General features: G+C 38.6%; 4 protein-coding genes, 1 long non-coding RNA gene and 3 pseudogenes across 25 annotated transcripts; 3 read left to right on the forward strand and 5 right to left on the reverse strand.

Moving 5' to 3' along the window:
• Positions 1 to 2,381: 2,381 nt before the first annotated feature.
• Positions 2,382 to 292,844, reverse strand: CRACD (capping protein inhibiting regulator of actin dynamics). Of its 9 annotated transcripts, XM_045473974.1 has the most exons (13): positions 292,718 to 292,844; positions 291,992 to 292,083; positions 214,942 to 215,036; positions 151,540 to 151,681; positions 64,366 to 64,537; positions 37,898 to 38,033; positions 30,257 to 30,421; positions 27,539 to 27,607; positions 24,941 to 25,123; positions 21,441 to 24,261; positions 14,478 to 14,668; positions 13,748 to 13,910; positions 2,382 to 4,670 (listed from the first exon to the last, which is right to left on the reverse strand). In XM_045473974.1, exons 6-13 carry the CDS (start codon positions 38,015 to 38,017, stop codon positions 4,510 to 4,512), a joined length of 3,873 nt encoding a protein of 1,290 aa, XP_045329930.1. In that variant the 5' UTR covers positions 38,018 to 38,033; positions 64,366 to 64,537; positions 151,540 to 151,681; positions 214,942 to 215,036; positions 291,992 to 292,083; positions 292,718 to 292,844; the 3' UTR covers positions 2,382 to 4,509. The 9 variants fall into 9 exon arrangements, with proteins under 9 accessions (XP_045329930.1, XP_045329934.1, XP_045329938.1 ...); XM_045473978.1 differs by lacking the exon at positions 214,942 to 215,036; XM_045473982.1 differs by lacking the exon at positions 37,898 to 38,033.
• A 1,871-nt stretch (positions 292,845 to 294,715) lies between these two features.
• On the reverse strand, positions 294,716 to 305,269 carry LOC123595962. The gene is made up of 2 exons (XR_006711454.1): positions 305,142 to 305,269; positions 294,716 to 294,851 (listed from the first exon to the last, which is right to left on the reverse strand). It is a non-coding gene; the product is annotated as an uncharacterized LOC123595962 (long non-coding RNA).
• A 9,887-nt stretch (positions 305,270 to 315,156) lies between these two features.
• CEP135 (centrosomal protein 135) lies at positions 315,157 to 384,436 on the reverse strand. 4 transcript variants are annotated; one of them, XM_045473983.1, is made up of 26 exons: positions 384,315 to 384,436; positions 380,978 to 381,135; positions 379,399 to 379,589; positions 377,858 to 378,025; positions 374,891 to 375,032; positions 372,676 to 372,760; positions 368,709 to 368,837; positions 366,858 to 367,073; positions 363,444 to 363,509; positions 361,201 to 361,339; positions 357,903 to 358,126; positions 352,729 to 352,881; positions 351,824 to 351,976; positions 347,563 to 347,640; positions 339,630 to 339,781; positions 336,128 to 336,243; positions 335,900 to 336,054; positions 335,281 to 335,336; positions 334,388 to 334,556; positions 333,473 to 333,583; positions 332,951 to 333,136; positions 326,754 to 326,963; positions 325,715 to 325,917; positions 324,721 to 324,825; positions 321,907 to 322,020; positions 315,157 to 316,720 (listed from the first exon to the last, which is right to left on the reverse strand). In XM_045473983.1, the coding sequence occupies exons 2-25, from the start codon at positions 381,088 to 381,090 to the stop codon at positions 321,918 to 321,920; spliced, it is 3,423 nt and encodes a 1,140-aa protein (XP_045329939.1). In that variant the 5' UTR covers positions 381,091 to 381,135; positions 384,315 to 384,436; the 3' UTR covers positions 315,157 to 316,720; positions 321,907 to 321,917. The 4 variants fall into 4 exon arrangements, with proteins under 4 accessions (XP_045329939.1, XP_045329940.1, XP_045329943.1 ...); XM_045473984.1 differs by having other exon boundaries at positions 384,321 to 384,432; XM_045473986.1 differs by lacking the exon at positions 315,157 to 316,720 and adding an exon at positions 317,533 to 317,558 and having other exon boundaries at positions 384,315 to 384,430.
• On the forward strand, positions 382,877 to 382,966 carry LOC123596660 (annotated as a pseudogene).
• A 32,106-nt stretch (positions 384,437 to 416,542) lies between the features above and the next one.
• On the reverse strand, positions 416,543 to 477,992 carry EXOC1 (exocyst complex component 1). Of its 10 annotated transcripts, none has more exons than XM_045473988.1 (21): positions 477,823 to 477,956; positions 473,247 to 473,380; positions 467,012 to 467,142; positions 463,816 to 463,975; positions 460,921 to 460,941; positions 459,214 to 459,401; positions 456,485 to 456,712; positions 456,148 to 456,280; positions 454,940 to 455,049; positions 454,143 to 454,196; positions 446,427 to 446,576; positions 440,925 to 441,030; positions 436,550 to 436,594; positions 434,872 to 435,035; positions 434,221 to 434,328; positions 432,438 to 432,514; positions 431,682 to 431,910; positions 423,603 to 423,786; positions 421,574 to 421,773; positions 418,774 to 418,968; positions 416,543 to 416,943 (listed from the first exon to the last, which is right to left on the reverse strand). In XM_045473988.1, the coding sequence occupies exons 2-21, from the start codon at positions 473,368 to 473,370 to the stop codon at positions 416,791 to 416,793; spliced, it is 2,760 nt and encodes a 919-aa protein (XP_045329944.1). In that variant the 5' UTR covers positions 473,371 to 473,380; positions 477,823 to 477,956; the 3' UTR covers positions 416,543 to 416,790. The 10 variants fall into 10 exon arrangements, with proteins under 10 accessions (XP_045329944.1, XP_045329945.1, XP_045329946.1 ...); XM_045473989.1 differs by lacking the exon at positions 477,823 to 477,956 and adding an exon at positions 477,657 to 477,812; XM_045473990.1 differs by lacking the exon at positions 460,921 to 460,941 and having other exon boundaries at positions 477,823 to 477,975.
• Positions 425,264 to 430,514, forward strand: LOC123583875 (annotated as a pseudogene).
• Positions 477,993 to 492,108: 14,116 nt separating the features above from the next.
• On the forward strand, positions 492,109 to 493,241 carry LOC123595966 (annotated as a pseudogene).
• Positions 493,242 to 500,511: 7,270 nt separating this feature from the next.
• EXOC1L (exocyst complex component 1 like) lies at positions 500,512 to 517,643 on the reverse strand. Its single transcript, XM_045473999.1, has 3 exons — positions 516,604 to 517,643; positions 506,780 to 506,910; positions 500,512 to 500,914 (listed from the first exon to the last, which is right to left on the reverse strand). The coding sequence occupies exons 1-3, from the start codon at positions 516,722 to 516,724 to the stop codon at positions 500,648 to 500,650; spliced, it is 519 nt and encodes a 172-aa protein (XP_045329955.1). The 5' UTR covers positions 516,725 to 517,643; the 3' UTR covers positions 500,512 to 500,647.
• Positions 517,644 to 576,716: the final 59,073 nt, after the last annotated feature.

Consider the following 576,716-nt stretch of genomic DNA (forward strand, 5'->3'; position numbering starts at 1 on the left):
TGTCACTTAAATTACTCAGATAAAAAAATGTCTCAATTTTCCTTGAAATTTCATGATATAATAGCTCAGGTAATAAAGCAGCTTTTTTTTTTTTTTTTTTTTTGCTATGGTACTATGAATTTAGCCACTAGTGGTAGTAATAATAATAACTATTTAGGGCATATTACATCCCAGACACTTGTGCTCAGGCACTTAAAGTAACAAAAATGTATCCTCTTGTTCACCTTCCCTTTTCTACAGTCAACTGTGGTATCATTTAACTGGTCCATTTATTCGTCAGTAAAGTCTCAAATATCAGACATGCCAGAGTCCTTGGCTGCAAGCTATAGAAGTCAACTTAGGCTATTTTAAGCAGAAAAGAATTTTTAAAAAGAATATTGAATAGCTTGGAGAATTGCAACAAGGGCTAGAGCTATACAGCCAGGAATAATGAATGCCTGAAATCAGCATGACTGTGGCCTGGAGAAGACACAGCTGCTGTTCTTGAACCTCTAAATGCTCAGACCACTAATGCTAGATAGACAGTTACCCACCACCGTCAGACTTCCTCATTGATTTCAACTGGGAGACAAATTCAGAGTCTCTTCCAATTTTAAGTGAAACAGGTTCCATGCCCCTGATAGAGTACAGGAAAGCACATATAGGGCATTTCATCTTTGGTGGTGGGAGGTGAGTGCAAGACCCATGAGTTGGGAGATTTCCCCAAACCTAGAGTGGGGATTGAGGTACAGACTGGTCAAAAAGAACAACATCTCTTCTGCCAAGTTTTAGATCAGTGCTTCTTAAATCTTTTTTTTTTTTTTTGAGAGTGAGAGACATAGAGGGAGACAGAATCTCACAAGGGACAGAGAGAGTGCGGAGCCCAAAGTGGGGTTCAAACTCACGAACCATGAGATCATGACCTGAGCCAAAGTCAGATGCTTAACCAACTGTACCACCCAGATGCCCCCAGTGCTTCTTAAATCTTAATGTATTAACCACCTGAAGCTCTTGATAGAGTGAAATGCACGTTAACAGTTGAGAGGGCTGAAAGTGTGTTTTGCTGGGCCATAAGGGAACCTGAGGCAAAAAGAAAAATCAGCAATACTGATCCTGTCTTTATTTAAAATTTTGATAATTGTTCATGTTGGAATTTGTATGAATTTTTATTTTATTAAGTAATCTCTAGGCCCAGTGTAGGGCTTGAGCCTACAACCCTGAGATCAAGAGTCACATGTTCTACCGACTGAGCCAGCCAGGAGCCCCAAGTACTAATATATATTATATATAGTACATATATATATATAATATACATTATATATAGTACCTATATATAATATACATTATATATAACATATAATATATATATATTGTATATATATATAATGCATATATTTGTATATAATTGTATATATATAATGTATATTATATATATATATACATACATACTATATATACTATATATATAATACTGTATGAAAATAGTATTTTTCTTGATTACATAGTTTGTGGCACCCAAGATGAATGCCTCACATCACTCACTTGGCCCTAGTGCAGGCCTGTGAGTCAGTAGGTCTGGCCTGGGACCCTAAGCTGCCTTTCACAAGGTCTCAGCTCTCTCAGCTCCAGCCACTGTTGCTGTTCTGGGGCCCATGTGTTGTGTAAGGAGGCTGTAGGGTTGTTTTGTCTGGGATGCAGATCATTCAAGTCCAATTTAGGACGGAGATAAACATTTTATTTGCCCCTACTCATTACTTATCTCTAAAACACCTAGTAAAAAATATAAGGTAGCACATAAAATGCCTTGAAATTTCTCTTTCTCAACAAAAGCTATATGAGCTTGCTTATAGTCATTGAAAATAGTAAAAACTTCAACTTGAAAAGGAAATTCCATCAGTGGTGAAGATCTTGTATGTATTTTTTATTGAAAGATCTCTTTCCTTCAATAATGGACATTTTACATTAAAACTTTATACAACCAAAAATCTCAAAATAATATTAAAATCACACTAAGATATTTTTCATTGTTGTCTCTACTTAATTTTATTATTGGTTAAAAATATTGCAAGACACTGTAACTAATGTTTCTGCTTTAAAATAAGCAATTAAACTAAATGTCACAAGAAGAGACCATGAATACATACTATAATTTGCTGATAACTGGCTAAAATGATAATAGTAATTAACGTGTAAGAAACAATTGCACTTGAAAAATTAAAAAAGTAAACAAAAACTCTCTATATATGTTTATGAACAGAGTTAATCTGTTAACCTTGCCAAGAGAAGTATGTGTTTCAAGTTTAAAAAAAAATTTAACATAGCAATCATTGATTTAAAAAAAAAAGTGTTTTTGTTTTGAATTTCCCCCATAGTTTGTTAATCAGAAAAGACTGCAGCACAACTAAAGCAAAATAACACTTCATTGGTATTTAGTGCAATTTGGAGTCATTTTACATGAAATATTAAACATGTACCCTTCAGGAAGTGGTTGAAAGTAAGTGCTCTGACTGTCCCTTTCCCCAGTGTACTCTTAACTTCTAAAGACTTTCATAGGAGCTTTGTGACTAAGGCGTTTCTCCTATGTGGTATGTGAGCCAGTAGAGAGTTGACTCTTCTAAGTATTCTTCTTCAGTGATCCGATTTCTTCCCCCTGTTCTCCACCCTTACTGTGGTATTATCCAAAGCTGGCAGGATGAAAGACAAAGTTTGGAAGAATTACTGTAGCACTAGAATACCAGGGCTCTAGGTGGAAAGACTGCCATTCAAAAGGGTGTTATGTTAGTAATGAAATCACTGAAAACTAACAAATGCCTACATGTTTGATTTAGAAATGAACATCAGTGTGGAAAACATGCATTGGAATATTGCTTCCCGCAGGAATAAAAAAAATTCAAGTTACACTGATTCTTAACAGTCTGATCCAGTATATATAATATTAAATCCGACTTGCAAGAGTACAACTATCCGCTTGACCACACTTGCCAGTTGCTACCATGAGGTTGAGCCATCATTTCCAGAAGATGCCTTCTATATGGTAAATGACAGAATAATAACAGCACGTTGCATGTTGAGGGAGCTCAGCATGATGGATACTGATAAAATGTGTTTTTGTAGGAGAGGAAAAAGGAATGTGATTCCCCTTGCACTGAGTGAAGGATGTGTACTTGTATTGTGGAGTCAGAATCTTAAGAAAAGTTGAATATGCCGGCACCATGAAATAGAAAGTGTGGGTTTGCTGGTATGTCTATGCTTCATGCTTGTCATGTCCCTTCTTTGGACCACATGTGTGGAGCAACAAGGCCACTTTAGACTCTGAGATGTTTTTTAAAGGTAGCAAGGTGAATGCTCAAAATTATAAATGCTCTTGAACATTTGACTCTAAATATGAATCATTCAATTACGGTAAAGAAAGAAACTTTCCATAGGAAGTCCTTAGTACAAAGGCTCCAAATCTTGGCTTCCTGTCAATTTTCCCCAAAGACCTAAGGGAATATTCAGAGATATGTAATGTCAGTAGCCTCTCCTATCTTGTAATAAATGGCTGGTTTGGGGGATGGGTTATTTTTCCTCTCTCACTTTTGCTTCTTGGGGTGAAATGAGCCTCCCTTTCAGAGTTTTAAAAGCTAGATTACACTGGAAGCAGTTTATCCCAAGGTTCTCAACCTTTGGGATGTATCAGAATTCGTCTGAAGAGTTTTGCCAGAATAGACAGTCCTGGCCCATCCTCAAAGGATCTAATTTGGTAGGTAGGACTGGGATGGAGCCAGGACATCTTAAGTACCACTGCACTAGATGGGGATTCTCAGAGACGGAAAGAGAATATGTTGCTTCCTTTCTTCATGATGGTAAATAAAAATGTTGCCTAGGAGCCAACTGGGCCAAATGTTTAATATGTTCTTAAGGGAGTCCTGGTGTGGCAGGACCTGTAGAATAGCAGTGTGGTGGACATGTGCATGTTACAGTTTCAGACCAGGGAGAATTCAGAAAAGCAGACACAGAAAGAGGTGGCAGCCAGACTGTTATGATACCTAGTTACTCACTGCATTCAGGAGAATGGGCATTATTGTTTCTATCTATATGATCCTTTCTTTCACCATTACCGTAGAAAAGGAAAGAAACCACCAAACAAATGGTAGGATAAACTGGAGTAGAGAATCACAAACCATTACAAATATTGGCAAAAGGACATGTTGTTCTAAATGGTGTGTGGGTGTGTTATGTGTGGAGCGCTGTAGAATGGGCATGGTAGGCTCTCGTAAGAAGTTCTTAGTTTGGAGATTTTGCTTCGTGTGGTCCCTCGGATGGAATTTTCTCTTGAGAACGAGGAGGAGCTCAAGGCACCAGGACCTAGGATTGTGCAAATAAACTCTTTACAAGGAACGCCACCAGTTCCGTTTCTAAACAATTATTTTAGAGCCTATAAAACATGCTGCTTTTCCCTAGCTTGGTTTCTTTACCTCATATAAAAAATAAATAACAAGGGCAAGAGAAGAGCCAATAACTGGCAACAGGAGTGGGTTAAGAGTCACTCTACTTAATGATCTGTGGACAGTCGCTCCAGGCCTTGGCTTTCCTTTTGGCCAACGCCAGCCAAGCTGGTTCTGTTGACACGGGGGCAGCGTCTGGGGTTGAGAACCTCTTGGTGACTTCTTTGACCAGCGGTGCAGGGGGAGCTGAATCCGAAATCTCCACTGAATCGTGTTTAGAAGGAAAAGAATAAGAATAAAAGTCAGAACCACATTTTGATGTATCAGAAGGGTAAGATTTCAGGGCCGGCCAACATGGCGGAAAAGTAGGGGGATCCATACTTCCCATGTCTCTCAAACAGAGAGTCTAGAAGGAAAAGAGACAGGAGTCTAACAAGGAGACACTGGGACAACTGACGGGCTGTAGGTGGGTGATTGTGAACTGGGGGAGATAAAACGGGCCATGTAGGCATGGAGAGGAAGGATCCTCTTCTGCAGAGAGACAAAGGGAAGAGAAAGAGTGGCTGGGGAAGTGTAGGACTGTATCTAGACAAGAGAAAACCTCCGACCAGGATGGAGAGGGATCCCATCTCTAACTCTGGGGCCTTCGTACTGGGGCCGGCTGCCCTGTTTGTGCACCTGGGGAGGAGGGGAGCCACCACCGGGTTCGGGGGCAGGTCAGGGACGCAGTCCACAGTAGGAGAAAGCAGTCCTCTCCCTGAAGTACTGTGGCACAGGACAAAACCAGCTGGGACAACATAGGCGCTTCCCCAGGGCTGGGGCGCGTGGAGTGGGAGTTTAAATCCCAGCCAAGTACCAGGGCATGGAAGTTGGCAGAGCAAGACAGACCTCCTCATCTGTGCCCACAGCACAGCGAGGACGGCACAGTGATTTGGGACACCAGTCAGTGGAGAAGAGGCTGGGAGGTCACCATTTTTCTCCCCACCACGACCAAGGTGGGGCCTCAGGGATGGATCCCTGGGGCCCACAGTGGAGGTGGGACCCGCCTACACCAAACCACGCCCCTTCATGCCAGGTAACTGCATGTCTACTGGAGTGGGATAGATGCTGAGGAACCAGATGGCCCCCTCCTCCAGACTAGTGCTGCTGCATTGCCTGGATTAATTCTAGGACAATTCTTGTTATTTAGATATATTCTTCCTTCCTTTTCTCCTTATCTCTTCCCTCCTCTAGACTGGGTACTCTGGTTGTTGGTTTGTTTTAGCAGACATATTTAATCCATTCTCTTGATACATGTTCTACACCACCTCCTTTCCTTTCTCTCTCTGGAATAATCAAGCCTATAGTTTCTCTAGATAACTTTATCTTCATTTCTTTTTCTCTGCCTCCTCCTTTATTTTCCTTGCTCTCTCTCTGAATTAAGCTATTTAGTCTCTCTGCCTGGTCAATGTTTATTTTTTCCTTTACCCTGCCCCTGTCATTTCTCTCTTTGTATGTGCTCTTCCATCAGCACCACCTCCACCCTGTTCTTTACTTGTAGCTGGTGTTTCTGGTTTTTTGCTTTTTGATTGTTTTTGTTTGTTTGTTTCATTTGTGTGATTGCGTGTTTTTCTTTCCTGTTTATCTGTTTTCCTTTCCACAGCTACTTCAAGGAACAAATCAAAGCACACCTGGTGGAGGGTCCAAAACATCACTACAAGTAGGGAAATAAAATAACCAAAGTTACAACAACAGAGAGCAAGGAACTCTCCAAAACACACCTCCTGAAGGGCCAGGCCCTGGACAGTGTATGACCTCCTCTTTAATAAAGCAGTGCTCACAGGTGCAGAGCACATAACAAGCTTTTAAAACTCACAAGGGATAGGAAACTAGCCAAAATGATGAAACGGAAGAATTCTCCTCAAATTCCAGGAAGGAGTGGCCACTAAAGAATTGATCAAAACAGATATAAGCAATATAAATGAACAAGAATTTAGAAAAATAGTCATAAGATTAATCACTGGGCTTGAAAAAGGCATAGAAGACAGCAGAGAATCTACTGATGCAGAGATCAAGGAACTAAAAAACAGTCATGATGAATTGAAAAATGCTATAAATGAGGTGCAAAATGGAAGCGGTCACAGCATGGATTGAAGAGGCAGAGGGGAGAAGAGGTGAATTAGAAGATAACATGGAAAAAGAGGAAGCTAAGAGATTAAAAAAAAAAGTCCAGGATCACCAGGGGAGAATTAGAGAACTAAATGATTCAATCAAATGGAACAATATCCATATCATAGGAGTTCCAGAAGAAGAAGAGAAAGAAGGGGGCTGAAGGTGTACTTGAACAAATCAGAGCTGAGAACTTTCCCAATCCAGGGAAGGAAACAGACCTTGAAATCCAAGAGGCACAGAGAACTCCCTTCAGACGTAACTTGAATCAATATACTGCATGACATATCATAATGAAACTGGCAAAATACAAGGATAAAGAGAAAATTCTGAAAGCAGCTAGGGATAAACAGGTCTTAACATACAAAGGTAGACACATAAGGGTAGTAGCAGACCTATCTACTGGAACTTGGCAGACCAGAAAGGAATGGCAGGAGATCTTCAATGTGATGAACAGGAAAAATATGCAACCAGTAATCCTTTATCCAGCAAGCCTGTCATTCAGAATAGAAGGAGAGATAAAGGTCTTCCCAAACAAACAAAAACTGAAGGAATTCATCCATCACAACTAAACCAGCTCTACAAGAGATCCTAAGGGGGATTCTGTGAGTGAAATGTTACAAGGACCACAAAGTACCAGAGACATCACTACAACCATGAAACCTACAGATAACACAGTGACTCTAAACCCCTATCTTTCAATAATAACACTGAATGTAAATGGACTAAATGCTCCAATCAAAAGACAGAGGGTATCAGAATGGATTAAAAAATAAGACCCATCTATTTCCTGTCTACAAGAGATCCATTTTATAAAACTTTTTTTTTTTTTTTTTCAAGGTTTATTTATTTTTGGGACAGAGAGAGACAGAGCATGAACGGGGGAGGGGCAGAGAGAGGGAGACACAGAATCGGAAACAGGCTCCAGGCTCTGAGCCATCAGCCCAGAGCCCGACGCGGGGCTCGAACTCACGGACCGCGAGATCGTGACCTGGCTGAAGTCGGACGCTTAACCGACTGCGCCACCCAGGCGCCCCCAAGAGATCCATTTTAGACCTGAGGACACCTTCAGATTGAAAGTGAGGGGTTGGAGAACTATCCATCATGTACTGGAAGTCAAAAGAAAGCTGGAAAAGCCATACTTATTTCAGAAAAACTAGACTTTAAAGTCCGCAACAAGAGATGAAGAATGGCATTATATAATAATTATGGGGTCTATCCAGCAGGAAGAGCTAACAATTACAAATATCTATGCACTGAATTCGGTAACACCCAAATACATAAAACAATCACAAACATAAGTAATCTTACTGGTAAGAATGTGTTAATTGTAGGGGACTTTAATACTGCACTTATAACAATGGACAGATCATCTAGACAGAAAATCAGTAAAGAAACAATGGCCCTGAATGAAACACTGGACCAGATGGACTTGACAGATATACTCAGAACTCTACATCCTGAAGCAGCAGAATATACTTTCTTCTTGAGTGCACATGGAACATTCTCCAAGCTAGATCACATTCTGGGTTACAAAACAGCCCTCAATAAATATAAAAAAATTGAGATCATACCATTCACACTTCCAGATCACAATGCTATGAAAATTGAAATAAACCACAGGAAAAAGTCTGGAAAATCTCCAAAAGCATGGAGGTTAAATAACATCCTACTAAAGAATGAATGGGTCAACCAGGCAGTTAGAGAAAAAATACATGGAAACAAATGAAAACGAAAGCACAACAATCCAAACCCTTTGGGATGCAGCAAAGGCAGTCCTAAGAGGAAAATGGCCTATCTCAAGAAACAAGAAAAATCCCAAATACAAAATCTAACTGCACACCTAAAGGAACTAGAAGCAGAACAGCAAAGACACCTCAAACCCAGCAGAAGAAGAGAAATAATAAAGATCAGAGCAGAAATAAACAATATAGAATCTAAAAAAACAGAGCAGATCAATGAAACCAAGAGTTGGTTTTTTGAAAAAATAAAATTGATAAACCTTTAGCTAGGCTTCTCAAAAAGAAAAGGGAGATGACCCAAATAGATAAAATCATGAATGAAAATGGATGTATTACAACCAATGCCTCAGAAATACAAGCAATTTATCAAGGAATACTATGAAAAATTGTATGCCAGCAAACTGGACAAACGGGAAGAAATAGAAAATTTGAACAGACCCATAACTAGTGAAGAAACTGAATCAGTTATCAAAAATCTCCCAACAAATAAAGAGTCCTGAACCAGTTGGCTTCCCTGGGGAATTCTACCATACATTCAACACAGAGTTGATACCTATCCTCAAGCTGTTCCAAAAAATAGAAATGGAAGGAAAACTTCGGGACTCAACTCATTCTATGAAGCCAGCATTACTTTGATTCCCAAACCAGACAGAAACCCAGCAAAAAAAGAGAACTATAGGCCAATATCCCTGCTGAATATGGATGCAAAAATTCTCAACAAGATACTAGCAAGTCAAATTCAACAGCATATAAAAAGAATTATTCACTATGATCAAGTGGAATTCATTCCTGGGCTGCAGGGCTGGTTCAATATTCGCAAATCAATCAATGTGATACATCACATTAATAGAAGAAAGGAAAAGAACCATATGATCCTGTCAATAGATGCAGAAAAAGCATTTGGCAAAATACAGCATCCTTTCTTAATAAAAACCGTCAAAGTCAAGATAGAAGGAACATACTTAAACATCATAAAAGCAATTTATGAAAAGCCCACAGCTAATATCATCCTTAATACGGAAAAACTGAGAGCTTTCCCCCTGAGATCAGGAACATGACAGGGATGTCCACTCTCACTGCTGTTGTTTAACATAGTGTTGGAATCAGACAATCAGACAACAAAATCAGCAATCAGACAACAAAAGGAAATAAAAGGCATCAGAATTGGCAAAGAAGAGGGCGCCTGGGTGGCTCAGTCAGTTAAATGTCCAACTTTGGCTCAGGTCATGATCTCACGGTCTGTGAGTTCAAGCCCTGTGTCGGGCTCTGTGCTGACAGCTCAGAGCCTGGAGCCTGCTTCAGATTCTGTGTCTCCTTCTCTCTCTGTCCCTTCCCCACTCACACTCTGTCTCTCTCCCTCTCTCAAAGATAAACATTAAAAAAAAATTAAAAAGAAAAATTGGCAAAGAAGAAGTCAAACTGTCACTTTTCGCAGATGACATGATACTCTACATGGAAAACCCAACAGACTCCACCCAAAAGTCTGCTAGAAGGGATACATGAATTCAGCAAAATTGCAGGGTACAAAATCAATGTATCAAAATTTTGCATTTTTATATACCAATAATGAAGCAACAGAAAGAGAAATAAAGAAACTGATCCCACTTACAATTGCACCAAGAACCATAAAATACCTCGGAATAAACCTAACCAAAGATGTAAAAGAGCTGTATGCTGAAAACTATAGAAGGTTTATGAAGGAAATTGAAGAAGTCACAAAGAATTGGAAAAACATTCCATGCTCATGGATTGGAAGAATAAATATTATTAAAATGTTAATACTACCAAAAGCAATCTACACATTCAATGCAATCCCAATCAAAATTGCACCAGCATTCTTCTCAAAGCTAGAACAAACAATCCTAAAATTTGTATGGAACCACAAAGACCCTGAATAGCCAAAGTAATATTGAAGAAGAAAACCAAAGCGGGAGGCATCACAATCCCAGACTTTAGCCTCTACTACAAAACTGTAATCATCAAGACTGTATGGTCATTGGCACAAAAACAGACAGACCAATGGAATAGAATAGGGAACCCAGAATTGGACCCAAAAATGTATGGCCAACTAATCTTTGACAAAGCAGGAAAGAACATCCAGTGGAAAAAAGAAAGTCTCTTTAACAAATGGTGCTGGGAGATCTGGACAGCAACATGCAGAAGATTGAAACTAGACCACTTTCTTACAGCATACATAAAAATAAACTCCAAATGGATGAAAGACCTGAATGTGAGACAGGAAACCATCAAAACCCTAGAGGAGAAAGCAGGCAACAACCACTTTGACCTCAGCTACAACAATTTCATGCTCGACCTGTCTCCAAAGGCAAGGGAATTAAAACAAAGATGAACTATTGGGACCTCATCAAGATAAAAAGTTTCCAGGGGCGCCTGGGTGGCGCAGTTGGTTAAGCGTCCGACTTCAGCCAGGTCACGATCTCGCGGTCCGTGAGTTCGAGCCCCGCGTCGGGCTCTGGGCTGATGGCTCAGAGCCTGGAGCCTACTTCCCATTCTGTGTCTCCCTCTCTCTCTGCCCCTGCCCCGTTCATGCTCTGTCTCTCTCTGTCCCAAAAATAAATAAAAACGTTGGAAAAAAAAAAATTAAAAAAAAAAAAGAAAAAAAAGATAAAAAGTTTTTGCACTGCAAAGGAAACAAGCAACAAAACTAAAGGCAACCAACGGAATGGGAAAAGATATTTGCAAATGACATATTGGATAAAGGGCTAGTATCTAAAATCTATACAGAACTCACCAAACTCCACACCCGAAAAACAAATGATCCAGTGAAGAAATGAAAGACATGAATAGACAGTTCTCCAAACAAGACATCTAGATGGCCAACAGACACATGAAATGATGCTCAACGTCACTCATCATCAGGGAAGTAAAAATCAAAGCCACGCTGAGATACCACCTCACGCCAGTCAGAGCAGATAAAATTAACAAATCAGGAAAACACAGATGCTGGCGAGGATGTGGAGAAACGGGAACCCTCTTGCACTGCTAATGGATTCATGCAAACTGGTGCAGCCGCTCTGGAAAACAGTGTGGAGGTTCCTCAAAAAATTAAAAATAGAACTACCCTATGACCCAGCAATAGCACTGCTAGGAATTTAACCAAGGGATACAGGAGTGCTGATGTATAGGGGCACTTGTACCCCAATGTTTATAGCAGCACTTTCAACAATAGCCAAATTATGGAAAGAGCCTAAATGTCCATCAGCTGATGAATGGATAAAGAAACTGTGTTTATGTACACAATGGAATACTACGTGGCAATGAGAAAGAATGAAATCTAGCCATCTGAAGCAACATGGATGGAACTGGAGGGTATTATGCTAAGTGAAATAAGTCAGAGAAAGATACCATATGTTTTCACTCATACGTGGATCTTGAGAAACTTAACAGAAGACCATGGGGAGGGGAAGGGGGGAAAAGTTACAGAGGGAGGGAGGCAAACCATAAGAGACTCTTAAAAACTGAGAATAAACTGAGGGTTGGTGGAGGAGAGAGGCAAGTGGGTGATGGGCATTGACAAGGGATGAGCTCGTTGGGATGAGCACTGGGTGTTGTATGGAAACCAATTTGACAATAAATTATATTTTTTTTAAAAAGTAAAAGATTCAGAAAGGAAAACCCAGTGAAACACTGGGCATCTTTAGTGAGAACAATTAGGGGAAGAAAGTGGGTGATCATAACTGTTACATACAGAATTAGAATATGGTTGGTTTTAATTTCACAGTTTTTGTGCACAGCTCTGCCTACATGATAATAAGAAATAAAAGGTAAATGTTGTCATTCTAGCTATACAACCAGTCAATTCCAGGAAGAAAAAGATCAAACCAGCAGTTTGAACTTATCAAACTGGTGAGGTCAGAAGCTCCCCTCTGTACCAAGCTCGTGCTGGGGGCCTCCACTCCCTGCCGGCTCTCTAGACTTTCAGGCTGGCCTCACAATTCCAACACTTGTTTTATCAGATCTTAGAGACCTCCTAAGGTGAGGGATCTTGGCTTCTCTCTGAGTCCTATTTACTGCCCGTGGCGATGGCCTACACAGAATGAGAACTCTACAAATACTGACTGAAAAGACAAATACAAAAATAAAGGTTTGCTTTATTAAGCTGTAGCCACTCTGAACTGCATTAACTCTTTAGAGCGTCCAAGAAGTCTGTCAGAGAAAGGTATGTGATCTCTGACTCTGGAACTTTATTTTGAAAGAATGATCTTGGTGGCACACCCGTTTGTTTAGAACCTTCAATTCTTGGGTGTCAGATCAAATGAAATTATGCCCATGGAGGTTATTGAGAAATTATACGGTGCTCCAAAGTGGTTTTCAAATATAAAGGCTTTTTCTCTCCTCACCAAAATATTAAGTATAGTGTTAGTGGTTGAGACCTCTTTCCATTTCCATACCCAAGCTGGCAGGTAACAAAGGCATTACAAAGCCTAGATCTGGGGGGTGGGTGCCCTCTAGGGAACAGGGTTGCTCAGAAGGGAAAACAGGCCCTGTTAACCTCTGGGAGGAAGCTTGTTCCCATTCATATCCCTCCTTCAAGTGATTTGTAACAAGGTAACAGTTGGAAACATGACCAATCATTTTAATAGAATAAAGAATTTTTTTAAATGTGTGTCTTTTATATGTCATGAATAGGAAACCCTGCTGTTAATTAATGTGGTCAGAAACTTGCTATCTGAATCCCCATCAGTGAGCAGAGACCTTCCCACTTTGCCTGGAGTATCTGAGCCCCGTGGGTCACTGATTCAGAGAAGCAGCTTCCAGTTCCAGCTAGGTGCAGAGCCCCAAGCAGGGGTTTTCAGATTTAGCCTCCACAAATTTAAGTTTATTGTGTCAAAGGAAACTGGACCCTGAGTGCACTTGTCAGCTCAGGTTTGATGTGAACCCCTTTACATACAACCCTGTGCTGCTCTGAGCCCATCAAAACCCCACATCTCTTAAATTTTACCTAAACTTCACCCTTTTCCCCCCAAATCCTCTGATAATCTTGCCTCTTCCTTTCTTTAGGTGGTTCTTCTGGTACATGGTCTCCCTTACAGGAGAGCAAGTTAGCAAACCTCATTTTGTTGGGGCTACAGGCAGCGGGGTGTCGGAGAGGGAGGGCTTGTTTGATGTCCAGGAATTTAGGGAGCCAGGTGACACCACACTGGTAGCCTGGAACTGGCTGCAGTGGGAGGATTTACCCCACGAAAACTCAAATGCTAAAATCAGAGGTCTCCCCAGTCCCTGAAGGGTGACCGTTAACCATTTACCACCATACCACTGGTGGTGGGGAGCTGCTGGTGGTCTTTACCAGAAGTGCTTTCTCAGCGCTGACCTCTGGGGCTGTGAAGAGCCTCGCACGCTGTGCCCGTTCCCAAACTCAAGGATGTAAAGTGGCTGTGAGAAGACAAGCCTGTCACCGCAGTTACACGGAATCCGACCTGCTCTCCCTACCTGTCACAGATGTGGGAAGAGTGTTGGCCTTTTTCAGCTGTTCCCTGCGCTCAAGCCTGGACGCTGCGGTCTCCGGCTTCTTCTCCTCCAGCTGTGGGCTGTGCTTGTGCAAGGAGCCTGCTCTGCTGATACTGCTGCTTCCAGGCTGCAGGATGATACCGACCTGGGTGGGCAGAGAGTCAGGGCAAGTGTGTGTTCAACCTCAGGACACACAAGGCCTTGAGGGGGCTTCTGCCTGCCAGCCCCCAACCTCTGCCTCTGAAGGAGAAACGGGACTGCACTTGGGAGCAATGTGTGGCCAACCATGACGCCAGCCATGGAGCAGCTCAAGACAAAGGTCCCAAAAGAGGGAAAGCCACTTTTGTAGGAGTCCCAGTGAACAGACTATAAAATCAGGGCCACAGAGCAAGACTCCTGATTCTTCTCCCAACTCACTGCTCAAATGCATTCACTTTCCTATTTCTCACATAACTGCAGTGTGTGTGGATCACTGCTAATAATCACGGACTCTACCAAATCAGGTTAACCTAACTGAGAGCACAAGGAAACCAAACAAAATTACTACTTGAAAACACTTCCCTGGTTTAATGGTTGTCAATTTATTTACTGCTCTAACCCTAAGCATTCACCACTCCCAGCTAGCTTTTTTTTTTTTTAAACCCTTGTGACCTACCTAAAAGATAGCCAAACTCGAGAAGGAAAAGTTAAAGCTGAAGACCAGGCTACTCACGTTCTCTCTGGAGAGCTTTTCTGCCTGTTTGGCCTCCCTGGCTTGCTTCCTCTCCTCTCGAGTAGCTTGCTGCTCCCGAAACCCCTTCTGCTTCTGCAGTGCTAACGTTATCCACAGTGGCTGCGCAGTTTCAACCTTCTCCGCAAGTTTGGAGCCATCTAACGAGTGCCTGCTCTGAAGAACAGGCTTTTCTGGGGACAAAAAAAAGACTGCTGTTACGATTTATATGACATATCTGGGGGCGTCTGGCTGGCTCAGTTGGTAGAGCTGTGGCTCATGATCTCGGAGTCATGACTTCGAGTCCCACATTGGGTGTAGAGATTAAACTTTAAAAAAAAATTAAAAAGCAGTATACATTTGGTCTTCATGCCCATTTCTAGAACACAGTAAAACCCTTGGAATTTCCTAAGTGATGAGAGCATAAGGTGTCCCTCATTCCGTTAATGAGATGACTTTGGGACCATCCTTAAGGCTGGGGGCTGGTTGCCAGAGGAGCCAACCATGTGATCAGGTTTGAATCTTTCGTTCCCACCCCCCAACCTCTGGGGAGGGGAGCAGGACTAGAGGCTGATTTCAATTGCCAATGGCTGATGAGTTAATTGGTCATGCATATATAGTGAAACCTCCATAAAAACCCAAAAGGACAGGGTTCAGGGAGTTTCCAGCTGGTGAACACATGGAGATTTGTGGGGAGAGGTGTCCTTTGAGGGCATGCAAGCTCCATGCCCCTTCCCCATACCCTGTCCTTATGGATCATTTCCATCTGGCTGTTCCTGAGTTACATCCTTTTATTATAAACTGGTTATCTAATAAGTAAAATGTTTCCCTGAGTTCTGTGAGGCGCTCTTCCAAATTAACTGAACCCAAGGAGGGGGTCGTGGGAATCTCTGATTTAAGTTGGTCAGAAGCATAGGTGATGACCTGGATGTGGGAATGGCATCTGAAGTGGGGACAGTCTTGTGGGACAGGTAGACAGCATCAGAACTGATATGAATGATATGAAATGTAAGAAAGCCAGCTAGTATCTGAGGACGGGCTGATGGTGTGGAGACCTGCCCCCCCCCCCCCCCCCCCGCCCACCTCACTGGAATAGTGATCAGAACTGGTAAAGGCAAGGGTACCTGGGTGGCTCAGTCGGTTGAGCATCCAACTGCGGCTCAGGTCATGATCTCGTGGTTCATGAGTTCAAGCCCCACATTGGGCTCACTGCTGTCAGTCTGTCAGCACACAGCCCGCTTCAGATCCTCTGTCCCCCTCTCCCTACCCCTACCCTGCTTGCGGTCTCCCAAAAAATAAATATTAAAAAAAAAAACTGGTAAAGGCAAAGGGAGGTTTACAGTGAAACTGCTCACTTACCTTGATCCTTCACCCCTTAGAACTAGTGACATGAAATATTCAACTGTCCTTTCCTAACACAAACTCTGTACTGATGCCCGAGGGACTTCTCTGGGTGGAGAGGTCATATTTCTTATCAACAGAAAAATAGAAGTCTTTTCCTTCCCTCAAAATGGGACTAGAAATACAATCTCCAGTGTCAGAAAATCTCAAGCCTACAGGGGACCCAGGCTGCTATTTGATTTATTATTCTTATTTACTGCTTTATTTAACCCCTTCCCAAACATCCTACCCAGTGTATGAAAGAGGTAAAAAGGGTGCTGCTCGATCTATCCCATGAGACTGCTGAGGGCAGTGGGGCTCTGAGGAATGCAGTAGGAAACTGTGATTTTGGCCCAATGCTCTCTTTTGACAGAGTGAGTATGAGGGGCCACAGCAATCCAGTGCGGTGCCCCAGGTCACCCAGCGGTTAGTGCACAGGCTGAAGTTTGAGCCTAGGACTCCTGACTTCCAGTCTGAGCTTTTCCTGTGGTTGACTGTCTTGCCTATGCAATGGGGTAAACACACTTCACAGGCGGCTGGAATCAGAGGTTGAGCAACTGGACTCTTAAATTGAGCAGCCCTGGGCTTCACCTTGTGTGACCTTACAAAAGCCACTTAACTTCTCTAAGGTCTTCTAATCCATAAAGTGGAGATGACAATGGCACATGCCTCATCAGACTGCCGTGAAGATTAAGAGATCCTGGGTATCATACTAACCAGACAGTTGGCAGATAGAAACCACTCTACAAAAGTGACCTGTACTTACTATTTATGTCTATGAGAATCATCCCCTTCTTTTCCTCACGTAAAAATTAAGCCCTTTTATAGATAACCATTCCAGCAATGAGTCCTTTACTACCTCAAATGAAAAGGGCTCACTATAGACCTGTTCTTTGGAAATTCACTACAAGTTTACACATTGATGATCCAGAACCTTACCAACCAGGGCTCTCATTGATTTGACTTTTTATTGAGGAGAAAGAACCAAAGTAAAATCAAATTAAGAATTCAAGCACAAAAAGGAGGCAGATTCTGCTTTTCTATACGTTTAGACCTATAATACTCTACAAAGAGAATTCCTATTTACAATGAGTCTTGGTCATTATGCTCTCCCTAGTCATCAAATAAAGTTTTAGCTATGATCTAACACAGTAAAGAAAAGTGACACATTTCAGAAGTATTTAAAAAAACCCTGAAAGGTATTTTTAGTTAATTGTTAGTTAACAAAACAAAAACAAAAACAAAAAATACAAATACACTAGACCCTTGAACAACAAGGGTTTGAACTGGCCAAGTCTACTTACACATGGTTTTTTTTTTGTTGTTGTTTGTTTGTTTTTGAGAGAGAGAGCGCGCATGCGAGTGGGTGAGACGGGCAGAGGGAGAAAGAGAAACTTAAGCATGCTCCATGTCCAACGAGGAGCCCAACGTGGGACTCAATCCCATGTGATCCCAGAATTACGACTTGAGCTGAAATCAAGAATTGGTCACTCAACCCACTGAGCCACCCAGGCTCCCCTACGTGGTTTTTGTTTTGTTTTGTTTTTACAAATACAGTACAGTACTATAAATGTATTTTCTCTTCCTTATGGTCTTCTTAATAAGATTTTCCTTTCTCTAGCTTACTTTATTGTAAGAATACAGTATTTAGCATATATAACATACAAAATATGAGTTACTCGACTATATTATCAGGAAGGCTTCCACTAGGCTATTACTAGTTAAGTTCTGGGGGGGGGTCAAAAGGGATTTTGACTACACAGGAAGGTAGCACCCCTGACCCCCATGATGTTCAAGGGTTGACTCTATTCACCACTTCAAGCATTCTGCTTAACTGAGAGGCTTTACACACAGGAAATAATTTAAGTTTTGTTCTACTCCAGGGCAGTATAACACCTGTTTGGAAAATGTCTGATACCAAACTGCCAAGATCCAAATGATTTCCATTTAAAGTTATTATGTAGGGGCTATTATGTATCAGTTGGTTAAGCATATACCTTTGACTCAGGTCATGATCTCACAGTTCGTGAGTTCAAGCCCCATGTCAGGCTCTGTGCTGACAGCTCAGAGCCTGGAGCCTGCTTCAGATTCTGTGTCTCCCTCTCTCTCTGCCACTCCCCTGCTTGCTCGTGCTCTCTCTTCTCAAAAATAAATAAACATTAAAAAAAATTTAAAGCTATTATGTAAAAGGGAATCCTACACTAAACATTCCACCTGAACTTGCCTGGAAAGGTTATTAAAACAACTGGCCAGTTTCCTGCCAACAATTCTGACCAGCGTTTTATCACAAGGGTCAAAATACCTTTAAAGTAGAATTGCCTACTTTTTTTTTTTATTTGAAAAGATAAATCGTTAGCCAGATTTTTATTTCCTTAGAACTGTGGTTTGAATAGCACATCCTGGAGTTATGACCAGACTTTAGAAAGGCTGTAACACAATATATGTAAAGGGCCTAACAGGTCTGGACTGTAGCTGGGGATCAATAAACAGAAAATGTTTTAGGATGTTAAAATGTGGCTCCTGTCTGAATTTCAGCCCAGGATGCCCAAAGGTCTTCAACAAATAATGGCACCGATTCCCACATCCTGAAGTAAAAGTTCTAGATCACTTACTTGGGGCAGGCCCACGAAGTGGCCAAACAGCTACCACAGGGTCATAGAAAAATCAGAGTTGAGGTGGAAGAAGCCAAGGTAAAATATCTGTTTAAACCTATTCTCTCACATTCTAAACCCAGCGGACAAGGGGAACCACAGCCCACTCCAATTCCCTCCTTCAGGTTCTGGGGACATGAACCAGTGCATCCTGCCCTTACAGGGTTTTAACCACTGCTCCCAAAGGTCAGTTCTGGGAGAAAGGGCCACTTAATATCTGTTCCACCCGCCACAAGGAGGTGGGAATTTTGGAATGAGATGACATCTGCAATAGAAGTGCTAGAGGGCAAACACAGGAGGACACAGGAGGATTATCACAGCGGAGTTATGTCCACTGTTGTTTCAGTGACCTTTACCTTAAATGTATATGATGCTCCAGGTGTTTTAGCTAATAACAGCACTACAGGGTCACAATTAACAAATAAAGTTGGAGATCCAGGCTTAATATTTTTATTCTGATGGGGTGTTCAGTCAAACATGTTTGGCCAGCGTGGCCTAGAGTGAGCAGGAAGACCCCAGTGGTCTTTAGACAGCACCCATGGGCATGTGGTCTTTGCTTTCATGCTGCTTTTCTACCAAGTAAAGAAAAATTCAATTAGCAGAGCCTGACAGCCCAGAATCTGGATACCGGGGAAGAAAACAGGGGCACTGCCAGTTTTGGGTAGAAAATTATAATGATCAAAAGGGCTTCCCTAAGAGAAAGAAGCACAGCAGAGAGCTATTTCTTCCGGGAGAAGATAAGGAGAGTGAGAGAGTCCTCCAGACAGGGAGAGGGACTTGGATGATCATAAAAGCTGCTGACACAAAGGCTAATGTCAAAACTAAAAATGGGGGTTCCAATTCAGGATGGTGACATAGGAGGGTCCTGCACCCCTCCCCTCCCATGGACACAATATGCAGCTATATATGGAACAATTCCCTTTTAAAAAAAAATCCAAAAACCAGCTGAACAACTATGCAATGGGTGAATGAGAAAAACTCCACACAGAAGGAGGTTGGAGAGGGTGAGACACAATTTCACCATAAACCCACCCCCTGTACAGCAATCCATAACTCCGAGGGAACTCACAATTGTCAGCTTCTCCTTGAGGAACAAAAGGTTTGGATTCCACACCTGGGGCCCCAACTTTTAAGACTTTCGCTAGAGGGACGGGCCCCCAGACACCTAGCTCTGAAAGTCAATGGGGATTGCAAACATGAGTCCCACAAGGCTTTAGGGAACTAAGGGTCAGCTTAAATTAATTATTTTTCTGAGAGAGATAGCAAGCGGGGAAGGGGGGGAGAGAGAGAGAGAGAGAAAGGGAGACAGAGAATCCCAAGCAGGTTCCATGCTGTCAGTGCAGAGCCCGATGCAATTGCACGTTTTCCAAGTTGCTGCATAGTTATTCCTAAACCAACTTATTTGAAAGATGACAATTTATTATACCGAACTATCCATTTTCATTCACTGCACTAAATTGCAATTAAAAAAATTTTTTTAAATTTATTTTGAGAGAGAGAAAGAGAGGGAGAGAGAGAAAATCCCAAGCAGGCTCTGTGCTGTCAGTGCAGAGCCCGACGAGGGGCTTGAACTCACAAACCGTGAGATCACAACCTGAACCGTAAAAAAGAGCCAGATCTTAACCAACTGAGCCACCCAGGGGTCCCAGCACAGTTGTTGTTTGTTCTGTTTTTTTTTTTTAATGTTTATTTATTTTGAGAGAGACAGCGAGCACACAAGTGGGAGAGGGGCAGAGAGAGGGAGAGAATGAATCCCAAGTGGGCTCCATGCCATCAGTGCAGAGCAAGATGCCGGGATCCATCTCATAGAGATCGTGACCTGAGCCAAAATCAAGATTTGGACACACTGAATGGACTGAGCCCTCCCAGGACAGTTATACACAGGCTTGCAGGGTGCACAATGGCTTTCCCCCACAGCCCAGCACAGAGGTTAAAGCAAAACAAAACAAAAACACAAAGAATGATGAAAATGGGCTCCTCAGCAGGACAAACAGAAATCACTAGGGAGAAATGGTCCGGAAGCGTGATCTACATGCTGGTCTAAGGCGTGGTTAAAAAGGACAATAAGGTCTTCCATAAGGCAAGTAACCAAACCACTATTGCTCAGGAAACAGCTCTTTTCTCCGCAAAAATCACCCTAAATCTAAACAATTAAACACAAGAGAAGGCTTGCAGCATTTCCTAATAAACCTCAGGGGAGAGTTTCTCTCATACATGCAAGTAACTTCCTGGAATATGACCCAAACTTTACTTCAACAAAACAGAAAAGAAAAAGAATTAGATGAAGGTTCTCAGGGACCCCAAAGCCAATCCAAGTGATCACTGAACTGTCCCAAACCGATAGTCTGAAGAAACACGAGGGGCAGCCTTGAGTGAGGGCAGCTCTAAGATTTCTTTTTAAAAGGCTTCACAGTGGTAAGCTGGTGGGGGCAGGGACGCATTTGCACAGCATTTTGCATAAAACTGAGCCAAAGTCAATCATTCACACAGAAGCTCCCAAGGCCGATGCTGCTGCTGAAAGTCCCCTAACCTCCCACCTTAGTGCCTTTACTGCCCAGAGCTAGAACACAGACTAGTCTAGAAAACCCCAGTCTTATCATCACTGTGAGGCTCCTTCATAAGGATTAAGGGCTTCTTTGTTAATTAGGACTGTATTTCAATGTCCGTTGTCAACTGAAAGTGTGTTAGTCTAAGTGTCAGCACCTGGAACTTATTACTTCTGTAAGTATCATTAACAGTATGAGCTGCAGGCAGGTAGCACAGTCAGCATTTCCAAAATTCTAAAAGAGCAGAAAAAGAAAAGGGCCTCAATACGACTTACGACAGCGAAGGGACATGCTCCCACACTAGCCCTGCTTCCAGCTCCGGGCAGTTGTGGCTTCTGCCAGGACACAGACAAGCTGGACAGAGGCAGGGGGCACCTACCCATACCTACCTTTCCTCCCGGCCTCAGGGGTTTGGGAAGGCTTTTCTGGCCGAGCAGCAGACAGGGCCGAGGAACCAAGTTTCCTCTCTGTCTCTACAACTTCCTCCTCATCCCTCTTGTGTGCCTTCCTTTTCTCTGGGGGTGGTGGTGACCGCGGCCAGAGGTCCCTGCTCTCCTGACCCTCCTTGCATGGCTCGCCAGGCTCCGGGTCTGGCTTCCCTGCCCGGCGGGCCAGCAGCTCTACCAGGTAGGGCCTGCTCAGTTTGGAGAGTGGGGAGGAGGGGGGAGTCTGACCGGCAGGCTTGGGAGCCAGGGCTGGCTTCTGCACCAATGGCATTTTGTTTGCCACCTTGTCATGCTCTGCAACTGGCTGAGGCCCCAGCTGGGCTGCAGGAGAAGAGTGTACTCTTTCAGCAGAGTCCTTCCAGGTGGACAGGGCTTGCTTCCTCTCAGGGGTTAGGGACAGGCCATGCTTGAGGGCCACACCCTCTGTCTCTTTCTCTCCTTTTGTACTTCCTGGTACAGGTGGCCCACCATCAGCACTGTCCCCGGTGCTGCTGTGCCTTTTCTTCTTCTTTTGTTCTGTCTGTTGGTCACAGTGGAAGCGCAAGGAGTAATTGGTCCTTCTCAATTTTATCCCAAACGGTGAGGCTTTTTCCTCTTGACCAGGCGTTGCGGGGTCTGCCTTTCCTATACCACCGATGGTCTCACTGTCCAAAATGATCATGGGCTCTGCATGGGCCACTGCTTTCTGTAGAGGGTAAGGAGGGCTTGGAACAAGGAAAGATGGGAGGTCTTTGGCAAATTTGCATCCCTCTGTGCTGTCTGCTGGCTCCAGTTTCTCTGTACCCTTTGGGTGCTCATAAGTAGCCAGGGGCTGGGGAGCTGACCCATCATTGGGTCCCAGCACAGGTCTTTTTCTAATGCTCTCTGCTTCTGTGTTAGGTTTGGAGGTCTCGGTGCCACCATCTGAGAATTTCTGCCAAGCAGGCATAATAGAGAATTTTGCATTTACTGGGGGGATCCTCCGGAGGTTCCCGCGGGAATCACATCGGCCCCTGGGAGTGTGCTCATCACCTGGCCGAGACTGGTCTCTATCAACGCGCTGCTCACTCTCTGTGTTCTTCAGAATTCTGGACCGAATGGAAGCCCATTCGGCTAGTGCAGCCACACTGCTCGGAGACTCCTGGGGGGGCCTGGCCTTCCCGCTCCCTGACCGGGGGTCGACAGATGCTCGGGGTGGGTTCTCCAGGGCAGGGACATCCACGTGCTTCTTTTCTTCTGACAAGCCCAGGAGAGACTTGCATGCTGTGTCCTTTATCTGGCTCAGGTTGACGGCCGGGCCGCAGAGCTGTGCTCCCGTGACCAGAATGGCTGTGTGGGGGACACTCAGGGAGGAGGGCAAGGCATGGGAGGCTGGGCTGGCTCTGGGGGTCTTCGGCTCCTGGGGGGCAGAGGCAAGTCCCGCATCCTTCAGGGGCGTCACTGGGCTCAGATTGACTTTGGGGAAGAGAATCTGCTTCCCTCCGGATGACACCTGGAAAGTATAGGGCCTGGGCGTGGTCTGCCTCTCATCCACTTCCTGCCACCGAAGTTCCTCCACCTTCCTGTCTTTTTCTGGAGCGGCAGCTTCCTTCTTTTCCCCGGCAGCCAGCATCTCTTCTACCTTCGCCTCTTGTTTCCGGGGAGGCTGCATGTTAGCTTCTTGTCTCTTTTCCTGACGTGCACGACGACCATGCCCGGGAAAATCCCCACCTTGTGCCTGCTGCTCTCCGCATGGCTCAGCCTCCTGGCTCTGCTTCTCGCAAATCCTTGACTCCTCAGAGTGTTCTCTTTGCTTCTCGGGTTGCAGGTGCTCTCGTTTGCCTGATTTCTCTGCAAAGTCCACCTGAACTGGGCTCCTTGAGCTCCTTTCCACGTCCAGTGGCTGCCACCTCTCCTCTTGCACACTCGCTGCTTCTCCACCTTCCACTTCCTGCTGCCTCTGCGCCTCCACTTCCTCCCGCTTTCCCTGTTCTGCCCTTCTCTCTGCTGCTGCCTCTTCCTCCCATCGCTGCTCCTCCTGCAGGCGAAGCTTCTCCTCTCGTTGCCGCTGCTCCTCCTCCTGCTGCCTCTTCTCCTCTCGTTCTCGGTGCTCCTCCTCTTCCCGCCTCCGCTGCTGCTGCTCCTCCAGCTGCCTCTGCTCCTCCTCCAGACTCTGCTGTTCCTCCTGCAGCCGCAGCTCCTCCTCCCTTTGCCGCTGCTGCTCCTCCTCCTCCCTTTGTTGCTGCTCTTCGGCCTCCAACTGCTTCTGTTCCTCCAGCTCCTTCAACTCTCTTTCCTCTTGTTCTTCCTGCTGCTTCTTGGCCTCCTGCCCGCTCCACACCGCCTGCTCTTCCTGCTGTGTGCGTGGTGGCTGCTCTTGGGCCTCCAGGTGCCTTCCTTCCTCTTGTTCTCTCCGCTCTTGGCCTTGGACACCTTGCCCTTCCAGTCTCTGCCTCTCCTCTTGGTGCTGCCTCTTTTCTGCCTCCAGCTGTAGTTCTGCCTCGTCTCCCTCCTCGTCCTCGCCTACCTCCTCCAAGAGCTCTTGCCTTCTGTTCTCTTCCCAAAGCCTCCTCTCCAGGGCCTGGAGTCTCTGCTCTTCCAGACGTCTCCTCTCGGCTGCTTCAGCCTTTTGCCGTTTGCACTTGGCCTCAAGCTCTAGCCAGTATTCTTCTTGGCATCTCTTCTCTTCTTCAGAGTCCAGCAGCTCTGGCTCCTCCTCATGCCAAATTGGTTTGCCTTCTCCAGGGTGTCCGTTCTGGTCCAGGGACAGCTGACCCAGAAGGCTACCTTGTTCATGCAGTCGATCCTAACATTGGTAAGGACAAAATAATTAGCCTTTTCCTTTGCACAGGCAACCATTACCCACCCTATTCACAATGTCGGTGACCCTCTTAATCTCAAGAGAAAGTGCAGTTGTTCCTAAGTATAGAGATAGGTACACCCAGGCCAGCACAGCAAGAGTAAATTGTGAGAGTGGAGGGAAACATATCACCTTCATGTTTACTCCACGGCCCTTTTATTGGTCATTCTCAAATGCCTTTTGCTTAATACAAATGAATAAAAAGAGAAAAACCAATAGCCCAGCATTAGAAAGATGAGAAAAAATGAGAGCTGCACTTCATCGATGTCCCCTGAAATTTGTGACTTCAAAGTCCACACCAGTCAAACTGAAGAACCTTTGGCAGAGCCACAGTAGGAGAGCTGGCAAAGCAAATGCAAGGTGTCTAGAGCCCCTCAAAAGGCAGCCCCTCAACTGAGGCTCACCTGCCCCAGGCAGGCAACAAGTTAGAAAGGGCCAGTAGATGGGCCTGCTTCCCCCTGTTCATTGCAACACACCAGGTCCCTGATGGGAGACACTTAGTTGCTTCTACGGGCCCCTCACACCACCACCAACCCCCGCCCCCTCCCCCCCCCCCCCCCCCAGGTAGATTCAGTGCCCGCAAGCAAGGGCATCTGCCTGGTCAGCTGGGATGGGCGCTACATACCCTGGCAAGTCGCCTGTGTTTCTTTGACACCCTCTGGTTTTTTGGCTTAACGGACAGTTTGTGCTTGGCAGCACTGTTGTCCAGACGCGCGATGGCCAGGGGGATGGCATCTAGGTTGACACTTTCGATGGTTCCAGCAGAAGAGAAGTGCCTTTTTGGCCGCGATGGTTTAACTGGAGCCACCTGTAGAGGAGATTAAACTACAGAGTCAGTCCAGATCAGAACACCGTCGGGGGGGTCCTGGAATGGCAGCACTTCCTGGGGCCTGCACCTTGCCAGGCCTGGACTGGCCCAGGGGCTGCTGTGAACAGAGGCACTGGGACAGAGAGATGAGCACTGCTTTTGTCATCAAAAAACAGGACGTTGACTATTTGTTCTGCCAATGATTTTTGCATTAACTCAAAACAGTCATTTAACCTTTCAGGGACTGATTTTCCTACTCTGAATAATATGGGGGGGGGGGAGTCAGATTAGATGAGGGGGGTGGACAAAACATAGCCAGGAGGCCCAATCCTGCCCACAGCCTGTTTTGGTAAATAAAGTTTTGTCAGCACACAGCCACACCCCTTGTCCATGGTCTTTAGCGCTTCTGTGCTACAAAGGAAGAGCAGAACAAAGGAGGGTATCCAGGTTGGACCTTATGGCCACAAAGCCTAAAATAAAGCATGGTTTGCTGAGCCCCGGACTAGCTCATCTCTATACTAAGGACTCTATAAGACACTTGCAAACGTCCCTCAGCCTCTACCTGAGACCCTCTGAAGTAGGGAAAGTGTCTTTTTCATCTTTTCAGTTCCCTTTCTGCCCAAGCAGCAAATCTCATTTAGCAAGTGCTCAGTAAATATTTTTTGGAGGAATGAAGGAACAAGAAAGTATAACATCTATGCCTAGGGCATGAAATTGCTACCTGCAAAAATGTTTTAGCACAATCATTCCAAAGCCACAGAACACAGAGTTGACTGGCAAAAAAAGGATGGGCAGAACTGTGCCCCCCCTGGGGGAAAGGGAAGGTCCTCACGGCACGACTGCAGCGCTGTAATGCAGATGGCACGCACTTAGGAGCCACCACCTCAGACAAACTGTACACCCGCAGATCAGCCTCAACCCAGGGGACACACACCTGTAACTATTGAGCTTTTAAAGGCAAGCAGCAAGGTGAGGGCTCACAGCCATACCAAGCCAACGTGCAGCAGAGAGCGCTCACGGCCCCATCTGCGGGTCTGGTGCCAGCAGCTCAGGCACAGAGGCATGAATAGAGGCCAGGGTTTATGTGTTGGCATTCATGTTGTAAGTGCAGAGCCAGTGGGGTTTAGCTGGCAGCTTTGCTTTTTGCAATTACCTTCCATATTTATGCACAAAAGACAAAGGACCAAGCCAGCTCAAGAGCAAAATGGATGCTCAGTAAATAATAACTTAGGATAAGGAGCACAGTAGTAAGGAAAAATAATTCCAGCCTTCGGGCTCCTGGCTTTCACTTATTTATGGTTATCTTTATAATAGGTATCAAATTCTGAACTGTGGTTGAGAAGAGACAAATCAAACATTCATTTCCATCCCCTACTAGATGCGTGAATAAAAGGAGTTAGAGCCAAATGTGGTAGACTGAAGACACAGATAAGCACTTGAAGCTGAGACTTAAATGCAAGGTTTCATTTCTACTCATTTTAGCTGGGCTTCTTCATTGTCTGGGTGGTGGCACTGTCTTGAGCCATCCCCTTCAGAAGACTCAGGGACATACTCTGCTCACTGTACCAGTCCCTGGAAGGACCCTTGAGTCCCTATGCAAGTGAAGAGTGCTCACAGGAGTGGACCGGCCTCTACTGGAGGGGTGCACACGGTCTCCACAGGGTTCCCTGGACTCCTGCAGGCAGAGTCCCAGGTTTCAACAGAACACAGAAAAGTTATAAAACAAAAATACATACAAGTAGAAAAATGCTAAGGTCTTTTTGCTTTTGCATGTCTAAGCATTTTTTCCTTTTTTAATTTCAGAGAGAGAGAGAGAGAGAGAGAAAATGCAAGTAGGGGACAGGGGTAGAGGGAGGGGGGGGGAGAGAGCGGGGGGGAGAGGGAGGGAGAGAGAATCTCAAGCAGTCTCCATGCTCAGCATGAAACCGGGCGCAGGGCTGAGCCCAGGACCCTGACCTGGATCCTGACCTGAGCTGAAATCTGCATTAAGATACTCAACCGACTGAGCTACCCAGGTGCCCCTTATTTTGCATTTCCAAATAGAAGGAGACTTTTTTCCTTACAGACTTGGGTACCTTCAGGTGTTCTGGAATGTCTTTTTCAATGGCTTAACAGTGTCTTGAAGTACCTGGTACATTTAGGAAAATGACCAACGTGTAAGTGTTCAAATATGTACGTGCTGGGAGGTGGCTATTTTTTCAGAACAGGGTTCAGTTCCAGCAGGTGCGCTGCCATGGAAACAGACACTCTACATCTACCACTGGTTATGTTTTGAAGGAATTTAAAGTAATAGATGAAGGCGGCATTTATGAATGGAAAAAATGAGACAGCGGATCGAAAAAAAAAAAGGGGGGGAGAGGATGGAAATGGAAGTTCAAGTAAAGAAGCTAAATACGTAATTTCAAATCATATTACCTTCTCTTCCATCTCACTTCTGGCTCCAGGCAGATTCGGAGGACTCAGAGAACTTGGCGTATCACTGGGCTGGAACCGAAAAGAGAGCACTCAAGTCAAACGCCAGAACAGGAAGTTCTGGGCAGATAACCAGATGCGGGCTGTGCCTGGAAAAGGCCGCAGCTGGCTTTACAGAGCCGGCAGAAGTCACAGTGGGGACTTTGCTAATGTCCAGACAAGGACTCCTGAGGCACAGAATATGTGCTTTCCTCCTTTCCTGAGTTCAACACATTTCCATGTGAGCAGTGTCTAACCTCAGTCCCTGATGTGCTTCCCCACGGCTGAGAGAGTCCAGGAGCCGCCCTCTAGCCACCCCACCTGGGAAGCGGGGCTGTGTCACACACCTGGCCTCCGACCTCAGAGCAGTGGGCTATGCTCACTGCCTTCCACCCCCTTTATCTGCCGGACCTCTCACCTCTATGCCAGACCTCTTCCCTGTGAGAAAAACAAAGGCCCTACCAATTCTGTGCGCAAAAGGCTGGGCTGAGAAGGTGGATGACCAGAGGCAAAAACGAAAAAAACAAAACAAAAAAACCCCCTCAGGACAGAAGAAGAAAAAGGCTGAAGATCCCCAGCCCAGTCACCTCACCTGCCCTGGGAATGCCCACACTACATCACCTGCACCTTTCTGATGGCCCAATATACCTTCCACTTTGTGTGGCCAATATTTACACAGCTTCATTGTCCCTTGTCCTGCCTCAGCCCATTTTCTGCACCACACTTAGAAGCATCTTTGGAAAACAAAAATCAGATTATGTCACTGTCCTGCTTAAAATACTCAGAGGTTTCTAGTACTCTCAGAGTAGAATTATCCCTTTCCCGTGCTCTGTACATTCTGGCCTCCCTACCTCGCTCTATCTTCCCTTTGCCCCCCATCACGGTCCAGCCAACAACACTGACCTGCTTTCTCGTGGGACACCCTCAGTCCTATCTGGGCCTCTGGACTTGCTCTTCCCTCCATCTAGAACACAGCTCCCATAGCCAGGTCTGTCATGGCTGCTCTGACCTCCTTACCTAAAGAGTGACCTCTCCCCCTCCACGTTACTCACTTTTCCACCACTCTGTTTTACTTCCTGTGAAGCATTTTTCTTGATCCAAAGTTATTATACTTATAACATTTACTAAATAAGTAAGTTATTATCTTTATACATATCTGTTGACTTGCCATCTGACTCTCATTAAAATGTGACTATGCAGGGGCACCTGCTCAGTGGCTCAGTCGGTTAAGCGCCTGACTTTGGCTCAGGTCATGATCTCACGGTTTGTGAGTTTGAGCCCCATGTTGGCCTCTGTGAGGACAGCTCAGAGCCTGGAGCCTGCTTTGGATTCTGTGTCTCCCTCTGTCTCTGCTCATACTTTGTCTCTCTCTCTCTCTAAAATAAAAAATTTAAAAAAATGCAAACCATGCAGAGGCACCCCTAATCTATAGCTGGGGTAGCACTCGCCGAACGAATGGTCCTCCTCCTCCCTCAGGCCATGGTCTGTTGCATGTACTAGACCATCAGTAATAGTGAGGACATTTGCCTCAGTCCTTGGGCAATCCCTGCATTAAGGCTGACAGCCATTGCTGCCGCTCGCACTGAGAGATTGGAGAGAGTGGTTTTGGACCTCGCGGTCTCCACTTTACCCAGCACACCACCTGACACCTGCTTGTGTGGGAACCAGGAGTCATGAGGACCAGGCAGAGGTGGGCAACAGCGGGGGACCAGCCTGTTCTATCCTTCTTCACTTTGCTCTGTTAATCACTTCTCCTTCTTACTGCTCTATGACATATTAGCTGATAACAAGCATGACTTCTGGGGCCACGTCCATTTTAAAAACGTCCAGGGCAAGTCCAGGCACCTTGGTAGGCAGAGCACAAAGAACGCTTTCTGCCAAGACTGGAAGACTCAGCAGAGAGCTCCCTGCTCCAGCTACTGGTGGGGCATTTCCTCCTTCCCCACCAGAGGCCTGAGGGGGGTCCCTTCTGCTGCTGGAAGGACTCTCATTCCAGGATATGTTCATGGTGTCTCTTTCCAAGTGTCAAAAGACCAAATTTAGATAAGACAATGCTGGACCAATATGACTTTCTTTCCTCATTAAGTAGACTTCAATGGCCAGTTTGATATGTCCTGTCTTGTTAAGAACCTATTTCTTTCTTGTTTTCCTTTAAATTAGTCCAATTTGACAAGTAATTATTCAGTGCTACTAAGTAAACACTAGCTATGTCCTAGGGAGACAGAGATGTGTAAGATCCAGTTTGTCCTCAAGGAACTCAACATTTAGAGATGGAGAGAAAACAATTATGTGGACAGACACAGATGAGTATGAATGTGTGAGAGGCATTAAGGACACACAGCAAAGACACACAGGAGACAGCACAGCCTGGGGGTAAGGCCGGGTAAGGCTTCCCAGAAGAGGTGGGCCAACCTGAGTCTTGAAGAACAAGTGGAAGACACTGTGAAGAGCGCATGCAAAGGGCATGTCTCCTCTTCCTCTCTCTCCTCCAAGTGGCCCTCACTGCAGATCATGGCACCTGACTAGGAAGTGCCCTCCAGCCCTGGGCGACTCATCAGGAAAGCTTCTCTTGCATACTCCTTCCTTCCACTGCAGGCCCAAGAGTTATCGGACGCCCCTGTTCACTGACTGACGTCCTCCCCACATGTATTAGCAAGAAGTCATTCCCAGGAGGAGCCTTACTTTGTTCTCCGTGTCTGACAGGATGATGTCCTCCTGAGTCACAATTTCCATGGGACTGGTCAGGAATAGATCCTCTTCTAAGCTAGCCTCGCCACTGTCTGCCTTCTTCATGGGAATGGCATTGGGTGGTGGCTGCCCAAACTTGATGTTTTTGCTCAACTGTCGCTGGAGAAAAACAAAAGAAAGATGTTCTGAAGCAGTGACGCAGTTCACAATAACCGCAACCAGAGGCCCCAGCATATCTAGTAGGCATTGAGGCATATTCTGTGCACAACGTTTCTAGACTAAATACCATGCCAGTAAGCCATGATGCAGTCCTGTAATAAGTGAATTTGTTTTCCAGTTTCTTTTCTTTTCCTTTCCCACCTTCAAGCCATGAGCTTTTTCATCCAGCCACCTCTTTCTTGGAGATATCAACATTATCCAGGGGTAGAGAGGCCATATTTCTGAACCAAAAGTTGGGATATATGTTATGACAAAAATTTTTTGATTAACCTATAAATTTCTTTAAAAAAGTCTCTTAAGAGTATAAAAATTGTATAGAATATAGTTACATGAAATGCAGGAACCAGTGGGGAAAATCAAGACTCTTGTGGTCACTGTAATGAGGGAACCCTCCAGCCTCTCTTGGACACATTCCTGTTGAATATTTATGCTTCAGCCACCTTCCTCATCAGGCCTTCACTTGAACATCATGTTCTGGTCACAGTGGGCACCAGGGTGAAGAAGGCCCCAATGCTGGCAAGTCTTTCCATGATCAATGCCAAAGTCATGGGAGTCACAGGAACAGTCTGTCCTCCACTAGGACTTCTTTTTGCCTTGCTGCAGCTATGCTCTGTGAACTACAGGGCAGAAAGTGCCCAGTGGGGAAAGAACAGAGAAGTAGCCAGAAGGAAAAGGGCCAAGGAAGGATTTGTTACTGGTGGCAGGTAGCTAGAAGTGTGTGTGTGTGTGTGTGTGTGTGTGTGTGTGTGTGTGTGTGTGTGTGTTTGGGGCAGGGGGTGGGGGGGGAACAGGTGATAGAAATGAGGACGACAAATAGTATTTAGAATTAAAGAAAAGCCAGATTAGAAAAGAAATATATTCCCTGAAGAAAAAAATATATAATAGTTTAAGAAAGGGCAAAATATGTAATGGGCTACAGCAGAAAACAACGAATGACATTCCAGAAGAAGAAAGGGCATGCCGTGGCCACCTGAGAGACTACTAGATTTAATATACTATAGAAACTCTTGCCTTGATCTATAGCAGGTTTCTGAACCTCAGCGTTACTGACATTGTAGGCCAGATGATATTTTTGTGTGGGGAGCTCATCCTGTGCACTGTAAAATGTTTAGCAGCACCTTGGCCTCTGGGACACTAGATGCCAGTAGCAATCCCTTCCCTGTCAAGACATCCAAAAATGTATCCTGAAGTTGCCAATGTCCCCTGGGGGTGGGTAAAATTGCCTCTGGATGAGAGCTACTGCTCTACATCTTAGGTCCTTGGGCTTCATAGTCCTGTCATGCCTCAAAAAGGAAAAAAAGGAAGGAAGGAAGGAAGGAAGGAAGGAAGGAAGGAAGGAAGGAAGGAAGGAAGGAAGGAAGGAAAAAAATGCATTATTTGATATTTATCTTTAATTTGGCTAATATTTAATCCCATAGAGCTGCCAAGAGCAATAGCAATCACATAGTCCAGACCCCTCATTTTACAAAAAATGTCAGAGATCCAGTGGGGAGAGGTGACTGGCCCAAGCTTATGGAAAGAATGAGTGGCCCCAAAGGGATTTGAATCCAGGTCTCCTAAAACCATATTCAGTGTTATTTGCATTGCACTCCACAGGTTCTCACAAATTTGACATCAACACTTCTTTCTTATAGGGGCAGAAATAAAGAGATGATGCAGCATTCTTAATACCTTGCTGAAGTTCCCTGGCAGGGGAATCCCATGAGGGAAATGCCTGTTTCCCCTCTGAACTCAAGGGTACCAAATCCACCCACTCGTGCCCAGCTCCCCCTCAGCCTTGCATGGTGGACGGTGAGGTTGCAGAGACATGGAAGAGGTGAGCCCCAGACTCCCCTCCCCACACCCCCAGGGCACCCTGGCATGCCAAGTCAGGAGCACAGAAAGACAGAGGACTTGTATTTGATCTGCCGGTATTTCAGCCTGAGCCTAGATCCCCGGGCACCACAGAGAAGGAGCACACACCAAAAGCCCGAGTTCAGCCACTGAAGAACAGCTGAGCAGCCTAATAGGGTTTTGGGGAGGAGAAGGCTAAAAAAGGGTGTCTTCTCAAAACAAGTTTAGCAGGAAGCAGCAGTTAGTATCTACTCTCTAAGCAGATCAATAAGCAGGCACGGTTAGAGCAGCCGATGGAGTTAGACAAGAGGACACGGAGTAACAAAGTCACAGGCCCAGCTTACTCTGCTCATCTGTGGGTGAGGGATAGGGACCTGGTGATATGGTTCCTGCGTCCTAGTGAAAGCTTCAGCAGGAGTTCCCTCTGGGATTCCCAGCCCAGCCTTTGGTTTACCAGTTATCCCTTCTCTAGGAGTGCTGGCCAGGAGCTAGAAAGTGTTCTAAATCCCCTTAGACTGAGACTTCCTGTTGTCAGGGTCTGCCATCTCTCAATGCTCCTGAACGACTAAGATGAGGGTATTTCTTCCGGTTATAATAGAAAGAACAATTGTTTAACGAGCTCCCAAGGAAAACCTGGCATAACAGTCTAATGCCAGTTAGTTAGGATTTTTTTGCCACCATCACCAAAAAAGAATATGCTGATATTTTTCTTCAAAAGGGCACTTTAAAAAATACTGATGTTGGTCCACCCTGACGCTTATGAGACAAACAAACATATGACAAAATGTAACTGCAGTCTTGATGGAAATAAATTCCAAAGATGGGATGGCTATTGTGGTAACCAGTGGAAAAGCTAAGAGGAAATGGAAAAATGAAATAGATGGAAAGAGAACAGGAGAAATAGGGTACAGAGGACAAAGCTGGGAAATGGAGGGAATGATGTTGAGAAATGAAGTAGAGAATGAAATACAAGAGGCAAGAGGAAGGTGCAGGCACAGAGGAATCGCATCAGGAGAGGGGTGTGGGCCTGGCTGCAGACACAAGAGCTGAGAGTGGGGAGGAAGGGAAGGAAGAAAAGAGGGAGGGAGGCAATGAGAATGTGTGTGTGTATGAAAGGGATGATTTATGTCACAGATATGTTCATCCTGGCAAAAGAAACACAATGCTGTTGCCTTTGAGAATAACAATGTGCATTTCTGTGAAGCCGCTGATTTAAAATCCTTCTAGAAAAAATAAATTCAGACTGGTAGCTGGGAGCTTATGGGGATGGAGAAGGGGAGGACCCAAGTCATCAAAGAAATGCTGGCTACATTTAGGGACGGGGCTGTAGCCTCTCTGTCCAGACAAAGGACTGCTTCACAGACACCCCTGTAGCTGTCAGGGATGAGACCATAGGACAAGACCAGGGTAGGACTTCGGGTCCGAGGCCATGGAGATCGATCCTCAGGTTCTCAAGGCCAAGACTCCTGCACCTGCGTGTTTCCCTTCCCTGCAGTTCCTGCTCCAAATGCTTCCTTCAGGGGACTCAAAGGAGACAGGTGTCGAGACACTGTGTGATTTATTGACAATTAAAAGGTGACTGCTAAAACCTATTTGGCAATCTCAAGTGTCATGTGACTGGACTATAAGGATCACTGTGACTTTTTGCGACTTTAACTCTGCCCACTATTCAGACATTGTCATGAGAGGAACTTTGATAGAAGCAGTCACTGAAAACCAGACTGTGCAGATGGAGGTTGCCCTTATAAACTACTACCACTCCCTCCACCTTTTTATAACACCCACGGGCTCTTTATATACACTACAATTACAACCAGAGAGAAGAGAACACTGTGCCTATCCTAACATCCATGCTGCTTGTGGCTGTGAATGGGGTTACTGTTAGGACTGGAATGTAAGCTGAAAGAGACTATATTTTATTCATTCAAATTGAGCCATTTTGTTGAAATATGGAATGCCAAAGAATGATGTTATAGGAATGCACATCCATATTTATGAGGCTTTTTCCTATGGTGTGGAAATTCCAAGCACATCATACTCTGCAGCTCTCACACTGCCAGTATTTAGATTCCCCCAGATTTTTCACAGCTATCCTCAGACCGTGTCTGTGAGAACAAAGCAGAGGAAGAATTAAGTTGCTGTCTCCTTGAGTGAACTACAGATACACCCATAGTTAAAATGAATTTTTAAAAAGAGGCAAAAGACATCTGCTCTACGCAGAAGTGGCTAAGACCGGGTATTTATTCTTTGTGTCCTTGACAGCTGCATAAGGTGTCAAAATCCTCAAACATATGACACTTGGGCATTTTTTAAGTCAAATCCAGCTTAGCAGGAGACAGCAACTACTTAAAATGGAGGCTTTCCCTCCTGAGCTAAATAAATGGTCTGTGGATTAACAGAGTTATTGGCATTTTCTGACAAAGGTGTGGTATAATTCTAAAAATCACCTGCAGGCTTAGACTATGATGTTCCTGCCCAAGTTTTATCATTGGTTGTTACACTTCATAGCCTGGTCTGATCTGAAATAAACAGGCACCTCCCTGATCCATGCTCTGGGCAGCTGTAAAGAACATCCAGGTCATTGCAGTCCAAATGCAATGAAGTGTGAAGCTTACCAAACCACTCCATGCTATAGCAGGTAAGCAGTGATTTCGCATAGATGGCAGATTTTAAGAACTGGAGGAGCCAGATCATCCAGCATAGTCATCTCCTTATTTTTCAGATGGGGAAAATGAGGGTCAGAGAGGTTAAACGACTTCACTGCAGGCCACACAGCCAGGTGGTGGTGGAGGAGGCTTGGCACAGGCTTTTTTTTTTTCACCCACTAGCCATGGGACAACTGACAATTATGTGTAGGATCTTCAAAAAGGGCACCATTGTTGTTTTTGTCCCTATAACTGTCCTGTATATTAGAATTTGTTCTCCCTAGAAACATGTACTATTTTTATACTAAAAAAAAAAGTAATTTTTCTATTAAAGGTTCAATCATTTGTCACAGAAATTTTGGCAGGTGATAGATTCATTCAGAATAGATTTATTCAGAAAAGTGTAGGCTGATTTATGCTGCATTCAGTCCTGCTGTACTCAACAAAGAGATACAAACTGCCAAGAGCAACACCAGAGCAACAGCACCCTAGCTGGGATGACCACATGTGGACACTAGAGGGCAACCTTTCCAAACACAGTCAGTGTAGGCACGGTTCTGTGGGTTTCCAAGGGCCAGGAAGTTTCCTAGGCCAGAGAAAAATGTTTTTTGTTTTTTGTTTTTCTAAATGGCATTCCAAGAGAAATATCATTTTAAAAGAATGTCTTAATAATGGTGGCTAATCAGCTTGCCAGGACATCTACTGTCAAATAGGTGTTATCCATAACTTTTTTCTGTTTTTCATAAACATACATACATACACAAAGACAATTTCAGACATAAAAAACATACATGCCTCTGACATAACTAAACACCCTCATTCCATGCTGGAGTCTAAGAGGGGGAGGTCTTTTATGCTGCTGACTAAGCATCAATACCAGCATAACGTTGTCATGGAAAAATGCAAAGCATTCATGCAAGTTAATAAAGTCAACTACTATTTCTATGACTTACCAGGAACATACTGCTTAGTCGACTGAAAAATAAAGCACAGTCTTTTGGGGGTGATACAATTAAATCTTATGTTACTCCAAAAATCACATTTTCTATGATAATGGCCCCCCATTTCCCTCCTCAAAGAGCAAAGCGTCTTTTAAAAAATATATAACAATTGAGCTGTAGGGCAAACTGTGAATCTATACAGCAGAAGCAAAATTAGGCAGACCTCATATGAGCAGATATTGTCCAAAGGAGATCACTCCAATTAGTTATTCTGCTTTACTCACAGTTTTCTTCCTGTTGTTAAAAGAACTGTTGCTTCAGGGAAGTTGGTTGTTTTACATTTTAATTGTGAGATCCAATTATTTAAACTTGTGCCTTACAGTGTTAATAGTAATAAGAGGCTCTCACACATTTTTTAATTGAGTTTCAGTAGTGCAGAATTGCATACATTTTATAACTCCAAATCCATTCCTGGAGTGGCAATGGCATGTGGTGTGATGTTAGAACAGACATCATTTAAGACAACACACTATTATCAAATTTTTAAAGAACTCGCAAGCCCTTATAAAGTACACCTGTTTCATGGACTGAACGCTGTAAGTCACTCCTCTTGGAAAGGGGATATTATGAGCCAGGGGTTCAGAACTTAAGAATAATATTCCAGGAATCAAAAGACTTCAAGAAGGAAAGGTGAGGGGGGTAGCGTCAAGGTTTTCTTTGGCAATTACTATCCCTTTCTCTTCTCCAACCTGTGCGAAGTGACAGCTTCCTTTTTCTTCTCAGGCTATAAAACATGCAGCAGCATAGCCAGCAAGAACTAAAGACAGAACCTGGTTAGGAAATGCTAGAATCTGAAGGAAGCACCTAGGTTAGCTCTGAGGGCAAAATGATGGCCTTGGGCAGTGGTTGGCAGTAGGTATAAAGATCTAGGCAAGTCTGGGTGTGGTTCTAGGGTGTGGACTATTTCCCCATCTGCCATATGCTATACTCAGCTGAGTGTGTGTGGATATGTAACCAAACACAGGTCACAAAATGCATAGCTAATGTTCAGTAGAAACAAAAACATTTCAAGAAAATAGAAAATTTCCTTTGAGTATAATGCTTCATTGTATCGGCAGCTATGCAAGTCAGCTGTTCCTTTTTTTTTTCTCTTTCATTCATTTATACATTTGTTATCGTAGACTTACAGACAGATGGAAACCAGCAAACCCGGAGTCCCCCGTTCATAATCTGGATCACCTCCAGGCCTTCCCATCTCAAAGAAGTGCTTGCTTAGGCGCATCTGTCGGGGGAGTGAATGCTACCAAGCCATCAGGCAAACCTGCATGGTCAGATCCCGGGTGTCTTTGCTCCCCTTGCTTTTTCTGGATTTCTCATGATCTCAATCACATTTAGTGAATAATTATTTTATTATTTTTTAATTATTAAGGAGTTGCCACCTGAGTCCATTTTGTGTAGAAAAAGTTGCTGGGCTCTGCAGTGTGAACAGGAGGGAGGTTTAAGGGCTTCCTGGCATTCTTCCAAGATACAGTAGCTCAGGGGGAGCCAGATTTACAGACAGAGCAAATAACAGAGTCTCACCATTCACTGTCCAAGGATGGGTACCTGCTGTGCATGCCCTCAGCTCACAGTCAACCCTGTGCTCAGGATTATGGCCAACATTTAATGGTTGCTTTTCCAACTCTCCCCTCCCTCCATGTCCTACAGCTGATCTTGGGTACCTGTCCTCATGATATGAACTTAAAAGTGAAGGAACAGCTTGAGAGAAAAGGAGAGGGGATGTTATGCAGGTGGGTACAATGGTGACAATATACCTCTCACAGGTGGATGGAAGGTTTCCTGAGAACAGAATCAGGTTTGAGAAAGAAAAATTCTCACCAGAAGCTCCTCTGGATCTCCCGATCCATTATTCAAGGCCACTCTGGGGATTCTCCCACTTCCCACCATAGCTGGGGCCCCTCCTATGGCTCTGACTTTCCAATCTCAAGCTGTCTTACCTGAAGAGTTTTGACTTTGCCCAGGATGTTGTCCTGTGACATTGCTTGAACTGTCTGCTCACTTTCTGCTCCCCCATCAGGGATAAAAATACTGTCATGGGAAAAGGCCCGGGTTCCCATAGAATAGTTGAAGGACCTGGAATGCAAACCATGTGCTTCGTTTTATTAGGATGATAATATTTCTTTTGGCAATTCAATTTCCTGTTCCTCCTCATTTAGAGGACTCCACCCACAACCTGTCTTATTCAGAAAGCACTTCCAGCATTGTGTCCTGTTCTGCTAAGGGTCAGCCAAGTAGCTTGGGTAGACGAAAGGGTCTCACAGAAATAAGGGAGCATGTGTCCAACACAATATTTTAGAGCCACTCAGTGAGAGAACTCAAAGACAGCTATCTACTTGCAGAGGACCCAGGACATAAGGCACTGCAGGAATTTTAACTGGAGGAGCCTATGTCCTGGTGAGCTGTCACAATCAGTTTCCCCCAGTAAGTCCTATCAACCAGCACTTTTTAAGTAACGTGCAGATCTAGAAGTTAGAGGCAAGAGATTCCTTTTTTTGGATTACAAACTGTTAGAAAGATACATACATCTAAAACTAAGACTTGACAAAGATTAGAACTGCTGGTAGGGACTGCACGTATAGTCTCTAGGGCTAGACTCTTTATGAGAAAGGTGTCTTAGGGCAATTTTGATGAGCTTCATGGACTGTGAGCAGCTTATAAGTGGTAGGTATCCAACGATAAATGCTTTTCAGTTAAAGGGTTACACTTTGACAAGTCCAGACTTCCCAGGCAGAATCACACACTCTCTGTAAGGCAAGGCAGGTACATTTCCATGATTCCAGGCCCATGGGCAGACTCCCCCTTTCCCTCCTCAGGAAGGTGTCCCACCTGGAGGTGTTATCAGTGACGAAGTGCCAGCACTGGGGGAAAGGCACCTCCAGCTGGTGCTCTGAACTGGGAAGACTGGGTACCAAATCGTATCTTCTAATTTGCCAGATTACAGGCAGCATGGTAAAAAAGCATATGAGGTTTAGAAACAGAAGACTTGGGTGTAAGCCTCCTGGCTGTGTGATCTTTGTCATGAATAAGAACAAGAACAAGAACAAGAACAAGAACAAGAACAAGAACAAGAACAAGAACAAGAATAAAGAATAAGAATAAAAATAATAGCCAAGATCAGCCCTCACCTTAGTGAAAAACTGTGCCAAGAGCTTTGCTTTCATTATTTCAACACCAATCCCTTGTTACAGATGAAACTCAGGGGGTAAATCATCTTATCTAAAGTTATCCAAACAGAAGTAGTAGAGGAAATGAATTCAGAGCTACTGAGTACAGTTCTTCACCAGCCAGCTAAGTGTCTTAAAGCAGTGGAAGGTCTCAGCATCTTCCCTCCCATGAGTGAAATGGGGTGTGGGTGGGCCAGTGGGAGAGGAAGACAGGATGCAAATGACACGTGGGCTGGAATAGGGGAGGATTAGAGATGCTAAACAGCCAGAAGAATCGGTAAGCTTTCAGCCAAATAACACCACATACTGTAAAGGAGGAATCCACTCTATAAAATATGAGGCACTGTTTAGGATATGAATATGGAAAGAATTAAATAGATCATTATTTCCCTGTCTTCAGAGACTCTGTGACCCGTGTTACAAAATGAACATCCAGGTTTACCTAAAGAAGCTACGAAATAAACTTTTCATTTAAAGAATCAAATCTTTTAATATTCTATCTAAATGTCTCTCTCAGATCCCTGGCTATGACCCAGGTGGGAGAAGAGGTAACTGACTTCATTTCTATTTACTGTATTTGCAGATGGCTTATATTTATATATGCATGCTTTCAGACACTCTTACAAAACATCTATACACAAGTCCATTTTAGAAGCTTCATAAATGTTTACTAATGACCAACAGTTGTGTGGCCAACATTACCTTGGTGTTAGGCCAAGTCCCATTCCAGTTTCTAAGACAACCCTGACTGAATCATGAACTTCATCTCCTCGATCCCATTGTTTTTCCAAGTAGGCCGAGCAGTGACACTCTCCTACTTTTCTGTGTTGCCCCAAATGTTCCTTGTTGCCAACCAGGCTTTAATGTCCACTCATTCCCCACTTCCAGATAATCATACTGAAAAATGGAAAATGAACAGTAACAACAGCAGTAGTAGTAATTACAGAAAGAGAGGTAGTCACAATGGTAATATTAATACTGGCTAAATTTTATCAAGCCCTTCTTGCTGTGTCCCTTGCATGTGTGCTAACCTCTTTAGTAGAACATCTAAGTCCTTTTATTTATTTATTTATTTATTTATTTATTTATTTATTTTGAGAGAGAGAGAGAGAATGAGCATGAGTGGGGGAGGGGGAGGAGAGAGAGAGAGAGAGAGAGAGAGAGAGAGAGAGAGAGAGAGAATTCCAAGATTCCAAGCAGGCTCTGCAATGTTAGCACAGAGCCTGACGCGGGGCTCAAACTCACGAACCATGAGATCATGACCTGAGCCAAAATCAAGAGTCGGACACTTAACCTACTGAGCCACCCAGGCACCCCTAAGTCCTTTTATTATGTAATATTTAAGCCTTATGTGGTGGGCACTATTATTAAGCCTATTTACAGATGAGGAAACTAAGGCTTGAAGATAGGGAGTGATTTGCTATAAATTAAGTGATTATGTATATCTGGATCTGTTTCTGGCCTCGTTTCCCTTGGTCTACTTATCTATTTTTATAGCAATAATCCCACACTGTCTTAATTACTATAGCTTTTTAATGAGTCTTGGAATCTAGTAGTTTAAGTTCTCTAGCTTTTTTTTTCTCAAGATGGCTATTCTTATCTCTGCATTTCTACACAAATTTACACACACAACACACTCCTAGAATTACTTTCATGACATCATTAGATCTACAGATAAATTTTGGGATAACTAACGTCTTTACAATATTTGATCTTTTAATCCCTGAACATCAGATACCCCTTTGTTTAGATCCCTCTTACTTTCTCTCAATGTTTTGTGGTTTTGTGTGTAGAAATCTTATACATATTGATAGATTTATTCCTACATATTTGATGTTTCTGAATTGACTATAAATGGTGTATATAGGTTAACATTTTTATTTTCTAATGGTTTACTGGTATAATATTAAAATATAATTATTCTTTGTATATTGTTCTTAAAGCTAAATTTATTAATTATAATAATATGTTCTTAGCTAAATTTATTAATTATAATAATATGACTTGATTCTTTTGGGTTTTCTATGAATACAAGCAGGTTGTCTGTGACAAAAGGCAGTTTTATTTCATTATTACTTTTTAAAGTTTATTTATTTATTTTGAAGGAGTGAGCATGTGAATGTGACCAGGGTAGAGTCAGAAAACCAGGGAGAGAGAGAATCCCAAACAGGCCCCACACTCAGCACAGAGCCCAACATGGGGCTCCATCCCATGACTATGAGACTATGACCCATGCAGAAACCAAGACTCAGATGCCCAACTGACTGAGCCACCCAAGTGGAAGGATTTTAAATCCATCCTTCTTTTCTTCCTTCCTTCTTTCTTTCCTTCCCTATCTCCCTACCCCCCCCTTCCTTCCTCCCTGCCTTTCTTTCTTTTTTTTTTTTTGTCACAGTGAATTAGCTAGAACTTCACACAAAGTTGAACAGAAATCGTGATGGTGGACTTTGACATGTTCTCAAACTAAGCAAAAATGTATTCAATATTTTACCATTAAGTTATGCTGTTACCTATAAAATTTTTGTAGGTTATATTACTGCTTCTTTGAAAAGACAGGCAGTCTATCATCTTTTTTCTTTATTTTAAATTTATTTACATTCAAGTTAGTTAATATACAGTATAGTATTGGTTTCAGGAGTAGAACCCAGTGATCATCACTTACATATAATACCCAGTGCTCATCTCAACAAGTGCCCTCCTTAATTCCCATCACCCATTTAACCCATCCCCCCCACCTACGTCTCCTCTAGAAACCCCAGTTTGTTCTCTGTATTTAAGAGTCTCTTATGGTTTGCTTCCCTCTCTGTTTTTATCTTATTTTTACTTCCCTTCCCCTATGTTTATCTATTGTGTTTTGTTAATTCAACATATGAGTGAAATCATATGCTATTTGTCTTACTCTGCCTGACTTATTTCACTTAGTATAATATACTCTAGTTTCATTCACATTGTTGCAAATGGCAAGATTTCATTCTTTTTGATCGTTGAGTGTCATTCCACTGTATATATATACCACATCATCTTTATCCGTTCATCAGTCAATGGACATTTGGGCTCTTTCATAATTTGGCAATTGTTGATAATGTTGCTATAGACATTGGGGTGCATGTGCCCTTCGAAATCAGCATTTTTGTATCATTTGTATAAAAACCTAGTGGTGCAACTGCTGGGTTGTAAGGTAGTTGAAGACAGTAAGGTACTGGCACAAAAACAGACATATGGATCAATGGAACAGAACAGAGAACCCAGAAATGGGCCCACAAATGTATGGCCAACTAATCTTCAACAAAGCAGGAAAGAGTATCCAATGGAAAAAAGTCTCTTTAGCAAATGGTGCTGAGAAAACTGGACAGTGACATGCAGAAGAATGAAGCTGGACCACTTCCTCATACCATACAAAAAATAAATTCAAAATGGATGAAAGACCTAAATGTGAAACAGGAAACCATCAAAATCCTAGAGGAGAAAACAGGCAACAACCTCTTTGGCCTCAGCTGCAGCAGCTTCTTACTAGACAGGTCTCTGGATGCAAGGGAAACAAAAGCAAAAATGAACTATTGGGACCTCATCAAGATAAAAAGCTTCTGCACTGCAAGGCAATGGATGGAATGGGAGAAGATATTTACAAATGACATATCAAGATAAAGGGTTAGTATCCAAAATCTATACAGAACTTATCAAACTCAACACCCCAAAAACCAAATAATCCGGTGAAGAAATGGGCAGAAGACATGAATAGACACTTGTCCAAAGAAGACATCCAGATGGCTAACAGACACACGAAAAGATGTTCAACATCACTCATCATCAGAGAAAGACAAATCAAAGCCACAAAGAGATGCCACTTATCAGAATGGCTAAAACTGACAACTCAGGCAACAACAGATGTTGGCGAGGATGTGGAGAGAGGGAACACTTTTGCCCCGTTGATGGGAATGCAAACTGGTACAGCCACTCTGGAAAACAGTATGGAGGTTCCTCAAAAAATATCATCTTTTATTTATAGCTGATACTAAGGTTTTTCCCTTTGCCTTGGTTGTAGCAGTTTTACTCTGCTGTGGGCAGGTATGGACTTCCTCTACTTTATCCAGATGGGGATATATAGTAATTTCTTAAACCTGTTGTTTGGTGTCTTTCATCACTTTTGGAAAATTCTAAGCCACTATTCCTTCAAATATTGCTTCTACTCCCTTTTTCCTTTATTTCCCCAACCCCTGATTTCTCTAACGTTAGAATGCTTCCCTATAAGCCATATGCCCTTATGCTATTTTCTGTACCTGTCATTCTTTTTACTCAATATGATTCAGTCTGGATTTTTCTACAGAACTTGCCTTCAGGTCATTAATTCTCTCTCTGTGTCAAATCCGTTAAAATTACCTATTGAGTGCTTAATTTCAGTAGCATTTTTCATATCTAGATTTCCATTTGATTCTTTTTAATGGATTCTAGTTGTCTGGTAAAATTCTCTATCTTGTCAATTATTCAACTGAATATATTAATCACAATTATTTAAGTATCTCTATCTGAATCTTCAATATCTTTATCACCTGTGGGTCTACTTCTATTATTTTGTTTTTCTCATAGTCTGATTCTCAGCTGCCTGGTAATTTTTTTTTTTTTCGACATTTATTTATTTTTGGGACAGAGAGAGACAAAGCATGAACGGGGGAGGGGCAGAGAGAGAGGGAGACACAGAATCGGAAACAGGCTCCAGGCTCTGAGCCATCAGCCCAGAGCCCGACGCGGGGCTCGAACTCACGGACCGCGAGATCGTGACCTGGCTGAAGTCGGACGCTTAACCGACTGCGCCACCCAGGCGCCCCACCTGGTAATTTTTTGATTGAATTCTATATATCATGAATGAAACATTGTAGAGGCTGGGTTCTCTCTTTCCAGAGAGGTTTCACCCACTCCTTCAGCCATCGGCAGAGGAGCAGACCACCTGAATCCAATCAGGGACTGAGCTGATCATGGCTAGTAAGCAACCTTTGTAAGGCTCAGACTACTTCTGCTTTTCCCCACTTCTAGGGTATAGGCCTCCTGTTATCCCAACTGACAGCCTGGATTGCTTCCTAAGGTCCCCCTCCTTGCTAGTCCCTAAATCCCAATTTTCATCTTTCCAACACCACAGAATGTCTGCCTTACCTTTCAGCCTCTATTTCTGTTCAGCTTTATCAACAAATTTGTCAAAAGGAAAACTGTTGCCCAGATTTAGATTCATTCTTCTGAGTTTCTCTTCCCTTGAGCATTTCAGTCCCTTAAGTCCTGGCTATCTTGGCAGCCTCAAACTCCAATTTTTGTATTCCAGGCTCCAGGAGATTGCCTACAGCTCTGTTGCCTTCTCTTCCTCTTGCCAGTCACCCTCCAGCTTCTTGGTCTCTTGCTCTCTCTCAAAAGTCAATGCTCACAGGAGAGAAGCAATTTGCAGAAAGTTGGGCTCATCTCAGTGGGCTTCCATTCTCTCCAGGAACTCATTGTTCAAGTCTGGTGCACTAGACGCAATATGATGTCTTCAAACAGATGTCTTTGTTTTAATATTCTATCTGTATTTCTTGTTGTTCTCGGTGGGAGTTCTGATTTGCTACAAGCTACTTCATCACAGCCAGAAGTAGAAATGATTAAATAACTTTTTGATAGTAAATTTCTACATTTGTCAGAACCTACTTATTTATATGGCCTTTACTCTTGAGGGGATTACTTTTCAAAGTGACCAAAAATATTTCTACCTTTTTCTTCTTATATCTGGTTTTTGTCCTATTGTAAAGCTCTGAGAAGAAACAGTGGAGGAGAATGGTACCTGGTTTATTTAGTTACATGGATGAACACTCTCTTCTAAGTATTTCTGTTTACATAATGCAAATCAACATTAAATCCTTGGTAATCTGTATAATTTAAAATCTTTGGTAAACATGGTTACCAGTTCTGGCTCCAAACAACTCTACAATATAGATTATTTCCTTTTGTCTGAAGGGGAAGCTGAGACAAAGAGTAGGTAAGAACCCTGCCCAAAGTTCCAGAATTTGAGGCAGGGCTGGAATTCAAACTGAATACACCACGTGTGGAGATCTCAGCTTGAAACTATGTTCTTATGAACAAAGAGTTTGGTAGAATCATTGTCCTTAACAGCTGGGAAATAGGAATTACATGATTGGGAGGTAGTGGGGCAATTTAATACAAATTGTACCTTAGCAGAGTTCATCTGGACTTCTTTATTCTTGACATTTAAAGATCTTTCACAATTGATTGCGAAGCAGGCCAGTCCCCCCCCTTTCTTTTATTATGAGTGAGCCTAGAGGCAGGGGCCTCAAAGCTGCAACTTTCCTTCAGGCTTTATGTTCTCAAATGGAAAAAAAGGGGCTTCCTGTGTGGGAACCTTCTCTTCAGATGTTGAGAACACAGAGCAGCCTCTTGATCATGAGAAGAGATGTATAAAGACCTCTAAAATCCCCCAGATTTTTAACTTCTAACTAAAGGATTGTCAATACATTAAACAGTCATTTAAATTTAGACAAGATCTGAAGTCAAATGCAAAGCACATGTACTAAAAGCAAACTCTAGTAGGAGAGGAAGAGACACCCACTTGGGAAATTCATAACAACACTGGTCCCTGAGGAACAGTCTTCATTAGTTCAGGGAAGAATCATAGCCACACCTTAGAAGGGTTGGAAAAATGGTCCCTTTGGACTTGGAGGTCCAGGCAGCAGAAGTTCCTGGGCCCTATGGACAAAAAGCATGGCTGAGATGTCATAACTCTCATTTCTGTATCTGTCCTGGCTTTGTTGCTGTTGTCACTGATGTAATTGTTATTGGTGAAGAGGTTCAGATTTCAAACATCTAATCAGAGGCATCCAGTCAGCCCATAGACATCAGCTTTTGGTCTTTCCCTTCAACTCTTCAACTCCTATGTTACCTTTTCAAAGGCACAGATGATAGAATGACCTGCTCTACTCTTCTGGTTTAACAACCACTTTAAAAAACTGTCTACGTGTCTCCAATACTACATGCTCTTCTCTCTCTACGTCTCTAGCCACATGGTGGGGCCGGCTACCTGGCTGTCCCACTGTCTACAAACTCAACATCATCAGTGAAACCAAAGTCATCAGTGTTTCCCACAAAACTTACATCTTTCCTATTTCTTTGTTACTGTCATCCCTCAGGCTCTGTGATGTATGATTTTACGAGAGGTCAGGTCTAGGTTAGGGGAGAGCTATAGGGCACTGGACATTAATAAATAACATCATCTGTCCTTTCAGTTCAGAATTCCTTCAAAAACAATGTGGAAATCAAGGGGTAGGACTAAAGACCCCAAGCTGCAAGACCCACTCCAAGCCTGCACTCCATTCTGCCTGCCCACGCTCCTCTCCTGCTGTGCTCGGAGGCACAGGCCGCTGCTTGCCACATCTCCAGTGCATCTCTACAAGGAAGCTAGCAGCTGGAGGGGGAGCTGCTAGTCTGGGGCACCGTCCACTGTGACAGATGGCAGTCCTCGTACAGCCAACAGTCCAGGCTCAAAGGGCCTTCTGTGATGACGGAGTCCATGACAACAGGAGCCGAGGTCCCAGAAGGCGAGAGAGAGACTTGATCAAGACAGAACCGAAACCAGAACTCAGGCTCCTGAGTCACAGCTGACAGAGGTTTCCATTTTAACTCTCCATGTTTGTAGATATTTGGATTTCTTTGGGAACAAAGACACTATGTGAATAGCTGCCAGCCCACGGTAAGAACGTAGTGTTAAGAGACTCTCAGTTCACCCACGACTGCAAATCTTATATAAAAGAAGGTGAACCAGTTTTACTGCTTAAATACCAACTCTGTCAACACCAAATGAGATCCCAGCATCCGTGAATTTTTTTTGTATTTACATAATGTTGACTGAGATTTTTTTTGTTATAGTAAAATATATTAAAATCTATTATTTTATCCAGTTTTAAATGTACACTTCAGTGGCATTAAGTACATTCACAAGAACCCATCTAGAGCTTTTCGTCATCCCAAACTGAAACTCTATACCCATTCAACAATAACTATCCATCTCCCCCCTTCCCCTAGCCCCTGATAACCATTATCCTCCTTTCTATGTCTATGAATTTGACTATTCCAGGCACCTCCTATAAGTGGAATCATACAACATTTGTCCTTTTGTGTCTGGCTTATTTCACTTAGCATAGTATCTTCAAGGTTTATCCATGTAGCATGTGTCAGAATTTCATTTTTTTTTTTTTAAGAATTTCATCATTGTTGAAGACTGAATAATATTCTACTACATCTAGAATATATCACATTTTGTTTACCCATTCATCTGTGGATAAACATTTTGTTTCAACTTTTTGGCCAATGTGACTTAATGCTGCTATGATCAGTGGTATTAATCAAGATTTTTTTAAAAAGTTTATTTATTTTGAGAGAGACAGCGATAGTGTGAGTGGGGGAGGGGCAGAGAGAGAGAGGGAGAGAGAGGATCCCAAGCAGGCTCCTCACTGTCAGCGCAGAGCTCAACATGGAGCTCAGACTCACCAAACTGTGAGATCATGATCTGAGCCAAAATCAAGAGTTGGACACTCAATCAACTGAGCTACCAAGGCACCCCTTAAGATTTTAAAAAATGTATGAATACCGTATCATGACTCATAACTATGTGTAGACATGGCTGAAAGATAAGTAGGTACGCCCTATGTCCTCATTTCACACTGAAGATTTGACATTTACATCACTTTCATATCCCCTACCCAAATGAAAGTCACTCTCTGTAAAGATTAGTATAGACTTTACAGGACAAAAAAAGGAAAAAAAAAAAGGAGGAAGAGAAGAGGGAGGAAGAAGAGAGAACTTCTTGATATTTGCCTAAAATCATGGGAAATTTGGAGGTGAAATGCTTGAAAAGCTAATAGTGGTATCTGAGTCACAGAGCAACAGTCCCTAGGGTTCAGCCCAGGAGGTTGAAACACCATGAACAGGACTATTGACTGAAGACCAGAGGATTCTAATAGGTTGAGTCAATTCTATAAGAAGGTGTGATTATTAGCACTGAGACAAACTTGGAGTGGCTTAGGGGGTCTTGTTCTATCTACATCTTATTATACTTAAAGACCTTTGATCTAAGTCATTATGGATTTGGAAGAAGAGGAAGAAAGACACTGCTGTTCCTCCCCAACTCCACCTCTTTCTCTTTCATTTACCCAGAGTCAGCTGTACTGACTGTCATAATTCTACCTAGAAGCTCTAAAGGGCATTGAAGATGAAATAATATAGTACTCTTGGGTGCACTTGGCAGCACACTGACCAAAATGTAGGGCTGTTTTGAAGGGCCCATTTCTGTGCTTGAAGTTGTAAAAGATTTCAGGAAACTCAGCTGAGGTCTGAATGCGTTATAACCCCACTCTGCTGTAATACACAGAATTGGGTTATTATGCTAGTAACCATGCCAAAAACAATATAAAGTTCACACACTTAACCTTTGCCCAGGAGAAGCTTTATTTTTATTATTTTTAATTTTAAAACTACTTGAGATTCTAAAATCACTGCAAATGTGGTATGAAGAACTTTTGTTTTCCTGGACCTCTGGAGGCAAGTGTCTGGCACGATGCTCTCATCCCCAACCCAGGTGGACAATGGAGGCTCAAAGGCTTTGTTCTTGGACATGTAAAAAGAGGTGTGCGGGAGACCTCAGAAGCAAGTGGAAGAACTTCTAAGGGCAGTTTAAGGGCCAATGAGTGTCTAATTGTCACTGTTACCCTGGTTTGACCTCCAGCCTGTTGTAATATGATTGACATCTATAAATGGTCTCCAACTGAAGTCCTCTGCAATTCCACTTCCTCTCAAACCCTGTACTAACTTTAAAGTAGTTAATTTGCCAGCTCAGAAACTTCCAGTGGTTCTCTTTTGCTAAAATCTTATGAGATGAAGCTGCTACGTTACTGGCCCACAAAGCTCTGCATGACAGGGCTCCAAACTTCTCTGGCTCTATGATGGAGGGCATGTAGTGGAGGGAGTTTGGGCTCAGACTCCATGTGTGAGTCTGCCTACCACTGAAACCTGGTTCTACCCCTTACCAGCTGTGTGGCCTTTGGCAAGTCACTAAATCTCTACGTGTCTCAGTTTCCCTATCTGTAAATGGGGATGATAACAGGACCACCCTCACGAAGCTACTGTTAGGATTAAATGAGTTATAGTATGTAAAGCACTGAGAACAGTGTAAGCATTTACATAAGTGTTACCCATTACTATCAAATGTTACCCTACTTCCAGCATCCTGTAAGCCAAACCACTCGGTTCCCCAAATACCCTCTCTGGGCTCTATCATTGCATAGGCTCTTCCTCTCCATGGACTGCCCAATGCCAATCTCTTGGTTCAGGCCCTACTCATCCTTCAAGGTCCAGCTCAAATCTTATCAACGCCCCCCACTCCCCCCATACACACAGCCTCTCCTGCTTCCTGGAGGAAAGGCCTGTGCACACATCTCTTACTGTTTTATGTTATGGTTCCTATAATCATGCCTTAAATAAGAGAGAAAATAAAAGTGCTGTGCATATTATAAAGTGCTACACAAATATGATTCCAGCACTAATGAGATCATTTTATCTCCACTACAGTACTTGGAGCTGCATGAGGGCAGGGATCACATCTGTTACCTTTGTTTCTCCCACAGTGCTTCATACAATATAATATGTGAGTAAAGTTTTTCAATGGAAGAGTGAATGACTAATACTGTAGAATAGTTAATCAGATGGGTTTTCCATGGAAAGGTCACTGAGGGAATGGAGAGCCTGAGGCAAATGTGTTGATGGGGGGGTGGTGGGGAGGAAATATTTTCAGACCATGCGCGTTTTTCAGGTATGGCAGGCCTGTGCCGGAGGCCATTGTGGGAGATTCTGAGAAGCCAGCTGGTGGGCAAGTCAGGAGAATGTTCAGCATCTTTAAAGGCTTTTTCTGGGGACTTCTTTTTAACTCAAACCAGGGAAGTGTTCCAGGCTTTGCTTCCTACCTTCTGTGTCACACCCTCCCCCCCCATTCTCACCTAGTTTTCCTGGTTTCATTCTGTGTCTTCACACAGAAATTAACCTTGTCATGCTCAACCAAAAGAAAATTTACTTAGAAGAACAGTGGAGGATCAAAGAACAAAGGAAACTGGGACCAAAGCTTGGAAACAGACAGGAGTTAGAACTGTAGCGGTCTGGGCATCAGGAACCACAGCGGCTGCCATGCCACAGGAAGAGCTTGGTTACGGGCTGCCACCATAGTTGTGTCTCTTCCATCCTTGAGCACCTGCCAAGTCCAAGCCCAGGAGAGAAAATCCACCTGGCTGGGGGGGGGGGGGGTCACATGCTCATGCCCGGCTGCAGTTGGGGGAAAGTGGAGGATCTGGCCCTTTTGGCTTCTGTCATAGAGGCAGATACTGTGTCCTATTAGAGGTATACACAGAGAGGCAAACTTGATAACTTGGGGAAAAAAATAGGCAAAAACTGTTGGGAAGGGAAACTAGATGCTGACAGTTAAGTACCAAAAACAACCACCACACCGTATTTCTCATTCTGTATCTTGATTCTCCTTTCCAACCTAGCCCACCCGGATGGATAACTTTTCTGAAAAGCACTATGGTGTTTTGATTCTGCTTCTCTTGCAAGAGGCTGACTTTTCTTTCTTGGTGACATGTGCTGTGCCTGAGAGCCAAGGATGCCATTCCCCATGCTACTGGGATGCCCAAGCCCAGGTCCAGGGCCCTGTGCCCATGCTTATTGGCAGACAGAGGGTACGTGACGGGACTGTGGCCTGGAACTCAGGGCACCAGAAGCAGAGTCACAGTAGAAAGAGAAGGTGAGAAGGAAAGCAAAACAAAGTTAGCCCTGTAGTCATGCCATTCCATCCCTCACCCATATGCACTTAGTGCTGAAGATCCTGAACAGGAGTCAGGAAGGGTCACCTCCATTTTAAGTTCTGTTGACTGGAACTACTGTCTGTAGCAGGGTCTGGTGTGGAAGGAACAAAAAAAAGTGAGGGAGAGTATCATGGAGGAGGCGTTTCTGGGAAAGCTCTTCTTATTCACAAAACATGACAGAAGACAGGGAAGGTCCCCTTTCTGTCTCCCGCCTTTGTTGCCTGCATATAACAGGTGACACCTGACAGCCATTTGGGGGCTATGAAGGGACAAACCTGGGGACAAGAGACTACTCCCTGAGGAAGAGCAAAAAAGAATCAGACCAGTTCTTGATGCCTTTGCTGAGTCACTTCATTAATGGACTTTGAAACTTGACAAGTCCTCCAGACTTTCAGGTACATCAGGTACTATATTTCATTACTGTTGAAGATACTAGTTGTGTTAGAAATAATCCTAACCTGATACAGCCTTCTAGCCACTATTCTACACACCAGGCACATTCTAAGATGCAACTGACATCATCTAACCTTGGAGTATGAGCCCACAGAGGGAAGTTCTCCCCACACACAAAAGGAGAGGGCTTTCTGCAGCTGCACAGTTAACACATGTCTTGGGCCAGCCCTCCTATTCCTATCCTTTGTCTTTTTTGGACAAGCATCATGTAATTTGGGACCACAGATATTGGGTAATTACCATAGCAATGATTAGGGATTCACTTCAGGAATAAGGAAATATAATTATAGTCTCATTGCAGCTTGTTTCCATGACAACAGGGGCATTTGCAATTGATCAGCAGTTTTCTTCTAAACAGATCCGTGAGTCTCATTCAAATGAAACGCTAAAGAGCAATTAAGTATCCTCATCGAACAAACTAGAGTTGCTGGAAGAGACTGGAGTCAACATATTTTGTGTGGCATCATGGAAGCTCATCCCAGACTTCGGTATTCTATGAAAATACATGGTACCCAATAGGCTATGGAGCCTAATTATTACAACAGAAACAGGACAGTTCAAAAAAATTCAAGGAAGAGGAGGGAATTTTGGGATCTTAAATGCACGCACTCTTAGAACTAGAAATCAAAGATCATTTACTCCAGTCCCTAAGCTTAGTCCTGTGTCTCCATCACATAGGATGAGCAATTGTCTAACCTGCCGGGAGAATTCTGCAAGGACTCTACGAGTTTGCATGCTGTCTGTTCCACTCCTCAGTTGCTCCACCTGGACAAAGATCTTTTCATAAACCTCTCTACTCATCATCTGAATCAACTGAGTTTTGGTCTATGCTCTGGAAATAGAAAACTAGTATCCACATCCTCTTTATATCAGTAATAACATTACCCTGCATTTGTAAAGTGCAATTTTATAGCAGGTAGTGTAATGTCACATGCATTTTTTTGGTCCTCATAATAAGTGGGGAAAGAGCGTGGAGAGAGCATATCCATTTAACAGATGAAAGGCCTGGCTTGGGTCAGATCACACAGCTCACGAGTGAAAGCAACTGCAGGCACAAGAGACTCTGGCTCCTGATCTGTTGCTCTCCCACACAGTGTATCATCAACCTTCATCCCCTCTAAACTTACTCAGTCCAGCTCCATTAGTTTTCCTACTTAGTCCCTAAATTTCATTGAGTGGTTTTGTACATCTTTTCTAGTCCCAATTCAATCAGCACATCGCAGGTTCCTATGGGTAGAGGATACATGATCGAGTAGTCTAAGTCTTTTCTGACTTGACCTTCTGAAAAGCAGCAAGGCCAAGTGATCCAAGGTACAACATGGGTAATCAGGGAGCCTGAACTCCACTGTCATTTCACTGGTGACATGTCTCACTATGCTGTCACCATGTACAGTGATACTCTGTACCATGGTGGGAAACTGAAGGATGAATCAGCTAAACGTTGACTTGTACAGTGGGAAGAGTCGGTATGGCAAAAAAGAGCAGTATTTGTACATTTAGTAAATGAATAATTTGAATGCCTGCTATGGCCCAGGCACAATTCTAAAGCCTGGAAATACAATGGGTACCCTACAGGCCTACCTTTGTGGGAAGGTAAAGGAAACTGAGAACAATGGCAGGGAGGCCTGATCTAGGCTAAGGGGGTCAGAGTAAGCTTATTCCCTGAGGAAGGCACATTTGTGCAGAAAAGTGAAGGATAAAGAGGAATTAGCGTGCTTGTAAGAGTGTCTGCTTACACCCTCAAGCAAGTGGAAATAGGGTGGGGTTGTTCAAGAGGAAAGGATTACCACATGCAAAATCAGCTGACTGGAATTCTAATCACATCTCTAACATGAACAGCACTGTACTGTGATCTCTTTAAGCCTCAGTGTCCCCATTTCTAAAGTGAAGGTATTGGATCAGGACTAAAAAATTACCTTAGATTTTAACACTGGTGTGTGTGTGTGTGTGTGTGTGTGTGTGTGTGTGTGTGTCTACTGAATAAGGGTATCATATAAGTAGAGAGTAGGATTGATATCTCCTTTTGTGTGTATGTGTGAGCAGGGCTGCATGGGGTCAACCATAGGCAATTTTTTCTTCTCTTTATAGTCCAGAGGTCTTTTTTTAAAAAACATCTATCATGCCATGAATTCATACAGATTCCAGCAGCTCAGGCTCCTCTCCACTGGCTCTAACAAAGTGTGCTTCTCTGGGTGGAGCAGGCTGGCACCTGAATCCAAGTATCTTTCTCTTTCACTTCCTTTTTCTGATCATTTTCCCCTCACATGTTTCTAGGAGCTATCTTGGTTCTTAGAGTGCTTAATATGCTCAACATACATACATGAATTCTCCTGGCAAGAATCTTGTCCAACAGGACCTACAGCATTCTGGGTAATATTATAGACCCTTCCAGTCTTGTCATAGTAACATCTGTGGGGCATTTCCTTTTGATAGTGCCCAATTCCCTTGATGTCTATAATAACACTTTTCTTATAGATTCACATGTATGTGGCCAAATAACAACTCTATGTTTCCTAAAAGGCACAGGCAACTATTTTTAAACAGGCAGTCTCAGACATAACCTGTATTTTTTCCCTCATGTCCTCTCTCCCTTCAAGCTGAACACCTCCCTCAATGCAGGGGCTCAACACCCTCAAGCAAATGTGTGCAGCTGCTTCTCCTTCCAAGCCAGCCTGCTCTAGCCTGCAGTGATGTCCTACTTCATAATTATCCCTTTCTGTTCCGCTCCAAATTTCTACCTCCTATTTTAGGGATTTAGGAGAGGAGAATAAGCCCTGAATCTCTCCTGCCTATACAAACTTATCACCTCAGCCAGGTAGGACTTCAACAATGCCACATTCACTACTTCAAAAAAATACATTTACTGAGATATAATTCACATACCCTAAAATTTCATTCATTCAAAGGGTACATTTCAATGATTTTTAGTATATTCAAAGAATTGGGCTACTATCATTACCACCTAAGTTTAGTTTTTATCATCCCAAAAAGAAACCCCACGCTCATTAACAGTCACCCGCCACCCTACCCCATGCCTGGCAACCACAAATCTTTCTGTCTCAATGAATTTGCCTATTTGAGACATTCATATAAATATAATCATACACTAGGTGGTATTTTCTAACTTCCTTCTTTCACTTAGCATAGTGTTTTCAAAGTTTATCCATGTCATACCATGTATCAGTATTTCAAATATTCCATTGCATGGATATATAACACATTGTATTTATCCATCCTTTTTTTTCAAAGTAGGCTCCACACCCAACATGGTACTTGAACTCACAACCCCAAGATCAAAAGTCACGTACTCTACTGACTAAGCCAGACAGGCACCCCTATCCATTCATTTTTTGATGGACTTTTGGACTGTTTCAACGTTTTGACTACTATGAATAATGTTGTTATGAACATTTGTGTATAGGTTTTTGTGCAGACATGTGTTTTCATTTCTCTTGGGTTATATACCTGGGATTAGAACTGCTGGGTCATATGGTAACTCTATGATTAACATTTTGATGAACCATCAAACTATGGCTATACCATCTTACATTACCATCAACTCTGTGTTAGGGTCTAAATTTCTCTACATTCTCACCAACACATGTTATTGTCTTTATTTATTTATTTATTTTTTATAGCCTTCCTAATGGTTGTGAAGTTCTATGTTATTGTGGTTTTGATTTGCATTTCCCTGATAACTAATGATGTTAAGCAAGTATGTTTTCATAACGAACCTTGTAATATTTTCTTTGGAGACATGTCTATTCAAGTAATTTATCCATTAAACATTTTTTTGGTCATCTTATTACTGAGTTACAAGAGCTCTTTACCTATTCTGAATATAACTCCCTTATCAGACGTATGGTTTGCAAATGTTTTCTTCCTTCTGTGAATTGTCTTTTCATTTTCTTCATGGTATTGTTTGTAATGCAAAAGTTAATTTTGGTGAAGTCCAATTTACCAGTTTTTTCTTTTGTCACCTGTGCTTTTGGCACCTAAGAAATCATTATCTAACCATGAAGGTATATTCCTTTGTTTTTATCTAAGAATTTGACAGTTTTTTAAAAATTTTTATTTATTTTTTTAATGTTTATTCATCTTCGAGAGAGACAGACAGACAGAGCATGAGTGGGGCAGGAGCAGAGAGAGAGAGGGAGACACAGAATCCAAAGCAGGCTCCAGGCTCTGAGCTGTAGTACAGAGCCCGATGCGGGGCTTGAACCCACGAACCGTGAGATCATGACCTGAGCCGAAGTCGGAAGCTCAACCGACTGAGCCACCCAGGCGCCCCAAGAATTTTACAGTTTTAACTTTTACATTTAGGTCTGTAATCCATTTTGAATTGGCTTGTGAATGGTGTAAGAAAGGAGTCCAGGGTGACTGGGTGGCACCTGACTTCAGCTCAGGTCATGATCTTGCAATTAGTGGGTTCGAGCCCTGCATCGGGCTCTGTGCCCACAGCTCAGAGCCTGGAGCCTGCTTCAGATTCTGTGTCTCACGCTCTCTCTGCCCCTCCCCCACTCACTCTCTGTCTCTCAAAAATGAATAAACATTAAAAAAAAAATAAAAAAAAAAGAAAGGAGTCCAAATTCATTCTTTGGCATATTGTTATTCAACTGTCCCAGCACCATTTGTAGAAAAAGACTATTCTTTACCCATTGAATTGCTTGGCACACATAGTGACAATCAGTTGACTACAAATGTGAGGGTTTATATTTTTACTCTCATTTAAATTCCATTAATCTACATCTATCCTTATGCCAGTACCACACTATTTAGGTTACTGTAGCTTTGTAGTACATTTTTTTTGAATTTTTAAATTTTATTTAAATCTAAGTTAGTTAACATATAGTGCAATAATGATTTCAGGAGTAGAATTTAGTGATTCATCATTTACATATAACACCCAGTGCTCATCCCAACAAGTGCCCTCCTTCATGCCCATCATCCATTTAGCCCATCCTCCACCCACCTCCCCTCCAGCAGCCTCAGTTTGTTCTCTGTATTAAAGAGTCTCTTATGGTTTGTCTCCCTCTATGTTTTTATCTTATTTTTCCTTCCCTTCCCCTATGTTCATCTGTTGCGTTTCTTAAATTCCACATGAGTGAAATCATGTGATATTTGTCTTTCTCTGACTTATCCTGCTTATTAGCATAACACACTCTAGTTCCATCCATGTTGTTGCAAGCGGCAAAGTTTCTTTTCGATCGCCAAGTAATATTCCATTGTGTGTGTGTGTGTGTGTGTGTGTGTGTGTGTATACATCTTCGAGATGTATACACACACACACACACACACACACACACACACCATATCTTCTTTATCTGCTCATCAGTCGATGGATATTTGTGGCGCTTTATAGTAAGTTTTAAACTCAAGAAATGTGAGCCCTCCAAGACTATTTTGCTTATTCTGGATCCCTTGCATTCCCATATGAATTTTAGGACCTGTTTGCCAATTTCTGCAAAAAAAAGTCAGCTGGGAATTTGACAGGAATTGTACTGAATCTGTAGATCAATTCGGGGGCTATTGCCATCTTAACAATATTAAGTTTTCCAACCAATGAATGGTGATACCTTTCCATCTATTTAGATCTTTTTAAATTCTTTCAATGGTATGTTATCCTTTTTTCAGTGTACAAGTCTTTTGTTTATTTTTTATTTTATTTTTAATGTTTATTTATTCTTGAGAGAAAGAGAGAGAGAATGAGGGAGGGTAAGGTGGGAGGGGGGGAGACAGAGGATCCAAAGCGGGCTCTGCACTGTCAGCACAGAGCCTGGTGCAGGGATCGAACTCACGAACCGTGAGATCATGACCTGAGCTGAAGTCAGACATTTGACCAACTGAGCCACCCAGGTGTCCCTATTTATTTATTTATTTATTTATTTTATTTTATTTTATTTTATTTTATTTTTTTTTATTTTTTAAGTTTATTTCCTTTATAGTAATCTCTACACCCAGTGTGGGGTTCAAACTCATAACCCTGAGATCAAGAGTTGCATGCTCTTCTGACTGAGCTAGCCAGGCACCCTTGTATTTCTTTTATTAAATTTATTCCTAAGTATTTTATTTCTTTTGATGCTATTGTAAATGGAATTGTTTTCCTAGTTTCAGATTGTTCATTGCTAGCATACTGAGATACAAAAACTCCAATCTTATATCCCGCAGCCTTGTTTAATTTTGTGGATTCCTTGGGCTTTTTTATATATAAGATCATGGCATCTGCAAATAGTTTTGCTTCTTCCTTTCCAAGATCAATACCTTTTATTTATTTTTCTTGCCTAATTGCCCTAGCTATAATTTATAGTACAGTATTAAAAGCATATCCTTGTCTTGTTCCTGATCTTAATGGGAAACACAACCATTCTTTCACCATTGAGAATGGTATGAGCTGTGATATTTTTGGAGATGTCCTTCCTCAAGTTAAAGAAGTTCCCTTTTAGTTCTAGTTTTAAGAGTTTTTATCATAGTGTGTTGGATTTTGTCAAATGTTTTTTCTGCATCTATTGAGATGATCATGTGGTCTTGTCCTTAATCTTATTAATATGGTATATTATATTGATTGATTTTGTATGATTAACTAACCTTGCACTTTTGGGATAAATCCTGCTTGATTATGGTGTATTATCCTTTTTGTATGTTGTTGGATTCAGTATTTTGTTGTATTTTGTTGAGGATTTTTATTTCTATATTCATAAGGGAAATTGGTCTATAGTTTTCTTTTTTGTGATGGTTATGCCGGCTGTGGTATTAGGGTAACACTGGCCACATACAGTGACTTGGAAAGTTCCCTCCTATTCTATTTGCCACATTCATTCTTGCATGTAAGTCTGCTCATGCCATTCCAGATCTGAAAGGTTTATGCCTTGCCCATCAGCCATTCTGTGTCCTGCCCATCATCTGGAGCCAGTCCAAGGCCTCCTCATGCCTGAACCCTTTTTTGACTGCTATAGTCCCAGAGTGAGCCCGCCCTCATGGAAGCTCCTTTGGTTCTCAATGTGCCTACAGCTGGCACTTACTATAAGGGGCTGTAGCTGAGATAATATAGTAAATGCTGGGTGTGAGGTAGAAACTGGAAGCAGGACAAGTGGGGAGGAATCCTAGGAGCAGCAGAGCCTCAGTAAGGCAGCAAAGGCAGGAAGACACCTGAGCCTGGTGACCCAGGACTAGCAGAATTCAGGGCCATGTGACTCGCTCCCTGGTAAGGCTACAGCTTCTTCAGAGTTAGAATGGGTGGTTAAGAATGCCCTCTTTCCTGCTTAATTACTGGCTCAGCAACTTACCAGCAAGTCACTCTCCAGCCTTAGTTTTCTTCCCTTTGAAGTGGGGATAGTGTCAGGAACAAGACAAGAATGTCCATGCTCACCACTTTTATTCCACATAGTACTGAAAGTCCCAGCCAGAGCAATTAGGCAAGAAAAAGAAAGAAAAGGCATTCAAATTGGAAAGGAAGAAGTAAAACTGTCACTATTTGTGGACAGGACTTTATATATGGAAAACCCTAAAGATTTCACCAAAAAACTGTTAGAACAAATAAATGAATTCAGTAAAGTTGCAGGATACAAAATCAATACACCAAAATCTGTTGCATTTTTTTTTCAACGTTTATTTATTTTTGGGACAGAGAGAGACAGAGCATGAACGGGGGAGGGGCAGAGAGAGAGGGAGACACAGAATTGGAAACAGGCTCCAGGCTCTGAGCCATCAGCCCAGAGCCTGACGCGGGGCTCGAACTCACGGACCGCGAGATCGTGACCTGGCTGAAGTCGGACGCTTAACCGACTGCGCCACCCAGGCGCCCCAATCTGTTGCATTTTTATATACTAACAATGAACTATCAAAAAGAGAATTAAGAAAACAATCCCATTTACAATTGCATTAAAAACATAGCCAGGAATAAGTTTAACCAAGGGGGTGAAAGACCTGTACACTGAAAATTGTAAGATATTGATAAAAGAAACTGAAGAAGACACAAATGGAAAGATATTCTGTGCTCACTAGTTGAAAGGACTGTTAAAATGTTGTTGTTAAAATGTCTATACTACCCAAACCTACAGATTCAATGCAATGCTTATCAAAATTCCAATGGCATTTTTCACAGAAATAGAACAAACATTCCTAAAAGTTGTATGGAGCCACAAAAGAGCCTGAAGAGCCAAAGCAATCCTGAGAAACAAGAACAAAATTGGAGGTAACCCAAACCCTGATTTCAAACTACACTATAAAGCTACAGTAATCAAAACATGGAATGTTTTGGAATATATGGAACCAGCATAAAAAAGAGACATAGTGACCAATAGTACAGAATATAAAGCCCAGAAATAAACACCTACATAAATGGTCACTTAATTTATAACAAAGGAGGCAAGAATACACAGTAGGGGAAGGACAGTTTCTTCAATAAATGGTGCAGGAAAAACTGGACAGCCATGTGCAATGGCTGAAATAAGACCACTATCTTACACCATGTACAAAAATAATTTAAAATGGATTCAAGACTTGAGTGAAAGACCTGAAACCATAAAACTAGAAGAAAACATTGGCAATAAGCTCGCTGACATCAGTCTTGGTGATTATTTTTTAGATCTGACTCCAAAGGCAAGGGCAACAAAAGCAAAAATAAACAAGAGGACTATATCAAACTAAAAAGCTTCTGCACAGCAAAGGAAACCATCAAAAATACGAAAAGCCATCCTCCTAATTGGGAGAAGATATTTGCAAATCATATATCTGAAAAAGGGTTAATATCCAAAATATATAAAGAATTCATACAACCCAATAACAAAAAACACTCTGATGAAAAAAATGGGAAGAGGATCAGAACATTTTTCCAAAAAAGACATAAAGATGGCCATGAGGCACATTAAAAAATGCTCACCAACACTAATCAGGGAAATGCAAATGAAAACCACAATGAGGTATCACCTCACACATGTTACAATGGCCATCACCAAAAAGACAAGAAAAAACAAGTGTTGGCAGGGATTTAGAGGCAAGGGACCCTTGTGCACTGTTGGCCAAAATATAAATTGGTGTAGCCACTATGGAAAACAGTATGGAGGTTCCTGAAAAATTTAAAAATAGAACTACGATGTAATCTAGCAATTCCACTACTGGCATTTATCTGAAGAAAACAAAAACACTAATTTGAAAACATATATGCACCCCTTGTTCACTGCTACATTATTTACACAAGGCAAGATATGGAAACAACCTAAGTGTCCATCAATGGATGAATAAAGAAGATGTTACACACACACACACACACACACACACACACACACACACACACGCTGGAATACCACTCAGTCATAAAAAAGAATGAAATCTTGCCATTTGTGATACATGGATAAACCTTGAGGACATTATGCTAAGTCAGACAGAGAAAGACAAATACTGTATGATCCCACTTACAAGTGGAATCTAAAAACTAAAACAAATGAATATGTAAAACAAAACTAATAAATACAGAAATAGACTGATGGTTGCCAGAGGGGAGGAGGTTGAACAGTTGGTGAAATGGGTGAAGGGGGTCAAGAGATACAAATTTCCAGTTATAAAATAAATCATGGCAATGTAATACACAGCATGGTGACTACAGTTGATAATACTATCATTTTTACTGTATATATTGTTCTATATATTGTATTGTATATATTATTTATATCATATATTTGATCTTAAAATCTTAAAAATCTTTAAAGTTCTCATCACAAGAAAAAAAATTTTTTATACCTTTGTATGGTGACAGATGGTAACCAGACTTATTTTGCAGTATATATAAATACTGAATCATTATGTTGTACATCTGAAACTAATATATGTCAATTATATCTCAATTTTTGAAAATAAGAAATGGGGATAATAATGTCAACCTCGGAGTGTGTGAACATTATATGAGTAAATACATGTGTATGTGTATGAGTAAAACTATGAGTTGCATAGTTTTACTATGCAAAACCACATTGCATTAAGTTCAATAAGTGGTAGCTTTAATACATGCCAATGGATATTCTCTGTGAAAAAAAGGTTTGTGGTTAAAGGAGTCTTGGAAATGTTCCATAATACATCCCCCTTCTCAGAAATTCCCAGGGCACATTAGCATAGTAAAAGCTCTGAAAAGTCCTATGTAAAGGATCCTATTTGTTTTGGCCCAGAATTTCCCCAACCTATTTTTTTTTCTTTTTTTGCCAAGCTGACCCTCTCCCCTTTAAATTTAACACATTTTGGGAAACACAATTTTAGTTGCATTTAATTAATAAAGGAAGTCACATTAAATTGTTAAAAACTGAACATGTTTTACTATTTTGCTTTCCCCACAGGCATGTATAATTTAAAAGCAGTAGCCTAGGAGAAATAAAGGCTTCTAACCTAGAGAAAGGTTGCGTTAAAAGCCCAAAGGAAATGAGAAATTTCAGGCAGAAGGAGCAGATCAATAATGAGCTATTTTTGGCCATGGAGACATTTCTAGAATTACAGATTCTTGGAGTTTGACAGCATGTTAAAATTCAACTCCTTTAAATTCCCACCCAGTGCAGAATTTCCCCTTCATCAGTCCAAACTCCTTCTGGCACATACCCAGCCTCCCCAGTTTTAGGCAGCCCTAGTATTTAGGAAATTCTCCCTCACACTGGGCTGAAATCTGCCTTCTTGGAACCTCCACCCAAGACCATGCTAACAGAATTTTGAGTTTTGTGTTTTAGTGAGAGCTGGAGATAGCAAATAAAATGCACAGAAATTCTGTGAATCATTACACAATCTAAAGTAACATGATTATTGAGCAGTAAACTGAAAATAAAAAATTATAGGAAATATATTATACTTCCATTAAAAAAAAGAAGTGTTGGAAACAACATCTTTAATTTTCTCCATCTGTAAATAGGGCAAATATTCAGAAATTCAGCTATACTGTAAGCAATGAATGTAGTATTTACTTTGCAGGTGGAATTATTTTGCAACTGTCAATTTCTGAGAAGAAAAGGGGAATGTGTATTTTAAATAATTCCTGTTTTCTTGTCTTTTTAATTTAAAAAATAGTTAAAGAGACATTTTTAAAAATTCTTCATCCAAAGCTTATCCCTCCCGATTCCTTTATTATAAAAACAAGTGCTAAATAATTAAAATATAGTGTATGTCTCATAAATATAGGTTTATTAACAAAAACCAATAATAAGAACAGGTGGCATTACCTTTATTTTATAGAAGTGTAGGTGTTTGAATCAATATGAAATTCCAAGGCTTTGTATAACTTAAAATCTAAAGAAAACTCCAAGGGGGTAGATGGAATAGAACTTAAATGGGAAGAGAACCACCAGGATCCAGGCTCTTCTAAGAGTCTAAAATCATTCAGTAAGAAATCAGGGACTTGGCAAAACCATAAAAAAGGACAGCCTGTGTTTTCACAGAACAGTCCTTCTAAAGGAGAACCTTCTAGACTCAACCTCATTTTGCATTAAACTACTAGTTGGTCACATTTTAGTATCTGTTACCTCATTCTGATACTGTGAGGCAGAAACAGTTCACATTTCAATTTTCCACTGAAGAAACTGAAGTAAAATCAAAACATTTATACTGAACAATACTCAAGCATATCTTAGCACATAATGACATCCCAACCACTGGATGGGCTTAGTGCTACCTGTGTTCTCCTTCCAGTGAAATAATTTCCTATAGTTACATTCGATAGTATTCTTACTAAAGATAATGGAAGACAAATAACAGGCCTGTTGAGGAAGAGAGTCAATATCAGTTAGGACCCAGTAATGCTGTCACCGAGCACTGCAAAGCTTAATGTGCCACTGCTTGCCTAAGGATTCTGCATGTAAGTTGTGCTCAACTGGAGTGTCTATTAGAATTTACTTACTGACATACATCACACAGGATGTTTTTGTTCTTGTCCTTGAATCACAGTAAAAATATCACAGATTACCTCATCTATTCCTTCCACATGTATTACGGCAAGTTGTGCCGTGCCAGGCATTCATAGGAAACAGTTTTTGAGCACCTAATACGAGGCTGAATAAAACCCGGTCCCTGACTTCATGGAACTGGCAGTCAAATGAGACAGACAAGCAAATCAATAATTTCCATAGAAAGTGACAAGTTCTTTGCTGGAGCCAGGTGTATGATGCTACGGGAATGCCGGCAAGGGCAAACAAATCAGATCAGGGAGTGGGAAAAGGCTTCTCAGAGGAGCTGACTTCTAAGCTGTCAGTAGCAGAGTTTAATCATCTCTGACTCTAACTTCAATTCCCAGCACTCAGGTGAGAAACTACTTCCTGACCCTGCTTTTCTGAGTTCTTGACACAGTCATGGCCAGATTTAGTACCTGTGCTCTAAGAAGCAAAGGGGGGTGAGGGCGGGGAAGAAGAAGAAGGAGGGAGAGAAAGAGAAAGGGGAGGGGCAAGGAGAGGGGCAAGGGAAAGATGTAGAGAGAAACATAGAAAACAAAGCGCAGAAGCCAAAGCTCTATGACTTACAGACTCCAGAAGTGGCTAGAGATTGCCAGAGGTAGAACGGGTGACCACTTTGTGCCTGAGCAGTCTATGTTCTCAACATGGATGTACAATCTAATCTGTAACCACCCTGTCTCTTCGTCTAGCAACAGGGCATGGGAATGCAGTCTCCTTCTATCCAGATTAACTTACTGAGCCAAACCAGCGGGGTGCTGCCTCTATCACCAGTGAAGGCAGCAAAATGAAGGCACAGATCCCTGTGCTTTCCCAGAAAATGAGGCCAGACTCGTTGCCAGTTCCCCATGGTGACATCTCCACACAGAATGCACAAAGTACCCCAAGCCTTCCATCTTCCCAGAGATGCAACACATCTGTGACTCCACCCTTGCCTCCTTTGGGATCCCATTCCCCACCCTGGAACTCTGCTAACATCTGGGGGAGAAAAAGTATGAATTATTACCTTAGATTGTCTTCCAGGGTCTCCTCATCTGAAGAGAAGGTCCCATTGCTGACACTCCGGGGAGAGTGACTCTTACTCCCTGCTGACGCCTCCTGGGACAACAAAGTGTCTTTCTTTTTCCTTTTACCAAACAACTTCTTAAAAGGCTGGAATTTACCTCCTTTCTTCTTGTCTGTGGATTACAAGATGAACACACACTGCAGTTTGACAGGGCTGCACTTCTGAGCCTGAGAGCAAATTACAACTGAGCTGCCTCTGGCCAAGGGAAAAGGGGCAAAGGGCAGCCATCAGAGTGAATGAGCGACCAAGCCCTGTGCCAGGAATGACACGGCCAGCCCCAGTCCGGGCACAGTCAGGCAGAGGCAAACCAAGGGCACAGTAAGTCTCCTGTCACCGGGCTCCTAAGAAGCACCTGGGATGACACAGAGGGGTTCCGAGGCTCACAGTGGCCTCAGAGCACCCCTTTGCACATGCCACACAACAGTGGTGCCTGCTCTCTTTAATAGGCAGATGGCCAGGGGCTCCTGGGAGGCTCAGTGGGTTAAGCATCCAACTCTTGATCAGGTGGTGATCTCATGGCCATGAGATCAAGCTCCAAGTCAGGCTCCACACTGAGCAAGGAGCCTGCTTGGGATTCTCTCTCTCTCTCCCTCTCTCTGCCCCTCCCCACTCGTTCTAAAAATTAAAAAAAATATAAAAAATAATTAAAAACAAAAAACAAGCAGGTGGCCAGTGCCCTTCTCCACAGAAGAAGCTGAGAACACATGTTAAGTCAGACGGGTGCTCAAAAAATTTCATACACCTTTATATATATAACTTTCTTTTTTTTTCAACGTTTATTTATTTTTGGGACAGAGAGAGACAGAGCATGAACGGGGGAGGGGCAGAGAGAGAGGGAGACACAGAATCGGAAACAGGCTCCAGGCTCTGAGCCATCAGCCCAGAGCCTGACGCGGGGCTCGAACTCCCGGACCGCGAGATCGTGACCTGGCTGAAGTCGTGACGCTTAACCGACTGCGCCACCCAGGCGCCCCTATATATATAACTTTCTATTTATGTGTGTGTATCTACACACACACACACACACACACACACACACACACTCTCCACTGAGAATCACCCTGTTTTAGCCTTTGTTAGAGACAGAAAATAACTGCTAACTCTTGGCATCAGCTTTGCCCCAATTCCCTCCATCCCTATATATTTCCAATTTATTTCTCCCATCTCCTCTCAGAATCTACTATGAAGAGCCCCAAAGGAGTTGCTATGAACATCTTTCCATATATTACTTCATTCAGTCAGGACCCAGGCTCAGTACCAGCATTACTGACAGATATTTGAGGTAATACCTTTCAAGTTCTGCTCCTTCAATTACAAATTCATCCATTATCACTCCACTCCCACCTCAGGAAAAAAAGTGTGTATCACCCCATACCAGAAGAAGCATCTTCTCAGATCCTTCCTTTTCTTTAAGAAGCTTAAAGAGCCACTTACTCAGGGTCAGACAATCTTTTTTTAAGTTACTTAACCCTTTTTATGCATCACTGCTTTAAGAACTTTCTAAATATTAATTCAGCTAATCCTCACAATGACACTATGAGGTAGATATTATTAACATCCCCATTTTACAGGTGAGGAGTCTGAGGCACAGAGAGATGAAATAACTTGTCAACATCATGGGAAATATATCTTCAGTTGGAGTCAGGAGCTCTGAGGGAAAAGAAAATACAAAAGCTCACAATGTGTATTAAGAAATACCTGCACAAAACATACAGGTATGAGTCCCCATCTGAGTATTAGAGCCCCCAGACCTCTTCGGGCCATAGTCTACAGAGAAATCTGGGCAAAAAACGAGGTTAAAGATGTGCAAGGTAAGGTAACCATCTCATTTCCTCTGGTGATCTTCAGTTCTGATCTTTCTGAAAGAAAGTCTGAAGTGAGGAAAAAGTGGCTTAAACCACTTTGCCTTAAGCTGTAAGACACTGAGATAGAGAGAATAGTTACCAATCACAAAAGGACAACAGTCTGGGATCCTTAATATAGGTGCAAATGCCTTCAAACTTCAGTGGTCCCTGAAATAACAGTATCACGTTTAAAAGGAAAGGAGACTTGTTATATCAGATGACTCCCTACATAAGGCTTTGTGGTAAGCATATAGTCCTCAAAAAGGAATTTAGTTTTTTTCACTGTGTATTATTTAAAAGACAAGAAAGTGTGTATAATATAATTGAGATCATAACGCTTAAAAATGGTAAAAACAAACAGAACAAACTGGAGGGTTTGATTTCAGAATGTTTGTATGTTTTCAGTGGTTATCAATTCAGGAGTATGAGCTAGAGATTTTCATGACACCTGCTTCTGGCTCTCATCAATGGATAATTTTAAAACATTATAGGGGTGCCTGGGTGGCTCAGTCAGTTGAGCGTTCGACTTCGGCTCAGGTCATGATCTCGTGGTTTGTGGGTTTGAGCCCCGTGTCCAGCTCAGTGCTGACAGCTCAGAGCCTGGAGCCTGCTTCAGATTCTGTCTCCCTCTCTTTCTCCCCCTCCCCTGCTTGCACTCTGTCTCTATCTCTCAAAAATGAATAAACATTAAAAAAAATTTTAAACATTGTAATCAGTAGCAATTTTTGAAGACCATCAAAGAACATCAAACAAATGTTAAAAGAGATGACCTTATATGAGTCAATTAAGAAATGTAAATTTAAAAAATTCTGAAAGATGCTACAGGTATCATTATATAACTGGACTGATAAAATAAATGAATGTTTTCTCTACGACTGTCCAAAGCTCAAAATATGTAAATGACACCTAATTTCTAGATTTGGCAGCATTATTATAAATGGTCAAGTAGTAATTTGTGCTACATTCCACTTATTTCTGAGATGAAACTCTTCCTTTTTCCTTTTATACTGACTGCCTTTTTCCCACTACAGAAATATCTAACCCCTAGTTCTCTAATCAGAAATATGCTAGGGGTGCCTGGCTAGCACCCCCAGGGGTGGCTTAGTCAGTTAAGCTTCCAACTCTTCATTTCAGCTTAGGTCATGATCTCTCCCAGCACTGGGTGTGTAGCCTGCTTAAGATTCTCTCTCTCCCTTTCCCTCTGCTCCTCCCCTGCTCACGTTCTCTCTCTCTCTCTCAAAAAAGGAAGGAAGGAAGGAAGGAAGGAAGGAAGGAAGGAAGGAAGGAAGAAAGAAAGAAGAAATATTCTAAAAGACCATAGCAAATTCTAAAAGTATCAGTTGTTACATCATTACCCCCAGTCTGGACCCACAAATCTAGCTTTTTTTTTTTTTCTTATTTATTTTTTTTCAACGTTTATTTATTTTTGGGACAGAAAGAGACAGAGCATGAACGGGGGAGGGGCAGAGAGAGAGGGAGACACAGAATCGGAAACAGGCTCCAGGCTCTGAGCTATCAGCCCAGAGCCCGACGCGGGGCTCGAACTCACGGACCGCGAGATCGTGACCTGGCTGAAGTCGGACGCTTAACCGACTGCGCCACCCAGGCGCCCCATACAAATCTAGCTTTTAAACTAAACAGAGAACATCAGGTTATGTCAGAATTTATGGACAGGGGAAAAAAATCATCACTTGCTCTAAAGTCAAGGTAGATTTGGTGGTGTTTAGCTGAGTTGGAACCAAATTAACCACAATGCAAGACAAATTAAATTACAGTTTCTTAGAATAACAACAGGTTAGTTGTGTATTTAACTAATGGGTGTATTTAACTAACTGGTTGTGTATTTAATTAATTGCTCTATACCAGCCAAAAAGGATTATATGGTCCTTTGTATTGCTTCATGCCGGAATGGTGGCAGCCACCATATAAAATTGGTCTGCACTGGCCATATTGTTGGGGAAGATAGGAAGTGAAATGAATCTGGAAGGAGCTGAATACAAAGTCAAGGACAGGATAAAGAAAGCCTTGGGGAGGACACCAGGATATGGAAACCTTAGCTGGGAGAACCTGGTGGACTTCGTGCAAGCACAGAATGGCCTCCTTTAGGCGATCTGTCTGTAGAGCTGGCCCCATTGGAGGACTGCTTGTGAACCAGGCACTCTGGCGCTCTGTACTGCACATTATATGGGCATTCACTTGGCATGAGTACACACATATTATCCTGAAAGATGTGTCAAAGTCCAAATGTCAATGCACTTCTCAAGAGTTACTCAGGAAAAGCTGTTTTGGCAATGCCTTAGTTATTATCACGAAGGTAAGAGAACAGTAAAACCTACTTGAACTATCCATCCAACAACCAGTCCTTCTTACAACAGGAAAAAGAGACTGTAAGTCCTAAGAACACCAATCTCTCTTTGGAAGAGGAATCAGAACACAGAAGCTCACAAGTATGCTCCAAAGTCTTAGTGTTTGGTCACATCTCAGTTATAAAAAATAAATTGCCTCCTCATTTCCAAACTACATCTCCTGTCATAAATATCTTTACATCTGAAATAAAATTTAAATATGTTTTTATGGTTATTTTACTATTGATTGGGGCAATTAATTAATTTTCCAGGATTAATTTTATGAAAAGATTCAGGAATGACATTTAGATCCACCCTCTATTCAGATAGCAAACCATAACTAAGCAACATTAATAGGAAATGAAGTTTTATAAATCCGAGAGGCAGTTAGACTTACTTGGTTCCCCACCTGACTCTCAAAGTCTGGTATAAGATCTCTCACATGAATAAAGCAAGTAGCTAAATTTTGTGAAACATTTGCAATTCTATTGCACAACAACCATTATGAAAACCTGAGTATATGTCTATAAATACCCACTAAATAAACTATTTTATGATCAGTTTATGATTTGGGGGTTGCACTGTCTCCACAGACTCAACTGGATTAAGTGCGTGGTCATTACCAGCAGTTATTTTCTTCACAGATAACACCAACTCTTCCTGTGACTATTTTTGTACCGATGGGGGTCTAAAAGATCAAAGCAATTTTAATGATGTAGCAAAACAGAACACTTCTGCAATGCTAATGTGAAGTATTCCAAAATACAACTGCCATACTTTAGAAGTATATATAGTTCAGCAAAGTATTCTCCAACATTAGCATATTTAAGACAGCATTTTAGAATTTTATAACATAAATTTACTTTTGTTGGGTGGTTAGGACAGTGGGGAGAAGAAGGGAAAGAGAAGGAAGAAATGTTCTTCCCACTAAACTTGTTTTATTACTGGTTACAGCTCTAGTTAGGGGTTAAATGTGTGGGCCCCAGAGACAAGAGTATTTGGCTTGAATCCTGACCCCATTTCTTACTAGCTATGAAACATCTGCTTACCAGCCTCTCTGGAAATTTACCATTTTAAGTCCTAAGACTGAATTTATAGTAGAAAAGGCAGTGGGTGCCATATTTTCTTAATATTTCTGCAATTTTCTGTTGCAATTTTTCACATGAAAGAACCTATATATGCATATAGACTGCTTCAGGAATTACAATAATTTTCATTCTTTAAGTACTGAACTGAATTAATTTATTTTCATCATCTAATAATTACTTTAGGGATTTTTTTCATTTAAAAGAGTGCACATTATCCATTATTTCATAGATATAATTACATGCCATTTGATGGCTGCAGCATCATAATTGCTAGTTTATATAGAAGCTTCTAAAAATTAAAAATCCCTGGGCAAGTCAAGCAAATCTGATTCATTTTCCATTTGTCATAAGGATGTAAATCTTATATTTTCATTTCTAAACCTAAAATAATGAAAGCATACAATTTATCTGCATTGGATTTATATGATACACTTCCCGAGGAGAAAAAGAATTAAAAAAAAAATTTTTTTAGAGGGAGAGAGTGCACAAACAGGGGAGAGGGGCACAGGGAGAGAGAGACAGCATCTCAAGTAGGCACCACGCTGAGCATGGGGGCTCGATTCTACAACCCTGGAATCATGACCTGAGCCGAAATCAAGAGTTGGACACTCAACAGACTGAGCCACTCAGGCACCCCCAGAATTTTTTTTTTATCATACTCCATTTTAAGCATCATAAATGTCTTGGTCTGGGGTTTCTCAGAATGTGCTCTATGGTTGGTGCCAGCTTCTTGTTCAAAGACCACTACATTTGAGAATGCAGGTAAAATAAAGTTAAATATGTTTCTTTACTGTGAAGCTTTTCAGAGTCTTTACTATGCTGATATCATTATTGCTTTCCAAAAGAGCAGAGAATATGCAGTGCTTCCCAAAGCTGACTTTCTGGTCTCTGTCATGACAAGTGCTCCCTGAACATACCCTGGGAATCACTTGTCTTCATTATTTCTTTCAAAAATATTTTAATTTTACTTTTACATAATCTCTACATGTGGGAGCTTGAACTTACAACCCGAGATCAAGAGTCACATGCTCTACTGACTGAGCCAGCCAGGCACCCCTCTTTCAAAAATCTTTTATTTTCTTTAGGTACCATATATTTGATACACAAACCTCCCCTACACTCCAGAGTACACTGCTCAGTAAACTCAAGTGAGTTGACTGAAACATTCTGGTTAAATAAACCTAATGTTTTAGGTAAAGTTCTGATTTCAAGCATGTAGGTAAATAGTGTACATTAGGACACAGTACGCAGCAACTGTCTGAATCCTATAATTTTACTAATTTAAGGGGAATTTCACAAAATTTTTCTTAGCTCTGGAACATGAGGATGTTTTTGAGAAGAAACTATTCTGTTAAAAAAGATGACCAGAAGTACAGTGATACACAAGCACTCGGTGGCTATCACATTTTTACCAGATCCAGTAATCCCAACACATTTCAACTAAGACTAAGGAGTTGGTGGCATGTCAGGCAGGAGTGCTCTCCAGTGCCACATCATGAGAAGACTGAGGACTGAGATTCTACTTCCAGAGAGGAGGGAAGGTTATCATGGTGGCTGTCAAGTCAGGAGGGAAGAAGGAAGAGTTGTCTCCTTTTCTGGGGAAACACAGAGAGAGGCAGACATTTGCTGTTATGCCGATTCAGAATATGAAGAGACAGGATCAATAATACTTTTAGAAGAGGGCAGGGGTGCCTGGAACAAAGGCGAGAGGCCCAGGGATGGTAGTGACTGTGGCTTTTTCAAGTCAGGGGTCACAGGCAGAGAAGGCAGTGACCAGCCTTTATCAGGAAGTATCAGGTCCTGGACACTTAGGTGGATGGGCTATGGCATATGTTGTGGAACTCTGAGCCAGGACTAAAGTTTGGAATTTTTGTTTCCTCAGCAAGAAATGTCATCTTCTTCCTTCTCAACATGATGAAATTCTATTCATCCTTCAAGACCTACATCCTTGAAGCTTTTCCCAAGTCACCAAGCCCAGTGATAATTGACCACAGCTTCCTCTGGCTTCTGTGTGCTTTCCTCATACATCTTTTGAGCCACACCATATATTACAAGCTGAACTGTGTCCCCTCTAAATTCATATGTTAAAGTCCTAAACCCCAAGTGCCTCAGAATATGTATTTGGAGACAGAGTGTTTTTTAAAAATGTTTATTTTTGAGAGAGAGAGAGAGAGAGAGAGAGAGAGAGAGAGAGAGAGAGAACACAAGCAGGGGAGGAGTAGTGAAAGAAGAATACACAGAATCTAAAGCAGGCTCCAGGCTCCAACTTGTCAGCATAGAGCCTGACGCAGGGCTCGAACTCACAAACTGTGAGATCATGACCTGAGCCAAAGTCAGATACTTAACCAACTGAGCCACCCAGATGCCCCAGAGACAGAGTACCTTTAAAGAGGTAATTAAGGTAAAAAGAGGTCATTAGGTGGGCTCTAATCCAATATGACTGGGGTCCTTATAAAGAGAGATCAGGACACAGAAACACATAGAGGGAAGGCCATATGAGGACACAAGGTGAAGACGGCCATTTACAAGCCAAGGAAAGAAGCCTAAACAAACAGCAATGACACCTTGATCTTAGACTGCTAGCCACCAGAATCAAGAAAATAAACTGTAGTTTAAGTCACCCATTCTGTAGCACTTGGCTATGCAGCCCTAGCAAACACCACATTGTATGATATTAAAGTAGTCACTGGGGATCTTCTGTGACTCTGCTTTCACGCCTTCACACATGGACTTCTTCTATCTGGAACACCTTTCTGCCTTTGCCTAGAGAACTCCTAACTGTTCCTTCAAACACATTCCAGGCGTTATGTTCCCCGGAAAGACGTCCTTGAACACTCCAGCCAGAAAGAAGTCCTATGTTCTCCATTTGTGCATGTACAGACATCTACTCTAACAACACAGCATGCTTTAGCTCCTAGACTGCAAGTTCCCTGGGTATGGGGAACTACACCTTGTTTATTCTACATCTATAGCACCCATCGTCATGCCTGACACAAAGCACTCAATAATACACTCTATTGTTCCCTATCCCCTTAGGGGCAGATGTGTTTTAGAAATCAGAATTTTTCAGATTGTATAAAGGTACATTTAGACCCCAGTGGGGTCTGTGACAGCACTTTATAACCAAATGCGGTATTTCTGGAAAACATCTATAGTCACCTTGTTTTGCTAATAAACAAATCTATGCCAAACTTCCAAAGAACTTTGGAGATTTTGAGAATACAGATAAAGGATGGTGATCTCTTTATGTAGTACAGTCAGTCCTGTAATCTCACTTTTTTGGCAATGCATATGTGTTCCAGTGACTGATCTATGCTATCTCCTCACCCAGAAACACTAGGTGAATGGAGAATATCGTGCCCAGTTGAAGTGAGGTGTGTAGCAAAATGCATATTCACATACACCTCAAATATCTACCAGTTACCCCAGATCGCCACCAGTGTTGGGAGATACACTCATACACATGTGGTATTGCAGCTTTCTGTCCAGTTTTGTATAACCTCCCTTCCTCTACCTCACAATAGCTCACAAGCTGCAGTCCTTCCAATGCACCAGTCCACAGGCAAACTTCAGGTCTTTCCCAAGGTAAAGTGCCATATTTATTGTGGTGTTTGTATATTTCATTACCATTAACACGTACAACATTTTATTATTTTTATTAGGTTCCTATTCTTTTAAAATATGTCACTGATAAATCTTTTTTGTATTGTGTTAATATCCCATTTTTCCCATTAGACTTGGTTTTGGTTTTATGATTTTGCATAGCATGTTGATTTTCTGCAATGTATGTGGCACATTACAGCAGCACTGACTGTAAATACTAAAACAAAACCTACTGAACTATTTCTGTACTTAATCCAGGTCTAGGCAAGGATCTATCAATTAAAATGACAGTGACTGTGCAGGTTACTGGGACCTGCTATTTCTCAAAACTACATCACTTTTAATTTTTCTGTTTTTCCCATTGGTCTATCTCAGAACTCCCTTTTACACATCTTACAACAATTCACAAGCAAAACCAAATAATATTTAGAAACAGTAACAGAGGCAGATATGATTTCTAATGTGAAGTTTCGGTGTCTGGCCACATTTCTCCCACATGCTAGAAGATGTGTGGGTGCTGGTTCTTTTCACTGCCAAATGTTTCCACTTGAGTTTCAGAAGGTATTGTGAGTAAAAAAATCAGACTGACTTTGAGTGGAAAATATTGGCAGGGGGAGCTTCCTGCTAGATTACCCTGCATATTTAGTGCAGTAGGACAAAAGCTTTTTAGGGACATCTGAGGCTATCTTGATCAGGGTTTAAGCAGTGAAACAGAACCAGTAGGAGATAGAGGCAGAAGTACACGTGCACACGCGTGTGCACGTGTGTGTGTAAGAGATACTAAAGGATTAACTGCAAGGAATTGGCTTCCACCAGGTGGTGGCTGGCTAAGTCAGTCTGAAATCCACAGGGCAGGTCCTCAGGAAGGGCAGACTGGAGCTCATGAGCACAGACTGAAGCTGCTTTTCACAGATGGAATTTCTTCTCTCAGGGAAACCCCAGCCCTATTTTTAAGGCCTTACAATTTATTGATTCAGGCCCACATAGATTATCTTGAATAATTCCCTTACTTAAAGTCAATGAATTATGGACTTTCATTACATCTACAAAATACCCTCAGAGCAACAGTTCAATTAAACATTATTTATGTTTGATTAAATAACTGGGGACTACAGCCTAGTCAAGCTGACACATCAAAATGATCATCAGACTCCATCCTTTGTCAACCTGGCACTCATATACATCTCCTTAAACCATACCTAATCTCCAAATAAAGTCAATAACAAAGTCATACTTCCACTAACATGATGCAAATAGCCCACATACATTAGAAAACATACTGACCCATTCCCTAGAAGAGGATGCAAAGTCCTTGAGTAATATGCACACTTCTCCTATAACTTACATACTGAAGTATAACCTTATTATTAACATATCTTACATTATGGAGAGGAGAGGGAAGAAAACAAAAATATTTGGTTAATACATATATACAACCATATTCATTAAAAAGTAAGGAAGAAATACCCATAACTATGAGTCCTTGTTTTAGCAACTGGTCATGTGGTCGTAGCTTTCTTTATATGTATATTTACATGAATATGTGTATGTAGCCTTTATATGTATACGTAATCTCTGTAGCTATCTTATTCCACTAGGCATTCCACATTCCTTTCATCCTTGACAAGGACCTCAGCTGGCTGTGGTTCTTTGCCTGGTGAGGTGACATAAACCTACATACCTGAAGAACCCAGGCCATTAGCTGTCCTGAACTGGGTTGCTGCAGTTTCCTATTACTCCACAGGACCTGGGAGTACTAGGAGATGCCATTAAAGATCTCCTATATTCCACACATGCTCTTCCTTACCTCTATTGATAGTAGCAGCCCAATTTTCCCTTGGTAGTCAGGCTCAATCACTCTGGCCAGTACAGTTATCCCTTTCTCTACTTGTTTACTGACAGACATGAGGAGCTCCAAAGGCTGGGTGACAGTCTCAACTACCAGTTCAACGGAATCACTGTTGTGTCTCCTTATGGAAACATTCCTCCCACTGGAACTAAGAACTCCAGACAAGCAGAATCTAACGTCAAGGGGATGGAAAGCAAAATTCTTCCTAGCAGGTTACTAGGGGTAAAACTGACCATTTCTAATTCTAGCCCTTTATTCCTGGGCCTGTGAAGCCTGGCTATGAGAGAAACAGTCCCATATACTGGATACTGACTTATACCGCATCTTAGAGGACACAGTCCCAGCCCTAGTATTACCACCTAGCTGGCACTGTAACTGACTCTTCTAAAGGCCATCCCACCATTCTACCAAGCCAGCTGCTTCAGAATGATGGGGATGTGGTGAGACCAGTGAATTCCATGAGCATAGGCCTATCAAGGTTCTTGATCAGAAGTGATGTCTGTGTTGGGGTGTCTGGGTGCTCAGTCAGTTAAGTGTCTGGCTCTTGATTTCAGTTCAGGTCATGATTTCATGATTTGTGAGATCGAGTCCTGTGTGGGGCTGTGCCTTACAGCACAGAGGCTGCCTGAGATTCTCTCTCTCTCTCTCTCTCTCTCTCTCTCTCTCTCTGCCCCTCCCCTGCTCATACTCTCTCTCTAAAAATAAATAAATAAATAAATAAATAAATAAATAAATAAATAAATATTAAAAAGGAAAAAAAAAGAAATGATGTCTGTGTCAAATACCATTACAGCAGATAAGGTATTCCATAAGTCCACAGATGACAGTTTTGGCAGAAGTACTGCATGCAAAAAAGGCAAATCTGTATCCAGAGTGTCTGTTCTAGTAAGAACAAAGTGCTGCTCCTTCCATGATGAAAGTGGTCCAGTATAATTAATGTGTACCAGGTAGGTAGCTGTTTACCCCAGGGCATGGTGTCATATTGGGAACTCAGTGTTGGTCTCTGTTGGCCTTGGCTGGTGGAGTCAGTGTTGTTGAGCCCATGTATAACTTGCATCCCTGCCACTATTGTATTCACAGTCCAGTTGACAAGTAGATGGGGAAAGAGGCTGATAGGTATCCACAGAATGTGTTATTCTATGCCCTTGATTATGAAAATCCTTCTGAGGCCATCCTTTAGTTAACACTCACATGGACACAAATATCCTGAAATCCTGTGCCTGTTCAGAGAGGTCTATCCACATAGCTCTTTACAGACCTCTTTGTCACCAATTTTCCAATCATATTCTTCCCAAGTCCCCAACCATCTAACCCATTAGTTACTACCTACGAACTGTTACAGACTTATACTTCTGGTCATTCTTCCTTAAAAGCAAAAAGAACAATCAGAAGCACTGATGGAAGTTCTGTCCACTTAGAGGATTTCCCTTCACTGCTGTCCTTTGGGGCTGTCCCAGAAAGGGGCTATAGCATTACAGCTTTTGAGTGGTACTTCAATATCATGCAAAACCATCCATAAACCAGGCCTAAATTTTCTCTTCCTAAGTTAACTGGTCATAAGGATCTCCCCATGAGGCCATAGGCACAGAATGGGAGAGAGAGATATTGTAGCAGGAATGGGGACCATGGATAATTAGGCCACTTTTTCATGTAACTTACTTGTGCCTTCTGGGTCTGTTCGAACCTGATCTGCATATACTAAACTTCCTTTTGATAACGGAATACTGTGCACACCCAGCTTTATGGCTTGGTGGTTAGACAACACCCAGTTCATGATGGGCAGCTCAGGTCACATGGTAACTTGGTGGTGCATGGTGAAGTGTTCAGTGTCTACTAAGCCAAAAGCTGCCTAACATTAGCAAGCCAAAAGCTGTTTCTCAAAGATACATAGTTATCTGCAGAGGATAGCAGGGTTTTGCTCCAAAATTGTATTTGCTATGATTTACCTACAGGGCCTGCCAACAGCTCCAAACAGTATCCCTCTCTGTCAGTGACACTCAAACACCACTGGATCTGCTGTATCAAATGGCCCAAATGGCAGAGCAGTTTGCAGGGCAGCTTGTACCTGTTACAGAACCTTCTCGTGTTCTGGGCATTACTCAAAACTAGCAGATTTCCAGTCATTCGGTAAATGGGCCAGAGTAGCACACACAAAAGAGGAATATGCTGCCTCCAAAATCCACAGAGGCCTACCATGTGTTGGCTTCTTTCTGGTGGTAGGATGGGCCAGATGCAACAACTTCTCCTTCTTCACCTTAGAAGAGATATCACAACATGCTCCAGGCCACTAGACCCCTAGACATTTTACTAATGTAAAAGTCCCGGAATTTCAATGGGATTTATTTCCCATTCTCTGGCATGAAAATGTCTAACCACTATGTCTAGTGTAACTTATACCTCCTGCTCACCAGGTCCCATCACTATGTTTGCAAACTTTTAGTCTTTGTGATATTACATGTCAGTTATTTCTTTGAAAAACAAGCTGATTTTTAAAAGATTCAGTACCTCAGTTTGGTACTCTTGAACTAATAACAATTTTAAAGTCTGGGTGTCTTTACATCAATACCTTCATTAAACTGAGAGCTGGGTGGCACTGATGAACCAGAAATAAGCCCTGAAGAATGGCATATTTGTTGAGTAGAGGACATTTAGTAACTTGGGTGTCTCTGACTGGTTTAATTAGAAATAAGCTAAGTGGTTAGATAGCTAGAAATCATGACAAAAATTGTCATAATTATTGATAATACAGAGACTCAATAAAGGTTAGTGAAATAATTATTTAGTTACAGATTTCAGTATGATTTGATTCACTAATAATTTTTTTAGACCTAGGAGCGGTACAATCTTAGTTCCTGTTGGATAGAACTAAATTTGGGGTCAAATTCTCAAACTATGCCTAAACACATAAAAGTTCTTAGAGATAAAGAAGTCACTAGTTCTATTATGTGAACATCAGTTCTTAATATATTTAGCTGAAATTCTTGACGGCACCAGTGGCAAGCGGATGAAGGTTGACACTAACGTGTCTTAGATCCATCAGGCAAAGTGCTTATTGCTTGTGTAGATGACCTATGGAAAACAGTCCCTAGTGGGAGCAGGAATGAAACCGTGAGTGTTCAGATGGAACAGAAATAAGAACTCCGCAGTCCTCTGTGCCTATCTATGGGTAGAGCTACCCTGATACCATTTCTGAGAACAGGAAACAACAACAACAACAACAACAAAACCGCTGTTTGCAAAGATTAAAAAAAAAATTCTAGCCTATCTCAGGATTCCAAATTATGTCAGACAGTCCTGTCAGGCTATTCTTTCTTGGTCTGAACACCATTCTCTTGTGCCTGATACTAAGCTTGTTTCTTTTGCACCTTATTCTGTTCTCACTGGAGAGCACTAGACAGGGTTGACACAGTTCCTTCAGGATCACTGTCCTCCCCCCGGTTTCTCATTACCAGAATAAATCTTGGACAACAACTCAGACAGGTAACAGATTTACTCTGGAACTGTACTATTCTAGGTAGAAATACAGTAAAAACAAAAATACAACCACTACATCAGTTTTGTAGAACTCTTTCCATTAACTCGTGCACTAGACACTGGTGGAATAAATGGCAATCCAATTCTGAGATTCTAAGGGTCAGTGATTTAAATTTCCACCTGTATTTTGGATGTGATACCTCTCTGACTAGTAACCACTGGGTCTGTGTGATACGGGAGTAGCTGTCCTTTGTCCTTTCATGGTTGGGAATCACTTTTCCAAGGGTAATCTAAGTTCTGTAGTGACAGGTGTCTTAGAAATGCAGATATCTACCACACAACTCACTCTCCAAAGTCACTTCATGGAGTCACAGGAGCTCTGTAACTAACATCAGGAAATCTTGCAAAAGTTACTATTAAACCACAAATATTGTGGCTAAATGTGGCCTTCTGGGCAAATATTGCTACTTCTTGTTTGTTTGTCTGTTCTGGCATCACCAAGTCCAACAGTAGCTACAACTATCACATTTTTGTTTACTGCTTCTTAGCAACAAGGAGAAATGCTCTTCATTTCAAGAGGTTGTGCGAATATGGGGAAATGGGCCTTAGAGTCTTAAAGATCTGGGTTTATTTAGTCACCTTTGCCATCTGCTAGTTTCTTGGGACCTCAATTTCCACATCTATAACATGAGGTGATTAAACTATATACCATCTAAGGTTCCTAATTCTAAAATTCTATGAACTGTTTCCGTAAAAAGCAAGGCAAGTTTAGAAAATATTCTAGTTCATAAAACTTGTAACTCTTTTCATAAATTATCTACTAATTATATTCATTATGTTTTCTCTACTCCTAGTTTGCTGCAAATGATGCTGGTTTTGTCACCACAATGTCTACTTAGCAAAATCAAGGACCTCTGGGGCTTAGGAGAGGCAATAACATAATCTGAAAGTTGGTAAGAGAATCAAATCATTCTGTCTCTTTGTGTCAGGATCCATGTCCCTACTCCTAGGAATGACAATGCTTATGGAGAAGGAACCTAGAATTTACATCCCCAATCCCTATCACCTCTTGCCATCCTCATTGTCTGACTCAGTGAAGTTTTCTAAAAAAGATAACTAATGTATGAGCCTCAAATCTGAGCAGAATGCTGTCTGAATTTCTTGGTGTCTTGTATATTCAGGAATATATGCCCCGCCTGGACTCTTACTCCACCTAATAACCCTATACATTTATATCCTGTCTATAAAACTCAGCCCATCTATGGAGAAGCAACACTATTCTGTTCAACACAAGTCAGTGTTATCTATGCAAGAGCTCTGTCTTCAATTGTGTTTAGTGCAGATCCAAGACAATGACTGATGAACAAATATTTACTTCAGTCCTACTGTGTACAAAGCACTGAACTAGCCCTGACATATTACAGGAATTCTTGCGTTCATGACACCTGCTAATACTCAAAATTTAGGAGGAGAGTAAGTTGTTTTTCAAATTTCATAAAGTTTTCAAGATTCTGACCTCCTATGAGAAAAATCTGTGGAGTCTTAATAGGAGAAAAATCCCCGGTAGCAGTTAATGGGCCTGTCTCTACCTGATGATCCAAAAGGTTTAGTGGTAGTGTTTGTGGTCATGAAGGTAGTATGTGTGTATACTGGGGATGAGGGGAAGAAGATGTAAAATCTTCCGTTGAGGGCATGTAAAGCCCAGGGAGGTCTGGACTAAGGGGAATCCTTAGGCCAGTGACTTTCAAGTAATGGGCAATAGCCCATTTAGTGGACCCTCCAATCAATTTAGTGGGCTGTGACCAAGAATCCTCTAAAACTAAGAAGAAGAGAATAATGTGGAATACAAAATAGAGTGAGCTCTATTTCATGAAGCTTGTTTCTAGTTTATGTATGTGTGTTTATGTCTGTATACACAACTTTATACACACATATGTTCTGATATAAAACATATTTCTTGCTCTAGATCAAGTCAAAAATATGAGAAATGCTAATCAAGAAAAATTTCCACATTTCCCAGTAAGTTAGGTATTTAGATGTTAAGAGTCAACAACCATTTGTCAATGTAAGCCACTGCGTATGTGGCACTCACTTTGGCTAAAGGAAGATTAGAAAGCACTGCATGAAAGAACAAGCTGAAAGTTGCCAAAAGTCATTAAATAAGTTCCCTGACGTTGCCAAAGCCAGAGCTCATGTGCATACTGTTGAAATCTCCACTTTGGCTTTGATCATTTTGTTGCTCAACTACCAAAACTATCTTGGAGTTGAACAAAATCTCCCACTTCTTAATGAAAGAAGAAAGTTTGCTTTCTTAATGAAAGCAGGTTCTGTGCCTGCTGAGCTTGGTTTGGGGGCATAACTTGAAAACTGTAATTTGAGGCATAACTTTAAAAAAGTACTATGCCAGGGCACCTGGGTGGCTCAGTCAGTTAAGTGTCCGGCTCTTGGTTTCGACTCAGGTCACAATCTCATGGTTCATGAGTTTGAGCCCCACATTGAGCTCCGTACTGACAGTACAGAGCCTGCTTGGAATTCTCTCTCACTCCCTCTCTCTCTGCCCCTCCCCAGCTCATGTACGCTCTCTCACTCTCTCAAAATAAACAAATAAACTTTTTAAAAAGTAAAAAAAAAATAAAATTAGAGTCCAAAGAACCATGAGATGAGGCATTCTCCTTTTTTCTGGGAGTTGCTAGAAACTAACCTATATCCTAATAATGTCACTAGACTCCATAGGTCTGCTGCAGGCCTCCGGGGGAAAAAAAAAAAAAAAACAAAAAAACAACAACAAAAACCCAGACACATTCCAAAAGGAATCTTCCTTCCTCTAACATGATCCAGGAGGACTTTGTGGAGGTGGAGGCTTCAGCAGACCCTGAAAGACAGCTGTCAAGGTGGATGCGTGGTGTTTTAGTGAGATGTAATGCTTCCAAATAATGCATTGAGCCCTGATTACATCTCAATTTTTTTAAACCCATGCTTATGCTATCTCAGCCAGAAGACTGTAAGCTACAGGAGGACAATGTCCTCTGCTTCTGTGCATCCTTATGTGACCTACCTAATTGTGGTGGGAGCAAAGAGGCACCTAATAAATACTTTCGGCTGAGCTGTAGTTCTAGTTCACCCAAAGTGAGCACATTAATTGCCAAAAGCTTAAAACACAGAATCTTTCATGTAGGAGCAAAACTGGGTCCCTCAAATGTGCATTTTTCCTAATAAGACGCCAGCTCTGACTCAGGACAAGTTATTTCAAGAAATATTTTCCAATAACTTGAATGAAGGAAGTTCTCTGAAAACTAATTGCAACATGCCATCCTCAATGATGCTCCCAACTTCTCAGTGGGAAACAAATCATGCTCCTGGTCTGTCTGCAACAGAGCCTGTACGAGGACGATAAGCTGAGTATTCTCTAATGGGACCCCAACAGCCCTGCCACTTGAAAGATTAATTCTACATTCTGGTGCTGCTGTGATGTTTTACTGATTTACTTATTTACTGTGGGAGTACCATTTAGAATTATCCTCAGCCTTGCATAATTTACTCTTTCCTATTTTTTATCTAGATAAAACACTGTCAAATCCTGGAAGTATGAAGCATCCCATGCAAAACCTCTCCCAAGCACCACAATACAACTCTCCAGTGAGGATTCCTCTCCCAGTTATTAACCAGAAGATTTCAGCCATGGGGAGAAAGGAAAGGAGATGAGATCCCTCACACAACTCTGAAAATGGGCTTTTCTTCAGATTCTTGAGTTACTATAAGTGGCCACTCAATAGCGGTCAGATCACACAGCTGGAAAAGTGGCTGCTATATTCTCAATCACCCGCAACACAGAAATAAGCCAGGTAAGAAAAGGCTATCAGGGGAATAGAGCTTCATCAAATAAGATGGATGTAGCAAGAGAATTAAGAGCTTCAAAAGATACTGACTACATCTGGGCCCCAACTCTTACAAGGAAGAAAGAGAAGACATAGTTCCCAAAGGGGCTCATGTCAGTGATTTTTAGCCTCACTTTTCCTACAACTACCATGACAGATGATGGCTGCAGAGCACAAACTCCTCTGTATAACTCATTTGCCCTAGGAATAATGCATCTCTTCCTCTCACATTCAACAAAGCTTATTAAAATGTAGGTAAGTGTGGGGCACCTGGGTGGCTCAGCTGGTTAAGCGGCTGACTCTTGATTTTGGCTCAGGTCATGATCTCATGGTCGTGGAACTGAGCCCTGTGTGGGGCTCTGCACTGACAAACACAGAGCCTGCTTGGGATTCCCTCTCTCTGCCCCTCCTCTGCTGTGCTCTCTCTCAAACAAACAAACTAACAAACAAACATTAAGGGGTGCCTGGGTAGCTCAGTCATTGAACATCCAACTTTGGCTCAGGTTATGATCTTGTGGTTAGTGAGTTCAAGCCCCGCGTTGGCCTCTGTGCTGACAGCTCAGAGCCTGGAGGCTGTTTCGGATTCTGTGTCTCCTTCTCTCTCTCTCTGCCCCTCCTCCACTCGCACTCAGTCTCTCTCTCTCTCTCTCTCTCTCTCTCTCTCTCAAGAATAAACATTAAAAAATGTAGGTAAGTGGGAATCATCTACACAGTGCTAATTCTGAGTACACTCTAATGTTTTTGAGAACTTAGATACCTCACTAATAATAAGAGTGCTTGGGAAATACACCATTGTATAAAGTTGCTGCCACAGAGGTAAAAAGCTGGAGGTTATATTCTGAGCATTTCCCAATTTCAGAACAAGTCCAAGGCCTTTTCCTCATATTCCATACACTTACCTTCTGGGCTGACTAAGCCTAAAGTTTCCCGATCAAACATATGAGATTCTTCTATCTAGTTAAATTATCCCAGTCAGAGACACTCCAATATGGGGGAATGCATGACCCAGTAGGGCATTTGTTATGTTATGATAAGAACTTAAACAGTAGGACTCAGGTTAGGTACAGGTACTGTTGAGTTGCTTTTGATATCATTCTAATTCCAATAAGGAGAAAACGGCCAATGGAGTATTCAACTCAGGATTCTGCCCCTGACAGTTGCTCTGAGAAACATGTGTGAAACAGCAGACTGCCCTCCATGCTACTGTGCATGTTTTCCTTCTTGACCCTGATGTTATCTGTACGTCAGCTAATTTCATTTACATTCACTTCTCACATATGGCCCCAGGTGAAGATATATAATCTTCTCATTAAAAGATATCAATGAAAAAGTAAGGGAGATGAAAAAGATTAGCTGCTGTAGTTCCATTCAGGATTCTCCAGTTTCAAAGGATACGAAAATGGCATCTCAAAGAATTTCCATTTCTCCTATATCTGAAAAAATAAAGATCTGCTGAGAACTGCATTGCAGATGTGAGATCTGGCTGGGTGCTTGGGCCAGCAGATTGAGACTGGCAAGCACAGCCTTATATATTCTGTAGGTCCTGGCTAATGCCCACTGCCCATCCTCCTCCCCATCAGTATCTACACGGGGCAATGCCAGACATCACTCTTGGGTAAAACAGACTGAGGCATCACATGAGGTACACTTCATCGCTTATATTTTGCTTGAATCTTATTTAAAATAGGAAAGAAAAAATGAATTAGATGTATGCCAGAAAAATTAAATTTGCCCATATACCAGTGATCTTAGGTGCAAATTATTTGCTACCTCAATCAAACACTGGAAGTTTGATTTTTACCTGACTTCTGTGAAGGGCAACAGAAGAGAGAGTGTTGGAGAGAGATTATAGGTACCATTAGGTATTCTGCTCTTGTGTCTGATTTCAGGAAACACTTCGTCCCAGCCAAAGCAATGACTCATCCTCTGCTGCCAGTGTCACAATAGGAATTTGATTTGCTGCAGCAAAGAGTGCAACACTCCTTAGAAAAGCTCTGCTCTAGCATTTGTGAAAGATTAATTAAATTAAGTGCAGAAAATGGAAAATTACTTTCACCATTTTACATTAGAGAGAGATGACCAAAACACCACTTGAAGGTACTAACAACTTTACTTCAAAAAACAAGCACGTTTCTGTATTTGTTTGCTTTTGGTCGTTGCTGATTTGATTTTGGTTTTTTGGTATGTAATCAAATACTATGTTATAGGAAACAGACTCAGGGAGATTTGGGGGAGTGTGAGATTATGCTACACAGACATTCTAAAGAGACGGTGAAACCACCAGCAACTACATACCAATGATAACTGGCAGAGAGTTCTTTAATTTAAATTTACATTCTCCTTTACTCAACAGTTATTATTGCCTTTCCACGATAAAAAAGACTATAGAAAGTACTAAGATATCCCTAATGTAAGAGAGGAAGTGGTATGTTCCATGGGAAAGGGATGCTTATTTTGAGGAGAGAATTATCATTTCCAAATGAGGAAGTCTTTCTGGTAGAAGGGTAAAATGGACTGGCCTTGAAGGATGAACAAAACAGCGAATGTTCAGAAATTAAAGGTTTTCTGAGTGATAAGCACAAAGAAATGAAGGTGAGAAAATGCAGCGAATCAGGGAGCAGTGAGCAGCTGAGACTGCCAGGAGTGGGGGAGACTTGAGAGCAGTGCCACCAGATGTGGGGACCAGATTGGTGGAAGGTCATGACACATATTAAACACATAGATATGTGGGAAATGTGCTCAGCCTTCATGAGCCGTGAGCAGGAGTTCAATTAAAAACTTTAACAATTAGAGCAGACAGGGCAGCTGCAGGGCTGGAACAGGGTCTTGGAGACCCACTTCTAGGCCAGGTGTTAACCCTTTAGTTACTGGACTGCAGGACAGTAACATGCAAACAGGATTGAATGGGATAGAATAGCTAGGTTATGGAGAAGGGCAGCATTTGGGGTTTTAGAAGAAGTGATGATTCACAAATGAGTACAATGTATTTCAAAATTTTAGCAACCAGTACAGCTATACCAATATATACTAGTTGAATACAAGTTCTGTCTAAGGGAGTAATAATAATTTTCAAAAAGCAAAAAGCTAATAAAAGTTTTTGTTTTTCAGATCTGTAGAGTAGACCTCTACTTGGATGCCCCAAAGATACCTCAAACTCAGTAAGTCTAAAGCAAAAATCATCATATTCTTTCTTAAATGTGTAACGTCTTATGATTACTTCAGGAAATGGCACCATTAGCTATTCAGGTACTGATGTCAGAAATCTGGCAATCATTACAGGTCTAGAACATCACTGCCAGCATATGAACCCCCATCCTAGTTTGGGAGAACCATCACTGTATGAATTTTGATAGGAGCCAGGGTGATCTCTCCCTTTCACATTCAATGTTTTTTGCCCTCAGAACCTTCTACAGTTTCCAGAACACATCAAATTCAAGGTGGTCCTGAATCTCAGGCACATTCCCATTTTCCCAGTGAGACTACCTTCCTGTCTCCAGCCAAAGAGTCTTGTAAGACTTCCTGGTCAATTTACATGCATAATATTTTAGGGATATAGTTGAAATATAGTCAAGTGTGTTCTTAAAATATATATTAATTTAATTGTGCATGTGTTTAATTAAATATGTTAATTTGAAAACACTATTATTCAACTTGGACATTTTATAAATCAATAATATACAAACTTTTTGATAATTTCTTTGACAGACTCATTCATTATTTCATCCTCTCAGTCATTCAAAACATGTTAGTAATATGTTGGACTTAATAGAATAATCTCCATTTTCCTTAGTTTTTTCTCACTATTGCCCATCTTCTTGTTTTTTTAATTTTTCTTTCCAGGAAATATCTACAGTTTCATCTTCCAACACTTTTATTGAACTGTCTGCTTCTTAAATGATTAATTTCCAAGAGTTCATTCTTATTCTCTGAACGAACAGCATCCTACTCTATTTTCATGTAGGCTGTATCTTTCTCTTATCTCCCTGAGGTTTTAACTATGTTTTCTTTGAAGTTTTCTTTGGCTCCTTGCATTGCTTCTGATTCCTTTGAGTTCCCACTTCCTGTTTCTTCACTCTGGTTTCTGCCTTTCATGCTGGTTGCTTTAATCAAATGTCTAGTGATTCTTAGCTGTCCATTCATATTTAATAATGAAGCACTAAAAAGCTGTTTTGAATCTGGCATATGATATGAACTGGTAGACTTCACCATAGAGTATTTGGGCAAAAAGACAGGTTGGTCTTTTTCGTTGTTTTTAATACACAAAGTGTATTTGTTAGGTTACAGGTTAGGTTACAGGTTGCTACAACAAAGAGGTCCCCAAATACAGTGGCTCAAACAAGTCAGGAATTCATTTCTTTCTCTTTTTAACATTCCATAGTTGATGGGTAGTGCTAGACAATCTGCTGCTCTTTCTGTTCTTTCTATCTTGCTGCTCCACTGACCCTCAGAGTGTCTTCCTTGTCCACATGGCTGGGGCTGCCTCAGCAGCACATCCACATCCTATCCTTGGAAGAAGTTAGAGAAAGGGGAGGACAAGCAAATTTCTTTTAAGAGAGCTGAAGAAGCTGCTCACACTGTAAATAAGAATTTGGTTGGTTAGTAGTGGGGCGCCTGGGTGGCTCAGTCAGTTAAGCATCTGACTTCAGGTCATGATCTCACAGCTCATGGGTTTGAGCTCTGCATCAGGCTCCGTGCTGACAGCTCAGAGCCTGTGGCCTGCTTCAGATTCTGTGTCTTCCTCTCTCTCTGCCTCTCCTCCGCTCACACTCTGTCTCCCTCTCAAAAAAAAAAAAAAAAAAAAATAAGCCTTGAAAAAAAATTTAATAAAAAAAAGTATTTAAAAAAGAATTTAGTTAGTAGTCACACTCACTGCAAGAGAGCCTGGGAAATGTAGACTCTAGGTAGTCACGTTCCCTGTCAAAATTTGGGAGGGCTCTGTTAGTAAAAGGGGACTTTCAAATGTCCGTATCTCTAGGTTTTTCTCCAGGATAGTTCCTTTTCTCTAGAAGTGAATCCAGCAACCCCTTACCTGGCATATCCAGGCTACTGGTATTCACTGTCAAATGCATAAATTAGGGCTTCTCACTCCTACCTCCTCTGTGCCTGATATCTCAGAGTCTGGTGGTCTTCTGGTTGACTTCCTAGAGAATAAACTGATTTTTTTGGTGTATAGGAGGCCTGGTTACCTGTCTGTGTGGGACAGAAGTGGGGAACAACTGCTCCTTGGACAGACTTTCTCCTAAAAACCTTCCTCTTGGTCTCCCAACCCAGTCCTTGCCTCCTGTGGTCTCTGATGTCTTTATTTCTGAGCTTTTCAGGGGTCTCTGAATACCTGCATGGCAAGAACTTAGATTTCACTTTGATGTTCTCTTACCATTCCTCTGCTACTTTTTAGTCTTCATAAATTCTAGTTCAGGGTTATATACATCTACCTTCATCAAAGATGAAGTCTGAATTTCTGTTTCTTGTTCTCTTCATTATTTAGGGGATATGAAAAAGGAGAAGGAAGTGAAAATGGTTTTACTACCTTGAAAATGGAAAAATTTTTTTTCATCTGCATATGATGTTATCACTGGAAATTTTATCTCAAACCACAAATGTCCATTTGCTTAAAATAAGTTTTATTTTTCCATTCATCCTGTGGGCGTATATTTATGATCTCCACAAAGTAACCACTAATTGTATTTCATTTTCAAGTGATCTTTAAAAGGCTTATTTACAATGATATCCAAGACTTGCAGTTGTGAAGTCATTTCCCACCCTCTCCCATACTTACACAAAATCTATATTGAATTTCTTTTGTCAGATGACTTCTATAACCAGCAGTGACAGAGGTGATTCCAAGCTATTGTGTCTTTCCTAAACAAATGTTTGTGGTTCAAAACAGTGTAATTATAGGCTCCTGGGTGGCTCAGTCAGTTAAGCGTCCAGTGCTTGGTTTCTGTCAGGTCATGACCTCATGGTCCTAAGTTGAGGCCCTCCTCAGGCTCCACGCTGGGTGTGGAACCTGCCTAAGAGTCTCTCCTTCTCTTCCTATCCCTCCCTCGCTTGTTCTCTCTCTCTCTCTCTCTCTCAAAAAAGTATAATTTAAAATAGTGCCCTGTAATATAAAAGGGTTTTTAATACCTGAATGTAAGGCAACTCTCTTTATTCTGAAAGAACTGTAGGAATAAAAGTTTACATGAAAACTTTATAATTTGGCATTAAAGAATTAAACTCTTTTCCTATTTTTGCTCATGTTATGCCATGTACACACTGTGTCCTCCTTCAGCTTCTTTCTCTGGCTAACTCACACTGATCCTTCAAGACTCCTTTCAATTGTCAGCTCCTACAAGAAGCCTTCCTTAACCGCTTCGCAGAGCTCCCCCAAAGGCTGATCAGGTGCTGCACCTGTGCGTTTCCACGACACCCAGTGTTCCTCCTAAATAGCATTTATAATATTGTAATCACTGGTTTATTTGTCAGTCTCTCCCACTAAACTGTGAGTTCCTGGAGGGCAAGGTTCATGTCTTATTTATCTTCACATTCCTAGCATCTATAAACCATGCCTGAACATAGCAGTTGCTAGTTATACATTCACTTACTGAATGAATAAGAGAGATGTTGATTTCCAACTGGAAATAAAAGTTCCTCAATGAAATCAAGGACAAAGGAATCCAGAGAGATCATTTACCTTGGTTAGTTTTATTCACTCTTTCCCATAGTGACTCAATATTAACCGAGCCAAGCACAGAAAATGTCTTCTATAAGCCTCAATTAAATGAAACTTCAGAAATAAAAATTTACCTTGGAAAATTAAGCAATTGGATTGCTGGTTGGACAAAAAGATGCATAAATTTGTGCTTTCAGTATTTGTCTTAGTCAAAGCTCTTTGGTTCTAATGGAGAGAAAGTCATCCAGGTTAAAAATGAGGGTTAATGGACCCAGAAAACACAAAAACCCTATAATGAGCTGTCACATTGGAGAGAAAAGCCATAGAGGGTAGGAAAATTTTGTGAGCACTTTGGGCTATAGTCTGCCCTTTTCCATATGTCAACCAGATACATGGAAGAAAACAGCAACTACTCCAACGTGGACTTTGACTTGCAGGCTGAACAGCTGACTGGAAGATTTGAGCTCCTTTACTGCTTTCATCCACCGCAGCTGCCATGATGCAGGGCCATCCATCACGCTGACAGTGTGGCAGGCAGGATGTCTCCCAAGCCATGGTGGCTATGCAGATGGACTTAATCACAGCTGCACTAATGGAACTCTTGGGGGGCAACATATGAATAAGTTTCTGAGATGTAGACGCATAGGCTGAAGAAGTAGAAGACACAATATAAGAATCTTCTTTTTAAAGATCAGGCATGCAGCTGGCTAAATGGAAGAGCAACTCTATGATTCAGCCCATCCACCTACACCCTGCTGAAAATTATGGCTGGTCTCCAACCATGTCAATTTAATCATGACACCAAACTAGCAAAGGAAAGAGGCAAACAAAGCAAAATATAAAACACACATACTGAGCAAAACTGCAGTGATGGTTTTTGTGTAGTTAATTTATTCCTCCAGGGAATCTCTCTTGGGGGGTGCCCTATTTCCCCAACTTTGTCTGTATTAGGTACTCCCTTCCCCAACTACCATGTGGTGTGGCAGATCTTTGGCATATCTCTATCAGGGTATTTACTGTCCACACCCTTGTCAATCTTCACCACTTTCTGAGATTGGGAATCATGTCATTCATAGATCTTTTAGTTTAAAGAAGGGTATACATAATTAACAAATGAATATTATGCTGTATAGTTCTATATTCTTAGAACCTAGTATGTGCCCAGGTCATAGATGGATGAGTATATGGATAAATAATAAAAAATAAATGAAATTAATATATCTATAATTAAAATTTAATTGCTTTTAAAAAGTTCTGTAGTAAGAGTTGAAGGGGAGCAAAATATGCCACCCCAAAATATGCCACTTTAAAGTTCCTTAAGAAATAGCCAGTGCAACAGTGACACTCTGACCATCCTTTGTCTCCTGGAAAGTAGGAAATCCATCTCCCATCTGAAAGGTACCCTCCCTGTGACAGGTGGGTAGAAGACATCCTTATCACCAGAGATAGGGAATTCAAGGCCAAGGAACCTATATAAACAAACCTTGTTACTTCCTCCCTAATTTATTACCCCAAGCCCAAAATTCTTTGTGTTTTAATTCTTTAAAAATCTATTGTTTCTTTGTTTGAAAGGTATAAAAGCTGCCTGCTTTGGTTACTTCTTTGAATCTCTTATTTGTATAGGTTCCCATATGTACAAAATTAAATTTGTTTTTCTCTTGTTAAACTGCTTATGTCAATTTAATCATGAGACCAGCCAAAGAATGTAGAAGGGAGAAAGTTTTCTTCTCCTACAGAGTCATAGGTTTAAAAATTTCTCACAACTTTCATCTGATTTATTTCACATATAAACATCAACAGAGTTGATGTCCATCTGTCCTTTAAAAAGTGTTTTTATTCCAGAAGTCTGTAAGTTTTGAGGTAATTATAAGATAAAGACTTTTACCGTAGTCTGGTGTTCTTAACACATTAGGAGAGTAGGGCAGGGAGTGAGGGTGGGGTCCAAGAGATCCTGAAGCTGAATGCTAACTGACTCTGATGGTGGCTGACTTTTTCTGCAATGCTCTATTTAACCTGACAATATCCATGCTATTTGTAAATTTCTTTCTTTCTTTTTTCTTTTCTTTTTTTTTAAGCTGTTAAGATGACCTGAATCTGCTTCAGGTTCAGTTCTGCTTAAATACATTTAGATGGCATTTAGGCCATTGCTCATTTTAGCTAAACTTGGGGGAAAGGGATGTGTTGTTGGCTCTCTTTATCATTCTTTGATGAAAACAGAGAATAGACATTGACATTTTACATTAAAGGTCAATTTCCACATCTGTAAACTAAGCATGATGACACCAATTCACAATGCTGTGGTGAGGGATAAATGGGATGACGTCAGTTCACCACAGTGCCTGATACATAGTGGGTTCTCCACATATGTTTGTGGATCCGAACCAATTTAATTAAATAAGGGTGCTAGTCCAAAGATACTTTTATTTCTCTCTCATGGAAAGCAATTTTTCTGACAAAGAATTTCTTTCTCCGGGGACTGTAGCAGATAAAATAGGAAGTTTTGATACAAGCATAAGAATATAAAGTCTGAAAAACAAAGGACTTAGATATTCCCATTTCCATCTAAACTGCTCCAACCCCACTCAATTCTGTTCTGTTGAAAAACCCTAGGCCTTCATCATGCTATTTCTCCTCTGCTTGAGCAAGTGATGAGAATTCAAAGAGGAGTCAGAAAAATGTTAGAAGGTGTCTTTTCCTTTCTTGCCTAATAGAGCATCGGACTAGAAAACCACATTTCACTCTAGATAGGTATGTGACCATACTGAAGTCACTTTGACATGTTAGGGCTGAAATGAGAAGAAGACACTAAGAAAACAGCTAACCACTCCACCATCCTATGAAATATAATGAATCAAGGACAGTACTGAAATGTGAAGAAGTCCAATAACTCCTACCTGAAAATATTTGTCAAATCCTTGCCTATCCACATCAGCACACCTGACCGAGACACTCACTTGTGGCTGGATGATTCTAACCTATTTACACGTTTTAACAAGATAGGTCAGCTATGGTCCACAATCTTTACTATTAGCCCACCCGCTCTGGCCTTGCCTGCCTCTCCAACCTCATCTTTCCTTGCTCACTCTCCCAGGGTCACATTGGTTTCCTTTCAGCTCCTCAAACACACCACATTTCCTCCTTTCTTTGGGTCTGTGCTTCCTCAATGAAAACCCTTCCCCTAACTTTTGCCTAGATATCTCCTACTCATCTTTCAGGTTTCAGCTGAAATGTCACTTCCTGATGAGTATTTAAATAGATCCCCTACTTTGTGCTTGCTCTCATGCACTCTACACTTTTTCTTCACGACACTCACTGCAACTTGGAGTTTTATATTTATTTGACTGTTTGTTTAACGTCCATCACTACCAGGAGAGAAAAGGCTCCATGATGGCAGAGAATCTGTTTTGAGCACCACTGTATATACAGGACCCAATGCAATGCTTGATTCATTGCTGAGCAAGTAGAAACAAAACGGCATTTGTTAATCATATACAATTTTGTTGGGGATACACTTTGAAGTACAACTGAAAACTTTTCTAAGGGAGAGTATATCGGTAGGGATTCTCTTTATGGAGAAAGGGTTCCTTATTATAAGACTACTACCAAAATGTTATTTTCAATACACTACAGTTCCCAATGGCAAATTATGTTTAATCACTGCCAAATCTATCCAAAGTATTTAGTATCTATTCAAAGTGCTGAATTACCTGACATAAGCTTTGCTTGAGTTTACAGAACTTTGAACTTGGGGTTCTTTGTGACTCAGTTTCCTTATCAGTAAAAAGAGGAGTATGAACTAATTGCTCCCTAAGACTAATTCAAAATTTCAAATCCTAGGCTAAATTATTATTTCTGCAAAAGATGTAAACCAGCAGCTCAAACACAAACACACACATACATACAAACTTCAGTAGTAACCAAAAAAGTAAATTTAAAAAATGAGACACTATCTTTGCAGGTCAGATTGGCAAAGATGGAAAAAAAATATCCTTGTTTAGCAGTTTCAAGAAAAATAATTTTCATTACTGTACAATATATGGAATGCCTATTTAGCAATATGTATCAAAAGTCTGAAAAAGTATGATGCAGATTATATTTTTCAAAGACAGCCACACCAATAGAGTCCATAATCCCATTTGATCTTCCTACGACATGATGTTGATGCTACTCCATTGAGAGTAGGAGTCTATGTGCCCTGGAGAGGCCTGTACAATAGAAGTGATGGTGCATGGTTTCCAAGGCTAAGTTAGAAAAGGTGACACTGCTTCCACTGGGCTTCCCTAAGCTGCATGGAAGAAGTCTAGTTACCCTGAAATCAACATGCTAGAGAGATACCACATACAAATGGAAAATGGTGCTTAAGGAGTCCTAGCTGTGCTAGCTCCACTCTTTGACTCTTCCCAGCCCAAGCACCACACATGTGAGTAAAAGAGCCTTTGAAGAGTCCAGCCTCCCACCCTCGAGCCAACCCAGCCCATGTCAAGCAGAACAGAAATAAGCTATCCTTAGTGGGCCCTGCTCAGTTTGCTGATTCAAGAGTAAAATAAATGTTGTTAGAAGTACTAAGCTTTGGGGTAGTTGGTTACATAGCAATTGTTAACTAGAAAGTTATATATACTCTTGGGTTAAAAGATATCTATATCCCTACATATAGATAGATAGATAAAGATGTAGACAGATGAAAGATAGATAGATAGATAGATAGATATGTATATAGATATGTATAAATATGTATAGATATAGATATCTTTTAACTTAGCAATTTCAGTTCTAGACATTTGTGCCAAGAAAATATTTAGAAAATATACAAAAATAGCTAGAACATTATTAATAAAGCCAAATGTTTTGAAACCATCTAAAATGTTTAGCAACTGATTAAATATTTTATATTCACACAATCACTAGGCAGCAACACAAAAAAGTGATGCATTTATGATAGTAAATCATGCATCAAAAAATGTAATTAATCTAATTCCTTGCACCCAAGCTCCATTTTCTTGTAATTTTTATAGGACCTATGTGCAAGTAAATCGACTTTAGGTGTAAAAATGAGGTTAAGCATATACATCACTGGTTCATGTCCAGCTCTCCTTAAATGTTTTATTTATGCAAAGATATTAAAGCATATTAGTTGTTTTTCTTTTTAACAAAAATTATACTCTACAAATTATTTAAATTATAAACTCTGCAATTTGCTTTTTGACCTCATAATTATTGCAGATATCTATATATCATATCATATCTCTTCATGTCATAGATCTGTATTTAACTCATTGTTTCTAATAGCTTACCATAACTTATTCAAACTTTTCTCCCACTGATGGACATTCAGGTTGTACTAGATTTTTCTTTTATATCACTACAAGCAATGCTAAAATAAATATTTTGGTTTAAATATCTTCAGGCACTGATGCTTCTATTTCTATAACATAAACTCTCAAGAATGGGTTTGCTGGGTTTTTAATATACATTGTTAGATTACTTTCCAAAAGGAACACAGCAATTCATATTTCCACCAGCAAATTCCCTGCACCCTTACAAGCAACACATTCTCTCTCTCACGGGTGGAAAACTGTCTCAATGTTATATACTTTTTCATATATTCAGGATATAAATCACTTGTCATATGTTACAATTATTTTTTCTATTTGCCATTAAACTTTTCTCATGGCATATTTTGCAGCATTACAGTTTTAAATTTTGTACGTCAAATCTATTAATCTTTTCCTTTATGGCTGCCTAGACCTTTGTCTTAAAACCTCAACACCCTGTCAATGATTAGCATTTGTGGGTGTGGGCATGGTTGAAGACACTAATCTGGACAGGACTATTCTTTCTATACTGAGCACTTGAAGTACAAACATAAATTACTCCTTTGCTGCCATTGTCCAGAGAGACTGTATATTTGTTCAATTGTGAGTTCTAGACAAGTGGTCTGATACCTTTGTTCAAAATAAGCAATTCCATTCCTCAAAGAACTGAGCTTTTCTGATGGAGATGTGAGTTGGTATACAATGAGTCTGTAGCACTATAAAACATGCTAATCTATTTCTTGTTCCTTTAAGGAAATAAAAGTAACCTTCAAAATAATCTTTCTATAGGCATCTCACAAAATGCAAGTTTCTAAGTTCTATAATATTTCATTGTTACTAAAGAGAAACTTTTGGGCTATGCAAATCCAGGCGGCTCGGGCTTTAGATATCTCATCTGTCTTTGATGAAAGCCTTGACTTGACAAATACCCAAGATTTATTGCTTTATGGCATCTGGTTAGATATGAATTAATAAGAGCTTTTACAGTTTCTTCTCCCATTCCCATTGTATTTTTTCAAGCACATAAGCTTGCATTTTTATCTATCAATGAAAACAGGATGAGGCATTTTAATTATTTCAAAATCTACAGTTTAAAAAGTCAACTTTATCATAAGTATACAAATGTGAATAAATTGCTGAAAACATGCCCTTAACCAGATAGGACTCTACCCTATGAACAAGATTAGAGGGTAGAGCAGAGGGCATTATGCAACTAATTCCTTATGTAGTGCTTGGGAGGAAATCAGAGGACTCCACTGGCTTTAATATTATCACTATAATTTCTAAGTCTGTATTTTTATATCCTTTATCTTCCACCTAAGTTCTGTCTACCAAAACTTTTCTACTTCATATGTATTTATGACTCATATCTATGACTTAGTCGTATATATATATTATATGTCATATATGATTATGTCATGAAAGCAAATCAATCAACATCCTTGCACAGGGATTTCCCAGTTTCTGTCAATGGCACAATTACAACTTTAAACCTTATAGTCACCTTTGCCCCTACCTTTTCTTCACTGTATCAAACCCTATTGATTTTTAAATCATTTATTCATTCAAAACATTTATTACACATATACTATATATTTTTCATTGTGGTAAAATACACATAAAATTTACTATTTTAAGCATGCCTAAGTATACAGTTCAGTGGCATTAAGTACATTCACAATGTTGTACAACCATCACCACCATCCAGTTTCAATGCCTTTCATCATCTCAAATTGAAATTCTGTACCCATTAAACAATAACTCCCCATTCCTACCTCCCCTGATGGCCCTGGCAACCACCATTCTACTTTCTATGAATCTGACTACTCTAGGTCTAATAAATAGCATTACTAAATTTTTTGCATATTGTTAAGTATTTCCTTATGAGATATAGTGTTTATTCAATAAAAGTTCTTTAGCAAATTAATCATTGGAGGATCAATTTTACAGCTGCCTGGATGTAAAGTATGAAAAACTAAATTTCTGGGTCAAAGAACAGCCAGATTTTAACACATTTTTACACACCAGCAAATTTTACTCCAGAAAGATGCCACTGTTAAAAGAGATCATATTTATCTCTACTGTATCATTAGTTTTGCATACAAACCAGCTGCTGATTTGTAGCTGCTTCTTCTAGCTCTTTTTGTACCAAATTTGTATAGCACACAATTTGTATAGCAATACAATGATTTGTATTGAACAATTTGCACTTTATCATCTTAATGTGTGATATGGTTATATATATTGCTGTTGTCATTTGTGTAGCTTATGTGGAGGTTTGCCAGGGCCTCCTATGAGATCCCACTGTTGATTTTATAATCCCAGCATGCTATATTATTATTCACTAATGTTTTTTCAAGGTATGTATGAAGGATATTTTTCTTTTTTCTTTTTTCCTCCCTTATTTTCCTATATATTTTAAAGTCTATTTTAAGTTAACTGATACAGGGACCATACTAATGATACATTAGCAAAGTAAAGGCGGATGATATAATCTAGTTACATATAATTAGTGGATGATCTGATTCAAGAAATAAAAGATTATAGGGGCACCTGGTGGCTTAGTCAGCTAGGCGTCCAACTTCGGCTCAGGTCATGATCTTGCAGTTCATGGGTTCAAGCCCTGCGTCGGGCTCTGTGCTGACAGTTCAGGGCCTGGAGCCTGCTTCGGATTCTGTGTCTCCCTCTCTCTCTCTCTCTCTCTGCCCCTCCCCCACTCATGCTCTGTCTCTGTCTCTCTCTCTCTCTCTCTCAAAAATAAACATTAAAAAAAAGTTTTTAAAGAAATAAAAGATTATAAAAGGAGAAAGTAGAGTGCTGCTCTGATAGGATTCCAATTGCAGTTCTTACACCATTATTTTTAATGCAATTTAGAGCATATTTCTTTAACTGAAGTTATCTTCTATATAAAAAGTAAGCAAACTCGGAAGGAGGGCATCACCTTGGCAGATCACAAATAAAATACCAGAATGTCCACCAGGAGCCCAGGACAGTGCCCCCATTCACAGATCTTCCTTATATGGAGTATTCATCCTATGCACTCAACAAGTACTTGAGTACCCAGTAGGTGCTAAGGACATAACAATGTTCTAGAAATTTGGTCCAAGATGGTGGTGTAGGAACATCCTGAACTCATCTCTACCCATGGACACACGGATTCTATGCTACATATATAGCAATTCCTCCTGAAGAAGAACCGAAGGTTGATTAAACAGTTTCTGCACAACAAAAGACAGAGGGACCACAAAGAAAAGGACAGGAGAGATGGAGACATGGTAATAGCAGGAACTCCACCCCCATCCTACAACCCACAATAGGTAGGATATCACTGAGAAGCCAAGCACAGATTCACCTGACCTAGGACACAGGAAAAAAAAACCCAGTGGTTTAAAGGGAAACTAAACTATAATCTTTTTAATGTTTATTTTTGAGAGAGAGACAGAGCATGAGTGGGGAAGGGGCAGAGAGAGAGAGGGAGACACAGAATCTGAAACAGGCTCCAGGCTCTAAGCTGCCAGCACACAGTCCGGTGTGGGGTTCAAACTTGGGAATGGAAAGATCATGACCTAGGCCAAAGTTGGTAGCTTAACCAACTGAGCCATCCAGGTGCCCCAGAAACTAAACTATAAATGAAGCAAAATCCAGTTACAAACCCTAGAGCATCTACCAAACAGTAGAGAAACTACTGGAATTCTCACTCTCTCTACAGCCAAAGGAACTTGTGAGCACTCCTGTTTATGTACCCTCTCCTCCTTTATAACACAGAGGGGAGCAGAATTCCAGTTCCAGCTGTGCCTACAAGGCAGCTTTGGCCTGTACCCACCTTAGTTGTCCCTCCAGGGAGTCCCCTGCACAGATTACCTCAGCCCACACTGACTCCAGCTCCAGCTGTCCTACCAGGGTGGCCTGAATATGGGGCACACCAGGACCTCTCAGCCCTGTCTACTCCAGCTCTACTCAGCCAGCCAAAGCTGTCAGGCACATGCAATCTACACAGGACACATTCCTACACAACCTCACTCATTCAAGACTGGGAGAGGCAGCTATTCCACCTAATTCGTGGGGGAAAAAAACAGAAAGAAAAAAATGAAGAAACAGAGGAATATGTTCCAATGAAAGAACAAACTTCAGGAAAAAAAAAAAAACACAACTAAACAAAAGAGAGATAGGCAATCTAGCTGATAGAGCTCAAAGTAATGGTCATAAAGATGTTCACCAGCCTTGAGAGAGGAGTGGATGAACTCAGTGAGAGTTTCAACAGAGTTAGAATATATTAAAAAGAACTAATCAGAGATGAACAATACAATAGATGAAATGAAAAACATATTAGAGTAAATCAACAGCAGATCATCAGATGCAGAAGAAAGAATTAGAGAAATGGAAAGCAGACTGGTGGAAAGTACCCAAGCTGAATAGCAAAAAGGAAAACTAAAATTTAATGAGGATAAGAAATCTCTGGGACAACATCAAGAGTAGGAACATACACATTACAGGGGTCCCAGAAGGAGAAAAGAGAGAAAAAGAGGCAGAAAACTTACTTGAAAAAAAAATAGCTGAAAACTTCCTTAACCTATGGAAGGAAACATACATCTGGGTCCAAGCACAGACAGCACCAAACAAGATGAATACAAGGAGACCCACACCAAGACACAATAATTAAAATGTCAAAAGTTGAAAATGAAGAGAGAATCTTAAAAGCAACAAGAGAAAAGCAAGAGAGAAGCATTGTTACATACGAGAGGAAATCCCGTTAAGACTATCAGCTGATTTTTTCAAAAGAAGCTTTCCAGGACAGATGGAGTGGCACAATATAATCTAAGTGCTAAAAAGAATAAAAAAGCCTACAACCAAAAATACTCTACTCAGCAAGGTTATCATTAAGAATTGAAAGAGAAATAGAGTTTCCAGGACAAAAAATAAAGTTAAAGGAGTTCATCATCAGTAAACAGGCCTTACAAAAAATGTTAAAGGAGCTTCTTTAAGCAAAAAAGTAAAGGCTATAGCTAGAAGTAAAAGAATTATGAACTTATCAAAATTATGAAAAGGAGGCGCCTGGGTGGTTCAGTTGGTTAAGCATCCTACTCTTGATTTTGGCTCAGGTCATGATCTCACAGTTCTTGAGATGGAGTCCCACGTCAGGCTGCACACTGACAGTGCAAGACTTGCTTGGGATTCTCTCTCCCTCGTTCTCTTCCCATCCCCCACATTCTATCTTCTCAAAATAAATGAATAAATTTAAGAGAAAATGATGAAAGGAAAAACATTTCACTGATAAAACCAAACATACAGTGTAAAAGCAGATCAATCACTTACAAAGCTAGTATGAAGGTTAGAAACAAGTAGTAAAATCAATTATATTTACAAACAATAGTTAAGAGATACAAAAAATTTTGAAATGTAAATTATGTTATACACATAAAACACTGAGGGAGGAGTAAAAATGTACTGCTTTTAGAATGTGTTCGAACTTAAGTGGCCATCAGCTTAATATAGACCATTACATACACTGGATGCTACATATAAACCCCATGGTAATCACAAACCAAAATCTTGTAATAAATACACAAAGCGTAAAGAGAAAGGGATTAAAACATAACACTAAAACTCATCAAAACACAAGGGAAGAAAAGAATAAAGGAGAGAATAACTACCAAAAAACCCAGAAAACCATTAACAAAACAGCAATAAGTCAATAATTTAAATGTAAATGGACTAAATGACCCAATCAAAAGACACAGAGTGACTGAATGGATAAAAAACAAGACCCATCTATATACTGCCTACAAGAGATTCAATTCAGACATAAAGACACATAGACATTGAAAATGAAGGGATATAAAAACATTTTACATGCAAATGGAAGCTAAAAAAAAAACCAGGGTAGCAATACTTGTATCAGAAAAAATAGACTTTAAAACAAAGGCTGCCACAAGAGACAAAGAATGGCTTTATATAATGAAAAAGGAATCAATCCAACAATTTTATGTATGTATGAACCCAACATGAAAGCACCTAAATGAAGCAATATTAGGGGTGCTTGCGTGGCTCAGTCAGTTAAACTTCCGACTTTGGCTCAGGTCATGATCTCATGGTCTGTGAGTTCAAGCCCCACATCGGGCTCTGTGCTGACAGCTCAGAGCCTGGAGCCTGCTTTGGATTCTGTGTCTCCCTCTCTCTCTGCCCTTTCCCCACTCACACTCTCTCTCTCTCTCTCACTCTAAACATTAAAATTTTTTTTTTTAAATAAATGAATATTAACAGACACAAAGGGAGAAATTGACAACAATACAATACTAGTAGGGGACTTTAACATCCACTTATATCAATGGCTAGATCCACCCAGGTAGAAAATAAATGAGAAAACTGGCTTTGAAAACACATTAGACATAGATTTAACAGACATATATATAGAATATTCTATCCAAAAACAGAATACAGATTCTTTTCAAGTACACATGAAATGTTCTCTAAGAGAGATCACAAGTTTGTACACATGAAATGTTCTCTAAGAGAGATCACAAGTTATGCCATAAAGCAAGAATCAATAAATTTGAGAAGACTGAAATCATATCAAGCATCTCTTCTAAACACAAGGTTATGAAACTAGAATGAATTACAAAGGAAAAAAAACTGGAAAAAAACACAAAAACATGGCTAAAAAACATGCTATTAAACAATTAAGGGTCAATGAAGAAATCAAAGAGGATATAAAAAAATACATGGAGATAAGTGAAAATGAAAACACAACAGTTCAATCTTTGGGATGCAGCAAAAGCCATTCTAAGAGTGAAGTTTATAGTGTTACAGCCCTACCTCAAGAAACAACAAACAAATCTCAAACAATCTAACCCCACACCTAAAGGAACAAGAAAAAGACAAACAAAACCCAAAGTGAGTAAAAGGAAATAAATCACAAAGATAAGAGAGGAAATAAATGAAATAGAGACTAAAAAACCAATAGAATAGATCAATATAAGCAGGAGCTGTTTCTTTGAAAAGATCAACAAAATTGATAAACTTTTAACCACTCATCAAAAAAAAAAAAAAAGAGGGGGCAGGGAGAGAGAGGATGCAAATAGATAAAATCAGAAAGAAAGAGACTACAACTGACACCACAGAAATAGAAAGACTACCAAGAGGCTATTATGAAAAATTATATGCCAATAAAATGAACAACTTAGAAGAAATGGACAAACTCCTAGAAACATCCAAAACTGAATCAGGAAGAAATATAAAATATGGAAAGACCAATTATTAGTAATGAAATTGAATCAATAATCAAAAAACTCCCAACAAACAAAAGTCCAGAACTAGATGGCTTCACAAGTGAATGAAATGAAACATTTAAAGAAAAATTAATACCTATTATTCTCAAACTATTTTAAAAAATAGTAGAGAAAGGAATGCTTTCAAATTCATCTCTGAGGTCCATAGTACCCTGACACCAAAACCAAAGGTACTACAGAAAAAGAAAATTATAACCCAGTTTCCCTGGATAAACATAGATGCAAAAATCCTCAACACAATATTAGCAAACCAAATTAAGCAATATATTACAAGGATCATTCACGACAACAAACTGGGATTTATTCCAGGGATGCAAGGATGGTTCAATATCTACAAGTCAATGAAAGTGATATATACCACGTTAACAAAATGATGGGTAAAAATCACATAATCGTCTCAATAGATGCAGATAAAGCATTTGACAAACTTAAACACTCATTCATGATAAAAACTCTCATCAAAATGGTCTTAGAACATATTGCAACATAAGAAAGACTTTATATGAAAAACCTACAGCTATTCACAGTAAAAAGCTAAATGCTTTTCCTCTAAGATCAGGAACAAGACAAAGTTGTCTACTATTGCCACTATCATTCAGTGAGGTACTAGAAGTCTTAGCAATAGTGATTAGACAAGATAAAAAAAAAAGGGCATCCAAATTAGAAAGGAATAAATAAAACTGTCACTATTTGCAAATGACGTGATACTATATGTAGAAAACCCTACAGACTCCATCAAAAAACTACTAGAACAAATAAATAAATTCAGTAAACATGATAAAAAAAATCAGTATACAGAAATCTGTCACATTTCTATACAACAAAAAATAAAAGAATAACTAAATAGCAGAAAGGGAAATTAAAAAAAAACACTCTCATTTGTAATTGTATCAAATAGAATAAAATGCCTAGGAATAAATTTAACCAAGGAGGTAAAAGATCTGTACTCTGAAAACTATAAGACATTGATAAAACAAATGACAAAACTAAATGGAAAGATATACCATGCTCTGAATTCTAAGAATTAATATTGTCAAAATGTCCACACTACCCAAAGCAATCTAAAGATTCAATGCAATTATTGTCAAAATTCCAACAGTATTTTTCATAGAACTAAAACAAATAATCATAAATTTGTATGGAACCAGAAAAGACCCTGAATAGCCAAAGCAATCTTGAGAAAGAAGAACAAAGCAGAAGGTAATCACAATCCCAGATTTCAAAATATACTACAAAATTACAGTAATAAAAACAGTTACTGGCACAACAATAGACACACCAGTGCAACAAAACAGAGAGCCCAGAAATAAACCCACACTTATATGGTCAATTAATCTATTACAAAGCAGGTAAAAATATACAATAGGGAAGAGGCAGTCTCTTCAAATAAATCGTGCCGGGAAAACTGGAAAGCTACATGCAGAAGAATGAAACTAGACCACTCTTTTACACATTACAGAATAATAAACCCAAAGTTGCTGAAAGACCTAAATGTGATACCTGAAACCATAAAACTCCTAAAAGAAAACATAGGTTATAATCTCTTGGATAGCAGCCTTAGCAATATTTCTCTGTGTATGTCTCCTCAGGTAAGGAAACAAAAACAAAACTAAACAACTGGGACTATATCAAACTCAAAAGCTTTTGCATAGCAAAGGAAACCATCAACAAAACAAAAACGCAACCTACTGAAAAGGAGAAGATATTTGCAAATGACATATCTGATAAAGAGTTAATATCTAAAACATATAAAGAACTTCTACAACTTGACACCAAAACCCCCAAATAATCCAACTGAAAACATGAGCAGATGACCTGAATAGACATTTTCCAAAGAGAACATATAGGTGGCCAAGAAACGCATGAAAAGATGCTGAACATCACTAATCATCAGGGAAGTGCAAATCAAAACCTCACACTAGTCAGAATGGGTAGTATCAAAAAGACAAGAAATAACAGATATTGGCAAGGATGTAGAGAAAAAAGAACCCTTGTGCTCTATAGGTGTAAATGTAAATTGTTGCAGTCACTATGGAAAACAGTATGGAAGCTCCTCAGATAATTAAAAATAACATACGATCTAATAATCCCATTGCTGGATATTTATCTAAAGAAAATAAAAACAGTAACTCAGAAAAATATATGTACTCCTATGTTTACTGCAGCATTATTGTGGCCAAGATGTAGAAGCAACCTAAGTGTCCACTAACAGATGAATTAATAAAGAAGATGTGATATATATAATGGAATATTACTCAGCCATAAAAAAATAGTGAAATCTTGCCCTTTACAACAACACGGATGGACCCAGAGGACATTATGCTAAGTGCAGTAAGTCAGAACAGAGAAAGACAAATCCATACTAAACCTTACATGTGGAATCTAAAAAACAAAACAGAAACAGATTCATAAATTCAGAGAACGAACTGGTAGTTACCAGAGGGGCAGAGGTGATGGGATAGAGAAATAGGTGAGGGGGATTAGAGGTACAAATCTAAAGGGATTAAGAGGTATAAAATAAATAATTCACAGGGATGAAAAGTACAGCATAAGGAATATAAACAATAATATTGCATGGTGACAATAATTTTGTTTTTTTAAATCTTTTTAATGTTTATTTATTTTTGAAAGAGGAAGAGAGAGAGAGAGAGAGAGAGAGAGAGAGAGAGAGAACAGGGAAGGGACGGGGGTGGGGGGCATGGGCATCCTACATGGGCTCTGTGCTGACAGCAGCAAGCCCTATGCGGGGCTCAAACTCATGAACTGCGAGATCATAACCTGATCTCAAGTTGGATGCTCAACCAACTGAGCCACCCAGATGCCTCAGGTAATAATCACTTTTTAAAAATTAATGTTTATTTATTTTTGAGACAGAGAAAACATGAGCAGGGCAGAGAGAGGGATCAGAGGATCCAAAGTGGGGCTCTTTGTTGAGAGCAGTGAGCCTGATGTGGGGCTCGAACTCACAAACTGCACAATCATGACCTGAACCGAAGCCAGACACTCAAGCAACTAAGCCACCCAGGTGCTCCAGGTAACAATAACTTTGTATACAACAGATGGTGATACACATATCGTGGTGAGCAGTGCATAATGTATATAATTGCCAAATCACTATGTTGTACATTTGAAACTAACAATAATATTGTATGTCAACTATACTCCAATTAAAAATAAAATTTTTAAAAATTTAAAAAAATGTTCCTGCCCCCAGGAAATTTATGATCCAGTGTGGGAAAAAGAAAAACAGAAAATCATAATATAGTGTGATAAGTGCTATAATGGGAAGTAGAGTGACACTAAAGTATATCCAAGGGTAGCTTAATAAATGGATTCATAAGAGATTCAATTCTACATTTATGAGTGAAATACAATCAAATCCTTAAAGTACTCAGCAGCACTTTACTACTATATTGAATCATATATAATTTAGAAAACTATAGGAGTTCTTCCAAAAATTTTAGAGTATGATATATATACAGAAAGTGAACATATCTTAAGTGTACAGCTTGATAAGTTTTTCCAAACTAACACAACCGTGTAACCAGTATGTGGATCAAGAAATCAAACAGTACCAGCATCTAGAAGTCCTTCTTATGCTCCTTTATCCTGATTTATAACAGTAAAGATTATTTTTTCCTATACTTTTTAATGGAATCATGGAGCATGCACTTTTGCATGTCTGGCTTTGTGTCCAGTTGTGGATTGTTCATTATTTCTGCTGTTTTGCATTCTTTGTGTGAATCCACATATTTATCTCAATATATAGGCATTTTGGTAGTTTCTGGTTTGAGGCCACTATTAGTATTACTCCTATAACATTTCGGAACATGTGTTTCAGTGAATATATGTATGCACTTCTGTTATATATTCAGTTAGGAGTGGAGACGCTTGATCCTAGGGTGTGCATACATTCAGCTTTAGAAGGTAGACAATAGGAGTTTTAATATCACAGGAAAAAAGCAGAAATAGCACTTGAGAAAATATCCATGCTCTAAGATTGAATAAAAGCCAGGATATAAAACTATATATATTCAAAACTATGTAGGTTTTTTTGAATTTTTAAAAACATTTTTAAGGTAAACTCTACGCCCCACATGGGGCCTGAACTCAAGACCCCGATAGCAAGAGTCACACGCCCTAACGCAAACTGGTGCAGCTACTCTAGAGAACAGTATGGAGGTTCCTCCTCAAAAAGCTAAAAATAGAACTACCCTATGACCCAGCAATTGCTTGGTTAGATGTTTACCCAAAGGATACAAAATTACAGATTCTAAGGGATACATGCACCCAATGTTTATAGCAGCATTATCAACAATCGTCAGACTATAGGGAGAGCCCAAAATGCCCATAGATAAAGAAGATGTGGTATATACACACACACACACACACACACACACACACACACACACACACACATGCGCGCGCGCGCGCAATGGCATATTACTCAGCTATCAAAAAGAATAAAACCTTGCCATTTGCAACAACATGGATAGAGCAACAATGTAGTATGCTAAGTGAAATAAGTCAAAGACAAATACCATATGATTTCATTCATATGTGGAATTTAAGAAACAAAACAGATGACCATATGGGAAGAGGGGAGGGGGAAGAGGAGAGAGGGAAACAAAACACAAGAGGCTCTTAACAATAGAAAACAAACAGGGTTTGGGTGTGGAGTTTGGTGAGCTCTTTATAAATTTTGGATACTAGCCCTTTGTCCGATATGTCATTTGCAAATATCTTTTCCCATTCCGTTGGTTGCCTTTTAGTTTTGTTGGTTGTTTCCTTTGCTGTGCAGAAGCTTTTTATCTTCATAAGGTCCCAGTAATTCACTTTTGCTTTTAATTCCCTTGCCTTTGGGGATGTGTCGAGTAAGAGATTGCTACGGCTGAGGTCAGAGAGGTCTTTTCCTGCTTTCTCCTCTAAGGTTTTGATGGTTTCCTGTCTCACATTCAGGTCCTTTATCCATTTTGAGTTTATTTTTGTGAATGGTGTGAGAAAGTGGTCTAGTTTCAACCTTCTGCATGTTGCTGTCCAGTTCTCCCAGCACCATTTGTTAAAGAGGCTGTCTTTTTTCCATTGGATATTCTTTCCTGCTTTGTCAAAGATGAGTTGGCCATACGTTTGTGGGTCTAGTTCTGGGGTTTCCATTCTATTCCATTGGTCTATGTGTCTGTTTTTGTGCCAATACCATGCTGTCTTGATGATGACAGCTTTGTAGTAGAGGCTAAAGTCTGGGATTGTGATGCCTCCTGCTTTGGTCTTCTTCTTCAAAATTCCTTTGGCTATTCGGGGCCTTTTGTGGTTCCATATGAATTTTAGGATTGCTTGTTCTAGTTTCGAGAAGAATGCTGGTGCAATTTTGATTGGGATTGCATTGAATGTGTAGATAGCTTTGGGTAGTATTGACATTTTGACAATATTTATTTTTCCAATCTATGAGCAGGGAATGTCTTTCCATTTCTTTATATCTTCTTCAATTTCCTTCATAAGCTTTCTATAGTTTTCAGCATACAGATCTTGTACATCTTTGGTTAGATTTATTCCTAGGTATTTTATGCTTCTTGGTGCAACTGTGAATGGGATCAGTTTGTCTTTCTGTTGCTTCATTGTTAGTGTATAAGAATGCAACTGACTTCTGTACATTGATTTTGTATCCTGCAACTTTGCTAAATTCATGTATCAGTTCTAGCAGACTTTTGGTTGAGTCTATCGGATTTTCCATGTATAGTATTATGTCATCTGCAAAAAGCGAAAGCTTGACTTCATCTTTGCCAATTTTGATGCCTTTGATTTCCTTTTGTTGTCTGATTGCTGATGCTAGCACTTCCAACACTATGTTAAACAACAGCGGTGAGAGTGGGCATCCCTGTCGTGTTCCTGATCTCAGGGAAAAAGCTCTCAGTTTTTCCCCGTTGAGGATGGTGTTAGCTGTGGGCTTTTCATAAATGGCTTTTATGATGTTTAAGTATGTTCCTTCTATCCCGACTTTCTCAAGCGTTTTTATTAAGAAAGGGTGCTGAATTTTGTTAAAGGCCTTTTCTGCATCGACTGACAGGATCATATGGTTCTTATCTTTTCTTTTATTAACCCAGTGAAGAAATGGGCAGAAAACATGAATAGACACTTCTCTAAAGAAGACATCCGGATGGCCAACAGGCACATGAAAAGATGCTCAACGTCGCTCCTTATCAGGGAAATACAAATCAAAACCACACTCAGATATCACCTCACACCGGTCAGAGTGGCCAAAATGAACAAATCAGGAGACTATAGATGCTGGCGAGGATGTGGAGAAACGGGAACCCTCTTGCACTGTTGGTGGGAATGCAAATTGGTGCAGCCACTCTGGAAAGCAGTGTGGAGGTTCCTCAGAAAATTAAAAATAGACCTACTCTATTACCCAGCAATAGCACTGCTAGGAATTCACCCAAGGGATACAGGAGTACTGATGCAGAGGGGCACTTGTACCCCAATGTTTATAGCAGCACTCTCAACAATAGCCAAATTATGGAAAGAGCCTAAATGTCCATCACCTGATGAATGGATAAAGAAATTGTGGTTTATATACACAATGGAGTACTACATGGCAATGAGAAAGAACGAAAAATGGCCCTTTGTAGCAACGTGGATGGAACTGGAGAGTGTGATGCTAAGCGAAATAAACCATACAGAGAAAGACAGATACCATATGTTTCACTCTTATGTGGATTCTGAGAAACTTAACAGAAACCCATAGGGGAGGGGAAGGAAAAAAAAAAAAAGAGGTTAGAGTGGGAGAGAGCCAAAGCATAAGAGACTGTTAAAAACTGAGAACAAACTGAGGGTTGATGGGCGGTGGGAGGGAGGGGTGGGTGGGTGATGGGTATTGAGGAGGGCACCTTTTGGGATGAGCACTGGGTGTTGTATGGAAACCAATTTGACAATAAATTTCAAATATTGAAAAAAAAAACTGAGAACAAACTGAGGGTCGATGGGGGGTGGGAGGGAGGGGAGGGTAGGTGATGGGTATTGAGGAGGGCACCTGTTGGGATGAGCACTGGGTGTTGTATGGAAACCAATTTGACAATAAATTTCATATATTGAAAAAAAATAAATAAATAAAAATTAAAAAAAAGAAAAGAAAAAAAAGAAAACAAACAGGGTTGATAGAGGGATGTGGGTGGGAGGGAGAGGGGATTAGATGGGTGATGGGCATTAAGGAGGGCACTTGTGATGAGCATTGGGTGTTGTATGTAAGTGATGAATCACTGAATTCTACTCCTGAAAACCAATACTGTACTGTATGTTAACTAAAATTTAAATCTATCTATCCATTAAAAAAAAGAGTCACATGCCCTACTGACTGACCCATCCAAGTGCCCCTAAAACTATGTTAAACTATCACAGTATACAGGAAAATAACCTGGAAGGAAAATAAATCAGAAATGTAAGAATTATTATCTTTAAGTGGAGGATCTGTTAGCAATTTCTTTTAAACTTTTCTATATTTTCCAGGATTACTGACCACTCTAAATCTCATACATGTTTTTATCCAAATGGATATGATATATCCATGGAGTACCAAACTGAAGACAGTTATGATGATCAGACGCTATGACATTCTCCAATCTGCAAGGAATTTTGTGAATGCTTGTTGAATGACTAATACAGAATTCTGTCACATACCTGGCATATGTTTATATGTTCTTATATTTTGTGGCAAAGTCTCAGATTCACAGAAAATCAGAATTGAAAAAAATGACAGGAGTCATTTGGTTCACTTGATTTCAAATATTTTTAGCTCTGGAAGACTTTATTTGAAATTTCAGAGTGGTGAGGAAGATGGCGGCGTACGAGGACACTGGGCTCACCGCGTGTCCTGCTGATCACTTAGATTCCACCTACACCTGCCTAAATAACCCAGAAAACCGCCAGAGGATTAGCAGAACGGAGTCGCCGGAGCCAAGCGCAGACGAGAGGCCTACGGAAGAGGGTAGGAAGGGCGGCAAGGCGGTGCGCGTTCCACGGACTGGCGGGAGGGAGCCGGGGCGGAGGGGCGGCTCGCCGGTGAAGCAGAGCCCCCAAGTGTGGCTGGCAAAAGCGGAGGGGCCTGACGGACTGTGTTCCGACAGCAAGCGCGACTTAGCCTCTGGGAGGTCATAAGTTAACAGCTCTGCTCGGAAAGCGGGAAGGCTGGAGGACAAAGGTAGGGAGAGCTGCTGAGCCCCCGGACGACAGAGCTCAGTTTGGTGGGGAACAAAGGCGCTCGCCAGCGCCATCTCCCCCGCCCATCCCCAAGCCAGAATCCCAAAGAGAACCAGTTCCTGCCAGGGAACTTCCTCGCTCCGCGCAAACACCCAACTCTGTGCTTCTGCGGAGGGGCCAAACCTCCGGCAGCAGATCTGACTCCTTCCCGCTGCCACAGGGCCCCTCCTGAAGTGGATCACCTAAGGAGAAGCGAGCTAAGCCTGTCCCTCCTGCCCCTGTGCACCTTGCCTACCCACCCCAGCTAATATGCCAGATCCCCAGCACCACAAGCCTGGCAGTGTGCACATAGCCCAGACGGGCCGCACCACCCCACAGTGAATCCCGCCCCTAGGAGAGGGGAAGAGAAGGCACACACCAGTCTGACTGTGGCCCCAGCGGTGGGCTGGGGGCAGACATCAGGTCGGACTGTGGCCCCGCCCACCAACTCCAGTTATACACCACAGCACAGGGGAAGTGCCCTGCAGGTCCTCACCACGCCAGGGACTATCCAAAATGACCAAGCGGAAGAATTCCCCTCAAAAGAATCTCCAGGAAATAACAACAGCTAATGAGCTGATCAAAAAGGATTTAAATAATATAACAGAAAGTGAATTTAGAATAATAGTCATAAAATTAATCGCTGGGCTTGAAAACAGTATAGAGGACAGCAGAGAATCTCTTGCTACAGAGATCAAGGGACTAAGGAACAGTCACAAGGAGCTGAAAAACGCTTTAAATGAAATGCAAAACAAAATGGAAACCACCACAGCTCGGATTGAAGAGGCAGAGGAGAGAATAGGTGAACTAGAAGATAAAGTTATGGAAAAAGAGGAAGCTGAGAAAAAGAGAGATAAAAAAATCCAGGAGTATGAGGGGAAAATTAGAGAACTAAGTGATACACTAAAAAGAAATAATATACGCATAATTGGTGTCCCAGAGGAGGAAGAGAGAGGGAAAGGTGCTGAAGGGGTACTTGAAGAAATAATAGCTGAGAACTTCCCTGAACTGGGGAAGGAAAAAGGCATTGAAATCCAAGAGGCACAGAGAACTCCCTTCAGACGTAACTTGAATCGATCTTCTGCATGACATATCATAGTGAAACTGGCAAAATACAAGGATAAAGAGAAAATTCTGAAAGCAGCAAGGGGTAAACGTGCCCTCACATATAAAGGGAGACCTATAAGACTCGTGACTGATCTCTCTTTTGAAACTTGGCAGGCCAGAAAGAATTGGCACGAGATTTCCAGTGTGCTAGACAGAAAAAATATGCAGCCGAGAATCCTTTATCCAGCAAGTCTGTCATTTAGAATAGAAGGAGACATAAAGGTCTTCCCAAACAAACAAAAACTGAAGGAATTTGTCACCACTAAACCAGCCCTACAAGAGATCCTAAGGGGGACCCTGTGAGACAAAGTACCAGAGACAACACTACAAGCATAAAACATACAGACATCACAATGACTCTAAACCCGTATCTTTCTATAATAACACTGAATGTAAATGGATTAAATGCGCCAACCAAAAGACATAGGGTATCAGAATGGATCAAAAAACAAGACCCATCTATTTGCTGTCTACAAGAGACTCATTTTAGACCTGAGGACACCTTTAGATTGAGAGTGAGGGGATGGAGAACTATTTATCATGCTACTGGAAGCCAAAAGAAAGCTGGAGTAGCCATACTTATATCAGACACACTAGACTTTAAATTAAAGGCTGTAACAAGAGATGAAGAAGGACATTATATAATAGTTACAGGGTCTATTCATCAGGAAGAGCTAACAATTATAAATGTCTATGCGCCGAATACCGAAGCCCCCAAATATATAAAACAATTACTCATAAACATAAGCAACCTTATTGATAAGAATGTGGTAATTGCAGGGGACTTTAACACCCCACTTACAACAATGGATAGATCATCTAGACACACGGTCAATAAAGAAACAAGGGCCCTGAATGAGACATTGGATCAGATGGACTTGACAGATATATTTAGAACTCTGCATCCCAAAGCAACAGAATATACTTTCTTCTCAAGTGCACATGGAACATTCTCCAAGATAGATCATATACTGGATCACAAAACAGCCCTTCATAAGTTTACCAGAATTGAAATTATACCATGCATACTTTCAGACCACAATGCTATGAAGCTTGAAATCAACCACGGAAAAAAGTCTGGAAAACCTCCAAAAGCATGGAGGTTAAAAAACACCCTACTAACGAATGAATGGGTCAACCAGGCAATTAGAGAAGAAATTAAAAAATATATGGAAACAAACGAAAATGAAAATACAACAATCCAAACGCTTTGGGACGCAGCGAAGGCAGTCCTGAGAGGAAAATACATTGCAATCCAGGCCTATCTCAAGAAACAAGAAAAATCCCAAATACAAAATCTAACAGCACACCTAAAGGAAATAGAAGCAGAACAGCAAAGACAGCCTAAACCCAGCAGAAGAAGAGAAATAATAAAGATCAGAGCAGAAATAAACAATATAGAGTCTAAAAAAACTGTAGAGCAGATCAACAAAACCAAGAGTTGGTTTTTTGAAGAAATAAAAAAAATTGACAAACCTCTAGCCAGGCTTCTCAAAAAGAAAAGGGAGATGACCCAAATAGATAAAATCATGAATGAAAATGGAATTATTACAACCAATCCCTCAGAGATACAAACAATTAGCAGGGAGTACTATGAAAAATTATATGCCAACAAATTGGACAACCTGGAAGAAATGGACAAATTCCTCAACACCCACACTCTTCCAAAACTCAATCAGGAGGAAATAGAAAGCTTGAACACACCCATAACCAGCGAAGAAATTGAATCGGTGATCAAAAATCTCCCAACAAATAAGAGTCCAGGACCAGATGGCTTCCCAGGGGAGTTCTACCAGACGTTTAAAGCAGAGATAATACCTATCCTTCTCAAGCTATTCCAAGAAATAGAAAGGGAAGGAAAACTTCCAGACTCATTCTATGAAGCCAGTATTACTTTGATTCCTAAACCAGACAGAGACCCAGTAAAAAAAGAGAACTACCGGCCAATATCCCTGATGAATATGGATGCAAAAATTCTCAATAAGATACTAGCAAATCGAATTCAACGGCATGTAAAAAGAATTATTCACCATGATCATGTGGGATTCATTCCTGGGATGCAGGGCTGGTTCAACATTCGCAAATCAATCAACGTGATACATCACATTAACAAAAAAAGAGAGAAGAACGATATGATCCTGTCAATCGATGCAGAAAAGGCCTTTGACAAAATCCAGCACCCTTTCTTAATAAAAACGCTTGAGAAAGTCGGGATAGAAGGAACATACTTAAAGATCATAAAAGCCATTTATGAAAAGCCCACAGCTAACATCATCCTCAACGGGGAAAAACTGAGAGCTTTTTCCCTGAGATCAGGAACACGACAGGGATGCCCACTCTCACCGCTGTTGTTTAACATAGTACTGGAAGTTCTAGCATCAGCAATCAGACAACAAAAGGAAATCAAAGGCATCAAAATTGGCAAAGATGAAATCAAGCTTTTGCTTTTTGCAGATGACATGATATTATACATGGAAAATCCGATAGACTCAACCAAAAGTCTGCTAGAATTGATACATGAATTCAGCAAAGTTGCAGGATACAAAATCAATGTACAGAAATCAGTTGCATTCTTATACACTAACAATGAAGCAACAGAAAGACAAATAAAGAAACTGATCCCATTCACAATTGCACCAAGAAGCATAAAATACCTAGGAATAAATCTAACCAAAGATGTAAAGGATCTGTAAGCTGAAAACTATAGAAAGCTTACGAAGGAAATTGAAGAAGATTGAAAGAAATGGAAAGACATTCCCTGCTCATGGATTGGAAAAATAAATATTGTCAAAATGTCAATACTACCCAAAGCTATCTACACATTCAATGCAATCCCAATCAAAATTGCACCAGCATTCTTCTCGAAACTAGAACAAGCAATCCTAAAATTCATATGGAACCACAAAAGGCCCCGAATAGCCAAAGGAATTTTGAAGAAGAAGACCAAAGCAGGAGGCATCACAATCCCAGACTTTAGCCTCTACTACAAAGCTGTCATCATCAAGACAGCATGGTATTGGCACAAAAACAGACACATAGACCAATGGAATAGAATGGAAACCCCAGAACTAGACCCACAAACGTATGGCCAACTCATCTTTGACAAAGCAGGAAAGAATATCCAATGGAAAAAAGACAGCCTCTTTAACAAATGGTGCTGGGAGAACTGGACAGCAACATGCAGAAGGTTGAAACTAGACCACTTTCTCACACCATTCACAAAAATAAACTCAAAATGGATAAAGGACCTGAATGTGAGACAGGAAACCATCAAAACCTTAGAGGAGAAAGCAGGAAAAGACCTCTCTGACCTCAGCCGTAGCAATCTCTTACTCGACACATCCCCAAAGGCAAGGGAATTAAAAGCAAAAGTGAATTACTGGGACCTTATGAAGATAAAAAGCTTCTGCACAGCAAAGGAAACAACCAACAAAACTAAAAGGCAACCAACGGAATGGGAAAAGATATTTGCAAATGACATATTGGACAAAGGGCTAGTATCCAAAATCTATAAAGAGCTCACCAAACTCCACACCCGAAAAACAAATAACCCAGTGAAGAAATGGGCAGAAAACATGAATAGACACTTCTCTAAAGAAGACATCCGGATGGCCAACAGGCACATGAAAAGATGTTCAGCGTCGCTCCTTATCAGGGAAATACAAATCAAAACCACACTCAGGTATCACCTCACGCCAGTCAGAGTGGCCAAAATGAACAAATCAGGAGACTATAGATGCTGGCGAGGATGTGGAGAAACGGGAACCCTCTTGCACTGTTGGTGGGAATGCAAATTGGTGCAGCCGCTCTGGAAAGCAGTGTGGAGGTTCCTCAGAAAATTAAAAATAGACCTACCCTATGACCCAGCAATAGCACTGCTAGGAATTTATCCAAGGGATACAGGAGTGCTGATGCATATGGGCACTTGTACCCCAATGTTCATAGCAGCACTCTCAACAATAGCCAAATTATAGAAAGAGCCTAAATGTCCATCAACTGATGAATGGATAAAGAAATTGTGGTTTATATACACAATGGAATACTATGTGGCAATGAGAAAAAATGAAATACGGCCCTTTGTAGCAACGTGGATGGAACTGGAGAGTGTGATGCTAAGTGAAATAAGCCATACAGAGAAAGACAGATACCATATGGTTTCACTCTTATGTGGATCCTGAGAAACTTAACAGGAACCCATGGGGGAGGGGGAGGAAAAAAGAAAAAAAAAAAAGAGGTTAGAGTGGGAGAGAGCCAAAGCATAAGAGACTGTTAAAACCTGAGAACAAACTGAGGGTTGATGGGGGGTGGGAGGGAGGAGAGGGTGGGTGATGGGTATTGAGGAGGACACCTTTTGGGATGAGCACTGGGTGTTGTATGGAAACCAATTTGACAATAAATTTCATATAATAAAAAAATAAATTAATTAATTAAAAAAAAAAAGAAATTTCATATGGAAACCTAATATATAAAAGTGAGAGACATAGAGCATTTTGAAGAGGCTTTGGGAGTGAGTGCCCTGCCAGCTTAGTTCTCTAAAGTAAACAGGTCTGAAACGTCAAGAATCTTTAAGAGAGAACTTTGAAAACCACCGATCCAATTCAATCCACTCATTTTCTGGAAAAAGAAGCTGAAGCAAAGCCACAAAACAAGTTAGCTACAGGACCAGATTTTCTGACTTGGGAGTCTAATGTTTTCCAACATATCCACTGCTTTTCACGTGGACTTATTGCTGTCCAATTACAGGAACAATGCCTATGCCCCTATGTTTCCTAGCCAGGCCAGCACAGACAGACAGCAGTGCCCAGAACATTTTTTTTTTTTTTTTAAATCAAACAGTTGACATACACCTGCTATTCTATTCAATTGGAAAAGGCCAGATTACCACCTAAGGTTAATTATATACAGAAAAAACTATGCATACTTTTTATAAAAGGAGCTAAGGATCATCTCAGTCTCCTCCTCAGTGGCACCAAGGACATTTCCCAGTACCAGTAAGGTGTAGATTAACAAGTTAAACAATAAAGCAGCTGAGGTATGTAATGGACTTAAAAATCAAAAGCAGGAAAAAGACACATATTGAAGAAATTTCTTCCTGCCCAGAGCAATTAATGTGGTGAACAGATGGAAAGGGAGGCAGACTATTTTTAGGTTTTAAAGGTAAGATAAGAGATACGAAGAAATAATAATAAGCAGTAAACCCCCAGTGCAGGGGCAAACACAAGGGCATGTTTTCCTTTTTTTCCAAAAGATATTTTTAGTGCTGGCAATAACTGCTCAAAGTGTTACCCTGCAGTTGTTTTTCCATCATGTAAAGGAACTGAGTACTGGAGAGACACAATAAAAAGTCCAGAATGAAATCACAGAGCAGGGGCGTCAGTGGAGGCGAGAGGGATGAAAATGAGCTCCCAGATTCTGGTACATGTCTTATCCCGAGCTGAGTTTATAAAAAGGCAAACTTCCCTTTATTCATAAGGTAGTGTGCAGTACTTTTAGAATTGATGCTTACAATGATGATCATGAGGTGGCATGTGTATCAGTAAGAAAGGATCAGAGTCTATGTTCAATGGAGTTTGGCTGTGGGATGTGCTAGCGTTATATCTCCATTGGTAAACCACACACAGCACCGCACAGACTCTCCTCTGTCAATTCACATAGTACTGAACAAGCTTGTCTCCTAGGTGCAGTTTCTCCCATTGAAATTCACTTTGCTCACACCTGCAAGCACTTTTCCTGTGCCACCACTGCCACGATGACATCGCAATTTCTGACACTGGTAGAAAACATGATTTTCAAAACCCTTTTCACATCTATTTTCTCATTTTACCCTCATGACATCTCTGTAATGTGCACTTGCCATTGGACAGATAAAGAAACTTATGCTCCAAGACTGTGATTACTCCAAGGTCTCATAGTGGTCAGGTGGAAACAAGAACCTGGAACTTCAAGTTTTCAGTCCATCATTCTTCTATTACAATTTATTTTCCATCTGGCCCTTTACAGAAATTTGCCCACCTCTGCTGTAAAATCTGGTTCTGTTTTTTTTTTTTTTTTTTTTTAAATTTTTTTTTTTTCAACGTTTATTTATTTTTGGGACAGAGAGAGACAGAGCATGAACGGGGGAGGGGCAGAGAGAGAGGGAGACACAGAATCGGAAACAGGCTCCAGGCTCTGAGCCATCAGCCCAGAGCCTGACGCGGGGCTCGAACTCACAGACCGCGAGATCATGACCTGGCTGAAGTCGGACGCTTAACCGACTGACTGCGCCACCCAGGCGCCCCTGGTTCTGTTTTTTATAAAGAGATCACAAAGCAATTTTTGGCAAGGGAGACTAAGAAACTGTCTATAGATTCAGAGAGGCCAGAAAATTTATTTCTGTTACTGACAATCCATTGCTTTCCTCTATGACCCCATCTACTTGACCTTTCCTTCTTAGTGTATCTATTTGTGAAGCTGAGGTATTCAATCTACTCTTGGCTCCTAGGACTGAAATTTTCTAGCACCTGTGCACTGTGTCTAGCTATGATTACTGCCTAATTCTCATGTTCATAAGAAATGTTAAGACAGAAAAAGAATGGGTTGTCAGCGTACAGAAGTCAGTAAAAGTAGTTACAGCAACAACTTGTTTATCTGAGCATATTTTTTGAGTTAATGAAAGTATATCCCTCACATTATGTTTGTTGCTTTTAGTGGAATACTTTCCTGAATATATATCATAAATTCTGTCTATATTTAAACACACTTTACCCATTTTTTTGCTGACTCAGAATCATCATAATGAAATTTGTTACATTATAGCCCTCTGGGGCCACTACAGAATGGAAGTTAACTGAGCGAACACAAAAGAGCCAAGAAAACTGAATTCATAGTTCTTGTATCTGCTGTTCTCCTTCCCTCATTCTCAGCACCCATCCTGTAGTGAGTGGAATGCTAGGATTGGAAGGTGATCTAAATCAACTAACAATCTCCTGCTGAAATTCCGCAATCCCAAAACAAAACAAAACAAAACAAAACAAAACAAAAACACAAAAAACAAAAAAAAAGTACCCATCTAATAGGATGGTCTGTCTTAATCCACTCAGGCCACTATAACAAAACATCACAGACTGGATTATAAACAACAGAAATTTATTTCTCTTAGTTCTAGAGGCTGGAAGTTGGAGATCAGGTGCCAGCATGGCTGGGTGAGGGTCCTCTTCTGGACAGCAGACTTCCTGTTCTGTCCTCAGATGGTGGAGGAGGCCAAGGAGCTCTCTGGAGTCTCTTCTATAAAAGCACTAATCCCATTCAGGAAAGCTCTGTTCTCCCAACCTTGTCACCTCCCAAAGGCCCCACCTCCTAACACCATCACCTCGAGCATTAGGATTTCAATATACAAATTTGGGGGAAACACAAACATTGAAACCACAGCAGTCTGGTCTAGGTTAGTTAACCACATCATCAAATGTTTATAATATGCCTCCTCTGGGTCAGTCACAGTCTTAAATTCAAAGATGATTGAGACATGGTTTCTGCCCTTATGAAACATGAAATTCCAACTTTGGTAGAAAGCCCAGTGTTCTCATAGAAGACTATACATGAATAAGAAAGCCCCACTTCTTAAAGCTTCATATTTGTCTATTTTGCTCATTTAGTACTATCTATTTTACTTTCAGGGCTCCACTCACACATTTATTTTTCTGATGACAATGAACATTGTCTAAATGGATAAGAAAAAATTCTTAGCAGTCAAAGCAGTCAGAACACTTGCTTTCTTTCCATACTCAGGATTTTGTCTTATAACAGCACCCCTTGAGATAAGGTTTCCAAGAATAAATTCTACCTAAAAATGGAGATTTCCTTGTAATATACCATAATACTTCAAAGAATTGTTTTGCAGTAACTAATGTTTTGCCCTCAAATTACTCCTTAAAGGTCCAAAAGGAGGTTAGGTATATTTCAACATGATTCTCCCACTGAGCTGACCTAAACTTTCTGTCTCCATTTAACAATGATGAACTAAAGGAAAGTCCTAAATACTTCTACTTGATCATGGGTAAGTCTAGCAGTAAGATTTTTCTTTCACAAGACTCAAAATCAAGTATTATACAAAGAATAAAGGGTACCTTGGGAAAGAGAAAGATGGAAGAGGGAGAAGAGAGAAATGGAAGAAAGAAGGAAAGGGTTCAGAAAGGCAGAGAGAAATGGAGGGAAGAGAAAAGAAGGGAAAATCAAGAAGAGAAAGACATAAAAGATTAATACCCAATCAAGATGTCTTTATTCAAAAAAATTACAGCATTGAGAGAAGATCACAAATGAAGAGCTATTTACCGAATTTCCTTATATGAGTGTGAAAAGCCTAAGGTGAAGACAGAGGGACATGGCCTAAGGTTTGTATTCTCTGGCACCTGACCCTTTCTAGATCTGATATCAATTGATGGCACCTGCCTCCCAGCTCCAGGGCAAAGGAAGCATATATGTCACCTTCTATCAGGTAGTGATGAAAAAGCTGGATTTAAGCCCAAAGCAAATACTTATGTGGTAAAATAGTATTAGCAACTGAGGAAAAAACAGGCTTGAACCAGGGTTAAATAAGTGGAAGATTTAGTCAACACTATAGAAAGGAAGGATGAATAAAAGACTGGACTAGAGTAGATTAAGCCATCACTACTGACAAATGATAGGATGAAAAACTCAAAAAAGTCACCTAAAAAACTACCAAAACAGAAAAGAATTTAGTAAGTCTGATGGAGTATGAATCAATGGCTTTCATAAACAATAAACAGAAGATATAATGGATAAAAAGACCTCAATTACAATAACAGCCAAGACAACAAAATACCTAATAAAATAAGCTTAATAGGAATATGAAGGAATATATGTAGAAAACTTCAAAACACTTCTAAAGGACAGGCAAGTGACCAAGTAGAAAGGCACACCATAGTCTTGGATAGAAAATTGTGACATCATGAAGACATCAGTCTCTAGAACTTCCTAGAAGCCAAATGCAATTCCAGTAAAGAATAGTGGGGAAAGCTCTGAAAAAGGAGAGCAATAAGGCAAAACTAGTCCCACCAGATATTAAGATGTTTTATAGACTCTCAATAATTAAAACGGTATGAAACTATTCCATGAATACACAGATAGATCCATATGAGAATAGATAGTCCAGAAAATAGATCAAGATACATTTTTGAATTTTTTTTTTTTTTAATTTTTTTTTTCAACGTTTCTTTATTTTTGGGACAGAGAGAGACACAGCATGAATGGGGGAGGGGCAGAGAGAGAGGGAGACACAGAATCGGAAACAGGCTCCAGGCTCTGAGCCATCAGCCCAGAGCCCGACGCGGGGCTCGAACTCACGGACCGCGAGATCGTGACCTGGCTGAAGTCGGACGCTTAACCGACTGCGCCACCCAGGCGCCCCTTGAATTTAATATATGATAAAAATGGCATCATAAGTGAGTGGGGAAAGACCATTCAATATACAGTTTGGATAGTTGGATAGCCAACTGGAAAAATGTGAATTTGGAACTGATATTCACACCACACACCAAGATAAACTCCAAGTTGAGCAAAGATTAAAATGTTAAAAATATAACCACAGAATTATTAGCAGCCACACACACAAAAATGAGAACCTGATGTTATCTGCCCCCTGGTGGAAGAACACCTAGGAAGTAGTCTTAAAAAAAAATCTAGGGGCGCCTGGGTGGCTCAGTCGGTTAAGTGGCCGACTTCGGCTCAGGTCACGATCTCGCGGTCCGTGAGTTCGAGCCCCACGTCGGGCTCTGTGCTGACTGCTCAGAGCCTGGAGCCTGTTTCAGATTCTGTGTCTCCCTCTCTCTCTGACCCTCCCCCGTTCATGCTCTGTCTCTCTCTGTCTCAAAAATAAATAAACGTTAAAAAAAAAAGTTAAAAAAAAAACCTAACCAACCTAGATCTAATAGTGCCTTGATCCAACTACCAATTTACAGAAACAGAAGAACACAGAAACTACACTGCAGGGATGCAATCAGTAAAATCTACACTGTGGAAGACTGTACACTCAGGACACCTAGGGCAGGACACTCAGGGTGCAAAACTCCAGTGAAACATGCAAGAACAGTTATATCTGCATACATATTTGTTATAAGGAAAAAAAGAATACAGATTAACATTTTTCTTGTATATACATTAAAAAACTCAAAAGAGATTCACATAAAACTAAAAATAGTGATATATTTTGGAGGGAAACTGGCATTTTCCCCAATGGGAAGAAGAGTTCATTTTATACTTTCTGAACTTGAGGGTTTTTTGTTGTTGTTGTTGTTTTTAAGGTTATTTATTTTGAGAGAAAGAGAGAGAGAGAGAAAGACCACACATGCAAGTGAGCAGTGGGGGTGGGGAGAGACAGAGAGAGAGCGAGAGCAAGAGAGAGAGAATCCTAAGCAGTCTCTGCACTGTCAGTGCAGAGTCAGACATGGGGCTTTATCTCACAAACCGTGAGATCATGACCTGAGCCAAAATTGAGAGTTGGACTCTTAACTGACTGAGCCTCCAGGCGCCCGTTGAATTTTTGACCCATGGAAATTCAGTATCCATTTAAAAATTAAAGAAATAGGGGCACCTGGGGGGTTCCGTTGGTTAAGTGTCTGACTCTTGATTGGCTCAGCTGATCTCACAGTTCCTGAGATCAAAGCCCCACCTCCAGCTCTGCACTGATAGTGCAGAGTCTGCTTGGGACTCTCTCTCTCCCTCTCTCTCTCTCTGCCCCTGCCCTGCTCACACACTCTCCCTCTCAAAATAAATAAATAAATACATACATACATACATACATACATACATACATACATACATAAATAAAACATTTTTTAAAAACTAAAGAACCAATGAACTTAAAGAAAAGAAAAGAGGAAAGGAAAAGGAAAAGGAAAAGGAAAAGGAGCTCTTAACCTTGAAATGACCATGATAAAAGCTCCTAAGTAGAAGTTCCTGAAGAGGTTAGCAGCAAGCAAGAGATAATGAGCACCTGAATTAAGGTAATTTGTCTTGCTTTTTTCACTGGAGAATTGCAACAGTTTCCAAATTCATTTTCCTGGCTGCAGTTTTGCATCTTTCAATCCATACTTCATGTAGCTGTTGCAATTATCTTTGTAAAATGCAAATCTAATCATGTTTTAAAAAATTTGGAGATTTCCTAAAACATTAAAAATAGAAGTACCAAAAGAAAAATAATTACTATATGATCCAGCAACTTCACTTCTGGGTATTTATCTGAAGAAAATGAAAACCTAACTCAAAAAGATATCTGCACTTCCATAATCATTGTAGCATTATTTATAATAGTCAAGACATGGAAACAACCTAGGTGTCAATTGATGAATGGAAAAAGAAAGACTAGTATATATGTATATGATGGAATATTATTCAGCCATTAAAAAGAGTGAAATTATGCCTTCTGGGACAACATGAATGGAACCTGAGGGTATTTTGCTAGGTGAAATAAGTCAGAGAAAGACAAATACTGTATGACCTCACTTATATGTGGAATAAAAATCCAAAACATCAAGGTTTTACAGAGAATAGACTGGTGGTTGCCAGAGGTAAAGGTGGGAATGGGGAGGGGGATATGGGTGAAGAGGGTTAAAAGGTAACTTCCAGTTATAAAATGAATAAGCTATGGGGACATAATGTACAGTATGGTAACTATAGTTAATACTATGGTGCATATTTGAAAGTTGCTAAGAGAGATCTTAAAAGTTTTTATCACAAGAAAAATATCTGTAACTATATATGATGACAAATGTTAACCGGACTTACTGTAGTGATCATTTCCCAATATATACAAATATGGAATCATTATGTTGTATACCTGAAGCTAATATAATGTTTGATGTCAATTACACCTCAAATAAAAAACTTTCAGTGTCTTTTTTTTTTTAAGTTTATTTTGAGAGACAGAGAAAGAGCACGAGTGGGAGAGGGGCAGAGAGAGAGAGAATCGCAAGCAGGCTCCACACTGTCAGCACAGAGCCTGATGTGGGGCATGAACCCACGAACCATGAGTTCTCACCTCATCTCCCCCAAGCAGAACTTGCAAGGACCATGCTTCCCTAGTAGAACTAAGGCTCACAGAATCCTTTGTTCAAATGTATAATACAGGCATGTCACAGCATGCCATAACTACTATTTGTTCTAGTCAGTATTTTTTAAAAATATTTTTAAATGTTTGTTTGCTTCTTTCTTCCTTCCTTCCTTCCTTCCTTCCTTCCTTCCTTCCTTCCTTCCTTCCTTCCTTTCTTTCTTTCTTTCTTTCTTTCTTTCTTTCTTTCTTTCTTTCGGGACAGAGACAGAACCTGAGCAGGGAAGGAGCAGAGAAAGAGGGAGACATAGAATCTGAAGCAGGCTCCAGGCTCTGAGCTGTCAGCACAGAGCTCGATGAGGGGCTTAAATTCGTGAAATGTGAGATCATGACCTGAGGCAAAGCCAGTCACTTAACCGCCTGATCCACCAAAGTGCTCCTAGTCAGTATTTTTTTTAAGTTTATTTTATTTATTTAGAGAGAGAGCTTGCACACATGCATGAGCAGGGCAGAGGCAGAGAGAGAGAGAGAGAGAGAGAGGGAGAGAGAGAATCCCAGGCAGTCTCCAAGCTGTTAGCACTGAGCCCAACTCAAGGCTCGATCCCACAAACCCATGAGATCATGACCTGACCAAAAACCAAGAGTCAGACACTTAACCAACTGAGCCTCCCAGGTGCCCCTGTAGTCAGTATTTAATAAATGAATCATCAGGCCTTACAGCCAACCCAACTCCTTCTGCAAAGATCCTAAATTCAAAGAATGGGATTCCAAAAAGAGAATCAAAAGGCAGGCTTATAAAAAAAATTACTAGTTCACTGAAATGAATTTATTGGTTTGTCTTCATTCCAGATGGTCCTTGAAATCAACATCCTGTATTACTCACACAGCACATCAAGAACTGCAGACAGCCTCGTGCCCTTCTTCCCACAGGTTCCAGCAGGCTGACTCCTTCAAATAGGAACAACTTTCCCTTAGGCATATACTAACTAAAACCCCACTATCTAATTTCTTAGGGAGGAGAGTGAAGTTGAAGAGCTGGTTAGTGGAGAGTCAGGAATTGGTCATAAGAGCAAAGACTAGAAATCACACATACTCCTAATTAGATCCCTGTGCTAATCTCCTAGAAAGCAAAGGAAGCCTTCAATCTTACTACTCCTTGTTTCTTGCATGTTTAGGATATTTGAGCTGATGAGCAAGTCTGTGGCTACAGAAATACTCCTGAGCTTTGACAAAGATATGGGCATGGCTGCAGATCAAAGCGCTAGAGTGGACCAGGTCCTCCAGACAAGTGGCTGCCTGCCCCACCTATAGGTAGGTTTCTGAGAGCTTTTACTCCTTTTTTTTTTTTCTTTACTCAAATGTAATCTTTTGGTCTCCTTTCTCATCATTCTTACAACCAAACAGCCCTAATTTTACTTCCCTCCTCATTTTACTTTCCTGTAGTGTTATCATACTGCAAGCTTCAGTGCACTTAATGGCCATTTACGTTTTTACAGATTATGCTGAATCTCAGACCCAGCACCTCTTAAGATTTCACCAAACACAAAATTTAAGCAGTCATCTAAATCTTCTTATGTTCTTCTTACCTCTTCTTATGCTGTAGTAGCCCTGGAATCACAGGACTTTAAGCAGGAAGGTATCTGAGAGATAGGTGAATATTTTTGTCCAAGATTATGCTAGTTAACTGAAGAAACTTGATCAAAGTCTGCTTTCCTAATATCCAGTTCACTGTTATTTCTATTACATCTAGTTATCTCCATTTTTTCCCCTTAATCTTAGATACTGCTTTCAAATTTGTTTCATAGCAAACTATGGTCTAGCCCACCAGAATTCTCAAATGAAGGAATTTTCTGATACCAGGAGCATCTTCTTGAATCATATTCAAACTCCCGCCTGAAACAGGGAGTCCAAGTGTGGGTGAAGGGGGGCAGAGAGCTGGAGTTGGGGGGGAGACTCATGTTATTCATGTTCAACTAGATGAATTCATCTTCACACCATCTACCAGTTAGATAGTTCTGAAGTGACCTGATATTGTATCTTTTTCATAATATCAGTAAGTTGTATTTAGGACAGTGAAGGTCAAAAGGCAGACCAGGCTCCAATGCAACTATTTGGCCAAATATCAAGAAAGATGGTAGATTTAATTGCTCTGTGTTATTGTCCAAAGTAAATGAAAGGAACAGTATCATTATAAAACAAATAATTCCAGGGAGAATCTTCCTGCAATCATCCAAAATCCTTGTAGGGAACAAATTATTTGTAGCCATCATAAGAAAATTCTTGCATGTTCAAGTAGACAACTGTTATGAATTGAATTTTGTCCCTTCCAGAATACCTTGGAGTCCTAACACCTAGCACCTCAAAATGTGACTCTTATTCAGAGATAGGGTCCTTACAGAAGTAACCAAGTTAAAATGAAATCATTAGGGCGGGCCCTAATCTATGTGACTAATGTCCTTATAAAAAGGGAAAATCTGGACAGAAACACTTAAAAAAAAAAAAAAAAAAGACAGTCTGAAGACACAGAACACCACGTACTAGCCTAAGAACACCTGAGGCTACCAGAACCTAGGAGAGAGGAGTGAAGCAGATTCTCTTTCACAGACCTCAGAAGGACTCAACCCCGCCAACTCCTTGATTTGGACTTCCACTTTCCAGAACTGTGAGATAATCGTTTTTTTATTTAGTTTGTTTCTTTATTCCCCAAGTTTCTGTTGTATAAATCACCCAGTACATGGGTGCTCTCTTATGGAGCCCTAACAAACTAATACAACAGCTGATGGCCAATGGGATTCTAATAACGCCCAGTCAGTGCTCCAAGGAATCAACTTCAGGTTAACACAGAGATGACCTCTTAACATTAACAGAAGGTATATAGCTTAGCTCACCACAGAAAACAAATCCAAGAGTTTTTCCAATTGGGAATATTTTACATATTTATGCAAACACCAATTTCAAATGATGCTTCTCTCTAAATGCCACCTACCACTTTTGCCAAACTGGGTACACAGAGTGGCCACACACACACACACACACACACACACACACACACACACACACAGTATATCCCTATATTTGGCTCTGAATAGATCGGAAGTTCCCACAGTTGCTGGGACGATGACTGCAACAATTTCTGTCAGTTTAGCAGAGGAGATTGGAACAGCTGCATCTTCAATACACATCATTGTCTTAAAAAGATGCTCAGAGTGAATTACAATTAAATTACAGAGCTGTCAAAAAGGGTTATAATAATAGCATTTATTCACCACATTTACGAGGCCAGACATACACAAAAGGAAATAAAAGCTGAGGGGAAAAAAAACAAAAACCCACTCCACATTACTTACCTCAGCAGGAAATGTGGTTGAGGGGAGAAGAGAAGATGAATTAGTTATCATGCAAAGAGCATAGCAACAGCAATGCTCTGTGTTGCCAGAGGGTCTTCCATTCCAGAAGTCAGAGGCACTTTAAGTCATCATCTGGTAGAGACTCATCTCTCTTTTACAATTGGAAAAAGGAGGGCCAGCAAGGGTGCCATGACTCACCCACAGTTACAGACAAGCAAGGGAGGAGCTGGGACCTGAACCAAGAGCAAGGATGACTCCCGCCATGAGCTGAACAAGGAAAGCAAAATCAGGGCAGCCAGATCTGGCCTCTTGTTTTGCTCTCATCTAGAAGAGTATATTAATTTATTCTGCAATTATTTATCATGCAGCTCTTGGAGAAGACTGAATATTGTCCTTCGCTTCTCCTGCCAAAATGACACAGGTAAAAGAGGGGAAGAAAATCCTCCACTGCCATTTAGTCAGTTCTGCTACTAATCAATAATGCATTCAGAACCACCGGAAGAATGGTACAAGTCACTTAGTCACCTTCAACCTCAGCGTCCGAAAGATAGATCGAGGATAGTAACGCTTATGCAGTGACAAAACTCCTTGAATAAAAAAAAAATTGCTAACTAGATCACCATGCAATCCAGCAATCAACAAATATCTACTGCATTCCCTCTTTGTGTAAGACATGATAGAGATTGTCAGAAACCAAGAGAGGTGTCACGTTTAGACTTGTTTCTCAAGTGCTCTAGTTAAAGAGAGAAGATACACAGAAAGATAAAGCAAAATAAGGAAGCACATATACTGTATTTTAAGTTACTAATTAAGTCACTTAAACAAGTTCAGAGCAAGGAGAAAATTAACTGATTCTTACCAATCTATTTCTCACCCTTTCTTCCCTGAATATGATCACATAATGGTGGCTTACTTGGCACACTCAGGTTTACCTGAGAGTTCTGAAAATTTATTTCAATTGGTCATTCAATTAAACCATCCTTTCTACTAGTTAAGTGGTATTTCCATTATATATAAAGTCCCAATCCATCCCCCATTTTAGACCCTTGCTTGGTGGCAGTAGAATGAATCACTAGGGAAAAAATTAAAACATCTCTAATAGCGCTACATCTGATAAAATCGATGACTTTATAGGAGCTGTTCCCTGAATTAAGACAAAGGATAGATGACACATGACATTATTCTCCCACTCCGTGCCAAGGGCAAGTATCACTTATTGATCATGTAATTATTTTTCTGCTCAGTGTAAATACAGCCCTACAATCTTTCTTAATACAGTACCACTGGCAGCCACTGGTCAAAACTGACTGGTGATAACAGAAGCCACTTGCAATTACAGTGAGATTTTTTTAAGTTTATTTATTTATTTTGAGACAGCATGAGTGGGAGTGGGGCACAGAGAGGGAGAGAGAAAATCCCAAGCAGACGCTAGGCTGTCAGTGTGAAGCCCGACTAAGGGCTTGATCCCATGAACTGTGAGATCATGACCTGAGCCAAAATCAAGAGTCAATGCTCGACCGACTGAGCCACCCAGGCACTCCTGCATCTAACTTCTTAATAAGCTAATTATGTCATACAACATTTACGCTCTAGGTTCAAAAGGTGATGAGCAGAACATGATTCAAAGATAAGTGTGACAGAGATGGACAGCTATGCCCCAGTATCCATTCTCTTTTCACCAAATGTTAAACTCCACTTTTAACTGGGTATCTGGCTATCTTTTCAACAAAATGTTAAACTCCACTTTTAACTGGGTATCTGGCTATCTTTTCAACAAAATGTTAAACTCCACTTTTAACTGGGTATCTGGCTATCTGCAAAAAAGTACTTAAGTTCTAGATAATGGGATATAGTCAACCTCCAGGTTGTGTGCTTAAATGGGTAGAGAATACATACTAGGGCTGGCCAAGCAACAAGAAGAAGAACTTAGGTCCCAGATTTCATTATGGAGTAGAGCCACCATACTGCCCCCAAAGTGTCCATCTACCTCTAAGCTGTTATGAGAGAGAAATAAGTTTCTAATGTCTTCAAGTTACTGTTATTTTGGGTACTGCTCCTTGTGGACAAGTTTATATCCTGACTAGCAAGATAAGCACATATTAATTTGCACTAACCTAGAGAACCAGTTCTTTTATCAGGAATAAAGCAATATGAGAGAGTAAAAGGAAATTTTTCTTTCAAATATAAATCAAACATCTTCCAATCTGCTTTAAATATTTTCAGTGGTGACAATCTCATATTCCTATGAATTCTGTATTTATGTAGACAGCAAGCACACATCTCATATATCTTTGTATGTAAATCTGATCGTACAGAATATCTCACATGGAAGTTCATAGGTACAATACTGAGCCATGAGAGTATTGGAATCTGTTTCAAAACTAGATCCTGAATTTTTGCCATCAGAAGTGGCAAATAAATCTGAAACAAATCTGAGGATCTAAGCTAGTAAATAAAGTATTTTATTTCTATAATGAGTCCTGGACTCTTAATTTCCATCCCTTTTCCCAACACACACACACACACACACACACACACACACACACACACACACACAACTTACTCAAAACATATCCATGCTTATACTCACACACAAACATGCATACAAACAAAACATTTACATAGGTTACAAAAGAGTTTAGAAAAGTACATGGGGGCTTAGTCATCTGTTCTGTATGATTTTGGCTCTTGCAAAGTATATCCCCATAGTCTCTGTCCCATTTCAAACCATTCTTTGGCACTACTGTGGTCTGAATACCAGGTGAGACAGTTGTATAGCAACTCAACATGGCTCTTCAGCTACCCTACTATAATTTCATGGTAGGAACAAATGCAGGGTTTCCAAAGACCAATATGAACAGATTCCATCTCCCATAACTCTTGGTGTGTGCATTATTTATTTTTGGTGGGTGTGGGAAAGGAAGGAAATCTAATGTCCTTTTAATTTTTAACGTCAGCGCCCAGTTAAAAAAAAAAAAAAAAACCTTAAGAACCTGACTTCATTTACCTCAATCCTCACCTTTTCCTGGCTTACACACAGGTAAGGCTAGCCAGTAATTATAAAAGACTATGAGGATTATAATGATTCCTTTTTCTCTTTTTATATTTCACTGAAATTTTTCCTTGTTTAAATATGTATCATCCTTGTTTTAAACATGTATCCTCTCACTTTGAAGTAAGACCTAAAATCTCACCAACTTAGAACAGAATGATGGAAGAAGAGTCTAATGGATCTGTTTGCCTACCACTAAAACAGCTCATTCAGTGAAGCTAGGGAGATGGACTGCCAAATCCCAATGATAGACCATTTTTAATCAAAAGAAAAGCAATTTTAAATATATATGAGCAAAAACAACAACAACAACAACAAAGGGCAAAGAGCTACAGCCTAGATGTAAACCAGAGAAGCCCAGATACTTAAGGACCACAAATCAAGGGATTTGGATTATCATATTAAGAAGAAAGGACATTCTAGCTTATCACTTTTGCCACTCTGTGTAAAGGGACCAGCCAGGTTGTTGCCTAGGCAAGGTGACCTTGTAGGATTATACAGGCTCTTGCCTGCATGAGGATGCCCAGCCAAGCATGTCAGAGGTGAATGAAACCCAGCTTGCCTGCCATTCTTCAAGTGCCAGGCTAGCTGCTCCAGCATAGGGCTGTGACCACCTGAAGGAGAGGCAGTTTTTTTTTTTTTTAATATACACAAGGTTTTGAATCACGGGCTCATGGGGCTGCATCTGTCCAGAGAGGACACTGTTGGATAGCAGGATGTGCCAGTTGAGAACAAGCCACTTTAGCATAAGGTTATTTTGAGCTGAAGGCAACTGAGAAGCAGATACAAGAAGAGCTCTCTGCCATCCCCTTATCTGCCTAGAAGCAGGACGAACATTTACAAAGGTATTCTCCCTCCCCTCTCTACCAGGAAGGACAAAAGTTAATGACTGGAGACAACTTAGACCCTTATCAGCTGGGAGACGGCACCAGAAGAATCTAAGTAACAAACCTTACTAACTAGCTTTTATCTGTCAGTAGTTTCTCCATATATTTTCCCTCTCACATTTGCCACCACTAGAAATTCAAAGTCCTTTTCCTTTGTCCTGTCACTTCTCTAAGTATTTATTGTCCCTTTGCTAAGACGGTATATAAGACCAAATTTTAACTATCCCTTGAAGTTATTATCTCTGAGTACTCTCATTCTAAGTTTAATGCACACATTACAAAACTAGTTTTTCTCTCATTAATCTGTCTTTTGTCAGTCCAATTTACAGAACCCTAAGTAGAGAACTAAGGAGAATAGTGGGCAGAGTAATTTTTCCTTCCCTACCACACCTGTCCTTCATTCTCAAAGGGCAGGTTTTTTTTTTAATTTTTAAACATTTATTTATTCTTGAGAGAGAGAGAGTGTGCAAGTGGGGAGGGGCAGAGAGAGGGAGACAAAGAATCTGAAGCAGGCTCCAGGCTCTGAGCTGTCAGCACAGAGCCTCACATGGGGCTAAAACTCATGAACTGCAAGATCATGACCTGAGCCGAAGTCAGATGCCTAACTGACTGAGCCACCCAGGTGCCCCTGAAAGGGCAGTTTTGTTTCAAGAATTAGAAGGTCTGTAGCCCTATATGGAGTTAAGTACTAGATGATCTCAAAAAAGGGAGAAAGGAGAACTGGGGACACTACCTATGTACCCTCTCTTGGTAATAGGGTACCTCTGGGTCAGGAGGTGAAGCTAAGGTGAGCAGAGCAGTGTCATGGGAATGCAACCTGTGCAGTCCCAAAGAGCCCTATGCTTGTTCTAATGTTTTGCTTTTACTGTTTTAAAATTCTTAGTTTTTTTTCTAACAAGGGTCCTCATATTCTCATTTTGCACTGGACCCCAGAAATTATGTAGCCATTCCTTAAGGTGAAGGTGGCATAGTAAAGTGCTGAGAAGTTAGAAACCACTCAATGCTACAGCCTCTAGGAGCACAGTTCAACACACAATATTGGACTTGGGGGTGAAAAGACAAAGGGACCTTAAGAAGCTACTGACCAGACCCTCCTATAAGCCTTGGATTGGTAATGACAGAGCACCCAGGGACTGCTGCCAGGGATGAGAAGCTCAGGGTGGTTAATTTTGTAACCCAATCGCTCCTCCTTCAAGTATGAGAAGTCTGTGAGGATTTGAGTCCCTCAGAGAATTACTCCCAGGTACCAAATAACACAAGTACTCCGGCTCAGTGATGGTCCTTTCCAGCCCTCAATGATTACTGGTTGGCTACTAGCCCCAGTCAGCAGGATGGAGAAACAAAGAGAAATGTCCTTACCAACTGGTTTGATCACAGACATTTCTATTCCCTTCTTTTAATAATGGGAAATTGAGGATTTGATTGTGATACTCATCTGCCCTCCTATCCTTCTTTTTTACCCTTCAGCATTAAAAAACAAAAGTTTATCTATTTTGAGAGAGAGAAAAAGCATGAACAGGGGAGGGTCAAAGACAGAGAGAGTCCCAAGCAGGCTCCATGCTGTCAGTACAGAGTCTCAATCTCAGGAACCATGAGATCAATACCTGAGCCAAGAAAAAAAGAGTTGGATGCTTAACTGGCTGAGCCACCCGAGCGCTCCTACCCTTCAGCATTTTTATCCTTCTCTTTTAACTCTTATTACAATGTGCAATATTACAGAGGCTAATTTTCTATAGGAAACATTCAGGAAACTTCATTAAGATCATATGTATCTCCCCACTAATTCATCAGTTAGGCAATTAGGGTGAAGTGGACTCTTGTAGTGAAAATAAATTCTTTTTGAAATTTCAAAATGACAGTATAAATGAGATTTTAAGGCTTAGTCTACTATTACCTCCAGTTGATAGAACTATAAATTATTTCTTATGTTCTTTATATTATTTATTTTCAAAGTGTTTCATAATATTTTACTTTTGCGGTTAGAAAAAAATAAAAATTGTAAAAGATTTAGCCTGAGTAAAAACTATTTCCACATATTTTAGGAACATCTTTTTTCCATATAAACTCTGATATACTAATTAGAAATCATTTTTACCTATTCATTAAAGCTAGTTCCTTAAGAACTTCTACTTGGAGCCTAGCTCCAACTGCTGTATCTTTTCATCTTTGTAAACCTTAAGAATGTCACTTAATTTTTCAAATGTGGGGTTTGAAAGACACAGGAAAAAGGTAAGTAAAAATCATTCATAATCCAGTCACAGTTGAAAAAAAATAATCTAAAATAAAAGGCAAAATATCTCCCAACCCCAGTTTTCTAACACATGAACAGATGTATCTCTTTTTTTAAATAAGAGAGAGATTACAATATTTTCATTTTTTCACATAAAAGTGTATCATGCACATCTACACTGGACAGCATACACACAGACACACACACCTTGTCCTTTTTAATGGCTGTCTGAACCATGATTTATTTAGTCAATTTTCCCATTGCTGGCAACAGACTGTTTCTTGTTATTGCAAATATGGCTTCAATGAATAATTTGGCATATGTATTTTTATATATAATGCTATTACTTTTGCAAAATTCTTAAGAATGCTATTCTTCAATTAAAGAGGACAGATATTTTAAATATTAATAAATGCTATCAAATGGGGTGCCTGGGTGGCTTGGTTGAGTGTCCGACTCTCAATTTCGGCTCAGATCATGATCCTGGGATCGTGGGACTGGGCCCCGCATCAGGTTCCACACTGAGCATGGATTCTCTCTCTCTCTTAATCTCAATCTCTCTCTCTCTCTCTCTCTCTCTCTCTCTCTGTCTCTCTCTCTCTCTCTCCCCCTCTGCCCTCCCCCTCAAATAAAGTAAATGCTATCAAATTATCCTCTTAAAGGATTGATCAATTATACTCATAGCTTATGAGTACCCCATTTCTCACATCTTTTATTGCACATAACATTATCAATGTTTTTCAAAAGTTCTTAATCTGATTCTAAAAGAAATGTTTCCATTCATATCCCAGAACATCTTTCCACACAACTTTTGGCCACTTGTGAAATTTCATCTGTAAATGTGCTCATGGTCATGCCTATGTTTTCACTGACCATCTTTCTCTTGCTGTTCACTTTTATACACTCGCTGCTCAGCACCCCCAATGATACTAGCTGAGTCACTCCTTCACAACACCCAGTGCTGAGGCTGCCGTTAGACCGAGGCGAGAACAGCATCTAAGAACATACCAGCCTCATTATTTAATATTTTATTGTTTCAACATCCTAGCATGAAAGAATAAAAAAATGTCTGTCTACTTGCTACTAATGACCATAAGCATAAAGCTTTAACAGTGCTCTGGAATGTTCCAATACCAAGATAGCTTAATAGAAAGCATCACATCACAGCATACATATTCATGAAGTTATTTTCTTTATGTGAATAATTTCATGTGTACACACAGCAGTAAAAATCACAGCACACCTCATCACACTGTGAGCAGCCTTAAAGAGACAGAGCCATCTACTCTCAGGAGAAAATTGCTTTAAGTTGTTTTGGTTTTTACTTAGAGAGAGAGAGAGAGAGAGAGAGAGAGAGAGAGAGAGAATACCAAGCAGACTCTACACCACTAGTACAGAACCTGAAGGGTTCAAACTCACAAACTGTGGATCAGGACCTAAGCTGAAATCTAGAGTTGGATGCTTAACCGACTGAGCCACCCAGGCATCCCTCACCAGAAAATTTAAAAATAATTGCATAGAACATTATCATCCTTTGTAAAAATATCTGAATGTTTTAAAAAACTAAAATATAATTTACCAAAAGATGACAAATGTTTGATTAGAATGGTGAGTTTGGGATATATATATTTTTTGTCTTCTTTAAATTCTCTAAATGGTATTTTAATTTCATCATTTGAAAGTAAGTTTTAATTCTGAAATTAGAGTGGTGGTGGTCACACAACTCCATGAATATACTAAAAACAGAACCATATGCCTTAAAAAGGTAAATTTGATATGTGTTATTTCTCAATACAGTTGTGATCTTCATAAAAGTAAAATTTTAAAGTTAAATACTGCACTGTAGGGGCAGGAAAGATATGGGAACTCTGCACTTTCTGCTCAATTTTGCTATAAAAACTAAAAATTCCCTTAAAAATAAGGCATATTTTAAGAAAATACTACAATGCAGCCTTTGTTAATTTCTCACTAATTTTATGTTTAAAATTCTGGGAGGCAGTAGAATACATAAAAGCTACAGCACAGATAAGCCTCTTTTCAACCCCCTGTTCTTGGCAGTGATATCTGATAAGCAGCTGAATGTGGCTTCTTAAAGCATCAATGAAATTCGTGTCAGCATATTCAAAAACTTCTGGGTGACTCTGATTCTAAGGTAAGTTACTGGGCCTGTGTAGAGTAATCTATGCTCCCACTATGCTTAGTAGAATTAACAATGTTGAGTTTGACAGTATCTTAGAGATATCCATTATTTCTCTTTCTATTCTGCTCAGCTTCTGGGGTCCCAGCTGATGATTAATGAAAATTTCAATGTGTTGAACTATTTCATATAAAATTAAGTTCTAGGTTAATTAAAAAGCCACCAAGAATAAATTGATTCCATTTATCACCAGTGTACTGTAATGGACAGGAGCTCTCTGGGGGCTAGCTATTCTTTTAGAACCTTCTATCCTAAAATGGGATAACTTACAAATATTATATCTAAAGGGCTAAACAAGAAGCCATAACAATCATCAAGATACAAGTGAAACTGTTCTACTATAATGAATTTGGTAAATAGACCTCCGAATGTTTCTTTTCTTCAAAAACGTATATAAAAACAAGATCCCTTTTTATTCCCAAATGATGAATGGGAACAAAAGAATATTTCTATGTTACGGTGGTCTAGTGTATGGAAAAGAGTCACTACTCCCAACGTGGGATCTTTAAATTTACTCCAAGTGTTGTGAAATCTGTTCTTGGAAGCTCAGGTAGGAGAATGCTTCTCCCTGAAAGGAAACTTGCAAAGTCCTTAGGGAGAAGTCCTTGAATACTGATTGGATTTCAAACTAAGGGCATAAGAAAATGTTACGTTCTCTCTAGCCAAGCCTGTTCCTCAAGACCTAAATTAAGGTACTGCTAAAAACATGGAACAAAATTTAAACAACATTTGTCACAAGATGGTAGCACTTCTTTCAGTTTGCTACCTTGATACAAGTCTTTGGGGCGACAACTCATTCAAGTGGCTGTGTGTTCAGATCATCTTCCTGTGACAGTGTAATTTAGCAGGAGCATCTGTGACTGGGGACAACTTTCTTTAGGATTTGTTTAGCCTGTTATACATCAAGCTGTAGGGACTGACCTCCCCAAACTGCCACTCTGCTCTGAAAGAGGTGAAAAGGAGCCCAAGAAAGCACAAACAAAAACCCAGAAGCTGAAAAAATACAAAAGAATCCACTTGATAAATGAAAAACACAGGAAACTTTTGACTGAACATAAGTGATATATGGCTGCTCAGGTTTTAATAAATTTAAATCACCGACCATCAAAACAAAAACTACTGACGTAAGATTAATATTTGTTCTCATTTTAAAGTATATTATTTTTTCTATGCCTTTTATTTTTCCCTTCAACTTTAAGGGTATAAATATTCCATTCTGCCTTTAAAAAAAAAAGTCAGCATGGAGAAGGGACACATTTTTTTGTTCTATCCTACAGGCACTATAAAGGACATGGCCATAGCTCTAAGAAAAAAGTTACTTGTGAAGTAACAGTGCCTGGCACAAAGTAGATGATAAGCTCCCAGTAAGTACAGACAGAGAGCTCTGCTCTTGAAAGTTTTATGTGTCTATTTCTTCACATGTGCAAAGTAGTTCAATGAGTACTATTTTTTCCTATTTCCGTATTAAATACTACCTTCTACCACATCTAAGGGACAGACAGATAATATCTGTATTGCAGGAGGGTAGGAATGAGATAGATCATTATGCATCTGTTTCTTCCCTGATTAAATGCTAGAGCTAACTTCTAATGTCAGAGACCTATGATAACACAAATTTGCTCTGGAGAAGGTGCCTTATCCTATCTTCTGTTTGAGGTTCGTGGCCATTGGGCCACAAAATTTCCCATGATTCACAGAAATGATAGCTTAAAATGAAATCTGGTTTATTTGGGGTTTGGACAAGAGATACTTTTTTTAAATTTTTTTAAAATGTTTTTCTTTATCTTTGAGACAGAGAGAGACAGAGCATGAGCAGGGGAGGGGCAGAGAGAGAGGGAGACACAGAATCCGAAGCAGGCTCCAGGCTCTGAGCTGTCAGCACAGAGCCTGACGCGGGGCTCGAACTCACGGACCGTGAGATCATGACCTGAGCTGAAGTCAGACACTCAACTGACTGAGCCACCCTGGCGCCCCTGGACAAGAGATACTTGAGGAATCAACTTTATAATCACAGAACTGTGCAGATGCGCCACACAGCAAAGTAAAGCTGTGATTTCTAATGAGGAGACATAATGTTGTCAAGGGAGTCACATAATCCAGGAAGAAAGAAAAATATTTCCTAAAAAAATAAAACAAGAAACTAAGAAGGTCTAACAGGCTTCTTTGTAACCTTCCTTAGGGATGTAGTAAAGCCTTCATAACATGAGTCACAGAAAATTACTGTGGGGCCAGACTGTCACATACTGGAAAGTCATACTGGCCAGAGGGTCTGTGTTGTTGAGCAGGGGTAAAAAGGAGAAAGTAGTTTAGTGAAGGCATAATGCAGAATGTCTACCAAAGCTCTCGTTTATCCTGATTTTGACTTCTACTTTCCCAAAGAGAAAAGTTTACAACATCCAAACAAGCTATTATAAACCCACTTTTTAAGGGAGAGAAACTCTGCTCCAGATAAAATAAAAGAAAAAAAAAAAAAAAAAACATAACACCCAGGAAATCAACCAGCAAGATTGCATTAGTATACACAGATCCTTTACATCTCTGCCAAGGAAGGTGGGGATTAATCCAATCACTGTTGGCTTCCATGTAAGTCATTTGAAAGAACTTGGGGGAAAAAACTGAAATGGGAGTTTAAAATCAAAATGTTCTAATCACTAGTAGTAAAAATAGATGTATTTTAGGACTTACTGAATGCAATATATTGTGATTATTCTTATTTATATGGTATAATTGAAGGATGAGGTTAACCAAATGTTACCCCTCTCAGTATCAAATTTTTTTAAAATAAAAGTATTTTGAACAGAAATTTTTCGATAATAAATTATACACTGAATAGAATGTAAACTGTTCTTGGAGTCTCGGGGCCATTATTATTAGGCTTAGATGTAATAACATGATATCTTAAGGGAATTATTCAAGATGGTCTGTTCCTGTCAATGCCCTTCTGCCTTAAAACATTTTTGTGCCTATTTTAAAATAAGTATTCTGGGGGCGCCTGGGTGGCTCAGCCAGTTGAGTGTCCGACTTCCAGCTGGGGTCATGATCTCATGGTCTGTGAGTTTGAGCCCCACGTCGGGCTCTGTGCTGACAGTTCAGAGCCTGGAGCCTGCTTCGGATTCTGTGTCTCCCTCTCTCTCTGCCCCTCCCCCACTCATGCTCTGTCTCTCTCCTTCAAAAATAAATAAAAACATTAAAAAAATAAATAAATAAAATAAGTATTCTGCCTCCTTCTTTCACGTGTTTAACTGTCACTTCTTATTAGGTCGGTGAGTCTTTTTCTCATAATTCCTTCTTTTAAATTTATGCTTCTTGTGCCTGTGCAATAGGAGATCAGATAATCAAGAAGGATAGAATTGTATGTACAGAAAGAATCACTAGGTGCCAAGCAAAAGCCTAAGAAGCTCCCCTAGGAGTCTGGAGAATGAATGATATCTGTTTTAGCTGCCTTTGCTTTGCTGTATCCCAGACAGTTGAGGTCATTGTACAAGTAATTTATAGTTAAATCCAAGCATTTCTGTACATTAAAAGCAATAAGGAAAAGATGGCTTTCGTCTCTTTAATGTGCCACTCAGAGTAGGCACTCTGTATCGTACCTGAAACAACAGCACTCAGAGTCTCATTATGGGCATTCTGTGTAAGTTTAATTCCCTCCATGGCCATGATTTTGTTAAATGTTACTGAAATAAAACGTACAACATGCAATCTGTGAGCACCAAGCTTGTGAAATTGGAAAAAAAAAAAAAGTGCCCCACACCTATATTATCAATTCTGTGGTGCATCTTCCACTTCAGTGAAAGAAAGCACACTACCTTTATCATGTTGATGCATATTAACTTGTAATAAAATGGAAGAGATAGAGGAAAACAAAGTGATACCTGTAATAAAACACTGACATTATTATTGCATTTCACAGTCTATAAGAACTGTACATTCACAGAATTACAGTCTCCATCAAACTGCTGACCCCTGCCAAGAGGGAAGGATTTACTGCACTCCTCACACCTGAAAAGGAAAGGTAGGATTAGTTCATGGACGCTTTCCCTTTCAGTATTAATAGAGTCAGTGTTTATACTAGATGAAACTACATGATTCCCAAACAATGAGGAAACCTCTACCTTGCCAAATTTACAACCTCTCACATCTTATCTCTTCTGTTTCAAAATGTTCTCTAATATCCACAGATTTGTGTTGTCATTATAGTCTAATTTCTCATAATTCTTTTAAGTGAAGAGAATAATAGGTTTATAAAATATAACAATAATCATGATGATGTTTTCTTCTGTTCTTATATTATTTTCTAAGTAGTTCAACATTTTTTGCAAATATTCACTCTCACAGTCATTGTTTATTAGGAAAAAAATTATGCTGGACTGACAAAACTAAGGCAAAAATTTTTAAACATTTAAATTTATTATATAAAGTAGATTTATACCCTCCTGCTTGGCCAAATGTAACAAGTTTCCATTTTAAGTTCTATTCCTTTAGCAAGATTAAATTCCATGTGCTTTTCTAGCTACACCCACAGATTCTTGTAGCCCCCATCTTCCTACCTGGTATAAGTAATTACCTGAACTGTCTTTATACCATAATGTCTTTTTTTCCCCAAACTTTATTACAATTTTTCAAATACCAACCACGTTCTTGAACTTTGTAATTTATACAGCTCTTATCAGCTGTTTTTTAACAACATTTTTCCATAAAGCATTTGTGCATCTTTCCCCTACATGTTTATAGCCGTGTTTTGACCATGGTCCCCTCTATGCCCTGAAACTCCTTTATCCTGGCACAGTGGCTATACTAAGCAAGCTATTTATTCTCCCTACTTCTACGTCACAGTATGAAGCATCTCCTTAAAATACACTTTTCACAACCTCTTCCTTTCCCAGGTCTTATTCTTTTAAATTTTTTTTTTTTTCAACGTTTATTTTATTTTTGGGACAGAGAGAGACAGAGCATGAACGGGGGAGGGGCAGAGAGAGAGGGAGACACAGAATCGGAAACAGGCTCCAGGCTCTGAGCCATCAGCCCAGAGCCCGACGCGGGGCTCGAACTCACCGACCGCGAGATCGTGACCTGGCTGAAGTCGGACGCTTAACCGACTGCGCCACCCAGGCGCCCCGTCCCAGGTCTTATTCTTTTAAAGGAATCACATCAGTCTCAAGTAGAAACATGAAACTGAATACTTTTCTTATGGTTTTTTTCAACATTACAACCAAAAGTCTCTTCCTTTAAAAATTCCTAAATTTATGACTTCCATCCCTCTCCTAATGTTATTGAATTTATTGCTATGACAATTAGCAAAATCGCAACATAAATGTCATCTCTCTACTTACATTTGGCCAGATCTATCCAAGAGGTTTGAATCACTGGAAGGTCCATCCACTTTCAGAGAACTAGTCCTATTTCCCATGGTTTTACTTTTCATTTTTCATTTATTTCTAAAACATAAACTATATTAGTGGTTCCTTATTCAATTTAGATTCCTTTTATGTATCTCTTAGCTGCTTCCTTAGCTTAACTACTTTGTTAGTGGCAATCTTAAATCCCATCATCACTGAAGAACTGGATATTTTAAAGCTTCACTACTTTTTGTTATTGCTGTCATAATGCTGTGAATGCCACAATATTGCTTTTGAATGCAATTTTCTGGGCCTGACTTACAAATGTCCTCTGTTGGATTGGCTGAAATCAGTTACATGTTTTCTTTTGTAGGATCTATTGCTACTGTATACTGCAAAATTGTGGCTATGGATTTGTCTTTTACAATCTACTCATCTGATAGTGGGATATGTTAGCCAAGAGTTGGGAGAATGTATCCATATCATTCACTCTTTATGAGAATATGTCTCTAGTCATTTTATACCTTACCACACTGACTTTTAAAGTGCTCATATTGGTATATTTTCCCATTTGATTCAACTCATCAACTATTTACTGAGTGCCCATGAAGAGTACAATACTGAACTATACAAATCGGGAACCGAAAATGAAACACAAATCATAATGTGTAAATCTATAATCTTAACAGAGGCAGGATACAGAATGCTCCAGTACTAGAATATAAAAAATACACTTTTCTTCCTGACCTTCTAAATAAAACATAGTAGGCTATAAGCATTCTTCGATTGCTTTGATTCATATTTGCCAACTTGATTATTTGCAAGGCATTCCTTGAGATTATGTATACAACAGTAGCCACAGAACATGTAACAACTTGCAATTTAATAGAAGAATAATTTCATAAATCAATACCAACATCTCAATCCCAATACGCTTTTGTTGTTCTCTACTTATAATGTATGGGGGTTTTTTGGTGGAAAATTACCTACTGTAGTAAAATGAACAATTTGGGAATGAAGAAAATCTAGATATCTCTAGATATGTTGGCGTTTGGAAATCTCAACATATACTTCTTATTTCACTTTTCTAATACACCCTTTCTCTTGTCAGTTTTTTTTTTAAACATGATTTCCTCCAAATGAATCAGTGCTGTGATATGCAGGAAGGAACTATCTCTGCGATTATTCTACTTGGTGCTTAACAAACATTATGGCAATACGCCAAACTACATGTTGGGGCTGGGGCCTCAAAGATTAATCAGACATTGTCCCTGCCCTAAAGGAACTCACAGTCCTATGAGACAGTGTTGTCTGTGTGGGGTGAAGGGAGGCAGGTATTAGTCAATCTTATACCACTTCTCCCTAATGTCTGAGATCATAATTCTACATGGAATTTCAAAGATCTCTCATGCCTGTATTTTATATGAAAAGGTTTACATTTTTGAGACCAGGAAAAAGTCTTCTCATTCCTCTTATTTGAAATCAAGTACTTTCCATAGGTTATTTGTTTTCCTCCGCACAGCACAATGTTTAGTTTTATGTTTCTTCCCAAAGTCTTTTAAACATGACATGTCAGACCTCAAGTCATTTTTTTATCTCTTGGTCAGGTTTCTCTTCATCTCTCATTTCATTACTCTTCCTCATCGTCAATCTCTGCATAAGTCTTCACAACATTATTAACCTCATATTTCATTTTTGACATTTGTTTAAGCAGACTCCTGTGCAGGAAGACTATTAGAGCTCTTTATTATAGAACTGCTGTGGTTACTATACAAAGAGTTCATACTTTATCTATGGTTGTGGAACAGATGTGAATTTTTTTTTTGTATCACAACTCAAAATGCATTTTTCCCTTAGAGATAATATTGTTAAGTGGTGGTTGTGGTATTTCACCCAGATCTCCATTGAGGAATTAAGGGCTTATTCCCCTAAATATTTAGTGCTGCTACAGAATGCATGTCCTTAGGTAGGAGAGTAATAGCCCCCCAGAGACGGACCCTTTCTAGTCCCTAGAACCTGTCAATACATTACCTTTCTTAGCAAAGGGACTTTGCAGATGTGAGTTAGCCAAGGATGTTGAGATGGGAAGATTATCCTGGATTTTCCAGACAGGCCCAATGCAATCACAACCATTGCAAGAGAGGCAAGAGTGTCAGGAGTCACAGGAAGAGATGTGATGACAGAAGCAGAGGCCAGAGAAAGACTGGAAGATTCTAATGAAGGGAGCAGAATATGCCACCTCAAAATATGCCATTTTGGCATACTGAATATTTTGAATTAAGGTTTCTTGGGAAACAGGAAGTGCAAGAAGGACACTCTTGACTCTCCTGTGCTCTCCCTGAAGGCAGGAAATAAGTCTCTTATGTGAAAGATACCCACCCTGTGCCAAGAGGATAGAAGGCATCCTTATTAGCAGAGAAGCAAGTCAGGGCCAAGAGGATAAATAAACAAACTTTGTTACTTTTTCAGTAAAAATAGTACCCCAACCCCAAACCTCTTTGTTTTGTCAATTCTTCACAAATTTATTGTTTGCCTAAGAGGTATAGAAGATTCCTGCTTTGGACACTTCGAGTCTCATATTTTTAGGGGGCTCCTGTACATATGAAATTAAATTTGTTGTTCTCCTGTTATCTTATGTCCATTTCACTATTAAACCAGGCAGAGAACCTAAAAGGGAACATTTTTCCACCCCTACACTACATTGTTGGCCTTGAAGGTGCAGGAAGGAACCACAGGCTAAGGAAGGCAGCAGTCTCAGAAGCTAGAAAAGGCAAGAAAAGGGATTCTCCCCTTGAGCATCCAAAAGGAACACTGCCCAATGGCCTCATTTTAGACCTCTGACCTCCAGAACTGTAAAATAATAAACGTGCATTGTTTTCAGCCACTAACTTCATGGTAATTTGTTTCAATAGCAATAGGAAACTAATACACATCTTGAGAAAAATTATCAAGTTTTCTGTGATCAAATAAATGGGGGAAACATTATTCACTTTATCTCCCCCTCAGTGCCTACAATTTGAGAAGTCCTACAGTGAAGAATTCTGTTTAACTTTGTTTAAACTAGAATTTTCCAAAAGTACTTAACCGTAGACATTTTAAGGACTGTTTAACAGTACTATTCATGGAGCCTACTTTGGGAAAAAATGCTTTAAGGATTTATGCTATGGATAATGGCACCCAGAAGAGATGCAGATATTCATTTATCTAGACTGAAATTCCATCCACTGATGCTGTTTCAGTGAATTATTATTGAGTGTCCATTTTAGCTTTACATTGTGTTAGGTATCGGGATGAGGGAAGAGGAGGTGAGACATAAAGATATAGAAGAAAATATTACTGACTCTAAGGAAATCATCATTTAATATGAGATATGACATATTTACCAAAAACTGTAAACCAGGTAGAAAACATTAGGGTCTGTGTGTATGTGTGTGTGTGTGTGTGTGTGTGTGTATATATATATATATATATATATATATATATATATATATATATATATATATGGGCAGGATGGGCTGTGAAGTTTGGAGAAAAAAAATGAATCATTTCCAGGAAGTTGGGGGTGTCAGAGAATGAATTATGAAGAGCTGGCATTTGAATTTGTCTTTTTTAAAACTGTTTTTAATGTTTGTTTATTTTTGAGAGAGAACAAGAGAGAGAGTATGAGCAGGGGAGGGGCAGAGAGAGGGAGAGACATAGAATCCGAAGGCACAGAGCCTGACACACGGCTCAAACTTGTGAACTGCGAGATCATGACCTGAGCCAAAGTCAGATGCCTAACCAACTGGGCCACCCAGGCGCCCCTTGAATTTGTCTTTTAAGGGCAGGTAGGCTGATGATGATGAGAAAAGAGGGAAGAGAAGAAGGGCATTGTGCAGTGGTGGCATCAGAGTAAGCAACCCTACCTATGACAGGCACTACCTGACCCAAGAACTAAGTTGTTCCCTACTGGGGAAAGACAAGCCTTGGTAAGCCACATCCTTGTCTGTGCAAGAATCAGAATTACAAATTTGCGGGGTGGCAGGGGGGTGCCTGAGTGGCTCAGGTGGTTAAGTGTCCAACTCTTGACTTTGATTCAGGTCATGATCCCAGGGTTGTGGGATGGAGCTGAGCATGGAGCCTGCTTAAGATTCTCTCTCTCCCTCTGCCCCTCTCCCCTGCTCATGCTCTCTCTCTTAAATAAAAAATTAAAAATAAATACATACATACATACATACACAAAATACAACCAAACACTTAATATAAAACTTTGGGGTATTTTTCTGCATGGAATAGACTTTCTGAGACTCCCTAAAATATGTACCTGGTAAAGTTTAGACTACAGATGTTTTTTGCTTTTCCTGGTAAATATTCCTAGTGGTAAGGATATAGCCTTTTTATTGTTCCTTGGACCTCTAAACTTCTGTTCAGAACTGGAGTCATCTGTTGAAAAGTTTCAATGCCAACTCTATGTGTGCGAAGACTAGGCTTTAACAGTAAATGGGAAAGGGGGACCATGTCTGTGCTACTTTAGCTTCCTGTTTCGTGTCAGCTTTAGTCTCCTTGGGAGCAGATACTGTCTCACTGTTTGTTCTTTGTAAGCCTCAACTCTAGAGCAGTGGAGGCACTTGGCATACATTTGTTGAAATGGTGAAAGGATTATCGAAGTGAAATCTTGGCTCCACTCAAACCGATTTAGAAAAAGAATTTTCTTAAACATTTATTTCAAAATGGAAAAGGAAGAGTAAAACATGTGGCATTTTAGAGGTAAGGAATTCAACAGAATTTTTTGGTGGGGGAGGGGCCTTTAGCCCCTAGAAGAAATAAGGCTTCTCACTTTCTGGAAGAGATGCCTGCACTATCCGTAGGCTTGATCCAAAGAGAGTGGTGAATCAAACACTTATTTTATGACTGTTCCTTAAAGAAAGAAAGGGTGGGATTTAGAGGATCACAGGGCTCCTCCCAAGAAACACATTCATGTAGGTGTGACCTCTGGAGATTGTGTGCCCCCGCCCCTGTTTGTCTGGCAAACACCTGCTCATCTTTCAAGGCAGCTCGAATGACAAGTCTGGGAGGCCCTGTGGCTCCCTGTGGCAGTTGTTTACTCTGCCCTTTGTGGTTTCCAGCACTCTGTGCAGAACTCTCTCAAATATCACTAATCGCATTTTATACGGTTATCTGCTTACATATCTGGATTTAATTCCATAAACTTCTGCTAGGGCAATGTTAGATTCAAAGGCAAAGACTCCGGCCTTTAGAAGCTACTTCCTTCTCCAGGAGGCAGACCAGCATACAACTACTTATAATTCTCAGCAACTGCAAGAGAACATAATGCAGAAAGGAGGTAACGGGAGGGAGGGCAGGGTCTTAGTTCATACCCTTAGGTCTTGGCACAGTGTCTGGCACATAACAAGTTCCAAACATGTTAATGGAGGGAGGGAGATAGGAAGAGATGAAAGAAGGGGGGAGAAAGGGAGAGAAGGGAAGGAAATGACAAAAATGCCCCACCCCATCCCTGTCACTGTGCTGAACACTGTCAATCGATTAGTTACTATAAAGGTGCTATTCTCAGGTCCCTGGAAGAGATGTTTTGGAGCAGAGAGTTGATGTTTCAGTCATACTTGGCACACAATACTATACATGATAATCACCATCTGAGGGCAGCAAGTCATAATTTGTCCTGTATTTAACTCTCATCCCACTCCCAGGGGGTCTACAGAACAGAGACTTACAGAGGTTGCGTTCTCTGAAAGCACTAGCTCTATGCCAATTTAATTCTTGGGTTCTGCATCATTAGACCAGCAGGCTTCCTTGCTTCTGCAAAAGGATTTAACTAGAATTTTGGTGCCCTCAGAACTCTGTCTGCCACCCAGCTCCCTATTTCTCTGCCAGTTTCATCTGCACAATGCATCTTGGGTTACATATGGCAGAGAGAGAGAGGAATCTCATTTCAAGCCTCTGCTGTCTGCATCGCACATCCCTCCCTGAGCAGCCTCTATTTCACAGGGGAGAGAAGGGAGGAGGCAGGATGATCTGCCTCCTCAAAAGATGAGAGTGTAAAGTATTTCTCAAATTTTCATCTTCAACAGCTGGTATCATTCAACTCCCTGGGGTGGGGGAGACTATGCTTTGTTGCTTAGCTAGCAATATAATCTCTAGCTATCCTGATGCCAAGGTATCAATTACAGGTTCATTTGGATGATGGGATAAATTGGTGTTGAGACCACTAGACAATGACAGAAATTGGAGGTGGTGGGAAAGGATGCCAAAGGGGGCTGACCTCTATCCTGAAGTACAGTCGAATTCTTCCTATCCTTGCAAATTAAGTAACTTAATTCTAAACTGCTAGTTGTCTCATGAAGAGAAACCCACCCGCAGCAGAAGTGAAGCAGGTATTCCTGAAGGTTTTTCTTCGAGGGCATAATTAGAGAGATGTTAACACTCCTGCAGCATCCCAGCTCTCCCAGTGTTATAACAGGAGGAAATCGGAAAAAAAAACAAAACAAAAAAAAAAAAAACAACGATGACCTGCATTTAAAAACAAATGTTTTACCAGACACAAAAAGTCACATATTATATGATTTCATTTATATTAAATCGCTACAATAGGTAAATCCCTAGCATCAGCAGATGGGCGGTTGTTAGCGGTTGAGGGGAAGGAGAAACGGGGAGTAAGCGCTTCAGGGGTACAGTGTTTTCATTTGGTGGGTGATAAAAATGTTCTGAATGTACTAACTGCCACTAAATTGTTCACTTTATATGAATTTCACTTGAATTAAAAAAAATAAATGTTTTATAATTGAGGGCTTCAGTATTTCACATTGTTCAACAATCTACCGCTGCTGGGGAATAGGGAGGTCTTTATACCCATTCCACAGTGATAAGAGGGATTAGGTAGGTCCCTAAGTTCTAATACTTGTCACCTTTTGGCCTTTCCTACGAAAAGCCTAGTATATTCCCAGAATGTCTGTCACAGGGAAGTAATTCAAATCAATGACCCCTGACTTGCTTGGCCCTTGACAATGAGCAGCAGCAGCAGCAGCAACAGCAAGAGCAGCAACTGATCATCACAGGGCTAGATAATCAAACGTCCATGGGGTGCACCTGTTTACCAGCCTCTCAGCCAGCCGCCCACACTAGACCCAGGTGGCCTAGCTGCATTTGGGGACATGAGACAAAGACTATGGGCCATTTTAATTCAGTAGAAAAATATGAAGACCTTGCTCTTGCCACACTCTTTCAGAGTCAAAGAAAATTAATTTTAACAGAATAGAAGCATCTTTGGAAGAGGGGCAGTTTTTCCCTTCTTGTTTGATACTAAGAAGAATATACGTTTCAACACACAGATCCAAAGCAGTCAGCTGTTAAGTGAAAAGAGAAGCCCACGAACTTAGGAGAAATAAAAACATATTGAGAAGTTAAAAGAAGGGGCTTTGAAAAGAAACTACAAGACTATGTAACATCAAAAAATGGCTAACAACTATATTCATTTTTTTAATTTTTTTTATTTACATTCAAGTTAATTACCATATAGTGCAACAATGATTTCAGGAGTAGATTCCTTAATGTCCTTTACCCATTTAGCCCGTTCCCCCTCCCACAACCCTTCCAGTAACTCTCTGTTTGTTCTCCATATTTAAGAATCTCTTATGTTTGCTAACAACTATATTTAAAAGCAGGTAGGGGACTGCCCAGTCTTACCCAACATCTCCCCCCTCTCACCCCACACCATGCAGTCAGGGCCACAGACAAGTAGGCCTCCCAAGTCCTCACCCAACCAACTTTCTGAACCATTCCATTTGTCTCACATTCTACTTACTTCTTGACATACCTCCAATTTTTCTGGTTTTGACCTTATGACTTTTTCTCCAACCACAGTTTGTCTCACCACCCAGACTTTAACACTTAGCTTTGGGATATTTTTTTTTCTAGACCAAGATCTAGACATTCCTCTGGGAATACTGCCTTTGGTGGCTTCATCCACATTTAGCCTGACCCAGGGATGTCACTCTTCACTGTGACTCACAGAAAAGTGTGCAGTTCTGTTTTCGTGTAACCTTCCCTTTTCTCAGGTGTAACCCTTAAGACTAAGCCTGAAAATAAGGCTCTAGTGCTGATTTCAGATTCACAAATGGCTAGACAAGCTTCATATTAAGAATTTTTAAATATAACGAGAAAGCAAAATACATTCAATGCTTTCAAAATCCCCTGATTCTATTGCAATATGCCAACTGACTCAGAGAGCCATGTTATATTTTCCTATGTTGTGTGAGAAAAACCCATGTGATGCTGTCACAAAATGTTCTATATACCACAGAAATTACAGTATTACTTTCCTGGAAAAATTCCAAAAGGAGAGAAATAGCATCTGTTTTCTATGTTGGTCATGCTATGGAATGAAACGCAAATGGGAAGTAGGTTATAGAGGGGGCATCTATTTTCTCTCTGATAGGAATGCTGAGATAGAGCACCAATTTTGAGCTGTCTTGAGGTTAAGCAGTATGGATGGGGAATGCAATGTTGTATGTGTGCGATTCCTGTCCTTGGCTGGAACAAATCCTTGTCACCTCCATCCTCACATCACTGCCACAGCGGTGCATGTTGAATCGCAATAATCTGGCTCTTCTGCTTACTGATGCTGACTTTAGGTAAGTCACTTAAGCTTTCTGAGCCTATTTCTCCACCAGTGAGACAGGAATAATAACACCTATTCTTTATTACTGTTATGGGTTAAACTGTGCCTCCAAAATGTATACTGAAGTCCTAACCCTCAGTACCTCAGAATGTGACCTTATTTGGAAATAGGGTCATTGTAAGTGTACTAGTTACACTTACAATGTAAGTGTACTAGGGGAGATCATACTGGAGTAGGGTCCTTAATCTAGTATGTCTGCTGTCCTTCTAAGAAAAAGAAAGATGGCCACATAAAGACACAAGCACACGAGAATGACATGTGAGGACAGAGACAGGGACTGACGTGACACAAGCAAACCTAGGAAAGACAAGGATTGATGGCTACCACCAGAAGCCGTGAAGAGGCAAAGAAGGATTCTCCCCTTTATGTCTCAGAAGGAGCATGGCCCTCTCTTGATTTTAGACTTCTAGGCTGCAGAACTGTGAGAAAATAAATTTCTGCTATTGCAAGCCACTTGGTTTGTGGTACTTGTTACAGCAGCTCTAAGAAATGAATACAGTGGGGGAGGTTTATTTATTTATTTAGTTAGAGTGAGTCTGTGTGTGTGTGTGTGTGTGTGTGTGTGTGTGTGTGTGTGTGTGTTAAATGCAGGGGAAACAAACACAGAATAAACCAAGTAGGCCAGAAGAAAACAAGGCCAGAAGGTAATTTTTCTTATGTATTTAAATCAAGGAAATGACCTTATTTTCTCTGGAGCCAACACTGCCTCTCTGAACCTACCTCCCACTGTTGTCCCTCCCCCCTGCTCCAGCTCACCGGAGCATTCCTCCTGTGAGGAGGCTGTGCTTGAAATATCTCACCATGTTCACTCCTTAGGGTCTTTGCATCGGCTGCTTCCTCTGCGTAGAACACACCCAGGGTGAACTCCTACTTCCTGTCTTTCCTCAATGAAGCTGACCCTGGCTCTGCCACTTAAACACTGCAATTTGTACTCCTGTGCCACCCAGCACTCCCAATTCCCCTTATTCAGCAGTTCTTTTTCTTTTTTCCATATTCTTATTGGCTTCTAATAGCCTGGTAATTTATTTTTCTATTACATGCAGTATTTATTATCTGTCTCCCTCTATGCTAAAACATAAGCTCCACGAGGGCAGGGATCTTCATGTTTTTCTCACTTACAGGAACAAGCATCTAAAACAGTATCTAGTTCATAACAGGTGCTTGAAAAAGTTTTTTTTCAAATCCATTATTTATTTTTAATTAATCACTTTGTAATTACAGAAACTGTACATGTGTACTATGAAACATCAGAAAAAATTAAAAACTTAAAATTCCTACCATTCAATAATATCTTTCAAATTATGATAAATCAGAATGATTTATAGCTTCTTTTAAATGACTCACTAAGGAATTCTGTCTCTTTATATATATATTAAGGTTTTTTTTTTTTGTTTGTTTGTTTTTTTTTGAGAGAGAGACATAGACACCATGAGTGGGGAGGGGCAAAGAGAGTGGGAGAGAAAGAATCCCAAACAGGCTCTGCACTGTCAGTGCAGAGCCCAACGTGGGGCTCAAACTCACAAACCTGTGAGATCATGACCTGAGCCAAAACCAAGAGTCGGATGCTTAACTCAGTTGAGCCACCCAGGCGCCCCATATACATTTTTTAAATGTTTATTTATTTTGAGAGAGAGATAGACAGGCAGAGAGAGAGGGAGTGAGAAAATCCCAAGCAGGCTCTACACTGTCAGCACAGAGCCTGACAGAGGGCTCAAACTCACAGATCGTGAGATCATGACCTAAGCCAAAATCAAGAGTTGGATGCTTAACTGACCAAGCCACCCAGGTGCCCCAAGGAATTCTGTCCCTTAAGGAAAAATGTCATGGTATAGATAGCCTCCATATTACAAGATTTGGTATGTGGGTTAAAGGAAATAATGTATCCACATAATACTAATGATTGTCATAACAACTCAGTTATTTTCTTTTGATCTTATCTTTAACTTTCATCCTTTGCACCAACTTCTAAGAAGTAGCATATACCTGTAGACAAGAGAATGGTATAATGTTGTTCTTACAGGGGAGGCACGTGGGGAAGGTCTCCCACTCCTCTCACTCAAGATGGAGTTTCCAAATTCACAGTATCAAGCTCTACGGTCCAGATGTACCACGAGACACAAGGCCACTAACTATTCCATAGAATTTTATAACAGTAACAAAACAATACAGTGATGATTACATTTTTATATTACATCCTCCCATTGGCAAAGCTTTTCATGTGAGATGAAAGAAAGGAGGCTAAGAGAATTTAAGTGACATGTCCAAGTTTACACATCTGGTAAGTAGAAGAGCTGAGTATTAAATCTAGAATTAGAAGGTCATCAGCGACAAGGATCTTTTTTTTTTTTTTTTAAAGTTTTTATTTATTTTTGAGACAGAGTGAGACAGAGCATGAACAGGGGAGGGGCAGAGAGAGAGGGAGACACAGAATCGGAAGCAGGCTCCAGGCTTCGAGCCATCAGCCCAGAGCCCGACGCGGGGCTCGAACCCACGGACCGTGAGATTGTGACCTGAGCCTAAGTCGGACGCTCAACCAACTGAGCCACCCAGGTGCCCCAAGGATCTTTTAACTTGATAGTGAAGTGCATACTATCCATTTCTAAAATCCCATTCACATTAAATAAAATGCTCTTTAGTACTTTCTCCATAAGCTACTTCCCTCCCCATCCTCTAAACAAATGACTTACCTATCTTAAGAGCCAAACGTCCTTTCCTTGCTGGGTAACTGTCCACCAAAATTTTCTTCTTGTAAAAAGGAGATCAGTGGTTAAGTGTTTCAGGAAATGGGATACATTGTTGAGAAAATCTGGGGATCACTGCTCTTGTGAACTGTTGAGAAAAAACAAAACATCAAGAGCTTTATATCTTCAGTCCTCTTGGGAAGCCTTCAAAATGAATCTCTTTTCCATTCTGGCAGAAGTCAGTACAAAGGAGTTTTTGTTTTGTTTTATTTTGTTTTCTGGTTTTCAATTAGGTTTAATAATATTAAACTTTCATTCCTTAGCCTAAATTTATTCTAGACTCTTAAAAGCATTTATTGTAAATTGTTTCTACTTTGGAAGGGACTGGAAAAATCATGGCCATGAATACAGAGGCTCCCGATCCTTCTTATATACAGAATTCTCATATTTATTTCTCATGGTAATTTAGCTAAAATTCAAGGAGCTAGAAGACACAAACTCAACCTAGCAGAGAACTGAAGGCAGTAATCATTAGATTGTTTCCACGCCCCCACCCAGAGGTAGCAAAGGCACTTTTTTATTCAAACACCAATAACAGAATTAATGAGGTTAATGGGCTCTCTGGGGGTAGGGCATGCACAACCTCTTATAAACACTCCAGAATAAAAACTGTGACATAGTGACAGTATATTTTAACTGGAATGGATATGGGAAATATCCAGCGGATAACCCCAGATTCAAATATTCCCTTTGCATAGCCAAAGAAAAGAAAACAACTTTCTGGGACAATGATACAGAAAGAAAGAAATCTCTTCAAATCTTAGGATGACAATGGATGTCTGGCCCTGACCAGGAGCTGATAGTACAGGCTTAGAGAAGGATTCCCAGTTCTGGTTATGAGGGGCTAGTTTGTATCAGACCAACTTTCCACTGAACACCACTAGAAAAGCTAGATAAATATATCTAAAACCTGTTTAAAGGCACTGGAGTGCTACCAAGGTAGCCAGAACATGAGAGGCCAAGATCTTAGGGAGAAGAGAAACAAAACTGAGGCAAGTCATTACACTGCTTTTCCTTTCAAAACATCTACTGATCTTTAAGAGACACAGGGCAAAACTGCTGAGAAGCCAAGGAGAAAGCAGCTGCTTAGAGGCACATAAAGTGAGTGGACCAAAAAAGTACCAGAGCTAAGAATCAAGTCACTTTGGTCCCTCATTAGATTAAGGAGGTCTGCCCTACTCTGACTGCCTATCAGAAGCAAAAGTAAGCTCCATAGAGAGAGACACCATCATCCACAGTATTTGTGATACTTTATACAAAATGTCCTGTATTCAATCAATAATTACTAGGTATACCAGGGAATAGGTTCAAGAAAGAAACAGACAATGAAAACAGGACCCAGAGACAACCAGGGATATTGTCTTTAAAATAACTGTGATTAGTGGCATGCCTGGGTGGCTCAGTCATTTAAGCACCTGACTTCAGCTCAGGTAATGATCTCATGGTTCATGAGTTCAAATCCCACATTGGGTTCTGCACTGACAGCTCAGAACCTAGAACCTGCTTCAGATTCTGTGTCTCCCTCTCTTTGACGCTCCCCCACTTGTGTTCTCTCTCTCTCTCTTTCTCTCTCAAAAATAAATAAAAACATTTAAAACTTTTTAAAAAACTGTGACTAATATATTCGAAATTACAAAGATTATAAAATATTTCAACACATATCTAAGTCACAAAAATAACCAAAAAAACCACAAAAGAGTAAGGATACAAAAGATTTGAATAACACAATTAACAAACTCAGCCTTAGTAACCTATGTAGAATACTGCACCCAACAACCGTGACCACACATTCTTCCAAGGTACACATGAAACATTACAGAAGAAAAAAGAGGGAAGATGGCGGCGTAGGAGGACGCTGGGCTCACCGCGCGTCCTGCTGATCACTTAGATTCCACCTACACCTGCCTAAATAACCCAGAAAACCGCCAGAGGATTAGCAGAACGGAGTCGCCGGAGCCAAGCGCAGACGAGAGGCCTACGGAAGAGGGTAGGAAGGGCGGCAAGGCGGTGCGCGCTCCACGGACTGGCGGGAGGGAGCCGGGGCGGACGGGCGGCTCGCCAGCCAAGCAGAGCCCCCGAGTCTGGCGGGCAAAAGCGGAGGGGCCTGACGGACTGTGTTCCGACAGCAAGCGCGACTTAGCGTCTGGGAGGTCATAAGTTAACAGCTCTGCTCGGAAAGCGGGAAGGCTGGAGGACAAAGGGAGGGAGAGCTGCTGAGCCCCCGGACGACAGAGCTCAGTTTGGTGGGGAACAAAGGCGCTCGCCAGCGCCATCTCCCCCGCCCATCCCTCAGCCAAAATCCCAAAGAGAACCAGTTCCTGCCAGGGAACTTCCTCGCTCCGCGCAAACACCCAACTCTGTGCTTCTGAGGAGGAGCCAAGCCTCCAGCAGCGGATCTGACTCCCTCCCGCTGCCACAGGGCCCCTCCTGAAGTGGATCACCTAAGGAGAAGCGAGCCAAGCCTGCCCCTCCTGCCTCTGTGCACCTTGCCTACCCACCCCAGCTAATACGCCAGATCCCCAGCATCACAAGCCTGGCAGTGTGCAAGTAGCCCAGACGGGCCACGCCACCCCACAGTGAATCCCGCCCCTAGGAGAGGGGAAGAGAAGGCACACACCAGTCTGACTGTGGCCCCAGAGGTGGGCTGGGGGCAGACATCAGGTCGGACTGCGGCCCCGCCCACCAACTCCAGTTATACACCACAGCACAGGGGAAGTGCCCTGCAGGTCCTCACCACGCCAGGGACTATCCAAAATGACCAAACGGAAGAATTCCCCTCAGAAGAATCTCCAGGAAATAACAACAGCTAATGAGCTGATCAAAAAGGATTTAAATAATATAACAGAAAGTGAATTTAGAATAATAGTCATAAAATAAATTGCCGGGCTTGAAAACAGTATACAGGACAGCAGAGAATCCCTTGCTACAGAGATCAAGGGACAAAGGAACAGTGACAAGGAGCTGAAAAATGCTTTAAATGAAATGCAAAACAAAATGGAAACCACCACAGCTCAGATTGAAGAGGCAGAGGAGAGAATAGGTGAACTAGAAGATAAAGTTATGGAAAAAGAGGAAGCTGAGAGAAAGAGAGATAAAAATCCAGGAATATGAGGGGAAAATTAGAGAACTAAGTGATACACTAAAAAGAAATAATATACGCATAATTGGTGTCCCAGAGGAGGAAGAGAGAGGGAAAGGTGCTGAAGGGGTACTTGAAGAAATAATAGCTGAGAACTTCCCTGAACTGGGGAAGGAAAAAGGCATTGAAATCCAAGAGGCACAGAGAACTCCCTTCAGACGTAACTTGAATCGATCTTCTGCATGACATATCATAGTGAAACTGGCAAAATACAAGGATAAAGAGAAAATTCTGAAAGCAGCAAGGGGTAAACGTGCCCTCACATATAAAGGGAGACCTATAAGACTCGTGACTGATCTCTCTTTTGAAACTTGGCAGGCCAGAAAGAATTGGCACGAGATTTTCAGTGTGCTAGACAGAAAAAATATGCAGCCGAGAATCCTTTACCCAGCAAGTCTGTCATTTAGAATAGAAGGAGAGATAAAGGTCTTTCCAAACAAACAAAAACTGAAGGAATTTGTCACCACTAAACCAGCCCTACAAGAGATCCTAAGGGGGACCCTGTGAGACAAAACCAGAGACATCACTACAAGCATAAAACATACAGACATCACAATGACTCTAATCCCGTATCTTTCTATAATAACACTGAATGTAAATGGATTAAATGCGCCAACCAAAAGACATAGGGTATCAGAATGGATAAAAAAACAAGACCCATCTATTTGCTGTCTACAAGAGACTCATTTTAGACCTGAGGACACCTTTAGATTGAGAGTGAGGGGATGGAGAACTATTTATCATGCTACTGGAAGCCAAAAGAAAGCTGGAGTAGCCATACTTATATCAGACAAACTAGACTTTAAATTAAAGGCTGTAACAAGAGATGAAGAAGGACATTATATAATAGTTACAGGGTCTATCCATCAGGAAGAGCTAACAATTATAAATGTCTATGCGCCGAATACCGGAGCCCCCAAATATATAAAACAATTACTCATAAACATAAGCAACTTTATTGATAAGAATGTGGTAATTGCAGGGGACTTTAACACCCCACTTACAGAAATGGATAGATCATCTAGACACACGATCAATAAAGAAACAAGGGCCCTGAATGAGACATTGGATCAGATGGACTTGACAGATATATTTAGAACTCTGCATCCCAAAGCAACAGAATATACTTTCTTCTCGAGTGCACATGGAACATTCTCCAAGATAGATCATATACTGGGTCACAAAACACCCCTCCATAAGTTTACCAGAATTGAAATTATACCATGCATACTTTCAGACCACAATGCTATGAAGCTTGAAATCAACCACAGAAAAAAGTCTGGAAAACCTCCAAAAGCATGGAGGTTAAAGAACACCCTACTAACGAATGAGTGGGTCAACCAGGCAATTAGAGAAGAAATTAAAAAATATATGGAAACAAACGAAAATGAAAATACAACAATCCAAACGCTTTGGGATGCAGCGAAGGCAGTCCTGAGAGGAAAATACATTGCAATCCAGGCCTATCTCAAGAAACAAGAAAAATCCCAAATACAAAATCTAACAGCACACCTAAAGGAAATAGAAGCAGAACAGCAAAGACACCCCAAACCCAGCAGAAGAAGAGAAATAATAAAGATCAGAGCAGAAATAAACAATATAGAGTCTAAAAAAACTGTAGAGCAGATCAACGAAACCAAGAGTTGGTTTTTTGAAAAAATAAACAAAATTGACAAACCTCTAGCCAGGCTTCTCAAAAAGAAAAGGGAGATGACCCAAATAGATAAAATCATGAATGAAAATGGAATTACTACAACCAATCCCTCAGAAATACAAGCAATTATCAGGGAATACTATGAAAAATTATATGCCAACAAATTGGACAACCTGGAAGAAATGGACAAATTCCTCAACACCCACACACTTCCAAAACTCAATCAGGAGGAAATAGAAAGCTTGAACAGACCCATAACCAGCGAAGAAATTGAATCGGTTATCAAAAATCTCCCAACAAATAAGAGTCAAGGCCCAGATGGCTTCCCAGGGGAGTTCTACCAGACGTTTAAAGCAGAGATAATACCTATCCTTCTCAAGCTATTCCAAGAAATAGAAAGGGAAGGAAAACTTCCAGACTCATTCTATGAAGCCAGTATTACTTTGATTCCTAAACCAGACAGAGACCCAGTAAAAAAAGAGAACTACCGGCCAATATCCCTGATGAATATGGATGCAAAAATTCTCAATAAGATACTAGCAAATCGAATTCAACGGCATATAAAAAGAATTATTCACCATGATCAAGTGGGATTCATTCCTGATGCAGGGCTGGTTCAACATTCGCAAATCAATCAACGTGATACATCACATTAACAAAAAAAAAGAGAAGAACCATATGATCCTGTCAATCGATGCAGAAAAGGCTTTGACAAAATCCAGCACCCTTTCTTAATAAAAACCCTTGAGAAAGTCGGGATAGAAGGAACATACTTAAAGATCATAAAAGCCATTTATGAAAAGCCCACAGCTAACATCATCCTCAATGGGGAAAAACTGAGAGCTTTTTCCCTGAGATCAGGAACACGACAGGGATGCCCACTCTCACTGCTGTTGTTTAACATAGTGCTGGAAGTTCTAGCATCAGCAATCAGACAACAAAAGGAAATCAAAGGCATCAAAATTGGCAAAGAGGAAGTCAAGCTTTCGCTCTTTGCAGATGACATGATATTATACATGGAAAATCCGAAAGACTCCACCAAAAGTCTGCTAGAAGTGATACATGAATTCAGCAAAGTTGCAGGATACAAAATCAATGTACAGAAATCAGTTGCATTCTTATACACTAACAATGAAGCAACAGAAAGACAAATAAAGAAACTGATCCCATTCACAATTGCACCAAGAAGCATAAAATACCTAGGAATAAATCTAACCAAAGATGTACAAGATCTATATGCTGAAAACTATAGAAAGCTTACGAAGGAAATTGAAGAAGATTTAAAGAAATGGAAAGACATTCCGTGCTCATGGATTGGAAAAATAAATATTGTCAAAATGTCAATACTACCCAAAGCTATCTACACATTCAATGCAATCCCAATCAAAATTGCACCAGCATTCTTCCCGAAACTAGAACAAGCAATCCTAAAATTCATATGGAACCACAAAAGGCCCCGAATAGCCAAAGGAATTTTGAAGAAGAAGACCAAAGCAGGAGGCATCACAATCCCAGACTTTAGCCTCTACTACAAAGCTGTCATCATCAAGACAGCATGGTATTGGCACAAAAACAGACACATAGACCAATGGAATAGAATAGAAACCCCAGAACTAGACCCACAAACGTATGGCCAACTCATCTTTGACAAAGCAGGAAAGAACATCCAATGGAAAAAAGACAGCCTCTTTAACAAACGGTGCTGGGAGAACTGGACAGCAACATGCAGAAGGTTGAAACTAGACCACTTTCTCACACCATTCACAAAAATAAACTCAAAATGGATAAAGGACCTGAATGTGAGACAGGAAACCATCAAAACCTTAGAGGAGAAAGCAGGAAAAGACCTCTCTGACCTCAGCCGTAGCAATCTCTTACTCGACACATCCCCAAAGGCAAGGGAATTAAAAGCAAAAGTGAATTACTGGGACCTTATGAAGATAAAAAGCTTCTGCACAGCAAAGGAAACAACCAACAAAACTAAAAGGCAACCAACGGAATGCGAAAAGATATTTGCAAATGACATATCGGACAAAGGGCTAGTATCCAGAATCTATAAAGAGCTCACCAAACTCCACACCCAAAAAACAAATAACCCAGTGAAGAAATGGGCAGAACACATGAATAGACACTTCTCTAAAGAAGACATCCGGATGGCCAACAGGCACATGAAAAGATGTTCAGCGTCGCTCCTTATCAGGGAAATACAAATCAAAACCACACTCAGGTATCACCTCACGCCAATCAGAGTGGCCAAAATAAACAAATCAGGAGACTATAGATGCTGGCGAGGATGTGGAGAAACGGGAACCCTCTTGCACTGTTGGTGGGAATGCAAATTGGTGCAGCCGCTCTGGAAAGCAGTGTGGAGGTTCCTCAGAAAATTAAAAATAGACCTACCCTATGACCCAGCAATAGCACTGCTAGGAATTTATCTAAGGGATACAGGAGTACTGATGCATAGGGGCACTTGTACCCCAATGTTCATAGCAGCACTCTCAACAACAGCCAAATTATGGAAAGAGCCTAAATGTCCATCAACTGATGAATGGATAAAGAAATTGTGGTTTATATACACAATGGAATACTACGTGGCAATGAGAAAAAATGAAATATGGCCTTTTGTAGCAACGTGGATGGAACTGGAGAGTGTGATGCTAAGTGAAATAAGCCATACAGAGAAAGACAGATACCATATGGTTTCACTCTTATGTGGATCCTGAGAAACCTAACAGGAACCCATGGGGGAGGGGGAGGAAAAAAGAAAAAAAAAAAAAAAAAAAGAGGTTAGAGTGGGAGAGAGCCAAAGCATAAGAGACTGTTAAAACCTGAGAACAAACTGAAGGTTGATGGGGGGTGGGAGGGAGGAGAGGGTGGGTGATGGGTATTGAGGAGGGCACCTTTTGGGATGAGCACTGGGTGTTTTATGGAAACCAATTTGACAATAAATTTCATATATTATATAAAAAAAAAAAAAGAAACATTACAGAAGTTAACCATATGTGGGTCATAAAATAAGTTTCAAGAAATTTCAACAAATAGAAACCATGGAGTACTTTTCTGAGCTTACTCGTTTGAAATAATAGAGACTCACAAGAAATAGCAATAATAGTAAATTTTTTAAAGCAAAATATAATGTACATACAGTAAAATATGCTACTTTTTTTTTTTTTAAGTAGGCTCCATCCCCAGTGCAGAGCCCAATGTGGGGTGTGAACTCACAACCCTGTGATCAAGACCTAAGCCGAGATCAAGAGTTGGATGCTTAAGGGGTGCCTGGGTGGCGCAGTCGGTTAAGCATCCGACTTCAGCCAGGTCACGATCTCGCGGTCCGTGAGTTCGAGCCCCGCGTCAGGCTCTGGGCTGATGGCTCAGAGCCTGGAGCCTGTTTCCGATTCTGTGTCTCCCTCTCTCTCTGCCCCTCCCCCATTCATGCTCTGTCTCTCTCTGTCCCCAAAATAAATAAACGTTGAAAAAAAAATTAAAAAAAAAAAAAAAAAAGAGTTGGATGCTTAACCAACTGAGCCACCGAGGAGCTCCAGAATACACTTTTAAGTGTACAATTTGATACAGTTTGATAAAGGAAACAGTTGTTTTGATACAGTTTGATAAAGGAAACTGTTGTTGTGTAACCACCAACAAAATAATATAAAGCATTTCCATCACAACAGGAAGTTTCCTCATCCCTTTTAGTCAAATGCCACAACCCAAAGGCAAACCACTGTTCCCATTTCTATTACTGTAGATTAGTTCTGAACCACATACAAATAGACTCATAGAATGTACTCTTTTGCGTCTGGCTTTATTCACACAGCATAATGTCTCTGAGATTCACCTACACTGTTGAGTGCATCAACACTTTACGTCTTTTTATTGCTGAGCCATAGTCCATCGTATGAAAATACCACAACTTATATAAATTCTCCTATGAATGGATATTTGGTTGTTTCCATTTTAGGGCTATTATGAATAACACTGATATAAATGTTCTAGTACAAGTCTCTTTGTGAATATAAATTTTCTCTTGGATAAACACCTGGGAGTGGAACTTCTAGGTTACAGGGTTGACAAATGTTTAACTTTATAAGAAACTCCCAGGAGCTTCTGGGAAGATGGTGGCATAGGAGGATGCTGGGCTCACCGCATCCTGCGGGTCACTTAAGATTCCACCCACACCTGCCTAAATAAACCAGAAAATCGCCAGAAGACTAGCAGTACGGATTCTCCGGAGCCAAGCGCAGACCAGAGGCCCACCCAAGAGGGTAGGAAGAGCAGAGAGGCGGTGCGCGCTCCACGGACTGGCGGGAGGGAGCCGGGGCGGAGGGGCGGCCCACTGGCCAAGCAGAGCCCCCGAGTCTGGCTTGCAAAAGTGGAGGGGCCAGATGGAGTGTGTTCCGACAGCAAGCGGGACTTAGCATCTGGGAGGTCATAAGTTAACAGCTTTGCTCGGAAAGTGGGAAGGCTGGAGGACAAACGGAGGGAGAGTTGCTGAGCCCCCAGACGACAGAGCTCAGTTTGGCAGGGAACAAAGGCGCTCGCCAGCGCCATCTCCCCCGCCCATCCCCCAGCCAAAATCCCAAAGAGAACCAGTTCCTGCCAGGGACCTTACTTGCTCCACGCAAACACCCAACGCTGTGCTTCTGCGGATCCATCCCACCTGCGGGTCTGACTCCCTCCTGGTGCTGCAGGGCCCCTCCGTAAGTGGATGTCCTAAGGAAAAGCGAGCTGAGCCTGCCCCTCCCGCCCCTGTGCACCTTGCCGATCCACCCCAGCTAATACGCCAGATACCCAGCATCACAAGCCTGGTAGTGTGCAAGCAGCCCAGACGGGCCACGCCACCCTACAGTGAATCCCGCCCCTAGGAGAGGGAAAGAGAAGGCACACACCAGTCTGACTGTGGCCCCAGCGGTGGGCCGGGGGCAGACATCAGGTCTGATTGCGGTCCCACCCACCAACGCAAGTTATTCAAGATAGCACAGGGGAAGTGCCCTGCAGTTCCGCACCACTCCAGGGACTATCCAAAATGACCACGGAAGAATTCCGCTCAAAAAAATGTCCAGAAAATAACGACAGCTAACCAACTGATCAAAAACGATTTAAACAATATAACAGAAAGTGAATTTAGAATAATAGTCAAAAAATTAATCGCTGGGCTTGAAAACAGTATAAAGGAGAGCAGAGAATCTATTGCTACAGAGATCAAGGGACTAAGGAACACCCAGGAGGAGCTAAAAAATGCTATTAATGAGCTGCAAAATAAAATGGAGACAACCACGGTTCGGATTGAAGAGGCAGAGGAGAGAGTAGGTGAACTAGAAGATAAAATTATGGAAAAAGAAACAGCTGAGAAAAAGATAAAAAAAAATCCAGAAGTATGAGGGGAAAATTAGAGAACTAAGTGATGCACTAAAGAGAAATAATCTACGCATAATTGGTATTCCAGAGGAGGAAGAGAGAGGGAAAGGTGCTGAAGGTGTACTTGAAGAAACTCTAGATGAGAACTTCCCTGATCTGGGGAAGGAAAAAGGCATTGAAATCCAACAGGCACAGAGAACTCTCATCAGACGTAATTTGAATCGATCTTCTGCACGACATATCATAGTGAAACTGGCAAAATACAAGGATAAAGAGAAAATTCTGAAAGCAGCAAGGGATAAACGTGCTCTAACATATAAAGGGAGACCTATAAGACTCGTGACTGATCTCTCTACTGAAACCTGGCAGGCCAGAAAGGAATGGCAGGAGATCTTCAATGTGCTGAACAGGAAAAATATGCAGCCGAGAATCCTCTATCCAGCAAATCTGTCATTTAGAATAGAAGGAGACATAAAGGTCTTCCCAAACAAACAACTGAAGGAATTCATCACCACTAAGCCAGCCCTACAAGAGATCCTAAGGGGGATCCTGTGAGACAAAGTACCACAGACATCGCTACAAGCATGAAACCTACAGGCATCACAAAGACTCAAAACCCATATCTTTCTATAATAACACTGAATGTAAATGGACTAAATGCTCCAACCAAAGACATAGGGTATCAGAATGGATAAAAAAAACAAGACCCATCTATTTGCTGTCTACAAGAGACTCATTTTAGACCTGAGGACACCTTCAGATTGAAAGTGAGGGAATGGAGAACTATTTATCATGCTACTGGAAGCCAAAAGAAAGCTGGAGTAGCCATACTTATATCAGACAAACTAGACTTTAAATTAAAGGCTGTAACAAGAGATGAAGAAGGACATTATATAATAATTACAGGGTCTATCCATCAGGAAGAGCTAACAATTATAAATGTCTATGCGCCGAATACCGGAGCCCCCAAATATATAAAACAATTACTCATAAACATAAGCAACCTATTTGATAAGAATGTGGTAATTGCAGGGGACTTTAATACCCCACTTACAACAATGGATAGATCATCTAGACACACGGTCAATAAAGAAACAAGGGCCCTGAATGAGACATTGGATCAGATGGACTTGACAGATGTATTTAGAACTCTGCATCCCAAAGCAACAGAATATACTTTCTTCTCGAGTGCACATGGAACATTCTCCAAGATAGATCATATACTGGGTCACAAAACAGCCTTTTATAAGTACACAAGAATTGAAATCATACCATGCATACGTTCAGACCACAATGCTATGAAGGTTGAAATCAACCACAGGAAAAAGTCTGGAAAACCTCCAGAAGCATGGAGGTTAAAGAATACCCACTAAAGAATGAATGGGTCAACCAGGCAATTAGAGAAGAAATTAAAAAATATATGGAAACAAACGAAAATGAAAATACAACAATCCAAACGCTTTGGGATGCAGCGAAGGCAGTCCTGAGAGGAAAATACATTGCAATCCAGGCCTATCTCAAGAAACAAGAAAAATCCCAAATACAAAATCTAACAGCACACCTAAAGGAAATAGAAGCAGAGCAGCAAAGACACTCCGAACCCAGCAGAAGAAGAGAAATAATAAAGATCAGAGCAGAAATAAACAATATAGAATCTAAAAAAAAACTGTAGAGCAGATCAATGAAACCAAGAGTTGTTTTTTGAAGAAATAAACAAAATTGATAAACCTCTAGCCAGGCTTCTCAAAAAGAAAAGGGAGATGACCCAAATAGATAAAATCATGAATGAAAATGGAATTACTACAACCAATCCCTCAGAAATACAAGCAATTATCAGGGAATACTATGAAAAATTATATGCCAACAAACTGGACAACCTGGAAGAAATGGACAAATTCCTCAACACCCACACACTTCCAAAACTCAAACAGGAGGAAATAGAAAGCTTGAACAGACCTATAACCAGCGAAGAAATTGAATCAGTTATCAAAAATCTCCCAACAAATAAGAGTCCAGGACCAGATTGCTTCCCTGGGGAATTCTACCAGACATTTAAAGCAGAGATAATACCTATCCTTCTCAAGCTATTCCAAGAAATAGAAAGGGAAGGAAAACTTCCAGACTCATTCTATGAAGCCAGTATTACTTTGATTCCTAAACCAGACAGAGACCCAGTAAAAAAAGAGAACTACCGGCCAATATCCCTGATGAATATGGATGCAAAAATTCTCAATGAGATACTAGCAAATCGAATTCAACAGCTTATAAAAAGAATTATTCACCATGATCAAGTGGGATTCATTCCTTGGATGCAGAGCTGGTTCAACATTCACAAATCAATCAGTGTGATACATCACATTAATAAAAGAAAAGATAAGAACCATATCATCCTCTCAATCGACGCAGAAAAAGCATTTGAGAAAATTCAGCATCCCTTCTTAATAAAAACCCTCGAGAAAGTCGGGATAGAAGGAACATAGTTAAACATCATAAAAGCCATTTATGAAAAGCCCACAGCTAATATCATCCTCAATGGGGAAAAACTGAGAGCTTTCCCCCTGAGATCAGGAACACGACAGGGATGTCCATTCCCACCGCTGTTGTTTAACATAGTGTTGGAAGTGCTAGCATCAGCAATCAGACAACAAAAGGAAATCAAAGGCATCAAAATTGGCAAAGATGAAGTCAAGCTTTCACTCTTTGCAGATGACATGATATTATACATGGAAAATCCAACAGACTCCACCAAAAGTCTGCTAGAAGTGATACATGAATTCAGCAAAGTTGCAGGATACAAAATCAATGTACAGAAATCAGTTGCATTCTTATACACTATTAATGAAGCAACAGAAAGACAAATAAACTGATCCCATTCACAATTGCACCAAGAAGCATAAAATACCTAGGAATAAATCTAACCAAAGATGTACAAGATCTGTATGCTGAAAACTATAGAAAGCTTATGAAGGAAATTGAAGAAGATATAAAGAAATGGAAAAACATTCCGTGCTCACAGGTTGGAAGAATAAATATTGTTAAAATGTCAATACTACCCAAAGCTATCTACACATTCAATGGAATCCCAATCAAAATTGCACCAGCATTCTTCTCAAAACTAGAACCAGCAATCCTAAAATTCATATGGAACCACAAAAGGCCCTGAATAGCCAAAGTAATTTTGAAGAAGACCAAAGCAGGAGGCATCACAATCCCACACTTTAGCCTCTACTACAAAGCTGTCATCATCAAGACAGCATGGTATTGGCACAAAAACATACACAGAGACCAATGGAATAGAATAGAAACCTCAGAACTAGACCCACAAACATATGGCCAACTCATCTTTGACAAAGCAGGAAAGAACATCCAATGGAAAAAAGACAGTCTCTTTAACAAATGGTGCTGGGAGAAATGGACAGCAACATGCAGAAGATTGAAACTAGACCACTTTCTCACACCATTCACAAAAATAAACTCAAAATGGATAAAAGACCTGAATGTGAGACAGGAAACCATCAAAACCCTAGAGGAGAAAGCAGGAAAAGACCTCTCTGACCTCAGCCGCAGCAATTTCTTACTTGACACATCCCCAAAGGCTAGGGAATTAAAAGCAAAAATGAACTATTGGGATCTCATGAAGATAAAAAGCTTCTGCACGGCAAAGGAAACAATCAACAAAACTAAAAGGCAACCAACGGAATGGGAAAAGATATTTGCAAATGACATATCGGACAAAGGGCTAGTATCCAAAATCTATAAAGAGCTCACCAAACTCCACACCCGAAAAACAAATAACCCAGTGAAGAAATGGGCAGAAAACATGAATAGACACTTCTCTAAAGAAGACATCCGGATGGCCAACAGGCACATGAAAAGATGTTCAACGTCGCTCCTCATCAGGGAAACACAAATCAAAACCACACTCAGATATCACCTCACACCGGTCAGAGTGGCCAAAATGAACAAATCAGGAGACTACAGATGCTGGCGAGGATGTGGAGAAACGGGAACCCTCTTGCACTGTTGGTGGGAATGCAAACTGGTGCAGCCACCCTGGAAAACAGTGTGGAGGTTCCTCAAAAAATTAAAAATAGACCTACCCTATGACCTAGCAATAGCACTGCTAGGAATTTACCCAAGGGATACAGGAGTACTGATGCAGAGGGGCACTTGTACCCCAATATTTATAGCAGCACTTTTAACAATAGCCAAATTATGGAAAGAGCCTAAATGTCCATCAACTGATGAATGGATTAAGAAATTGTGGTTTATATACACAATGCAGTACTACGTGGCAATGAGGAAGAATGAAATATGGCCCTTTGTAGCAACGTGGATGGAACTGGAGAGTGTGATGCTAAGTGAAATAAGCCATATGGAGAAAGACAGATACCATATGTTTTCACTCTTATGTGGATCCTGAGAAACTTCACAGATACCCATGGGGGAGGGGAAGAAAAAAAAAAAAAGAGATTAGAGTGGGAGAGAGCCAAAGCATAAGAGACTCTTAAAAACTGAGAACAAACTGAGGGTTGATGGGGGGTGGGAGGGAGCGGAGGGTAGGTGATGGGCATTGAAGAGGACATCTTTTGGGATGAGCACTGGGTGTTATATGGAAACCAATTTGACAATAAATTTCATATATTAAAAAATAAATAAATTTAAAAAATTTAAAAAATTAAAAAAATGAAACTGCCATTTTATTAAAATGGCTATATCATTTTATACTCTCATTATTAATAAGGAGTTCCAATTTACACAGCTTCATTGACATTTGGTGTTGGAAGAATTTCAGTGTGAGCCATTCTAGTGTGAGGTTTTGATTTGCAACTCCCTGGTGACTAATAATGATAGCTTTTTACTTATTTATTTTTTAATGTTTATTTATTTTTGAGAGAGAGAGAGAGAGAGAGAGAGAGAGAGAGAGATTGGAGAGGCAGAGCTTGAGAGGGAAAGGGCCAGAGAAAGAGGGAGACACAGAATCTGAAGCAGGCTCCAGGCTCCGAGCTGTCAGCACAGAGCCCGATGCGGGGCTCTAACTCACGAACTGCAAGATCATGACCTGAGCCGAAGTCGGACGCTTAACCGACTGAGCCACCCAGGAGCCCCAATGATAGCTTTTTAAATATCTTCTTTTATACAGTGTCTGTTCTAAGTTTTTTGTCCATTTTTAAATTGTGGTTTTTTAATTATTGATTCTTACAGGAATGCTTTACCCATTCTGACACCTGTCCTTTGTCAGGTATATGTATTACATATATTTTCTCTAGTCTGTGGTTTTCCTTTATAATTTCTAACTGTATTTTTGATGATCAGAAGTTTTTAATGTCGATGAACTCCAATTTGTCACTTTTTCTTTACGTTTAGTGCTTTCAGTATCCTTTAAGAATCTTTGCTTAAAGTCTACTTAAAAGCCTAAAAGATATTCTCCTATATTTTTCCAGAAGTTTTGTAGTTTTAGCTTTATGATCTCAAATTAATTTTTGTTTGTGGTGTAATGCAAAGGTAAGAGGTTAATTTTCCTCCTGCTTGGTCTAGTAACATTTGTTTAAAAGGCTTTCCCTCCTTAACTGAATTGTCATAGCACCCTCATCAATTAATTGACATTCAACACAGTATGTTTTCAATTAAACTAGAAATCAATTAAGCTAGTGATAACCAGAGAATCCTCAAGTGTTTGACAATTAAATAGTACACATCTAAATAACCAATGGGTCAGAGAAGAAATCACAATGGTAATTAGAAAAAATTTTTGACTTAAGTAAGGATGAAATAATAAGAAATAAAAATTGGTGAAATGTGGCTAAAGTTACATCAAAAAAGAAGTTTAGAAATCCATCGTTTATATATCCATCTCAAGGATTTAGAGAAAGACACAAATCCAAAGAAAGAAAAAGTAAATAACAAAAAAGTAAGAGCAGAAATCAATGAGCTAGAAAACGGAAAAGTCATCAAAACCAAAAAACTGGTTCTTTGAAAAAGACTAGTAATATTGATAAACCCTTCAGCAGGGTCCAGAGCCAAAGCTGCTCATTGTCAACTCTTTTACCTAAGAGTCTTCTCCCCACAACACTGACTTCAGACAGATTAAGTCTCCTCAGTTCCTCTATTGTTGTTCCCAAAGACAAGCACAGGGTCTATTTTACTTGTGAGAGTTGTGCTTTTATTTTTTTACAGAGAAACATCTACAGAATAAAAGAAATAAACAGGAGGACACTGCAAGGTTCCCAGAATCTCAAATATGAACTCATTGCCAGTACCATGAGGTCAAAACAGTGTTGACCTAGTGTTTGACAAGACATCAGTCCCCAAGATGTGAAACTATCAATAAAACTATTTAAAATACTGACTTACATCCACTATTATTAGGAGTGACCTTCATTTTTAGTGCATACTCTGCCTTAAGTGGGCAACTAACAACATGATAAAGCCAAGACATTTTAAAATAAAGTCTCCAGAATATGAATATAAATCTCTATATATTTTTCACTGATATTAAGTTGCAGTTACAGTCAATATAATACACAGTAATAAATATTTTTCTTTTTTCTTTTTAGAGAGAGATAGAACATGAGCAGGGAAGAGGGGCAGAGGGGGAGAGAGAGAATCTTAAGCAGGTTCCATGCTCAGCATGGAGCGCAATGTGGGGCTTGATCCCACAACTCTGGGATCATGACCTGAGCTGAAATTAAGAGTCAGACACTCAACCAACTGAGTCACCAAGGGACCCCAGTTAATGAGTATTTTCAAACAAAATATAAAAAGCCACACACCATTGGGCACCTGGGTGGCTCAGCTGGTTAAGCGACCAACTTTGGCTCAGGTCATGATCTCAGTGTTTGTGAGTTCGAGCCCCATGTTGGGCTCTGTGCTGACAGCTCAAAGCCTGGAACCTGCTTTGGATTCTGTGTCTCCCTCTCTCTCTGCCCCTCCCTCGCTTGCACTCTCTCTCTCTCTCAAAAATAAACATTAAAAAAAGAAATTAAAAAAAGCCACATACCATCTGTGAAATATTTGTTCTGCCACCATAAAAATGATTTAAATAATAGACAAAAATCAACCACTTGTATTAGTAATTGATAAGTAACACACAGATAAAATGTGGCAATCAAATTCATTCCTTAGTGAATAGTTCAAGAAAATGTTGATGGAAATTTGAGGAAATAAATATTTAAAAATTACTCAATATGTAAAATTTATCATACTATTCAATGAAAGTATAGGTGTTTGTCTCAATAATGAAATACATAAAGGACTACTTTTTTAGTGAGCCACTAAAAGAAAGGAGTATAGTAGAAGAAATATATGTTCTAGTAATAAATGACTTCTTTAATAAAAACAACGTTTTATGGGGCACCTATACACACTGATTGAGTGGAATGAAGAAAGGAATCCTGGAAACTTAGTACCATACATGAAATGCATTCGTTGCCTCATTCATAGCCAAGCTATCATTGAAAAGAAGTTGAATCTAGAAGAGCACCAAGAATGTCACTGGCTAGTTAATTTAGTAGAATCATTATAAAACCTTATAATAACATGGACAGTGATCATGAAAATCTTTTATACTGCATGCACAGTGGTTCCTTGGTTTATTGTCATACCACTGCACCAAGAAGAGCTGTCAAATTTAAGTTTGCCTCACATTTTTTCTTTTACAACTAAACAAGTATATTAAAACATCATGACTGGGGCTCCTGGGTGGCTCAGTCAGTTAAGTGTCAGACTCTTGATTTCTGCTCAGGTCATGATATCACAGTTCATGGGTTCGAGCCCCACACTGGGTCTGTAATGACATTGCAGAGCCTACTTGGGATTCTCTCTCTCCCTCTCTCTCTGCCTCTCCCCCACTTGTGTGCGTGTGCTCTCTTGTTCTCTCTCTCTCTCTCAAAAATAAACTTAAAACATAAAATAAAATAAAATAAAATAAAATAAAATAAAATAAAATAAAATATCATGACTGCTTCAGTGATGCCTACTATCAGCCATATACTTCAGAAGAGATATTTTTGGTGAAAAAAATTAGCATGTTTAATTTTTTTCCAAAAATAATTCTTAAATAGCAATTCTGCTCAGAGCCAGTTGTTACTTACTTTTCTGATAAAGTTGATGCTTTATTAATAAATGATAATTACTTTTCAAAGAAATTCATTCTCTGGAAATAGTATTTTGAAAATGGGTGCTTGGAGAGGTTTCCATCCAGTGATTCTGTTGTTGTTGAAAATGATGAAAGCATTACCTTGAGCAATCATCCTTGAATTCTCCCTGTCTCATACTTGCCACAACTAATACCAGCAAATGTTTATTTGATCTACCTTCCAAATACATCAAGAACACAACCACTTCTCATGGTCTACAATGCAACTATGCTAGTCCCAACCACTCTCATCTAATCCCAGATTACAGCTACAGCTTCCCAGATAACCTCTGTGCATATGCTCCTCTCCCAAATCCTGCACCACACCACTGCCCCCAGGAACCTGAGTCACCTTACTAACACCTAAGTCAAATCATGTCACTCATTTGCCCAAAGCTATCTAATAATTTACTATATCTCAGCATAAAAACCAAATTCCCTACAATGACCTACAAGGCACTACATGGTTTTACCATTACCTCACTGACATCATTTCCCAATACCCTTGTTTTTTTACTTACTCCACTCAAGTCCCAGTGGTACTGTGCCTCAGAGGCCAGGCACACTTTGCCTCAGAGCTTTGCAATTGGCTGTTCCCTTTGCCTGGTATATTTCCCCAGATATTTTCCCTCACTTCATTCAGGTCTTTACTTAAAGATCATTTTTCCATGAGGCCTTCCCTGGCCTCCCTATCTACAATACCAACTACTCCCAACACTCCCCATTCCTCTTCCTTGCTTTATTTTTCTCTTTAATCCTTACTACCATCTAACATACTTTAACTATACTTGTTTATCAGCTTATGGCCTAGCTCCACCTGAGGGCAGGAATTTTGGTTGGTGTGTGTTTACTATTCTAGCCTAGAAAGATGCTTAGCATTAATAATTGAATAAGTGCATGCTGAAAGAATGAGTAGTCAGTAAAAACCTTCATTATCTACACATTTTAAAAGCTTAGAAACAGACTTTTCTAAATCTCCCAAATGAATTTTAATAAGTTTTGAACTCTTCGCTAGAAATATAAAAATGCATTACCTTAATAATTAGCAAAATTAATTAAACGACATGGGAAAATAAAAATTATTAGGTGAATTGAAACAAAGTTTTGATATAGCCAATGGATATGACTGAAAAACATGTATTATGATTTACCAAGTGCAGTAAACAATGTCATTCTTCTATTTGGATCAACATCTCTTTACGAATTATCTTTTTTTTAGTTACTTAAATAAATTATGAAAATAAAGTGAACTTAAAACCACATCATCAAACATCTATATCACATAATGTTAAAACAAAACAAAGCAAAAAAATAATGACATATATTTCATGAATGTGCTCTCATGGAGCAAAGGGGATTTATTGTACTCTTAATAAAATAAAATTTTAAGTATTTTATCTTTATTCATCCTTTAAAAATGTCAATTTTGGGGCACTTGGGTTGCTCACTTGGGTTAAGTGTCTGACTCAATTTTGGCTCAGGTCATGATCTCACAGTTCATGAGTTCAAGCCCCCTGTCGAACTCTGCGTTGACAGCGTGGAGCCTGCTTGGGATTCTTTCTCTCCCTCTATTTCTGCCCCTCCCTTGCTCACTCTCTCTCTCTCAAAACAAATAAACTTAAATTTTTTTTTTAAATTTTAATGTCAATTTTGTAAATATTTTATGATATTCAAAATATTCATATATTTAACATTTATAAACAAGCAAACAACCATGGGGGGAAAAGTCTTCATTTACAGCTTGAAAACCATTGTGCTAAAGACTTGGGAAGGAGGAAGAGGCACATCTTGTCCCAGTTGATAGATATAAAATCATCAAATAATTTAACACAGTGTGGTAAGTATTTATGACTTGGTCTCTGCCCTCCTTCGAAGTTTTATCCCTCACAACTCCCTAAATGACTCAAACTTTACAAAGTTCATGCTCCAGCAACAGCTAATGTCTGGTAATTTCTCATGCACAATTCTTGATTCTGGACCCCTCTGCTTCGGTCTAGGGTTGCCAGGTAAAATACAAGATACCATTTTCTGGGTGGCTAGGAATGAAAATAATTATCAACATGGATTTCCCTAAGAAACCAGTTAAAGCATAAGTAGCAGAAGAGCAAGGAAGAAAAAAAGACATTCCTCAAAAAAAAAATTTTCTTTCTCTAACACTTTATCCTTTTTTCAGTGGCAACTGAGAACTAAGTTTAAATGAAGTCACCGAGCAAAACTTTCTAGAGGGCCTCACACAACCTACCAACTGCTGAAAGGTCATCTTTTCTCCTAAAGAAGTCCCCTACTTTCACAGGGCTCCAGGACCTGGGCATCAATCAGTGATGCCAATACTTGTGTTGCTTAGGCCTTGGAGCTTAGCTCTAATCTCATGATGTTTATAATTCTCATCAGTCAATTGGGATGGCATTTAATATTCACCATTGACCCAACATTATTAGTGAAACATATCTCATTTTAAAGGAAGCACTCATTTTATGTACAGTCGATTCTCATTATTTATAGTAGGTATATTCTATTAAGTTGCCATGGATACTGAATTAGCAACCACTGAACCATGGAACCACTGCTCCTAGAGGAAATCACAGAGTTCAGTTCCTGAGAGCCTCTGGTCACACTTTGATCAAGCAATCAATATATACACATAAGCTTATTTCATGTGGGTTTCTTTTTAAAGACACCTTATTTAAAAAAATTTTTTTTAATGTTTATTTATTCTTGAGACAGACAGACACAGATCATGAGCGGGGGAGGGGCAGAGAGAAAGGGAGACACAGAATCTGAAACAGCTCCAGGCTCCAAGCCGTTAGCATAGAGCCCAACACGGGGCTTGAACTCACAAACCATGAGATCATGACCTCAGCCGAAGATGGAGGCTTAACCTACTGAGCCACCCAGGCACCTCTGAGGCACCTTATTTAATATACATTGTTAAATCTGTTAAGACTGAATCCATGGCCAACAGCACTATAACTCATGCCTGAATAAAGCTTACATAACACACACATTTCTCTATAAAGCGTATCACAGCCTTCTTAGACTCAGGGAACACTCTACAGCACTTCGGGACTATGTTTGGGAGCCATTTAATTTGTTTTATTATTTTTTTTTAATGTTTATTCATTTTTGAGAGACAGAGCATGAGTGGAAGAGGGGCAGAGAGAGGGAGACAGAATCCAAAGCAGGCTCCAGGCTCTGAGCTGTCATCACAGAGCCCAGCACAGAGCCCAGTACAGAGCCTGATGTGGGGCTCGAACTCACCAGCCATGAGATCATGACCTGAGCCAAACTTGGATGCTTAACCAACTGAGCCACCCAGGCACTCCAGGGAGCAATTTTAAACAGCAAAATCATTACCAAAAAACCCCCCACAAAAACGCAAAAGACATGATATTGAACTAACCACGAAAAGAATACTTGTTTAAGTATGAGACCTGAAACAAGTTGCATTGTTTGACTTCAGCTGGGAATATGCACACTGGGCAACTGAAATTTTTCACTGATCTGCGCATGTCTGCAAATGACCACTAATGTGTCCCAAGTATTGATTTTAGGGTTACAAATAAATTTTAGCTAGTAGGCAAACTGGCAAATACAAAATCCATGAATAATGAGTATTTATTGGATGTATGGTTCCAAGTCCAAAATCTGGTTTTCTTCTCTTAAATTTCTTCCCGTTTAGACAAAAGAGGCCTGGTGAAGCCTCAATAAATTTCATGACTCCCAGCTCAACTAAACTAGCTTCATGGATGCCCACTTAACTGTTAACATAATTTACAACTTGTCCTATGTTGAATACTCAGGTTTGGAACCCTAGCCCCAACTCTATTCATTTCCTTTCTCATATCCTCAGAGGGAACTTTGCAGAACACTTGAAATGTTAACAGTCTGTGATTCAAGAATAACTATATCTGGGTCTCTTTTTCAAATACAAAAACAAAATCAGCAATAATGAGGCAATATATGTTTGGTATCACACCCTGGGGACTGACAGGGAAGAGGAAGGAGAGGGAAGAACAATGGGATCTTTCAGTGGATGCAGAGTAGGTATATCCAAGTAAATTCCTTCGAACAAGCTGACAAATAGACTTTTTTCCATTTGCCATGGCCACAAACAGGATGTTCCACAGCCCCTGCTCTCTGTGGAGTCCACCCTAAAAGACAAGTGCTGAGAATCAGTTGCCTGTAGTTCAAGTTCTCAGTCCAGCAGTGAGGAAGACAGGGTGTCAGGACCACATATCCAGGATTCATTTCCTTTGGTAAATCATGATGCCTATGACCTGCCACTTGAGAACAGACTGTAACAGAAACTACAGCTAAATTACTCAGAAAGTTTCTGCCTAGGACTAGTAACTGTGCTGCTGGTTTTGGCCAGGTGGAATCAGGTTTCTACCCGAGCAGCTTCCACGCTGCATGCAGACACAACCCCGCCACTCTTGAGCAGTGTGTTCTCAGCCAATTCTCAATAGCAACTGGCAAGAGAGGCTGTGACTCCAGTTTGGGTGGCTCAGAGTGGACAGGAGGACTGTGATACTCTTCTCCTTTTTCTCCTCCAAGGCCTCTAAACTGAAAGCTCAGTGCAGTAGGAATATCTGGACTTTGGGCCAAGAAACCCAAATTCCAGTTTTGGCTGGATATGAAATTACACTGTAAATTTGGGGAAAAAGGGGTATCAACTACCTCCTTCCCTTTCTTCTCTACTTGCATGTACTAGCAAGAGGAGGACAGAAATTCTGTTCCTTCATCTCCCACCTTCTTCTGCCTCTTAAATTCCAGAAAACTTCTGGGAATGTGTAGGTACAAAAGATTTACCCAGCACTGTGGCGGAAGCCACGAAAGAGAAAAATCTAAAGCCGTGAGCACATGGAAACATCTTCACAGATGTTTTACCCACAGAGTCAGGCTGAAGGGATGAAATCTATCCCTACCCCCTCCCCAGATCTTATAATTCTCTACTATTCCTCTGCACAGAAAATACTTCTTAGCCAAACAACACGTTTTGGTAATCTGAAAGGTGGCTGCTACTATTAATTTTCACTTTTTGTCTTTCTTTCACTGTTAAATTTCAGAGGCAGGTGATCTATACATTTTATCTCCATCACTTCAGCACGGTTCTCTCCTTAATCCACCAAATAATTCCTGATCTTGCCAATCTACTCAAATTGCACTTTTGAAAGTCAACAATGACCACTGAATTCCAAATAAATGCCTTTGCTCAATTCATATATTTCTTGACACTCACTACTCTCCCATCTATAGCCCCCTAATATACAATGCTAATTGGACACTATTAAAATTTTTCTTTCTTTAGTTTCCTTGATAACTGTATCTTCCTCGTTGCTTCTTTTTTTTATTTAACTTTATTTTTTATTTTTTAAAATTTACATCCAAATTAGTTAGTATACAGTGAAGCAATGACTTCAGTAGATTCCTTAATGCCCCTTACCCATTTAACCCATCCTCCCCACAACCCCTCCAGCAACCCTGTTTGTTCTCCATATTTAACTCCTCATTGCTTCTAAACCTCTATATGTTTTTCCCTCTCCACTGATAAATCTTCAAAGCAAAGCAAATATCTTTTTCTTAGCAGCTGTAATGACAACACAGTTTTCCTAAGACAAACACCTGTCATTTCACTCATTCCCTGTTATTCTCCATGTGTTATTAGTTATTTTTTTAAAATCTTCTTTCTTTGAAGGTCTCTTTAACCTGTTCTCTCTGTTCCCATCCTAATCCAGGCTCTCACCTATTCATGCCTGACTTACTGCACTGTCCTACTACTCTGTTAGTCAGCCTCTGCTGTGTCCTAAATATTACTGCCAGATTAGTTTGGGAAATTATACTTGCTCCATTTCTACAAAGCATGCAATGACTCCCTGTTATTCACAGAACAAATTTCTGAGTCTGTCATTCAAGACCTCCCTACTAAACCTTTCCTATTACCTACACCTACCACCCCCCATCCCAAATTACCTACTCTGGACAAATCAGTGTCCTTGTATCCCACAAATATCCAAGATGAGTCTCAACTCTAAGCCTTCCTTATTTTCAATGAGGAGCATAGAAAAAAATGTGATTTTCTGTGGACCTTCCACTTAACATTCCCACTACCACTGCAATTCAAGATCACCACTTCCAACAGAGCAACAGCACATACATAATCCCCACAAAAAGCCTTCACTCTTCATGGCTAATTGGATCCCACCAGGACCTATTATTCCACTCAAACCAGAAAGCATGTGATAACAGGGAGTGGTAAGCCAAGAAATGAAGGGTCCCCTATGTTTGTAATGTTGGCATCTGGAGATTATTACATTTTGGAGGGTGGAGGAGGAAGAACAGGGGAAAAGGAGGGGGTTTTTTGTTGTTGTTTTTCTGCTGCTGTGAAAATACTAACAGAACCTGAGTATCACAGACTGATCTCATTCAATTCTTTGCAGTAAAGCAGCTCACCAGATATATAGTTCTGCTGGTTGTTTGAATTACAAATGAATAAACTAATCTGTTGCTTTATTTTCAACTTCTCAAAGGTAACTGTTTATAAGCACATCTTAGGAAAGAAACTGTACCTCCCTGATACTTGGGAGAATAAATGGCTACTAATTTCCTATATTTTTAAAGAAAAATCTAGGGTTCAGTCATGAAAGGATAAGCCTGGTATGGGGTCATAAACCTGTGCACCTGTTCACCAAGTATGGAAGGTAAATATTTGAGACAGATGGCCAATGATTCTTTCCTTTTGAGAGTACAGCATATCCTGTTTTACTGAACTTTGTTTTACTGCTTCACAGATACTGCTTTTTTTGTTTGTTTGTCTGTTTAACAAATTGAAGGTTTGTGGCTACCCTATGTTGAACAAGGCTATCAGTGCCATTTATCCAAACACTTCATGTCTGTCACATTTTGGTAATTCTCACAATTCACATTTTTTCATTATTATTATATTTGTTATGGTGATCTGTGATCAGTGATCCTTGATCTTACCATTATAATTGTTTTAAAGAGCCATGAACTATGCCCAAATAAGATGGTGAACTTAAATGTTGTGTGTGTTCTGACTGCTCCACCAACCCATTGTTCCCCTGTGTCTCTCCCTCTCCTTGGGCCTCCCTATTCCCTGAGACACAATATTGAAATAAGGCCAACTAATAACCCTACAGTGGCTTCTAAACATCCAAGTGAAAGGAAGAGCTATATGTCTCTCACTTTAAATCAAAAGCTGTAAGTGATTAAGATTAGTGAGGAAGTATGTCAAAAGCCAATAGGTTGAGATGTAGGGTTCTTGCACCAAACTGCCAAGAAGTGAATACAAAGGAAAAGTTCTTGAAGGAAAGTAAAAGTGTTACTCCAGTGAACACATAATGATAAGAAAGAAAAACAGCCTTATTGTTAGTATGGAGAAAGTTTTGAGCGATCTGGATAGAAGATCAAACCAACCACAACATTCCCTTAAACCAAAGCCTAATCCAGAGCAAGGCCCTGACTCTCTTTAATTCTACGAAGGCTGAGAGAGGTGAGGAAGCTGCAGAAGAAAAGTCTGAAGCTAGTAGAGGTTGCTTCATGAGGTTTAAGGAAAGAAGCCGTCTCCATAACATAAAGTGCAAGGTGAGGCAGCAAGTGCTGACACAGAAGCTGCAGCAAGTTACCCAGATCTCACTCATATAATTAATCAAGGTGGCTACACTAAACAGATTTGAGAGCAAGTGGGGGAGGAGGGGGGGAGAGAGAGAGAGAGAGAGAGAGAGAGAGAGAGAGAGAAAAGCTTAAACAGGCTCCACACCCAGCATGGAGCCCGATGCAGGGCCTGATCTCATAACCCTGAAATCATGACTTGAGCTGAAATCAAGAGTCAGATGCTTAACCAATGGAGCCACCCAGGCACCCCTAACAGGGCTTACTTTTATTTAAAAATTAAACTAGTTTATAAACTTATTCATAATTTAATAAATTGCCTAAGGTAAATTTAAAATTTCTTTTTTCATTGTAAAAGCAGTTAGCAACAATAACCACCACAAAAGGAAAATCAAGAAGTGAAAAAAATTATCCACAATGTCACTAAAACTGTGTTGGTATACTTCTTTCAAGACAATATTCTTAAAGGCTGGTGCATGGAGTGTTTACACCACAATCACCATAGGTGTCTTTCAAATAGGCAGATTCTAGGGCACTGTCCCAGACTTATTAAATCAGAAATTCTGAGTATGGGGCCTTAAAGTTACAAGATTTATAGCTAAAGTTTGAAAACTGTTACCTGAAGGTCCTTTTCTCTACCTTAAAAACAGTTTTACAAAGAAAAAAAGAGCAAACAAAAAAACAAATTCTTTTTTTTTTTTTTCAACGTTTATTCACTTTTGGGACAGAGAGAGACAGAGCATGAACGGGGGAGGGGCAGAGAGAGAGGGAGACACAGAATCGGAAACAGGCTCCAGGCTCTGAGCCATCAGCCCAGAGCCTGATGCGGGGCTCGAACTCACGGACCGTGAGATCGTGACCTGGCTGAAGTCGGACGCCTAACCGACTGCGCCACCCAGGCGCCCCAAAAACAAATTCTTAAATACAGAGAACTAACTGGTGGTTCCCAGAAGGGAGACAGGTGGGGGATGGGTAAAATTGGTCAATGGAATTAAGAGTATACTTATCATGAATAAACACTGAGTAATGTACAGAATTGCCAAATCACTATATTGTATATCGAAAACTAATATAACACCATATGTTAACTATATTGGAATTAAAAATTTTTTAAAAGTAATTATAGCTTTAATTATAGTTTATTGGTAATATCATATTCCCACTTTTTTCAACTTTTAAAGCTAATGTTTTATAATTAACATCTTTCCATATTACTAAACTGTCTTCACTATCATCATTTTAACTGCCTGCATAAATGCTCCACTGAATGAGTGTTTCCTAGTTTACTTTATATTTTCATCTTTGGTTGGACATTTAGGATCATCCAAATTTCACCTTCACAATTCTTGCTCTTCCATACTGTCCTCTGAAACAAGTAAGTAGTTAAAAGCCAAGGGTACTACTTGGAAGATAAATTTCACTTAGTGCAATACACTAATACAACTTTACTTTCATTGGAGCCACATTTATTGAAGCCTGCCATGTCCAAGGCACCCTGGGGACAGCTAAGATGAGCAATTCAAGATGCCACCTGTTGAGTTTAAAATCTAGTAGACAGTTTACAATCTAGAAATAATCAGCCAAGATTCTACTTAATTTGTTGGTCTTGGTAGCGGGCTGAGTTTTAATACCTCTAAGACAGCTACCCTTATGATCTCTCTTTTACAGATGAAGCTTGCCCAGCATCACAAAGTAAGTGGAAGAACTGAGATCTGTACCTGGACAGTGTGACTCAAAGGCAGGGATCAGCAAACTTTTTCTGTAAAGGGCCAGACGGTATCACATTTTAGGCTGTGGGACCAGATGGGTAACTGATGCAAGTACTCAAGTCTGCTCCTGCCAAGTAAATCATCTAACAATACTGTAATGGATGTGCACAGCTGTCTTCCAAAAATTTACTTGCAATAACAGGCTCCTGCTCTAAGGCATATACTCTTTACTTCCATGCTATTATGCCGTTTCATTCAGCCAGTCTGATGTATTGAACATCTCCTTTGTGCTAGGTAGATACAAGATTGCAAAATGAGTAAAATGAGTCTCTGCCCTAAAGAAAGTCGAAGATGAGAAAAAGATATGACTTTACGACATTAAACCTCTGTCAATGACTCAATTTTAAAGCTATAAACATTGATAAATAATATCCTTCCTTATACAATACGGATATTGTGAAAATTAATGAAACAGTTTACATATTATCATTTATTCAGCTGAATGTCATTTTTTTAAACGTTAAATTGATGCTTGGTTTTTATCAGTCCCAAAGGAGTTGAGTAAATAAATCAATCTTTTCTTTGCTCGTATAGGAGTCCCTCTGTGTTAATAAACTAGAAATTTTTATCTGAATTGACTGCCACATACTCTTATTTTTATGAAGCACTTTTAAAATTTTTTTTTTCAACGTTTATTTATTTTTGGGACAGAGAGAGACAGAGCATGAACTGGGGAGGGGCAGAGAGAGAGGGAGACACAGAATCGGAAACAGGCTCCAGGCTCTGAGCCATCAGCCCAGAGCCTGATGCGGGGCTCGAACTCACGGACTGCGAGATCGTGACCTGGCTGAAGTCGGACGCTTAACCGACTGCGCCACCCAGGCGCCCCTATGAAGCACTTTTAAAGTTTATGTCACATTACATTTTCTCTTGGGACCAAAGAACTTTTAAATTTTCATTTTTTTAACAAAATGAGAAAGAAAAAAAATCTGTGTAATTCACAAACACTGTATTTGTCCTCATCAAGTTACACATCCACAGTACCTTCCTGTTATTTAGATTTTCTGAGTTATAAAACTATGTTCTTTGGCGTATCTCATGGGCATTTTGATGCATGTGGAGCTTCTGTAAAACACAGGCAAGAAGAGTCAGACATTTACTTTTAGGGAGTAAAGAAGATAATTTTTAAATTGCTCACACAATTATACACTCAAAAATACAAAGGAATGAACTACTGCTACATGCAACAACAGGGGTGAATCTCAAAAGCATTATGCTAAGTGAAAAAAGTACAAAAGGCCAGGTCCTACATGATTCCATTTAAATGACATTTGGGAAAGGGTAAAACTATAGAGACATATCTCAGGTCCATGGCTGCTAGGGGCTAGGAACAGGAGGAAAGGATGTGAGGGAACTCTTTGGAGTGGTAAAAATGTCCTATACTTTGATTGTGGTATGATCACATGACTGTACACACCTCCAACCGCACCTCAAAAAGGGTGAAGTTTACTATATGTAAATTAGACCTCAATAAACCCGTCCAAAACTTATAGAGAATTCCTTGGGCAAAGATAAATAGACCCAAAAGTTTCCAATAAATTGCTGGTCAGGTTAAGTTCTGACGGGAGCTAATATTGTGATTTGGGTCAAATGCACTCCATTTGTTTACTTTCAAAGATAGACCCCGTGGGAACCTCGGGGCAGGGTTGGTCTCTGAAAGTAAGTGGGAGGAGGGAGAATACAAGTTAGGCAGTTGGAATGTCCTGACCCAGATGGCAGTTTCTGGCCATTCTTCACAGACTCCTGAGAAGCTCTTGTTTCACTGTGTGAAGGAAGTTGAAGTAAACTATACCACTTTCTGCTACATTCAGTCTGACCCACATCTTTACCTCAAACTGCCTGGGAATATGCAGAGCGCAGATTGCCGACACTTTGACTTAGGTTACATATTACTGCATTCGGTAATGTTTCTAGTCCAATCATTTCAAGAATATCCACAAAGAGTCTACCATTTGTTGGGCAGTAACATAGCAACAGACACGACCAAAATCCCTCCTCTCCCAGGGCTTATATCCCAAAGGATGGTTAACAGCTCACACTTACTGAGTGCTTACTATGTGTCAAGTGCTACGTGGATCGACTCATTTACCTCATACAACTACCGAGTGCAAAAGCTATTACTCTCATTCCGACTTAAAGGCGAGGAAACTAAAGCCCAGAGTTAAGTAAGGACACACAGCTAGTAAGTAGCAGAACCTGGGTTTAAACCCAGGCCAAGTCGCTCCCTAGTCCATGCTCTTAGCTACACTGTCTGACTAGGATACAGGTCAGCACAAAGGTTATACTTACACAGTCCCAGAATAGCAGTACTAACTAGATGCCTAGGAGAAGACTATTAAAGAAGGCTAGTCCATTTATATAGAACAGTGTTACCTCATGATATAAGGCTAAACAACATTAATAATTTTTAAAAGGAAATATTAATTAACATACACACAGAAAAATGCTTACCTTAATATCAAAGAAATAAAACAAAATGTGATTTAATATTTTGCTTTTTAAATTAGCAAGAAAAGAATTCGGATGGAGACAGCAAAGACTAATGCACTGCTAATGGAAACATAAATTAATATAGCTTGAAAGGCAGTTTGCATTCTGAGCCATAAGACACATATTTCTTTTAACCTAGTTTTTTCCATTTCTATGACTTTATATTTAGGTCAAGATAAAGATAAAACATGAAAAAAGTTATGTGCAGCAAAGATCTTTGTTACAGCAAATGGTACTTAAAAATTTACAATATTTATTATTTATACAATTTAGTATATATACAATTTAAAAATCCAAGCTTAAAGATTAAAACTAAAATAAAACCTACATACCTCTGATCCAAAATTTGTGCTTTTCAACAAAGTAGGTATTTATAGTCTCACCTGTTCTGGTTAGGCTATGGTTAACATCAGCTAAATGCGTAAGTGTGCCAAAACACAAAATAGGTATCAAGATTTTAAAAAGAAGAGATTTCACTTGTCAGAAGTATAAAGAGTCTGGTGGGCATATGTAATAAAATCAGGCTCCAAATTATATCAATCTGAGTGACTCTTTCTCACCTCCAAATGCTAGAAGAAAATAGAGTTTTTCTTTCCACAGTCCCTCCCTCTTAATTTTACACATTGCTTAAACATGTAAATCTATGGAAAAGCAAAATGCTATTTTAGTCCTTCCTGACAGAATCACTTTTTATTGTTATCTTCCTATAAAAACAAACATCTCGTGTTGAGTTACCCCTATGAATCCAAACATTTAGTGAACATTCCTCAGCTAATTATTTTCCTTACAGACATTAATGTTTTCTTTTTTAAACTACAGATCTTATTTAGGGTAAGGAATATCTCTAGAGTTTTCTTACTCTATTCAGAACCCTCAGATAAAGCCTTTGTCAAGAATCCTTCATCTTGCTCTATGTCTTGCTCCTGCTCTAGTGCACATCTTCAGGACAAAAGGTAACGAGGAAACACACAGGTAGTCTGGTCTATTTTACAAACTATAAGAAAGTCAAATGGCAGGAGCACATGGGGGAGAGAGTACTGAGAGTGAAGCAGAACGGGAAGGCAGAGGTGAACATACTAAAATTTACCCTGTTACTATAACAGGTACATGTCTGCACATCAAGTCATTTTATTTTTTATAGTGCTTGGGAAAGGCAGGCATTTTACTGAGGAAGAAATTAAGGCTTCCAAGGTTTAAGCAGCTTGCCCAAAGTCACAAAGCTGACAAAAGGCAAAAGCAGAATTTATTTTTTTTAAGTTTTTTTTTAAATTTATTTTTTATTTTTAAGAGAGACAGAGACAGCATGAGCAGGGGAGGGGCAGAGAAAGGGAGAGAGAGAATCCCAAGCAGACTCCACACTATGAGCACAGACCCTGATGTGGGGCTTGAATCCATGAAACCATGAGATCATGATCTGTGCCAAAACCAAGAGACAGACGCTTAACTGACTGAGCCACTCAGGCGCCTCCAAGAGCCGAACTTAAACCTGGAATCAGTGCAGTTATACCTGGTGTCCTTAATTATCTGTCATGCAGTATCTGTCTTCTACAGAAAGAGGATATGTCTTCTGTAGAATCTGTTCATATTAATATGAACTTTATAAGTAGCTTGCTTTAAAAAACAGGCAGCAAAATAGTATGAAACCTTTCCTTACTCAAAATATGCAATGATTAAAATATCAAAATATGAGAGTGACTTAGCTATGAATTCTCTGGAATGGCTGCTTTTGCTAGATTTTCTACAATAAATAGGCATTGGGGCACCTAGGTGGCTCATTTGGTTAAGCGTCTGACTTCAGCTCAGGTCATGACCGCGCAGTCTGTGAGTTAGAGCCCCATGTCGGGCTCTGTGCTGACAACTCGGAGCCTGGAGCCTGCTCTGGATTCTGTGCTTCCCTTTCTCTCTGCCCCTCCCCTGCTCACACCCTGTCTCTCTCTGACTCTCAAAAATGAATAAGCGTTAAAAAATTTAATAAAAAAATAGGCATTAATTTTTATAGGAAGGATAATTCCAATAAGAGTTATTTTTAATAGTTTAATATTTTTAAAATCAAGGATAAAAGGCCAGGTACTACGTAGTATTGTACCCAGCAGGCTGGAGAAGAGGCTACTGGGGCTAGTTAGCACTGGTGATGACTCCATTTGTACAGTGAGACCACATCTAGAAAGACTTTGCACACCTTCCCTAAAGAGACCCTCTTTCAAAAAACAGGAGGAAACAAACTAGTAATATGGAAGTAAGTGCTAGAACTTTTTTCTCCTCCATGAATATTCATGATAACTTTTTCTTCCTTTTTGTGATAACTTTATCCTGGGACTATAAGAGCAACTACACTATAAGAGCAACTCTTCCACAGGGAGGAGAGCTATGGCAACCCTGTAGAGGAATAACTGCTCTACCTCCCATAGAACATGCGACTACTTCTGCATAAGGGAGGTGGGAAACGTTCCACATGGAAAACAACTTTGGGCTGTATGTGAAGAAAGAGATTTTTGCCAGCGGGGGAAAAGCAAGAAGAGAGAAGAGACAAGAGCATTTAAAGGTTCAGAGAGTGCAAGCTTGTGTTTCTCTGGAGTTCAGATAACAACACTGAAAAGAAGTTGTGCACTATGGTCTATCCTGGAAGCTCTCCACCCTCCATTAACATGCAAAATTAGAATTCAGCCAGAAGCCTTAAAGAGTTGATGGATGGTGGTGCCGGCTCAGTGACATTACCCTGATGGATGTGGCAGCTTGCTGTCACCTTGTGATACACATTCTTCTCCCTCCATGTTGACATATCACACAGGTGATAGCCGCCATAAAGATAAGGTGTTATTTTCCCCTAAAACAAATATCAAGTAGACAAGTTGTGAGTCTTATGCAGAGATTTATCATCTCCTACAAAATACTAATAAAATGCTACCAATTGAGCTGAAACGATTACAACTCCCCAAAATGTCCTTTCTTGAGAATAACAGGCAGAATACAAACATGGTCTACTTTTACCCAAGAAGGCAAGAGCTGGATGATCTTTGTTCTTTCCTGCGAAGAAATTATAAAAGACATCAATTTATTTACGGGATTTTCTATAAGGGCCAAGAGACTTTCAGGAAAAAGCACTATTTTAGCAAATTGAAAGAACACAAAAAAACAGGCTGCTCATTTTCAGAAAGCAACACCTGCATAATCCAAACATTTGAAAGAACGCATTTATCCCATAGGAACAACAGAGAAACAGCATTTGGTATTTCTATCTGACCTGTGGAAAAGGGATTGTTCATACTAAGTGTCAGCAATCACATCTAGAGGCAAAGTCTAGAAGCTGTTTCAGGACTGTAGAAATGCAGGCATGCCTGTATATTTATTACTATTTGCCTCATTCCACTGAGATTTGGGGTGGCTTTCAGCAAACATGTTTATAACCAAATAACAGTAAAATATTAATAGGAATTTTGAAGCCCAGACAGGGAAAACATGAGTGAGAGTAGAAATTCAAGACCACTGACATGAAAGACACAAATATGCATGCCATAATTAAACTTCAAGTTAGACTTTGGGGCCCCAAGCAGTCAAAATGAAAAAAGACACATTTAGTCACATCATTCTCATTAATAGAAAGGAAAAGGCTTACAATACCTCAGGAAAGCAAAGTTTTCCCAATCTTGAATTTTAAAAGGAAATTCTCAGATGCAACATTCTTTGGGGGGCACTAAATCCAGACAATGGACATTGCCCTCCATACCTCTGTGTTAAATGCAATAACTAATTTCTTTTTTTGCCACCTCTATCATCCTTTGATTAAAAAACAAACAAACAAACAAACAAACAAACAAACAAACAAACAGGGGCGCTGGGGTGACTTAGTCGGTTAGTGGTTGACTCTTGATTTTGGCTTAGGTCATGAACTCATGGTTCATGAGTTCAACCCCTATATCGGGCAGTGTGCTGACAGTGCAGAGCCTGCTTGGGATTCTTTCTCTCCCTCTCTATCTCTGTCCCTCCCCTGCCCTCTCTCGCTCACACATACTCAAAAAATAAATAAACTTAAAAACAAAACAAAACAAAAAGCAAATAGGACAACCATTACAACCCAGTTTCCTGAAGGAGATTCTTTAAGCAACTAAGGTGATTGTATTCTGCAATATTATTTGCCAAAAGACTGAATGACAGAACTCAGGAGTTCAAAAATGGGTAGATGGGGAGCATTTCTTTCAGGCAATCTTCCAGAGAATAGATACTCATTTATTCAGTCATGCATTTCTTGAGCTTCTCCTAGATGCTAAGAATCAAGTTTGGTGCTAAGGATTTAAAGGTATAGTAAGACACATTCCCAATTCTTGAAGAACTCATGATTTAGTAAAGTCTTATTTTCATAGATATTTTTTTATTAAGGACCTTATCTCCATTAATTTTTATAGTAACTCTTCATGGCAACTTAGAAGGGATGATACAAAGAACAGTACTTACCATGCTTCACTAAAAGCACTTATTAGATGATTTCATAGCTGGTCTTTTTTCTTCTTTCCCTACACAAAGCTTATCAACTATTCACTCATTTTTTTTTTAATTTTTTTTTTTAACATTTATTTATTTTTGAGACAGAGAGAGACAGAGCATGAACGGGGGAGGGTCAGAGAGAGGGAGACACAGAATCTGAAACAGGCTCCAGGCTCTGAGCTGTCAGCACAGAGCCCGATGCGGGGCTCGAACTCACGGAACGTGAGATCATGACCTGAGCCGAAGTCGGACGCCCAACCGACTGAGCCACCCAGGCGCCCCAACTATTCACTCATTTTTAACAAATATTTATTGAGTGACTATTTCCAGGCACTGCCCTTGGCAATGAGTTATAGTCACAAAAAAAAAAAAAAAAAAAAAAAAAAAACAGAAGCAAAAAATGCCTGTCCTTATGGACAGTATATATCCTAATGGGTAATAATATGTATGAGGCAGCATTCTAAGCTAATTACATATATTAATTTATTTAATCCTCACAAGTAGTCATTTTTCAGATTAGAAAACTGAGGTGGGATAAGGTTAAAGGCCAAAGTTACAGGGCTAGGAAGTGATAGAACAGGGATTTAAACTCAGGCAGTCTGGCCACAGGCCATATCCATGAGCACCACAGTGACTGTCCCTAATAGCAGGTGCTCAGGAAATATCTGTTAAGTGAATGGACAGAAAAGAGAAAGACAAAAAGTCCAGAAAAGAAGTCAGGAAGAATGTTGTAGAGATTAATCAATCCTTACATTTTTACAGAAAACCCTAACGGTCACAATGTACTTCCAACGAAACGTTATTGAGGCTTGTTTACACCTATGTATTTTGATCCTCATTATTGAGAGGAGAAAATGGAGTTCGATCCTCTTCCCAGTTCACAGAGCTGCCAACTGGGAAAGTTCGGTCTCCTGTGCTCTTTTTAAGTTACTTCAGAGGCATGAGTGGCAAACTCAGCTTGAGATACCAAGTAAAGCTTCCCAGAGGAAGAGGCATTGGGCTGTGCCTTTAAGTAAACATGCAGGATTTTAAAGTCATATTCCAGAGGACTAAAGAAATCAAGAAAACCAAAGTGCTACATATACAGTATAAATTCAGCAAATATTTGAACCAAAATATATTTATTTCCATAGGTTCACAAATCAGAATGCAAATATGAAAGGTAAATTTGGAGTGAAATGGAGAGACATTCTCAGGTCCTTAGAGATCAATGCAGTGGTCCATCTAGTTATGACAGTTAGCATTCCCTTAAACTTTTCGTTCCTTGTAAATACACTATTCCTAGAAGAGTAACTACTCATACAATATAATATTAATCATCATGCAGCACTGCTCTTTTCAAAAAGCACACACAAAAATGTTTCTAGCAACAACCTGTGCTTTTTGCATTTCCTAGAGCCTAGGTTTAAATGGCCTAGGCTCTACTATTTACTAGCTGTGTGAACTTGGGCCTCAAGTTTCCTCATCTGTAAAGTCATTAATAATACTTATCTGATAGGATAATTGTGGGGATGCAATGAGTTAATCAATGTAAAGCACCTCAAATAGTATTTGGCAAATAGTAAACATTCAGTCAATGTTTGCCAATGTAGGACATAGTACTAAAATTTCCAAATACTTCAGTCCCCTTCCCGGTTCTTCAGGTATGCCCAAGATTTCCTCTGGTATCTCCACTGGTTACATGTCATTTGCAGGATCCTATGGATTATTTATTCCCTACCAACTGACAACGGACTTGGCTGTGGACACCAGTAAATGAGTAGACATGATATACACACTATCTGAGCAGAAGTTTCAATAGCCAATGCATGCTTCCACTGGCTCTCTCCTTTCCCTCTGTTATGAGTACACTACATCCTAAATACAGGCTGCTCCTTCAGGCTAGATTATGGAATTAAAAGACACAGAGAGCAGGGGCACCTGGATGGCTCAGTTGGTTAAGCATCCGACTCTTGGTTTCAGCTCAGGTCATGATCTCATGGTTCGTGGGTTTGAGTCCCATAGTGGGCTCTGCACTGACAGCAGGGAGTCTGCTTGGGATTCTCCCTTTCTCTCTGTCCCTCTCCCACTCATGTGCACACATATGCGTGAGCACACTCTCTCCCTCTCTCTCAAAAATAAATAAACTTAAAAAATAAAAAAGACACAGGGAGCAGTAACAGATCCAATGTCAATCTGCCCAAAGATGTGTAACGAAGGCACAAAATAAACCTCTGTTCTTACAAGCCACTGAAATTTGGGGGCTATTTGTTGCCACAGAACAGCTGACTAAAACAGCTATTATTATTTCAATTAAAAGAATAGTTTTGAAAAACTTTAAAAAATCTATAGGTATTTATCTAAAAATCATCACAACACATCTATCACAGCAGATCTGAATGTGTCTAATTGTTACAAGTATCTCTTAGAAACTAAGTAACTTGGTTCCTATTCTTTATTGCCTTTTCTTTACTCCTTTATCTAGTAAAGTACATCTCCTGACAAACCTTAAAGATAATGATGAACATCTTTGCTGAGCTCATTTTTCCACTCAACATATACATCCTCCATGGGAGCCATGATTTACAATATGGAAGTCAGGAGACTGGCTTTCAAATGCCTCCCTTTTAAGTTTCATGGCCTTGTATAACAAGCTAATTTTTATTTTAAAGAGAATTCATTAATACAGATTTCATCACGCTTTATTAATAGATTCTCATTGGGTCTGTTTTCCTATCTCAGTCTTTTGTAGTTTTTAGAAAACTTAGCTTCTAAAAAATAATTTTATTCTCTTATATCAACAATAGCATTTAACCTTCTCCATACCTCAAAAAGGGCACTTTTCCCCTTCTAGGCAACTGCACTATGCTCATTTTTGGCACAAGTACTGAACTACTATTCCTTTCTTCTAACACTGTTAGCACTTTGGGTGCAAGCTGCTAATCTCATGGGCTTAGAATCTAATGGGGAAAATAAGACAGTAAGTAAGTAATCAAATGGCTTCAAATCATGTTAAGTACTATGAAGAAAAGAGAGTGTTTTAATAGAGAATGATGAGGTATGGGGTGAGATGAACTGAACTGGTAATCAGGAAAGACCTATCTGAGTAAGGGGAAGTTTCCTGCCCAATCCTACTCTTTCTCCCCATGAGTAGGACATGAAAAGGCACAGCTGGATAAAGGGCAAGAGGACACTGTTCCGGTGAGGCCCTGAGGAAGAAAAGAGTGTTTGAGGAGCTGCAGGAAGGGAACGTTTCCCTTGCTCTCACATTTCAGCAAGAGAAAGAGGAACATGAAATGGAGTGGATGAGCAAAGCCAGAGTCAGATCATGTGGATCTTCACTGGTTTGGGATTTATCCTGAGAGGAATGCGAAGGCACTGCAGGCTTTTAAGAAAGCCAATGATGTGATCTGATTTGCACCAATAAAAGATGTGTGGAAATAGGCCAGAGAGAAACCAGAGCAGAAGTGGAGAAACTAGTGAAGAGGAAGAAGAAAGCAAGCCAACAGGACCTGGAGAAAAGTGGAAAGACCTGAGGCATATTTGGGAGGTAAAATATACAGAATGTGCTGACAGACTGAAGCTGGGTATGGTGGGGAAGAGAGCAGAGGCTGACGGTAGGTTTCCGGACTAAGGAAGGAGGAACTTGGCTAAGACTGAATGGGATGAGGATGACTGGGTGAGGGAGATCCATCTAACAGCTGAAGTCAGGGATTCTATTTTGAACAAGCACAATTTAAGATGCCCGTGACATCGCCAACTGAAATGTCAGGTAGATAAATGGATAAATAAGGATGGAATTCAGAGGAGAGATGTGAGCAAGCACTAAACTTGGGAGAGATCACCCCTCGGTGAGAAGGGCATTCCCACTGAAGGATGACCGGGCATGGAGAGTCAATGCCAGAAAGTAAGGAAGTACTTGCAGAAGAAAGAGGGTGAGGTGTAAGACAGACAGAAGTCCCCTTGAAATGGCTCTCACTGGCCAAAAATACTCATTTGTTACAAAAAGAAAAAAAGGTAATTGTACAGTGGAGAAGCTCAGAGGTCACCAACTTAATCAAATGTTCTAAAGTAACATCATCAGTAAAGGGATGAAGCAAAATCATCTGCTATTGGACAGGATGTGATGAGAAGAACACAGAAAATGCCTGTGATATTCCTAGAAAAACACCCAACTTGAATCTAATTGTGAGGAAACAACAGACAACCATTACTGAGAGATACTCAACAAAATAACTGGCCTGTAATGTATGAAAGTGTTAGGGTCATGAGAATCAAGGAAGGATTGAGGAGTGGTTCCAGATCAGACACCAGAGGGACACAGCAACCAAAAACAACCTGCAATCTGAACTGGATTCTATTACCATAAAAGACATGATTTAGACAATTAGCAAGAGTTGTATAGGATCTGTAGATTAAATGGGAGCAAAGTCATCATGCAAACTTCCTGATGTTGTTATCTTACAGGTACCAAGGACAAAGTCTTCATCTATAGAAAATACAAACTATTCTGGAATGTTAGAGTATCATATTAGTAATTTACTCTCAAATGGTTCAAGAAAAAAAAAAAAGGTTATTTGTACTGAGCTTGCAATTCTCCTATAAGTTTGAGATTAAAAAAAATTTTTTTTTAACATTTTATTTATTATTGAGAGACAGAGAGAGACAGAGCATGAGCATGGGAGGGGTAGAGAGAGGGGGAGACAGAGAATCTGAAGCAAGCTCCAGGCTCTGAGGTGTCAGCACAGAGCCCGATGTGGGGCTCAAACTCACAAACCACGAGATCATGACCTGAGCCGAAGTCGGACGCTCAACCAACTGAGACACCCAGGTGCCCAAGATTTTTTTTTAAAAAAAGCAATGAGTTGCAATAATATACCTACATATCAGATTGTAAACATTAAAAGACTGACCAATACCAAGTACTTGTGAGGATAGGAAATATCAGAAACCCTCATACACAGCTGGAGAGAGTGAAAATTGGAAGGATCATTTAGAAAACAATTTGGCATTATCTAATAAAATTGATAATGATACACATCCCCTGTGACTCAGAGATTGCACTCCTACAAAATCTCTTAAATGTGAGTACCAAGATGTTCATGTGGCACTGTTTGTAAGAATCAAAGACTGGAGGGGCACCTGGGTGTTCAGTCAGTTGGGCGTCCAACTCTTGATTTTGGCTCAGGTCAAAATCTCATGGTTCATTTCCAGCCCTATATCAGGCTTTGCACTGGCAGTGCGGAGCCTGCTTCAGATTCTCTCTCTCTCTCAGCCCTTCTAAGCTCTCTCTCAAAATAAACAAACTTAAAAAAAAAAAAAAAGAATGGACTATTAACTCTTAATGTGGATGGGATAAAAATGAGGATGAGAGAGAACTGGCAGACAGAGAGGAAATGGGATGTTTCAGAGAACTAGCCCTCTGAAATGCTAACTAGGCTGTGCAGAATTGTTTCTCATTTATATTTCATTATCTGAGACTATAAATACATATTTTCGGAGAATAGAAATGTTTGTAGCCACAGCGGTTATATAATATAGGAACATTTAAAACTAATAAAATATTAGTTGTCATAAGAAATATAGAAATTCAATAGGAAAAAGAAGTTCCATCAATCACACTTATTAAGGAAAAATTTTTCTCCTTTTTACTGATGTGTTTATGCATGCTTCAGAGACAGAGGTTATTAAGAAAGCAAAACAAACACAAAGACAGCAAAGATGGTGCACAGGATACCAAAAAGCACATGCTAATAACTAAGCAGTATGTATTGGCCAATGTACCTTCCCAAACTCACACAGCATCATTTGCAGTCTCAGCGAGAATCCAGAGCAAAGGCTAAAGAACAAGGTAAATTTGATGCATAGTGACAGTGCCTGAGAGACTTCTAGCTCTTCTAGATCTCAGTTAAAATGAACTTTGGAGAGTATCTATGAACAGAGGGATAAAGGGCAAGAGAGCTGAGGCATAATGCTAAAAGGAGTTAAAATGTACATTTCCTAAAAACAGAAAAAAACTGATTCTGTCTTCTGGTAATGATACTTTTATAAATACACATAGTGAGTGAAGCAAAATGAAACAAGTTTATAGTAATCAAAAAAAATGTTGAAAGCATACAAAATCTATAAATATGTAAAGCAAGCTTTAAAAAACTTGAATACCAAGTTTTATTTATGTTGATTTTTTAGATTAAATTTTTTTTTTCAACGTTTATTTATTTTTGGGACAGAGAGAGACAAAGCATGAACGGGGGAGGGGCAGAGAGAGAGGGAGACACAGAATCGGAAACAGGCTCCAGGCTCTGAGCCATCAGCCCATAGCCTGACGCGGGGCTCGAACTCACGGACCGCGAGATCGTGACCTGGCTGAAGTCGGACGCTTAACCGACTGCGCCACCCAGGCGCCCCTATTTATGTTGATTTTTATTTCAAAATCATGATGCAGTTGGACAAATAATGAAAGGAAATAGAAAAATAAAATTTAAAAATAAATTAAAAAATTTTTTTAAAAATTAAAAATACACACACACATAAATGTAGTTATATTTGTGCAAAAAAACCTGAGTTTTTTCCTCTTACATAGAATTTTCATATTCATATTCACTGTATTCCCAGGGACATAAACCAGGTTGTACCTACATATCAACCATTCTAGCACACTGAAGCATTTTTCTTCCTCACATAGTCACTGTCAGTTGCAAGCATTTCTGAGGTAGGTTGGAGATGCAGGGGCCATGATATAAAATGAAAACGGAGCAGACAATGCCTCAACACTCCTTCAGAACCTCCTCTTTCTTTCATTATCTACTCAAAAACTAAGGAAGGGCCTGCTCTAAACTTTCTGGTTACACAGTTTAAAGAGGGTTGCTTTTCTCCTCTACATCCTTGCCTTTAGGGATGTAGTGAAATGAACAAGGCTCTTTCCCAAGAAGTCATGTGAAAAGACAGAGGGTGAGAGACAGAGACAGAAAGACAGAGAGAGGACTCATTTTCAGACTCAAAAAATAAGAGAAAAAGGTAAAGCAAAGGGTTTTTTTTCTTGCTCCTAAGAAAGCTTTACAGACCTGATGGCAATAGTATGACAATATTGGAGCAAGTTCACAAGTACCATGAGGAAAAGAGATTTAATCACTTAAAGATACTTGTAACTGCATACATGGAAGCACCTTTTGGTGACAACAAACTCCAGAATGACTTTTCTAGCTTCATTTGGCCCTAATGATACACAGACACCGTAACTTCACTAGTACCTGTCTTTATGCCATCAGCAGTCCCTTCATCAGAAGAACTATTGTACACATTGGCCCAATTCTGAAACCTACTGAAGTTATACTTACTACTGGAGGCTCAAATAATCAGAGCTTTTGGAAATCTACTGAGAAAAAAGAAGACATCTCCAGGAAAAGATGGGAAACAGGAATCATCAAATGTGTTTTCTTTATTGATTAAAAGAGGGACACGTTATTTTCAGTTTTCTAGGTTGAAGGGTTTGAAATTAGAAGAGGCATTTCTTCTAGCATTAAGCACGATCAAACCTTTTCAAATCTCATGTTTCAGACTCTACTGATAGAGGTTGATAAACTGTCCTTTTACACACAGAGACTTCAAGTGCAGTCACATGGTGCAGGTTATTAGATACAGTCTGAATTTAGAATTGGAGATCTGAAGTGTCAGTGATTTAACATCATTCCTTCATCATGCCATCTATCTCCTAAATCAATGATTTAAACCTCAAGATTGTAATCCCAGACAAAGTTACCAACGCCAATATAGGACAACTGGGGGTCACTGTCACCTAAACCTAGACTAGAATGTCTTATCCTCTGAGAGACATATTCAAAGGAAAGGCTTAACCAGCTAAAGCAGACTTAATGCAAAAGCTTTCCATTGAAGTTCAGTGGAGAAAACAGCCAATCCAATTGGTCACCCTCACTCTTAAATCAAAAAGATAAGAAGAATATCTGAAATAACAAACTCTTTAAATACAGCTGTTTCCATTTTTTCATTCTGTAAAACATTACCTGAATTGTATCCATGTGGGACCAGATTTTCCTTCTCAGCTTAAGACAACTAAGAAAGTTTTGAACAAAATATATGAAGAAATGTTTTTCACACACTAGATATCAGTCAATGCAGGACAGGGGTCCCTGAGAGAAAAGAAATAAAGAGACGAACCCAGCTTACTGACTGGAGAGAATTTATAGCCTACAGTGCAGGTAGAAGAAGGCCAGGTGTAGCTCAGTGATCTCTCTGAGTTGATGACAAAGTTTAAAGTTAGGAAAACCAAGGTCACTGGAATTCAGGGATAGGGTAGTAACAAGGAGAGGGGTACACAGAGAGGGAGGTCTGGATATCTGCAGAGGATTACCCTTTGGTCTTAGGCTAAGTACTAACTGACACATGCATGTGGAAAAACTACCTAAAGCATGGATTAGAGAACACAAGAATTAGGGTTCACACAAGACCGTGATTAGTTCATGTTCCCAACAACCAGAATGGAAAGACTTTATAACAAAACAACAAGGAGTACAATCCTCACAAGAGTATTGTCTGAGCAACGGTTGTCTGAGCAACGGGAACAACTGAACATTAGACTAAAGGCTATAAATAAGTTTGCTCAACAAAGGTCAGCAGAGGGGCGCCTGGGTGGCTCAGTCACTTAACCAAGTGTCCAACTTTAGCTCAGGTCATGATCTCATGGTTTGTGAGTTCAAAACCCCCCACTGGGCTCTGTGCTGTCAGCTCAGAATCTGGAGCGTGCTTCCGATTCTGTGTCTCCCTCTCTCTTTGCTCCTGCCCCACTTACACTCTACCTCTCTCTCTCTCAAAAATAAACATTGAAACTTTTTTTTTAATTTAAAAAAAAAAGATCAACAGAAAAACTGGAATACATCAACTTTCCCATAAGATTAAACTGTTCACCAGGTACTGCATTCTAGTACAAAATCCAAAACTGTTTCAAGGAATTAAAAAAAGAAAAATCCAGCACCCAACAACATAAAACTTACAATGCCCACCCACTCATGCTCTGTCTCTCTCTCTCTCTCTGTCAAAAATAAATAAACATTAAAAAAAAAAACAAAAACAAAAAGACGCCTGGGTGGCTCAGTCAGTTGAGCATACAACTAAGGCTCAGCTCATGACCTTGTAGTCCATGAGTTCGAGCCCCACATCAGGCTCAGTGCTGACAGCTCAGAGCCTGGAGCCTGTTTTGGATTCTGTGTGTGTCTCTGCCTCTCCCCAACTCATGCTCTGTTTCTGTCTCTCTGAAAAATAAACATTTTTTAATTAAAAAAAAAGAAAAGAAATAGACCCAGAAATGACATAGATGAAAGACTACCTGAGAATTTGTTTATTTGAACCTGAACACATACAAAATACGCTCCATATGTCTCAGAAGGTAAAAGAAACTATGAGCATGCTAGAGAAAGAGAAGATATAAAGAAAACCAAATCAAACTTCTGAAAATAAAAAATACTCCAAGTGGAATTAACAGGAGACAAGATAGTATAGAAGAAAAGATGAGTAAATGTGAAGGCACATCAATGAAAAGCCTCCAAAATGAAAGACAGCAAAATTACTGAAATGAAGGAAATGAACGGACTAACTGTGAGCTGTGGAACAATATCAACTGGTCTAACATAAGTATAATTAGAGTCTCAGAGGGAGAAAATAGAGATGAGAAGACAGAAAATTTATATGAAAAAATAACGGCTATTTCTCCAATTTTGCCAAACAAATCCTCAGGCGTGAGAAGTATAAAGAAAACCATACCAAGACATAACAAAATGAAATTACTGAAAACCAATGGAAAAGAAAAAAATCTTTAAAGATCCAGAGAAAAGAGATACAGTATATACAGAAGAATAAAGATAAGAATGACAGATTTCAACAGAGACCAGAACATCTGCAAAATGTGAAAGACAAAAGAAACTGCCAAGCTAGAATTCTCTGAAAATTGCTTTCAAAAACAAAGGTAAAGTGAAATTCATCATGAGCAATAGAACACTATTAGAAATTTAAAAAAATTTTTAATGTTTATTTATTTTTGAGAGAGAGAGAGAGACAGAGCACGAGTGGGGGCAGGGCAGAGACAAAGGAGACAGAATCTGAAGCAGGCTTCAGACTCTGAGCTGTCAGCATAGTGACATGGGGCTCAAACTCAGAAGCTATGAGATCATGACCTAAGCCAAAGTCTGACACTCAAATGAATGAGCTACCCAGGTACCCCTGAACACTACAAGAAATTTTAAAGGAAGTTCTTTAGGTGGAAGAACAGTAATGCCAGATGGAAATCTGGATCTACACAAAAGCATGAAGAGTACCAAAAATGGCAAACATGGGACTAAATACAAATACTTATTTAAATTCAAAATGTCTTTAAATGATAGTTATTTAAGGGGTGCCTGGGTGGATTGGTCAGTGAAGCATCTGACTTCGGCTCAGGTCGTTGATCTCATGGTTCTTGAGTTTGAATCCTGCATTGGGCTCCATGCTGACAGTGTGGAACCTGCTTATTCTCTCTCTCCTTCTCCCTCTCCTTCTCTCTCTGCCCCTCCCCCACTTTCTCTCTCTCTCTCTCTCTCAAAATAAAAGAAAAAAGATAGTTATTTAAAGTAACAATAATAAATTGTAGGGTTTATAACCCAAAATCATGAAGAAGTTATGTGACAATAATATACAGAGGTTAGGGGAAAATGGAAATATACTATTGTAAGATTCATATAGTACATGTAAAGTAATATAATATTACTTGGATATGAAGTATAATTAAAGATGTACACTGTAAATTTTTTAAACTACCACAAATAATATAACAAACCAATTTTGGAAATACAATATTGTGCTGCAAGTAACTTGTTCTCCAAGTGTTCTACAGGATGAGCAAACATTTCTAATAAATTTAAACTTGATAAACAAGCGGTATCTTGCAATATGAGTAGTACATGATGCCAAATGTCACATGATCACAACTGGGCCAATGCTCTTCTCTCTCTCTCTCGCTGCAGGATTGTGGATGATCATCTCCCACACTCGAATGCTCAGTCTCAGCCCACAGCGTTTGGCAGAAATCAGTGATTTTTCAAAACGTTGTAAGATGCCCACAACTGGCACTAGTGTATTTTTGTCACTTCAAAGCACCTGTGGACGATCCTTTGCTTTTTCCATATGAGAGTAAGCTTAGGAATGCTCTACTTCATTCTAGGTCAGGCTGCCTGTGGATATAGACCCCTTCCTCTGCTGCCTTATTGCCAGTTACATTAAATACAGTATATGACCAGAGTTTATTAATACTGTATTGTAGTCAACATCTGTGTGAATGTATACAATGGCCCCCATGCAGAAAAAGATTCCACTGAACCAATAGACAGTATGATTCCTTTAGTGATAGTGAAAGTCATCCTACACAATAACCCTCTTCTCTTTTGTCTCCCTCACACCAGCCACAAAGGTTTTCAAAGGTAAGTGCAGGTTAATTTGTTTTTCTTCATATTTTGTATTTTCTTTATTATTTCATAGTATTACAGTTTATAATCATTTTTATATGAATATTTTTGGGTTGTGTAATGAATCAGCTGAGTTTCCAGTAATTCTTATGGGGAAATTTGCTTTGATACACAAGTGCTTTGGATTACAAGCATGTTTCCAGAATGAATTTTGATTGCAAACCAAGGTTTTACTGTAATTGGAACCATAATAAATACTTAATCCTGCCCACTCTACCCCCCCAAAAAACTCAATCCTGCCCCCAAAAAAGGGAGGAAAAAAAGAAAAGGAGAACAAAGAACAAATGTGACAAATAAAAAGCAGACTGTAGCTTAAACCTGACCATACTAATTATCAAATTAATTCCAAATAAAAAAGGAGAGATTGTCAGGTTAGATAAAAAATAATAAAAATTCATTTCAAATACAAAGACAAGCTAAAAGTAAAATAATGAGAAGAGATATGCCATAATAACACTTTTAAAAAACTGGAATGGCTATATTAATATTTGACAAGTAAAATTCAGAGCAATAACTATTACCAAAGATAAAGAGGGTCATTTCATAATGATAATTATGTACCTAATAATAGACCTTCAAAATATAAGAAGCAAAAACTAATAAAAGTGAAAGGAGGGGCGCCTGGGTGGCGCAGTCGGTTAAGCGTCCGACTTCAGCCAGGTCACGATCTCGCGGTCCGTGAGTTCGAGCCCCGCATCGGGCTCTGGGCTGATGGCTCAGAGCCTGGAGCCTGTTTCCGATTCTGTGTCTCCCTCTCTCTCTGCTCCTCCCCCGTTCATGCTCTGTCTCTCTCTGTCCCAAAAATAAAAATAAAAATGTTGAAAAAAAAAAAAAAAGTGAAAGGAGAAACAAATTTACAATTAGAATCAGAGATTTTAATAACTCTTTCAATAATGAATAGAACAAGTAGACAGAAAATCAGTAAGACTACAGAAAACTTGTACAACACTATCAACAAACTAGCCTAGTTCACTGGGCCTAGTTGGGTCTACTGACCCAACAATAGAAAAATACAACATATATTCTTCTCAAGTGACCACGAAAACAAGGCCAAATAAATTTAAAGCATTAAAATCATACAAGCATGTTCTCTGACCACAGTAAAATTAATTATATATCAACAGGAGAAAGATATCTGGACTAGCCAAATATCTGAAAACTAAAAAATAAACTTTTAAATAACCTCCTGAGACAAAGAAGAAATCAACAAAGATGTCATAAAATGTTCTGAACTGAATAAAAATAAAAATATGATATATCAACATTTGAGGGATACTGCTAAGGCAGTGTGTAGAGGGAAATTTCAGGTGTATACATCAAATCTCATCAAATTGCATACTTCAATTACTGTATATCAACTTTACTTCAATACAACTGTTTAAAAGCACCTTGAGCATTCAACTGTTCACTGGTCCTTCAAGCTGTAATTTTATACTTCCTCATTCCAAGCCCATTCAACAATACCTTTTTAAAGGAGGATGGGAAGTCTATCTTCATGGTGTTGGCATCCATCCATGAAATGCTATTTAAAATAAGACACATATTTTCCTCCACAAGGAAATGTAGGTGGAGGTGAAGGGGTCAGGAAATAGAGCAGATACTTCATCAGTACTAACTGGAGGGTGGAGAGAGCACTGAAAAGGGACATTTGGCACTTCCTTGCTTTTCATGCTACTCGGATACCTTCCTATCTGGAATTACTTTAGAGCTCCCAAAGTCAATCTGTCTTTCTTTGCCAAATAATGTACTGTTCCAAGAAACTGCTGGAGTTGCCTCATGGCTTTTAGCAAAAAATGTGTAATTTGGCTTGTTATCTATTGATGTACTTACATGCTATTCAGAAAACCCAATGTGAATCTGTTCTTTCCAATTCAGCTCAAGTTCCACCCTCTCCAGGCAATCAGTCTTCCCCAGCCACTCTAGGACCTGCTGACAACCCTCCTTCTCTGATCTTTGATCTCTATAGAATTTTCAGTTTGTATCATGTGATTTATCATTACAATGTTTGTTTTCTTATCTGGTACAGGGAGATTTCTTCTATTCTCCCCAAGTTTCTGGCTTTGCTATAATATGGGAATTTCTGCCCACAGTTCTGCTGTCTTAGGGAAGTAATGAGGAAAAACCTTTCACTCTGTTTTTTTTTTTAATTTTAATATTTATTTTTGAGAGAGAGAGAGAGAGAGAGAGATGGAGTATGAAGGGGGGAAGGGCAGAGAGAGATGGAGACACAGAATCCTAAGTAGGCACTGGGCTCTGAGCTGTCAGCACAGAGCCCGACATGGGGCTCGAACCCATAAACCGCAAGATCATGACCTGAGCTGAAGTCAGATGCTTAACCGACTGTGCCCCAATAAGCTTTCACTCTTAACATTACTTTTATTTCCTCCCCTCAAGAGATAAACAATCTGATTTGGGAGAAGATCAGTGCTCAGGCAGGAGTCAGCTTCTGCCTAGCCCCTTCTCAGAAAGAGCCACTTGCCCATTGGCAGAGCACAACCTCCTCTGGAAGGCAGCATGCAGTTTCCCAGCTGTTGTGCCTCCAACAGAGTAGACACTTGAAATTGAAGAGAAGGGAGAAATGTTGTAGGCCCCATTTTGGCCTTGGGTCCAAGCCACATTCCTCAATCCAGCTTGATCAGCAATATAGCTGATAATACATTTTAATCTCCACTATCAATAGAAGTTGATGATGGGTACAATTAACACCACCAACATCCAGAATGCCTTACCTTCCTTTATCTGACTGTCAAATGTCTACCTTTCCAGGATGCCTTTTTATTCGTGGAGTCTTTCCTAATTCTCAAGGTTAATCATTTCTAGCCTTTGCCCCAAAGTATATTACTGTTACTTCCACTATATTTACTCTGCTTGTCATTTTTGTAAGGTGTATATATCTCTTTCGGTACTTAAATTATAAGCTCTTTAAGAGAAGGGGCTTTGCCAAATTTATCTTTTGTGTCCATCAATTCAGCTTAATTTTTATATACATTTAATCTGGATCACCTTTGTAATTGTTTACTGCTTGTTTTTAGGCAGATTGTAAATTCCAGGAGACACGGAGTCACTTCTTACTAATGCTAAATTTCTTCCACTGGCATGGAGCTTGACACAAAACAAATTCTCTGTAAATATCTGTTGAATTGAATTACATTTTCTCTTACACATTTCTATACAAGCCTAATAAATATTTGTCTGCTGACTGAGTGATAGGGGGAGGGTGAGATGTGGAAGATGAACCTAAAACTAAAGTTCCATCTTATTAGTTCCAGAATAACTAAAATCAAAGCATCAACAACAACAAATATGTACTTCCTTTAAAGATAACGGTAAAATGATGAAAATTACTCCTTTACCCATACTTTGTCCTTTGGAGTTTTCATACTTATAAATTACTATTTAGTATACTCAATACAAAGGGTAGAAGGTAACTTGCATCATCACTGACTGCTCTTATTTCCAAATGATCACTTTGTAATGAAAAATAGGTTTTTCACATTGCAGATACAAGGAAATCTTGGAAATAGAATCCACTCAATCTAATAGAGTTCTGAAATAGTGACTCAGCAACAGCACAAGCTACAAGGGCAATCAGACCTCCAATTGCTTTCTGCTGTATTTGCTACTGCAAAATGGGTCAGATATTCAAGCTTTCTGCTATGCAGAGCCAATGACAATTGGTACATCTTGGCCTCATAGAGGTCCCTTGACTTTCCTTCAGTAGCTCAGTAGCACTGCAGCATGCATTTATTTTAGACACTCATATTTAAATTTGTTAGCTAATTGATTAGAAAGGAAAGAAAGAAAAAGCCTAAGAGCCTAATAACTTAAATTAGTATGTATTTAGTAAGTGACTACTGACAGTCCAATCTTATCACCAGGTTCTTTGGGGAAAAAATTTCTTTTTTTTAAATTTTTTTAATGTTTACTTATTTTTGATAGAGATAACACAAGTGGGGAAGGAGAAGAGAGAGAGGGAGACACAGAACCTGAAGCAGGCTCCAGGCTCTGTGCTGTCAGCACAGAGCCTTGACATGGGGCTCAAACCCACAGACCATGGGATCATGACCTGAGCTAAAGTTGGATGCTTAACTGACTGAGCCACCCAGGCACCTCTGGGGAAAAAATTTCTAACCTCTGTAGTATGACTGATTAATACTGAAACAGTATAGCCTGATTAATACAGTATAAACTGATTAATACAGAAGCCACTACAGAACAATGTGGAATGTAAGGAAGTATGAGAGTTTGCAGTATAGACAATCAGAACAGAGAAGGATAAAAGGGATGGTTCATGGATGAGCTGCATCTTGAAGGGGAAAAAATGTAGTATTAAAGTGATAGATGAATGGGAATGCTCAGGAATGAGGTCAAATCCCTAGAGTTACAATCTACTTGAAAAGTGAATACTTTCAAAAGTCCATGTTGAATCTGATCTCTCTCAGAGTAGGTAACAACCTACTGACAGATCTGGGTTGCAAAATCAAACCTAAGACTCTCCTGAGTAGCTTTTGAGTAGGTCCCAGTTTTTTAAAAGAGCCCCTGAAATTGCTGTCATCACTGAAGGTCAGGAAAAGGGCATCCCATAGTTGATACATATCTAACAGAACATTTATTACAACCATCAGATGATTACTACCTTACTGCTGCTTTTCTGGAAGATGTTAACTATTGCAAACTGCATACCCCAGCGGTAACTGGTCTACATAGAACGTCCATATCTAAGCTAATTCTCTAGTGCAGTAGTTCCAAATCTGTGGGAAACATGGAGCTATTCCAAGGATCCCAGTAAATTCATATAAGCACCTAGTATTGTCTGAACACCAAACTGTGTTTCACACACAGATACTGCCATGTTCTAAATGTATATGATTACTACTCTCTTTCATTTTTAAATACATTTTTTAGAGACAGAGACAGAGAGAGAAAGAAAGAGGACGCAAGCATGCAAACGGGGGGCAGGGTAGAGGGAAAGGCAGAGAGAGAATCCTTAGCAGGCTCCACACCCAGCACTGAACCCAACACAGGGCCAGATCTTATGACCCTAAGATCATCACCTGAGCTTAAATTAAGAGTCAGATGTTTAACTGACTAAGCCACCCAGGTGCCCCTAATTTTTAAAATATATTTTAAAATGTAATTAAATTTATAGCCAGGTTCTTCACTACTATTATCTAGGACTCCTCAAGGAGCTTAAGGATAGTTACCCAACAAATGATAAGTCCTAAGGAAAGAAGCACAGAAAAGAGGTTCATCACACAGAGTAGTCGGGAGTGGGTACAAAGGTGCCCAGAAAAGACTTTCCAGGGAAAGGCTTGAATTAGTGTTTCTTAAAAACGAAAGTTCCTCAAAAGTCAGAAATTTCAAGAATTTTTAGCTTTGTATTTTCATTTTAGTAACACTTTTTTTTTAATGCTTATTTATTTTTAAGAAAGACAGTGCAAGCAGGGGAGGAACAGAGAGAGAGGGAGACAGACGATCCAAGCAGGCTCCATGCTGTCAGAGCAGAGCCCTATGTGGGGCTCTAACTCATGAGCCGTGAGATCATGACCTGAGCCGAAGTTGGATGCTTAACTGACTGAGCCACCCAGGCATCCCTATTTTAGTAACATTCTTAAAAAATTATATAAGCACATTCTGGATCACGTGGATGCCCACTTTATAACTCAGTATAGTAGGCAAGAATGAGAGGGGGATTTGCAACTGTGAAGTGGTCAAATGCCTGATCTCCTGAGCTGAACGATATGCTAAGCCAGTGAAGAAGGGCTTAAATAAGAACGACACAAACTGATTTACATTTTTAAGATCTCATATTTGTGACTGTGTGGAGAATGGATTAGACAAGATTAGGGGCAAGAGTAGAAACAGAAACACCAGTTGGGGGGTTTTAGAGTAGTTCTGACATGTAAGAATGATTGTTTAGATTAGAGGTACTAGAACTGAGATTGAAGGAAGTGGATGGATTTTTTTAGGACATGATTGGAGTTTTGTTTCTTTAAAAAGAAAGCACATGTCTGAACTCAGGCGGAAAGGCTGAGTAACAGTGTACCCCAGCAAAGGGGCAGAGAAAGAAAGACACGAGGACAGCAAGTCCCAATGGTGAGAAAGAGCATGGTTCATTCAAAGAACCAAAAGAAGATCAGTTATTTGGGATCTTAACAGTGAGTGGAGAAATGCAGTAAGAGACACTGCTGGAGGCAAGAGGGGTCAGATGTGGCCATATTATAGAATCTGAACTTCATCCTAAAAGCAATGAGGAAATGGAGTGGTTTTAAGCAGAGAAGTGACATAATCTTTTCAAGATGTACACTGTGAGGTGTTCGAGGTGTCCTCTGGATTTAGTAACAAGGACATAGTGACCTGACAAATGCAGCTTCATGGGGTACAGTACAAGTCAAATTGGCAGAAAGCCAATTTTGTCTCAGGCAAAGAAACAGAAAACAACGGTGCAACTATTGTGCACTAACCAACAAGCAGGTAAGAAAATCAAATCAAATGAAAAGTCTTTTTTATTCTAAGCTTCCTTGGAAGTACTTAATTCTGACAGATAATATATGGATAGAAAAACAGATAAATAAAACAGAAAGATATATAGAGGAGGGGAAGGGAGGATCCAATGGATTTTGATCTTAAAAGATGTAGGGTTAAGATGGCTTAAAATCAAATTAGACTAAGAACTGGTTGATAACAATAAGAGATGAACCAGAAGGTAATTAAATATATTAAAACATTTATATTCTTTTAAATTTTTCTCTAAATAATACTCTTACATGTTGTATATTTATTATTTTTAGTAATAAGGATTTAGGGCTTTTTTTATTTGAATTTGTGATTGCAGTTTCACAGGAAAACATAAGTTATATTAGTTGCATAACTTACATAAGTAACTTATGTTCTCTCGGAATCAGTTATCAGCAAGACTACCTTCACTTTAACTTAACTCATAGTCATCTCTCAAGGGGCAACCCACATAGAAGTTCCCTTCAGGACATCTTCCATAAAATGAAGGTTAGCCCTGTTTCTGTCCCTCTGTAGCACTGTATGCATAACTTTATCACTACTGGTTTTGTGCCTTATTCATCTTTGTATCCCCGTGCACAGCACAGTGCCTGACACATAGTAAGTTCAATAAACGCTTATCAAACTAATGAATAACTGAGATGCCTTCCAGTTTGGACCATGAAGCCATTCCTAGGCATCAACATCCCCTGGTGGCAGCAGCCCCACAGTGCAGCATACCAGGGAGGAAGTGAACAGTTAACGGAGGGTTTGTCTTACAAGCCTAAAAGAAATCTGGAAAGTAACAGATCTACATAGAATCCAACACCCACCCCCCCTCACTCTCCCTCCACCACTTCCCCCAGCTAAATATCTAAATCCACAAAACAAAAACCAGTTCATAACACAGTTCTAATACTTTATCTTTGTTTCCTCAGAATCAAGCCAATAATACTTGTGATGGACATTACAAGAAAAAGTTCCATAAACAGATAAAACAATTTAGTAGTACTGCTAGATTTTTTAACAGATTCCCAAATTAACTGTGTTTGACATATATTTTCTTGGATATTGAAGAATAAATATTAGTTCAAAAACTTCTACCTCAGAAATATTTTTTCTTATTGATTCAAACAATGTTAGTCACAATAGCCAAGTTTATTATTTATTTTAAAGTGTCTTTAGCCCTTGTCCAGTGATCACAGAATATGGCCTTTCCTTTTTTAAAAAACACAGAAAAAAACATTTTATGTGGGAGGTGCAGAAACTTAAGGAATATTTTTATATCTTATTTGAACTATTATTTATCCATCTATTTCACAATAAATCAAATCAAATCACAATAAATCAAAATTGAAACACATTCCCAATTGCCTTTCTAGTTTGGGTGCATCTCAAAACAGCAGAAAATGACCTGCTCACCCTTGTCAAGAAGCATGTACAATGATGGCATGAAGGATCTGCCCAGCAAACAAATTAATTAAGCACCAGACTAAAGAATTCCAGAATCAGCAGTGACTAAGGATTCCTTTACACACAAAGAGAAACAGGAACTCTGTTTCATCCTGATTAAAGCTCTGTAATCAGAGTTCTCAGTGGTCTGTAGGTCATGCTTTGCAGACTACTTTACACCCTACAAAAACAATAAATCAAAGTCATCTATTATTTTACAGACTCTCAGTCTAGCCAGTTTGGGTTAAAATCATTCCCTGGTTTGCCTACAGGTTAAGCAGCCAGTATTTTTCCAGCATTGTTTAACTTTCAGCACCTTCTATACCATATCACACTACCCCCCCCCCCATACACTCACCAGGAAATATTAATAAGATGGGACACAGTGACAACTCCCATCTTATTTTGCTCAAATTCTAGTGGCTGCCTGTATTTCAATCAATCTTTTCCACTACAAGAAAACACTGGAGAAAAGATAGTAACATTTCCTTCTCCCACCCATTGTGATACCAAGGACAGTGTAATAGAAGCGTCCCTTTGTGCAGACAAAGCCTACAGACAGCTTCAATATGTGCTGCCTTGGAGCTGGCTTTGGCTCTCTGGAGCAAAGCCGAGATTTAATGAGGCTTTCCAGATTGAAGGTCACAATGGTGTGCTGAATAATAGGGTTTTTGCAGAGAACCATACATTAATAAAACTAAACAACTACATATGGCTAATGGACAACTGAGACATAATGATAAAAGACAATTGATGACCAATAACAATATTTCATAAAGCCAGCCACACACACCTATACTTATCTTTTGAGAGTTTAAGGTAACACAGACTATACAACAGGGAAAGCTTTGGTACATAGGTAGAAAAGTTCCATAGTTCATTTCCCAAAACATCATGTGCAGCCTCTGCCTCCAAAACTATCAGCCACTTTTCATATTAACTATCAGGGTAGAGGAAGAAAGAAAAAGGAATTCAAGAAAAGAAGATTTCAGTAACATAGATTCTATTCTTTTTAAACTGAAAAATTCAAATGCCTTGCTTCTGACTCTTGTTTATTTTAATTATTTTTTTAATGTTTATTTATTTTTGAGAGAAAGAGTGAGCGAGTGCAAGTGGGGGGAGGGGCAGAGAGAGAGAGAGAGAGAGCGACACAGAATCCGAAGCAGGCTCTAGGCTCTGAGCTGTCAGCACAGAGCCTGACACAGGCTCGAACCCACGAGCCGTGAGATCATGACCTCAGCTGAAGTCAGACACTTAACTGACTGAGCCACCCAGATGCGCCTGCTCTTGTTCTTAAAAAATAAAATCCACTCCTTTTTTCACTCCACTAAGGCCATTCTTTTTCTCTGAAGGTCCTTTTCTTACTACATTCCAGAACTTTTTATAAGATAAGAATGGAGGTAAACTAGTTATTTTATATGAGAATAAAAACCAAACAAACAAAAAATCCTAGGCTCTGGTCTTGTTTCTGGTAGTGTGTAACCTTAAGGAAGTCACGTAAACCTTCACTGATGCCACGCATCTTTATACATACAACAACAGGGGTGAAACACGACTGGGATCATAAGTGGGGTTTCATAGTGACAACTGAGTTTTACGAGTACAAGAACTCAATAAAATTCTATGTAAAAATATTTTGTGGATGAGCATTTTTCTAGGGTTAGCATTCACTTATAACAGATTTTCAAAACTGGTAAAGAAGCACTGGTAAAGACAATTTTTAAGTAAAATGTTGTGAAGAGTCTATAATTCCAAGATTCTTTAATAACAACAGAATTAAGTAAAATTTTAAGTCAACTGGAATAGAAAACAGCCTACAAATTTTCATCCTCAGAGAATGCAAAAACTGGAAATACTGTTCATTCAAGCTGTCAACAATCCTAAGGGATCTGGGAGAGACGAAGGGATTCTCTCAGCAATGTTTAAAGGCCAGATATCCTCCCTCCACCCTTAGCTGAAGACTTAGGGCCACACCAAAAAGGGCATGGAAGGAAGCAATGTATACACCTAGTGCCCAGATCTTGATTGTTAAAATACCATTCCCCTCTACAGAGGTGGGAATCCTTAAAGAAATGGCTGAGTTTTAGTCTGGGGCAGGGATAGTAAGGTGACCCTGGGACATCTTGTTGGGCTAGAAAACAAGGAAGCACTCAAAGACTAAAGGATCATGTTAAAGGTTGACAGGAACAGGTTTGAAGAGGCTCCCACTGGCAAAATTTGTGCAATACAAACCTCAAAAGTAGTAACGAAAGTAACATATCATAAACTTGAAAATTTTAAAGTCCATGAGTACAAAATGGTAAGAGAAAAAAGAGCTAGTATAATGGGAGAGCGAATAAAAGACAAGAGAGAAAACCAAGAGAAGCCTTTCTTTACGGAAGACTACCAACCAATAATATAAAAGAAACAATGAAATTAGAAAAATCATCAGGGCAGCTGGGTGGTTCAGTCAGTTGAGTGTCCAACTTCAGCTTGGATCATGAACTTGTGGTTTGTGAGTTTGAGCCCCACATCAGGGCAGAGCCCGCTCCAGATCCTCTGTTCCCCCACCCCCGCTCTCTGTCCTTCCCCAACTTGTACTCTCTCGAAAATAAATTTAAAAAAAAAATCATTTTTCAACCCCCATGTGACAGGTGATTTAGGCAAGGATCATCAATGGATGTAAAAAATCACTAGGGAGTAAGATATTCACACGGTCTCAAAGTATCACCCAACATATTCCTTACTGCCAATGTGTCCATTCCCTGAACCTGGACTTTAAGAATGAACATAGCATTGGATATTCTAATTAAATGATATCATGGTTAATGGGAATTAACTTTTTCAAACATCTGTGAACTTACCAATTTTCAAAGAATTAGAACATAACACTTAATGTATACATTCAGCATCATCTAATAATTATCTGAAGATTCAGAAGGCCTTCCTGTACCTTACTATGCCTCTTTATTATCAGATGAAAATGAAAGATAAAAGGATCACTGCACAAAAATACATTCCGACACAGCACACTAGGATTGTCAAGCTGGCTGTTGTCCTTTTCTGGTTCCCAGTGGCCAATGGTTCCACTTAGGGATATCACAGTCCACAATTGTTCTACTGTCCCCTCCTAAGCTTTAGGTAAATGAAAAACATCCCTTCCTCCCCCAAAGGTAGGTGAGATGATGCAGAAAATTCTACAAGACAAAGAACCATGTTTCTTCAACAAATGGTAAGAGAAAAAGGGGAAGAAAAGGAATGGTTATGGATTAAAAGAGACTTAAGAAACACATCAACCAAATGCAACATAAGAAACTTAGCTGGATCCTGATTCAAACCAACCAACCATCGGAGCACCTGGGTGGCTCAGCAGGTTAAACATCCGACTTCAGCTCAAGTTATAATCTCACAGTTCGTGAGTTGGAGCCTCACATTGGGCTCTGTGCTGACAGCTCAGAGCCTAGAGCCTGCTTCAGATTCTGTGTCTCCCTCTCTCTCTGCCCCTCTCTCACTCACACTCTGTCTCTCTCTCTCAAAAATAAACATTAAAAACAAATTTAAAAAAATTTGGTTTCAAATAAACCAACCATAAAAATACATTAAATAGGAAAATTTACTGAATAGATATTAGATATTAATTATTTTTAATTTTCATGTGTAATGTGGTTAAGATTACATTTTTAAAGAGTCCTTTTTGATAAGGTACATACTGAAGAATTTATGAATAAAACAGTATGATGTCTGGAATTTGCTTTCAAACATTACAACTGGGTGGTGGTAAGGGGATAGGAGCAAACGGGATTAGTTATGTGTTGATAACTGTCAAATCTGGGTGATGAATTTGCAAGCGTTCATCGAACTACTGTCTCTATTTTTGTGCATGTTTGGAAATTTCCATCACTAAAGCATTTTTTTAAAGTGAGGTGGCCCTATTAGTTATAGGTATGGAGACACTGTGGTCAGTTAAGATGTATGGTTGCCCAGCTTCTGGATCTATGAGTAACTGATTTTATTTCAGTAACCATTTACGAAATACCTGCCAGTTTCTGGTGTCTCTAGAACTCGGTGATAAGCAAGGGTACTTTTCAGTATCATCAAGAATGTAGTGATTAATAGTGTGGTCTCTGGAGTCAGATTGCCCACACTGGAATCCCAACTCTGCCACCTACTAGGTGTGTGATACACAGAAAGTTGCTTGATCTCTCTATGCCTCAGTTTCCTCATTTATAAAATAGGAATAATAAAAGCATCTATCTCAGAATACCTGTGAAGTACTTAGAACAGTGCCTCATATATAGTAAACATTCAATAAATGTCAGCTATTATTGTTGGTGTTCATCAGTCGATCATATTAAAAGGAAATTGGACTCCCATCTACTGCCATTGAAAATCTCATATAAACACTGCCTTACTTTGATAGCTATGAAACACTTTAATAGCATTCCAGATTTCCTAAAATTTAATGGTTGTGGCATTTGTCTGTGACAAATTGATGCTTATAACAGTTTGAGGAGACATTATGTTCCTTCATATTAATTGACAAAAAAAGATACCAAGATGCAGAACAGCAAGATGTCACCCCAGCTGCCCTATAGTGAACCAGTTTATTTGGAAACGCATTTTGTCTTCTGGCAATACATCACTGATTTTCGTCTGTGAATATAAGGTCACATCATCATAAGCAGGGTTAGAAGATGCAAATCAAGCTGATTCACCAATAACTGTTTCTAGTATTGATATTTTGAAATATAATAAAGCTAGAATATCATAAAGAGCAACGACCTCCGGCCTCTCTCTCTGACAGTGAGGGTTTGGTGGAATTGCTGATGCTGCTGAGGATGGGGAATGAAGGTTGGAAGGGAAAGCAGTGGTAGACTATTGAATCCAAGACAGAGTTCAGGCTCCATCTAGGCAGAAGGTATAATGCATGTGTACTGTGTAGGTTACTATAAGTAGAAAACCAAAACAACGATAACTTGAGATTGACCAGCAGCATCTCAAGAACAAGGCAGTGGGAAGTACTCTGCTCCAGGTATAGAAAATAAGGGGATGTGATGTCTGTAGAGAACACAAAAATATGGATGAACTGGCTAAAACTCATTCTGCATTTTATTATCACCATGCATTGGCAATTCAAAACATTATCTTGATCAAATATTCCTCCCCCCGAAAAATTTTTTGTCTAAATTCCAGCTACTGGAGTCACTGCTGAATTTTAATAATATACATATAAGCTTCAAATTAGAACATTTTTAAAATGTGTATCTCTATTATACATTTATGCCACATGGAATTTAGAGAATGCCCATTTTATAGTCTGTGGAAGCAGATTTCAGCTACACAGATTAATTTTCAGAGTCAGTTTATAATGATTCAAAATTGCTCAGTCTGGCGTCACAGTTCGTGAAACCCACCATTCCACATATTCCTGAACTTAAAGAGCAGATTCAAAAAAACAATGATAGTCTGATGATTGTAATATGAAGAAACAGAATTTTAGTTACTTCATTTCTATCTTTATGTGGCCATTTGAAGTTTTTAATTTGCATTTAAATCAGTGAAACAATTAGATCTACTATGTGTAATATTTTGGTTTGGTAAGTGCAGAGTTTATTTCACATAGGAGAAATTTTAATGAATATGAATAATATCTTTTAAATCAGAATTTATTATTGTTTATAACTTTTTTCAAGACTAAAGAATACAATAATTGTTCAATGAAAGAATGATTTACTGATATAATAATTATTACATAGAAAATAATGATTGCTACTGATATTAAATGGTTACTAGCAAAAATAATTATGCTGTATAGAGGAGGGGCTGTTAAAAAATGATGTGTCCCAGGTTAAATGCGCTAGGTACATCATTGTCTTTGATACTCTTCTGTTCTGCAATTAACTCCACTTAGCAGTATTAAAAAACCCAAGACCTTGAGAATAAGTATCAGAACTAGCAAAGCCGAGTAGTGCTGGGTTCCAGTTGTCAAATGCAAAAATAAACAAATCTCTGTCATTCTGTGATATTCACATATTTTAGAAGTCAAACGTGTTTCAGAACAGGCAGGACAACTTTAATCAAACAGATAATGACCTTTCACAAAAGAAACAGGAAAAAAGTCCAAATTGCTAATTGCTGGCATTAATGCTACTGAATCATGGCTCATTTATAACCATCCTCCTAGTTACTATGGCATATTATCTATCTTATTTTCACATCAGATTTTAGAATCCTTCAGTATGAAATCATAAACTGGAGCTTTCTAATCACAAGTAAAAGGATACTTGATTAGTAGATAATGCAGCCACTCAAGATTTTTAAGCAGAGAAATTGTATTCTAAGATTTAACAACTTGTATTGTGTGAATTGATGTGAAAAAGGTTAAGATTTTCTAAAACTAATTGGCTGCTTATTAGTAGAGAACAATTTGATAACTTCTTAGAAAATTAAATGATGCTTTCCTAGCCCATTTGTGGTTAATTTTCAATTTTAAAGTTATGAGACTCATTCCTCGAACTGGCAAGCATTGGTAAATGTCTTCTGTGTGTCTAGCAGTGTGCCTGTTGGTGGTGGTCGGGCCTCACCGGTCAAACCAAAGGAGCAAAGTCTCTGCTATTCAATGGAATAACAAATAAAAACAAATATTTATGAAAATGTGACCAGTGAGATCACAGAGAAACACACCAAGTGCTACAGAAGCAGGAAGAAATAGCTCGAAGTAAGTTCCAAACTTCAACTGCTTTGAAATTAAGACAGAATTCTGACATGTATGTCAGAATTAAGTATATAGGGGGGGCCTGGGTGGCTAAGCTGGTTAAGCATCCAATTTCGGCTCAGGTGATGATCTCACAGTTCGCCGTTCAAGCCCCATGTCAGGCTCTGTGCTGAGAGCTCAGAGCCTGGAGCCTGCTTCGAATTCTGTGTCTCCCTCTCTCTGCCCCTCAGCCTCTCGTGCTCTCTCTCACTCTCAAATATAAATAAATATTAAAACAAATTAAATATATAACCAGTGGAAGTTCATTTGGCATGGACTTTTTCTTCATATCCAAGCAGTCTCTTCATATTGAGTTGTTTCATCTCCAAGAGATCTACTTAATTAATTTTACCACAAAATCTTGAAATCAGAATACCTCAGATAAATGACTGGTGGCAGTGAAAATCAGAGATTAAAGTGGAGATAGCTACAGGAAGGTGGAAGAAAGGAAGGGCAACAGCTGGATGCCTGTCATTTGAGGAAGGGCATGGATGGCAAGCCACTAATGAATTCTGGAACAGAATGAGCACACACAGATGAGCAGCTCCTAAGTTTCTCTTTAGATCCACTGTGTATGAAATGTCTATGGGATACCTGTAGGCAGACGTCCAGTAGAAGTTGGAAGAGCAGTCTGGAGCAAGGTGGGGCTTGCTGATATAGCTTTAGAAGTCTCCATTTGAGAGATGGGGATTAGAATCAGGGGGCTAGATGAGATTGGCTACGAAGATGTCACAGGGAAGAAAAACAATTGAGGATGGAACTTGATTGTATACAGTTTCGCATCATTCCTTAAAATGTAACCGTGTGATAAAAAAGCATAAACTTTCCTAAACTACAGATGCCTACCTTTTACTTCTTTTACCCAGAAAAGTTAAGAACATGATGTTAGAAGGTGGAGGAGGGTCAGTAAAGTATCCTCCAGAATGAGAAGGTACTTTGAGACACAAAACTGAAGGAAGCCACTCCATACCATTTTCAGTTTTATTCAGGGTAACAAACTGATGGGGGAATCAAGAAGATGGATGATCCAGGCCCTACACAGCCATTCTCTGCCCCAGGCTACCCCCAGTCCAGACCTTAACCCACAGTTTTATGGAGCAAGGGGCACAGTGGAGAGGTCACAGGGCAATTATCTAAAGTGGCACCTTAGGTGTGCCAGGCATCTCTACTAGTTACCTTAAAGTAGGACCTCTGTGTGCCACTTTAGGAAACATTAAAACAAGCCTTTCTGCATTCTGGTCAGGGCATACATTAACCTCCAAGGCCTGGAACACGTTACCCTGAGGGAGATGGTTGCATAGGCACAAACAAGATGGAGGGCCAAAGATGGAGTCAGTGTTGTCAGCTCTCCTACCCACAGGCTCTGAGAGAGTGCTAACTCTGCCACTCAGAAGCTGGATAGTCATAGGTAAGTCACACAATCTGCAGGCTTCAATTTCCTTATCTGTACAATTAGGGTATCATAGCAACCATCACACCATGTACAATTTTTGTGAGAATTCAATGAGATGAGGGATGTAAAGTGCTTCATACAGTGAATGGCACAGAGAAGGCACTCAATAAATGTTAGCTACCATAATGGTGACAGTGATGAATCTTACTACAATTCTGGCCATATGGCAGGAACTTAATAAATAACTGTCTATATTGCTCCATATGTTTCTAAAATCTATTTCCATCTCTCAATGAATGGCCCACTTAAAGAGTATTTTGTTGAGTAAAAAATAATTCACTATACATTATAGACTGACTCATTCTCTGATTATGTACATACAATTGTCACTATACAAAGAACTTGATTGAGAAATGATTGCACTCTTATATTCCTTCCCTGTTGATATTAAGTAACCTGCTGCTTCTGATATTTTTCTATTCTACACATTTCTAAATATCTGTGAAAAAAAAAAAAACCCTAGGTTTTCTAATCATCCATTGAAACATGAAAATGTTTAGTCAGAATGAACTAATTTGTCCTCAAAGCTTCCATAATTATGGGTCCATTACTCTACTTAATAAATTGTATCATAACTAACAGTAAGTGAGTCTGTTTCTTCCCAAAGATTTATAGGCATGCTGAAGTCAAAAAATGTATTCATCCCTGTATCCTCAGGATCCAATCCAGTGTTTAGCATGTGACAGTAAGTATTCTCAATGAATCAATGAATTAAAGAATGGACGAACAAACAAATGAACAAATGAAAGAACTCAGGAGCATGTAGGACAGGGAAAGGGATAACCTGGATTGTACAAGATAAAGAGTGTGGGCCAGATGAACTCTGTAGTCCTTGTGATTCAGTTGAAGATTAGCCTATGGTTGATGTATCTTACCATAATGGCATTACATACGTCTCACTGTCATTAATGATGAAAATCTGTCAGTCAGATAGAAATAAGTTATAGTTTCAATATTCACAAAGTGTAGCCATTTTTATGGAAAAGCAATTTTAAAAATTAAAAATCCACTCAGTTGGAAAAAGCCAAAGATGTACTATGGCACTTCAAAAAAAATCATTTTTTATCCTGTACTCACCAGGCAAATAAACCAGTCCCACCTGGTGTAGGGGTGAAGATGATGGACAACCAATGAGGAAGAAAGAGGCTCAAAGTGCCATTCTGCAATACTGTCTGTGAACAGAAATTACAAGCATTAAATTTCTGGCAAAAGCAAAGTTGGCATATGTCACAGACCATATGACTCTGAATGCAATCCAATACAGTAATTTTGTACTTTGGTATATGTCACAGATCATATGACTCTGGGTGCAATAAAATATAGTGATTCTGTACTTTTGGAACACTTAGGGGTAAATACACCATGTCAGATTAAAGAGGTTTCTAAATAACTGATCTTTTGTCCATTCTAAAGATGACATATTTTAAAATGTTACCCTCTGGGGATGGACATCTCTCTCAGAGGGTATCATTACAAAAAAAAAAAAAAAAAAAAAAAAAAAGAAAGAAAGTATTATTTAAGATGTTTTGGGCCACAGGTAAAAGATTACCCAACTAACAGGGGCTTAAACAATATGTGCATTTCACTTTGTACATAACAAAAAGTCTTAAGTTTTCAGAACTGGTTTAGAGCTCAGCAATATCACTGAGGACTCAGGCTCTTTCTGTGCTTCCTTCCCTCCGTCCTCAGCATCTTGGGGAAATCTTCCTTCATGGTCACAAAATGGCTGCCACAGTTCAAGCATCTCATCGTTGCTTAAAAGCCCATTTTCCAAACAGGAAGGAAGGAGTGGTGGTTAAAAAAAAAAAAAAAAAAAAAAAAAAAAAAAGGATTTTCTAGTCATGTGGCTCCCTGCTTTATCACAGTGTAAAATCTTTCCCAGAAGCTCCCACGCTGACTTGACCTTACATCATTTTTTCCCCTAGTGCAGCAATTTTATGGTTTTTTTTAACCTTTTAATTCAATATATGTTAAAAACAACAATAAAAAACCCAGTTTAGCCATTTCTTCCACCCCACCTCCCACACCTTGCCTCCAGCACCACCATTCTGTTCTCTGTCTATAAACTTGCTTTTTATTTTTTTAAGATTCCATATATGAGAGATCATACAGTATTACAGTATTTGTCTTTCCCTATCTAACTTCGTGCAATTAGCATAATGCTCTTGAGGCCAATCTATGTTGTTGTAAATGGCAAGATTTCATTTTCTTTTATGGTTCATTAATACTCTATTGTTTATATATACCACATCTTCTTTATCTGTTTATGCATCAATGGACATTTATGCTATTTCCTTATCTTGACTATATATATAAATGATGCTGCTGCAATGAACATGAGGATGCATACATCTTCTCAAGTTAGTGTTTTTGACACATATTTTTTAATTGCATAACATTTACTTACAATAAGGAGGCTAAAAAATATAGAGCAGAGGTTTGACAAACAAACTTGATGATGAGAATTGAAATTGCTACACCAAAGCCTGTGAATACCCAGTCCTTTAAAAAAATCTACTAGGCAAAGATCCCTTTCTAATCCTATATGACCACCATGGTGCAGTACAAAGTAGAATTAGAAGGATCTGGGATTCAATTACATCTCCCATTACTTACTCTGTTAAATGAAGACAAGAATGTCTACCCCTATAGAAATGAAGACAATAATACCTATATTGATTGTGTAAGGAGTCTATCTTACCATGTCCAGGCTCTAGATAAAATATTTTTTAATTTTTTTCTTACAGAAGTTCTTTTTCCCTTATGCTATTATGGAACCAAAATATGACTGCTATGTTCCTGAGTCAAAGAGCAGGAGTCAAATCACCCAAGGAACTAGATATGATCTATATATGCACATGAGAAAGAAAATTTATTATAATCTCTTAGTGGATAGGACTGGTACACCTTATTATCACCTTCTTCTGTACCACACAGGGAAGATGACCATGCTTGCTGGTTAAAGCAATTATTCAAGAGTGCAGGCAGAAGAAAAGAAGGAGCAGCAAACACCTAACACTGACTGGCAAGGAGACAGATTGGCTGATCGTTTTGATTCTGAAAATGGGTCACTGTATCCTCAGCAGTAACCTCAGAATTTCTAATGACTGTAGAACCCAGAGAATGCTGACCAGAGGAACAGAGCAGTGGGAAGGAAACAATTTACTTTGATAGTTCTGACTATGCTAATAGCAAATAATTTTCAAAGTGTGAAATAATTTTGTATCTAGCAATAGAGAGTTCTGGAATAGCATTCTCCTGACTTCCTTACTTCCTCTTCCGTCTTAAAATTGCTAACTGGAGGTAGTGAAAAACAGCAATGGACTAAGAAGTCAGTGACCCAGGTTGGGTTCCTGGCTTATTCTTCATTACTTTGTTTATAAATCTCCATTTCCTCAGTATGAGTTAGGTGAGGTTGGACCATATATATCTGAAGCATCTTGCAACACTGAGATTTTATGAGTCCAGGGGCACTTTGATTTTTAAACAAGTTCTGTTTTGTTACCAACACCAACTTTATAGTTCCATAATAACTGGAAAAATAGAGGAGTACATCATGTATGATCAAATTTTTCCAATAATATAGGAACAGCCAATTATTACCTGAGACCTGGAGGTAAGGATGACTTAGCCAAAAGTCATCCTGATAGTCTGGGATTTAGGAAATGCAGTCATTTTTGAAAGAGGCAAAATTAATAGGTCCATCATGAAATAAAGATATTCTTTTTTAAGTCTTTTTACTTTTTTTTAATGTTTATTTATTTTTGAGGGAGAGAGGGAGAGAAAGACAGAGTGCAAGTAGGGGAGCGGCAGAGAGAGAGGGAGATACAGAATCTGAAGCAGGTTCCAGGCTCTGAGCTGTGAGCACAGAGCCCGATGTGGGGCTTGAACTCATGAATCGTGAGATCATGACCTGACCCGAAGTCGGATGCCTAACAAACGGAGCCACCCAGGTGCCACAAAATAAAGGTATTCTTAAAATTTTTATAACTCTACAAAATTTGCTTGTGTGTAGGGTTCTGAAATGAACACGATCAGCTCTGACACAGGTATAATGCCCAGTGCATTATAGGAGCAAACAAAAAATACTCAAGTCTCAGTTCAAAGGCGACTCCCTTCAAAGACCTTTCCAAACCTACTCACCACATCCTCTACCCCTGTTAGAATTACTATAAATTGAATTCCAGTGACCTTTCATAGCACTTTATTGGTATCTTTCATAGCACAGACAACTTTCTTCCTCTATTAGAAGTATTTATGCACAGGTTTATCTCCTTTATTGTAAGTTCCCCATATGCTCCAAATTGCTTATGATAGTAATAAATAAAGCAATACTTGTAAAATCAATGATTCTCCAGAACAATGCCTTTTTAGGTTGCTTTGCTTTGTTTTTTTGAAAGAGAGAGAGAGACAGAAAAAGAGTACATGCATGCATGCGCTCAAGCTGGGAATGGGCAAGAGGAAGAGAGAATCTTAAGCAGGCTCCACTCCCAGCATAGAGCCCAATACGGCGCTTGATCTCACAACCTTGAGATCATGACCTGAGTTTAAATCAAGAGTCAGACACTTAACCAGCTGAGCCACCCAGGCAACCCTCTCGATGTTTTATTTGTTATTATTATTTTTTAATGCACAGGTAAGAAATATCTTACACTGTGACCCAGTGTTTCACAAAATACTTGCCCTAACCAAGTAAGATACACTCTGATATTCTCTATTCTTTTCTATTTTACTCTATTTTATTCTTTTTAATAAAGGGAGCAAATCACTAGATGATGTTTATGAACCTCTAAGTCTCACCCTAAAGTTTAATAGTGATCCAGAAGAGTTCTTTAAAAAGAAGCAAAATGTAAAGGGAGATCTAGTTTCTGAAATTCATTTCTGAAAATGATCTACAATCTACTTACTCTTCTTCCTACAGATGCTGAAAAGCTAAATACTTATTTTCCCAGGCTCCCTTCCAGCTAGGCATAGCCATGACCCATTTCTGTCAAATGAAATGTAAGTACGAGTCACAGAGGTATCATCTAGGAAAGTTTCTAAAGGGGCCAGATTCTGCTGGCATGTCCCCTCAGCCCTTTGCCATTCTTGCTGTTCCTGCCTGAACCGTGGAGATGATACCTAGAGGTGCAACAGGCACCTACTGACAAGCACGAGCACAAGACCTACAAGAAGGGATGGGAGAACAGAAGGAGCCAGAGTCTATGGTGACATCACTGAGCCACCAGATCAGCCATGGGCTGCCTACCCCAGACATTTTACTATGTGAGACAAATAAAGTCCTTATTTGCTTAAACCACTGTTAGGTTTCTGTTTATTTATAGTTGAACATATTCCAAACTGATCCTACACTCAGTAACCATTTTTGGATTCAATGACCCTCCATGGGAGGTAAATTTTTAAAAAGGGAAGAGTGTTTTTTCTGAAATTTATTATGGAGGCTCTCTAACACTTTAATTTATACAAGAATGGCTTTGGAGAGCTCCACTATGGAGAGAACGCTTCCAGTGATCATCAGTTCATAGAAAAAAATGCTTTTTGTAGAAATTTTAATCATGTATTCATCTAACTTCATCCCCAGGCAACAATGCTAGTCACTAAGGATACCACAAAGAACACAATCCAATCTCCAAGAGGCTTATAGTCTAGTGTGAGAATCAAACATACCGTGAGATACATGCTATGACAGGATGCTGTCAGGGTACTGGGATGGAACGGAGATGAGGTAGATTCACATGCCTTTCAAAGCATCAAGGCAATAAAATACAGCAAGTTCTGTAAAACCATCTTAGCAACTTCATTTCTCCTCTAAAAATGCACTGAAAGTATAATTTTTTAATGGATTAATATAAAGAAACATGATCCCATAGTCTCCAATAAAACTCTTCTATGATCACTAAAAATGTCCCATGGAAATGTCATATGGAAAAAAAAACTTTTTTTCAAATAAATCTCCAAATAGCTTTTTACAAACTATGAAAAAGACTTAATGCCTGTCATCTCACAACACATTTATTTTGCATTTATCAGTTAAACTGGTGCAATTGTGAATGTTGATTCACTTAGCACATAGAAAAGACCAACAACCAAAAATAACTGACATTTTTATTCATCAACACACACTAGCATGGACAACAGAACAAGAAGACAGTAAATTTTGTCAAATAAAAATATAAAGACCAAAATTTTAAATAACACATCCTAGAAACAAGATTTTATTTACCACTTCTCTACCTTTTGGCTAATATCAACTACAGAAACAAGAATTTTTACTAATCCAGAGAGAGTCAATCAAATCAAGCTGTTAGAGCAAAGTCCACATTAGGATCCCGTTGACCTCAATACAGCGGTTTCACATGACAACTGGGCTGAACAGATATACAGATAAGCCTACCATCTGGGATTTTTTTTTCTTTCTCTTTTTCTTCCTTTTTTTTTTTTTTTTTGGCCTTAGATGCAACACTTTTACTTATAGTGACCATATTCCAAACCAGAAATTAATGCAGCCTAACTACTAAAATTGATACTAACCTAAAAAACCAATAACCTGATAAAAGTAACCAACATACCTGACCCCCACCGAGAAAGAAGAAATGGGGGTGAGGGAGAATAAAGGATTGTGTTAAACACAGATTTCACAAAGCAATATGGTCTAGGTGTAATTTCTATTTTAGCCCATGAGTATCTTTTTTCTCAAAGAAAACAAAAGGTTTTTGAGATAGTTCAGATAACCAGGACAATTGGCAAATTGTCACATGTACCAAGTCAGTGCTTCCTCTCACAGTAACTCCTTCAGTTACTTTTAGCTCTTTCTCTCTTCTTAAAGTTACCATGTAAGGATAAAAAAAATACACTTTCTTAGGGTAAATTCAATATTGGGGGAGGGGGTTAAACTTTTCAAATAACTTACATTTTGGGGGTTAGTTTTTACTTTAACTTAGTTAGCTTTTTTGTATTTATATTTCCTTTAATAGCACAAATATATATACTAGTAGTTTAAAGAACCAAATATTCTACGTGTCTCATTTCACAAACCAGCAGTGCCATCCCCATCCCATTTTTCCCACCTCCCAGAGGCAACCACATAAAAATCTTTTAATTGTTTCTTTTGGCATTGACCTCCATATGCAATGTTAAATTGCTGCTCTTGATTTTTTAGTTATAAAAATCTACTATCTTTTAGACTTCCCACTATGGAAGTCACCCACCCTTCTCAATCCATACCTACAAACCCATTCTTCCCATCCTCCTTCTACAGTCATCATTTTGTATGGCTCTTTATTCAATGTCTACGTTATTACTACATAAATGATATTTCCAGCTAACCATATGCTATACTAATGATTACTTCTTCCTGAACAACTCCTGTTCATACCCTAACCCAACCTCAGTGAGTCTTGTTCTTGATTTTCAAAATGTATCTAACTGCAATTATTTTGAAAATTCACAAGTTGTTTACATCTTCTCTTAATGAAGTAAATAAAAATTCTATCAATTTCACCTTGACAACATGGCCCCTGAAGATTTCACACCTGTTCAAATTTGGACTATTTTGCTCTCTAGACTAATCGCAAAGTTGTCATCTTTGAGATTTTCCTTCACCAACACCCTGCACAGTCCCTTTGTTTCACTTTTGTGTTAAAGCCACTATTTCGTGCTTTTAGGTCTGTCTCCTTTTTTTTTTTTTTTGACATCTTTACTTTGATGACGGTTATCTTCTAGTAATTTCCTTGGAAGTAAAAATTTTGAGACCTTGAATGTATGAAAATGTACTTACTGGTGCACCTGGGTGACTCACTCGGTTAAGCATCCAACTTTGGCTCAGGTCATGATCTCACAGTTTGTGAGTTTAAGCCCTGCGTTGGGCTCTGTGCTAACAGCTCAGAGCCTGGAGCCTGCTTCGAGTTCTGTGTCTCCCTCTCTCTCTGTCCCTCTCCCACTCACTGTCTCTTCTCTCTCTCCCTCAAAAAGAAATAAACATTTTTAAAATTTTTTTAAAAAGAAAATACCCTCTCATACACAGAGTGTTTAATTTTTTTTCTATTGGATTTCACTTTATTTTGTTCCCTCTCCTGTTTTGGCATAGAAAAAAATATCACTGAAAGGAAAAAGGAAACAGCAGGTGAGCAGGACTAAAGAGACGGGACAGGGGCAGGCAGGGGGCAGCATCTGAACTGATGGAAGACCTGTGCTCAGTCTGCTTCCACTACCCTAATTGGGGGTTTCAGGGAGAGGGACGAGCATACTGCAGGCAAAAGAGGATGACTAAAATACTTCCTTCAGAATTTTGAAGGCATTGCTTCATTTTCTTACTGTATTCTTTCTACTGCTTTACTGTGCCCATGTGTTTTTTAACAGTGCTGCTGAGAAGTTTGATGCCAGTTTCATTCTTAACGTTGGGTGTGTACCCTGCTCTCTCCACTTTTTCTGAAAGTGTTTAAGATCCTCTCTTTATCCCACATATTTTGCAATGTCTCATTGAAGACTTAGTGTGGGTCAACTTGCATCTCTTGTGCTGAGTTCTCAATGGGCCTTTTCAACATGTAAACTGATGTTCTCCAGTTCTGTGAAATTTTCTTGAATTGTTTGATGACCTTCTCCCTTCCATTTCTCCTTCTGTGTGGATTTCCTGTGATTGGGATGTTGGGTCTCTAGTACTAATACTCTAATTTTCTTATATTTTCTTTCTCTTTATCTTTTTTCTCTACTTTCTGGGAGTTTTCCTCAACTTTATCTTCCAAATCTTATTATATATTTTTTTTAAAACTGAGTTGAATCCTCAGCAGCTTTTTTTTTTTTTAAGTTTATTTACTTTTGAGACAAACAGACAGAGCATGAACGGGGGAGGGGCAGAGAGAGAGGGAGACACAGAATCAGAAGCAGGCTCCAGGCTCTGAGCCATCAGCCCAGAGCCCGATGCAGGGCTCGAACTCACGGACCGCGAGATCGTGACCTAAGCTGAAGTTGGGAGCTTAACTGACTAAGCCACCCAGGCGCCCCAAAAATCTTATTACATTTTTAAAATGTACCAATGTTGGGGCACCTGGGTGGCTCAGCTGGCTAAGTGTCTGACCCTTGATTTTGGCTCAGGTCATGATCTCATAGTCATGAGATTAAGTCCTACATCAGGCTCCACACTGATTGTGGAGCCCACCTGGGATTCTCTCTCTCCCTCTCTCTCTGCTCCTCCCCTATTCATTCTCTCCCTGCCTCTTTCTCAAAATAAACATTTTAAAATATATATTTAAAATTTACCCATGTGGGGCGCCTGGGTGGCGCAGTTGGTTAAGCGTCCGACTTCAGCCAGGTCACGATCTCACGGCCCGTGAGTTCGAGCCCCGCGTCAGGCTCTGGGCTGATGGCTCAGAGCCTGGAGCCTGTTTCTGATTCTGTGTCTCCCTCTCTCTCTGCCCCTCCCCCGTTCATGCTCTGTCTCTCTCTGTCCCAAAAACAAATAAACGTTGAAAAAAAAATAATAAAATAAAATAAAATTTACCCATGTTATTTTAATTTCTTTTTTATATTTAATTTTGAAATAATTTTAAATTCCTATAAAAGTTGTGCAAATTTTAGAGTTCATATTTACCTTTCACTTACCATTCCCTAATGTTAACAATCTATGTAACTACAGTACCATTTAAAAAAATTTTTTTTCAATGTTTATTTATTATTGAGAGACAGAGAGAGACAGAGCATGAGCATGGGAGGGGCAGAGAGAGGGAGACACAGAATCCGAAGAAGCCTCCAGGCTCTGAGCTGTCAGCACAGAGCCCAACGTGGGGCTCGAACTCACGGACCGCGAGATCATGACCTGAGCCGAAGTCGGACGCTTAACTGACTGAGCCACACAGGTGCCCCCATTTTTAAAACCATTTTTAAAACCAGGAAATTAGCATTGGTATAACAATATTAACTAAATTACATGCCTTACTCAAATTTTACCAGCTGTTCCCCTAATGACCTGTTTCTGTTTGAGGATCCAATCCAGGATCTCACATGGCATTTAGTTGTTATGGCTACTTGATCTTCTCTAATCTGTGACAGGTCTTCCTCAGTCTTTCCTCATCCTTCATGACCTTGATATTTTGGATGAGTACTGGTGAGTTATTTGTATTTGTATTTGTATATTCTCTCAATTTGAGTTTGTCTGATGTTTTCTCAACATTGGATTAAGGTTATGGATTTTAGGCAAAAATACCAAAGAAGTGATTTTGTGTCCTTCATTTGCATTGTATCAGGAGTACTGATATATTGTATTGTTGATGGTATTAATCTTGATCACTTAGTTAAGGTGATATCTGCAGTGTTTCTCAACTATAAATACACTTTTCCCTTTGTAATTGAAAAATGGCAGCAAGCAGGCAATTAAGCTAACTAGCCCATTTTGACCAAAAGTAACTGATCTGGATTACAGTTACTAGTTTGTCATGTACCCCAAGAAAACAAACAGAAAAGATCTCTTTTCCCGCTGAAAACTTCAAAACTTAGTACGTTTCCAGAGCAACAGGGCCCTCAGCATCTTTAGATCTAACATGGTCTAGGGATCTACATACACAGTATTTATGGTCCCTCTTGTTAAATAAGACTGAAAATTTAGCAAGTAGCAATGGCCTAATGTTTGAATCCTAACTGAGACTAAAATGTAGGAATTTCCTAAAGAGAAAAGTATTCATATACAAATGTGTGAGCCCCACGGCCTAAAACAACTTCTTCATGAGAATCAACACATTCTCTTCTTGCCTCCCAGCAGTAAGTGCCTATCTCAGATAGCACAACCAATCGTGTTCACCTTCTCTAAGGCAGAATGAATGTCTGCATTCAATGATCTAAAAAGGAAGCTCTAACTTGGAAACTTCCTAAACAGACAGAAAGACATCTCATTTCTATCAGAGTAGCCCTGAATAGACCAATGGAACTGCCAGAGCTTGTGGGCCCCAACAGGTCCAAAAGCTAAGGAAATGACAACACGGAAAACTAAAAAGAAGGAAAGAAAGTATGAAGAGGGTGTCAGGTTAGAAACAGGAGAAGAAAAGGAATGACAGTAGCTAAAATTTACTGGGTACATATGTGCCAGACTTGAATTATAAATACAACAGCCCTTTAAGGTAGACATTATCACGCCCCCATTATACACAGGGAAAAAATACAGAGGCTCACCAATTATCTCTGGGGCCACCGAAGGTGCTACTCTAACTTGCATAGCCTTAGTATGAACACAGAGAACTTGGCCTTTAATATGCCTAATGCTTTTCTAGTAAATACATACTAGTGCTTTTCCACCAGGACAACCAACATAACTCAATGGTGCTTATTAAATATTTTCATGTTCTTGTACAACCCAAATGAGATCCAATTATTAAAGACCAAGCTGTTACAGAGAAATCAAGAAAAAAGAGGAAAAAAGAATAATGATTTCCCTCACCATGTTCAGATAAGCCAGCCTGGTATTTGCTTTAGGGAACTGTATGACCTGTTCTGAGTATAAAACAGCTTTCTTATGGCTAATGAGAAAATTTCCACACAGCTAACACTGAAAAGGTGTGCAGATTGGAATAAATCAATCTTGCCAGCCTTGGAACTTTCCAAATACATTACTCATACTGACAGTGTCAGAAGGTCAAGAAATGTACAAATCTCCTTTAATAAGGATGAGTGCTTTTAAACACTAGCAGTCCAGAGTTTAGTCCTATAATTCTTCATAGAGAAGATCCACTCGTGGGACATGAACTTCCTATCTCCTCTATCATCTCTCTTGTGCTCTGTCAGTTATTTATGGTTTGTAATTCTAAGGGCCCCTAGGGCCCTTCCCAACTCCTGCACAAGTCTAAAGGACAGGGAGAATCTGGCTTGAGGAAGTGTGGCCTGGGAACAAATGGGTTTTTATGAAGAGCCTTAAAAAGACAAGAAGCCCAAGCTTGCAGGGACAGTTCTGCCTCTGCATCAAGGTATTTCAGAAAGCACACTGCCCCAGAAAAACACCCTACACAACCATTCCACCTGGGCCTGAAAGTCCTTCAATAGGAGCCCAAGCCATAACACAGTAACTTCAATACCTACCCAGCAACTTTTCAGAAAATAGGTTTCAGTGAGGACAAGAGCTTGGGGTTGGAAGATTTCTGATGAAAGGTAGAGGCCACAAAAAGCATTAGTCAGGGTACTAGCCCAAAGCTATGGAAGAAACTATTAGATTTTCCAGGGATGGAACTGCAAAGTATCAAGAACAGAAAGATGGGAGTAAGATTAGCTATAATTAATATCCAACAAACATCACAGATATTCCACATTTTAAATCATATTGTACCTAGTCTCTAGACTCAATAAATTTTGACAGAAAACAAAGGTATTACAGGTTGGAAAGGATGCTGCCTCTTCACTGAAAAAGATAACCTAAGTTTGCAATATTAAAAGGCATCAGATAATAGTGACAACAATAAATAATTAATAGCCAACACTTAACACAGAGCTTATAATGTAGGAAGCAATCTCTAAACTCATGAACTCACTTATATTTCCTCATGTTACTCTCACACAACCATATAAAACAGGTCCTTTAATTGCAGCCAAGTCCTATTATTTTATTTAAAATGGGAACAGATTTAAGTTTGTACTTTGTTCCTACCATATTAAACAACCCAAGCTCAGAGTTTCATAACTCTTAACTACCTTGAAGAGTCATTTGAAAGATCAATAATAAACTAGAGGCAAATGTCTTCTGTTTCCTAGCAAAAGACATTACACTTCTTTGGACACAGATAGTTTTGTTTACAAGCTTCCAGGTTTCTACCTGGCATTCTTGCAACATCATAGTTGTTCTCTGCTTTTAGTGAAAGCACAGAGCTCCAAGAAAACATGGAGCATGTTCCACTGAGAACCCTGAGTTCCCATCACCATGAAAAAAGACTTACAAAGGAAATTCTTAACTTCCTTCCTAAGAAAGAGATACCAAAACTAAACAGAAAATGTGACAGTTGGTTATCATCCATCCTGAAAACATGTTTGCTACCTACTGCTAGGTGAACAATCCAGAAATAACTTCTGTCTTTTGACAGTGAATTAAGAATAACATTGAAGAATTATGGCTATGTAATGTTGTAAGAATTATGCACATACTCATGAAAAGGTAAAGAGGTCTCCTCTTCTCTCCAAGGCAATGCATAGATGTACAAAAGACACAGAATAGAAAACCTAATAATAAAAGCAAGATTCTACTGGGACACAGACTCTCCACAGGACTATGACAGAAGTTCTACTATTCTTTAAGGATTAATGTAACAAAATGATTAGTAATATAAAGAACACGTATTTGTCTTGTGCAAGTGGAAGCAATAAACTTGAGGGAAGGAGCAAAACTGTTTATTCTTATAGTATACTCTCATTTTCAGTTCTTCAAACCAGAATCTTAGAAGGAAAGGCCCAGCTAAGATCTATTCAGTTTTTCCTTCTAAGTTAATGGCCCATCAAACCACTGTCCAGACTCTCTTAGATTTGGCGTTCATCCAGCCAGCTAGCTGCACTGGAAACCCTCAGAGAGTTCAAATGACCCATTCTGCAGGCTCCCCAAATCAGGCAGCTAATGATCTAGCATTCCTCCTTCCCTCCTTTTTCCTTTTTCTTTCCTTCTACCTCTCCCCTTGCCATGTCCTTTGAGTCATGAATATAAATCTTCAATACAGTCCATATAGTATCGCTCTTTCTCTGAGAACATAGTGCAGGGCTATGGTGTGAAGGAAATGGGTGACTCCAATTAGATATAGACAGTGTGCCTCCAAAGAGACAAGGTAAGATGAGCTTTTTAAAGACTAACCATTTATTCATTTACTCATTCCACAAACACTGAGCGAGTTCCAACCATATGACAGGCATATTGCTAAAAGCTAGGGATAGAATGGTAAGTAAAAACATAGTTCCTGACTTCATGGGACTTAAGGACTCATGGAGAAGAGAAACCTTAATAAGTAACTATACACTTAAATGTAAACCTGCAGCTATGATGGGTGCTATGAAACATATCAGCCTTGTGAGTACAAAGTAGGGATGTGGGTTAGTAGGAGAGTTCAGGAGGGCTTCCCCCAGGAAGTGACAATGAGAGTCCCTAACAAGGATGAGCCAGAGGGAGGAAAGGAGAAGGGGAGAGCTGCAGGCAGAGAGAGAGAACGCAAGGGCCCTGTTGAGAAAGGGAGCTGGGCAAATGTGAAGCCAAGTGTGAAGCCGAAAGAAAGCCAGTGTGGCTGGAGGACAGACAAGGAGGGACCCAGCAGAGCCTGAAGAGGCAGGAGAGGCCCAATCCAGCAGAGAGAGTTAAGCAGTTCTGACTATCCAAGGAGCAATGGGAAACCTAGAAGGCTTTTAAACAAGGAGATGATGGTCTGGGTTTTCAGAAAGTTCAAATAAAACAAAGTCACACATGTAATCCACACAGTCACTAATTAAACTCTTCTAATCGGTAGGTTTAGCCCTGGACCCTGTTCTTCACAATACCAAAAAAGGGGGTGCCTGGGTGGCTCAGTCAGTTAAGCATCTGACTTCGGCTCAGGTCATGATCTCACAGTTTGTGAGTTCGAGCCCCACATCAGGCTCTGTGCTGACAGCTTAGAGCCTGGAACCTGCTTTGGATTCTGTGTCTCCCTCTCTCTCTGCCCCTCCCTTGCTCATGCTCTGTCTGTCTGTCTCTCTCTAAGAATAAATAAACATTTTTTAAAAAATAAAAAATAAATAAAAAATAAAAAATACCAAAAAGGTAATTCATCCAAATGCATGATTTGACTATTTGGTAAAATAGAAACAACAGAGGGCTGGGAGGCATGGCCCCTTGGTTTTTGTCTGTTTGAGGACCTTGAACTAGTCACTACATTTGTCCAGCCCCTGTTTCCTCATTTCTAAAATGAGGAAGTACACAGTAGGACCACTCAGTCCATTCCCTCTCTAGGAGTCTCATTAGAAAAAAGAAAAAAAAATAGACTTTAAAAAACCCAAGTGGCCAATAAATATAAAAGAGATGCTGATATTCATTCATAATGAGAGAAATTAAAATGCATCAGACTGGCACAAAATCATGGCTGGCAAGGATGTGGAACAACAGGAACTCATACCATTAAGTAGGAATGTAAACTGGTGCAACCACTTTACAGAATAATTTGGCAGTATCTAGAAAGACTGAAAATGTACACAACCTATGACTTAGCAATTCCACCCAGAGAGACATACCCTAAATAAACTTTTACACATATGCACAGGAAAGTTAAGAGTACTCATAGCAGGATCATTTTTGAACAAACTAAAAACAGCCTACATATCAGCAAGAGAATACAGAAATAGGGTATATTCATAAAATGGAAAACTACATAGCAGTGGAAATGAGTGAAATGGAGCAATATATATAGCAACAAGGAGAAACATCATAAACAAGACTGAGTGGAATAAAAACAAATTGAGAATACATTTGACATACCTTTTACATAATGTTTAATTTTTGCACAATGACTGTTTAGTAACACTCACTTTTAATAAAAGTACAGAGATATACATAGGAGAGCTAAGTGACAAATTCAAGATAGTAGTCACCTCTACGAGATAGGGAGGGAAATATAACCAGGAAAGGGGCTTTAACTAGATTTGTAATATTTTAATAGCTTAAAGTTGGTGGCGAATGCACAAGTAATTATTATGTTATCCTTTATACCTTTTTTTACATGGAAAATATTACTAATAACAACAAAGAACAGGAAACAAAAGAAAAACAGATTGCTTCTGAAATCAAATTTGCCAAAACAGCAGAACCTGATGACATATAGATATAGCCTTGAGAAGAAAAAGGGTCTGGCCTTGAACCAGAAAGTAAGAGACATGGGTTCTGGGCATGGATATGTTAATAACTAACTATGTGCTCCTGGATGAATCTTCTAGTGCTCCAGGTGTTAGCTCCCTCCTCTGTAAGTAAGGAAGTTGCAACAGATGATGTCTAAGGTCCTTCCTGTCCATATCTAAAATCTCATGGTTTTCCACTGTGCTCCCCACTTCCCATCTCAAAATGAGCTCTGGCACTGGGCAGCAGAGGGGCTACATGATGGTTTTCCCCACTCAGATCATTTGCAATCCAAATTAAGGTTTTAAAATTTGCATTTACTTGGGATACCTGGGTGGCTCAGTCTGTTAAGTGTCTGACTTTGGCTCAGGTTATGATTTCATGGTTCGCGGGTTCGAGCCCCACATCAAGCTCTGCACTGACAGTGCAGAACTTGCTTGGGATTCTCTCTTTCCCTCTCTCTGCCCCTTCTGTGAGCTCTCAGGCTCTCTCTCTCTTTCCCTCTCAAAATAGGTAAATAGGGGAGTTCTGGGGAAGATGGCGGCATAGGAGGACGCTGGGCTCACCGCGCGTCCTGCTGATCACTTAGATTCCACCCAAACCTGCCTAAATAACCCAGAAAACCTCCAGAAGACTAGCAGAACAGAGTCTCCGGAGCCAAGCGCAGACGAGAGGCCCACAGAAGAGGGTAGGAAGGGCTGAGAGGCAGTGCGCACCACACAGACAGGTGGGAGGGAGCTGGGGCGGAGGGGCGGCCCGCCGGCCAAGCAGAGCCCCCGAGTCTGGCTTGCAAAAGCGGAGGGGCCAGACTGAGTGTTTGGACAGTGAGCGGGACTTAACATCTGGAAGGTTATAAGTTAACAGCTCTGCTCGGAAAGTGGGAAGGCTGGAGGACAGCGGGAGGGAGAGTTGCTGAGCCCCAGACCACAGAGCTCAGAGCTCAGTATGGCGGGGGGGGGGGGGGGGGGGGGCGCTCACGAGAGCCATCTCCCTCGCCCATCCCCCAGCCAAAATCCCAAAGGGAACCAGTTCCTGCCAGGGAACTTGCTGGCACCACGCAAACACCCAACGCTGTGCTTCTGCGGATCCATACCTCCAGTGGCAGGTCTGACTTCCTCCCGCTGCCACAGGGCCCCTCCCGAAGTGGATCACGAAGGAGAAGCGAGCTGAGCCTACCCTTCCCACCCCCGTGCACCTTGCCTATCCACCCCAGCTAATACACCAATCCCCAGCACCACAAGCCTGGCAGTGTGCTAGTAGCCCAGATGGACCACGCCACCCCACAGTGAATCCCGCCCCTAGGAGAGGGGAAAAGAAGGCACACACAAGTCTACCTGTGGCCCCAGCGGGGGGCTGGGGGCAGACATCAGGTCTGCGGCAGAGGAGAGAATGGGTGAACTAGAAGATAAAATAATGGAAAAAGAAGCAGCTGAGAAAAAGACAGATAAAAATATCCAGGAGTATGAGGGGAAAATTAGAGAACTAAGTGATGCACTAAAAAGAAATAATCTATGCATAATTGGTATTCCAGAGGAGGAAGAGAGAGGGAAAGGTGCTGAAGGTGTACTTGAAGAAATACTAGCTGAGAACTTCCCGGATCTGGGGAAGGAAAAAGGCATTGAAATCCAAGAGGCACAGAGAACTCCCTTCAGATGTAACTTGAATCGATCTTCTGCACGACATATCATAGTGAAACTGGCAAAATACAAGGATAAAGAGAAAATTCTGAAAGCAGTGAGGGATAAACGTGCTCTAACATATAAAGGGAGACCTATAAGACTCGTGACCGATCTCTCTTCTGAAACTTGGCAGGCGATCTTCAATGTGATGAACAGGAAAAATATGCAGCCGAGAATCCTCTATCCAGCAAATCTGTCATTTAGAATAGAAGGTGACATAAAGGTCTTCCCAAACAAACAAAAACTGAAGGAATTTGTCACCACTAAACCAACCTACAAGAGATCCTAAGGGGGATCCTGTGAGACAAAGTACCAGAGACCTACAGGCATCACAAAGACTCAAAACCCATATCTTTCTATAATAACACTGAATGTAAATGGACTAAATTCGCCAACCAAAAGACATAGGGTATCAGAATGGATAAAAAAAAACAAGACCCATCTATTTGCTGTCTACAAGAGACCCATTTTAGACCTGAGGACACCTTCAGATTGAGAGTGAGGGGATGGAGAATATATATCATGCTACTGGAAGTCAAAAGAAAGCTGGAGTAGCCATACTTATATCAGACAAACTAGACTTTAAATTAAAGGCTGTAACAAGAGATGAAGAAGGGCATTATATAATAATTACAGGGTCTATCCATCAAGAAGAACTAACAATTATAAATGTCTATGCACCGAATACAGGAGCCCCCAAATATATAAAACAATTACTCACAAACATAAGCAACCTTATTGATAAGAATGTGGTAATTGTATGGGGACTTTAACACTCCACTTACAGAAATGGATAGATCATCTAGACACACGGTCAATAAAGAAACAAGGGCCCTGAATGATACATTGGATCAGATGGACTTGACAGATGTATTTAGAACTCTGCAACCCAAAGCAACAGAATATACTTTCTTCTCGAGTGCACATGGAACATTCTCCAAGATAGATCATATACTGGGTCACAAAACAGCCTTTTATAAGTACACAAGAATTGAAATCATACCATGCATACGTTCAGACCACAATGCTATGAAGCTTGAAATCAACTACAGGAAAAAGTCTGGAAAACCTCCAGAAGCATGGAGGTTAAAGAACACCCTACTAAAGAATGAGTGGGTCAACCAGGCAATTAGAGAAGATATTAAAAAATATATGGAAACAAACGAAAATGAAAATACAACAATCCAAACGCTTTGGGATGCAGTAAAGGCAGTCCTGAGAGGAAAATACATTGCAATCCAGGCCTATCTCAAGAATCAAGAAAAATCCCAAATACAAAATCTAACAGCATACCTAAAGGAAATAGAAGCAGAACAGCAAAGACAGCCTAAACCCAGCAGAAGAAGAGAAATAATAAAGATCAGAGCAGAAATAAACAATATAGAATCTAAAAAAACTGTAGAGCAGATCAACGAAACCAAGAGTTGGTTTTTTGAAAAAATAAACAAATTGATAAACCTCTAGCCAGGCTTCTCAAAAGAAAAGGGAGATGACCCAAATAGATAAAATCATGAATGAAAATGGAATTATTACAACCAATCCCTCAGAGATACAAGCAATTATCAGGGAATACTATGAAAAATTTTATGCCAACAAACTGGACAACCTGGAAGAAATGGGACAAATTCCTCAACACCCACACACTTCCAAAACTCAAACAGGAGGAAATAGAAACCTTGAACAGACCCATAACCAGCGAAGAAATTGAATCCATCATCAAAAATCTCCCAAAAAATAAGAGTCCAGGACCAGATGGCTTCCCAGAGGAGTTCTACCAGACGTTTAAAGCAGAAATAATACCTATCCTTCTCAAGCTATTCCAAAAAATAGAAGGGAAGGAAAACTTCCAGACTCATTCTATGAAGCCAGTATTACTTTGATTCCTAAACCAGACAGAGACCCAGTAAAAAAAGAGAACTACAGGCCAATATCCCTGATGAATATGGATGCAAAAATTCTCAATAAGATACTAGCAAATCGAATTCAACAGCATATAAAAAGATTTATTCACCATGATCAAGGGGGATTCATTCCTGGGATGCAGGGCTGGTTCAACATTCACAAATCAATCAACGTGATACATCACATTAATAAAAGAAAAGAACCATATGATCCTGTCAATCGATGCAGAAAAGGTATTTGGCAAAATTCAGCAACCTTTCTTAATAAAAACGCTCGAGAAAGTCGGGATAGAAGGAACATACTTAAACATCATAAAAGCCATTTATGAAAAGCCGACAGCTAACATCATCCTCAATGAGGAAAAACTGAGAGCGTTTTCCCTGAGATCAGGAACACGACAACGATGTCCACTCTCACCACTGTTGTTTAACATAGTGTTGGAAGTGCTAGCATCAGCAATCAGACAACAAAAGGAAATCAAAGGCATCAAAATTGGCAAAGATGAAATCAACCTTTCACTTTTTGCAGATGACATGATATTATACATGGAAAATCCAATAGACTCCACCAAAAGTCTGCTAGAACTGATACATGAATTCAGCAAAGTTGCGGGATACAAAATCAATGTACAGAAATCAGTTGCATTCTTATACGCTAACAATGAAGCAACAGAAAGACAAATAAAGAAACTGATCCCATTCACAACTGCACCAAGAAGCATAAAATACCTAGGAATAAATCTAACCAAAGATGTACAAGATCTATATGCTGAAAACTATAGAAAGCTTATGAAAGAAATTGAAGAAGATATAAACAAATGGAAAAACATTCCGTGCTCATGGATTGGAAGAATAAATATTGTTAAAATGTCAATACTACCCAAAGCTATCTACACATTCAATGCAATCCCAATCAAAATTGCACCAGCATTCCTCTGGAAACTAGAACAAGCAATCCTAAAATTCATATGGAACCACAAAAGGTCCCGAATAGCCAAAGTAATTTTGAAGAAGAAGACCAAAGCAGGAGGCATCACAATCCCAGACTTTAGCCTCTACTACAAAGCTGTCATCATCAAGACAGCATGGTATTGGCACAAAAACAGACACATAGACCAATGGAATACAATAGAAACCCCAGAACTAGACCCACAAACGTATGGCCAACTCATCTTTGACAAAGCAGGAAAGAACATCCAATGGAAAAAAAGACAGTCTCTTTAACAAATGGTGCTGGGAGAACTGGACAGCAACATGCAGAAGATTGAAACTAGACCATTTTCTCACACCATTCACAAAAATAAACTCAAAATGGATAAAAGACGTGAATGTGAGACAGGAAACCATCAAAACACTGGAGGAGAAAGCAGGAAAAGACCTCTCTGACCTCAGCCGCAGCAATATCTTACTTGACACATCCCCAAAGGCAAGGGAATTAAAAGCAAAAATGAACTACTGGGACCTTATGAAGATAAAAAGTTTCTGCACAGCAAAGGAAACAACCAACAAAACTAAAAGGCAACCAACAGAATGGGAAAAGATATTTACAAATGACATATCGGACAAAGGACTAGTATCCAAAATCTATAAAGAGCTCACCAAACTCCACACCCGAAAAACAAATAACCCAGTGAAGAAATGGGCAGAAAACATGAATAGACACTTCTCTAAAGAAGACATCCGGATGGCCAACAGGCACATGAAAAGATGCTCAACGTCACTCCTCATCAGGGAAATACAAATCAAAACCACACTCAGATATCACCTCACGCCAGTCAGAGTGGCCAAAATGAACAAATCAGGAGACTATAGATGCTGGAGAGGATGTGGAGAAACGGGAACCCTCTTGCACTGTTGGTGGGAATGCAAATTGGTGCAGCCACTCTGTAAAACAGTGTGGAGGTTCCTCAGAAAATTAAAAATAGACCTACCCTATGACCCAGCAATAGCACTGCTAGGAATTTATCCAAGGGATACAGGAGTACTGATGCATAGGGGCACTTGTACCCCAATGTTTATAGCAGCACTCTCAACAATAGCCAAATTATGGAAAGAGCCTAAATGTCCATCAACTGATGAATGGATAAAGAAATTGTGGTTTATATACACAATGGAGTACTATGTGGCAATGAGAAAGAACGAAATATGGCCCTTTGTAGCAACGTGGATGGAACTGGAGAGTGTGATGCTAAGTGGATGGAACTGGAGAGTGTGATGCTAAGTGAAATAAGCCATACAGAGAAAGACAGATACCATATGTTTTCACTCTTATGTGGATCCTGAGAAACTTAACAGAAACCATGGGGGAGGGGAAGGAAAAAAAAAAAAAAAAGAGGTTAGAGTGGAAGAGAGCCAAAGCATAAGAGACTCTTAAAAACTGAGAACAAACTGAGGGTTGATGGGGGGTGGGAGGGAGGGGAGGGTGGGTGATGGGTATTGAGGAGGGCACCTTTTGGGATGAGCACTGGGTGTTGTATGGAAACCAATTTGACAATAAATTTCATATACTGGGAAAAAAAAACAAAAACAAATAGGTAAATAAACTTAAAAATATATATAAATAAGGGGCGCTGGGTTGGCTTAGTCAGTTAAGCGGCCGACTTCAGCTCAGGTCATGATCTCACAGGTGGTGAGTTTGAGCCACGTGTGGGGCTTTGTGCTGACAGCTCAGAGCCTGGAGACTGCTTCCGATTCTCTGTCTCCCTCTCTCTCTGCCCCTCCCTCATTCATACTCTCTCTCTCTTTCTCTCTCTCAAGAGTAAGTAAACATTCACATATATATATATATATATATATATATATATATATATACACACACACACACATGAAAGAATGAATGAATAAAATTTGCATTTATTTATTTACCTATAAAATATTTTGTGTTTATTATTTTGCTCACACTTGATTCATGTATTAGTTTGCTAAAGTTCCTATAACTGAGTACCACCAGACTGGGTGGCTTAAATGATAGAACTTTATTTTCTCACGTTTGTAGATGCTAGAAGTCCAAGATCAAGGTGTCAGCAGGATTGGTTTCTTCTGAAAGCCTCTCTCCTTGGCTTATCTTTTCCTCGTGTCTTCATGTGGTCTCTCATCTGTGTATGTCTGTGTCCAGCTTTCCTTTTCTTACAAGGATACCAGTCACATTGGATTAGGGCCCACCAAAATATCCTCATTTAACTTAATTATCTCTATAAAGATCTCGTCTCTGAATAGTCATATTCTAAGATACTAGGACTTAGGATTTCAACATATGAACTTTGTTGGGGAACACAACTGAACCCATAAAAATAGGAAAGCTTTAAATCTTCACACTGACAGGTTTGTGGGAAGAGACGGCAAAATTACTAACTTACGAATTTAAATTTGCTAACCACTCCAGTTCTATAACTGTCTGCTTTTGGTCACTAAAATGTCACACTTTTTCATAACTAACTTGGGATAATTTTTATGTAGGGCTGCTTAAAACTGGGTAAATCAATTACTAGATTTATCTATGCATGCTATTCAAGCAAGGTTAATTCTTTCTGACATGAAAAATAATTGTCTTTTAACAAAAACTCATTCATTGTCTAGAAATAACCTGATTGGAAAAATACCACACAACTGGTTTCCAAGGACTAACATCTGGTGCCATAAATGACATACATATGATTTCTCCAGCATATTATTTCAATAGGCTCTGCTAATCAACAGACATCACCATTCCATAGTCTATATCAACACATACAGCATTGTATGATGCACAGTTGGCCAGTTTGTCCCACTTCCAGCATGTTGCTCACTTAATTTAGCCCAGTGAGTGACAAATTGGAACTCTCTTGGCTTGGCCTGCAAAAGTCTCAATGTCTGCTAACCCACACAGAGCCTCTTTTCTTGAGCCTGTAAGTCATAGGAAAGAGAGCCAGGTCTCATTAGGGCAAAACCATCAAAGGACACTGAGGATCATGGAAACTGGCCATTTCAGAACAGTTAATATGCCAAAACCTAAAATGTCCAATGTGGGCAGCTGAAGGACACTGTTCCTTAAGCCATAGACGTGTCTTATTTTTAACTTGGGTAAATTGTAGTTTTGACCAAGTCTTACCAAAGGCAGGTGAATAAAAGCAGGTCCATCAAAGCATGTCATCAAAGCAGTCCCAAAAGAACAGTTATTATAAGATCCAAATTCATTTAAGAAAATAAAGGAGCAAGAGGAAATAGAGAACATCAAATACTAATGCCAGATCCTGGCCCTAAAAAACAGCACTTGAATAAGGTAGTCATTAGCAGATGGATACAAATACAGCCTACCTAGTCTTCCATTCGACTTAAAGTATCTACAAGATCCAAGTTCTCACACACACACACATAAAAAATCCAAGTTCTCAAAACAAACTTTGATGATTCAGTCAGAGGGCCACAATTACACACACTGTCAAGTGAAAGTAAACAGCCACCTGCTCCTTAATCAATGCTCACCAAATCCACACAAATGATGTTTTTAATGTAATTAACAGAGCAGGGATTCAGCAGAGAGCTCAAGGTGTTTTTACCTTTGTAAGGAATAGGCATTGGTACTGTCATCAAGTTTAAATATGGAGGTCTCCTAGGAACTAGCTGTTGACCCCTGGGAATTATCCTGCTGACACCTTAGTTTTTGTTATTATTAAGTGGAAAAGGTGTTAATTATATCAGTTATTAAAAATGAAGCTGTAGTGCTCTAAATCTGTTACAATTAAAATTATTCTTAAAGAGTAGGTCAGAATAGTAATTAATATTCTTTTTTGAGGTTGATCACACTTTGTAGAATTTCCCAAGACCATAATACTTACTTACATTTTTTTTTTCAACGTTTATTTATTTTTGGGACAGAGAGAGACAGAGCATGAACGGGGGAGGGGCAGAGAGAGAGGGAGACACAGAATCGGAAACAGGCTCCAGGCTCTGAGCCATCAGCCCAGAGCCCGACGCGGGGCTCGAACTCCCGGACCGCGAGATCGTGACCTGGCTGAAGTCGGACGCTTAACCAACTGCGCCACCCAGGCGCCCCTACTTACTTACATTTTTACCAAAGTAGTATAAGTATATGCAAATATAAAGAGTTAACATTAAAATTATGCAATCATATATAAAAATTAAAAACTTCCAAAATTTTTCAAAAGTTCATGTATGAAAATAGGAAAAATCAGGGCAGATTTTACAACCTGTCCATAACAGAATCTATCAGGCTGCTCCACCAGAAAACCTTAAGCCCTTCATGTTTCTCCCAGAAAACCTTAAGTCCCTCATATTTCTCACATTTTTTTCACATAGGTGACAGCTAATTTTACTTCAGTTTCAAAGTAACTTTACTACAGGCTCTACTATGTGTGCAACAGTAAAACATTCATCAAGTCAATGTGCAGACAGCTTAAAGTACCAGAACTTCAAACTGGAAAGTCTAAATTCACTAGATTTGCCAAAGAGCACTTTTTTTTTTTTATTTAAAATGTGAGAAACATGAAGGACTTAAAATTTTCTGGTAGAACAGCTCTTATATTAACTAATTTGAATTTAAATTTAAAAAAATAAATCCAAGTTAGTTAACATATAGTATGTTATTAATATATAATATACATATATTATATATATGTAATAATATTATATAATATATAATATTAATATATAATATAATATAGTATAATAATGGTTTCAGGAGTAGAATTTAGTGATGCATCACTTACATATAACACCCAGTGCCAAAGGGCATTTAAAAAAATATTTTAAAGGACCAGCAAAACCCAGCAAGACATTCATGGTTTGAAAACTAAACATACATTTTTAAAACTTTAAGGTTCCTTTAGAGAAATTTAAGTGTTGATATATATAATATTAACAACCGAGGGAATAACAGGTCAAAGATCATTCCTTAAAACAACTGCCAACTAAAAATCATATCAAAAATGAAAATGCCACTTCTCTAAAATTATCAATAATAGCAACCCTTCCATCTAATTCTCTATCACTTCCTTTTCTCCCTCCAAGTATCTCTAACAATTCCTTGACTACCCCTGTACCAATAAGCCATGGATCCCATACCTTTTTTACAATCATTCATTGCTTTTTTAAAAAGTTTATTTATTTAGGGGCACCTGGGTGGCTCAGTCAGTTGAGCATCCAACTTCGGCTCTGGTCATGATCTCGTGGCTCCTGAGTTTGAGCCCCTCGTTGGGCTCTGTGCTGACAGCTCGGAGCCTGGAGCCTGTTTCGGATTCTATGTCTCCCTCTCTCTCTGCCCCTCCCCAACTCACACTCTCTCTCTCAAAAATAAATAAAAATAAAACGTTAAAAAAATTTTGTTTAGTTTATTTATTTTGAACCCAATGGAGGGCTTGATCTCATGAACCGTGAGATCATGACCTAAACTGAAACCAAGTGTTGGGTATTTTATTGACTGAGCCACACAGGTGCCCCACCATCACTCACTATTGTCTTGCCCTCTAATTCCTTGTGAGCCAGCTTTAGATCCATGGCCCATTGTAATAATCACTTCCTTGCACACACCTTCACCTCCCTAACCCCACTTCTCATTTCATCCTATTCACCTGTCAAAATACTAAACTAGCTAATGCCAATCCTTACCTCTCCCACAACTGCACCAGTGTTTCTAAACATGGCCACAGGAACACACTCAACCAGATGAGTCACATTTCCAATTCATGACCACAAAGCTCAACCAACAGAGCCCCTAGTGGAATCAGACAATCCTAGCATACTACTGTATTACCCATTCTTCCACTCTCTGAGACAACTATTCCATATCTTACTCTCTTTCCCCAAATCTCCAACAGGACCTCCCCTGAACACTCCTTCTCAGCTGATGGAATAGAGGCAATCAGAGGAGAACTTCCACAAGCTCTCACCACTGCCACCACTTATCTACCTATAGCTGGGCCCATGTACGGTATTCTCTCTTCCCTCCTACCACTATGGATTTTTTTTTTCCATTTTACTAAGGCCAACTCCTCCCGTAGAGTTGTACATCAGACTTCATCCACTCTTACCCACTCAAGAGGAAGGCTCCAGCAATTCTTCCCCATTTTCCTACATCATTAATTTTCCCCCTCTGATTAAGCATCCATTGACATGTTAGAACATATAAACATGCTATTTTTCCCATATTAAAAAATGTTTGCTTCCATTTATAGCTTCCATTCCATTTCTCTGTTCTATTATTACAGCAAAACACAAAAACCTGTCTCTATTTGCTCTCTCCAATTCAACTCCTTCTACTGTCCCTTAAGTCTATTCCAATCGGTCTGTCTCTACCATCATTCCACTGAACTGCTCTTGTCTGTGTCACTGATGACCTTCACATGGCTAATAACTCCAATGGTCAATTCTCAGACATCATCATCATGATCTGTCGGCAGCATCACACACAGTGGATGGTTTCCTCCGCACTATTTCTCTTGGCCCCAGAACTTCATCATCACTATCTCACTGAAGACTTTCTTGGTCTCTGACAAGTCCTCCTCCTACCTTCAGGCCTCAAACACTGAAGTACTCTAGGGCTCAGTCATTGAGTCTCTTCCCATAACTTATATTCATTCTCTGGGTAACTTCATCCAATCTCATAGCTTTAAATAACAACTATATGCTGAAACTTCCCAAATGTATATTTTTAACCTGGATCTCTCCCCTGAACATGAGCTTCATATATTCTTCTGCATCCTCTCCTCTATCAACTCTACTTGAATGTCTAATAGACACCTCAAACATAGTATGTCCAAAGCTGAACCTCTGACCTCCTGCTCCAAACTTGCTTTCCACAATCTTCCCCATCTCAATAAATATCAACTCCAGCCTTACAATGGCTCAGACAGAAAACTTTAGCATCATCCTTGACCCTTCTCTTCCTCTCACCTTCCACATCTAATCCATCACCAAATTTTGTTGGTTCTACTTTTGAAATATATGAAACATATAAAAAACGTATCTAAAATCTGACTGCCTCTCACTACTCCATAACACCATTATATTTCAACTGTATAAGCAAGAGCCTCCTACCTGGTCTCTGTGCCCTCACTATTCTCCACACAGGCATCAAAGTGACCCTTATAATTTAGTTTATATCTTCCTCTGTCAGAATTGTCCAATGACTTTCCATCCCATTGAGGTAATAGCCAAACAAAGTCTTTGCAGTGGCCTCCAAGGCCTCACATGAGGGTACGGGGTTACTTCATCTCCCACTACGTTTCCCCCACCTGACTCCACTCCAGCCACATACAAACCAGGCACATCCTCACCTCAGAGCCTTTCCACATGCTTTGTCCTCAGCTTGGTTCACTCTTTCCCATTACAATCGCATGCTACCACCTCAATTTCTTCAGATCTTCGCCCAAATGTTACTTCTGAGTGAGACCTCCCTAACAATTCTGTTTATAACTGTAACACTCCCTATTCCCTTTCCCTACTGTTTCTCTATGGCAGTCATTGATATTTCTCCACGGTGACAATGATAGTGTTGATAAACTGCATGTTCTTGATTTTTTATTTATTTTTGTCTCCCTGACCAAAATGGAAGTGCAAGAGAACAGGGATTTTTGTACACAGCTATATCCTCAGAGGCCAGAACAGTTCCTGACACACTGCAAGCAATAAGTACTTGTTGAATGAATGAAAGAATGAACATATTATATGATTTAAACTACACGTTTTAAATTTTGATGTAGTCTAATTTATCAATATTTTTATTAGTTATGCATTTTAACATATTGTTTAAAACATCATTCTCAACTCACGTATAGCTTTATGCCATTTCTTTAAAAAGAAACTAAAAGTACTAATCACAAAGGAAGAAATTGTTAAGTTTCCTTACTTCTTCCTGGCTGAAGACAACATAAACAAAACTAAATGACAAAGAATTGATAGAAGATCCAGAATCTATAAAGACTTCCTTGAAACTTGAAAGGAAAAAAACAAAAACAAAACACAACAACTGGAAAATGAACAACACTGATGACTAGGCAATTCACAGGGGGGAGATTACACAGGTTGATAATCCTAAAAAATACCATTTTATACTCATGAAATGGGCAACATTCAAGCTGTCAATAATGAGGGGTGGTAAGGATTAGATAAATTGTATTTCTTCCTTTTCTAGTGGATATATAAATTGGTATACAAAATAAATTACATTTCTTTGCTTTTATTATAAGAAATGTAATTTTTAAGGTTTCAGATAATTCTGTTAAATGTATATGAATTACAGAATACGTATAGATGAATACATATATATGAGTATATAAATTTCTTCTATATTTTCCTATGCCTACATTTCTAACCAAAAGACTGCAGTAGCCAATGGAGTGGAGTCACAAACACTATTATGACCCATTAAGGAAGAGAGCAAAAGCAACTTGAGACACAAGGATTCAAAAGAAGCAAGTAATTATGGGAAGAAAAGACATATGTATAAATCAACCCAGTTTTCACTGCATTTCAAATAGTTTTCTTTCAAATGCAATTTTCAAATCCCTCACATATTTTTTTTTAATTTTTTTTTCAATGTTTATTTATTTTTGGGACAGAGAGAGACAGAGCATGAACGGGGGAGGGGCAGAGAGAGAGGGAGACACAGAATCGGAAACAGGCTCCAGGCTCTGAGCCATCAGCCCAGAGCCCGACGCGGGGCTCGAACTCCCGGACCGCGAGATCGTGACCTGGCTGAAGTCGGACGCTTAACCGACTGCGCCACCCAGGCGCCCCTAATCCCTCACATATTTAATAAGATAGCAAACCATTTTTCTAACATTGGAGTCAACAAATAATACTTCAACTAAAATTCAAGCAACCTTTCCAGGCTATGCAATTGACTTCTCATCTGAACAAGGAGCCAAATGCAGTGCTCCAAATGATACAATTTTAAAGCTTCCTTATTCAGACCAAATCATCTTGATTGCCAGTGTCCCCAACCTGAAGCCCAGGAACTGCCAGCTGTGGTGTATACATTAATGACAGAGAAATAGAGACCACCTGGGCAGGAAAGGCCTTTGTGTTTCTGCCAAAATAAAAGTCATCAGCATTTTCTTCCAACCAATCACTATCTTAAATGGCCTTGGGCCAGAAGGGCTTCTGGTTACCTAATCTCTTGAGGCATAAACAAGGTCTTCAGGATTCTGGTATTGTCACTTTTGTAGAACAAGAGTATCAAAAACATTCAGAAGATAAGGCATCACTTTGGCATGGAATCTGGCACCAGAATTCCTATTCAGGGCTTCCAGTGGAAGAACTCACCTACCTTGTAGAGAAAAACAGCCATTTAAAGGAAGGTTAGCCTGGAGGCAGGAAACATGAGGCCAGGTTCTAGGCGCCTAGGGAACTCTCAGGGCCAACCTGGCTATAATGTAATCTCTGTATTTGTAGGATGAGAATAATTATAAGACAAAAATGCAAAGTGTCATTAATATGTGACATTAATATAGTGTCATGAGTCTGCACAGCAATTTCTCAACACAGTACTCCTGAGTTCCAAACACATTCAAGTACCCACAGGCAAGCATGACTAACTTATGTCACATCACAGAATCAAGGAAGGAATGAACATTTGTAAATTAGAGGCTAACATGATTCCCCAGTGCCTAGCACACAGGAGGCACTCTACCAAATCTGATTTAATCCTCAAAACAATTCTACAAGAGAGTATGATCAGCTCCACTGAATAGAGGAAAACAGACTGAGGAGAATTAAGTAAACTGTCCACAATAAAATAAACAAATACAGAAACTACTAATAACCCTAGTAAGCACTCAAACCCAAATCAGTCTAAGTCCAAAGCACTGGCTAATTCATCTATACCAGTGCTGTTCAACAGAAAAACAACACGAGTCGTTGTTGGAAATTTGAATTGTCTAGTAGTCACATTCAAAAAGTAAAAAGAAACCAATGAAATTTATTTTAATCACATATATTTTTAAGATTTTATTTTTAAGTAAGCTCCACACCCAACGTGGCTCAAACACAACCCTGAGATCAAGAGTTGCATGCTCTACCGATCGAGCCAGCCAGGTGCCCCTTAATCATATATTTTATACAAGAATAGTGTCAAAATATTATCAACTCATTGTGTAATCAATATTAAAAAATTGAAAATTTTTACATTCTTTTTTTTCATACTAAGCCTTCAGAATCCAGTGTACATTTTACCCTTACCGAACATTTTTCTTTAGACCAGTCACGTTTACTGCTCAATTGCCTGTAGCTACTGGCCAGTCCAGGCCTATTTCTGGGACAGTCCAGGCCTATCCCACACTGACTCCAGCAAGCAAAGAAACTATTCCTCCGGGCCCAAGACTAACAAGTACTTCCCATCTCACAGCTGGTGGTATGGAGGGGCACAGTCCTGGAAATACCCTGAGTCAGGTGCTATTACCTGAAAAATTCCCTCTATAGTGATGCCTTCCCTGACCCTAATGTCACTCTCCACCACCCCTTTCCCCCATTCACCCTCCTCCACAGCATCCTCTTTTATTTTTCTTCTTATACTGTGTAAACCTATGTTGCAAGTGGCTTTCCCTGATTCCCTAATTTGGGTTAGGTTCCCATGCTATACATGTCTATATCAGAAAAAAACTGCTCTGGTGTCATACAACAGAAATTCAGCCCAAACTACCTTAAGCAAAATAAATAACTAAATGGAAATTTATTATAAAAATTCTGGGTGCCCAGGTTGGATCTCACACAAAGAACTCTAATCAGAAACCCACATTTCTCTCCATCTCTGGTTTCCACACCTCTGAGTTTCAGGTTCATTTCCTCCCATTTTCTTACAGGGGCTTCCTCCCCTCCTCTAGGACTTATGGTGACCCTAAGAGCTTCCATGGTTTCACATTACTATTTAGACATCCAAAAGTTCCTTGATCTTCCTGCCTCTGTTCCATTTCAAAAATTCCAGGGAAAGAAGTTATTGGCCTGGCTTAACAGGTCTCACTTTTGAACCAATCAACCATGACCCCATCATTGGGTCAGCTCTAACAATAAGTAGGTAGATAACTGGGTATAAGCAGTGATTCCTAGAAATGGCCGGCGGGGGGGAGGTGGGGGGGGGGTACAGTCCATTACAGTTTCTCTAAACCCTGCATTTTCCTTGTCATTATAGTCATTACATGCAAAGATAACTACCTATTTAAAGTATAACTTCCAGATTAAGCCATAAACTCAAGGAAGGTGGAATACATGTCTCTCTTGGTCTCCACTCTATCCCCTTATTAGAGTAGTTTCTGGCACACAGATGGTTGTTTAACATAATTTTGTTAAATGAATGAAACTATTTTTAAATGAAATTTTAAGGTAAAGACATATAGTAAATGTAAAACAATTCATTAAAAAAATTTTATACAAATTAATATCTTGAAACTCTATCAGCCCATGAATAAAACCTCCTCCTATACAGGTAGGCACTTGCAGCAATTCAATTGGTACTCCAGTGTTGCAGACCATAAAATCCTATAATCCCCTCACCAAGACGACTTTGTCTGAATGACTCTTGTACACACACTAGCTAGGTTCCCTACAGGAAACAATGCCCATAGGTGGCAACTTAACAGTGGACATTCTAGCAAGAAAAGTGATAGGGCTCAGAAAAAAAAAAAAAAAATCTGCAAAGTGAACCCTCTGGTAACAAAAGCAGCAACAGAGCAGAGAGGCAGAGTGAAGCATCATGTTTACTGCTAACAAAAGGAAGGATACGAAGCCCTGTGGCTGAAGCAACACAAGCTCCTTTCACTGACCCAATTTATCTGGCACATGAAATCCTACTTCAAGTTAAGGTATGAGCTTTTCAAGGCATGGACATTTGTACTCCCAAACTTGTACAGGGCATTCTCAATGTTGCACTCACCTGGTGATACTAAACATTCATTCATTTATTCCTCAAAACTGAAGGAAAATATCTCTAATTTGTAAGTGAAGAGGTTGAGGCACAATACTGTGAAAAAAAAAAAATAGTAACTTGCCAGAATCTGTTCTCTGAGGTGTATCCATATAGGTAAACTCAAGTGAAAAACTAAGTAATGAGTCATATTTGTACCTATTGTACAGTCTTGACAAAGCACTTGACCTCCAGTACTTGTTCAATTATTATTACGCCCACTTTAAAGATGAGGTAAAGCTCAGAGGAGATAACTTGGCATGAATCGGTTTGGCTAGAAATGGCTAAAACAATATTTTAACCTAGGCCTTTATACTAAATCTACTGTTCTTTCTATTGTCCCCAAAAGCACAAAATAATGTTGATAAAAGTGAGTATTTCTCAAATTTACAATTACTGCAAGCTACTATTTCACTCTGAATGTGTAACTAATCTGTGTAAATACTGACAAAACCCCAGCTCTCCTGCTACATTAGCTACGTGATATTGAGCAAGATATTTATTTCGCTTCTTTTGATCTTTAGTCTCCTCATCCATAGAATAAGTATAATAATGTCAACTGCACAGGGTTGTCATAGGGGTTAAATGAGAGGAAGGCTTTGGGATTCAATGCGGGAAAAACAGGATCCCTTGGTCTTGGAGGAGTACCCAGTCCATAGAGACATACAGATCAACAAATAACTTCAATAAAAGCGGTATAAAGAGGGATGCAAAACGTATGGGGACAAATCAAAGTTCAGTTTTGAAGTGCACACAGAATTAGCCAGGACAGAAGGTGCAGCACAAGACATGGAAATATGCAAGTGCATGTACTGCTCCAGAAAACTCCAAGAATGTGGTGTTACTAGAAGGGAAAGTGGACAAAGAATAACAAGAAACAGGTCTGAAGAGGTGGAGGAATCAGATCATAAAGATTCATGTAGGCACGCTAAGGAGTTTGGGTTTTATTCTGTTAGGCACTGAAGAATTTTAAGGAGTATGACATGGCAACAAGTTTAAATTTTAGATATGGCTACATGGGGAAGGATGGATTTAAGAAAAACAAAACTGGAGAAAAAGCAGAGAGGGGTGATGAGAACCTAAATTAGTGACATGGTAGCAGAAAAGGAAGGCTACAGAGGAGAAATAGCTATGAGATAAATCAGAATTTGCTAAATGAGTAGGTGGGGAAGGAAGTAGAGAAAAGAGAAACATGTAGGTCTAGGAAGATGTTCATATTTCTGGTTTGAGTGACTTGGGGAACTCAGATGGGGAATATAAGAGGAGCTTCATGTTTTAAGAGAAGGTATTGGGGGGTAAGTTTGATGTGAGCTGAATTCTGTGATGTCTGGCAAGCATCTGCATAAAGGAGAGTGAAGTTTGGGAAAAAAGAATGAAATGCACATGCAACAGCCACAAGCATGGAGGGGACAGTTAACACCTGAGAAATAAATGAATCCAGCTCAAGGGAGCATTTAGGAGAAGAGGGTTTTGGAAAGAACCCAGGGAAACTGCAACATTACAGGGGTGGATGGGGGGGGTGTGGAACAGGGGCTGTGCTGCATGAGAAGGAGCAGCAAGAAGCATGAAAACGATCCAAGAAACCTGGTAATAAAGCATTTCAGTGTGTGCCAATGGCCAACAGTGTCTCTGCAACAAAGATGTTCAGTTAGGAAAGGGCTGAAATAGTGTCCATTCCATGTGTCAATGCCAAAATCACTAGTGAGCCTTCCAAAAGAAAAAAGAGGCAGAGAGAGCATTTCTGTGGAGTGGAGGGACCATTAGCAAATTACTGTGGTGGAGAAGTAAACATAAGGTGAAAAAATAGAGCTTGGTATAGGCTTTCTTGCCAAATGCGCCCACCTGATAGGAGGAAAATGTTCAAAGTGGTTGTGGAATCAAAGCACCAAAAGTCAGTAACTGGACCACACGACATTACTGGGGGCCAGGCCAATTTACCAACTGCACCTGCCAACAGCAACAGTGGAGAAACTCACTGGGCCATGTAGGGAAAGTGATGTGGCTGGACAGCTCCTGACTACTGCTGGAAATCATATAAGAGAGGCAGAGAAGAGGAAGGAGGAGGCACAGGACTCGGGTGTGTTGACGGGGTAAGAGGTAGAGAGAAATTGGGGAGTTTGGGGTGTGTGGTCCATAGCACCCTCTTCAGAGTCTTAACTTCCAGGAAACCAAAATGTGATTACATTCCAAAATGGGCTAAGAGGACTCTAAACAGAGCTTTGGACAGTTGGTTAAGTGTGAGTAACAACATTCAACATTATCAGGAAGGAAGAACTGGAGTGTTTTTCTTAACTCACTCGCTGCCTCCCCCTGCATTCCCAGGTCCCTCCCAGCATTCAGAGTTGCTGGGGTCTGCCTGTTTAATACTCATGTCTTTCTTTGCTCAGGCAACAAAATGGCTGCTGCCCTTTTTGTAAGTGAAATGTCACATCTCCATCTGCAAAGAAAGTCATTCCTCTAACCTGTTTCCTTCTCCCAGCAATCTGCATGCAGTAAGAAATCTGGGGAATACTACTGAATGGTAAATAATAATATGTGGAGAATAAGTAGGAATTCCCTGAGCTTGCACCAATGGGTTAACAAGGTTTAGGATGAAAGTATCCAAGATTAGGTAAACAGGGTGAAAGTGCCCCCAATATAGAACAAAGGTATAGGAATAGGAAGCCATAGGATGAAAGCATCCAGGATATGGTAAACAGGGTAGAACTGCTCCCAACATAGTACAAAAGCAGAAAGCTGCTTTCACAGGATAGAAGGTCTAAAATAGGTAAACAGGTAAACAGGGCTATAGACCCCACCCCCCACCCTACCCCCACCCCAGCAGGGTGAAATTGCCCACAGGGCTGAAGCAGAGCTAATTAGTAAAAGAAAGGTGCCTGTTGACCCTGAGGTAGCATGCTCTATCTGTCTTATCCCCTAGGCAAGTTAAGATAAACAGACATGGCACCTCATGCCTACAGTAAACAGCCATCTGCTCAGTGCCAGGATTTTGTTTTTACCCAAACCCCTAACACTGGATATCTTCGAAATGTTTCTCTCACACACGTGAGTTAATGTTCACAGTTTCACTGTCTCTTTCTGCACGTCCATCATATTTGTAAGCCTTCTGATCCTAATAAATACGGAGCAAGAACCCTTACTCGGGGCTCTTGTCTCCTCCCGGACATTAGCCTCTCTTGCATTTTAATTCTGTATCCTTGCTGGACAAGAGAGAACTCCAGACTCGAAGTCTGCGACAATAGTATGTTTGGAGAGCTGAAGAAGAATAGGAGATAAGGAAATAGGAATCAAATTTAACCCAGGAAATTACAGGAGAAATTATGTCATGAAAATATATAATATTTAAAACAAAAAACAAGCAAACAAAAACCCTGACTCCAGAATCTACTCTTTAGCCTGGTTTTCCTCACAGTCCTGTAGGATCACATACATCTAGAAACTGCCAGCTCAAACTCTTTCTTTTTACTTTTTCCCCTCTCCTTTTCTATTGTTTAGATCAGACTTATATTATATCTATATAATATTTCTATTATATAGCTCTTACATATATATAGATCTATATATAATTATGCAGTTGCCAAACTAAGGCAAGGAAACCAAATCCAGCCTATAACCTGCTTTGTATGGTTAGCTTTGTATGGTTGGCTCCGGGTCCCGGGCGCTCTCCCAATCACCACAGTTCGTGCTGACATGACCATCAGCCAAACACAGACTAGCAATAATTCCCACTTGAAGGTACAAAGGGAGTTGTTAGGGTATCCGTGAGAACCACATAAATAAGCTTTAAAATAACAATACTACTAATATTTTTTAAAGAACTCCTGGCTACGTAATATCAAATGGGAGGGAAATAACTTAGTGATGGGCAACACATCTCAGACTCCCCCTCTCTACTCTCATCTCTTCCTCTTAAGTGTCTCCTGAAATCTCTTCTAATCTCTGTCACCTGGGTAAGAATGTTTGTAGAGAAGGTATGTCAGGAAGCATGCCTTGTTCTTGGCCAAGAAAGCACTGCACTCTACCCACCCACATTCTCACATAAAACCAACTGCACAGCCATGTGGCAAACTATAGGGGGCACCAGTGGCTCTGTGGCTTAAATGATAACTCCTGTCAAGATGTCTCTCATTACTTAAAACACTTTCATCATACGTAATCCATTCACATAACCTTTCAAGTTATATGTAATAATCAAAACTCACCTTGAAACTTCCAAGAAAAATTCCAATGGTAATACTTCCTGCACAAAACTCCATACAAAGCAGACTATTTTGTGTTGTGGCTCCCTATCTTGAATGACCATTCATTCAGAACTCCTCTGTGGCAGATATTTAATATCATTCACTAACAAGAGGTAATTATAATTTGTCCATCTTTATAAATCATAACACACCCCCAGTCATCTCCTCGGACATTTCTCAGTGCCCATAGCCTCGTTCTGTCCTGGAGCCAGCAGAGCTCATCCTGATGGTAACAATATTATGAACAGCATCATAAATATCCTAAAAGGCAAGAAGCCAGGAAAAGAGAATAAATGCTCTATTTATCCTCTATTTAAATGCTCTATTTTAAGTTTCATAGTATTATTTTAGAATGTTAAAATAGATTTTAAGGAATCTAGTCCAGTTTTTTCACAGAGACATATTCACAAATAACAGAACTCATGTTTAATGTCTTAATTAAATGTTCTCTCCATGTCCTCTTGAAGAAATATATGAATTCAAAAAAAAAAAAAAAAAAGAGAGAGAGAGAGAAGGAAAGAGAGGAGGAGGAAAAGGGGGAGATAAAGAGAAAACTCCTAGGGCACCTGGCTGGCTCTATCGGTGGAACAGGCAACTCTTGATCTCGGGATTGTAAATTCAAGGGTAAGTAATCTCTATACCCAATGTGTATAAAGGAAGGAAGGAAGGAAGGAAGGAAGGAAGGAAGGAAGGAAGGAAGGAAGGAAGGAAGGAAGGAGAAAAGAGAAAGGAGAGGGAGGGAAAGGAGAGGGGAGGGGAGGGGAAGGGGAGGGGAGGGGAGGGGAGGGGAGGGGAGGGAAAAGGAAAAAGAAAGGAAAGGAAAGGAAAAAATGATCCTCAGTCATATATAGTTCCTGATTTTTCAGCCCAATGTAGCTCCATGGCTTAAACTCTCTCAAATATTTTTATTATTTGTGATAGAGTTTCACTAGCCTTTTAAGAGTGAAGCAAAGAGGAGGGCCTGATAATATACCTCCTCTTACAGTATGCATAGCATGTTTCCTGGTCTTCTGATAATGCCCTTATCTAAAATCTTGTACTCATATCTCGCTGTTGAAATGATTCATTTGTAAGTTCTTGTGGATTTCTAATCAACACATTTTTAACCAATAACCAATTTTTAAGAAAATAAACAATGGGTCCAGGATGAACATAGATCCTATTTACAATAATCAAACAAAAATATCAAAGTGTTTTTTTATTCTAAATGGAGACTATTACATCATGAAATAGGTGGGGTTAGGGTATGGTATGCTGTGGAATGTATATATATATTCACCGCATATTTGTTTATGTGTTTATTCTCGTAGTTCAATTTAACCTATTAATTGAAAGTTAATTTGTCACTTTTTCCATTAAGGAGAAAGAACCCCCTTTTGGGTGTCCCTTTTATTCACAAAAGTGAATAATTGTGCTCTGCTACTGATACATTTTTCAGATCATTATTTAACCTGCCACTTAGCTAATAACAAGTTGTAAAAACCATTTTCATCCTGGAAATATTTCAGGGTGCAAGATCCTCTCTAATAACAAAAAATGGAATAAAGGCAATTTTTCTACTTTTGAAAAAGTTCTGGTTTCATATGCTTTTGGTCAGTATCTTGGTATCACTTCTGTAGTCAATTAGAATAAAGGAAAAATGTTCTGAACTCCTTTACAACCGCGTCCTTCATCTCTCTTTAGCTCTAAGTGTGGAATACAGGAAAATTCAGAATCCATGTGGATAACATGTCCTTTGTGTCAGTTTTCAGTGTCTGTCTTTCTTTTGTCTATAATTTTTCTTTCTGTACCTCTCTGTCTCTGTGTCTTTCTCTGATTTGCTTATTCCCCTTGTTTCTATTTTCCACTCTTTATTTCCCCAACCTTCCTGACCTGCTACTTCTCCTGACAACCCATGATGTAGAAGAAAAACTATACATTTATAATTGTTTTTAATTTATCAAGTAGAATTTGATATCCTCTGTTCTTGGAAGCATTGAGTAAAAACTGTTTTTTACCCAATCTTAAAAACCTACTCCATAAGCCATGTCTATTGCTACCTCCATAACTGAAATTCCTGGATCGTTCCCTCCAAATTCAACCCTTTCTTCAAAGTTTACCATCATTTACCCAGTTGCTTAGCCAGAAACCTGGTAGTCATCTTTGATTTCTATTTCCCCCATGTTCCATTTCAAATCCATTAGCAGGTCCTGTAGGCTCTAAACCCAGAACACACCCCAAATTTATCCATTTCACCACATCCCCCCCACTACTCTCCTTGTAAAAGACACCATAGTCAGACTTCTACAGTCACCCCCTCATTAGTAGCCCTGCTTCTGTTCCTGCCTTCCTTAAATCCATTATTTACATAGCATCCAGAATGAAATTTTTAAAAAATTAACCAGCTCATGACCTTTCTTTGCTTAAAGCCCTCCCACAGCTTACCACACAGCAATTAGCATTTAATCCAAACTCATCAAAAAAACCTACAAGTCCTACATGATGTAGTTCCTACCAACATTTCTGATCTCATCTTTTTGTCCCTCCCACATATCAAGCTCCTTTCTGCCTAAGGGTCTGGGCACTGGCTGCCCCTCTGCCTGTAAGGTCCAGATCACAGGATGGCTGGTTCCTTCTTGTCATACAGGTCTTAGCTTAAATGTCACCCCTTCAAAGCAGCCTATACTGGCCAACAATCTACAGTATCTTCTCAAGGCACTCTATCATAGCACCTATAGTATTTAAGTTCTGTAGGGCAATTTTCAGATATTTCTTGTTAAATTGATTTTTTTTCTCTTTATGTCTTGTTCTCCCACCAGAATGTAAACACTTCAAGAGCAGAGAACTACTGAATCCTATCCATTGCTATATGCCCAACATTTAGAGAAGTTCCAAGAAAGAACTCAGTAAGCTCTCAATAAATATGTGATAAATGAATAGATGAACAAAAATCCCACAGTCCTCCCAAAGCCTTCCCTTACCACTCTAACCAACAACAATATTTTTCCTTAACAACTTCATAGCATTAATTTGACTCTCAATGTCTTGTTACATCTGTTATATTGATGCTTTAAATTAACATATTATTTAACTTCTCATGATGTCATCATTATACCACAAATATTAAATATGTACCTCCTACAGCTGAATGAATAAAGGTAGGAAACAAAAATGCTTTTATTGGAAAATCAATTAGCCCTTTCACATGAGCATTCTACTTCAATGAGATCTTCGTATTTCTAGTTGTCAACCTGCACAGGTGCCTTGATCATTAAAAATAAAACTCTATGCAATACATTCTCCATGGAACACCTAACTGGGTCTTAGGCAAAACAGTGCTAACTACAGAATGTTGTTATTGGAGAATTTAAACAAAAGGCACCATGCAGCATTTAATTTGACCTAAGGAAATAAGGTAAATGGGGTAAGAAAGAATATGATGTACAGACCTAATGTAGCTTAAGAAATGACACATTTTAGGATTTTTTTTTTTTTTTTCCAGAAAAGGGCATCTCTACTCTACACGTATCAGTTGTCTTTGTTAAAAAAGGGTGTGGTATCCTGGTTGCTGGTCACTAAAGGATGGGTGCTTTCAAAAGTAATAAATATTTTAAGTCTTATCACTTTGACTTTGCCACTGAAACTATCTGTTGATGAGAGAAGGGCCTGTATTTTGTAACTATATCATCTAGAAAACTAACCTTACTAATGAGTTGGCAAGCTACCACCGTTTACCACAGCATGCACCATACTCGAATTCAAAGGAGGTTCTATGAAAGTAGAAGCCACTCTTCAGTTTATAATCAAAGAGGATCCGACAAAAAAGAATTTTTACTCACCCATGTAGTAAAGAGTGAGTGCTATAATACTACTGTAAAAAAATTAAAAATGATGTAGGACTTCTCAGGCAGAGGTGACATCTGATCTTTGGACCTATGCCATAGCAAGGCAGGCCCTTAAGACAAGTGAAAATCCGCTGCAATTTAATATCTGATCCAATGTACTTGGTTGCCTACAAATAATGTAAGATGATTTAGAATTGTTTAAACCATCTCTGAAAAAAGTAGCATTTTATGGGCAAAAGAAATGATCATATATCCAGCAAATACTACCATTCTGAGGTAATTCCTTACTTACTACTATTTATTTTAATATAGTTCTTTTTTAAGTTTTTTTAATGTTTATTTTTGAGAGAGAGAGAGAGACAGAGAGAGACAGAGAGACAGAGAGAAGACGCGAGCAAGCAGGGAAGGGGCAGAGAGAGAGGAAGACACAGAATCTGAAGCAGGCTCCAGGCTCTGAGCTGTCAGCACAGAGCCCAATGCGCGGCTTGAAGTCACAAACTGTGAGATCATGATCTGAGCCGAAGTCAGACGTTTAACCATCTAAGCCACCCAGCCACCCCTAAAGTAGTTCTGAAAGATATTTTAATACATTAAATACTTATCTAATAACACAAATTATAAGCCATTAGAAAACAGTGCTTCAAGGTTGCAATTTTCCTTACCTTGCCTCTCCTGCCTCCATTCATGACACACTTCTAGCACTCATGACTTGATCATTCAAATTATTAAACTATTCAAATGGTAAAGCTACACTTGTCTTCTGTTGCTGGGAAAAAGACAACTCTGCAATTGCCTGCTAAAGTTGAAGCTTTACATTTTTAAAGAAGAGAAAGAAGATTAAAGATTATTAAAAGGACATTAGTGGGGCACCTAGCTGGCTCAGTCAATAGAGCGTGCGACTCTTGATCTTGGGGTTGTGAGTTTGAGCCCCACGCTGAACCCAGAGCTTACTCTAAAAAAAATGCAAAAAAAAAAAAAAAAAAAGGACGTTGGATAAGTTTGGTTTTGACTCCAATGAAATAAATAACTATTAGGCAAAAGGGACAGGAAAAAATATCCTCTGAAGGGGAAAACAAAAAAGTGTGATGATTCAAATATGAAGTAATTAAAGTCTTTTTTAAAAATCCTCCTTCCACAAATAAAATCAGGAAACAGACATCTTCGAGTCTGTTGTAATCGTCATTAAACTGAGACGTCTAGCCAGCCTCAGTCTACAGTTGCTTTGGGAACACCTCCAGGGCCGGGTGCTGGATTCGGCACAGTGCCTGTAAACGGCTTCCTCTGTCCTGGCAAGACTCGCTGGACTGCACATAAAAGAACCTTCCACCACCAGCCAAGTGTCTGTAGACATCGTTTCCTGTACAGCCTGACTTCACCTGCTCAGTGTTTCTCGCTCCACTCTCTGGACCTGCAGTGTCTCTGAAAGTTCCATCTGTGGATTCTTCCCTTGTAACTAAAATTATCTGCTCTCTCCCAGATCCCTCACAGCCAGACCTTTCTGTCTCACCTTCTAGGTTGAACACATTCTACTAATTGCAGCCAGGGCAAACTCTCTATGCTCAACAAAGCTAAAGACATCTTTTCCTCATATACTTCTGTAAAGGGTAACCCCTGCCCACCACCACCAGGCCTATCCTGGCCTCCCAGATGAGGCCCAGTCAATGGAAACTCAAGGGAAAAGGAAACTTGTGGTCTATTTATCAAAAAAGGAACCAAATGGTATCCTATTCTGTACCCTTTCCTAAAAACCTAATAACAATGTAATCAATTGGGCATTACTAGTTTTTTTAATCTGATGTTAAACATTAAGTACAAATACAAGCAATAAGAAATAAACTAATTCACTCTAATATCCTGCTACAACAGTCATAGGCTGCTATTTCATTTTGTTATAAACACAACATAACAACAATATTACAGGAAAAAGAAAGACAGAAACCTACCCATAATTCCACAACCATGAAACACCAACTACTGATTTGGGGATATTCTTTTTTCAGTTATTTGCCATACAGATATTCATTTTTAGACCAAATATTTCCATAGATTAGTGCCTTTGTATATTTCTTTCCCACATTTCATCTGACAAATTCCTATTCTCCTTTCAAAACCCAGCTCATATATGATGACTTCCCAAAATATCTCCACGAAGAGCAGCTGCTGAGGTTGTCAGGCCTCACAGCATTCTGTCCCTATCTCTGCTCCAGCACTACCCTGCTGCAATAGAATTCATCTGCTTTTGTAACTCGCCTTCAATAAATTGTATGCTCCATGTGAGTAGAGGCCTTTCTTATTTACTCTTGTATCCCAGGACCCAACACTATCAGAGTCTATGTGAAAAAAAGAAATGAAACAATTATGATCCTGGTATACATACAATTTGGTTTCAACTTTGTTAACTTTATGTTATACCATAGTTATTGTCCAATACCCATCTCCAGCAACTGCTGGAAGGAAGAAGGAATCTGTATGCATCACAATCTCTAACAGGACTGGAAAACTACAAAAGGACTTCCAGGAGGCTTTCTCACTGTAGTAGGTAATATGAAATCCTTTGGGGAACAAGTGAAGGTATACTTTACACCCATTACTTACACACACACACACACACACACACACACACACACACACACACACACTCCAAACTGTCAGAATGTGAAAGAGGCCTCTAGCATAGCACAGAGAGCAGAACCCACCAGCATTCTTCTGTATTCAGAGAGAAAACCACACCCATTATGACAAATAACTCAGATTAATTATTAGAGAAGCAGCATGGTATAGTTGAGAAAGAACTGAATTTAGATGCTAAAGAAACTAGTTCAAGTTATTAGCTCTATGACCTGATTCCTCAATCAATAAAATATCCTGCCATTCTGCTGGATGCTGGAAATTGAGTGATGAAAGACAGAGTTCCCACTCACAGGACTGCCAGCCTGGTAGAAGAAACAGATAATAAACAGGCAATCACAGCACAGTATGGTTGGCACCATGGTGGGAAATACAGAGTGCCAAGGAAGCATGGTGGGGGGTCAAGGAAAGGCTCCTAGAGGAAGCTACATCTGGAAAGATTTTAACAGAGAAAAGAGGTAGGTGGGAAGGAAGTGTCTTTCTAGGCAGAGGGAACAACGTGATAAAGGCTCAGAGGCATCTATAAAATAGGAATCTTAATACCTAATCACCGTAGAGAGCAATTTTGAGGTTCAAATTGGATGCTGATAAGGAAGAGTAAATTTCTTGTAAATGGTGCTTACTAATAAGATTATAAAATTGAAGGGTGAATAAGAAAGGCATCTGCTCATGTGGAACATACAATTTATTGAAGACTACTGCCTTCACATGGTCTTTCCTTTTGATAAAGACACCAGTCATATTGGATTAGGACCTATCCTAAGGACCTCATTTTTGCCTAATTATCTCTAGAAGGCTCTATCTCCAAATACAGTAACATGCTGAGGTGTGAAGGTTAGGACTTCGACAACGTGAACTTGAGGAGGAAGAACTACCCCCACTCAATGAGGGTTTTTAGACATGTTTTCCTAATCATCCTTCCCCTATAAAATGTAAATATCTCTTTATATACTGTGTTATATATATGTACAATTTTAGCACCCCCCTGCAAAGAAAACAATTTTTTCTCCTTGGAGGCAACATCACCCTTGCTGACAACGCACATTTTACCTTTTGTTAATACTTTTCTGGGTCTCCTACATTTTTTTATAATGATTAGGTCATATTCTTTTAATCAGGAAAATAAGCAAACTATGTTTCTTATCATCTATTTGTTCTTCCATCTCCCACTGGCCAGTGATCTTCTTGAAGATCTTGGTAATCTGATGGCAGCACAGTAAATGCTGACAGAATGGAATTAAACTCTAGAAAAAATGTTAAAGTATGGAAAATTGCTTAATAGTTTTTCCTAAGGGCTGTGTTGAGAGGTCACACTGTGCACTATCTTGCCCCTACCCTTCCCCACTCAAAAGAGCAACATTTTGGTGAAATCATGATAAATGAACAAGGTCATTCACTAGAAAAGAAGTCACCAAAAGGCAGACTGGGAGATGTGTGTGGGATTGGAGAAGGGTAGGCAAGCCCTTACTGGTTAATTGTGTGCATACTAGTCTTAGGGGTTATTTCTTTAAGAGTACTAGATAGCTAGGGCTCCTGGCTGGCTCAGTCCATGGAGCTGTGGCTCTTAATCTCAGGGTTGCAAGTTCAAGTCCCACATTGGGCACAGAGATTACTTAAAAATGAAATTTTTTTTTTTTTTTTTAATGAGTACTAGATAGTTAAAACATCACCTCCACTGCCTGGCCACCAGGAGCCAAAACCCTTGGAAATATTTACCAAAGCCTAAAATTTGCTTGCCAAAGAGTTACTTTAACTGCTAAAATCAGAACTATAAGAGACAGAGTTGGCTCATTTTGTACACATTTTAAGTTGGGGTGATAATAAGTCACATTACAGCCATATGAAGATACAGAAATTCAGCAAAGTGGGCTGGAGGATTGAGAGGGGAGCTAAAGAAAGAAAGAAACGAGAAGGGAGAAGAAAAGAAGAAGGAAAGAGAAAGAAGAAAGGGAAAGAGGGAGAGAGAGAAGTAGAGAGAGAGAGACGGTAAAGGGAGAGTAGATGAGAGAGGGAAAAAGGAACAACTGAAATGAGTAATGTCAGCAATTCAGCTGGCCATCCAGTCCATGAGAATACATGTTCAGTGAGGGCTTGGGAAAGGAGAGGTGAACCCGCTTTGGACCCAATTTCTATGTGTACCGAAATTCTAGTGTTTAAAGGTAAGTATTTTTCAAATAGCAGAGCCCCTAAATGGAAGCCAATTCCTTCAGCTGGTGCTCAACTAAGGAAACAACTACTTGAAAAACTGGCTGTGTTGACCCAATGAAAAATGGCACCTGATCTCCAACACTGCATCTTCCTAAGTATTTGCAAGGGTAATAGCACCTGTGTTTGTTTTGTGCCTTTCCCACAAGCTTTATTACCTAATCCAATAAGAGACAACTCCACTATATACAATTTAAATCTCCTTTTTGTAACGTGAGTATTAGAAGAGTAAAGCCACATTAATCAAGACAGTGTGGCACTGGCATAAGAATAAACATACAGAAGAATGGAACAATGGAATGGAACTGACAGTCCAGAAATAAACCCTCACATTTATGGTCAATTGATTTTCAAAAAGGTGTCAAGACAATTCACTGAGAAACAGAATAGGCTTTTCAACAAATGGTGTCAGGACAACTGCATATCCACATGCAAAGAATGAAGTTGAAGCCCTACCTTACACCATACACAAAAATTAACTAAAGTTGATCAAAGACCTAAGTTTAAGAGCTAAAACTATAAAGTTCTTAGAAGAAAATATAGGAATAAATCTTTGTGACCATGATTAGGTAAAGCTTTCTTAACTCTGACACCAAAAGAAAATGACAAAAGAAAAAATAGATAAACTATATCACAATTTAAAATGTTTGTGCTTCAAAGGACAAGAAAGTGAGAAGACAATCTACAGCATAGCAGAAAATGTTTGCAAATCGTCATCTGCCAAGGGACTTGTATCTAGAATAAAGAACTCCTGGGGCGCCTGGGTGGCTCAGTCAGTTAAGCATCTGACTTCAGCTCATGACATGATCTCATAGTTCATGAGTTAGAGCCGCATGTCAGGCTCTGTGCTGTCAGCCAGAGCTTGCTTCAGATCCTCTGTGTTCCTCTCTCTCTCTTTTTCTCTCTCAAAAATGAATGAACATTTAAAAAAATAGAATAAAGAACTCTTACAAAACAACTTTTGAAAAATCAAACATAAAATTGCCAAAGAATCTCGTTAGATATTTCTCCAAAGAAGATAGAAAAATGGTCCATAAGCATATCGAATATTGCTCAGCATCACTGGCCATCAGGCATGTTGAGCTACCACTTCATAGGATGGTTATAATAAAAAATATATAAAGAACATACATATAAACATAATAAGTGTTAACAAGGATGTAGAGAAATTAGAACCTTTGTACACCACTAGTGGGAATGTAAAATGATACAGCTACTGTGGAAAAAAGGGAGTTCCTCAAAACATAAAAATGGTTATCATATGGTGCAAGTACACTCTCAAGAATATCCCCAAAGGACAGAAAACATAAGCCCACACAAAAACTTGTACACACGTGTTCGCTGCATCATTATTTGTAATAGCTACAAAGTAGAAACAACTCAAATATCCATCAACTGGTGGATGGATAAATACAACGTAGTATATACACATGATAGAATATTATTCAGTAATAAAACAGAATGGAGCACTGATGTATGCTATGATATGGATAAAACTTGAAAATATTATGTTAAGTGAAAGCCAGTAGTCACAAAAGACCACATATTGTATGATTCCATTTGTATGAAATGCCCAGAATAGGTAAAACCATAGAGACATTGGCTGCCAGGGGTGCAGGGAGAAAGCAACAAAGAGTGACTGCCAAAGGTTTCTTTTTAGAGGGATGAAGATATTCTGCAATTAGGTAGTGGTAATAGCTGCACAACTCTGCATACACACTGAAAACCACAGAACTGTGCTCTTCAAAAGGGTGAATGTTATGGTATGTGAATTAAATCTTTAAAAGCTGGATTTTTTAAAAAAGGGATAAAAGTAGAAATTATATGATGCAACGTAAGCAAATTTTCTTTTCTACTCTTGCTTGCTACCAGATATGAAGCAATGCTGACATTAAAGCAAGTAAGTCTCCATTTCTATAAACCATCTTTCATTAATGTCAAGAGCTTCGAATGAATTAACCTTCAAGTTAAAAACTATGAGGAAATACAATTCTGCTATACTATCAAATATAAAGGATCCACTCACTCAGAGTTTAAATGAACATCTTTATGGTACACAAGATAGAAAGCCTTAAATAAAAATAATTTATGGGAGTGAAAGTATAGACAGAAGCAATAATTTATGTTTCTTATACTATGTACCTTAGCCAGAGTTCATACTTTATCTGGACCCAGACATTCCAATTCTGAAACTTCTGTAAGAATTAAAGAAAGAAAGAAATGTGGACTAAAAGTAATTGTTACAATCACAAAATATTAAGGTAGAAGAAAACAACTTAGGTTATCTATTGACACGCTAAATACAATTTTAGACAGAGGAGCAAAGGTAAATACAAGACAACTGATTCGTCATTACTGTCACCAAGGAAGCTCTGGTATCTGTCTGCCTTTGAAGCAAGAAAGTGTCTATCTTCTTTGTAAGGAATCAAGTTTTCCTTTTTCTGGGTCACCCTAAGTTTATCCTAGTGCAAAAACCTTAGAAGAATAAAAGTCTTACCAAAAGAAGTAACCTATCTGATTCTTAGAAGTTGTCTGTTCAAATAGGGCTATTACACTATTTCAATTCAGATAATATTATGAGAGGGATCCAACTTTAAAGCCTCACAAGGTCTTTTTACAAGGTAATAACTGATGGCAAAATGTCACACAGGCCATGCCAGACACAATACATAACTTCTGTTAGCAGGGCTTCTGCAGAGCAGCTACCAAGCAAAAAAAGGCCTTTCTTTTCCTCAAGAACCCAAAGGTACACAAACATATACACATGTGTACACACACACACACACACACACACACACACACACACTGCACAGTCCCTGGGCTGCTTCCCTCAGTATTTATGCAGCAAGATCTGCTATGCAACACAGGCTGGAAATGTCTGCAGGAGAGGCAAGAGGGACTAGAGGCTAAGCAGCATCCAGGTAGTGCCCTGGGAATCCTGCCAAAGAATTCCAAAGAGGAACAGTAGTTAGTGTGGCTAGATAGGTCAGGAAAGAATTCACAGGTATTGTTAGAGCCATAAAAATGGGTAAGGAACTGGAAAGGAAGAGAGGAAGTGGAAGGGATTGAAGGCGTGGAATCAAGAGGCAAGGACAGGTGCACAAAGGAGAGGGAGGTGACTGGAGGCACTGAGTTGAGGGTGAGGAGACAGTGGTAGGTGAGGACTTGAATACAAATGGAGTTGGAACCAGAAAGCAGAGGGCCTTGGATCCCACGCTAAGGACTTTTTGCTAATTTCTCCTTTCTATGTAGATTAAGGACATTGCTGTTGGTTCCTGAACATCTGAGTCCCAATTTCCTTATCTGCAAAATGAAAGTTTGGGATTAAAAAATAGCTATTAACTAATAATAGTTTCATACGTTGCTCAACCATTATATGTCAAGCTGTACACTAAGTTTGTACACATATTACCACATTAATTAAGCCCCTTCTAGTCTCAACCTGTTCTGATTACTTGAAAGAGTCTATCTCTCTAATTGATTCTAATTCCTCCTTTGATCGGGTACATTCTTTTAGAAGAGGAGAGAAGAACTGAAGACACAACTTCCCACCAGTATTCTGGCAGCTTTCTACTCAAGTTCCTTCTTGAATAGGATTATAGGGTCCTCCAGATCCTTTCCGCCTCCCATAATATAAAATGTTCCCTGGTGGAAGATATCTGAGGTTGGTACAGAACAAAAGCTCATAAAATGTCTTAAAAGTAGGAGGGCTCTAATGCAATCCATCATTTTCCCCCTTGGTATTGAGAAAGAGAGAAAAAGTCAGGGCTTCCACCCCCAGACTTCTGCCCTAATGAGCTCACCGGCTGATGTTCCTAAACCCTCTTCACCTGCCCAACTTCTTAACAGAGGAGCATCCAGGGGCTCAATCCTTGAACCTACTCTCTTCTGGAGACACTTTCTCCCTGGGAGTCTCATCTGTTCTCATTGCTTTATTTTTTTTAAGATTTTATTTTTACGTAATCTCCACACCCAACACGGGTCTTGAACTCACAACCCTGAGATCAAGAGTCAAACACTCCACTGACTGAGCCAACCAGGTACCCCTGCTCTCATTGTTTTAAACGTCAGCTCTATACTGAGGAATAGCAATTTTACATCTCCAACCCAGATTTTTTTCCCTGAAATTCAAACACATTTGTCATTTCAACATCACCACGTTGATGACTAATAGACACCTGTATTAGTTTCCTAGGGCTGCAGTAACAAATTTCCACAAACCTGATGGTTTAAAACAACAGAAACTTATTCTCTCACAGTTCTGGAGGCCAGAAGTATGAAACCAAGATGTCGTGGGACCATACTTCCTCCAAAGGCTCTAGGGGAGGACCGTTCTTTACTTCTTCAGCTTCTGGTGGCTCCAAACATTCCCTGGCATGGGGTGGTACAACTCTAATTGCTACCTCCATCTTCATGTGGCCTTCTCTCTGTCCTCTCCTTCCCAAAACATATCCAGAACTTAACACTCCTTCATCACTATTCTTCCAGTCCAAGCTATGAATAACCTTCTAAATGGACTCCACGATGACACCCTTGCTTCCCTAAAGTCATGCCACTCTGATGCTTACACCCCTCCAATGTCTTCCTGTCTTATTTGGAGTAAAAGCCAAAGCCCTTCCAATGGCCCACAAGACCCACAGTGTCTGCTCCTGCATTCCTCTGACCTTTTCTCCTTCTGCTCTCTCCCTTTCATCAGCGAGGGCTGCAGCAGCTCCTCACTGTCCCTTAGACACAGGACCCAGTCTCTGCCTCAAGCCCATGGTACTTGCTATTCCCTCTGCCTGAAATGCTTCTCCTCAGATAAGCACAAGACTTTTAGCTCCCTCACCTCCTTCAAACATCAACTTTTCAGAGAGGCTGTCCCTGACCACCCTACCTAAAATTGCCAACACCACCATCTTCCCACGCTCACATGTCCCATCCTCCTTCCCCTGGTTGTTTGTTTGCCTGCCCCCCCCCCCCCCGCTCCATACACACAGACTGTGAGCTCTACAAGGGCAGGATGTTTACTCAGTTTTATTCACTGTTGTTTATCCAGGATCTAGAACAATCTCTAGCACATAGTTGTCATTCAATAAGCACTTCTGAATAAATGACAGAATCTAGTACAACCATCTGATCTGAAAAATGAGGTAGAGAGATTTAACCCTGTCATACAATGAGCTGTAGAACAAGGAACTGTTTTTGTGTTACATGATTTATGCTAATTAAAGACATGAATCCATGCTAATAACAAGTTATATCTCCAAGCAAAGAACTGCACTTTTAAGAGGAACCCTTTAGAGACAGGTATCCAGATCTAAAGAAGTAAAGCAAATGATGAAAAGTTGAGATATTATGTGGTACATTCTGGGACAGGCCAGATTCTTCAGAAAATCAAGTCACACCAATAGCCCACTGTAGGCCTAAGCAAGGGCAGGGAATTGGCTCCTATTCCATAACACTCATCCTCTTTCACCTAATAAACACTGTTTCTGGTCATTCTCTAAAGTAGAACTATTTATCTGAGTTTAAAAAAAAATACCTTTCCCTTTTCTGAATTCCCATTTTCTACTCCTAATAGCCTATGAGAAACAGAGGCTCCTGGATAAAGACTTCTATTCTTTCCTCTAAAGACAAGCATCTTATATAATCTTAAATAACAGAACAGGCAAATTCTCTATTCTATTGTGCAAATTTCCATCTGAACGATCTTGACTAATTCTAACTTACTCATTAAGTTTCTTCTGAATCTAACTTTTTACTCTTCTGTCTTACCCATTTACACTTTTCTCTATTTTCTCCTATCACCATCTTCTTTCCTCCTCTATGCTATTTTCCAGTCACCTATAACACCCAGGAACCCCTGGTCCTCATGTGTTCATTTATTTTTTCATGAAATAATTCAATAAGCTATTTATGTGGGTTCTGCAGTGTACACGGCACTGTAACAGACCTTCCTTATACTGTGTCTGTGAGTGTGTGCGTTTGTGCGTGCATGTGTATACCAGATAGGGCCAAAGCAAAATAATTCTGTCTACCAAGGAGAGTCACTACCACTGTTCTACACCTGCTTCTTAGCCACATTGTTGGGAATCATGACTGCAATTCAAATGTTAGATACACTACTGATCTCCAAATGAAGTAGAAGATTTCCATGCAGAATCTTGGAGATTTGACATGTTTAACAATGCTCCCAAAAAAGCTTAAAGATGGAGGTAACAATACAATATCTTGTCTGATTTCTTAACTCTTGAGAGGGTATTCAAAACTAACCAAGTGCCATCGCTGCCTTCTGGTGTTTGGAAACCAAAGCCCCTGCTCTGCATTGTATGGCACCCTGAGGGTACCTTCAGAACTATGAGCCCAACAAGTCAACCAAGACAGCACACACTCAGTTTCCAGATGAACCAGTCTGCACTTTATCTCACTAGAAGTTATAGGTATTACAGAGGAGTTGGGTCTCACCTGTAGGGACATGAGGTCTCACCTGTAGGGACATACCAAGCAGAGGTATGTTTGTCACGGCCTCATTCCACAAATGCATAACTACAGAAGCAAAGTGATGAACCATAGAAAATAATGGTCTCCTGTCACCTGTGTGAACATAAAGTCTCACAACAAGGAGTTCCAGAGGTACTTCATCATCTTCCTCAAGGACTGAGAGCTCTGAATAGACTTCTTTTGGCTTGTCCTTTACCTGTTGCCCAACAACCACAGCTCGTGGTTCTGAGCCACACTGCCAAACCTCAGATGACTTCAGTTGTCTCAAAGGGTGAAGAATCACTTCAGACATCTGTGACCAGCCTGTGTCCAGACAAAGAATGCAGAAAGGGCATTTCATTTTTTGGTTGTGGGTGAAATTTTTGGTGACTCTGTAAAAAGTAGTTTCAGTTCAAGATAAGGATAGGAAGCCAGATGCATAATGTGAGGCATTAGTAAGGTTAAGGTAGATACTAGAGGCTATACTTGTGAAAAACCTGTGAGTGAGTGAGTGAGCAAGTAAGTGGGAGAGAAAAGATTGAATGGCATCATTAAGAGGGATTAAGCACCAGTAGTTGTTTGTTTTTTAATAATAGGCCAGGCTTAAGGACATTTTTATCAAGAAGGGAAAGAACTAATAGGAGAAAGGAGTTAACCTAAGACCAAAGTTTCTGAAAAGATGGGAGATAATAAGGATAAAAGAACAAAGAGGAAGTTTAGCTGTGGAAAAGGGAAGTTTTTCTACTAAAACACTAAGAAAAGGAGCTTAGATAATGGTTAAATGAGATAATGTATATGCAAGTACCTTACAAAGTGTACTCATCCATACTAATGTAAGTTATTAATATGCAGCATCTACCAAATGTCAAAAGAGCAGGCACTCAAAAAATGTCTGTTAAAAGAACTGGGATCTTAAGGGAATTGAAATACCTGAGAAGGGGTTGAAAGACAAGAAGGCTATGGGCAGAGAGGGGAGCTCCAGTCTGTAGAGTTTACAGCAAAAAGTCCACAGCACACTGGTAGGTAGAGAGGTGTCCTGCAAGTTCATATCTCAGTCCTGAATCCTGATTATCTAAATATATGTTGTTTCTACCCTGTAAATAGTACAGAGATATTTAGAGATATTGGATGAAATAAGATCTGTTAAAGCCAGGGTCTGGAAGTTTCAATCTGAGAATGGGGAGACCTTGTTTATTTCTTCTCTTGTTACAAATATAGTGGGTGGTATGGAATTTATATTAAACTATTCTTAGCTCTAAGACAGATGCTAACACATTTGTCGTAGCTGAAGGAAGGAGGCCAAACAATACTGCAAGACTTGATAACCTGAGGCGAGATACAAAAATGGCTCACTGTCCTATACTGAAACATTACTCAGTGCAATAAAACTCTGAAATATCCTCTGAAAAAATACTTGTTTCCTTATTATCTTTTTGAAGATACTGGCTCTCTAATCAATCAAATACAAACATTAAATCTTGAGAAACCATTCATGAATAAGACTGCACAAAAACAAAGTCATATGTATATGTATACATATACATTTATACATACAGAAATTCAGTAACTATAAAATTATTCCAGCAAAGCAGTTTTATGATATTATTATTTCATTAACTAAAAATGAACACTTGACTGCTTCTGAGAACTGGTGTTCTCTAATAAAAAGACAAACCTGCCAAAAAAATATCTATACTTGTTGAATCTATTTGTGTATTACTGGGGTCATGAAATTTATCCATTCTTAAGAACTGAGATGGAATCCTGGGAGTGGAAACATGTGATTAATAGTACCTGCTTTGATATCAACCTATTTGTCAACACTAATTCTATAGCAGACCACGCCTGGAGTTGATCAGATGCACAAAAAGTGGGCTCTTGTATGCACCCATCTTATCAATTAAAGACAGAATTATAGAGGTTAGGTTTCCCCCTTCCATCTTTGCACCTCTACAGAGACATGTCAGGAAACATGGATATTTCTAAACTTCTTAATGACCTTCACTCTCCTTGAGAATTTGTTCTGTTTTCTTCTGGCTTTCCTTCTAGAATTAGACACAGGATCATACACTGAAACCATATTCTCATGCTATTTCTCCATCTATCACATTGTAAAGACCATTTCCTGAAAAATCTGTGCTGCATATTTTTACTCCGTTTCCCATAATTACCAGTCTTAGCCAGACTGAAAGAGCCAATAAGTGTACCTTGGTGTTTTCTTCCCATTGTCCTAACTATGGGTTTGGAGAAAACAGTAAAGGCAATTTTCTTTATTTTAACAATGAAAACTATAAGCACACTACTGCAGTTTCAATTTGTAAACAACAACAATTCAGGTCAAAAGGGCAAGTTTCTTGAGAAAGCTGGATATAGCAGTTGCAAAAAGAACACTTAATGAAAAACATCTTGTAGATGGAATTGTAGTGCATAACCATGTCCCCAAAAGAAATAACCAGAGGAAAAGCTTATCTGGTTACCCACTGAACCAGTGGGTAGCTTTTCTTTCACCAATATGAACTATGGGCATACCAGGGCAAATGTACAAATTAGCAAAATGTACAATTAACACAGATGAAGATATGACAGGGAAAAGGATGAATACCACAGGCATAATATTAGTGCTGAATCAAAGTGGATAGTGATATGGGAGAAAACCAGAAATATGAGGGTTATCAGCAAAGTTCTGGGAAGCAACACAGAAGAAAAAAAATACCTGAATGACCTTACTCAACCCCAGTCCACATCAGATGGCTGGACTGTAGGCAGCCCTCCATCTCTCCAGCTTCACTCCCGGCCTTCCACACTGGCTTCCCAGAAGGAGCACTTGTAAACTCTAAGGGAATATGAATCCAGACTGTGACTCAAAAACTTTAGTCATCTTGTCTTCTCCTGGGAGCCTTCATCAAACAGCAGCAATACTATTATCTACTTGGATAGCTAAGTTTGTGCTTGCTGCTTGTTTTTTATATTAATCCCTTTTCACCTTCAAGTATAACTGTTATAGTTAAGAAAACATGTAAATACTATCAAGAGAGTGAAATGACAACTCACACAATGAGAGAAAATACTTGCAAATCATGTATCTGATAAGTAATTAATATTTAGAATATATAAAGAATTCCTACAAGTCAACACGAAAAAAGCAAACAACCCAATTCAAAATTGGGCAAAGGGAGGAGGATTCTGGGAGAATGGTGGAGTAGGAAACAACCCCACCTAGAAAACAACTCACTGGGAAAAGCTGTCTGATGCAACTATTTTGGATCTCTGGAGTTTGTTGAAGGCTTGCAATTTCCAGGGGTACACCTGCACTGCAAAATGTAGTTAATTTTGGTCAATTTCAGTTCTTAGCACTGTAGCAGCTACCCATCCTCCACCCCCAGCCAGTAAGTAGCAGGCAACTGTGCATGCATGTGTTCCTAGAATAATTTGCACAACTGTGAGAGCTAGGGTGAGTAACAATGACTTTTTCCTACAAATATTGGGGATCTATGCTCTGCTAACTGCTGCTTCTGACACATCCACATATGTGCTGACAAACAGGCAAGGAAGCAATGTTGTCATACCTCCCCCTAGTTCTACAAGTCTCTCCCTGCTCTTGCTGAAATGACTTCCAGAGGATTAAAAGGGCTAGTGTCTCCACCGCTCCTCCACTTCATTTTTCACCTTTTCCCCTTTCTGGAGCTAGACATTAAAGACTAAGACATTCAAAAACAAGTGCATATAAGAAATATTAGAAAATGATCATGCATGCTCAGAAAAGACCTGAGAAGACATTAAATTTATTATTTTAGGCTAATCCTCAGCACAGACACAGCCTCCAACAATCAAAAAAAACAAAAACGATACGAAAAAAAAGCAAACCCTGGGTAAGGGGTATAATCTGATTTCCAAATTTACCACATTATTAGATTAAAATGCCCAGTGTTCAACCAAAAAAACAAAACAAAAAAGTCACAAGTCATACAAAGGAACAGAAAAGTATGATACATTCAACAGACAAAACAAATCAACAGAAACTGTCCCTGAGAAAAGACCTAATGGCAGATATACTAGACAAAGACTTTAAAGCAAGTGTCTTAAAGATGCTAAAAGAACTAAAGAGAGATGCAGGTCAAGAAAATGATGTACAAACAAAATGGAAATATCAATAAAGAGAGAGAAAACCTAAAAAGAAACAAACAAACAAAAAACCTTCTGGAGCTGAAAAAGTATAGTAACAGAAATGAAAACTTCACTAGATGTATTCAAAGGCAAATGTGAGGAAGCAGAAAAAAGAATCAGTGGACTTGAAGATAGAACAATGGAAATTACTGACGCTGAAAAACAGAAAAAAGAGAGAGAGAGAGAGAGAGAGAGAGAGATCAAAGAAAAGCAAACAGATTAAGGGACCTGTGTGTGGAACACCATCAAACAGAACAACATATACATCATGAGAGTCCCAGAAGAAGGAGACAGACAGAAATGAGCAGAAAGAATATTTGAAAAAATAATGGCTGAAATTTCCCAAATTTGATGAAAGACATAAACCTAAACATCCAAGAATTTCAATGAACTCCCAAGTAATTTGAACACTCACAGAAACCCACCAAGACACATTATAATGAAACTTTCAAAAGACAAAGAAAGAATCTTGAAAACAGCAAGAGAGAAGTCAGTCATTACATATAAAGGATCCTCAATAAGGTAGCTAGCTATCTCACCAGAAGCTTTGGAAGCAAGAAGACAGTGGATTGATATATTCAGAGTGCTGAAAGAAAAAAATTGTCAACTAAGAATCCTATTTCTGGCAAATCTGTCCTTCAAAGGTGAGAGAGAAATTAAGATGTTTCCAAATTTAAAAAAAGTTGAGGGAATTTGTCACCACTAGACCTGCCCTTCAAGAAATGCTCATGGGAAGGGGAGCCTGGGTGGCTTAGTCAGTTAAGCATCTGACTTCGGCTGGGGTCATGATCTCGTGGTTTGTGGGTTCAAGCCCCACGTTGGACTCTGTGCTGACAGCTCAGAGCCTGCAACCCGCTTCAGATTCTGTGTCTCCCTCTCTCTCTGCCCCTCCCCCACTCGCACTCTGTCTCTCTCTCAAAAATAAATAAATGTTAAAAAAATTTTTTAAATAAATTAAAAAAAAAATTTTTTTAAAGAAATGCTCAAGGGAGTCCTGCAAGGTGAAATGAAAAGATACTAGGCAGTAACTCAAAACTGTATGGAAAAATAAAGATCTCAATAAAGATAAATACATGGGCAATTATAAAAGCTATTGTTATTGTAACAATGGTTTGTAACTGTATTCTTTGTTTTCTACATGATTTAAAGACCAATACATTTAAAGAAAAAAGACAGTACTAGTGTGAGAGCTGGTATTACTATAACTTTAGTATGTAACTCCCAATCTTGTTTTCTACATAATTTAAGAAACTCATGCATTTAAAAAGGATTATTCGTTTAGGATTTGGGGCACACAATGTATGAATGTAATTTTGTGACAACTACCAAAAGGGGTGGGAATGAAGCTATAAAAAAGAGTTTTTGTATGTCATTAAAGTTAAGCTGCTATAAAAATCATGTAAGAGTGTTTTGACTTTAGGATGTTAAGTGAAATTCTCATAGTAATCACAAAGAAAATAGCTATAAAGAAAACGAGAAAGGGATTTATAAACGTATTACTACAAAAAAATCAACTAAACACAAAAGAAGACTGTAATATATGAAATGAAGAACAAAAAAGCTATAGGACATATAGAAAACAAACAGTACAATAACAGACGACCTTCCTTATCAGTAATTACTTCAAATATAATTGGATTAAACTCACCAATTAAAAGGCAGAGATTGGCAGAGTGGATAAAAATACATGACCTAACTATAAACTGTCTACAAGAGACTCACTTGAGATCCAAAGACACAAACAGGTTAAAAGTGAAAGGATGGAAGAGATATTCCATACAGAAAGTAACCAAAAGAGAGCCAAAGTGGCTATTCTGGTATCAGACAAAACAGACTTTAAATCAAAAAATATTACAAGACACAAAAAAGAATACTCAATATTAATAATAGATTCAATACAGCAAGAAGATACAACAATCATAAACACACATCTAATGATAGATCACCAAAATATATGAAGCAAAAACTTCACATGGGACATCTTCCAGGACAGACCATATGCTGGGCCACAAACTAAGTCTCAATAGATTCAAACAACCAATGGACTTAAACAACCAACAGACCAAAGAAAAAAGCACAAGAAAAATTAGAAAATACTTACGAGATAAAATGAAAACACAAGAAACCAAAACTAATGGGATACAGCAAAAAGTGCTGAGAGAAATTTATAGCTATGAACACTTACATTAAAAAAAAAAATAGAGCTCAAATCAACAACTTAACTCTACAACTTAAGGAATTGTTAAAAGAACAAACTAAACCCAAAGCTAGCAGAAGGTAGAAAATAAAAATTAAAGCAGAGATAATTTTTTGATAATTACTGAATGATAATTAATGAAATGGAGAAGAGGGGCACTTGGGTGGCTCAGTCAGTTGAGTGTCTGATTTCAGCTCAGGTTATAGTCTTAAGTTTTGTAGTTTTGAACCCAGCATCAGGATCTCTGCTGACAGTGCAGAGCCTGCTTTTGATCCTCTGTCTCTGTCTCTGTCTCTCTCTTTCTGCCTCACCCCCTCCCCCACAATCTCTCTCTCAAAAATAAATAAACATTTTTAAAAAAAGAACATAAAAATTGAAAAAAATCAATGAAACCAAAATTTGGTTCTTTTAAAAGATGAATAAAATTGACAAACTTTTAGTCAGACGAACCAAAAGAAAAAAAAAAAAAAAGAAAGGACTCAAATTACTAAAATCAGAAGTGAAAGTGGGGACATCACTACTGATTCCACAAAACAAAAAGGATTATAAGTACTATGGACAACTGTATGCCAAAAAGTTCAATAACCTAGACAAAATGGGCAAATTCCTTAAAACACAAAACCTACTAAGATTAAATCATGAAGAAAGAGAAAATCTAAATATACCTATAACAAATAAAGAAAATAGAATCATTAACCCAAAATCTCCCAAAAAAGAAGAGTCGTGGGCCTGAGAGTTTCACTATGAATTCTACCTAACATTTAAAGAATAATACCAATCCTTCTCAAACATTTCAAAAGAATTAAAGAGGTGGAAACACTTCCTAACCCATTCTATGAGGCCAGCATAACCCTGATGATACCAAAGCCAAAGACATTAAAAGAAAACTACAGACTAATATCTCTTAGAATTATTGATGCAAAAATCTTCAGCAAAAGGGGTGCCAGGGTGGCTCAGTCAGTAAAGCATCTACCTCTTGATTTCAGCTCAGGTCATGATCTCACGGTTCATGAGATTGAGCCCCGCATCAGGCTGACAGTGTGGAGCCTACTTGGGATTCTCTCTCCCCCTCTCTCTGCCCCTCCCCCACTTGCATGCATGCTCTTTCTCTCTTTTTCTCTTTCTCTCAAAATAAACATTTTTTTAAAAATCTTCAACAAAATACTAGCAAACAGAATTCAGCAGCATATTAAAAAGATTATACACCTTGATCAAGTAGGATTTATTCCTAGAATGCAAGGATGGTTCACCATATAAAAACTGAGCAATGTAATATGTCACATCAATAAAATGAAGAAAAAAATACCACATGATCATCTCAATTGATGCAGGAAAAAAATATCTAACAAAACTCAACATCTTTTCATGATAAAAACACTCAACAAAATAGAAATAGAAGGAAACTATCTCAAATTAATAAAAGTCATATATTAAAAAAAAAAAAAACTCACAGCCGAGTTTTTTGTTCCACAGAAACAGAGATCACCAATAGTACTGGACTACTCCTCAGCTGGCCCCTCCATGAAAGTTTGGGAAAGGAAGGGAGAATTCTTATGTTCTGATTTTAGAATTCCAAATTTAGAGTGATTAGAAAAATAAAGCAGTGTTTTTATTTCCACTAAAAAAAACCTCATAGCAAACATCATACTCAATGGTGAAAGACTGAAAGTCTTTCCTCTAAAATCAGGAACAAAGTAAGATATTTGTTTTTATTAAGTCTATTCAACATAGTACTGGAAATTCTAGCCAGAGCAATTAGGCAAGAAAAAGAAATAAAAAGTATCCAAATTGAAAAGGAAGGAGTGAAATTATTTCTGTTTGCAGACGATGTGATCTTATATGTAGAAAATCCCAAAGACTCCAAACACTCACACACACACACACACACACACACACACACACAAACACACACACACAAAGGTGTTAAGATAGATGAATTCAGCAGAGTAACAGGATACAAAGTCAACACAAAATTATAAGTTGTGTTTCTACACATAAACAATTAGCCATGTGGAAAGGAAATTACAAAAACAAATCCATTTACAATAGCACCAGAAAGAATAAAATACTTAGGAATTAACCAAAGAGGTAAAAGACTTATACAGTTAAAACTACAGAACAAGCGCACCTGGCTGGCTCAGTCATTACAGCATGTGACTTGATCTCACAGTTATGGGTTCAAGCCCCACGATGGGCATAGATTTTACTTTAAATAAATAAATAAGTAACTACAAAACATTACTTAAAGAAATTAAGGAAGACATAAACAAATGGAAACACGTCACATGTTCATGGGTTGGAAGACTTGGTATTATTAAAAAAAACGTCAGTACTACCCAAAGTAATCTACAGATTCAATGTAATCCCCATTAAAATCCTGAAGGTGTTTTTAGACAGAAATAGAAGAACTCATCCTAAAATTCACATGGAATCTCTGGGGCTGATAATAATCAAAACAATCTTGAAAAAGAAGAACAAAACTGGAGGACACATACTTCCTAATTTCTAAACTTACTACAAAGCTATAGTAATCAAAACAGTGTAGTACTGGCATAAAGAGAGACCTACAAACCAATACAATAAAGTAGAAAGCCCAGAAATAGACTCCTACATATATGGTCAAATGATTCTGACAAGGGTGCTAAGACCAGTCAATGTGGAAAAAAAAAGTCTCAACAAATGGTGCTAGGAAAATTTAACATTCACATGCAAAAGAAGGAAACTAGGTCATTACCTAACACCATATACAAAAATTAACTCAAAACGGATCAAGGACCAAAAAGTAAGAACTAAAACAATAAAACTCTTAAAGAAAACATGGGACAAAAGCTTCAACACGTTGGATTTGGCAACAACTTCAACACCAAAGGCACAGATAACAAAAGACAAAATAGATAAATTGGACTTTGCAAAAATTTTTAAATTCTATACATTGAAAGATACTATCCATAGAATAAAAAGGCAACCCACAGAATAGAAAAAAATTTGCAAATCATATAATGGATAAGGGATTAATACATAGAATACATAGAGAACTTCTAAAATTTAACAACAAAAAGGCAAACAACCCATATAAAAAGCAGACAAAGGACTCTTCTCCAAAAAAGATATAGAAATGGCCAATGAGCACACAAGAAGATGCTCAACATCACTAATCATTAGAGAAATGAAAATCAATCAAAATGACAATTGGACATCACCTCACACTCAGGATGGTTATTATCAAAAAACAAACAAATGAAAAACAAAACAAAACAAAACAGGGGCACCTGGGTGGCTCAGTCGGTTAAGCATCTGACTTTTGATTTCGGCTCAGGTCGTAATCTCACGGTTTGTGGGTTTGAGACCCATGTTGGACTCTGCACTGTCTACACGGAGCCTGCTTGGAATTCTCTCTCTCTCCCTCTCTCTGCCCCTCCCAGACTCATACTTTCTCGCTCTCGCTCTCTCTTACTCTCTCAGGAAAAAAAAAAAAGTGTTGGCAAGGATGTGGAGAAATTGGAACCACTGTGCACTGTTGGCAGTGATGTAAAATGGTAAAGCCACTGCAGAAAACATTATGGCGGCTCCTCAAAAAATTAAAAATGGAATTACCACATGATCCAGCAACTCCACTTCTAGGTCTACACCCACAAGAACTGAAAGCAGGATCTCGAAGAGATATTTGTACACCCATGTTCACAATAGCATTATATACAATAGCTAGGATATGGAAGCAACCCAAGCATCGATCGACAGATGAATGGATAAGCACAATGTGGTACATACGTTGAGTGATACTTCCCTGCTTTTCAAAAGTTTATGTGCCACTTCGCTTTTACAAAAGACCCACATTAATACTTAGTTTCACTAACTTAAAGAAATCTGAAGAGGATTTTTAATTTTACAAAAAAAAAAAAAGGCAAAAAGTAAAAACAGCATTCAGCATTTGTTTTACAGCAAGTGATTATAGAGGCAGCACCCATTCTGAACAGTGAGAGTGGCCCTGCCAAGCTCCTTCCCCAGGAAATACACTCAGCATCTCAGCATCAAGCCTCCATAGCTCTGAACTGTGTCTGTGAACACCCGTGCTTTATTGTAACTTATTTTGTGCATCCATTAGCAAGAGATGTCATAAATCCATGATCAGTAAAGCGTAAGAGGTTATTTTTGGGGTCTGGGAATGCTCAAAATATTTTTCATGTAAATTAATTGTAATTGTTTCTTCACTTTCTGACATTTCAGCTTACAAAGGGTTTCCTAGGAATGCTCTACTTCAGGCAGGAGGAGAAACTTGTATTACCTATTGTAACAAGTAATAACCAGTGAGGATGTGGAGAAATCAGAACGCTTGTGCACTGCTGGTGAAATTTTAAAATGGTATGGTCAGGGACATCTGGGTGGCTCAGTCAGTTTAGCAACTGAGTCTTGATTTCGGCTCAGGTCATGATCCAGCAGTTTGTGGGATTGAGCTCCCCTTCAGGCTTGCACTGACAACACAGAGACTTCCTGGGATTCTCTCCATCCTCTCTCTCTGCCCTCTCCTTCTCTCTCTCTCAAAATAAATAAATAAATAAATAAATAAATAAATAAATAAATAAATAAATAAATAAATAAATAAACATTTTTAAAAAATGGTATGTGAGAATGCAAGCTGGTGCAGCCACTCTGGAAAACAGTATGGAGGTTTCTCAAAAAACTAAAAGTAGAAGTACCCTATGATCCAGCAATGGCACTACTAGGTATTTATCCACGGGATACAGGTGTGCTGTTTCAAAGGGACACATGCACCCCCATGTTTATAGCAGCACTATCAACAATAGCCAAAGTACGGAAAGAGCCCAAATGTCCATCGATGGATGAATGGATAAAGAAGATGTGGTGTATATATATAATGCAGTACTACTCAGCAATCAAAAAGAATGAAATCTTGCCATTTGCAACTACGTGGATGGAACTGGAGGGTATTATGCTAAGCAAAATTAGCCAGTCAGAGAAAGACAAAAATCATATGACTTTACTCATATGAGAACTTTAAGAGACAAAACAGATGAACATAAGGGAAGGGAAATAAAAATAATATAAAAACAGGGAGGGGGACAAAACAGAAGAGACTCATAAATATGGAGAACAAACTGAGGGTTACTGGAGGGGTTGTGGGAGGGGGGATGGGCTAAATGGGTAAGGGGCATTAAGGAACCTGCGCCTGAAATCATTATTGCACTATATGCTAACTAACTTGGATGTAAATTTTAAAAAATAAAAAACAAAATTAAGAATTAAAAAAAAAGAAACCCCCCCAAAAATGGTATGGTCACTGCAGAAAATGATATATGGCAGGACCTCAAAAAGTTAAACACAAAATTACCATATGATTCCAGCAATTTTACTGGCAGGTATATATGCAAAAGAATAGAAAGCAGCCACTCAAAAAGATACTTATTCAAAAAAGTTCATGGCAGTATTATTCACAATTGCCAAAAGGCAGACAACCCAAATGTCCATCAATAGATGAATAAATTTTTTTAAGATGTTATATACATACAATTTTATTCTGCCAAAAAAAGGAATAAGGTCTAATATATGCTACAACATGGATGAATCTTTCAAATATTACACTAAGTGAAGTAAATCAGCCACAAAAGGACAAATATTGTGTGATTCCATTTATATGCAGAACCTATGACAGGCAAATTTCATAGAGACAGAAAGTAAAGTAGAGGTTACCAGGGGATGGGGGGAATGAGGAGTTACTGTGTAACAGGTCAAGAGTTTCTGTTTGGGATGATGAAAAAGTTCTGGAAATGAACAGTGGAGATGGTTGTGTGACATTCTCAGTGTACTTAATACTAATGAACTATACACTTCAAATGGTTAAAATCGTAAACTCATGTTATATATATTTTGCCATAATAAAAATACTTTTTGGGGCACCAGTGGCTCAGTGAATTAAGCATTTGATTTCAACTCAGGGTCATGATCTCATGGTTGTGAGATCAAGCCTCAAGTTGGGCTCCAAGCTGCTTGAGACTCTCTCTCTCTCTCTCTGTCCCTCCCTACTCCCATGTGCACACATGCTCACTCTCTCTCTCTCAAAATAAATAAACATTAAAAAAAAAATAAAACAGGGGCACCTCGGTGGCTCAGTCAGTTAAGCATCTGACTTCGGCTCAGGTCATGATCTCACAGTTTGTAAGAGCCCCACATCAGGCTCTCTGCTGTTAGCACAGAGCCCACTGCAGATCCTGGTTCCCTCTCTCTATGCCCCTTCCCCTCTTGTGCTCTCTCTCTCTCTCTCAAAAATAAACATTCATAAATAAATAAATAATAAAATAAATATATTTTTAACCATTTGAGGGAAAAACCAAGAATACTGAAAATTCAAATATAATAATCAAATACTAGCATGACCTGGTTAGTACAGTGTCCAAACAGAATTCCCCTTTCTCTCTCCCTCCTCCCCTTCCTTCCTTCCTTCCTTCCTTCTTTCCTTTCTTTTTTAGGTCTTTCCTTCTTTCTCAGGTTTTACAGCAAATAACTAAACATTTTGAGGAAGACAGATGCATGAGGGAATTTTAATGAGACTTTCGTTTTAAAAGGATAAATCATATTACAACAGAGACTGGCAGAATGAGGTAATCTATAGCAGGGATTATAAACAACCAGCAGGCAAAACCAAAACCCCAGAAGGTACTTCTATCTTCAGTCAAAGGGAAAATGAAGAAAGAACAAAAATACATGTGCAAGCCCCAAATTTTAAGTCCCTCAGTTCTAGGACAACTCCTTGTAACTATCTTAAAGGATAAGATGAGTTAAATAATTCAGGCAGAGCCAGTTTCACTGGCTGTGAACTACTAGGCAAGGAAACAAAGAAACATAGCCTGGATTCCATGCCAGCAAAGGTCAAGGATCACATCTTACACCATCTCTAAATGTACAGCCTACCACTCTAGCTTCCCAACGCTGCAGACACACTTTGTGGGAAATCAGTTTAAAACTCTCATGGTCCTCAATAGGTAGTTAAGTTCAGATTTCCCAGCCTAATATCTCATAGAAAGAACAAGCCAGTTTCATCCATGTTCTTCTGCTGATTACTGCTCAACTATTTCACATCTCCAAGAAAAAGGTTATGGCCAAAGAAAAATGTTTGCATTCTTTAGCCTTTCACTTGATTTGACAAGGATCATCTATAAACCAAACTTTAAGAAATCAGGATAGACCTAACTTACTAATGATTCTTTAAAAAAAAAAAATCATAATGTCACCGTTATGATTATAACTGGCAGAAATGGTCTCCTAAGATGCATTCCAGCTCTAATTAAAACAGGGCTGTCCCAGAGCTCCCACTTAATTTTAATTTATATTAAAATAACTCAGAAGAGCTATTCGATATATTGAACAACCACCTTAAATCCAGTTGGTTAAATGTTAGCATCTTCCCTTTCCATTAGCCATAGGTTTAAGATGGATAATGTGCTGAGGGAGAGAGGCAGCCCAAGTTACCAACACAAGTGGCCTTTTTTCAGGCCAAAGAAATTGTTTTCTAAAAATGAAATTATGCTGTACTTAGTCAAGCTATTTAAAAGATGGAGTGCTAAAAAGATTCTGTCTATCAATAACCGTATCAGTGGAACTAATCAAAACTGTAAGAACAGCATCTAAAAACTGATTTTAATCAATGTTGAAGAGATTGAACTCCCACAGCTTTTCACTTAATTATACCGAGGATCTGAAAGCTGGAAGAGATTCCAAATATTCTGACAGCTCTTCCACTTCATTCAGAGTTCTCTGGACTACTCTATGCAGAAACAGGACCACTGTTTCACTCCGCTCACTCAGCTTTACTTTTGTTAAAGCACTTACTACAACCTGACATTACATGATATAGTCACATGTTTACTAGTTACTATCCCTCTCCCACCAGAATATCACCTCCATAGCAAGAGGCCCTGTGTGTTTGCTCTTATATCCCACCGCATCAACAACAGCACTTGGCACAGACCAAGCCTTTAGTAACTACTGTATCTGTTTACTGACTGACTGAATAATTCTTGCCCAATACCCTTTTATTTGATAATTTGAGGCCCAGAGGAGTAAAATGACTTGTGCAAGGTCATTAGGCTAACTAGAGGGAAAGCCACACTTAGAACCAGGCCTCTCAAATCCCAGTCATCCCTCCAATGTCAATGCAATTATGCCACTTTGCTTTTGATGGCTTTCCATTACCTTACAAAAAAAAAAAAGTCAGCACTCCTTACCTTTTTCAAATCTCTCCAAATTGTGCCTGACCCACTTTTCTAGTGCTATTTCTGCCACTCCTTTTCACGCCATATGTTCCTGCTACCTCAATATACCATGGCTTCCATGCTTACCTTTCCATCTCCTCCCCATCTATCCAAATTCTCCCCACCCTTCAAGACCCAGCTCAATTATCACTTCCTCTGTAAGCTTCCTCCTTATCTTTCTTTATCCTTCGTCACCAGAATATTCACTTCTTCTTCTCAGTTCCCATGGCATTTTGACCTATTGGAGCACACTTTACATTCTGCATTGTCTTTCTTCTTTATTAGACTGTGAGTTCTTCATTTTTTAAAATATTTTTTTAATTTTATTTTGAGAGAGAGTATGAGCAGGGGAGGGGCAGAGAGAGAAGGAGAGAGAGAGATCCCAAGCAGGCTAAGGTGAAGTACATGTAACCGACTAAGCCATCCAAGCACCCAGCGAGTTCTTCATTTTTATATTTACTAGCAACTCCATAGTGCCTGATATAAACAGCTGATCAAGGGGAAAAGGAAGGAATACAGGGGAGGTGTGCTACCCTTCTATGCTCAGTATGACTCCCAATGTAACAACACCCTCCCAGCATCCCAACTGGCTGCCCCAACGACAAAGGACAAAAGTTAGCTACAGGTAAAAAAAGGGAGGTGACATTAAACAAGACAGCACATGGGAGTGCCTGGGTGTCTCAGTCAGTTGGGTGTCTGACTCTTGGTTTTAGCTCAGGTCATGATCTCATGGTTTGTGAGTTCGAGCCCCGTATTGGGCTCACACTGGCAGTGCAAAAGCCTGCTTGGAATTCTCTCCTCTTCTTTCTGCCCCTCCCCTGCTCATGCACACATGGGCGCTGTACTCTATCAAATAAATAAATAAATAAAATAAACAAACAAACTTTAAAACAATGACAGCACATGAAATCAGCTAGTGAAATGTAGAACACAAATTATATTACATTGTTCTGCAATAATGTAAAAAATGCTACCTTCTTTTCTTAAGTTAACTCTGCAACAAAGTTATTAATACTTTTGCATTCAAGTAATCTGCACTCCCCCAACCTTTGTTCTTTTCATGCTTTACCCATGGTGCCCAGCCCAGGGTGTGTATTCAAGGCATGTCTGCTGACTAAAGATAAACTGGGTTTCCAATGACTCAGGCTGGATGGGATGTGGGTGGTCATGGTGCTTGTAAAAATTAATGATAGGATACTTCATTTAGAATGAAGTAGAGGGACAGGAGGGGGGTGGGTACTTTTCACACCCAGCACTCAGGTCAATTTCAGACCCAAAGGGAAGTGGCACATTGCATGCAGGTGGATACTACCTTACTATCAAAGCTGGAGGAAGGAATGTTTCCTCCTCCCCCTCCCCAACAGCCCAGCCACAGACGGGTAGTCACAATTCAGCCGATGAGAAGCCACTATACTTCCAACTCCCAGTTTACTCCAGTGGACTTTTACTTCATAATTGTCCCTCCCAACACCTCCCTTTCCTCTATGAAAGAGCAGTCCTCTGCTTTGTTCTCCAGTCTTGCCCATGGTACTGCCATAGCTTCCATGTCCCAGACTACAATTCTCTGCTATTGCCAAATAAACACATCCTTTGTTGGTAAAATAAATGGCAGTTTTATTTTTTAAGGTCAACTAATTTTTCATTAAACTTCATACCAGAAGGCATTGTTACTTATTTTGGCCTACTCAAAGGTAACCATTAACAGATTGCGATCTTGTTTTGTTTCTTTATATCTAGGATCAACCGTTTTTTTTTTTTTTTAACAGACAAAATGCATAGAAAGATGGTAATTGGGAAATATTTTTATAAGCCAACCCTCTGGAAGTAAACCTGTATCTTCTTTCAACCTCCACACCACCCCTACTAGCTAGTATGGATGATGAGATTAATTGAAATGTCAGGGGTTCCCTGACAGTCATTGTTCACTAGTTGTCATTAGGTCACTGGTAACAAACTGATAGTGACTTAGAACTGTGTGGGCCAAAAAGAAAGACTAGACCTGAAGGTGCATAAAGTGAACATCTTTAGGATGTTAATTTGAGCTGCCCATGCTGATCAAGAAACAAAAATCTTAACTAGAAATAATAAAGACAACAAATTTGGTCCCAAGGTTTTCTTCTTTTTTATTGCTGCCAATTAAAGACCAGTATGTTTGATTCATCACATCAATAAAAGAAAGGACAAGAACCATATGATTCTCTCAATAGATGCAGAGAAAGCATTAGACAAAATACAGCATCCTTTCTTGATAAAAACCCTGAAGAAAGTAGGGATAGAAGGAGCATACCTCGAGATCATAAAAGTCATATATGAATGACCCAACGCTAATATCATCCTCAATGGGGAAAAACTGAGAGCTTTCCCGCTAAAGTCAGGAACAAGACAGGGATGTTCACTCTCGCCACTGTTATTCAACATAGTATTGGAAGTCTTAGCCTCTGCAATCAGACAACACAAAGAAATAAAAGGCATCCAAATCGGCCAGGAGGAGGTCAAACTTTCACTCTTCGCAGATGACATGATACTCTATATGGAAAACCCAAAAGATTCCACCAAAAAACTGCTAGAATTGATTCACGAATTCAGCAAAGTTGCAGGATATAAAATCAACACACAGAAATTGGTTGCATTTCCATACACCAACAATGAATCAACAGAAAGAGAAATCAAGGAATCAAACCCATTTACAGTTGCACAAAAAAACATAAAATACCTAGGAATAAATCTAACCAAAGAGGTGAAAAATCTATACACTGAAAACTATAGAAAGCTTATGAAAGAAATTGAAGAAGACACCAAAAAAATGGAAAAAGATTCCATGCTCCTGGGTAGGAAGAACAAATATTGTTAAAATGCCAATACTACCCAAAGCAATCTACATATTCAACACAATCCTTATCAACATAACACCAGCATTCTTCACAGAGCTAGAACAAATAATCCTAAAATTTGTATGGAACTAGAAAAGACCCCAAATAGCCAAAGCAATCTTGAAAAAGAAAACCAAAGCAGGAGGCATCACAATTCCAGACTTCAAGCTATACTACAGAGCTGTAATCGTCAAGACAGTATGGTAGTGGCACACAAACAGACACTCAGATCAATGGAACAGAATAGAGAACCCAGAAATGGACCCACAAATGTATAGCCAACTAATCTTTGACAAAGCAGGAAAGAATATCCAATGGAATAAAGACAGCCTCTTCAGCAAGTGGTGCTGGGAAAACTGGACAGCGACATGCAGAAGAATGAACCTGGACCACTTTCTTACACCATACACAAAAATAAACTCAAAATGGATGAAAGACCTCAATGTAAGACAGGAAGGCATCAAAATCCTCGAGGAGAAAGCAGGCAAAAACCTCTTTGATCTTGCCCGCAGCAATTTCTTACTCAACACGAGTCCAGAGGCAAGGGAAACAAAAGCAAAAATGAACTACTGGGACCTCATCAAAATAAAAAGCTTCTGCACGGCGAAGGAAACAATCAGCAAAACTAAAAGGCAACTGATAGAATGGGAGAAGATATTTGCAAATGATATATCAAATAAAGGGTTAGTATCAAAAATCTACAAAGAACTGATCAAACTCAACACCCAAAAAACAAATAATCCAGTGAAGAAATGGGCAAAAGACATGAATAGACACTTCTCCAAAGAAGACATCCAAACAGCCAACCGACACATGAAAAAATGCTCAATATCACTCATCATCAGAGAAATACAAATCAAAACCACAATGATGGCTCACCTCACACCTGTCAGAATGGCTAACATTAACAACTCAGGCAACAATAGATGTTGGCGAGGATGCGGAGAAAGAGGATCTCTTTTGCATTGTTGGTAGCAATGCAAGTTGGTGCAGCCACTCTGGAAAACATATGGACGTTCCTCAAAAAACTAAAAATAGAACTACCCTATGACCCAGCAATTGCACCACTAGGCATTTATCCACGGGATACAGGTGTGCTGTTTCAAAGGGACACATGGACCCCCATGTTTACAGCAGCACTATCGACAATAGCCAAAGTATGGAAAGAGCCCAAATGTCCATCGATGGATGAATGGATAAAGAAGATGTGGTATATATATACAATGGAATATTACTCGGCAATCAAAAAGAGTGAAATTTTGCCATTTGCAACTACGTGGAGGGAAATGAAAGGTATTATGCTAAGTGAAATTAGTCAGAGAAAGAACAAAAATCATGACTTCACTCCTACGAGGACTTTAAGAGACAAAACAGATGAACATAAGGGAAGGGAAACAAAAATAATATAAAAATAGGGAGGGGGACAAAACAGAAGAGACTCATAAATATGGAGAACAAACTGAGGGTTATTGGAGAGGTTGTGGGAGCGGGGGTGGTCTAAATGGGTAAGGGGACTAAGGAATCTACTCCTGAAATCATTATTGCACTATATGCTAATTTGGATGTAAATTTTAAAGAAATTAAATTAAATTTTTAAAAAAAGAGGAAGTCAGGAAGATTCAAAGCATGATAAGGATTCAACACACCATTGGTGACTTGAAGATGTGTGGGTGTGGGGAAGGCACATGATGAAGACACTCTAGAAGCTGAGAAAGGCCCTGAATGACAGCCAACAAAGAAACAGGAACCTCAGTACCACAACCAGTAGGACTAGATTCTACCAGAAATGTGAATGAGCTTGGAAGTATATTATTCCCTAGACTCTCCATCTAAGAGCCCAAAGTGGCTAATATCATCATTTTTGGCTTTGTGAGGCGCTAAGCAGCGAATCCAATTGAGCCTGCTCAGACATCTAACTTACAGAACTCTGAGATAATAAATGAGTGCTGTTTTAAGTTTGAAAAAAAAAAAAGACCAATATGTTCATAAAACTGACAAGAAACCCACATTCTGGGGCCATGGCTTTGTACCAGCCAACTCTGGCTACTTCTTCCTCAACTGGAACATCAGGAGCTTTCAGGGTTAGAAGAGAAAAACTAACACCTCATAGCTATTTCTTCAAAACATAGGCTAAGTAAGCACTTTCTCTTCATTTTAGCTCTTTTCCTCCCCAAAAGTATACAGCCTCAAAATCTTGCTGCTTTGCCCATCAAGGTTTATTCAACACTATCTGAAATTTTTGTAATAAGTACATTTTAAAAGGCCTTTTTAATGAGCACCGTCTTATTTATCTGAGTTACAATGGTTAATGTCTAATATCTTAATGTGTTTTTCTCAGAAGTAAATAAAGCTATAAGGCCTCTGACCTATAGAGGAAGCTAAAACTGAGTCTAAAAATCAACATTATAAGCAAAACAAACTCTCCCGCCTATGTATGTATGCATGTGCATACAATCACACACAAATTGGCATTAACACCTAATATATAATAACTCAAGAACAGATCTTGCAACTTAATGATAATTGCAAGCACTAAATGGTCCTCTAACAGTTCAAAGAGCTCCATCTTCCAGAGCACCTAACCTATTAGCAAGAAGAGATTACAGACAACGGAAAGAACTCAGCTCAGTTACTTAACCTCTGAACCTTAGCCTTCTCATCTGTAAAATGAGGGGCTGGTCTAGAACAGTGCTGAGCAGTAGAATGCAAGCCACAAATGTGAACTGGATATACACTTTTTAATTTTCTAGTAGGCACATTTAAAAAAGCAAAAAGAAACAGGTAGAATTAATTTTAATAATGTTTTATTCAATCTAACATAGCTAAAACTTTCCTTCAACATATAATCAACATTTTGAAAGTATTAATGATGTATTTTACATTCATTTTTCATACCAAGTATTTGAAACCTACCCCACATCTCAATTTGGACAAGCCACATTTCAAAGGCTCAACAGCCACATGGGACCAGTGGCACCATATGAGACAGCACAAATCTAGATGATCTTTGAATTCCTCTCAATACTGGACGTAATTTTAACAAAGGGGAGAAGAGATGTATACATCAAAGTAGACCTAGAAAAACTGTAAGTTTTTAAATTCAGTGAAGTTGGATCTGTAAACAACTGAGTAGGTGGTGTGATCTACTACTTGCAGACTTAACCTGTTCACGTTACCATAGCCACCATCCTACAAACCTACAGAGAGATTAAGCACATTCAGGACAGCGTACAACTGCTTAATGAATGAGACTTCTAGAAAATCCTAACTATGAAAAAACAACTGTTAAAATGAGACTTCAACAGAAACAACACAAGAAAAATAACTGACAACCATGTTATCTTCCACATATTAAGATAATGCTATGAAACACAATTTGCACATGCTTTTGGAATTATTTCTCTAATTACTCAACATCCACTGTTCTAGAAAGAGTCACGCTGCAACTCTCACACTGCCTTGCTTATTAGTCCCTTTGTGATCAATGATCTGCCTTCGCCAGATGGCCAGTCTGGGTTAAGACTACAATATGAGATCAGAGAACAAAGCAAAGCTAACTGGCCTTCCCAGGAACTGAACCTGTGACCCTGACCTCATTATCTCTAGAAAATAGTTAACCCCTCACAAACGTGCCTGGGCAGCTGCATCATAAATAGTGCCAACAAAGTCCACTGCGGCGTCTGTCACAATACTCTGGTAGAGAAAAAGTCGCTCTAAATTTATGAAGAACTTTGCAAAATGAAGAAAATCCTGCATGCTTCCTTTAAAGTAGTCTGGAGTTCAGCAGCAGTGTCTTACTAGCTCTGCTGGATCAGTCATGAGCTTCCCTGAGAACATCAGCTGCGGCCCCCACGTAAGACCACACATGGCTCTATTAAGGGGGTTCAGTTGTACTGATGTTTCCTCTCCCAAAATCAGTGAGCTTGTCCTTTCCTTTCTATGTCTCCTATGTGAGGAAACCATGGGTTAACAACTATATACAAGAATTTTCACAGATTATTTATTGAATCCAGCTTATCTCAGATTTAAATAATAACCAAATTTCTCTATTGCATCCCCTCCCTGCCTGCTCCCCTTTCCCTCTTAGTGCCAGCCAATCCCTCACCAGGTGAGTGGGGTGAGGCCAGTGGACTTCTGGGTGCATTGTTCTTACCTTCCCTGGTAAAAGCCCAACACCTTTTTAGTAAATTGTCCTTCCTTTCTTGTTATTGAGAATAATAACTCTTAGCAGCTGCTTCTTGCTCTTAAATTCTAACAACCTGTCTCTAACGAGCTCAGTACTTACTTCTGATTTAAATATTTCCCTGAAGTGTTTCAGGGACGCTGTTTCTGTATCTTTTCCTTAAACATTTAATATTTAACACAGTACCAGTTTCAGAAGCAAGTTTATCGAAATTTCCACTTAAGCTTCATAGCAGGCTTTTGAAAAATTCTACAAACATCTGGAAGAGCCGGTGAAGATTTTTAAATCTGACTGAAAATATTCATTGTCACATTTCAAATGGAATCACCTTTCCACATGCAAACTTACTACAATATAAAAGCTATGACATATGGTTGGGCTATTTGGCTTCTTAAATGTTTCTGATAACATGTCTCTAGAAGACATTCAACATCTTTTAAAGGTTTTTTCTCCATTTGTTTTATTTCCACAAAGTTACTTCAGAATTTTTTTAATTTATGGATTAAGAGTCTATAATCCTGCACTTCTCATACATCTGTGGAAATCACACATATATGTAAATCTAATATATGCATATGTATCTGCCTCAAAGCTACTAGTATAAATAGTAAATAGTATAAATAAGTTGATTTTGCTCTTCTTATCTCCAAGGATTTTCACATCAAGAATAATAGTACTATCAAAATGTTGTACACCTAAAACTAATAACATTGTATGTCAATTATACTTAAAAAAAACAAAAACAAAAACATAGAACAGTGCAAAATATAATGGTAACCAAGTTTAGTATCGAATTACAACAACCATTCAATAGCTGGAATGTTTCTTGATGCTCACAGAAACTATACCAATTCACTGAAGGGTCAAGTGTTAGACAATAGGAATAACTTAATAAATTAAACATAAGACATAAACTTACTAAATATGGACACATTTCATTAGGGGAAAAACCATTTCTTGAGGGCTAACCTAAGGATGAAATCTGATACTGAACAATAAATAAAATAATATATTCACTTTTATCTCATCTTAACAGAAAATGAAGACTGAGGAACAGAAATGTATGGATTTTCAAACCACATAAATAAACCATGAAACTGCTGTTCTTTGTCTAATATATCAACATGATCTACACAAACTCTGATTTTAAAATTATCAGATCTGAATAGACTAACATCAATTCAACAAATAAACTATTTAAACATACAGTTAAAAGTTTAAAGCTCCATGTACACAGACACTAAAATGCAAAAGGAACATAATTTTATATACCTTTAAGTACCTGGTAGTCATCTTATTTATAAAAGACACTCCTACATGTCAACAGCAGTAGGCAAACCAGACCCTACAAGAGTCTGAATCTGTAAGATGTAAATGTGAAAGAAATAGTGAAATCTGCTTTTCTATTGTCATTTAAAATCATCTATTCGTAAATTCTCAGTACTACTTATAAAACATATTCCCTTATGGCATTCTTTCTTTCTGACAATATTTTTAAAAGAGGAAATTTCCAGAAATAAAATAAAATACTGCTAAAAATTAAGAAGCACTTGCAAAGAACTAAAATAAAAAAAAATTAATAGGGCATTTAGTTGTGCTTCCTTTCAAGTACTTTACAAAATAAATACTTTAACTGCCCAGTGATTTTGAGACAAATCAATATACTATAAAATACTCTTGCAGCTCTTAAGTCTTCATTCTGTGCCTTAACAAAAGCTGGCATTCATTCGTAATGAAGTCTTTTTATAGTTGCACAGCTATTTCATGTCTCTTTTGAAGACATATTAAACCTTTGGGTGCTCAATAAAACTGACCAATTAATTGACTTTATCGTAAAAACCTGAGAAGCTATTCCCAAATATTTACATCAAAGAGCAGACAAAGTCAAAATGAATTACTAGTCTATCCAATGTTTTCTTACTTGACTAAGTTGAAAATTTTCTTCAAGTGGGTCCTTTCAAAGGAAACCACAAAAGATGTACCACAAGGGGTAAATTCTCGATACTGACATTCAAATTTACATAAAAGGAATGATGTATCTACAGAAATCATTGTGACATATCAGAACAGAGTGTGAGGGGCAAGGCAGCAGAGAACTTTGGGGTCAAACAGAACTCAGTGTGAATTCTTGCTTCATCTCTACTAACCTTATGACCTTGGGCAAATTAATAAAACCTCTCTGAGTCTTAATCTCAATTATCAAATGGAAACACAAGGCCAAATTACAGGCTGCTCTGAGCACTAAATTAGATAACATATATAAATAGACTGCTTACCACAGTACCTAAATCATAATAAATACTCAATAAATAAATGCAATTACTAAGAAATGTTTAAGAATCTATTTTCAGTGTAATTTAATATTCAAATTCCAACTGGTGTAAATTATTAAAAGGAAAAATACAAAGATTCATTAGCAGATTTTTCTTTCATTTAACCTGATCATCCATTACGTTAGTGCTTTTCAAACTGCAGGTCCTAGCCCATTAATGGAATCTAAAATCATTTAGTGGTTCTTAACTAGCATCTTTAAATAAGATAGAATAAAAATATAAGAATGCATTGCACATCAGAAGTCTAAGCATTGATTCATGAGGTCCTTTAAACATACTTGTAATGTGTCTGTATACTAGATGGCAATATAAAATTCACCTCTTACTGTACAAAAAACATTAAAATCCACTGCTTTATAATAATGAAAATAAAAATAAGTCGAAGCTGAATGCTTCGTGTGTTCTAGACCTTGTGCTAAACACATACATGATTTCATGTGATCCTTCCAAAAACCCAATAAGGTAGGTACTATTACTTCCACCATTCTACCGATGAGGAAACTGAGACTTAGAGACATTAAGTCACTTGTCAAAGATGCAGTGCTATTAACTGGTAAATCGAGGGTTCAAATTTAGTCACCTGACTCCAGAACCTTCAGTAAGTACTAGGTTGTGAAACATAGGTTTTCCTAATATAAAAGTTATTCAAAAAGTAGATTTTTTCATGAAGCCTAATTTGATAGTGATTTTCTGGAGTACAGTATATCCTGAAAAAGGCAGTGTGACTCAGAGGTGAAAACACTAGGCATGAGATCCAGCTTCTGTCCCTGGCATTGCTGCTTCAGTGGCAAGGAGTTGGCAAGTCATTTAATCTCGCTGTGTCTGGATTTCCTCACCTACAAAACGGGAATGATAATATCTGGCCTGCCTCCCCATAGGCCACTGTGAGAAAGTATATGTACATACAACAAGTGAAATACTCTATGGTGCTACTCAGTTATCTGAGATGATCACTGATACCACCCAAGGGGCCTCACTCTTCATGGAAACATACATCAAATATGATCAAAAAAGGAAGGTTACCAGGCTTTTATAAACTGTATGTGGAAACATTCTGCACAGTTTTGACACATAGCAAGCCTTCAGTAACTGTTCATTAAACTAAAAGAACTAATTCAATCTGTATACATATTTTATCCATTTGTATTTTATTTTTCATCGATTCATTCTTTCCATAACTATTTAAGTTTATTTATTGAGAGACAGAGACAGCACCAGCAGGGAATGGGCACAGAGAGAGGGAGAGAGAGAATCCCAAGCAGGTCCCGCATCTTCAGCGTGGAGCCCAACCTGCGGCTCGAACCCATGAACTGTGAGATCATGACCTGAGCTGAAACCAAGAGCTGGCTGTTTAACCAACTGAGCCACACAGGCACCCCTCTTTCCATAACTATTTATTGAACACCTACTCTATGCCAAATTCGAAATGTGGACTACAAACAAAGACTATAAACTGTCCCTTGCACTGGAGAATTTCACATTAATTTCAATTAATTTTTGTAAAATACAATTTCTTCATCTAGCAATAATAATAGCTTATAGTTATTGTAGTGCTTGATAGTTTAGAAAGAATTATGTGAGCTTTTGTTTCCTGCACCAACTGCCTAAGTATGTCAAGTCAGTATTACTATTTACTGACTCCAAATTCAGTGCTAAGTACGGTCTTTAGAGTGAAAGTTTCTCGATGTCAGAAGTGACCATAAAAATAAGCTTTTGAAGAAAATACATTTTAATACGGGAAAGGGGCAATCTAGTAGCATGATTTTTCTTTCCTTCACATTTGAGAGTTGAAGTAATCTATAGTGCAAACATATCACCTACAGAAGATGCATTTTTCAAAATGTTTCTTTAAAAACTGTGGCTTTGAAATTTCTTCTACAATTTTCTGTTGAATATATTGAACCAGGATTCAGTTTCCTCATAGAATAAAGGAAGCAATAGTGTAGGTGTGTTTCCTTTGTTGACATTTTAAAATTACTCAAAATTGTTGTATTCAGATTTCAAAGTCACATACAATACCAAATAATTGTTAGCCATTTTATACACAATTTAACAACTAGGATAGGTAATTTTTACAGGTGAACACCAATTTACTGACAACTTAATGAACTGAAATTTGCTACACGGTATTTACTAAGACCCGTTTACTAAAATTGCCTTATTCTTTGTATTCTAACCACTCCCTCTTCATCACCACCACCCCCAACATACTCACACTCCCTCACCTACACCAGATCAGTTTCTGGGCCATTATTCGTAAAACCATATTAAAATTTCACAACACATGGTCCTAGTTACTAGGTTCCCCCCCCCACACCCCCCTCCACCTGAGCCAATGTGTCTTTATATACACATTCTCTCTGAAAATCCAGAATTCAGACAATATTACGATGCCTCTTTTCTGAGAACAACAAACATAAAATGTAAACGTTTGCCTTTCTGTTTACTGATAACCATGAATAAAAACCCATACCCCACCTACCGTATCCGTAGGGTTAGGAGGTCCAATCTCACCACTACAGAGCTCTGCAAGAAATGACGGTTACAGGACCAGGAAAACCATCTCAAGAACGCCTGGGAGAAGATAAGGAAAACACATTTTACACCACTGGCACTGTGCAGTCTCCCGGCTCCAGCCCTTGGTAAACAGGGAGAACCTTTGTCTTGCCTCAGCCATCAAACTGGTGGCTCATCAGAATTGGGGCAACAAGAGTTTGTGCGAAATGGCTTGGCAGAGGTTAAACAAAGCAATGCAGCTCCGGCGTGGGGAGAGGGCTGAGCACGGTCAGCGTCCGAGATCGCAGACGGCGAGGTCTCGCTGTGCCCCCTTCGCAGCTGGGACCCGACCCTGGGACCCCGGGACCCCGGGACAGGATGCCGCGGCGCGGGAAGGAGAGAGGGAATTAGAAGATCCCACGCTCTCGGCAAGTTCCCGGGGCGCAGCCCGTCCGCAGGTTCCCTCGCGTGAGATCCAAAGCGGCGCACACCCTGCGCCGGTTCCTTGGGGAGGGTCCGCATCGTACACGCGGGGACACCGCCCCAAATTCCACCGGCCGGCCACACCGAGCCCACGCCCCCAGGGCAAGAGCAAGGTCGGGAATCCCGGGGCGTCGCGGGGGTGCAGCCCGGGGGGTCGCGAGTGCAGGGGGAGAAGCCCGCCCGCTGCCCCCATTGTCTGGCTCTGGCCGCGGGCCGACAGGGCGCTCACCTGAGTCCCCGCCTGGCTCCGTGGCTGGCAGAGCGATTGGACGGCGACCGGCGGTCCCGCGCGGGCGGCGGACGCGACCCAGCCAGCGGCTGCCCCGCAGCACGGGCAACCTCCGCAGCAGCACCAGCAGCGCACCCGCCCCTCAGGCGGCCGCGGCCTCCATTGCTCTCCCCGCCGCCGCCACCGCGCGGCACTGCGCGCCCGGCCCCGCGCGGCGTGGTCACGTGCTCCGCCGGCGCCTCGGGCGCTCGGACCCGCGCCGCCGCCCCGCCCGGTTTCGCCCTGGACCGCCGGCCGCCGCCGGGCACCCGGCGCCCGAGTTCTCGCCCCCGCAGGGAAAGGCGCGCGCGGGACAGCTCCTCTCCCTGGAGGTGCCCAGACAGCGGGAGCCGGCCAAGGGAAGGGTTTGGGATTGGTGAACGCCTTGCCTTCCCAGCACTGCAGGGGATGGCTCGAGGGGCCGCTGAACGCGTGGGGGTCTGAGGTTGCTGTTGGGGGCTCACAGGGAAGCTCGCGTGGGGTGAGAGCCCGGGACCATCAGTCACCACCCCGCCGCGGGCAAAGCAGGCCCCTGGTTAACTGGGTGAGCCGGAGACTAATGCGAGCCACCTGGATTCCAGAGGGAGTTTACCACTACCCCCAACACCGCCCCCGCCCCCGCCGCAGAGGCCCAACCGTGAGAGAGAGCACTGGGACTCCTGAAAGTCAAGCAAGTTGAAAGATGCCACACGAAATAGAAAGGTTCAAAATTGCTTTGCTGAGCCTCTGTACATCAGAACAGAGTGACATTGATTTTAGTTATTGTCCCCAGCCATAATGAAATTAAATCTTGAATTTGATATTTTAAGGAAGCTATGTTAACTTTTCGTCTTGTGTCGTAACTGGGAACACAGACTTTTTCTCCATACTTTTTTTTTTTTTTAGTTTATTTATTTTGAAAGAGACAGAGAGAGAACGAGCAGAGGAGGAGCAGAGAGAAGGGGGACAGAGGAGCCAAAGTGGAATCTGAAGCAGGCTCTGTGCTGACAGCGAGAGCCAGATGTGGGGCTCCAACTCATGAACAATGAGATCATGACCTGAGCCAAATTTGGATGCTTAACTAACTGAACCACCCAGGCGTCCTTCTCCATACTTTTTGCTTTAACTTTAAGTGGAACCCGGAAAGCATTTTCTAGTGATCTTTTCCTTCACTATACATGCAAAGATGCTAAAAATAATTTAGTATCATTATAAATCAGGAAATTGGAAACAAAGCAAAAAAAAAAAAAAAATCCTCTGTGACAAAAGATGACAGGTAACCCTAATCAGGTACTTGATATTGAGTGAGATGTCCCAATGCCAAAAACAGGACTATTGATTGTAATGTATGTGCATAGCTTTGAAGAATAAATCTGCATGTTGCTTTATCGACTGGGTTTTTCTAAACTTTTTAATTACCAGCATGAAATATAGTTGTGTATTTTTGTGAATATAGGTTTCACTCAGTTGTTCAATGTTTGCATATTCCAAATGATGCCTGCTTAATTCCAAATAAACATAATGAAGAATTTTACAAAGGACTCAGCAAGTTTCTTCTGATTTGAGGATCACCATAGTGTACACCTGAAACTAACACTGTTAACTAAACTGGAATAAAAAAAAAATCCAATTTGATCCAAGAGCACTAGGAGTTCTCAGCCAAAAATTTGTGCTGGACATATAACTGAGGCCTTTTTCTAGACATATTTAGTCTCGCCAACTACCTGAAAACATAATCTATAAAAATTCATATTTACATAAGCCAAGTGTAGATCTACTGTCTTTTAATTTTACAGGGCAAGTTACCCAAATTATACAGCCTTCAAATATTGAAAGAGTTCTAGAGAATTTATGCTCATGATAGAACTTTCCAGTTGGACTTTGTGTCTCATGGCCTCAGAAATCAGAAGCTATCATGGCACCACTTTTGACAGATGCTTTTTTTTCCCTCAGTATTCCTTTGTTTCAAGTTTCTGTTTAAATTTTAGTTAGTTAACATATAGTTAGTTAATGTTGGTTTCCAGAGTAGAATTTAAGTGATTCATCACCTACCTATAACACCCAATGCTCATGACAAGTGCCCTCCCATCACCCATTTAGCCCATCCCCCATGCACCTCCCATTCAGCAATCTTCAGTTTGTTCTCCGTATAGTCTTTTATACTTTGCCTCCCCCTCTTTTTTTCTTCCTCCCCCTATGTCCAACTGTTTTGTTTCTTAAAATCTACATATGAGTGAAATCATATGGTATTTGTCTTCCTCTGATTTATTTCACTTAGCATAATACACTCTAGCTCCATCTATGTCATTGCAAATGGCAAGATTTCACTCTTTTTGATGGCTGAGTAATATTATATGTATTTACCACATCTTCTTTATTCATCAGTTGATGGACATTTAGGCTCTTTCCATAATTTGGCAATTGTTGATGGCACTGCTATAAATATTGGGTGCATGTGCCCCTTAGAATCAGTATTTTTTTTTAATTTTTTAATGTTTATTTATTTTTGAGAGAGAGACAGTGTGGGAGCGGGCAAGGGGCAGAGAGAGAGGGAGGCACAGAATCTAAGCAGGCTCCAGGCTCTGAGCTATTGGCACAGAGCCTGATGCGGGGCTCAAACTCACAGACCGTGAGATCATGACCTGAGCTCGAGTTGGACGCCCAACTGACTGAGCCACCCAGGTGCCCCAGAATCAATATTTTTGTATCCTTTGGGTAAATACCTAGTAGTGCAATAGGTGAGTCATAAGGTAGTTCTATATTTAACTTTTTGAGGAACCTCCATACTGTATTCCAGGGTGGTTCCCTCACTTTTCAAACACATTGTTTGAAAATCATAGTTCGTACATATGGGGCTAATAATATTGTGACACGTCAAACCAAGTATTAGCCCACTCTTCCACTTTTGAAATAGCTGCCTGTCAGTTAAGACATAGATTTTCAGAGACCCTAATACAATACAAAAGATGCAGAACATTTGGAAATTTTTAAACATTTAACCACTTAACTGCTATATTAGAGGTTATGGAAAGGATGTGCAAAAGAGATTATATGGTTAAATCAGTAATTCTTGGCTGTGAGTAATTTTGCCCTCTAGGAGACATTGGCAGTGTCTGGAGACATTTTTGGTTGCCAGAACCTAGTGGGGAGAGGCCAGGGATGCAGCTAAGCCTCCTACAATGCACAGGACAGCCCCCACAATCAAGATTTATCTAGTCCAAAATGTCAATAGCACCAAGGTTAAGAACCCCTAAGTTAAGACGATTGACTTCCAAAGCCTCTTGATTCTATACTCCATCATGTTTGCTTATCAACCCTTTCCATGTACATTAACATCAAATTTTCTTAGTGCTCAGTAAAGAAGTACCATAACAAAGTCTTTCACTGAGTGAAGAGACTAATGAGCTGAGTGGGACAAAAGCAGTTATGCAAATAAAAGTCATTTGGATAATAAATAAAGAAAAAAGATAGGAAAAAACTAAAGTAGTAGAAATATTGTGGTGTGGGAGGATCTTAACTGTCCTTGTGACTTTTTTAGAGCCCTGTTGGATCTTCCCAATAGCCTTGACCTCCAAAATGAAAAAACTGAAGTATACCATCATTTTGAAAGTTTCCATTAAACAGGAATAAGGTTAGTAATTCCTTCCTGACCACTCCAGGGGATGAGCTGTTGTGAATATTTAGAATTCAATGTGAGTGAGATGGACTTATTTAGATGGCTCAGAGGGGTGCCTGGGTGGCTCAGTTGGTTGGGCAACCGACTCTGCTCAGGTCATGATCTCACAGTTGATGAATTCAAGCCCCTTGTCGAGCTCTGTGTTGACAGCTCAGAGCCTGGAGCCTACTTCAGATTCTGTGTCTCCCCTCTCTCTACCCCTCCCCTGCTCACGCTCTGTGTCTCTCTGTCTCTCAATAATAAATAAACATTTTAAAAAATTTTAAATGGTTCAGAAGTCAGAAAATAGCTTCCGGGTTGAGGTGAGAAATCAGAACACCTATCCTATCTATTGTGCCTATTTCCTGCCTCTATGCATGGGTCTGTCATTCAAACTTCAAACACTTCATTAAATCTGTGAAATGGGGATTACTGTTGAATCTCACATAGCAAACATCTAAATTACAAAGTTATGATGATATGTAAAAGTAAAGGAACAGGAAGGTATAGTAGGTAAATACTAATTAAAAAAAAAAAAGCATGTGGGACAACTGGATATCCAGATGCAAAAGGATGAAGCTGAACAACTATCTCACACCACTTACAAAAATTAATTCAAAATGGATCATAGATCTAAAGGAAAGGGCTAAAACTATAAAACTCTTAGATGAAAACATAAGAGTAAATCTTTACATCCTTGAGTTAGACAATGGTTTCTTAGATGACACCCAAACGCACAAGCAACAATAACAAAAAATAAATAAAAGTAAACTACATCAAAATTAAAAACCTTTGAAATGATACCAGCGAGAGAGTGAAAATATGACCCACAGAATGAAAAAAATAGATTTGAAAATCATGTCTGATACATATGATTTGTATATGTATTTGTATTTGTATACATATACATTTGTATACATATACATATGTATATGTATTTGTATTTGTATATGACTTGTATTCAGAACATATAAAGAACTTATACAACTCAATAATTAAAAAGGCAGACATCCCAGTTTTAAGATGAGCAAAGGACTGGGGTGCCTGGGTGGCTCAGTCGATTAAGCATCCGACCTCAGCTCATGTCATGAACTCGTGGTTTGTGGGTTCGAGCCCCATGTCAGTCTGTGTGCTGACAGCTCAAAGCCTGAAGCCTGCTTCAGATGCTGTGTCTCCCTCTCTCTCTGCCGCTGCCCCGCTTGCACTTTGTCTCTCTGTCTCTCAAAAATGAATAAACATTAAAAAAAATTTTAATGAGCAAAGGATCTAAATAGATACACAAATAGCCAGTAAGCAAAGGAAAAGATGAGTAACACCATTAACTATCAGGGATACACAAATCAAAATCACAATGAAATACCCGCTAGATAAGAACATGTGTTGGTGAGAATGTAGAATAATTAGAACACTCATACATTGCTAGTAATGTTGTGAAATGGTGCAGCCACTTTAGGAAACAATTGGCAGTTCCTTAAAATGTTGAATATGAAGTTGTCATGTGACCCAGAATTCTACTCCAAGGTATATACTCAAGAGAAATGAAAACATGTCAGTGCAAAACATGTACATGAATGTTTACAGTAGCATTACTCATAATGGCCAAAAAGTGGAAACAATCCAAATATCCATCAACTGATGAATGAATTGAACAAAAATGTGTTATTATCCATACAGTGGAATACTATTTGGCAATAAAAAGAAATGAAATATTGATAAATCACACTGTATGGGTGAACCTTGGAAATCTTATGCTAAGAAAAAGAAGCCAGACATAAAGACCACATATTGTATGATTCTATTTATACCAAATGTCCAGACAGGCAAATGTATCTATAGAGACAGTAGTAGCTTCATGGTTGGAGGAAGAAAGTTGGGGGAAAATGGTGAGTAGCTCTTAGTATGAGGTTTCTTTTGGGGATGATGAAAATGTTCTAAAATTTATTGTGGTAATGGTTGCAGAATTCTGTGAATATAATAAAAATCATTAAATCATACAATTTAAATGGATGAATTGTATGAATAAATATAAATTATATTTCAATAAAGCTGTAGCAATATTAATACCTAATAAAAGAGATGTCAAGATAAAAGTTATCAAATGCTAAAAGGTACAAGCCAAGAAAGTAAAAAATTACAAAAAGGTACAAGCCAACAAAAAAACACAACAGTCCTGAAACTTTACATATCAAACAATAGAGCTTTTGAATTATTTAATCCAAAAACTGAGAAAAAAGGAAAAGTTAAAAATTTGCTCTTATAGTGGGAGACTTTTAACTTTTCTTAGAAATTCACAAATCACACAACAATAACCATACAGAATTAACAAGCTTGATCCAAAAGATAACAGGTAACCATACAGAATTAACAAGCTTGATCCAAAAGATAACAGGTATTGTGTCCTAGACAAACAGAAAATAATGTATTCTGGGGCACCTGGGTGGCTCAGTCGGTTAGGCATCCAACTTCAGCTCAGGTCATGATATCACGGGTTCCTGAGTTTGAGCCCCATGTCAGGCTCGGTGCTAACAGCTCAGAGCCTGGATCCTGCTTGGGATTCTGTGACTCCCTCTCTCTCTGCCCTTCCCTGCTCATGCTCTCTCTCTCTCTCTCTCTCTCTCTCTCAAAAATAAAATAAGCATTAAATTTTTTAAAAAAAAATACATTCTGTACAAAACTATTGGGAACAGTCACAAAAACTAACCAAGTTTTAGACCAAAAAACCGAAACCTCAATAAATTTCAAAAAACAAAATCCATGCAGGCAGGATTCTTTGATCAAAATTCAATAAAATGGGGGCATCTGAGTGGCTCAGTCGGTTAAGCATCCAACTCTTGTTTTTGGCTCAGGTCATGATCTCACGGCTCATGAGATAGAGTCCTACATGGAACTCTGCACTGATGGTGTGGAGCCTGCTTGGGATTCTCTGTCTCCCTCTCTCTCTGCCCCTCCCTCACTCTCTCTCTCTCAAAAATAAATAACCATTTTTTTAAAAAACTCAATATAATGGAAATTTGTAATACCTATGTGAAAAAGTTAATATTTCCTTTTAAATAAGACCTGTGTTGGGGCGCCTGAGTGGCTCAGTCTGTTGAGCTTCTGACTTCGGTTCTGGCCATGATCTCATGGTTCATGGTTCAAATCCTGCCTCAGGCTCTGTGCTGACAGCTCAGAGCCTGGAGCCTGCTTCAGATTCTGTGCCTCCCTCTCTCTCTGCTCCTCCCCCCGTCACACTCTGTCTCTCTCTCCCCCTCTCAAAAATAAATAAACATTAAAAAAAATTTTTTTAAATAAACAAGTCCTATGTTAAAAATAGGGTGACCATATTTTCCAGTTAACCCGGAACAGTCCTGACTTATACTTATTGTTCTGATATAATCTTTATATTTCATTGTCAAAAGTGTCCCAATTTGGATGATAAGTTATATAATGCCTCAGTTAAGAAATAATCCAGAACTGAAATTGGAATTTATTTAGAAAGCAATGACAAATAATGATGAAACACCTGTTGGGATACAGCCAGAGGTTCTCAGAGGAAATTTTGTAGCTTTTAATTAATATGTTAGAAAATAAGAAAGATTAAAAATAAACTAAGCATATAACTCAAAAATGAAAACAAATAAAAATAAAAAAGCAGAAAGAAGGAAGGAATGAAAAGAGAAGTCAATGAAATAGAAAACAAATCAAATAGTAGATTTGATCAATAAAATAGAAAGTTGATTCTTAGGGAAAAATTGGCCAGTGTCTGGTCAATCAGTAAAGAGACACACAAAAAAAGAAACACTGTACAAGAAAAGAGACATTACTAACATACAGATTTTTGAAAACTCTATATAAAATAGATGTTTCTGAAAAACTGAATTATCAAAACTGATTTGAGAAAGGGGAGAATATCTGAATAGATCAATATTTGTTGAAGAAATTGAAAAGGTGGTCAAATGTTTTCCTCAAAAATAGATGTCTACCCAGGTGATTTCATGAGTCAGCTCTAACAAACTTTTAAGGAGCCATCAATTCCCATGTAATGCACAGGATTCCAGAGCATGGGAAAAGAGACATTTCATAACTTATTCTAGGAGGCCGACATAACTATGACATCAAACTAGACAGTTCTGCTTTCACACAAAAGATGACTATGGGTCAGTCCTACTGACAGGCACAGATAAAAGATCTGAATAAAATACTAGAAAATCAAAACCAGCAGTGCATTAAAAATAATAACACAGTTCGAATTATACACTTAAAAATTGTTAATATGGTAGGGGGCGCCTAGGTGGCTCAGTCAGTTAACCGTCCAACTCTTGGTTTAGGCTCAGGTCATGATCTTGCAGTTCATGAGATTGAACCCTGCATCTGGCTCTGTGCTTACAGCGTGGAACCTGCTTGAGACTCTCTCTCCCTCTCTCTCTGCCCCTCCCTCACTCACATTCTCTCTCTCAAAATCAATAAATAAACTTAAAAAAATTGTTACTGTGGTAAGTTGTATATATATTTTACCACAATAAATTAACATTACAAGTATTGGGAGTTATTTCCCACTCCCAACTGAGCTCTTATTCTGCCATTTTAGAACAGAGGCCCTGACAGTTTTTGCTCTGGACTATCTTTCAAGAATGTTTGTCTAGCTTTGGAGGACATAGATAGTGTCACTCTAGCCCAGGGGGACAGATTTGTTTGCTGTCCAATATAAAAAGATAATGTCTCCCCTCCTCCCTTTCCCCGGGGAAAGGTTGGGCAGGTTTGCTTGAAGCTGCTTATAAAAGATGGAAGTTTCTTAATTTCTGGTTTCTCAGCTGTGATATAAACCCACTCTATGTGCAGCATCCATCTACGCCTACTTGTGTGATCCCCGTGGGATTTGGGGACATGAGGAATTGGTGTAAAACACATGTTGCCCACTGTGTGTGCAGTAATAAAGAGCTTTGTCTCTGATCCAGAAGTCTCGTATCTTCTGCTGGCACTTAAGAACCTGTGACAGGCTAACCTGCCAGGTTGGAATAGGTGAAAAATCTCAGACCACTCACAGTTCTTCACAGTTTGGGCAACAAGGATAGGCTGCTGACAGATGTGGAAGAGAAAGGATGAGGTTAGGGGATATAGGAAGATTACACAGAAACTGGTGGTGAATATTCTCACCCAATAGTCCGCAACACTCCTACAGTATTTTATTCAGTCCTGTTCATGAATATTTAGAATCTGAGCAATGAGAGGTGGGTTTGAGACAAATTGTCTGAATGGTGTTCTCTTCAGGTAGGATAGGAGATGCAAGCCTGTGGGGGCCCCAGATAAAAGGCAGTATGACTATGGCTGCTAGATCAAGAGATCTCTAAAGCTGAAATAAACGATGTCAGCAGGAAGGGTACAGAATTTTGGTTTTGTTGAGACTGGGCCACCATCAGCCACTTGAAAGTAAAAATCAGCACAAAGCTTTGCTTTCTGAGGAGAGCTATTCTCTGCCTCTGTGCCCTCTGATCTCTCCTTCCTTCTCTTTCCTGACCTCAGGAATGTCCTGCTACTTTAAGGGAGCAAATGATTGGGTCAAGGTCTCCCTGTTCCCATGGAAGACTGAAGGCCATACACACTCTGTACAAATATACTGAGGAACTTCAGGGAAGGAAGGGACTCAAATTCCTACAGCTCCTTTGGGTATAGACATCCAAGTCACCATCCTACCTGGTCCAAGGATGTTCAGATTTAACTGATGGTATTTGGACAGGGTTCTGAATGGGGACCAGAAGCTAATATGACTTTACTGGTAGGACTTTTTGGACTAATTCAATGCACTGTTGTCGCTTGCATGAATAGTAGGAATTGAGGTGTTATATGTTTATATTTCCATCTTGTGTCAGAGGGGATTAGCTCCATCCAGGAAGAGCAGAAAGTAGATATGCTTGTGGGACAAACTCACTGCCATTTGTCACTAGATGGTGAGCCAGGAGTTAGCATGCGTGCCTCTACTTCTGATTTCAAAGTTTTTACCCTGAAGATGATATCCTGTTGGTTGGCAAGTCAGAAGTTTCCATTTCAAGGCCCCAGACACTCACACTTAGCACTGGCAGGGCTGGCTGATAACTCTCAACAAAATTCAGAGGCGTGCTTGCCAACTAAAGTTTCTTGGGACTGTATGGGCAGATTCACAATGTTCAATTCTTCTGGCTGTATCTCCAGCCACGCCCCAACAAAAAGGAGGTTGAGCATCTTGTGGGACTTTGGGGGAACAGGAGATAGTGTGTGCCTCTACTGGGCATTCTATTTGGTCCTTTAATCAGCTAATTCACAAATCAGCATTCTTTGAGCGGGGCCCAAACCAATAGCAATGAATGCTTTCTTTGTCCCCTACAAAGAACCTACATTGCAGCCTGGCAAAAAAAATCATATGGTCTGCCTAAATCAAGAAACTGCAGTGGCTGGCAATCTAACCTGCTTCTATATCTGTCATCCCTGTCCATGTGCTATGAGAACATAAACATTCATGTGGGCATGGCTGCTCTTGAGCCATTTTGTCATGCCTAATTGCCATCAGTGGCCACTCCCAAACATGGACTCTGCCTTGTATATGTACAAACACACAGATAGGCACAATCTTTTTTTTTTTTTAGTACAATCTTTTAAAAATCTGATTGCTACAAATTCATAGGCTTCTCCTGACTGCTGAGCCACTTATGTATGCCTATCAAGGCTGCAACTACTCAGTGACATGGCTCATGTTTCTTAAACAAACCAGTGTAATGATGATCTAAATCAAGTTTCAAAAGAACCCCTAAACTAGAGTGACTAAGTGACTCTTTGGGCTGTCTGTAGAGGGGGAGAGATGGCCACAGCCTGTCTCTCTATTGTGGATGAGGGTTACTTTTTGGCTCATCTATTGCCCCATTAACAATATTACCAGAGATTAGCAGATCAGTCTACATTGCAGGACTCATAATGAATAACAGATTGACTTTAGACTACATCCTGGATGTCTAAAATAACACCCACTGATGCCCATATTTACTCAGAATCAGCTGTGTATAATCCTGGGAAGCATGATTGAGGTCAGTACTGCTGGTCAGCATCTTCCTGCTGCCTAGAATCTTATTGATATTAGCCTTAACTAATACTTCATGAGACAAATTGAACAGTTCTGGTCCCAGCCTCTTTTGGTCAGATTAAGCAGTGTGGCCATGGAGTGGCATGCTTATATAAGAACTTAAGTTTGGCCAAGAAGATATTGGGTCAAGGTGTAGATTATTTTTGGGAGAGGCTGCCATGGACTCAGAATATCCCTGTATATTCTTGTGGTGGGTATGCCAAGAATGCAAGGCCCTAACTGATCTTTACCCTGGACATTTTTCAGTATTGTGTTTGCAGTGAGCATTGTGTTTGCAGTGAGCAACATGGAGGGGTGTGGCAATGTCTCCTTCTGGGACACAGAGCAGGATTACTTATTGCTTGTTATCAAGGAAATGGATTCCCTAAACTTAGTGTTCCTAGGCTGTGACATGAACCTCTGCATGTTGGTATTCGTCTGGGCCCCGCCACACTTTCCCCTTGGTGTTTGGGGGGCTAAGGAGAACCAGATCAGACATGATGCTTATGCTGCTTGCTGTGCTGTGAGTAATAAAGGCCTCAGTCTCTGACCCAGGAGTCTCCTATTTTCTACCAGCATCTAGTAAACTGGGATATGTTAGCTTATTAGCTAATAATTAAGGAAAAATATGATCCCACACACTTATATTTGACTGTCTTTCAATTTCTTTAACACACATTGTTCTAGTTGAGCTCTATGTTATTTCTTGTACCAAATTTCAGCTTTTTTTTTATTTTCATGCACTAATTTCATACATTATATTAGCATATAACCATTCTTCATTCTTTTATTTTCTTGGACCTGATGTATTTGTAATTATTTTTCCCTTTTGTTTTGAATTTTGTATATTTTTCTTGGTAAGTTTTATTTCAAATAAAGTTTATTAATCAGTCCTTTTATAGATCCAACTCTTGGCTTGTTAATCTCAACTTTTGCAGTTGACATTACTGTTCTCTAACTCATTGTTTTCTATCCATCCTTATTTAGCTGTTATTTTGAGAAGGCAGAGAGCAAGGGTTGCTATTACTTTTTACCAATCTCTTTTTTTTTTTTTTTTTTTTTTAATTTTTTTTTTTTCAACGTTTATTTATTTTTGGGACAGAGAGAGACAGAGCATGAACGGGGGAGGGGCAGAGAGAGAGGGAGACACAGAATCGGAAACAGGCTCCAGGCTCAGAGCCATCAGCCCAGAGCCTGACGCGGGGCTCGAACTCACGGACCGCGAGATCGTGACCTGGCTGAAGTCGGACGCCTAACCGACTGCGCCACCCAGGCGCCCCAACTTTTTACCAATCTCTTGAATTAAATCCTTGTTCATTTGTTAACAGTTTTTATTTCTTGATTAACATATTTAAAGTTATAGTTTCCCTCTACTCCTACTTCAGCTGTGTCCCACAATTTTGATTCTAGTGGTTTATTTATCAGTCTAAGTTATTTCATCTTACGATTTTCATCTTTATTAAAGGATAATTTAGAAGGATAATTTTTAGTTTCCAAATACAATGAAGTTTTTCCTATCCTTTTATTATTTTCTGTTATTTCTTTTTTAATTTAATTTTTAAAAACTTAAATCCAAATTAGTTAACATATAGTGTAATAATGATTCCAGGAATAAAATTTACTGACTTATACACCCAGTGCTCATCCCAACAAGTGCCCATTGCTCAACCAGCTTATCCCCATACCCAACACCCCAGCAGCAACCCCCAGGTTGTTCTCTGTATTTAAGAGTTTCTTATGGTTTGTCACCCTCTCTGTTTTTATCTTATTTTTTCTTCCCTTCCCCTATGTTCATCTATTTTGTTTTTTAAATTCCACATATGAGTGAAATCATATACTTGTCTTTCTCAGACTGACTTATTTCACTTAGCGTAATACCCTCAAGTTCCATCCATGTTGTTGCAAATGGCAAGATTTCATTCTTTTTGATCACCAAATAATATTCCACTGATATATATACCACATCTTCTTTATCCATTCATCAGTTAATGGACATTGGGCTCTTTCCACACTTTGGCTATTGTTGATAGTGCTGCTATAAGCATCGGAGTGCACATGCCCCTTCAAAACAGCACTCCTGTATCCTTTGAATACCTAGTAGTGCAATTTCTGGGTCGTAGGGTAGTTCTATTTTTAATTTTTTTGAGGAAACTCCATACTGTTTTCCAGAGTGGCTGCACCAGTTTGTATTCCCACCAGCAGTGCAAAAAAGTTCCTCTTACTCTGCATTCTTGCCAACATCTGTCGTTGCCTGAGTTGTTAATGTTAGCCATTCTGACAGGTGTGAGGTGGTATCTCATTGTGGTTTTAATTTGTATTTCCCTGATGATGAGTGACGTTGAGCATCTTTTCATGTGCCTGTTACCCATCTGGATGTCTTCTTTGGAAAAAAGTGTCTATTCATGTCTTTTGCCCATTTCTTCACTGGATTATTTGTTTTTTGGGTGTTGAGTTTGATAAGTTCTTTATAGATTTTGGATTGGTCTATAATTCTCCTTTTTAGTGGGGTCTTTGTCGTGTTTTGGAATTAAGGTAATGTTGGCCTCATAGAATGAGTTTGGAAGTTTTCCTTCCATTCCTATTTTTTTGGGAACAGCTTCAAAAGAATAGGTGTTAGCTCTTCTTTAAATGTTTGGTAGAATTCCCCTGGAAATCCATCCACCCTAGACTCTTGTTTGTTGGGAGATTCTTGATTACTGATTCAATTTCTTTGCTGGTTACGGGTCTATTCAAATTGTCTATTTCTTCCCATTTCAGTTCTGGTAGTTTATATGTTTCTCGGAACTTGTCCATTTCTTCCAGATTGCCCAATTTGTTGGCATATAATTGCTAATAATACTCTCTTATTTGTTTGTATTTCTGTGGTGGTGATTGTGATCTCTCCTCTTTCATTTGTGGTTTTATTTATTGGGTCCTTTCCTTTTTCTTTTTGATCAAACTGGCTAGGGGTTTATCAATTTTGTTAATTATTTCAAAGCTCCTGGCTTCACTGGTCTGTTCTACTGTTGTTGTTTTCAATATCATTGATTTCGGCTCTAATCTTTTTTTTCTTGTGGTTGATTTTGAGTTTCATAGCACTCTGTATGAAAATATACAGGGTATGATCTTGATCTTTTTGTACTTGTGGAGGTATGATTTGTGACCCAGTATGTGATCTATTCTGGAGAATATTTCATGTGCACTCAAGAAGAATGTGTATTCTTCTCTTTAGGATGAAATATTCTGAATATTCTGTTAAGTTCATCCAGTTCAGTGTATCATTCAAAGCCATTGTTTCCTTCTTGATTTTCTTTTTGCATGATCTGTCCATTGTTGTAAGTGGGATATTGAAATCCCCTACTATTATGATATTATTATCAATGAGTTTCTCTATGTTTGTGATTAATTGGCTTATATTTTTGGGTGCTTTCACGTTGGAGGCATAAATATTTACAATCGTTAGATCTTCTTGGTGGATACACCCCTTAATTATGATATAACGCCCTTCTTCGTCTGTTACAGTATTTTAAAATCTAGTTTGTCTGATATAAGTATGTCTACTGCAGCTTTCTTTTGACGACTATTAGCATGATATATGGTTCTCCATCCCCTTACTTTCAATCTGCAGGTGTCTTTAGGTCTAATATTAGTCTTTTGTAAGTAGCATAGATGGGTCTTGTTTTCTTATCCATTCTGATACCCTATGTCTTTTGATTGGAGCATTTAGTCCATTTACATTTAGAGTGAATACTGAAAGGTACAAATTTAGTGCCATTGTGTTGCTTGTAGAGTTGGTGTTACTGGTGATTTTCTCTGGTCCTTTCTAGTCTTTGTTGCATTTGGTCTTTTTGTTTTGCTTTATCTTTTCACCACTCAAAAAGTCCCCCTTAAAATTTCTTGCAGGGTTTAATGGTCATGACTTCCTTTAGATTGTGTTTGTCTGAGAAACTCTTGATCTCTCCTTCTATTTTGAATGACAGCCTTGCTGGATAAAGAATTCATGGCCACATATTTTTCTGATTCAGCACGTTGAATATATCCTTTCACTCCTTTCTCTTTGCCATGTTTCTGTGGATAGGTCTGCTGGGAACCTGATCTGTCTTCCCTTATAGGCCAAGGACTTTTATTCCCTTGCTGCTTTCATAATTCTTTCCTTTCTGTGTATTTTGAGAATTTGACTATGATATGCATTGGTGATGGTCGATTTTGTTAAATCTAATGGGAGTTCTGTGTGCTTCTTGGATTTTGATGTCTCTGTCCTTGACCAGATTAGAAAAGTTTTCTGCTATAATTTGCTCATATAAACCTTCTGCCCCTTTCTCTCTTTATCTTCTGGGACTGCTATGATTCGAATGTTACTCCTTTTTAATAAATCACTGAGTTCTTTAAGTCTTGTACTGTGATCTTTTGCCTTTGTTTCCCTCTTTTTTCTGCTTCATTATTTTCCATAATTTTATCTTCTATATTGCTGATTTGCTTCTCTGCTTCATCCATCCTTGACATCATGGCATCCATTCGAGATTGCATCTCAGTTAGAGCATTTTTTAATTTCAGCCTGACTAGATTTTATTTCTTTTATCTCTGCAGAAAGAGATTCTCTGGTGTCTTCTATGCTTTTTTCAACCCCAGCTAGCATTCTTATTATCATGATTCTAAATTCTAGTTCAGACATCTTACTTATGTCTGTGTTGATTAAGTCCCTGGCTGACATTTCTTCCTGTTCTTTCTTTTGGGGTGAATTCCTTCATTTTGTCACTCTGGAGGAAGAAAAAAGTTAATAAAATTAAAAATTAAAATTAAAAAATTAAAAACAGGGGCGCCTGGGTGCCTCAGTCGGTTAAGTGGCCGACTTCGGCTTGGGTCATGATTTCGCGGTCCGTGGGTTCGAGCCCTGTGTCGGGCTCTGTGCTGACAGCTCAGAGCCTGGAGCCTGTTTCGGATTCTGTGTCTCCCTCTCTCTGACCCTCCCCAGTTCATGCTCTGTCTCTCTCTGTCTCAAAAATAAATAAACGTTAAAAAATTAAAAAAAAATTAAAAACAAAACAAAATATCAAATAAAGGAAGCTAGGACCTAGGTGTGCTTCATTCTGCTTGTTGAAAGAAGCTTGATAGAACAGAGAAAAAAGGGAAAGGAAAGGGGAAAAAGTTAAGAAAAAATTTAAAAATTAAAAAAATTATATAATAAAATAGAATAAAATAAAATAAAGAAATTGAAATAAAATAAAAAATTTTAAAAAATAAAAAATAAAGTCAAAACAATTTCTCTTTCTGTATCCAAGAAAGAGAAAGGAAGAAAGAAAAAGAAAACCATTTAAGCAAAAACATAAGCAAAGAAAACCAACAAATAAGTGAACTAACAAATGGAATGTAACCTGAATGAAGTTATATCCAGTTTCCCCTAACTGAAACTATGAAACACTCTACAGTCCATACACTAAACAGGTGGAGTGACTTGTTCTGGTCTTCTTTGGAATGTGCTTGTAGGGCGCAGTTGGGAAGGACTTGGTGTAAGGCTCCCTTCTCCACTAGGTGGAACTGCTTAACTTACTGGGGTGGATCCGTGTGCATGTGTGCATGTACAGGAGAGGTGGAAATGGCTTCATCCAGTTCCTTAGTCTCTAGCACAGGAACTTTGTCTCTCCCTGACCATTGATCAGGCACCCCTCCTTTGTCTCAGGCCTCCATCCACTCCCTGCCTCTACCCTGTGTCCAAGCCATCAGCCTGCCAGACGGTACCTCCCTCCAGAGTTTTATCTCAGATGACGTTTTGTTTCAAAACCCTACACTTCAGAAACCCCTGTGGCCTGGACCCACACCGACTTTCTGGGGGAGGGTCTCGCTGAGCAATCGCTGGGTGCCAGCTTGCCCCAGAAAATGTTTGTGGAATCATGCAGTAGTAGAGGTTCAGAGATTATGGCAAATCACAACACACAGCCGTTGCTAGGTTTCACCACATTCTGACATCTTTGTCCCAATACCAGCAAACACGGCTGCTCTCCTGGGTCTGCTGGGACCTTTGCCTGTGGGGAGGCTGTATGGCCTCTACCAGATGCACTCCAAGTAGGGAAACTGCTTCTCTCCATGTGGCACAGAAATCCCTTAGCTGCTTGTTCCTGAGGATTTGCCCTACTCCCCACCAGAGCACTGCCAGGCACTAAACTCTGAAACTCCAGACTCTGCACGCCACTGTTTATAGAATCCTGGTGGTATTGAAACCCTTTCCTTTTTCCCCATCAATGGTTTTGGGAAACAGAGCTCTTGTTCAGTACCCTGCGAGTGTTTTCACTCTTTCTCTTTCTCTCCAGCTACTTTCTGGAGGAAGGCTTTTCTTGCATGATCCTGATGCACCTCTTTCTCTGTCCTCTCTCTGTAAAAACGGCTGTCTACCCTCCATGGCTTTTCTCTCTCCCCTAGTTCACCTCTCTCACTGAGTACCTGCCGAGATCTATGGCTCAAATTATTCAGATCATTGAGTTAATCCCCAGATCAATTTCCTAAGTGTTCAAAATGGTTTGGTACTGATCTAGCTGCATTTCAGGGACAAGACAAGCTCAGGGTCTCCATGCTGCTCTGCCATCTTAACTCCTCCCTATTATTTTCTAATTTTATGCAACATGGTCAGAGAAATGATTTATATGATTTAATCCTTTTGAATTTGAGGCATCCTTTAAGGGCTCACATATGCTCTATTTTTAAATATGAGAGATGTGCTTGAAGAAAATGTGTATTTTGCTTGTTGGATGCAAACTTTTATATATGTACATATTTTTCTATGTATTTTTTTATTTTAAATTTATCTCTCTTGTGGATGACATTCTGGTTCTTTTTAAAAAATTTTTAATGTTTATTTTTGAGAGAGAGAGAGAGAGAGAGAGAGAGAGATCGTGAGTGAGGGAAAGGCAGGGAGAGGCTGAGACACAAAATCCGAAGCCTGATCCAGGCTCTGAGCTGTCAACACAGAGCCCAATGCAGGGCTTGAACTCACAGTGAGATTATGACCTGAGCCAAAGTCGGATGCTTAACCACCTGAGCCATTCAGGTGCCCCTGACATAATGTTTTTTAAGATCCAATCTGACTCTGCCATTTAATTGAAGAATTTTATCCACTTACATTTATTTTGACTACTCTTACATAAAGATTTACCCCTGCTATCTTTCAAATTTTCTAATATACTTTCTATAGAGATCATGTTTTCTTCTGCTGGTTTAAATATTAAATCACTTTAAAAATTGTCTAAAAGTGAATTCACCACTACTAGTAATATGTCCACAAGCAAGTCTTGCCTGTGTCCTCATCTATAAAATGAGAATAAAGAATATGATTACTGTGGGAATTAAATGAGGTAACACATGTAAAATTCTCAGAATAGTGCCCAGGAAGAATAAAGTTCTAGAAAAGTGTTTTAGTATTATATCATTATGACAGTTGCTTTTGACTCATAGCTGTGTTGTTTCTCCCTGTTGATTTCAGTATTTGTATCTTCTCCCAATAACACAAATGTTTGGGGTGCCTGGGTGGCTCAGTCAGCTGAGCGTCCGACTTTGGCTCAGGTCATGATCTCACAGCTTGTGAGTTCAAGCCCCGCATTGGGCTCTGTGCTGACAGCTCAGAGCCTGGAGCCTGCTTCTGATTCTGTGTCTCCCTCTCTTTCTGCCCCTCCCCCACTCGTGCCACATCCTCTCTCTCAAAAATAAACATTGAAAATCTTTTTAAAAAACACAAATATTTTAACTTTTCTCATGTTTTTATTGTCTTTCTTCTTCCTATCTAGCATGTTGGTATTATCCAGATCCTAAAAATTTTGGCCTGAATTTTTATAGATTCCCTCCCTCCCTTTTCTCCTTCCTTCCTTCCTTCTTTCCTTCCTTCCTTCCACCCTTCCTTCCTTCCTCCCACCCCCTTCCTTCTCTTTTTATTAACATAATAGACTGTACTAAAATACTTGATTAATTCACAAATCTCTTGCAGTATCTCCTATACTTACTTCTCTAATTGATTCCTTCCTCCAAAAGTGTTTCAACAGCTAGTTAAAAGTTTCAAAATTATTTTCTTTCAGAATTCTAAAAATAATATGTGATGCTTGGCTCTAGTGTAGCTATTGAGAAATTTGATGCTGTCTTAGTCTGTTTGGGTTGCTATTGCAATATGCCATAGACTGGGTAGCTTATAAAAAAATTGAAATTTATTCCTCACAGTTCTGGAGGCTGGATGTTCAAGATGAAGGTGCCAACACAGTTGGGTTCTTTGGGGTTGTACACTGCCAACTTCTTGTTGTGTCCTCACATGTCAGAGAGGGTGAGAGAGCTCTGTGAGGTTAGTTTTAACAAGGGCACTAATCCCATTCACTAGGGCTTGACCCTCATGACTTAATTACCTCCCAAAGACCCTACCTCCTAACATCATTACACTGGGGAGTAGGGTTTTCACATAGGAGTTTGGTGTCGGCGGGGGGGGGGGGGGGCACATTCAGTCCATAAGAGATGTAAATTTTTGATCCTTGTTCCTTTTCAGGTGACCTGTTTCTGAGCCTTTTAAAATTTGTTTCCTTGTCTTTATTAAAAAAATTTTTTTAACTTGAGAGACAGAGAGAGAGTGGGGGACTGGGATAGAGAGAGAGAATCTTAAGCAAGCTCCATGCTCAGCATGGAGCTCGATGCAGGGCTTGATCCCATGACTCTGGGATCATGACCTGAGACCAATTCAAGACAGATACAATTGACTGAGCTACTCAGGTGCCTCAAAAGATTTTATTATTTTTTTAAGTTTATTTTTGAGAGAGAGTGTGTGCGTAAGCATGGGAGGGGCAGGGGGGAGAGAGAGAGAGAGAGAGAGAGAGAGAGAGAGAGAGAGAGAGAATCCCAAACAGGCTCTGTGCTGTCAGCATGGAACCCAGCTTGGGGCTTGTGCCCATGAATCATGAGATCATGACCTGAGCTGAAATCAAGAGTTGGACACTTAAATGACTGAGCCACCCAGGCACTGTAAAAGATTTTAAGTAGTCTCTACACCTAATGTGAGGCTTAAACTCACAAACCTGAGATCAAGAGTCGCATGCTCTACCAACTGAGCCAGTCAGGTGCCCCTCTTCCCTTGTCTTTAATATTGTGTCTAGATGTGGGTTTTCCCCTTCCTTTCTACCTGGCTTTTTCTGAGCCCACTAATTTTTTTTAATGTTTATTTTTGAGAGAGCAAGTGAGCGAGAGAGTAAGCATGAGTAGGAGAAGAGCAGAGAGAGAAGGGGAGACACAGAATCTGAAGCAGGCTCCAGGCTCTGAGCTGTTAGTACAGAGCCAGACGTGGGGCTCGAACTCACGAACCAGGAGATTATGACCTGGGCGCTTAAGTTGGACGCTTAACTGATGGAGCCACCTAGGCTCCCCTTTCTGAGCCCTTTTAATAAAGACCTCAGACTGTATCCTTTGATTTGGTGACATTTATCTCCATTATTCCTTAAAATATTTTTTGCACTCCTAATATTTCTCTCTTGTGAGGCTCAGTATTACCTGGATATTGGCACTCCTACACATACCCTCCATAATGCTTTTCTTTTACATGTTCAATCTCTTTTTCTGATGCCTTCTGGAAGAAGTCTTTAATCTCATCTTCAAACGCACTTAGTTTAAAGCTATGTCTGTATCGAATCCTTCCTCAAAGGAAGATAGCAGCAGTATCAAATAAGAACAAAATATAACAAAAAAGCACTAACAAGAAATATTAAGTGTGAAAAAGGAAACAAAGAACACATGGAAGTTGGTACCTTGACAAAAAATGGTTTGGAGTAATGCGAATAAAGCATCATTGGGATTGTTCAAGAAGGAAAGGTGGTGATGAAGTGAGTATAGATTAACACTTGTTAAGGATTTTTTGTTCTACAGGGTGTAAAAAAAATGGAATGGTCAGGTCTGGCAGGGTTTAAAAATGGGAAATTAAAGGGATGCCTGGGTGATTCAGTCAGTTAAGCATCTGACTCTGGATTTCGGTGCATGTCGTGATCTCACGGTCATGAGATTGAGCCCTGTGTTGAGCCCCACTTCAGGCTCCATGTTGGACGTGGAGTGTGCTTGATTCTCTCTCCTCCTTCTGCCCCTCCCCTGCTCACGTTCTTTCTCTCATGCATGGGAGGTATGCATGCAAGTGGGAACAAGCCAAGTAAGCAAAAATGACTCAGGAATGTGGTGTTAATTATAGAATCTTTTGACTAGTAGAAAGAATGAATACTGATTATAACTAGATAAAATAGCTAGACGGTAGAGATGGTTCATGTTATAAGAGGGAAGGAAGTTCTACGGATACAGATGTATTGTTAATAGATTTGAAGGGTGAGAAAGTTTCCCTAGTGTTTCCATTTTCTCAGTGAAAGAAGAAACAACCTGAGAGCAAGAAAGAGAGGGATTGAAGGTCTGAATAAAGAGGTGTGAAATGCTTGTTGGGGAGAGGTTAAGTGTGAATTGACCAGAAAAATGTATAGGATCCTCACATAATGCTGTGGGCCCTTGATTTTCAGGGTCATACATTTCAAGTGAAATTGGAACCAGCATGGCTGGTTTTTTCTCTATCCCTGTTCAGCTGCTTAGTTACAGATGCAGCATAGTTGAAGTAGTTGGATACAAACAAGATTTGAGTTTTCAGTTTAGAGGGACAAGAGAATTAATGTATATGCAAAGAAAATGAAGCCTACGCAAGATAGAGGAAAGTGAGGGATTTATAGCCAAAGAATAGGGGAGAGAATCAATTGTCTGGAGATCCTAGTTGAGTCAAAGGATTGGTTAGGCATGACTGAGTGACCTAGAAAGAGGTGTGAGTAGCATGCTAGAAGCTGAGGTTTTTGGAGGTAATGATAAGATCTACAGCAGTGTTTTCAGGCTATAGGTTGAGTGCCATTAGTAGGTCAGTTTGGTGGATCAGTTTCTAAATTAGCACTTTAAATCCGCTACACATTAGAATCATCTAGAGAACCTAAAATTAAAAATTAAAATGCCCACACCTAATTCCCAGAGATTCTGATTTATTTGGACAAGTGTAGGGTTCAGAAATCAGTTTTTCATTAAAACTGTCCAGGTAACACCAATGCAGGCCTGGTCAATAACCACTGTTCCAAGATAGTGAAATTAAAAAGACTGATGATAGAATAAAAGACAGTAAATCTTCTAAGAATTGGGGAAAGGGGGGAGATCAGATGTGTGGTAAGTTGTAATAAGGTGATGTGGCAGGTGGCATAGTCAATGTAGTTAAGGTCCGCAACACAGAGCATATGAAAGAAAAATGTAAACACATACACAAGCCTGTTCAATCATTTTGTACATGGATTTCAAACAGAAACTTTGACTTCATTTCTTGAACTAGAAATAAATCAAAACCATTAAAAAAAAAAGTATCTCACACATTAAGTACAAGGATTTACCCAAATCCTACCATGATAAAGTTTGAATTGTTAATTTTAGAATTAAGATTATTGCTAAAATTTAAGAAAAAACTATTTGTAAGAGAAAATAAATTGACTGGAAAGTTTAATGGAAAATCTATGTCAAGCATAATTTAAAATTTTTTAAAACAAATTAAAAACATCTACAAATGGTGAGAACATTCAGTATTTTAAGATAAAACTAATTTAGGAAAATTGTAGTGACATGGTTAAGAAAATAATTAATGCAAGCTACACATTTTTAAACTATGAAAAACATTAAAAATAAAATATCTAATAAAATAGGCCTTGCTATTGCTTTGGGGGAAAAGGTGGGAACAAATATTTTTTATTTTATCTACATATATTTATTAAAAGATTTTCCATATGACATTGCAAATTAGTCCCATTTCTCTTGTATTTTGCTATAATATATGAATTCACACAAAGGAGATGGAATACATAAAATTACAAATATGGTAGAAAAATAAACCACATCACACCCAAATACACAGTGAATTATTGCAAATGGCATATACCATATCCCAGACATATAAGGCATATTAGTTTTAGAAAAGAGCAATGCCCACCCCAACGTACACACAAACACACATACACAAATTCCATTGTATTAAAACCACAAGAGGAAACAAACTGTATCATAAACAACTGGTCTTCCACTTTCTTATGTTCGTTCTTAAGTTCTTCTTTTTCAATCATAATGAAACCTACCAAGAAAAGGATTTTCTCCAAATGTGTATGGTTCAAACACGATTAGTTTTTGAATCTGACATTCTATTTTGTACTTCTGTTCTTTTATTAATGTGTGTATATATACATATTTAGATATATCTAAATTCCTTAAAACTACAACCTTGAAAATTAATTGTAAAAAGTTGTTTTCTATTTAACATGCCACAGTTCAGTGTTTACATACTATTCTGTAAGACTAATAAATTACAACATCCAAGTTTAGAAGCAAAAACTGGTATTATTGAATGTATACTGTCATTTTAACAAAATCTTTTACTATATTTACCCCATAAACTTTTATGGTCTGAATTTTTTTTCTTAATACAGGGAGGAATTTTATTTACTGAAAAAGTGTCCCAAATTTCTGTTCTATTGTTTTACAAAATTCTGAATGCGGCTTTTAGTTTGATTTTGATAGAATTTGTATTAAGTGAAGAGTCCATGTGATAACCAAAATAATAAAATATTGCATATAATATATAAATGTATCTTTCCCATCACAGTTCTTCAAGTTGACAATAACAAAAGATATACGGTAATCATTATTTTATCAAGACCTCTGCTATTGTGAAAATAGATCTGAATATATTACCCTTGGTGATAGATAGCAAATTGGTGAACAATTAATTTTACATTTAGAAGAACAAAGCGTGACAGCACAGCATCAAGATTGATAATCCTATATGAATGTATTAAAGATATGGGTTATAAACACAGGCATGAAAACTGAAAACACTTTGAAAATAAGTATTATAAGAATATTTATATACACATATCATGGCTCATTATGAAAAAGATTATTAAAGCATAATGTGAACAATACATTATATTAATTCACAGTATAAACACACACTTTGAGGAGCAATTTAAGTGAGGAATAATATAAATATAGATATAACATTAGCACTATTAATACATATTTTGTTCTGTCATATATATAAAAATATACACATAGATATGGCTCTTTTAAACCAAAATTTTTATATAAATATTCACTGATTTAAATAAAAGTTGACAGAGGTAGAATTTGTGTCAATGTTCATGATTTTCAAGAACAAGTACTTCAAATATTTCATTACTGTTCTGTCCTTTAAAAAATCCACAGAGGTAACTCATTGAAAGCCACCATTCTGAAAAAGGGGGGACAGGAAAGGGGAGTTAAGAGAAAAATGATAAACAAAAATTACTTGGTAAATTCACAAAAAACTAAGAGACTGTTTTCAGTTTTAACCAAAATTATAATCTCTAATAAAGCCTTTGCCCATAATCAAGTTACAGTTAACAGCTCTATACTTCAAAATATATTCCCCTCAGACCACCCAAGCACATCAAAGTATATGAGGACTAAATGAATGATACAGAGTGAAAAGAAAGGGGTAACACAGGATGTTAACTGAGAAAAATCACTCCAAGTGAGGAATAATATGATGTCTAAGTTAATGTACAAGTACTATAAATTGTGTCTGAGTCTTAAAACAGCATATTATGGACAGTCAAATATTTTTTACCTTATGTGCTATCTAATCACCACCCCAATTAAAACACACACACACACACACACACACACACACACACACACTAAAATATGAAAAATTCCACAATGGAAACATGTGATGAACTGATAACTATTTTATTTATTTAAATAAAAAAAATTTTTAATGTTTATTTTTGAGACAGAGAGAGACAGCACAAGCTGGGGAAAGGCAGAGAGAGAGGAGACACAGAATCTCAAGCAGGCTCCAGGCTCTGAGCTGTCAGCCCAGAGTCCCATGCGGGGCTCGAACCCATGAACTGTGAGATCATGACCTGAGCCAAAGTTGGATGCTCAACCGACTGAGCCACCCAGGCACCTGATAACTATTTTAAAATGGCATTTTTGAGGAGCACGTGGCTGCATCCATTTAGTGGAGCATGTGATTCTTGATCTTGGGGTCCTGGTTTCAAGCCCCACATTAGGCATAGTGATTACTTAAAAAATAAAACAAAAAATAAATCATCTCTTGTAAAATTCCAAATGTAAATACTATCTCCTGGCAGAAGGAAAGAAAAGGAGAAAGGAAAGGAGAAAGGAAAGAAAAAAAAGAAAAGAAAAATAAAAAGAATAAAATGGCATTTTGAAAATACTTTTAAGATTAGATGCTCTCAACAATTTATTAAGGGGAAAAACCCCAAAGAACAGAACAAAACAAAATATAAGATAGGATAAAAAACTATTTTGAGGGGGCGCCTGGGTGGCGCAGTCGGTTGAGCGTCCGACTTCAGCCAGGTCACGATCTCGCGGTCCGTGAGTTCGAGCCCCGCGTCGGGCTCTGGGCTGATGGCTCAGAGCCTGGAGCCTGTTTCCGATTCTGTGTCTCCCTCTCTCTCTGCCCCTCCCCGTTCATGCTCTGTCTCTCTCTGTCCCAAAAATAAATAAACGTTGAAAAAAAAAAAAAAAAAAAAAGGAAAGTACTTACATAATTAAAAAAAAAAACAAAAAAACAAAAAAACTATTTTGAGTATGATCTCTACTACAATTATATATGTATGTCTATGAATGTGTGTGTATATTTATTACAAATCAAACAAGAAGGAAGTATACACCAAAATGCTAATTGATATTTTCTCTGGGTTATAGGATTAAAAGTGATTTTGACTTGAACATACATTTTCACAACAGCCAAGAGATAGGAGGAACCAAGTATCTACCAACTCATAAATGGTATATTCATACAGTGGAATATTGTTTAGCACCAAAAAAGAAAGAAATTCTGATACATGCTCCAATATGGATGAACCCTGAAAGCACTGTAAGTCACAAGGACAAACACTGTATAGTTCCAATTATATGAGTTAAACAGAGTAGTCAAATTCAGAGAGACAGAAATTGTAATGGCAGTTGCCAGGAGCTGTAGGGAGGGAAGACTGGGAGTTAATGTTTATTTCATGGGTAGAGTTTCAGTTGAGGAAGATAAAAAAGTTCTGGAGATGGATGAAGGACATTATTTTTTCACAATAATGTTAATGTACTAATTGTCAGAGAAATGTGGACTTAAAAATAGAATGATAAATTTGATGTTATGTATATTTTACAATAAAAAAAAACGTTTAAAAAACTGATTTGGGGGGGCACCTGGGTGGCTCAGTCAGTTAAGCGTCTGACTTCAGCTCAGGTCATGATCTCACAGTCAGTGAGTTCGGGTCCCGCGTTGGGCTCTGTGCTGACAGCTCAGAGCCTGGATGGAGCCTGTTTCAGATTCTGTGTCTCCCTCTCTCTCTGTTCCTCCCCCACTCACGCTTTCTCTCTCTCTCTCTCTCTCTCTCTCTCTCAAAGATGAATAAAGGTTAAAAAAAATTTTTTTAAAGTGATTTTGGTGTCCTTCTTTATATTTTTATATTTTGTGTTTTCTCGGTGAGGATGTACTAGTTAAACACAGAATTACTATATGACCCAGAAACTCTACTCCTAGTTACTCCTAGAAGATTTGAAAACAGGTACTTGAACACCAATGTTCATAGCAGCATTATTCACAATAGCTAGAAGGTGAAAACGACCCAGGTGTCCATCAACTGATGAGTGGACAAACAAAATGTGGCATAAACACACAAAGGAGTATTATTCAAGCATAAAAAAAGAAACAAATTGTTTCAACATACGAGTCCTGAAAACATGCTAAGTAAAACGAGCCTGACACAAAAGGACAAATACAGTATGATTTCACTTATATGAAAAGCTAGAATGGGCAAGAGACAGAAAAGTAGATTAGAGACTTTCAGGGCCTGGGGAGGTAGACAGGGGACTGAAGAATTATGGCCTAAAGGATATAGAGTTTCTGTTTGGAGTGATGAAAAAATTTTGGAAATAGTGGTTTTGGTTGTACAACATTATGAATTTAATGCCACTGAGTTGCACACTTTAAAAACAGTTAAGATAGCAAAGTTCATGTTACATATATTTTATCACAATTAAAAAGTGTTCTAATTTGGGGGGTCTGGCTGGCTCACTTGGTGGAGCAGGTGACTGTTGATCTCAGGGTTGTGAGTTTGAGCCACATGTTGGACATAGAGATTATTTTTAAAAAAATGTTTAAAACAAACAAAACAGAAAGTTTTCTAAACAATCACAGCTTTAGAGATTGCTAAATCCAGCATGTTCTAAATCAGTGGTTCTGGAAGTATAATATGGGTATCTCTGGAGTCTCCAAGACCTTTTTTGAGCATCTATAACGTAAAGCCTATTTTCATAAAACCAAAGAATTATTTGTTTTTTTCACTCTTATTCTCTCACGGATACACAGCAGAGTTTTCCAGAGGCTACATAGTGTGAAAAGCCAGGTAGTAAATATTTTAGATTTGTGGGCCACGGGGTCTCTGTCACAACTACTCAATTCCACCTCTGTAGGAAAGCAGTCTTAGACAATGTGTAAACAAACAGGTGTGGCTATGCTAGATTTACAGAAATAGGCAGTGGAGTGGATTTGGCTCACAGACCTTAGTTTACCAATCTCTGGTCTAAAATGCAGCTGTGAATCCAGTATGAGAAAATGTATGTGTCACAACTGTTACAAGGCTTTATAACGAGAAGCTGAACCTCCATCTAATCACATTCAAATTAATGCAGCAGCTTAGAAGTTGTGAGGACACAGTGATTGTAGCCAGCACTGAGAAGTAGTCCTCAAAGTGAAAGAGGAAAATGCATGTTTTAGTCAAACAAACACACACAAAAGAAAAGTACAGCAATCAGGACTCATTTAAACCTATGCTCTACAAATACCAATAAAACCTGGCGGATCAGTATGTCAAAACACACTACATAATTAATGTTCATAATGAGAATTCTGAGTCATTGAGGAAATGCTTAATTATCTTCTATATGCTTCTACTTAAAAGAAGGCAAATAAATGCATATTTTTAAAAAAGAATGACTTTACTATTTCTGCCAGCAAGCCTGCATTTTGCGGCCAACCTACCTTTCAAGCCCTGGTCCTGCAGTACTTCTTTCCCATTCATTCCCATCTCCAATGAATCAGCACATCCCTTTGACCCTTCTTCTGTTAAATGTATCCTATCTCTTTACAACCACTTTGCTCTATCTACTCAAGCTTGAACATATGCATGTCCAGTGACCCAACAACTTCACTCCTACGTGTATACTCAAAAGAAATGCACACATCTGGTCACCAACACACAGGTACTAGAATAGAATGTTCATCGTAACTCTACAATAGCCCAAACTGGAAATTACCAAATGCCCATCAACAATAAAATGGGTAAATGGATTGTGGGGAGTTCATGCAATGTAATACTATGCAGCAACAAGACTGAACAACCTACAAGAACACACACCAGTATGATTGAATCTCACAGATGTACTGTGGAGGAAAACAAGCCAGAAATGTAAGATTTCGTTTAAAAAGTCTCCAAAAACAGGCAAAAGAAATCTATGTTTTTAATAGGCAGAATAGTTACTTCTGGAGCAGGGCTTATAACCAGGAGAGAGCCCAAGAGGGAGGTGTTTTGCTTCTTGATCTGGGTGTAGGTTATTCACAGGTGTATTCAGTTTGTGAAAACTGAGCTGTATACTAGGATATGGCACTTTTCTATATATATGTCATTTGTTTTTAAAATTTGTCCCAGCTTTCAATATTATTCCACAGATCCTGAACTGAATATACTGTTCCTCTCATAGCTCTTTCTGGTCTCTGCCTCTCATTTCTATCTTCCCCAATATGGCCCAAATATAGTTATGAAGTTAATCCACCATCTTAATCTCTCCCTTGTACCCATATTATACACAGAAGCACCTTCAACGGCTCCCCTTGACTTACAGAGATAAGACTACAACCTCTAGTTGAGCCTCATATTCAATATACCCTCTGTGTCCCACCCTGCCTGCCATGCCTTTCTCCCTCATTATTCCCCGACAACCTGCCATTCCTGTCAGATTGAGTCTACTGTGTCATGTGCATTCCCATTTGTACACTGCTGTCTATACTTTTACCCCTGTTATTTGTATGTTGAATTTGGCACCTCATTAAGTATTACTGTGTGATATCTCATCCTGTCATTTAATATTTTGTTGTGGATGCCTTTTCTTCTTTAATCGAGGTATAATCTACATACATTAAAATGTGTGGACTGTTAATGTTCAGGTCAATGAGTTTTTACAATTGTATATACCCGTGCAGCCATCACCAAGACGCAGAACCCTTCATTACTTCACAAAATTCCCCTGATCACCTTTGTAGGCAATCTCCCCTCCCCCCACACTGAAAACTACTTTCTGAATTTTTATAATTACAGATTCGTTTTGCTTGTCCTAGTGTTGCATACTTACCTTTATGATAATTAACAGCTTATATGTTCAGGAGAATGTAAAGGAGACCTCAGAGTTGAACTAAGGGGTGGTGTGGGAAGACCATGTCGACGCATCTCTTGGATTGCTCTTTCTCTGTCAGTAAAGATCAAGGAAGAGATTATACAATTAAGTGGTATACAAAATATAAGATGTTGTGATTTTTACTGATTAAGTAATTTCTCCTCAATTAACTAATGAGTATTTCTACTAAATTTAAATCCAACGTCCTTATAATTTTTAAGTAGGGAGTAAAAGATTTCAATTAAAGGAATATGTACTATAAGAGGTTGTTCAAAGCCCCTCTGAATACAGATTTGCAAAGTTGGTTCCCACCTCTGCCCCTTCCTTTCCCACCTCTTCTTGAACATAAATCTAGCTTCTTCCTTCTTCCTAAAAACTCCCAATGTCAGAAGTGAAATAACCCTTTTCTCTACTATGCCCTCCTCCCCTGTGTCTGGGTCAGCTCCACAAAGCATGGTGACTGTGTTTCTACTTCTTTTGTGGGCTATTCAGGGTCTCTGGCCTAGACTTTCTGCATTATATTCCTCAGTATCCAAGATTTCTCCTTAGTTGGGTATTTCACAAACTATTTTTTCATTATGATCCCCCTTAAAGAAACTTTTTAAGATATTCCCTCCCCCCAAATTATCCACTCTTCCCAATGAAATTTTAACATATAGATATGTTATTTATGTACTGAGGTCCTCTGGCAGGTTATGAGTCATTGTAATACCTAAAGTTTTTTTTGCCACTCCCTCAACCCCCAAGAACCAATATTGTTCCCTGGGGTGGCGATAATGGCACTTTAAGAATGCATAACCTAGTTGGATGATAAGGAAAAGGAGATGTGGTCCTGTTGGCCTATGTTTCTTTGGGGACCAGGAACAAGGGAAAAAGAGGAATTAAGGGGGTCTTATAGCCCTAGGCAGTAGGACCCCCCTTGGACTGAAGAGAATTTAAGTTATCATTAAGAAATAGAAACCATGTATGTACAGTTTAGCACACTGAGAAACGAAATCTTCTCAATTACGAGAAATTAGTAACACTGATTTTATGTATTGATGCTTTTCTTCATTTCTCAGGCTTCCTTTCTCTTTGAAATCATAAATATTGATTTCCTAGCAAATTTTGTCTATACTACAAATGGCATATCTTTCAAAAGTTTTGATGCAAATAGAAAATAAGAGAAATAAAAAAACTGACCCGATAAGAAGCAATATGACCACTATTTGAGTATGAAATCTCAGGAATGTTTATGTCTATGGTATTAATAGAGCAAGAAAGAGTAATGAAAGAAAAGTAACTTGACAATTCATTTGCAAATTAGACTTCAATTTTAGCTGTGAAAGCAAATTTCATCCCTGTTTGTGGCACTTGGAGATTAAGGTTTTCAATATACGAAGCAAATGAACTGAAATAAAAGTGAGTATGAAAATTAGAAAACTACTAAGCAGGAGGGAATATACTGTATATAAGAGCATGGGGTTTAAAATTAAACAGATCTGTCTTTATTTCAAAATTTATCTTTTTAATTCACATTTAGTTAACATAAAATGCTTTGTTAGTTTCAGGTGTATAAGATATATTTTTATTTTAGTTTTGGCCCTGCCATTTATTATTTGTGTGACTTCAGTTTCCTGTAATATATGCATAATAATACATTATTAGTAGCATTAATCAGATATGTATATAGTATCTGGCACATACTTATCAATTGCTCTTATGATCATCATCACTTTTGTGATGATCTGTACTTGGAGTTTCCTATTGGACCACATTGTGCTTTTTTTTTAATTTTTATTTTTTTAATGTTTATTTATTTCTGAGACAGAGAGAGACAGAGCATGAGTAGGGGAGGGGCAGAAAGAGAGGGAGACACAGAATCAGAAGCAGGCTCCAGGCTCTGAGCTGTCAGCACAGAGCCCGACGTGGGGCTTGAACTCACAGACCGTGAGATCATGCACCCGGGCTGAAGTCGGACGCTTAACAGACTGAGCCAACCCAGGCGCCCCATTTTTAAATTTTTTTTCAAAGTTTATTTACTTGAGAGAGAGAGAGAGAGAGAGAGAGCGCACGAGCAGGGGAGGGACAGAGAGAGAGGGAGACACAGAATCCGAAGCAGGCTCCAGGCTCTGAGCTATCAGTGCAGAGCCTGATGTGGGGCTCGAACCCACAAACTGCGAGATCACAACCTCAGCTGGAGTCAGATACTTAACCGACTGAGCCACCCAGCAACTCCAGTTTGGGGTCTTGTAGCATCCTTACTCGCCTGTTGATTCCCTATTATATTCTTTCAAATAATGCCCTGCTTTTGCCCTGAGAAATGCTATAGAAAACATGTAGACAATATTTGCTACTTTATTTACTGTAAGGATATTATCTCCCACAACACTTTTGACTTTTTAGGAAGAAATATCAGAAGAAGTTTATTTATTTTTTTATTTTTTATTTTTTTAACGTTTATTTATTTTTGAGACAGGGAGAGACAGAGCATGAACAGGGGAGGGTCAGAGAGAGGGAGATATGAAGCAGACTATTCACAGAATATGAAGCAGGCTCCAGGCTCTGAGCTGTCAGCACAGAGCCCGACGCAGGGCTAGAACTCACGGACCACAAGATCATGACGTGAGCCGAAGTCGGCTTTCTAACTGACAGAGCCACCCAGGCGCCCCAGAAGAAGTTTATTTTTGTATGAACACTGAAAGAAAGTTGGCTATTTTTAAGTCCTATCAAATCTTTTTTGGGACAGGGAATAAATAAAAACACTGTCCAATGCTCAAATCTTTTTCTTACCGTTCGTATCTTTCAGTTGAAATCTGCCTTTTCATAGAATCATGATCGGTTTGTAACTGTGTCACTTTAGCCCGAAGCATGGTGTTTTCCCGGCCTAGACTAGTTCTTAAAAATAAAATTTAAAAATAAATAAATAAATAAGTAACAAATATGTTGTTTTGTAGAGTCTAGTGCTATGGAGTTTTGTTTTTGCTAGTAATAAATACAAATGGAGGTGATAATTAGGACAAGAAAAGAAAAGAACAAGTCTTTTTAACACTACTTTTCTCAACTTCAGGAGCTTCTATCACTAAGTTTTCTTTCGTTCATTCATTCATTCATCTTATTTATTTAACAAACAGTTAAACTAAACTTCCAGTATGTGCTAGGCACTGTAGCAATGCTGGAAATACAAATTTGAATAAGACATGAATTATAACATCAAGATGTAAAGTATCTTCATTGGCTCTTTCTGGACTCTTGCCTCAGAAAGACAAATATTATTAACTTCTTTTAAAAGTTAACTATTCTACTTGTACTATCTACTCCAGATTTTCTCCCCTCTTCCATCAAATATGTCCAAATCTGCCCATTTAATAGACACTATCATCAATCTCCTAAAAGGTAATTAATCACTAAACTTATGTGAGTCAAACTACATGCCATTTTGATGTCTTTTTCTAGTCCACACAGTAAAAGACACAGATGGCTTTCCCCATCCTGAAATGCTCTCCCCTTTGCTGACTCCTGTTTGTTCACAACTCAACTACAGGCATTTTTCTAAAGTTCACTCATTCACTTCCATGGGTACCATCTCTGTGGTGAAGATACACAAATCTGTATCTCCAAACACAATGTATCTCCTTAAACTAAACCCCCAAATTCCTAAAAGCAGCCACAATGTAAGTAAAATATTTTGGTTTTGTACCACTGTACACACTCCCATCCCCTTCTCTCGCCAAAAATTATTTTTGACAAGCGATTTTCTTTAAACGGGTTGATTTATGCCGCTTACAATTTGCTTTCTGAAAGGGTTAACTTCTCTTTAAGTAGCTGAATTTCTGTATCCTTCTCGTGGGAGGTTAAATGAGAATGAAATTCTTTATCTCTATTTGTAGCCAACAATGATTCAAGGCTTTTAATTGTATGTCTCTCATTTGCCAGTTGTTTTTTGAACAGGTCTGCTTCTGATTTTACATTTTCTAATTCCACCACAACCTACAGGGAAAACAAAGTAAGATTGCTTCAGTACAATTTGAGACTCACTCTAAAAAATTATTTGTAGAGCTATATACACTTATCAGTTGCTTTATTTTGGGTACCAGTTAAAGATTTTGAACCATTTCTTTAAGTGTAAGAAAGTCATCTTATTTTCAAAATAATTTTTGCTTATTTGGTATAAGACCTATTCCTGTGAGTTTCACTCATACTTCCTTGCCAAGAGAGGGTCATTAACATAAAATCCTAAAATGTGGCCATCCTATCAGAAAGGAAGCCCTTCTGATCTATTATGTGTACTCTGACCAAACAGTCAAGCCAGCACTGGAGCTTCTCAGTAGCTGAAAATAAAGATACTATTAAATGAATGAAAACTGAAAACATCTGTATTTGAAAACATGCACTGGGATGTTTAAAGTAATGCTCAGTTTGAGAATGGGAAGTTCCAGGTAACTAGACTTTGAAAATTAAGTAAAATTTAAATGCCTTGAGATTTTATCAGAAAGACTACTCTATTTAGGAAATAATGAACTGCTCAGTCCTTCATTTAAATCTTACCTTCAAACAGAGAAAGAATATACTGGGATATGTTCCTATTGTATAATAACAACACTCCTATTTTCCTAAATATCCATCTATTCCAAAACAGAAAGCACCTAATTTCATCACTATGCTTGCTAGAAAAATCTTGGCAAAGAATCTAGTTTTCAAAATCCTGTAGTCAAAAGTAACTCCTTAAAGGGAACAAACTTTATCAGAAGTGCTTGATAAAATAAAACAATGAGAGTAAGGCTCAATAAAATAATGTGCTACAATGAAGTCTTTTAAGTCCTTACCCTCTCAAACTCCAGGTTTTTGGAATTCAGTTGTTGGGTCATAAGATCCTTGCCTGAATCCAGCTTAATGCAAAGTTCTCTAAGAGACGACAAATCATTCAACGCTGCTGCTTTTGCATCTTCTTGGTGTCTCAGCTCTTCTTCTAATCTAGACATGGCTTTTGCCATTGATGAGATCTGAGACTCATAAGCATGATGTGCATTTATGTGCTGAGAATAGAAAAAGAAACCGGTAAAAAGTTAAAGTAACCCAGTAATTTTAAAGGCTTGAATCTGTGCAGCCATGACCTCACTTTAAAAAAAAATAGTAGAGCCAAGTTTTGCACATTTTAAGATACTCTGAGGGAGCTGCCGGCTATTTAAAGATGGCCTATTTAATGCTTAACCCAATGAATTGTATATAACTACTAACCACGGTAACTAGGTACCTCACGTATATATTTGGAAGATGCAAAGATAAAAATCATTGTTTTAGGGTAAAAAAGGAATCTTGGAAGTTAGATTAAATTTACCTTTATAAATTGTTATAATGCCTTTTCAAGAAAAAGCAACATATTTACTTCTCACTCCTCAGTTGTCTTTAAATTCTAAATTGTAAAATGGAGGAGCGCCTGGGTGGTTCAGTCAGTTTGGTGTCCGACTCTTGATTTTAGCTCAGGTCATGATCTTGCAGTTTGTGAATTTGAACCCCAAGTCAGGCTCTGCACTGACAGCATGCAGAGGGAGACTGCTTTGGATTCTCTGCCTCCCTCTCTCTCTCTGTCCCCTCCCCTACTTAAGTACATGCTCTCTCTCTCTCTCTCCCTCCCTCCCTCCCTCAAAAATAAATAGCTGGGAGGGAGGTAAGTGGGGGGGGATGGAATAAATGGGTGATTGGCATTAAGGAGGGCACTTTTTTTGCAATGAGCACTGGGTGTCATATGTAAGAGATGAATCACTGGGTTCTATTCCTGAAGCCAAGACTACACTGTATGTTAACCAACTTGAATTTAAATAAAAAAATAAAAAGTAAAAACAAAATTTTTATTAATAAATAAATTTCAAAATGGAGTTTGTTTTAAAACTGAATACCTGAAGTTCTATTTAAATTTAATTTAACCTAATAGTAATCCACAACTTTATAAGATTTTAATAACTGAAATAATGAACAAAGTTTGAAACACTGATAAAACTCTCTTTCTAGAATAATCCACATTTTAAGTTCCACACAATTTAAATTGTGAGTGATAAATACAAACTGACATAAATTCTAGTCTACAGTTTAATAAGAATTCCACACTTGAAAAATAAAATGATTTTAATAGGTATTAACAAAATAAATTGACATTAAAAATCTAACTGTGCAGAAAAGTAAATATTTGGATTTTCTAAATTAATGAATTAAAAATCAGAGTTCCCTAAAACTAAATATAAATAGGTAAAAGTCAGTTTTACATACCACAAAAGAACACGAACAATGACAGACAAAAAAATTAAAGAATAGTTTCTTCCGAGAATTTTGAAAGCTGAGAAGCATTCCTCTAGTTATACTCTTGATAGGAAAATTCTAGAGACAGGGTGCCAGTTTTGTAGGACTGCTGTAACCAATTACTACAAATTACTGGGTGGTTTAAAACAAACAAAATTTATCCTGTCACAATTCTGGAGGTTACAAGTCTGAAATTTAGATGTTTGCAGAACCTAGAGGTTCTGAGAGAGAATCTGTTCCAGGTCTCCCTCCCAACTCCTGGTGGTTGCTAGCAATCCTTAATGTTCTTGCCCTGTAGACACTTCACTCCAGTCTCTGCCTCTGTCTTCATCTGGTATTCTCCCCTGTATCTTCTGTGTCCAGATTTCTCTTACAAAAGACACCAGTCATTGAGCCATGGCCTGCTCTAGTCCAGTATGACCTCATCTTAACCTGATTATAACTGTAAGAACCCTATTTCCAAATAAGATCACCTTCACAGGTGCTGGAGGTTAGGATTTCAACATAACTTTTTGAGGTCCATAATTCTATCTATCCTTTAGCTCCCCAAAATTCATGTCCTTCTTATGTGCAAAATACATTCATTCCATCCCAACACATTCTAGCATCAATTCTAAGTCCAAAATCTCATCTAAGCATCATCTAAATCAGATATGGGTAAGACTCTGGCTATGGCCCATTTGGGGACAAAACCACTCTCCCTCCCCAGATCTGTGAGCTAGCAAACAGGTTATCTGCTTACAAAAACAATGGGGAAACAGGCATAGAATAGACATGCCTACTCTGAAAGGGAGAAAATAGAAGGAATGAAGGGGTTACTAATCCAAAGCAAGTTTGCAACTAAGCAAGGAAAATTCCATTTGATTTTAAGGCCTAAGAATAATTATCTATGCCATGATAGTCTACGTTTTGGGCCTGCTAGTGTGGCCCCACCTTCTCAGCCCTCAGCAACAGCCCCACCCTCTTGGCCCACAGTGGCAGGGGACCTGCACTCTGGGACCAAGGAGGCAGTAATCTCACCCCTGGGGCTGTACCCTCTGTGCCTGTGGTGGCAACAGTAGCCTCATCAGAATCTGAGCTGCCCATGGCAGCCCTGCTCATCTCTGAGTTACCTTCAGAGCCATTCCTCCCTTTTCTCAAAGGAGAACACATATTTGTAGCCAAGTAACTCTGCTAGCCTGTTTCCTGCTAGTAGGATCCCAGACATTCAGCCTTCTTTCATTTCATCCTATTTCTGTCCCCATCAATACAAGTTGGCAGTGTTTCTACAGAGATGACTGACTGCATTCATGAGCCACATACCAAATCTGTTCACCAAGAGGTTGTGTGTGAAGCCACACACTTGGCTCTGTCTCCAAAGCACATTATCTGCATAGGCTAAGAATTTTCCAAATCATCAAGACCTGATTCTATTTTACCCCCTAAATTTTAAGTCTAGTATACTTAACATACACTGTTATATTAGTTTCAGATGTACAATATTGACCCAACAATTCTCTACATTACTCAGTGCTCATCATGGTAAGTGGTACTCTTAATCCTCTTCACCTATTTCTCCCCTCTCCCTACCCACTTCCCTTCTGGTGACCATCAGTTTGTTCTCCATAGTTAGGAGTCTGTTTTTTGGGGAAAAAAAAAGAAAAAAGAAAAAAAGATCTGTTTTTTGGTTTCTTTTTTTGTTGTTGTTCATTTGTTTTGTTTCCTAAATTCCACTTTTGAGTAAAATCATATGGTATTTGTCTTTCTCTGACTTATTTCACTTAGCATTATACCCTCTAGATCCATCCATATTGTTGCAAATGCCAAAATTTCATTCTTTTTTTATGGCTGAGTAATATTTCAGTGTGTGTGTGTGTGTGTGTGTGTGTGTGTGTATACACATTGTATATATATGTATATACATACAACATATCTTTATCCGTTCATTTATCAATGGAAAATTGGGCTGCTTCCCTAGTTTGACTATTGTAAATAATGCTGCAAGAATCAAAGGGGCAAATATACCTTTTTGAATTAGTGTTTTTGTATTCTTGGGGTAAACATCCAATAGTGAGACTACTGGATCAGATGGTAATTCTATTTTTAACTTTTTGAGGAACCTCCATACAGTTTTCCACAGTGACTACACTGAAATTTTACATTCCCACCAACAATATATATAGATTCCTTTTTCTCCACATCCACACCAATGCCTGTTGTTTCTTGTGTTTTTGATTTTAGCCATTCTGACAGTTGTGAGGTGGTATCTCACTATGGTTTTGATTTGCATTTCCCTGATGATTAGTGACATTGAGCATCTTTTCATGTGTCTGTTGGCCATCTGGATGTCTTCTCTGGAGAAACGTCTGTTCATGTCTTCTGCCCATTTTTAAATTAGATTGTTTTTTTGGTATTAAGTTCTTTATACATTTTGTATACTAACCCTTTATCAGATACATCATTTGCAAGTATCTTCTCCATTCAGCAGGTTGTATTTTATTTTTTTAAAGTAAATGTGGGTGGGGCTTGAACTCACGACACCAAGATCAAGAGTCACATGCTCTACCAACTGAGCCAGCCAGATGCCCCTGGTAGGTTGTCTTTTAGTTTTGTTGGTTATTTCCTTTGCTGTGCAACAGATTTTTATTTTGTAGTAGTCCTAATAACTTATTTTTGCTTTTGTTTCCCTTGCCTCAGGAGACATATCTTGAAAAATGTTGCTATGGCCAATGTCAGAGAAATTATTGCCTGTGCTCACTCCAGGATTTTTATGGTATCAGGTCCCACATTTAGGTCTTTAATCCATTTTGAGTTTATGTTTGTGTATATGGTATAAGAAAGTGGCTCAGTTTCATTCTTTTGCATATAGCTGTCCAGTTTTCCTAGCTCCATTTGCTGAAGAGACACGTTTTTCCCACTGCATATTCTAGCTTCCTTTGTTGGAGAGTCATTGACTCTACAATTGTGGACTCATTTCTGGGCTCTCTATTCTGTTCTTTTGATCTATGTGTCTATTTTTTTGTGCCAGTATTATACTGTTTTGATTACTATAGCTTTGTAATATATCTTGAAATCTGGGATTGTGATACGTCCAGTTTTGTTCTTCTTTTTCAAGACTGCTTTGGGTATCTGCAGTCTTTTGTAGTTCCATATAAATTTTAGGATTATTTGTTCTAGTGCTGTAAAAAATGCTGTTGGCATTTTGATAAGACCTAGTTCCTTTTGTCCTTGGCAGTTCCTTTATCAATTTATCTCTGTCCATTTTACTAAAAGCAGCAAGAAGAAACCAGGCTACACCTTCCACATTTTGCTTAGAAATTTCCTCAGCTGAATATCCAAGTTCATCACTTATGTATAAGTTATACTTTCCTTCCAAGAGTAGACCATAATTCAGTCAAGTTCTCTGCCATTTTATAACAAGGATCACCATTCTTTCAGTGTCTAATAACATGTTCCTCAATTGCATCTGAGACCTCATTAGAAGAAACACTAAGATTTCTGGAAAAATTCTGTTCTTGAAAATTTATGCATTTTGTAAATAACATAAGTTTTCTCTACACTCTCCTTTTTTCTGAGCCCTTACTAGAATCCCCTGTAATAAGCATCTACCAACAAGCTTTTCAAAGCAATCTAGGTTTTTTCTCTCAAGCACCTCAAAACTCTCCCAGCCTTTGTCCATTACCAAATTCCAAAACCACTTTCACATTTTTTATGTTTGTCATAGTTTGTTACAATTTTCCTCATGGAAAAAGGTATGGCAAGTCCTGAAAGCAATCAAACATAAAAATGATCTTGCTTTCGCAATTCCACTTCTAGGTATATCCTCAATAAAAGAAAGAATTTGAAGAGATATTGTACATCCACGTTCATAGCAGTATTCCTGGTAGCCAAAGATGAAAACAAATTAAATGTCCATCAACAGATGAATGGATAAACAAAATGTGATGTATATACATAATGGAATGTTTATTCAGCCTTAAAAAGAAATGAAATTTGGACACATGCTACAATATACATGAACCTTGAGGTTAACTGAACCTTAAGGCTAAGTGAAATAAGCCAGTCACAAAAAGACAAAATATTGTATGATTCCATTTATATGAGGTACAAAGAGTGGTCAAATTCATAGAGAAAGAAAGTAGGATGGTAGTTGCCAGGGGCTGGGATGGGGAAAGAGTAAGGGAGTAGGGGGTGAGGGATGGGAAGTTAGTATTTAATGGGGACAGAGCTTCAGTCAGGGAAGATGAAAAAGTTCTGGAGATGGTGGTGATTTTGCATAACAATGTGAATGTACTGGGCACCTGGGTGCTCAGTCAGTTAAGCATCCCATCTGCCTTAGGCTCAGGTCATGATCTCTGGTTCATAGGTTTGAGCCCCACATGGGGATCTGCACTGGTGGTGCAGAGTCTGGTTGGGATCCTCTCCTCCCTCTCTCTCTCTCTGCTCCTTTCCCCACTTGTGCTCTCTCTCTCAAAATAAATAAATATACTTTAAACAACAACAACAAAAACAATGTGACTGTACTAATTGCCAAAGAACTGTACTCTTAATAATGGCAAATGTGATGTCATATATATTTTACTACAGTTTAAAAAGAAATAATGGGGCTTCTAAGCAAATTATTACAATTAATGACAAAAGATTACCACTGAACTTGATTTTATCAATGCTTAAACCTTACTTCGATAAAGTATCTTTGAATGTTATAGCTTTACTAATAATATCATCACAAGACAAATGAATACATTACCTCCTGAATTTCTTTTTCTAGTAGCTCTACCCTTTCTCGAAGGTGTCTCCTCTCTGTGTCAATAGAAAGAAGTTCCAGTCGAACTGAGCTGCTTTCTCCCTCAGCTTGATGGGCTTTGACCTCCCAGTCTTCAGCACGGTTATGAAGCATCTGAAATCTATCTAACAAATCTTGATTTTCTTTTTCCTAGTTTAAAGCATAAAAACATTGTTCCTAAATTAGTAACTGTCACCCACTGGAACACTCATATCATAAACATATACGGACATTAGAAAATTTGTTTTAATTCGGAAACATATGCTATCTATGCAGACAACATATACTAAGTAAGATCTGCAGGGAAGTATAAAAATATAGTAGATAAGATCTCAAGTATAAAAATATAGAAGATAAGCTCTCCACTCAAACCTTATTATCTAAGAGAGGAGACATACATACATACATACATACATAAGACAGAATAAACACACATGAAAAAAATTTTTAAATGTCTTAAATCCAACTTAAATAATGTTTTTTCACCTTAGCAGCCATTAAGCTCTCCCATCGTGACACCTCAGTTATGTAATTATGAACTCTACTCTTCATTTCTTCTTTTTCTTGCACTGCTGCTTCCAATTCCAATGAGATTTCCTATAAATCAGAAAATTGAAGACAAATCTACAATGAATGTGATACCTAATGAGTTCTATTTATATTCAAATAGCTCCTTTTGAATTGGGGGAATAAGAGTAGGAAAAAGTAAAACTGTTCCTAAGAGTTATTTTCTTACTTTTTTCCTGACTGATTTTGACTTTTTAACCAAATATTACCACTGATCTCCTGCAAGAGTTAGGACCGTGTATCTGGCATTTATACTATGGGGCTAGCTACACTCATGGGTTGACATTTTTTAAAATTCATATATCAACAATATGCTTTATACTGAATACTGAAAGTAATTTTTTTTAAACAGGAAAATCATTCATCTTCTTGGTATAATCCTTTAATAAACCAGCAAAAACAAAGTCAATAATTTTGAGTAACTGCTATTCTAAAATATTCAATAATTTACTTAGAGATTCTCTAAGTTGCTGGAAGGAAGTATGAATAATTAAAATCTATTGTGGGTCTTTAAAACACAACACTTTGCCCTGGGAGTGATCCTGGGGGTGACAATAATTTCTGCCACAGAGAATCCTATGCTCCCAGCTTTAGGATTCCCAGTAACAAAGATCAAAATGGTAAGGAGACCATAGTTGCATCAACTAGACACTCTGTGATATACAGCAGCTTTCTAAACTGCATTTTTAATACTCATAAATACTATTCTCCTTACAGAGTTCTTTATGTTATTGATATTTACAGCATTAAATTTTAGAAAACATATTTACAGCTTTAAAATTTAGCAAGGAATGACTGTATTATAAACAATCCATTTATACACTGGACTCATACCTGGTTTTCTCTTGCCATTGTAGCCAAATCATCTTGTAATCTTCTGTTTTCCTTAAAAGACACTTCTTTAGATCTTCCTACTTCATCAAGTTCTTTGTGAGCTGTATCAAGCTGGCGCCGGAGGCTGCTTATTTCTCGGTCCCGACTAGTCAACGTTTCCTTTAGCTGGCTGTTACATGAAGGATATGGAAATAATAAAGAAAGCTTTTTAGAAAATTGTAAATCACTTAAAAGAAAACTGTATACTCTGAAATTAAGTACAATAAGAATACAAGAAACCACACTACATTAAGACACTGATGAATTAGGTAAAGCAGATATTTTAGATCTCTATCAATCATTAAATGGAAGTAGTAGTCATAAAATAAATTTATAATTCTGTAAGTAAAAATAGAAGACTTTCAAATGTTATGAGCAAAACATAATAGATTCAATTGGCAAATACTATTTAATGTTTAAGTCCCCACTACTATGTAATATGTAAAGATATATATAATAAATACAATTAGTGATTTTTGTCTTGAAGTAGAGACCAGACATAAAATGTAAATTTTTGTAACTGTTCAAGATAGATTATGATGTAGAACAAATTCAATACTGACTACTAAAGTTATCTAAGTTTTAATAATTAGGGTCCAAACAGGGTAATTACTGTAGAAACAAAAAGCATATAGGCATGAAAAGAATAATGAATCAGACACAACTGTTGAGATGTTGATGATGGAGGAGGGGAGAAAGTTAAAGAGGATGGCATGTTCACCCTCTTTAGCAGACTCAGATGCTGCCACCAGCAAAAACAGGAAAACTGAAGCAAATTTTCCTATGGTCTAATTACTACTTAAATAGATAAAGCTGCACTCACTGAAAATTTCTAAAAAGCATTTATCACTTACTTCATAGAAGAGTCATACTCTGAGACTGTTATCTTCATCTGAGCAATAGCTTTTTCCTGTAGAAATTATGAAAATATATGATTCTAAAACATTCATTTAGAAATCTTTCCTTGAATTTATATAACTTATGACATTTATATAAATTATGCTATAAAAGAAAGCTACAAAGTAAACATATTTCTATTTCCCAACTGTACTTCACATATTGGCATATTTCTAACCTCTATTTCCCAACTGTACTTCACATATTGGCATATTTCTAACCTCTGTGCTGACAGCTCAGAGCCTGGAGCCTGCTTTGGATTCTGTGTCTCCCTCTCTCTCTCTGCCCCTCCCCCGCTCAAGCTCTGTCTCTGTCTCTCTCAAAAATAAACATTAAAAAAAAAAAAAACTTGTTTGAATTTGCTGTAATCACATCTGATAAAATTACATTACATTCTATCAATAGAATTTTTAAAGATCCAAATTATTGGCATAAAATGAAATTTAAGCATATTAAAAGATATGACTCTGGACCTTAGCAACCTGTATATGGGGGGTAAGAACTGCATATTTGTGAAACAGAGAATGAAATCGTTTCTGTTCAGATGCTAGATAAAGGTATTGAACAGTCACATACTTTATTAGCCAGGTTTTCTTGCAAGTTTGCAATCTTTTCGGTCTTCTCATCTACAGTCTCCTGAAGAAAGTCTTTTTCTTTATCAATAGCACCAATGGTCTTTTTCATTACATGAGCCTCTTCACTCTGTGAAGTCATCTGAAGGTGTAGTTTACCTGGAAATAAAGAGAAATGTTTGTTAGACAAAGTGAATTAGGTTTCGTGAAAACAAAATTTAAAACACCTTACCTATTTTTTCCTCCAGTAAGTTAATTTGTGATTGGGCTGATTCAAGTTCACCTCTTTTTTTTGAAAGCCGATGCTGACAATCATCAAGTGACTGCTGTAGCTGCTCATTTACTAACCTAAAGAATCAGTGGACCAAAAAAAAAAAAAAAAAAAAAAAAGTCTACTTTATCTCTGGTAGAAATATTTTTTCATTTTTTATTTTAAAGCTTTTCCAGTATAATTAACAGCATTATATTATATATTATTTCTTGCTGTCTGCCATTCTTCTTCAAAATGGTTCGTTCTACTTCCTAAAAATAATATAGTATAAAAATCAAAATAATTGTCTACACTTTTCTAGAGGCTTCCCGGTAGTTTCAAAGCTCTTCTCGGTTTCCTTGTATCAACACTCTTTCCCTTATAAAATCTATTTTCAATAGTGAAGGCAAAGGCATAGTTTTATAGTATGCTTTTATTTATTTATTTTTTTAAACGCTGATTTATTTAAAAAAATTTTTTTTTTATATTTATTTTTGAGAGACAGAGTGAGACAAAGTGAGACTGGGGGAGGGGCAGAGAGAGAGGGAGACACAGGATTGGAAACAGGCTCCAGGCTCTGAGCTGTCAGCACAGAGCCTGACGCGGGGCTCGAACCCACAGACTGTGAGATCGTGACCTGAGCCGAAGTCGGACGCTCAACCGACTGAGCCACCCAGGCGCCCCTATAGTATGCTTTTATAGTATTACCTGGTACTTCTTCAAAGGATTATCCATAAATCCTGACTAGTGGGCTTTTATTTATGTTTTTTAATTCTTTTGAAGTAGGTTCCACGCCCAACATGGAGCTTGAACTCACAACCCTGAGATCAAGAGTTGCATGCTCTACCAACTGAGTCAGCCAGGAGCTCCTGACCAGTGAACTTTTAATTTTGCTTTCTATTTTGACTTTTTTGGTGGGTATCAACTAGAGGTCATACTAAACAGGGAAAGTGGACATTATACACACACACACACACACACACACACACACACACACATATGTTTGTGTGTGTGTGTGTGTAAGAGAAGATGGGTCTACCAGGTAGATGGAAAGGAACATATGCTTCATCTGAGTATCAGCTTCAAAAATGTCTTCATGTCAAGGGTAAGATAAGTTTATGTGATTAAAAGGGCAGCAAGATCTCTATTAATGATATCGAAAGTGGCATGAGGTGGCAGCTCTTTCTGCCCATGGGTCCTGTCCCTGTGCTTTAATAAAATCACTTCTGCACCAAAAAAAAAAAAAAAAAAAAAAAAAAGTGGCATGAGGTTTGGATAATGTGGCTTTGTTTCTGTATAGTGCTTCTCATCGTGGTTTGTATTGGCTTAGCTTTAGATTGGATCTGAAGGCTTGAGCTCATGACTCTACCAGAGTATAGTGATATGGAGAATGTGACTGGCACCCTTTCCTCAGAGATAAGTCAGGTTTTTTCTGTCGGAGCAAAATAAAGTTATGTAACCGTGCAATTTCCCCAGGTTATACAAGGCAGACAAAAAAGTCTTCACAATCCCTTCCTATAACACAGTGACTGTGAGGGAAGTAGCACAATGAGCTCACAAGACAAAAGGATATTATTATAACAAAAAAAATGTGAAAGTAGCTGTAGGCTTGGGATCCAAGAAAGGCCAATGAAAGCTCTGCCTTGTAAGACTGCTAAGGGCCTCTTGTGAGGAAAGGAAAGAGGAGCTGTGACTACAGTCTGAAGGAAAGAGCAAAATGGATTAAATGCCAGATCCAGTCAGCTGAACACAAAAGGGAAACAGGTGGACTAGTAATTCTGGGTGACAGAAATCTACCATAGTATCTGTATTTTGGAGCTGAATATAGACATGAACCAGAAGAAGAGAAGCTGGTTCATTCAGCTAGCTCTCCATAGGATATACGTAGCACTTGAGAAAAAAAAATGCAGCTTTCACCTTAGATAGTCCTAAAGTCTGATTAAGACCTGTAGTCAGAACAGCAGAAGGGCAAAAATGGAGATCCTCTCTGAGTCCTTAAGACAGTATTCCTTAATTAATCACAGATTAATTAATTAACACAACCAGCTCTTCATCTTATTTCATTTAGTTTGTTTGATAATCATGGACCCCTTACGAACAGACTCTGGCTTTCCTTTTCCTAATTATTCCTTGGATTTCAATCCTGCTGTTTATTTTACTATATATTTTGTAATTCTCAGTATTTGTATATTAGGTCTGTGTCTTTTATCTCATCAACTTTTTTTTATTCTTCTGGGCTCTGAATTCTAGATGAATTTCTTGAGTTTGTTTTCTGTTTTACTGACTCAGTTTTTGGAAATATCCATTCTACTGTTCACTACCATTTTCAGTTTTAATTTATTGATCTTTTTTCTAATCATTACTATAATTCTTTCTGATCTCAAGTTGTTATTACTTCATGATTTAGTTTACATATGCAATGTCATGTTGGCATGTGAAAATCTTTTACTGATCCTTACTGCAAATGTAATTTAGAGAGGAATATCTCCTCTGCTTCTTCAGTGATCCCCTTCTTCTAATCTTAAGTCTTTAAAAAGACTTACTGCAGCTACCCAGTCCAGAAAAAAAATTAACTTTGTTGACTTTTTATTTCCTTCAATGTTCTGTATTTTAAATTCACTAATGTCTAGCCAATGACCCAGTCTCATAAGGCAAACACATTTCTGAAGTACTGCATCTTTCTCTCATCTCATAGAATCCATTTCTCATCCAATCCTTTTGATTTTATGTAAGAAATGTTTCCTAAATCTAGCCTCTTTTCAAGTTCATTGCCACTATTTCCAGTCCAGATATACAGTCTCCCGTTTGCCATTAGTCTCTTGTGACTCCAAATCCATCTTCCCAATTTCCACTAGAGTTCACCTCCTAAAAGGTATGCTAATCACATTACCTCTCTGGTTAACATGTGTTTCTTCTCCATGTTTACAAAGTAAAATCCAGACACTCCTGCTTATCATATGAAGTTCTTCACAACCTGCCTCTAACCTGTAGATACTGCCTATGTTTCCATATTGACCTTCTTACCTTTCAGACACATCACCTTTTTAGACTCTGTATATGAGTATTCTGATTTTACATTTCTTTGAAAGAAGAAAGATAAGGACAACGATGAGCAAAAAATTCTGTAATTTTCAGCAATCTTACACTAGGGAGTGCAAACAATCCAAAATATGGAAGGGGAATTTTTGAAGGACATAGGTCTAAAAACTTATGCTATGCCTGCAATTGATTGCCTGCAATGATATCAGTCTGTGAAAGTCTTTAAAAATAGGGATACTCAAAACCTACCCAGGTTCGCTCAGTGAGGAAGAACCTCCAGAGATCAGCCCTTTTATCCATACTTCTCAAAATCTCCCCAGGTGATTCTGCTGCAAGGCCAACTTTCACTGCTCAAAGGTCCCATCCAAAATGCCACCACTAAGAACCTTATATAGCCACTAACTCATTCCTAGAAGTGAAAAAACAAAACTTTCAAAAAACTTACCTAAGTGAGTTCATCTCTGTTTTGTGATGAGATGAGTCACCAGCCACATGGCTAAGTTTTTGAGCTTGGAGTTTTGCTTTGTTCTCTAATGACTCTACTGTTTCTTTCATTATTAACATTTTAGACTTTAATTCACACTTTTCATCTTCATGCTATAATTTAAATTAAAAAAATTAATAGGTGTATGTCTATTTTGTTTTCCTCAAGCACTCTTTAATATTTCTGGAAGAAAACTAAGGAAATAGATTTAACAATACTTTAAAAGTCATGTGTACACTTTAGGTTCTAGATGTCAGAATGGGCATACACATTTATCTCTCCTTTTCATTCCTTTTCATTATCAGTGAAATGAAAAAAAAAAAAAGATACCAAAAAAAAAAAAAAAGCAATAAAGGAAGAAAAGAACATATCCATAACAGCAATGAAAAAGGGAAGGTAAACCATTAGCAAGCAGAGCAAATATTCTGAGAAATTTCTAAAAATCAGTAAGTACATTGGACTGAAGAAGAATCAGAGCAGAAAATAGTGTAACCCAAACACAAAATGGGCAAGACTTAGATGAAGACACTATAAAATTTTCCTGAAGGACATAAAACACAGCCTGATTTAATGTAAAGAGTCACCATGTTTCTGAATGGAAACACAATATTGGAAATGTATCAAAAGTTCCTGAAATAACTGTTAAATTCAATGAAATTTCAATAATAATCCTACCAGGACCTTTTTAAAACAGGGAAGGTGGCTTAGATTTCATTCTAAAGTTCACTTAGGGAAAATAAGTTAAGAAAGCAGGAAAAATTGTGGGCACTGGGGGGAGAACGTAGGTAGACTTGCCTTATAAGGTATCAGAATGAATTAGAAAGCTACTATTAAAAGAGTGGATTTCACAAGGATGAGCAAATGCATGTACACAGATGTAAATTTAGAAAAGGTAGCATTTTAGGGAAGTGGGAAAAGAAAAGGCTCTTTAAGAACAGTTGGGAGAGCCACTCATTGGAGAAAAAAATTTGCTAGATTTCTATTTTATTTTACATATAAAAATAAATTCTAAATGGAATGATCTATATGTAAAACTCAAAATGAAGAAATATTTGTGATAAATAGAAATTTTCCAGTGAAAACTGTAGACTGACCACACATATTTGATATCCCCTCCGTCTGGAAACTGCTAAAATGACAGTAAAGGAATAGAAAGTTACACACTCACAAGGGCATAGAGAACAAGAAGGAAAACAAGAGTGGATGAGTGACTTCAACAACTTGTGGAAGACAAAGAGTAGACAGAATAGTGACTCAGAGCAGAAGAAGGATACACCCTAAAGCAAAGTTTCTGAAACTAGGAACTACTGACACTTAGAGCCAGGTAATCCTTTGCTGAGGGGGGCTGACCTGTGCATTGTGCACTGTACGATGTTTAGCAGTATCCCAGGCTTCTGAGTAGGCGAGGCCCTCTAGCATTATTTCCAGGTATGAGAAGCACCTTCTCCCCTAGCTGTGTTAAGCGCAAATTCTCCAGATATTGCCAAGTATCTCCTAGGAAGTGGAAGTGATCTAAAGAAACACTGATCTAAAGTGACCAGAGTAAGTAATATCTATGAGCAACTAACTGATTTGCCCTGAAGAAACTCAACACACGAAGGCACCAAGTGGTGGGATGAGGTCAGGAAAAGAACTGAACAAGGAGATTGGCTAAAAGTCTATACGGGGACCATCACACACCAGAGAGCTCCTCCCATCTCTTTCTAGAAATTTTTCTTGGGAAGTAAAAATATAAATTTTAAAATATATCAATAGAAGACTTAGAAGATAAAGTTGAGGAAATCTCCCAGAAAGAATAAAAAATCAACAAGAAAATAAGGGAGAAATGATAAGAACCTCAGGTCTCTTTAGGAGGTCCAAAACCAACTAATAAAAGTTCCAGATGGGCACCAGCCTGGCTCAATAGTTAGAGCATATGACTCTTGATCTTGGGGTCAAGGGTTCAAGCCCCATAATGTGAACAGAACTTACTTAAAAATAGAAAAAGTTCCAGAGAGAGAAAATAAGAATAGTATATCAAGGTGCCTGGGTGGCTCAGTTGGTTAAGTGTCCGACTTCGGCTCAGGTCATGATCTCACGGTTTGTGAGTTTGAGCCCCGCATTGGGCTCTGTGCTGACAGCTCAGAGCCTGGAACCTGCTTCAGATTTTGTGTATCCCTTCCTCTCTCCCATGCTCACACTCTGTCTCTCTCTGTCTCCCAATAATAAATAAACATTAAAAATTAAAAAAAAAAAAAGAATAGTAAATTACCCAAGAAACTAAAAACAGGAGGTAAGGAGGAAATTCTAAAAGTTTTCAGAAATAAAAACATATCATGTACAAAAGACTAGGAAACATAAGAGTATCAGATATCTCAAAGAAATGTAACAATGGAAAACAGTATTCAAAATTTTTAGTGAAAATAATTTTTAATCTAGATTTCCATATACACAAGCTGAATCATAAATCAATTTATGAAATCTGAATAAAGACATTTCCAGACAAGTAGTGTACCAAAAACAATTCCTCCCATGTATTCTTTTCCAGGAAACTGGAGAATGTGCCATACCAGAACAAAGGGAAAAACCAAGAAAGAAGAAAATATGAGATTCAATAGAGGAGAGGGAGACAAGGAAATTCTTAAGAGGAAGACATAGTCTACAACTGAGCAAGAAGAGAGAAAGCTCAAGAAGGAAAGTCTTCAGCAGGAAACAACAGAACTGATGGGTTTGAATATTCAAAAAATATTGAAAGGCATGTGGCAGAGGTTGGAGTTCTTAACAAAAATTAGCAATGGGTTTAATGAAAACAGAAAAGTGACAAAAAACAAAACGAAACAAAACAAAAGCAATTATTAACTCCAGGAAAAAGATCTGTAAGAGAAAAGGCAAGAGTGGTACTATCCCATTTTGCTGACCCATGAGCCATTATAAGTCATAATAATATAGACAGTTAACTACCAAAGTAAATATTATATGTAGTAAAATTATGCTTGAAGTAATGGGGGAAGAAAAAGGGAAGAGTGCTAGGTCATCATCTAACATCACAGAAATTCATTAAATAATCTTAAATCAGGGGCGCCTGGGTGGCGCAGTCGGTTAAGCATCCGACTTCAGCCAGGTCACGATCTCAAGGTCCGTGAGTTCGAGCCCCGCGTCGGGCTCTGGGCTGATGGCTCAGAGCCTGGAGCCTGTTTCCGATTCTGTGTCTCCCTCTCTCTCTGCCCCTCCCCTGTTCATGCTCTGTCTCTCTCTGTCCCAAAAATAAATAAACGTTGAAAAAAAAAATTAAATAATCTTAAATCAATAAAGTAAGACTGAGCAATCACAAACACATTATTTAGAAACAGGGAGGTAAATACACATCAGGAGGAGTTAGATGTTGTGGGTGGTAGTTTTGGGGATAAAGAGGTAGGAAAGGAAACTGTTTTTTGTGGGGTTTTTTTTGCATTAAAAATATTTCAAAACTCCTTGTAAAAACAAGAGTACATGCATAGTATAAAGAATAAAAAAAATGAACATTTGTGTACCTATATTATCTGGCATAAAAATATATTACCTGAACCTTGAAACTACTTGTGAGCAGTATGGATCCCTAAACAATACATAATTTAGGTGTGTGTAATGTGTGTGTATATACACACACACACACACACACACACACATATATATTTTAATGTTTATTTTTTTTTGGGGGGGGAGGGACAGAGAGAGAGGGAGACAGAGAATCCCAAGTAGGCTTCACGCTGATAGCAGTGAGCCCGATGTGGGGCTAGAACTCATGAACTGTGAGATCATGACCTGTGCAGAAGTTGGATGAGTAACCAACTGAGCCACCCAGGAGCCCTAAGGTTTATATATTTTTGAACTCTACATTAGTAGATAAAATCATACTGCATGTTCTTTGACACTGTATTTGTAAGATTCGTGCACACCGATGTTTGTAGTTATTATTCATTCATTTTCACTGCTTTGTAATACTTCACTGTGTGAAATACTACTCCCATTTATCTATTTTCCTCAAAACTGACATCAAGATTGTTTTTCATTTTCTACCAGGGAGTTAATTATTTTAGGCTCTATTATGGTCTATGGTCTGCTGCCATTACTCTGTTGTAATACAAAAACAGCCACAGGCAATATGTAACAGTGAACATGGCTGTGTCCTAACAAAAACTTTATTACAGACAGACTAGAGGCCACAATTGTTCTGGGGGCCACAGTTTGCTGACCTCCAAGCAAGGTTCATGTCTAGAAATGGACTTGCTGGATCACAGAATATGCCTTTGCTAGATAATGCCAAAATATCCTCCAAAGGGGTACCAGTTTGCACTTCCTGACACTACACATACTTGTTAAATAATGTTGTAACTTGTTAATTTCTGATGTGATATAATTTTCTGATAGATGTGAAATGTTTTTACTATGGTTTTAATTTGTATTTCTGCTATTATGGAGATAGAACCCCTTTTATGTTTATTAACCATTTGTAATTTCTTCTGCCGTAAAGTGTCAATTTAAATCTTCTGTTTTTTTTAGGTGAAATGTACAGCACATTCTCTCAGTGGCTTGTCTTTTCAATTTATGGCTATTTGGTGAACAAAGAAGTTCTTGTCAATGTGGCCCTGTTTATCTGTTTTCTTTCATTTGTATTTAGGAGCATACATTTTGGCAGCAGACACTTGCTGGTTGTGTGATGTTAGGCAAATCTCCCCGGCCTCAGTTTCTTTATGAAATAAGGATAATATTAGCATTTACTTCCTATTATTATTGAAATTAAAATTACATATAATGTTAACAAAGTACCTAACATAGAGTAAATGCTATATAAGTCACTGCTGTTATTATTATTTCCCCAAGGTCAAAAAGATTTTCTCCTGTATTTTCTTTGAAAACTCGTAGCTATTTCTTGAACATTCTAAATTTCAAGTCAACTTGAACTGATTTTTGCATATAGTATATTTGAGGTAGGATGAATTCCTTTTTTTATTTTTTTAAAGTTTATTTTTGAGAGAGAGCACATGCATGTGAGCGGGGGAGGGGAGAGAGAGAGGAAGAGAGAATCCCAAGCAGGCTCTGCATTGTCAGCACGCCCCAAGCAGGGCTTGATCCCACAAACCATGAGATTACGACCTGAGCTGAAACCCAGAGTCGACACTTAATTGATTGAGCCACCCAGACGCCCTCTAATTCCTTTTTAATACACATATAATGTGAATAGCCAAGTATCCCAGAAACAATTACCAAATAATCCTTTCTTTTCCCATTGATCTGAGTCCTTGATATATCAAGTTTTTCATATATCTCTGGGTTTACTATCTACTGGATTTTATCATTCTCTTTTAATCCTTGTGATCTACCACTAGATTAGATTAATTACTGACTCTAAAGCCTTCATACCTAGTAGGTTACGTTCCACCATGGTCTTCTTTAAAATTTCTTTGTGATTCTTAGCTCTTTGTTTCCACGTAAAATTTAAAATCTATTGTCGAGGGGCACCTGGGTGGCTCAGTTGGTTAAGCATCTGACTTCGGCTCAGGTCATGATCTCGTGGTTCATGGTTCAAGCCCCGTGTCAGGCTCTAGGCTGACAGCTCAGAGCCTGGAGCCTGCTTCGTGGATTCTGTCTTCCTCTCTCTCTGCCCCTCCCCTCTCGTACTCTGTCTCCCTCTCTCTCAAAAATAAATAAAACATCAAAAAAGATAATAAAATCTATTGTTGATTTTCACACACATACACACACACACACACACACACACACACACACACACACATCACCTTCTTGGGATTTCAGATGGAATTACATCAATTCTATAGATCAATTTGAGGAGAATTTACATTCTTTTTTATAAACATGATGTCTGTCACCTTTTTTATAAACCTGATATATTTCTCCACTTATTTAGGTCTTCTTTAATGTCTTTCAATAAGGTTGTATAATATTTTTTATAAAGGTCCTCCAGATTCATACATAAGTATCTTATATTGCTCATCTCTATTAAAATGGTATGGATTTTCTTTTTATTTATCTTCTTTGGGATTTGTCATACTCCTAGCATTCACTGTCCATTTGGAATCCGAGGATTCCTGTGTTTTTAAAATATAAAATAAAGATAAAATTATCAATCATTATCTTTTCAAATACTACCTATCTCTCATTCTATCACATTATCCTACAATTTTGACAAAATACATGAGACTTTCTCACTTTATTCTCTAAGACTTTAACTTATTTTACATTTTCTATATCCCAATCTCTTTCCAATGACTTCTAGTACTTTAGATCTATTTTTTAATTCATTAATTCTCACTATCAGCTCCTGGGCAAGCTGAAATGCCAGGTACCCTTTCACCTGAAATAATTAAAAATTGGGACAAGATACATGAAACAATGGTTTTCCAGACACTGAACATCAGGCAATGATGGACAGTGACATGAGGGACAAGAAACAAATGAGATGAGCCCTATGAGCTTACTGCTTCAAGAAAATCCAGGCTGTGGCACAGGGATAGGAACTCAGGTGAAGGCTGGTGGTCTCCACTAAGTTCAGAAGACAAGACTGAGAGTCAAGGAAAGCCAAAGCAGTTAGGGTTTGCAGAGCAGATACTGGAGAGCTACACAGACTAAAAGTTCCAGAGATCTTTTAAAGGTACCACTCGAGTGCAGAGCTCAACACAGAGGAAGCTACTCAAGAGAAAGCCAGAGAATAAAACCGTCAAAAAGTTAAAGGGAATAATACTCAGGGCTCATACAGGGATGGAGTAATTCCTATTCCCATGAGTCATTTGAAAACCTCATAATTCATGGGGCAATACATAGTGTACTCAAAATGGTTTTGTCCCAGTGGTGGAACAAAATTAGTCCAGGACTAAATGCTACTCTGGTCCCAGTTTTGCTAAAAGCAAAACTGAAAAGTCTCAAGCTACTTTCATCGACTAAACTATATCCCAGAACAAACCTAAAAAATATTTATAGGAATCCACCAACCAAGAAAGTGAAATTCACAATATCTGACATCTAAAGTAACCAGGAATGCAAAGAATCAGGAAAATATAACCCATGATGAGATGAAAAAAACAAAACCCAACACAAAGTTGATAAAAACAGATAATCAAATTAGTAGACATGGTAAATAAAAACAGTGAAGACACAGTAAAGGAAATCAGCCAAAATGAAATACCAAGAGAAAAAAGACTGTCAGAACACATATATCAATTTGTTAAAAATATTCTACATATAGAGAAAGCAATAAGGAATGAAAACAAATTTCATTTTTTCCTCCATGTCTGTACAATGATTTTTTAAAAAGAATAAAACAACAATAACTAATACTTACTGAATGCTTACAAATGCCAGCGACTCTTCTAAGTTCTTGACATATATTAACTCATTTAATCTTCACAAAAACTTAAGAATTAAGTACTAGCATCACTCCCATTTTACAAATTAAGAAACTGAGGGATGGAAAATTTGAGTAGCTTACCTATAGGTAATAGGTAACAGAAATGGATATGAACCCAAATAGCCTTCAGAGTACACATTCCAAATAACTGTTACACAGTATCTCTAGAACACTATTTTGTAATATTATCTTTTATTTTAATGTTTATTTAAGAGAGAGTGCATGCAAGTGCACACTGGGGAAGGGCAGAGAGAGAGAGAGGGAAACACAGGATCCGAAGTGGGCTCTGCACTGATAGCACAGAGCCCCATGTGGGGCTCGAACTCACCAACTGTGAGATCATGACCCAAGCCAAAGTCGGACGCTTAACCGATTGAGCCACCCAGGCACCCCACTACTTTGTAATTTTAAAAACATACAGTAAGGGGTACCTATAGTATAGTATATTGAAACTATAATTGAAATAGTTATTCATACAACACAATATACCCCAAATCCAGTTTGATAAATTACCTGATGATTAACACGTGTCAAATGTTCGATAGTTTTCTCTAATTTTGATTTTTCAAAAATACTCATTTCCTGGAGATTCTGAAAAAAAAATTTTATAGAAGATGTTCATTCATATCAGATAACAAAATTACCAGAGTAAACAAGTCTACAGTATTATTCTGTTTGTCTTTTTATAACATGGAAATGTTTTAGAAAGAAAATCATTAGACATTTTACAATAATGCTTTTGGTTGAAAAAAAAAGTGACAGGAGTTTCTTGTTTTTTTATATTCTACCTCCATGTGTAATTGTAACAAAAGACAGAGAATGGTATGGATTTGTTTTTAACAATTTATCAAGATCAATCCATTAGCACAACTATAAAGGGAAAAACCGAGCAGGTTAAGTAAGATCAGGAGTGTGCCCTAATGAGAGATATCAGAGGAAGAGAGTGCAAAGAAGAAATCACAAAGACGAAGGAACAGAATACTACAGGGCCATGCAAGAGATCAGAATTTCAACAATGGGCTGGTCAACAGTGTAAACAAGTGCTATTTCTATAGTTATGTTACCTTATCCAATTATTGCTGATACTAAGTGTAGAACAAGTGATACAAGTTGGTGTTCTCTGAGAATTTTTCTAGTGTAGATTCATACTTCTATCCACGTTACTCATTAAAAACAAATAGACACCCGATGTTTGGATTACATATCTGGTTGGAAGGGTCACTGCACTGTATTCATTTTTTGTTTATTAAATCATTCAACCAGTATTGAGTACACACTATATACCAAGCACCAAGCAAGGTATTAGGAATGCATATAGTGAGTAAAATGGATAAAGCCTCTGACATCATAGTTACTAAAGACTAGTAGAAAAGACAAACCTTAAACAAGACACTATATAAAACCATGAATATTCTGCTAGAAAAAGGAACTTTATGGCAACATATTGAAAGGGAATCTAGAGCCTAGAGTTTGCTTCCTATGTGAGGAAATGATGTTTAACCTGGCTTTAAAGGATGAATAGGAATTTGCCAGGTGAGGGTACTCAAAGAGATGAACAATTTTTCAATAGCCTATATAGAAAACTGGGGGCAAGAAAAAGTCCATTAAGCTTGGAGTCAAGAAAGTGAGGGGTGGGAAATGGGGAGATAAGTTTGGGGAAAAGAAGGCTAGACCTTGAAGTAGGCAAGAGCCAATCACTGAAGTCTTTGAAAACAGTTAACAGATTTAAATAGGAAGTGATGTGATCAGATTTATACCTCTGAAAGATGACTCTAACTTCAGTGTAAAATATAGATTTGAGAGGCTGCTAATACACAACTACAGTTGAGAAAGAATAATGGCCAGAACAGGATGGCAGAGGAGTAATGGAAAGAAGTAGACAGATTGAAGAGAAACTAACATGAGCTCAGGAGCCAGACTCCATGTGACTTCATAGTTAGGTGATCTTGGGCAAATTATTTAAACTCACTGTAACTCAGAGACCACATCTGTAAGCATTACCTATCTGAAAAGGCAATTGTGAAGATTTACTAAGCGCATGGAAAAAGCACTTAGAACAGAGCTTCCCACATGAAAAGGGCTTAATAAATGTTAAATATTATTTAAGAGGTAGCACAAATAGAACTTGGTGATTGACTGAAGGACAAGAAGAGCTTTAAGGGAGAGAGGAGTCAGTGATGATGCCTGGTTTGACATCTGGGTGGGTAGCAGAATAAGAGGAAATTACAAGAGGAAGCTTATGGATTGAGATGATTAGTTTTAAGTAAAAGACCTACTGTAAGCTCATAAATCCTGCCTCCTACAGTCTAGAAAGATTCTGGTAATATGAATATCATTTTTTTCTGAGCTTTTAGTACTACTGCATTTTTAAATCCTGTTTTTACATTCCTTGGTCCTTTCAACAAATATGGAAAAGAATAAATCAGTAGCTTGTGCTAAAAGTTGCCATATTGCACAGAAGTTTTCCATTTGGTAGTTTTAACACTTATTTTTATAAGAAAGCACATTCTGGAAGGCAGTATTCCAAAAGATCCCAATTAAAAGTATTGTGTTGGGGTAAAATTTTAACTGAAAATGTATGCAATAAGGACTACCTTTATAATGCTTTAATGTCCTTATTCCTAACTTTAGCTACTGATTTCTAAGCATTAATTCAATAATACCTATTGAAAGTAAACTACACAATCCATAATAGTAACAGTAATAGCTATGTTGAGTTCTTACAATGTTCTAAACTCTATTAAGTGCTTTGTGTACATTAACATATTTTTTGGAGATTATAAAAGAAAACATAAAATACTGTGCCTAAACAGGACACCAAAAGCACAAACAACAAAAAAGAAAATACATAAAATGGACTTCATCAAAATTAAAAACTCTTGTGCTTTAAATGGCTTTAAAGCCATTTAGAGCACACCATTTAGAAAATGAGGGGCGCCTGGGTGGCTCAGTTGGTTAAGCAGCCAACTTCGGCTCAGGTCATGATCTCGCGGTTCGTGGGTTCGAGCCCCGCGTCGGGCTCTGTGCTGACAGCTCAGAGCCTGGAGCCTGTTTCAGATTCTGTGTCTCCCTCTCTCTGACCCTCCCCTGTTCATGCTCTGTCTCTCCCTGTCTCAAAAATAAATAAAACATTTAAAAAAATTTAAAAAAAAAATTAGAAAATGAAAAGGCAACCCACAGAATGGGGCAGAGTATTCGCAAATCATGTATCTGATAAGGGGCTTGTACTAAAAGTATATAAAATACTCTTACAGTTCAATAGCAATGAGATAATAATCCAATGTAAAAATGGACAAAGCATCTGAATAGACATTTCTTCAAAGATGATATACAAATGGCTAAATAAGCACATGAAAAGATGCCTGAAATTATTAGCTATCAAGGAAATGCAAATCAAGACCACAATGGATACTACTTCATACCCACCAGCATGATGATAATAAAGAAGACAGATAACAACATGTGTTGGTGAGGATGTGGAGAAATTAGAACTCTTATACAGTGCTGGGGGAAATATAAATGTTACAGTTGCTTTGGAAAACAGCCTGGCAGTTGCTCAAATGGTTATGGTTATCATATGAACCTAGGTATATACTCAAGATTAAATGAAAACCCATATAAACAAAAAGCTGTACATGGATGTTCACAGCATCATTATTCATAATAGCCAAAAAGTAGAAACCACACAAATGGAAATTAAAATGTTGTCTGTCTATCCATACAATGGAATATTATTCCACAATAAAAAGGAATAAAGTATTAAAACATATATATGCTACATGAATGAACCTGAAAACATTATGCAAAGTGAGAGAAACCAGAAGATAAAAACCACATACTGAATGATTCAATTTATATGAAATGTTCAGAGTAGGCAAATCCACAGGGACAGAAAGTAGCTTAGTGGTTACCTAGGCCCAAAGAGGCTGGGGGGAAATGGAGAATGGCTGCTAAGGGGTTTACAGTTTCTTTTCGAAAATGCTCTAAAATGGACTGTGGTGATAGGCTTAACAAGTCTGTGAATATACAAAACCACTGAATTTTACATTTTAAATGGGTAAACTGGGGGCGCCTGGGTGGCGCAGTCGGTTAAGCGTCCGACTTCAGCCAGGTCACGATCTCGCGGTCCGTGAATTCGAGCCCCGCGTCCGGCTCTGGGCTGATGGCTCAGAGCCTGGAGCCTGTTTCCGATTCTGTGTCTCCCTCTCTCTCTGCCCCTCCCCCGTTCATGCTCTGTCTCTCTCTGTCCCAAAAGTAAATAAACATTGAAAAAAAAAAAAAATGGGTAAACTGAATGGCATGTGACTATCTCAATAAAGCTGTTTTAACAACAACAAAAAGATAATGTCCCTCCACCTGAGGAACTTCCTATTGAGATCAGAGGTCAGTAATTTTCTATAAAGAACCAGATAATAAATATTTTAGGCTTTGTGGGCCAGTTTCTGTTGCAAATACTCATCTCTGCCACTGCAGCACAATAGAAACCACACAGAATACTATGGTAAATGAATGAGCGTGGTATTCCACTAACGTTGACCAATGATGAAATTTGAATTTCATAGTTTTTGTGTGTCATGAAATACTCTTTTTATAGGACTTAAAAATGTAAAAACCATTCTTAGCACATGGTCATACAAAAATACAATGGTCTGGATTTGGCTCATGTGTCATTGTTTGCCAACCCCCTAAATAAATAATCACTTTACAGGAAAATATCTATAAAGACCTCCTTTTTCTCCATAAATTTCAAAAATAAGTCGATCTTATTACTTACTTTTAACTTTTCTTTTAAAGCTTCTTTTTCTGCCATAATCCTTCTTAAGTCAGATAATGCAAGTTCTTTTTCTTTTTCCATATGACTAATAATATTATGGGAGGCTGTGGTTTGGGTGGATTCTTGTCTTAGGGCACGTAACTGTTCCTGAGCCTTAAAGAATTAAAAGATATAAATAAAAAATGCTTTGGATATGTTCCCATGTAAAAAAAAAAACAAAGGCAAACTAAACACATGCTACTTTACTCTCTTGCCAAATCTAAACAAAATGAGTAAAAGGTATTAAAATAGTAACAACAATAAAAAAAAAAAAAGACAAAAGAGATTAAGGGGAAATGCAAGCTACAGAATTTTGGAAACCAGACAGCAGGTGGACAATTAGTAATTAAGTAAGCAGACCCAAGAAAGCTGAAATCCAAGCCACGTGGAAAGCCCAGAAATCAATCAATTTGCAACTGCAGATTCTAAAAAAGCTTCAGAAGTAAAAACAGCTTTTTCAACTTGACCTTTTAACTTACATGCCCTTCTCCCTCTCTCAAAGTGGCAGTGGAATTTCATGGGAAATTGATATGGAACAAATATATTCAAATCATGGGTGCTACCCACTGTTTGACAGACTATTAACATGTCTGAATCCCAAGGATAAACTTGGCTCAGAATCAGGCTAAGACCTGTTCTAGGTAATTTTAGAAGAGACTATCTAACAGACCTGACACATAGACTAGAGAAGGAGAATAAATATGAAAGAATAATAGAAATCTCTGCTTTAGGAACAGGATGATAATAATAGATAATTCTAATTATGAAGAAATATCACAAGGTCCATATATTACAGTAATTTAAAAGATTTACACTGGTTCCCTTAAGCTATTCTATAGAATCTGTTGGCTTAATCAATTTCTTACTTCATTATATAAGACACTTAGTTTATCTCTTTCTGCTGTCAACAATTTAACATTGGACTGAATATCCTCCATATGTCTTTCAAATCTTTCCAGCATACGCTGAAGTTCATCTCTTTCTCTTGTGATCAGATGAACTTCTGAGTTGTAATCACCCTGAAACATAATTTAAAAACAGAAGTTATCATTTGTTATAATTATCACCATATGGTTGTCACAGGATGCTGGTAATGACAGTGACTAAATAATGCTAACAGATAAAAGAACACAATTTTTTTATCTAAAATGAGAACAGAAGATGAGAGTGCAGGCAGTATTGGGGCAAATCTCCTGGCCTTCAAATGCCTAGGAAGGGACTCCACTGCCAATGACACCACTTGATCAGATCCCATCAGATGCTTCAACTGTCCTTCTCCTGGAGTTGTTTATAATAGTAGTAACTAGGAACTTGTTAGATATGCAAGTTCTGTGGGCCCACCCCAGACAGACTGAATCAGAAACTGTGGGCACAGGGCCCAGTAACTATGGCTCATCAAGCCCTCCAGGTGATTATGCATGCTAACTAACTGTTGGCAACCACTAGTTTACAACCCACTCCAGGGGAGGGACTAGGAGGGTATGTGTGTGCCTATTACCCACTCCAAGTTAACTATTACAGCCTAGCACATTCCCCAGTGTCTTTTTTGTTTGTTTGTTTGTTTGTTTTGTTTTTTTTACTGAATCTAAGATCAATTTCCCAGCTACACCAACCGCCCCACCTGTCCCAGCCCCAACCTATGTGAGGTCTATTTTTGCAATGAGATAAATATAAGTATTTCTACCGAGGAGTATACATTAAGGATGTTCACCAAATAAGCAACTACTTCTAACATTTCTAAAACAGGATTATGCCTATTATTCTAGTCCAATGCAAAAGACCCGCTATCTTCACTATTGTGGAAAATAAAGGTGATAAATGTCGACCTGGGATCTAAGATATCTTAGCATTTAGGTACTAATTGCAGAAGCCCCACGTAGGGATAATCTGATAATCAGGTACACTGGAAAGCATTCTGATCTATGTCACTCACTATCTACCGTGCACATAACCATGTCCAATGTAGACTTGGTATCTGTAAGTACCCCTAACCTGCCACTTGGAAATAAGTTATCCTTTTGGTTAAACAAGCAAAATCAAGGGATAATGGATGAGATTAACTATCTGGACACTTAAAAGACAAGACATTTTACAGGACAAAAGCAGATTAGGGTTTGAGGGCTTAATTAAGGCTTAGATAAGTATAAGAGAAACTCTGTAACCTAACCATATCTACATAAAAATATCTTACAGAAAGGAGGTATTTTACATAGATTTTAAAAAAGGAGAACTCTGGGGCGCCTGGGTGGCGCAGTCGGTTAAGCGTCCGACTTCAGCCAGGTCACGATCTCGCGGTCCGTGAGTTCGAGCCCCGCGTCGGGCTCTGGGCTGATGGCTCGGAGCCTGGAGCCTGTTTCCGATTCTGTGTCTCCCTCTCTCTCTGCCCCTCCCCCGTTCATGCTCTGTCTCTCTCTGTCCCAAAAATAAATAAACGTTGAAAAAAAAAAAAAAATTTAAAAAAGGAGAACTCTGTGAATAAAGATTGACAGTTCTGCAGATGTGGTCATTGAGCACTAGAACGAAGCAGAGCTGAGCCTTGTATTGTCCCACTGCACTGGAGCCACAGATGGGGCCACGGCCAACAAAATTCAGCGGGCTAGGGCAAAAGTCCAGAAGTGAGGGGCTCACTCTGCATATCTCTCTGAGCTCTGGGCTTGGCAAAAGTGTTGCTGCTCATCCAGCTTTTCCCCCAAAGCTCGGGTGAAGATCTGGGGTGGGGTAGGAGCTGGGGGTCTGGTTATAAAGAAAGTTGGGACATTAAAAAAAAAAGACTTTTATTACTGTCTTGGTCTCAGCTTAACGGTGACTTTCTCTAAGGAATCTTCTGATTCTCCAATCTAAAATTTTTTATTTATTTATATTATTATTTTTATTTTTATTTTAGAGAGAGAGACAGTATGAGCAGGGGAGAGGTGCAGAGGGAGAAAGAGAGAAAATCTTAAGCAGGCTCTACGCTCAGCATGGAGGCCAACGTGGGGCTTAATCCCACAAACCTGGGATCATGACCTCAGCTGAAATGAAGAGTCAGTCAGAGTCTCAACTGACTAGGCCATCCAAGTGCCCCTCCAATCTAATTTAGATCTCCCTGTATGTAGACCATTATGAAACCTTCTTGTATCTTTTCTTCACTAACACTATAAATGAGCTTATAAAGTTATTAATATGATTATGTGTTTAAAGTACATCTTTACCATTAAAATGTAAGCTCTGTGAAGGACATAGTAGGTATCTGGTTTTACTCACCATAACTTCAGTGCCTACCATGGTACCAGGTAAAACGTATAAATTCTCTAACTTTAGTGACTGGCCTTCTCCCCCTCCCACAAATTTTTTATTTAAATTCTAACTAGTTAACATATAGTGTAATACAGGTTTCAGGAGAATTCAGTGATTCATCACTTACATGTGACACCCCGTGCACATCACAAGTGCCCTCCTTAATACCCATCACCCATTTAGCCCATCTCCCATCCACTTCCTTCCATCAACCCTCACTTTGTTCTCTCTTGTTAAGAGTCTTTTATGGTTTGCTTCCCTCTCCTTTTTTCCCCTTCCCATATATTCATCTGTTTTATTCCCTAAATTCCACATATGAGTGAAATCATATGGTATTTGTCTTTCTCTGACTTATTTAACTTAGCATAATACACTCTAGCTCCATCCATGTTGTTGCAAATGGCAAGATTTCATTCTTTTTGATGGCCGAGTAATATTCCTCTGTGTGTGTGTGTGTGTGTGTGTGTGTGTGTGTGTGTGTGTGTGTGTGTATACATCTTTATCCACTCATTTGACTGGCCTTCTTAAGCAGGAACTCTAGCTCTTTTCTAAATATATCCTGTATGGACATAAATATGCAGGTATTTATATTTGTGTTCATAAATGTTAATAATGCCCTTATACCACTCCATCATTCCTAACACACACATACACAAGCTCATACACACACATGCAAAATACTAAATGCTACGAGCATAGGAACTATGTCTTCTTTATCTCATGTCCAGTGTTTAATTCATAGCTGGCACTCAGTATGTGTCTGCTCAACTGAACCGAACTTTGTATCTAGACCTGATGTACTTCCCCACTTTGTAAATGAGGAAACAGGGGTTCCATGAAGTGAGGGAACTTATCCAAGGTCATAAAGACAGTCTGTAGAGTTGTAACTTCTATCAGGCCTCCAACTCTAAAGCCCTTTCCACTACCAATATACTCAAAACTCACAATTGGAACCATAGTGAGTACAAGGTGAGAGGAGGCAGTGCCCACCCTGCAGACAGCAGAGAATCAACAGGTGTATTTTTGACAAAGATCACTGATATTAAAAATAGCAATTTTTTCCCAAGTTACTGCAATCCCAAGAAACTGTGCGTAACAGTGAGCCATAAAGCAGGAGTTGAAAACTCAAAGCTTGTACCAAATCCAGCTTTAGTGAGGTCTTTGTTGTTTGCCATGTAGTTTCTAAACATGTTGAAAATACCCAAGTTGAGGTGCAGATGCACAGAACTGTGCATCACAACTGTTTTATCCTCCTCCCATACACACCCACAATTCCCTACCATTCTTGCAACTTATTATTAGAATTCCAAAATGCTCTGAATACTTTAGAAAATGAATTCTTTATCTGAGTCAGTTAACACTAGAATATTTTAAGAAAATAAGTTGAAGGTGATAAAAGTCTCTCCTAAACCAGTATCTCTTGTTTTTCAATTGTGAATCCCTATCAAGGAGTTAATTAAATCAAATAATTATGTTAAAAGCCTTCAGATATTTTCCTACTCAGTTTTATTTAATAAATGCTTGATTAAACTAATCAACCATTTTGCAGGAAGATTCTCCTACACAATGAAGGTGATCAATTCAGTGATTTATTTTTTCTGAGTCCTAAGTATATATGGGGTTTAAAAAGCAACTCAGTAAACACATAAATTAACTTACAGTGTTTTCCCACCAGTTCCCTCCACTTGTACCAGATAACATAGAATAGTGTTTCTACTGACACCAGTAAATCAAATTCAGCCATTAGCCAATAAGGTTAAAAAACAGAGTCTAATCATAAACCAACCCAAAACCATTCAACAACAGACACAGGATCTTCAAGAAAAAGATGATGAAACAAGTAAATTCAGCCAAGTCTGAATTTTTTTAACCTATTATTTTCATGTATATGTCACAGTGACTTGATATTTTTAAACATTTGAAATGAAATGTTTTGAGTTTTAACTTTAATCCCAACTTCCCCTAATTTTATATAGTGTGTAAATAATGTTAGAATCATAAGCCTCCAGGACTCCTATAGCTCTAAAGCTTAAAAAAAAAAAACAAACAAACAAACAAACAAAAAAAAAACAAAAAAAAACAATGAAGAATTCAAATTATACTCATGAAACACTGAAAATAACTGAGACCTAAAAGAGACATACACAATTTTAACCTCTCATGAAACATGGTTAACTTTACCTAGTTTTAGACTAGCAACTTGTAAATGTGGTTGTAGTAGACAAATGGGATGATCTGCCCCACACTTATTCCCACCCTCTACCTTGTCCTGCTACATGGTTAACATGGAAGATGTCTGGTGTGTACAACGTGACCCACCTTCCTGACTGGTCCAAGGCTGAGAATAGTATGAAGCCATGTTGTCTGCCATGTGGACAAAGCCACTTTGCTTTCAGAAAGAAAATGCAGCTGATAACAAGAGTAAAGGATAGAAATAAAGGAAATGTCCAGTAGCATGAATTACTGGTTCCAGTTTCTGGAAGCCCAGATGTCCATGCACTTACCCTACACCCTTAAAGAACTATTCAATCTTTCCTTAATTTCCAAAAATCAGTAGATTATACTTTGTTCTTAAGTAGTTTTCCTAATAAATGCAGTGTCCCTACAGGATATAGGTCATGTAAGAAAATAAGAATCAAAATTAAGAAAAACTTTTAAAAAGCAAGTGTGAATAAAGTTATATTTAATACAATAATAACACCAGAAAAGCTGGCTCATAAAAATTCACTCTTGCCTATTAATCATCTTTAAAAAGCGGTATTACCTTTTCTAGTGTTTTAAATATTGGAATTTTTTCACGTGTAGAATAATTTGTAGAACAAGATCTTCGCTGTATTATATGTTGGAGTCTTTCCAGCTCTTTCTTATAAAAATCTCGTTCTTCTTCTATACCTTTCAGAAACGTATCTAAACGAGAGGGTGACTTGTCTCGACGTTTTATTCCGTGTTCTAGCCTCATCCTTTCAACTTCCAGAGTAAGTTCTCTTTCTGTAAGTTCAAGTAGTTAAATATTAAAACAGTGTTGGATATAAATTGTACAATTAGCCAAATAAATTATTTGAATAAGTTTTAGAATACAAGCTACTAAAAATCATTAATCTTTGTATATCACCTGGTGCTCATCATGACAAGTGCACTCCTTAATCATCATCACCTATTTCACCCATTCTCCAACCCACCTCCTCTCTGGTAACCATCAGTTTGTTTCTTTTTTCTTTCTTTAAAGATTTTACTTTTAAGTAATCTCTACACCCAACATGGCAATTGAACTCACAACCTCAAGATCAAGAGTTGCATGCTCTTCTGACTGAGCCACTCAGGCGCCCCAAGAGTCTGTTTCTTGGTTTGCCTCTCTTTTTCCCTTTGCTCATTTGTTTTATTTCTTAAATTCCACATATGAATGAAATCATATGGTATTTGTTTTTCTGACTTATTTCACTTAATACTCTCTAGCTCCACCCATGTTGTTGTAAACAGCAAGATTTCATTCTTTTTTATGGCTAATATTCCATTGTATAGATATACCACCTCGTCTTCATCCATTCACCAGTCGATGGACATTTGGGTTCTGTCCATAATTTGGTTATTATAGTAATGCTGCTATAAACATCGGGGTACATGTATCCCTTTGAGTATTTTTGTATTCTCTGGGTAAATACTTAGTAGTGTGATTGATGGATTATAAGGTAGTTCTATTTTTAACCATTGAGGAAACTCCATACTATTTTCCAGTGGCTGTACCAGTTTGCATTCCCACCAACAGTGCAAGAAGATTCCCCTTTCTCCACATCCTCACCAGCCCCCGTTGTTTCTTGTGTTGTTGATTTCAGCTATTCTGACAGGTGTGAGATGATATCTCATTGTAGTTTTGATTTGCATTTTCTTGATGGTAAGTGATGATGAGCATCTTTTTTCTTTTTTTAAAAGTTTATTTGAGAGAAAGAGACAGAGAAGAGTGCATGCACATGGGGGAGGGACAGAGATAAGAGAGAGAGAGAATCCCAAGCAGGCTCCACAATGTCAGTGCAGAGCCTGATGTGGAGCTCAAACCCATGAACCATGAGATCATGTCCTGAGCCAAAGTCAGACAGACACTTAACCAACTGAGCCACCCAGGTACTCCTGATGAGCATCTTTTCATGTGTCTGTCTGCCATCTGTATGTCTTCTTTGGAAAAATGTCTATTCCTGTCTTCTACCCACTTTTTAACTGGATTATTTGGTTTTTGGGTGTTGAGTTTTGTCAATTCTTAATATATTTTGAATACTAACTCTATCAGATATGTCATTTGCAAATATCTTCTATTCCACAGGTTGCCTTTTAGTTTTGTTGACTGTTTCCTCTGCTATGCAGAAGCTTTTTATTTTGATGTAATCCCAATAGTTTATTTTTTCTTTTGCTTCGCTTGCCTCAGGAGACATATCAGGGTGAGCATGTTTAAATGCCAATGGACAAAAACAGAACAGACTAAAATTATGGAAAGGAGACTATTAATATGCAAAGTTTTAAAATTAGAGATCCAGAGAACAGATGGAGGCAGTGGCCTTTCCTAAGAGGGACATACTTCCACAGTAACATGAGGGAAGATAATGACAGACAGTTTAAGATCTGGGGACAGAAAACTGACAGAAGGCTTCCCTGATGGCTTCCATTCTCTTAGGGAACCTGAAGATTGCCTACTCAAAATGGGAAGTAGAATGAGAGTCACAGCCTTATTGAGAATGGAAAACATTTGAAATGTTCTCTGCAGAGAGTAGGAAATCAAGTGGTAAGAAATACAGAGTAAGATTTCCATACATCATTGAGTGCACAGCTGAGATTCAGGACCATCTAATTTACAGTGCTATTGATGCGTCTGGTGCATACACATGCAGTGGTTAACTGTTCATGTGTAAATGTGTAGAGGGTAAATATTTTGGTTGACTTGTGCCTGGATTTTTGGCAGGGGGGGTGCATTCACAACAGAGAAATAGGGGGTTTCATGTATTCGAAAGATCACACTGAAATGACAGGTCATGGCTAGCTATGAAAGGAAGTAAACTGCAAACTTCTGTATATAGATCTAAGCACTTTAATGTATTAACCCATTTAATCCTCACAACAATCTTTTGGGTAGGTACCATCATTAACACCATAGACAGGGAAACTAAGGCATAGAGAGGTTAAGTAATGTGCTCAAGGCTTACAGCCAGTAAGGAGAGAAGGGGTCAAATAGATTATCCACTTGGATGCTAAAGAGCCTAGGATATAGCTTCTTCTTAATATAGCACACTGGCTTTCTTTTACTTTCCAAGACACATGGAGTTTGAGGGCATCAGGCTTTTGCTCTTGCCATTCCTTCTGCCTGGGAAACTCTGCCCCAAATTTTCATCTGGCTGGTGTCTTGTCTCTGAGACCTTGGGCCAGTCAATTTCTAGCATATCTCCCCCTATTTTATTACCCCTTATCATCTCAAACTGGCTTTTTCATTTATGTGCTACTAACAAAGGCTCCACAAGAGCAGAACCTTGTATATTTTGTTCACTACGATCATATACCCAGTACCTGAAACAGCCTGGCACACAACAAGCTCATAAACATTTTGAATGAATGGGTGAGTGGATGAATTCTTAGGTGTTTCCTAAACCAACTCATTTAGTGCTGTTACCCTACTGAGAGAGAGAGAGAGAGAGAGAGAAAGAGAATGAATGTGTTCTTTCAAGTGATACAAGTATATTTCCTTATAAAGATTCTGCCCTTCAATTTTTCACTATTTCAGAAGTTTTCCTCTTAGTCTTAATTAATTCTATAATCTGCCTCAAAGAAGGGCATACTTCTACTGGAAAATATTCACGCAGGGTTCCTTGTGCCAACTAGTCAAAAATATAAAAGAATCCTGTAAGGTTGTTGAGGGACAGAGATTTTTCACTGTATTTACAGCACTTAGTATGGTTTCTGGTATATAACAAGCACTCCACAAATATTCATTGAATGAATGAAAGAAAGATAATCTACTAAGAAAAAATAATGCCTCAGGAGGAAATCACAATCACTTTTTAAGTTATTAACATTTTATATTTTACCTGTAACTGCAAAACTTTCCATTTTTTTGTTAAGTCTTTGCTTTTCTTGTTCAAGCTGATGAACAACAGTTTCCAAGTCTGATTTTATAAGGAGTTCATCACTCAGTCTCTCCTTTTCTTTATGGCATAAGTTTAATTCCTGCAAAATTTAATACTATAATTAAGATTTCTAACAACCTTATAAAATATCATAGCACTTAAAATAAATATTTAGTAGTACCTTAAATTAAGAGTAACTGACATACACACAGACACACATTTTCAGTTAGTCAAGTATACAGTTTCAACTAGAGTTAATTGTCAATTGTAGCTAAAAGGATCATAAAACCCAAATGTCAATAGTGCTCCTTTCTGAGAGTTATTAAATTTTGTTTTCATTTGCTCAGCATACTGTCCTACTTTTTAAAATGAATAAAAAGTTTTAAAACTTTATTTTTAAAGGAAGGCAGAACAAAGACACAGTGCTCGTGTGTCTATCATATGTCTCAGTAATTATGCTGGTCATTCTCTTTGCCTCATCTGCACAGTGGGGATAAGATCAGTACTTGGACACCAAAGATTCACTTGTGAGGATGGAACTAAGGCTATGAAGCACTCTGCACAGTGTCTAGCACATGGAAAATGCTTAATAAATGTTAGCTGTTAATTTCATTAATATTTACCTTAAAAATATATAATATAGCACTAATGGAAAAAATAAAAAAGGTCAGAAAATAACTACAGCATCTTACTGTCAGCCAATACTACTGAAACTTGGTCAGAATTCTCAGACAAGCATTATGAATCACATTTGACTGTTTATAGTGTATATACAACAGTAGTGAACAAAAGCAAAAATCTCTGCATGACCCTGTTAGTAAAAAATCACCAAAACATCCACTTTCTGTTTATTGACTTCATGGGAGAATTTCACAGTATCTTTGAGATTCAAGAGTAGACAACATCTAGCAGGTTTAGTTAATTCAATTATTCAGTATTGACTTAAATACCTGTAGTTGAATAAAAAGGAAGCCACTGCGATTCACAGTGAGCACATAAAAATCAACAAGTATTCAAGCACCTACAATGTGCCAGCATATCACAATGGCTCCATGGGGGGTGGGGTGGGAGGGGAGTTTCATTTTCTAATTTGCTTTAAGCCACCAGAACATTGCTGCTACACTGTATATATAAGAAATATGTGTCTGTATGTATATATACGTGTGTGTGTGTGTGTGTGTATATGTATATACATATGTATATGTGTGTATATATACATACACACACATATACATATAAAAGAGTATATAGAATGAAAAAACTTGGATTAGTCTCAGTTTCTAATCTTAGCAGAAACTCATCCCATTTAATGGCTATTTAAAAAAATCCCCAATCATCTTTTGGGTGACCACCCAGGACCTTCCACCTGTAAGCAAGACGTTCTGTCAGTTCTGGACTACAGAACTTTATGCTATTTCTGGGTTTATGCTGTGATGATTACTACTTTTTTCATTTGAAGACTATCAGAACAAATAATATCTAGGAAAATGGTTTATAATACTAAACAAAGCTTTTTAAAAGAGGACTGAGTGTTTTTGTTTAAAATTTTATTTTTAAGTAATCTCTGCACCCAAACCAGGGCTCAAACTCATAGCCCCACAATCAAGAGTTGCATGCTCCACTGACTGAGCCAGCCAGGCACCCCAAGACTGAGTACTTTAATAAAAGTCAACAATGTTTAAAGTAATTATCAATTTCTAGTCTTAATATTACTAAACTGACAAGTCCTGAAGTAGTTAAAAGAGTATTCCTAACAGGTTTTCCAAATTTGAATTTAACTTGCAATCTACTATATATGAAATTAAAGAATTACAAAAATATAAACAAAATTAAATATATCCATTCAAAAGAATATGACTCAGCCATAAAAAGGAAGTACTTGCTACAAGCATGAACCTTGAAAACACTGTGCTAACTGAAGGAAGCCAAACACAAATGGCCATATATTGTATGATTCCACTTATATAAACTGTCCAGAATAGGCAAATCTATAGAAATAGAGGTAGATTCGTAGTTACCAGAGGCTGAACAGAGGAAAAGGGGAGTGACTGATAATGGGTATGACATTTCTTTTTGGAGTGATGAAAATGTTGTTACTAGAGTGAATATAATGTGTAAATTACATCTCAATTAAAAAATATATGCAATATAAAGCACACAAATTTTATTACCAAAAGTTCTGGCAATTCAACATAACTACTTACCAGTTGAAGTTTTGCCATTGTTTCTTCAAGATCCCGCATTTCAGAAAGCTTTCTTTTAATCTCTTTCTAGGAATAAAAAACTTACTAAGTACAGACCTGAAAGTCAAGAATACTTATCACTAAGTCACACTGCAAATAAGACCGTCATTTCTCAACTAGTCATCCTTCTCACCAGGGAGATTTAGCTGTTTGTTGTTGTTTTGTTTTAAAGTTTATTTTGAGAGAGAGAGAGAGAGAGAGAGAGAGAGAGAAATCCAAGCTGACTCCACGCTGTCAGCACAGCACAGCGTCTGATACAGGGCTTTTATCTCACTAATCATGAGATCATCACTTGAGCCAAAATCAAGAGTCAGAGGCTTAACCGACTGAACCACTCCATGTGCCCAGAGGCTTTAGCTGTTTTACTTTTTTTTTCAATTTTTTTAATGTTTATTTATTTTTGAGAGACAGAGAGAGGGTGAGCAGGGGAGGGGCAGAGAGAGAGGGAGACAGAGAATCCGAAGCAGGCTCCAGACTCTGAGCTGTCAGCACAGAGCCCGATGCAGGACTCGAACCCGTGAACCAAACTGAGATCATGACCTGAGACAAAGTCGGACGTTTAACTGACTGAGCCACCCAGGCGCCCCGAGGCTCTAGCCGTTTTAAGCCTCAATTTCAGTGAAGAGGAGACAACATTCAGGCTTCTCTTTAATTTCTTGGTATCCTGAATGCTTACAGGGAGCTATTTATAACATCTAAAACAAGACGACCACTTAAAAAATATTTTGCCTACATGCTTGTAGGGTCTTCCTTGAACCGTAATTTTTGGGTTCTTTTATGGCACCATCATTTCCTAATTTTCCTATCTTTCCACCTGCAACTACCAACGAGAGCGAGAGCACTGAATGCCAATGTTAAAATATTTTGACCCAAAAGGAATCTTTTGTGAGCCAAGCTATCATTCTTGACCAATGCCAATGGGACCTGAGAAGCTATATTCAGTATGTTGTGTGCATGAGCATAGAAGATGCAAAAGGAGGTAGAAAGAGAGGAATGAGATACAGGACTGTCGCAATGAAACATGAATCACAAAAACAAAATTAAAACTGCACTATATTCTTCATTTTCTAAGTTTATTTTCTTTTAGTAATTTCTATACTCAATGTGGGGCTCAAACTCATGATCTGGAGATCAAGAGTCACGGGCTCTTCCAACTGGGCCAGACAGGAGCCCCTATATTCTTCATTTTCAAGACTCTTTTGGAAATTCTGGGTCCCTTGAGATTTTATAATTTTACAATCTTTTTCTGTTTCCATAAAAAAAAAAAATGCCATTGGGATTTGGATAGGGATTGTACTGAATCTGTAGATTGCTTTGGGTACTAAGTCCTCCAATCCATGAACATAGGATGTCTTTCCATTTATTTCTGTCTTCTTTGATTCTTTTCAACAATGTTTTTTACCTTCTCAGGTAAGTTTATTCCTAAGTATTTTATTCTTTCTGATGATATTGCAAATGAGATTATTTTATTAATTTCCTTTTGGATTTTAATTATTGGCATATCAAAACACACCTGATTTTTGTGCGTTTTGTATCCTGCAACTTTGTTGAACTTATTAGTTCAAGTTTTTGTGAAATCTTTAGGATTTTCTACATATAAGATCATGTCACACAGAAACATAATTTTATTTCTTTCTTTCCAATTTGGATGCCTTTTCTTTCTCTTACCTAACTGCTTTGGCTAGTACTACGTTGAACAGAACTGGTGAGAATAGGCATCCTTGCATTGTTCCTGATCCTAGAGGAAAAGCTTCCAATCTTCACCACAGGGTATGACATGAACTGTGGACTTTTCATATATGGCCTTCATTATGTTGAAGTACATTCCTTTTAATCTACTAATTAGTGGATATGACACTGCATAAAATTGACTCAGTGATGTAGCGTACTGGTCCTCAAACTAGATTATATACCCATTCCTGAGGTAACATGAAGACTTCCCAAGTATTATGTAAAACTACTGTATACATGTAGTTTTAGTGTATCCATATCTGGATATACAATCCTTTTCAAGAATTATCTACCTGACAACCTGCATGTGATCTAGGTATCTCATGAGTTCTCCTCTCCCACTTTTCCTCTCAACTGTTTTTCTCCCACTATTTTTTAAAATTTTATTTATTTATTTTGAGAGATAGAGAACTTACATGCATATGCACAAGTGGGAAGGGCAGAGAGAGCGAGAGAGCGAGAGAGAGAACCCTAAGCAGGCTCCGCATTGCCAGCACAGAGCCCAATGCAGGGCTCGAACTCACAAACTGTGAGATCATGACCTGAGCCAAAACCAAACAGTTGGACACTTAAGTGACTGAACCACCCAGACACCCTCTCTCCCACTTTTTAAAGCAAAAGGATGCATCTCATATCACACTGTCTCAAAATATGAAAAACTTTTGAAGCATCAGGCAAAAAGATAATCTGAAATTTATAAAAGATACATATTTATTAAGATATGTATTAATAAGACATATCTTATTAAGACATGTATTTCCAATAAAATTTTACTTTTTGATTTAGTATGTATTTATCAACATTTGTTTGTATTTGTCACTCTGATCCATTGATTACTGATAATTATAATGATAGCACTATTCGGAGGAAAATGTTAACACTTTGAACCTTGTAGTCAAAGGACACTTTTAAAAATAAAAAATGTCAATAAATAAAATAAAATATTTCAATTCATGTATTTTTTTATTACAGAGATGTTTGATAGGGTGATCACGAAAAGATATTCAAGCATAAATATGTTAAAAGAGGATAAAACTGGAGATTTCAAGAAGAAAGGGTCATTTACATTCTACTAGCTATATTTAAAAGAACAATGTAACAGTTTTAAGAGATCAGTAGGTTGGAAATTATATCCTTTGTATCTATTTAATCTGTTTATTAATTACTATTTTTAAAGATTTTATTTTTAAGTAATCTCTACACCCAATGTGGGGCTTGAACTCACAACCCTGAGATCAAGAGTTGCATGCTCTTCCACTGCACCAGCCAGCTGCCCCCTTTCGTATTTATTTAAACTTAAAGGTGAAAAATGTTAGCTACCAACTAAAAATGTGCAAGGATATACATCGTTCAAAAAATACTTTTAAAGGGTTCATGAGCACAAAATGACATAGAGGACAAACTTCCAAAGCTCACTCACAACACAGAGATAAAAGAACAGAGATGAAAATCTTGAAGGAAAAAAGGACAAAGTCTGGAGAGCTAGCCTGAGAAAAAGCGTGTTTCAGAAACACACCCAAATTTAGACAGCAGAAAAACCTGAATTACAAAACAACCAAACCAAAAGACCCAATCAGATATCAAAGGGCTTAAGCTCACTATGTTCTAGAAGAATTAAGAAACTCTCCCACAACCTAGACATACCTTTGCTTCCCCAAGTTCTTTATCAGCAGTCTCAAGCACTTCTTCTTTATGTCTTTCCAACTGCTGTGCTAACTGGTCTATTTCGGTTAATTCTTGGCAGAGTTTTTCATTTTTGTTACTTAAATTAACAACTTCAGTAGTTACGGTTTCCTTGGTTTCCATAAGCTCCTGTATATGCTTCTCCAGGTCTTTATTAGCTTGCTGAAGAAAGTCAACCTAAATTGAATTTGTAATTAACAGGTATATGAATTGGAAAATCATCCTAAATACTCAACTTTCAAAATACTTCAAAATACTCTATTTTTTAAAATACTGAAAATTAAACCAGAGGTATTTTACATTTGCAATCTTACACTGTTGATTCACGAAACTAACAATGTGTGGTTTAACAAAAATATATAGCCATTGGCATTCAACTTTTAAGCATGGAAGGAAAAGTAAAAAATTTGTGTGAACTTTTTCCCAACAGAGAGTTCTACCATTATGACAAGAATATCACTACAATGATAATATCACTCTGGACTGTACTGTCCAATATAGTAGCCACCAGCACCCACATGTGCATACTATAGAGCTAGTCCAAACTGAGGTGTGCTATAAATGTAAAACATACGCAAGATTTCAAAGACTTGGTACAAAAAAGAAAAAAAGGAAAATATGTCAACATCAACATTTTACAACAATTACACACTGCAATTATATTTTGGATATACTGAGGTAAATACATTATTAAAATTAATTTCATCTGTTTCCTTTTTATTTTATTTTAATCTGGTTACTAGAAAATTAAAAAAAAATTTTTTAATGTCTATTTTTGAGAGACACACAGACAGAATGCAAGCAGAAGAGGGGCAGAGAGAGAGGGAGACCCAGAATCCGAAGCAGGTTCCAGGCTCTGAGCTGTCAGCACAGAGCCTGACATAGGATTTGAACCCATGGACCATGAGATCATGACCTGAGCTGAAGCTGGATGCTTAAACCAACTGAGCCATCCAGGCGCTCCCAGAAAATTTTAAATTACATATGTGGCTCATATCATATTTGTATTGGACAGCACTGCTCTAGGGCTACTATTGATATTCATGACTTACTATTCTGGTTCTGGTCCAGTCAGCAATGACATGTCTAAATTTCTAAAGGTGATGTAACATGCTTTATGGAACTCTCCTGTTCTTTTACTCCTAGGTCAGACACATGGCAAGGGAATCAATTACATGTTTAATTTTTTGGATTTCTTTCTACAAATCTTTTTGATATTATAAAAGAAATACAAAAACTTCGAAAACAAAAAAAATAAGAAAGAATATCTCATCACACAAAGATAAGCTGTTCGTATATTTTAGTATATTCTCTTCCAGTGTTTTCTCTAAGTTCATACGCACATTTTTAAAAAGCAAACTGAAGATCCCATTGTGTCTACGGTTTATTCTCCTCCTCTAATTTTTTTTTAATGTTTATTTATTTTGAGAGAACGAGAGAGTGTGCTAGCTGGGGAAGGGCAGAGAGAGAGGGAGAGAGAAAGAATCCCAAGTAGGTTCAAACTTACGAACCATGAGATCATGACCCGAGCTGAAATCAAGAGTCAGATGCTTAACCAACTGAGCCACTCAGGTACTCCTATTCTCCTTTTAAATATTTAACATTATGGTGTATATATCTTTCTGCCTCATTAACTATCTTTTTAAAACATGATTTTTCAATAGTTGCATCCTATTTCTGGATAGTTTGGCTCTATCAAATTTTTCCCACTGTATAACTGGTAAACAACTCTGTTACTTTTACAAATCAATGAACTGTTACAAACACTTAACGATTGTATATACTCGGTGAAATAATTATAAATGTCATTACCTGAACATTTAAATGAGCAATAAGCTTTTCATTGGTTTTGTTTCTAGTCTCCAGAGAGAGGACATCAGGGGAACGGCCACTGTCCAATGCAACTGATAGTCGTTCTATCTCTCGTTCTCTTAGCTCAATCTGAAGACATAAAGTCATGCTATAATTTTAAAAAATTTGCTTTAAACTGAAATAATTAACACTGGACACTCACTTGGATATACTTCCATTTCTCTTATGCTTCACAATGTATATAAGAGATTAACACTCATACATGTATCCACACCAATATGGGATTATAAAATGCATATACACAGAGCAAAAATAAACAGAGAAAAATGTCAAAATAAGAATGTCAACAAAGTTTTCGTAAGTATTTCTATTGAATAGATTTTTCCTAATTAATTTTAATTTTTTGGTTTTTTCCGCCCCCCTCTCCAAGATTAGGCAATATTGATATAAAAAGAAATGACTGAGTACTAGAATGGAGTCTGAGTGACTTCAGTGCCTAGTGGAATAAATGTAGAATAAATGAATAAATGTAGAACAGAAAGAATTACTACTGAAACTCAATATTAAAAAGGATAGGAAGTTGGGGTGAATTTAATTATTATTTAGAAAACAACACACACAAAATCACAGAGATCACTATCAACCATGAAATCACACTTACATGCACAAATCTGGAAAAATGGATGTATACATTTGCAGTGTTTTTTCAAAAACACTGAAAGCTAAAACCAAGCATTCAATTCAACAATATTGAGCACAATTCTAGGTATATGAAGATGAATAAAACATGATTTCTAACTTTCAGGAACACAGCTTTACCAAGAAAACTAGCAAGTAAATCAATAATTGCTGTAGTATGTTGTTCAGTGGTAGAATAAATAGATATATGACACCAAAGTGATTAAGGGAATAAACCGATTTACTCTCCATGATATACCCATATGCCTATGGAAATTAGTGAAGGCTTTATCAAATACATATGCCCAAAAAGGTTATAAATTATGCTATGAAGAGAAAGAAGAAAGGAGGAATGTTCCAGGCGGTGACACAGAAACATAAAGCCACATGGTATGATTGAAGGAGCAGAAATGGCTTGGTAAGACTGAATATACAAGGGAACTTATGGTTGGGTCTGAAGAATCAGTCAGGAACTAATTATGATTAAGTACCGAATACTTTGCTAAGGAGAAAGATTGCTCTGCACTAAAAGATGAGTAAGAATAAAATCAGAGGTAGGGAGACCTACTGGAGGAATGAATGAGAGATGAATAAGGTGTAAAATAGAACAGTGAGATGAGCAGAAGAAGTAAGTTTACAAAGTACATAGAAGTGATAGAATTTGGTGAGTGGTATGTGAAGGGAAGAGAAGGAGATCTAGAAAGACTACAGAATGTTGGCTTGGGCAGATGGTGATGCCACCAACGAACATAGAGAATATAGGGGAAAAAAAACAAGAATTGAGGCAGAAGATAACAAGTTCAGTACCAGGCATATGGTACAAACAGCTTTCATCCAAGTGGAAATGCCCAGTATAAAATTGAACATACGGGTCTGGACCTCTGCAGAGATTTGAGCCAGAAAGACTGGGAAGTCATCAACATACAGAGAATATTTTAAGAGAGTAAATGAGACCTTCTGAGAAAATATACAGGGAAAGGAGTCAAAGACAGAATCCTGAAAAACAGTAATATTTCAGGGAAAGGGCAGAGGGAAAAAGCAAAGAAGAAATTATAAGAGATTTTTAAAAAAGGGGAAACTGAAAGAAAATGAGTCATGGGATGGTTTCAAAGAGAAATTATCAATAATGCCAAATACTATAAAGGGGTCAAGGAAATGGAGACTAAAAGTATCCTTTTGGATCTAGCAATTAACGTCACTGATGTCATTACTAAACCCATTTATGTAATGGGAAGCAGAAGCCAGAAGGCAACGGGAGAGCCAGAGGTGAAGAAGTGGAGACAGAAGAGTAAGATACTCTTTAGAGAAGTTTACATGAGGGAGGAGAGAGCATTAGCAAGAGGGGCATTAACAAGAGGGGCTTTAGCAAGAGTTAAATAAAGGAGATCTTTTTTCAAAAATTTTTATTATAATTAATGTTTAAGTTATTTATTTTGAGGGACAGAAAGAGCATGAGTGGGCAGGGGCAGAGAGAGAGAGGGAGAAACAGAATCCCAAGCAGGCTCTGCACTGCTAGTGCAGAGCCCAATGTGGAGCTCAAACTCACAAACCAGGAGATCATGACCTTAGTCAAAATCAAGAGTTGGACACTTAACCAACTGAGCCACTCAGGCACCTCTAAAAGAGATCTTTTTAAGGGATGTTAGCAATGACCATGATAGCACCTCCCTCTAGGACTGTTAGGAAGATTTAAAGCATTACTAGTTATAAAGTGGCCATATATGAGTTTGCTAAAAAAAAAAAAAAAAAAAAAAAAAAAGAAAAGAAAAAGAAAAATCGATTAAAGCAAGTAAGAAGGGAGGGAATAGAGCCACACACACAGGTAGAACAGGAAGAACACCACACTACTCATTAAGTCTGGAGAGCCTGAGTGTGAACGCTGATGATTTTATTTTTTAAAAGTGTTTATTTATTTATTTTTTGGTTGGGGGGAGAGAAAATGTGAGCAGGGAGGGGCAGAAATAGAGAATTCTAAGCAGGTTCCACGCTATCAGCACAGAGCCCAATGCGGGGTTCAAACCCAGAAACTGTGACGTCATGACCTGAGCTGAAATCAAGAGTTGGACACTAAATCAACTGAGCCACCCAGGTGCCCTAACATTGTTAAATTTAAATGTAGAGATAGGAAGTTGAGACAAGGTGGTATCTTGACAACAAGGGTATTTATTATAGGTTGGTGAAAGAGCTTGAGGAGAACAGAAACATTTGGAACATAGACTGAGAAAAATAGAACAAACTCAAGCAAAAAGAAAAAAAAAAAAAGAAGACAGGCAGCTGAGTGGATTCAACTAAGATTGATAACCACAATAAATTGATGGTTTCAATCAGAATGGTCGGGCTATTTTCTCCAAACACCTCAGCCACCTCACAAAGATGGTAAAGACTGGTCAGCTTATGTTCATAAAGTACTTGGAAAAAAATGTGATGAAGTATGATTATAAATTAAAAAATAACAACATTCAACTTGTGCATATTTGATATTTTCAATCTCCATATAGTAAGTTTTTTGGTTGACATTATCACAATCCTTTTACTCCATTTTTATCTGAATAATCTTCAAAGTACTTTATAAACTTCACAGTTACACCAACACGTAAGTTACATTTATATTTGTATGTGCAGATCACTTCACTCCAAAAAAATAGAAATGTGCAGAAAATGAAAAACATGTTACCCAATTTAAGCTTCAGTAAGCATATTAAGAAAGAAAGCTGTAGTTATACAAATCAGAATTTGCCAAAATACCAACAGAAGGTATAAAAGAACAAAGCTTATTATGGTTATGATCTAACCCTGCATATTATATCAATTCCCCTACTTCTTCAGAGAATTATTTTACTAGTTCTTATAGAGAATACACAACAAAAAATATGGTACCACTCTCAAAAAGACTTCTGTTCAAGATGACAAAATCTACAGTAAGAGCAAAAAAGTTATTTAAGATACCATTTTAAAGCATAATACACTTCAATAAAATACCTCCCAAGATGGAAACAAGTAATATAATTAAGATATTTGGGGAGATAGATGACTCACCAGAAGAAAAAAAAAAAACAAAAAACTGCTATTTACCTCAATGCATAATGAAGGGACTGGACTGTTTGCTCTAAAGCCATCTAAGCTACTCCAGCTACTATCCTTATTAAGAAACTGGTAGAAAAGATAAAAGCTGTATACAAACTCAGTATCAATAATCCCAAATATAACCCAATTTTATTTACAATCACAGCATACCCATCCCAACAAGGCGACCATGCATCCCTACTATGCAAGTATATAAAAATCCTACCTGCTGGTTATAATCTCGTAGTTCACTTTCCATCATTGCTAACTTTTCTTGTAACTGGTGGACTTCCTCTTGAAGTTCTTGAATTCTGAAACACATTTATAACTAGTGCCAATATAGTTTTGTTGAGAAATACAAAATAACAAGAAATGAAAGTAGAGGTGTTGTCCTATAAATTCTCTACTTTCTATTTCTCAGTAAAGTGTGAAGTGCTGTGCCAAAGGGTTCCCAAGCACAATATAATCAGAGTAACATTATCTTGCAGATTTAATTTTATATTCTAAGAATGGATAAAAAAATCCTGAGCGGTAAATAATTTGTAACCAGATACATTATGCCTACTATTGCATTTTGATCCTTAAAATTCTTTGAGGGGCGTGCCTTGGTGGCTCAGTAAGTTGGGCGTCTGACTTCAGCTCAGGTCATGATCTCGTGGTCTGGGTCTATGGGTTGGAGCCCTGCGTCGGGGCTCTGTGCTAACAGCTCAGAGCCTGTAGCCTGCTCTGGATTCTGTGTCTCCTCCTCTCTCTGCCCTCCCTGGGTCACACTCTGTCTCTCTCTCTCTCTCTCTCTCTCTCAAAAATAAACAAACATTAAAAAAAAAAAACAAAGAACAACAACAAAACTCTTCGAGGTACTGCTGTCAATTCTTAGGTTCAAGAAACTAGAGGGTGTAGTCCCGAATTCACAATATTATTAAGTGAAATAAGGGATCAAAGTGTGTTTTCTGAATGACCCTGTATTTTCTAATGAACTACCCTGCAATCCTGGAGAAGAAAAATATTGAGAAATACTACAATTTACCAAGTATCTACAGCAAAAACCTACTGCTTTCTGGAACTTGTTAATTCTAACAAAATCAAGATTTGTCTAAATTATCTGAATTGTACAACTGCTCAAATGTATTTGTACTATATCAAACTTTGCCAAACATTAACATAAATATGACATAACCACCTTCATACTGCAAAAATAAAGCCTGAAGCCAGTTCTGATTTTAAGAGAGATTTTCCATGGAGTAGAGTCAGTGAGGCTGGACATACCCTGTCCCTGCTGTTACTGGAACCAACATTTCCTGCTTATCTAGGTTTAGAAGAGTATGTATGCAACTGCACTCATATATATGCACATGAATGACTCTGCATACAAGCTATGTATACGTGCAAATGAAAACAAGATGTTTAAGAGACTAATGCAACCCATGATGGTTTGATAGAAAAGAAACGTTTTAAGGAGAAAAGATAATGACAGAAAATGACATATATGCAGACCAAAAGCCTCCTTAAATATACTAACAGGCTGTCTGGGAAGTCCTAGGTTACAACTGTAACAGAAAAACAAAACACAAAATACTACACAATTAAGGTCAGATAATTATAGTTATGTAGCACTGCATAAGAATAACTAAGAGATCCTAATTAGTACCTCAAGTAATGTTCCTTTGGATTGTTATATTGAGATTAATAAAGTGAAAAAACTCCTGCATACTTTTTACATAATCTAAAAAATAAAGTTATCTGCACTAACCACTTCTACTAGTATAGTACGTATTTTAGAATGTGTCTCCAGCTATGACCATAGAGGCTGTCACTAGTGTTCTCTTGCTCCTATGAACCCCTTATAATTTTCTTAATGGCATTCTATGTATTTCTCTTGTCTCATTTTTACTGTTAGAATATAAGCTTCTCAAAAGCAATACTATCTTACTCATCTTTACATCCCCAAAACACTTACATTGTGCTTTTCTTGGAGTTTAATGAAGTTTCAATTAAAATGGAATTTATATCTGATTCCAATATAAGGAAAAATAAGTACATAGAGTTAGAGAATCATGAAGCAAAAATGTCAAAGCCAGTTACAAATCTATTCAGGTTCGTTGGCATTTGACATAATCTGAATAGAGTCCTGTAAAAGATGAATTGGGCAATGAAACTAAATATTAAAGAAATGCTACTAAAATAGGTTCTAGATGGCAATAAATTATTTTAAAGCAGATATGAACAGAAACATCAGATTTCTGATCTATTTGAGATCAAAGTTTCAAAACAAGTAAAAACATTCTATATTGAAGATACATTCAGAAAGTACTTCTTGAGTGCTTATACAAAATTCTGTGGTAGGCCCTGGAGATACAACAGTCAAGAAGACTGAAGCCCTACATCGAGAAACTTACAATCAGGTTGATTAACTGAAACTAGCAAAAAATTATTTAATGCACCTGTTATCAGCCACTTGCAGGAGGTCTGCAATGTAAGGGTCATCTGGCTGAGGAACTGGATATGAACTGACTTCGGAGGGAGGGACTGGTTCGTCTATCTGCATACGCTGGCGCCTGAAAGCAATACTTCTTTTCTTGCCACCTAAAAACAAATGTGTACTTCAAAAACATTTAAAAGAAACAAAACACTGTCTTAAAATTAAATATTCCAGAAGGTTAGGCTTTTTGTTATAAAGTATGCCTCTAGCTCATAAAACCTAGCGATAAACTATCTCCCCCCCTCACACCCTGATCTTTAACTATACAATGCATTCCTGAAAATCTCAACAAGACATGGTTATAAGACAAGTTTTATTTTCTGCATGCTTGGTACATATACCCAGATTTAATCTATTCCTCCACTAGATGGGGACAAGACTTTGGCAAGATTAAAAATTGAGTGTGCCCTGTGGTATTTCCTATTATGAGCTCAAGAAATCATCACCAGCAGAAAACTATCAAACGAGAAGCTTAGGGAAGTAATAACTAAAACAGAAATGTTTACTAAGCAATGCCAAAAGAGCAGATAAGAGAAACTTTATGTAGCAAAATTAGTATATAATAAAAGTCATCTATAATATAAAATGATGCTACAACCTGAATTAGTGGGAAATGTCTACTTAATTATCCTTGAAACTAGCAGGAGTAATTTCTTTTTATGGGTAGATACATACTGTCTTGGTCCAAATTAAATGGATAGTTTACCTTTGTCAGCATCTGGCCAAGATTAGACATGCGCTTGAAAGACAAATCTATCGTCAGGAAGAACAAACACAATCCACAACCTTGTCTTCATTAGAATCCTAACAAATTTTGTATGCACTTACCTCATTTTGAGGATGAAGAAACTGGGTCAAAAGTATTTAAATGACTTGTTTCTAGTTACACACCTATACAAGGCAAACCATTATCTCCTTCCCTTACCTCCTGGTCTTTCTCCTTGGTTGCTCCTTCTCAGCTTCTTACAAAGACCCTCTCCTTCCACAGTCCAAGGAAGTTAAATGCCAACTTCCCTAGGGTCTGTCTTTGGTTCTTCTCTCTTCCCAGTCTATACAATCTCACTAGCTAATTCCAAATACATCCATAGCTTCAATTCCCATGTTACTCCAATGACTCCCAAATTCAAATCTTCATCTAGGACCACACTTCTTTTTTTTTTTTTTTTTTTTTTTAAGTTTATTTATTTATTTTGAGAGAAAGAGCAAGAGAGCAAGCATGTGAATGGAGGAGGGGCAGAGAGAGAGGGAGAGAGAGAATCCCAAGTAGGCTCTACATTCAGGGCAGAGCCCCATGTGGGGCTTGATCTCATGACCCCTCACGAACTGTGAGTTCATGACCTGAGCTGAAATCAAGAGTTGGATGCTTACCCGACTGAGCTACCCAGGCGCCCCTGGGACCACACTTCTAAGAACAGATCTACACCACAAATCCCACTGCATACTATAAATCTCAATGCAGATGTTCCACTAGTATAACATACAACACATGCAAAAGTGAACTCCTGCTCTGCTTTCCACCTTCTCAATCTTAAAAATGTTACCATCATCTACCCACTCATTCACTAGAAACAGAAACCTGGGAATTCTTCTACTTCCCAAGTCCCTCATATTCAGTCACTAAATTCTATAGATTCCACCTCCTGAATCTCTCTGGAATCTGCCCCACTCTTTTCTCAGGAAATCTGACCATCCTCTTTCTCCACTTTAATCTAGTTACTTCTGAGACCTTTTCCATGTTTCTCGATCTTTTCTGCCTTTAGCCCAAAGTCCCCCTCTCCATCTCATCTCTTGCCATTTCAATCCTCATGGATTCCACTTGGCTACAGGCACACCATAAGATGACTATGCGTGGTCTTTGTCAACACTTGGAACTGTGCCAGCATATAGATCTCCCTTCATCACAGTCTTCATTCTGACCAAATCACTCCTGGTTCTCACTGTGCTCCTAATCCCTCACTCTCCACCTCATCTCATGATCCAGCATTTTCCTACACCTCACTCACTCTCAATAATCTTCATCCCGTCATTCAGACATCTTGATGATCTTGTCACTGGTACTAGAGATTCTTCCACCAACTTTATGCCTGACCACCCTCAACTATGGATATGCCCCATCATTTCTTTTGTCCTGCTCGAGAACTACTGAGTATAAAGCTAAAAAACAGTAAAAATAAACTAAGAAATAGGTAAATAGATCATTTCCAAATTTTTGATGAGTACAGATTATCTTTACAACTAAAATAATAATGATAATATTGACATGGCAGCCATCAAAGAGTTCCTTTTATAGCTTGTGGATCTTCAGATTGATAATTCTGCCACTTTCATTTCATTTCCTGAAAGTCAGGGCCGGCTTGTGAAAAGCTGTTAAACAACATGCTAAATGTGAAATGTCAATCTTTACCCTGAACCTTTCCTGTTCAGAGCATTAAATGAAGACTTCACTAGGTCTTATAGTGGCTTTCTGATTTTGGTAGTCCATTGAATTTGGAAGTCTATTTCAAAGGAGTTTGAAAGTTGTTGTACACTGTTAACGACTAACTGCCCCTGTCCTCCCTGAAATACCATGATTGTTTATGAAAAGTATCTTCAATAACGCTGCAGACAATTTGGCTTGGAAAAAAAATAATAATGATACCAATAATTTAAAAAAGGAACTTAAAATAATGATGAAGGAAATAAAACTCTGGGCACTGAAGTTAGACTACTTATACCTAAGAAGCTACTATTATATAAGTTCTTAAACACATGCATAAAATACTAGCTGGATCTTCAGAAATAAATTTAAAAGTTTATGTGATGATCCAAGATCATCTTTTCAAGTACTAAAGTCTAAGCATGAAAATCCAAAGTCCTATTTTGGTCAACAGCTTTAATATCTTTAAAAGATTAGGTGTGTACAATTTGTTTTGAGAAGGAACAGACCTACCTGGAGTTTGTACTACAGCATGCAAATTCTTTTCTTGAAGTTGTTGAATTCTTTCATTCTTAGCTTTACTCTCTTTTTCCAAAAGTTTGAGTTTATGAACATATTGGTTATTTAGAAACTTCAGATCAGCTGTTTCACGTGCACACTTCTTCAATGTAGTTTTCAACTCTTAAAATGAAAAAGATTCAAAAACTATTTTACAGATCAAGAAATCAGTTAAGTCCTTCCATTTCACAAAATACAAAAAGTCGCATTAATTTGAAAGGCTCCATCCAATTCTTAGCCAAGCTTTGTTTGAAAGGCTACTACCTTTTCTACCACTGTTAACAAAACTGCAAGTAAGTCACTAAACAAAAACAGGGAATTATATTTTTTTTCTGCTATGTGGCTTAAGTTATGGCTTTTGCTCCAACTTAGTAAACTGGGTATGAAGCTGAGGGATTATGAATTCATGCCAGGTATTAGGGCTTTCTACTGAATATAACAAGAATTTATAATGAGATAGCCATACAATTACCCTCTGTCCAGGACTTTGAAATCATCCTTTTTTAAAAAAACTTATTAATGTTTATTCCTTTTTTGAGAGAGACACACATACACAGAGCATGAGCAGGGGAGGGGCAGAGAGAGAGGGAGACACAGAATCTGAAGCATGCTCCAGGCTCTGAACTGTCAGCACAGAGCCTGATGCAGTGTTCGAACCCACAAACGTGAGATCGTGACCTGAGCCAAAGTCGGACGTGCAACCCACTGAGCCACCCAGGCGCCCCAAAATCATTCTATACAATCTTTGAGTTCAAAGACAAGGCATTAAAGATTCCGAATGATAGAAGATTCTCACCTCACTTTAGTTCTCTTACTTTCAGTAAGAGGTTGTTTCAAAGACATTTCTTTAGTTTCAGCATTTAATATTTTCTACAGTAATTTTATTCATTAATTAAAAAAATTGGGGGGAGGTACTTGAGTGGCTCAGTCAGTTAAGTGTCTGACTTCGACTCAGGTCATGATCTCCTAGTTCATGGATTCAAGCCCCGTGTTGGGCTCTGTGCTGAGAGCTCAGAGCCTGGATCCTGCTTCAGATTCTGTGTCTCCCTCTCTCTCTGCCCTTGCCCCGCCCCCTCAAAAATAAACATTTAAAAAAATAACAAAAAAATTTTTTTTGAGTATAGGTGACAAACGTTGCGTTATTTTCAGGTATGCAACACAGGAATTCAGCTTCTCTATAAGTTATGCTATGCTCACCACAAGTGTAGCTACCATCTGTCACCATACAATGCTACTGCAGTATCAGTGACTATATTCCCTATCCTGTGCTTTTTTCTATAGAAATTTTAATTCTAAAGGTTTAATCCACATATAGTGAAGAAGAATATAGCTATGAAATGCAAATTTGTTTTCCTTGTTGGGAACTCTTTGACACACTCTACATTATTTCAAGACTGTCAGGGGGGAAGACTATCACATTTCTGCATAGAAGCCTTCCCTACATATAAAACAAAAAAGGAAAAAAATATTACATTTTAAAAATCACAAAATTTTACCTTTAATATGTTGGCTTGATTGTTCTCTCAGTTTCATTAATTCCAGGTATAATTCATTATTTTCCTTTATCAATCTTGCATTTTCAAGTTTATAAGGTTCCAAAACAAAATCAAAATTGGCACTTTCTTTTTCAGCTTTCACAGCAGATAATTTTGATTTCCGAAGACTTTCTGTTGTATGAACTAGGTCACTGAAATTATATAAAATGTAAATACAAGGAAACATTCTCTTAACTTTTAATAACTAAAAATATATTTCTAAAAATGTTAAATGTTAATGCTAAGTAAGATGAAATCTAAAAACAGGGTGGTGGTTCAGTCAGTTAAGCATCCAACTCTTGATTTCAACTCAGGTCCTGATCTCACAGTTTGTGATACCTGCTCCAAGACTGCTTGGGATTCTCTCTTCCCTCTCTCTGCCCCTCACCCGATCGTGTGTGAGTGCGCACGTGCTCCTTACCTCTAAGCACACAGACCAGAATATTCATACATCAGTATTTACTGAGCAGGGAACACAATATAGAACACACTATCATGGAGCTTATATCCTATTGACAGTTTGTCAGGTTTTAATACTATATGATAAACTCAACAACTATTTCAGTGCCAACTATATGTTCAGCCTGTCCTAGGTAGAGCAGAGATAAAGTTAGTCTCTAGTCTTAAAGAGTTTGCATTCTAAAGGAAACACAAGAACAAGTTTCCAACAATGACTTAAGTAGTGAAGGTAACATTCAGCAGATGTGACAGACTCCTGCAGGCCATTACAGCTAAATGAGCATGGGCAGGAGGGAGAGGAGAGAGGGATGTCCCAGGCAGACAGAATAACACATGGAGATCAAGGGTGAGAGTACACTTATGTCTGGGGAGCTTCAAATGGTTACATACATGAGAGATGAAGCTGTAGAACAAAATCACTATATAAAAAGTCTGCCAGTTTTTGAAAGTTAAACACACTTTACCCTACAACCCTGAATTGCAGACCTAGAACTACATCATGAAGAGTTCTGGAAGCCATAATAAAGACCACCAAGTATCCCCCTCCAGTCTCTCCTTACCATCATCACAGCTTGAGCCCTACTGCAAAAGCTTCCCAAGCAATTTCCCTGTTCCTGTCTCAAATCACAGTAACAACTCATGTAGAAAAGAACAAAAATCACACAGAATCTTTCACTTAAAGTAACATGTAACCACTAAAATAATGACCAACCACATAATGGATAACGATTATCAAATCACAGTAATTAAAAGACCAGAGAGGCAGACATAGAACTCCCAACTGTATCAGAAAAATCACATAAAAAAATTGTAATTCTATTCACAGAGAAAACTCTCAGAAATGTCTACTCTGAACAGTATAGTGTGAATGGTGACCCTGAGAGTTTTGCAATGTGGAGGACTTGAACTGATGATATAGAAGCAGGATCTAAGAATAATGAGCTTCAGATGATTGAAGGACTTTATAAAAACAAAAACCAAAAAAATCCACCCATTTCTTCACCGTAACATGAAGTTCAATAGAAACTAGATAAATGGGATTAAGGATCACACAGGTTTAGAACTGTATTTTCATCTTTACCTGAAAAGTTTTTCTACCAAAGGTAAACACTCCACTGTCAGAGTCTGGCGGTATCCCAACTGATCCAATCTTTTTCTAATATTAATATACTTTCTTTCTGCAGCTGTAGTCATCTTGTCTTCCAAAAGTAGTTTTATTCACTCCCCAAAATTAAAGCCCTAAAAGAAAGGAGTAAAACATTACTGTTATTATAGTTATTATTACTGTGTCATGGTAAGAAGGAAAGATTATTTTAATATGAATCAACTACTTTTTGTTTCTCTTCAGGTAGGCAGCCTTCTGGAATATTTAGATTGATTTAAATGCAATGCTTATGATAGTCACATTGCTGCACTAAAATAAATCTCTCTTTATAAGCCTATATGTAAAAGTTAAAAAAATAAAGAAGAAAACAAAGAAGAATATTTTCCCAAACCTGAGGTAGGCAGAGAATCTTTCGAGAAGCCTTTTTTGAAAGCTCTACATATAAAAGGAAAACCTGATAAATTTTTAGACTTCATCAAGTTAAAAATGTCTGCTCATCAAAATATTCCATAGAGAAAACAAAACAACAAATGAATGGGAGAAAATATTCATAATATCTGATAAAGGATTTATATATGAGGTACATAAAGAACACTTACAGTTCAATAATAAAGCCCATCCAAAAGAAAATGGGCTAAAGACTTGAATAGGCACCTTGCAAAAGGTAACTGAATGGGAACGATCATAGGAAAAGGTGCTCACCACCTTTAGTTATCAGGGAAATACAAATTAAAACCACAATGAGGTATACAATTTCACCCATACTAGAATGGCTAAAATAAAAAGCACAAGACCAAATGTTGTCAAGGATTTGGAGCAATTGGAATCTTCACACTGCTGACAGGAATGTAAAATCACTGTGAAAAAAAGTCTGGCAGTTTCTTATAAACAAACTTCTACCCTGTAACTCTATAATTCTATTGCCAGGTATTTACTCAAGGAAATGAAAATAAACATCCACAAAGAGACTCTACAAGAACATTCATAACAACTTTACTCATAATAGTCCCAGACTGGAAACAACCTATATATGTCCATCAATAGCAGAAGTATAAATAAACTATGAGGTATTGACACAATCCTACTCAGGAATGGAAAAGAAGGAATTTACTGATACATGTCAACCACATGAATTAATTTGGACATTTGAGCAATGGAAGCCAGACACATATACTGTATGGTTCTATTTACATGAAATTCAAGAACAGGCAAAATGAAACTATGTAGATAGAAATCAGAACAGCTGTGGGCTGGGTCAGCCTGGGTCAACAGAGTGGGTGGAGACTGGCTGGAAGGTTTAAAAAGGAACTTTCTGGGGTGATGAAAATATTATGTTAACTGGGGTACCAGTTACACAGGTGTACTGCATTTATCAAAGGTTTTCAAATAGTACACTTGAGATCTGTGCATTTCACCATGTAAATTTTACTTCCATGAAAAAAGACACAAACATATAAAGTAGTTCTACACATATTTTTATCCTTGTCTTTTTCAATGCTTATGAATATATTCTCTATCAATCTGCCCTAAAATGGAGTTATCCAAAGATTGCTTGTGTAGAACCTTTGCTCTTTTCTAACCTTCACCAGGTAAACATAGTGCTAGTACTCATATTTCTAAGACATACTAAACTTTTGTTTTACAGCTCTATTGTTTTTCACAATTTATAAAATGTTAGTGTATATGAACACATGCAAAATTTCATCCTCACAACTTACCCTATAAGGGAGACAGGGCCTACTAGACATCCTCCCAATTCAAAGGCAAGGAAAGGATGCCTCTAGAGAGTTTTCCCAAACTACAAAGCCACAAATCAGGTGGGCACTCAGGTCTCTTGAGTCCTGGTCCAGCACTCTTGTTTCTCTACCAAGGTGCAATCCTTCTTGGCCTTTTGGCTAAGATCAAGTGTAGTATCTATACCAAGCTGCAGCAACTTACCAAATCACTTCTAAGGCAGTACCTCTCCTTGATTACTCCTTTCTACAAATCTTTTCTCTCCACACTCTTGCTAACCTTTTCTTTCAGTTGTGTCTCCATGGACTTTCTAGGTTCCTTCCACAAGAGGGACCTGATTGATGCAGGTTAGGAGAAACTCCTGGAGACATCAGAAAAACACCTGTCAAGGGGCTCCTGGGTGGCTCAGTCTGTTAAGGGTCGGACTTTGGCTCAGGTCATGATCTCACGGGTGGTGGGTTCAGGCCCCATGTTGGGCTCTGTGCTGACAGCTCAGAGCCTGGAGCCTGCTTCAGATTCTGTGTCTGCTTCTCTCTCTGCCCCTTCCCCACTCAGGTCTGTCTCTCAAAAATAAATAAACATTAAAAAAAATTAAGAAAAACACCTGTCAAACCAAGAACTAGCAGGGCCTCACCACTCAAATATTTCTCCTCTTTGTCTATAACCAACTTTGGTCACCCAGAAATAATACTTCCTCACATCCGGGCTGAGGCAGAATGTAAATAAATCAAAAAATCATCGAAACACAGGGCAGACAGAAAAGATTAATATCCCCCAAGAAGAACAAAAAACATGTATTATGCTTTCCTCGCCTATGGGCTGCTGTCTTCCCCCACCTACATCACCCAAGCACTGTGGCTCTCCTCAAATTTTCTAGCACAACCATATAAAAAGGTTAAGTTTGGAGGTCTTCCACGCATATGTGTTTAGAACCACTCGCTAGCTTGACTCTGGGGAAAAGCAGGTGTCTGAAAGCCAGTACATCTTTTTTTTACAAAAGTGACTTGTGTGCACATCTGCACAGGGGCTCAAAACAAAACAAAAGGCCAAGCTAAGTTAGGTTGTCTCGAAGTCCTTCAGTGCCAAACTTAAAATAGTAGAGACTGGAAAGGACAGGGGATGTTTTCGAAAATGCAAAACAAAAGTTAACAAACGGCTCTAGTCCTACACCTTGGGATGCTTTGTTTTTTTACAAAGAGCACGTACTGTTCTTACTCAACAGGGCACTTTAACTTTTAAATCAACCCATTAGTCGGCAGCAGGCAGGTGTGCACGCACCGCACAAACGCCCGCGGCCAGGGGCGCGGTAGGAAACCCCGCAGCTTGAGTTGCCCCAGGACCACCGCCGGGCCGCGGCTTCACTGCCGGGTGTCGAAGTGAAGGGGTGTCGGACGCGGGCCCGCAGGGAGTCTACGCGCCCCGCCCTGCCGGGCCTCACTTCCTCCCGCGGCCGCGCGGCCTCCCTCCCGGCAGCGCCCGGGCCCGGTCCGCGGGGACCGCCGGGGAGGCCACGGCGGGGAGGCCACGGCGAGGACGCCGCCGGCGCGCCCGGGCCTCCCTTCCCCGCGGCGGCACTCACCCGCACCTCCGGCCGCCGCTCCCTCCGCCTGCGGCCGCATCACCTCTCAGGCCTCGCCTCTCTCGCTGGCTCCTTCAGCCCTAGACTCCGGCTCCGGCTCTGGGACAGTTTGAAAATGGCGCGGAGAGAAGGTCCCAGCCTGCGCGGAGTCGGCGCCGCGGTTACCCCGGTAACGGGACCCGCAGGCGATTCGCAGCGCGCGGCGGCCGATGGCGGCGCTGGGCACCGGAGCCCGGAAACGCAACGGCCGGACGGCGAGCGGCCACGGCGCCCCCTGACGGCGGGCAAACCCGGAACCTCAGCGGATGCCAGCGGTGATCTTCACGTTGGCCGGGTTCGCTGACAGTCTACTGGGCTGAGGGTTAAAACACTGCCCTTGGTCCCTGCAGCGAATAAGCCTCCACACGCTAGCTGAACTTCGCCTGCTGACCACGAAAAGTCCAACCTAAAAATCACGTTTTCTTTGCTACTTTCCCTGATAACCACCCAATAAAATTGACTATTGCCGCCACATCCGTGTCCCTGTAAAGCTCTGAGTAGACACATTTATTATACTTGTACCATCATGATGAGTATAACATCATTAAGTTTTGATTCCATGAGTTATAGCTCACTCCATGAAAACGTAATTATTTGCATGTCTCTCTCTGCTACCCCCAACTGTGAATTTTTTGAGTCAGATTATTTTACTCAGCTGACATACTCTCTAGCACCTACCACACAATAAATGTTTGTGAATGGAATTAAATTGAAATAAACCGATTGTTGAGAGCTCGCTTACTTGAGGAAACGTATAGGTTGTCAAATCCTAGAATTCCATTTTTCCCCTAAAACTTTCTGGATGATCAGAGAGGAGTTCAATTTCTTTCTGTTCATTACTCTCCCAAGTAGGCCTTCCACTCAGAAAAGGTACTTAAATCTCAGTATGTCATGTGACTGCTCTGTGGGTTGTGAATAACTTTGCAGCCATTCATATATTATCGTTTCCATTGTGTGTGTCTTGTTTGTTTTCCCACGTGCCTTAATGAGTTGTTTCATGGTATTTCTAGGAGACAGTGACTTAGGTACTCTAGATGGCTATTGTAGTCTTGAATATGTACAGTAAACACATTTTTTTGCTGAACTCCCTTTTGAAAACAGGGAGGCATAAGTAAATATCATAGCAGAATGGCTGTGCAACAGCCATCAGTCCAGATGACTCCTGGTCTTCCCTTTGCCCTAAACCATAGTAATTAGAGGGCACCTTTTGGGATGAGCACTGGGTGTTGTATGGAAACCAATTTGACAATAAATTTCATATATTGAAAAAAAAAAAAAGAAATATAAAAATCGAAATAAAATATATTCAAAAAGGTGGGTGAAACACTGCAGTTATGGGCCAGTTTCACTCCATGAGACATGGAAGACCAGAATCAGGCTCACTGCTAGACCCCAGGGCCTAAGGTCAGGGTCCCTTGCACACACATACATATCTCTTGGAGGGCTAACATTCAACCTATTACACTCTCTTTGTGCCTTCCTGACTTCTGTGAGCCATTCTAATAAATTATCTAATCTGGGAGAGGTCATGTATAGTTCGTCCATCGAAAGTATGGGAGGCCCAGGACTTGTGACTGCGATCTGAAGTAGGAGTAGTCATGTAGGACTGAGCCCTTCACCTGTGGAGTCTGCAGTAACTCTGGGTAGTTAGAGTCAGAACTTAATTGAATTATGGACCCCTCAGAGAAGTGGTTTTGGAAAAGACACTGTATTTGGTGTCAGGAGGGAAGAAAACCTCTCATCTGGTGTCAAAAGTGTTGTGAATAAAAATAACTCACCAGGAAACAAGTAGGTATGTGCAGATAATGTTTAGGAGAAACTTAACAGAGATAAGTTGAGGTTTTTTTTTTTTAGGTTTCTTGTCTGTATTTTCTTTTTCTTTTTAAAATATTTTTATTTTTGAGAGAGGGAGAGAGTGCACAAATGGGGCAGGGTCAGAGAGAGAGAGAGAGAGAGAGAGAGAACCTAAAGCAGGCTCCTCACTGTCAGCACAGAGCCTGATGCAGGGCTTGAACACAGGAGCCATGAGATCATGACCTGAGGCAAAGTCAGATGCATTATCAGACTGATCCTCCCAGATACCCGCCCCTCTTCTGTGTATTTTCTTTTTTTTTTTTTTTTTTTTTTTTTTTTTTTTTTTCAACGTTTATTTATTTTTGGGACAGAGAGAGACAGAGCATGAACCGGGGAGGGGCAGAGAGAGAGGGAGACACAGAATCAGAAACAGGCTCCAGGCTCTGAGCCATCAGCCCAGAGCCTGACGCGGGGCTCGAACTCACGGACCGCGAGATCGTGACCTGGCTGAAGTCGGACGCTTAACCGACTGCGCCACCCAGGCGCCCCGATGTATTTTCAAAATATATTCTGTGTATCTGAATATCATTAACTGATGTAGTCAATGATGATCCTGTTCCCCTGTTAGATTATGAGCTCTTTATACTACACAGAAGACTAATGTGATCTTCTTTCTGCCTATAACCAAGCAGAGTGACTGGCACTTAATAAAAGGTCAGGAAGGGTGAACTGAATTGAACAGAGCTGAATGAACCAGATCTTCTGACACCAAGTCCAATGCAGCATAGTTTCCTTTCTTTGGTGACTGCCAAGAAACGGAGCTAAAATGTCAATATGACTCCTAGCTAATTCAGGTCCCTTTATTTAAGCAGCAGGGACTCAGTTTCCCTATTGCTACAGGTGTGTGGTTTGGCTGGCAACCTGATGTTTACTGGCAGATAAGGATAATGGTTCCAATAAGTTCCCGTCTGTCTGGAGCCTTGCAGTGGAGCCTCCAGTGACTTGGCTACAAAAGACACTCAAGCTGTGTAAGTGATCAGATGTTATGAGAAGCTGTTCTTTAGCAGCAGAGACACTGGAAAATTATTTCCAAGAAAGGGTCACTTTTAAAAGCAGAATGCTAAAGCATCTTAATGACCTAGCAGTTTCTTTTGTGTGTCTACAAAGATATCAGAACTTTTCATTTCATAATACTAGCGCAAGGGATTACACCTTTTAATCACCATTTGGAGTCAATAAGAATAGAGGAGTAGGGGCTCTGTATGAATGACATGAATGAAAAGATTGATAAACACTAACATGTATTTTTAAAAACTTTCTTTTTGCAGGTCAAATATCTATGGTCAAAACACAAAGTATAAGCTGGAAAAATATTTACAATGATTATCATAGACCTAGTATATACAAAGCTCCTATAACTTGACAGCAAAATAACTAATAAATAATAGAATATAGTAGGAAAGTGATTTTAAAATGAGCAATGATATGAACATGTAATTCATCACATGGCTCTTTACTGTGTGAACAAGGACTCAAACTCATTGAAAATAAGAGGCATACAAATTAGAACTAATGGAGGTGTGAAGGATGAGTAGGTAGCCAAGTAAAAGGCAGGAAAAGACAATAAGCAAAGATACAAATAAACTAATATTAATCATTATGTATCAAGTGCTTGTTAGGTTCTGTTCTAAATGCTGGGCATGCTTTCCAGGTACTAGTTCCTTTAATCTCTCTAATAACCCTATGAAATAGGAAGTATAGGTATCTCTATTATACTGAGGAGATTAACTTACCAAAAGTGACGAAGTAAGTGATAGAGTGTTGGCTTCAAGTCTGGAAATGAAAACAACTCTGTCAAGGAAGGGAACTCTATAGGACAATGGCCAAAAAGGAGAATATTCAGATGATGACCAATTAAACTTTGTGGAGACACAGAGTTGCCAGGGTCCCCAGAGTTCAATTAGACCAACTTCTACAGAAATACAGATTTCTGTGCAACCTCTCCAACACATGGCCACCCCACTTACTCCTACTTCTAATGATAAGAGAACTCACTATCTTTCAAAGCAGCTCAGTGCATCACTGAAAGCTTTTTTAGAAAAAGTCTTCTATGAAGACTGAAAAGCTGAAATCTGCTTCTCCTTGAGTGTCAGCATTTTTTTCTGAGCAATCAGAAGAAAGTGAATCTTCTCCCTCATATGTATGATGACCCTTCAGAATACCCCAGATCCTTCAACCTTTGCTCAAATGGCATGGTCTCCAAGTCCATAACTTATCTGGCTACCTCCTCTGGAGGTAGAAACTCTAGTTTCTCTGTTTTCCTCTAAAATGTATACCCAGAAAAGATTGCATCAGATTAGGACTGAGGACTGGGATATATTTTTTCTCTTCATATACCTGCACAGCACATTCACTGTATACAACACAATCCAGTATCACGTTAGCCTTTTTAGTAACTGAGTCACATATTCATCAGTAAAGAACCATACACAGTCTTCTTACTATAGCTGATATATTTTTAATATCTATATTTATTTATATTACCCTGAAGGCAAACATGAGTTTCCAGAGCAGAGACCAAAGTTATTATTACTTACATCAATAACTATGGGTTCCCTTGCCCAACCCCCAAAGTGATGTGATGAAAGCCACATGTTGCTCAATATGTGCTGGTTTCTGTAGTGCAGGAGAGTAAGCCCCTTTAAATTGAGAATCTGAGAGTTTATATTTGGGAGGGACAGCACTCACCCTTCCCCTCCTGAAAAAGGGAGAAAAACCTTTGCTGTTTATGGTACACTCATTTTCCTTGGGAAGAGAAAGGAAAGGTCCTGGGTTCTTACCTGCTGGAATGTAAGTATGTTTGACGCTTCAGCAACATGGGGGGTTGGGGCACGGACCACCTGCACAGTTGAAAATCCATATATAACTTTTGACTTCCTTAATACTTACTAATAGCCTACTATTGACTAGAACCCTTACTGATAATATTAAATGGATTAACACATATTTTGTGTGTTACATGTATTATATACTGTATTCTTACAAGAAAGTAAGTTCGAGAAAAGAAAATGTTATTGAGAAAATCATAAGAGGGCGCCTGGGTGGCTCAGTGTCTGTTAAGTGTCCTACTTTGGCTCAGGTCATGATCTTACAGTCCGTGGATTCGAGCCCCGCATCGGGCTCTGTGCTGACAGCTCAGAGGCTGGAGCCTGCTTCAGATTCTGTGTCTCCCTCTCTTTCTGCCCCTCCCCCACTCATCCTCTCTCTCTCTCTCTCTCTCTCTCTCTCTCTCTCTCCCTCTCTCTCTCTGTGTGTGTGTCTCTCTCTCTCAAAAATAAGTAAACATTAAAATAAGAAAGAAAAAAGAAAATCATATGAGAAAATACACTTACAGTACTGTATTGTATTTATCAAAAAAATATCTGCATGTAGGGGTGCCTGGGTGGCTCAGTAGGTTAAGCGTCCCACTACAGCTCAGGTCATAATCTTGCAGTTTGTGAGATTGAGCCCTGCATTGAACTCTGTGCTGTCAGCTCAGAGCCTAGAGCCTGCTTTAGATTCTGTGTCTCCTTCTCTCTCTGCCCCTACCCCACTCGTGCTCTGTCTCTGTCTCTGTCTCTCTCTCAAAAATAAATAAACATTAAAAAAAATCTGCATGTAACTGGACACGAGCAGTTCAAACCCATATTGTTCAAGAGTCAACTGTAAATGCCTCCAGGGGAAAGACAAGAGCAGCCTCTCCTGGTCTATAACTCCTATGATGTCCCCTTGGTTTGGGTTTCGCCCCCCTCCCCCTACCTCTGAAAGGTAAATACATATGTCTTGGGAGGTAAATCTCTCAGTTCTCTCATTGTATTCTGTCATAGCCATATTTTAACTTCTAAGCCTTGTTCTTTAACCCAGGTTCTGGTAAAACCTGCTCAGAAAGTCCTAACTATGCAGAAACATGAAAATACTTACTTGCTGACTTGGGCTGTATTTGCATCCTTTTCCTAGGCTCATTCTCTCATGCTCTCTCTCTTACTTATCACGGGTCCCCAGGACTCAGCTTCAGTGTCAGTCAACATGTATTGGGCTGTGATTATCAGAATGCCCGATTAATAATTGGTTAGGTCATCAAAATGTTTCATGTTCTCACTTGACAAAAAACCCTGACAGTAGCAGGTCCTAGTTTGGTTTGCAGTTCAGTGGTGCCATCAAGACTTGATCACTTCTCTTCTTCCACTTTCTCTTCTCAGTGGATGGCTTTTATCTTAAGACGTTTTGCCTCACTGTCTCCTTGGATGGCTGTCACAACTCTAAGAAACCAGTCTCCATGCAAAAACACCCAATACAAGAAGTGAGGGATTGCATGACAAGAAAAAGAAAAAGGATTTTGCCTCAAAGGCCTCTTTCCCATATGAGAGAAAAATGTCTCCCAGAATCCCCTAGTAGAGTTCCCTTTGTTGGCCAGAACTGGGTCCCATGCCCACCCTGAGAGTGGTCCCTGGCAAAGAAGGCCTGAATCAGCTGTGATTTATTCCTAGACCAAATTAGGGGTTTATTAGCATGGAATAGAATGTAAAAAATGATCCAAGAATTTTGGGAGATCTTGTCTCTTCATCTCAAATCAAGAGAGAGAGGATTTAAAGGAACCACTTAATAGTGTTCCTTGAGCAAAGGAGAGAATCCTGAGATGAGGACACCCTCTCGGAGTTTGTTGTATCTTTCCCACAACCAGGTATGAGCTTCACGTGAGCAAAGATATTGGCTCCTGTACCAGATCCTGTGAATTGCATCCCTTGGTATCTGCTCCAGTCTCCTGGTGTGCCTTCCCGTATGGGAGGCTAGAGAGCTGAGCGCTGTGTTTCATGGATTCCCTTGAATGGAATTCCCACTGTCATCTGCACTCATATGAGACTCACATGAGGAACTGGACGAAGGAGAATGAGCAGCAGAATGTGAGGCAACTGTTTGGCTTGGATGGGTGGTGGCAGAGGTAGTTTCAGGAGCATCCTGCAGCATTGGTGAAAGCTTTCCTGACCACAAAGGAGGTGTGATCCTGGCAGTGGGAGCCATTTCTAGAAACTTTGCCTAGAGCGTGTTCTTCTAGCCCTTCCAAACAATTTTTGTAAGCCTCCTACCACCTGGTTGAAGGCCCCTTCTGTTTAAATGATCTAGAGGGATTTCTGTGGTCTACAACTATAACCTCACAGGAAAGGGTCCTGTCCAGGAAGGTCTGCAGGAAGGGAAGCTGGAGATAGTACCAGTTCCAGGGTGGAGGAGTAAGAGACCTCTGGGAATAGGGATGCCTTGACTCTTCACAAGTGAGCTGCAGGCTAGAGAGCCCTAGGGAAGAAGGGAGGAGGGTTTCCAAGGCACCCACAACAAAAAAGAAAGGGGTTTTAATACTGGTTAGAGAGCAGACGTTGGCTCACAGCAACACTGGTCAAGTAAGAACTTTCCTGTCCCCTCCCCTCCCCTACTTTCTTAAGCAGTTTGGGTAGAGGAGGAATTGACATGGGGGCAGGAAAGGGGAAAGTAAGTGACCACTTCCCTTTATCTTCTTTCTCTGCAGCAAACCCTAGCTAGGAAAGGGCGAAAACATTGACCATTGAGCCATGCTTAAAGTTTTGTTTATGACAGGGAACTAGATATTTTAATTACTGACCATGGACTTATTCTACTTAAGAGACACCAAAAAAGTCATGGATCATGCTGGAGTTATTTCTAGGGGCAAGAGGAAGAACCGCATGTGAGGAAATGTATATTTTGAGCCATTCTGAGCAAACCACACGTACTTTGAACATAAGTATACTTTGGCTTCTTTTTTTTTCCCCTCAAAGTTGGGGAAAACTATTTGAAGAGGAAGATTCTGATACACAGAACCTGTCTTATCTCACTCTTCCTAACTCATCAAAATTGGATGATGACAAACAGAAGTTTCAGAAATATCCTCTACAGAGACGAAAAGCCCCTGAGAGATGGTGCAAATGTATAAAAATGTTCAAGAAGCATTGGAGAAATAAATGGATGCCAAATATGTAATGGGATATTATGAGAAGCTGGTGATATTTCAAGGAATACCCTCAATTTTCCAGTTGATGGAATGCAAAGTCAAAATCAGCATGCTCCATACTCTAGCGCTCAGCATTCGAGGTTTCACTGGAAAGACCAATTCCTGGGCTGGATCCTCTATGGGTCTGATCCAATACAGCAATTACTTCTCCTGTGTAGAGCTCCCATAGCACCCTGTGCTTCTTTCCATAGCATTTAATTTTCTGTATTATAATTGATTTTCAAATTTGTTTAGCAGGATTGTGAACTTAACTCATACCACTTTTCCAAAATATGGAGAAGTCGTAGTCCCTTTGTTAACTAATCCAGCCTTTTTCCTCCATTCCTCCCTGCTGGTAAAAACAATGAGCATTTCGCCTTTCCTGGTTTAAACTTAATCTGATCCAATAATTTAAACAGTCCCTTTAAAAAGTGATGTTAGTCTGTCTTGGAAAATAAAAGCTTAGTCTGTCAGGTTTTCCACCCTTTCAGTTCCAAGATGTTAACTGGGTGTATGCATGTGGGGAGGTGTGGAGTTGCCTGACCTTGTGGCTAAGGGGAACACTGGTCTTTGGGAACCTCTTCTACTCTTGTCCACTTAGATGCTCTTGACATTGCTGGCATTGCACTGAAGCCTGTGGCTGGTGTGATGCATGGATATCTCTTTGTCTCTCTGTTTTTGCCTCTCTTTCTGATGGCTCTTTCTGACTCTGCCTTCCCTGGTCTCCTCCCACTATTACATCCTCTGACTGGCTATGACTCCCATTTTATCCCATCTCATTCTGCAATCCCTCACCTAACTCACTGGCACTGTGAGATTCCCAGCCAGATTCTCAGATATTCCCAGTCACATCTGGAAAGTATAGGTTACTCTGAAATTAAATTTCATGACTTTTCTCTGCCTGGTCATGCTGGCCCTTCTTGGGTAGACATGAAGCAGCCTGCAATGAGGTCTCTTCTCAGAGTCTCATATGGACAAAGGGAGGGAAGGAACTCCTTTTGCCCTTGCTGTCTTCCCCAGTGCCATACTACGTACTAAGCACAAGTGTCTGACTGTGCTGGGCCTGCCTTGTTCTCTTCCTCCCACAGTTCTGGGGCTGAAGAGGAATGGCTTCCCTCCCCACTTCTTTAGTAACACACCTTCCTTGTACCACAGAGTAGTTAGAGGTCCCCAACAGGATGTCTTCTCCACTCAAGGAAAGAATGGTCTAGTCGACCAGGCCTGGTTTCTAGTGGTTGGGGGATGAAGGTTAATACAAGAATTTAGGAAATCCCCTCCCAATTCAACAACCTGTTTTTTTTTGTTTGTTTGTTTTGTTTTTTGTTTTAAATGTTTATTTATTTTGAGGGAGGGAGAGAAAGAGCACAAACAGGGGAGGGGCAGAGAGAGAGAATCCCAAGCAGGCTCCATGCTGTTGGTTCAGACCCCACCCCCAACGCGCACCCCCCCCCCCCCCCCCGCCAGGGTTCAATCTCAGGAACTGTGAGATCATGACCTGAGCTGAAATCAAGAGTCAGATGCTTAACCCAGGTGCCCCAAAAACCTGTTTTTTGAGGCTGTTTGGCTGCACAATCTTATTTGAAGGTCAGAACCTGATCTTTCCCTCTGCATTACATGTAAATTGTTTGGAACAATGCCTGGCACCCAGTATGCAATCAATGTTCTCATTCTGTAACAAATCTCTTAATCTCCTCCTGAGACTGGCTGGTGTCTTGTGTAAACTGGAAAAGCAAAAGAGAAAAATCATGCTGATAATTTCTATAATGTTAACCTTATTAACATCTACATTTTACCATAGTTCAAAATTATCAACTAGTATATGCTAGTGGAGAAATTCAAACAATATAGGAGATTACAAAGTGCAAGTCCCCAAGAAAATTCTAGTATTTTCTCTGATCTGGCCCCTGTTTTATTCATTTCCCTAAAGGTAATGACTACAAGCAATTTGGTTGAATCTTTTTACTTGTCTATCTCTCCCATTACACGATGAGGTTTTTGAGCTCATCTCTGTAGCATCGCAGGTCACCAATAAATGCTTGATGAATGAATAAATAATTGAATAGGAAGTTATCAAATAACATAGATTACATAAAATATCTTTAAGAAAAACTTTACTATTATATAAACTTGTTAAGATGCTTAGTCACTTTTTGAGCTTTTCTTGATAGGATTACATCTGATTAAAATAGAACAGAGATTGAATTATAAGATTAATTTATTTACAGTGTTCTTTTAAATGCTTGCTATATATACTGAATAATGAAGATTGGATGATGACAAGGCATTTCATCAAGGCTTTTGGGCTTTTATGTGAATATCTGATACCATCCCAGTAATTCCCAAAGCTTTCATGCTTATTTTATTTTTGATGTGTTACAGCATATAGCCAATACAGCCTCTGCTATCTTAATGTGCTAAGGTAAAATGGAATGTGCTGGTGATTGACCAATTGGATTCATCAATGTTTTAAAAGGCAGTAATATGATTCTTTTTTAAATTAAAAAAAGAAATAATTTTGGCAGTCTGATTATGATGGGGAAGAGACATACCAATCTAGTGAATAGATTATTGGTGCAAGAATAAGAAACAAGACCCACTATATCTCCTTTCCAGGACTGGTAATGGGGTTCAACCCAGGTCATTTTGGAGGATTCCAAACCAGTATCTTGGGAGACCGGTTGAGGATAGGAGCCTCTCTTCCCTGCTGTGTCCCAAGTGGATAGATAGCAGACATCTCTTTCTTTGCACGGTCACAGAAGCACATCTGATAATAGGACCTGGGTTTGAATTGTGGCTCCATCATTGCTTAGCAGCGTGGCCTTGGGAAAACTGTTTGACCTCGCTAAGTGGGCTTGTTGTGAGAATTAAACTGAATAACACATTCTTACCATAGTGCTTCACACATAGTGCTCAAGGTTAATTACAAACTACTAGCCATCTAGAAACTAGAGCTTTCTTTCTAACCAAGATATGTTTAGGTTGCTACTAGAGGGAGTAAGCATCTACTTCCTGCATCCACAGGTGACTTGGTTTTCTGAATCTGTACCTGTCTCCTCCCTATTACTAGCTCAGAGTAGGAAAGCTATGATGCTGGCAGCTATGTGGTAGCAGTGGTGGAAGCCATGGATTGCCACTGAAGTGATATGATCTTGAAGATGAAAGTCAGTGGTGGCCCTCTGACTTATGACTCCCTGGACCTTCCATTCATTTTTTAAGCACATAATTTAATGAATTAAATTCGTTTCTTTTTGAAATACCTAGAACTCTGATGGGTACACAAGCTCAAGATTATTTTATTTATTTATTCCTTTATTTAAAAGAAGTTTTAAGTTTATTTATTTATTTTCAGAGAGAGAGTGCACAAGAAGGGGAGGGGCAGAGAGAGAGGGAGAGAGAATCTCAAGCAGGCTCCGCACCATCAGCACAGAGCCCAACGGGGCTCAAACCCACAAATGATGAGATGATGACTTGAGCTGAGATCAAGAGTTAGATGCTTATCTCACTGAGCCAACCAGGCACCAATCAAGATCATTTTAGTAAAGTCCTAGCTTTGATTCTGGATCCCTGTCTGGGCCATTATTCTTCCTTTCTTCATAATCAAACTTCTGGAAAGAGTAGTCCTTCTATATTGTAAACATATCCTTTATCTCATTTTGTACTCAATTCTACCACAGTCTGGCTTCCTCTCTGCTACTAAAGCACTGAAACGCTTTGACCAAGGTCAGCAATGACCAACCAAATACTAAATTCAGTAGACTTTTTCAGTCCTTGACTTACTAACCATCATTGGAAACTATTTCATTAGTTTGACTGTTGATCACACCTTTCTTTCTGGAAACTGCTCCTTTCTTGATCCTTGTGACACAACATCTTTTAGTCTTCTCCCACTTCTTTGGTCAACCTCTGTTGTGAGCTTTTTCTTCTCTGATCCCATTAAATGTTTGTGCCCCCTAGGGTTCAAGCCTCAGAGCTCATCCCTTCTTACTCAGTATACTGGGCTTCTGTGAATTCAGCTACTATCCCCATGGTAATGACTCCTGAATCTCCACCCCTCCTCTGTGTAAAATCCCTGCATATTCTGGGCACTGTAGACAACACCCTCTCCTTCTGCCTCGAGACACATTGAATTCTGAAAACACCCTGCCTGGGTCTTTCGTTCTCTTAGGACTTTATCAGATGGCTTCCCCTCATCACTGTTATATCTCTCTCCCACCAAATTTTCCTGAAATATAAAAACATTTGCTTGTTAGACAATGGTTTCTTAGAGACAACACCGAAAACAGAAGTGACAAAAGAAAACATGGATCAATCGAACTTTATCAAAAGAAAATATTTTGTGCTAAGGGCACTTGGGTGGTTCAGTCAGTTAAGCTCAGGTCATGACCTTGAGGGTTGTGAGTTTGAGCCCCTCATCGGGCTCTGTGCTGACAGCTCGGAGCCTGGAGCCTGTTTCAGATTCTGTGCCTTCCTCTTTTTCTGCCCCTTCCCTGCTCACACTGTCTCTCAAAAATAAATAATAAAAAAAATTTTTTAAGAAAATATTTTATGCTATAAACAATATCACCAACAAAGTGAAAAGACAATCTTCAGAATGGGAGAAAATTTTTGCACATCATATATCTGTTAAGGGACTTATATCCAGGATGTATAAAGAACTCTTATGACTCAATAATAAAGAGATAAATTAAAAATAGGCAAAAGAGGGGAACCTGAGTGGCTCATTTAGTTAAGCATCCGACTCATGGTTCATGGTTTCGAGTCCTGCATGGGGCTCTGAACTGTGGTATGGAGCCTGCTTGGGATTCTCTCTCTCTCTCCTTCTCTCTCTCTCTCTCTCTCTGCCTTTCCCCAACTTGCTCTTTCTCTCTCTCTCAAAATAAATAAGTAAACTTAATAAAAATAAAAATAGGCAAAAATTTGGATAAGTATTTCTCTAAAGAAGGTGTACAAAAGCCAGTAAGTACCTCAAAAGATGCTCAACATCCATCAGGAATCGATAAACATCCACATGGACAAACCATAATGAGATACAACCTCACATTTACCAGGCTATAATCCAAAATATAGACAATAACAAGTGTTGACAGGGATGTGGAAAAATTGGACCCCTCATACATTGCTGGTGGGAATGTAAAACAGTGCAGTCACTTTGGAAAACAGTTTGACAGTTCCTCAAAAAGTTAAACGTAGAGTATGATCCAATCAGCCAAAAATACAAAAACACTAATTCAAAGAGATACATGCACTACTATATTCATAGCAATATTACTTACAATAGTCAAATTACTGAAGTAGTCCAAGTGTCCACTGATAAATAAATGGATAAAGAAGACGTGGTATATAAATACAATGGAACATTATTGAACATAAAAAAATAACAAAATCTTGCCATTTGCAATGACACAAGTGGAGCTGGAGAGTATAATGCTGAGCAAAATAAGTCAGTCAGAGAAAGACAAATACCATATGATTTCACTCATTTGTGGAATTTAAGAAATAACAACAATAAAAAAAATGAGCAAAGGTAAAAAGAGACAGAGAGAGAGAGAGAGACAAACTAAGAAAGAGATTCTTTACTACAGAGAAAAAACTGATGGTTACCAGAGGGGAGAGGGTGGGGGGATGGGTTAAATAGGTTATGGGGGTTTAGGAGGGCACTTGTTGTGATGAGCACTGGGTGATGTATGGAAGTATTGAATCACTATATTGTACACCTGAAACTAATATTACACCATATGCTGACTATACTGGAATTTAAAATTAAATTTAAATTAAAAAAATTTTTTAATGTTTATTTATTTTTGAGAGAGACAGAGACAGAGCATGAGTGGGGGAGGGGTGGAGAGAGGGAAACAAAGAATCTGAAGCAGGCTCCAGGCTCTGAGCTGTCAGCACAGAGCCCAACGCAGGGCTTGAACCCACAAACCATGAGATCATGACCTGAGCCGAAGTTGGACTCAACTGAGCCAGCCAGGCGCCCCTAAAATTAAATTTTAATTTTAAATAGTTACCATTATGACCTGACAATTCCATTCCTAGATAATATACCCAAGAGAAATGAAAACATATGACCACACAAAAACATGTGCACAAGTGTTCAGAGCAGCATTATCCACAATAGCTAAAAAGTGAAAACAGTTCAAATGTTTATCAACTGATGAATGGATGAAGAAAATGTTGTATGCCTATAAAATAGAATATTATTTGGCAATAAAGAGGAGTGAAGTTCTGATATATGCTACAACATGGATGAAGCTTGAAAAGATTGTTAAGTGAAAGAAGCCAATCATAAAAGACCACATATTGTATGATGCTATTGATTTGAAATGTCCAGAATAAGTAAATCTATATATAGAAAAAGTAGATCGGAGGTTGCCAGGGATTGGAGAGAATGGAGAATGGCTGCTAATAGGCATGACATTTATTTTGGGGTGATAAAAATGTTCTGAAATCAGATGGTGGTGATGATTGTATAACTCGGTGAATATACTAAAGCCATTGCATTGCAAACTTTATTTTTTTTTAATGTTAATTTTTTGAGAGAGAGAGAGAGAGAGCACAAGTGGGGAAGGGACAGGGAACAAGAGGGACAGAAGATCTAAAGCAGGCTCTGCACTGACAGCGGAGAGCCCAGTGTGGGGCTCAGACTCATGAACTGTTAGATCATGACCTGAGACGAAGTCAGACTGAGCACCCAGGCGCCTCACATTGTGAACATTAAATAGACCAACTCTGAGCACCTGGGTGGCTCAGTTGGTTAAGCATCCAACTTTGGCTCAGGTCATGATCTTGCAACTTGTGAGTTCGAGCCCCACATCTGGCTCTGTGCTGACAGCTTAGAGCCTGGAGCCTGCTTCAGATTCTGTGACTCTGCCTCTCTCTTCCCCTACCACACTTGTGCTCTCTCTGTCTCTCAAAAATAAATAAACATTAAAAAATAGAAAATAAATAAATGGACCAACTGTATGATACGTGAGTTGTAGTTCAGTAAAATTATTTTTAAAAGCCAACCCACTTGCTTGTCTTTTAAGGCTCGGCATGAATATCATTCCTTCTTATTCACTCAGTTCCCTCAACAAATATGTGCTGAATATCTGTGATATGCCAAGCCTCCTTGTTCTAGGCTTGGAGACAGAAAGGTGAGTAAGATAGGCAAGAACCCTGCTCTAAGTGGGCAATATAGGTGGGAGATAGAAAATAAATCAGTAAACAAATAAGTGAATAGTTTAACTTCAGGTTCTAATGGGTGACTGAAAAAATGAGATGGGGTAAGGCAACAGAGAATAATGGAAGGAGGAGGGCTGGCCAGGAAAGGCATCTCTGAGGAGTGGCATATGAGCTGGGATCTGAATGTCAAGGAAGCAGGCTTATAAAGATCTGGGATCAGAGTATTCGAGGTAAAAGAAAAGTTTAATCAGCTCATGGAACAGAAAAAAAGTAGGACTGGAGTACAGGAAATGAAAGAGAGAGAGGTAGGAGACAAGTTCAGAGAGATAGGTGGGGATCCAGACTACATGGACTTCACAGATTACTCAGAGAGTTTGAATTTTTCTAAGAGCAACAAGGGGCCATTGAAAAGTATGACAGATGGAATTTTCAAAAGATAGCTGCACCAATATGAATCCCATCCACACACTATTACAAAATGACTGATACAGAAGTGCTGATGCATAGGGGCACATGGACCCCAACGTTTATAGCAGTGCTCTCAACAATAGCCAAATTATGGAAAGAGCCTAAATGTCCATCAACTGATGAATGGATAAAGAAGATGTGGTTTATGTATATAATGGAATACTACTTGGCAATGAGAAAGAACGAAATCATGCCATTTGCAGCAACGTGGATGGAACTGGAAGATATTATGCTGAGTGAAATAAATCAGTCAGAGAAGGACAGATATCATATGTTTTCACTCGTACGTGGATCTTGAGAAACTTAACAGAAAGCCATGGGGGAAAGAAAGAGGAAAAAAAATAGTTATGAACATAGAGGGAGGGAGGCAAACAACAAGAGATTCTTAAATACAGAGAACAAACAGGGTGGATGGGGGCGTGGGGGAGAGGGGAAAATGGGTGATGGGCACTGAGGGGGGCACTTGTTGGGATGAGCACTGGGTGTTGTATGTAAGCCAATTTGACAGTAAATTATATTCATCAAAAAAAAAGAATCACAGGAGGATACTTATTTCGTCATCAAAAATAAAATTGTAAAAACAAAACAAAAACAAACAAACAAAAAACACAAAATGATTGAAACTCTCCCATTTATGTTACTCAGTCTGAGCCCAGACATGGGCTTATCATTCTCTGACCAAGGGTATGGCAGAAATGAAACCATGTGACTTTTGCAGGTAGGTCATAAAAAATGCAGTTTTACTCTCTCTCTCTCTCTGCCCCCCCCCACCCCCCCTTCCTCCCTAGACACTTTCCATTGGGACCTAACTACTGTGCTGTGATGAAATGCAAACTGGTCTTGACAGAAAGATCCAGGGTCCATGTGGAGACGTACTGAAGCTCTCAACCAACAGCCAGCTTCAACTACCAGTCAGGAGAGAGGATGAGTCCTCAGATGATACCAGCCCCAACCTCCAAATGCAGCAGCTAAGCTTCCAGACATCATGGAGCAGAGACAAGTTATCTCTGCTGTGTCCTGTCTGAATTCCTGACACAGAATTCATGAGCGTAAAAACTGGTCCCCCCCCCCACCCCCCGCTCCCGCCCACAGCAGTCTGAGGTCATTTGTTACATAGCTATAGTAAATGGGACAAAGGGTACAAAAAAGGAAGTCCGTGTGATTTGTTCATATTTTAAAATGTCATTTACGTTTCTGTGAGAATGATACAGAGTAGAAGCAAAAAGACTTATGAAGGCTCCCTAATGTGTTCCAGCCAGAACCAGTTACTTCATCTTGGACATACTTCTAGCATGTCGCCTATAAATGTATTGTATTCATTGGCAGACATCTCCCTCAAGGAGCTTAGAATTTAGTAGTTTTTCTCTTTAGGAAAGCTAAAGTAATTTTTGTCTGGAAATCCTGAAAGATTTCCTAATGTAAAGAAATATTAAAATAGTTGCCTTCTTAGTCCTATTGGGCCATACATAAAAGGAACATGGGCTTTATGAATTAGGGAAAATATCAAATGAATGAAAATCAATTTCTTAATCTTCTGGTGATAGTGTGGATTGTTTGAGTGAAGATGTTTTACTCATTGTGCCTATGGGTAAATGTGACAAGAATGCTTATCTCACAGGCAACTAAAGGCTAATGAAATAACATTAGCAAGTTATTAAAGACTTTTTAAGTTAATTTATTAATTTTAGTTATTTAAGACTTTTAATAGTGGATACTGGCTTCATAGCCAAAGCCCTTGATGAGACTCCCTCTAGCCTGAGAAAATGTGTGCGTGTGTGGAGGGAGGTAGGGTGAGGGGGATGAGGAATGGATCCCTTTTATGTGTTGTCATCTTCTTAGACCAATTATGTTGCCGCATTTCAGCCATTCACTCTGGAGACAGCTGAGTTTGATTTCTCAACTATTGCCAAGAAATCCATAATTGATTCATTTCTTTTTAAAATAATGGAATGCTTATTAGCATTGTGCTAAATAACATTCTACAATTTTACAAATGTTATGTGATTCAACCCTTACAATGAACCTATGATAGGAGTACTACAATTTCCAGTTTACAAATAAAGGATGCTGAGGCACAAAGAGGCTAACTGCCTTGAATGAGATCATATAGCCAGACAGAGCCAGGATATGAGCCCAATTCTCTCTAGCTTCAGAGTCTGAACTCTTAGCTCAGTGCTATATTGTCACTGATCTTCATGGATGCTGCCCAATGGGCAGGTGGCAGTAATTCAATGATGTATGCCCCATTTCCTTTATAAAATCTTCTTTGCCTTGGCTTTATCAGACTACAGATATATCTAGCTCCTCTGAGCTATTATAACACTTACTGTCTGTATCAGTCACTTGACATCTATCACTTATTGTCTTATATAGTGGTGTTCGATTTTGTGTGTATACATGTTGTGGTCTGCTTCAGTTGGGGATCTTTGATTGCAAGCTACAGTAATTAACTTCAGCCAACTTAAGTGATCCCTTTCACTCCCTGCCCCAATATGGGAAAGAATATTGTGTGATTCACAGAATCAAAGAAAGGAAAACAGAACCACCTGACCTTGGGAGGAATAGAAACCAGAACAACTCTGGGGGTCTTTAGAGAGACACTTATGGATGGTCTCTTTGGTATGACCATTGGAATGACTTAACTCCAAGGGCCTTCATTCCACCCAAGTATCACTGTGCTCAGGATTCAGATTCCTGGTAGAGACAGAGAATCTGGTGGGTTTGACTGGTATAGTCATCTGCCTAATCCTTATAGAGCACAGGGGCTGTGATGGATGGTGACCAGGATCCAGAATGATTCTACTGTGATACAGAATGAGCAATAATTCAATTAATTTCTAGAGTGTTTTGATAAGTTATATACCCCCTGATGAAGAGCAATATGAGGCAGAGGGATCTTGAGTAAGCAGTAAAATCACAATTCTTAGGATGATACCCTAGGGGAAGGGCACATCATGGTAGGCTTCATCAGTAACAAAGTGTTTAGTCTATTATACTCCCATTAATTGTCCCCCCTTTTTTTCTATTTACAGAACTGTTGACTGTGATAAATTTTATGGTTTGATTAATCTTACATCAGACTATGCCTCCTGAATAAACAAACATGGAAGTGAATTAATATGAGCACAAGTTAGAAGTAGTACATTTATAGCTATAGTTAATTCAAAGTAAACTTGGTTTATAAAATTCCAAGTAAAGTTTTAATAAGTAAATTTTAATACACACTACTTAAAGATGTTTTTTTCAAATTAAATTTTAGGGTCTACAAACTTTCTTATGAGAGCATATAATGTTTTGGATTAAATGTTATATTATTCCATTACTTAGAAATCCTTTTAGAAAGTTCTCTTTCTCTAAGTGCTATAATATTGACTGGTCACTGCTGAGTTCAGAGGAGTTGCAGAGAATCAATATTGGCTTCGTTATTGTTTGGCAAAGCCTTGGAAGTAACCTAATAAGAGCTGTTGGACCAGAAACACAATCCAAAGATAAAAGACTTTTAAAAAAATTATAGCAAATGCAAGATATGTTAAATTCTAATGAAACAATGTAAACTTTCTTCCAAAAGAACCCTCAAACCTTTTTGCACATATCATTATTAAAATCATCCATCAAATGCAAAAAAAAATCATGATTATGCTTCTCAAGACCCCAAAATGTTAAATCACTTGCCCAAAGTTACACAGTAAATTAGTGTAAAAGTTTGGGCAAGAATTTTTTCATCCTATATTTAACTTATTGTGCAATGAAAGTTAAATAGAAAATTTTAATGATTAATAGTAACATATATAACCATTAAAGAGATTAAACCCAATCCTCTAAAATTTCAGACAATCGCACCTATTCTTTTTACTGTTTTATACATGTTATTTTTACATATTTTCCATTAATGCACACATATAACTCTATGATCACATTTTTTTTTGATTTCTGAGTACAAACCTCCTACATTTCTCCTCATGTTGGACACAAGAACCAAGCTAAAACCTCTCACTTCAGAATGTTCACGTGGGCATTTGCATATTAATCCAATAAGATTTTTAGTTCATCCTTCCTTCTCAAACAAAGGCATATCTTCCATTCTCTACTTAGCCCTAAAGTACTAAATGGGTACATGACTTTTTATTTATTTATTTATTTATTTATTTATTTATTTATTTATAACAGTAATTTTTAAATATTAAAATCCAAGTTAGTTAACACATAGTGTAATAATGGTTTCAGGAGTAGAATTTAGTGATTCACCACTTACATATAGCATCCAGTACTCTTCCCAACAAGTGCCCTCCTTAATGTCCATCACCCATTTAGCCCATCCCCCCACCCAACACCCCTCCAGCAACCCTCAGTTTCTTCTCTGTATTTAAGAATCTCTGTGGTTTCCCTCCCTCTCTGTTTTTATCTTATTTTTCCTTCCCTTACCCTATGTTCATGTTTTGTTTCTTAAATTCCACATATGAATGTAGTCATATGATATTTGTCTTTCTCAGACTGACTTATTTTGCTTAGCATAATACACTCTAGTTTCATCCACGTTGTTGCAAATGGCAAGATTTCTTTCTGATTGCCAAGTAATATTCCATTGTGTATGTGTATGTACACATACACATACACATATATGTACCACATCTTCTTTATCTATTCATAAGTTGCTAGACATTTGGGCTGCTTCCATAATTTGACCATTGTTGATAGTGCTACTATAAACATTTGGGAGCATGTGCCCCTTTGAATAAGCATTTTTATATCCTCTGGATAAATACCTACTAGAGCATTTGCTGGGTCATAGGGTAGCTCTATTTTTAATTTTTTGAGGAAACTCCATACTGTTCTCCAGAGTAGCTGTGCGAGTTTACATTCCTACCAACAGTGCAAAAGGGTTCCCCTTTCTCCACATCCTTGCCAACATTTGTTATTCCCTGAGTTGTTAGTATTAGCCATTCTGACAGGTGTGAGGTGGTATCTCAGTGTGGTCTTGATTTGTATTTCCCTGACGATGAGTGATGTTGAGCATCTTTTCATGTGTCTGTTAGCCATCTGGATGTCTTCTTTGGAAAAGGGGCACATGACTTTAAAACTAATGTACTAGTTCATTTGTGCAAAAACAGTAACTTGATACTTCACTTGAGTAGTAAAATCAAGTTTACAAAACCTTTCATGAAATGAAATACTGGTCCTCTAATTTACAATAGAGTGTCGGCTACCACATCTACCCTTCTGATTTAAAAAAAATATTTTTTAAAATATTTATTTATTTTTTAAAGAGAGAGAGAGAGAGAAAGCATGAATGGTGGGGAGGAGCTGAGAAAGAGGGAGACAGAGGATCTGAAGTGGGCCCTGCTGACAGCACAGAGCCCCATGTGTGGCCTGAAATCACGAACTGTGAGATCCTGACCTGATCCGAAGTCTGAAGTTGGACTGAGCCACCCAGATGTCCCTCCCCTTCTAATTTTAATTGCAAATGAATGGAGCCAGACTACTGATGATTGAATACGTTTTTCTCTGTATACAGTGTGTCTAGAAAACAAATCACTATTCAGTTATAGATTTCATACTTGGAAAGGCAATGGAAATTCTAAAATATAAATTGTGAATAACAAGGTTACTGTGCCTGGGGAAGTTCTGAGGTAGTATTTAATAATCAAATGCATTACTGAATATCATTCAGAATAGGTACGCTTTTTTTTTTTTAATGTAATGTAACAAGAGGAAACTTCTGGTACAGAGCAGGCATGTAATAGCAATGGCTATCATTGATTGAGTACAGTGCTGGGTACTGTGCTAAGTACTTTCTGCATATTATTTCATTTAATTCTCACCATAAAATTATAAAGTGGGCATCATTGTTTTTATAGAAGAGGGGACAAAGCTTAGAGAGACACCCAACTAGTAAAAGCTTCTTGGGGCTGGGACTTAAACCTAGGGCTGATTGCAAAGCTCGTGCTCTTAACTGTTATGCATTTTATTTTGATAAATAGATGCATTTATGAATGAAGGAATGAGTAAGAGTTACATTATAGTTAGGAAGAAAAAGGGAATTACCTGCAAGTCATAAAATAGCTGTGGCTTAAATAATAAAGACATTGGGTCATTTCACATAACAAGAAGGCTGGGCAGGTTCGGAGTTAAGTAGACTCTTGCTTTTTGTGCTCTGTCATCTCAGTGCATCCGCCATGCCTTTTCATAACTGCAGCTCTAACGATCTCCTCATATCATGATACACGAAGACAGAAGAGGTAAGGGCAAAATATCCTGTATATAACCTTATTAAGATCCTTATATAAATCTGATAAACTTCTCATCAAGGTGGAAAATCTTTTCTAGGGCTTCTTAGCAGATTTTCTCTTATATCTCAGCGACAGAAACTGGGTCACATGGATGCATAACCTCTAAACCAAACATAAGCAAAGGACAATAGGATTGTCATGGCTGCCTTGGACCAGGTCAACCCTGGCTGCCCATTATAATCACCCAGGAAATTTGTAAGAAACCTGGGCCCCACCTTCAGAAATTCTTATTTATTTGTCTGAGGTGAGATGCAGATATCAGTTTTAAACATTTCCCCAGGGATTTTAATATGCAGCAGGTTGAGATCCAATGGTTTATCCCAATCTTGATTTTCTTGCCTTTGTTTGGCCATGTTCCTAACCTATAAAAAGTAGAGCTCTGTTAGCAAGAAAGAGTAGGAAGACCCCACAACCCACAGTGGCTATCTGAGGAATTTACACAAGTCTAGACTCTACAGAAGATACCGTTCAACCATAGACCCCAAATGGTGTCACTTAGGCCAAGTCAGCAAACCAAGACCTAATAATACCTAACCTAACTGCAGTTTCAACCTTCCAGCAATGTAACCTTTAACCAGTCAGTCAGGAATTTTTTGGTCAGCACTAATCTGACCCATGGGTCCTCTTCAGTTCCCAAAGGGAGATGAGGTAATCCACCTACTAAAACTCTGTTGTTCCCTGAATGAAGGTGACCTCACCTGAAATGATCCTTTTTCTTCTGTTTGTGATTTTCTTGTTCTGCCTTTAAAAACCTTTCCCTTTCTGTAGCCCTTTGGAGCTTCCCCCTACTCTCTAGCTAGGATGCTGCCTGATTCATGAATCACTTAATAAAGCCAATTAGATCTTCAAGTTTACTTGGTTTAGTTTAGTTTTTCTAACAGGTTCTCCGTGAATTCAATTCATTTCAGCAAGCATTTGCTGAATTTGTACTACTATGTTTGCAAGACCCTGTGTGTATAAAGTAAAAACTGAGCAGAGCACAATTTTTCTTTATCCGGTGGGTCAATTTCCTTATAATAGTTCCTTCACTCAGTACCTAGAATGAGTATCAGTCTTCAACATCTAGTTAGCGAGCACTTAAGACAAGGCAGCATATTAGGTGTTGGGCTCAATCAGTGAACAAAGCAGGGAGAGCCTCTGCTCTAATGGCACCTACATTTGAGAATATGGTTGTGCTCTACATAACGAAGGAAATAGTAAAGAACTATGAGTGACTGTTTCCTTCTTCCATCAATTAACAATTCAAGCTTTACCTGTTTACTTTTTAAAGTATTTATTAAGTACTTAAATGTGGTAGATGGATACCTGTGAACAAAATGGTCTTGATCCTAATCATAAAGCTTGTGGTCTAAGTAGGGGAGACAATACCAAGAAGTAAAAAGACAAATATATTTCAAATTATAGTAAGTGCCAGGAAGAAAAGAATAGGCTGTTCTAAAAGAATTACAGGGCAATGTAATTTAAGTTAAAGAAGATCAGGAAAGGCTGTTTAAAATTAAATGGAGACAAGAATAAAATGCAGATTAGGGCATATCCCTTCAATTTCTTACTTTCTTCTCCACTATCCTTTCCTTTAGCTAACTAGACAAATATTTAACTTCTAGAATAACCCACCATCTTGCATAACCAAGTTAAATTGAGATGCTGATCTCAGAGAAGCTGCTTTCTTAAGATTGTTTGAGCAATTTGCTCATAGATTGATGGTTGCTTTGTCTTGCTTGCTATATTCTCCATTGCCTCTTAGTACCTGCCTTCCCCATCTTTTTCATACTTTCATACTCCCTCTTTCCATCTACCCCATTGCCTTTTGACTGCTCCCCCATCCTCTTGAAAATAAGAATTAGTCCTAAATGCACTCAGTATTATACACACTTAGGAATTTAGATGCATGAGTATTATAGCACAGTGCTACCAAATTTAGCAACCTGAGAACTCTTTTAAAACCACAGCATTAATATCAGCTGTCTCACAAGGAAGAAAAACACAATTAGTCCTGATTTGTTCAGAAGTATACATGATCTAACTCTACATTATAAAGCCTGGTATTTCAAACTGTGGCCTAGAGACCAGCAGCATTGATGTTACTTGGGATCTTGCTAGACATGCAGAATCTTGGACCAGACAAAACCTGTTGAATCACAATCTGTATTTCAGTAAGATCCCCATTTGTTTCATATGTTCATTCAAGCTTGAAAATCTCAGATGCAGAAGATTCCAAAGCAGGTAACTATGAGGATTCATAATCCTAGTTCTTTGACATCTTTCTGTTACATATTCAAGCTGGTATAGCCATTTTTACTTTCTCAGTACTTTTTAACCTACAGTTATTCTTTAAGTTATCATTTTCAGCATTTTGTTTAGAAGTTCACTGTTCATTTCTGCCTATCCCTTCTAGCAAACAATAGTATAAATCTTTAAGGCCCAGAAAATTATGGTTGATGGGAGTCATTCATTGCTTTTTCCTGCTAGTGGAGATATTAGACAGTGTTGGTCCTTAGATGTGATGTATATTCTATCTGGATCATTCCTGTTATCCATAGAGAAAAGCAAAGTCAGCACTTTGAGAGGGAATTTAGTGTGTGGAGTAGCAACTCTGTTAATACTTAGCTTGGACCTTGATCAAGTCATGGGATTTCCTTTGGCCACAGATTGTTACCTATAAATGTTCAGGTTTTAATGTGTACCAATAAAGACATACATACATACAAATCTGACTTAAGGTTTTTCAGTTAAATGTTGAACTGATATAAAATAAGATTTATAAGGTATATGTAAGGGATAAGGAATCATGATAAAATAAAATCCATGTATCCACTGCCCAGTTGGAGAACATTATAATTTATGCCCTTAAAATCCTATGTGTACCTGCCAGATACCAACACTTCCCTTCTTTCTCCTTAATCACCTCTCCAGAATTTTGCCATTGTTGCCTTGCTTTTCCCCAGCTTTACCATATTTGTAACTCTAAACAACATATTGTTTTATTTGGAGGGCTTTGAAATTTTATATTAATAGAATCATATTGCATGCATTCTTGCGTGATTGACTTTTCTCATCTGACATTATTTTCCTGACACTTGTCTACACTGTTGTGAGCATCTAAAATTCACTCATTTTCACTACTATTCAGGTATTCTACTGAATGAGTATACCTTAATTCTGTTGATGGACATTTGGGTTTTTGCAGGTTTTTTTCTGTTATTACAAACAGTATTGATAGGGTCTTTGCTAAGACTTGCTAATGCCTAAGTACATGAGTCTCTTTATGGCAGTGATTCTCAGTACCCACTGAGTACTGAGAATCATTGGGGTGTTTTTAAAAGATGTAGGTGCCTGGGCTCCACTTTGGCCCAGTTGAAATGTAATTTCTGAAGGGGAGAGCCCAGGCATCTGTATTTTATAAGCACACCATAGTAGTTAGGGGTAAGATCTGCTGTGGAACATGGGCTTAGGAGTGGCTTACTTGAGAGTCCTAAGTTACACTCATCTTTAACTTTACTCGATAGTGTCAAGTTGTTTAAGTGATTGTACCCAACTTATGATTCTTTCAGAAACATTTGTTGTTCTGGTGGTCTCAATCCTTTTAAATTTAATTTACATTTCCATGACAAATAAAGGCAAATGCTTCATATGTTTACTGGCCATTCCCTTTCCTTCTGTGAAATGCCTTGTACAAGTTTATCTTTTGTCCGTTTTGTCTATTACTTTGTCTTTTTTTTTTTTAATGGATTTATGTTTTTTTGTTTTTTGTTTTTTTAGTTTTGGCTGTTGTTAAACATGTTGTAGTTATTGTCTCTATTTGTGGTTTGTTGTTTCACTTTCATCAAAAGTTGAATGTAAGTTCCTAAATTTAATGAAGTCAAAATTATTACTTTTTTTCCTTTATGATTTGCCATTTGCTTATTTAACAAAACCTTCATCCTGAGGTAAAACAGATATTCTCTTATGCTGTCTTCTAAAAATTCTATGTTTTTGCCTACCACATTTAGGAATTAAATCCATGTGAAATTCATTTTGTACATGGTGTGAGGTAAGGGCTAATTCCTACATTTTCTCTTATGGATAACCTGTCCCAGAACCATTTACTCCAAATTTATCCTTTCCCCGCTGATTTTCCATGGCACATGTGTGGTAAAGATCCATATTTATGTGGGTCTGTTCCTGGACTCTCAAGTTTTGTTCCACTGGTCGATTTATTTTTGCACCAATAACAATCCTGCTTTAATTATAATTATTGGTATGGAAACTCTACTTCACTCTTCAGGAGCATCTTGGCCATTAGCTTTTCTTTTGCCATAAATTTTATATAAATTTTTCTTTCATTTTATAAACACCTTGTCAGTTCCCATAGAAATAAAACCAAACTGAAAGAATTGTGAGGTTGACTGGAATTGCATTGAATTTTTCATCTCCAAGTATTTTAAGATTTTCCTATCTTTCTGTTACTGATTTTTAGTTTAATTTCACTGTGTTCTGAGAGTGGGCACTATATAATTTCTAGTTTTAAAAATTTATCAAGGTACACTTTATGGTCTGGAAGGTGGTCTATCTTGGTGAATGTTTCATATTACCTTGAGAAAAATGTGTATTCTGCTACTGCTGAAGCAGTCTAAAGATGTCCATTATGTCCAACTGATTGATGATGTTGTTGAGTTCAGTTATGTCCTTGCTGATTTTCTTCTGCCTGTTGGATCTGTCCATTTCTTGTTTGTTTGTTTTTTGTTTTAATTTGAGAGAGAGAAAGAGTGTAATTGGGGGGGAAGGAAGGAGAATCTTAAGCAGGCTCTATTCTGTGTGGAGTCTGGTGTGGGACCTGATCCTATAACCACGAGATCATAACCTAAGCTGAAATCAAGAGTCAGACACTCAACTGACTGAACCACCCATGTGTCCCAATCTGTCCATTTTTTAAGGAGGTGGGTTTATTTTTATATTTTATTTTTTTAGAGGTGGATTTAGGTCTCCAACTATAATGGTTGATTCGTCTATTTCTCCTTGCAGTTCCATCAGTTTTTGCCTCATGAATTTTAATGGTCCGTTGTTAGCTGTATACATGTTAAGGATTTTTATGTCTTGTTGGAGAATTGACTTGTCATTATATAATTCCCTTCATTATCCCTGATAACTTTCCTTACTCTGCAGTCCGCTGTCCGAAATTAATATATTTACTCCTGCCTTGATTAATGTTAGCATGGTATATCTTCATCCACTTACTTTTATTTTTTTAAGATTTTATTTTAAAGTAATCTATACACCCAACGTGGGGCTTGAACTCACAACCCCAAGACCAAGAGTCACATGATCCACCAACTGAGGCAGACAGGCATCCTTTTCATCCACTTACTTTTAATCTATATGTGTCTTTATATTTAAAGTGGGTTTATTACAGCCAACACAGATAGGCATACCTTGGAGATAATTGCAGGTTTTTTTGAGGTCACTGCAATAAAACAAATATCACAATAAAATGTGTCAAATGAAATTTTTGGTTTCCCAGTGCATATAAAAGTTATGTTTACACCCCTCTGTAGTTTATTAAGTATGCAATAACATTATGTCTAAAAAAATAATGGATATACCTTAATTAAAGAATACTTTATTACTAAAAAATGCTAACCATTATCTAAGCCAACAGCAAGTTGTAATCACTGATTACAGATCACTGTAAGAAATATTACAATAATGAAAAGGTTTGAGGGGTGCCTGGGTTGCTCAGTTGGTTGAGCAACTGGCTCTTGGTTTTAGCTCAGGTCATGATCTCACAGTTTGTGGGATTGAGCCCTGCGTTGGGCTCTGTGCTAACAGTGCTGAGCTTGTTTGGGATTCTCTCTCTCTCTCTTTCTCTGTCCCTCACCTGCTAGTGCTCTCAGTCTCTCAAATTAAAATAAATAAACAAATAAATAAATAAATTTAAAAAAGAAAAAGAAAATGTTTGAAATACTGCAAGGATTACCAAGATGTGCACAGAAACATGGAGTGAGGAAACGCTGTTGGAACAATGCACAATAAAGCAAGAAGCAATAAAACAAGGTAGGCCTGTAGTTGGGTCTTATTTTTTTTTTTAATTGTTTTTTTTTAACGTTTATTTATTTTTGAGACAGCGAGAGACAGAGCATGAACGGGGGAGGGTCAGAGAGAGAGGGAGACACAGAATCTGAAACAGGCTCCAGGCTCTGAGCTGGCAGCACAGAGCCCGACGCGGGGCTCGAACTCACGGACCATGAAATCATGACCTGAGCAGAAGTTGGACGCTCAACTGACTGAGCCACCCAGGCGCCCCTGTTGGGTCTTATTTTTTGATCCACTCTGGCAATCTCTCTTTCAATTAGTGCATTTAAACCATTGACATTTAAGATAATTTTTAATATAGTTGAATAAGTAGCTACAATATTTGTTACTGTTTTCTAATTGTTGCACTTGTTCATTGTTCCTAGTTTTGTCTTTTTTTTTTTTTTTTTTTTGTCTTTTGTGGTTTTAACTGAGCATTTTAGATGATTCCATTTTCTCTCCTTTCTTAGGATATTAATTACACTTCTTTTTAAACTTTTCCAGGTGGTTGCCCTCGAGTTCACAATATATATTTACAACTAATCCAAATCTTTCAAATCACCCTATACCACTTCAGGGATAGGAAGAGTACTTTATAAAAACAAAATAATCCTAATTCCTCTCATTGTTTGTATCATTGCGATCATTCATTTCACTTATACATAAAATACATAAGCACACACACACATACACACACACACACACACACACATAAATAATTGAATACGTTGTTGCTATTATTATTTGGAACAAACTCTTAGATCAATTAAGAACAAGAAAAATAAAAGTTTTTATTTTACATTCACTTATTCCTCCTCTGGTGCTCTCTGTTTATGTAGATCTGAGTTTCTGACCTCTATCATTTTCCTTCTAAAGAAGTTCTTTTAATATTTGTTGCAAGGCAAGTGTACTAGCAACAAATTCCCTCAATTTTTGCTCATTTGAGAAAGTCTTTCTCTCTCCTTCACTACCCTTGAAGGATAATTTCCCAGGATATAGAATTCTAGGTTGGTGGGTTTTTTCTCTCAATACTTCAAATATTTCACTCCACTCTCTTCTTGCTCACTTGGTTTCTGAGACGTCAAATGTAATTCTTGTCCTTGTTCTCCAAGAAGTGAGGTCTTTGTTTTCCTCTTCTTCTTTCGGGATTTTTTTTTTTTAATCTTTGATTTTCTATGGCTTGATAATGATATGTGTAGGTGTAGCTTTTTGGGCATTCATCCTGCTCTTGTTTTCTGGAACAGCTTCCTGGATCAGTGGACAAGTTTGGTGTTGGTCACTAACTCAGGGGATTTCTCAATCATTATTGTTTCAAATATTTCTTCTCTTCCTTTCTGTGGGGAATAAGTTTAGGAAATATCTGAGCTTGCACCAATGGGTTAACAAGGTTTAGGATGAAAGCATCCAAGATTAGGTAAACAGGGCCAAAGTGCCCCCAGCATAGTACAAAAGTAAAAAGCCACTTCCATAGGTTGGATGTCTAGAATAGGTAAATAGGTAAACAGGGCTATAGACCCCTGGGAGCAGGGTGAAATTGCCCAGAGGGGAGCTAATTAGCAAAAGAAAGGTGCCTTGTTGACCCTGAGGTAGCATGTTCCATATGTCTTATCCCCCAGGCAAGTTAAGATAAATATGTGAGGCCCCTCATGCCTGCTGTAAACAGTCATCTGCTCAGTGCAGGGATTTTGTTTTCTTTTGACCCAAACTCCTAACACTGGATATCTTCAAAACTCCCTTTCTCTCACATACGATTTAATGTTCACTGTTTCACTGTCTCTTTCTGCATGTCCATCACATTTGTAAGCCTTCTGATCCTAATAAAAATGGAGCAATGACCCTTACTCTTGTCTCTTCCTGGATATTAGCCTCTCTCGCATTTAATTCTGCGTCCGTTCTCTTGCTGGACAAGAGAGAACTCCAGACTTGAAGTCTGAGACACCTTTCTCTCTTCTTCTGGTATTCCCATTACATGCACATTATACCTTTTGTAATTGTCCCAGTCTTTGGGTATTCTAGGTTTTTGTTGTTTTTTCCCCCTTCTAGTCTCTATTCTCTTTATGTTTGGCTTTGGAAGTTTCTACTGAGACCATTCTCAAGCTCAGAGATTCCTTAGTTGTGTCCAGTCCACTAATACGCTCATCAAGGGCATTCTTCATTTCTGTTACAGTGTTTTGATCATTAGGATTTCCTTTGTTTTTTTTTTTGGAATTTCCATCGCTGCATATGTTGCCCATCTATTCTGGCATGCTCTCTATCTTACCCATTAGAGCACTCAGCATCTTAATTATAGTTGTTTCAAATTGCTGGTCTGATAATTCCAACAACCCTGTCGTATCTGAGTCTTGCTCTGATGTTTGCTCTATGTTGTCAAACTGTTGTTGTTGTTTTTGTTTTTGTTTTTTTTTTTGCCTTGAATGTGTCTTGTAATTTTTTCCTTGATAGCCAGATGTGATGTACTGGGTAAAAGGAACTGCTGTAAACAGGCCGTTAGTAATGTGGTGGTGAGGTGTTGGCGGTGGGGAGGGGAGGACTGTTCTATAGTCCTATGAATAGGTCTCAGTCTTTCAGTGAGCCTGTACAACCAGACTATGAACTTTACCTGCGATTTTCAGTCCTCCTTCCCCCTTTGTGTGGGAAAGGATGACTAGAGTGGACTGAAGATGGGTATTTCCCTTGCTCCATGTACAAGGCTAAGCCAGCTGGAGTTGGATATTTCCTTCTCCCAGGTCCTCCCTGCCAGAAGCACAGGGGGATTTTTCTCTGATATTCACTGTGAGAACCTAGCAGAACTATGGGATGTAAAACTCACAAATATCTGAGGGACTCCCAAGGACTGGATGCCTGGAATTTTTATTTCTCAGACTTAACCCACACTCAGTCTCAAGCAAATTGTTAATTACAGTTCAGTTTTCCCTATCTGGGCACTGGTTCCTGTGGGTTTCAGCTTGTGGGTTTCTGCTCCAATAAGTTCTACTGTTGGATCTCTCTAATTGTAGTAGTGGTTTTCTTTGTGACCTCACTTCTCTTACAGATCTAAGAAGAGTTGATTTTTCAGTTTGTTCAGCTTTTCACTTGTTAGACTGGAGAGGCGACTTTCAAGCTTGTTAGGCACAGGGCTAGAATATTGGAAATCTGTACTGAATCCTTACATTTGAGGATAACTGCCATTTCTACTATGTTATGTGTTCTTACACGGACACATGAAATATTCCTCCACTTACGTAGGCCTTCTTTAATATCTTTCAATAGTTTTATAATTTTCTTCATAAAGATCTTATACATCTTGTGCTGCTATAATAAAATACCATAGACTGAGTGGGTTAACTAACAGAACTTTATTTTCTCAGTTTTGGAGGCTGGAAGTCCAAGATCAGGGTGCTGGCATGGTTGGGTTCTCATGAGCTCTCTTTCCGGCCTGCAGATGGCTGCCTTCCTGCTGTGTCCTCACATGGCAAAGAGCCCTGGTGGCTTCTTACAAGGGTACGATTTCTACTGGATCAGGGCGCTATACTTATGACCCCATTTAACCTTAATCTCTCTCCTTGAAGCCTTATTTCTAATGCAGTCAGATTCTGGCGGCGGGGAGGGGATGCTGATTAGGGGTTCCACATAGGAATTCTGAGAAGATACGTTTCAGTTAATAGTACAATGGTTTGTTAGATTTAGTCCTAAATACTAAATATTTTTGATGCTATTATAAATGGTTTTATTTTTCTTATTATACTCTTAAGTGTTTTATGGTAAATGAACATGTAATTTTTGTTTACTGATTTTATAAGAATTTGCTTTTATACAAAAAATAGCAATTAACAGATCTAAGAATGATATTACCAAATTTTAACTTTTCTGAAAAAAATTTTTTTTGAAAATGTCTTTATTTCAGATTCATTGCTACACAGAGTCACATAATCCTCAAAATCTAAGTCTACAACTGATCATCACAAGATCCCTGTCCATATACACATTAGTTAGACAGAGGGAAAAATTCTGTACAATATTTTAGTAGTTACATGATTTGAAAGCAATAGTGAATTGGTGAAAACTGAAGAACTTTCAATGCATTACACACAGGATAACTATTCTCAAATACAAGAAACTAGGCAATAAAAGAAAACTTTCTGTTCAGTTACAGAAGAATGCTAAAGGCATTTTATGATGAGAGAAATGCTTTAAGTTAGTACACAACCTACTGTGTAAATAAAACTGCTACATAAATTGGTACTTTTGTTCTTGAATATTTGTAGTATGGTATTACCCATTTACCTGACATTTAATAATACATAAAGTTCAAGTCTGGGTTCTCAAGACAGTTACTTGATAATTTTGAATAGTCTGGTGTACCCAGTGTTTTTTTCATTTATCTTTCACTTTCTGGGACACTTAATTTGCCTTTCACATGCCCCTGTTAGCACATATGGCCAAGTGACCACCTGTAACAGGGAAGTCTCATGTTATTAGTTACACAGGTAAGGGAAGTTGCATATACCCACTCCTCCTATCCAGTCTGTTGGCTTAAAGCAGCAGGGGCAACCTAGCACCTAAATCTTTTCTTTCCATACACACACACACACACACACACACACACACACACACACACACACAATAGTAGACACTTCTTTCATCTATCTCTTCTGTTTTAGTGGGACTGTGCAATGCTGGAACAATAATCTAGAATGTCCTGAATGGTGAATTCCATCGTAACGCCAGATCCAGGATAACAGCGAGCTATCAAACCTTCAAAGTGCTTATACTGGCGTATAAATTCATCTTGCATAGAGTGCCACACCACCTATTATAAAAATGAAAATAAGTTACTAAATTATGAATGGAAATATATAATCAAGTTAAGTAGAAATAATGTCAAGACATATTCTAAGAATTTAGCAGTGTAATGGTTAAGAACATGCACCCTGGCTCCTTAGACTTAGAACATATGTGACCCTGATTATGTTGAATCACTACCTTGTGCCTCAAGCTCCTCATCTGTAAGCCAGGGTAGTAACAATGATACCTTCCTCATAAGTTTCTTGTGAGGATTAAATGAGTGCATGTATGTAAAGTGCTTAGAACATGTTTGACATAGCAAGCACTCATTACATTCTAGCCATTATTATATCTACTACAATATCCAATACAGATGTGTATTTACACAATTATATATGGAACTAAGACTAGTAATTAAATGGAATGCAACAGTTAATGCTTAAATTTCATTTCAGATGAAAGTTTAAAAAGTTCTTTAGCTAAAATTGATGATACAAAACATTGCTTGATGCTATGAAGGACACCAAGATGGATTATCTGCAATCCGGGGATTTATGATTTAGCAGTGGGAATAACTATGTAGACACCTATCAAGGCAGAATCTGATTTTACATTGACATATTAGCTAATACTAACAGGTTACATTTATTTATTTTTTCAATGTTTATTTTTTTTCTGAAAGAGAGAGTGTGAGCAGGGGAGGGACAGAGAGAGATGGAGTGAGAGAATCTCTAGCAGAATCCATGCTCAGCACAGAGCCCAAGGTAGGGCTCAATCTCATAACCACAAAATTACAACCTGAGCCGATATCAAGAGTGGGATTCTTCAATGACTGAGCCACCCAGGCAACCATAACAGGTTACATTTATTGATGCTTACTGTGTATCAGCACAGTACAAAGGCTTTACATATGTATCATCCTATTTACATCTCACGACTAGCTGGTGAGGGTGGGTACTATGACCATCATCACTATCCAACAGACAGTATTCTTCCAGGATTTTTCCTCATAAACCCTAAACATCATAAATACTAAATTCCTGTCACCTTAAGTCTATTTGCTAAAGAGTATTACACTTTTGGCTTTACATCTTTTAGCTCATGGTATTTCTTCCACCTGGAATGTCACTCCTTTTGTTTTATCTGTACCTACCTGAATTTCAGAGGCTGACACAAATGCAATAACCCTCATGAAGCCTTTGATGATGTTGAAATCTGAATTATTCTCACTCACGTCTGGGTCTTTCAGTATGGTTTAAGAAAAATGGCTCAATTTGGGGTTTAAATCTAGCTCTACCATCCGTTAGCTATGAGATCTTGGTCATGTTACTCCACCTCCCTAAGCTTTTGATTTTCTCATCTGTAAAATGGCAATGACAATAATAGTAGTGTCCACTATATGAGGGAGGTATTATTTCCACTTTTCAAATAAGAAAATTGAGGCTCAGAGAGGTTAAGCAACTTGCCTAAAGTCATACAACTTAATCTGGAGCTGCATTTCTAACTCTGGCCCCCATGCTCAGCATCACTCCGCTGTACTATGCTCTATTCCATTCCTTCCTCAAATCTAAAAAACAAACAAACAAAAACCTCAAAAAAACCCACAGCCCTAAGCAAAACAACTAATGTCTCAAAACAATAAAGCAGAAATATAAGATAAACAGGAATAGCCATATAAACTTATATTATCAATGTTGTTCCTTTCTTCCTCACAACTCATTAATCTGGCCTATAATTTATGGAACTTTCCTCCTGCACTAAAATAGAAAATCTGTAGCCTTTCTAGATGACTCCTGGAGAAAAGCAATATATGTAAAGATGTGCAATCTAGGATGGTTAAAGGAACTAAGCGTACCTGAAGTAAGTTCTCCTCTTCACATAAATGTTTATCAACCTTTTTGTAGAGGTTATCTAGACCTTTTTTCACTTCCTTTCCAGGATACTCTTTAATGACTTTACGAAGTTCTTGTTTGTTAAATGCAAGTTGATAGCTTACTTCCTCCTCTCTTATACCCTGTGCCACACGAGCTTCAACACCTTCAAAGAAATGCTTCAAGGAAATGAAAAGAAATAATGCCTAAGCACTGCTTTTATTACCACTTAAATTAAAAAAAAAAAACCCTCGTTATAAAATAGTATTTATTCACTGTATTAAACTCAGAAAATATATTAAAAATGTATCACACTACTCAGAGATAACCGCTGTTAACATTTTAGATTTCCTTCCAGTCTTTTCTTGTAAATATATAAATTAGGTTATATTATATGTTATATTTCCCATTTAATATTTTGTTTTCTCCAAACTATAAATTTTAACAGCTGCATAATGTTCTATCTAATGGCTGAACTACAATTTATTCATTGCTCCTGTATTGGATATTTAACATTTTTCACTTTTTCAGAGTTGGCAAAATCTACTCCAATTAAAAGAAATTTATTGTACACAGAGTGGTCATAAATATTTTTCATACAAAAGTATTTACCCACAATACTGATTACTTTCCAGTACAAATTTCAAGGTCTATGATTCCTTAGTTGAAGAGCATCATTTTAAGTATTCTGAAGATTCTTCAAATACATAATTTGCTTCCAAGTTCAATCAATTTATATTTCTATCAATAGGACATGAAACTGCTACTTACCACATAATCATCAGAATTACCACAATTTAAAGAAATTACATTTTGATGAGTGAAAAGGTTTATTTGTTGTTTTATTTCACGACTCTTTGGCTATAAATGAAATTAACCTGCTTTCATATTTTATAGTATATTCAGAACCCTTGCCCATTTATACATTGGGATCTTAGTGCTTTCCTTATTGATTTTAAAAAGGCATTTTATATTAAATATACTGACTATTGTATTGTTACGAATATTCATTTCAGGTCGTCTTTGAAATATATTTGTTTTTTAAATACGCAGTTTTATCGATTGACACGCCTTTATGTGAATACTGTACAATATGATTTAATGCTGACAAGCCAAATCTCCTCTCGTTACTTTTCTCTAAAATTTTCTTGGCAAGTACTATTTGTTTTTCATTAAATTATTATGCTTTTGCTAATAATTTTTTTGATAAATTTATTCCTGGTGCTTTTAAAAATTTTGTTTCTACATAAACTTTTTTTTTTTAAGTTCATCTGTTTATTTTGAGACAAGGAGAGAGAGAGATTGTGTGTGTGCATGTGCACATGCAAGCAGGGAAGCACCGGGGGTGAGGGGAGAGAAAATCTCAGGTAGCCCCTGTGCTGGCAGTGCAGAGCCCTATGTAGGGCTTGATCTCATAAACTGTGATATCATGACCTTAGCCAAAATCAAGAGTCACACACTGAACTGACTGAGCCACCCAGGTGCCCGTTTCTCCATAACCTTTTAATTGCTTGTTATAACATACCAGAAATAAATTATTTTTTTATACACTTATTATAAATCCTGCTACTTTATCATAGATCAGTAATTTCAACCTATTATATATAGGTAATTATAACCTTAACTTTCCTTTCCATATCTTTTATTTATGTTTCTGGTCTTATCGCATTGGCTAGAGCTTCCGTAACAATGTTAAATATTAAAGGATCTAGCAATGATTCTGCTTTAAATTTTATTTCAAAGGGAATGGTTCTGGGGCACCTGGGTGGCTCAGTCGGTTAAGCGTCCGACTTCAGCTCAGGTCACGCTCTCGCGGTCCGTGAGTTCGAGCCCCGCGTCGGGCTCTGTGCTGACAGCTCAGAGCCTGGAGCCTGTTTCCGATTCTGTGTCTCCCTCTCTCTCTGACCCTCCCCCGTTCATGCTCTGTCTCTCCCTGTCTCATAAATAAAAAAAACGTTAAAAAAAAAATTTTTTTTTAAAAAAAAGGGAATGGTTCTAATGTTGCAGTTAAGTACCAAGTAGACTTTAGGTCTGAGAAAGACCTTTTACCCTAGAGAAATAATATCTGTCTGTTCTTAAGTTTTAGAAGGAATTGGTTGTGGATTTGATTAAATGTCTTTTAAGCATTTGTTGTTGACAACATATATATATTTTGGCTCTAATTTCAAGTTAAAAACTTATGAAAGAGCACTAATCACATTGTGGACAAAGTTATCTAGAAGGGTCCACTGAAGTTTCCACTATTGTAAAGTTCTCTAAAACCATCCATTCTTAATTGTAATAATCAAATATGCTCTGGAGAATGACTCACTTCAGAAAAGGAAGTGAAAGAAAAAGGCAATGAAAAAAGCAATTTTTGGTTTTCTTTTTATCTTGATAAAGTTTTCAAAATCTTCATTTGAACTAGGGTTAGAGATGAGCCATTTATGAGGAAAAAAGAGAACCTGGTACAATGGAAAAGCCTAATCTAGGGTTCATTCCCCCAGCTTTGCTACTTGCCAGTTATTATGACTTCAAGCAAGTTTATTTACTTTCAGTTTCTTCATTTGTAAAATGGGTTGATGCTACCTTAGCCCAGATCATTTTTCGCAAGAATTAAAATAAGGTATAGAGCACCTAATAGTGTCTTAGCACACTGGAACCTTTGATAACTGAGTCCCTCCTTCCTTATCCTTTTGCATCAATACATGAGCAAATTATTATGAATGTTTGTGTTATTCATATCTAAATATATGATACACAGGTTCAAAATCAGGAAAATTCACCGAATGAAAATATACTTACATTTAGCTTTTCAAGAGGTTGTCCTAAAGAGTAAATGACATAAGACTGAAGGTGATCTGTGTATTTTTGTTTGGCTTCTTTTTTTTCAGCTTCTAGACATGAGATTTTCAAACGAGACAGTGTTGCAAAAATATGGTGAAAGTTTTCCATCATAACTACATCCCTGGGGGTCTTCTGGCTTTCATTTGCTACTTTCTCCACTAAAATCAAAAAGAGAAAAAATATAATAACATTTTGATATGAATAGGACCATATTTAGCTATAAAAATATTTACATGATTTTTTTCATTTGTAAGTTTAAGAAGTAAGCACATTTCTGGACTTAATAAAATATACTAAAGGGTTTTCATATCCACTTAAATCTAATTAAAAAATCACTCTAAAACAGTCATATATATGTGTGTGTGTGTGTGTGTGTGTGTGTGTGTGTGTGTGTGTCTGTGTATATAAATGTGTATATATACACATTTGCATATATACAAATATTTCAAATACACTAAATCTGGATTCCTATTTGCAATTTTCAGCCAAAGAAATTCTAAATTGCTCAAGTACTTAAAAATGTAGAAAGCAAATAAACAAACAAATACAATCACAAGTACCAGGGAAAATAAAGCTAAAAAAAAAAAAAAAAAAAAACTTTTGTGATAGCATGACCTTTTTAAGAATGGTCCAAAAACTTAGAAGTCATAAAGGGAAAGATAAATAAATCTGACATGAAATTTCAAAGCTCTTGCATGGTAAAAAAAAAAACAAAAAAAACCCAACCATAAACAAAATCAATTTATAGCCTATTAGGTCGACAAAGAATAAAAAGACTGATAATATCTACTAATATCCAGCATTAATGAGATGTGATGAAAACTCTCACCAACCGTTCAGAACACTAAACTGGTTTAACCTTTCTGTATGGCAATTTGGCAAAGGCCTTGAGATATATGCAAACCTTTTGACCTGGTAATTCCATTTCCAGTAATTTACCCCAAGGAAATGACTGGACAAGAATACAAAAATATATGCAAAAAATTAGAAACAAACTAAATGCTTATTAATAGGAGATTTGATAAATAATAACACATGGAATACTATGTGGTCATGAAAATGATTATAGTAATAACATAAATTGACAAGGAAAGGCACTAGAATTATGGAGTAGCAGGTTATATTAAAGAACACACACACACACACACACACACACACACACTCAACATACACATATATATGAAGGAGAAATATTAAACAGTTTGGAAGGATAAAAATTAAATGTTATCTCTGCCTGATGAGATTACAAATTATTTTCTTCTTGATTTTTAAAATTTGTTTTTTTATTTTTGGGGGTGTGTAATGAGCATGTATTACTTTACAATCAGACAAAGAAAAGCTACTGTGAATTTCAAAAGAAATCTCAACCATACAAACATCCAATCATGTAATTTATCCATCTTTCCCTTGACCTGATCCCATCGAAAATGTTATATGTAATTGGTAAGATGATTCCTCTTCCTGTCAATTGTTTCAGCTTTTAAAATTCCTGACTACATGCAATCAGATCATTTATCTGAAACTAAATGGCACATCCTACTGTTTCTGTAACTTAATTGTGGGATCTGATACTACAGGAAGACAGTGAATTATATAGTATTTTAGCATTAATCTACCTTATGGGACAGAAATGAAAACTGAGGCCTAAAGAAGTATATTGATTTGCTTAAGGTTACACAGACATTTGCTAAGATGCAAATGTAAAATCTCATTTTTAATTTTTAAAAATTTTTAAAAGGTCATTTTTGGGGATTAAAAAAGGAATTTCAATTTTGCATAGTGATAAGCCCATATGAACCCTAAAATAGAAGTGGTTCCTGATGAATATGAATGGGTTTTATTTTTCAGGTTCAAGAAATAATTACTTTCAGAAAGTTAAAAAAGACTATAGAATATGGAAAATGAACGTATCTATCCTCCAACTTGAATTACCATAATAGTGAAAACAACCAACCAAAAAATTCTTTAGAACATAACAAAAGCTTACCATTAACAAATACTCCTCTGATAAGTTTGGTATATGCTTTATCTAGATCTCCACGACGCTCAGCATTTTTAAAGATTGATTCCGCGAGTCCAGCAAATTCTTCAAATTCAGCAACAAATGGAAGAATTCCTACTTTACTCTTTTTTGAGATCTTTACTTCTTCCATTTGCCTTATTTGATTACTCTAATGTTAGGCAGAAAGCAAGGGAGAGAAAGAGCCAGGCAGCTTAGAAACAACATATAGTCATAAGCAAATGTATATATCATAGTGGCAGGACATAATTTAGTACCTAGAACATTTTGGATGTTTACTAATTACAGATTAATACGATAGGGATAACCAAGAAAAACTATTTTCATAAATTAAAACCATAAGAGACTCTTAACTATAGAGAACAAACGGAGGGTTGATGGAGGTATGTGGGTCGGAGGATGGGCTAAATGGGTGATGGGTATTAAGGAGGACACTTGTTGTGATGAGCACTGGGTGTTATATCTAAGTGATGAATCACTGAATTCTACTCCTGAAACCACTTTTACTGTAAATGTATCCTAACTAGAACTTAAATAAAAACTTCAAATTTTAAAAAAGTACGTATATTTTAAGAAAATAACATCAAGGAAAAAAAATCCAAATTATTTAAAACAAGATACAATCAAACCTTGTGAACCTCAAGTATTTATTTGTTCAAAGAAAAACAAGCAATAAACAATTCTGTTATTCATGAAAGGTAAGTATAAGGCAATTGTTTATCTTGGGGCAGACTAGATAACAGAGCACACACAGGATTCCTCTAGGTTATTTCTGGTTGGTGGCCATGTGGCCAAGTTTGAGAACCACAGTCATTTCCAATTCTCATTAGCCTAAATTTTGTGTTTGGATAGAGCAGTTCTTTAATTTCTGGGTGTGAGAACAGAGAGGGAGAACAGGCATTTCTACTACGGATTTACATACTATATAGTTTTCCATGTATCCATCAGTTACTTACTCTAAAATTATTTCAGCAAAGTGCTTGTGTGCGATGTTGACAAAGTAAAAAAGGGATATCTCATATAGACAAAACCTAGACATTTGGGTCAAAAAGATCCACAAATTCAATTACAGTTCTGTGCACTTCTCAGAGGATCTAGATATATTCACAGTAAGAATTACACTGCTAAATACTATAAGATCATTTTTACTTCTACCTAAAATTTCATAAATGATTTTGGGGGTATAACTTGAAAATCAAATGACATGTGGCTTAGAAAAGTAATTACTTCCAGGATACAGATATTAGTATTAGAAAGTCCTGTGGAGCACTGTCACCCATTTGATATTATCTTTATTACTATGGCATACCCATTCTATTGCGCTTCACTTTTTTCCAACAGCATTTGCTAACTTCACGTCTCTGTGTCACATTTTGGTAACTGGCAATATTTCAAGCTTTTTTGATCATTATTATTATATTTGTAAGGATCTTCTGTGATGCATGATCTTTTGTTTGGCTTGCCACAAACCATGTCCGTATAAGCTGGTAGAGTTAATCAATAAATGTGTGTATTCTGACTACTCTACCAACCAGCCATTCCTCCATCTCCCTCCCTCTCCTCAGGCCTAGACACAATTTTATTTTCTGAGACACAATATTGACATGAGGTCATTTAATAGCCCTATAATGGCCTCTAAGTGTTCAAGGGAAAGGAATAATCCACATGTTTCTCACTTTAAATCAACAACTAAAAATGATTAAGCCTAGTGAGGAAGGCATATCAAAAGAGGACACGCTGAAAGGTAGGCCTTTTGCGTTAAATAGTCAAGTTGTGAATGCAAAGAAAAAGTTTTTTAAGGAAATGAAAAGTGTTACTCCAGTGAACACACAAATGGTAAGAAAGCAAATTAGCCTTATTGCTGATATGGAAAAAATCTGAGTGGTCAGGATAGAAGATCAAGCCAGCCACAACATCCTCTTAAACCAAAGCCTAATCCAGAGCAAGGACCTAACTCTTCTCAATTCTATGAAGGTTGAGAGAGGTGAGGAAGATGCAGAAGAAAAGTGTGAAGCTAGCAGAGGTTGGTTCATGAGGTTTAAGGAAAGAAGCCGTCTCCATAACATAAAGTGCAAGGTGAGGCAGCAAGTGCTGATGTAGAAGCTGCAAGTTACCCAGAAGGTCGCACTAAGATCATTAATCAAAATGGCTACACTGAGCGACAGATTTTCAGTGTAGACACAACAGTCTTATTTTGGGAGAAGATGTCATTTAGGACTTTCATAGGTACAGAGACATCAATGTCTGGCTTCAAAGCCTTGGGACAGGCTCACTTGTTAGGGGCTAATGTTGGTGACTTTAAGTTGAAGCCAATGCCCATTTACCATTCCCCAAATCGTAGGGCCCTCGAGAATTATGCAAATTTATTCTGCTTCTGCTCCATAAATAGAATAAGAAAGCCTGGATGATAGCTCATCTGTTTACAACATGATTTATGGACTATTTTAAGCTCACTGTTGAGACCTACTATTCAGAAAACAGATTCCTTTCAAAATATGACTGCTCAATGACAACGCACCTGGTTACCCAAGAGCTCTGATGGAGATGCACAATGAGATTAATGGTGTTTATGTGTTTGCTGACACAACATCCATTCTGCAGCCCATGGATCAAGGAATCATTTCAACTTTCAAGTTTTATTATTTAAGAAAAATATTTTGGGGGCGCCTGGGTGGCTCAGTCGGTTAAGCAGCCGACTTCAGCTCAGGTCATGATCTCGCGGTCCGTGAGTTCGAGCCCCACGTTGGGCTCTGTGCTAACAGCTCGGAGCCTGGAGCCTGTTTTGGATTCTGTGTCTCCCTCTCTCTGACCCTCCCCGTTAATGCTTGGTCTCTCTCTGTCTCAAAAATAAATAAACGTTAAAAAAAAAAAATTTTTTTTTTGATTTTGTATCTGATGAATCTGGGCAAAATAAATTAAAAACCTTCTGAAGAGGATTCACCATTCTAGATGCCAATAAGAACATTTGTGTTTCATGGGAAGAGGTCAAAAGCATCAACATGAACAGGAGTTTGAAAGAAGATGCTTCTACCCTCATGGATGACTGTGAAGGGTTCAAGACTTCAGTGGAGGAAGTAACTGCAGATAGGGTGGAAATAACAAGAGAACTAGAAGTGGAGCCTGATGATGTAGCTGAATTGCTACAATCTCATGAGAAAACTTTAATAGATGAGGAGTTGCTTCTTATGGATGAATTAAGAAAGAGGTTTCTTGGGATAGAACATACTTCTGTTAAAGATGCTGTGAAGACTGTTGAAATGACAACAACAGGTTTAGAACTAAGTTTAGAATTTACATAAACTTAGTTGATAAAGCAGCGGCAGGGTTTGAGAGGACTGACTCCAATTTTGAAAGAAGTTCTGTGGATAGAATGTTATCAAACAGCATCTCATGCTATAGAGAAATTGTTTGTGAAAAGAAGAGTTGATTTATGGGGCAAACTTCATTGTTGTCTTATTTTAAGAAACTGCCACAGCCACCCCAGCCTTCAGTAATCATCACCCTGATCACTTAGCAGCCATAAACCTGGAGTCGAGACCTTCCATCAGAGAAAAGATGACAACTCACTGAAAGTTCAGATGATGGTCAGCAATTTTTAGCAATAAGATATTTTTATATTATATATATTGTTTTTTAGACATTGAACATTAAATAGACTACATTATAGTGTAAAAATAAGTTTTATATGTACTGGGAAACCAAAAAATTCATGTGCATTCACTTTGTTGCAATACTGGCTTTACTGTAATACTAGCTCTATTGTGGTAGCCTGGCCCAGCTGAAGCTGAAGAGTAAAAATGAATGCAGTAGAGAGGGTAGTGTAAGACTGCAGGCACTGGAACCAGACTGTCTGGGTACGAATACCAACTCTATTACCTTGACCTGGAGAAAGTAACATAACGTCTCAGAGCATCTACCTTATGTAGCGGGGAGGTTGTGAGGATTAGATGAGATAATGTGTGCCAGGTGCTTAGATCAGCATCTGGTACACAATGAGCACTAATTTAGAATGCTGGTCTATGGTTGTTATTAAACTGCATGAAGATTTTTGTTTAGTGTGGCACTTAAATTTTTTTAGATGTTTTTTCATTTTCTGGAGAGAGAGAGAGAGAGAGAGAGAGAGAGAGAGCACGCGTGAGTGAGGGAGGGTCAGAGAGAGAGGGAGACACAGAATCAGAAGCAGGTTCCAGGCTCTGAGCTGTCAGCACAGAGCCTGATGCGGGGCTCGAAATCATAAACCGTGAGATCACGACCTGAGCCGAAGTTGGAGCTTAACCAACTGAGCAACCCCGGTGCGCCCAGTGGGGTATTAAAATGCATAGGATGTAATTATAGCATGAATATACTTAAATATTAAAAGGAAATATTCTAGGGGCGCCTTGGGTGGCTCAGTCGGTTGAGTGTCTGACTTCGGCTCAGGCCATGGTCTCACGGTCCATGAGTTCGAGCCCCACAGGGTCTGTGATGACAGCTCGGAACCTGGAGCTTGCTTTGGATTCTGTGTCTCCCTTTCTCTCTGCCCCTTCCCTACTCACACTCTCTCTCAAAAATAAATAAACATTAAAAAAAAAAAAAGGAAATATTCTAAATGACATTTGTCTTTTCTGACTTTGTAACTGGTAGAATAGAAACAATGCATTCATTTAAGAAAAGAGCCATCAATGCAAAAATGAACTACTGGGACCTCATCAAAATAAAAAGCTGCACAGTGAAGGAAACAATCAGCAAAACTAAAAGGCAACTGACAGAATGGGAGAAGATATTTGCAAATGACATATCAGATAAAGGGTTAGTATCCAAAATCTATAAAGAACTTATCAAACTCAACACCCAAAAAACAAATAATCCAGTGAAGAAATGGGCAAAAGACAGGAATAGACACTTCTCCAAGGAAGACATCCAGATGGCCAACTGACACATGAAAAAATGCTCCACATCACTCATCATCAGGGAAATACAAATCAAAACCACAATGAGATACCACCTCACACCTGTCAGAGTGGCAAACATTAACTCAGGCAACAACACATGTTGGCGAGGACACAGAGAAAGAGGATCTCTTTTGCATTGTTGGTGGCAATGCAAGCTGGTGCAGCCACTCTGGAAAACAGTATGGAGGTTCCTCAAAAAACTAAAAATAGAGCTCCCCTAACGACCCAGCAATTGCACTACTAGGCATTTATCCACGGGATACAGGTGTGCTGTTTCGAAGGGACACATGCACCCCCATGTTTATAGCAGCACTATCGACAATAGCCAAAGTATGGAAAGAACCCAAATGTCCATCGGTGGATGAATGGATAAAGAAGAAGTGGTATATATATACAATGGCGTATTACTCGGCAATCAAAAAGAATGAAATCTTGTCATTTGCAACTACGTGGATGGAACTGGAGGGTATTATGCTAAGTGAAATTAGTCAGAGAAAGACAAAAATCATATGATTTCATTCATATGAGGACATTAAGAGACAAAACAGATGAACATAAGGAAGGGAAACAAAAATAATATAAAAACAGGGATGGGGGACAAAACAGAAGAGATTCATAAATATGAAGAACAAACTGAGGGTTATTGGAGGGGTTGTGGGAGGGGGGATGGGCTAAATGGGTAAGGGACATTAAGGAAACTACTCCTGAAATCATTGTTTCACTATATGGTAACTAATTTGAATGTAAATTTTAAAAAATAAAAAAGTAAAATAAAAAAAAGAGCCATCAATGAACTAAATCTTATAAAAATAAAATTTCTCTCAAGCTCATTGTACACATTACTTGCAGCTTATTACTCGACACAGAGGTTACTCGGTGATTAAGACTATAACTTTGATGTGAGGCACATAGCATGTGAGGCTTATCTGTGCTTTGTTCTTGGCAACTTAACCAAATCACATCACTCTCAAAGGTTTAAGGGCGCAAATCCGCATTACTAAAGTGAGGAATCCTGGAAAGCAAATTAAACACAGGTAAGAATGTATAGGACCGCAGAGCCGAGCTTGGTAGTACTTGATATGTCACTTACTTCCTATTTTAGCTCTAGTTCAGGCTAGGCTAGCTTTCTTAGTCCTGTTCTTTGAAGAACACCAGATACTTTGATCTTGGCCACCAAATGAAGAGCCAAACACAGGCGCTATCCCATTTTCTACAGCCATCTGACATTCGTGCTTTTGGCTCAATACAAACAGACCCATTCAAGGTCTGCCTTAGGTCCTTATCTTGTCCCAGATACCAAAGCATAGAACACTTATGGAGTACACACAATCCACCAGACACTGAGAAGACAGGAGTTAAAATAAGACACAGAGATTAGAGGCGGCAGAAGGAACTATCCTTCCCTATAGTGACAAAACAAATGATAGATCCTTTAGAAATATATGCAATTTTATGAGAAAATATTTGAGTTTGCAACTTTGTCTAAGTTAATTTTGCTTTGTTTCTCCACTGCTCTGTTTTGAGAATAACATGAACATTCTTTAATAAACTATTATTAATTACTACCACTGGCAGCAGCGTGAGCACCACCACCGCCATTATGAGCCATCAGTTAGTAAGGCCTTATTGCTGTGCAAGGCAGTGTGCTAAGTACTTCATTTGAACCCACATCTACATTTACCTGACACTACATCCTAGGCTTTTAACAATTATGTTCTGTTGGACTGACAGATGGTAGATAAAGTTATATTTTACTAATAAAAGCAACAAAGCCTTCATAATCTGGAAATGCATAGTGTCCTCATGACTTAGTGTTCCTGCTATGTCACACAGGACTCATTATCTTAGTCTTCAGCAGCTCTTCCTTTTCCCTCTGGCTCTCAGCTTGTGGTCAGAACCTCCAAGTTTATCATCACCTCTAGGGAAGGTGGAAGAGGGAAGAGGATAAGCCTTAAGTGGTCAAATTTCAAAGTATTTAAAATCCCAAGTGAAATCATGTGGTAAGGAAAGAGGATTAACAAAGTCTATTGAGGTGACATTTAAGTTTCTATAGTGAACACATACATACTGCCTTCATACTTTAAAAACTCAATAAATATTATTTTTAAAAAGTGTAAGAATAATATGGATTTTAATTGCCCTTAATGTTTTTATCTCCCATTATTTTATGGGTATTCAAGAACTGGATATATCTTAGAGGTTACACAGTAGAAATATTCAAATGATAGCCATCAAATTTTACATATTAGCTACATTAATAAAATGAACCTTTTATTTTGGAACCTGGCACAGCCCAGTTCATACCTACAAACTTACCAAAACCTAGCAGACAAATATAGCTAATAATTTTTCTTTTTTTCTAGAAGGAAGAAAATAATGATTACTGGAAGTTATTATAAGAACAATGTATTCTTAAAATAGAGCAATATGATTATTAATTACAGCTGTTAAACTAGTAAACTAATAAAACTAATTAAATAAAAATTTAAACAACTAAAATAACCCAATTATTAATTTTCTTATTAGAATATGTTTTAAAAACAACAACAACAATAAATCTAAGTGATAGTTTCAGCTGTTTCATGTGATCTGTGGTCCCCAATCGGTTAACTGAGATTTCTTTTAGTGTTTTTTAATGTTTATTTTTGAGAGAGGGAGAGAGACAGAGTATGAGTTGGGGAGGGGCAGAGAGAGAGGGAGACATAGGCTCCAGGCTCTGAGCTGTCAGCACAGAGCCCGACACGGGGCTCAAACTCATGAACGACAAGATCATGACCTGAGCCAAAGACAGACGTTTAACCAACTGAGCCACTCAGGTGCCCCAGTTAACTGAGATTTCAGTTGACCTAGTGGATCTCTGAAGCAGCTGCTACCTCTACGCCACGGGCTCCGGAACTTGCCGAGATTCAAAGTGTAGAAGGGAAAGTAGCCAGTATAGTATCATCAAACTCTGTTCATATAAATTGCAGCCGACACCCTGCTTCAGGGCTTTGAGGGATGTGAAGAGCAGATCCCCCAATGGCAAGCTGAAAATCTCTTGATTTAAATACATTTACCTATTTTTGCAATCATTAGAACTCTAAGTTACTTAAAAAAAAAAAAAAAAAAAACTTACAATGCATTTGTCAAAGTTCCTTTTGACAGTCACCAAAACATTTCCCAATGTAGTACTCAGGAAAGAAGCAGGATCCACATTTTGTGCAGTCCACACATGATGACTCATTTTGACAAGCATGTAAAGGGAGTTAAAGCTATCAATTTTGTCTCCTAACGCAATTAGGTTGTTCAGTTCTGGCTCAATGCAGCGAAATATTTTAATCATCATTTGGCGGATCATATCTTTTCTGTTCAGAAAACATACAAAACAGATTACAAGTTTCAAGTGTTTTCATCTTTAACTTTAATCCACTGCATACATACAGAATGACTAAAATTTATTACTTCAATTAAAAATGTCCAAAAATGTCCTAATTATTCTACATCAGTTTCCAACATAAAAATATTTTTTTGAAGTTAAGTTTTATTACTCAAAACATAACTTGATGTCATTTGTAAAACTGGATCCTGAAATGTGCTTTGTAATTTCTGAGAAATATGCAATTCAAATGCTACTTCTTTACCAGCAAACATCAAAATTGATTGCACTTTTTTGTGATTACCAGAGCAAAGAAGAGTCAAACAGGACTGATTTTAACTCAGTAAGACGTCAAGAAGACACTAGGTACACATGTCAGTGCTCTGAGTACAGTCACATTACCAGAGTCATCTGGTCCCCCCCCCCCCACCTCCCGGCCATTGGAGCGGCATTCCCCGAGGCTCAATTTTAAGGTTTTTTTCCTCCCAAAGAAATGACACAGTAACAAACACATACTCTGATGAAACCGGCAGTGGCGCACCAGCATTATGTTGCCGGGATAATGTTCCTCCATCTACGTCCTCTGCTTCAGTCTGCAAAAATTATTCAGGTACTTTACATAACAAAAGACCAACAATTTGACTATATAGCAAAAGCCTGCTCAGTCTTAAAATTCCTAGGAGAGAATACATTATGAAAACCAATGATTTTTAAAACTGTATAATTTAGTATGCTGCTTAAGAATGTTTATGAGATGTTTTGCTCTTAGATTTGATCTGAGAATTATTGTAGGCTGAGTTGTGCTTGTGTGTGTGCACAGGAGGGGAAAGCAGGGACAGAGGAGATACAGGAGGCTCAGAGCGGGTGTGGGAATGGAGTGGGGGAGCAGCTCAAAAAAACCAGAAAAAACTTTTAAGACAATTTTAAAAATTAAAGAAATCTCATCAATCATTCAAATAAAACTCTGGCATTTAAAAAATGCTATTAAAAATTCTTAGAGGCTAACAAATAAGCAAATTTCTACCATCATCATCTACAACAACATTCATTTTAGATTGCTTTTTATGTTGGTTCTGTTTTTTAAGGTGACCTTAATTTAAAAATCATTTCATTGGGGTGTCTGGGTGGCTCAGTTTGTTAAGCATCCGACTCTTTTATTATTTTTTATTTACTATTATTTTTTTTTAATGTTTATTTATTTTTGAGAGACAGAAAGAGACAAAGCATGAGTGGGGGAGGAGCACAGAGAGGGAGACACATACATCTTTTTAAAAAATTTTTTAATGTTGATTTATTTTTGAGAGAGACAGAACACGAGCAGGGGAGAGGCAGAGAGAGAGAGGCAGACACAGAATGTGAAGCAGGCTCCAGGCTCCGAGCTGTCAGCACAGACTCACAAACAGTATGATTATGACCTGAACTGAAGTTGGACGCTTCACCAACTGAGTCACCCAGGCGCCCCAACATCCGACTCTTGATTTCAACTCAGGTCACGACCTCACAGTTCATGGGGTTGAGCCCCGCGTTGAGCTCCACGCTGGTGGTGTGGAGCTTGCTTGGGATTCTCTCTCCCTCTCTCTGCCCCTCCCCAACTTGCGCCATTTCTGTCTCTCTTAAAATAAACTTCTAGATCTCAGGGTCATGAGTTCAAGCCTGTGCTGGGCTTCATGCTAGGCATGGAGCCTACTTTAAAAAAAAAAAATCATTTGCATTGTGCTTTTAAGTTTTTCAAAATATTGCAGCAGTCTTTCATTTTATTTTCTTACATTTATGCCACCTGAGAGGCATGCTAAACAGGCATTATTATTATATTCTTGTACAGATGAGGAAAACTGGGGATTAAACAATTGGTTTAAGGTCTTAATGCTAGTTAGTAGCAAAGACATAAGAAAGATTCAGATTTGAGGCTTCTTTCTTTCTTCTTCTTTTTTTTTCCTAGACCATGGTTTATATACTCAAATATCTTTTTTTTTTTAATTATATTTTTTCTTGGTGACTACTAAAATGCTAAAATTTCTTTTGAATAATGTCTTTTACAAAATGTCTTATATTCAGACATTTTCCACCCTCACTAATTTAGAGGATATTTAAGCCTAAGACAGTCTGGAGTATTAAATTAGATGCTCAAAGTCTATCACTGTTTTTGTTATCTCGTGATACGATAAAAATTATTGAAAACATCCTTACATCGTAAATTTTTTTCTTTTTCTGTTCTGATTTGAAATTGTGACAATAAATTAATAAGGCCAATTATGCTACAGATCATAAATATTAGCCAATAAATAAATGTGAGCCATACCATTGTTCCAGGCATACTTTGATGTTGCTGTAGTTTGAAAAATTTACTTATGAAGTCCTGTTCTGCCAGACACAAGGGCTCTAGTTCACTTAGTACCTGTTCAAAGATCTGAAGAAAACAAAAATTAACTGCACCAAATGCTTAAAAAATCATCCACATTCAATGCACTTAGGGACCATAGATGCTTTATCTATAATAATCTCAATAGAATTCCAAAAGAAACTATTCCAAGATTGATAGGACGAAGCAGAAGGATCAAGGCATAACAGGGTTAGACATACCTAGAATAAAACTCACAACAATTATTCACTTGACATCTAGAAAGAGGAACACAGAGATAAACTTTTTAAACTTAATGCACTGCTGAGAATAATTTAGCTTCATAAAAGCTATTATTTCCTCTCTACTTTGTAGTTGGCTCAAAGAACTTAAGATACCAGCACTTAATGATTTATAGTAAATTTTAATAAAGCTGTTAAAAGTCAATGAATTGATAATACACATTTCAGTTGCCATTTGACTAGCACTTTTTTCAGATTCCAATTGGAAAGTAATATATAGTTAATTAAGAGACAACAGAGCCCAAATTTTTGAAACTGCTGTTAGAAAACTAATGTTAATGTTTAAGAAGTACTTGTTATTTTATTTTACCTTATCAAATTTGGTCCTGTCAGCAACGTCGAGATCAGAGGCAGACATGTTTCCCATATCCAACAAAGAAGATGACTGAGATCTGCGATTCCCTGAACTCTGAACACTGAGTTTATTTAGACTAGAAGTGGATCCAGTTAATTTCCCAGAACTTCCATGAAGACCTAAGAAATAATAAAACTTTGAAAGTTGTGACCTTCACGAATAAAAGACCCATAGCGTAAACCAGGGCTCTTTCCTCCACTGTCTTCATCTTCCAGTGCTCATATTAGTTATCACACAAGTCTACCACATGGGACAGGCTGTACAGTGTCCTGCTCCTTCATTAATGTTTGTGTCCTATCCCTGAGTATATTGCAAGAACAGCAAAACTACACAGATCCACAGAATAGGACTAGACGGGATCTTAGAGATCACATGATCTATACCCTGCCCAGTCTCACCAAAGTTGTCTGATATTTCTAGACTAAACTAGATGAAGATTTCCTTCTTACTCAAAAGACATGAAAATGGATGAAGGTCCATGACTCCTTAGTGTACTGGCTAACATGACATTTTTATTTCTGAAGAAAACAGCCATATCCCAATATTACTTGTCTCCGCATTAACAATGAAAATATTGGATTGAACCATACAAACTGCCGATACTTGATCACTCTTGCCCTATAAAAAGTCAATAACATATGATTTGACATAACACATTCCTGAACCCAGAAACTCTGCTTTTATAGTAAGTGAACTGATTAACTACAGTTCTTTAAAAACTAAACAAAATGGGGGCGCTTGGGTGGCTCAGTTGGTTGGGCATCTGACTTCAGCTCAGGTCATGATCTCACAGTTTGTGAGTTCGAGCCCCACATCGGGCTCTGTGCCCACAGCTTGGAGCCTGGAGCCTGCTTCAGATTCTGTGTCTCACTCTCTCTCTGACCCTCCCCCACTCATGCTCGCTCTCGCTCTCTCTCTCCAAAATAAACATTAAAAAAATTTTTTTTTAAATAATAAAAAATAAACAAAATGAAGAGAGAAAACAACAACAACCCTGGAAACTTGTTACATTTAAAATACAACTAAAATATAATACATACACCATGAACTATATAATATGGGACATCGTTGGTTAGCTATAAACATAGGTATCCATCATAACCATGAGGAAAAATGAGAACAATGTGGCTGGACAACATTCTACATACATCGAGGCATTAAAGGCTTACATTTTTATAAGAAAATGTAATATTTTTATTCAGAATTGAATATAAATAAATAATTCTTTTTAATCTTCTAAAATATTTCTCAGTTAACCTGTATTATTTACTGATGGTCAGAAGGGACAGATAAAGATACAATAAGGACAATTAAAGACATAAACTTCAGTTTCATTATGCAAAATCTGACCATATCTGTAAGAATTTTTATAGTTTTTAAACACAGCCTGAAAACAGAAGTTGAATGGTTAAGCCTTTCACAAATTCCTGACTGCCCACCATATATTTTTAACTATATTTCTTGAATGTAGCCATACTACTACCATCGTGTTGCTTTTCTTTCACCAATCAATACCTGGCAACTCAGAGCAATTAATATTTTTGGTGTAACTTTTGTCAAGACAAAAAACTAATTTCTAGACATTTAACAAACATGCATTGAGAATACCTACTAATACACTAAGCATACTCACTCTCTGTTTCCTGTTTGACAGCACTTTCTTTTCGAGGCAGTGTAGCTGTGATGGATTAGGTTGCAAGCATCAAAGACAAAGACAAGTTAATAAACTGCAATTTGCACAAACCATGCACAAGAGGAAGTTAAAGCTCTAGTTTAAAAGACACATGCAAAGAACCATGAGCATCAAGTAACAAGAGGTGCAACATATGTTTAGTTGGGTCAGCTACTGGTTGACAAATTCTGAGAGAAAAAAACTTTACTAGGCTAATGTATTGTTTTTATTCAAATATTCAGGTAAAAAAAAAATCTGTATTTGTCACCCCCACTCCCAACACTTTTAAATGATTTTTTTTTTAAGTTTATGCAGCTAGTATATTTAAATTTAAAAGACTACATTTGTAAGTTTTGGTTTTAGGAAAAAAAACACAGTTCAAGTAAAAGTGGGTTTTTTTTTAATTTTGTAAAAATCATTTTATTTTATTTCATCATAGTAAGTATACTCTTTAATCCCCATCCCCTATTTCACCCATCCCCCTATCACCTCCCCTCTGGTAACCCATCAGTTTGTTCTCTTTAATCAAGAGTCTCTTTCTTGGTTTGTCTTTTTCCCTTGCTTGTTTGTTTTGTTTCTTAAATTCTACGTGTGAGTGAGATCACATGGTTGGGTAAAAGTTTAATACAATGGAAATTTATTAGAATGAAGTTGCAGACTTAGACATTAAGAGCATATCTTGCTCCCTGAAAACTCCTGAGTCTCCATGGTACTACATAATGTTATACTACATCTGATAAAAAATTACCTGAGTGGGGCTTTAAAATTATTTGAAAATATAAAGCTGAACTACTTAGTAGCTGGCTTTGTGAACACCTAGGATGAAAAGTATTTATCAAAATACTAATTATCAGGAGATGGGAGGATGGAAAGGTAAAGCCAAAGGGACAGGTTTAATATAGGAATTTGAGTTCCTTTAGGGTCATTTGGCATTTCTTTTATTCTAAAACTTCTCTCTATATAATATTTATTAGATCAGTTGTAGAGATCATCTTGTGAAAAATTCTAAACTCAAATTTGAAGTTAATGTGAAAGGCAAAGAAAGAAATTATAGAATGAAAGAGAAAATTAAAAGAATATAACTATAATCTAGAAATATTTCAAAAACAGAGAATAATGTGTCAACTGTCACTATCCCTGCCAAACTTCAAGGCAAAAGCCTGAGTAAAAACAACTACCTTGTCATACCAGGGATATATATATCGTTCCAGCCCTAGCTGCATAAGCTCAAGGGAGTATGAAATAACAAGGCTGGACACTAAAGTGGCAAGCAGGGGTTTTGCTGGAGCTGCTAGCTGGTCAATCAGAATAGTACCTTCTGGTGGCCTTAGGGTGTGACTATACTAAGTTCACCAGTTTCAGAGCAAAGCCTGACACTTCATACACTTTTTTTTTTTTGGTAGCCAATAAATTATGTAGTTACTAGTAAGGCCACTTAATTATAATTTGGGGTTCACAAAAGCCTACATTATTTATCAGCAAAAAAGCAACAATATTCAAGTAACCTTTTAAATATCTTTAAATAATCCCCACTAGACTGTAAACTTCACGAAGGTAGGGTCTTTGCTTATTGCTGCATTCTCAGTACCTAGCAGTGCTTATTACATAATGGGTAATTAATATTTATTATTTTCTAGCCAGCACTGAATTCAGCCTTGTATTCGAGACTCCTTTAGGAATCAACAAGATTCTTAGCTTAGTGGAGAAACAGAATGAAAAATAATTTTGACATACCACTTCTAAGATTTTGGAAGATTAAATACAAGGGAGGCACTAATTATACAAATGTATATGTCCAATGGACTGAAATAATATGTATGTGTGTTATCTTAGCTATAGAAAAAAAAAAACTAGTAATTTAAAAAATAATTACTAAATTTCCTTTGCCTGCCATTGCATTAAGTACATTTGTAGAATACAAAGGGGAGAAAACGCCACCAAAATATCATTCTTGGGGGAAAATTCCATGCGTCTGAGTTTTATCAAAGTAAACCTATTAATCAAAAAAGGCAATGACCTACATAAAAACCTATCACAAAGAAAAGATATTTACTGGTATTTTAACATTATTCTGAATTATTTGAACTAAAGTGATGTTAAAGTTAAGAGTGGTTCAAAGAGTATTCCCCTGAATCTTTATGACTATATTGACTATACCTTTCCTTTTGTAAAGTACGTTCAGTTTTTCTATTCTGACCCAGCAGTTTCAGAACAAGTAAAAAACAAAAATATTTAAATTTTATTTATAATTACTTTTGATTCATGTAAAAATTATCATTTCCAAACTACAGGTTTCTATTTTAATTATAATTACTATGAAAAATTGATTTAAACTGGGGCGCTTGGGTGGCTCAGTCGGTTAAGTGTCTGACTTCGGCTCGGGTCATGGTCTCACGATCCGTGAGTTCGAGCCCTGCATCAGGCTCTGTGCTGACAGCTCAGAGCCTGGAGCCCGTTTCAGATTCTGTGTCTCTCTCTCTCTCTGCCCCTCCCCTGTTCATGCTCTGTCTCTCGCTGTCTCAAAAATAAATAAACGTTAAAAAAAAAAATTAAAAAAAAATTGATTTAAACATAATTTGAATCATTGAAAAGGCACTTTAAAAAATTTCATTCTACCTTATTTAGAATTTCTTAAGTCATCTGTATTTAACTTGTCCTCTGAATTGTTTATTATTTAGTTTATTTTCTCTTGTAGCTAATGATATCAAAATCACTGAAACTAATTTTCTGGTACCATCAACTATCACAAATTACTCTCCTGTTATAATTTGATACATAAGAAGAGATATAATTGTAATGATGTTTTAAAATTATAAAAGTGCCTTCTAAACTTCTAATTTAAAAATATTTTAAACAAGATAATTTAAGAACTTCTTAGGAGTAAAAAAAAAATTAATTTTCAAGTTAATGCAATGAAACCATTAAGATACTATTATACTTGATTTAAATTATATTTTTATTATGTCATTTATTTCAGTGTGAATCTTAGGCTTTATAAACTATTATGATACTGGGATTAATGACCTCCTAAAGAGATAATTTTAGAAAGATTTCCCTTTTGCCTCCTGTTTTCATATAACTGTAGAAGAATTCTCTCAAAATAAAATGGTTCACTAACAAGTGGTGACAAATATACTAAATGAAAACATTAAACATGTAACTGAATTAATATGCTGCTTACTAAAAAAAAAAGCATAACATATCCACAGTGAAACATTAACAAGGATATAAACACACTGCTGTTTAAGAACATTAACCTTTAGGATGAGTTAGCATTTCTGTTTCCAAAAGCCTATTGTCCCAAGATTCTCATCAGTATCTTTACCTAAGTATAACATATTTGTACACAGATTCAAAACATTTCAAAAGTCTGGACTAGTATAATCAATATATTAGTGTTAAAAACAACAACAACAATGAATTACCAGATAATTACCCACTAAAGACAGTCTTCTCTGTCCTAAAGAAAAGAATGGAAAGATGTGCTATCAATTTCAATCCTGTCTCCTGTTTACCAGAAGTTGCTTAGGGCATAGGCTCCTTTCAACAAGCAAATGCTAAACTCATTATTCTAAAGGGGAACTATGCAGACACACTGAGTACACATTGTAGCCATTTAAGGCCAGGTTTTGACTTGAATAGGCACAGAACTCCATCCAAAAGGAACTCCAGAGATGGGTACATGCAAGAGCAGAATGTGGCCTCAGCAAATCACCTTCCTTGCAACTTGATACTTTCACTGGTTATCCTTTCAAACATGTTTCTGTCCACTTAACATATTTAGAAGCAACAAAAAACAACATGCTTGAGAAATATCTCTTTGGGAAAATAAGGTATAACCACAGGAGAAATTTGAGTGAAGGTTTTACAGCCCCTTGATGGGGGAGAAAACAAACTTTCTTTTTGATTCAAAATAGCCAGTGAGAAGTAAGAAGCCAGGAATCACTTTCATTTCCCTGTAAAGAGCAATGACTTAGAGATCAATGATTTGCCCCAACTGTTACAAAAGGTCTTTTAGGAAGTAAGAAACTGAACTCTCAACGTGTGTCTCTTAGCCTCCTACTTTCTCTACCAGATCACACTTCATTTTCTGGTCAACTGCTATCTATGAACAGAAGCTTTCATTTATGGCATGAATACACAATTGCTGTCAGAGTCATATACTACAGAATTTTAGTAAAAACCATATTTACAGATATAAATATTTGTTCTGTGAAATATCTATAAATCAAACCAACACATTAGACTTACTTTTTCGTCAATTCTACTGTATCTTCTTTCACTATGCTCAAAAAGTCTTATAATTATTTGTCATAAATAAAACACTTTAGCTTACCAAACTTCTTGCTTTCTTTAGTTGTGCCAGTCATCTTGATCTTTGCAACTTCAAAGAAATCTTTAATTTCTCTCTCATATAGTCGTGATAAATAATCCATGTAATTCTTAAAATAAAAGTAACAGGTACTTCTTATTAAAAAAATATATATGTATATATACATACATAATTAATTTAATTATAAATTAAAATATTTATAAATAATTTTTAATAATAATAATTATAATAAATTATAAAAATTATAAGTATAAATTAAATATAACTAATTTAATTCTAATTAGCATGTTATAGTTTTCACAAAAAATTTATTTTTTAAAAACAAATTTGATTTATTCTAGCTCAAATGGAAACATCTATAATTTAGCATTCAAACTCATTTCTTCATCATATCTGCTTATTAGGATATAAGAATATTTTAGGCTTTCAGGAAGGATTCTTCAACAGTGGGAGACCATATATTTTCCAAGTCCTAAATTAAATGCATATACAGTGGACTAAATTTAAATAAATCCATGGCAGAAAATCTATACTTGGCTATTCTTTTAAATTTATCAGGGAATCTAAGCTTCAGCTTCCTTTATTATTTCAAATTAATACATTCAGTTTTAGAGTAGGTTTACATTGCTTATAAAATATTATAAGCTTATATTATCCTTATAAAATAGTATTTGGATGAAACATAGTATATAGATCCTGCTTTTTACAATTTGTAGGCCATATATATTTCTCACATAGTCTCTGCACTAAAACTTAGTCAAACGGGCAAGTCTTTCCCATGATCTTTGCATAAATTTAAAAACAAATGTAAACTGGGGCACCTGGGTGGCTCTGTCGGTTAAGTGTCCAACTCTTGATTTCAGGTCATGATCCCAGCATCACAGGATCAAGCCCCACATCAGCTCTGTGTTGCTGAGCATGGAGCCTGCCTGAGATTCTCTCTCTCCCTCTCCTCTGCCCATGCTTGCTCTCTCTCTCTCTCAAATAAATAAATAAAGCTTTAAAAAAAAATTAAAAATGTAAATTAAAATATACCTAAAATTAATTCCTATTTCATTGGGCTGTCACACTTTCTCAATGTCTCATTTTTTTTCAATTTTAAATTCTCATAAAAATCTTGATCACTGCAAATCAGTAAATAGTTGACAAATGGGAAATTAGCTTCACACAATTTGTAAAATCTTCATCAGTGGCTTCTACTTAAATAACTCAACATAACAGACTGCGTTCCAATATCCAAATTGCTTAAAGTACACATTACTACCCAAGCAATTTAAACAATTTCAAAACAGCTCCTCTGGTATCTAGAAAATAGTGACAAGAACAGACTATTGAAAATCATCCCCTTTCCCAATGCAACTCTAATGACTCGACACCTTTTTTCCAAGTATGTAACAGAACTCATTGGTGGGAAAGGCCACAGACAGGTGTGACCATCAGTTCATTCATTTACCAAATTCTGAAGGAAGTCTCTCGTGAGGTGCCTCTTAGCACCTTGTATATAGCACCTTAAATTTAACTGTCATGAGTTTAAATACTGTTGTCTCAGGCAGTCTCTTCAACTTTATGTTGTGCTGACTATAGTCTTACAGAGGTCTCTATATTTTACCTTCTCTTTACACCAAAAGGTAAATTCCACAAATGTAGAGCGGAGGTTGAGAGAAGATGTCTGAGAATCTTCAAGACTGACTGTGAACCTCAGGAGATTATTAGGAGAGCAGAGCTCATTTCCTACCCAAGCATGGATAGACCATCTCTAATATTAATTGCCCCACATGAATAACTCAGAGCCACAGATAGGGGCCAGAGTCCTGGGGAGGAAGGAATCCGAGCAGCTGAGATAGTTTCCATAAGCTCTAATTATGTATACCAAAAATCAGGGCTTTCCTTAGACTCAGTCATAAGTAGAGCTGGGGCAGTGCCTTGTGATTCTTATCCCTTAAAGAATGTGAAACAGGCTTTTTTTGTTCCTGCCAAAAAGCGTGAGCTGCGGACACCCAACCAAGTGCAAACAGTATCTGGATTTAATTATTATTTCTTATTAAAGAAGCACTGGTTTGTCTGTTTCCTTCTTTCTCTCCCTCCTTCTTTCATTCCTCTCTTCCTTCTTCCTTTTTAATAAAATCCTGGTTGTGATAACCCTTCAGCAACCAAATTAGATTATGAGGTAAAACACAGTCTGTCAAAAGTTCAAACCACAGGATCAAATAACATTCCTGGGAAATAAGTCAATTTCATTTAAAAAAGCTCATTAATATTGTCAATCAAAAATATACTGTGAGAAGAGAATGATTCCATAAATCATTGCCAGGTTGGCTATTGTCTTGTTTCTTCATTTAAATTACATTCATGAATACTACATTATATATAAAGATAGGGCAATAATACTCACTGAGAACACAATTAGGCAAAAAGCTTATTGATTACTTTACTTATTTGAATATTGACTAGGGGACAAAGCACTTGTTGGCACAAAACTCTTAAGGAGATATAATAATGTTTAATTATTCAAAATATTAATCCTCCTAAAACTTCAAAAGGCAAAGAATTCCAGTACTGTAAATACTTTTCTTTAAGATATCTCCAAATCAGAATTCTGTTGAATGAAAACAAAACAAAACAAAATATAACACAACAGTAGAGTTGCAGAACACTTAAAAGACTAATTCTGAGGAACAAAAATAATCTTACCTAAAATAGCTAGCCAGATAAGATGTACATACATACCTTAGAATATTCATAGTCTCTTTGAAAAGCATTTTTAAAACTATAGTTTAAACATATTATTTTTTTTTTTTTACCAAGGTTTATGTCCCCTTTCTTATGATCTCAGTTTAGAAGGGGAGTCAGATCTTACTTTAAATGAGCAAAGGCACTGAAGAGAAAATACATAAAGACTGATTTACAAGAATGTCCTATTGCCAAATGTGTTCATACTGATATACTGGTAGGACTGTACCAACTGCTTTTTTCTTATCATCATAGTTCTCATAAATTTCTACCTACTCCACTGCCTTCTCACAAAGCATGAACCTGAGACTAGAGGAAGCTGTAATAATTATTTCAGTAAGTAGGAAGATAAAATGGGTTCGTGTATAAATATTAATTTCCTAAGAAAGAATAATCTTCATTATAAAACACTTTAAAAGAGAGCACCACTTTTTGAATAAAACTAGGAAAAATTTCTGCAAGCAAAACTAGCAAAAATAAGATGATTTTGCTAGCTAACTTCTGTTAGGAAATGTTTGGTCGTAAGCACATGGGTTGAGGGGAAGAGACTTTATATGAACAATCTCAATATTTTTGTTTTCACTTCAAGAAACAACACATTACTCTTTCCAACTCAAGAACATCTTTTAAGGTCATGTTGTCCACATAATTAAATTATTACTAACTATTAAAATAGCTTCTACCTTAAATTTATTGTTTTGAACTCCAAATTCATAAAAACATATAGATAAAATATTTTACTTGTTTTTCAAGGTATTTTTAGAATTTTAGGTAAACTGCTATTATATCTGACATATAAATACGGCTATTTATATATTTGAATTAGGTAGCAATTTTTTAGCTCCCTAAGTCACATGCAATACTAAAGGTCACAGCAGAAATGCCAGAAAAGTATTGTATCCATGGCTTCCTGCCACAATGGCCATTTATTAAAGTTAAATTAGATCATGTATTTCTACTGCTCAAAGCCCACCCAAACTCCCTCCCCCATCTCCTGCATAGTAAAAGCCAAATCCTTACCAATGTACACAGTCCCTTCCTGATCTGTCCCATCTGTCCCACCCTGCTTTACCTCTCTCCATTCTTCTTCTAAGGTCCTATCTCTGGCCCTTTGTACTCCAACTACACTGGCCTCCTCATTGCTCCTCCAGTATATCAGGCATGCTCTTACCATAGGATACCTGTACTGTGCCTGGAAAGCCTTCCTCAAGAAACTCCCACTGTTCACCCCTGCTTATTTTTTTTTTAAGAGTTTTAAAATAATCTCTACACCCAACATGGGGCTTGAACAACCCTGAGATCAATAGTCTTATGCTGTACTGACTGAGACAGCCAGGTGCCAGGCACCCCTCACCCTTGCTTTTTTTTTTAATTAAAAAAAAATTTTTTTTTTTTTAAGTAGGCTCCATGCCTAGCGTCAAGCCCAATGTGGGGTTGAACTCATGAACCTGACATCAAGAGTCAGACGCCTAATTGACTGAGCCACCCAGGTGCCACTCACCCTTGCTTATTTTTAAAATCTATGCTCAAATATCACCTTCTCGATGCCTTATTTAAAACTACACCTGCCCCAGTCCCGGCATTCCCTGCTTTATTTTCTCCAGAACACTCAATGGTACCTTCTAATATACAACTAGCTTTTTTGCCAGTCTTTCTCCACCACAACATGCGCTATGAGAAGGCAAACATTTGCCTGGTTCCTTCAGTGCTGTATCTCTAGCACTTACTTAACAAAAAAGCAGGTGCTCAATTCATATATGAATGAAGTGACTCATCTTCTCCAATTGCTGATGTTAATAGTATTGTTCTTTTAGTTTCCAAACCTAGAAAAGTTTGGCATCATCCTGTTTCTTCCAACCTTGGAGTCTTTCTTTTGGTTTATATTCTCTATTCCTACCACTATCTTCCTGATTTGGATTTCATCTGAATTATTACATTATGTTCTTAATTAATTTGCCTCACCTAGTCTTTCCCCATGTATGAAGAATGCTGTTAGGTCTTATGTCTCATGGCTTATCTTTTTCAACATAATTTCTCTCTGCCCCAGAATATGAAATTTCTACTTCAGATGGGCTTGCATCCTCATTGCCCTAAAAAAGTCCTATTTTCCCACCTTTGTCTGCATGCTCCCCATCCCTGGAATGCCCTTCCTCTTTTTTTTGGTTTATCTAATTCCACTCACTATTTAAAAACTCAATTCAAATCCAATATCTGCCGTGAAGTTTTCCTCCATGGCTTTAGGACACAGATTTCTCTTCTCTAAACTCATTTTCAGTTTGGCACTTAATTTTTTGCTGATTGTTTTAAGTATAATTGCTCTTCCCAGTCAGATACAAGGCTCTTCAGAAGTAGGGCTTGCTTGTTAGGCCCTGTGTGCCTGGAATAGTGATACGCTTGCTTCATAAAGAGGCAACCTGCACTTGCTTAATCAAACACATTATCAACTCCTAGAGGGCAATGCCACACTTAGACATCTTCATATTCTCTATATTGCATATAAAGAAACTCAGGAAATAATTACTGTATTTAACTAAACTGAAATTTAAGGCCACAGTACCACATACTACTATATTAAACTGGAGTTAGAAATTCAGCTCTTCTTTACCCAAGAAATGAAATAAATGTTCTACCTCGTCAAATGAGCACTCAGAAATTCAATTATTTTCTGTTTCATGACTAATACTTCAAATGTCACGTGGGGAGCTGAATACATGACCTCTTGATTCTAGAAGATTATGCTCCCTACTCGGTGAGTAATTGATATCAAATTCATACCTTCGTTAGTCCCTCATATTTTCCATAATCTGTACTCTTCAGCCACTCCATCAACTTGGCGTATCGAAGCAAGTCTCTATGAAATGGATGATGATTGGGTAAAGCCAGTTCAACAGAGTGCTGAGCAAGAGTTGAACTCTGATCATGACCCTAGAGTGAGTAAATAAGTAAATAAATATATTGGCAGTACAAAGAAACATGTTGTAATTGAAAATTCTAAAAAATGACCAAATGTAGCCAAAGAAAAGCAAAGGAAGATAGAAAGCAAGATAAAAACCAAGTACTTACTTGTCTTTTATTATCATCCTGTGTAAGCTTACTGAACACTATCACCATAAATAGTCATAAACATGCAAGAATGGCACTCTGATAAACTACTCATGTCATCTTCTAAAGAATTGACAATAAATGTTTTAATCAAGCTCTTCTCTCCTATACCATCTCATTTTACAATTTACCAAGCAAATAAACTTCACAATACAACTGTATTGAGAAACACAATAAATAGGGAAGTCATTCAAAACAAATTGTCAACATCTATGGTATTTCTATTAGAAATATACAATATTAAAAACAGTAGTTCAAACATAGAGGATACAGAATTTTAGAACTAGGAAGCACCACAGATGATGATATCCTAGGCTTTCCTGGATAATCCTTAATAATAGTATAATTTTAATCTTTCTAGTAATTAAATACACCATGATTTTATTTTAAGACCTTGACAACCCTTTTATGTAAATAAATTAGTAAGCTATCAAACAGTCTTAGATGATGCATCCTGACTTTGTTTTGAAAAATACAGACCTGGAAGATCATCAGATCCAACAGCCTTATTTTCTAGAAGAGGAAATTGAAACTTAAAGAGTTACGTGATTTGCTCAGGTCGCAAGGAAGGAAAGCAAGAATTGGAACCTTAGTCATGTGAGTCTCACTTCCATTTTCTTTTAAAAACATATCTAAAAAATCATTTTAAGCAGACTCAAAAATTGCAAATGCCGATTATTTACTGGTATCTAAAATATAAAACAAAACAATAAAAATCTCTCCAGCCCTCTTTTGAAACAATCTAGCTCTCTTTTTCTATTATTGGATCAATATTTGTCATGGAATTCAAAGCCAGGGTCTAAGAGATGGGGAGCTGAAAGATTAAAGGAGTTGATTCCCCTTGAAAATATTAGTTCCCAAGAATAAGGAAAGGGGAAAAAAAGACAGATTTATTTGACATCATTCTGACTTGATCTAATTTGCCTTGTCAGAAGTTATTTGTTATCATTCTGTTAAAATGACACAGTGACTGAGTTCTGGGATTGGTTAATTCATTTCCTAGTAAAGTTACCTAAATCCAATTATGTGTGTTTTATACTAGCTGACATAAACTGGCTGAATTTAAATTCTTTTAAAAGAGATTTCTTCTATCTAATTTATTTCCTTTACTATATACATAAAATAAGAACTTAGTGGTTATGGACTTTTTAAAACAACTTCTTTTAAATACACAGTATCCAGAAAAAATTCCAGGATGAGGGAAACAAAGAATTCTCTAGTAATTGAGAAGTACCTTTAGAATAAGAAAGATAGGAGTATAAGACACATCAATAAAATATCATTATCTGAGTTCCTTCTTCATTAAAGCTTTCAAATCAGTCTGTTGGAGAATTTTCTTCTTGTGAGATTATATCCCCAACTTAAAATGGAAATAAATATAAGGACCCATTATATAGAAATTACATATAAAACTACATAGAACAATCAATATATTTCTTTAAAAAAATTTTTTAATGTTTATTTTTGAGAGAGAGAGAGGCAGAATGTGAGTGGGGGAAGGACAGAGACTGAGGGAGACACAGAATTCAAAGCAGGCTCCAGGCTCCGAGCTGTGAGCACAGTGCCTGATGCGGGGCTGGAACTCACCAACTGTGAGATCATGACCTGAGCGGAAGTTGGCTGCTTAACCAACTGAGCCACCCAGGTGCCCCTATGTATTTCTAAGGTTAATCTTATTGATATCTACCTTAGGAAATTGGACCAGAGATAGCCGAAAAGTTAATCAGAAAACTAGATGACCAATTCAAAATAAGAACCAGAAAGGGTGAGACAATACAAGTTCACAGCTATCACAGACATTATATACAAGGTATACTGTGTATATAGGTCCACGATCCCTTTCTGTAATTCTAAAATACAAAAAGCTTGGAAAACTCAGTGCAAATTTGGTGTCAAATCTATTTTGATGGCAAAACCTGACCTGAACTGACATGAGGCTGTTTATACTGTTTAGAGTAACTATTCATATTTTTTGGTGTTGGACTATTGTGTCCCTAATCACAGAGCCCACCTCCAGACCCTCCTGGAGTGGTTATGTAATATACAGTATATATACTATATTACTTTCCTAAAATCTGAAAAATTCTAAAAAGACAGCTGACCCCAATAGTTTTGGATAAGGGATCATGGACCTGTGTGAACATTCTTTTTTGAATGGCTGACTGAATATAAAACAATCACATTTTCCAAAAGAATCATTGTGGACTAAGAGCTACAGTGTTGAAAAATGGAACTATTCTATATATTTGGAATGCCTGGTCATCTACATGTTTTCTGTGAAGTAAAGACTTAACAATAAATATGAACAAAATTAATAATATTAAATAAAATATACAGTTATTATCACTGGACTATACTTCATCTCTCATCACAGTTGCCATAGGTTTATTTTTAAAATTCTTTATTAATAACAATATTAGACATCTCTTATCATCCAAAACAATCTTTTTCATTAATTTTTCTCAGTGATTCAAGACTCAAAATTATTGTTTTTGTTTAAAAAAAATTTTTTTTTAGTTTATTTTATTTTGAGACAGTATGAGTCTGGGAGGGACAAAGACAAAGGGAGAGAAAGAGAATCCCAAGCATCCCAAGCAGGCTCCCTGCTGTCAGCGCAGCACCCAAGATAGGCTTGAATTCACGAAACCATAAGATCATGACCTGAGCTGAAACCAAGAGTCAGAGACTTAACTGACTGAGCCACCAAGATGCCCCCAAACCATTGTTTACATTCTCCTAAAACTGTTCACTTAGGCTATTACATGTTACATTATATTATCTAATCTAGAGTCAGGAAAAGTTCTTCAATTAAAAACCTTCTCCTCCCTGGGGCGCCTGGGTGGCTCAGTCAGTTAAGCATCCATCTTTGGCCCAGGTCATGATCTTGTGGTTCATGGGTTTGAGCCCCATGTCAGGCTCAGTGATGACAGCTCACAGCCTGGAGCCTGCTTCAGATTCTGTGTCTCCCTCTGTCTCTGCCCATCCCCACTCACCCTCAGTCTCTCTCTCAAAACTAAACATTAAAAAATATTTTTAAAAACCTTCCCCTCCCCTAAAAATGGAGAATTATTAATGTCTGTAGAGGATTTTACAGTTTACAAAGCTCTTTCACATATTACTATTCAAAGCTTTCTTTTGCAAACAGCATTTTAAGATCACCATCACCTGAAAATTTCCCTTCTACTATGAAGACAACATCATTACCTTCAAACTATTACTATTAAGATAGATTAAATGTGATTAGTGCTAATGGAAGATTTAACTTTAGAGAAAATGGTTCTAAAATAACTACAGAAAATTGGTAAATTAAAATTTTAAACTGTTCAATTCAATCAGTAATACAGGTAACTGTCACTTCTAGAACTCTCATGTGTGCACCACTTTATTCTTAAAACAAACAAACAAACAAACAAAATGAATGGGAGGTAGGGAGGCTCTGCTTTGCCCTATGCTTTTAGTGGTGCAGCATTTTGGATATTCCCATACAAATAAACCAGTGATTTATTTCTTAAAATATATAAATAAAAATACAATTTCAAACAAACAAAAAATATTCTTTATACAGTAAAAAATGAAGACAGTGTTAAAAATTGCTTATTTTAAGTAATAATAAGTTAGTAACAATAACAATTTATTGAATGCCTGTCACCACGCTAGTTTCTATCCTCTCTCTCTCCCTGTCTCTCTCTCTACATATATATACACAAATTCTGATGTTCATAATAACCTTGCAAAGTACTTTTCTCCTCATTTAAAAATACCAAAACTCTATTATAAACAAAATTTTAAAACAATATGGTAGGCTTTATCCAAATTAATCTAAGACAAACATATTTTCTAAAAACCTAGCACATCATAAATTTTCATTAGTGTATATGTTACTGGAATTTGTGGCACAAAGAGGTTAATTAACTTGCCCAAGGTCAGCCCACTAGGAGGTAGCAAAGTCAGGGTTTTGAATATAGAAAGTTTGGCTCCACCGTCCTCCTCTTAACCACTTTACTATACTGACTTTCAAACAGAAATGATACACTCAAGTTAAGTGTTGAATAAATTTTCAAGATTTGGGAACTCTTTCTGTGTTATGGCATGTTTATTTTTGTTTTCTCAAAGAAAAAAAAATCTGAACAAAGTTCCAACAAATACCACAAAAACTCTTAAATAATCATAATTCTTTCTAAGCTTTTAACTATAGATCATTAACCCATGTTTAGAAAATTGAGAAGAAACATGTTTAAGGGAACAATTTTTGTGAAATGAATTGAATATTGGTGATATATTTTACAGGCTTTATTTTAGCATTATGATGTTTCTAGAAATACATGTTGGAAGAAAAATTCCCAAACTTAAGCATATAGCAAACCCCTTACAACTTCAGTTTTTCTGGTTATACTTATAAACATTTTTTTGAGTTTATTTATTTACTTTTAGAGAGGTGAGAGAGAGAGAGAGAGACAGAGAGAGAGAGCACAAGCGGGAGAGGGGCAGAGAGTAAGAAAGACAGAACCCCAAGCAGGCTCCACACCGTCAGTGCAGAGCCCAATGCAGGGCTCAAACTCACGAACTGTGAGATCATGATCTGAGCAGAGATCTGAGCCTAACCGACTGTGCCACCAGGAGCCTCTTTCCTGATTGTACTTTTAGTTCAGTGCATAATCATTTCTCACCCTATTGCAAAAGACAATGTACACAATTATGAGGTCTCTGTGGACCCAAAGGGGACCAAAGAAGGGCAGAGAGCACTTATCCTTTCAAGCCAAATATTTCAAAAAACAACCAAAAGAATTTTTTTTTTTCAACGTTTATTTATTTTTGGGACAGAGAGAGACAGAGCATGAACGGGGGAGGGGCAGAGAGAGAGGGAGACACAGAATCAGAAACAGGCTCCAGGCTCCGAGCCATCAGCCCAGAGCCTGACACGGGGCTCGAACTCACGGACCGCGAGATCGTGACCTGGCTGAAGTCGGACGCTTAACCGACTGAGCCACCCAGGCGCCCCCAAAAGAATTTTTTAAAGGACATACATTTGATGCAACTATTTCCTCAATTTCACTAGCCTTAATTTGATTGCCTATTTTTTCAATATCAGAATCCTAATTAGTGTAACTGACCTAATTCGCTAGTTGAATATCTTAACACACAAATCCCTAGTAAATGTAAAAATTATGGGTAAGAGTCTATAATTTCAATGGAAGCTGAGTGTGCAAGATCTAGAAGAGCCAAAAGAATCTAGTTAGTTGTTAAAAATATGACTATATATGTATATATAGTAAGAAGAGAATAACATTTCAAGTTTCATTAGAATACAGCCACGTGGACGGTACTAATACGAAAGCTGCATCACAGATAGAATCCTCTGGATCAATGATTCCCAGATGCGAAGATGCTTTTCACTGGCCTACAACACTAAGAAACAAAAGGATAGAAGAGAGTTTCTCATAAAGGGAAATGTATTCATTTTAGAAGTCTGAAATCATAGTCTTTTTTTTTAGTGCCAAGATAAAAAGATAGTGAAAGTGGGTGTCAGGATTTCTTTTTAAAAGTATTTACTTGGTAAAATTAAAAATCGGTGACTTGATAAATCTCCAAATTTTATTTTTTTAAATTTTACTGATGCATGAATTTTAAAAAGACTGGAAATCAATGATCTTATATTACTGTCATGTTGTGATCAACAGATTATTGTATTCTTCTGTACAGAAGTTACACATGTTGGGGCGCCTGGGTGGCGCAGTCGGTTAAGCGTCCGACTTCAGCCAGGTCACGATCTCGCGGTCCGTGAGTTCGAGCCCCGCATCGGGCTCTGGGCTGATGGCTCAGAGCCTGGAGCCTGCTTCTGATTCTGTGTCTCCCTCTCTCTCTGCCCCTCCCCCGTTCATGCTCTGTCTCTCTCTGTCCCCCAAAAAATAAATAAACGTTGAAAAAAAAAAAATTTAAAAGAAGTTACACATGTTGAATATATACACATTTGCCGAAAACTTCACTGCACAGACTCTGTTCAAGTGTTGTCTTATCCATGATGTCATATCTGACTAAATTCTCAGTAACCTCACTTTTGATTAAACCTTTAGCACACGTATATATATATGTGTATATATATATATGCACACATATATATATACACACATATATATACATATGTATATATACATATGTATATATACACACACAGACACACACACATACACAAACTATGTATATGTAGTCATACAATTAGCAATTTAATATACGCATTGCTATAGAGCTTTAAGTACATTAGTCTTAATGACTCCTTATAAACATCTCAAGTTTAGGAGCCATTTCTTATTCTTACATGTGGACTTCAGCAAGTATTTAATAGGCACATAGTGAAAACCTGGTGATTGACAAAGAAATGTACTATAATATGGTAATCAAATTTTCCCAGTTAGTTTGTTCTACAACTAGGAATAGAGATACCCACTTCCCAACTCTTTTGCTAGGTGACCTGATGCACTGAATTCAACACACAGAAAGTCTTTTTTCTATACTTGGGACATCCTCCTCCTCCACTTTCTTCAGCATATCCCAGGTTGTTGCAACATTCTGTTTTTTTCAACATGCATCACTCACATATAACAATACACATTAGATTTTCAGAACTGGAAGCATTCATATTAAACAAAGCCATTAGTTTATAAGGCAAGGAGGCAAAATCATAAATAACTGCATGTTACAACAAACAATTAAGGGTGTAGAAAGGACTACTGTTTACCTACTGGTATTTCCAATACCATCTACAAATGTGGATAACATCACTATCAACAATGTCATTTTTAAAAACTATGGAATTGTGCAGAAATAGGTATTATTGAAATACTAATGTAAGAAAAATGTGATTAGTATTTACTATGTGACTTCTGGATTTACTTTTTTCTTGATACTTTTCAGGTCAAATGAAACGTTAAGAGAGTCTTCCCCAATATTTCCCTCACATGCTTAGCTAGGAGGTCTTCCTTTATGTTTGCATATGTTACTGCTATGAGGACATTCACCCTACCTGAGTATATCTGTATCTCCCTTCCCTAGACTGTGAGCTACTCTGGGACAGGATTAGCCTCTCGTCTATCCCAAGTAGATGCCCGGTATGCATCCCAATCACCTGGTAAATGATTTCTAAATAAATGAAGGAGTGAATGAGTGAAAGAATGACAGGAAGAAAGGCAAGCAGAATGAGATTAAATGCCTTTTTGGCGAAAATAAACTTTTGACTATGGGACATGAAAAACCTGCTATAAATATGGTTAACAGGCAGCTTAAGTCAGTAAAGTTATAATCTATAAAGATTCTGCTGCTGTTAAGTTTAGCAAACTTTAGAGGAAAAAAAAAAAAAAGAATCAGAGAAGCTTGAGCCAAATTTGATGTACTCACAGGCACCGAAAGAAAGTAGGACCTGTTATAGAGTTGAAGGAGGGCCTGAGTAAACTAATTGGAAATAAAATATAGTAAATACAATTGTTTTAGAATACTGCAAAGTGAAAACAAAATAAGAATACAATGTTTCAGACAGCATTTCTTGACAAACAAAATTTCTCTAATTTTTTTTTTGTCTAATAACCCTAATAAGAGATGAAAAACATAAGAAACCTATTTTATTATGGCAGATTAAAATACCCTCTGTTCAAATCCCTTTAAGGTACTCTTAATATTATTAAAAGTAGTATTATTGCCACAACCTTAATTATAACCTCCTTTTTCATATAAAAATTAAATCAAATGGAATTTACAACTGAGCTATAGTCATTTTCCTCATATATATAAATATATAGAGCCAATGAAACATTTAAACTACCAAATCAAGTCCTGGTTTTCACCTCAAAATATTGAAAAATAAAATAGGCCAAGCAGTAAACATATAAGTTTGGACTTATTTTTATAAATAAGAACATTTAAATGTCTATGTAACAAGTAAGCATTGTCATTTGATTTCTAGAATCAGAAAGTTTTAGCTGAAGGAACTAGACTGTCTACCTAAGGAGGCAGTTGAGGCCCAATGTACTTCTATGAGCAAATACTTAAAAGTCTTATTTAAAAATCTTAAATAAAACTGTGAAGGATTATACTGTGATCCCAATTAAACACATTATATTTTTGTGGAAATTTAAGTTTAAGGTAATACATTAAGTAGCTACAGAAACATGCCAGTTTTAATAATAAAATAAAATTACCTGTTGAACAAAAACATTGTTGAGGTGACTGGCCAGTCTCCGGGCAAAATGCTCTCGCAAATCACTGAAACGCTGCTGTTGCTGTTTGACTGCCAGGAGCATGTCATGGCCTGAAATCAGAACATTTCTTGACTGATTTAATGTGTAAAAAGATTTCTTTGATCTCCAATGAATACATTTTTTAAAAATTTTCTTAAACATTTTTTTTTATTTTAGAGAGAGAGAAAGAGAGACAGCTCAAGTGTGAGCTGGGGAAAGGGGCAGAGGGAAAGAGAGAGAATCTTAGGTAGGCTCCATGCTTGGTGCAGAGCCCGACGTGGGGCCTGATCTCATGACTCTGGAATCATGACATGAGCCCAAAGAGTGGGACGCTCAACCGAGCCCCAGGTGCCCCATCAATGAACACATTTATAATAGTATCTGAATTGCAGTTTTGAAGAACCCAAAGTTTTATTGGTTTATTTGTATGCTTTATAAAGAAAAGTAAGCAAGAGAAAAAAATATAACACAGTGGTTCTCCAAGCATCATCAGGGAACTGTTAGAAATGTGGAATCTAGGGCTTTCACTGAGACTTACTGAATCTGGGGGTGAGGCCTGGTAATATGTGTTTTAACAAGCCCTCTCCATGATTCTGAGGCAAACTGAAGTTTTGGAGCCACTGGTTTAGCAAAACCTCATGCTCTCTGGTCTAATCAAAGTATCTACTTTGTGCTAGCTTCTACAGACTGTACTAAAGAAAAATCATGGTGTTAACTAGAGTCCTTGATGGTCAGAGGAACTGAAATGAAAAAGGTTTTGGTACCAACAGAAACATATTTGGAAATAAGGGAAGCTTGTTTGAGGAGCTAATACTAAAGTCACCCTAAACCACTTGCCTCGTGTATTTCTTGTCAAAACTTTATACCAAGTTACAGGCTTAGTCTCAGATTCTTGGTCAGATTTTGTCATTTCTTTTTTTTTTTTAATTTTTTTTTTTCAACGTTTATTTATTTTTGGGACAGAGAGAGACAGAGCATGAACGGGGGAGGGGCAGAGAGAGAGGGAGACACAGAATCGGAAACAGGCTCCAGGCTCTGAGCCATCAGCCCAGAGCCCGACGCGGGGCTCGAACTCACGGACCGCGAGATCGTGACCTGGCTGAAGTCGGACGCTTAACCGACTGCGCCACCCAGGCGCCCCAGATTTTGTCATTTCTAATGAACATTACCTGGTCGAAGAGCTACATTCATGCACTGTAGAAGGGCATCTGCAGCATTGGTGCAGGCCTCAATGCCTCTGGAGGAAGCAAGATCTCCTTCCTGAAGGGCCTTTATATGACCTTTGGCCAAGTCCATGTGGTTCTGGAATATATATAAATGTACCATCTGCACATGTAATTTTGGGAAATTTATAGGTAAGATGCTATTCAATCCTATCATAAAGTCTTTGGAATTATTTTAAATCCTATTCTCATAAGGAAATTAGAACATTTTTACAAATGGGTTTTATATATTATCATTAGATTTTTTGTTTTGTTGGTGGTGGCAATCTACAAACATACTTACCACAAGAAACTCTATTTCAGACAGGAGTTTTACATTATTAGTGTTACTAAGATGAATTAGGTGGTTGCTTTCAGAGATCTGATCCATTTGTTCTTTTACGCTTTGGAGCATTTCCTCATAACTGCTCAGTTTCAATTCAATCTGATCTACCTCCTTTAAAGCCTCATCCAGCAACTTCATCAGGATGTTCACTTGCTTTTCAGAGGCCATGATTGATTGGATGTTAGCCTACAAAGTGAAAAACAAAAGTAACTCTTATTATTTGAACGTATAAAAGAAGCGTTAAGATGAAATATTTCTAAATCCCTTTGACAACTGAGTAACACAGATTGGTATATATCTATGCATTTATTTTAGTTTATCATTTTAAGATTATGTTCTACGTTTTACACAATATTTCAAGAAGATACACTTGTCTCTCTATCAAGGTTAGGAACCATGCCTCAGTATTTTATATTTCCCCAGATTTCACAAGTAAGGTTCTGTCCCACAATGTATCATCAGTGCTGATATATTCCCAGTTCTGACACTTCTTCCAAATCCACTAGCTAAATTTTCTATACTTCTTAACATTTTTGTAAAATGCTAAAAAAAAAAAAAAAAGCATAATCACCTGTGTAATACCTTGGTCAAGAGGGTAGCAGTGGTATACCAGTCTTTGGAGGATACACAGAACTAATCTATAACTATAGTACAATTAGTACTTACAGAATATGGAAGAGCCACAACCATAAGACCACATGACCAGAGACTATATATCCATAAGATAGCTCCTTCTATCGTCTTCTTTCTTTTCTCTTTCTTTTTTTTTATTTTTGAGAGAGACAGAGAGCCAGAGCGCAAGCAGGGGAGGGGCAGAGAGAGAGAGGGAGACACAGAATCGGAAGCAGGCTCCAGGCTCTGAGGTGTCAGCACAGAGCCCAACGTGGGGCTTGAACTCATGAGCCTTCGAGCTGTCAGATCATGACCTGAGCTGAAGTGGGCTGCTTGACTGACTGAGCCACCCAGGCGCCCCTCTTTTCTCTTTCATTTGCAACTACTGTGTATTTCTTTCCCTGGGCAAAACAATAACAAACCACCATCCCCTTATCATTGTTTTCTAAGTGATTCTGACTAATTGATTCTAAATTTCTTGAAATATGGAAGCTGTCAAATCCAAAATAAAATTGGAAAGCAATATGATAACTTGAAACATATATGCAATATTAATTAGAAAATAAAACCCAGGGGCGTCTGGGTGGCTCTGTCAGTTTAAGCGTCCAACTTCGGCTCAGGTCATAATCTCACGGCTTGTGAGTTTGAGCCCCGTGTTGGGCTCTGTGCTGACAGCTCAGAGACTGGAGCCTGCTTTGGATTCTGTGTCTGCCTCTCTCTCTCTGCCCCTTCCCCACTCATGTTCTGTCTCTCAAAAATAAACAAACATTACAAAAAGAAAAAAAAAGAAAAAACATAAACCACCAAGCCACATTAAGAAAGCAGGTAACATGGTATGAGCAAAAAACTTGGACAAGGATGAAAAGAATTTCATTCCACAGTTGATATGTTGTAATTTCACACATATTATTTTATAAGCTATTCATAATAATTCAACTATAAGTACAGCCCAACTGTAAGAGTCAGCAGAGTACAGAGCCATTGAATATATCTCTTAAGTAGCAGACCTGGGGCTTGAACCTGTCCAGGACAATTTCCACTTTAACATCTTGAAGTTTCTTCTAGGCTTTGCTTCGAGTGAATTTTATAAACTTGTAAACTTGGACTATTCCTGTAATCTCATAAATTTTGTACCTTTCATATATAAAATGCCCAAATTCTTTAAGCTTTTAAAATATTCCTCATTCTCTGAGGGTTTTTCTTAAATGCTTACTTTGTGTACACAAAACAAAAAATACCACATGGTCTTCTGTCAGATTTTTCTCACATTAGTGGTGTTATTTTTAGCTATATCTTTTAGCTCCTTACTTTCTAAAGATGCGCATTTAGTTTATTGACTCAGAAACCATGCATGCAAATTAGAAAGAGCTATCCTAAAACATTTTAGCAGAGGAGCCAAACCCCCTTTTTCCCTGGCTCTCTTGTTTTCACTACACTTATTCTGCTCCTTTTGGGTAAATGAAATGATTTATCTTAACCTAATTTTTCTATTTCTTTTTTTTTTTTTTTTAATGTTTATTTATTTTTGAGAGAGAACATGAGTGGCAGCAGAGACACAGAATCCGAAGCAGGCTCCATCCAGGCTCTGAGCTGTCAGCACAGAGCCTGATGCGAGGCTTGAACTCGTGAACTGTGAGATCATGACCTGAGCTGAAGTCCGATGCTCAACCGACTGAGCCACCCTAATTTTTCTATTTCTAATTTGTACCTATTTTTTTTTCCAAACCACAAAAATGCTACTCTTTTGCACTGGACTGTTCTGTGGTGTTTCAGAGACTGGGGGGAAGCAACCCCCAAGTTGTTTCTGGTTGGCTACTTTTTACTTCCATCACTTCATGTCAAGAGCCACCCCCAAATCCTGAACCTCAGCCAACTGCCTTCACTAGCCTAATAGGAATGCTTCTGTCTTTTGAACAAGAACAGTGAGACACATGGCATCTGGTAATGTGCTTACAGAGAAAGATGGCAATAATCACATTATAAAGGCTTAAGTACTAAGGCAGTAAAATTTGAAGATCCCCAGTCTTCTCAATCCACTACACATCATTCACTCACAGACTGTAAAAAAGTCTTACCCCATCTAGCACCTGTAGCTCTCTGGACAACCTTTCTGCAAAGGCCTCAGCATTAGAGATTGCACATTCACAGCCTTCCATCATTATTTCAATATCCTGCTCTTCTCTTGCATTTAACTCTTGGTAAACATCTACTACTTCTTCATCACCTCCTGTCACACTCTGATTTTCTCCACTTGGAACAGATTCTTTAAAAGGGTAAAAATAAAAAATTAAGTAGTAAAAAAGTAGGAAGGACAGTAACATGGTACTTATAGTCAGTTATAAGCACAGGTCACATTTAATGGCTGAAAAATAGGAAAAAATGATTTAGAATATTAAAAAAAACCTCTTATTTTTATGAAAGACTGCATATGTTAATATAATGTTTACTATAACAATTATTATAACAAATACAAAGCATGCAGTCTAATTCACTCACTTATAAGTGTTAGAACAGGCTTTAGTACAATTTCCCCAAATATAATTAAACTAAAAATAATAAATACAAAACCAGAAACAAAACATGTGTCCAATCTATTTTTCCTATGTGAGGTGGTTGTTGCACTAATAAAACAATGATTATGAATAAAGGACACATAAAAAAGAATTTCCTTTCCTTTTTTTCCCCTGGGTAACATTTTTCTTCTGTCCTTTCTGTCCTTATTATGTTTTTTTTTTTCAAATAAATTTTAATTGAAATGAAAAATGCATTCACATTTTGGGTATTGAAAATATTAACTGAATTTTCCTTTTCTTTGTTTAAAAATTTTTCATATGCATTGATAAAATTTCTAAAGATCAGGTATAAAAACATTCTCAACAAGTCTGTAGGAACAAGAGCAACAATAATATGGCTATTTGAAATTACAAAAATTTAAATGGTCTTCATGTCTTAACAAAATACCAAGAGGTGAAATGTGAGATGTCTTCTGGATAAATGTTCCAATTCAATTTTTTGACAAAATACAGTCAGCTAGTGGAATTTTATGTAAAGCTTGAGGTCGGGAGAGGTAAAGTGAAAAAAAATTTTTTTTTTACTCCTTAAATAAAACTTTAAATAAAGCTACTGATTTTCATAAACTTAACGGGACACAATTTAAATCACAACCTCTGGACACTTTAAATATTCATTATTTTGTATGAAAATGAATATTTATATTCAGCATGACTTGGCATATATTAATTTGTTCTAGAAAAAAACAACCAATTCAAAGTAATAAATGATTTACTCCTAAGAAAAATAATTTGGCAATCTTAGATAATGTCCCAGAAAAAAAAAAAAGGAGGGGAATAAAACTTTTGGTACAGGCAATTACAGATTACAGTATATAAGTTCTTCAGACAGGCATCACTTAGCTCCTTGTCCTCTGAACAAGTCCATTTTAGTTCACTGTGGAAATGCTAAATTGTCATATCTGACAGTTTATTAGCCACTAGGGGGCAGGAACTGCCCAAATCATTCTGTACAGCTCCTTACACAAGTGGATATTTAAAATAAACAAATATTTTATGTGATCATAACGGCTTCAGAAGTATTTTCTCTTCCATGAAATAGTCCTTTGGAGGTCAATAATGAATCCTATCATTAATTTTATTACTGTATGGATTTTGTGGTAATAAACGTGTCCCTATGCACAATTTCATAAAATATGCAAACAACAGTACATAACAATGGCAAGTAGTAAAAATATATGGAATAGAATAAGAAGAAAAGGTGTTACGCACCTTCTGTAACTTTAGGCAGTTCTGGAGAGTAAAAAGGTATGAAAAAAGCAGAGGAAAGTAAGCAAAGAATATTAGCTGGGTAGAAAAGTATACAGGCTTAAAATTTTTAAATACTACCCATATTTCATTTGAACTTCTGATACCTTGAAGTTTAAAAGACAATGTCCAAATCAACTACAAAGTGAAAAGATCCATAGAAGCTAAATTTCCAGAGTTAATTCCCTCATTCTTTTTCTGATAATGACTAAAAATAAATTTATCTTTCTATTTTCTTTCTTTTAAGACATAGCACTGACTAGTCCTTGGAGAAAACTGGGAAATAGATCATTTCCTGGGAATTATTTTTAGGTCAGCTGTGACTCATGCATTTAGTCTAGTTATTTTCACTCAAGGCCCAAAAACTTTACCCAGACATTCCCTCACAATAGATTAGTCATAAAACACTGTTAGAAAAGACGAGATTAGAACAATTTTTTAAAAAACCACATGAGATATCAGTTCAAACTGGCTTTTCAGGATTCAAGTCAAAGATTTTTTTTTTTTTAAATCTGGTTATAATAATGAAAAAGAAAAAGCCAACAAAAACTTGACTCTACTTCAACTGCTAACAAAATCCTCCTTTAAAAACCTTCTGCTGAGAAGCCCCACTTACTAGCATAAACATTCAATTGTCACCAATAAAAAAACCACTAAAGTCGACACTGCTAGAATTCACAATAAAATCTTACTTGGATGATTATTTATCTCTTAAAAGTAGATGGTGATAATTTCTTATTTGTTTTCTAATATCATCCAAAGCTTAGACACGTTTATTATTTTTTTAATGGGAATCAACGGCTATGATTTAAAAATTCTTTAAAACATTAAAACAACTGTGCAAACATTAATAAGAGATATTTTCTGAACTCCACTAAACCAAAGCAACAGTTAATTGGTTTACAGGAAATGATTTTCAAAATGAGATTCTTAAGGATCTTCACAGTATTCCTAAAACTGACTGAATTAGGGATAACTTTTATAAACATGAAAATGTTTACACTGTTTTAGGCCCTAAAAAATTAAACACCTTTCTTTTTTTTAAAAAAAAGCTAGACACTTCGTTCTAACAAACAGCAATATTCTTCTCACTGATTATGGTGATATTTCTTAATAAGGGAAACCAGGTAGCGTACATATTTTCCCATACCATTGCCTCAATGAAATGTATTGGTTTAAAACACATCGTAGGCAATGAATAACTTCTGGAGATACACAACAATTAAAAACAGAATAGCAATCATTCCCTCATCAAATTGTTCAACCTGAAACGGCTAAATAAATAAATAAATGCCACTCAAAACAAATTAAACCACTATTCAAGGAATGAAAAACTACCATCTATTTCTTGATGGTCATTCCCTCAACATACTCAACTGCCAAGACACTGGGGTCTAATGTTGGTGAGATGCCAGCCCTGCGGGCTCCTACACAGGGGCCCTGCTGGTGGGCGTAGCACAAGACCTAACAGATGTGACTTGCCTCTGCCAGTTTCAAGCATCAAACCTGAAACCAGTAACGGGCTTACTAATTACTAAGTGTTGGGAAAGAATACAGTACTATATTTCAGAGGAAATATCCACAGTCAAACAGAAAAGGAAGAAGTAAAACAGAATAGGGAAAAGACAGAGGCAAGTGGCTAAGTAAACGAACAGTTTGAAGCATCTGAAGCTGCCGTTTTTATAGGTCAAAATGGTTGAATATCGGCTACTTCAGATGTTTCAACCAAGTAGAATGAAGGTCCTATTTTAAAATGCTAATATATAGCTTAGGACAAATCTAAATATTCTTTCTAATATATATTATGCAGGACAAATCTGTTTTTTCATCAATAAAGAGGAGAAACAACTTTCACCTGCATACTGGCTGTTATTTCAACTGCTTTCTTTGAGATAAAGAATACAACACAAATTGTATCCCCAAAGCATAGAGAACCATGTTCTTACCATGTTTATGTCTTTATGAAAGAAATTTTAAAATAATAAAATCTTACTGTACACTTTTAATACGTAACAGTAGAGTTTTTGTCTTATAACACAAAATAATCCATAGTAACATCCCTGAAGAAACACTGATCAAAAATATCCTATTTAACTCATGTCTAAGAATTTTACCCTGATAATATAATAATAATAGCTACTATTTATTGAGCACTTACTATATACCTCACATTGTTCTCATCATGTTCATATGTTAAGTCACTCAGTCCTCACAACAACACTACAGGGAGGATACTATTAGTATCTCTATTTCTGAGATAAAGAAAATTGAAACATAGAATAACCCAAGGTCACATAATTGGTAAGTAACAAAACCAGGATTTAAGCCCAATCAGTCTGACTCAAGTTGTGTTCTTGATTACTATACCTACACTCTGCACAAAAATACAGCTACAAGGATATTCATGTCAAAGCTGTTTAAAATAAGCAAAATTTGGAAATTTTAAAATAAATGATTAAATAAATTATGGTATATCCATGAAATGGAATACTATGGTACCACTAAAAATAATGTATTTAATAACATGAAAAATATTCATTATAAAAAAAAGTATGTTAGAAAACAGAATGTGGATTTCCTTATTTTAAGTGTTTAAACATGTATAGAAAAAACATTAGAAGACTAACAAAACGCTAACAGCAGTTACCTTGGAGGATTAAGTTTATAAGTGATTTTTATTTAGTTTAATGTATCAATTTCTATAATGAATAAGTATCACTTATGCAATAAGAAAAGTTATTTTTCATTTCCTTCGCAATATAAGGTAAATCAGTGTTCTAATAATTTTGAGTAATGTCAAATTATACATACACTTGTAGATATACATGATTTTACATATACATTTTTATTTCACTTTACCTTCCAAGAGCTGTGAGCTAACATTGACAAAATCAATTTTCTTCCGGAGATATCGCTGATTCAATTTCCAAATGCATGAAATAAATGCATTCTTTTCAGCAGTGCTGCTGGCAACCCATTTATATATTTTTTCAAAATGTAAATCAAATTCAGGATTTTCCTGAAATAAAAATATACAAAAGACATTGTTTTTTGATCATATCCCTTTTTCATTATTATAAAATTGACATTCAATAAAATGAAAAGCTGAAGCTGTTCTTAAAGAAAAAAATCACCATTAAAAATCAGCCAAGTGACTTACAGAGAATGATTCAGAGAATTCAATTTATAGGAAAAACTTTGTTTACCTCCCAAAAGAAGCTGGATAAAAAAAACAACACAGTGTTTTAGTAATTTCCTTCCTATGCCCCTGAAGTATATGAGTGGAAGTTTAAGATGGTAAAGCTCTGTGTCCCAACTTCCTAGTCTATAAGGTGACAATGGTCTCCAATTTTGATGTGGTCATAATTTTCCTTTTTAAATTGCCTATGGGGTTTTAGAGTCATACCTATCCTTTGATAATGCACTATTATTCATAACTGTAATTTGACACTAAATCCTTCGTAAAGAATATATCTTCTATATACACAACATGTGAGAAAAAATACAATCTACATCCCAGTGTGGTTTCCGAGAACAAATGAGATGAAAAGCATGGACTGATTCAGTTCTCAATTTTGAAAATAGAGAATAATTAAAGGTGCCTCAAAAATAAAAAGTTCTGGTTAGTCTGGAAGTTCTTTCGAATGACAAAGAAGCTCAACTCTTGTGAGAGAAGTGCACCATGCTCTATTTCTTAAGCCTCATTGCAGCAGTAACTTCATACCAGCCTACTATTTCTCCCTTGAATGTAGAATCACCTGTCATATAAAAGATGAAAACATATGGATGTATGCTGTTCTTCACATCCAAGGAATTAAAAAATAGATTCAAATGTTCTTAATGTTCTGCGAGAAGATAATAAAATATTCAATTAATTGAAAGTGTTATTTACGGAAGGACAAAATATAAATAAATGCCTAAAAGGTAAGCGAAGTTATATCAGAGTTTCACTGTGAAAACTTGGGATAATTTAGGTATCAGGACTTGAGCTGGTACAACAATAGCATTATGGTAGCATGGAACTACTAATTAGATCAATAAGCAGAATTGGAGCATCAAAAGATAAAAAATTGGCATTTATAATGAAGAGGTAATTGCATTATTACTTATAAAAAAACCTAAGAGTATTGGCAACTAATCCAAAACTTGATGGGAAATGATCTCTTCCCTGGGAATATTTCCCATAATGCCATAAAAGAAGCTGAGTGCTCCAGTGGCAACACTCACACAAATCAATGTGTGACACTAAATGGCTAATGTTAGGCTATGTATAAAAATTTTATGTTTTATATCCATATATAGTGTACACATGCCAAGGTGCCTACATAAAATGAAAAAAAAAATCCATTAAGAAAGCGAGCAATGAGGCATCAGCTGTGAGAAAGCATTCAAATAAGCATCAGCAATGTTAGTGAATTATGCAAGTCAATGGGGTTATAAAGTGCAAAACTATTGAAGGAAAAAGCCTCTTTAATAAAGACGCATTTCTAAAAAGCCCTTACAGTATTTTCTCTTAACCAGAAACCTACCAAAAAAGTCTCTACTCTTGATCTTTTCCCATGGTAACAGAATTTATTAAATAGTTTATTGAAGTGTTTTGGGTGCCCCTTAGGGATAAAGCAATGGCCCACTGTGCCTAATACTTATAGAAAGGCATTCTCTACATATGTTAGAAATCTGAATTCTGAATTGCATATTTTAGATACATGAAGCTCCCCTGAAGTTGTTTTTGCTTCATTTAAAAAGTATTTTGCACCTGACTCAACTGCCTGTCATTTTGTCCAGCTTTTAGTTCCCCAGAAGTCTGTCCCAGGATAAGGACAAAGTCAGACTTTTATTGGATTACTCTACGGAGGTAGCTTTTACGTCTCTGGACCTTTTAAAAATAAATGTGTGAGACTGGAAGGGTTAAATCAAAGGGCATCTGAAATTACATTAATGTAAGCCTTGTTATCAGCCCATCACAAAACATCTCCCAGATCCCTGGAGGTGCCTTTGGTTGCACAGAGGAAGATGAGGCGCAAGGTTAGAGAGGCTGAGGAGGAAGGAAAACCTAACTTAACCAGAAGAGCTCCACTTGGTTTCTTTGAAAAAAGGGTATTGCTGTGAAAAGCCTTGACTTGTCGGAAATAAATGTGGTCCTTTCACATGACTGTCACATTATTCAACTTTCTTAAAGTTTGAGTGTGGCTTAAGTGAGAAGTGTAATATTTACATTCTTATGTCTTAGTCTTTAAGTTCCTTAAAATAAGGTGTTTAACTCACTATCGCTTCCTTTACTTGAGCTACAAATATGAAAACATGGTCTCAAAAGGCCAGCCTGGTTGCCTCAGATGATGATTTTACATTAATTTGTGAAGACTAAGAAAGATTCACTTTGGTTATAGTATTACACACCATTTTGAACTAAGTTTCACCAAAACAATGAAGGTTTTTAAAAACCGACTCACACGACACTTTAAAAGGTGTACTTATGGGGCGCCTGGGTGGCGCAGTCGGTTAAGCGTCCGACTTCAGCCAGGTCACGATCTCGCGGTCCGGGAGTTCGAGCCCTGTGTCAGGCTCTGGGCTGATGGCTCAGAGCCTGGAGCCTGTTTCCGATTCTGTGTCTTCCTCTCTCTGCCCCTCCCCTGTTCATGCTCTGTCTCTCTCTGTCCCAAAAATTAATAAACGTTGAAAAAAAAAAAATAAAAGGTGTACTTATATATGGACTTTATACTAAATATATAATCTATATAAATCTATATAAATCTATAATATAATCTAAATATAGAAACACCTATTTTGCTCCAGTTTACATAACTTGTGCACAAACATAATTGTAGCTCAAAAAAAGTAAAAACAATGAAACATACATACGTTTTTATTTTAGTTGCTTGAGACTGAGGTGTGGGAAAGGAAAGATTTAATGATACATTTTAAACTAATTCCGGCTTAGTTGGTAGAGCAGAGGGTCACAAAACAAGAAGTGTAGGTCATCTTAGAAGACATAATACTATGTTATAAGATGAAAGACACTTTCTGAACACAGGTCAAAGAACTAAGAAAAACGTACTTTAATAGCATCCTTGGCATCTACCACAGCAAGGTCTCGAAGGGCCCAAGCAATCTGCCTTTTGTAGAAATCTCCTTTGTCGGATTTCTTGACTTTTACCATCTTCACCTGCACGGGGCGTTCAGTTGTCACTGTTGAGTAAAACATACTTTCACTAGAAATAGTCACTCACTTATTCTTCATCCATTCATTTACTCATTGCAAATACAGTTGTCAGGTGCCTGTACATGATACTAAACCAGTATTATATATTATGTTAAACCAGTTAGGAGTAGTATTTCCTAACACATGCTATGACTGAGGGATGCACAAAGTATCAAAGGAACATCTAAATCTCAGACGACAGGGTCAGAGAGAGGCAGATTCCTTGAGAAGTAAAGCTTCAGACCAGTTTTGAAGGAAGAGTATGAGGTAGATAAAAAGAGTCCTACGGGTGCCTGGGTGGCTCAGTCAGTTAAGCATCCAACTCTTGATTTCGGCTCAGGTCATGATCTCACGGTTTATGAGTTCGAGTCCCACATCGGGCTCTATGCTGATAGTGCAGAGCCTGCTTGGGATTCTCTCTCTTTCTCTCTCTTTCTGCCCCTCCTGCACACATGTGCTCACTCTCTCTCTCTTTCAAAATAAATGAATAAACTTTTTAAAGAAAAAAAGCTCTAAAGAATGACTGCCATACATAAAGCCAAAGGGGCTTGAAAGAGCATAACACCGATTCAGAGAACAATAAGTAGTTCAGTATGGATTATACATGTAATAAAGTGGATGGAAACAAAGTTACCAAAAAAGATGAAAGTTCAGATCACAAAGGACCTTTATCTGAGGTTGTAGGGGTGCTCTTAGAGGATTTTAATTGGGGAAATGACATGCTCTAACTTGTTTCTAAAAATTACTCTAGCAGCAGAATACTGGATGGATTGGAGTGAATACCAATACATTAAAAAATTTAGATGAAGTGGTTAAATCTCTAAAAAATGTAAATTACCAAAAATGACTTAAGAATAGAAAATCTACAACCACTAAAGAAAGTGAAGTGAAAAATCTCTCCCCCAAAACTTAGTCTAACACAGTTTTACTGGTATCTTTTGCCAAGCTTTCCAAGAAACATTCCAAATGCACATAACTATTCCACTATACAAAAAAAAAGGGAACACTCCCAACTTACCTTATGACTTTGGTTGCAAGGCCAAAGACAGTATACAAAAGAAAATTACAAGACCATGTCACTAATGAACATGGGTGAAAAATCTTATAACTACAAATGTAAAAATAATTATGAATAAATACTGCATTGGCAAACTTAATCAAGGGCATATACAAAAGATAATATTTTACCAAGTGTGAGATGTACATTTTTTCCCACATTTTAACATCTCTGAAATCAGAATATGTCTTAACAATTGAAGTAATATTGCAGCATTTTTTAGTGGTGCATAAAAAAATAATATATGCTATAATAGATGGCATATAGTACATCATCACTGAGTTAGGTTACTCCAAGAACTCAATTTATTATTTGAAAAACCAAGTACCATTACTCACCACACTAACAAATTAAGGAAGAAAAGTATATGATAATCTCAATGATTTGAAAAAGCATTTGATAAAACTGAACATCCATTCATGATAAAATCAAAAAGAAAAAAAGTAAGAAGTCAGGAATAGAAGGGAACTTCCCTAGTACCGTCAAGGATAGCTACAAAAAAACTGCAATTATCATATATGATAATCCCTTTGAGATCACTGTATTGATGGTCCTAACCAGCAGACAAAAGTAACAAAAATAAATAAAAAATATAAAGACTATAAAGGAAGGAAGAAAATATCACTATTTACAAAGAGTCTATGGACAAATTATTAGAATTAATAAGAAAGTTTAGCAAGATTGATAGATATAGAAATCCACATAAAGAACCAATTATTTCTAGATGCTAACAATAAATGATTTTTAAAATGTATTAATGTTCAATAAAATTAAAAGCTTCTGCTCTGCAAAAGACAACATCAAAATAATTAGAAGACAAGCCACAGACTGCAAAAAAAAAAAAAAAAAAAATTTGCCAAAGACACATCTAATAAAGGAATGTTATCCAAAATATACAAAGGACTCTTAAAACTTGACAAGAAAACAAAACAAAACAAAAAACAGATTAAAAAATGGCCAAAGACCTTAACAGACACTTCCCCAAAGAAGATATACAGATAACTAATAAGCATATGAAAAGATACTCAACACCATATTTCATCAAGGCAATGCAAATTAAAACAACGAGGTACCACTACACACCTATTAGTATGGCCAAATTCTAGAACCTGACAACACCAAATGCTGACAAAAATGTGGAACAACTTTCAAACATTGCTGGTGGGACTGCAAAACAGTATAGCCCCTTTGGTAGAGAGTTTGGTGGTTTCTTACAGAACTAAACACATTCTTACCATATGATCTAGCAATCATACTCCCTGGTATTTACCCAAAGGAGTTGAAAACTTATGTCCATGCAAAAATCCACACATGGGTGTTTATAGTAGCTTTATTCATAATTGTCAAATTGACAGTCAAGATATCCTTCAGTAGGTGAGTAGATAAATAAACTGGTACACTCAGGAATGGAATATTATTCAGTGCTAAAAAGAAATGAGCTATCAAGCCATGAAAAGACATGGAGGAAATGTAAACGCATACTACTAAGTAAAAGAAGCCAATCTGAGCAGGCTAAATAGTATCTGATTCCAACTATATGACATTCTAGAAAAGGCAAAGCCATGCAAACAGTAAAAAGAACAGTGGTTGGAAAGGGTAGGGGCTGGGGAGAGATGAACAGGCAGAACACACAGGATTTTTAGGGCAGTGAAAATACTCTGTGACATTACAATGGTGGATACATGCCATTATACACTTGTCCAAACCCATACAATGTACATCAAGAGTGAACCCTAAGGGAAACTATGGTCTTTGAGTGATTATAATGTGTCAGTGTAGCTTCATTCTTGGTAACAAATTATTGCCAATGTTGCCAGTGGTATTGATAAAGGGGGAAGCCAAACATATGTGGGGGCAGGGGGTATAAGGAAATGTGTGTACCTCCTTCCTCAATTTTGTTGTAAACCTAAAACTGCTCTAAAAAATTAAAGTCTTAAAAATGTATTAATGCTGGGGTGCCTGCGTGTCTCAGTCAGTTAAGAATCCGACTCTTGGATTTTGGCTCAGGTCATGGCCTCGTAGTTTGGGAGATCCAGCCCGGAGTTGGGGCTGACAGCATGGAGCCTGCTTGGGATTCTCTCACCCTCTATCTGCCTCTTCCCTACTCATATGTGCATGCTCACTCTCTCTCTCTCTCTCAAAATAAACTACAAAAATATATTAATGCTAATAAATTATTACTTATGATCGTATCAAAAAATCTAGGAATAAATACAACATAGGTGAAAAACATTTAAAACTATACAACTTCTTGAAAGCCTTTTAAAACTCTAAAACTAGGGCGCCTGGGTGGCTCAGTCAGTTAAGCATCTCACTTCAGCTCAGGTCATGATCTTGCAGTTCATGAGTTCGAGCCCTGCGTCAGGCTGTCAAGCTCAGAACCAGGAGCCTGTCTTAGATTCTGTGTCTCCCTCTCTCTGCCTCTCCCCTGTTTTCACTCTCTCTCCCTCTCAAAAATAAATAAACATTAAAAAAAGAATTTTTAAAACGCTAAAACTTATTGAAAGGCATTAAGAAGACCTAGATAAATGGAGAACTGCACCCTGTCCATTGACAAAATGACTCAATATTATGAAAGTGCAAGTTCTCTTCAAACTGAACAACATATTCAAAACAATTCTAATTAAAATCCCAACAAAATCTGGAACTTATCAGATTGATTCCAAAATAAGTGGAAAAATAAACAATCAAAACAAGACAAAATAAAAACCAGATATAAAAGAGAACCCAGAAATAGGCACACTCACATTCATCACTACAAACACGGACACAGGTAAATTAAAAACTAAAACATGAGGGGCAAAATTATAAAAATTTTAATTTTTTTTAATGTTTATGTTTGAGAGAGAGACAGAGTGTGAGCAGGGAGGGGCACAGAGAGGGAGACACAGATCCAAAGCAGGATCCAGGCTCTGAGCTGTCAGTACAGAGCCCGACGCGGGGCTCGAACTCATCAACTATGAAATCATGACCTAAGCCGAAGTCGGACGCTTAACCGACTGAGCCACCCAGGTGCCCCAAAATTATAAAAATCTTAAAATACAGTGTAGGAGAATACTTTTATTACTCTAAGGAAGTGTGTATGTATGTGTGTGCACACACACACACACATACACACACACATACATGTATATTTTAAACACTTATATTTGAGGGGCGCTTGGGTGGCTCAGTTGGTTAAGCATCCAACTTCAGCTCAGGTCATGATCTCACAGTTTCTGGGTTCAAGCCCCATGTTGGACTCTCTGCTGACACCTCAGAGCCTGGAGCCTGCTTCAGATTTTGTGTCTCCCTCTCTCTCCCCCTTCCCCCTGCCTGTGCTCTGTCTGTCTCTCTCTCTCTCAAAAACATTGAAAAAATTTTTAAACAAAAGCGGAAGCCATAAAGGATCAGATTGATTTGATTTTACTAAACTTAGAAATTTCATTAAAAGCCATCATAAAAAGCTAATACACAAAGCACAAACTGGAATGCATATAACCAACATAAAATCAGTAAATATACAGAACTTGTACAAATTAGTAAAAGGACAACCAACACAAGAGAGAAATGAGACAAATTTCTAAAACAAGGAAAGTAAGTGGCCAATAAACTCATGAAAAGATTTAATTCATCAATTCATTATTAACAGGGAAATGAAATTTCAAACCACAATGAGATATTTCACATGCTTAAGTCTGTCAAAGCCAAGTTTTGGCTAGGATGTGGGGAAAGAACACAAAATACACATTGCTTGTAGGATTGAAAGCCAGTGTAACTACTTTTGAAAAAAATCTGGTAGTACAGTAGTGTTGAGCATTCACATACCTATAATTCAACAATCACACATTTAGGTATCTACCCTAGAAACTTCTTGCCTGTATACACTAAGAGACAAGGACAAAGATGCTCACAGAAGGGCTGTCTAAACAGTAAAACCTGAAAACAAACCTAATGTTCATCCATAGTAGGATGTGTAAATAAATGGTACTCTCATAGAGTAGAACACTCATAGGAGTGAAAATCAAAGAATTATGGTTATATGAAAGAACGGAAATAAAAGTCATGAACATGAACACAATGCTGAGTGGAAAAAGTCACAAAAGAATATATGCACTAGGATTCAATTCATGCAAATTTCAAAGAAACGCAAAAATAAACAATATGTTATCTGAGATTACAAACAAATACAGACAGATCGTAAAATGATAAAGAAAAGCAAGGAAAGACTAAACCAAAATTCAGGATACCAGTTACCTCTTAATAAGTGAGGAAAGGGAATGGGATTAGGAAAAGGCACACAGGGGATGCCTGGGTGGCTCAGTCGATTAAGCATTGGATTCTTAGTTTCAGCTCAGGTCATAATCTCATGGTTTCATGGGTTTGAGCCCCACATTGGGCTCTGCACTGACAGCTTGGAGCCTGCTTAGGATTCTCTCCCCCTCTCTCTCTGCCCCTCTACAGCTCATGTGCTCTCTTTCTCTCTCTCAAAAAAAAAAAAAAACAAAAAAAAACAACTTTTTTTTTTTTTTTTAATGGAAAGGGCACACAGGACACTTCAAAGGTAATGGTAATATTCTTCTTATACTGGGTAGTGAGCACACGTGTTCACTGTATGGCTAGTCTTCACACCTTATATATATGGCATAGATTTTTTGGTATCTACTCAATATTTAATTAAAGACAATTTTTTTAAAGTTATTTATTTATTTTGAGAGGGGGGGCAGTGAGGGGCAGCGAGGGAGGGAGGAACAGAGAGAGAGGGAGAGAGAGAATCCCAACAGGCTTGGTGCTGTCAGTGCAGAGCCTGACTCAACTCGATCTCACGAAGTGTGAGGTCATGACATGGGCCGAAATCAAGAGTCAGATGTTTAACTGACTGAACCACCCAGGCGCCCCTTAATTAAAGACAATTAAAAAAAATGAATTTGTTGGCCCAACAGTTTTTCCAATTATAGAGACAACGAGAATTTTAAAAACAAGGAGGAAAAGTCCCCTAGGGACTAAAACAATAAAAGAATGCCAAACAAGAGCTTTTTCTTACTAAATACCCACCTGTGGCACACAGAAAACAGTTCTTTTTCTTTTTTCCTGCTTTGCAGACATTGACAATACTCAGCAGGCGTTCATCATTTGGCGTAAAAATATCTCTTTGTAACGCATGTTTGATTGCTGTCATTTTTAATCAGCTAAAAAAATTGAGAGTATAGATATTAAGCTTATTCTCAAAATCATTCTGTCCTTCATTGTCCCATTTGTAATTTAAAAAATGATCTTATTTATAGCTAATAAGCATAGGAAGAATGATTTAATACATCAACATATCTATACCATAAAAATAAAAAGCTTTATGTTTGGAAAGGAAATTAGAGAACCAGTGTTATCAAACTTTAAAATCTTTAGAAGTGCTTAGCAAATACTATGATACAAAAAAAATTTTTTTAAGAAAAAACCCATGCTCAATTTTTGAATATTAATTTTCTATATAAAGAGCTCTTATAACTCAACAATAAAAAAAACAAATAACCCAATTAAAAACTGAGCAAAGGATCTGAATAGACATTTCTCCCAAGAAAATACATAAATGGCCAATAAGCACACGAAAAGATGCTCAGCATCATTAACCACTAGGTAAATGCAAACCAAAATCAAATATGTATCTACCTACCACTTTATACCCACCAGAATGGCTAAAATTAAAAATACAAGTGTTGGTAAAGATGTGGAGAAAAAGGAACTCTTTCATACATTGTTGGTGATTGTAAAATGGTGCAGCCACTTTGGAAAACAGTTTGGCAGTGCCTCAAAAATTTAAATATAAAATTACGATATGATCCAGCAATTCCACTCCTACGTATATACTCAAGAGAACTGAAAATATACATCCACACAAAATGTTGTACATGTATGTTCATAGCAGTATTATTCACAAGAGACAAAACATGGAAACAACTCAAATACCCACCAACTAATGAACTGATACAACAAAATGAATATCTACACATTGGAATGTTATTTGGTCATTAAAAAGAAATGAAATACTGATACATGCTACAACACTGATGAAACTTGAAAATATTATGCTAAGTGCAAGAAGCCAGTTAAAAGACCACATATTTTATGATTCTGTTTGCATGAAATGTTCAGAGTAGACAAACCCATAAAGACAGAATGATTTATGGTTGCTAGGGGTAGGAGCAAGGAGAAATGGGGAGTGACTGTTAACGAGAAAGGAGTTTCTTTTGGGTGATGTAAATGTTCTTGAATTAGTACTGATGGTTATATAACCTTGTGAATATACTAAAAACTACTGAATTATATGCTTAGGTGGGTAAATTTTATGGCATATGAATTATATCTCAATAAAGCTATCATAAAGAAATAGGTTTCCACTTACCTCCTTTTTCTCACTTAACTCAATGTCTTTTTTCAAATATCAACTTAAGTTAGATATTTTTAAAAATGTCTTTTCAACTTTATTTTGAAATATATATATTTGTGTATATATTACTATTTCCAATGTAAATGTGTAATACTTCATACAGGTAAGCGTGCTTAGGAAATTAACTTCCAACACCCTTTATATGGGAAAGCGAAGAAATTATGAGTTTGAAATAAATGACACAGAATGAATTTTTACAATATGATGCCATTTTTGGAAACTAGGTTATCACCTATACTTTACTCAATCTGTGAAACTTCGATCTCTGCTCCAACTCAGAAAATTGCTTTTCTCACAAAAAATCACATTTTCCAACTTTCATTCCTTTTTCACCTCATCTTAGCCTCTAGTCTTCTGACCTACCTCTCCTTCCTGTTATCATCTACCTGGCCTCTCCGAGCTTAATTTCTTTTCCACTTAGCCTGCAGGTAGCATTCACCCACAGTGTCTCCTTCAATTATCTTACTCTGTGGACTTGTTTACCATGTTTTATCAATTTCCATGAACTGTATTTTTCTCCACTTCTCATGGGATACCATATACCACACAAGAAGGCCATATGTCCATGTTCACTGCATTCATTACAAGTATCTAAATCCAGTCAAAGCTAGACTTTCAGTGTTGCTCCGCAATCCTTTAACACTTCCTTTGGGGACCCCTTCCTACTCCCCATCAGTGTGCTGCAAATCTTTATTCACCTTCTTCAATTCCCAACTCTACTCTCAGCCTCCACCCTCTCTGCAAATGATGTCACCATCTACCCTGCAGAGGCTATAGAAGCCAATTTTCCCCAATTGTTTTCTTCTCCATCTCATTACATCTTCACCCATCCTAACCTCTATTCCACCTATTGCAAAAAATTTGTGTCCATGTTACTAATCACTTAATATGTTCTAGGGCCTAGACACTGCATTAAAAGCTCTACTCCACCTGATGTCCAAGATACACTGCATAACGGCCACTTTACATTTCTATCTCTGGGCTTTGTTCGTGCAATTTCCTTTTCCTGGTATTCTTTTCCCCCTAAATATTCCAACCCATTCTTCCAAGATCCTGCTAAAATGTCACCTCTTCTGTGAAATAATCACACATACAAGAAGAATAATTCCTTTTATATTTCTCAAACACTTCCCCTCTACTCAGCTAACATAGCACTTACAAACCATAATTTCTAGTTAGTTGAATTCTCTCCCACATTAAAGGTAGCTCTTTGTAGGAAAAGATCATACCTTATTCATCTGTGTATTCCTAGAACTTGGCAAAGACCTAGCAGGCATTTCAAAATTAAGCAAAATGATAGCACCAAATAACATGACAACTATAGTTTTCCTAAGATTTCCCTTTCCAACTCACATTTGTACGCAAATGTCCAGGTTCAAAATCTGTCGTATTTGATTATCCTCCTCCATTGTCAGCATGAAATCTGCTGCCACGTTCTGCTGATTTCTCATCTATATATAATTTACCCTTCCTTTCTGTTCCCACTGTTAACACACTAATCCAGGTTCACATCAACCAAGTCCATTTAACAATTCAGTATCTGGTTATCTCTTTGCAAGCTTCCGCAATCTCCAAACCCTTGATAAACAAATAATATTAAAACATAGCTTTCATCACAACATGCCACCGCTCAACATTTTCCTAAGGTTCCCATATACAAATCTTCCACTCCAAGCCCTCTGCTCAGTGCAGTCTTTAAATCTTTGCTTAGGTGCTTTTCCATGCAGGTAATATCATCTAACCAAACCGTAATTACACTTCATGGTTTATATGAAATTGATTCAATAAACATCTTAATCCAAATTGATCTCTTCTTTCAATTGCTAAGGAACTTCCCTATTTACTAAACAATCAGGCACTTGCAGTCCAATTGGTCCATGAGATCATAAGCTTAGAGATCTCAAGAACTCTCTTGAAAGAGAGAGGAAGAGGTGCTCCAGCAAGGTTCTGTCTTCTTTCTTACGTAGTCAGCAAGTACCTCTTGAGATAACCTGAACTGAATAATAAAAACTGGTCAAATGAGTGGCTGATAGTGGCCAACGTTTACCACACCATCCCTCTTTGGACAAAATCAACAACTGAGTGTAAGGTAAGTGTAAAGCAAGAGAGGACTGGTTATACCTCATAAAGGAGCTAGGCATAATGAAAAGCACTATGGCACCCTTATTTATTCAGCAAATACTGATGCCTACTAAGGCCAATGCACTGTTCCAGGTTAGAAGCGAGTATGACAGACATGTTCATGAAGACAAGAACAGCCGTGCCTTCGTGGCATTTACATCCTAAGGGTCGAGTCTTTAGAGTATTTTCGTGTAAGTCAGAGAATAAATCACTAGAAATCCTCTAAAGCTATTTTCCGGGTTTAAGAATCCACGTCTCGGGGCACCTGGGTGGCTCAGTCAGTTGAGCTTCTGACTTCAGCTCAGGTCATGATCTCACGGTTAGTGGGTTCAAGCTCCGCATCGGGCTCTGTGCTGACAGCTCGGAGCCTGGAGCCTGCTGCTTCTGATTCTGTGTCTCACTCTCTCTCCCTGCCCCTCCCCTGCTCACGCTGTCTCTGTCTCTCAAAAAAAAAAAAAAAAAAAAAAAAAAAAAAGAATCCACGTCTGACCACGTTCCAGAAGCAGTCAGCCACTGCTTACTGTGTTGGTTCTTGTTTCCTTAAACTCAGTTGGACCATTACACAGGGTGACAAAGAGTTTGTCAATGTGAGTGCCCGCGTGGGTTGCGCCCCGTACGCTATCGAGACAACACAGCAAACGGAGGCATTGTCATCCAGAAAACTGTAAATAGAGACAAGGGAATGCGCCTTAAAGATTTAGAAGAAATGTGTATTTGGACAAAGAAGGCACTGTTACGCCCTCCTCTCCTGGTCCACGCCAAAACACAAACGATCACGGCCGTTTTGCACAAATGAAATCTGGTTCTTATGGATGAAACCAGGAAGGGATGTGTGAGGATTGCGGTTAGCCCGCAGGGCAGCAGGGAGTTGGTGGATGCTCCTAGCGGGCTTTGCGCCTTACCCAGACACGGGGCGAAAGAGAGGCCAGACAGAGGAGTGAGAGGTACCCGACCCCGGACGCGGAGCCAACAGATGGGCTGAAACGCTGCCTCAGACCTTGGCGCCCGCCTGTCTGCTAGTCTCTCCACGCCGATGGAACTACCGGGCAGCCGCGGCCCAGGGCTTACCACAAGGCTGGACCGAGCCCGGCTGTGCCGAGGCGGGTCCTCCAAGACGGAGACAGGACAGGGCCCCGACGGCCACCGCTACTAGGATGAGCCCGTCAATTTAGCCGTGACCAGGGAGCTGCCGTTCCGCCACCACTTCCCACTTCCGGGCACGTGACAAACCACGCCGGAAGTCGACCCCGTAGAGAAGGAAGGCCAGGCGGTGATGGGCGTGGTGAGGCGGGGCAAAGTCTCGCTGGAGGGGCGTATCAAGGACTGGCAGGGGCGGGGTCTCTGTCGCTCGGAGATTGACGACACTTCGGAATTTGGGATTGTGTGACATTACTTAGAAGAGTTATTCAGGTATTCTCCGCAACTTAATTTAAGAAGAGTTCTGATTGTTTTCCTTTTTGTATATGTAAAGCTCTGTTAACTCTAGATCCTTGCTACTTACAGCATGGAGACTGTAAATAAACTAAACCAGAATTTTTGAGGGGGGCCACTTGGGTGGCTTAGTCGGTTAAGCGTCTCACTTTGGCTCAGGTCATGATCTCACGGCTGGTTCCTGAGTTCGAGCCCCGCGTTGGGCTCTGTGCTGACAGTTCGGAGCCTGGAGCCTGCTTCAAGTTCTGTTTCTCCCTCTCTCTGTACCCCCGCCCTCTCTTCACGCTCTTCCTGTCTCTCTCTCCCTCAAAAATAAATAAACATTAAAAAAATTAAAAAAGAATAATTTTTGAGGGGTGAGACCCAGACTTACGTACTTTTTTTTTCAATTTTTCTTTTTTCTTTTCCTTTTCTTTTTCTTTCTTTCTTCCTTCCTTCCTTCCTTCCTTTCTTTTTTTCCTTCCTTCCTTCCTTCCTTCCTTCCTTCCTTCCTTCCTTCCTTCCTTCTTCTTTAAATATCTTCCAAAAAGGTCCTAATATGCAACTACGGTCCAGAACCATTGATGTAGTGAGATTAATAGTCAAAGTGTGGTCCTCAGACCAGCTGCTTGGGCATCAGCTGAGGGCTTTTTATTTTTTTTTTATTTTTTTCAACGTTTATTTATTTTTGGGACAGAGAGAGACAGAGCATGAACGGGGGAGGGGCAGAGAGAGAGGGAGACACAGAATCGGAAACAGGCTCCAGGCTCTGAGCCATCAGCCCAGAGCCCGACGCGGGGCTCGAACTCACCGACCGCGAGATCGTGACCTGGCTGAAGTCGGAAGCTTAACCGACTGCGCCACCCAGGCGCCCCAGCTGACGGCTTTTTAGATACTGCAGCCTCTCTGGCTCACTTCAAATCTTTTAAATTCGGATCTGCATCTTAACAAGATGACACTTGTGCACATATAAGTTTGAGAAACACAAATGATGCCAAGGTTGCTGGTTGCAAAGCAAGTAATTCATGTTCTATGTTCCTGGCACTTATTTTATGCCAGGCACCTTGATACAGGTGCAGAAATGATTCAGACATGAATCCTACCCTGAAGAAGTTCCAGTTTGGTAGGTACAACAAATACATATAAAATAAGACACAATATAAGTGACCAAAGAAATGTACAGGTCAGATAAGTGTGCTGAGAATTTAAAGGTGTGATTTCTTTGCTCCTGCTCAACACAGTCCTTTGCAAGTGTTCCACAGGACTCCATTCATGCCTACATTCATCTATTTGACAAACAGTGCCACCTCTATGCCAGGCACTGTGTCAGGTGCTGGAGATCCAAAAACAGGGATCCCATTCAGAAGAGGGCACACTTTCATTGGGAAAGCAGAATTAAATACATGGATAAAGTACAGTTTGGTGAGGTAAATCCCACAACAGAGATAGAAAAATGAGACTACCGTGGAACTGCAAAAAAGGGAATGATTCACTCTGTCGACTATGGATTCATTGAGAAAGGAACAAATAAGGTGCAAAGTATCTTTCAGTGTGTATCTGAATATATAATTTGGTGGAAAAAATCAGAATTAGTAATGACCTATTTGCTACTGAGATTAATATGCTCAAGTTAATGCTACTTAGAATGCTTTTCAATTTCATTGAATGATTTTCCTTCTAAGAGCAGGATCTGTCTCGTCCTATCTTTATTTTTTATTTAAAAAATTTTAATGTTTAATTAATTAATTTAGAGAGACAGAGAGAGGTAGAACATGAGCAGGAGAGGGGCAGAGAGAGAGGGAGAGACAGAATCCTAAGCAGGCTCCATGCCATCAGCGCAGAGCTGGATGCGGGGCTTGATCTCGAACCATGAGATCATGACCTGAGCCAAAATCAGATGGTCAAGAGTCAGATGTTTAACCGACTGAGCCACCTGGACACCCCTAGTCCTATCTTTAAAAAGATCCATTTGGCCCTTTGTGTTCAGTACTGGAACTCTTACTGTGGCCACTATGTATGTGAGAATCACATGTACTATTTTGTCCTGCAAAATATGCTTTTTTTTTTTTTTTTTACCTGTATGTTTATGGCCCTCTTGAAAGTTGGGGAGTGAACTGCCTTTCAGAAGTCTGGACTTCTTCCCTAAACTCCAGGTTTATGTATACTGCTTTCCCAACATTTTTACTTGCATATCTGTCAAGCATTTCAAATTTCTGGGTCCAAAAATTAAATTCTCCTCTCTCCCCTCTTGGAGTTCCCCAAAGTAGAGGCTGAAACAAAGGCTTGTGTATAGTAGTTTATTTGGGGCTTTGACCCCAGGGAGCAAGACTAAGAGAAGAGGAGGGGTAAGTAAAACAAGGAAGAGGGAGAGGCAATATAATGGTGTGTTATTTAATTGGTCATCACCATACTTGAATGTTTTCTTGATCTCTTAGGACCTTCTGAGAATTTTCATGAAATGAGTCTCAAACTGTCTACTGAAGGCAAGAATGGAGCCTGAAGTGACCCAGTAATAGAGTTTCAAGTTCACTCTATTCCATGTTATGTATTCTGGTGGAAATATCCCTCTCCCAACCCCGAGAGAACTAATTATTATTATCTAGCAAAACCTAAATTTGAGATTCAAGAAACATAAATCTGTAGGTGAGTCACTGATAAAATGGACCAATCCTGCTCCAGTTCCTGGGTTTCTGGAGCCATGTCTTTAGCTGTTAGGGATACTCCTTATCGGTTGGTTTTGAGCATTTACCACATCTTGTAGGACAACACCTCAATCCCAAAAAGAACATTACTGGATTTGTAGCAAGCTATTCCACCATTTTTATGAGCCTGGCTTCTTCTGAGTGATGAGGGATATTGCAATATCAGTGGATTCCATGGTCATGTGTATATTGTCACTTGGCAGTTTTTTGTTTTTTGGGTTTTTGTTTTTGTTTTGTTTTCTTTTGTTTGTTTATTTTTTGTTGTTTGAGGTTTTTTGGCCATGAAATGGATTCTTTAGTTGAGATAATGTTGATCAGGAATGTTTTAATAATTCTGGTGATTGTGGAATGTTGGCAGAGTCACTGCAAGCAAGACAGAAAAACCTAGACATCTGTAAAGATTTGTATTTCAGGTCATTTCTCTATCTATATAAAGCAAACAAGGAAGAACACTCTCCTAAGTTCTGGCAGCTGGGAAGATTCTTTTGTTCTTTTGTTCTTTAGATCCATCCCTGACTGGAGCTGTAGTGCAACAGCAGTCCAATTTTGCCTACTTACCAACATAATATGCCAACCCATCTGCGAACCAAGTTTAATTTTTTAATTCCATGTTAGGTAGTCATAGGGAACTCCCAAAAGGCCATGGGCATGAGTTGATGAACAGATGTCAGTGCTATAGAAGTAAGTGCCAGTAGTTTGAGTTACCTAGTCATGTAGGTTCCTCTTCTCTTGGATCTGCTCAGGCTCAATCCTATACCATTTCCATACTTCATAGATAGTTGCTGTGCCCATGTGCTTGTGATTTGGTGTATCTGATACTATTCAGCTCATGATAAATAGCTCTAGTTTTCCCAGTGACTAGTTCTCTGCCTCAGAAGGCATGGCCTTGCAGAACATGAGGGACCTGTGCTGCAACTCTCTTATTAGGGGCTTTACAGAAATTTCACCCAGTGTCTTCATCTATCATAGATCTCTATAGCACCATTAGATCTTCTAGAACAAATGACCTGAGAGTTAGGTAACTTGTATCACAGTCCTTGTGGGAGCATATCCCAGTGATGGGTACTTTAGTTTTCCAACAAGTTTATTCTGATATCCTTACTTCTAAGAAAGGTATTTTAGTGATGGTTCTTTAGTCTCATGTGGTAAAGTCATATCTGATCTTTCTGTTTCTTTGTCCTCTGATTCCTTTCTCCATACGTATTTAAAATTGTTATAACATCTCATTTAGCACAGGCCATCATCATATCCAAGCTTTAAGGGAGACATCAAGATTGTGTATTAGAACTGACTCCGGATGTCCTTGCCAAAACATTAAATCCAGAATCATAGGTGAATAGCCCAATGTCATACATTCTCCCATATACAGCCTTATAACCTGATCCCTCTGGCTTAGCACTCTAAATATTCACTCTCACAGATATCCCTCCAGTTCATATTGGTATGTGTTAGCAGTTCTGCAACTCCTTATAACGTAGTCTAGTTCAGTAGTTCTACACTGGGGTGATTTTGACCCCTAGGGGACATTCGGTAATGTCTGGAGACATTTTTGGTTGTCATTACTGGGAGGATTCTACTAGCATCTAGTGGGTAGATGCCAGGGATGCTGTAAACAGTGTACAACACACAGAACAGCCCTCCACAACAAAGAATTGTCCAGCCCAAGTGTCATAAATGCTGAGATTGAGAAAACCTGGTCTAGTTCTTCCTAGAGCAGAGACTGCAACCCCGTACAAAGGATGTGCTGAGATCTGACTGTGGTTACAGGCTTGAGGTAATGAGGGTAGTGGTGTAGATACTGAGGGAAATAAGGTTATATTAGGAGGCACTTACCTCAGATATATTCTTTGCAGCATTTCCGGACAAGGAAAGGCTTCTCTCCTTTATCAAGAGAAAGGAGACTTTTGGCACAGAGGATAACAAAAAATCTGAAGGTTTAAGAGTATAAAGCATGTCCACACAAATGTCCTCATTCTAGATCTCAGGATTCCATTATTTTCTTATTAGGGCTTTGGCTTTGACATGAGTGATGTTTTAAGGCTGTGCATTAAGACTTCTTTGTAGCTCTGCCACCCTTATGATTATATGTGGGAGCTGATGTTTAGCATGTCTGCTTTGTGGCTACACTGCCCTAGGGGCCTTGTGGCTTTCACAGTGTGCCATGATTGACTGAATACTCCTTGTCATTTTCTTTTGTTAAGATCTCCAAAGCTGTTAGCAGACATCAGCCCATCTTATAATTATTATTGCTTTCATGATGCTGAAATACCATATTTACCACATAATCCAATGCTTCATCTTCTGTCTGCACCTTATTCCAATCTACTACAGTTGAGAGTCTTGGTAATTGTGATGTTACTATATGCCAGGGGTTATCACCACTTTAAATTTACCACCAACCACTTACTACCAGCAGGGGCCCTTATTGTCTTGTGATCAGTGATGTAGGATCAGCCTCCAAAATCCCATACTGACAGTTTCCTTTCTAGAGCCAGTTGTAGTGCCCAGGGTTCCTCTGAAAGCAGAGACTAAGACAGAGGCATCCATGCTTGTGGTTTATTTGAGAATATGAGTTCAAGGAATAGAATGAGGGCACAAGGGAAATAAAATAGAGAAAGAGGAAAAAATAGTATTATTGAGGTGACCTATACCATGGACAACTTTGATTGATCCCATGGTACCTTCTGAGCAGCCAGAAGGCACTTATGGGATGTCTTTCAGAATTCCTCATAGGAATGAAGAAGAAAGAGGAAAACATTTATCCATCACTTCCTGTCTACCATTGGTCATGATTGCACTACATGCTTCTAGTTGCACGTGGGTGTGGAGGGCTGGTTTCTTCAGGTTTCCCATGCTATAAGCAAAGAGTGAGAGAGACAAGATGTTGTTATATTGCTCTCGAGAGAAGGTGGTTGATATCTAAATAGAACTGGTTACTGCCCAATACTTAGAATAGAGGGTGAGGCTGGAAGGATTTAAAATGATGCACAAAAGCTTTCTAAACACAACTTCTCTTGGGTGCCTGGGTAGGGTAGCTCATTCAGTTAAGTGTCTGACTTCAGCTCATGTCGTGATCTCAAGGTTCATGGGTTGGAGCCCTGCGTCGGGTTCTGTGCTGACAGTTCAGACCCTGGAGTCTGCTTCGGATTCTGTGTCTCCCTCTCTCTCTGCCCCTGCCCTGCTCATTTTCTCTCTCTCTCTCTCTCAAAAATAAATAAAACATTAAAAAAAAAATAAACACAGCTCTCTCTCAGTTTTCTCTATTCGGGTTAAAGGTATCTCTGTCTTTGCAGCTGTTCAGGCCAGTCCTTGACTCCTCTCTTTCTCTCACATTCCACATCCAATCTTTCCAGAAATTGTATTGGTTCTACCTTCAAAGTACATCCAGAATCTGACCACTTCTCACCATCTCCATGGCTACTCTTTCCTTGATTATTGACAGTATCATGTCTCTCCTGAATTACTGCTGTCCAAACTGTCCCTTACAGCCTCCTATGCTCTCTGTTTTTCTACCCTTATCTCCCTACAGTCTATTCTTAACACAGCCTCCAGAGTGATCCTTTTTAAAATATGAGTCAAGAGTCAAATTGTGTTACCCTTTGCTCAGGATCATCCAGTCACTCCAGAGTAAAAACCAAAGTTCTTACAATGACCTACAAGACCCTACACTATCTGCTCCTTTCTCTGTCCACTGGGACTACTCCAGTTGATCACTTGAGTTCAGTTCTGTAGACCTCCTTGTTCCATGAAAGGTCCAGTTTGCCTGGACCTTTGCACTTGCCTTTCCCTCTGCTTGGAATGATCTTCCATTAAATATCTGCATGGCTCATTACTGCATCCTTTTCAAGTCTTTGCTTAGATGTTACCTCAATAAGGGCTTCCACAATAGCCCTATTTAAAATAGCATCCCAACTTAGCATTCTTTATCTTCCATTTTTGCTTTGTTTTTCTTCATGGTTCTTACTACATCCTGGAATACTATAATATTACATCCTGACATATATGTTATTTGTTTACTTGCTCTTTCTCTTTCTCTAGAATGAAGCTTTATGAGGGTGAGGACTTTTATTTTTTTTGTTCACTGATGTATTTCTAGTTCCTAGAACTCATACCAATGCACTTATTATGTTCTATGTACTATTCTAAGTGCTTTACGTGTATTGATTAATTTAGTCTTTACAACAGTCCTGTGAGGTGAGAATCTTTATTATCCTCATTTTAAGACTAGAAACTGGAGGCACAGATTCATTATTTAGTCTAAGACACACAGTAAGCATGTAGTAGTATTTTAATGAATATCCCTTTATGTTACTATAATCCTCTGCATCAAGCAGACCTGAGACACAACATAAACTGATGGAAATACATCATCACTGGGTCATGCACAAGTAGGTTCAAGTCTGGTCTTTACTGGTTTAATGACCACAGGGTGAATTACTTAATTCTTCTGAGCCTCAGTTTCCTCATTTGTAAATTCAAAATAATAATCCCCATCTTTTGGGACTGTCATGAAATTTGCTGAGATATTTCTTATAAAGCACTTGGCATAGTGCTTGGCACATAGTAAGCACTCAATAACTGATAGCTGTTATTCATTGATTTAGAAGATTAAATTGGGTAGATTGATGTTCTTAAAAAATGTATAGTAGTCACTCAGGCTCCGAGATCTTGCTTCCTTTTCATAGACAGAAGGCCACATATACTGACATATATCACATATGAGGCAATCAGCAATCTCATGTTTGGATAGCATGAAATAATTTTTCTATCATTAAAAAGCTCCAAGGGAAAAGTTTCTTCCAAATGGCCAAGAGTAGTGAATATTGATGATAACAATATTGGCAGGATTACTGAAGTTAATTGTTTCCTCCCTTGATACTATGCTCTGATAAAGCAGAGGTGTGAAACTTGTGGATTCTTAATGATCTCAGAGCACTCAGAGTAAGCTGCACTTATTTTCCACATTTTGGAGGTAGGAGGGAATACCTTTCTCCATGCTTAAAATCCCTGAGGGAGGAAGAACAGAAGTGTGCTGCTGTCTCCAGGGCTCTGCCTGATGAAACACCAATGAGTGGATAGCACAACTGGCTTTGTGGACTTTATTTAGTGAGAAACCATAGATCTCACACAAGTGAACTTTCACATGACCCACTTGTACGGCAGTCCACCTGTCCCTTAATTTAAATCTGATTGATTTTGATTAAGTATGAGGCCAAGAGGTCTTTATATGTTTGAAGAAATCCTATGAGTTTATATAATTTCATTTTTTCCTTATTTCTAAATTTGGGGACTTTTAGTATGCCAGTTACTTGGATTTTTCTCTTTTCTTTTTCTTAGCATTGTTTTATTATGATTCAATTATGCACATTTCTGTCTAAGGAAGCAAGAACAATTTCTCAGAGCTGTCAGGCCATTAGTATGAACACAAAGAAATCCAAGTAATTTTTTTCTTTTTTTGGAACAATGAGAATCACTGTGCTCCACCTTCCAGATTCTTTCTTTATAAATGGCTTTAGAAGTATCAGGATGACAGAATAGTGTCTACCATTATGCACATAGTAATTGGTGTTTGTTTTAGTTTTTATTAGAAGCAGGTATAAGTATCCTCTGATAATACTTTTCATTTTTTTGCAGCTCTTTAGGAGGAAGTCAGGGAACCACTAAATGAGAATGAGAACTACCTGTATCACCACTAATTAAATAAATATCAAAAACAAATATTAGCTAGATAACAGATGCACATTTGAACAACATAGGAAAATAATACAGTAAGACATACAGATACAAGGAAGGCAAAGATTGGCTTGCAGAATCACATTGTGTCTCAAGCTTTTTTTTTCTTTTTATAAAGGTTTTAACATTAATTTGTTAATATTAAATATAATTTATTGTCAAATTGGTTTCCATACAACACCCAGTGCTCATCCCAACAGGTGCCCTCCTCAATGCCCATCACCCACTTTCCCCTCTTCTCCACCCCCATCAACCCTCAGTTTGTTCTCAGTATCTTATGGTTTGACTCCTTCCCTCTCTGTAACTTTTTTTTTCCCCCTTCCCCTCCCCGCTGGTCTTCTGTTGAGTTTCTCAGAATCCACATATGAGTGAAAACATATGGTATCTTTCTCTGCCTGACTTATTTCACTTAGCATAACACTCTCCAGTTCCATCCACATTGCTACAAGTGGCCAGATTTCATTCTTTCTCATTGCCAAGTAGTATTCCATTGTATGTATAAACCACATCTTCTTTATCCATTCGTCAGTTGATGGACATTTAGGCTCTTTCCATAATTTGGCTATTGTTGAAAGTGCTGCTATAAACACTGGGGTACAAGTGCCCCTATGCATCAGCACTCCTGTATCCCTTCTCAGGCTTTTTTATTTTTTATTTTTTTTTATTTTTTATTTTTTTTAATTTTTCAACGTTTATTTATTTTTGGGACAGAGAGAGACAGAGCATGAACGGGGGAGGGGCAGAGAGAGAGGGAGACACAGAATCGGAAACAGGCTCCAGGCTCTGAGCCATCAGCCCAGAGCCCGAACGCGGGGCTCAAACTCACGGACCGCGAGATCGTGACCTGGCTGAAGTCGGACGCCTAACGGACTGCGCCACCCAGGCGCCCCTCTCAGGCTTTTTTAAATACAGTTGCTTTATTCAATGCACATATTGTGGAGTGATGTTACAATAAAGGGCGTGGTGCTAAGTTTCCTGTACACATTCAGAGAAATTCTCTCAGAAATGCAGAGATCATCTCTCATCTAATTCTGAATCTCTTCTGGGAATTGGCCACCATGGACCAAAATATACATATTTTGACTTGAAGTAGAGGTAAATAATTCTCAGCATGACTTTGTTAGTACACTCGGATCAGGTACTGGACATAGGATTTTTCTTCTCTCTGCACTTGGGGAACTCAGAAACAATGCCACTGGCAAGCCTAGACCTGCACCCTAGAACCATAAGCAAATTAAGGGAAATATAAATGAGTACATGGGCTTGACCATACTCATTTTTGCTAAAAATCAGTTTTAATGTTGAATACTCCATCTGCTTCAAACTTATATCCCTCCTTTATCCCAAGACATTATTACATAGTTTATCATTTTTGTGGATTAAATTCAAAGGAAAGATATATTTTCATATATACTAAGTAATAAGGCTTTATTAAAAATAGTCAATAAGTAACTTTCTAGTAAGTAGCACTTAAACTATACAAAGGTAGGACTGTTGTTACTATCATTATTCAGGGGCAGGGAGTATAGATAATTAATTTTTACCATTAATCAAGTCCCTTGAGATCAAGGACTTCCTAGAAGAGGTATGAAATGAGTCCCCAAGACTTTTTTTCCCCTTAGAAATGTGTATAAAATCCAGTATTTCTATAGTAAGCTTATTACCTATTTTTTCACATTAACTTCAGTCTTACAGGCAGAATATTTAAAATTGGTAGTGAGCAAAAAAGGGATAGTCAAACCATGAAATAGGAAAGTACAACTGTCATGAGAGATTCAGTAAATGTGGCCTGCAGGGAATTGTCCAGCCTGGAATGGTTATACAAGAACAATGTACAAAAACTTGATATTAGGACCAGCCATCAATAAAAAGTTAGCCCACCTGAAATAAGTTTCCATCAGCATGGTTGAAATAAGGGATTTGTTTCTGAAATCTATGGATGCCTATAAAATGTATTTTATATTTTCTTGACGGTAAAACAAATGGAGCTTGTCAATATCAGTACTGGTGGAGAATTACAAGTGTTTTGTTTGACTTAATATTCTTATCAGTGTTAATTATCAGGGCAGTTTATGATTTTTAAATATGCAGTATATATTTTTAGTGTTTGTTTTTGAGAGAGAGCGCTAGTGTGTGAGCACTAGTGGGGGAGGGGCAGAGAGAAAGCGGGAGACAAAGGATCCAGAGTGGGCTCTGCATTGACAGCAGAGAGCCGGTTTTGAGGCTCTAACTCATGAACCATGAGATCATGACCTGAGCTGAAGTCAGAGTCTTAACCAACTGAGCCACTCAGGAGCCCCAGTACAGTTTATGATTTTTATATTGTCTGGTTATTCGTTTAAGAGTTGTTTAAGGTAGGAAAAATTTTGGAAGCATAGTGGATTATTCATTTTCTGAACATTTCCAATAATGTTTTTCTTTTTTCCCCAATTTTTAAAAATAGTGATAAAATGTACCTAACATAAAATTTACCATCTTAACTATTTTAAGTGTACAGTTCAGTGGTATGAAGTACATTCATATTGTTGTGCAACCAGCACCAAGGTTCATCTCCCTAACTTTTCATCTTGCAAAACTGAAACTCTGTACCCATTAAACAATAACTCCCCCTCACCCTCTTCCCCCAGCCCCTAGCAATCTTCATTATTCTTAATGATGTTTTCTTCTAATAGGATTTTTAAAAATAGAGAATTGGATGATTAAAAATTCTACATAAGACTGAAAAAATGTGTCCCTTTAAGCATTCATACATATAATATCTGAGAAATAATTATATTAATTAATAATCTCCTGGCTCAAACTTTCCCAAGAAGGGAAAAATGGCTGCTCTCATATCATGAATGAAATATTCTCAGAGTTTGTGGAAACAAGTAGCCAAAGTGTCCATCAGTTCTCTTTTATCCGGACTTGGCTCCACTTATTCAAGAACTGAAAGTTTCCAAGTTCTTCCCACAGCTAGCCTTCAAGGGTAACAAGTTAGTGGACTTGCAAGATCATAGACTTATTTGCCACTTGCTTAAGGATAAAAAAATGTGTATCACTTGCAAATGGGAAGTATGACAAAAATTAAAAAAAGTCGAAAAAAGAAATACCTTTAAAATTTAGGTCTCCTTGTTATAAAAAACAAATCTGGTTTTCAAAATGAAATCTAACTTTTTTATTTGTAAAACAGCTGTGGGGGCAGGCCCTGTATTATGTGCCATGAGGAACCCAAAGAGGAACAGCTTTTCATCATGTCTTAAAGGACCTTGGAATGAAAACTGATGACCACTGGGCATATCCACCTTGTGAGGCTATCACTCTCTTGCCCATGCAATGCCTTGGTATGAACTTAATAAAGCACACCTTTTAATTTTTTTAAATAAAAATTTTTTAATTTTAGGTAGTATATTATTGCACAACCTGAATAACTCCTCCTGAGAGAGATTTCCAGAGCCCAGGCAGACATAATGCATTCTGTGCTTCCATCCAACCTCCCTATATCCATCTAGGTGAGGAAACAAAGCCAGAAGGACTCAGGCTTCCAACAGAAGTTTGTTAGATTGTGATATTGGTATCTATTACTCCCCTATATTCCTATTATATACATTTATATTCTTGATATGATCTCATGGTGTGTGGAGTAGACTGGCCTGCAATTTGACTTTGGACTTGGCCTAATTACTTGCTTTGACTTGGTTTGCTAGTGGACATTATATGAGCAGAACTTTGAAATGTGCTTGTGCAATTGGACATGTCTTTAAAAAAAATTTCTTTCAAAGCTTTTCTGTCTTTGACCACAAGAAGAAAAAGTTTTGGGTAGTCAGTGGTCAAAGGAGGAAGAGAGATGTTGAGCAAACCTGAACTCAACCTAAAGTTGGATGGCACCCCGGTCCCGTTTAGCCAAGCCCAGCCTAGATCAGCCACATTTCACTAAACCTAAAAATGCATGAGAAAGAGCTGGATACTTATTGTTTTTAGGCCATTCCAATTTATAGTTGTTTGTTATATGGCATTAGTGTGAAAATAGCTGTTACCTCCTGATGCTTAGAATGTAGTCAAGGGTAGAGTGTGTGCTAGGTAACTGATTTCCATGAGTGCACATGAGGGTTTATGGAGGAGGAGCCTCCCCCACTGCTCCAGAACTCAGCTGAGTGATCCAAAATTCCCCTTTAGATGTGGTGCTCTTGTGTGGTGTGCAACCTGAATGCCCATATGGGTGACTCTGCTGGTCTTGGCAACTATGCTGTGGGAGTTTCAAACTGCTTACGGTGGCTAAGGTAAAGAGGAGTACAAGAAAACATATTTAAGAACAGAGTATAGAGAGGGGTGCCTGGGTAGCTCAATCAGTTAAGTGTTTGACTCTTGAATTTGGCTCAGGTCATGTCCTAGGATGATGAGATCAAACCCCATGTCTAGCTCCACCCTGAGTGTGGAGACTGCTGGAGATTCTCTCTTCTTTTTCCCCCTCCCCCATTCTCTCTCTCCCTCTCTCTCTCTCACTGTCTAAAACAAAACAGAGGGTAGAGAAATAAGACATTTAGCTTGATGAGGAATTAAACTAAAAAAAGAGTGGAAAAAAGAACACAGAAAAAGCAAAGGGGAGAGAGAGGAAACAAAATAATGCTAATGTGATCAGCTTTTTAGTAAGTACCTAAAAAGTCAGATTCCTTTATAAGAATTACATGTCAAGAAAACAAATACATAGATCTTGAGTGCCTCCTGTGTATAATCCAAAGGTGAATAAGATACTATCTTTATTCTCTTCCGTAAAGACATCACTCCAATATAGGAAGTGGTCACTTTTGTTAACCACAATCTGAACTCTTTACCTGAGAAGCAAACATGTGAGCTATATGGATCTGTTTTTATTAGTTGGAAAGGACAACATAAGACTTGGCACGGGATATATGAGATTTTTCCAGCATATCATCATTTGAACTGCCTGTTTTGACTAAAAGGTGTACTCAAGGTTGTACTCAGCTAGACAGTATTTCCATTTTCAATGCAACTAGGCAAGTAAGTAACTTGCCTAGTTACTAACTCATTTTTCCACATTTTGATGCTGTCTGTATATGATGGCCTTGTTCATCTTTTAGCTACTTCATAGAAACCAACTTATATAGGGCTTTAAAAAATTTATTTTAGAAAACATTTAGCCTTCCTGAGAAATTGCAAAGATAGTACAGGGAGCTCCACATTTTTTATCCAGCTTCCCCCAATGCTAACATCTCATATAACCATATTACAATTCTCAGAACTAAGAAATGAACTTTAGGGGCACCTGGGTGGTGGCTCAGTCAGTTGAGCGTCCATCTTCTGCTCAGATCATGATCTCATGTTTGGTGGGTTTGAGCCACGCATCGGGCTCTGTGCTGACAGTTCAGAGCCTGGAGCTTGCTTCAGATTCTGTGTCTCCCTCTCTCTCTGCCCCATCCCTGCTCACACTCTGTCTCTCTCAAAAATAAATGAACGTTAAAAAAAAAAAAAAAAAAAAAAAGAAATTGACCTTAGCTCTCTCTTCCAGCCATCCAAGATGCCAAAAGGAAAGAATGTCAAGGGAAAGAAGGTAGCCCTGGCCCCTGCTGTTGTGAAGAAGCAGTAGGCCAAGAAGATGGTCAATCCCCTGTTTGAGAAAAGGAGAAAAAGCCCAATAATTTTGGCATCAGACAGGACATCCAGCCCAAAATGGACTTCACCCGCTTTGTCAAATGGCCCCACTACATCCAGCTGCAGTGGCAGTGGGCTATTCTTTATAAATGTCTAAAAGTGCCTCCTGCGATTAACCAGTTTACCCAGGCCTTGGAACGCCAAACAGCTACTCAACTGCTTAAGCTGGCCCACAGGTACATACCAGAGACAAAGCAAGAGAAGAAGCAGAGATTGTTGGCCCAGGCTGAGAAGAAAGCTGCCAGCAAAGGGGATGTCCCCACTCAGAGGCTGCCTGTCCTTCGAGCTGGGGTTAAAACCATCACCAGCTTGGTGGGAAACAAGAAGGCTTAGCTAGTAGTGATTGTACATGATTGGATCCCATTGAGCTGGTTGTCTTTCTGCCTGCCTGTGTCATCAGATGGGTGTTCCCTACTGCATCATCAAGGGGAAGGCCAAGCTGGGGCGTCTGCTCCACAGGAAGACCTGCACCACTGTTGCCTTCATACAGGTAAACTCCAAAGACAAAAGAGCTCTGGCTAAGCTGGTGGAAGCCATTAGGACCAATTACAATGACAGATATGATGAGATCCACCATTGCCGGGGAGGCAATATCCTGGGTCCAAAGTCAGTGGCTCGAATTGCTAAGTTGGAAAAGGCAAAGGCTAAAGTACTGGCCACCAAACTGGGCTAAGTGGGTGCTGTTGAATTGTCGGTACATAAAAGTAATAAAAAGTTCTCTTTCAAAAAAAATTAACCTTAGTATAATATCACTAACTAAATTAGAGATCTTATTCAGATTTTGCCAGTTTTTCCACCAATATCTCTTTTCTGTTCCAGGATCCATTCTAGGATCCCACAATGCACTGAGTTGTCACATCCCCTTAAGCCATCTGTTCATCAGTGTTAGGGGTTGAATTTGTGTCTCCCCTTACACAACAAATTCATTTGTTGAAGCTCTAAGCTCCAGGCACCTCAGAATATGACCTTATTTAGAAATAAGGCCTTTTTAGAGGTAATCAAGTTAAAATGAGGTCCTTAGAATGGGCCTTAATCCAATATGTTTATTTTTTATTTTTATTTATTTTTAAGTTTTTTAACATTTATTTATTTTTGAGACAGGGAGAGACAGAGCATGAACAGGGGAGGGTCAGAGAGAGGGAGACACAGAATCTGAAACAGGCTCCAGGCTCTGAGTTGTCAGCACAGACCCCGACGCGGGGCTCGAACTCACGGACTGCGAGATCATGACCTGAGCTGAAGTCGGCCACTTAACCGACTGAGCCACCCAGGCACCCCGGGCCTTAATCCAATATGACTGTTGTCCTCATGAAAAGAGGCCATGTAGCCCCAGATGTGTACAGAAGGAAGATGATGTGGAGGCCCCAGGAGAAGGTGGCCATCTACAAGCCAAGGAAAGAGACCTGGAACAAATCCCTCCTTCTCAGCTCTCAGAAGGAGCCTATCCTGATGACATTTTGACCTGAGACTTCTGGCCTCCAGACCTGTGAGACAATAAATTTCTGTTGCATAAGCTCCGCCAGTTTGTGGTACTTGGTTATGGCAGCCCTAGCAAACTAGTACACTCAATCTTTCCTTATCTTTCATGACCTTGATACTTTTGAAGAGTGTTACCTTGTAGAATGTCTCTCAGAGAATTTGGATTTGTCTGATGTTTTCTTGTGTTATAATAATGTTATAGATTTGGGGGAAGAATAGTACAGAGGTGATGTGCCTTTCTCTGCAACATGTCGGGCACACAACACTGATATGTCCCATTATTACTATGGGTGATGTTAACCTTGATTCCCTGGCTAAGGGGGTGTCTATGGTATCTGCCACTGTAAAATTCTTATTTTTTCCCCTTTTTAGTCAATGAATATTTTAAGGGAAACACTCTGAGGCTGTGAAAACATCCTATTTCTCTTTAAACTTTCACTCACTAATTTTAGCATTCATCTGTTGGTCTTGCCCACAGCAATTATTATTGCATGTTTTAATGGTGATTTTCTACTTCTCTTATTTTTCTATATTTATTAGTTATATATTTATTAGTTTCCCTCATTCCTTCTGCTTTTATTATTTGGAATTATACTATAATGAAAAGTCCGTTCTCCCCTCATTCATTCATTTCTATCAGTATGTGCTCATAGATACTTACTTTACCCTTTTTTTTTTTTTATATTTTCTTTATTCTTTGGGTTGTGTTCCAATACTTCCATTATTAGTTTTGTTCAAATTGTTCCAGCCCTGGCCATTGGGATCTATTTCAAGTCTCCTGTGTCTTTTTCCCTCATCCATGTTTTTTTTTTTTTTTTTTTTTTTTTTGAGTGCTTCTTGATCCTCTGGCACCACGCAAGATGTTCTGGATTCATCTGGTATTTTCCCTGCCCAGCCCTACTCAAGGAACTCTGCCTCCTTTTATAGGACAATGGTATTTCAAAGTGATCTTCAACCTTTGTTTCAGAATGATAGACGCAAGTATTTTTAAATGTTTTATTATGAAAAATTTTAAATGTACACAAAAGTAGAGAGACTGGTATAATAAACTCCCATGGATTCATAATCCAATTTCAGTAAGACTATGCCAGTCCTATATATATTTTTTCTATTTTAGAGATAGAGAGAGAGAGAGAGTGCAAGTGGGGAAGAGGGGAAGAAGAAGAGAGAGAGAATGAGAGAGAGAGAGAGAGAGAGAATGAGACTCTTAAGTAGGCTCCACATTCAATGTGGAGTCTGACATGGGGCTCTATCCCACAACCTGGGATCCTGACCTGAGCTAAACCTGGGGTATTTGAAAATAAATCCCCACTCCATGACATTTCACCAGTAAATCTCTTAGCATATAATTATCTTATCTAATTTATAAGGACTTTTTTTTCCCCTGTCACTATTTAAAATTTAAATCCAAGTTAGCTAACATATAGTATAATAATGGTTTCAGGAGTAGAACTCAGTGATTCATCACTTACACTAACACCCAGTGTTTATCCCAACAAATGCCCTCCTTAATTCCCATCACCATTTAATCCATCCCTCCACCCACTTTCCCTCCAGCAGCCCTCAGTTTGTTTTCTGTATTTAAGAGTTCCTTAATGTTTGCCTCCCTCTCTGTTTTTATCTTATTTTTCCTTCTCTTCCCCTATGCTCATCATATAAGGACTTTTTAATAAAACATACCCACCATATCCTTATCAGACTTAACAAAATTAACATTAATTATTAATGTCATACTCTAAAGATTCATATTTCCCTGTTTAAAAACTGTCTTTTTATACTTGGTATATTCAAATCAGGTCCAAACCAGGTCCACGTGTATTTGGATATTATATTTCTTAAGTTTCTTTTAAGAAATAAGATAATCATAAACAGTGCTCCTCCCCACTCTCCACACTTAAAAAAAATTGATTTGTTAGAGAAACCACGTCACCGGTGCTACAGAATTTCACACTCTGTATTTGGGTGTCATTTAGCTTATGCCTTCCTTCTCCATATTTCCTTAATCCAGTGGCTAGACCTAGAAGATTGATTGGATTCAGGTTCATTTTTTAAGTAGGACTCCTCCACTGGTGGCACTGGGCACTTCGTACTTCATCACATCATGAGTACTTGAGGCTGGCTGACTCATTTGTAGTGATACTAAGATTGCTTATTGGGTTCAGGTGGTGTCACCTTGGTTCCTTCATTACAAAGTTCCCCATAAGCTTTCCCCTGATGGTTTTAACAGTCACTGAGAATTGTTGCCTAAATTCATTATTTCATTAGAGATTGTAAAATGGCAATTTTCTAGTTCCAGCAGTCCTACTGCATTTATTATTTGGAATTCTTCTTTAAATCTTCTATCATGTATTACCTGAAATACAGTTCCTACAGAAAAGTCTAAATATATGCTTGAATCTTTCCTTTATCAATTTCAGATGTTCCAATGACAACAAATGAGGTTTTTTTAGTATTATGAAATTCATATATATTTGCTGTTTCATTCTGTTATAGTCATTTTCTTTGTTATGCTCAGATTTCTTCACCCTAGGCCAGTGGGAACTACTTCAAATTGCCTCCTGTGTCCTTTGACCCCAATCAACTCTGATAGCTTCCTTTCTTCCTGGTGTATCAGGATGTCCCATGTTCACCTTGTACGTTTTTTGCCCCAGGCCTAGAATCAGTAATTTCTCTAAGCAGTCTTCATTCTTTTCAGTAAGAAATAGTATTTATAGGGCACCTGGGTGGCTTAGCGGGCTAAGGGTCTGACTCTTGCTTTTGGCTCGGATCATGTTCTCATGGTTCTTGAGTTCGAGCCCCATCTCTGTGCTGATAGTGTGGAGCCTGCTTGGTTGCCTCCCTCACTCTCTGCCCCTCCCCCTGCTTGTGCACATGCGTGCCCTCTCTCTCTCTCTCTCACTCAAAAAATAAATAAATATTAAAAAAAAAAAAAGGAATAGTATTTATAGATGACTCCTGAATGCTAAGATGGTCATTGCTCGTGATGTCTTTGTTTCAAGGTCTGAGTGGACAAATCTAGAAAATGCGTGCTTATTTTTTAAAAGATGAGTTTCTATTAATAAGTTTATATTAATATTTGCAGCTAAATTTACTCCTTCAGGGTTTTAATTTCTTTGATTTTTATTCTTGTGTATTCTCTCTCTTAAGCTTGAAATCTCAGTTTCTAATGACATTAACATAACATATACTTTATCTTATAATACTCAATACTCTCATAATTGTGTCAAAATAACATTATCGATATTACGACTAACAATTTAAACTTCAGAATATGGTTTAGGTTCAGTGGATTTTGACAAGCATATATAGTCATGTGACTACCACCATAATTAAGATATTTCTGAATATGGGGTGCCCATGTGGCTCAGGTGGTTAGGCTTCCGACTTTGGCTCAGGTCATGATCCCATGGCTTATGGATTTAAATCCTGCGTAGGGCCCTGTGCTGACAGCTCAGAGCCTGGAGCCTGCTTCGGATTTTATTTTCATTTCTCTCTGCCCCTCTCCCACTCATGCTCTGTCTCTGTCTCTGTCTCTCTCTCTCTCAAAAACAAATAAACATTAAAAACAAAAGATATTTCTGAATATGTAAATGGGCAATGGGCAATGGCCAGGCTACATGTGGAAATAGAACTCTGACTTGCAGCAACCATCTTAGGAAGCCAACCTAGTAAGTGCAATAACCCATCTAGGAAGTCAAACTACTGTTTGTAGCAGTCAGTCTAGAAAGTCAAATAATAACCCTGTAGCAATGGGCCCCAAATGGCCTGGACTTGATTAATAATTGACAACTTCCCTTATTTTGGCCTCCACTTCTAACTTAGGACCAACTGGAGAAAGCCAAATATGTGTCTTTAGTCAATCACCTAGGATACCCTACTTCTAATTAGCGCACCTACAGCTACCCATGCCAACAGCCCACTCAGCGTGCACCTGAAATGTTCACTATTTTCTACTTTGTACTGCTGCATGATACTGTATTGTGTGTTAGTGCCATAGTTTATGCAATTCATCTTCTAGTAATGGATATTTGAGTTATTTGAAAGTTTTGTTCTTATAAACAAGGTCACATGCCTTATGCATGTGTCATTCTATATCTTTACTAAAATATCTTTGGGATAGAGTCCTGGAGAAAAAATTAATTTGTTGGGTCAAAGAGTAAATGTATATGTAACTTTGTGAAATGTTGTCAAATTCCTTTCCTATAGGATTTGTACCCTTTTGCATTTCCAACAGCAATGAATGAGAGGAACTGTTTTCCCATTTCCAGCGAAATACTGTTAAAGTTTTGGGTTTTTGCCAATCTAATAGGTGAAAAACAAGATCACATTGTAGATTTAATTTAAATTTCTCTTTTCATGGGCAAGGTTAAGCATCTTTTCATATGGTTAAATATCATTTGCAATTCTTTTTTATGAAATGTCTGTTTGTATCATTTCCTAATTTTTTAAAGTTTATTTATTTATTTTGAGAGAGAGAGAGAAAGAGAGGGAGAGAGAGAATCCAAGCAGGCTCTGCCCTGTCAGCATGGAGCCCAACGTGGGGCTTGAACTCACAAACTGTGAGATCATGACCTGAGCCAAAATCAAGAGTCAGACACTTAACTGAGCCACGCAGGTGCCCCTCATTTCCTAATATTTTAGCAAATTGCATCGTTGGTCTTTTTAATCCCTCAAGTTAGGAGAACTCTATTTATGAAAAATATTAGTATATTGTTATAATTTGCATTTTTCCAAATTTGTCATTTGTTATTTGATTATTTATAGTTTTTTTCATGCAAAGTCTTCTTATATGTATGTAGTTAAATTAATCACTTTTTCTTTGTTATTTCTGGATGTGAGTGACAGCTAGCAGTTTTTCCCCACTCTCAGTTCATAAAAAATTCAATCATGTTTTCTTCTAATAGACTAAAGGTAGTCCTTTTTTTTTTTAACAGCTTTATTGAGATATAATTTATATACAATTCATCCATTTAAAGTGTACAATTCAATGACTTGTAGCATATTACATTATTATTTTTTAAATTATGGTGAAATATATATAACATTAAATTTACCTTCTTGACCATTTTGTAATTGCACAATTCAGCATAATTACATGCACAATGTTGTACAACCATCACCACCATCTATTTCCAAACCTTTTTCTTTATCCCAAACAGAAATTCTGTAACCATTCAGCAACAACTCCCCATTTTGGGCTCTGCCCAACCCCTGGTAACCTCCTACCTACTTTCTATTTCTAAATTCCCTATTCTAGGTATTTCATATAAGTAGAAGCATACAATATTTGTTTTTTTGTGTGTGTCTGATATTTCACTTAGCACATTTTCAACATGTTCCGATGTACCAGAACATCAATGCTTTTTACGGCAGAATAACATTCCACTGTATGGGTAGACCACATTTAGTGTCTCTTATTCATCTGCTGATAGATACTAGGGTTGTTTCCATCTTTTGGCTGTTGCAAATAATGCTGCAGTAAACACTGGTGTATAAACATCTATTCAAGCCCCTGCTTTCAATTCCTTTGGGTATATACCTAGGAGTGAAATTGCTGGGTCATTTGGTAATTTTGTGTTTAGCTTTTTGAGGAAGTATAAAACTGTTTTCTACAGGGGCTGTACCATTTGACATCCCCACAAACAATGTAAACATGTACCATTTTACATTGAGGGCACCAATCCTCCACATCTTTAACAATACTTGTTTTCTGTTTTTTGTTTTGAAAGTCATCCTAGTAGGTGCGAAGTGGTATCTCATTGTGGTTTTAATTTGTATTTCCCTGTAGCTAATGATGTTGAGTATCTTTTCTTATGCTTACTGTATATCTTCTTTGGAGAAATGTCTATTTGAGCCATTTTTAAGTTGGGTTGTTTGTCTTTTTGATACTGAGTTGCAGGAGTTATTTATATATTCTGGTTATTAAACTGTTATCAGGTATATGATTTGCAAATATTTTCTCCCATCTTTTGGTTTTTCATTTTCTTGATAATGTCCTTTGGTAAAAAACAATTTTGATGAATCCAATCAATTTTTTTCTTCTGTTACTCATACTTTTGATAGTGTAAGACCTTGCCAAATCCAAGGTCCTGAAAATTTACTCCTATATTTTCTTCTAGGAATTTCATGGTGGCAGGTGTTACATTGAAGTCTTTAACCCATTTTAGGTTGACTTTTGTGTATGCTGTAAGATAGGGGCTTCATTCCTTGCTTGGGGATATCCAGTTATCTAGCACCATTTGTTGAAGAGATTATTCTTTCCTCTTTGAATGAATTTGACACCCTTATCAAAAATCAGTTGACCATAGATGTTTGGATTATTTTTGAATTCTCAATTCTATCCCATTGGTCTATATGGTTATCCTTATGCCAGCTCCATAATTTTTTATTACTGTAGCTTTGTAATAAGTTTTGAAATTAGGAGGTGTGAGTCCTTCAGCTTTGTACCTCTGTTTCAAGATTGTCTGACTATTCAGACCCTCTTGCAAGTCTATGATTTTGAGGACTGACTTGCCCATTTCTGCTAAAAAAAAAGCTGTTGGAATTATAATAGAGATTGCACTGAATCTGTAGTTGCTTTGGGTAGTATAGACATCTTTACAATATTAATTTTTCCTATCCATGAACATGAATGTCTTTCCATTTATTTAGGCCTTTCAAGATACTTTGATGCTTTTAGTAAAATAGAGGTATAGACAAAATCATTCAACTCCTTCCAAAGTTACCAAGCATCACACAGGCAAAAGTCCCAAATGTTGAATGATTGCATTAAAACACATCCCACTGCAATTCACAAAGCATCACTTTATTTTCATATAAATAATAGTCACTGATGAAGGGAAAAGCAAAATCATGACTATCAGTATTTATCTAGGGAACCATTTTCATAGAATACAGATGAAGGAACATAGTATTTATCTTCAGAGTGGCAGGGGACACAGGGATAAGCATACTAGATTGAAAGCATAAAAGCATATTCTCATAAGAACCAAGCAATCCTTATTGTTTGAGGACCAAATGGAATCATCATTAATGTAAGTAGAATCAAAGTTCACAATCTGCAAGTCCTTCTTAAGATATGCATGATTCAGCTTATTCACAGTTCGAGCAAAGGCATATTTAGAAGCACAACTATATGCTTCCAAACTGTACACTTTCTTGAAGTGCAGATCAAAAAATGGATTGTCCTAGAGGAAAAAGAGAGATGTGATTTTGTTTGTAGCCAGGAAAGTAGTTAGATTTCCTGGGGGATTCTCTCATGTTCTCTTGTACATGCTTATTGATCATAAAGTATCAGTATCAAACATATTTCTAAAATCTACAAATGAGATTTCCAAAGCTACCTGCTTTAAACATATTTCTTCTAAAAACAACAATATGAAAGATTACTCTGGAAGCATCTGTGATTTTTCAATTTTCCAAACAAAACATGTCCAAGAATGCACAGTTATCAAGTCTTCCCAGGGAAGATGAGAGGATGGATAGGGATGGAAAAAGAGAATAAATCCACTTATTTAAGGTGGGGGGGGGGGGAGAAAAAAATTCTCCTTTTCTTTACTAAGAGGTTGGTCCCTTGTGCCATTACAATGGTAGAAGGGGGGGAAATACAAGATGGCAAGAGTAGCCTTTGGCATGCTACAAATCACCAACTTGCTGACTTTGAAGTTAATAGCAAGGAATTACCTTAGAAGTTAATAGCAAGGATCATTAAATCATTTGAAACTGTGAAATTACTCAAGACTGCCTCTGTTGATTAACTGCCTCTAGACTGTTGCTCTACTTCTAGTGGAGGTGTTTTGAGATAAAGTGGACATCAAACCTCATCTAAGTCCTATATGTTAAAATAATAATAATTGCCACTGTTACTAATATTAGTAACAACAATACCTTGCATTTATAATGTGCTTTTCAGTTTACTAAGTGCTTTCATATTCATTACCTGCCTAACCCTTCTTTTTGAGGGCAGACGTTTTGAATTATTTATCTTTGTGTTCCTGGTGCTTAGCCATGGCAACTACTAAGTTCTCAACAAATGTGTGTTGAACTGATTTGAAGTAGTCCGACAAAAAGAGAAGTGGAGGTAAACAATGCCTTGAATGACAAGAAGGCAGAAAGAGACCAAAGCAGACTATTAATAATTAGTTACCATCTAGTATCTAAATATTACATACAAACAGCTTATATTTTGGCAATTTCTTTTTTAAGTAGGAAAATTCTTGCAGGAGGCAGGAGAAAGAATATGAGTTTTGAAGTTAGATAACCATTTTGAATCTGTGATGTAACCATAGACAAAGTACTTATCTGATCTGACCTGACCTTCACTTTTTTGCTCATTTAAGAAAGGGTTGCTATGAATTTTACATAAGATTAATTATATAAATTACATAATAAGGACTTTCCCTTTCCCAAACCTGCTCTCCCCACCCCAAATTGTGATACTGGTGTTAATACCACCTTGCTTTATACCATTAATTTTTTAAAACAATTTTTTAACGTTTATTTTTGAGAGAGAGAAAGAGAGACAGAGTGTGAGTGTAGGATGGGCAGAGAGAGAGGGAGACACAAAATCCAAAGAAGCTCCAGGCTCTAGCTGTCAGCACAGAGCCCGACACGGGGCTTGAACCCGTGAACTATGAGATCATGACCTGAGCCAAAGTTGGATGCTTACCCAACTGAGCCACCCAGGCATCCCTATACCATTAATTAAAACCGAAAACAAAAAACAAAAAACAAAAACCAATGCTTTTAAAAAAGAATGTACAGAAGTGCTGTAATTTTAAATGCATTGTTCTCCTTAACCACACCTTGCAAAACTTTTCCTGGCTGTCATAATTGCAGCTTGAAAGACACTTCTGCAGGAAATCTCAATAAAAGAAAATCACACCCATTCCATTATCAGATACTAATCACACTCTTTATAGTTTTCTTACTGAATTGTTTGCTCCTTATCTTGTAGAAAATATCCGGTTATGCTTTTAAGATACTCAGAGGAGATTACTTTTCTCCTTTAGCTTAATAAATGAAGCCTAAGCAGGCATGTACATAGAATATAAGTCCCTCCTTCCCTCTCTTTCTCTCTCCTTCCCTTCTCTTGTTCTTTCTTTCAATAGAATCCTAGAGTCAAAAGGGGTGTCATAGACCACTCAGTGATCTCTTGTTTATAGCTGGGATAATAGTTTCCAGAGAAGTGAAGCCCAGGTCACATGTGTAGTTGTTGGCAGAGCCAGGATAAGAACCAAGATCTCAATCAACCCAGCCCCATGTTTTATTACACCATCCTCTCTCCTGTTATACCACATCACTCTCCAAATCCCCAGTCCTTTTGATTTCTGCTTTATAAATTGACTTCAATTTCAATTCCATTCCATTTTAAAGTTGACAACTCTCTGGCTCAAAATTGTTCTATTTAAAGCTGTACCATTGCTATTGAGAAAAATATAATAACTGCTGACTCCTGAGGATTCAATTCCAAGAGAGAGAAAGTAGAAATTCCCAGAACACCTGGGATATTTTCATTTCATCTTTAAAAGAATTGCACTGTGGATATTATAGTTTTTTTTTTTTTTTCTGGCAGTTCAGTAGTTTGAGGTCATAAAGGGTGAGAAAATTAGAAACACTCAGCTTCTCTTTTGTATCTAGTTCACTATCAAAGATGATGATCTTCAATGGGAAAGGGAAGAATCAACAAGATTGGGATGGAATTAAGGCCAGGACATGAGGAGAAAATAGAGCACAGTGAGCTGCTTCTATGGAATCTAAGGTGACAGCCTTGCTGAATGAAACCCCAGGCACTAACCAAGCTTGTAGAAAGTCATTATGACATCAGCAATATTTGAGAATTTGAGAGAAAGGAAAGAAAAATGGGCAAAAAAATGAGGTGGGGATGGTTAATTCCTGAAACTAGATTAGTGAACTTGACATTGATTTCTGATAAAATTCAATGCAGTATAGAAATTTTGGCAAGTACATAAAGTATAAAGAAGAAACAATAATTTTAAAAATATGTAATCCTATCACACAGAGATAATTATTATTAAAGCACTGGTGTCTTTCATATATACCTATACACACACACATACATATACCTGTATGTATTTTTTGTATTCAAATTTAAAGTTCAGATTTCAGTTTTCCATAATATGCAATATTTTAGGAGTGCTGGGTGGCTCAGTCGGTTAAACGTCTGACTTTGATTATGGTCATGATTTCACGGTTTTTGAATTTGAGCCCTGCGTTGGGCTCTGTGTTCACAGCTCAGAGCCTGGAGCCTGCTTTGGATCATGTGTTTCCTTTTCTCTCTGCCCTGCCCCACTTGTGCTCTGTCTCTCTCTGTCTCTCAAAAATAAACAAATGTAAGAAAAAAAGTAATATTCTAAATATGCGAAATGAGATAATAATACAAAGAAGTTTTGTATTTGGCCGACTTTTAAAAACCTTATTCAGTGGTGAATAATTGTGTTCGGAGGCATTCTTGTGGAAACATGATTTTTAATGGCTGTGTGACATTCCAGCTATTGATATGCAATAATATGCTTAACTATTTCCTAAGTATTGAACTTTTAGGTAGAATGTATTATCAGAAAAATGCTAGGTAAGTACTTAGGAAAAAAAGCAATGAAATCCAGCATGCTTTCGCCAAGAAGTTATGCCAAACACACCAAATTTTTAAAATACGATTGATTCCTAGGTGATGTCAGGGTAATAACAGATAGCATATATTGATTTCAGTAAAGATCATAAGGGCAAAATTCAGGAATTCAGACTAGATAATCAAGTAAATAAGTAAGGAAGGCAGAATTAAGTGCTTATGTCTGTCTATTTCACCACTATCTTCAAAGCCTAGCAAAGCCTGGGATACTACAAATTCTCCATGAATGAATGAATGAATGAGTGAGTGAATGAATGAGTGAATATATGAATACATAGAGACATTAAACAAGCAGTACAAAGAAGACATGTTAATAGATTTCTGGGTAAAGTCTGACTCCACCCACAAAAGACTGAATAGCTTTGTGACCTTGGGCAAGTCAATTAATCTCTTTAAGTTTCATTTTCCTCGTCTAAAAATTGGATGTAATAATAGAATCCAATTCATTGGGGTTTTGTGATGATTATGTGAAATTATATATGAAAAGACCTTCATGTGGTTCCTGGCATCTGGTGAGTTTACTAAGCAGTACTACAAGTGTGGTAATAGTAACCTTTCAATTACCCAGAGGTTACCCAGATGGCACTTAGCTCTGCTTGCTTCATTGTATTTATTATTGACTTGAATGAAGTCCTAAATGTTGTGCTCATTAAATCTGCATTAAAGTAAAAAAAAAAATTAAAAAAAAAAAGAACAGAGTGACACAAGAGTAAACAAACCATTCTAACCACCATAAATTCAACTTCCGTTAGAACATTTGTTTACCTACTGAAATTTAATTGTAATTGCTTCATAACAAAAATCCCATTTAAAAAAAAACTGCATCATACTACAGTGAATATTAAGAAATAAAAGTATTAAAAGATTTGATAGATGGGAACAATAGGCCAAACTAAGGATATGATATTTACTAGGATTAAGAATAAAAAAGCTTAAATTCTAATTGATCCACCAAAAACACAAATTCTTATTGAGTGCTTACTATCTATCAAGCAAAAGGCTATGATAAAAGATAAAAAACCAAAAACAAAAGTAATGGTCTCGGTTTTTCAGGAGGTTTCCATCCAGAGGGGACATACAGTAAGTCAACAATTGCAGTTTGTAGAATTATGTCTATAATACATTTACATCCACAATGCAATGGGGGAAGGGAAGCATGAGTAGGACTTTACCCAATGGGGAATCTGGGAATGGGGTGAAAGATGGAGGTGACTGGGCATTATAAACCTCAAGAGTCAGTGGTTAAACACTGTGGATGTATACAGTTTAAGGGGAATGACCAGAAATAAAGGGGTCAGATCATCAAGGACCCTTATTTAAATTTTATTCTATGCAAGTAGAGGGTATGGCAGATCAGGTTAAATGGTAATTCATGCACAAAAGAACTGAGGTTTTAGATTAGTGTTTAATAGAAGTAAAGAATTCAGATCAAAGGAAATACAAACTAGTCACACTAGTTCTAAAGTATTGTATTTAATTCTGGAAAAGCAGAAGCATTCGAGAGGAGAGAAAATAGTGTAGTGAAGGGTGTTGAAGCAATGGCATGGGGGAGTAAAAATAACAATGCTATGACCTCTTAGCATTTGTATTGTCCTGTCATATTATCTTATTTGATTTTCATATGAAAGTTATTTAAAGAATAAAATGGGTACACTTAACCTAGAAAAGAGAAAACCTGAGGGAACATTATAATTATCTTCAAATATTGGAAAGGCTGCTATGTAAAAAGAGGATCCGATTTTCTCTACGTGGCTCTAAATGGTTAAACTAGGACTGATGGATGGATGTTAGAGTGAAGTGGATGTTGGTTAAACATAGTAGGAGATTTAAAAACAAGTATGGCAATCAGAAATTGAATGGACTTCCTCAATGGTAACACATTCCCCATCAGTGGAAGAGTTTAAGGAGAGACTGATAGGAAACCACTTATTAAGTGGTCACGTGGAGAGACGGGCACATACACCATTTTCCCCCTTTTGTCTCCAAGGTTGTAGGATTTCTAAGAGTTATTGGTTTTTCTGGAGGATGAAGTGGCTAACCGACAGCAGTTTCAAGAAGATGAGAAAGGAATTCCCAAAATTTAATGGAGGAACTTGGGGTGGGGAGAGAGTGGGGTGAAACCATCAAATATTTAAAGTTTCAGGATTGACTGGCAGATTGTGTTTAACCTGTTAACAAGCCCTTGGGAAAGATGTTTTTAAATTTAATAGACAAAAATTCAAGCTTAAACTCAGAAAAACAGAACAAAAAAACCCAGTAGATTATCCCAGCCAAATAACCCAGCCACTTAAAACAATATGTCATCTTAACACTTAGTACATGCCAAGAATATGAAAGAGGATATTGAACATAAAGATTTCTGGCATATTGATCCCACATCTCCCTTACAAAACATAACACTTACAGTATCTGCTTCTTTTCCATCAATCATCTGCAGATCGTTCAAAGACCACTTTTTTGTTACTTCATATTTTTCATCTAAGCCTATTCTGTAGTGTTTCACCATAATTATTTTTACTTCTTCATTTTTGGTCACTGTAAGACAGAAAAAAACACTCAGTTTACATAAACTCTTAGAAGACAATAAATTATTCATCAAGTTATACTTTTAATACTTTTTTGGTATTTATGTATCTCCTTTTCATATAATGAGTTTGAGCCTATGTTATATCGGCACCCCAGTTATGAACCCTGATGTATCTGAGCCTTCATGAGTATGCCCAATTTGCTCCATATGTTAATTTAATTTTTGCTACAATTGTGGCTACAGACTGCTGTGACTGCCAGTGGTAATATCTGTCAGATGGAGCACTGAGCTATGTGCTTTCAGCTCTGAGCTTTGTGGTGGACAATGGGGTTCGACTCCTGGCAGGAAATAAGAGGCTTTGCTTTAGCATACAGTCAATGCCAAGGTATTTACCAGAACAAATTGGAATTTTAATTTATAACAATATGAGAGAGTGGGGAGGTCGGGAAAGCAAACAGTTCTGCTCACACAGCAACGCAGTGTTGAAGAGTGACCATACGAGTACTACTTTGTATCTTCTCTTTTAAAGTTACAGTGAAAAAAAATGAAAAAAAAAATCGATGTGAGACTTGTGATGGAGAAGTGTGGGCATCACAGCTACCGTTGACCTGTTTGGAATTGTTTGAGATTAAAAAAAATTTTTTTTAACGTTTGTTTATTATTGACAGATAGAGACACAGCATGAGCATGGGAGGGGCAAAGAAAGAAGGAGACACAGAATCTGAAGCAGGCTCCAGGCTCTGAGCTGTCAGCACAGAGCCCAACGCAGGGCTCAAACTTGCAGGGATCAAACTCACCAACCGCGAGATCATGACCTGAGCCGAAGTCAGATGCTTAACTGACTGAGCCACCCAGGTGCCCGTATTGTTTGAGATTTTTAGTCTTCTCTAGCATGTCTCCAAATGTTAGCATTCAAAATGTGCCATTAAGACAGAAAGTTTGAGTATTATACCTTGAAAGGTATGGGAAAGTCATTGCTTATTTAATTGTGGAAAAAAATGAGGGAAATCCTTTCTTGGCCTTAAAAACATTGTCTTTGGTCTCATAACAATACACTAGAAGAATCAACATTTGATGTTAGAACTCCTGAATTGAAAATTATCAATGAGTTAAGAAAGGAGTATTTACTGAGTACCTGCTATTTACCTGATAGAGTTATTACAGATGCCAGAGGGATACAAGTATGAGATATGGTTCCTGCCCTCTAGACTGCTAACACACATGAGGCACATAAAATATATATTATAATGGTATACAGGTATATTATTTTTTAAACTTTTTAAAGGTTTATTTATTTATTTTGAGAGATAGAGAAAGCGAGCAGGGAAGGGGCAGAGGGGGTGGGGGGAGAATCCCAAGCAGGCTCCACGCTGTCAATGCAGAGCCCAATGCCAGGCTGGAACTCATGAACCGTGAGATTATGACCTGAGCCAAAATCAAGAGTCAGACGCTTAGCCAACTGAGCCACATGGGCACCCCAAGTATACAGGTATATTACAAAGAAGTAGTTGTGGGAAATGAATATCTATAAACTTCTTTCAAGACGGATGTCACTTAGACATCTTAGAAAGTTGCAAGCTGGTTCTGTCCTCTAAGAGTGAGGCTGGAGTTTGTATTTAAGGAACTCTCTTTTGGTTCTGGAAAGTGCCACTTTGGCATGCCCTCCTAGTTAAGAAGATATAAAGCAATACATTGTGATATGATCATAATGATAGATAAGCAATGTACAGCAGACTATATATGTTCAACAGGAGTTCTGAGAAGGGGGAGGATTGGAATAGTTAAGGGAGAAACTATAACTATATACTATATAATTATGGTTTATATACAAACAATAACTATAGTTATGGGAGAAATAGAATTTGATACAGGATTTAAAATTGGTCCTATCTGGGAAGGCAGAGATGATACTTGAAGGTGTTTATAGGTGAAGGACAGCATGAGGAAATGAATGGACAATAGAAACTAAACATCACCAGGTAGGATTAGAGAAAGTGGAGTGTATAGATTGGTTGGTATTAGGATATGGTGAGCAATAGGATTAACTAGTCTGAGAAGATTATGAAAATGTTTTGAAAATCTATGGATTTTAAAAGGGACAGAAAACACTGAGGACTTGCGGTATCTGAATCCTCTGCCTGGTGGAAGTGTTGTGATGCTGGCCTGGGCAGCAAGGGCTCCAGAACTGGGGCTGGGGAAGGGGGTAGTCATCCTCTGAAGGTGCAAATGATACTGAAATTAAGGGAACCAGTTGAGCTTAGAGCTGCTGAGTGAGTTCAGTCCTCTAGAGAGGGGAGTCTGAGCAGGTTGACAAATCTAAGAAGAGGGCACTCTGTCAGGTTTTCAGTGAAAGCTCATACAGTTATACACATTCATAAGTTTCTTTTCTCCTTGAACAGGAGGCTAGTACAGTGGTGCTCCCATTAAAGGAGTATTTTCTGGAAGCAGCAATGCACAAGATACATTGAAGAAGAAAAGAAGGAGGGACTAGAGGTCCCTGGAAAAGGCATCAAGACTTAGTGGGCTCAGGCTTTAGATATTTTTGATGCAAATCATGATGCCACTCTTTACAGTGTGGTCTGAGTAAATGACTTCATGTCTGGAGACTGGAGAGATTAAACCTCCATTGCTCATGTTGGAAAGTAGACATCAGAGTTCTACAAACTCACAGGGTGTAACAATTTAAGATAAAGTATATAAGGGACATAGATGGATGGACATAGATGGTTTGCAGTAATTGTAATTGTTAAAAGTGCTTCATTTCGTGTAAGAGACTGTTGTTGTAATCCAGGCACAGGATGTGGGTAATGGAAATAGACATGGCACACCCGAGTAAGATTTCAAACGAGGCACTGACAACACCTGATGGAAACCAAAACAGGGAAGTATGGAGGGTGAGCTGGTTGGGCAGAATAATAAGTTTAGTTTTTGACATACAGATGAGGTGTCCATAAACTATCTCAGAAAAGAAGGAGATGGAAGTTTATAGTTTAGGCAGCATCTTTGTTATTTTTTTTAATTTAACTTAATTTATTTATTTTTGAGAGTGAGAGAGAGCATGCACATGAGCAGGGGAAGGGCAGAGAGAGAGGGAGAGAGAGGGAATCTCAAGCAGGCTCAGCACTGTCAGTGCAGAGCCTGACGTGGGGCTCAAACTCATGAACCCTAAGATCATGACCTGAGCTGAAATCAAGAGTCAGATGGTTAACTGACTGAGCCACCCAGGTGCTCTGGAAGTTTGTAGTTTAGGAATGGAGATACAGACTTGGAATTTTTCTGTGTGGACAGGTTTCCAAGACCAAGTTCATAGGGAAAAGAGCAAAGAAGGGAGACAGAGCAGAGAAGAAAAACGTGCCAGCAGAGAGGTCTGAGAAGATGATGTGGGAAGAGACAATTCCAACAATGCAATGCTATGAAAATCATAAGGACAGAGAATTTAAAAAATTGGAGATCATCCCGTGAAGTCATTTTGTTGGGTAAAGCAGAGTTCAGACCTGACACAGAATCTGGTGTGGGGAATGCCATTGACTTCTTTCCTGAAGGCAGTTTCTCTGGAATGGTGAAGGCAGAGACAACTTGCAGGAATCTCCATCATGCACTAATACTGAGAGCTTACTGTGTGCCAGTTCCAGGGTTAGGTAGGATTAAAACAAGAAACAGAAAGAGACTAAAGGCTATGATTTAGATCATATATTCCAAGAGTTTGGAAGAGTAGGGATCGTGTATTTTGGGGGACAAAGGGAGTGATTGAGGGGCATGTCCCGGAAAGGATCCAGAACAGAAGACCTGAACCTGGCATCAAAAAAACAAATGGTGTGCAAAAATTTGTGGGTTCTTGCCCATGTACATTTCTCCAGCTCTAGAAAGGTCCCTTTCCACTGATCTAGATGTTAGCTTTGGGAAGAGGAAAGGCTTAGAAAAGAAGCCATTAGCATGGTGCGTTGCAGTGGAGGCAGAGTTGATTCTGTCATACTTATTAAGGACAAGATGATGGAGGCAGTTCCTTCCACCAGGAAGACATTGTGTCTGTTCAGACAAAGGCTGCACCTCAGAACCAAAGGACAATGTTCTTGTTCTGGCTAGCTGTCTCACTTGCTATTTAGAGTGTGGGAGAGGATGCTTATGCGGAGAAATAACTGGATACTATATGAAAATGTAATTTGAATCAAATTCCGCTGCCTCATCTACATGTTTTGATAACTAGCCAATTGCCTATAGGGTCACTGATTCATCTCATTATTTTGATAAATATTTGAGTGCCCCTTTTGTGCAAAGCCCTGTGCTAGGCATGGAAAAAATGAATTCCCATAAGGCACCATTCCTGCTGTCCCTGAGATTACAGAGAGTAGGGGCTTAGAAAGAAAACACAGTATCACAGTGCCGTGAATGAGACATGGACCAGGTAATACAGGAAAATCAAGAAGGGACATCTTCATCCGACTGGTGGGGTCAGGGAGAGCTTTTTGAAGGGGGTAATCTGAGTTGTACAGGGCAGTGGGAGTTAAGAGAATGAAGAAAGGGGTAGAGGAAGTTTTAGAACAGTATGTGTACAAAAGCATGAAATACTTGCCCTTTTGAGTCATGGTAGATATCCGGTATGTCGGCATGAAGTGTGAGGGTGGATAGGTGGTAGGAAGCAGGTTAGGCAGGAGGGAGTTCCAGAAGGGTCTAGAATGCTAAGCTAAGGTGTTCAAATGTTAATCTGAGAGCTCTGTGTGTGGAGGGGAAACTTGGGGGGAGGGACGTCACTGAAGGATTTTAGGTAAATAGGCTGAGCTTTAAATTCTAGAAAGTTTTCTTGGGCAGTTCTGTAAAGGATGAAAAGAGATGTTGAGAAGGTAGAATCTGTTGGTTATTAAGTTTTCTTACATTAACGGTTACTGTCCCACTAACAAACTAAGAAAATAAGAATCTTTAAAAGTTAACCTTTTGATACAATGATGCAGCAGAGAGACAGTACAGACTACTTAATTTGGCAAAAGTAGCCTCCTCTGGAGTCAAGGAGGCTCCAGGAACTGTGTTCAGCCAAGAGTCAAAGAAGTCTACTCAGGCTGGAGTGGACCCAATCCTTAATTTCCATACTTGCGCTCTGCTGCTGGCTAAAATTAAATGGCCATATCCACATTAATGCAGTGGCAAAGTGGAAACTTATCACATTGTCTTAAAACAGAAATGTGTTTATACAGTCAAAATGTTACAGAGTTGGTTTTAGTAACATCAGAGGTGCCATTATGTAATTATGATTTAGTGAGTAATATCTAGAGACCCAGAGAACTTCAGAATAACTTGTTTCAATATTAATATTTTAGTTTAGCATTTTCAGAATTACGATCTTAACTTCCTGCCAATCATTTATTTTCACTGTTAATTTCAAAATAAACACTTCCATGAATAACTGCCTCTATTACTATGGTAAAATAGTCACTATCATTTATAAGGCTAAATGGAAAGAACGTTGGCTAATTGAACCAATATAATTTTACAGGATAGAAGAAAAACAGTAGCTCACGATTAAGCTGCACAGAAATGCTTTAAATAAACAAATGACTGTTATTTTACAATCCTAGTATCACATAATTGTTTCCATCATTGAAATTAAGTAATACGAAAAAACTACCACAAGATAAAAGATAGAAAGTCTCAGTGAAAATGTCTCAATATATTGATGATGTCTTGGGGTTGTTGAGAATGCTATTATTGATTTCATTAAAAAGCAACTTTCAAATAATATTTTTCCTAGAAATATTTTAATAAAATCATTTTTGGGGCTCTACTGAGTACTATAGATTGAAAGTTTGTGTTCCCCCAAATTCATTTTTGAAATCCTAACCCCCAGGATGACGGTATTAGGAGACAGAAACGTTGGGAGGTGATTTGGCACTAGAACCCTTACAAAAAGACTTCAGAAAGATCCCTTGCCCTGTCCACCATGTAAGGCTATGGGGAAGATGGTGGTCTCCGAGGAAGTAGTTCCTCACCAGACACTGAATCTACTGGTGCCATGATCTTAGACTTCCCAGTTCCTAGAACTTTGAGAAATAAATGTTGTTTATAAGCCACCCAGTCTCTAATATTTTGGTTTTTTCTTGTTAATTTATTCTTATTTAACACTCTAATTGTCACCATTCTTGTTGTCAATGGCTTGACAGAATTGTTAGATTCTCTGGTTCACAGAGAAGTTCTGTTCTAACATTAAAATGTAGTATGTATAGAGAACTTATACACACTGTTTTCATATCTAGAAAATGACATTTATTTTCAAATTAGTATTTATGAATGAAAATGTTTTTCTAAGTATATAGGAATACTTGAAATAACTTGTATCTGAATATGTATATAATTTTTATTTATAAAATATATAATATATATTCTTCATTATATATTAAATACAATACTTATACATGTTTAGTATGTATTTTATTTTTATTAAAGTATTTATTTATAGTATAGACTATATAACTACATCTCAGCATACATTTTCACAGTAAATCTATTTTTCTGTATATTTAAAAAATTTAACCCTACCTTTTATTTTGTTTCTTTGGAGCATAATTTATCACGTTTGTTTTTTCCTAGTTAGGATTTAATAAGAGAGCACTATGTGCATATGTAGGTGTTATTATTCCATTTCAGAGATGTCAACACTGAGACCAGGGAGGTTAATTATCTTGCCCCGAATTTCACAGCTGGCAGGTGGGCAAAGTAGAGTCGGGTTTTATACCAGATCTGACTGACTCCAAGCATTCCAGGATCCATTCTACCACGCCCTTCCCATTCAATTATGGCAAAAGCTCTATATACTCTTTCAAGTCCTTCAAAAGTTCTTTAATTCATTTGCACTCACCATTGCACAAGTGACTTATCCCTTTCTAGTGCCTGCATATTATAGGTTCCTCCCTCCTCCATAAGAAGTGCTGCTTTTAACTGATGTGGATAATGATGTTCTAGGCTAGGGGAAGCTAATCCCAAGGAGAAATGGCCTTACAAACTCTGAGGTGCCAGTAAATCCTCAATGTGAATCCTGACAAAATACAGAGAGGGAAATTTGGTTCATGACATCTGATTTTTTACACCAATTAGGTAAAAGATCAAGATAACAGTAAATCACAATCATCTGGTTGTAAGACCCCTCCAAAAGACAGATTCTGATCAGATATATAGAAAATGTAACTTTTTGGGGCGCCTGGGTGGCTCAGTCAGTTAAGCGTCCGACTTCGGCTCAGGTCATGATCTCACGGTCCGTGAGTTCGAGCCCCTCGTTGGGCTCTGTGCTGCCAGCTCAGAGCCTGGAGCCTGCTTCAGATTCTGTGTCTCCCTCTCTCTCTGACCCTCCCCCGTTCATGCTGTCTCTCTCTGTCTCAAAAATAAACATTAAAAAAATTAAAAAAAAGAAAAGAAAAAGAAAATGTAACTTATTGAAACATATCTTCTTTAGTTTGAAAAATGCATAATGGAATTCAGCTACTCTAGCCTTTGATTCTTGCAAATTTAGAACTACTAGATTATAGGATGTAAAGAGAAAATTATAACTATGAGTGTTTCTACTCTGTGAAGGTGGCCAAGATCTGGACTTACCTGCCTCAATAATTGTGATATGACCTGTTTGATTCATATCGATAGAAATTTTCTGAGTAAAGCAGGATCAAAGATTAAAGTCTATCAATCATCACATTGGTCTTCACTTTAAATTACCATTCTGCCTGTATGTATTTGAAATGGTCATAAATAGATATTATACTTAGGGAAAATGCTCTCAGATTGATGGATGTGATATAGAGGATGGTTATGAAAAACTAGTGAACAAATATGACTAATAATCTTAACTTTTATGTGAAATATCACAATATTGTTTCTCTTCACATCTGAGAGGACCTTGTGGTGGGTTTTTTTTTTTTTCTTCTTACACAGGAGAGTCATTGAATTTTGCTAATAAAAGTGATCAACTCCTCTACTTGGTCATTTGCCAGATGAGAAAATTGAACCCTAAAGAGGGTGCCTTCACCCATGTTAACAATGCTAATCCCTTGACCTTCTGATCCTTGTTAAAAGGATTCATGTCACTTATGGAGAAAAAAACAAAAAACACAAAAACCAGCAGTTAACCCCAGCCCACGGTATTTTTCCTAGAACTCAATGACAACAGAAAGAAAAGACATTATCCATTTTCAAAAGTTTAATTCTAGGGGATTTTTTTTTCATGCCAGATTGAATAAATTCAGTTTATTATATGGTTGCAGGGAGGAATTAAGATATATCTGGTAAGTTAGATACTTTGTTATGATTATTTTATTTTTATAAGTTTGCTTTAAAAATGCGTGTATGCTAATGATACATGATGGGTAATTAACTTTATAAAGAAGATCATAGTAGGAATACAATTACTAAATATTAATGTTGGAATAAGCATCTTCTCTAATATAGTAAGTCAAAATGCTTTAAGATATAGTGATTTCATGGGTACGATACAGTTTCTAAAATTATTTCACTTGACTTTTCTTCCATAATTTGATTTCTTTCTTTTTCCTGGCCAATTAAGTTTTTTACCTTGCTGATATGCCAAGTCCCCAAACTTTGTATTTGTACAGCAAACTATGCTAAGTAAAGTGTTAGATAAATATTAGTATTCTTATTATTGAGTAAATATTGTTCTTATTAGGAATGATAGAATTAAAAAAAATTCTTAGCACTTCATTTACATCTGTTCCACTTCCCTCAGAGTACTCCGTCTTGACAACTTTAGAGAGTCCTTCTGAGGCAATTATCAGGAAAATAATTGTAAGTTGTTTTCTGAAAATACTGAGGTGTGTGCCTTAAAAAAAGAAAGTCCATAATGAATACTTAGAGTTTCTGAGCTCTTTCCTCCTAAGCCCCTGAAAAGTATTAAAAGACAGGGATTGGGAAAAGGGAATGCTGTACATTAAGTTTGATAATGGCACAAGCATTTCTGTCTAAATTCAGCATAATCATTACAGGTTAAGCAAATCATAATTAAGTGCAAAAGCCTATTCCCACATTTGGACAATTTTTGTGAATTTTAAAAACACAGGGGAAAAATCCATATTTTAAATAGTTAGAGAGCAGCCCCTTATCCTTACAGTTCCATCTTCATGAACTAATTTCTACGATTAGAGTATTGTTTCTGTGAGCATACTTCCTAGAAGAGAAAGGATTTTTAAAAATCCTTTCAAAATAAACTACCAGGAAGAAAAATTAAGGTCTTTTTCTTTTCCTAGCATGAAAAAGGAGAATCCTAGTTGTCCAGACTGGTTGGAAATAGAGCTGTATAACTCAATTCTCCAGTGTATTTAAAAATATACAGAAAGCTCTCTGTTGAATTTTTTTTTTCTGTTGAATTTTTTAAGATGAGCTCTTACACATTAAGATTGCATACCATGCAAGTGAATTAAATAAAAGATTGGAGACAAAATAATCAAATCAGGAAAACACAAACCCACTTTCAGTCTGAACAATTAATCAAAATATTCTTGATACGATATTATTTTTCTGTCTTCCATTTTAGCACTGAAAACAAAATTCTGTGGCATCCAAATTCCTAAACTTGGCATAGTTAGTTAAGCTCTATCATCAGAAGATACACGTGCTGTTAATTTACAGGAAAACAAACACAGAAATGTCCCTCTACCACCCAGGCACCTTGGGGTTATTTACATTTTGAAGTGATCACAGAAAGAATAGATTACCTGACACACAGAGGTAATACCTGTCCTGGACGGAGAACTCTATTTCAATAAACTCGTACAGATTCTGGGAGAGTGGCTTAAACAGTTTCTTCTCCAAGTCCTCCTTTACCAATGATGACATTGCCTCCAGTTCCACTTGGCCTGATGTCTTGGCTCGAGATCACCCTTTCTCTCCTTTTGCTCCCTAGATTTCTTGTTTGGGTTTGCTCCTCCCAGCCCTCGCCCTTTAACTTCTCATTCCTGGCCAGACCCAGGCTCCGCAGAACAGTCTATGCGGTCAGACCCCTCACTGCGGTGCGTGCCCAACGACAGCGGCAGCGGCAGCTGCAGCCAAAATCCAGCAGCAACACTCGCCCCACCGTCCCTCCTCAGCATCCAAGCTGAAGTAGGCTGCTCTCTGGAGCTCTCCTGTGGTTTGCTGATGGGGAACACATTTCTGAACACCAGCAGCTGTACTTGTGGAGTCCCTTGGTTATTCTCATCTAGTAGCCTTTTCACTTTCACATCACTCTGCAGAGGAAGACCACTGCTTCAGCTTGATTCCATTATATAAATCAGCTGTCTGGCCCTATTGATTGGGATCATCTTCCATTAAGAACTTTGCTGTCATCGGCAGGAGACAAAGCATCAGTGCTTGCTCCTGACACTTCCAACAAGTCCCTTGCCCTCCTCTCCCCTCCTGCAATTCATCCAGACCTTTGCTTCCGCGAAAGTCAGCACCAACTCCTGGGTCCAAATTATTTTTTCAATGGGCTCACTTTAATGTTGTTCATTCTCCTACTCACAAAGAAAAATGTACTAGGTATCTGCCGGGACAAAGCTTTATGTTTGTTTCTTGGGAAGGTGGATTTTCTGTCCCCAAGGAGCTCATAATCTAATTGAGATGAGTACACCAAATAATTATCATGAATGTTTAAAAGTGATAAATGGCACAGAAGAAAAAGGAACATAGAAAAGATATCTGTACCTGGAAAGTATCAGAGGAAGCGCTATGGGAGAAGATCTGGAGCTTAAAGGATGAGAGAAAAGTATTGAAGTGTAGGAGGAGGAGGAGCCTATTCCACAGACTAGCCACTGTGAGCCATAGCCCTGCATCAGAATGCTCAGGGTGTGTTTGGGAGGACGAGAAGTAGTCCAGTTTTCCTGAGAGGTAGCATGTATGAAAGTAAAAGACAAGGCTGGAAAGATAGATCGAGGCCAGATCAGGAAGGGCCTTGATTAATCCTTTGGACTTTATTCTGTAGAAATAGCCTGTGAAGATTTTTTTTTTAGACATTCATTCGTTCAACAAATATTTTTCAAGTGTTGATATTATGCCAGGCTCTGTTCTAGGAACTGGGAATATACAATGAAAAAAAATAGGTCATTTCCTTGCTCCTGTAGAGCTTAGAGGGTTAGTTGGAATATAAAGAAATAAAGCAGTGACCATCCAGGGTGCACTCAGCTGCAAGTAACAGAACACATGACATGGAGTTATAAGTAGGAAAGACTTCAAAAAATCTCTCATAATAAGAGGTCTGCAAGTAGGCAGGTTCACGGCAAGCTCAGTGCTTATAGATGAGGGTCCCAAGTGCTTTGTGTCCTTCTAATTCTCAGCTATTGGCTTTTTATCCTTAGGCTGCTGTTGTTCAGCTCCGAGAACAGGAAGAAAGGGGGTCAGGGGTTGGTAGCTCTTCTTGGTTTCTCTTTATGTCAGAAGCAACTCTCAAAAACCAGACAGAGACTTCCCTTTACATCTTGATGGCCATAGCTGGGTCACTTGGCCATCCTTAGCAAGCATTTGTCATTTTTGGTTCCTATTATGGGAAAGGGGAGTTTCTAACAAGGAAGAAGAGTCTGGGAATGACTGTAAGCATGCAGTGAATAGTGTTCCATGGCTTCCATATTTGCTGCTCTAAAGAAAAATTAATGACATGGCTGTGGCTAGGCTGAATTGTGGGATCTTGGGTGAGACACTTGTCTTTCTGAGCCTCCGTTTTCCCATGTGAAGAACGATCTCTAGGGTCCTTTCTTACTTTAATATCTCCTATTCTGTTTGTGATTTTGGAGTCTAGTAAAACACTTTGGGTAGAGTACTGAAGAACTAGTACTATGTTTTTAGATATAGAAATGGAGAAGAGGGCATGAATATAGAGACATAAGATATATTTGGATGATAATATCAATAAGCTGTGGCACCTAATTGAATGTGAAAGGTGGAAGGTAGAGTCAATAGGATACAACTACTTTCCACTTCCACCTAGAGAATGAGATAATGGGCCCACATCACAGAAGGGGACTTTCAGAGAAGACATTATTTCCCTCTTTTGCACTAGAAAAATTATTTCCTGGGTGTTTTAGTCCCCTTATGGAGAACAACGACAGTAACAAAAAACAAAATAAAAAACCCCCAAAAAACTGGTATGACAATCAGAACACTCATCAACAGCATTGTCACTGAAATTCAATTAGATATTTATTTATTTATGTGATTTTTAAAAATGTTTTTCTCTCCTGCTAGACTGTAAGTTTTGTGAGAGCAGGAACCATGTTCTTCCTGCTTGCCATACATCCAGGATATGTGATATGCAGTGTCTAGCATGTTATAGACATCCTTGCATTTATTTATTCACTCAATTTATCTGTAAATATTTACTAAAAGAACAAATAATTGAATCAGTCTTTTGTTTAAAAATTTTTAACATTTATTCATTTTTGAGAGAGAGAGACAGAGTGCAAGCAGAGGAGGGGCAGAGAGAGAGAGGGACACAGAATCTGAAGCAGGCTCCAGGCTCTGCGCTGTCAGCACAGAGCCCGACACAGGGCTTGAACCCACAAACCATGAGATCACGACTTGAGCTGAAGTCAGATTCTTAACCAACTGAGCCATCCAAGTGGCCCAGTTGCCCCTTCCTTCCTTCCTTCTTTCCTTCCTTCCTTCCTTCCCTCCTTCCTTCCTTCCTTCTTTGCCTAGCTGGTTTTGCAGTTATATATCCTCATAGCTGGAGTAGACAGCTATTAGTTTTACCAGTGATTTATCCTGTGTCAATATCCCTTTGTTCTTGTTGCCATGAATGCATGGACATTAGTTGTGAGAGGCTCAACTGCACTTCTGAAGGAAATACTACAACTTTCTCTGAAAGTTCTTAAAAAAAGAGTGGCTATGTTTTCCAGCATGGTTTCAAGTAATGTTGACATTAGAGGTTCAGGAACTGACATAGTGACCTTTTAGTTCCAAACTGAAATGTTTGCTATCAGTAAGTGTGTTCAAGAATGATTTGCCACGGGGCGCCTGGGTGGCGCAGTCGGTTAAGCGTCAGACTTCAGCCAGGTCACGATCTCGCGGTCCGTGAGTTTGAGCCCCGCGTCAGGCTCTGGGTTGATGGCTCAGAGCCTGGAGCCTGTTTCCGATTCTGTGTCTCCCTCTCTCTCTGCCCCTCCCCCGTTCATGCTCTGTCTCTCTCTGTCCCAAAAATAAATAAACGTTGAAAAAAAAAAAAAAAAAAAGAATGATTTGCCATTGGTGTGAATATTCTTATTGTATTGATTTGACAGTCATAGGGAAAAATTCATACTAAAGCGCTAATAAATGTCTTTTTTAAGGTTCTAAATCATCCTATAAAACCAATCTATCAAAACATTATCTAAGTTATAAAGAATCAGAGGTTTCAACCTTCAAAGAATTACAAATGGCAATTCATCAACAATGGAAATAAGGAAAATCTTTAAAGACCCTAAGTTCTTTGTCAGTTCAGAGGAATAGAGTACTAAACTTTTGGAAACTAGCATCAACAGAAGATGTTATAGAAAAGTAACAAATACAACCCCAAATGTGTTCTTTATGATATTTAAGGGAGCTATAATGGGTGCCTGGCTGGCTTAGTTGGTAGAGCATGTGACTCTTGATCTCAGGGTTATGAGTTCAAGTCTCAAGTTGGTCATAGGGATTACTTAAAAAAATTTTTTTTTTTTAGATATTTAAAAGAGCTGGGGCACCTGGGTGGCTCAGTCGGTTAAGGGTTCGACTTCAGCTCAGGTCATGACCTCACAGTTTGTGAGTTCAGACCCTGTGGGCCTGCCTCAGATTCTGTGTCTCCCTCTCTCTCTGCCCCTCCCCTACTCATGCTCTGTCTCTCTCTCAAAAAGAGATAAACATTAAAAAATAATTTCTAAAGAAATATTTAATAGAGCTACAAAAACATTCTTTCCTCATGGCCAAAGACTATTCTAGTCTGTAAATTTATTTTCTGAAATGCTATGAAATTGTCAATGGGGATGATGATGAAGAAACCATTGGGAAAAATGGCATTTTTCTGGGAACACATATTTTTTTTTAACTCCAATATCTCCTAAATATATTTCCTACAGAGAAGGAATTTTTAGTAGCTACTGTTTCACTAATGAGGCCCAGCCAGTCCACCATCCCGAGTAAAGTAATGAAGCTTATGTCTATATAGAGATAGCCCAGTTGGTGTACAGGGAGACAGATTACTCAGAAGAAAAGGCCTTCTTGCATATAAGACTCAGAGGAACAGAAGCCTGGTTTCTACACGACCCACAACTAGAAGAGTGGACTATAAAATCTAATCTGTAAATAGTCCAGATCTATTTTATTCTTACTATTTTTTTCCCAGAAACTAAAGAACTATTTTGCTTTCAATTTTCAGTTTTGGAATTTTGCTTTAATCACTTTCTAACCTAGTCTTTAAAATTATACATTCCCTTGCAACCATAGAATTATTTATTTGCTTAAAATAGCTAGGAGTAAGTGTTCTACCTGTCTACCTGCCCATAAGTTACAGGATAATAATGTGCACAAATGATAATATTATTCTCCCTTTTGCACATTCACAAATTATAGGAGTGTCAGTTTGCACAGAGCTCAGGGCTCAAGTAGTTAATTGGCCCTCTGGAATTTCAGAGTTTGCTGAGTTGAGAGTTTGTTTGCCAAAGTTCTGCTCTTCTCAAGGCTGCTCTCTAGGTACACGATGAAGTAGTGGTAAACACTGTGAATACAGGCTGGGCCCCAACTCTGTGTCTTCTTTCTAGACCCGTATTTCAAATCTCTTTTGCTTAAGCACAAGGCTGTGGTTGTGTATGCCCTCATATCACTAAGTCCTGGACTGCCCTCCAGGAGAGGAGGGAAAATACTATTTATCAGCACTAATCAATGCCAGACTCTGAATGTTGGCCTTTGCAATATACATTGTTTAATTTAGTCTTCCAGCAAAGCTAAGAGGTAGGTATATGATTGTCCCCATTTTCCCCATGAGGAAACAGTGTTCTGTGGAAGCATTTTAGCTCTCCTTAATGTTTGACAAAGAGGGTAATGCATCTCTGTCCCGTATTTATTATTTCTACCTTTGGTAAGAATGTCATTAGTAATAAAATGTTACTATAACTAAATCTTCTCCATTATGAGAGTCTTGAACATGATGCTTTTTTATGTTTGTTTATATACAGATTGAAAAATGCCAGTTCTGGAGGGTATTATGTTAAGTGAAATAAGTCAGGCAGAGAAAGACAGATACCATATGTTTTCACTCATATGTGGATTTTGAGAAACTTAACAGAAGGCCATGGGGGAAAGGAAGGGGAAAAAAATCATTACAAACATAGAGGGAGGGAGGCAAACCACAAGAGACTCTTAAATACAGAGAACAAACAGGGTGGATAGGGGTGTGGGGGAGAGGGGAAAGTGGGTGATGGGCAGGGAGGAGGGCACTTGTTGGGATGAGCACTGGGTGTCGTATGGAAACCAATCTGGCAATAAATTATATTTAAAAAAAAGAAAAATGCCAGTTCTATGTTAGATTTCTTAAACTTTCATTTGTAGGAAACAGGACAATATTAGTATCAAAATATTTAATCTTTTTTACACAAAAAATTCTATTATGGTATCATATCATATCTTACTTAATCCAAGAAATATTTGTTCTTCAATCAAAGTACTTCTTGGCAGTTCTAGTTTAGGAATATGTGTGTGTGTGTGTGTGTGTGTGTGTGTGTGTGTGTGTGTGTGTATACAATGGACTAGAATGTATTGAAATTCATGTGTTGAGATCCTAACTCCCATTGTGATGAAATTAAGAGGTAAGGCCTTTGAGAGTTGATTAGGTCATGGATTGAAGTCCTCATGAATGGGGTTATCTTTATAAAAGATACACTAGAGAACTCCCTTGTTCCCTCCCTGAGGAGGACACTGGGAAAAGAACCAGGAAGCAAGCCCTTACCAGACACCAAATCTGCTAGCGCCTTGATCTTGGACTTCCCAAGACTACAGAATTGTGAGAAATAAGTGTTTGGTGTTTGAGTCACCCAGTCTATGGTATTCTGTTATAGTTGCCCAAATGGACTAAGACAGTATATGTGTGTGTGTGTGTGTGTGTGTGTGTGTGTGTGCGCATGTACACACACACACACACACACACACACACACACACACACACACACTGATGATTTAGGGTACGTTCCAAATAGATGTACTTTGTCTGGCATTTTGTCTTGTTTCCATTTGTTTTCTTCCAGTTATGGATGCTCCACATGGTCCCATAGCTCTGTTGTAAGAGTTATCAGAGAATACAGCCCTATCCCTGAAAGGAAAAGAAATGCAATTCCTTCTTTTTGTGCCCATCCTTCCCCGACATTCTAACATTCACTGATGAGGATTTGCTGAGATACTTGATCCCTCAGACTTCAGTTTATCACTAATATTGCAGAATATGTCACAATAGAAAAGCTTCAGTGGTTCACAGTCAGTGCCAGAGTCCTCATTAGGGAGAGGGTTTCTCTGACTCAGCCAGAGATGGAGTACATTTCTTGCTCGGAATGTTCTAGTGTCATTTAAAAACAATGGATTTATAGAAGCAGTTTCCTTTTAAAAGCAAAAAAGAAAAGGAAATTCCAAAAGTACTCTTATAAAAAATTTTATTTTGACAAGATATATACAAAAATTTATTTTCAGGGAAAAACTTGTCTTTTCATACAATTTCACAAACATTTAAAGAACGGTTATAAAGAAAATGTTTCTATTTTCGTCTGTATGCTACAGAATAACACGAAGAGCAAGTTTTTGTTTGGTTTTATTTGGCTCCATAGAATATATGATTTATGTTCATAAAGAGAATGCCTCAATGTCATAAGGTAGTGAAAATAATAAAACTATTTCTATAGAATGGATGCTAATATACATATAGTAGTTAAGAAGTTTTCAAGCAAGGTTTTTTCTAATTTTGGAGATAAGGGGACTTTAAATTAGTTAAGAGAAATCACATTATATGATATCTAACTAATAATAGCCAATTCATAATAAATGCATAATAGTTGTATAGAGTTTACTAAATGCCAGGTGCTGTTCTAAGGGCTTTACAGATGTTAGCTTATTTAATCTTCCCAGTACTCCGATGAGGTGGGTCTTATTGTTATACCAGTTTTACATATGAGAAAACTTTCACACAAGTTGGCAATTCCTTGCCCAATCTTACACTGTAGTGGAGCTGGATGTGAATGGAGGCAGTCTTGCTCTACAATTTGTGCTCTGAACCACTGGGCCATACTGCTTTGTTCCAACTCAACCAGGAGTAGTATTTAAAAACTTTGCTACACAGTTGTAGATATATTTCTTAGGACATTTTAACCTGTAAACAAAGGTATTGTTTTCTTGTCTCAACCTTTTTTAACTGCCTTTTCATTTTTAGGCCTTTTAATTCAACCCATGTCCACAAAGATGCCAGTAGTTTGGGACTGGTAAGATGAGCTCCTCTCATAGAAGGTGCTTAATAAATGTCTCTTAAATGAATTAAAATGTAGCTATCAGTCCTAGGGAAAGGTCTTGGTTTTCCCTTTCCTATATCAGCAACTCCAAATGTAACTGGACATATATAGGTCAACATACAACATACAAAGGGTATCTATTTTTTTCTCTCTGCCTAGCACTCTCCTTTCTTCTGGTAGAAGAATCCATCTTTTCCATGGAGAAGTCATTCCCTGTGTGGCAGTGGGCCTGCTCCCGCTGCCATTTGCTCGACCACTGCACAGGCATGAGCATGTGACCCTGGCTTAGTTTTAGCTAATGAAAGTCTTCATTCACAGTGATTGGTTCAGGGTTGTACATATGATCCAAGCAGGAAAGTGCCTAACCATTGTCTGTCAATTCCAAATCCATCCTTCTTTGCCTCGCTTTGTGATCTTAAGGTTGGGCCCTGTAAACATTTCTCTTCCACCCACTAGTGGAATGTTAAAGTTCATCAGTAGAGGGCAATGGAGTGACCCTGCAAGGCAATAGTAGCAGGAAGCTAATTCCCTTCCAGGTCCTAATCCTCCATTATTACTGTTATTTAGGGTGTAAGCCTAGTGGCTAGGAGGGCAATTCTACCTATATTCTTAGGCCATGCTCTCCTCCTCCGCAGCCACCCACACCCTCTGGCAACAGTTGATTTCTTTAACAGACCAGTTGCAGCTGGACTACACCCTCCCACAATGGCAAGCTGCTTCCATTGTTTGGCCCTGGCCAGCACCCTGTGGCAAGTTTCTTTGACCACCAGTAAGCTTCTGGTTCCCATGCTAGCCATGCCCTCTCCAAAGAGGCCTGAATCTCATTTTTGATGAGGAGAGGACTCCTTTAGTCCTTAGTCTTTCACTGTTCACCCATCCTTAGTTTAAAGTTAGTAACTGCTATTTTGTACCTGCTCTCTGTTCAAGTAACCAGTGTGGCTTCTATCTCCAGACAGGATTCGCAGTTTCCTCTGAAACTTACATAGAGATTCTGGGAAAAAAGAAGATGGTTTCTCTCCTCTTGCTGGATCAAGAGCTGTAAGTATAAGGTAAGCTGGAGCTGCTTGAGGCCATTGTCCCCAAACAGAGAGAGGCTATTTTCAGTTGGAAAAAAAAAAAAACAAAAACAAAGATGAGGTCATACATAGAGATAAATAGATAAGAGAGACAAATGAAGGTAGAGAGCTGCCATGACTGAAGATAGTTTTCCAGTCATATTACCAATAAATCCCCCCCGCCTTTTTTTTCTTTTTTTTTTCAAAAAATTTTTTTAACATTTTATTTATTTTTGAGACAGGGAGAAACAGAGCATGAACGGGGGAGGGTCAGAGAGAGGGAGACACAGAATCTGAAACAGGCTCCAGGCTCCGAGCTGTCAGCACAGAGCCCGACGCGGGGCTCGAACTCACGGACCATGAGATCATGACCTGAGCCGAAGTCAGCCGCCCAACCGACTGAGCCACCCAGGCACCCCCTGCCTTTTTTTTCTTAAGCAAGTTTGAGTTGGATTTCTGTCTCTTGAAATTGAAAGAACACTAACTAGGATATAAAGTAGATTTACCACAAAAGAAATATTATTTACTTTTCATTTTTAGTTTTTAATAGTATCTTTAATTTTTAAAAGGATCATTTATTTATTTAACTTTTATTCACAATCTCCCAAGGGCAGTCTCTGAAGGCTGTCTGCTTTCCGCTCTCCTATGCTGGAGGGGGATCCGGGAGATACATTACAGTAAGTACCCACTGCAGGGGTGCCCAGCTTGGTCTGAGGAATCTGAACAGATCTCCCAAACAAAGTGACTATGGAGCTGATGCCCAAGGGTGTGTTAGAGCTGTCCAACTCTCATGAAGTTAGGATATGTTAACCTGATCATTAAACAGATATTTATGAAGTCTTTCCATATTGTGTGCAAAGTATTGTGGTGGATGCCAGGGATACAAAACTAAATAAACTCCCCTATTTTTAAGGAGATTGTATTAATCATGTGTTTTATTTTCTGTATTCTGATGCTTTGACATCTGGAGCCTTATTGACCCTGCAGGGGTCATACCCTCACTACCTTCCTTATCAGGCTCTCTCTTACATAGGGCCACCTGCCATAATCAACCCAAGGCCAAGTACCAGGCATCTGGGGACAGCTCTTAAATCCCAGAGCCCACTGAAATTAATCAAATGAGCCAATCCCAAACCTGCTTACCCTGCCTCATTCATTTCTCCCCATGGAAACCACAGTAAAGACTCTTGCCCGTGCTTCCCCCCTCTTCCTCTGCCTCTTGACAGACCCAGGGGGGCTTCCCTGTGTGGCCCCCTGTGGTGTGGCATGCTTGGCCCCTCCCCTTGGGATCTGTGAATATAACAAACCATCTTTTTAATGACAATTGTTTCCTGGTCTGTCAGCCTTACCGAACCTCCAATTTTTCTATGTCTAAACTATATTTTAAAACAGAGACCATATTAGGGGAACTTTAAAAAATTTTACTATTCTTAATCAATCTATAGGTCCTTGAAAACAGCAGCCACACTCACCTTATTCATGGTTGTATTCTCGTCCATAACTCTCAGTTACTATTATAATTTTCCCACGTGGATTTCCAAGCATTGTTCATCTAATATCACTTCTATTTATTCCTTCTGTCTGATTTCTACCATCTCCACTCCACTTCAGGCTCTTATGACCCCTAACTAGGCTCACCCTTCGGGTCATTCCCTTCATCTTTTCTTCTTTTAGGTTTTTGTTCATGGTCAGTTCAAATGGCACGAGATCCACAAAGCCTCTCCTGACCTTTTCAACTAGGTGTAGGTTTCTATTCCTTTAAATGTCACACTGACTTGTTTCAACCTTTCATTGCACACTCTGCCTCTTGTTCTTGTTATCTCTCCCTTTATTTTATCTATCAGGTTCTCAGCCCCTTGAAGACATCTCTGTATTCTTAGCTCCTAGCATGGTGCTGGTAGGAAGTATTTTACAAGTGTTTGTTGAATGATAGAAAAATACTGGATTATAAACTTGAGGGCAGGGTACATGTTTTACTTGTCTCTGTACATCATGGGATGCCTACCATAAGATCTTGCTTATAGGTGATCTCTAAATATTTAGGAAATCGAGTAAGCCTATAAAGTAAGTAAAATAATTAGTATTAATAATCCTATCTGACAGATAAAGAAACTGAAGCTCAGAGAAGTTAATGCTTTTCCCAAGGTTACCAATTCAGGTTACCAAGTCTATGCCCAATATAGCTGGGTTAGAACCCAAGCACTTACCCACCTACTCCAGAGTACATGTTTCCCCTATCTGCAAGTAGAACATTCCTGTGAAACCTTTTATAAGCCAAATTGGTGAAAAGCAAAGAGGCAATTTTTAACTTATATGAGCACGCCCAGACCCCCAAAATAACCTCTCTTAGGCTTTCTTATACTTTGAGACACAACTTGCTGATGGATACACAAAATAAATCAAGATAAAATACGGATGTTCACAGGCATGGTTTAAAGCCATGGAGGCTTGATGCTGAGATGCTGAGTGTACTTCATGGGGAAGGACTTTGGTGGTTCTACTTTTGCTTCTTGGGGTGCACATTGCCTATATAATGGCTTGCTGGGAAACAAATGCTGAATGCTATTTTTTTCATCCCCTTTTCATAAAAGTGAAAATATTCTTTGGATTTCTTTCAGTTAGCAAAAACAGGTAATAATGTAGGTCCTTCATAAAAAGCAAAGTGGCTTCATGCAAATTTTTGATAACCTGGGGTTAACTGTATTTCCCATTACCCATTATCACAATAATAGGTGGCATGTTATACAGGTTGTTGTGGACTGAATGTTTATGTTCCAAATTTATATGTTAAATCCTAACTCTCAATGTGATGGTATTTGGAAGTGTATTTAAGTCATGAGGGTAGAGCCCTCCTGATGGGAATAGTGCCCCTACAAGGAGAGGCAAGACAGATAGCTTACTGTCTTCGCTCCATGTGAGGATACAAAGAAAAGTCTGCAATCTGCAATCCAGAAGAGGGCTCTCACCAGGACCTGACTACTGGTGCCTTGATCTCAGACTTCCAGCCTCCAGAACTGTGCAAAGTAAGTGTTTGTTGATAAGCCAAACCATTTATTGTATTTTGTTATAGTGGCCCAACTGACAAAGACATACGTTTTTGAAATCCTCTTGATTTTCATAAGATTAGAAATGTATCATGACCTTTATTGACAATAGAGACTTGGATATGTCTCCTGTATTGATTTAATAAAAGGTGAAGATTTATAATATCGTAGCTGCATAAGATGAGGAATTGGCAAGTATGAGAGATTTAGCATTATTTTCTTGAGAATGACACATCAAAAGTTAATCTGGATCTCTTTGATTTCCCAGAATTTTTACTGGCTGGCTTTATTCCACACACCTCCCCCCTACCTTGGCAATATCTCATGAGCTATTGATAAATTATTAAGCTCTGATGCAAACCCAAGTGCCAGGATTAACCATAAAATTGTGTATTCATCAGGGTCTAGTCAAGAGACAGAAAACATAACAGTTATTTTGACAGAGAAAGTTTACTATGAAGAGCTGTTGACTAGGGGAAAAGAATCTTTAACTGAAAAAGTAAAAGAAGCACTGTGTCATAGATGTAGCAGCTGCAAAAGGAAGTACCACCCTCTAGTTGTGGGGAAGTGAAAGAAAGAGGTTGAAATTATTAAAACTTAGAAACTTAGAGAAGAGGCCCCATGCAGCTGAAAGTCAGGTCTCTGAGGAGGAATGCTATTTGGCTGATGTCTTGAAAAATGTACTTGGGGATACAGGAGTGCTGATGCATAGGGGCACTTGTACCCCAATGTTTATAGCAGCACTTTCAACAATAGCCAAATTATGGAAAGAGCCTAAAGGTCCATCAACTGATGAATGGATAAAGAAGTTGTGGTTTATATATACAATAGAATACTACTTGGCAATGAGAAAGAATGAAATATGGCCTTTTGTAGCAACGTGGATGGAACTAGAGAGTGTTATGCTAAGTGAAATGATTCATACAGAGAAATACAGATACTATATGTTTTCACTCTTATGTGGATCCTGAGAAACTTAACAGAAGACCATTGGGGAGGGGAAGGGAAAAAAAAAGTTAGAGAGGGAGAGAGCCAAACCATAGGAGACTATTAAAGACTGAGAATAAACTGAGGGTTGATGGGGGAGGGGGGGAGGGAGGGGAGGGTGGGTGGGTGATGGGCATTGAGGAGGGCACCTGTTGGAATGAGGACTGGGTGTTGTATGGAAACCAATTTGACAATAAATTTCATATTTAAAAAAAGAAAAATGTACTTAGGATTGTTTTTAATCAGACATGGTAAAACACACAGATGTATACATGATTTTCATGAAGGAAGAAAAGTTCATTTTCATAGGTCTCTGGAAAAAGGAGACAGCATTCTATGCAGGGCAACATGGGAAGCATCAGGGTGGGTCAGGAGGTGGAAGAAGGAGGAGAAAGCCTGAGTACAAGCCTTTATTGTGGTGTCTTTGAGAAAGGCAAGGCAGGGCATGTTATTAGGATTGGGTGGTTTGGGTGGTTTCTACAGGCTCTGGGCTATAGAAGCTATCTAGTACCTGGCCCTGGAGTGATTTAGGGCAGGGGGAATATTGGCTTGGTGAGTGAGGGTTTGGTAAAGGAAATGATTGGGCTTTGGGTTTTGCAGTTGGTTGGTTTGCTCATGGGCTAGTTGTTTACTATCTTTAGAAATTAGCTAACCCAGGGGCATCTTGCTGGCTTAGCTGGTGGAGTGTGTGACTCTTGATCTCAGGGTTGTGAGTTTGAGCTCCATGTTGGATATAGAGATTACTTAAAAATAAAATCTTAGGGGCGCCTGGGTGGCGCAGTCGGTTAAGTGTCCGACTTCAGCCAGGTCACGATCTCGCGGTCCGTGAGTTCGAGCCCTGCGTCGGGCTCTGGGCTGATGGCTCAGAGCCAGGAGCCTGTTTCCGATTCTGTGTGTCCCTCTCTCTCTGCCCCTCCCCCATTCATGCTCTGTCTCTCTCTGTCCCAAAAATAAATAAACGTTGAAAAAAAATAAAATAAAATCTTAAAAAAAAAAAAAGTCCATAGAAATTAGCTAACCCTAGGGGGGGCAGTGTTCAAGGCCTCCACAATGTTTAAACATTATAAAATATAGAAGATAAAAACTATGATTAATACAGGTAGGCTGGTGTTTTTGAGTTCTGACAGTTGCCAGCTGCTTCCCTGGGCCTTTCTTCCCATAAGTTAAACTTTCTTTATTCTCCAGGATCAGAGGGGGTAGCTAACATCTAACTTTCAAAGGGAAGGGAGTTTCTGGCCCTTGTCATTGGACTTACCAGCAATCTGAAGAGTTCGCACTAGCAATGACTGCCTAGATAGATATTCTAGATATTTTGGAAGAATATATATACCCATCTCCTCATCTCACTTGAGGACTTCAAGGTTCTCGGTTCATTAATAAATATCAAATATCTACTGAGAGCAGAGACGTTTAAGTGTTTTTAAACTGGAGAGAAAAGTGAGACCTGAGATGAACATTGCCTCTACCTTCTACCTCTTCTGCTTCCTCCTGTATATTTCCTGTCCCCATTGCCAGGACTCAGAGATTTCAGAAAAAAGTGTTCATGTCAATAATTGCCAGCTGAATTTGTGAAAGGGTATTTTTAGTTTGTAAGAGTTTTACTCCTCCTCAAATTAAGCTTTTATGATATGAGTTGGATAGAAAACACAACCTGAAACAAAGTGTTCATGAGAATGTTTTATTGGGGAATGCAATCCCAGGGCAGCAAAAGAGAGGGGGAAAAGAGTTTGAGGCAGAGAGGGAGGGTGGAACATTACTGCACTGGCCAAAGCTTCAAAAGAAATACAGCTTCTACTTGGTCAGATAGGATGTCTTCATATAAGCTTAATGGAACCACTGTAAAAAGGGACAATTCATTGTAGGAAAGAAATAAAATGAATTTATCTGTTGATTGTAGGAAAGAAAGAAAGTGAATTTATCTGTTGGTTCCTTCTTGCCTTATGACTCTCACTGGTAAAAGTATGCCCCATTTTTGTTGTGTGATTTGATCCCTTTGGACAGCTGATAGGAAATCCATATTCTATGCGTCCCAGCACAGTTTCTCTTTGGATCTGTAAGACTGGATTTGGTATTGGACCTGCCATAGCTGCTGCCATTCCAAGCATGATGAAGGCCTCCAGCCTGCCCCCTTGGAGGAAGGAGAACTTCAGCAGTGTTAGGAGGAGAGGCAATGGTGAAGGTAGCCACAACTTTCCACTGAGCAAGAGGCAAGTGGCAAAGAACTAATGTGAGGTTGAGCATAAATTAGATCTGATACAGAGAGTAATGGGCAAGGAGTAAATCAGAGATTGGAAATATTTATAAAAGTGAATATCATTGGAAAAATGGAAAGTTCCAGAAGGATATGTCTGGAATATGGATTTATAGATCATGGGAGACAGAGATCTCCATCAGCACATGGAACCACAATGTGTGTGAGGTGCAGCTCTGCCTCAGGAGGCAGAAGCCCTGGTCCCACTTCCCTGTCTTCCCTTAGCTGTGGCATTTTGACATGGTCTTGGATTAGTTTCTTGTTTTAACTCTTTTTTTTAAAATGTTTTTTAAATTTATTTTTGAGAGAGACAGCATGATCAGGGGAGGTGCAGAGGGAGATGGAGACACAGAATCTGAAGCAGGCTCCAGGCTCCAAGCTGTCAGCACAGAGCCCTACGCAGGGCTCAAACTCGTGAATGGTGAGATCATGACCTGAGCCGAAATCGGACACTTAACCGACTGAGCCACCCAGCAGCCCCCAGAAGCTCAGTTTTAACCTAATATATGCACCAGTGGATCTGACAATGAGCTACTGCATCAGGCAGTCAGCCGATCTGAAGTCTAGGCCTGACTGTCAGCAGCCAGCCACATGATCACGTGTAAATCAGTTAACATCTATATCTACGTTTCATCAGAGCAGAAACTCTGGTCTCCAATCACCTTGGTTGGAGTCCCAGTGTTAGCACTGACCAGGTGTGTGATCCTGTTCACATTACTTGAACTTCTGATTCCTTTTCCTTATATGTCTAGTGGGGCTGCTGTGAGCAAATTCACATGAAATGTCTGACCTAAGTGCCCACTCAAATGTTCATTAGTATTTCCTTAATTATAAAATGAGGTAGTTAGACCCATAGATCCTTAGGACCCATTTCAGCTTTAACATTCCATGATTCCATACTCTGATCATTACTTAGCTATTATAGATGCTTAATGAGCATTTATTATGTATGTAGTCCTGTGCTATCTTGACCTCAGAAGCATACAACCTTCTTGAGTCAGTCACATAGATTAGAAATTAGAAGCCATGCATAGTAATCTGCAATATTGTGATAGGGAGTGCTATCTTAAAAGCATAATAAATCTCATTTAGAGTTCTAAGATTGATGGCTTGTCAAGCACATTATTCTGGGAAAATCCACTTTGTCAGTGTTGAAGAATATGCTTATGACAGGTCCTTACAGTTCTTTAAAACATTTTATAGATGCCCAGTATATGTTCAACTGATAACTAATGGAGTATTGTTGGAAGAAGTGTTCACATAGGGTTTTACTCTAAAGTCGGAAGCATGGTAAATTACATGTCATTGCTTAGTCTAACTCCTTTCTATGATGATATATTTCCAAAGGAAAAAGTAACATTAAAATTAATATTCAACTGGTGACTTGAGTTGAATTGAAGTGCTTTCTGTTGCCATAAAGGTTACCATGGTTAGGGTTTTAGGTTCAGTACAAAATACTGCACACAAGAAATAAAGGACAGTGTCTTATTCATCAACAGGAAAGACTCTCCAACTGTTCAGGGAGCAACATTAAATGCCTGACTCAAAAATTCCATTCAGTTGAATTAAGAAGATAGAAAAGAAAATTTGGAAAAGTATGTTACTTAAGAAGTCTGTTTGGATTAGAAAAAAGTTCATTTTTAATGAATAGTGCTAGGCAAAATGGAAACATCTGTAGTATTATTAGGCATTTAATAAAACATGAAGAAAAGTATTTAAGAGGGCTTAAGGCAGGACTCCCAGAAGTTTATTTTAGGACACTCAGGAAGATGCTATTATGGGGTGCAAGACGCTGTGGTAAGATGCTGAACTTTGATTTTAGGAGATGTTAGTTCAACCTCTTAATCTGCTACTTACTGTTTTAGATCACGTTGGCCAGAGGTTCTATCCACTCCATGATTTGGTTATCTATAAAATTGAGAGGCTGAAACAAAATTATTTCAAATTTATTTTGACTGTTGTTTATAGTGTTATCAAAGTTTTACATGCACATAATTTAAAGAGATAAGTAATTTAACAAAGCTTGAAAAACAGCATCCCTTCCCCCACCATTTTCCTATGATCAGAAGAAAACACTTCAACTCTTAGAGTTGTTCCTTTTAATATTTGCTTCTGTGTCTCTAGGTTAAATGCTTGCATTATTAATTTAAAAATTGAAGTAAAATATACATAAACATAAAATTTACCATTTTAACCATCTTAAGTATACAGTGTAGTGGTATTAAGTATATTCATTTTTTTGTGGAATCATCATCACTACCTGTCTCCAGAACTTTTTCATCATCCCAAACTGAAACTCTGTGCTCATTAAACATTAACTCCTTATTACCACCCATCTTTAGGCCTTGGTAACCTCCATTCTGCTTTCTGTCTTTATGTATTTGACTACCCCAGGTACCTCATCTAAGTGGAGTCATACAGTATTTGTCCTTTTTGTCTGGCTTATTTCACTTAGTATCATGTGGTAGCATGTGCCAGATTGTCCTTCCTTTTTAAGGCTGAATAATATTTCATTGCGTGTACATACAGCATTTTATTTGTCATTTGTCCATGAAGGGCATTTGGGGTGCTTTTACATTTTGGCTAGAGTGAATAAAGCTGCTATAAACATGGGTGTACAAACACCTGTTTGAGGCTTTGCTTTCAAATCTTTTGGATACATACCCAGAGGTGGAATTGCTGGATCATATGGTAACTCTGTGTTTAATTTTTTGAGGAAATGCCAGAATATTTTCCATAGTGGCTGTACCATTTTAAATTTCTACCAGCTGTGTACACGTTCCAATTTCTCCACCTCTTCACCAGTACTTGTAGTTGTTGTTGTTGATGTTGTTACTGTTATTATTATTATTTGGAATGCTTCATAAATTTGTGTGTTGTTCTTGTGAGGGGCCATGCTGATCTTCCCTGTATTTACCTATAAACACATTTAATACATGTGTTGCTGAAGGGAGCACTCTGTGTGTTTTTGCTTTATACTTTGTAGAAGGTTTCTTTAATTTTATCTCCTAACACTTCTATTGAGTTTTAATTTCTACTCTTACACATGTAATTTCCAAGAACTTTTGATTTTTCTGAATGTTCCTTAAGAAAATTTTTTTTTCAATGTTTATTTATTTTTGAGAGACAGAGCACAAGTGGAGGAGGGGCAGAGAGAGAGACACAGAATGAGAAGCAGGCTCTAGGTTCTAAGCCGTCAGCACAGAGCCCGACACGGGGCTCAAACCCATGAACCATGAGATCATGACCTGAGGTAAAGTCAGCCACTTAACCAGCTGAGCCACCCAGGTGCCCCTGAATGTTCCTTTTTTAAAAGAACATCTTATTCTTTTCTTTTTAAATGTAATTTAGTTTAATTTTTTGATAGAACATGTGAGCAGGGGAGGGAGGAAGAGGGAGAGAGACAGAGAGAGAGAGACAGACAGACAGACAGAGAGTCTTAAGCAGGCTCCATGCCCATCACAGAGCCTGAGGCAGGGCTCAATCCCATGACCCTAGGATCATGACCTGAGCCAAAATCAAGAGTTGAAGCTCAACCAACTGAGCTACCCAGGTGCCCTTTATTCTTTTTTTTTTTTTTTTTTAAAGATTTCTTTTTTTAAAATAGTTTACTTTGGGGGCACCTGGGTGGCTCAGTTGGTTAATTATCTGACTATAACTCAGGTCACGATCTCACAGTTCGTGAGTTTGAGCCCCATATCAGGCTTTCCACTCTCAGTGCAGAGCCCACTTCAGATCCTCTGTCCTCCCTCTCTCTCTGCCCCTCCCCCACTCATGCTTTCTCTCTTTTGCTCTCAAAAATAAATATTTAAAAAAAAAATAAAAGATTTTATTTTTTAGAGGAGTTTTAGGTCTACAACAAAATTGGGAGGGAGGTACAGACATTTCCCATATAACTCCTGCCCCCACACATGCATAGCTTTTCTCGTTATCAATACTACTCACCACAGTGATACCTTTTTTTCTTTTTCACCAAAGGCGGCCCTACATGGACACATCATAATCACCTAAAGTCCATAGGTTACCTTAGAATTCACTCTGGCTGTGGTACATTCTGTTGGTCAGAACAAATATATAATGACATATATCCATCATCATAATATCATATACAGTATTTTCACTGTATTTCACTGTTTCTCAGTATTTCACAGTATTTTCCCCCACACAGTGGGGGAAGGGCAGAGAGAAGGAGAGACAGAATTCCAAGCAAGCTCCACATCATCAGAGCAGAACCTGATGCGGAGCTTGAACTCATGAACCGTGAGACCATGACCTGAGCTGAAATCAAGAGTCAGATGCTTAACCAACTGCACCACCCAAGCAACCCATGAGATGTGTCTTTTGCAAATATTTTTGTCACAGTCTGTGGCTTGACTTTCCTTTCTCTTGATGCTGTCTTTCACAGAGCAGAAGTTTTTAATTTTAATGAAGTCCAGCTTATCAATTATTTCTTTCATGGATTATGTCTTTGGTGATATACCTAAAAAAGCCTCTCCTTACTCAAGGTCATCTGGGTTTTCTCCAATGTTATCTTCTAGGAGTTTCACAGTTTTGTCTTTTACATTTAAGCCTATGATCAAATTTTGAATTAATTTTTGTGAAGGGTGTAAGGTCTGTATCTAGATTCCTTTTTTTTTTTTTTTTTTTGCATGTGAATGTCCAGTTGTTCTAGCACCATTTGTTGAAGAGACTATCATTGTTCCACTGTATTATCTTTGCTTCTTTGTAAAAAATCAGTTGATTGTCTATATGGGGGTCTATTTCTGGGCTCTCTGTCTTGTTTCATCGATCTATTTATTCTTATGCCAGTACCATGTTGTCTTGATTATTATAACTTTATAGTAAGTCTTGAAGTTGGATAGTATCCTATTCTTTTTTTATGGGTAAAATAACTTTCACTATCTGTCTGAGTACATTAATTATTTAAAATTTTTTAATTTACTTTTTAGAGAGAGATACAGAGAGAGATCAGGGGAGAGGCAGAGAGAGAGGGAGTGAGAATCCCAAACAGGCTCCACACTGTCAGCACAGAGCCTGATGTGCTGACAAACCGCGAGATCATGACCTGCGCCAAAACCAACAGTGGGACACTTAACCGACTGAGCCACCTGGGCACCCAACATTAATAATTATTTAAGGCATTATTTTGCCTACATGGTCCTACTTCTCCAAGTTGTCTCCCCTTTCTTTGTTTTAGACTGATTCTTATGCTATGGGCTTTCTTTTAGATATCTGGTGATCCTTGGGCATCTGCTCATATTTGAGAGCTCTGAACTGATGGGAGCTCTGGGCTTTTGACTATGGGATTCCCTGAAAGGTGACTTGTGAGGGAAATTTTGTGGTTATCTTTAGATATATTGATTTGGACTACTCATATTTGCTAACGAAATATTTTCTAATTCCCTGCTTGAAAGGTATAGCCCTGGCTCACTTCATTCCAGTGCTCATTAAAAAAAAAAAAGAGATTGGACAGGGGTGTGTGGAGTACAATATTCAGTATATGAATTTTCTATTAGTACTTCTGGTTTCAGTACAATACTACGGTCCTCATCTGTGCTTAATGTTGCCTAATTCAGAAACGCTGTTTTTTTTTTTTTTTTTTTTTATCTCCAGAGAGTAAACTTCTAGTATTTGGAAGGGGTGGTGGAGGAACATTGAATCTGCTGTGCAGAGTGGGAGGGAGTGATCTGAGGATCTAACCGCTTCTTTTTATTTATTTTGAGAGAGAGAGAGAGAGAGAGAGGGCGCACGAAGAGTGCATGCTCAAGCAGGGGAGTGGCAGAGAAAGAAGGAGAGAGAGAGAATCCCAAGCAGGCTCCCCACTGTCAACACAGAGTTGCACACAGAGCTCGAACTCACGAACCAGGAGATCATGACCTGAGCAGAAACCAAGAGTCAGACACTTAACCAACTGAGCCACCCAGGTGCCTCAGGATCTAACTCCTTCTTAAATAGACATTAGTCAGTCCTTCAGTAGCTCTGTTTGCCCCTGCTTTCAGAGGTAGATAGTGCTACTAATTCTAGATCTTTCTAGGATTCTGTAGTGGAACTGGATTGCTTCTGAGTTTCCTCTCTGCAGGGTTAGTATTTAGGTATAAGTCAACTCTGAATCAATTACCACTCATTCACTGTTCTCTACCTGCTTCTCATATCTTGTTTGCAATGTTTTCTCTCTCATTCTTTTTATCCTGTGTGTTTTAAAACAAGCTTTTCACTCTTTTCACTATTGCTTTTATAGAAATTAGTAAAATTAGATATGTGTTGGAGCTCCTGAGTGGCTCAGTTGGTTAAGTGTCTGACTCTTGATTTTGGCTCATGTCATGATCTCATGGTTCAAGGGATTGAGCCTTGAGTCAGGCTCTGAGCTGACAGCACAGAGCCTTCTTGGAATTCTCTCTCTCTCCCTTTCTCTGCCCCTCCCCTCACTCTCTCCCAAAATAAATAAATAAACTTAAAAAATTAGATACACGTTTGCTCAACTTGCTCTTTTTCTCCAGAATGCTAATGTATTTTCTACTTCTAATAGTTTGTCTAAGGTGGATGATAAATTGTAAAAAATAAATCTAATCTCTATTATCCAAGGCTGTGTTGTGCAGGATATAGAATTTTCTTGACTATTGAGCCTTCCTATACTTGCTGCTTACTTGTTTGGCTTATGTCACTACTATCTTGGTAGGTGAAGGCAGAAAGTGTGAAGTTCCCAAAATCTTGTTTTACAACTTTTCTTGTCTTCTCTGTTTTTTTTCCATTTCTTCCAGTTTATTGATATATAATTGACATATAGCATTGTATTAGTTTAAGGTGTATAACATAATGATTTGATACAAGTATTTATTGGAAATGATTATCGTAATAAGTTTAGTTAACATCCATCTCTTCTTCTTCTTCTTCTTCTTCTTCTTCTTCTTCTTCTTCTTCTTCTTCTTTTTTAATTTACCCTTATTTTATTTGATCCTATTTTCTGGGAATTTTTTCTTTGGAAATATTCTATTCTTTGTTTTGCTACTCCAAAGAAATGTTGTGATTTTTTTTTCATTAAAAAGGAAACTTGTATCAGTTGATTCTAATTCTAGTTCTCCTTAGAAAAAGGATTTCTTTTTAATTAACAAAGTTAAATTTTAAACAGATATTTTTGACAATAGTCAATACTTGAAAAATAATTTTGGTCCTTTCAAAATTACTAATATCTGAAACCAAAAAATGTGGTGAAATGAGTGGTTATTATTATTTTTTTTCAACGTTTTTATTTATTTTTGGGACAGAGAAAGACAGAGCATGAATGGGGGAGGGGCAGAGAGAGAGGGACACACAGAATCGGAAACAGGCTCCAGGCTCTGAGCCATCAGCCCAGAGCCCGACGCGGGGCTCGAACTCACGGACCACGAGATGGTGACCTGGCTGAAGTCGGAAGCTTAAACGACTGCGCCACCCAGGCGCCCCCATGAGTGGTTATTTTTAAAGAAACAATTTAATTGTACTGCTTAGGCCATTTATTGTTTGGACAAAAGTTTGTTATGGAAAACTCAGTATATAAAGATTGAAATTTTCCAAAATAAATACTCATTAATTTAGAAAAAATTCTCAGAGGATAGATAGCATATGTTTTCACTTATATGTGGATCTTGAGAAACTTAACAGAAGTCCATGGGGAAAGGGAAGGGGAAAAAAATAGTTACAAATAGAGAGGGAGGGAGGCAAACCAGAAGAGACTCTTAAATACAGAGGACAAACTGAGGGTGGATGGGGAGGTGGGGGAAAGGGAAAATGGGTGATGGGCATTGAGAAGGGCACTTGTTAGGATGAGCACTGGGTGTTGTATGTAAGCCAAGTTGACAATAAATTGTATTTTAAAAATAAGTAAACATTTAAAAATTAATAAAAAATTCTCAATATTATTTAAATAGCAGTATTCGATAATGTGTTTAAAATATGAATATTTCATATTCATGAACTTATCTGTAGCAGGCAATATAGGGCTTTAGATGGATTAAAACTAGGTTGGAATTACTATAACTTCTTTTTTTAAATTTAAATCGAAGTTAGTTAACATATAGTGTATTAATAATTTCAGGAATAGAATTTAGTGATTCATCACTTACATATAACACCCAGTGTCCTCCTTAATGCCCCTCACCCCTTTAGCACTTCCCCAACCCAACACCCCACCAACAACCTTCAGTTTGTTCTCTGTATTTAAGAGTCTCTTACGGTTAGTCTCCCTCTCTGTCTTTATCTTATTTTTGCTTTCCTTCCCTTATGTTCATCTGTTTTGTATCTCTTTTTTGTTGTTGTTAAATTTTTTATTCATTTTTGAGAGACAGAGAGAGATAGAGTGCAAGTGGGGGAGGAGCAGAGAGAGAGGGAGACACAGAATTCGAAGCAGGCTCCAGGTTCTGAGCTGTCAGCACAGAGCCTGGCATGGGGCTCAAGCCCATGAACCGCAATATCATGACCTGAGCCAAAGTCGGCTGCTTAACCGACTGAGCCACCCAGGCACCCCATCTGTTTTGTATCTTAAATTCTACATATGAGTGAAATCATTTTGCTTAGCATAATACACTCTAGTTTCATCCACATTGTTGCAAATGTCATGAGTTCAGTCTTTTTGATCGCTGAGTAATATTCCATTATATATACCCCATCTTCTTTATCCATTCATCAGTTGAACATCTACCACTTCACACACAGTTGTGGTATATACATTTTCATTTTTAAAAATTTATTTATTTAAATCCAAGTTAGTTCACATATGGTGTAATATTGGTTTCAGCAGAACACAGTGATTCGTCACTTGCATGCAACACACAGTGCTCATCCCAACAAGTGCCCCCCTTAATGCCCATCACCCATTTAGCCCATCCCTTATCCATCTCCCCTCCAGCAACCCTCAGTTTATTTTCTGTATTATTCTTTTATGGTTTGCTGCCCTCTCTGTTTTTATCTTATTTTTGCTTCCCTTCCCCTATGTTCATCTGTTGTGTTTCTTAAATTCCACATATAAGTCAAATCATATGATATTTGTCTTTCCCTGACTTATTTTGTTTAGTAAGACACTCTAATTCTATCCATGTTGCTGCATATGGTGAGATTTCATTCTTTTTCATTGCCGAGTAGTTTTCATTGTCTTATCTAGTAAAAAGAATGCAGGAAGGCAAATGATAAGAGTCATAGCTAAAAGTGAGAGTTTGTTGTTTTACAGCTTTTGGCTTTGGCTCAGGTCATGATCTCACAGTCTGTGAGTTCAGGTCCCATGTTGTGCTCTGTGCTGACAGCTCAGAGCCTGAAGCCTGCTTCAGATTGTATGTCTCTGTCTCTCTCTGCCCCTCCCCATTTGCACTCTGTCTGTCTCTCAAAAATAAACATTAAAAAAAATTTTTTTAATGCTATATCTGTTCAAAATACTTTCATGTCTATCCTATGATGATACTACTTATGCAAGTTCAGATCGAGAAACTGAGGACTGAAAGACCAAATAACCTCCTCAAGTATATACAGCTAACGAGTATTTTGGAGGTCAGGGAAATTATAGTTTTTTCTTCCTCTCTCCACTTGATGGTGATAAGCACTCTTTTGAGAGGAGTTCAGTCTAGGGAAGACACTTTGGGGCAGAATTGTTACCATTTATAACTACTATTTAGTGAGCATCTACAAATCGCTTAGCTACATACAAATGCTTTACATGCCTTGTCTTAGTAATCTTTATAGTGATCCTCTTTCTTTACAGATAGGAAACTAAGACCCAGACAGGTTAAGAAACTTGCTGACCTACACACAACTCATAAAGGCAGGAACTGGGATTGGAACCAGGCTCGGGTTATTTATTTATTTATTTATTTATTTTTTTACTTCTTTTATTTGTTTTTGAGAGAGAGAGAGAAAGAGAGAGAGACAGACAGACAGAGCATGCGTAGGGGAGGGGCAGAGAGAGAGAGAGGGAACTCCAACTCACCATCTATGAGAGCATGACCTGAGCCAAAGTAGGATGCTCAACTGACTGAGCTACCCAGGTGCCCCTAGGGCCAGGTTCTTTACATTTGCAGCTTCCTTTTGGGCACAGGTTAATAGCTTAGTCTGGTGGTGAAATAGGGGGAAATGGGCAATTACAATACTGTATGATAGGTGCTGTGGTGAGGTTACAGTGTGGTTATAAGAGCCTGTGGAGGGGAAACTACCCTGGACAAAATCATCTAGTCAGAGACCTGATGGAACAGTAGAAGCCAGCCAGGGAAAAGAAGGCCAAAGACATTTCAGCCTGAGTGATTAAAGATGCATTTCTGTACCTAGAAGAAATCAGAGTATTTTAACAAGAGCCATTGGGAAGGCGGTGTGGCAGGAGATGGAGAGGCAGGGAGGGTAAAAAGATGTGAGGCTAAAGAAGAAAGTGGAAGGAGTGAGGCTAACTAAAAAGAGTCTTTAAAATCTAATGAGAGTTAGGAGTTTATCCTCACGACAATGAGGAACGATTCCTGATACAGGGCTCATAAAACCCCTGTCAATTCTTTTTTTTTTTTTTAATTTTTTTTTCAATATTTATTTATTTTTGGGACAGAGAGAGACAGAGCATGAACGGGGTAGGGGCAGAGAGAGAGGGAGACACAGAATCGGAAACAGGCTCCAGGCTCTGAGCCATCAGCCCAGAGCCTGACGCGGGGCTCGAACTCCCGGACCGCGAGATCGTGACCTGGCTGAAGTCGGACGCTTAACCGACTGCGCCACCCAGGCGCCCCCACCCCTGTCAATTCTTAATGTTAAGAGCGTTAGAAACATTTTTTTTCCTATGGAGGCGATGCTTAATAGGCTCCTACATGGCTCCTGGATGAGGGGGGGGGTCCCCAGAAAGGTGAAGCCATAATTAGAAGCTTGGAAATTTTGGGTCTGCCCACCCCTCCACCTTCTCCAGAGAAGGAGTTGATGATAATTGATTGCGCCTACATGAAGAAGCCTCCATAAAAATGCCAATAGCATGGGGTTTGGAGAGCTTCCAGAGAAGATGATGCACCCCGACTCCATGGGAACAGACTCTCCTGAGGTCAGCACCCTCCCAGTCCTCCCTCTATGTACTTCTTCATCTGGTTGTTTATCTGTATCCTTTATCATATCCTTTAGTAAGTTGGTAAACATAAGTAAGTTTTCCCTTGAGTTCTGTGAACTGTTGTAGCAAATAATCAAATCCAAGGAAGATGGTGGGAATCTCCAATCTGTAGCCAAATTGGACAGAAGTTGTTGGTCACCTACTACTTGCAATTGACATCTGAAGTAGGGCGGGAGCAGTCTTGAGGGTCTGAGCCCTTATCTGACACTCCGTCCACACTGACAGTGTTCAAATCAAGTGAAATTGTAGGTCTCCCAGCTAGTGTCACAGAGAATTGCTTGATGTAGAGAAAAACCTTCATAACTAAAGTGTATTTAACTTCGTTTCCTATGAAACTGAAAGCAAATGGTTTTTTTGTTGTTGTTCGTTTGTTTGTTTGTTTAAGTTGTCCCACCAAAATTATAAGCAATAACCTCTAAATCGGCCCAGGAAAAGAATTTCCAGGGCCCTTTGAGCCATCAGTACCGTTTATCCTGGAGCCAAAGTACAGACCATGGCTTTCACGACAACTTCCCTCAAGTTCTGCTTGTGGCTTTTTATCCCCCAAGATTTCAGTGTTTTCCATGGGGGCCCAGATACGAGATTCAGACTTTCCTGATCCAGGAGGTTGGCTAGGGGCGGTCCCCGGTCCTCTGCCCACCTGCACTGGGGAGGTGGGGTAGGGTTGGCTCCAAGCGGAAGACAGGCGGAGGGCGTGTCCTAGAGCCGGACCCTGAGCCCGGCCAGCCAGGCGGGAGCTCACGTTTCCAGAAAGAAGCACCCACGTACACAGAGCGCTTCTCAAACTTGCACCTCAGGGCATCTCCCTGCCAGTCACCACCCCGGACTGGGGTGGGAGTGGGGGTCTCCCTTACTCCCGCTAAATTTATTCACAGTCACATATTATTTTAAGAACGACTGTAAATGTTACATCTACCTGTATAGCCTATCCTTAGTAATTTCCTAATAAAAATCAAAGTTCAAATTTCCCCACCTCCATGCCTGCGGCTCCTTTCCCAGCTATAGCGCCACGCTAGCGCCTCCCTAGCTATCGCCGGCTAACCCGTGGGCCTCCTATTTTGAGACGCCCGAAAGGGAAGAACCCAAAGGGTGGTTCAGCCCGGGGGGCGGGGCCAGAGGCGGGTCCTCCGGCACCCTCCCCGCCCCCATCTTCGGAACCGCCCCCGCGTTTCGCCACCTAGCTGGAGTGAAGCGCCTTGCGTCCCCGGGGAGGACGAGCCCCAGGCTCCTGGGTGGCCCTGGCCCAGTCCCCAGCCAGCGGGAGAGGGGAAGGCTCCCGCGGGCGGGCGTCGGGGATCCTGGCGCTCCCTTGTGGACTGACCCCGAACACGAAAAGGTAACAGCCACCCAGGCGCCTGCTCGCCGCTGCCAGGGCTGTGTCTCCCGCGCGGCTCCCTTTGGTGTGCCGGTTCCGAAACGTAGCCGCACCGCTGCCTTCCGAAAAGGTAGCCGCACCCCAGGACCTGGGGTGAAGAAGCCTTCGCAGCGAAGCCCGCCCCCTCCTCGAATTTGCTGGCATTCCTAGACGGGCAAAATCGCTGCCATCTCTCGGCTGGGAACCCTATCCACTGGCCACTGATCATCCCACTCTCTTTAGTCAACTGTGACTAAGAGGTCAACTTAGTTTCCAGCAGGAGATAGAAGAGGAGGAGGAGTCTAAATTTTCTGTATTTGCCCCTGGAGAATGCAAGGGTCAGAGATTTGGCTCCTGGGGCTGATTTTAACAGTGTCGCTCCAAGTATGGGGTGTATCTTTGTGGGAACTCTTGAGGAAAACTCTGGTCTCTCCTGATTGGGGTCACACATCTTAGATGAGAGAGGGGTTTATTTTTAGTTTTGGTTTTCCTATCAAGAACTAGACGAAGAATCCATCTAGTGAGGGTCTGCCACAGAACCAAATCTCAGCCAACGTTTAGATAGTTCCCATCCCCACTTTTATTTTTTTTTCCAGCTACCCCCCCTTTTTAAATTGAAATGTAATTAACTTAGTGTTATATGAGTTTCAGATTCACAATATAATGATTCAACAATTCTGTACATTACTCAGTGCTCATCAAGATAAGTGTATTCTTAATCCCTTTCACCTATTTCATTCATACCCCCCTCCTGCCTCCCCTCTGGAAACCACTAGTTTGTTCTCTGTAATTAAGAGCCTGGGTTTTTGTTTGTTTGTTTGTTTGTTTTGTCTACTTTAACTGTTCATTTTATTTCTCAAATTACACATATGAGTGAAATCATCTGGCGTTATCTTTGTCTGACTCATTTCACTTAGCATTATACCCTTTCGGTCCATGCATGTTGTTGCAAAAGGCAAGATCTAATTTTTTATGGCTGAGTAATACTCTATTATATGTATATATACACACACCACATCTTTATCCATTCATCAGTGGATGAACACTTGGGTTGCTTCCATATCTCGGCTATTGTGAATAATGCTGCAATAAACTTAGGGGTGCATATAACTTTTGAAATTAGTGGTTTTTCCCATTTGGGTAAATATCCAGTAATAAGGTTACTGGATCATATGGTAATTCTATTTTTAAGGGTTTGAGGAACTTCCATACTATTTTTCTGCAATGGCTGCACCCATTTGCATTCCTACCAACAGTGCACAAGGGTTGCTTTTCCTCCGCATCCTTGCTGACATTTATTATTTCTTTTTGATTACACCCATTTGACAGGTGTAAGGTGATAATGCAGTGTGGTTTTGATTTTCATTTCCCTGATGATGTTGAGCGTCTTTTTATGTGTCTATCGGTCATCTGTACATCTTATTTAGAAAAATGTCTGTTCAGGTCCTTTGCTCATTTTTAAAATCAGATTTGGGGGGATGTTGAGTTGTATAAGTTCTTTATATATTTTTGCAAATAACCATTCAGTAGGTTGCCTTTTTGTTTTGTTGATGGTTTCCTTTGCTATGTGAAGGCTTTTTATTTTGGTGTATTTCCAATAGTTCATTTTTGCTGTTTCCCTTGCCTGAGGAGATAGGTCTAGAAAAATATTTCTACGGCCTACATCAAAGAAATGTCTGCCTATATCTATTTCTAGGAGTTTTATGGATTCAGGTCTCACATTTAGGTCTTTAACCCATTTTGAGTTCATCTTTGTGTATATGTAAGAAAGTGGTTCAGTTTCATTCCTTTGCGTATAGCTGTCCATTTATCCCATCACCATTTGTTGAACAGACTGTTTTTTCCTATTGTATATTCCTGCCTCCTTTGTCATGGATTAATAGATCATATATGTGTGGGTTTATTTCTGGGCTGTCTATTGTGCTCCATTGTTCTCTGTTTATTTTTGTGCCAGTACCATGCTGTTTTGATTACTATAGCTTTGTAGTGTATTTTGAAATCTAGGATTGTGATACCTTCAGCTTTGTTCTTTCTCAAAATTGCTTTGGCTATTTAGGTCTTTTGGGATTTCATACAAATTTTAGTATTGTTTGTTCTAGCTCTGTGAAAAATGCTGTTGATGTTTTGATAGGGGTTTCATTAAATCTGTAGATTGCTTTGAATAGTAGCGACGTTTTAACAGTATTTGTTCTCTCAATCCATGGGCATGGAATATTTTTCCATTTGTTTCTATCCTCTTCAATTTCTTTCATCAATATTTTATAATTTTGGAATATAGGTCTTTTACCTCATTAGCTAAGTTTATTCCTAGATATTTGGTTCTTTTTGGGGAAATTGTAAAGGGGATTATTTTCTTAGTTTCTTTTTCTCCCACTTTCTGCTATATTACTGTATAGAAATGCAACAGATTTTGGCTTATTTGTTTTGTGTCCTGTAACTTTACTGAATATATCAGTAAATGGTGGAGTCTTTAGGATTTTCTATATATATAGCATCATATTGTCTGCAAATAGTGACACTTTTACCTGCTTCTTATCAACTTGGATACCATTTATTTCTTCTTGTCTGATTGCTACAGCTAGGATTTCCAGTATTGTGTTGAATAAAAGTGGTGAAAGTAGACACCCTAGTCTTTTTCTTGATTTTAGAAGAAAAGCCATTTTTCATACCCATCCCTACTCTTTAAAGAGAAACACAGAAAAGTTACCCTTACTTGATTATGAACTCAGAGAAAATGTCAGATAAAATTGATATGTGTATCCATCTAGAGGTGAAATCTTTAGATTGCTCTTAACTAATGTTTGAGGAAAAATCTTACTCCTGGGCACATGGATGGCACTTGGGCAATGAGGCACTTGGTGTGGGTAATTCTGCTGTAATACAGCAACAACAGTAACATAACATTTATTGAGCGTTTACTATTTGCTATGTGTGATTCTAAGTGAATTACATATACTGTGTAATATAAAATGTTATTCTGAGTGCTTTCACCCATTATTACTTAGTTTTGAAAAGCATGTGAAATAGCTGCTATCATTAGTTCCACTTCATGGAAGAGGAAACTGAAGCAGAATATTTCAGGTGAGTAGGTGCCCCCATTCTTCAGCTGCTATGAATATAGGCTGCCAACAGCTCACAGCTGCACCTTCTTTCAAGAATTGCCTGACGGACCTTTTGGGATGAGCACTGGGTGTTGTATGGAAACCAATTTGACAATAAATTTCATATATTAAAAAAATAAAAATTAAAAAAAAATGTTAATGTACTTAAAAAAAAAAAAAAAAAAAAAAGAATTGCCTGACGGGTTGCCTGGGTGGCTCAGTCAGTTGGGCGTCCCACTTCGGCTCAGGTCATGATCTCACAGTTTGTGGCTTCTAGCCCCACGTCAGGCTCTGTGCTGACAGCTCAAGGCCTGGAGCCTGCTTCAGATTCTGTGTCTCCTTCTTTCTCTGCCCCTCCCCACACTGTGCGCGTGTGCTCTCTCTCTCTCTGTCTCTCTGTCTCTCAGTCTCTTAGAAATAAATAAATGTAAAAAAAAAAAAAAAAAAGAATTGCCTGTTAAGGAAAGTTGCTCTGCCAAGAATGCCCAGGAGGTTACATCCCAAGACTCTCAAATGTGGCCTGTAGCTAAGGGATGACTGGTACTGGGGTACCTCCTGCCTTAAGGAGGAATCCCCCCCTGCATGTATTCCTGGTTTGCAGCTCCCTGTGGATCAGGCTGGGGTGGACTGCAGTGAGACCCACATCTTTGCCTTGCTTTTTCCCTTTCCCTTTGCTGCTTATCCCAATTATAGTTTTATTTTGGGCACACTGAGTTGGGGGTACTAGTAAGCATTCCTGTGGATGATAACAGTGGGCTTTTGGAAGTGCAGCTCTAGGGTAGCAAGACAGAGCATTTTCCAACTTCATTTGTCACAGCAGCATATAATTGTCTTCACAGTAAGTTACGCATTTCACCTGGTTTTTTGAGTCCGTACCTTAGAGTTCTTCCCCAGATCCTAACTTGCACATGAGCCTGTATTTGTTCTACTCCAGTCAATTTATTTCCCTATTAGATCGTTTTCTTACACATTTACTCTATCAGGTAAGTACTTACACATATTTTTCTACATACTTGTATTGTCTCCTCTATCAGTACTTTGAAGAAAGTTGAACAGAAGAATGGGCACTATTTTACTTAAACAGAGAATCAATCAGCTAATGAACTACTATTCAGCATGAGCAATCATTCATTCTAAAATATAGTTTGGTTAGTGTTTTTTATCTGCACCTTAATAGCTTTGTAGTTTTAAGAATAGCAAAATCTGTAATATATTAAATTTTTTTTCTAATATAATAGTAATGGATAGTAATCTGTCCTTTGGAAATGTGTGTGTTTTTTGTCTTTTGTTTTTAAGGTGGTAACACTCAGTGTTTCAAGGATATGGGGAAATGGACACTTTCCCATTGTTGGTGGGAATGTAAATTTCTCCAGGAATTATGGAGGGCAATTTGACAATGTATATTCAAATTCAGAACGTGCAGAGCTTTGTTTTTGCAACTCTACTTTTAGAAATTTACCCCGTAAGAGTAATTGGATAAGTGCAAACATTTGTATGTGCAGGAATGTTGATCCTATTGCAGTTTATAATTTTTAAAGGAAAGGACTTCTATTTCAACAACTATTTATTGGGTGCCTGTGTCTGCTGGGCATTGTAGTAAGTACAGGGCTTTAACAATCAGCTATAGTTGTTCCGGGCCTTCGTGTAGCTTATGGTAAAGGAAAGAAGACAGCCAATTAAACATTCATTAGCATTAGCACTGCAGTGCTAATGGTGTAAACTGTGGTTGAAATGCCTATAAAGGGAGCTGAACCCAGACTTGGTGAGGCAGTGAAAAACAGAATTTCAATAGATTTTCAGTTTTAAATGTAAATGTATCACTGATATAATCAGAAAAAAATGTTGCTTTTTAAAATTTTGGAATAAAATAAAATAATACACGTTAAGTGTAAGAAATTTGGTAGTTATAGAAAGATTATAAAGAAGAAAATAAAAATGACTAAAAATTCCATTCCTAAGATGATCAGTTGTAACAATTTGGTATATTTCCCTCCATTCTTTATATGCATATGAATGTACTGGCTGTTTTCACAATGACACCTGTTTTGTAGATCTGTTTGAAATTTTAATATAGTTAATATTAAAATAATTTGAGCTTACTATCTATATATATTCTATCACAGAGTAAAATTGAATTCTGAAAATTACAGTTTATTATGCTTCATCGAGCTAAATTCCTATATGTATTTGGAGAATATATTGACATCAAATAAAGCAATTCACTTTGTGTTTTTTAAAAAATTTGGCTCAATTAAATTGTTATATATTAATCATATCAATAATAATATTCTTCTGGTTGCTGGCATTCACATAAGATTATAGGGTTAAACCAATCAAAAGTTCCTTTTTCATGAACTTATGTGAGTAAATTACTCAATTCCATTAGAACAGTGCCAGCCAAGATGGGAGTGTTAATTTGCTTCCCAATGTAGGCAGGAGGTATAGTGGAGCAAAGTTCCTTGACTTAAAGATTATGTATTGCATTATCTCTGCCATATTGCTTTGGTAGACTATGGTGCTGTTGTCACTGATTCCTTTTTTTAAAATAGCTGCCAAAAACCAGAAGAATTAAGTCAGCAAATTTTGTATGTCAGTCATAGTTATGTTAAATAACCAGGAGAGTTTCTTCCTTACATAGGAAGCCTGAAAATGTAAACTGCTTTCATGAGTTAATACATGCAAAGTGCTTGCAATATTGCCTGAAACATACTAAAGGCTCAATAAATTACTATTATTATTATTACTACTATTAATAAGAGCAAACAAGTTATCAGAATAAGTCTAGGGGTATCTTAGATCTATGTTGAGATTCTCATCATCAGGTATGGGATGTGAAGAGTAAATTGTTATCAAGATATTGGATGGAGGTCATACTTTTTTGTGTTGAGGCCTAAGACCTGGAATAAAATTTTAAAGAAACATATTCTATTGGGATAAATAAACATATTCTATTGGGATAAATAAACTCAACCAAACTGAGTTGTATTTCACTTTCTAGCATAACTCTTAGTCTATAACACTATTTTGAAATTGAATTCCCTAGATGAAAAGGACTGTTGATGCTCTTGTATAGGTCCATGTAGTCTTTTTGGTGAATGCGATCTCTATTTAATTGAGTTGACATGAGATTGAACTACATTCGTGGGGTGACTCATAGCCATAAATCAAGAAATAGCTTGTCATCATGCAAGAAATTCTCAATTTGCTGTAATGGTTTTATTGTCTTGGTTGTAATCAAACTTGCCTATCTATAACATGACCACTGAATTCCATACTTTGTACTTCAATTCTTCTAAGTAAATCTGTTTCTTAAAGTTATTTCAATGAAGTTTATCTGTAAACTCTGTAAAGTTAAAAGTCAGGATCACATAAACATAACATGTTCCCTATGCTATAAATCTAGTCCAGATTTTTAGAAGAAATTGTGTGTGTGGGGACAGGTAGAATGTATTCCATGTAAATACACTTTGTTTTACAGAGCAAAGATTTTGAAAAGCTGAAAACACTAAGCACTTAGGTTCATTTAGCCTAAGCAAAGAATCCAAGAAAATCTCAGAGAGGTAAAGAAATTAAAAAAGATTTTTTTCCTGATATATGATTATTCCAATATATGAAATATATCATTCCAATATATTATCCATTATGCTTTTCTATCATTTTAAGCAAATATAGGTTAACACCATAAAACATAAAGCTAAATTATTTTTCCTGTATTTCTACTCTCCTAATCCTTGTCTTAATTTTAGGGTTTTAGAAAACAAAATGGGATTAAATAAAGAGGGTTGGAGTATTTACATTTTCGTTTGGTTTGGTGAAGCTATTCTCTTCTTTCATTTATTTCATTGATTGATTAAAGAAATATTTATGATTGGGGTGCTACTATATACTACATTTGAGCTATATATTTGAGATAATTGATTTTGAATGTAAATCAATTCATTTAAGCCTATTAAAATGTTGTCTGTAATTTTAATTTACTAATCTTTAAACAAACTTCAGTGATCTGTTATATAGATATGGATTTCTGCCTCTAAGAGATTAGGTGAACCTTCTCTGCTTCTATTAAAATTTTAATAATCTCAGGTAAATTGGATTTACATTTGTCATTTTTTAGCCTTTAAAGGATGTTTTGTAAACCAGCTATAAAGTAAAAAGAGGTATTGATTTTTAAACATTTTACGATACGAAGCATTCCAGAGTATCCTAAAAAATAAAGTGCCGTATTGCCAGTATTCATCATTTTTGGCATCAGACAGTTCTAAAAGTCAGTATTTTCCGTGCTTGTCAAATTGTCTTGAATCTACCTTATGCCATTTTAGCCTGGGAGGACCTAACCCTGGTAAATATTACAGCCATAGTAAATCCTTGTTACTAAGAGCTGATATTCTTGTGTAAGTACAGATAGTCCTCAACTGTGAATTTATAACTTGGAAAAAGTAGCATAAACAAACATGATGGAAGTTAAATTTATCTTTCTCATGGAACCTATTTTAAGTAGAGAATTATGTTCCTGAAGGTATAAAAATAGACACCATATTTACTCAACTCTTTATGAATCATGTATACTATGAAGTGTATAGTTTCTTGAGGATGCATACAGCAATCAAGATAGCATTAAATTACCAAGCACTTGTAAGGTACTGGCAGAGATCACCAGAAAAGGTTTTCCAGGGTAGGAAGAAGTGCTGGGCAGATAGAGGCTGAGGATTCTGATGGCAGAGTGGCTTTTAGGGTCGAGAGCTGAGTGCAGAGTATTTTATGCAGTAAGTAACACACTGGCTTTTAGTCATTGCTGCCCCATTGAACCCCCTGTTTTCAAAGGTCTTCGCCTACTAACAAAAGTCATTTATTAATAGTTAATTTATCTCTCTGCTTTTCCAAATCAAAAATATATCTTACTATCAGTCAGCACTTTTGTTCATGCCAATTTGCCATGATTCCAGCGAAAGCAAATAAAAGTTATGTTATTCTGGGGTTGCCTGGGTGGCTCAGTTGGTTAAGGATCCAACTCTTGATCTTAGCTCTGGTCTCGATCTCAGGGTTGTGAGTTCAAGCCCTGTGCTGGGCTCCACTCTGGGTGTGGAGCCTACTTAAAAAAAAAAAAAAAAAAGTTAGAAGTTATATTATTCTGGGCAGCTTTATAACAGGTAAATTAATGATCTCATTAAGTTTTTGGAAATATTCGAAGTTCAAAAATCCCTGCCCACCCAGAGACCCCTTTTAATTCTTTAAGTAGCTCTAGAAGTGACACATTGGAAATCCCCATTCTGGATATTGTCAAAAAGAGACTGGTAGGGATGAACAGTTTGTACGTAATCAGATAGGAGTAACTCAGGGAATAAAAGGACTGTAAACCAGAGAATTTCCTCTGCATTGTCATAAAGGTAGATGTGTAAATGAATGTTATGTGCATTTTAGGTAAGAAGAAAGCACTGACGTGAACATAACTACATTCCTTATGCTTTAACCACCTTTCTACGAAGTGCCAATTACCAATTTCCATTTGCTTCATCTCACCTCAGCCACCCACCCACCAGTGCTAATCTCTAGCCATGATGCAGTGACTAGAAGAAAGGGATTCATTCTCCTTATGTACTCTGTATCTGCAGCCAGGTGTGTTGAAAAAGGACCGCCTCACAGAGCAACAGTCAAACAGCTACCTCAGCCACACTCCTGGGGGATTTTAGTGTGGAGAACTTGCACATTCAAATGCACCGGTGATTAGTAATAATTGGGTACTACTGATACGTTTTTTATTTTTGGTTTGAGTCCTCTGAGATTGAGACCCACTAATTCCAAGTTACTGAGTGTAAGCCCTGTGTTTAGCTAAGGCTAAAAAATTTGTAAACTTTTTTCTATAATTTTAGATTTACAGAAGAGCTTTGAAGATAATACTGATAGCTCCTGTATACTTTCTACCCAGCTTCCCCTGATGTTAATATCTCATGTAGTCATGGTACAATGATCAAAACTAATAAATTAAGATTGGTTCAACAAATGCGATTCACTACAGACTATGTAGATTTCCCTGGTATTCTTTCTCTTCCACGATTCAGGTCAGGATACCACACTGTCTTTAGTTGTCATGTCATGTCTCCTTTGTCTCCTGCAATCTGTGACAGTTCCTTTAATTACCTTGACACTTTTGAAGAGTACAGGTTAGATGTTCTTCAGGTTGGGTTTGCCTTTTTACCACATGATTAGACTGAGGTTGTGGATTTGAGGTACACGATATCTGTCTTAGTAATGGTGATCTTACCCCTGATTGCTTGGCTTAGGTGGTGTGTTCCAGGTCTCTCCATGGTAAAGTTACAATTTTCCTCTTTCCATATTCTGTGCTGTGGGAAATAAGTTACTAAGTCTATCTAAACCACTGGAATTATAAAGTCCAGTTGAGGGGATATATCTCCTGGAGGGAGTATCTAAGACATTGTAGACATATGTTAAAAGCACCAGAGTTATTAATATTTGATGAGAGATACTATGAGGCAGTGTGGGTATCTTTAAAGTTTCACTCACTAATTTTAGTTCATCAGTGGATGTTGCCTGCAGCAATTGTTACTTTGGTACTGTGAAAACAAATAACAGAAACCTCATTCAAGATGGAGTCCAGAAATCCTGAAGGGGAAGCTCTCACACACTATCACTCAGACCCTCAACAGGAGAAAACTTACTTTACATATCCCAGGAGGAGGAAGGAGAGTTTCTCCTTGTCCAGAAACAGCCCAGCCATTGAGAAACTGCCACACTATGCCAATGAGAAGCCGTGAACTCATCTGTGAAATAGCCGCTTTCCAACTTCTTCCTTTTCACCATAAAAACAAACCCCTCTCTTCTATTCTCTGGACTTGCCTGTGGTTCTCCAAAGTTTGCTTGTCCTGTATTGCGATTCTCTATTTTTGAATAAACTCATTTTGCTGGTAAAATGGCTGGCTTTTTAAAAAAAATTTTTAAAATGTTTATTTTTGAGAGAGCTAGAGTGATAGATTGTGAACAGGGGAGGGGCAAAGAAACACAGAATCTGAAGCAGGCTCCAGGCTCTGAGCTGTCAGCACAGAGCCCAATGCTGGGCTCAAACTCACAAACCTCGAGATCAAAACCTGAGCCAAAGTCCAACACTTAACCAACTGAGCCACCCAGGTGCCACTGGTTTTTTTTTTGTTTTTTAAGTCAGCAGTACTCTGCTGATGGCTTTCCATTTTCCTCATTCTTCCTGTAATGATAGTTCTTCTATAGAAAGAATTGCCTTTTTTTTTCATTTATTCATTCATTCGTGTATTCATATCAGTGTGAACTCATGGATATTTATTGACTTATGGATATTTATTTTATTCTTTGGCTTGTAATTAGTTACTATCCGTGTTTATTGTATTGTTCAAATTATCCCAGCTCTGGCCATCAGGAGCTCGTAAGAATTGTTTCCTGTGTTCTTTCCACAAACCCATATCTTTTTTCTTTTCTTTTTTTCTTTTTAAGTGCTAACTTACTTTCTGGCACTGTAAGATGCTCCTTCTGGCTTATCTTGTATTTTCTGTACTCTAGCCTAAGAATCAGTAATTTTTTGAGAATCATGGATTCTTAATGGAAAATGTAAATGTAAATGTAAATATTTATTACATATAAAATGTATAAGTCTTTATTACATTTTGAGTTGATGATTGTGTATGGTGTGAGATAAAGGTCCAATTTCATTCTTTTACGTATGGATATCCAATTTTCCCAGCACTATTTGTTGAAGAGACTATTCTTTCCTTATTATATATTCTTAGTGCCCTTGCTGAGGATCAGTTGATCATATATGCATGGATTTATTTCTGGGCTTTCTATTCTGTTCCACTGGTCTGTATGTCTGTCTCTATGCCAGTACCATACAATTTTAAGTTCTGTAACTTTGTAATATATTTGTAAACCAGGAAGTGTGATGCCTCCAGCTCTGTTTTTCTTTGTCAAGATTGTTTTAGCTATAGAGGATCCTTTGTGGTTCCATATTTTAAGGTTGGCTTTTTGTTTTGTTTTGTTTTAATATCTGTAAAGAATGCCTTTGGGATTTTGATAGGGATTGCATTGAATCTGTGGATCGCTTTGGGTAGTGTGGACATTTTAACAATATTAAATCTTCCAATCCATGAACATGAAATGTCTTTTCATTTGTATATATCTTCTTTAATTTCTTTCATTAATGTTTTGTAGTTTTCAGTGTACAGATATTTTACTTCCTTGCTTAAATGTATTTCTAAGTATTTAATTCTTTTTGATGCTATTGTGAATGGGATATATTCCATCACGACATTGATCTTGGCAATTATTTCAGGTATAGGACACCAAAAGCACAGGCAACAAAAGCAAAAATAGATAGACAGGACTACATCAAACGAAAGAGCTTTTGTGTATCAAAGGAAACAATCAACAAAATAAAAAAGACAATCTATGAAATGGAAGAAAATATTTGCAAATCATTTATCTGGTAAGGGATTAATATCTAAAGTACAGAAGAAACTGTTACAATTCAATAGCAAAAAACCCAAATAACCCAATTGAAAACTGGGTAAAGGAACTAAACAGACATTTCTCCAAAAGCATACAAATGGCCACCAGATATATGAGAAGATGCTTAAGCTCAGTAATTATCAGGGAAATGCAAATCAAAAGCACAATAAAATATCACTTCATACCTGTTAGAATGACTATTATCATAAAATCAAAAGACCATGAGTGTTGCTGGGGATGTGGAGAAATTAGAACTCTTGTACACTGTTCATGAGACTGTAAAATGGTACCACTGCTGTGGGAAACAGTATAAAGTCTTCTCAAAAAAATTCAAAATAGGGGCGCCTGGGTGGCTCAGTTGGCTGGGCGTCTAACTTCGGCTCAGGTCATGATCTCGCAGTCTGTGAGTTCGAGCCCCGCATCGGGCTCTGTGCTGACAGCTCAGAGCCTGGAGCCTGTTTCAGATTCTGTGTCTCCCTCTCTCTCTGCCCTTCCCCTGTTCATGCTCTGTCTCTCTCTGTCTCAAAAATAAATAAACGTTAAAAAAAAAATTCGAAATAGAACTACCATGTGATCCAACAATTCCACTTATGGTATTTATCTAAAAGAATTGAAATTAGGATCTTCAAGAGATGTTTGCACTCCCATGTCCATTGCAGCACTATTTACAATCATTGAGATGGGGAATAACCTAAATGTCTATGAACAGACGAATGGATAAAGCAAATGTGGCCTATCTGTACAATGTAATATTATTTAGCCTTCAAAAAGAATGAAGTTCTGATACCTGTGACAATATGGATAAAACTTGAGGATATTATGCTAAATGAAATAAGCCATCACAGAACAATAAATATCATCTTTCCATTTATATGAAGGATCCTAAAATAGTCAAACTCATAGGAGCAGAGAATATAGTGGTTATTGTCAGGGCCTACAGGAAAGAGAGGATGGGGGATTATTACTTAATGGTCACAGAGTTGCTATATGGGATGATGGAAAATATTTGGAAACAGAGTGAATGATGGTTGCACAATGATATGAATGTAATTAATGCCACTGAATTGTACACTTAAAAATGGTTAAAATGGCATTAAAAAGATATGCTCATGACATGTAGCCTTTGTTACTTAAGTGTTTAAGCACCTTAACATTTCAAATCATTTAATCTAGTAGCCATTACAGAAAACTGTTACCTAGCAGGTCAGAAAATGAGAGCTTTTAGTTAGTTAAGCCTTCTTATAAATAATAAAGTCTGTACATCATAAATATTTCACAGAATTAAAATAAATTATCAACGCAAAAAGCTATGCTTGTTTAGTAATTAAATGGAGTTTTAATTCTTTAGTAATGAAAAGGAAAATTTGAGGATAGTCCTTATAAATATTTTTCAACAGGTGAGTTGATAAACTGATACATCTATGCAATGAAATACAGCTGGACAATTAAAAGAAACTGTTGATTCACATGAGACAGGGAGATCTTTAAATGCATTTTGCTAAGTCAGACACAAAAAGCAATGTATTGTATGATTCTACTTACATGATAGTGTGGAAGGCACAACCAAAGGAAAGAAAACAAATGATTTTCAGTGGTTGCCAGAATTGGTAGCTGGGGAATGGATCACCTGGAAGTGGAATTTCTGGGTCATATGATCATTCTATAGCTTTTTGAGTAACTACCAAGCTGTTTTCCAAAGCAGCTGTACCATTTTATACCCCCACTAGCAATGCCCAAGGGTTCCAATTGTTCTAATTTTTCACATACTTACCAACACTTGTTGTTTTTCCCTCTTCTCTTTTTTAAATTAGAACCATCCTGGTAGGTGTGATGTGGTAACTCATTGTGGTTTTAATTTGCATTTCCAAAGTGACTAAGAATATTAAGCATCTTTTCAAGTATTTATTGGTCATTTGTTTACATTCTTTGGAGAAATATCTATTTAAGTCCTTTGCCCATTTTTAAATTGGCTTGTTTGTCTTGTTATTGTGTTGTAGGAATTCTTTGTCTTCTGGATATTAAACCCTTGTCAGATATATGGTTTGCAAATATTTTTTCCCATTGTATATGTCGTCTTTTCATTTTCTTGATAATGTCCTTTGATGCAAAAATTTTTTAATTGTGATGAAGCTCCATTTATTTTTTGTCTTGCTGCTTGTGCTTTTGGTATTATATCTAATAGTCCATTACTACACCCAAGGTCATGAAGGTGTATCCCTATGTTTTCTGGTTTAATAGTGTTTACATCTTATATTTAGGTCATTGATCCATTTTGAGTTAATCTTTGTATATGGTATGAAGTGGTATAAGCATATCTTTGTTTTTAACCTTTTGAAAATGAAAATATTTTAAAGATTTAGTACCACATCATAGTTTTTTCTTAACGATAGAAGACAGATGCAATATTTATGTATATTATAACCTAATACTTTAGAAGAGGGGAAAAATTCACCTTTGAATTTCTCACTTCTAACATCTTCCAATGAAAGACTCCCAGGCACCAATAGATTTAATTTTTTCTGGCCAATGGTTTATCCTGATTGTTCTGCTGAGCAAGCAAAGTTCTGGTGGGATTCTTACAATTCCATCATAGAGGTGGGGTGTCTAACACTATGGAATGTTGGGGAAGACCATCTCCTACGTCTCCTATCAACTATCAACATCTCCTACTCCTTCCCTTCCATAGGAGAAGTTTTGCTCTATTAGAATCATACCAAATTCTTATTAATCCAGATAAAGAAGATTACAACTGCCAACATCTACCACATAAAAAATGGCCAGACTTTGGAGAACACATAAAATCGACTCTTTTTTTGGTTATCAGAAACATGAAAGGGAGCTGAGCTGATATAGAACCTCATAATCATTTAACTTTAGTCCTTCTGTAAGCTATCGTTTGTTTTCTTTCTTTTTTTAAGATTCAACTACGTCAAAAGAAGAATATGTCATTTCATAGTTTTCCAAATGAAGTACAGCTCCAACTCTGCCAGACCACAATCTATTGAGAGTAAGTGACACAGAAATATTCTATCTAGGTCTTAGCAGTCCCCTAAGGAAAACAGTGGCAGGTGGTATGTAGAGTTTAACAGAACTTCAGAGACAAAAGACATGTTACAAATTGAATATTGGCCAAAAGAAATATATAATAGTTTGGGGTTTGTGCTTTGAACTCTGTAATGTAATAATGACTTTTCAAACCAATCTAGAGGAAACTAAAACTAAAAATAGGATGAAGACTAAAATTTATTATAAGCAAAATAAGAAAACAATAAAAAATGACTGGACTGCTAAGACACTCCATTTACTTATCTAGAATGAGAAAAAACATGGAAAATGTATTAAGCAAAGTACCCTAAATTTTGTGATAAAAATTTGAAGTTGACATTTGCAATTTGAGGTTACCCACAATCTTTTGAACATGGCTGCATTTTGAAATGGCTACATTTTTTATAGTTCTCAATAATGTAAACCCCACCATCTCAATGTAGAACATAAAACCAAACCAAAGCAATAAAACAAAACCTACCTTTTCCAGCCCCTCCCCCCACTTGTCTTTTAGGATATGGGTTCATGATTTAGATTCTGACGGATATAGTTTTATGACATTAATATGTGTGGCAGAAAAGGTAGGATGGGGGCATCCATTTTGGTGGTACAGGAATTAGCAAAAACCGCATGACTCTTTGCTCAGGTGTGGTGGCTCTAATTTCCTGACTGTGGTGGAAACAGTGTAGTTCTGGGGTCTGCTCAGCATCTTCACCAAGTTGTTCCTGGAAGTTTGGCCTAGAAATGATTTCACTAACCTTTCCAAAGATTCTATAAACTACCTAATACCTGTAGTAAATCCTTTCTTTTTTAAACCAATCACAGTGGATTCTGTTGTCTGCAACCCAGATCCCTGTTTAATATAAGATCCGTTGTGTATATGAGTCTTTCTTGGAAAAAGTTAAATAATGTAGCATTAATAGAAAATCTCATTTTATAAATCATGAATATGTAGACATTTTTATGGAAAGTTACTTTCATTTAGCACCAGTTCATTCAATGGAGATTGATATTAATATTTATTCAGATTTCTCCTTTTAAATGGAGAATAAAACAAAATGAATCAATGTATCTATAACTAATTAATGATGTTCATAGACTCTTCTTAGAATTCAATATACGATATACATATATAGCCGTGTGTATATTTTTGTAATCATTTTAATTTCTGAATGTGGAGGTATTAAATTTTTTTTTTTTTCTATTCCTAACAAAAATACTCTAATTTTTGTTATTTGTTGGATTGGAGCAGTTGTATGTATAGGCTTAACAAGAAAAAAATCTAGGGGCGCCTGGGTGGCGCAGTCGGTTAAGCGTCCGACTTCAGCCAGGTCACGATCTCACGGTCCGGGAGTTCGAGCCCCGCGTCGGGCTCTGGGCTGATGGCTCAGAGCCTGGAGCCTGTTTCCGATTCTGTGTCTCCCTCTCTCTCTGCCCCTCCCCCGTTCATGCTCTGTCGCTCTCTGTCCCAAAAAAATAAATAAACGTTGAAAAAAAAAAAAAATTTAAGAAAAAAATCTTAAGGAAGATGATGATTCTAGGCAAACTGTAAATATTCTCAAATGCTTCAAGTATATGCTCCGGAAGTATAAAATTAAATGTCTTAGCATGAGAAACCTATTTAGTATTGGCATTCCTTCACATCACTCAAGTAGGCTACTGAAGAATCATTCTGGAGTTACAGTATAATACAAAAGTGGAGTATAGGCCGATGTGAATATTTTATAGTTTATTGTATGCGTGGGTATTCTTAAATTTTAATGCTGCAAAAGAAATCGGTAGCCCTGGAATCCTTGTGTCAATGAGACATAGAGGAGGCTAGTGATCCAATTAGTATAATGGGCATCTGGCAGCCAAATGATGCACTTCAAAACCTGGCTGAGAATGACTGGCCCTCATCCATACTTTCACAATATAAAGGAGAGAAAACAGGATGTGGAACCCTCCTGCTCTTTCTGTGCTGCTTTAAATCCAACTGAATCTTGAAAACCAGACTTGCTATCCATGTATTATTTCTCCATTCCCCATGCCTTCTTCCTCTTCCATCACATACTTATTATTGGCTTCACTTTCATGATTCCATGGTAGTCCTAGTGACTATTCTCCTATTCTTAGTTCATAGAAACCAACCATTATTTTGAGGATATTTCTGTGATGAGGCGGTTACTTCAGGAGTTTTTAGTCATTTTTCAAGTCTACAGATTAAAGTAGTGGCTTTTAAAATGGTTATCTGTTAACATGAACAATAGAAAGTTAGGAATCTTCACACTTTAATCTTGTGATCTTCTTTCCAAAGACAATGGAACGTAGAGCATGGTAAAACTTCCTTCATGCATTTTTTTCCCTTGGAACTAGAATCATAATTCTTTTATTTTTTTTATTGTATTTTACTTATTTAATTTTTTTTAAAGTAGGCTTCACGCCCAGCATGGAGCCCATTGTGGGGCTTGAACTCACAACTCTGATATCAAGATCTGAGCTGAGGGGCGCCTGGGTGGCGCAGTCGGTTAAGCGTCCGACTTCAGCCAGGTCACGATCTCGCGGTCCGTGAGTTCGAGCCCCGCGTCGGGCTCTGGGCTGATGGCTCAGAGCCTGGAGCCTGTTTCTGATTCTGTGTCTCCCTCTCTCTCTCTGCCCCTCCCCCGTTCATGCTCTGTCTCTCTCTGTCCCAAAAATAAATAAACGTTGAAAAAAAAAAAATTAAAAAAAATAAATAAATAAATAAAAAGATCTGAGCTGAGATCAAGAGTCTGACACTAAGGGGTGCCTGGGTGGCTCAGTTGGTTGGACGACTGACTTCAGCTCAGGTCATGATCTCATGGTCTGTGGGTTTGAGTCCCCTGTTGGGCTCTGTGCTGACAGCTCAAAGCCTGGAGCCTGCTTCAGATTCTGTGTCTCACTCTTTTTTTCCCCTCCCCCTTGTGTTCTATCAAAAATAAATAAACATTAAAAAAAAAAAAGAATCAGATGCTTAACCAACTGAGCCACCAGGCACCCCTAGAATCATATTTCTTTAAGAAAACATATAACCTTATTTTAAAATTTTCTTTATTTGTATTATTATGCCCTATATGTTGAGATACAGTCAGATATGAGCTTCTTGTGCCCTTACGTGTCTTGCTGAATGTGCCAAAATCCTGGGGCTTTGACTTTTCTCTTACCTAGGCCACTTCTCAGGATTGATAATGTAGCTGGCAATCCTGAGAAGATAATACATTGCGGTTCTTGTATTGCACCTGGTCTCCTTTCAGACAAACAGGCTTGCTTACTGCTTTTTATAAAAGCTGCAGATACCCTAAGCTTTGGCTCTCCTCTGAGTGACTCACCTCACTGCATATGCAGGCTCCACTGGGCTCTCAACATTGCCTTGTGGGACTTGGGCACTGGTACAACCATACTGATACTCCTGTTATCCCTTTTGCTGCAACTAGTAACTTTCTTTGTCTCTGACTCAAGAGTCTGATATCTTCTGTCAGCATCCACAAAACTGTGGCAGGCTTACTTAGTTTGAATAGTTATTTCGGTGGGAGCTTTCCTGCTACTAACTTTCCTTCACAGCATCAAACTTATTGAAGTAGAGCAACATCCCAATATTTTATTTATAAAATATCTTCCTTTTGAACGGTTCAAATCACTGTTATATAATATGTTTTTCTCCTAAAAAGTTTTTTTTTAATTTTTTTTAATGTTTATTTATTTTTTAGAGAGACAGAGACAGGATGCGAGTGGGTTGGGGCGGAGAGAGAGGGAGGCACAGAATCTGAAGCAGGCTCCAGGCTCCAAGCTGTCAGCACAGAGCCTGATGTGGGGCTCAAACTCACAAGCTGTGAGATCATGACCTGAGCTGAAGTCGGACGCTCAACTGACTGAAGCCACCCAGGTGCCCCTTCCCCTAGAAAGTTTTTATGAAGTATGTAGGTACGGGTTAATCCCATTTATAAATGAGGAATTGGAGGTAGAGATTAAGCGATTTTCTCAAGATCACTTAATTCATAGCACACAAATGCTAGAATTCAGGTGCCTACTTTTCACTGATAACACAGGGATGGGGTGTCTGTAATATATAATACTGCCATCTTCCTTCTCACTAACATTCTCTGTAATGATACTTGTCTAATTCAGACCATAGAATTTATAACTGGTATTATTCCAGGAAGGAAGAACTCTTGGTAGTATAATTACTAACTGAAAATCTGAAATTATTTAGACTTCCCAATATTTCGTAAAGCATGTTCTGTTCCAGCATTCACAAACATTACTCATATATTAAAAAAACAAATAATGTTTGCTCTTAGCCTCAAATATAGTGTTTTTTACAGAGTAGTCCTCATCAAAATAATCTGGAGAGCTTTTTAGGAATATAGGTTGCACCCCAGACCTTTCAAATTAGAATTTCTAGAGTATAAAGGAATCTTGAGTTTTTTTTAAATCAAATGTCCCAGGTAATTAAAAAAATGTTTTTTAATGTTTATTTATTTTTGAGAGAGACAGACAGACAGACAGAATGTGAGCTGGGGAAGGGCAGAGAGACAGGGAGACACAGAATCCAAAGCAGGTTCCAGGATATGAGCTGTAAGGACAGAGCCCAATGTGGGGCTCGAACTCACACTGCAAGATCATGACCTGAGCTGAAGTCAGACACTTAACCAACTGAGCCACCCAGCCGCCCCATCCCAGGTAATTTTTTATGTCCATTAAAGTTTGCCATGCATTACTAACAGGGAGAGGTTGTTTCTCTAAAATAGGTGTGTGCAAACTACCTTCCTTTGGCTAAATACCTACAAATAGGGGAAAGTAGCAGATTTACAAAACCATTTCTGAATATAGTACTTATGAAAGGTCTTGATGAAAGGAATGCAAATCAACACCAAATGTATGTCTTTCAGAAAGCCAAAACTCTTTCCTTACATCATGAATTTAGCAGTAGTGGATTAAAAAATGCCTATATTTGGTGAAATAGCACACTTTAAGGAATTCATTTATATGGAGACCTTCTGTTTTGTGGTTGTGCAACACCTCCTTTTGCCTATTCATAAATCCACTTGATATGTTTTCATTGAGTGCCTACTTTCTGAGCCAAGCGCCATTCTAGGCACTGATGCTACAGTAGTGGACAAGTTGGCTGGGATCCCTGCCTTCAAGGTCTATACCAGAAGAGGATGATAATTGCTTCTTAACAAAAAGTAAGATTCTTTACAGATGAAGATAAAAGGATTTTGTTTGCCACCAGGGACTCCAAACTTGCCATTTTGCAGAAGAAATGTTTTTTTAATATTTTTTCTTTACAGATTTGAAACTGAAAGTATGGTTATAAGATAGACATATATCAAAGGAATCCTGTTTGATTCTTGCTGGACATTTAAAGGTGACGTCAAGTAATACGAGCAGGAACAAAAATACCAACTCTGAAATTTTAAGTCAGTTTGAAAGAAGGTGACATCAAAGGGGTAAATATTGCCTCAATTTCTTGGTCTCCCACCATGATTTTTTATGAAAAAAATTTTTAATTATGTGTGTCATTACATTAAAATAATTTACATAGCATGCTGTAGTATTGACCTCAAGTATGAAATATTTGAGTAATTGAAATGCTTAGAAAAAACACATTATTCCCTAGGGTAGAGCCAACAGATAGCCTAATATATATTTCATCAAATATAGGACACACAAGATTCATAAATGATTGTTATATGAATGATTAACCAGTTAAATGAGTTACAAACCATATAAGTTTGGAGGCTGAGTGGCATTAAAAAATAAAGTGTACCCAAAATAGTTACTGATTAAAGGAGCTCCTTTTGATTCTTTAAAGAAATTCTATCCTTGCAAAAAATTTTATGCAAAAGGGATAGGATTTAGGGCAAGAGAGCAGCTTGTGTGTAGTAATAAAATTTATTTCATAACTTTATTTAGTTGAGGACAGATTGGATTTGGAGATTCTTGAATCCAAAAGTCCCTAAGAGTAAAGGTCTTGGGAGGTGAGAACAGTTGTTAGAGTTGATTTTGGGAATGTCATTTGAGGTCAGATATGATATTGGAAACAGTGCTGAAGAATCTGGACTTCGAGCTCTTTGGTAGTCTTTAAGTAGGAAGGAGATGGATCAGATTAACATTTAGATAGGTGACTGGTGTAATGATGTGGGGCCTGTATTAGCAGAGAAAGGACAACATGGATTTGGAGAACAGTTGGGAGATCAATGAGGCGATCTTGGACCAAGGCACCAGCCATGGGCATACCAATTAACAGATGGATTCAATATATTTTACTTGTAAGAAATTCAATGAGAAGGGCAAAGGAAAAAGAATAGATGTATTTCTAACAATTTTCAATAAAAATCAATCCTTATTTTTGCATGGCATTCCCACTGATGAATTAGTTATGAATCATCATTGTTGGGTCGAAAATTTCTTGATAGACGAGCATTGGTCAAGGAGCTAACCAACCTGTGACTGGCTGAATATTCTCATGCTGGAGGTGTTTTGGAGGCACTCTTGGAACCTATGACTCACTGTGGACTCCAAGATCTTCCCCAGGACCAGTAACTGTTAGTGATAGATGGAGCCTTGGAGCTCAGCTAATGGATTGCTTATGTTGATACAGATGGTTAGTAGCCAAAGTGGGAGTAGAAACCTGAATTTAGTGCTCTGTTCACCATGCTGCCTCAACTATGTGTATATCAAATAGAGTCGTTGGTTTTATCACTAAAGGGAAGAAACTTAGATCATCTGGACTGGTGTTTCTCAAAAAGTCTGTATTCATTACGTTTCTCCAGAGAAACGGAACCAATGGGATATATATATATATATATATATATATATATATATATATAGTGTATATATATATATATATATATGGAGTATATATATAGAGTGTATATATATATATACACATATACTCCATATATATATATGTATACATACTCCATATGTATATATGGAGTGTATATATGTATATGGAGTGTATCTATGTATATGGAGTGTATATATATATATATACACATATATATATGGAGTGTGTATACATATGTATATGGAGTGTGTGTGTATATATATATATATATATATATATATATATATGGAGTATATATATAGAGTATATATATATATATATGGAGTATATATATAGAGTGTATATATATATATACACATATACTCCATATATATATATATATACTCTATATATATACTCCATATATATATATATATATATATATATATATACACACACACTCCATATACATATGTATACACACTCCATATATATATGTGTATATATATATATATACACTCCATATACATAGATACACTCCATATACATATATACACTCCATATATACATATACACTCCATATGATATATATACTCCATATATATACTCCATATATATATATAGACTCCATATATATATATATAGACTCCATATATATATATATACTCCATATGCATATATATACTCCATATATATACATATATATACTCCATATATATACATATGTATACTCCATATATATATACTCCATACATATATACACTCCATATATATATATATATATATATATATATACACTCCATATATATATATATATACACTATATATATATATATATACACTATATATATATATATACACTATATATATATATATATATATATATATATATATATATATATATGGAGAGAGAGAGAGATGAGAATTGACTTACATTATTATGGAGATCAAGAAGTCCCACACTCTGAATCTGCTGCTTTCAAGCTGGAGAACCAGGAAAGCCAGTGGTGTAATTCAGTCCAAGTCTAAAGGCCTAAGAACCAAGGGAACCAATGGTATAAGTGCCAGTTGGAATCCAAAGGCCCAAGAATTGAGGGCCTGACGGTGTAAGGCCCTGTCCAAGTCCAAAGGCCTGAGAATTAGGAGTGCCAAAGTCCAAGGACAGGGGAAGACGGATGTCCCGGCTCAAGCAAAGAGAGATTTTAAATTTAAAGTCATACCACCCTCCCTTCTCTAAGATAACCTCACCTTGACTTCTATTGCTACATCTTTTTCAATACCATAGTCATAAAACAGTGCTATAATTTTGTACATAGTTATACTAACACCATCCCTTCTCATTGAACATCATGGATCTAGGTCAGCATCTCCACTCTGAGTGGAGCCTTTGTCTTGAGAACAAAGCATCCTTTTTTCTTAGTGGTAAGTTGTTGAATGGAGCTAGGACACAGCCCTATGCATGGTTACAGATCATGCAGCTGTTTAAGCACTTGAAATAGTCCAGACTAAAGACTTGTTTGACCTGGAGTTCTGGTTTTATACCAGAGTTGGTATAAATTAATCCTACTGGAGTTGATAGATTATCTGAATGGAAAGTCCAGGCCAATCCTTATTTATCAATTGTATAAGTTTAAGATTTATATTTTTTAATCATTTGGTTAAAATGATGCATACTTATAACTCTACAAGTTCCTGGAATTTCATTGTAAGAATAATGTCAGAACTAAAATAATTCTAAAAGAGGTGCATTTGTTTTAGTTTTCAGGAAATCTGCCTTTTAACTAATGGCAATCAGCCTACTTTGATTTTATGTAAAACAGATGTATAATTTCTGGCGATGAGTAAAGAAGTATTTGATGATATTCATAAAAATGATTAATATTTTAAAAAAATCTTTTTGGGAAGCCTACATAAATTTCAAAGTCCCAAATATTTACATTGAGAATGAATACTAAGGAAAATTAAGTGTCTCTATTTAAATGTTAGATCTTAACACTTTGTGCTGATGGATCATTAGTGTTAATTAGATAACAAACCATCATAGATGTAGGAGAGGCAAAATTTTCCCTCTACCCTTCTAGGATTTTTCATCTGGGGTAGAAAATGTAACTGATATATATAGCAGATTACCCAGAGAAAAGCATACACATTTATGTAAGTTTTATGTGATGTAGGAGCGCTCACCGTGACATGAAGACCCAAAGAAATAGCAAAACTGTAGAAAGTACTTTTATATGAGGTGGAACAGAGGTTAATTGTGGGAAAGTCACTAGAATATATGGGGAGGCTAAAGGAAGATAAGTATTTTAACAAGTTCTGTTTGTACAGAATCTCTCAGCTTTGACTCCCTATTGAAGAATGGTTTTTTTTCCTGGTACAGGGAGAGCATCTTTCACATGGCAGGGTTTTTTTTTTTTTTAATATTTATTTTATTTATTTTGAGAAACTGAGAGAGAGACAGAATCATAAGTAGGCTCTATGCTGTCAGCACAGAGCCCGATGTGGGGCTTGAACCCATGAATCGTGAGATCATGACCTGAACCAGTATCAAGAGTCGGACGCTTAACCGACGGAGTCTTCTAGGCATCCTTCACATGAGAGTTTTTAATCACATATTTTCAGGAAGAAAAGTAGGACATTAGAATGCCCTTCTTGCACCTGCTGTTTTTTAAGTGTCCCTAGCTCGAAATAATCCTTATGCCAAAGTGGCGTATTTGGGGGTGCTATGCAACCTGTCACCCACTCACAGACCATAGGGATTTTTCAAGGATTAAATTAGAAAACCCTTATAAAACTATCAGACCCATGCCTGGCAGAACAACACCCACTACATGGTAGTCTTTACTTTCGTTGCTGCTAATTATAATTAAAAATAATTACGTGCTGTTGACAGATACATACCCTTCAAATCAACTTTAAAAAACTGTGACTTTAAATGCTGTATTGCTTAGGAAAACAGTTGGCTGCTTCATTGTTATGTTTATAATTTGAAGTTAAAGTGCCTATTCTCAGGGGTGTTCTGTGATGCTCCTGAAATTCTTGATGAGGTGGGAGCTGTGTGTACTGCTGGTTGGCAACTGAGGTATATTTTGTCACACAAGCCAGTGTCAGGTGGAAAGCAGAGTTTTTCATTTTCATTATTTTGGGGGAATGTGATTTACAAGTGTTTAACAGGGCTTATAGCAAGCTCAGGTGTATATTATAATTTCCTTGTTACTTAAAACATTTCTTAGGTTAATCTGAGGAGTCACATAGCCTTAGTTACGGGGTGATGGTGATCTAACATTTGTGGCTCTAAGGTTTTTGTTTTTTTCTCAAAACAAATGGCTTTCCAAAGCTATTTAGGCCATGTGTTCCTACTCTGCCTTATAAATCTTGATGTGCCAGGTACTGGAGCGATTGCTTAGTTGATCCCTTGGGAAGCCTGAAGTGAAAGCATTGATTAGGCTCTTTTGGGCTGAGAGCCCTATTCAGCTATTCAGCTGGCAGAAAGTCTTTGTTTTTTCATTAGGCAAACTAGTGGCAGCAGAATCTTGCCTAGAGATACTTATTCTTATTAGCATGGTCATGAGCACTGCCTACTGCCCACTCACAAGTCCTGTTGGTAAGCCATTCTGAAAGCAGAGGAATGTGCTCCAATCTGTATTTATTTAGAATTTTTAAAATGGATACATTTGTCAATGCTTATCGGATAAAGCTCATGAGATTTTCTGTGTATTTGCTAGGATAAATCATTCTGTGATATGCTGCTCAAATTCAGAGTGGAATGTACTGTAATCTGATTTGAAAGTGTCATGGGAAATTTCTTCAACGTTTTAGTATTGATGAATATCAACTTAATAGATGCATGCTGTGTACTTCTTTACTGAACCGGTGCTGTGGGAACTTGATGGACAGCAACGATTATGGCCATTGTAAGTGCCATATACTCAAATGTCCTATGAAAAAGAGCATCAGAAATACAGTGGTATGCAGGATGTGGTTTTCTTTTTAAATATTATATTTTATTTATTATTTATGGACTAAAAAAGAGAGGTGAGCTCCATTAACCCAGTGACCTTTATTTTTTCCCAAGAAGGATAATTGCATTCTAATGGAAATATAGGAACAGTAGGTATTGTAAATACAACTCTCTGAAAGAGTGGGGCTGCTTTGCTTCAGTCTCTCTCTGAAAGCATCCATTGGGGCCCAGCATAAATTTATAAGCAACTCAAATTCTTTACCAAAATAGAAAAATACTGCCAAATGTGTTAGCATTGGGAAAATCGAATAATGTTCTGGTGTTAATCTTCTATTTTCTTCAAACATATCATGTTCTTTTAAAAGTCATAGTCATTGGTTTCATTCAGGACTGGAATTATAGCCTTACAGTAAGTGTCACCATGGTGTATTTTGGAGAGTGCAGTGATGTGTTCCTATTTGTGAGGGCTGTGTGCATCTTGCATGAAAATCATAAATTGAGGGCTCCCACTCTGGTCACTTTCCATTGATCTTCTGTGTTTTCTGACCTGATCAAATCTTCTGGTCCTTAAGAGAATTAATTTTGAAACCTTCCTGAGATCTAGCCAGGAGAAGGATGGAGTCTCAGTTCTGCTTTTGGGCTCATGCTGTGATAGGATCATAGAGACTCCACAGAGATGTTGTCAAGGAATCTTGAATGCCAGTTCATGCACCACTGATATTCTGTGACTGTTCTTGTCAGAGGCAAATGAGAAAGATATAGATGGTGTACATTTTTTTTCACAAAACTGAATTTATTCAGAATTTAAAAACAAGATCCTTTAGGGGTACCTGGTTGGCTCTGTAGTTTAGGCATCCAACTCTTAATTTCAGCTCAAGTCATGATCTCATGGTTTGTGAGATCGAGCCCTTGTTGGGCTCCGTGCTGTCAGCGCTGATTCTGTCTGTCTCTCAAAATAAATAAACTTTAAAACAAACAAATAAACAAACAAAAAATAAGGTCCTTTATGTTTTAGATTATGCTTTTTTTTTTTTTTTTTTTTGGCGCTTAAGTGTCATGTATTCATGAAATGATGTCCACTATCCTTGGTACTTGTTTTAATGTTCTTACTTGGCACACACAAACAAAAAAAGTTTTCAGCTGTACATCATATTCCTTCACCCTTAAAATGAAAAACAATTTTTTTTTGTTTTGATCTGGGACATCCTCAAATCTGGAAACCAATTACTTTGTCAAAGACTATTTGGTCTTTTTGAAGGCTCAGATCTTCGTGTTAGGAAATGCTTCCTCTAAACTTATTATTTGTTTTATGTTGTCTCTCAAAACAACATAGCTTATTCCTTAAGACCCCAGGCAATGAACCCAAACAACTAGGATTCCAGTGTCTCTAATGCCATTTATTTTAACCTTTCAGAGCCTCAGTTTTCCATCTGTGTAAATGGCAACAACAAAACACCAAATTATGGAAGTGCTATGACCATTAAGTGGGTTAATACATATCAAATGCTTAGCACAGTGGCTGGCATAAAAGACATACTTTGGCATATATGAATTTTGCAATTGATCATATTTTTCTTCTTTGTTTTGGTAACAGGATATTTGTAGCCAGATTTGCCTATATGTATCCCACGGTTGTCTGGGACTTGATTAGGTGAAATTATATGGCTGGCCTGCTATTTCCCTATCTATATTCTCTCTTCCCTTTGACTTCCTCAGCTGTTTATTTTTCTCCATTGATTATATGTGCTTAAAAAACTTTTTTTTTTTTTTTTTTTTTTAAGAGAGGCACCTGGGTGGCTCAGTTGATTGAGCGTCTGACTCTTGATTTCAGCTCAAGTTACCATCCCAGGGTTGTGGGATCGAGCCCTCCATTGGGCTCTGCACTGAGCGTGGAATCTGCTTAAGATTCTCTCTCTTTCTCCCTCTGCCCCTCTCCCCAGCTTGTGCACATTCTCTCTCCCTCTAAAAAAAAATAAAATAAAGTAATAAAAAAAATCCCATCAAGTACTAATACAGCCTTTCCTCAGAGTACAGATACAAGGATATACAAACTCAGAATTTCTGGGTTTGGGATTCAGAAATCTACTGTATAATAAACATTCCAGGAAATACTTAGGCACACTCAAACTTGAAGATCGCTGGCTGAATAGAATATATGTAATATTTTATATTGTGAGAAATTTTTGTATAAAATACTATAAAATAAATCAGTAAGCCAAAAGTAAAAATAAATAAATAAAAATCCCATCAGTATTTGGGATTGGGATAAGATACAAATAAATGAGTTAAATTTGGAGAGCCAATTCATGCACCAGGCCTTCACATGCCACTTCCAGCAAAGTGACTTCACAGTCTTCTGACTTCAGAGCTTCTTTGATTATACAACTCACTTGGCCACTCATAGACTCCTAGAGTATTGCAGCGGGAATGTAGAGGAGGTGGCTGTGACCGTGAAGCACTAGGGGACTCCAGGGAGCTGGCTGCCGAAGAGGCCATCCATTGAGCCAAGACCAAGCAAGATAGAATTAGAGGAACCAACACCATTATTGCTCATAATATCAAACTCTACCACTTAATGAACACCTCTTTTTTTAAAAAGTTTATTTATTTATTTTGAGAGAGGGGGAGGAGGGGCAGAAAGAGAGAGAGAATCTCAAGCAGGCTCTGCACCATTAGCGTGGAGCCCAATGCAGGGCTTGAACTCATGAACCCCAAGAGATCATGACCTAAGGTGAAACCAAGAGTCAGAAGCTCAATTGACTGAGCCACCCAGATGTCCCTACTGAACACCTTTTTAAAAAAAAAAAACTGGATTTGTACTAAGTATTTTCCTTGCAGTATTTCATTTGATTATCACAATATCCATTAGTTACTATTTTATTCCCCCTTCGTAGATGGAAGAAACAAACCTAGAAGATGTTAAACAAGATATTTCAGGTGCCAAGACTAATATGCAGTTGAACTGGCTCTTACACCCAGAGTACCTGACTCTACAACTTCCGCTCCTAACTTCCATGGTTTCCAATCTGCTGTTATTCCCACAGAGCAAAGCAAGGAAAGGCAGAGACCTCCTATAAAGTTCCAAAAGATTGTACTGGCATGATTGGCAGGCTTCCTGACTTCCAGGATCATAAAAAAGGGCACTTTAGTCATTTGTGCTGAGATTTACTGTAGAGCGTCCCATCCTGTAATATGCCGTGAGAACATTTGTACAAACCCAGCCTTGGGGCCCGGCTCACCATCTTCATCACAGACTTGTGCACTCGGTGCTTACCATCTGGTTGAATCGTGGGTAGAAGTGTTTACTTGCTATTGTACATCCTTCACATTTTCCATAATAAAAAGTGGCGCTGGGTACTGAGAAGTAAGCAGTTGGCACTCCTATGCCACCTGGCACTTGGCAGCCAAGCTCCTCTCCTAAGTGGTAAGGGAAACCTGAGCAGTGGAGGTTCATCTCAGGACAGCATCAAGCCTCACAAGCCAACAAGTGCTGGTTGTTATTCCACGGGTGCATCTGGTCCCATGATGGGTGCTCTCGTCTAGCCAGGCAGTGGAGTGGTCCCAGCAGTGTTTGCCTTTTGGAGAAAACAGATACTGTGACAGAGAATGAGCAACCACGGGAAACTTGAAGTCCTCATTTTGCATTTTGAGCATATGCGTTACAGGCTGGCCCTCAGAGCGGCAGTTCCTGGTGTGGTTGCCTGAGAAAGTTGCAGTGGACATTACAACTTCAGTTTTCTTTCACTGGGTTTGTTTTGTTTGTTGTTTGCTGGGAAACTAGGTACGCTAAACCATTTCAGGTTTGATTGGATCGGAGTCCTAGAAAAAAAAAGGTTCTAATCAGTGAAAAATAGATGTTCCTCTGAGAAAGGTGATTAAGCCTCTCCAGCAGCACACTGCTGATTGTTCATCAAACTTGTCTCCAACAAGTTTAGCAAACTGAGCGATTGTTGGATGTATTTTATGCAGTTATTTACAGTATAGAGTTTCCAGTTTTGCCCTTTTTTTTAACGTTTTTATTTATTTTTGAAGGAGAAAGAGAGAGAGAGACAGAGCATGAGCAGGGGAGGGGCAGAGAGAGAGGGAGACACAAAATCCGAAGCAGGCTCCAGGCTCTGAGCTGTCAGCACAGAGCTGGATGCGGGGCTCGCACCCACAAACTGCGAGATCATGACCTGAGCCAAAGTCAGATGCTCAATTGACTGAGCTACCCAGGTGCCCCGACAAGTTTTGCCTTTATTTCTTACTTGCTCAGCAGGAACAACTCATTTAATATGAGCAACTTATTCAAGAAGTTTGAAGGCACTGTAGCGTAGTAAATAGAGTTTTGCAGTCAGAAAGAGCAAAGTTCTGATCTGGCTCTGCCATTCACTTGCTGTGGACTTTGGGTAAGTGACTAAGCCTCTCTAAGCCTCAGTGGGCTCATTTTCAAATTATCATGTGGAGTGGGTGCAAAATCAATTTCAGAAAGCAACTCAAGGTGATTATTGAACGCTTACATGTGCCAGGCACTGTTCTAGGTTATATGGATACAGTGGTGAACTTGAACTTTCCCTCAAGGAGCTTGTGTTCAAAAGGGAGGGCCAAGCTAACAACTTATTACAACAAATTAAGATGCAGGCTAAGACAGTGAGAAGCTTGAGGGGCCTCGGGTGTATAAGGGGGAAAATAAATAATTCAGTTTAGGTCAGCAGTTCTCTGCCTTGACTGTTCACTAGGATCCCCTGGAGAGTTGTTTTTTTTTTTTAAACTACCAATATCCTGGTCACATCATAGACTAGTTAAAATCAGAATTTCTAGGAGTAAAACTTGAGGACCAGTAATGTTTAAGTCCCCCAGGTGATTTTAATGTGAAGCCAGGTTTGATAAACTTTAGTTTTGGCTGTGATCAGAGGGGTTATTGGAGCGAGCTGGGGTCTTGAGGCTTAAGCCTAGGGCATGATCCAAAGTTGGCTACATGTAGAGAGGAGGGAACCACACGTAGAACAAGAAAAAGGGCATGTGTGTGTTTGTTTGTGTGTCTGTGTCTGTACGTGTGAAGAGCTGCAGGGGCTGAAGAATGTGATACATCCTGGGGAAATGCAGATAATTCTGTATAGATTGAACATGGAACCCAAGAGGTGTAGGGCTGAAGAGGTAAGCTGTGGCCAGAACACAAAGGTCTTTGAATTACCTTCCATGGAACCCAGGGCTGGAGAGGTAAACTGTGGCCAGAACACAAAGGTCTTTGAATTACCTTCTAAAGAAATGGCATCAGTGCTGGCACATGATAGGCCTTCAGTAAATGATAATGATGGCTATTAGTAGTAGATGCTTGAGTTCTTGGAATCATTAACTGCTAGGGTGGCAAGGGTCATTCTAACTAGCCTTCTCAAGGGTCTCAATGGAAGATTGATCTTCAGAACATTTCAATATACCAGCCATGTGAATGGGAAGAGGAGATTGATGTGTCTGGGTTGTTAGCTTCTCTCCATTCAAGTTGTGACTTCAGAGTCTAGTGAGTAATTAATTTCTCACTGAATTTTTTTTTATTGTGGTGAAATATATATAACATAAAATTTACCACTGTAACCATTTTTAAGTATACAGTTGAGTAGCATTAACTATATTCATATTGTTGTGCAAACATCACCACTATCCATCTCCAGAACTTTTTCATCATCCCCAGATGAAACTCTGTACCCATTAAATACTAACTCCCCATTCCCTCTTCCCTCCCCTGGTCCTGGCCCCCTCTATCCTACTTTCTCTCAATGAATTTGATTGTTCTAGGTACCTCATATAAGTGGAATCATACAATAGTTGTCCTTTTGTATCTAGTTTATTTCACTTAGCATAATGTCCTCACTAGATTTTTAAAGTCTTAGTTTTTTTCCCTTAAGGGCTTAGGTCTTTGCTTGGACCTTAAACTCTGACATTTTAAAAGCACAGAAATAGCTTTGATGTTAGGGAGTTCATAATATGCCAACACAGTGTAATATAAGATGACAAAGTAGCATACAGTGTGTGCAAATGTCCTGCCCAGTTTCCCTGATGAAGGCATGAACATCCTGGATTATCTGTTGTGGTTTATCATGCTCTGTTCCCTCCGATAACACAAAGACAATATAAAGGTAGTTGTTCATCCACCTTTTCATGGGTTGTTGTTCTCTCTTTCTTTTCATTCAGAGACCTTCAGATGTCTCTTTTCTTCAAACTGGATAGTAAATATAAATAGGAAATTATTTTTAAATAATCTAATATATTAAACATGTTGGTTTGCAAGCTTCTTGGGAGATTCTTGGGTGTAATCGGAAACTAGCCACCATACACGAGGGCAAGGAGACTGAAGAAAAAGGCCACTCCAGATTGTCAGTTGGCAAAGGAACTTACATACGAGGCTTGTCTTGGGCGGCCACCAGATGAGATCTCCATACCTGCTTGCCAGGTGTTAAGAATTTACATAAAGGCCTTCACTGGGTTCAGTCACATAAACTCAACACCACATCATTGTCTCAAGGCTGTACCGTTGGGGCAGCTTCTGGAAGCGGGAAAGGCAAGCAGGATGCACATTCTGAGGACAGGGGACAGGTGAGGAGCCTCTGATTGCTGCAGTCCAGCTCATGGGTCATGTCCTCTTAATGACCTCCCCCAACAGGGCAGGAACAACTTGAATCTTCACAGCCTCATATTTTAGTAAACAGACTAGGTGCATGACTGCCATATAGTCACAGTTCTCTCTGCCTCCAAAAATTTTTATGAATAGCTTCTCAAAAAGATAGAAACCACTTGGCACAACAGTCATATGAAAAGTCATCACATCTCACTTAGTAGCTTAAACTGGAAAGAACCTGAATTCTTCCCTTGCTCCCTTTATTTCCCTTCCTTTCTTAAATTTTATTTATTAAAAAAAAATCTCTTGAGTTCCTAATATATGTCAGGCAGTGCATTAGGGCCCACAACAAACAATAGATATGGTGTCTACTCTTATACAAACTAATGGGTTTAATATTGGTTATTGATTTATATAATTTCTGAAGCACATAATCACTAGTGCTAAATTCACAGGATATTAAGTGGATCATGTATTCTCATGTTTATTTTTACATTTTGGGGTAGAACCACTTAATGAGGGGCTAACCAACTGGCTGCCAACTTCTCCCACAAAGTGGGGTAAAATTCCTGTTGTCCAGGTCTGATGTTTGATTTGCAGTTCTAGAAATTTACATGTCAGTG

This window comes from Leopardus geoffroyi, chromosome B1, assembly GCF_018350155.1.
Source record: "Leopardus geoffroyi isolate Oge1 chromosome B1, O.geoffroyi_Oge1_pat1.0, whole genome shotgun sequence".
In the NCBI taxonomy this organism is placed as follows: domain Eukaryota; kingdom Metazoa; phylum Chordata; class Mammalia; order Carnivora; family Felidae; genus Leopardus; species Leopardus geoffroyi.

Coding starts and splice junctions, on each gene's coding strand:
- CRACD (XM_045473978.1), bottom strand. CDS start 38,017: ATGGGAACCCGGGCCTTTTCCCATGACAGTATTTTTATCCCTGATGGG. Junction 30,422..37,897: donor GCAAAGTCAAAACTCTTCAG/GTAAGACAGCTT, acceptor GTTTTTCTCCAG/CGACAGTTGAGCAAAAACAT. Junction 25,124..27,538: donor GAAGTGAGATGGAAGAGAAG/GTAATATGATTT, acceptor TCTCCTCTACAG/GTGGCTCCAGTTAAACCATC.
- CEP135 (XM_045473983.1), bottom strand. CDS start 381,090: ATGACTACAGCTGCAGAAAGAAAGTATATTAATATTAGAAAAAGATTG. Junction 379,590..380,977: donor TTGGTAGAAAAACTTTTCAG/GTAAAGATGAAA, acceptor ATATAATTTCAG/TGACCTAGTTCATACAACAG. Junction 334,557..335,280: donor GAGTATGACTCTTCTATGAA/GTAAGTGATAAA, acceptor TTCATGTAACAG/CCAGCTAAAGGAAACGTTGA.
- EXOC1 (XM_045473988.1), bottom strand. CDS start 473,370: ATGACAGCAATCAAACATGCGTTACAAAGAGATATTTTTACGCCAAAT. Junction 455,050..456,147: donor GAATGTAGCTCTTCGACCAG/GTAATGTTCATT, acceptor TTCTGATTTCAG/GCCATGACATGCTCCTGGCA. Junction 434,329..434,871: donor ACAGGACCAAATTTGATAAG/GTAAAATAAAAT, acceptor TGTTTTCTTCAG/ATCTTTGAACAGGTACTAAG.
- EXOC1L (XM_045473999.1), bottom strand. CDS start 516,724: ATGTCATCATTGGTAAAGGAGGACTTGGAGAAGAAACTGTTTAAGCCA. Junction 506,911..516,603: donor GTATTACCTCTGTGTGTCAG/GTAATCTATTCT, acceptor TCTGTCTTACAG/TGACCAAAAATGAAGAAGTA. Junction 500,915..506,779: donor ATGGAAAAGAAGCAGATACT/GTAAGTGTTATG, acceptor TTTTTCCTCTAG/GACAATCCATTTTTTGATCT.